This window comes from Dama dama, chromosome 13, assembly GCF_033118175.1.
Source record: "Dama dama isolate Ldn47 chromosome 13, ASM3311817v1, whole genome shotgun sequence".
Lineage (NCBI taxonomy): Eukaryota > Metazoa > Chordata > Mammalia > Artiodactyla > Cervidae > Dama > Dama dama.
This window is the reverse complement of record NC_083693.1, coordinates 45,247,068-45,823,783: the sequence shown is the minus strand read 5'-3', so window position 1 is coordinate 45,823,783 and position 576,716 is coordinate 45,247,068. Positions and strand designations below refer to the sequence as shown.

General features: G+C 36.3%; 1 protein-coding gene and 1 non-coding gene across 5 annotated transcripts in view; one reads left to right on the top strand and one right to left on the bottom strand.

The window, feature by feature from the left end:
- Positions 1 to 232,235: 232,235 nt before the first annotated feature.
- On the bottom strand, positions 232,236 to 232,342 carry LOC133068748 (U6 spliceosomal RNA). Its single transcript, XR_009695695.1, has one exon. It is a non-coding gene; the product is annotated as a U6 spliceosomal RNA (small nuclear RNA).
- Positions 232,343 to 536,595: 304,253 nt separating this feature from the next.
- Positions 536,596 to 576,716, top strand: part of NOVA1 (NOVA alternative splicing regulator 1) — a 157,307-nt gene continuing 117,186 nt past the window's right edge. For 2 of the 4 annotated variants that reach the window (XM_061159050.1, XM_061159051.1), the window contains exon 1: positions 538,553 to 538,683. Coding sequence is in view for 2 of the 4 variants with exons in the window: in XM_061159047.1 (XP_061015030.1) it covers positions 536,655 to 536,790; positions 538,540 to 538,683 (280 nt within the window). In the remaining 2 variants the exon portion in view is untranslated. Of the gene's footprint in view, positions 536,791 to 537,457; positions 537,510 to 538,539; positions 538,684 to 576,716 lie in introns of those variants that run through there. The other 2 variants (XM_061159047.1, XM_061159049.1) reach the window with 2 other exon arrangements.

Genomic DNA, 576,716 nt, shown 5'->3' with positions numbered 1-576,716 from the left:
GAAACACAATATACCTTTGTATGTTGACCATCTATCCAGAAACCTTGTAAACTCAATTATTTCTGGTAGTTTATTTAAAGATTCTTTTTCCTGTGTATGTGCGGGAGACCTGGGTTCGATCCCTGAGTTGGGAAGATTCCCTGGAGGAGGGCATGGCAACCCATTCCAGTATTCTTGCCTGGAAAATCCCCAAGGACAGAGGACCCTGGCAGGCTAGAGTCCATGGGGTCACAAAGAATCAGACACTATTGAATGACTAAGCACACACACATTTTGATGTACAAATTATTTCATTCTCAAATAAAAAAAGTTTTACTCTTTCCTTTTCCAGTATGTATTCCTGATAATTTATAAGGACAGTAAATTTACAATTATATAACAGAAAAAAATGACATACTTTGTATATTCCAATATTCAAGAAAAGCTTCTGGCTTCTCTAAACATGTGAATAAGATGTGGCAGGATCACTGGCTTTCAAATATTTCTATTTTACTGTAGCCCAAAGTAATATAAATTTGACATTGCCACATAATATGCACACATGCATACACACACACACACAATTTTTTTCACACATTTATCTTAAAAATGTGTGGCACGTTGATGGTTCTATTATATTGAACTAATAATACTTATTATATTGTATTTTAAAATACTGAGCAAAACTCATTGAAACATCTGCTAATGGCCCACAACTTACTGCTTGCAAAGTACTGTATTATAAATTCCTTCTAGAACTATCCCCACAGAGAAGGTTAGTCTTTGAAGTGAACATAAAAACTTCAGAAATTATTCATTCATTTACAACCACTCAACAAAGACTTACTGAGCACTCGCTGTATTACTTCTATAGGGTTGCTGTAACGAAGCATCACCAACTGGATGACAACGCAAGAGAAATGTATTCTCACAGTTCTGAAGGCCAGAAGTCTGAGAGCAAGAATTGTTTCGGGCCATGCTCCCTCTGTAGACTCTAGGGAAGAATCATTCCTTACAGCCATTGGCTTCTGGTCCTGAAATGCCTTAGCTTGTAGACACATCACTTCAGTCTCTGCTGCTGTCTTCATCTCATCTTCTCTTCCATGTGTGTGTCCATTCCTCTTCTTAAAGGACATTTGTTTTCAAATTAGGGCCCACCCTAAAAACAGGATGATTTCATCTTGAATTCCTCTACTAATTACATTTTCAAAAACCCTATTTCCAAACTAGGTGACATTTTGAAGGCCCAAACACATAGAAACTTGTGTCCAAACACATACACTTCTATTTGTTTTAAATCCTAAACTGAATAATAAATAAAATAAATAATAAATGAAATAAATGCCCTTAATTTTTTTTTTGCATCTTGTAAAAGTATTTATTGAGTTAGAGGTTTCAACCGATTAATGGCCACTCCTCAAATATTTTTAATGAAATAGAAAAGTATAACAAATAGGCTATGTCATACATAGTAGGGATAAAGATTTTCAGCAAACTTTTTTTTCTGGCTTCATATGTATGTGTGTGGTCTGGAAGTAAAATCCTTTTCTCATAGTGGGTAGTTCTTTACACAGCTTGATGATGATTACTCTGGAACAGAACTTCATAATTATTTCAAAATTGGCCCAAGCTTTTGTTCCACAGTACATGTGTGAACCCCAGTTAAGTTTATAGAAGGATTTTATTTTTGACCTCCTTTACCCATCCATGGAGTAGGAAATGACAACCCTCTCCAGTATTCTTGCCTAGAAAATTCCATAAACAGAGGAGCCTGGCAGGCTACAGTGCATGGGGTTACAAAGAGTTGAATACAACTGAGCATGCAAACACACACACATACACACACACAAACACACACACACACTCACACACACTCTCACACACACACACAAACTCTCACTCTCACACACACACGCACACACTCACACACACACACACACACTCACACACACACACACACACACACACACACTCACACACACCCCACACATCTTTTCCACATCCATATAACTTTGCCTTTGGTGATCACCAATCTGTTCTTTGTATCTGTGAGCTTGGGTTTTGTCATTGTTTCATTTGTTTGTTTGAAAGGCTCCATAAAAAAAGAGATCATACAGTATTTGTCTTTCTTTGTGTGACTTATTTCACTTAGTATAATGCCCTCAAGATCCATAATACATATGTATGCATACATGTACACAAGCACATGTGACAGAATTTCTTTATCCATTCTTTAATAGCTGGACACATTGTTTCTGTATCTTGGCTATTATAAACAATGCTGCGGTGAACACGGTGGTGTATATCTTTTTCATACATTAGTTAGTTTTTTGCTTACTTTGGATAAATATCCAGAAGTAAAATTATTGGATCATATGTTTGTTCTATTTTTTGATCATTTGAGGAACCTCCATACTTTTCCCATAGTGACTGTACTAATTTATTTTCCCAACAAGAGTAATCAAAGGTTTCCTTTTCTCCACATCCATGCCATCACTTGTTACTTCTTGTCTTCTTGAGAATAGTCAGTCTGGACAGGAATCCATATATGTCTGGACTGAAAGCTAAGGGATGGAAAAAGATATTTCATAGAAATGAAAGCCAAAAGAAAACTTGTATAGCTAAACTCAGATAAGACAAGATAGACTTTTGGACTCTATGGGAGAAGGCGAGGGTAGGATGATCTGAGAGAACAGCATCGAAACATGTATATTATCAAGTGAGAAACAGATTGTCAGTCCAGGTTGGATGCATGAGACAAGTGCTTGGGGCTGGTGCACTGGGATGACCCAGAGGGATGGGATGGGGAGGAGGGGGGAAGGGGGGTTCAGGATGGGGAATACATGTAAATCCATAGCTGATCCATGTCAATGTATGGCAAAAACCACTACAATATTGTAAAGTATTTAGCCTCCAACTAATAAAAATAATTGGGGAAAAAAGATTGTAATAAGTGACAAAGATGGAGTTATTATTCATAAAGATAAGTGGTCAATCCAAAAGAGGATATGGCACTTGTAAACATTTTTGCACCCACCATAGGAACACCTAAATATATAAGGCAAATATTAATAGATCTAAATGAAGAAATAAATGGCAACAGATTAATAGTAGGGGACTTTAATACTCTATTTACCTAAATAGATATATCATCCACACACAAAGTCAATGAATAAAGAGCCTTAAATGACACATTAGCCCAGATTAACTTAACAAATATATAAAAAGCATTCCATCATAAAAAAAAAGAATATACATTCTTCTCAAATGACCATATAACACTTTCCAGGATATGTCATATATTAGGCCACAGAACAACTCTTACTAAATTTAAGAGGAATAAAATCATATCATGTATCTTTTCCAACCACAATTGTAGAAAAACTAGAAATTTGTTACCTGAAGAAAACTGGAAAATTCACAGATATGTGGGGATTAAAGAAAATAATATTGAACAACCAAAAAGTCAAAGAAGAAATCAGAAGAAAAATTGAAAAGCGCCTTGAGACTAACAAAAATGAAAATATAACATGCCAAAATCTGTGAGATGGAGCAAAAGCAAGTTTCCCTTGTAGCTCGGTCAGTAAAGAATCTGCCTGCAATGCAGGAGACCCAGGTTTGATAGCTGGGTTGGGAAGATCCCCTGGAGAAGGAAATGACAACCCACTCCAGTATTCTTGCCTGGAAAATCTCATGGACAGAGGAGCCTGGTGGGCTGCAGTCCAAGGGTTCACAAAGAGTCCGGCACTGAGCGACTAACACTTACTTACTTACTTGAGAGGAAAGTTTGTAGCAATAAATGCCTACTTTAAGAAACAAGAAAAGTCTCAAATAAATAGCCTAATTTTACACATCAATGGACTAGAAAAAGAAGAAAGCCCAAAATTAGTAGAACAAAGAAATAACAAAGATTATAGCAGAAATAAATGAAACAGACAAAAAAAGACAAAGGAAATGATCAATGAAATTAAGAGGTGGTTCTTTGAGAAGATAATTAATAGTGAAACGCCTTTCACTAGATTCATAAAAAGAGAGCGAGAAGAGAAAACACAAAATCAGAAATGAGAGAGGAGATGTAACAACTGATATCACAGAAATATACAAAGACCCATAAGGGATTACTATGAACAATTATACATCTGCCCTTAGTTCTAATAAGCATCCAAGAAAACTAAGCAAAGGAGTCTTTACTTAGATACTATTTCAAGGTTATCCAAACAGGAAAAATAAAATGTACTATAACGCATAAGAGGACATTAGAGTAACCAGTGAGGATAGGCAAATTACTAGTAACTGACCTGAGAGACTAAGGTCAACAAGTTGTCAGACGAACCAGACATGAATGCAATGGAGCAGTGTTGTTTTGACTAAAGGTAAATGTGGGATAAAATGGACACAGGCTGTCTGCAGTTGTCATGGGTTGCAATATGCTCTTATAGAGCATGCAAAACAAATCCTTTTGAGTTTTCAAAGGTGAATATGTTATCTTTGCAATTGAGGAATTATTTAATGCTGCAGTTCTTAAAATTCTTAAAATTCTGTGAAACTTTTTAAAATAAAGAAAATCATTCTATTTCCAAATTTCTGATTTAGAATATTCAGATTCAGATTCAATATTCTGCTTCAGAATATGGTGGGTGAGAAGCCACCATATATACTTTTGAAAAGTTTCACAGATGGCCCAGAGAACTACAAGTTTAGAAGTAAAAGTTTAACTTTAAAAATGTTGTGTCAATTTTATCTTTACTAGAGTATTTGCCTTGGGATTCTGTGTCAATGTCACAAATTGACAGTTAGGAGACAGATTATATTTACTTAGGAATGCAATTCAAGTAACATTGGTTATTGTGACTAGGATACAACCCACTGTCTCTGCTTCAGGAGCTCTTAGTGTAAACTTTGCCATAAAAAGAGGTATAATGCTCATCTTTGATTTCTCTCCATTTTGAGGTTATATTCTTAGCTTTCATTCATAGATTTTTCTACAAGAAGAATATTTTCTCCATGCAAAATGTCTCTCTTTTCCCCATTCTTAGAAATTTTCTGCAATTAGTAACCAAAACTTTGCTTTGATTTTACTGTGATTTATTTTACATTTCTGGAGTATGATTGGTATAACCTCTGTATCTGATTAATATTTTAAGGAAGGTCATGAGTCTCCTTCTCAGAGATGAAGTATAACTTCACATAATCTCCAAATTTTCTGACCTGATGTTGATGTCTTCAATTGGTTTCCTAGTTTTTAAATTTGATTATATTAATATGTATAAAATATTTCAGGTACTAATGATGTTATCTTTGAGAACTGCATTTAGATCACATAAACAAGTACTCTAAAAATGGTATTTTGTAAAGGCATTTTGTGAAAATACCACCCTTGTTTTCACTTATGGTGCTCTCTTGCTCATGACCATCTTAAATCCTTAAGGAAGCATTTAACAAAACTTCTCATAGGAAAGACTGGCCATGGAGAAATAGTAACATAGATGCCAACTCCTCCAAAGCCAAAGCTTGTTGATGCTTGCTCCCTGGCTGGCAAAAGAACCTTTTGCACAAATGCTAAGAGATTTCTTGGCTCCACTTTGTACTATAATTCACCCTGTTATGGAGGAAAACAGCTGTTTTGTGATCATGGTCTGGACATTTTCCATATTGACATACTGAGTTAAAATCCCAACTTGCCTCTCAGCACTGCAGTTCAGTCTCTAGGCTATTGGATAATGAATGAAGGAGAGAATCCTTGAACTTTCTCTTTTAATTCATTGCCTTTGATTGTCCTCTCTAACTTATAGTATGTTTTGTTATTTATCAATAGCTAAACTTGTAGCAGTACAAAAATACAATATCCCTTGAAATTTTACATTTCCAAATCAAGATACTCAAAAGTATTAGTTGCTCAGTCATGGCCGACTTTTTATGACCCCATGGACTGTAGCCCACCATGCTTCACTATCCATGGAAATCTCCAGGCAAGAATACTGGAGTGAGTAGCCATTCCCTTTTCCAGGGGATCTTTCCAACCCAGGAATTGAACCCAGGTCTCCTGCATTGAAGGCAGAGTCTTTATCATCTGAGGCACCAGGGAAGTCCCACAAACATTTTAAGTAAATCTCCCTGACTGCAGTTCATGGCAACACATAATTTCACTGGTACATGATGACACCTTAATCCCAAACCATTTGTAAAGCTCATACACTGGTGTCAGTACTTAGTTTGCATGCAATCTGAAGTCTACAACTGACTCTCAATACGAGTTATCACATATTTGTAATGTACCCAAACACAGACTGCTTCAGAAGAAATATCACTGAGAATTCCCTTACTTCCACAAATGTAAAACCTCATAAAATAAAACTGCATTTTAAAGTTTTACCTTAAGGGGTTTTAACATCAAGAACACAAGACCCTTGAGAATCTTGTATAATTATTCTCCAGAATAACACAATCACATATCCTGAAACAATTCACATGGAGTAGTCCATCTGAAAGTCAGATAATAACCTCATATTCTCTTAATAATGGCAGGTACATTAAAAAGGAAAAGAACATAATGAGACACACTGGGAAGAACAAAGAAATCACTTCCTTCTGTGGAGATGCATCAATTTCCAGATGCCTTTGGATACAGTTACTATACTGTTGTGAGATTTCACTAAAATAACCATTACACAATGGAACAATCCACTAATAACTCACTAAGGATCATTAAACTTCATTTAAGGCAGTTAGTGGTTTATCAAAGGGACAAAAATGTTAATTCCATCTCCAAATGGACTCACAGGACATGAAGATTCTCAAATCTGTCATCCAGGTTAGGAAGACATGTATATGCATATGCATTTCCATCACTGAGCATAAGTAACGGTCATTCCATTTAAAGGGCAAAATTTACATTCTGCCCTAGTTTCTCTAGTACTCAATGTCTAGGTTTGTTTATAGGAAGATAATGTTACCAAGCCATTATCAATAAATCACGATGTACTTAAGAATGCCTACAAATTTTAAGAGTGTTAAATACTTCCCTGTACTTTCAGATATGGACAAAGAAACATGACACATATTTCTTGCAAATTGTGAATCATCATTTTTCCCCAGGAAATCAAAATACAGGTCATAATATTAAATGTTAGTAAGAAAAAGGGGTAAAAGGACCTTTATCATCTAATGAAGTTTTCAGGGGAAAATAGTTATACAGAAAAAATTGGAGCAGACTGCAATTAACCTGGAATCAGAGAGGGGGTTCCATGCGAGCTATGCAGTTAAAGAAACACAAATATTTCCTTGTCTATGTGCACAATAGCCAATTTCAGACACATATTCTAAATCCCATTTCCAGTACCTGAAAAAGAATATGATCAATGAAGAAATGGGTATATATCTGGAATAAAAGTGCCACTAGTTCTTGAAGAAGGCATAGGATGAGACACAGTTCACTAGTTATCAATGTTTAAATAATTTTTTTAAAATTTACCTTTCTGGCATATTTTGTGATGAAAGAATTTTCCTTAACAGTCCGCTGCATGAAAATGCAGTAGATATTAAAAGATAATTATTTCATGAAAATTGTTTATAAAATACTTCATATTCATTAACAAAACAAAATAAATATTTTATGTAATGGCTTTGTCAGTAGGAATGGTTCCATTAATTACATTATACAAAGTGAAAATTCTTTTTTGCTTTTGTTGGTTTAATATGTTTTGTTCTCTAAAATTCTCTGTCCTTCTTAGAAAGGTCTTTGTATCCTGTTCCTGAAAATGCATCACTTTAAAAGAAGATCTGAAAATGCATGCATGCCTAACATAAAATATCTACTGCTAAGGTAAAAAAATAATAATAATGTACTTGTAGCTCTTCAGCTCCCAACATGAGCCAATGTTTGAGAAAAGAAATGTGTTTGCTTTATACAATACTATTCACAACCAAATTATCCCAAAGTGCTTTACAAAGTAATTAGTTGCAGGCTAGTATGAGAGTATGTAGGCAAACACAGGAGCCATTAAGACACTCAGCAATAGCTCACACACTGCTTTGGACGTTAGAACCTGTTTTATTGAGAGTGGAGATGTTAGTTCAATTACAGAGTAATTTAATAGACTAATTGGAATTCCTCTGGGTCTGGTAAGTTTTACAGATCATCAAAAATGATATGCTAACTTCATACTTTTTTCATTTCTAAAAATATCCAAGTGTGAATTAAAAACATATATTTTCCCTCAGGTAATTTAGTTAAAAGAAATCATTGATACGAGGATGAATTATAAAAGAAAGATACACGATTCTTTCCAAAAGATACTTTATAAATTTGGTAAAGAGGTATTATTTCACAAATTCTTTTCTTTATTTTCTCCATTTGACAAACATTTTCCATGTTTTCCCTCGAGCTTTGTTTATGCAAGGGTTCAACCAAAAATCTTTTCTCTTTTCGCAATGTATTTATTCCCCGCTCTTCAAGTCACTGTCTTTTCTTCTTCCATGAAAAATTCCCCAAATGAAATGCCCACCTTTCTGATTTCATATTATATATTTCCTGTATTTCACACTTGGCCTTGGTTCAGGTTATTTTTTATTTTTACTTATATTTCAAGAATAAGACCCACGAGGACAGCAAAGATGTCTATAATTTCACTTATTCCCAGTACCTTGAGTAAGGATTAGGTATATGATCAGATATATGGCTTCCAAAGTTCATGCTGATGGTAGTCTGAAGGATATATTGGCAGGCGCTTCTCTAAGAAAGCCTTACACCATGATGGAGCCTTTAACAATCAGTCAAGTTTCTGGCTTCTACTTTTTTTTTTTTTTTTACCACTCTTGGTTTCTTCCTCATTCATCCATGTTCCAAATTCCTTTGATCAAGCGGTCCTCTTTAGACACCATTTCACGCATAAACAACCACTTACAGGAGGCTATGGTGACGAAACTGCTGATCTTTTCACCATTTCGAAAGTCAAAGACCAGGACTAGCTCAGCAACTGTCAGACCATTCCTTACCTTCCGCTGTCCTCACGATACAGTCTGGCATGCTCCTCACGTTACTGCCCCCTGCTGGCCTTTCTTTCTCAGCAGGAGGAAGGCAAAATAACAGAAAAAGTGAACATGAAAGTCCGCTCAGTCATGTCGGACTCTTTGCGACCCCACGGACTATACAGTCCATGGAATTCTCCAGGCCAGAATACTGGAGTGGGTAGCCTTTCCCTTCTCCAGGGGATCTTTTCAACCCAAGGATCGAACTGGTCCTTCTTTCTCAGCAAATTAATAGAAGGTAGAATGAATTATAGAATAAAAGAGAGGAATGGAATTTTTACTTAAAATACGAAAAATTCTAAGTCCTTCACTCTTCACTCTAAAACCAGTCTCTGTTCCGTGAAGTTGAATGTTCACAGAGTTGAATGCGCACAGAGGCCCTGGTTTGAATTTTCACTCAATAAAAGTCGTAAAAGCAATGCTTTGTGTTAAGCAGAATTATGCTTTGTCAGTTTGGAAATTTTTTCACCTATTTTGTCTTGTGCAGGTGATCACTTTGGAAGTGTCTTTGGCCATCAGACATTTCTTAGTAACAAGTGCAACCTATTATCACCAAAACTAGATAAGTGCCACTGAACAATCTGTAAGGTAGAGGTTGGTTTCATTTCTGTGGTTACTGCTTATACCTCTGAAATCCACGTGACTCACTACGAAACTCTGTCCCAGGCCAGAATCCAGCCTGCGCTATGCTGTGCTTACTTGCTTAGTCACGTCTGACTCTCTGCAACCCCATGGACTGTAGCTCGCCAGGCTCCTCTGTCCATGGGGATTCTCCAGGGATGAGTACTGGAGTGGGTTGCCACGCCCTCCTCCAGGCGATCTTCCCCAAACAGGGATCAAACCCAGGTCTCCTGCATTGCAGGCAGATTCTTTACCACCTGAACCACTAGGGAAGCCCAAGAATACAACCTATCACATTTCAAAGAGGAAACCAGTTGCCTAGGATGAATAGTTGCATCCCAGTAACCCAGGGAATATGGAAGCTACATGATACTTTAAGTGCCTCTTCTTTACCAGTGGCAAAAAACCAACCCAAACAAGTTAATTTAAAAATGACTTTACTAGTTCATGTACAGAATAGATCTGGTTCCAACAAATAGATCTGGATCTTCCTGCCAAGATCCTGGAGCTCACATAATGTTACCAGGACTTGATCTCTCTCACTTAGCTCTGCATTTTTTATGGTGGCTACATTCTTTGATAGGAATTCCCTTTGTGGTCCCAAAATGGATGCAATGACTTCAGTTTTATATCCTCTAATTCAAACTCGATAGTCCCAGTGGATATATAATTACAACTCACTAGTTCTGACTGGGTCAGTCACCCCCTCCTTTAAACAATTACTCTGGCCAAGAGAAAGCAATGCCTAATTCCAGAAGTGGGAAAGGAGTCAACAACCATCAAATCAGGAAGAGTGAAAGTAGCAGAAGGGTTGTTTACTGAGGGAAATCTGGGTGCTCCTTGGGAGGAAAAAGGGAAATATATAAAAAATGGCCAAAATCTGTAAATGACATCTACTATAAACAGGAAAACTTCTTTCTTGTTTCACTAAGTGTTTATTATAGTACCAATAACATTGTTTGTGACATAATTTACACCCATTTCCCTTTAGGTAGACTTTGGATGAAAATGTGCATATATATTTAGATTTATTTACATACACACAGGTTTATCTTTGTATGCAGATATTAATAAAATAAGCATATATACTTAAATGAAGTTGCTCAGTTGTATCCAACTCTTTGGGACCCCATGGACTTGTAGCCTACCAGGTTCCTCTGTCCATGGGATTTTCCAGGCAAGGGTACTGGAGTGGGTTGCTGTTTCCCACTCCAGGGGATCTTCCCAACCCAGGTATTGAACCCGTGTCTCCCACATTGCAGGCAGATATTTTACCATCTGAGCCACCAGGTTAGGACACATTATGAATCACTAATAGCTACTTTGCCAGCTAATCTAAGTTCTTGAAATTTTGTGTGACCAACCCCCTCTCCAAGAGGCAAAATATTGTCTCTCATTTGGGTTAGTATTTCATAATGGTTGAGAATTCATATCAAGATACTTCGCCCAACTTTACAATTCATTTATTTATTGAAATTATTTATTGAGCATTTACTTTGTGTCTGACAATATGCTAGCTGCTAAAGATATAACGAACTGCAGAGACGGAAACTACCCTCATGCAATTTAAGAAGGGTGGGATATGATCAGATTTGCATTTTGAAAAGATTACTCTCATTGAAGCATATGTAAGGAGACTAGTTAGGAGGCTACTTACTGTATTTATATTAGTGCAAGTGGGAGATAAACCTAAGTTTAACTTGAGCAGAAACACATGAAATGGAGTAAAGACATAAGAATAGATAAAAAATTGAATATGAATTATGGACAGCTTGCCAATGGCTAAGAATGGAAGCTGAGGTACTGTGGGATTTTAATATTACTTCCTATGTATTTGACATACAAAACTGAATAGCTCCCATTCTCTCTAATAAGGAACACTGAAAGAGGACCAGGTTTGATACATGCTGAATATTTTTACCTTTCCAATGATACTGTGTCTTGCATTTTACTTAGTTCTGGGCCTATATTATTCCCAAACATAATATTATTGCTTCATTCGGTGAGAGATCACATTTCATCTTTACCCTGGAGCAATCACAATATCTGGCCCTAGTAGTACTTATTTATTGTTTTCAATTCACTTTTATAGAGTGGCTGAATAAATGAATAAGCCAATATATAAACATATATCACAGTGCCTATAAATCTAGTATCACATTATATTTCTTTTGATTCACCATTTTCTTCTCCAATCTAGGAATCCTCTTTAAATCCTGTGGAACTTAGATAAAATCATAGCTATCTTTAAAAATATAATCAGATTTATAATTGTTTGCAATAATTTATACCACTTTTAGAGAAAGTTTTTATTTATTTTTTCCTAACTTTATTGAGATGTAATTGACATATATCACAGTACAAATTTAAGGTGTATAGCACATGGTGTGACATATATACTGTGGGATGACTACCATAATTTGTTTAGCTAAACTTACTAAACTTATTAAACTAAACTTATTAGTTTAGCTAACATGCACTATCTCATATAGACAGGAAGTTTTGAATCAAACAAGAGAGGGCAAGGAAATTGTATTAGTAAATATGACATACAGATAAGCAACCATGTGTCTCTTTTCTCTTGTTTAAAGTTAGGGAAAGCTAGGTCAGAAAGGCTAGTTTCAAAACTTAATATCCTTTCTCTTCTCCTCCCCCACCCCAGCATGAAGACCTACATTAAGTAGAAAATAATGAGCAGTAAAACTAAAAAACAAACAAAAACCCCTCAAAACCCCAGGCAATGGAAATATAAATAAGGATCTACATTCTCCAAGTTATAAGGCACTTAGATTTTATCTGAAAAACGGTCATTTGGGAACCTTTGTTCTCTTTGCCTCTGAACCCCCAAAAGTACTTACTTTCTAAACATTCATCTGACTTCAAAAGTGCCTTTTAAGTGATCATCTATTATACCATTAGACTAAATTATCTCTTCTTTTGCTACTTAGCTTTTCAAACATCTGTCATATTTGAGTCGTACCTAAGCCTTCAAGTTCCAGGACTACCTTGATCATCTTTATCTGATCCATCCCTTAACTTGTCCTCAGCATAGTCAGTAATAATATGGTTTTGGTTGTTAACTTACCCATTAACTGTCATATTAATATATTAAGTAGTTCTTATTTTTTCAGTGGTAAACTTTAGAACGTGAATAAAGAACATATTCTCTCTGACAATGCTCTTCTGCCATTTCTACTTTAATGTTCTTTCTGAGTTAGAATTATTTCCAATCAAAAGTGATCTCAACTCAATCATAAATCTCCCATATATCTTCAGAGGGAATGGTTCCTAAAGCACACCCGCGGGGTTATTTTTTAATCTTCTGATCTTGTAATCACTAGAGCTCAAATAGTTCCCAAGTTACTCTATAACCTTTGGACAAGCATTGATTTATTTTCTGAGTTTCATCTTTCCAGACCTCTCATTTTAAAGATTGCTTCAAAAATGAGATCTGTATTACCTTAACACTGGTTCTTTTCTGGATACATGTCCTACTGTTAACTGAATACATGACAGAAACACTGGAGACTTATACAGGGCAATTTCTATGCTAACCATTAAATGGACCCTGATAAGTTTTTCCTCTCAATAATACCTTGGGTAAAATTGCACTGTGTGTGTGTGTGTGTGTGTGTGTGTGTGTATGTGTGCGCGCTAAGTTGCTTCAGTCATGTCTGACTCTTGTGGCCTCATGGACTGTAGCCTGCCAGACTCTTCTGTTCATGGGATTCTCCAGGCAAGAATACTGGAGTGGGTTGTGATACCCTCCTCCAGGAGACCTTCCTGACTCAGGGATCTATGTCTCCTGCATTGGCAGGTGGGTTTTTTTTTTTTTTTTAAACCACTCGTGCCACCTGGGAAGCCCAAAATTGCACTCCAGTCCTGGGCTAAAGGAATTGCAACATTTTCTAATGGGAATCCAAAATGGTCCAGTGTCTCTCAGTCCTTTCTCTGCCTTACATTAAGAGAAGATTTATAAAAATTTGCATTGTGTACCTTTTTCCCAGAGATTCTGAATTTAATTAACCTGGAGTAGTGCCTGAATTAGTGATAACAAAACCCAGCCAGGCTTGAGACACATGCTGCATTAGTCAATAAAATAAATAAAATTATTTGTTAGTCAATAAAATAAATAGAAATAAATCTAAAGACCTATGTTCAAATCTTTTATAACTCTATCAATAATTACCTTGTGCATCTGGGTGAGTCGTTTCTTGTTTCCAAGTTTCATCTTTCCAAGTCTCATATTTTTTTGCCTATAAAATAAAAAGTTGGGTAAGATGATTAATCCTTTATTTGGTCAACAAATTAAATCATCTAAATTCCAGACCTACTAAGTTTCATGTTGGACACAACCAATATGAACCAGTCACTGTCTCTGGTCCATTGGTTTTTTAAATGGCTATCATAGCTAACAATTTATTTTCACTTACAATTAAATTCTTACTAAAATAAAATTTCAAATCAACAAAAATGTTATCAACTGCTACTCAAAACACTCTTCCTTTCACCTTTCTGCTTAAGTTAGTTAAGTCGCTCAGTCCGTGTCGTGTCCGTGGACTGTGGCCCACCAGGCTCCTCCGTCCATGGAATTCTACAGGCAAGAATACTCGAGTGGGTTGCCATTTCCTTCTCCATTTCTGCTTATAGGTAATTGCTTAAGTAAAATGTTATGTTACTCTAAAGGACTTTTGCAGATTGAGGTCAGAGTTGATTTGTTATATTTTAATCACCCTATCTAGTCTCTTCATATTCGGACAAAATGAAGTGAATTACAGCAAGCTTTAGTTTAGTTGCAGAAATAAATAATAAGACAAAGCTACAGTCCAGGAGATAGGAGGTCAGGCATGTAGGTTGAAGATATTTAGGGCAAAGTGAGAAACTATACCATCTTGTCTAGTCCTAGTCTGGGAAAATCTGTAAGCATGATTACCCAAATATGTATACCTATGGCTGATTCAAGTTGAGGTTTGACAGAAAACAGCGAAATTCTACAAAGCAATTATCCTTCAATAAATTTTTTAAAACAATTAATTAATTAAAAAAAAAGTCAGGCCATTGGTGTCTTTTTTTTTTTTTTCCATTTATTTTTATTAGTTGGAGGCTAATTTTACAATATTGTAATGGGTTTTTTTCATACATTGACATGAATCAGCCATGGATTTACATGTATTCCCCATCCCAATCCCCCCTCCCACCTCCCTCTCCACCCGGTGCCATTGGTGTCTTAATGGTCCATCATATAAGATGATATTCTGCCCAAGACCTGATTACCCAGATCTGGTGGGTCTTCTGCATATGCTTTACCCATCCTGCCTCTTATACATATTCCAAAAAGGATTAGAATCATTCATACTCCCATTACCCCACTTTTCAAGAACTTTATTGTCATTTTATCCTCTGGCTTTTAATTGTGATAATATTCCCAGCAACCACTCACCTTTCTTTTATGTTTGAACTATCACAAGACAAGCAATGTTTTGCCTTTGTCTTTCATTTGCCTTTCTTTGCTTTCTCCCAAACAGAAATGTAGACCTCTGAGGTTCATTGCATAAAACATTCCAAATGTCCTACTCTGTAAGTTATGAACTGTTTTGTGTGTATATACAGATATTTGAACACTATTGATTTTGATTGATTCCCTATTATGAGCCCCAGTGATCCTCCTCCACAGTGATTTAACTCTTTGGATTCAGTTTGTGGCCTGAGTGTTATTTGGAGTAAAAGAAAATTAGCAATTTGGGACAACCCTATATTGCATTCACTCTGCAGAGCAGACTGAATATATTTTTAGGCACTGCATGTTTATAACCTAATTTTCCCTCATTACTTTACAGAGGTGACCTTGTTCTAATACCTTCGGCACCTGATGTTATAAAAGTGAAATTCTTTTCAAAGCTGCTCTGTTAATGTGTTCCTGCTCAGAAACAAATGCAAGATAACATTAACATTCCTGCCACAAAATACCTGCTAATTTGCTTGCAGTGAAGATAGAAAGCTTTTCATTACATATCACAAACTTCATTTATGTAGAATGAGTCACCAGCCTTGCTGAAAAGCCAATGATCATCTAATCTCTAATGCTGCCTTCAGTTCTAACATCAATCCTCCTAGTTCAACTCATCTTTTATCAGCTATTCAGTCTTTCTTCCTTTCTTTCCTTTTTTTTTTTCAGTTTCTATCCTGTTACAAAATTGTGTTGTTCATCTATCAAAACAACTTTGATTTATGCTTTTTTAATATTACAACTTCACAGGAAAACACACACACACACAAACACACACACACACACAGAGGAATGTGTTATTTTCTCATTAAGGTCAGAATGAAATCTATGCACCAGAAAATGAACAACTTGGTTTCAAATGAAGGATGACATTATTAAGTTCATAAAAGTTGCATTCCTGATCTTAAATTCTGCTTGATATGTGTCCTTCCATGTTAAATTTCTCTTGAAAGTGATCTGCAGAGACCTGTACAGATTAATATGCCATCTCCAGGCACAAATGAAAAATAAAAAGAAAGAGGCTTTCAACGTTTTGGTTATTCTAAATGTATTAAGCCAATGGCATTTCAACTATGGTTATTCTATTAAAATCATATCCTTATGACATTCTAGCACTGGCAGAGTCTTCTGTTAGTCTTTTAGAATTTTCCTGAAGATTAACCCTGGAGATCTACTTTGTGTCAATCTTGGATCATTTCCGTAGGAGGGAGAAAAAAAATGTACTTCATATATCATACTTAGCTGTCAACTTTCATTAAACATGTTTAATGGATATTCTTATTAGATATAAAATCCCTCAAGAGTTGTAGGGCTGAGTGAGAATGAACTCTTTTGCAGAGGCAAAATTGGTAGCAAGTTAAACTGAGTTTAATGATCTTGAAGGCGAAAAGTCAATAAAAGTCAGGCAAAGAATGTTTATGTAAAAGACTTGAGATACTCTATCACTTTGTCTTGGTAACATATAATGCAAAAGTAAGAGGAATTTCTTTTTTCTTTTCTCTTCTTCTTTCTTTCTTTTTAAACACCAAAGACATTTTATGCTTCCCAACAGACTAACACAGAAGCATGTCCTTGCTGTAAGCAGCAAAGCCGGAGGTCATTATGCCTAATTTGTTGTACCCTAGGCCCCAATAGGTCTTCAGAGCATCCTGATGAAAAACACAACATTAAATGGAGCTCCAGAGAGAATTCTTCCTAGGATGAAGACTAGTCTTGTTTGCTGAAAAAGCACACAATGCTCTGTAGTGTGACTACTCCATGTGATTAAAAATGAAATGAAATCGAAGTTCAGATTAAGCTGAAGGAATGAAAGAATGTAGAACTCACTTCCCACCATGAATACTTCAAAAATACACCTACCTGTGGAACAATTCTAACAGAAAACTAAGTGGAATCTTGACAAAGTATTCCTATCAACCAAGGCTATAAGTAAGATGCCTATGTCAATGGATATGAAGGGAATAGAAGTGATCACATTAGGACCCATGTCCCTGGGAGGGGGCTCTGAGGAAATGGAACTTAACATGGAAGGACATCTTCCCTGGGGAGCAAGCAATGCAAGCACAGGTAGGGTGCCCCAGGCCTGGGGTGCTATGCAGGGAAGACAAGGTCTCTTGTCTGGTTGGGGGACCACTGAGACCAAACTAGGAAAAAGACTCAATTGTGGGATACAGAGGTGACCTGGTCCTGGGATGGAGCCTGGGTAGAGCAGCAGTGGCATGGTTGGTGCTTACAGAAGCACCACATCAGAAACAACCTCAATCTCTGACGGCAGCCACTCCATCACGTCTTACCCCAAGCATGTGGCAGGAGGCCATGCGGGCCCACTTGGCATACAGAGTGATTCCTCAACAGGATATGGGCAAAGACAGGGTCAGTGATTGGTCATGAGAGAAAAACAGAACTTGCACCCCAAACTGACTCTGAATAGAGCCACACATGTCTGGACAGGCAGCACATCGTAAATCTGCAGTGGCCTACACAAGCTAATAGTCCATATAAGCTGATTTCTCTGCAGAACTTTGGCAGGCCAGGGAGTATTGTGATGTATTCAAAGTGCTGAAAGGGGTTTCAGGTTTGAAACCCAGTATACTTTACTTAGAGAGATTAGCAAGTAGAACAGAAGAGATAAAGAACTCTGAGAAGCAAAAACTAAGAACTCATCAACATTAAACCTGCCCTGAAATGTTAAAGGATCTTCTGTAAGTGGGAAAAAAAGTAAGAATCTACAGAAAAGGGAAAATCCAACTAGTAGTATAAAGTATAAAAACACTGAAACTATTATAAACAGTGCTGCGATGAACATTGGGGTGCACGTGTCTCTTTCAGATCTGGTTTCCTCAGTGTGTATGCCCAGAAGTGGGATTGCTGGGTCATATGGCAGTTCTATTTCCAGTTTTTTAAGGAATCTCCACACTGTTCTCCATAGTGGCTGTACTAGTTTGCATTCCCACCAACAGTGTAAGAGGGTTCCCTTTTCTCCACACCCTCTCCAGCATTTATTGCTTGTAGACTTTTGAATAGCAGCCATTCTGACTGGCATGTAATGATACCTCACTGTGGTTTTGATTTGCATTTCTCTGATAATGAGTGATGTTGAGCATCTTTTCATGTGTTTGTTAGCCATCTGTATGTCTTAGCCAGGACTTGGAAGCAACCTAGATGCCCATCAGCAGACGAATGGATAAGGAAGCTGTGGTACATATACACCGTGGAATATTACTCAGCCATTAAAAAGAATTCATTTGAATCAGTTCTAATGAGATGGATGAAACTGGAGCCCATTATACAGAGTGAAGTAAGCCAGAAAGATAAACACTAATACAGTATACTAACGCATATATATGGTATTTAAAAAGATGGTAATAATAACCCTATATGCAAAACAGAAAAAGAGACACAGATGTACAGAACAGACTTTTAGACTCTGTGGGAAAAGGCGAGGGTGGGGTGTCCTGAGAGAACAGCACTGAAACAAGTATACTATCAAGGGTGAAACAGATCACCAGCCCAGGTTGGATGCATGAGACAAGTGCTCAGGGCTGGTGCACTGGGAAGACCCAGAGGAATCGGGTGGGGAGGGAGGTGGGAGGGGGATCAGGATGGGGAACACATGTAAATCCATGGCTGATTCATGTCAATGTATGGCAAAAACCACTACAATATTGTAAAGTAATTAGCCTCCAACTAATAAAAATAAATGAAAAAAAAAAAAAAGAAAATCAGTCCTGAATATTCATTGGAGACCTGAAAAAAATAAAAAAATAAAAACACTAATATTGTAAATATTGTAAATCATATTTACATGTAAATATTGAAACTAATATTGTAAATCAACTATATGTCTAGGGAATGGCTATCATAAAAAAGTCCACAAATAACAAATGTTGGCATGATGTGTAAAAAAGTGAGCCCTTCACCAGTAGCTCAGATGGTAAAGAGTTTTCGTATAATGCAGGAAATCTGGGTTTGATTCCTGGATCAGGAAGATCCCCTGGAGAAGGGATTGGCAACCCACTCTAGTATTTTTGCTTGGAGAATCCCAAGGACAGAGGAGCCTGGCGAGCTACAGTCCATGGGGTCACAAAGAGTTGGACATGACTGAGTGACTAACACTTCGATTCACTTCCTACACTGTTGGTGAGAATGTAAATTGTGCAGCCACTATGGAAAACAGTATTTAAATTTCTCAAAAAGCTAAAAATAGAGCTATTATATGACCCAGTAATTCTACTCCTAGGTATACATTGAGAAAAAACAAAAATACCAATTTTAAAAGATACATACATGCAATGTTCATAGCAGCATCATTTACAATAGTCAAGAAATGGAACCAACACATGTGTCCATCAACAGATGAATGGATAAAGGAAATATGGTGTGTGTGTGTGTGTGTGTGTGTGTGTGTGTGTGTATAATGGCATATTTTATATATATATAATGGGATATTGATCATAAAAGAATGAATTCTGTCTTTTGCAGTAACATGGATAGACCTAGAGAGTATTATGCTTAGTCAAAAAGCTAGACAGAGAAAGAAAAATGTGGTACTACTTAAATGTGGAATCTAAAAAATAATACAATGATGGTGTATAGCAAAACGGAAACAGACTCACAGATATAGAAAACAAACTAGTGGATACCAGTGGGGAAAGGAAATCTGGGAGGGCCACATTATGGGTTATGGGTTTCAGAAGCACAAATTACTGTGCATAAAATAGGTAAGAGGCCAGGATATATTATATAACATAAAAATTATAGCCATTATTTTGTAATAAATTTTAATGGGATATAAACTATAAAAATATTGAATCACTATGTTGTATACCTGAAACTAACACTAAAATAAAATATACTTCAATAAAATAAATTTTTTGTTTAAAAATTAAAAAATATATCAGATAAAGAGTAAATAAAACCACTAGCTGATTCCACCAAGTGACATTCAAGTCACTAATACTAAAGGTCTTGAGATTCTAATCTAGCTTTTTCCTGGAATATTCATGCCTCAAATTATGCCTCTTTAGCCTAGAATTCTTAACAAAATGGGAATACCAGACCATGTTATCTGTCTCCTGAGAAATCTGTATGCCAGTCAAGAATCAACAGTTAAAACTGGACATGGAACAACGGACTGGTTCCAAATTGGGAAAGGAGTACATCAAGGCTGTATATTGTCACCCTGCTTATTTAACTTATATGCAGAGTACATCATGAGAAATGCTGAATGAAGCACAAGCTGGAATCAAGATTGCCGGGAGAAATATCAGTAACCTCAGATGTACAGATGACACCACCCTTATGGCAGAAAGTAAAGAAGAACTAAAGAGTCTCTTGATTAAAGTGAAAGAGGAAAGTGAAAAAGCTGGCTTAAAACCCAACATTCAGAAAACTAAGATCATGGCATCCAGTCCCATCACCTCATGGCAAACAGATGGGGAAACAGCGGAAACAGTGGTAGACTTTGTTTTCTGGGCTCCAAAATCACTGCACATGGTGACTGCAGCCATGAAATTAAAAGACCCTTGCTCCTTGGAAGAAAAGTTATGACCAACCTAGACAGCATACTAAAAAACAGAGACATTACTTTGCCAACAAAGGTCCATCTAGTCAAAGCTATGGTTTTTCCAGTAGTCATGTATGGATGTGAGAGTTGAACAATAAAGAAAGCTGAGTGCCAAAGAATTGATGCTTTTGAACTGTGATGTTGGAGAAGACTCTTGAGAGTCTATTGGACCGCAAGGAGATCCAACCAGTCCATCCTAAAGGAAATCAATCTGAATATTCATTGGAAATACTGATGCTAAAGCTGAAACTCCAATACTTTGCCCACCTGATGTGAAGAACTGATTCAGTGGAAAAGACTCTGATGCTGGGAAAGATTGAAGGCAGGAGGAGAAGGCAATGACAAGAGGACGAGATGTTTGGATGGCATCACCCACTCAATGGACATGACTTTTAGTAAGTTCCGGGAGTTGGTGATGGACAGGGAAGACTGGTGTGCTGCAGTCCTTGCTGTCGCAAAGAGTTGGACACAACTGAGTTACTGAACTGAACTGAACACACAAAGACTTTATGAAAAATAATACCTTTAAAGGGTTCCTACTTCTTAATTGTCAGCTCTAGTAAGGATACTGAAATCATCATATCCTTAGTTTTTCCAAATTCACATTCTCCCCTAAGACTCCAAGTTTTCCCAACATTCAATTATTCATTTATTCAACATCAGCAAATTATTAAATAGTACAGAAAAAAAATTTCTGAACACTCAATTTTGTTGGTTATTCATCAATTTACATCAGGTATTTTTATGCCTAAATGAATACCACTTCAGTGCTTCTGATGCTGGCAAAAAAATAGGGACTTATTCTGAAGTAATATATAAATGATTTTTGTGTTGAGAATTTTTCTATACCTTTTCTTGTTAAACACTTTCATTTATTTCTGGGAAGTTTTTCAACCCTGAGAAATTTACATTAAAATTACCATAATAGTGGTATGCAACTTATATCAGTACCTTTTTCCTGTGTATTTATAAACTATTAAGATCACTAAAACAACACTATGAAAAACACATGTGGTCAACTGGTCAGCACTGGGATAAATTGGAGAGAATTTTGATTAATATCTCAGAAGCTCTGAAAACTAGCTGTAGCTTCAATTACTTTAAATACTGGTTTGGATAAGTCAAATACCCCTTTGAACTTCAGTTTCTTCATTCAATCATTTGACTAATCAAAACAAATGATGATCTGGAAATAAACAAAATATAACTTATCCCTTCAAGTTATGATATAGTAGATACTCAGATATATACCGAATATATTTTAAGACAGTAAAGGGAAAATTACGTGAGACATATCCTTGGCCAAATATTGTTTAAGTCAAATGAAATAAGAACAAAGAAATTTGAGAATGATACACAAGTTATGTAAGAGCCAAGTATTATCATCAACATCATCAAAGTATTATTTTGACAAGTATCCCAGGTGTTGTAGGCAGAATGATTTCCCTCAAAGAGTTCCATGTCCTAATCTTTAAAAGCTATTAGTATGTTACCTATATTTCAAAAGGGGCTTTGACTTTATGCTTACAGTGTTTGGGATGGGAAGAATATTCTGGATTACCTGGGTGGGCCCAATGTTATCATAAGAACCCGCCTGCCATAGTAGAGGACATGAGAGATGTGGGTTTGATCCCTGGGTTGGGACAATTCCCCGGAGTAGGAAATGGTAACTCAATCCAGTATTCTTGCCTGGAAAATTCCATGGGCAGAAGCCTGATGGGCTACAGTCCATAGGGTCACAACGGGTCAGACATAACTGTAGTGATATAGCATGCATTATAAAATATTATAATTTTAAAAAATAGAATAAATTATACACAAAATTATTTAGTTTTATGAGTCCATAAATGAGAGTATTTGACAAAGGTAGAGTGGTGATGATGGGGATGTGAAGAGGTACAAAGACTACAGAGCCTAAAGGCCAGTCTAAGACCAAGAGGAGATAGGGGACTTCCCTGGTGGTCCAGTGGCTAATACTTTGCACTCCCAATGCAGGGGATCCAGGTTTGATCCCTGGTCAAGGAAATAGATCCCACACGCAGCAACTAAGATGCAGTGCATCAAAAATGAAACAAAACAGAAGCCAAGAAAAATCCCAAGGGGAGGTAATATGCAGAGTGAATGGTAAGATTCTCACCCTCACTTCCCACTGCTACTAGGGAATTTCGGTTCTTAACTATTTGTACATATTGGACTCTCATGAAAACTTGCCTATGAATAAAGATGTAAAGCTTTTTCAAATAATCTGATGACCACTGCAGCAATCACCAAGAAACCAGTGAACAGATTTAAGCTTGGAAATTCTGTGAATACTTTAATGGAATCCAAAAGAACAGAGACATCAATTATAACAGCTCCAGTTCAAAGACGATGGGGAAAAATGTGAAAAAGACAATTTTGATAGATTAAAAAAAGAAAAGAACTATTACAATCTGATCATGGTTACCTAAAGGAGGGAGATAGAATGACCCTAAGATTCCTACCTTGAAGGACAAGGTGGAGAGCACTGCCATTATTCACTGAGTAACAGAACTGGTTTGAATATATCAACTAACTTAATCCTCATAACAATGCTATGGGGTGGTTTGTATCATTATTCCAGGTTGACTGATGAGTAATCTGAATCTCAAGAGGCTAAGTAATTTACCCAAGGTCACCAGTTTAGCTATGAACAGGGCGGATTCAAATTCAGGTGGTGTGGCTCTAGAACCATGGTTGTGTCTCTGAGAATAGTGTTCTCAGCCACTGTGCAGTATTTATTTAGAGAATGAGAATAAACTTTACTTTGGACATGTGAGATTATAAGCAAATGAAATGGAATAACTCAGTACATTTTTCTGTCATTACAGATCTCAGAACCCTGATGCTATGTGGAACAAGGTTGACTCTGACAAAGAGTAAATCTAAATACCACTACATTCTTCAGTCAATAGGACATCTTGACATTTGCTGAATGTGCTGAGAACTGTAATATTATTTCATTATCACTAAACTATAGCAATTTATAAAAGAATTGGAGAAAGAAGTACTTCCCTAGGGACAGTCATGCCATATAGCTATTATAAAAAATATAGTTTTAAACATCAAACCTAAGCAGTATAGTTCAAGTATCTTCATATCACACTAAATATAAGTTCTGAGGGGTCAATAGAACACTAAATAAATCCCTGTAACAAACAAATTATTTGATTCTATGTGACCTGGGTTTTATAAATTAAAAAAAAAAAATAACAACTGTATTTTACTTCTTAAATGTAGGTAAATGCCTCCTTAAGGTTTAGTTACTAAAATATTACTGCTAACAAGTAAAATAACAGATATTAATTCCAATTTAGGTATGAAATTTCTGGCATATAATTAAAGATCTGAATACTCATATGTAGTCAAGAGAAGCCTCATTACCCACAGGTAGTTGACAAATGCTTCACCACCTGCATATTGCCTGTTAAATTTAGATCAAGATTGACAAAATAGTTTTTCCTGTGTAATCAATGTATGGCTTTCTGACACATGCTATATTTGGTAGAATCTGAGTATGTGTCTTAAACAGATTGAGAGAATTCTTAAATATTGAGAACACACTGATTTTAACTCAAAGGTAAATGGATATGAATGCACTATATATATATACATATATATATATATATATATACATATCGATGCATACACACAAACATCTATGCATATATACATAATTTTACTGTAATTTGTTTTAAATTTAAAATTTCAAACATATGTTTACATACATTCAGTGCATATATATTCCTTATGATATATGCCAATATTTCAGCATTTTCTGCACATGTTAACTATGATTTTCTGAGTTTGCAGTCCTACCTGCCATTCACTCTGGAAGTTAGAGGATTGTTTGGGGAGCTCTTAGGTGACTCTGCTGCATCTGGGTCACTGAGCTCAGACCCAACAGAACAGAATTTTGCTGTTCTCCCAATGGACTTCTTTTTTAGTGCATGCTGCTTTTAATATTCATTCTCTCCCCAGGGTGTAACCGGGTTACACTCCAAGTCCAGCTTAGCACAGTGGCCAGATTTCTGACAAATTTGAAGATATTGTGGGCTATATTAATGTTTAAAATATGGGTAAAGAGCCACATACAGCTCAAGAGAATAAATCCTGGGATTTCACACACACACAAAGCCTTTCTGTAGATAAGTCTTCTAAGTAAACCATTAACAATCTGTGATAATTCAAGTGACTTAATTGTTAGAATGTAGTTACTGTTTTCCACTTTTACCTCAAAGTTGGACCATGGCAAAGATCTCAAGGGCAGTGCAATAAGGAATCTTGAAGATATTCACTTTGTTTCTAGTGAAATATTGTTTAATAGAACACAATTGGAATGTATAATGTCTTTATAAATTTTCTTCTAAACACTGGCATTTACACTCAGCCTAGGGATATTTCTGAAGTAATTAGCTACAGCAAAAGCAAAATTAGTTTTAAAATAGATAAGATCCATAGCAAAAAAAGAAAGGCCATTGTTGTCAACAACTATGCAGTCAATTATACTTTGTCAATGATAATTTTTAAATCCCCTATTCAAAAATGAAATAAAAAAGTACTTGGGGGAGTAATGTTAAAGCATTTATTTTAGAAGTGATAGAATATAAAATGCCATGAACCATAAGATTATGACTTCTTTGGATTGTACTTGACAACACAAAACGTAACAAGTTATGACAATTTTTGGAAAGATGTTGAGAGGTCAGAAAGGTCAATTTTCCGGCTTCATATGAGACTATGCCTAAATTGACTTAGGAGAAATTCTGTTCTCTTAGGAGAGAATTATGTGATCAATTGTAAGAACTGTATGAGGTAAGAAAAAGATATCTATTTAGTTCTTTCATACTGAGGAAATTTAATATAAAGAATTGATTAAGCAAGTGATAAAAAAAAAAGTTGAATGGCCAAACTGAGTACCATAAAGCAACAGCAGGAAGACATCAGCTATTTGTAGGGCAACAGGGACAATCAGAGGAAGTGGTGCAACCACAGCAAGAAGGCTTGCCTAATGTGCATTAGAATCCACTACTTTGCAGGCAGGAGCTGGGACCATGGAACAGTGGCTTCCTATCAGAACCTGGAACCAATGTGGGCACATAATCACTGCTAGAAATGCTACTGTAGGCAGAACAAGAGAAGGAGAAACACCCATTTACCCCTTTCTCACACTCACCAGTGCCTACAACTTGCTGAATATAACTAGAAGTCTATAAACATGATGATCTGTGATAAAGAGCAAAGCAAGGTATTTGGAAAAATAGACTAGTGATCAAATAGCTAATGACCAGCTCATGAATTATGAGAAATAAAAAGTTTAAGAATCCTTTGTCTATCCTCTTACCTTTTTCAAACCATTCATAGCCAGAAATGGTTTTGAAAAGTGTCTGTGCTCCAGATGAAATAAAATCCTTTATTTATAGTCTGATCACATATTCCATTGTTCACTGATCTGGTCACCATCCTTTTACAATACTTGCTACAGTTGTAAAATTCTTTGGGTGACCTTAATTATTATTTTATTTGACTGGCTATAGAAGCAAAATATTCTTCATGTTCATTCTTGAGTGCTTATCTTCAAGAACGAACAAAAAGAATGATATTGAGATGCCAAGGCAGAAACCGAGAGCACTTGTCTCATCTTCCTTTAAGTATTCCTCAAGTGCTCTGTCTATAGAGTTTTATGTTTCTCCTTGGTGTGGAGGATTAACAAATATTTAGTTAATCAAAGCTATTCTCTTACAATAGCATTGTCATAAAATCCAATCCCCATCCATTCTGCTTATAACACCATCTTCCATTTTGCATAAATATTTCCAGAATTCCAACCATCCATCCCTGAAATCATGTTGAAAAGATTTATCACCTTTCCTGGGAGGTAATATCAAATTTTACTCATAAAAGTATCACTGACTTTCAATCTCTTTTCTGTTCTAAATGTTCTCCTAATTTTTTATCTCTAACTCATTAAGAGTCTATTTTGATCATTTTTTTTCTGCTTTTGAAGAGGAAAAGTTAAAATTTCACATAACCTCCTGCTCGTTCTGTCTCTGTAACTGAGTTTGCTCCTTGCAAAATCTGGATCACTTCATAGTCTTGGGAAGTGGGGATTTAGAATACTAGCTTATCTCACTCACCCTTGTCCTGCTCTTTGCAATTGCCAAGCCTCTGTAATCCTGCTTAACCATGCTTGTCTGTATAAAGGTCAGGAATTCTGCCACTTTGTCCTAAATGTTGTTCCCGCACACCAAAAGCCTTTAGTTTAAACCAGCCTACTAGCAGCTAGTATTGCCCACTATAGTCTGTCTGTAAACACTCTGTAACCCCTTTGTTTGGGGCTCAGAGCTTGGAGTGTTAACTCCTCTGGGCAAGCTGGAGGAATAAACCTGAGTTCTCCAACTCTCCGAGTGGGGTGTTTGCTTTCTCAATTACTGGCTTCTGCAACACTTTAAGTAATGGTCTTAAGCCAATTTTTAGCCCTGATAATGTGGTTATTTTCATCCCAGCCAAATCCAATTAATTTTTCAAGTAAAATTTCAAGGGACATTATATCAAAGTTTTTACTCCAGTTAAAAACAAAATTCAGGAGGAGAACGGCCATGTGCCTCTCCCCCACTATTTCTTTAATTCTGTCTAAAGTTCTGTTGTTTGTTCTCATACTAGGAAAGTTTCTATAGAATGCAGTGTCTGTTATTTTGAGGGGAGGGCTATGGCTAAAAACCCTGTATCAGCCAGGGTTCTCCAAACAGAACCAATAAGATGTATGCATGTGTGTATATAAATACGTGTGGGTGTACACGTGATTTAAGGATTGACCCATGCAATTGTGGATCCTGGCAAGTTTGAAATTTGTAGGGCAGGCCTATGGCCTAGAACTTAGGGTAAGAGTTGATGTTTCAGTCTCGAGTTTGAAGGCAGTTTGGAGACAGAATCCCTTCCTTTTTGTGGGACCTCATTTTTTTCTCTTAAGTCCTTTAACTGATTGGATAAGAGCTACTCATATTATGGAGGATAACCTGTTTTATTCAAAGTCTACTCATTTAAATATTAATCATTTCTAAATAATGACTTCAGGGCAACACCTAGACTGGTCTTTGACCAAACAACAGAGCACCATAACCAAACCAAAGTTGACACATAAACTTAACAATCACTTTTGACTTTGTCACAAGTTCCTTCTTTGACATGTCAAATGACCAGAAACCTATTTAATCTGAACTGTATTGCATTTTTATTTATCATAAAAATATAGTAATATGAAATACTTGGGGAAATGTGCGTTCTGAATATATGACTATAAAATCAAAAATATTATTTTAGATATTTTCCTGGTGGTCCAGTGGTTAAGAATCTGCCTGCCAGTGCCAGGGACGTGAGTCCAGGAGGAATCCACATGCTGTGGAGCAACTAAGCCAAACCTGTGTGCCATAACTACTAACAACGCATGCCTAGAGCCAGTGCTCTGCAACAATAGAAGCCCTCACTTGCCATAACTAGAGAAAGCCCTAGCACATCAGTGAAGACCCAGGGCAGCCAAAAAAATAATTAAAGCTTTAAAAACTTATTAAAACATTATTTTAGAATATTGAATAGTATTAAACTTTATTTTAAGCAAATACATCAAAATGAAAAATGACTTGCAATATTTCCCAAAAGAAAATCTGATAAAACTTCTGTAGGAGAGATAAATTAACTTTGATGTGTTATAAAATGTTCTCTAAAACTAACTTAAATTTGTAAAATTGTTTTTTAACATTCAACATTTATTCTGTAATCTTCTTTACATTATCTTAATTTTCCACACATTTTACAAAAATAAATTGTAGTCGTTATATACAGTGCATCAATTTTAGATATACACATAAACCAATATTTTTATAAAGCAATATTTTATAAAACCAATGCTTGTCTAATTAGTAGTATCTTAAACCTTATTTTATGCAACTTTCTAACTTAGAAAATACTTTTATATAAATTTTTATATAAAGTATTTTTATATAAATACTTATCACTTTTTTACAAATTTATTTATAAAAAGCATAGTCATAATGAAATTAATGTTCTTAAGGAGACTAATGCCTTAGTCACCCTGTAGTTTTTATTAACTAAATGTTATTTTCATATATTAGTAATCTTTTTTTAACCTTACAATTTCTCCAGCTGAGATTAAAAATAAAATAGTTCTCTTTCAATCCTTTTGTTCAACGTTGTTTTAATTTTTCTTCGTGATATTATTCTTATTATTTTCTCAATAGTCCAGCTGCCAGAGTTTAAAAATTTAGAAGTACTTAATTTTTTTTCAGTCTCCTAATAGTAGGAGAGATGGTCTACAAATCTGACCTCCACTGGAAAATATAGCTGTCTTTCCTTTTTTATTAAAGAACTTAAGCAATATTTAGAAATCAAATCACATACAACATTATTTTTTAAGTAATAGTAAGTTTCAAATTTAGAATTAAACAGTTATGGATTCCTTTCACAAGATGATATGCTAAGCTTGTATATAAGAAAAATATGTATTATTAACAGTTCCTGTTCTGAAAATAATGCTTTTCCTATGTAATTTAAAGATTTTTCATAAACATGGCCTCATTAATTTTCTCAATGTCCCCTAAGATAACTGTGTATGCATGACTTCCATTTCACAGATTATAAACTAACCTAAGGAAACTGAGTGTCATGGGATTCATTTTGTTTCTCATGCAACAGCCATGACCCACAAAGATTTCAAATTTATCATAGGAATAGACTTTATTTTACTCTTCTACTGTATTCCCCAAAGTGCAAAGAGAATGCAATCTTGTGTGACCAAAGGGGAAAAAAAAGTTTCAAAGTCAGAAAGCCAAGCTTTGAGACACAGCTTTCTGGCTTGAGCAAATTATTTAACCTCTCTGAGTTTACATCTGTGAAACACCTGCTCTCTCTCAACAAAGTGTTGTTTGGGAGACTCAAGTGTAAGCAGTATGTAAATTGTACATATTTTGTAAAATGCAGCTCCTATATAAATGTTAGTTGTTATGTTGTACTTATTTCCTCACTTGACATTTCATTGACAAAGATTGAATCTTTTCAATGTTGGCATCCTTCAAGCCACAATACATGTATATCAGATATGTTCAGCAATCATTTACTGAATACATTAATGCATGAATATCAGGCCCTGGTATAGATCCTGCTGTTGCTAGTTCTATTTTTAAATGTTACTATCAGGTGGATCTGAAGTCACTAAGTGCCTGAAGGAAGTATGGTGCAAGCTGTGGCTAATTGTGGAAAAAACCATCTACGCAAAGGATAGAGCACTTTGCAAGAGCGAAGACCTTGATGTGGAGTGTGCCAAAAATGTTCAAGATACAAAAGAAGGACCATTGTGGCTGCTGCAGTGACATGAGATCTGAGTAGGATAGGGGTAGATCCAGAAAGACATTGAAGGTTCTTAAAAGTATTGATGTTTACTCTGAACAATTTGGCAAACACTGGAGGGCTTTGTACAAGGAAAGACATGTCCCTGTAGACCATACTGTCCAGGAACAAGAGCAGAGGCAACAAGACCAGCTAAGGGGTCAGTGCAACCGTCCAGGCAAAACATGAGGGCAGAGTCAACTGAGATGTACCAGCAGAGTAGGCAGTGAGAAGAGGGCAAATTCTAGAAGCATTTAAAATAGGGAGTTGATAAATTCACATGATTGGAATTATAGTGAAACTATACACACATTTCAGAAAAATTAACATTTTTGTAAAATAGAGTTGTTCAATGTATGAACACAGAACATTTCTTCAATCATTTAAATCTTTAAAAACCTCTCGTAATTAGCTTTCAGGTCTTCAGTGTCAAACTATGGAACTTAATTTCCTGTATTTTATTATTCTTAATTTACCTTATATAATCTTTAGATACATAATCTTTACAGCAGGATGATATCTTTCTTCTGGATGAATATTATTTCATTATATATATATATATATACATGTATATACATGTATATATATACATGTGTGTATATAATATATGCTATATATATATATATATTTATTACATCTTGCATTGGTGGACATTTAGGTTGTTTTCATATTTTGGCTACTGTGAATAATGCTGCAGTGAACATAGGACTGTAGATATCTCTTCAAGGTCTTGTTTTCATTTCCCTTGGATATATACCAGAAGTGGGATTTTTTGCTAATATTGTAACTGTATTTTATTTTTTGAGGAACTTCCATGCTGTTTCCCATAGTATCTGAACCAATATACATTTCCACAAACTGTAAAAAAGGGTTCCCAATAATCCACATTTGCCAGCACTTATCTCTTTTCTTTTTGATGAGAGCCATTCTAAAAAGTGCGAGATGATATCTCATTGTGGTTTTTATTTGAATTTTCCTGATGATTAGTGAAGCTGAGCATCTTTTCATGTACCTGTTGGCCCTTTGTAGGTCTTTGGAAAAATGATAATTCAGTGATTCTGCCATTTTAATTTTTATTTTTTTGCTATTGAGTTGTATGAGTTTTTCATATAATTTGGGTATTGATCCCTTGCCAGATATATGGCTTGCAAATATTTACTCCCACTCTGTAGGAGGCCTTTTCATTTTGTTGATGGCTTCCTTTGTAGAAGTTTTTTATTTGTAGTGCCACTTGCTTCTTTTTGCTTTGGTTACCATTATTTTTGGTTTCAAGTCCAAAGAATCATCACCAGGACTGAGGCCAAGAAGCTTATCCCCTATTTAACTTCTAGGAGTTTAAGTTATATGCTCAAGGTTTTAATCCATGTTGAGTTGATCTCTGTGCCTGGTATAAGATGAGGATCCTGTTTCATTATTTTGCATGTGACTGTCCAGTTTTCCCAACACCATTTATTGAGGAGACTGCTGTTTCCTTTCCTCGTTGTTTCCTTTCTTTTAAATTAATTCACTATGTATGTATGGGTTTATTTCTTCTCTCTCTATTATTCTGTTTCACTGATCTATGTGTCATCTCTACTCCAGTACTGCACTCTTTTGATTACTATAACTTTGTAATATCGATTGAATTCAGGAAGTGTGATGCCTCCAACTTTGCTCTTAATTATTTAAGGTCTTTTGTGGCTCCACATGCTTTAGCTTTTTTTTTTTTTTTTTTTCTATTTTTGTGGGAAAATGCCATAGAAATTTTGATAGAGGTAGCACTGAATCTGTAGATCATTTGGGTAGTATGGGAATGTTTTTAATTAATTTTTTTTTTTTTTTTTTTTGCTGTGCTGCATCTTCATTGCTGTGTGTGGGCTTTCTCCAGTTATGGCAAGTGGGGCTACTTTTCATTATGGTACACTGGTTTCTCACTGTGGTGTCTTCTCTTGTTACAGAATCCAGGCTCTAGGTGCAAAGGCCTCAGGAGTTGTGGCACACAGGCTTATTTGCCCCATGGCATGTAGTATCTTTCTAGACAAGGATTGAACCCGTGTCCCCCATATTGGCAGGTAATTCTTAATCACTGTACCACTAGGGAAGTATTACATGAGGATTTTAATATTACTAATCCATTCAATCCATGAACATAAGATACCTTTCTTGTTTGTTTGCCCCTTCTTTAAGTTATTTCATTGATTACAGTCTTTAGTGAACAGATCTTAACCTTCTCAGTTAGATTTATTGCTGGTATTTTATTGTTTTTGATATAATATAATGGATCTGTTTCCCTAATTTATCTTCCTGATAGATTATTGTTGGTGTATTAAAACAGGACTTATTTTATCTTTGATGAAATTTGTATCCGGTAACTTATTTAATTTGTTTATCAATTCTTATAGGCTTTCCCCTCTCCCCTCAGGATTCTTGAAGATTTTCTACACATAATATCATGTCAGATGCAAACAGAGAGAATCATACTTCTCATCTGATTTTGGATGTCTTTTATTTATTATTTTTGCCTAATTTTTCTGGCTAGGTCTTTCAGTAATATGTTGAATAAAAATGGTAAGAGTAGGGATTCTCTTTTTGCTCCAGATTTTAGAGAAAAAGCTTTAATCTTTTCACCTTTGAGTATGAAGGTAGTTGTGGGCTTATTACACGTGGGTTTTATTAAGCTGAGGTTTACATTGCTTGATTTGCAGATATAGAACCATTCTTGCATCCTTGGAATAAATTCTTCTATATCATGGTATATAATCCTTTTAAAGTATTATTGAATTTGATTTCCTAATATTTTGTTGAGGATATGGATATTTGCATATCTTTTTATCAGCAATACTGGTCTATAATATTTTTTTCTTAGTATCCTTGTCTGGTTTTGATATTAGGGTAATGTTGGCCTCATAAAATGAGTGTAACAATCTTCCTTCCTCTTCACTGGAAGTCTAAGAAAAATTTGTACTAGTGCTTTAAATATTTGGTAGAATTTACCTGCAAAGTCATCTGATCCTAAGTTTACTATGTTGAACCATTTTTGATTACTGATTCAATCTCCATCCTAGTAACTGGTCTGTTCAGATTTTTGGTTTCCTCATGATTCAGTTGTAAGAGGTTGTATTTTTCTAGGAATTTTCCTATTTTTTCTAGGTTGTCCACCTTACTTATGTTTGTCATAGCTTTTCTTCCAAGGAGCAAGCATCTTTTAATTTCATGGCTGGAGTGGACCATCTGCAGCGATTTTGGAGCCCAAGAAAATAAAGTCTGTCACTATATCCATTTCCCCATCTATTTACCATGAAGTGATGGGACCGGATGCCATGATCTTCATTTTATGAATGGCAAAGGAAAAGCCTCAACAAGATAGTAGGAGGGCCGCAATCACATTTAAAATCAAACCTCAAACTCATCAGAGACTCTTGGATGGCACAAACAAAACCTTGTGCACACCAGGACTGAGAGAGAGGAGCAGCGACCCCCACAGGAGACTGAGCCAGACTCGCCTTTGAGTGTCTGAGGGTCTCCTGTGGAGGAGTGAGGCAGCAGTGGTGTGCCACGGGGACAGAGGCTCTGGCAGCAGCAGCTGTGGGAGGTGCAACATGTGGCATAAGTCCTCTTGAAGGAGGTCATCATCAGCTCAACTGTAGAGCCACCGGGTGGGTGACTCACAAATTGGAGAACAATCATACCAAGGAAGTTCTCACACTGCTGTGAATGTCCTAGGCCCCACAGCAGACTTCCCAACCTGGCGATCCAGCAAAGGGACTGAGTATCCCCAGGGCATCTGACTTTCAAGGTCAGTGGGATTTGATTACAGAACTTCCAAAGGACTGGGGAAATAGAGACTCTTGGAGGGCACAGACAAAAGCTTGTTTGACTCAGGATGCAGGAGAAAGGAGCAGTGACCCCACAAGAGACAGCCGGGCTTGCCTGTGTCTTCAGGAATCTGCGTGGTGATATGGGTTGACAGTGGCTGCCTCAGAGACAGAGGCACTGATTACAACAGTCCCGGGAGCCGCGGCCTGTGGGCACAAGTCCATTTGAAGGAGGTCACCGTTACCGCCATTACCCCACCATAGTTTGGCCTCAGGCCAAACCACGGGGAGGGAACACAGCTCCACCCATCAGCAGAATTATCTTTTAGTCTATTATTATTTTCTATTGTCTTTTAGTTTCTATTTCATTTTTTTTCACTCTAATCATTGTGGGTGAATTTCCACAACTGGCCCACAGGTTGATGAAAAGAGGCCCAATATCATAAGCCCCATTAACCACAAGGAAATGAAAATCCAAACCACAATGAAATGCTTCCACATACCTGTTAGAATGGCTATTATCAAAAATACAAGAAACACATACACGTGGAATCTAGAAAAATGGTACAGATGAACTTATTTGCAAAACAGAAATAGAGACTTAGATGTAGAGAACAAATGTATGGATACCAAGGTGGGAGGAGGGACTAGGCTGGGAGATTGGGATTGGCATATAGACACTACTATGGAAACAGAGCAGGACCCTATAATCTTTCCCTTCTCCCCACCCCTCATATCCTCTGTCTTCATTTCGTCTGTGGAAAACGTTAGTCAAAGAATAAATTTAATCAGAGAAATGAGAAATGCAGAAACAAAGGAAAGCAGCAGAGGAGACTAAATAATAATATAGTCATTAAGGATAGTCAAGAATCTTTAGTTCTTTCTCAAAGACTATAAATAATATTCTGAGCCACACCCTGTGAGCTGTCTTATAGATACTGAAATCCCAGGTGGAAAAGTTAACTATACAATGGTTAGACTGTACCCACATGAGCGGCCACAATTGTGAGAACTGGCCTCAAAGAAATGGCCTCAAAACAACCCTGGAACTGAAAATTAACGGTACCTAAAATAATCAAGATGATGATAGTTAGACCACTGATGACCGATTTGAAAATGAAATTGGAAAATCTATGGACAGAGGAGCCTGGCAGGCTATAGTCCATGGGGTTGCAAAGAATCGGACACCACTGAAGCAACTAACACAACAGGAGGACGTGACAACATTAGAGCTGACTGTACTGCTTCTGCATTTAGCCATCACCCCACCCCCACGTCTGTCTATGAAAGGTCTTGCCCCATTGGTTGCCAGTGGGGGCAGTCGGCCTTTGGACAGATGTCCGCCCTCACCCCCACCTCCCCAGTTGCTGGCATCTAAAATAAAGCTAACTTTCCTTTCCGTCTGCCTGGCATGTTTATTGGCTTTGGAGCAAGTAGCTGTACCCGCTGCACACCTTTTGGTAACACTATATATAAAACAGATAACTAAGAAGAGCAGACTGTATAGCACGGGAACTTTATCTGTAGTGGATAGGGTTGGGAAGGAAATCCAAGGAAGAGGGGATACATGTATACTTGTGGCTGACTCACTCTGCAGAAATTAACACAACATCGTAAAGCAACTATACACCAACAAAAAAATAGACAGATAATAAGTATTGGTAAGAATATGTAGGAAAGGTAATCTTGTATACTGTTGTTGGTAAACTTGGAGCTACCTCAAAAAATTGAAAATAGAAACATTATATGATCTAGCAATTCCACTTGTGAGTATATACCCAAAGGAAAGAAAAAATAATATTGAAGAGATATATGCACTCTCAAGCTTATGACAGCATTATTTAAAATAGTCAAGACAGGGAAAACAACCTATTGGCTAGAGTGAAATATTATTTTGCTATGATAAAGATGGACAACCTGCCATTTGCCACAACATGGACTGATCTTGAAGACATTATGCTAAGTGAGATAAGTCAGAGAAAGACGAATACTACATGACAGCACTGATATATGGATGCTAAAAGAAACCAAACTTGGAAAAACAGAGAGTAAAATGGTGGTTACCAGGGTTTGGGGGTGGGTATATAAAAGAGATGTTGTTGAAGGTACAGGCTTGCAATTAGTAGTAAATAAGTCCTACGTATCTAATGCACAGTATAGTGAATATAGGTAACAATATCATATTATAATCATCAAACTTGCTGAGAGAGTAGATATTAATTATCCCAACCACAAAAAAAAAATGATAATTATGTGCTGTGATAGAAGTGCTGATTATCACTACAATAGCAATCATATTATAAATATACAAATGTATTAAATCAATGTTTTACACTTTAATTTTACACATTATGTTAAATATATTTCAATTATTTTTTAAAAATAAACTGAGTATTAGCAAACTGAATCACTGGAAATTAACAAGAATATGAACCAGAAAAAAGTCCAGCTGGTTTCAAATATGTAAAACTGATTACTGGTCATTTGCATTAATAAAATAGAGAAGAGAAATATAATCAGTGTAATAGAAAATGATAAAATTAAAAATGGTCCAAATTAGGAATAGAGAAGAACTTTTTTCTTTATGTGGCATGTGGTATCTACAAATATCCCACAGCAAACATTTTAGTTAATAGTGAAATGTTGAAAGTTCTACTTAATGAGATCAGTAATGAGACAATGTCTGATCTTATTGTTTTCATTGAACATTGTACTGACTACCCTAATCACTGCAGAAGTACAAGAATAAAAGATATAAGATCTCTACTGTAAGACTTAAAACTGTCACTAAGTCAGAAAACATCATGTATACTTTACAAATCAAAAGAATATAGATTTAATAAGTGGATTTAGCAAAATTTTTGAATTTTTGAGACTGGCCACAAAATATGAAAACATACATAAATACATGTAACAAATTATATTATATATTGATATTATTATACATTGTGAGATACAAGTTCAGTGATATTATACCAGATATTCAATGTGTTGTCCCTCATTAGCAACACATAATTCCATAATGTGTAAAACTGAGATGAAAGCTTTAATGCAGTATTTCCATCTGTCCCTACACTTAAATTGGCAATGTGCTGATTTATATGTAAGTGTAAGTAAGTGAAAGTCGCTCAGTCGTGTCCAACTCTTTGCGACCCCATGGACTATACAGTCCGTGGAACTCTCTAGGCCAGAATGCTGGAGTGGGTAGCCTTTCCCTTCTCCAGGAGATCTTCCCAACTCAGGGATTGAATTGGAGTCTCCCACATTGCAGGCGGATTCTTTACCAGCTGAGCCACAAAGGAAGCCCGATTTATATGACTTATTTATAATTTTTATTAAGGAAATCTCTGCTTTAAGCATATCTACTGGCTTCTCAGGTGGCGCTAGTGGTAAAGAACTCGCCTGCCAGTGCAGGAGATGCAAGAGACATGGGTTCATCCCTGGGTCAGGAAGATGCCCTGGAGAAGGAAATGGCAACCCACTCCAGGATTCTTGCCTGGAGAATCCCAAGAACAGAGGAGCCTGGTGGGCTACAGTCCATGGGGTCGCAGAGAGTCAGACATGACTAAAGTGACTTCTCACACGCACACAGAATGTCCAGTGCCTTGTTACAGTGGTTCCACCTAAGAGGCATTCAAACTATCTGCTGATTGAATGAATGAAAAAATAACTATAATCATTTTCCAATCGCTGAAGTCTCTTAAATCTATTCTACTATTCAAATCACCTTTAATTATATGTTGGATGATGACTCTTTTTTGAGAGATTAAAACAATTAAATATCTCTTCTAACAATGTTTGTCTATTCAATTTCTTTCTCCAATCAAGTAATCGAGCCACATGTAGTTTTTGTATCCTCTTGTTGGAGATGTGTAAAGTAACTGCCCAGAACAGAGACAGGCACTATGGTATTGCTGAACAAGATGCACAGATTTATTGCAAGACACACTTGGTTCCAGTCCCAGACACTAGCTATGCCACAATAATTCTATGACTGAAGGCAAGTTACAGTTTATCTTTCTAAGTCTCAGTTTACACTGTGAGAAATGGGAAAATAATATCTATCTGTAAAGATCACATTTTAATGTGATTTTTATATGCCAACTGCTTTGCTTAATGTTTAGCACTAGGTAAGTATTTATTATTACTATTATTACAAACCAATGACTGTACACTCCTTGTATGTACTTCCTGCTGGAAATTGCAGAATTTCTAAATGAGAACTTAGGCAGAGAAACCTAGTTGTAAGAAAAGGTTTTAAAGAGTGTTTGAAACTATAGTTGCATGACAAGTGTGCTTTTTTTATTTAGAGTACTTTTTTTTTTTTTTTTTTAATCTGACATGTCTCAGGCATAGTAGGTACTGGAGAATATGGGGAGTGTTGCTACTCCTCCATTGACACTACACAATTATCTTCCTGGGTATGATGAATTTCCTACTCAAGTAATAATATAAAACAGCAAAAAATATATATTGCCTTTAAAAATCAAAGCCATTAATTCTCAAGAGGAACAAGCTAAAAGGCAGCTGCTAAGTTCTATGTAGTTCTAAAAACGGTATTGAAAGTATTTGTTAATTGCTGTGGTATCATTACTGAATAATCCTTGGAATATGTTGGCATTCATTAGGCAACATATTGGCCTTTATTGACATCAGTTTATAGCACAGGTGTAGAGAAGGAAAGCAAAACTTGTGAAAGATTATGCACTGTAATGTAGGCAATTAAAAAATGAGAAAAAATAACTTTTAATATAAAATGTAAAAGGTTTGCATAAGATTTGAAATAATATCAAAATTATATTATTTAAAAAACTATTAATTGTTCAAAGGCAATATCCAAGATTGGCAGAGAACTAAAGTAACAGATACAGCTGAAATCATTTTAAAGCAGGAGAGAATAGGTGATCACTGTCTGCCAAGATTTCTTGACTCTGTTTTTGCCTAACAAAATCACAAAGTGGGAATATAATTGGAATTTCAAAGAAATATAAGTAAGCATTTATGAAATGAATGTTTGTCTTGTTTTGGGGACTGATTAAACACCGGAGATATGTTAGTATGAAACCTGAGAGCCCTGCCCTTATGAAGTTTATATTTAGTTATTGAAACGTGAAGTGTCAAAAATTTCTAATCTAAAGTTTATAAAATTGGATGGGCCAGCATTTATTGAGTACTCTAGCTTTTTGTCAGAGACAAATTAATTATCATAAAAAAAGAATGAAAGAAATTATTTTACACGAACCTCCCTGGCACCAGGATTTTTAACTATTAATATGGTTCTCTAGAATCTTTCAATTATAAGTTGCAAAAGAATAATTTGGAGGTTAAAAGTGGATCGCATGGAGGAGATTATAATTATCAGACTACCAAAGTTAATATAATGATGGGAATTTTAAGATCATTCTATCAAATTGTGCTGGTAACGTTTACAGTGAAAATTTGGGTATGAAGGTCTGAAAAGATAGTGGTACTTTTTCTTTGTTTTCATGTTTATTTGTTGAAGACAGGGAGCTACAAGTTGAGGTTAATAGTATCTAGCCTTCAAATCCTCACTGCAACTTGGTCTTAAGGAGTCAGAGAATCTGAATTCTACCTTGGAGTTTCTGAAATGACAAGTGATGGCAGTGTTCTGTCTCACAATCATTACCTGCAAAAATCATCTAGGGGTCTCAGGAAAGCAGTTGATTGTGTGACTTGATCAACAAAGGGACCATAAGTCAACTCAGTCACTCAGTCATGTCCTATTCTTTAGGACCCCACGGACTGTAGCATGCCATGCCTCCCTGTCCATCACCAAATCCCAGAACTTCCTCAAACTCAAGTCCGTTGAGTCGGTGATGCCATCCAACCATATCATCCTCTGTTGTCCCCTTCTCCTCCTGCCTTTGATCTTTCCCAGCATAAGGGTCTTTTCAAATGAGTCAGTTCTTCCCATCAGGGGGCCAAAAAACTGGAGTTACAGCTTCAACATCAGTCCTTCCAAAAAATATTCAGGACCGATTTCTTTTAGGATTGACTGGTTGGATCTCCTTGCAGTTCAAGGGACTCTAAAGAGTCTCCTCCAACACCACAGTCCAAAGTCATCAATTCTTCAGTGGTCAGCTTTCTTTATAGTCCAACTGTCACATCTATACATAGATACTGGAAAAACCATATCCTTGACTAGACACACCTTTGTTGGCAAAGTAATGTCTCTGCTTTTTAGTATGCTATCTAAGTTGGTCATAACTTTCCTTCCAAGGAGCAAGCGTCTTTTAATTTCAAGACGGCAGTCACCATCTGCAGTAATTTGGGAGTTCAAAAAAATAAAGCCTGCCACTATTTCCACTGTTTTCCCATATATTTGCCATGAAGTGATGGGACCAGATGCCATGATCTTAGTTTTCTGAATATTGAGCTTTAAGCCAACTTTTTTACTCTCCTCTTGCACTTTCATCATGAGGCTTTTTAGTTCTTCTTCACTTTCTGCCATAAGACTGGTGTCATCTGCAAATCTGAGGTTACTGATATTTTTCCTGGCAATCTTGATTCTAGCTTGTGCTCCCTCCAGTCTAGCATTTCTCATGATGAAGTCTGCCTATAAGTTAAATAAGCTGGGTAATAATATGCAGCCGTGATGTACTCCTTTTCCTCTTTGGAACCAGTCTGTTGGTCCATGTCCAGTCCTAACTGTTGCTTCCTGACCTGCATACAGATTTCTGAAGAGGCAGGTCAGGTGGTCTGGTATTCCCATCTCTTTCAGAATTTTCCACAGTTTGTGGTATTCACACAGTAAAAGGCTTTGGCATAGTCAATAAAGCAGAAATAGATGTTTTTCTGAAACTCTTGCTTTTTTGATGATCCAGAGGATGATGGCAATTTGATCTCTGGTTCCTCTGCCTTTTCTAAAACCAGCTTGAACATCTGGAAGTTCATGGTTCATGTATTGCTGAAGCCTGGCTTGGAGAATTTTGAGCATTACTTTATTAGTGTGTGAGATGAGTGCAACTGTGTGGTAGTTTGAGCATTCTTTGGCATTGCCTTTCTTTGGGATTGGAATGAAAACTGAATTTTTCTAGTCCTGTGGCCACCACTGAGTTTTCCAAATTTGCTGGCATATTGTGTGCAGCACCTTCAGAGCATCATATTTCAGGATATGAAATAGCTCAACTGGAATTCCATCACCTCCACTAACTTTGTTCATAGTAATGCTTCCTAAGGCCCACTTGACTTCACATTTCAGGATGTCTGGCTCTAGGCGAGGGACCACACCATCGTGATTATCTGAGTCATGAATATCTTTCCTTTCCTCCTTTGCTTTTTGCTTTTCTTCTTTTCACAGCTATTTGTAATGCCTCCTCAAACAACCATTTTGTCTTTTTGCATTTCTTTTCCATGGGGATGGTCTTGATCCCTGTCTCCTGTACAATGTCACGAACCTTCATCCATAGTTCATCAGGCACTCTGTCTATCAGATCTAGTCCCTTAAATCTATTTCTCACTTCCACTGTATAGTCATAAGGCATTTGATTTAGGTCATACCTGAATGGTTTAGTGGTTTTCCCTTCTTTCTTCAATTTACATCTGAAGTTGGCAATAAGGAGTTCATGATATGAGCCACAGTCAGTTCCTGGTCTTGTTTTTGCTGACTGTACAGAGCTTCTCCATTTGGCTGCAAAGAATATAATCAATCTGTTTTCAGTGTTGACCATCTGGTGATGTCCACGTGTAGATTCTTCTCTTATGTTGTTGGAAGAGGGTGTTTGCTATGACCAGTGCGTTCTCTTGGCAAAACTCTTTGCCCTGCTTCATTCCGTACTCCAAGGTCAAATTTGCCTGTTATTCCAGGTGTTTCTTGACTTCCTACTTTTGCATTCCAGTCCCTTATAATGAAAAGAACATCTTTATTGGATGTCAGTTCTAAAAGGTCTTGTAGGTCTTCATAGAACCATTCAACTTCAACTTCTTCAGCATTACTGGTTGGGGCATAGACTTGGATTACCGTGATATTGAATGTTTTGCCTTGGAAATGAACAGAGATCATTCTGTCATTTTTGAGACTGCATCCAAGTATTGCATTTAAGATTCTTTTGTTGACCATGATGGCTACTCCATTTCTTCTAAGGGATTTTTGCCCACAGTAGTGGATATAATGGTCATCTGAGTTAAATTCACCCATTCCTGCCCATTTTAGTTTGCTGATTCCTAGAATGTCAACATTCACTCTCGCCATCTCCTGTTTGACCACTTCCAATTTGCCTTGATTCACGGATCTAACATTCCAGGTTCCTATGCAATAGTGCTCTTTACAGCATCGGACCTTGCTTCTATCACCAAGCAAGAAACCCAAGTAGGACGGTAGATGTTGCGAGAGGGCATCAAAGGGCAGACACACTGAAACCATAATCACAGAAAACTAGCCAATCTGATCACAGGACCACAACCTTGTCTAACTCAATGAAACTAAGCCATGCCGTGTGGGGCCACCCAAAACAGACGGGTAATGGTGGAGAGGTCTGACAGAATGTGGTCCATTGGAGAAGGGAATGGCAAACCACTTCAGTATTCTTGTCTTGAGAACCCCAGGAACAGTATGAAAAGGCAAAATAATAGGATACTGAAAGAGGAACTCCCCAGGTCAGTAGGTGCCCAATATGCTACTGGAGATCAGTGGAGAAATAACTCCAGAAAGAATGAAGGGATGGAGCCAAAGCAAAAACAATACCCTGTTATTTACCCGGGGCCAAACTATGGTGGAAGTAGGGAAGATAGTGGAGACATCCTTCTTAAGGTCCCATGAATGCACTGCTACACTCAGTGCCCCCAACCCTGCAGCAGGCCACTGCTGACCCAAGCCTCCACCGGAGACTCCTGAACACTCGTGGATAAGTCTGGGTCAGTCTCTTGTGGGGTCACTGCTCTTTCCTCCTGGGTCCCAGTGCACACAAGTTCTGTTTTTGCCCTCCAAGAGTCTGTTTCCCAGTCCTGTATAAGTTCTGCTGGCTCTGTGGTGGGGTTAATAGTGATCTCCTCCAAGATTGGTTCTACTTTAATCCTTAAAACCTACTATAATGCATTTAACATTATGCTAGCTGCTGTGAATTTATAAGAGAAATTTAAGACCCAGTCTTAAAAAGTTTAAGAGTTTATTTGGAGATTCATGTGAAATAAACACATTAAGATAACAATATAACACCTTGTGTAATTAAGGTCTTACTGGCAAAATCAGGGCAGGAGAAATTTAAAAGATATTCTGCAAATTAGAAAAGAACTCTAAGAGATGAACTAGAGATAGGCCCTTCGCCCTGGGTAGGATTTGGGTAGACAAATAAATAAATAAATAAAATGGTGAGAAAATTATACACAAGAATAACATAAGTAAAGACACATAGTGAGTAAGAACCTAAATGTGCAGTTACTGAATGTACAGACATTTCTGAAATCTGAGCTGAGAATCCTCACCCCACATCATCTCAGAATTTCTGTAACATAATCCTTATCAGCATATAGTTGTCTTCAAAATTGAGACTTTTGTAGACTTTTGTTTTTCATTTAATCAGAAATCTTCCAGCAAACAAAAGCCCAGGACCAGATGGCTTCACAGCTGAATTCTACCAAAAATTTAGAGAAGACCTAACACCTATCTTACTCAAACTCTTCCAGAAAATTGAAGAAGAAGGTAAGCTTCCAAATCCATTCTATGAGGCCACCATCACCCTAATACCAAAACCAGACAAAGATGCCACATAAAAAGAAAACTACAGGCCAATATCACTGATGAACATAGATGCAAAAATCCTTAACAAAATTCTAGCAAACAGAATCCAACAACATATTTTAAAAAATTATACGTTGTGACCAAGTGGGCTTCATCCCAGGAATGCAAGGATTCTTTAATATCCACAAATCAATCAATGTAATACACCACATTAACAAATTGAAAGATAAAAACCATATGATTATCTCAATAGATGCAGAAAAAGCCTTTGACAAAATTCAACATCCATTTATGATTAAAACTCTCCAAAAAGCAGGAATAGAAGGAACATACCTCAACATAATAAAAGCTATATATGACAAACCCACAGCAAGCATCACCCTCAATGGTGAAAAACTGAAAGCATTTCCCCTGAAATCAGGAACAAAACAAGGGTGCCCACTCTCACCACTACTAGTCAACATAGTTTTGGAAGTTTTGGCCACAGCAATCAGAGCAGAAAAAGAAGTAAAAGGAATCCAGATAGGGAAAGAAGAAGTGAAACTCACTGTTTGCAGATGACATGATCCTCTACATAGAAAACCCTAAAGACTCTACCAGAAAATTACTAGAGCTAATCAACGAATATAGTAAAGTTGCAGGATATAAAATTAACACACAGAAATCCCTTGCATTCCTATACACTAACAATGAGAAAACAGAAAGAGAAATTAAGGAAACAATATCATTCACCATTGCAACAAAAAGAATAAAATACTTAGGAGTATATCTACCTAAAGAAACAAAAGACCTATACATAGAAAACTATAAAACACTGATGAAAGAAATCAAAGAGGACACAAACAGATGGAGAAATATACCGTGTTCATGGATTGGAAGAAGCAATATTGTCAAAATGGCTATACTACCCAAAGCAATCTATAGATTCAGTGCAATCCCTATCAAGCTACCAACGGTATTTTTCACAGAACTAGAACAAATAATTCCACAATTTGTATGGAAATACAAAAAAAACCTCAAATAGCCAAAGTAATCTTGAGAAAGAAGAATGAAACTGGAGGAATCAACGTGCCTGACTTCAGACTATACTAAAAAGCCACAGTCATCAAGACAGTATGGTACTGGCACAAAGACAGAAATATAGATCAATGGAACAGAATAGAAATCCCAGAGATAAATCCACGAACCTATGGACACCTTATCTTCGACAAAAGAGGCAAGGATATACAATGGAAAAAAGACTACCTCTTTAACAAGTGGTGCTGGGAAAACTGGTCAAACACTTGTAAAAGAATGAAACTAGAACACTTTCTAACACCATACACAAAAATAAACTCAAAATGGATTAAAGATCTAAATGTAAGACCAGAAACTATAAAACTCCTAGAGGAGAACATAGGCAAAACACTCTCTGGCATAAATCACAGCAGGATCCTCTGTGACCCACCTCCCAGAATATTGGAAATAAAAGCAAAAATAAACAAATGGGACCTATTTAAACTTAAAAGCTTTTGAACAACAAAGGAAACTATAAGCAAGGTGAAAAGACAGCCCTCAGATTGAGAGAAAATTATGCACTCTTAAAAATGTTTAAGGAATGTTATTAACCCCTGTTTCCAAAGCACTGACTACAAACAAGGGGTAACCGAAGTGGCTACTTGAACAGAAGTCCTTATGAACTTAAGCTTTTCCAAATGAAATGTATGAGGGTGTTAAAAATGGTTCCTCTGTCCAGTTTCATTATATGGGACTGGAATGCAAAAGTAGGAAGTCAAGTAACACCTGGAGTAACAGGTAAATTTGGCCTTGGAGTACAGAATGAAGCAAAGGCTAATAGAGTTCTGCCAAGAGAACACACTGATCATATCAAATACCCTCTTCCAACAACACAAGAGAAGGCTTAACAGATGGACATCACCAGATGGTCAACACTGAAATCATTGATTATGTTATTTGCAGCCAAAGATGGGGAAGCTCTATACAGTCAGCAAAAACAAGACTGGGAGGTGACTGTGGCTCAGATCATGAACTCCTTATTGCCAAACTCAGAATTATATTGAAGAAAGTGGGTAAAACCACTGAACCATTCAGGTATGACCTAAATCAAATCCCTTATGACTATACAGTGGAAATGAGAAATAGATTTAAGGGACTAGATCTGATAGACAGAGTGCCTGATGAACTATGGATGGAGGTTTGTGACATTATACAGGATACAGGAATCAAGACCATTCCCAAGAAAAAGAAATGCAAAAAAGCAAAATGGTTGTCTGAGGAGGCCTTACAAATAGCTGTGAAAAGAAGAGAAGCAAAAAGCAAAGGAGAAAAGGAAAGATATTCCCATTTTAATGCAGAGTTCCAAAGACTAGCAAGGAGAGATAAGAAAGCCTTCCTCAGGGATCAATGCAAAGAAATAGAGGAAAACAATAGAATGGTCAAGACTAGAGATCTCTTCAAGAAATTAGAGACACCAAGGGAACATTTCATGCAAAGATGGGCTCAATAAAGGACAGAAATGGGATGGACCTAACAGAAGCAGAAGATATTAAGAAGAGATGGCAAGAATACACAGAAGAACTATACAAAAAAGATCTTCACGACCCAGATAATCATGAAGGTGTGATCACTCACACTCACCTAGAGCCAGACATCCTGGAATGTGAAGTTAAGTGGGCCTTAGGAAGCATCACTGTGGACAAAGCAAGTTGAGGAGATGGAATTCCAGTTGAGCTATTTCATATCCTAAAAGATGATGATGTGAAAGTGCTGCACTCAATATGCCACCAAATTTGGAAAACTCAGCGGTGGCCACAGGACTGGAAATGTTCAGTTTTCTTTCTAATCCCAAAGAAAGGCAATTTCAAAGAACACTCAAACTACTTCACAGTTGCACTCATCTCACACACTAGTAAAGTAATGCTCAAAATTCTCCAAGCCAGGCTTCAGTAATACATGAACCATGAACTTCCAGATGTTCAACCTGGTTTTAGAAAAGACAGAGGAACCAGAGACTAAATTGCGAACATCTGCTGGATCATCGATAAAGCAGAGAATCTCAGAAAAACATCTATTTCTTCTTTATTGACTATGCCAAAGCCTTTGACTATGTGGATCACAATAAACTGTGGAAAATTCTGAAGGAGATGGGAATACGAGACCACCTGACCTGCCTCTTGAGAAACCTGTATGCAGGTCAGGAAGCAACAGTTAGAACTGGACATGGACCAACAGACTGGTTCCAAATAGGAAAAGGAGTACGTCAAGGCTGTATATTGTCACACTGCTTATTTAACTTATATGCAGAGTACATCATGAGAAATGCTGGGCTGGAGGAAGCACAAGCTGGAATCATTATTGCTGGGAGAAATATCAATAACCTCAGATATGCAGATGACACCATACTTAAGGCAGAAAGTGAAGAAGAGCTAAAGAGCCTCATGATGAAAGTGCAAGAGGAGAGTGAAAAAGTTGGTTTAAAGCTCAACATTCAGAAAACTAAGATTATGGCATCTGGTCCCATCACTTCATAGCAAATAGATGGGGACACTGTGGAAACAGTGTCAGACTTTATTTTTCTGGGCTCCAAAATCACTGCAGATGGTGATTGCAGCCATGAAATTAAAAGACGCATACTCCTTGGAAGGAAAGTTATGACCAACCTAGACAGCATATTAAAAAGCAGAGACATTACTTTGCCAACTAAGGTCCATCTAGTCAAGGCTATGGTTTTCCAGTAGTCGTGTGTGGATGTGAGAGTTGGACTTAAAGAAAGCTGAGCACAGAAAAATTGATGATTTTTGACTGTGGTATTGGAGAAAACTATTTAGAGTCCCTTGGACTGCAAGGAGATCCAACCAGTCCTTCCTAAAGGAGATCAGTCCTGGGTGTTCATTGGAAGGACTGGTGCTGAAGCTAAAACTCCAATACTTGGGCCACCTGATGTGAAGAGCTGAGTCATTGGAAAAGACCCTGATGCTAGGAAAGATTGAGGGCAGGAGGAGAAGGGGATGACAGAGGATGAGATGGTTGGATGGCATCACCGACTTATGGACATGGGTTTGGGTAGAGTCTGGCAGTTGGTGATGGATAGAAAGGCCTGGCGTGCTGCAGTCCATGGGGTTGCAAAGAGTCGGACATGACTGAGTACTGAACTGAACTGAACGGTCCAGTTTGTACAACACAGCTTTCTTGAATGCTAAAATCAGCTGAAATACTGTGAATAATAAATTATAATAAATTGAACCAGATTAAATTCAGTACAATAGGGATCAACATCCTGATTATTTGTATTATTAATAAAGACAAAACAAAATGCCACTCAAGGACCGTGACAGTTCTCTGAGTCATTCCACTTATTACTTCACAGAGTTGCCACACACTGGACAAGAATTTTTGCTTTGCTTACTGCTAAATGTAGTTAACAAATTCTGGGGAAGGGTTGGGGAATACACCTGGAAATCTACCCTGTGGTCAAATATTTCAAAGAGCCATTACTACTAGCCAGAGAGGCACATATTTGATAAACTGCATTGCTCTGCTATCAGGGTTTTCTCTTGCCTTGATGTAGAATTGCAGTAAAAAGGAAAACAAATGTGTTGATTTCAATATATCTGCTGGAGGCTTCCCCTACCACCACCCTGGAAGTATATTCTATTGCTTAAAGATAGTATCATTTGTCATTTATTATCCAAAATCCATGTTGCTCACCTTCTTGAATATTCTTCATCAATATTCTGTATTGATTCAAATATTAAGACACCTTATTGGCCTTCTAAGCTAATTTTGAACTGATTGGCAGCAAGCATATAGATATTATTTGCAAGATTCCAAAAGAAGAAATCACTAAAAGAAAATGTGTAATTCCCACTCCACCTTGCTACAGAGTCACTACAGAGCTCACAGTACTTAGATCTGGAAGAACATCTGAACCTGCATGCAGACAGCATGTTTTGTCAAGCTTTACTGAAACCCGCAGAGCACGGTGGGATCCAAGCCATATCAGAGGCTCCCCAGTCCCCTTCCTAATGCCACTTTAGTATACCACCAGGATAGCCTATTGTGAACGGCAGAGCTATCACAGACAGTGGCCCCTGTTCCAGCATCACACAGCCCTCGTCAGTGCCCTGACCCCCTGCTCAGTCACACACTCAGCTCTCTCATATCTTGAGCTTCAGTTGCTTTGAATTATTTCTTCTTAAACCTACTGCTGGCATCTTGTTAAATAAAACTAACAACATTGAGGGATATTCTTTTGAATTATAGAAATAAAAATGTGAATAATTGTGCATTCCATTTTCCAGTACTTCCAAAATCTTGAATCTAAATCTATTTTATCTCAAGGAAAATAGCATTTTTTAAAAAAGGTTCTTTCCTGGAGCTATATAAAAATTATATATATATATATATAATTTCTCAAAGTTAGGAGATATAAATTCATACATTAATGCTGAATTTCCTCATTTATATGGTGAAAGCTCCATTAGATTCCAAGTTAAGATCACTGCATCCTCTCAATACCAGTACTTCATAATTCTTGAACACCTAAACACTATAACTTTATAGCATCTTAACACAAGACAAAGGCATTAAAATTATCCAGAGTGATGATCTCAATCATTTACTGCTTCCCTCCTACAGACCCAAACCATCTCTAAAATGTTTGAAGGTTTGTTCAAATCTTTGTAGGATCTCATCACTTCTCCTATGCATTTAGTTTCTGGAATCTCATCATCTGCACTAATGGGACTTCTTACTTTGGATGATATAATTTCAGCTAGTTATCTTCAGCCCCTGTTCTCACAGAAATGCATAAGATTTAATGAGCAGCTGATCTTTATGTCATGCTTAAATTTAATATTAGCATTTCCTCTGTCTTCTCTTCTCTTCTTAGATATTGTAAATGTCCAGATCGAGAGCATGGGCCAGGAGATCTTTTTCATATCTGTCCTTTGCCTTTTACAGCATGTCCTTGCCGGCTGTCCTCTCTTCAAATTTTGTTTTCCTCTGAATGGGCTATTGCACTGATGCCTTTTGGCAGCTGCTGAGTGCTAAACCTGCATATAAAATCAATCTGTGGGGCTAGAGTCACAAAACAGGGCCTACTTGAAACGATATTTTTTTCAGCTTCCTGGTTACTGTCATATTAGAGTTTTAGTGCAATGGGCAAGGACAATAATTCATTTTACTTTATGAGAAATCTTTATTTTCAAGGGCCACTGCTCAGTTGAATTCTTTTTAGATCATCTTCTTGAATTTATGCAGCACACATAGTAATTCAAGATCCTCGTCTTACTCTAAATATTGCGGAGAAATCAAGCCAGAGTTTTCTGCACCATATTTCACATTAGCGTATAAAAAGTTACTAAGATATTATGACACACTCATTATTTTCCCATCCAGGGGTAGTACTACTGAAAGCCATTTCACACTATCTTCCTCTTATATATTTTTCAGCTTTATCTCAAGAATAAAAGCCCTATTTCATTGTAGTTAAGACTTTGGATTTTGCTGTCAACCCAACCTAGATTCACTTCCCAGCTCTCTCTGAATGGGAAGAATGAACATCCACAGGCTAATCACTTATGTGCCATTTAAACCTTTTATATTTATGTGTAAAATATAATGATTGTCCCTAACTTAGAGGAATAAGAAGGATAAAAAATACATTAATAATTTACTTACTGTACCTACATAATATTTGACACAAAGGAGACTCTCAAAATACGTCATTACATTTATGATAAATTGTAATAATTGTCACTTTTGTTGTCTACTGACATGAGGAAGTCTTGCAATCACCTACAGCTCTGAACAATAGAAATTTTAAAATGTGTGAAATTTCCAAAAGTAGTAAGGCAGCTTAAATAGTGTTTGAGAACAGACAACTTAAAAAAAAATTGTTGTTCAGTTGCCAAGTCGTATCCATCTCTTCACAACCCCATGGACTGCAGCACACTGGGCTTCCCTGTCCCTCACTACCTCCTGGAGTTTGCCCAAGTTCCTATCCAATAAATTGGAGATGCCATGCAGCCATCTCATCCTCTGTTGCCCTCTTCTTCTCTAAAAATTTCAGTTCTTCAAAATAGCCTTTTGTTACCTTTATCTTTACTGTTTAACATGTGCCAGTCATCCCAAAGTTAATGGCATAAAACAATGACCATTTAATTAACCCTAGAAATCTGGAAATGTACACTAGAATTGACCCTTATTGACTTATGATGTCTGAGGACTTAGCTGGAAAGAGTCAAATGATGGGAGGCTGTAACAGCTGTCTGGAGGTACTACTTCCAAGATGTCTCATTCATTTATTCATAAGGGTGCCTCAATTGAGACTGTTGACTTGAGCCCTGAAACATGGCCTCTCCATGTGGCTTGGATTCTTGACAGCACAAGAGCTGAATTTTGATAGTTTTCTGAAACAGGACCTCTGTGGACCTAGTGTTTCAAGAGAACCATCTAGAAGTTCTATTAACTTTTCTGACCTAGCCTCAGAAGTCACATAATGGTTGCTTTAGCTCTACTTTCTTGGGCCTAAGTAGTCACAGACCTTTCCAGGTTCAAGGGAAGGAGACACAGACTCCATCTTTCTTTGCAAGAAAAGTTGAAGAATTTTGAGGCCCTGTTTTCAAATGCCATATCTTTTCTCCATAAGCTATCTTCATTTTGATTATTCCTCCTTTCTATGCTTCCTTCTCCCTTAATTATTCAGCTTCCTCCTCCCTTAATTGTTGTACATGCTTTTGTGGTTATTCCTGAGTTGATTAAGCTTTATGAAAGTTATAAAGATAAATTTTAGAGTACAGGAATCATATCTTGCCTCATCTGTGTCTTCAAATAATTTCTATCATTGGATTCTCATTTGCACTCTGCCCATTCATTTGATAAGCTTAAATATTTAGCAGTATCTTAGAACAAAAAAGCATACACATTGGCAACATTGGTTAACAACTTTGATAGTGCATACCAGCTTCAGAGAACAGGAAGCACATGATAGATACTAACTTAGGTTTCAAGATGGTCTGACTAAACAAAGACTTCCTAAAAAGATTAAAAATGGTGAAAGAATTATCTTTTTCATTTAAAAGGTTAGGAATCCCTAAAGAATTAAAGCAGTTAATTCTTTTATTCAGAAATTATCTCTAGAACAGCTATTTCCTATAATCCCAGATGCTGTGAATACAAAGATATAAAGAACACAATTCTTGTCCACACACAGATTATCTTCTAGTTGCAAAGATAAATAAGTAAGCCTGTAATAAATATTGAATGTGATTAGTGTGCTGAGGAAGGAATATTCAAAATTCTATTGGGACAAACCTTAGACATTAAGAGAGAAATGAGTCAACTGCAGTAAATTTTGTAATATGCTGCCAGGGTTTTCCACCAGGACTGAAGGAATCATTCCATCAGCTATGGGAAGTACTGTGTAGACATCACTCAGTGGTCAAGCTTTTTAAGGAATTACCTACACTGCCTGGTCACCTTGCCTGAGGCCATGGCTCCTTCCTAGGACAGCCCATTTCAATGCCTGGCCTGATTCTAAGGATCCCTGCCAGCTCTAGAGCTCCCATTGGTGTCAGCTGAGATCTTTTTTTTTTGAAAATTCTCTCTTTGTTCAGTTGTACTGTCGTCCCTTCCTTTCCACAGGTGTTGATCCCAAGAGCATCCCTAATAAACCTCTGTTGTTTCCAGGAGACCCAAAGTGCAACAACCACTAAACAGAAAAGAACACCTGTTAATCTAACAGGGGCTATCACAACAGTCACTTTCAAACCTTCCTATATGTCACTCCGTATTAATCTTCACATGTCACAGAACTGATCTCAAAAAGAAAAAAAAAAAAAATTGGTTCCCTTACTTAACGAATACCTTTTGAATTTCTCAGTGTAGCATTTAAAATTACTCATTATCAGATTCTGACTTAAATCCTCATTTTCCATTCTTTCCCTTTATTTAATATTCAACTAAACAAACTGAATGACTGCAAATATTGAATCTTTTCCCACCTCTGTGCCTTTGTTCATATAGTTCCTCTGCCTTGACATGACTGCCTGGCCAAATTCTACCCATATTTTTAAGATTCAACTCTGAGAGCCTCTATCCATGAAATTTTACTGATCTTTCCTTTTTCCATCACTGAGCTAAAGGGAATTGCTCTCATCTCAGAACATGTATTGCATTCTTTGTGCTCTTTTGTTGTGACTTTCTATTTTCCAATTCATACTGTAATTATTAAAAAAAATCACATTTCCTTTTCTAGATCCTAAATGGTGCATAGTGGATATCAGAAAGATATAAAGAATAAATGAAAGCTCCAAGAGAGAAAAACTGGAGTGGGGAAGGGTGAGGATACAGAAGGGAAACATAAGGAGGGAGAATGGGAGACGGAAAAGGACCAGAGGATGAACAGCAGAGAAGAAGGGAAGCACTTTGTCTTTGAAAGAAGTGGAGTGAAAAAAAAAAAAAAACTGCAGGATAATCTACTTCTTTTCTTAATAAGAAAATCAGAAACATTTGATGGCAGCTCCATTGGAGTTAAATAATGAAGACCATCATCACTTTGCACTTTGGCCAAAGCAATAATGAAATGGCAGACTTTGGAAGTGAACTTTGAAATATGTTCCTATTAATTAATATACTTTTGTCCTTGAAGCTGAGGTTGTACTCATATAAACCATTTTACTTCCTCCGGAGCTATTTCAAGCACTATTACAGTGTTCTCTGCTGCTCATTAAAGAACTTAGAAAGAGGAGCAAAGGACTTAAAGAAAGATTACTTTATGGACTCTCTAGAGCGTTAGAACCATAGCCAGCTGAGGATGTTCAGCAGATCCAGACAAAATGCATCTTCCTTATGAATGCTCATCCTCTGGTCACTCAGCTCTTCAATCTTTGTCATGTTTGAGTATTTCCAGGAACAACACTCAGAAAGACAAGGAGAATTTAATTTAAATATTGCCATGTTTTTAATTTAGAGAGATTAGGAATCAGCAGAACATCACTTTGGGTGCCAGTGTAGCTTGGAATTCTCTAGTCCTATTTCAAGGCAAAGCAGAGCTCTAGTAGTCCCATACAGGTAAAGCATCCCTGGGCTAAGGCTGCCTTCACTGTGCCTCTATCAGGTTTTTCAAACCCAGAGATAGAAACCATCCATGTCACTGATTTTGAACTCTGCTCACTGGTAACACTGTTGTTATAAGCACCTTAGTCTGAGCCATTGACAACTACTTGATACTGCTTATGAAGTCAAAGAAAAACAATAATACATTCAGCTAGCAATCACCAAGATCATGATAGCACAGTGGATTGTTTTTTTTCATCTGAACTGTTCTTTTGTCTGCTCTTACTTTCATTTGGTTTCAGCCTCATTTCCCCCAGAATTGAAGTCTGATCATCTCCAATAATTGATGATGCTGAAAGAAGTCATCTCATCAAATCCTGAGCAGCTGTGGTTTTTATATTTGCTGACTCTCTCGTGTCTCCCATTATCCAGGCTACTGGTCAAACATTCCAAAATGGTTGGGCTATTTCCATCAAGTAGCCTCAGCGAATTTCTCTTTAGAGGCAACCTGTTTAGCCATTATTCTTTCATTTTTTCTATCTTTCCTTGCATGCATGCTCAATCATATCTGACTCTTTGTGACTCTATGGACTGTAGCCCACCAGGCACCTCTGTCCATGGAATTTTTCAGGCAAGAATACTAGAATGGGTTGCCATTTCCTCCTCCAGGGGATCTTCCCAACCCAGGGATCTAACCCAAGTTTCTTTTGCCTTCTGCATTGGCAGGTAGATTCTTTACCATTGCACCAGTGAAGTGCAAAAAGTACTACATGGCCCACACATGTGGAGCAGTCAACGCTTCTTACTCCAACTCTGCACTCTGATTATCTAAAGTCTCATCTTTATGATATCCAGGGAAGATCATGTCATTTTTGCTTGCCTAGAGAGTAGGATAGAGTGGACATAATATGGAATTGGTAGCATGGTAATTTTAATTTCAGACTTAGCTCTATCATTTACACACTGTTGCTGCTGGCCAGCCACTAAGTCATGTCTGACTCTTTGTGACCCCATGAACTGCAGCACACCAGGTTTCTCTGTGCTTCGCTATCTCCCGGCGTTTGCACCAACTCATCCATTGAGTCAGTGACATCATCCAAACATCTCATTCTCAGTCACCCTCTTCTTTTGCCTTCAATCTTTCCTAGCATCAGGACTATTTTCCAATGAATTGGATCTTTGAATCAGGTTATCAAATGATTGGAGCTTCAGTTTTGCATCAGTACTTCCAATGAATGAATATTCAGGGTTGATTTCCTTTAGGGTTGACTGGTATGATCTCCTTGCAGCCCAAGGACTCTCAAGAGTCTTCTCCAGCACCACAATTTGAAAGCATCAGTTCTTCAGTGCTCAGCCTTCTTTATGTCCAGCTCTCACAACAGTACATGACTACTGGAATAACCATAGCTTTAACTATATGGACCTTTGTCAGCAAAGTGATGTCTCTGCTTTTAACATGCTGTCCAGGTTTGTCATAGCCTTTCTTCCTAGGAGTAAGTGTCTTTTAATTTTGTGGCTGCAATCACGGTCCACAGTGATTTTTTGGAGCCCCCAAAATAAAAACTGCTACTGCTTCCACTTTTTCCTCATCTATTTGCCATGAAGTGATGGGACCAGATGTCATGATTTTAGTTATTTGGATATTGTGTTTTAAATCACCTTTTTTACTCTCTTTCACCCTCATCAAGAGGCTCATTAGTTCCTTTGTCTTTAGAGTGGTATCATCTGCATATCCGAGGTTGTTGATATTTCTCCTGGCAAACTTGATTCCAGCTTGTGCTTCATCCAGCCTGGCATTTCACATAATGTACTCTGCATAGAAGTTAGATAAGCAGGGTGACAATATACAGCCTTATTGTACTCCTTTCCCAATTTTGAACCTGTCAATTGTTCTATGTCCAGTTCTAACTGTTGCTTCTTTATCTGCATACAGGTTTCTCGGGAAACAGGTAAGGTCGTCTGATATCCCCATCTCTTAAGAATTTTCCAGTTTGTTTTGATCCACATAGTCAAAGGCTTTATTGTAGTCAATGAAGCATTGCTCACCATATCATCTTTTAAAAAGCTGAAACATTTCTGCCCCTATTTCCTCATCTATAAAATGGGAGGCAGAATATTACAGTCATTATTCTTCATCTCCGTTCGGAAAATTAAATGAGTATAGATGTACAATGGTTTTTCAAATAACTTTTTAAAATCTGTGCCAATATTTGCACTAATAATTAAATTAGCATTGTGAACTTACAAGCTATGTTTCTGAACCAGCATAACCTAATCTCAGTAAATTACCAGGGTCAATTATGTAGGCAAAAGTTATACTCTACTTTCTATTTGAGGATATCATTAGCTTTTTTTTTTTTCCTTTTTCCTGTGGGAGACTTGCCAAACCCAAACAGATGGTGTTTGTTAAAAAGGAAAAGGTAATTTAATAAAACCAACCTCATGTCGCTTATAACCCATTTTAAAAACACAAAGCATAAACCGTTTTACTCTCAACCGGGGCATCAGATCACTGCTTCACCAAAAAGGTAAACTTGGAAGGACTTGTCGTTTCACAGACTCTTCTCAAAAATGTTCTCTGATTGTAGATAGTCAATAAGGCTCTTCTGAAGAGTGACAGTGTTAAACAAGGAAAGATTCCCAACTGTATTCTAATGCTTAATATGAAGTGGTTGACTTGATACCAAGAATTAAATATACTTCATGTCAAAAGCCAAAACTTTAAAGAAATTCTTTGTTATTAACCTTCCTACATCTCATGTCCTCTCAATACTTTCTGATGAAGCGACACTGTGTCTTGCACTTCTCTTTGGTATATTCTGCATAATCAAGTGAGAACAGGAGCACTCTGCTTGTTGAAGTCTGTGGTTCACAGCCAGTGCTTGCATTGCCTATCAGCCTAATATTTTGTTCCCAGTGGAAATGATGACTTACAGAATCTATCCACGAAAATAATGCCCTGAGGTCGCAGTGAGAGCTGGAGAAGCTGTGTAGACAAGCATGTAAGGAGGAAATCACTAAAGCCAGGTGACTTAACAGGCACCACAGTATCTGCAAACAAATCTTAACTTTTCTTCCGCAAAGCAGTGTAACAAACAAAAGACAAGATAGAGTCAACCACAACAGCGCAAAACACTGAGGATACAGCCTTTTTCTTGTTGCTGGTGTTGGTTTTACTACAAAGAGTATTTCTTCTTCAGATCTTTTAGAAAATGGTACATTTTAGAGATGATCTGATTGATTACAACATATGGAAATTATAATTGCTACCTTTCCTGAGACTTGCTTCTCAGGAAAAAAGTGATCAAAATGGGTTTATGCAAAGACATTTGACTTGTGGCAGACATGAGATTAGGCTCTGAAATAGGGTGTGCCTGTATATGTAATACATGCTTGTGTATGTGTGTGTGTGTGTTAATCTGTGTGTATGTATATATATATGCACATCACATATATGAGTTATAAGCATAATCCACATAAATTAAACATGTATGTAAATATATGCATACACATATCACATACATATGGATTTATATGTGCAAGTTACATGTGTTACACATGTGTGCATATTAATACCAAATATACATATTAATACATGTAATTTAAATCACAGAAAGTCTTTTGTAAAGCAGTAGTGTTTCGCCATTACAAAGACTCAGGGCTGTCAATGCATAGCTAGGATACATAATAGCCTTAGCCAGTGTTCCCATGAATAGAGATAGATTTAAGGTAGAGGAAAAAGATAAAAGAAAAGCTATAACCTAATATATATATTAATCCCAGAGTCTCACTTAATGATTTCTAATTTGTATGCTGCTTTGATGTTCTAGGGCCTCAGTCTTTATAGAAAAGAAAAGTAAATTTGAATAAACCTTTTATAATTTGTTAAAGTGCAAGATGAGTAACGTTAGCAAGAGTTGAAGAAAACAAAATACTAGAAAGATATGTGAAGCTGTCAGTAATTCATCAGGGCCAACCTATTTTAGCACCTAATAATTTTTTCTGTGCTCCTTCTTTAGAAGAGAACAAATCAGAACGCCGATGCAGTAAATTCTCACAGGGGAAACCATAACTCTATTGATGTGCTTCAAGATGGCTTTTTGTTTTCAATTCTGCAAAAGCAGATCGATAAAACTAATGCAGGTTCTCTCCTAAGATTTTTCTTCTACATTCATACTTAGGAGACTTGGTAACACTAGTTTAACTGATTCAGCACTGGCAGATATAATAGAGTAGGCTTTTGCAGACGAATGCAATATAAAAGGTAAAAAAAAAAAAAGAAAAACGAAAAACAAAATACAGTGCTAGCATGGGGCAGTTTCATTTACCTGTTAAGTATGTGAATTATTGAGTTAAGCTACTTAGGTTTGAATCCTTGTTTTGCTTACAGGCTGTATGATACCAGCCAAGGAATAGACCATTCTATACCTTAGTTACTTCAACTATTAAATGAAATCTAATGAGAGGTAAGAGAATTAAATAAAATTATTCATGCAAAAGCCTCAGAAGTTCTAGCAGATTCAATAAATTTTAACTTGTCATTCTCCTATGGTGTGACTCTAACACTCTCATTCTCTGAACATGAATGCAGTTCCTAGATCATTCAAAAAAGGTAAGAAGAAATGATGTCATCCAAGAAGCAAGAGTTAATGCATTTGAATGTAGATCTGAGCAGTGTTCAGGACAGAAATCAAGAAGGAATCTATGAGAGAAGAGAAGGAGTTTTAGAAAGGCATCCTATCTATCTCTGTGTTCATTGGCTATACTCCAAAGAGCTGAAAGAAGAAAACTACAACACACATGCTAACCAGGCTTCTTCTTGTTTAATCGCTTATCGTGTCTGACTCTTTTGGGACCCAGTAGACGATAGCCCACCAGGCTCCTCTGTCTATGGGATTTCCCAGGCAAGAATATTGGAGTGGGTTACCATTTCTTGCTCCAGGGGATCCTCACAATTCAGGGATTGAACCTGCATCTCCTGCATTGCAGGCAGATTCTTTAACACTGAGCCACCTGCAAACTCCCCACAAATGAACGGTAACTAATTACTATTTTAATACTACTCTTTTGTTTTTAGCTTTATTTTCCATCATTAATGTTCATATGTCAGGATATTGCTGGACAGCGGCTTTTTCTATGAAGTCTATACTGAAAAATCTTAAGCTTCAACAAATATTCATTATTATAAATTTTAATTACCTCGTGTTCTATACTATACTTTCAAGCTCTTGAAAATTTCAAAGAGAGTAAATTGCCATTTCATAGATATATCTCTGAATACTGCATTTGTTAGCTGGATGTTTAAATTCTTTTTATGTATTCTTATAAATATAAAGTCTGTTCATATTGAAATACTCTCTTTATAACGTAAAACAGTTCATACTGATGTATGAAATTTCTAATTATGTACAGAGGGAATCTGGAGAAGGAAATGGCAACTCATCCCAGTTTCCTGCCTGGGACATCCCATGAACAGAGGAGCCTGGCAGGCTACACTCCATGGGGTCACAAAAGTTAGACACAACTTAATGACCAAACAACATAGAGGGAATTAGGCTCATTTGTGGACTCATTATTATAATTAGATGGAAGTACAAATGGTTTCATCAACATGGTTACACATAAAAATACCAATAGTGCATACTGTATGATTTCTAGATAAATAACAAAGATCTCTTCGCGTTCACATAAGCATGATTCAAAAGACAGTATACTAAAAAAAAATACATTTACATTGTTATATTTTTCCCTGAAATTGATAATTTTGAGAGATGTGTAAAAGGTAGAAATAGAATTCTTTTAACTTTTGCTAACCTAAAAAATATTTCTCCATAATTTAGAATATTTTTCACAGCGATTTATATCCTAAGGTTATATTTAATACATTCAGACACAGCTCCCACTTAAGACTTGATAATAGCTCTCAGATGAGTGGTTCTATGTGTAATTGTGAATTCAATGATATTTGAAGAGGAAATTGATGGTGGGAAAATTATTAATAACAAACATCACATTTAAAAGTCAATAGACTGATTTTTAGAGAAATATTGGGCTTATAGAAAAATTGGACAGTAAGTTCAAAATTCCCCAATACCCCCTTACTGACAGCTTGCATTAGAGAGGTACATTGGTACATTTGATGAGATAACACTGATACATTATTATTAAATAAGCCCATAGTTTACATTGGGGCTATTTATGTATATTCTGTGGGTTTTGACACACATATGGTGACATGTATCTGCCATTATGGGCTTCCCTCGTGGGTCGCTGGTAAAGAATCCACCTGCCAATGAAGGAGACATATATCAGGAAGATCCATGGCGTCAGGAAGATCCCCTGAAGAAGTAAATGGCAACCTACTCCAGTGTTCTTGCCTGGGAAATCCCATAGACAGAGGAACCTGGTATGCTTTAGGCCATGGGGTTTCAAAGGTGTCAGGCACGACTTAGCATCTAAATAACAACAATCCTCCATTATAGTACCATACAGAGTAACATTCCTGTCTTAAAAACCCCCTGTGCTTTTCATTTCTCCTCTCCCTTCCCATAAACTCCTGGCAGCTACTGATCTTTATTGTCTCCATAGTTTTCTTTTTCCAGAATATTACATAGTTAAAATCATACAGTATGTAGCCTTAAAAGAACTCATTTAACAGTATGCATTTAAGGTCCCTGCATATCTTTTTGTGCTTTGATAGCTCATTATTGCTGAAGAATATTTCATTGGATGAATGTATCACAGTTCATCCATTCACCTATTGAATGTTTCCAAATGTTATTTTATTTATAACTAACATTTGTGTGCAGATTTTTATGTAGACCTAATTTGACAACTCCTTCGGGTAAATACCACGAAGCTGTACTATCTTGAATTTCACTAGTAAAAAATAGAAAGTTCCTATTGTACTACATCTTGTCAGCATTTGTATTGTCAGTGTTCTGGATTTTAGTCATACTATTAATAATAAGTGTGTAGTGGCATCTCATTGCTGTTTTACTTTTCAATTCCCTGATGTAATATTATGATGTGCAACTTTTCATATTCTTATTTGTCAGCTGTGTATCTTTAATGAAGTATCTACTCAGATCTTTTGCTATTAAAAATGTATCTTATCATCACTTTTTTATAGTAGATTTTATTTTATAGAAAAGTTTTAGATTCACAAAAAAAAATTGGAAGGATAGTACAGAGAGTTCCTATATACCCTAAAACACAGTTTTTCTATTTTTGACATCTTACATTAATTAACAAATATACCTTTTGGAGAAGGTCATGGCAACCCACTCCAGTATTCTTGCCTGGAGAATCCCATGGACAGAGGAGTCTGAAGGGCTACAGTCCATGGGGTCACGAAGAGTCAGACATGACTCAAATGACTTAGCACACACAGTACACACCTTTTAATAGTTAATCATCAGAAACTATGAGCTGAAGCAAGATTCAAACACTATTAGTTTCTTGGTTCCTGGGAACAATAAAGATCCCAAGTAGCTGCCATTTAGTGATCCTAAATGCTGTTATTTGAAGACACTCAGATATTTTGCATCCATTACCCATCTAACTAATGTCAACAGCAATAATTGCATCTTACTTTTAGCTCTTAACAATTTTCAAAGCATTTTTAATGTGTATTTTTTAGAAGCAATTTATGATTGAGTAAGACAGTCAACAAAAGAAGTTGGTCAAGCCCTGTCAGTTCTTATCTTCCCTTTGTTTGCAGCTTCTGTGTTTTAGATAGGGCAATTTTATGATGTGTTACCTTTATTTACCAAATGAACAAAGAATGGTCCAAAGAACTACAATCAAGTCATCACATTTGCTAACACTCTTCATCTAAACAGTTCACAAGAAGATTCACGCTCCATAATGTGATCAAGAAAATTGAATAAGAACATAAGGTCTATCTCTCCATATTGTTTATAATCTTTCTTTTTTCATTGCTTGTTTTTAGCCCACAAAGCTCTGATAGTTCTAAACAAGGTCAGAATTAGCGACCAGACCATCACCTTTATTGCAAATGCACAAAATTTTGCTCTATGTTTGCAATTACTTTTTATATGAAATAAAAAAAAAAAAACTATGTTTTATCACATGTTAAAATTTCAACCTGGGTACCACATCTATGTCAAAACCAATATACAATCATGGTAATTCTTGTTGTCAATAATATTAAAATTATAACGCCTGCTCTCAGCTCAGTACTACAATTAACAAAAGCTTTGCTCATCTTATATATATTTTTTCTGAATAACATCAGACTTCAAACCTTGAAGCAGCTTCTTTTGCTATCTATTTTATTTTTTCCAATAGGTGGTATCAAACTATCTCATTACTGAGCAAAATCTTGAGAGCTTGAATTTTCACATTGGTTTCACATTTGTCACAAACAGCGTTTTTTGGTAAGAAAGGTATTTTGATTTAAATTTCTTATATATTATAGATAATATCTCAGCAAGATGCGAATGCATTTTAAATCATCCCTGGAGGTGTAGAACCACTATGTCCATTACAACATTCAAGGAATTTATCTGGAATGTGTTATCTCGTGTCTCAGGTTAGGAGTTTAAAATTACCCCTTGATTTTGTATTTGTAGCTCAACTTCAAAACTTTCTCTCTAACATTAATTTTTTTGGCATTTAGTTCTTGATTTGTTCATGATGTATAGGTATGTGCTCTCCCAAGAACAATTCTCAATCTTTTTGATATAGTGTAGAATAATTTTATTATTTTTATACCTGTGAGTGATTTGTAAAGGATGTAGACATTTTAAATATATTCAAGTATTAAATAACCAAGCAACCAAGTTCTGCTGCTTTAAAAAAGTAACTTATTTGTTTCCTACATATGTTTTCAGTAATAAATAATACATTTTTCAAAATCAATAAGACACTGTGAGATTAAAATATTATTACTTAAATTTGCTGCAGAGTCATTGTCTGCTCAATACCTAAAGATTTCTTTCCTAATAAATTTAAATGTAACACATCTATTGCTGAAGGTTTTATTCTAGACTTATTTTAGCATCAGTGATTCTTGCATGTAAAAATTAAATACATGTCAGTGCCTGTTGTATTTTATTCTATTGCCTTCAGAACATGGGCTTTCATGGATGAAAAATGTGTTGAAATTATTATCCATATAATTTGCTAAACACAGAGAATGAAAAAAAACTGTGCTTTATGGGAGAATAAATAAAATAATGATGCTATTCTCTAAGTTTAAGATGAAACTATAAACATCCCATTAAAAGATAAACATAATAGAAATGATAAAAATTAAAAATAATATTGATTGGTTTAATTTAGGTTTCTAAAAATGCAAACACATGTCATCAATCATCAAGAGCTCACTACATGCTCAGAGAAGCTCTGATTATTATGCAGGAACTATATTAAAAAGACTCTGCTCCTTGTGACTTATATTAGTTACCCTACTATAAATTCAGTCTTGAAGGTCCTGGGTCCAAGTCCTGGGTTTCTTTTTGTCCCTAGGTCCACAGCTCCTTTTACATCTCTGCTTCCCTTTCCTAGCCCAAATATGTAAATCTTGCCCTCATTATTGGTTTTCCTTCAAGCTCTTCTGGAGTTAAAAATCTTGCTAGTGTTTAGAGACCTAGCTATTTGCCTGCCCCTTGTTATTTTCCACTACTTAAGTCTCAACCAACTTCTCCAAACTTTTTAGGTGTGTTGGTCCCTATCTGCTCTCTTTCTGGTTTCAGAGTACTTGCATCAACTAGAAATTTCCATCCTTAGGACCCATACATCAAATCTGATTCTCTTGGATGATAATACTATGTTCAATCCACCCTGATTTGGAGATCCAGATTTTCTCTAAAATTTGGTATAATGTGTGCAAAATGTGAAGGAAACTACAATATTTCCACAGATGTACAGATTCCATAGCTTAGTCCATATTCCAGAAAGAGGTAAGAACATAGAATTGAAGGCAAAAGATAATGTAAACAGTACTAAAGCAGACATTTGTAAGTCACCTCATGGTCTTCACAATTTGAAGTCAGTAGGAAAACCTTTGAAAAGCAACATTATTCAAAAATAGAGGCATCACCAAACGTTTAGCACTATGTAAATTCTGGCAGTTCTAAAGGGGTTTGATTATATAGGAAAAGTTGTTTAAAAGGGATAGAAAAAATTAAGAGTTTTTCTCAGTTGATTATACATACCCATTAAGAGAACAGTCTAGGAGTCAAAAGAGTTATACATAAAATAATAGCAAATAAGACAAAGCAGTGTACAACTTAGTACTTAATTCACTGAAACTTTAAATACAGCAGAGTTGGAAGAAGTCGAGAAAGGACTGATGCTTGATCCTGAAAAAGAATTAGGAAGAGAGTGGAGATGACATTCATAAAACAATAGAATCATCTGATCAGATATTATGAGAATCAGTGCTGACTTTTTAAGGCAAAGAAAATCAATCTATATATTTCAGCATAGGGTTGAGGATTAGGAAATTTTATTAAACCAGGGAAGGCAAGGCCAAATTCAGGACTACACTGAAGGTCAGAAAAAGAAGAGAATAGATGTGGTTAAAATAAAAACATTGATAGATCTGGAGCAAGGGAAAGATGTGTGTCTCCACATACTACATCTACTTTGTTTACTATTTTTTTCTCTGTTAAACTAATATTGATGAGTGTAGTTTAGGTCAAACAAATTCATTTTAAATTGTAATTGATTATACCATAGAATTCTTTGAGACTAGTATAGGAGGAGGTTTGGAAGGGATTATCAAACAGAGATGAAGTCCTCCACTTCTGACTCACTGCTCTGATCTGGTTTATATATTCTCATTCTGTGTCACATTTTTTGGAAACACAGCATTAGTAGGTTAGAATATTACAAACCACTGTTGCAGGTAATAAATTAATAAAATCTAGGTACAGAAAGGAACTTTTAAATTATTACCGAAGACATATCCCAAATCCCCCAGACCAAAGACAGTTTGCCTCAGAGCTCACAGTACTTGGCAATACATGGGAGACTAACCTCTGGGTGTCTTGTCTTGGAGATTATCATTATTTTTCTTAACTATGAGCCTGCATTTTCACCCTTGATATCATGTTGCAGTTTCATTGCTTGGGATAAAAAATATATATATATATATTCAATTCATCGGCTATACCCAGAACAATAGAGATTAAAACAACAAACCTGAAATGAAATAATTAACTATAATAATCATATTCTCAGAACTAATCTTTTTAAATAACATATATTTAATTTATGTTGTACTAAATTTTTATGGTTATTTTTCCTTGTTCAAAACTGACTTATTGACCAACTCTATTACTTTTATCCAATCACACTTTAGAAGAACATCATCAAAATTTGCATGTCTCATTAGTAGAAATGTCTTAATCTGCCATAAAGGTGAATTATTTTCTCTCAATTTATTTTAAACTAAATAGCATTACATTTTTTAAAGTCCATTGTCTATTATAGGCTTTGGCTATTGTCAAACTAATTTCCTCACATCTATATTTCTACTTAATATGTTGGGTAAGACTTTTTACTACTTTGCAAAGAATATTACTTAAATTATCCAACTACTATAATTTGTTGGGTATAGTCTATGTGCAAGGTCAAATGCTGCAGGGGAAATACCAAAAAAGGTACCTTTGCTCTGCCTTTGTTAAGAGTATCTTAGAATGTGAGGTAAAGATATTCCAAGGAGGAAAAGTTGTGGAATACTCACAATGCAACTTATAAATGAGAGCAAACCAACTTAAAAATTAAAATAGGATATGTTATAGAAAGAACACAATATATAGTAAAGTTCATATGCTACTGCACTTTTATATGGCTTAATTACCCACTTGCATCAAGCTCTTCTATTACCATGAGAGTGGTTTATTTTATTAGATACTGTTGCCTATTGCCTGTATATCCTACCACAAGCCCTCTGGACTGCTTGAGGATACAGCTTCTACATTCCCTGGTAATTGAAAATAATGAATTTAGCCTGGAAGATTCAACAACCCCTCCCCCCAAAAGTGTCCTCCTCAATCTCGTAAGTGTTCTTTCCAATGTCATTGTTTTGTTGCAAGTCCCAAGTTGTTGATGGGTATCAAAAGCAGATCTAGCACACCCACTAACCACCATCTTCGTCAAAGAGAAAATGAGTGCCAAACTGGGCTTGTTATGCCCGATGTCCGAATCCCCGAGCGGGAAGAGAGAGAAGGCTTCCAAGACAATGCAACTCGCAAAAAGGGAAGTTTATTACTGTCTCGAGCCAGGGCCTTCTGCCACCAACATCACAATGGTGCAGGGTCAGAAAGCGCCGAGCTCAAGCTTGTTACACAAATTTATGAGATATGCAAAAGCGGTTAGTAACTGGCTTAAGCGGATTGGTTACATGTTTGCAAAGCAATTCTATCCGTACAGACTTTCGCGGGCTTTTCAGCTCTCCCTTTGTTCTTACTGGGCGCATATTGATTGGCTGGCTCCAGGTTACTTGAGGGGGTATGGAATCTTACCATTTCAGGGGAAGCTAAAACTTAGGTCCAGGCCGCCCGTCATGGTATTAACCCTGGCAGCCTCACAGGCTGTAATTCTCTGTCATCACAGACTGAAAGAACAGAACATGACCTCTCAAATGTTTGTTTTGAAATTCACTGGCATTTAATGTCAATGATAGGTTGGATCAGAAGAGTAAAAACACTGCTCCTAGAAAGTCATCATTAAAATATTCTTGCTTTTGCTTATGTAAGATACACTTTTTACACTAATATATGATCATATTGCCATGACTCTTAAATATTTATTCCATCTAGCATCAAATTATTATTAGAGGGAGTGAGGTCCTAAAGATATATAATACAGGCAAAGGCCATTTCAAATGTGATCCAAGGCCATTCCTGCAGGAATCTGTGGGGTAGGACTTGCATGTGTAGGGAAGCTTCACCATGTAGCACATAAAAGTCCCAGCTCAGACAGACTCCAGCCATGGAAATTGGGACATGAAGGGAGAAAGAGAGCAGAGAAAATTATCACCATGAAGTACAAGTGTGACATTAGAAGGGCATGCCCCAAAGAAAAATTTATCTTTCTTATCAGTTATGTCCTTGGGTGATAGAAGATAATTTTGGTTAATATTGAATTGGAACACAGCGGGGGGAAAAGAAGGAAAACAAAAAAGAAGAGCCAATATCTTTAGTCTTCTCTAGCTTAGGTAATGCTGATTACTTAGATGAATCTGCCCACTGACTATTTATAACTTCATGAACCTTTATGATCCTTCACTATTGAAACATCAACTTCCTCCTATAACTTGTAGTGATCCTGAGCTAAACTTCTAAGCCAGTCTTTGATTCTGAACTTTTTTTAAAATGCCCAAAAGCTGGCCTTTCACAGAATCATACCAAAAGCTGAATTCATTATCTTTTCCACAATATTCACTTCTCTTACCATTGCATGCTAATTTCATGAATGATACCTTTCACTTTGATACTTTCTTTAAGGACCCAGCTCCTTAATTGAATGAACTTATTTTAAAAATCTTATATTAGTCCAATACATTTTAAATTAGTACCTTTTGCTATAAATTAAAATTGGGAAGTAAGGTCTCAAAACATCTTTAAAAATCATCATTAAGTGCTAAACAGATACAATTATCTGCTAGTTAGAGTCTTAACATTGATCATAGGTATCATTCATGAAATTAGCATTTATAACAACCACTGTTATAATTCCTTGCACACAGGTATATATTACATCACCTCCCTTTTGCCTTTCCCAAAGTCAGTTACTCAAATTGGAATTAACCCCTCCAATCATGGGTGCATGGATCATCTCCATCCCCATTTATCTGTCTGACAGATGTCTCCTGATGTTTTAAAATTCATCAAAATACTTCTAACTGTATTTATCCTTCAGAGTTCCTAACTTTCAAACATGTTTCAGTCATTTTTGTATCTCTAGGAACTTGCTACAGAGCCTGAATCAAGATAGGGACCTTAAAAAATGTTTTGAATGAATGATTATTTCTTTGATCTTATAAGTTAATGTTTAATACACTAGAACTATAAACAAACCTTGTCTTTTGGCACTGGATAGCAGTGAAGGTTTCTGTTGACTGTGTCTGCTTCTCAAATTCTAAACAGAAGCATGTACAAATCCTCAGTACTGACAGTCTCCAGAAGTTGCTTCCAGAAGCCAACAGCTCATCTTTATGGCCTATTCTCAACTCTAACTGCTTCCCATTCCATATTCTCTCCTTTGAAAGGATCTCTTTAATTTAAAAGTCAAGTATATCAAGCCTTCTGTCCTGCTTCACAAGATGTAGGGTTCATTATTCCAAGGCCTGTGGCTTAATAGGTAGATGAGCAAATGTCCCTTCTGCCTCATTGTACTGTATCAATGATTCTATGGATAATTTAGTCTAACACTCCATGAGAGTTTGGAGTATTTGCCAATGGTTCTGTTTCCTAGAAGAGAATCATAAGGTTGGAGCACAACATCGCATCAATTACTATAGTGAGTCTTTGGCATTAAAAAAATAGACCGTTTTAGCCTGAATGTGACAGTGAGTAGCCTCTTGGTATCCTTGGTAATCTTTCCTCAAAAATACTCTATATTATATAGACAAAAAGAGAAGAAAGACTCTTAACAAAAGATAGCTTAGATTACATTTGGGTTTTTTTGTTTGTTTGTTTGCTTTTGCTCTTTCAGAGGAATCCATTCAGCCCATTCTATGCAACCCATTCTGGATATGGGTTTGAGGGATGATGACTTCCCTGGGGCAAAATCAGAATGCCAATGTCCTACCGCTATTTGTTCCTTTGTAAATTGTGGCCACCCAAATGATAGGTTTACAAAAGACAGAGCTCTCGTAGGTTTCAAGAGAAGAGAAAGACAGCTTTTCTAATCACTTAAGTATCATTAGTACCATTTGTAATCTGTGGTGACTGTCAGACAAGCAAGGAGTTCTTGTGGAGTCATTTAGAGGTGCTGGAAGTTCTGAAAATAGTGAAGAAGAAGGTTAGAATCTCAAATCAGGAGAGCAGATTGAGACGGGATTTGCTACTCAGAAGTGCTAGATGAGTGATCCTAAAGAACCTGCAAAAAATGCCATTTAAATGGCTAGAAATATTGGATCTGAATTTGTGCTAGTTGACTGGCCTGTCTTCACAGCACTGGTATCAAGAGACTTCATGAAGGAGACATTTATAGTTTGAACCCAAAGTCTCAGGCAATCTATCATTACTTTACTGTGATAAGTAGAATAACCATCCCCTTAAAAAAAAAGGATGTTCAGATATTAATCCCCAGAACCAGTGAATAAGTTACATCACATGAGGGAAGGGGAATTAAGGTTCAGAAATAGTTACTCATCAACTGACTTTAAAATAGGCAGATTGCCCTGAGTTAGTCAGGTGGGCCCAAAGCCATCACAAGAGTCCTTAAAGGTAGATGAGACAATAAAAGAAAGAGCCAGAGAGATGGTGGTATTAAAGGACCCCGGCCAATGTTGCTGGGTTTTGAAGATAAAGAAAGGGAATCATAGGCAAGGAGAACAGATAGCCTCCAGAAGTTAGAAAAAGCAATGAAATTAATTCCTTTCTTGAGTGTCCAGAAAGGAATGCAGTCCACCAACATCTTGATCTTAGCCTAGTGAGATCAGTCTTCTAATTTACAGAACAGTGAAAAAATATATTTGTCTTATTTAAGTCACTAAATTTGTAGTAACATCATAGTAGTCATAGAAAATGAATACAATTACAAATGTTGGAATTTTTCTTTTGCCACCATGCCTACTTACTAGGAAGTCTTTTACCCAGTTTTACATTGGATGACTCAAAGCCCAAAGGAAGCTCCTGGTCACTTGGCAAGATGGTATACAGAAAATTTCATTCTTTTACTTGGGTTTGAGACTGAACTCACTCACAACATGACCATAGGACAGTGATAATGAGAAAAGGACACCTCCGATTTTATGATGGAAGTGTGTTCTCTGTCTCTGCACTACTCAACACAAATCACCTATGTTTGCAATCATCCTACCCTTCTCTGCATCATAACTGGGGATTTATTACCTCTCCACCTATCTTGAGATGGTGATTTGAAAATTACTCCCTTTTTCCTCATAAGCGTTTGATTGAATTGATTACTTTTCCTCTCTATTGTGTGTTTAAACTCTTGCACTATTATGAAAACTTCCTATTATGGATTTTAAACATTATCAAGTCTGTTTTATCAGCAAGCAATCAACAAAAAAAAAAACTTTCCTTCTGCTCTCTATCCTATCCCTGTCTGTCTACAACCTTTGGAAAAAAATCTCAGTCTCTGTAACAGAATTACTGCTATTTCATAGGTTCATTAGTCAGCTGCCTTTCTTTCTTAAGCTTCCCTGGTGACTCAGAAGGTAAAGCATCTGCCTGCAATGTGTGATACCATGGTTCGATCCCTGGATCGGGAAGACCCCCTGGATAAGGAAATGGCAACCCACTCCAGCACTTTTGCCTGGAAAATCCCATGGGCAGAGAAGCCTGGTAGGCTACAGTCAATGGGGTTTCAAAGAGTCAGACACGACTGCATGACTTCACTTTCACTTTCACTTTTTCTTTCTTAAGTCACAGAGTCATAGCTCTCCCTAAGGTGACCAATGACATCTATGCCACTAAATCCAATTGACACTCTTGGAGCAACTAACATTGTTGACCTCTTCCAGTGTCTTCAAGCTCTCTTTTATTCAATCATTTGCAAAAAAAAACCTTTCTCTATTTAGGAAGGCTACTTTTCTCTCCATTTCACCTGATTATTAGTATACATATGTCAGACTGGCACTTACACATAAAGTATTGCCTAATTCTGTATAACTTCTCAATTACATACTTATTAACATTGTGTTTTTAAATATGAGTTTGTGATTATGTGATTAAGTCTATATTTCCCATAGGAATGTAAGCTCCTTGATCTCAAGGCCCAGGCCTGTTTTTGCTTACCATCATGATCATAATTTTAAAGACACTGTTAAAAGTGATCCCAAGAACATTGATAGGTACTAAAAAAGACTTGTTCAGTGAATAAGCTTCAAAAGGAAAAAATACATACCTAGATGTAAGAATAAGAAATCAGTAACATTTATTGAGTAATAATAGTACTATAGTCATAGGAAGTCATAGGGCTTCCCAGGTGGTACTAGAACCTGGCACCAATAGTGGTAAAGAAACTATCTGCCAATGCAGGAGACATAAGAGATGCGGGTTTGATCCCTGGGTTGGGAAGATTCCCTGGGGGAGGGCACATCAACCCACTCCAGTATTCTTGCCTGGAGGATTCCATGCACAGAGGAACCTACCAGGTTACAATTCACAGGGTTGCAATTCATAGGCTACAAATCTGTAGAGATGACAGATTCAAGGGATTAGATCTGGCAGATAGACTGCTTGATGAACTATAGAGGGAGGATCGTAACATTGTACAGGAGGCTGTGACCAAAACCATCTGAAAGAAAAAGACATGCAAGAAGGCAAAATGATTGTCTGAGGAGGCCTTACAAAGAACTGAGAGAAAAAGAAAAGTGAGAGGCAAAGGAGAAAGAGAAAGATATATCCAACTGAATGCAGAGTTCCAAGGACTAGCAAGGAGAGATAAGAAAGCCTTCTTAAGTGAACAATGAAAAGAAATAGAAGAAAACATTGTAATGGGAAAGACTAGAAATCTCTTCAAGAAAATTGGAGATACCAAGGGAATATTTCATGCAAAGATAGGCACAATAAAAGACAGAAATGGCAAGGACCTAACAAAAGTAGAAGAAACTTAGAAGAGGTGGAAAGAATACACAGAACTGTACAAAAAAAGTCTTAATGATGCAGATAACCATGATGATGTGGTCACTCACCTAGAGCCAGACATCCTGGAGTATGAAGTCAAGTGGGCCTTGGGAAGCATTACTAGGAACAAAGCTACTGGAGGTGATGGAAATCCAGCTGAGTTATTAAAGTCTAAAAGATGATGTTAAAGTGCTGCACTTAATATGCCAGCAAATTTTGAAAACTCAGCAGTGGGCACAAGATTGGAAAGGGCCAGTTTTCATTCTAATCCCAAAAAAGGGCAACGCCAAGGAATTTTCAAACTACCACATTTTACATGCTAGCAAGATTATGCTCAAAATCCTTCAAGCTAGGCTTCAATAAGACATGAAGTGAGAACCTCCAGATATACAAGATAGATTTACAAAAGTCAGAGGAACTAGAGATCAAATGGCCAACATCTGTTGGATCATAGAGAAATCAAGGGAATTCCAGAAAAACATCTAATTCATTGATAATGTGATTGACTAAATTGACTACACCTTGACAAAAGGTGAAAGCCTTTGACTGTCTGGATCACAACAAACCATGGAAAATTCTTAAAAAGATGGGAATATGATACTACCTTACCTGCCTCCTGAGAAACCTGCATGAGGACAAGAAGCAACAGTTAAAACTGGACATGGAACAACAGACTTACTCAAAATTGGAAATGGGGTATGATGAGGCTATATAGTGTCACCCTACTTGTCTAACTTATATGCAAAGTACATCACGTGAAATACTTGGCTGATGAAACACAAGGTGGAATCAAGATTGCTGGGAGAAATAACAACCTTGGATATGCAGATGATACCACCTTAATGGCAGAAAGGGAAGAGGAACTAAAGATCCTCTTGATGAGGGTGAAAGACGGGAGTCAAAAAGCTGGCTTGAAACTCAACATTTAAAAAACTAAGATCATGACATCATGGCAAACTGATGGGGAAAAAATAGAAATAGTGCTAGATTTTATTTTCTTAGGTTCCAAAATTACTTAGGACGGCAGCCGTGAAATTAAAAGATGCTTGTTTCTTGGGAGAAAAGGAATAACAAACCTGGACAGCATATTAAAAAGTAGAGACATCTCTTTGCCAACAAAGATATGTACAGTCAAAGCTATGATTTTTCCAGTAGTCATGTACAGATGTGAGAGTTGGACAATAAAAAAGGCTGAGCACCAAAGAATTGTTGCTTTCGAATTTTGGTTCTGGAGAAGACTCTCCGAGTACATTGGAATGAATGAAGATCAAACCAATCAATCCTAAAGGAAATTGCCTATGAATATTCATTGGAAAAACTGATGTTGAAGTTGAAGCTTCAATATTTTGGCCATTTGGTAAAAGAGCCAACTCACTGGAAAAGACCCTAAGGCTGGAAAAGATTGAGGACAGGAGCAGACAGAGGTGACAGAGGAGATGGTTGGATGGCATCACTGATTCAATGAACACGAGCTTGAGCAAGCTCTGAGGGATGGTGAAGGACAGGAAGCCTGGCATGCTGCAGTCCATGGGATCAGAGAAGTCTGACATGACTCAGTGACTGAATATAACAAAAACACAAACAAATCCTCCAGGGCCTTAAAGTAAAAGTTGAAAAATTAAGATGTGGGATTTAGACATACTGAGTCCAATGATTATGCCATGTGGTCTCACACTCATCTTTGACTAAAATTTTGATATTTTGTTAATCAGGAATAACTGGCATAAATTTCCATTTTTAAATGTATTACATTAAGCTATATTTTTCTTGGTAAATGTGTTTATGATGACTCACTAGAGTTTGTACCTGAGATAAGGCCCTCACCTGCCTTAGTTACCCCATTCGACTTTGGCCCTGTACAAATTATAGGGTTTGGGCAAAATATTTATTCAAAAAGTACGGTACACCTAGAATTAAGCAGTAGATATGTCTCTCAGAGAGAAGATAGGAGAAACCAAATTCTAAACCTGGATCAGAAGGATGAGAAAGAGTTTAATATCAGACTTTTACTTAATAAGGTAGTGATGAATGATCTGAAGGACCAGTGACAGGCAATTCTCTACCATGTCAAGGACAGATAAAGAAAGGAAGCTTTCCAGAATGTTCTATGCAGACAAAAAATAAATAGCTTATGTTTGACACGAACATCACTTCCACCACATTCTGTTGGTCAAACAAGTCATAAAGCCAGCCTAGACTGAAAACAAGGGCAAATACACTCCATCTCTTGATGAGAGGAGCTGCAGCCACATTGCCAGAGGTATATATTCAGATAGGAGAATGGTTCCTACTAGTTTTTGCCAATATTCTACTACAAGTAGTGATGTTAATACCATCATGGCATTACTAGTATTAAGTAAATTTCTTGTTCATTTGTAAATCTTTGACAATTTAATTGGCAAATGACAGTAGATTGCTGTTTTATTTTCCTTGTTGATACTTAATGGTGAACCTCATTCTGATAACTGTGGAAACCATTTTCCACAACATTCTGATCGCCTTCAAGGGAGAAGTGATTCTCAAATAAGCAACACTCTAATCATTTGCTTTTGCTTTTCTTGATAAAAGAAAAATTTGCAACCACCTCTGTGCTCTATCTGCTCATTTAACAGATTTAAGTAAATTTACTCTTGGAGTCATGTGATCATTGGGTATGGGCACACTGAGTTAGGAAATGCCATGGGTAAGGCAGAAATGATGAGATATCAAGTAGAGAGAATCTGCCGAAACCCTCTCTATTAAAAATGCATTCTCTGAGCAACACTCAATATGTCCAAGAGGAAGTAAAAACATTTTAGAACCACCCGGGAATGGACAAAATGGATGATCTTTCAGGATGGCCTCCTAGACACAGTTCTGTCCACATCCAAAGTAAAGGAATGAATCAGGGAAACAACTTCTCTTGTTTACTGCCTCAAACAAGGTTTCAGTATTAATGGAAATTGTTACAGAAAAACTTGTGTGTTTTTTTCCCCCCATGTATTGTTTATATGCCTGTTTAAATTCAAATTTGAGCCAGCAGTGAGGGAAATAAGAATATTTGAAGTATATGGCAAAAATCTTATATGCTGAAACCTGATTTATCCAGAAGCGTAAATGCTGAATTATACACCTCCCACTTACTCTAAATTGAACTGCCCACATCTTTGTGGGGCTGCCCACAAGGTGTCTAATGAGTTATATGCCAGCGCTTATTTAACAAGAAAAGAAACCAAATAGAGCGTAACTGAAACCTGGGTACATTTTGTTTTTGTTTTGTTTCAGAGAGCTGTCAGATATTTCAGTCCAGTCTTAAAGTTGTTGCTTCCCTTTATTGCAAGTCGACTTCAGAATTTTAGTTACCTCTTGCTACAAAAGGTTTCAGTTTACAGGGTGGCAGAAAGAATGAAGATCGATGGTTGCTGGGTCTGGTTGGTCATACCAATTTGTACTGCAATCTAGGTGCTGCAATCTCTGAGATTTGAGTTTAAATGTGTGCCTTGCAGCTTTAGAAGAAAGATGTGTTCTGCATAGAGCTGTAGATCAACACCGCCAGTTTATTCACCAGACGAGGCATCCATCATGCCTGTGCACGTGGGCATTTCATGGGGCAGAGAAAGGAAAGGAAAAGAAAGGGACAGAGATGAGAGGAGGAAAGAAGACAAGATGGAAACAGAGGGAAGGAGTAAGAAAGAAACGGAAGGAGAGAGGAAAGGAGCAGGAGAGGGCATAGGGAGGTGATTTTATTTTTATTTTCCTAAATATCTTTCAGATAACAAAGCATTGTTTGTTCATAGGAAATAGCATCACTGAAGATAAAAAATAATACTACTGCTCAATGAATACATGCTTAATAAAAATCTAATAATAACTAATCTCCAGTGAACACTGAATAACAAATGAGATTTTTACTGGTATATATTTCTAATTCATCCAACTTAATTGCTGTTTTAAAATCTTGACTTCAAGACATTGTCTTTCTAATTTGCCCTATAAAGTGCTCAACAATATGGCAATTTTGAAATATTTGCATTTGAAGGACTTCATGTGATTTAGAATTTAAATTTTTATTTCCAAATAATCTCATTAAATTTGTAATGAAAGCCAAACGACCTGCTTATTTTATGGAATTGAAAACTGAGCAACACAATGTGTTCAGAAGTTCTAATTTTATAATGCAAGCACATTCCAACTTTCAATGATTTAGTTTCTTGCTTAACCTTTGAGACAAGTCATGCAACATGCTGCTTTATACACGTGGTTGTTTTTAATCGCTTATTTTCTTGTCCCATGAAACCCTGAGTAAAGGCAATGAGAAATAACATCCTTCCTTTGTAGTGGAGGAAAAATAGTTACAGCTCATTTTATAAACACAAATCCTTGGGAAGTCACATAAGAAGCATCCAGACTGATTCAATGCGGAGTGTGGATTGTGAATTACAGAACAGTTCTAGCTTGACTCTGGTATCAAGTGCATTTTTGAACCAGGGGTGCCTGCTGAGGGGGTAATGGAGTTTGCAGGCCAGAATTTTTCCTGCTTAGTATCTCTTTGTTTGTTTGCTTATTTCTTCAAGACAATACTTTGCAAAGAAAATATTTTCTTTTAGGTTAGGGATGAATTTAGTTTCTGTTAGAGAAACTGAATGCTAAAATCATAAGCTAGTATGATTTTTCAGAAAGAAATAGCTATCTCATGTTTATTTTGTTAAACAATTGGAGCAGATTTTACGTGCTGTGCACAAATTAACCGTCTTTCAGATGGGAAAACTTTATTTTTTGCATACATAAGGTTAGACTTAACACATTAATAAAGAGGAATACTCTGTGTTTACTTGTATAATTAGGAAAGTTACTCATTTCTCTAAAACAATCTAAGACAATTCCCTTTGGCTCTATTCTCTGAGTTATATTATGCTCTGATGGTAAAGAGGAGAAGTCATAGGAGAGTTTAAAATGGTAAGTGAATAGTCAAATACAATCCAGATGCAAAATGTCTTCCCTTTTCACTCAGTTCTGAAGGAGAGAAACCTTTACATTTACACACACACACACACACACACACATTATCACAGTAATCTTTCCCATTTCAGAGACAATGATAGTTAGGTTTATAGAAAATGAAGCATTTTTGGTAAAGAAGTCTATACAGTGATCAATAACTGGTAATCCATGCTTAAGTTAAGCATCAAAGCCATTGTCTTAGAAATATTTGCAATAGCCCATATTTTGCTCCTTTAGTCATTATTCTTCTCTTTCTCCAAAGAATCAGTTTAATCATGTGGCATGATAATGCTAAGAGCTAGTTTAAGATCTTCAGAGACCCTAAATTTTGTAAAGAGAATGCACCCAACACATGGTCAAACTATGACCAATACTAAACCACACAATGAATATTAGGAATTGCGATGCTTCTGATTTTTCCCACAAAGACACTGATTTTTAAAAAATCATATACAATATTATTATCAAAGAAGATTTGTTGTTCTTTGTTTGCTGATCTTTAAACACAACATTGGGCTTCCCAGGTGGCTCAATGGGTAAAGAATCTGCCTGCAATGCAGGAGACACAGGAGATGTGGGTTCAATCCCTGGCTTGGGAAGATCCCCTGGAGAAGGGCATGGCAATCCCACTCCAGTATTCTTGCTGGAGAATCCCATGGACAGAGGAGCCTGGTGGGCTACAGTTCGTAGGGTCGCAAAGAGTCAGGCACGACTACCGTGACAAGACGCATACACATAAATACAACATTGCCCTGATTCTTAGGTGTTTCAGAGTGACAATGTCTCACACAGAAACAGATCTGCAGTAGCACCAGATTTTTAACGTTCCATCTGTTTCCTTTACCCATCTTCTTGAATATTTCAATTAGGAATCATTTTAATAGTAACATTTGAATTACCTAATACAGTCTTAAAACAACAGTCCAAATAAAGGAAAAAAAATGTTCTCCTTAAATGGAATTGTCAGTTTTGCTGAGCATTCATAGTAGCTGAGTATATGGTGCTACTCTGAATTAGCTCTTTAGTTTTCATTAAATCGTTATATTGAATAAGTTAAATACCTCTGCTTCTAATTTAAAATGGTAATGAGAAGTTGAAAATAAAAGACAGTGCAATGATGAATATCAGGGACATGCACATCAAATTTAATAAAATAATTCTTTATCCATGCTTTGGCTTTTGCTTTATTCTTTTGACCCAAAAGAACATTGGAATCTTGATATAAAAGAGAAGGATATAAAATGAAGTGTAATGACTTCAGAGATGAATGTATTGGTTCATGTATTACTTGATATTGAAATGAAGAATCTCTTAGAAAACCAAATTTCAAAAACCTATTAAAAAGACATAATTAATAATTCTACCTGAAATGATTTCTTCTTGCTATAATTGTTATAAGTATTATATAAAGATATTACTTAATCAAATCACTTTGATCAGGAATTTACCTGTAGGTCTTCTTGAAATATTTTTACAACTTCATATATTTTACTATAGAGTAAGTGATTTTTATTTCTATATTTGGATATTATCTGCTAATATAAAATGACTAATCCAAGACAGGGCATGAGAAGGTGAAAGGCATTAAGGGCACACTTCCTTAGAAGACAAATCACTTCATGAAGTATTTACAGTATGTTGTCTTTAAAATGATCACCGACGTACAATTTTTACATGTTTCAGAGCCGAATTGCATTAAAAGGCAATGGTGTAAAACAGGGCAGAAAAATAAGGAGTTAGTTATAGTTTGAGATGTCAGTTTCTTCTGACACAGTCCTTTCCTTCCACGGGCAAAACCTACTTCGTGCTCAGAGCTGGGGCATAGGTAGGTGGATTGCATGGCCACAAGAGGGCAGCAGATGGTCTGAAACTAATGAATTCAGGTGACGAACGTGGAATGATTCCAGTAGTGAAGGTTTTTCAGTCTACAAAGAATAGTTTCTAACCTGAAAATGAAAACGCAAGGAAGGATGGCAAGGAAGGAAAGGAAAGTAGGGAAGGAAAAAGGAAGCAAGGAAGGAAGGAAGGATGGGGAGGAGAGACTAAGGGATTGTGGGAGGGAGAAAGGAAAGACAGGAGGGAGGGAGGTGCCAAGAAAGGCAAAAGATAGAAAAACACAGGTTTTTTTTTTTTTTTTTTTAACAGGTTTGGTTTTTGTTCATTTGTTTGTTTTTGAGATAGGTATACTGTGTGTGTGTGTGCTACCAACAGCTAAACTCCTGCTCAGCTGCCCCAGGTCAAAACACAGAGAAACTCCCAGTTATGCCCAAATCTACCTCCAATGGAAAGTAAAGCTTCCCCCTACGAAAAAGTAGCTTTTATCAATATAGTTTGCTTTTCTCATACACCATTATTTTTTTTCCCTTTTTGAATAACTAAACCCATAAAAACATGGGCTTTTGAAAATCAAAAAGCATAATCTTCCTGGTTCTGCTCCTGTGCCTCCCTAGTCCTAATCCAGGAGACAGGAATTTCGTTTTCCTAAATTATATGTTTGCTTTTTTTTTTTCATCATTTTCAATTATTTCTTGCCATAGATAATGCTTCTTGGCAATGGTTAAGATCCCGCTAGAGATTTCAAATCTGCATGTTCATTAATCTCTCACAGCTCTCCCCAAAGAACACACAAACACAAAAAAAGACATAACTTACTAGTTTGCTTCCCCTATATAATTAATCTACCATTAAGCCTCCTTATCTGGTTTACTAGGTTTTGTCTCAGTAGATGTAAATCATATGCAGGTTTGGATGGATATACAATATACCAGTGCATATAGTGAATGGAGACTATTGCAGCTTTCTTCAATGGATGTACCATTCATTCATCATTACACTTGGTGCATCCTCATTAAGTAGCTATTATATAAGTAAATCCTTGGGAAGTCACGCAAGAAGTGTCAGTCCTGATTCAGTGCATAGTTTGGATTATGGATCACAGAACAGTTCTCGCTGATCTCCACTTCTTTTCACAATTACATCAGACATCCAACTTTTATTATAATTTGGAATAGTGAGTATTTACTTAGGTCTCAATTATCTGGGCTCAAAAGTTCAGGGAAAAAGAAAAAAAAAGTGAGAAGATATGTCTTAATTACATTAACTGATATATACCAATATGCAATAACATGACTTTGGAATATTTCCAATTTTACTGCTTCTTCGCTCAGTCATTTATAAAACCTTAAAAATGAACATAAATTATTAGGGCAAATATGACTTCACTCCCTCTTTTTTTTTTTACTTGATTTCTATCAGATAGTCTTGGCTATGAACAGAAAAATGATGAAAGAGTATGCATAAAAGTGGCAAAAGGGTTTCATGAAGAAACTACATAATGCATAAAGCTTTAATTAAGTAGCCTATGGTTCACTATGAGGAAAGAACCATACTTTGTTCTACTCAGAACATTTGCTAATTTTTAAGAGAAAAATGAAAACATTATTTGCCAGGTATCCCTCTAAGTAGCTTCCCAGGTGACTCAGTGGTAAAGAATCTGCCTGCTAATGCAGGAGACTTGGGTTCATTCCATGGGTCAGAAGATTCGTTGGAGAAGGAAACAACAACTCATTTCAGTATTCTTGCCTGGGAAATCCCACGCCTGGAGGAGACTGGAGAGCTACAGGCCATGGGGTTGCAAAAGGGTTGGACACAACTTCGTACTTCGATTGTTTAATAACAATCCCTCTAGGTACTTTCCAGGTATTGCTCATTTTAGTCTTAAAGCAACTGCATAATTTGGTCTTATTATTACCATATCAGTTTTATAATTGAAGAAAATAGGGCAGGGAGTGTCAAGTAACTTGCCTAAAGTTATACAACTAGGAAATGAAAAACTTTCTGGAAAACCAGCCTTCATAAGTTTGGGCCTCCCAGGTAGGAAGAATGAAGAGGATACACAACAATTTTGACTGTGTGTGCATGCATGCTCAGTCGCTAAGTTGTGTCTGACTCTGTGATCCCATGGACTCTAGCCTGCCAGGCTCCTCTGTCCGTGGTATTTCCCAGGCAAGAAAACTGGAGCAGTTAACATTTCCTTCTCGAGGGAATCTTCCGGACCCAGGGATCAAACCTGAGTCTTCTGCATTGCAGGTGGATTTTTTTTTTTTTTTTTTTTTTTTAACCACTAAGCCATTTGGAAAGCCCTGCTTTGACTACATTGATGCCTTACTTTCTCCCTTAAAGTAGGAGAATAGGAAGTTTAGCAAAAATAACTAAAGGTTACTATTTAATAAAATGTGTAAATAAGAATAGGCCTCTGAACCCTAGAAACTGGTACTATATGTCTCACAATGTACCTTGCAAAATTAGTGCACAAGTAGCTAACATAACTTAATTCTATCCTAGACCTTTCATGTGTTTTTAACTTCTCATATAATTTTACTTGACAGTTTGCCTTTGGTGTGTTTCTAACCCAAATCCTCAAAACAATACAAAGATAATTAGACAGAGAACCAGGATACACAGGTTCTAGAACAAGTTTGTTTTTTTTTTTCCCACGCTATAGACCAGCTTGTCAAATTCAGTCATTTTACACAAAATACATATGCTTATTTATTTAGCTTTCCATCATATAAAATATGAGGTTGGGCTATGGGTATTTTAATTTTTAAAAAAGAATTATAATCCAGCACATTTGAATACATCCTAGATTCATTTTTACTCATTCTTTTGTTTTGTTCTACATTCTGGAAGAGAGAGACAGGCTTCCATGCTCTGAGTACCTGGCCTATTGTTTGATATATCTCCACTACATAGCTAGTCCTCATGCGTGATGGCTCCAGAGGAATTGCTTCCATGTTACAACTTCTAGCTTGTCTAACTGATACAGCTTTTTGAGAGATGCTTTCTCCATAAGAGAAATAAAACTTTTCAGAGTGATTTCGTCTGCCTGTGTGTATGCGTGTGTGTGTGTGCATGTGTTTGTGAGCATGATTCTTATTAGGTCAGTGGGTTGGCCTTTTTCTGTTAATAATGCTGCCATAGTCAAAATCAAAATGACTCCAAATTTCTGATTCACTGTTCACTGGCCCTTCACTCTGGTATCTCATATTCTGTGAGACAATAAATCCAGCAACTTCTACCCTAAATGTCTCAGGAAGCTCAGGCTGCTACAATAAATTTCTATAGACGGGGCAACTTGAACCACCAGCATTTATTTCTAACAGTCCTGGGGACTGGGAAGTCCAAGATCAAGGTGCCTGCAAATTTGGTGCCTAGTGAGGGTCTTCTTTATTTGCACAGAGCAGGCTTCTTGCTATATACTAACATAGTAAAGAGAGAGAAATAAAATATCTCTCATGTCTGTTCATACAAGGTCACTAACCTCATTCATGAGGGCTCCACCTCTGTGACTTAATTATCATCCAAAGGCCACACCTCCAAATACCATCACATTAGAGATGCAGGTTGTAGTACTTCAATTTAGTGGGATACAAACATTTAATCAGTAACACTACGCAAAGAACTTATCTATATAACTATATATTTTCATCTTCTCTTATCACTGCTATCATTATAGTGTAGATTTGTTGTATTCGTCTATGTGTGTATATGTGCACACGTGTGTGTGTTAGTCGTGCAGTCATGTCCAACTCTTTGCGACCCTGTGGACTGTAGCCCACCAGGCCCCTCTGTCCTTGGAATTCTCCAGGCAAGAATACTGGAGTGGGTTGCCCCCTTCTCCAGGGGATCTTCCCAACCCAGGGATCAAACCCAGGCCTCCCTCCTTGCAGTCAGAGTCTTTACCATCTAAGCCACCAGGGAAATGTTACTCTTCTGGCCTTTTAAATCAACTCATAACTTATTTCCCATCGTCAGGCTCTCTCCATTCTAATTGGTCTTCCAGAGAGCTGTCAGAGGCATTTTCCTCAGCATGACTCTGGTCATTTTACTTCCCTCCTCAAAAAACTTCAGTGATTACCATTTTTTTACCAAATCAAATGTGAGCACATGGCAAGGTGATTAGGGCTCTCAGGAGTATGTCCACTAGAAAGCACTCTCTGAAGAGGCAAAATAGAATGAAAATCTGAACTATGCATTGGACACCAAACAATGGTGTCCCTCATTTTCCTCATTTATAAAATTAGGTTAGACTACAAAATCTTGCAATTGCCTTCTGAAAACAATATTTTACAAGTACAGATTTTCAGCTTTAATTCCTACTTCTCTACTTCCGATACCTAACATCATCCACATGAACAAAACTGGAGCCATTGCTAGAATATGAGCCGCGTTTCTACCAGCATGCTTGTGTTCCTAAATGGCATAACTCATAAAGTGTACCTCCTGCCAGTGTCAATAAAAACCCTGCTGATATTAGGTTTCTGCCTAATCTGCCATTGAAAGGTTCTTTCTCCTGCTTCCATATTTTTACAAACAACATTCCATTCTTCACGTTTATGTTCTAGCTCTGTCTTAGTCATCTGGGGCTACTATAATAAATACCATAGATTTGGTGGTTTTAACAATAAACATTTATTTCTCATAGTTCTGGAGGCTGGGAAGTCTAAGACCAAGGCACTAGCAGATTTGGTACCTGGTGAAAGCCTACTTCCTGGCTTGTAGATGGCCACTTCTCCATCGCATCCTCACATGGTCAAAAGAGAATACAGAAAGAGCTCTCATGTGTCTCTTCTTAGAAGGGCACTAATCCCATTATGAGGAATTTACCTCCATAACCTAATTGCATCCCAGAGGTCCCATCTCCAAATATCATCATAATGGGGACTAAGATTTCAATGTATGAATTTGGGGGGCACACATTCAGTCTGTATCAGCTCCCTTATTCAAGTTAGTCTTAAGAGGGCAGAAACCATGCTTCTTTCATCCTTTTATCACAATAGATTCATTATAGATTTTCAATAAGTTGATTTGCCAAATTATAAGATGAAAATCAAAGAATATAGTAGATTTCAATTTCTGATAAGTACTTCAAATGAAATTAATATGCCTTAATGAAGTTCCAGAAGAAAACCTGTCTAACTCTCAGGGGATGATTCACTGAGACCCAAAGTTCTGAAGGGTCACTGGCAGCCTACAGTCACAGGGAGGGAAGAATGTTTCTATGCGACTTTTCTATTTCCACAAAAGACCTCCTCTAAAGTGAATAACTACTCTGAAAAATGGTATTGAATACAGCCATAAATGAGACTGTGAAAAGAAATACTTCTGAGTTAAATTCATCTCTTAAAAGATTAAAAAGAACTTCTTTGTAATAATTCCATTTTAAAACAAAAAAGTAACATTTGTTAAAGTACATATATGAATTAAAAATAAATTGATAAGGAAATATCATCTTTAAATAATTTAGGAAGAAAATAATGTATGTGATAAATATATGTCACCTTTCTTCTTCTAACGGTAGAAGTAACTGATGATCACTACTCTTGGAAATAAAATCTTAATACATAACTTGTTTAAGTTAATAAAAACAAGTCTCAAAAATGCACTTTTTTCTCATGTGCCATCTCAAAAAAGTAAAATGTTTAACGTTAAATTTCACAAAAACCAATCAAAAATAGGACAAGGCAGATTTCACCGAACTTTTTCAAATATAACATTTAGTCTTAGGAAAAAGTAATATCTTGGATAAGAAAATGCATAGACATACAGTACAAGGCAGTTTTCTTCACAATATTCTAATTCATCTTCTTGCCTTTAAGATTTCTCCTACCTCCAAAATTTTTCCTAATATTCCATCCCTCCTCATTAGTCATAGCTTTCCCTGGGCCTCAGTATAAAGCAAAAAAAGAGATAGAGACCACTCTGACTTATTATATCTTCCAAAAATCACTCAGGCTCTTGATGCCTTCCAGCATTATAGAAGAATAAACAATTTAAATTCAAAGGGTTATATTTATAGCTTTATATGTAAAGATTTTTAAAGCCCTTTACCCAAGAAGTTTACCCTCCCTCCTCATAAAAATATTTTCAGATACATGAAATTATAATAAGTCTGATGACTCTGCCCCAAAAGATGTATCAAAAGATACTCTGGACAATTTAATGGTGTTATGCTAACCATTCTTTAAGTCATATATTTATCTTTCAACCAAATGTGTCTTTAGAACTCTAGGTGAACCTGATCTGACCCTGTGCTGTGCTCTGTAGAAACATGGATATAAAAAAACACAACCCCTATATTCCTAACCTTATTGTCTAATCGTCTTATGTTCTTTATAAAGTCTATGTCCTGGGGAGGGAGGTGGGAAGGAGGGTCATGATGGAGAACACATGTACACCCATGGCTGATTCATGTGAATGTATGACAAAAACCACCACAACACTGTAAAATAATTAGCCTCCGATTAAAATAAAATAATAATAAAAAAAGTCTATGTCAATACAACCTTGATTTTTTATACCAGTACTTTTAAGACCAAAAGTATATATCTTCAGAACAGCAATAATGTGCTCTCTATGAAAAATAGGCAGGCAGCAATAGGCTGAGATATGCATTTCAATCCAATATTCTGGACCTATCACACAAAAACTGAATGTCACCTTACGTTAAACTTTTATGTGAATATCAACTCACTTGCTTAAACTATAAAACAAAACTGTTCTTATATGTAAAGCAGTATAATATCACTTGGAAGTAGATTTTTACAAGTTAAAATACATATATTGTAAAATGTAGAGTAACTCTTTTAGAAACTTTAAAAAGAGAAATAGTAAATAAATCAATAAATTCAAATGGAAAACCAAAAATTACTCAATTAATACAAAATAAGAATTGCTCCATTAATGCAAAATAAGACAGGAAAAAAGTAAAAGAAAAGAAGGAAATTTTTTTTAATATAACTTAGTACAGATATGAATCTAATAAATTTGACATATTAAGTGGAAATGATATAATTACTCTTATTAAAGGGAGAAATGGACATACAATAAAAAAGCAAGACCTATTTGTTCTATATGAGAAAGTCATTTTTAATACATAGTTTAGAAGTAAAATCTGGAAAACAGAGACCTGGAACCATATAGAAGATCTAATTGACATTAAAGACCATCCTACTTTACATCACCAACATACACATTAGTTCTAAGAACACATGAAATATTCCTATTTATACCATAAACAATAAATAAAGTTAGATCAAAACAATAAAGTCTCAATAGTTTAAACAGAATGAAATCATAAGAGCATATTTTGACTAAAATGAAATTAAAATATAATTCAATATCAGGAAAAATATATACAAAGTCCCTAATATTTCAGTATTTTTAAACACAAATAACTCATAGTTCAAAGCAGAAATTACAAAAAAATAGAAAATATTTTGTATTGAATGAAGGTGAAGACATGGTGTCTCAAAATGTGTGGGATATTATTAAAACAGTGTGTATAGGAAAAATGTCATCTTAATTTTAAATGCTTAGATTAGAAAAAAAGTTCTCAGATCAATGATCTAAGTTTTAATGTGTCTAACTAAAAAGGAAGAGCAAGTCAAATAGAAGACAAAAATAGCAATATTAAAATGAAAGATAGGAGTTTACACATCTCACATGTATTAAAATGATAATACAAATTATACAAAATCCATGTTAGTAAATTTGAAACCTCAGGTGAAATAGACTAATTCCTTCAAAGACTTAAAAGTAATTTTAAAAAATGAAAATCTGTGTATTCCTATATCTAGTAAAGACATTGAATTTTAGTTAAAATGCTCCTACAAAGAAAAGACAAGACCAAATTGTCTGTACTAATCAATTTCATAAAATATTTAAGAAAGAACCACTCTTCCATAAATTCTATCAGATTACTGAGGAGAAAGAAAAACTCAGTGAATTCTATAAGGAAAACATGACCATGATATCAAAATCAGAAAAAGATATTACAAGAAAATAAAACTGTCCATAACTCGTTCACAGATGCAGAGGCAAAAAACTTCCACAAAATATAAACAAATGAAAATCAGCAGTGTGTTAAAAGAATATTATTACATCATGAGGTTTATTTCAAGAATGTAAGCTTGATTTAAGAGTTAAAACATATTTAAGAATGACTAAATGACATTACAAATGGACAAACTTTCCTCTTTTTTTTTTTTTAACAGTGATTCAGTTCAGTTCAGTCACTCAATCCTGCCCCACTCTTTGTGACCCCATGAATCGCAGCATGCCAGGCTTCCCTGTCCATCACCAACTCCCACAGTCCACCCAAATCCATGTCCATTGAATCGGTGATGCCATCCAACCATCTCATCCTCTGTCATCCCCTTCTCCTCCTGCCATCAATCTTTCCCAGTATAAGAGTCTATTCAAATGAGTCAGCTCTTCGCATCAGGTGGCCAAAGTATTGGAGTTTCAGCTTCAACATCAGTCCTTCCAATGAACACCCAGGACTGATCTCCTTTAGGATGGACTGGTTGGATCTCCTTGCAGTCCAAGGGACTCTCAAGAGTCTTCTCCAAACCACAGTTCAAAAGCACCAATTCTTTGGCACTCAGCTTTCTCTATAGTCCAACTCTCACATCCATACATGACCACTGGAAAAACCATAGCCTCGACTAGATGGACCATTGTTGGCAAAGTAATGTCTCTGCTTTTTAATGTGCTGTCTAGGCTGCTTATAACTTTCCTTCCAAGGAGTATGTGTCTTTTAATTTCAAGGTTGCAATCACCATCTGCAGTGATTTTGGAGCCCAGAAAAATAAAGTCAGCCACTGTTTCCACTGTTTCCCCATCTATTTCCCATGAAGTGATGGGACCAGATGCCATGATCTTAGTTTTCTGAATGTTGAGCTTTAAACCAACTTTTTCACTCTCCTCTTTCACTTTCATCAAGAGGCTGTTTAGCTCTTCTTCACTTTCTGCAATAAGGGTGTTGTCATCTGCATATCTGAGGTTATTGATATTTCTCCCAGCAATCTTGATTCCAGCTTGTGCTTCCTCCAGCCCAGCGTTTCTCATGATGTACCCTGCATATAAGTTAAATAAGCAGGGTGACCATATGCAGCCTTGACATACTCCTTTTCCTATTTGGAACCAGTCTGTTGTTCCATGTCCAGTTCTAACTGTTGCTTCCTGACCTGCATACAGGTTTCTCAAGAGGCAGGTCAGGTGGTCTGGAATTCCCATCTCTTTCAGAATTTTCCACAGTTTATTGTAATCCACACAGTCAAAGGCTTTGGCATAGTCAATAAACTAATATTCCATTTTATGTGTATACTACATTTTCTTTATCCAGTTACCTGTTCGCAAACAGTTGGGTTGTTCCTTGCTTAGCACAGCATCTGGCTTAGGATAACCTTTCAAAAATCATACAATAGAATAAGATACATAGAACACTTTAAATAAAAGAACTAATAAATGAGTTTAATTAGTTTTCAGAATGGTAGACTAATATACAAAAAAAATGGTTGCCTTTCTATATCCTAGAGAAAGATAGAAATCAAAATTTTAAAAATAACATTTACGACAGCATCCTAAACCAAAAAATATTAATGGTAAATGAGCAAAGTTTCTGTAGGAGCTGCACACTGAAAACTATAAAAGACTTTTGAGAAAAACTTAAGACCTAAACAAGAGATGCACCATGTTGCTAAATCAGAATATTCAATATGGTCAAATATTAATTATGCTGAAAGTGAACTCTAGATTCTACACAATTATAGTCAAAATTTGAGCAGGTTTCTTTGGGTAAAAATTAATAAGGTGACTCTAAAATTTTCAAGAAAATTTAAAGAATCTAGAGTAGTTTGAAATTTTTATAAAGAATAAAAGTTAAAGAAGTACAGTCCTTGATTTCAAGATTTACTCTAAATCTTCAATAATCAAGACAGTATGATACTGATTTAAAGACAGTGATATAGATCAATGGAACAGAAAAAAAGAGAAAAAACAGAAATAAAGCACCAAATATGTATTTACTTGATTCTTGAGGCTGCTAAATCAATAGTGAAAATATAGCATTTTTCAAAAAATAGTGATAGAATAACTAAATATCACTATAGGAAAAATACACTCAAATCTTACCTTATGCACAAAAATGAATGGATCTAGACCTAAACATAAAAGTTAAAACTTTAAAATTTCTGGAAAAAAATTGTAATCTTGGGAAAAACAAACACTTATTAAAGAGTTCACTAAAAGCAATGACATAAAAGTGACAGTTAATAACTTGAGCTTTGTGAAATTTTTAAAAATTCTATTTGAAACACATGACTAGGAAAATTAAAAGACATAAAAGTAACTAGTAAACATATTTATTTATTTATTTAAAAACTAGCTTGTATCCAGAATATTTAAAGAACTCACATGGGTCAATAAGAAAAATACAAAAATATTTAAAGTGGGAAAAATAGTAAAAATAGAAATAAAACTTCGCAAGAGAAGCTATATGTTGTTAGTCACTCCGTCATGTCCAACTCTGTGCAACCCCATGGACTGTAGCCCTAGGCTCCTTTGTCCATGGGGATTCTCCAGGCTTGAAGACTGGAGTGGGTTGCCATGCCCTCCTCCAGAGAATCTTCCCAGCCAGGGGCCAAACCCTGGTCTCCTGCGTTGCAGCCAGATTCTTTACCATCTGAGTCACCAGGGAAGTCCAAAAGAAGATATACTAATGGCCAATGTAGACAGGATACGATGCTCAACATCATTAATCCTCAGAGAAATGCAAATTTAAATTACATCCAAATACCACTTCACAACCATTAGAAGAGCTAAAATTAAAAAGATTGTTCATATTATATATTGGCTAGGATACAGAACAATGGGACTCTTAAACATTGTTAATGAGAATGCAAAATGGTACATCTACATTAGCAAACAGTTCAGAAGTTTCTAATAAGTTTAGCATAACCTTACCATATGAACCAGGAGTTACACCTTCAGGTATTTACTCAAAAGAAGTGGAAGTCCAAACAAAGCTTTGTAGACAAATGTTTATTGCAACTGTATTTATTACAGTCAGAAACTAAAAGCAGCCCAAAAGAAAATCAACAGGTAAATTAATTTAAAAAAAAAAAAAAACTGTGGTTTCTCCATATGAATATTACTCAGCAATAAAAAGCAAGAAGTGATGTGGATGAATATTTAAAACATTATGCTGAGAAAACAAATCATATTTTTCATCTGAATTCACACATCTGAATTCATCACATCATACATGTAATGCCCATACATTTAAAACTGCAAGAAAGACAAACCTAATATATTGATCAAAAGCAGATCAATCGTCATGAAAGGCTGGAGGAGGAGGGAACATTGAGTAGGAATGGGTACAAGGAAATCTGCTGGGGTTATAGGAAGTTCTGTATCTTATTTATCGTGTACAGACTTGGTAAAATTCTTCACTGCACTTAAAATACACTTAATTTATTGTTTGTAAATTAAACCACAATAAAGTTATTAAAATTGGTACCCTAAAATTCTTTGAATAGAAAAACATGGCAACTATTTCAGTCATGTCCACCTCTTTGCGACCCCTTTGACTGTAGACTGCTAGGCTCCTTTATTCATATAATTCCTCCAGGCAAGAATAATACTGGAATAGATGGCTATTCCCTTCTCCAGGGGATCTTCCCAAAGTGAAAGTGAAAGTCACTCAGTCTTTTTCGACTCTTTGTTACCCCATGGTAACATGGAATTCTCTAGGCCAGAATACTGGAGTGGATAGCCTTTCCCTTCTCCAGGCGATCTTCCCAACCCAGGGATCAAACCCAAGTCTCCCACATTGCAGGCGCATTCTTTACTAGCTGAGCCACAAGGGAAGCCTAAGAATACTGGAGTTGGTAGACTATCCCTTCTCCAGGGGATCTTCCCAACCCAGGAATTGAACTTGGGTCTCCTGCATTGCAGGCAGATTCTTTACCAATGAGCTATCAGGGAAGCACTATTACATAATATCAGTCCTTATAAATTCAGAGTTCATAAAGTTAGCTTAAAACCAGACACCTATGACCTCCATCTAAAATAAATGGATTATAGCTGAGAGCAAATTGGTTCAACTAAGAACTGACTATTGATGAAAATTCCCTAGAAATATTCCAAACTAATAATGCTTCAGGATTTCATTAATCAAATATTGAGAACATCTTGTGTCCTTTTCTCTCACAAAGGAGACTTCTCCTTAGCAGTAAGTCCTGAATAATAAGGTGAAAACACAGGGGATTTTAGCAGTCTGGCTCAACCTATGTAGGATGAGCAGACAGGCAAGTTCTTTGTATATATTCAGTAATATCCTTGTCTGACACAAAAGCCATTCTCCTGTCAGCACTGAATAAATGGCAAACTACAAAAATATTAACCTTGATAATTGCCAGGTAAAATTGAGGAAGTTTAATTTACTTAGAAATATGAAAGGATATGTTTCCAATCCACAGTCTGTAAGAATAAGAAAAAGAGTACAAATATGTTAATGGTCAGCTGCCCTCACTCCTTTGTGTTCCCAAACTATTTTTTTAACAGCTTGGGAGAAAGGAGAAATATACCACTTATTTTCTGAACAGGAAACAGACACAGCAAGAAAGCAGCCCATGAAGCGGAGACTCTTTTGAGCGCCTTGTACAGTTCATCAGTGCACACAGATCTGGCCTCTAATGAGGCCATTTACATGCAGATGCAGGCCTGGGTATGTGGACACCAGTCCCAACTCTGGGAATTGTTGTTTCATCTAATCAAAAGAAATTTGCACATGAAAGCCACATCCGTGTTCATTAACCCCACAGCTCTCTCAATATTGCTTCTCTATTATTCCTAACAAAATTGCAAACCTTCGTATGATTAGGTACCTCACTTCAGGGCTTTCTTTTCCTCCTGTCCTCAACCCAGGCCTGCATCTGAATGCAAAACCAAATGTGGGTTTGTAAGACTGAATAATTTGTAACTACACTTACTGAAAACCAACCCCAATCACCTTTTTCACACTGATTGACCTACATGGACACACTTTCCTCTCTTCCCTCAAAGAGGAGACTCTTCCTTGCTTACAATTTTATCATCATGGAAAATATAAAAACGCTTTTCGGGATGGGAATTCCAAGATAATAAATGTACTTGCCAACTTCATTTGCATGTGCAAACAAGATAAAAATCACATTTGGATCTGGTAGGGAATATTACTCACACATTACTCTGAAATACAAAGACCATATGAAAGGCATTTGCATCAAGTCCTAAAAGAAAGGCTCAAGGTTATCAGTTGATACCAGTCCGGCACACACTTGATACAAATTACCTCTCCTGTCTGTTGTGTGGACAATAATTGTGCAGACCTTGTGCAGTGATCGGCTACATTGCCTTCTCATATAGAACAAATAGGAAGCATAATATTTGCACCCATTTTTAATTCTAACAATAATCTTTAGCCTGAAACTTTCAATATATGTAATAAATGTATAGTAATAAATGTACTGGAATTGCTTATTTTGTTAGTAATAGTAAATTGAGTTTCTCTTTCCAGAGAATTAGAAGGGCAAGAATAACTTAGCTTTTTAATGCAATTCAGCAGTGAACTGCTGGGAAGTCTGGGGCTGAGAGGCCAGGCGGATCTTCCTGCCCACTCAGTGTCTGGCCTTTTTGCTGAAACTGCCAACAGTGGTCTTAATTAGTGCCAATTATGATTTCTTTTTAATGTGGACACCTGCAAAATGTGAACTAGATGGAGTCCTACCACATTTTAAAATCAACTATTAAACAGCTGTCAGAAGTTGGCAATTTGTAGTTATTGTTTTGGGAAAGTTTCAGATTACTAGAGTAGAGGTTTATTTATGTCTCATTTGTATTAATGACTTTAATAATCTAGACCTCTATTACTTCCTCTTCTAAAAAAATATGTATTTATTTTCAGAAAAAAAAACCCACATCTTATGTGTGTAATTCTGTTTTTAGTTTATTGAATGACTTTAAAAGTTGTATCACCTGATTATTACTATTGAAGAATTAGCCAATAATTATGGGGTCCAGCAAGTCCTGCTATACAAGAGGAGACTTTTAAATGTCAACTACAGAGTCCTCCATTTTTTCAGTCCTGCAGACTTTCAGACCAGTAGTTTTGCAATGTTGTTTCATATATATATCACAGAGGCCACTGAAGAGGCATAAAACAAAAAGGTGAGTAAGTTCACCCTCTAGTATTTACATTTCTCCAGGTGCCACCCAGTGGAGTTCTACTTTTCTGTCAGAGAAATGCACAAAAGATATTTTTAAAGAAAGTTTCTGAAGCTAAAAGAGCTTAAAATCATTGGCATATGCAGAAGACAAGAAAGAGGAGAGAGAAACACAAGAAGAAATCATCCATTATCATTTATGAAAGTAAAAGAAAATGGAAAACAATACTAACGCAATTTCTAGTGGCAGAAATGGTCCTGTGGAATCATTTTATTGCTCTGGTTGATGAGAGAGCAGTAAAACAACTGTTGGATTTCATTTTCAGTTGTTGCTTAGTCTGTAAGAATGTTCAGCAAGTAGATTTGCAAAAACTTTGGAGCAGCCCATCTGTTCATTTTAAGGGATGAAGGAAAAGAAAACAGGAAAAAGAAGGATGAAGGGGGATGAAGTATTGGGAGAAATCTCTTGATTCATAATGTAAATTAAACCTTTAAATAAAAATTCTTGAATTCTGGAACACTTACTAGTTAAAGAAAATCCCAGAGGAAATGGTTCAGGAATTACAGTATTCTGAATTATTTCATCTTTCTATAACATTTTTAGCCACTTTGCATGAAACTTTAAAATTCAAAAATGCATAAAATATCCATTCACTAATTCACTTATTTATTCAACAATTATTAAGCAGTGACTAGATCCTAGGCACTATGTATTTAATGGTTCAAAGCACATTCAGTTAAAAGAAAGACCAGAGAGCAGACAACTATAATGCAGAATAGTAAATGGTTTGATAGCAGTAGGCATAGGATACTATGAAAGTTTTCATTCTACAAGTTCCAGAAGTATTTTTGATGACATTATGCTTAGGGAACAAAAGTCAGTAAGTGGACAGAGAGGAGAAAGTTCATTCAATTCAGGTATATTCGTGAGAAATAGTCTGTATTTGTGGGATAACTAGAAAGAGAACACTGAATATGAGGTTAATAATTTAGTCTTGAAATTAATTTTTCTCAAGTTATCTATAGCCAAATGATAGCTCTTTTTAAAGGAAAATATTGAGATGATAAATATAGTCAAAGAGCAAGTTATGTATTTTTGTTTTTTTAAAAATAGTATTCATATGGTCCTATATCAGCTGCAGTTACCTTCTGAAGAATATTTTGTTAGTTAGTTCCAAATAAAAGTTGTGAAGAGAGATGAGAAGGATATCACATGAATGCACAGTAAAACAGGGTATTCTTGGGGTTACAGTGGGGCTACCCCCTTACTATAGTAATCTGTCATCCTTTCCCACTATCAAGTCCATGAAACACTTGTCAAGAGGTGCTCTCTGAAAATGAATTCTATCCTCAATTAATTTCAGAAATAATTTTGTTCTAAAGCCTCTCCTTGGAAATCCACATTGCATTTCAAAACAGTGAAAGTTGCATGGCCTTTCTTTAAAGAAACCTCCTTAACTTTGCAAATCTCAGTGTTTCCCCAAATAGTTTGTGAAATACTCTGTGAAACTCTTGATTATATCTGAGTTATATGCTTGAAATAAAACTTAATAGAGAAAGCATTATGCAGTTTGTCCATGGAAGCCTTTGTGCACATGGACTACAGGTATGTAGCAAAAGACAATTTTCAAATATTCATAGCTTCTCCATGCTGTATCAAATTTCTAAATACCAATTTCTAATCCAACTTTAAGTCTAAGGATGCACATGAATCAATGCGATGCTTATCCCTTTATTAATGCTCTATTTTCAGGTGTATTTTTTCTGAACATTACACTATTTGACAATACTAACAACTGTCACATGGAAACATTCTCTTATTTTTTGTAATTCAGTGACATGGTGGATTGCTTCTTTCTCCAATTCTCCAATTTCTCCATTCATTGACTATTTTGCTCTAGGTTATTTGCTAGCTTATCCTCCTCCATTTTTGGATTTTAATTATTTTCCAAAGCTCAGGTTTGGGCATCTGTTCTTGCTGCTCTCTTTTCATTTTCTAACTAATGATCTCTAACAGCTTAAAATATTACTTGATCCTTAAACGTGTATTTTCAGCTGCTTCTTTTTTGCATCCTCATATTTTGAGTACTTATCATGGTTGTAAAATCTATAATTCAATATCAAAATCATCATTGATTTCATCATTGAAAGTACAGATTTTCATCTCAATATTTAGGCTTGTAATTTTGACAATATTTCTCCTTCATACTTTATTTCCCACCAAATATAAAATCCTGATCATGTTTCTGTTGCCGGTCTGTTCTTTGCATTCCAATCCTCATCTCAGGTGTATACAGCGGCATATGCCACCGCCCTCCCTATCTCATCTCCACATTCTCACACCTTGGTCTTCCTAAATAAGTGTGTGGTGTGTTCAGTCACTCATTCATGTCTGACTGTTTAAGACCATATGGATTGTAGCCTGTCAGGTTTCTCAGTCCATGGAATTTTCCAGGCAAGGATACTGCAGTGGGTTACAATTTCCAGTTCCAGGGGATCTTCCCAACCCAGGGATTGAACCATGTCTCTTGCATCTCCTGCATTGGCAAGCAGGTTCTTTACCATATAGAAATCTTTATATCAACATCTTGCCACAGATTATTTTATAATTATTTATTTTTTGAAAAGTATTATGTACTACAGGATGATAGATATTCCATATTAAAAGGCTGTCCTGAAAAGGACAAAAGAAAATAATCTCCCAGAATATTACTCATGCACTGATAAACATCATTAATATTTTAGTGTATTTTTCTATACTACCAGTATGTTTTTTACCTGTCTAATTTATTAAATAGCATCACATTTTTATGTCATAGATATTCTTTTAATACCTTGAGTTTAATGAGAATTTCATGTTCCCAAGAGATATCCTAATTTATTTAACTGTATCCCTATATTTGAACATTTTTAGGCAAAATTCAGTTTCTAAATATAATTAATAGTATTATAGAATACTCATTTTAAAATCACCTCTAATTTTTCCCCCTCAGGATAAATTCCTAGATGTAGTAATTTTGGGTCAAAGGATATGAAAATTTTCAGAAATACTGAAGCAATTTTCAGTAGTATCAGCAGGATAGGCTTTCCTTTAAACTTCTCATAACTTCTTAGTTTTCACTGCATAAATTCTAAAACCTCAGCTTGGCTTTCAAAACTCTATCTAACCTCAGTTTACAGTATTATAAATAATCCATTGAGACCATTATAGTTTCCTGACTCTCTATTAAATACAACACACTCTTTCTTGATCTCAGACTACTATTTATGTTACCTTTTATTTCAGAATGCTATCTATCTTCCTCCTCTGTCTATCCATACAAATCATGCCCATCCAGCTCACCTCTCCCTCATTCGGCATATCTTTAATTGGCTTTCTTTCATAAATTGCATTCCCCTTTCTCTGAACTTCTATGTCATTATCAAATATTTTTACTTTGAATTATTGAAAGTTTGTATATATTTCTACCTAAGTTTTGAGGTTATCCCTGCTCTATAAAACTACATTACTTCAAATGGCTCAATATTTAACAAAGATACTGTGCACCTTATAATGCTCAGTGAATGTCTGTTGAATGAATAACAAATAACTTACTAACATAGTAACCTACACATTAATGAAACATAGCTAATGTCACATTCATTTCATTGACTAGTTACTCCTTGACAGTTAAAGTTTTAGGAAGATATTATAAGAGGTCAACAAGTAAGACTATTTTCAGGATGTATTTTTTTCCCAAGTATTGCTTTCTTTCCCTTTGTTTGTTATCAGCAATTGAAGCAATTAAATTGCAATCAGCTTCCACCCTAAACCAACCTCAAAGTAAGTCTTAGAGTGTGCACTTGAACATTATCCCTCCAAAATATGTACTTAGGAATTGAGAATATTGTTAAAAAGAAATAAAAATAATGATGTATTCTTGGAAATTATTAAAAATGATTTGTTCCATTGCAATGTTTTGGAAAGTACCAGAATATTTTCTCCAAGATTTAGTTTTATGAACACAGTCACCTTTGGCAGTAACTTTAAAACTAATTATAACAAAGCTTTAAGACTTACTATGAAATTAGAATTCAACTCATAAGTACATTTGGGTAACCTTTAAGATATGAATGCAAGATTTGTTTCTACAAGCTCTTACCATATAAGTTTGTGATCCTTTGACTAATGTATATTATTAGTTCTTTCAATTTGGATATGTTAAACCAGATCCTGAAATGATGATGACAAAAATTATATTGTTACAGTCTTTAACACAACAAAATATTTACAAATGAAATTTCATTTAGTGGTACAATATCCCTAGCAACCATGAAGAAAATAAAATTATTCTGGATTTTCTGATATTGTCAAATTTTAGCAAGCATTAAGCTTATACAATAACAGCAGTCCCGGCATTATCCTTCCCTTAATATCACATTTCTAGCTATAAATCTTCAACATAATTTTTAAGACAGACACTTTTGACCATACTCTGCCTCATGTTACAGAGATTTGGTGGTCTTAAAAATGTCTGATTATGCAAAATGCCCTTAAGATATCAAATATACATTTATCTAATTAAAGTTATATTTTATTTTTCCTTCTGCTTTCTAAATCAAGCTAAGTTTACACATGGAAAAGCATGTTAAATGATTAGTCATCACCTTGAAGATATTTGGAAGTACTACTTCAACTTAAAATTATTGTTTCTCTCTAATAACTCTAGTCTAACCCCACAGTGATAGCAAGAGACTCCAAAAGGCAAGTTACCTAATGATAAAGAATTGGAGACTTCACTTTATCTCCAACTTCTCCAATTCCTTTTGTATTATTGAGATGATATACATCCCTCACCAGTCTAGGGCAGCCCCGTAAATACAAAACTAGGAAACTATCAATGCAGACCATAAAGTCCTCGGCCTCAAATTTCATTATTGAATTCTGGTTTTTCATAGAGACCTATTAGTTAAGTTAAGGTTTTACATTTTTATCTTTAATAGTTCATCTACCAGAAACAATTGAAGAATGAGAACAAAATACTCAAGTGAGCTAAATCTCTGATTTATGTGTTTGGAAGACAACCGACTTCTTATGTCCCAAAGATTTTGCAATAGTCTTCCATGTGTCATGTCTTTAATCCTGGAAATATCACTGTGAATTAGATGATCTTATCCCCATTTTTGTAGATGAAGTGAAAAAGCTGAAAAAAGATAGCTCAGTGATATCACAAAGAGAAACAAAAAGTAAGTCAGGATCTAAGGCAGTGATTTGACGATAAATGTTAGGAAAATAAATAGAGAATTCATATTTGAAACGGATCATGGAAAACCAACTGAAAAAGAAAAGGAGAATGCTTGCTTTGTTTCTGATCTTGGACTGGAATTCTTTAACATCTCACTGGTGATCTGAATAGGCTATAATCTCAGGTCTGAGGATTGAATCCAACCAGCACCTGTGCATGACGCTGAGTCATCTGTGTGATACTTCTTGCTGCCTTGAAAAGACCCTATGCCTAGAACAGAAAGTACTTTCAGGGACAGAATGACATTGAATTGACCTATTCCCCAGCTGCCTGGAGAGTATTTCACTCACAGGTCTAAGACTGTTTGCCTATCCAAAGGAACCTTTGGATGAATTGCTCATTCATCATCCCCATGTCTATAACCAGGGTTGCTCTCTGTAAGGGTGCTCTATTACTCCCCAGTAATATCAAAAAGGCCAAAGTTATACAAACAAGACAACTTTGTCCTCCACCCTATTGTGCAAGAAAGCTTACAAAGCTGGTCTGTCTCTTTCTAGGTTGCTATGAATCCCTGCTAATGAAAAGACGAATAAGGATATATGTTAATGAGGAGTCAAGTGTAAATTGAATATAAACAAAAGGCGGGCCTTCTAGTCATGAAAAATATTTGAAAGTGATTTTTTCTTCCTCATCTTTCATTCAGAATCACTTGCTCATGTCAATCTTCCTCCCTTCAAAAGATTTGCTGAGAGATTAAATCATTGCTGTTGAAGATGTGTCTATGTATATATAAAAAGAAACAGGAACAAACCTGTGCATGCTTAAGTTGTTGTGAATATAAAATATGTTCATATTCTCACTTACTATTTCATATGCTTGAGTAGAATTTCCAGATTTTAAACAATGAGTTACTAGTTTTCATGAATATATGTGTCATATTTTTAACTTGAGGCTCTCCTATAAAAAAAGATTTTATATTAATGTAAGACAAGTTTAAAATAATATTGTTTTCCTAGCTGTGAACCTCATAATACATGAAATTCACTTTGAATAAAGTGAAAATTTCCATTTTTCAAATTGTTTTTTGAAAACTTGACAGAAGATATGGAAAAAATCTAGAAGTCTGTGTAATTAGCAGTGTATCTTCTAATTCTCTCATTCTTTTCCACAAGACTCCTAGTAACTTATCACTTACAAATATTAATCTTATACGGATCATCTCCATATTAATCCATCAAACAGAACAAATGCATTAATATGGCATGTGGATATGCCACAAGAAGATCCTAGGTATTTTAAATCTCCTATAGTGTATAAATTAATATATACATGAACATTAACAGATGAATATTTGGTATTTATTTCTAACCTGAAGTGTTCCAAGAATAATACTGAAAAGAAAATACATGATAATGCCTAGCAATTTAAAAAGCCACCTAAAATCAATTTAAGATAATAGTCAAAATCACGAGGAAACATTTGTCAGTGGCCAACCTCCTCCCCATAATGCCAAAGCCATACTTATCAGATGGACAACCATCTCTGAATAATGGTAGGATATGGTAGAGGAAATGAGCTGTGTAGAGATGCTGCTTACTAACCTACGTGATAAACAGTACATAATAACTTCTTACTCATCCCCTGTCTCTGCTACCAGATTCCTGGGAATTGCACAAAACTACCACCTCGATAAAATTCTGTACATCATAGGATATCTATTTTCTGGCCCCAGACTGGCGTTATGGTTGTCATGGTGATGTATCTTGCTTTAGACTCTGTTGATACACATAGGCTGTGTATTTCTCTGAAGCAGAAGACAGCAGCTTTTTACCTATGGGATTTAAATAGAGAGGCAAGGCACAAAAGTTTATTCGTAAAGCTCCTATTTTGTGAGCCCTTTTATTCAGTCCTTCTAGTAGGGTCAGTTCCTCATCATCACTTGCCCAGAGCTGGCTGAGCCATCATCATCATTATTATTATTGTAACAGCAAATCTAAAACATATTTGTTTATTTGTTTGTTTGGTCTGGAAAACTGAGTTCACTGGGGCTAACCACAATTTAGGCATGGTTCTGCACCCTTTAATTTTCATCACACCCCATCTACTCTTTCCATTCACGAAAATTGGGCCTACTCTAATGTCACAAATTTCTGTAATCAGATCCCAGATTTCCCAATTCCAAATTCCTTAAAAATAATTATCAAAAATTTAAAGATTTTTTTATGGGCTGGAATTTAGAAATTTCTTGATAATTGCTTAAATATTTTCAGCATACTAAAAATATAAATGGTGATCTCAGCAACTTGCTGAATGTCATTTATTTTCCTTTGATTCCTAATATAATTCTCAATTTATATCCCAAGTCTTGCTTTGTGGCTGACTTTATTTTTTGGGGCTCCAAAATTACTGCAGATGGTAACTGCAGCCATGAAATTAAAAGACACATACTCCTTGGAAGGAAAGTTATGAGCAACCTAGACAGTATATTAAAAAGCAGAGACATTACTTTGCCAACAAAGGTCCATCTAGTTGAGGCTATGGTTTTTCCAGTGGTCATGTATGGATGTGAGAGTTGGACTATAAAGAAAGCTGAGCACCGAAGAATTGATGCTTTTGAACTGTGGTGTTGGAGAAGACTCTTGAGAGTCTCTTGGACTGCAAGGAAATCCAAGCAGTCTATCCTAAAGGAGATCAGTCCTGGGTGTTCATTGGAAGGACTGATGCTGAAGCTGAAACTCCAATACTTTGACCACCTGATGGGAAGAGCTGACTTATTTGAAAAGACCCTGACTCTGGGAAAGATTGAGGGCAGGAGGAGAAGGGGGCGACAGATGATGACACGGTTGGATGGCATCACCGACTCGATGGACATGAGTTTGGGTAAACTCTGGGAGTTGGTGATGGACAGAGAGGCCTGGCGTGCTGTGGTCCATGGGTTCGCAAAGAGTTGGACACGACTGAGGGACTGAACTGAACTGAGCTGAGCTGATATCCCGAGTCCTGCTTTGTCACACCCCACTCACCTTGTTCAGACCTCATGTAAAATGTACCTTTTTAAAAATGTACCTTAAGGCATTAGAACATTACCTTATCATTCTCTCTACTTCAAAGGTTCACTGATTTCTTTTCCTTTCCTTCAGTCCTTTGACTCCCAGCTTTCCCTTCTGCTCCTGGACTCTGCTTAATTGGTACTTCCTCAATGATTTGTTTCCTTGATCTACCCCAACCTCCTACACCCACCCAGTACTTGACAAGATTAAGCTTCCCATACACTTTCTCTATTAGCAACCAGCACTTTTTCCAACTGTATTTTTATCATTATTTCTGTTATTATCTCTTAAACATTTGTCTTCATCAGCACACTGCATATCACATGAAAACTAGCACTGTGTACATACAATAGGTAACTGGTAAATAATAAATAATTATTGAATGAATAAATAATTCAATAAATTATTCAATAAATTTTTAATAATTTAATATTTCAATAAATTCAGTAAATAATTCAATAAATTCAATAAATAATTATTGAATGAAATAAGAGGATAAATTCATGAACATGTGAATGAATAAGTGAATGTTCTGAAGACAATAAAGAGACAATACTTTTGTTAGCATGTGTATCTGCTTTGCATTAATTGTGGATTATCTACAGTCAAGACACTTTTAATAATGTTTAATTTTTTCTAATATCAGATAGTGAATTTAATTATAAGGAGCATCTTTATTATAACATTTATAAACAACAAGCCTGAGTTATTTTCAGTTGAGACTATGACCTGCTTTAAAGATGAATGACTCGTTACAATACTGTCTGCTCTCCACAGAGAATGCGTGTATTGGGGGGCTCTGATACAAATAAGGCAAAGTCCCTATCCTGCAGATGCTTGCAATTTATTCCAATCCCTCCCTCTCTTCCCCACCCCTGGGAAACATCATCACCTTCCAAACAGAACAAAACAGAGCTTGGAAGCAATGAGGACAAAGGATAGCAGCAAATTCTTTGTGCTGTGTACTTTAATATAAAAACTTCCCTAGCACTTTGTCTATATCTCCCTGCAGTATTTTATCATATATTGGATATGGTTTGAGGCTCTGTGGCAAGGAAGACATGATCCTCACCCTCACAAAATACATATTACAATCAGGAGACAGAATAAGACAAAGATATCCCTACACAGCAGAGTCAGGGCTCTATAGGAATTGGGGCCAAAGGTCAATCTATGAGAGCACTTGAAAGGAAGAGAACAAATTTGCATAGAGAGAAAATTGTTGTATGCAATGGGCCACTAAGAACTGGGTCTTCTTGAAGAATGGAGTAGGTTTGGTCAAATACACCAACAAGGGAAGAGCACTCCTGGAAAAAGAAACCACATAGCAAAACTCAGGTTCTCTTTACCAGATAAATTTAAAAATAAGTGTGGCATTCATGATTAAATCTTATTTTAATGAACAAAAGTTGGCTCCTCTGTCCATGAGATTTTCCAGGCAAGAACACTGGAGTGGGCTGCCATGCCCCTTCTCCAGATCTTCCCAACCCAGGGATCGAGCCCAGGTCTCTCACATTGCTGGCAGATTCTCCACTGCCTTGGCCACCAGGGAGGTCCATAACGGAAAATACCAAAGGATAATTTGGAGGGAACCATTTCCAAATTTTCTTCTGCATTTTTTATAACTGATAATTATCCTATTCACAGTACTAAATGTGAATATTAATAGAGTGGTCATTGTAATAAAGAGGCTAATACCAATGGCACTGCCAATGGCTTTTTGACATTGTAGAAATTACTGTCTTCCTCCAGTTTTAGCTGCTTTACGGTAACACTGTTGGAGTGATCTATACATAATATCATAAGAGAATACTCCCTCTGATTATGTATCTTGAAAAACTATAATAGCCCCAAAAGTTAAACAACTTGATATCCAGTATATTATGAGCTCCTTGGAATTTAGAAAGATTGTCTATTCTAGGACTCAGAAACTATGAGTCAATGTCCTGTTAGACTGATGGATGATAGTTGGTTTTATCAAATGCCACCATCAAGGGAAATTTCTATTTCAAATAAAACTTAGAAGAATATTTTCTGGTTCAGAAACTGAATAAATTGGAATTCTCATAAGAAACTCAATGAAAAAGTACTGTTTTATGTTTATAAATGTAGATTTATATCTGTGAATATTGGCATTTTTCTTAAAATATCTGGAGAATGTCTTGATTGACTTGTTCCTGTGATTTTTATTTAATATAAGACTTTTGAACTTATAATTTTTTATCATAGTTTTTAAACAAAGTTGTCGATTTCATTTTAAAGAATTTTAAAGAATTTCATTCTATATTTATTCTGAGTCATTTTAAAAGCACTTTAAAATAAATTTAGGGTCATTTTTGATGAAAAATAAAACATTTACAGATCAGAAATTCCAGCTTCTGTGAATAATACTTATGAACATGTGACAGTACAACCAGATTGGGAAAGTGGAGAATCTGGACAATGGAATGTTTTTTTTATCTTGGTTTAGCAATCAGAAAATAAGTGGTAACAATTTTATCATCATAGAAATTGGACATAAGAATAACTTTTGGTATTTCTTAAATTTCCAAAAAGATTTCCAAATATTAAATTTCATAATTCCTGTATTTTAATGTTTTATAGGTTTCCAGAAATGATTTTCTAAGCTCATAATGTCTGCATTGCCAAAATAATGGCAATTTAACTATAATTCTCTGAAAAAAATTTTTAGATATTTTGGATACTTGTTTGTGGAAGTAGGTAATTCAGTATAAAAACATCACAAAGTCACATCTGACATCTGTACATGCTAACAAGATTTCTTATCTTTCTGTAGCCACTCATAAACAGTTGTGATTTGATGGTCTGAAGGAAGACAGTGTGTTTAGAAAATTTTTCCAGAGTTCTAACTGGGCTTCTAGGTGTTAGTTGTATTTATATCTAAAACATTTATCTCACTTGCTGACTTCCAGAGATGAATCACTGGAAAACATATGCATAAAAGAAAATAGATGTGTCAGCTTAGTACCTATGTGCAAATGTGGGTGTGTATGAAAATATATCAGTAATGTCATCCCTACAGTTATCATTACATACAATGCGTGGTATTGAAGCAAGTACCCATGTGGACATAAGAGAATAGTTTATAAACACAAAAGTGGGTGTAGTATATTCACAAAGGCACAGTCCATTCTCATTGCTGTGAACTCCACAGGGAATTGCAGTTATCATCTCCTTTTCCCCCTGTAAAAGGAAGAGTTCATTGTATACTGCTAGAAATCATATTCTCAGTTGTGGCTGAGTGTAAACAAACTCAAAACAGGATCTTGGGGTCTCTTTATTGATGCTGCCCTGGGAGGAGGTGATGCATTAACAAATGGTTATAAAAGTTGAGAAGGATGGGCTCTGAATTCAATGCAGTGAACAGAAGGAAGGAAACCTTCAAAGGAAAGCCATTTACTTTCCAACACTACCTGAGAAACAAATTTCCTCTTTCTTCCTCCAGACTCCAAAATGCCTGTGTTGGGTATAGGGTCAATGGGATTGTGGAAAGGAGATAAAAGGACATTAGAGGCAAGACGGAGTTTCTCCAGATTGGAGGCATGTGATTATTTAAGATGATTTTGGGGGAATTAAAGATGTCTTATTACAGATATTTTCCAGAATGAAAGACTCTATTCTGTTTACAACTTTTTGTTTAGATCTAACAGTCTAAAAAGACTCACAAACAACTGGTACTTATATGCACTCAACACACGTCTTCTATTATGCACTTTTTTAAGAGTTAGAGAATGTTGAGAGAAGAATTTCTATGCAAGGCTATTTGCTGTGAATTATTATACAGAAAATACACTTGTAACCTAATTAATAAAGCAACTATCTACAAATTATAAATGGAATCAGAAAATTTTGGATAGCTGTTGTTATATAGTTGCTAAAAAGAACTTCCTTTGTCTAGGCTTTCTTTGAAACCCTAATTTGCATTTTGTTGATAGCCTAAGAGAACATATATATAAATGATTAAAAACAGAAAGAGGAGTTGTAAAAACGAGATTGTGTGGTCATGATCACTAGATATCTTTCTTTCCCAGGTGCTCTACTTACAGGTGTTAGTTTGGGAAATGGATCCAACAGGTCTGTTGACATCACTTCTCTTTGGGAGACTTAAATGCACTATCTCGCAGCACTGTTCCCACCACAGGTGACTGCCCTTCCCTTTTGTTTACTTCACCACAATTAGTTTCTTACACAGTGGAAGCAAATGGGGAGATTTCGACTGTTGGTAAATAAAGGGCTGTGCATGACTGCCTCTTAATAGCTTATCATCGTGTGTAATCAAACTGAATAATTGCCGGAGAGGAGAGTTCCTACACATTGGCAGATGCCCGTGGGCTGAGTTCTGCTCTGGAATGTCACCACGCAACAAAACCCTGGATGGATAATGCATCAGCAGTACTGGGGCTCTAGGCATGTCACGCAGGTGGGGAGAAATCAGCGAGGTGAGGCAAATGAAAGTGTGCCAATGACATGGGAATGGTATTAGATGGATAGGGGGCAAGTAAAAAGACAAAGAAGCCAAGAAATTGAACAAAACAGCTTTCACCACTAAATGGAAATTACCTTGAATGCTGCATTGCACCAGTGACTTTGACAGCTGAAGCAGCGGCACAGAGAACTTGACTAAGATATTGGCCTTAGCTGTTGGCTTTGCAAGGGGCTAAGTGTGGTTGGCTTTCTCCTGACAAGATCAATCACTATTCATACAACACAATGAGCTAAATTCAAGAATACTTTCTTGGGGGCATTCACAAAAAGATTGAAAAGCAGCAGGCTTTCCTATGCTCTGAATCCAGAGGGACACAGAAACACATTTTCCAGATGGCCATTTAACCTAAGAATGTTCCTATATATTACATAAAATCATGCACGTTTACTATTTTATGTCATGTAATTAAGGTTTGATGTCATTTATCAATCAAAAAATAGATTCACAGATTCCGGGTAATCCTAAGTGCACACTTGTTCTGCTCCATTTTAAACTGGATTTTGGCCTTATTTTCTTGTTCTCCCTGCCCCCAGTGTTCTCCTACAGAACATGGTATGTATATGGCAGATTGCAGGTACTTACTATTTGGGTTTTGCAGTGAGTTAGCTTTGTCATGTTCATGCACACACATACACACTCACACACATACACACTCACACACACACAGGCACACCAAGTCAAGTGAGCCTCATTACAGGCTGGCATCCCCTGTGACAGACAGGTAACATCTGTGCTGCTTTATCTGCAAACAGTGCGTCTGCTGGGGAATCTTATTCACAAATCCTTTAGAACATACAGGCTTCCCCTTTCTTCTCTCTCCTTTTTTTTTTCACAAGGATGGTGAATAAGAATTGAAATTCCAAATTAACTATTCTAGATAAAGCTTAAGGTTTTCATTAATATTTAAATTGAACTATCAGACGTGATGTTGTGATATTTCATACCAATAGCTTGCACAGAAAGGCTTTTAAATATTAAGGTTTCATCATTTTCAAAGGAAAGAAGGAATTGTTCTTAAACAGTGATACTATGGAAACTAATGTGAGCCATATAAGAAACAAACCAAAAAGCATGAAATTAGCCATAGATGCTTAGGTACTATCTTTTTCTTTGCACTCCACCCTGAACATGTTCTGTCAAATAGCTTTATTCTAGCACCTAAAGGGGGAGAAGGCAATGGCAGCCCACTCCAGTGTTCTTGCCTGGAGAATCCCAGGGACGGGGGAGCCTGGGGGGCTGCCATCTACGGGGTCGCACAGAGTCGGACATGACTGAAGTGACTTAGCAGCAGCAGCAGCAGCTGCTAAAAGGAAAGCAACTATAGCTGTTCAATCAGCACTTTGTTTGGCTCTTTCCAGTGCTTGACTCATGATAGCCATTCAATAATCATTTAATATTAAACAAATAGAGATGTGAGCTAGATGTTATCGAGAATACAAAGACACAATAAACTCTCTCCATCCTTGGTCATGGTACAGTATTGATAAATTATTCTCATGAATCACAGAGTAAAATTAGGAAGACTTTCTAGAAGAGAAATGACAAGAACTTGTCTATCATGGATTGGATGAGGAGGGCATTCCAGAAAAATTGAATGCTATAAGCAAATTAAAAAAATATGAAATTTTCAGACTTTTGAAGGAACACTTAAATGGTGAGATGGCTGGGAGCAGAAGGTTCAGGTAGGGGGAAAGAAGGTTCACCCAAGTTTACCATCTAAAAAGGTTACAGTTGAAAAGCTGAGACTACCTCTTGAAGCACAGGCCTTTGAAACTTCTTCTCCATTTCATAAGAAAAAAGTCATTTAAGTGATGTTTTAGCAAGACAGTGACATAAAAATTACTGTATTGGGAACATTACCATAGTTATCTCAGAGTCCTGTCCATCTTTTCAATGGGAAAATATAAATATTCAATAAAGGCTAGCTCAGATTTTTCTGATAAGCAGCACCTTCTTGTATCACCAGTGCTATGACAAATTTTCTTTGAGCTATTGATCCTTTGATCATCTTGTAATATCTATATCAATCCTTGGTGTGCTCTTATGTCTAATTAACTGTTTCTTCTATCTCCTTTAAAGGATCATCTTTCTCTACCTGGGTATTAAAGATAGGGGCATCTCAGTGCTAGGATTTAGACTGGTTCTTTTCTTACTTCATACTCCCTTTCTAAGCTCTTTCTTTGTGTACTCATGATTAGAGAGCTATCTACCAATAGATGACTTTCAAAACACCTTGTATTTTATGTCTTAAATGTCCTATGCACAGCTATTTCCTCTGAGCTCCTGGCCTTTACGATTGCTTAATTAGAATTTCCTCTTAGGCATATCAAGAAAACTTACCGCTACCTGAGATGCTAAATATGTATTCAATATTAATAATATCAATCTCTTCCTTGTCAAAATATAGGCTCTTTGTGGGCAGAAAGTTTTACCGTTTTGTTCACAAATGCATTCCCATCTTTATCACAGCACCTGACACATAAATGGTACTCAATAATATTTTTAAATGAAGAAATGGCTGAATCTCTAGTTCAAGCTATTGTTTATCATCCTCAATGATATATCAAGTGAACAGACTATTTTAATCACCAATATTCTTTAGAATTACTGGCACATAAGGGGCTTCCCTGGTGGCTCAAATGGTAAAGAATCTGCCTGCAAATCAGGAGACCCAGTTTCAATCCTTGGGTCAGGAAAATTCGCTGGAGAAGGAAATGGCAACCCACTCTAGTATTCTTGCCTGGAGAAGCCCATGGATAGAGGAGCCTGGTGGGCAACAGTCCATGGGGTCATGAAGAGTCGGATAGGGCTGAGTGACTAAGCACAGCACAGTACTGGCACATAAGGGGCTTGTGATTACATCTTTGTAACCATATTTTTGTTACAAATTTTGTAATCAATTTTTCAAGTGTCCAAGAAAACTGGTTATATTTTCTTCTATACTTCTCTATAGGTAATGTACCCCTTTATTACTCAAACCTAAGGAAAACAATACTTCCACCAACTACCCCATGGTAAATTATTGATAATCTCTCTCCTGGACTATTTCAATCACCACTTTTTCCTGTTTCAAACTTCACACTATAATTACGCTGCTGTTCAGTTGCTCAGTTGTGTCCGACTCTTTGTGACTCTATGGACTGCAGCATGCCAGGTTTTCATGTCTTATAATTATATAGACATTTTAAAGACATGTATTTGACATGACACCACCCTGCTTAAAACACCTAAAAGGCTTTCTATTGTTAAGATTAAAAAAAAAATGATCAATATAAAAAACAAAGCCTTGCATGATCAAGCTCCTGCTTTCCTCTCCATCTCTACATGTTTTAACATTCCTCTGCCCATGCCGACTTCTGCTTTCTCTGCACCAGCCTTATTGCTTCTTGCTTCTGAACAAGGCCTTCTTGCTTCAGATTCTCACACTTCACAAGCACTCACACTACTCAGAAGACTTCTGCTGCTGCTGCTGCTGCTGCTAAGTCACTTCAGTCGTGTCCGACTCTGTGCGACCCCATAGACGGCAGCCCACCAGGCTCCCCCGTCCGTGGGATTCTCCAGGCAAGAACACTGGAGTGGGTTGCCATTTCCTTCTCCAATGCATGAAAGTGAAAAGTGAAAGTGAAGTCGCTCAGTCGTGTCTGACTCCTAGTGACCCCATGGACTGCAGCCCACCAGGCTACTCCCTCCATGGGATTTTCCAGGCAAGAGTGCTGGAGTGGGTTGCCATTGCCTTCTCCTCAGAAGACTTCTACTTTTGTCTTAACCTAGTTAATTTTCATTGCTCCCTTTAGATCTAGGCTCAGAGATACTTTTCCTCAGAGAACACTTTGATATCTCCTTGGCTCAGTCAATAGTCCTTTAAAGAACTTAAAACTACAATTTGATATTTGTGTGTATCTAGTTTTGTTTACATTGCAAAATATCATCTATGAGCCATGCCCTGTATTGGACACTTGAAATACAACAGTAAACAATGGCATTTATGCAGTTAACATTCAACTGAAGGAGGCAGGCATTAACCAATGTAGCGCATATTATGTTAAGCTGTAATAAGAGACAAAAAACAAAACAAAACAAAACACCAAAATAAAGCAGGTAATTGGTTACGGAATATAGAAGGTATTACAATAGGTAAGGTGGTCAGGAAAATAATTTCAAAAGAGTCAATCTTTGAACAAATAAGAGGATAAAGTAAAGGAGAGAATACTACAAATATCTGAGCAAAGATCACCCCAAGCAGAGAGACTAAGGGCAAAGGCCTTGAGGTATTAGTATGCTGGGCAGGTTCAAATTCCAGCCAAAGCAACAGTGTGAGTAGAACCAAGTGAGCAAGTAGGAAATGAGATAAGAATAAACAAAAGGCTTAAGATCATATGGGCTATTATCAGCCAATAAAAGTTGCTTCAAATTTGCATTTTGTTCTGAGTGTGCTGGGAAAGTGTTTGAGAACAGAAATGTAATAATCCAATTTTAGTTTTAATGTAGCCGACATGTGGAGACTAGGTTATGGTAGCAAAAGAGTAGCAGCAGAGACTAATTAGGATGCTACTGCAATAGTATGAACAATGAACTAGGAGGATAACAAAAATGATGATAAGATGTTAAATTCATGATAAATTTTGAAAGTAAAGCCAGTAGAGATGACTTGGATGTAAGACATGAGGAAAAGAGAAGAATTGAGAATGACTTCAAGATTTTTGGCCCAAGCAACTGAATGAATGTTGGCAAAATTTGCAGAAATAAGAACCATTGAGAAATAGATGAATTGATGAAGTTTTGAGCTTTGGACATGTTAACTTTGTGTTGCCTATTAAGAATCCAAGTAATGATGTCAAGTGTACGGTTGGATATACAAGGTAAAGTTCAAGCTTTAGAACAGTGTTGGTGCTGACTTTATTTAGATATTATCGACACATATCATTATATTAGTTTTAGGTTCATAATGTAATACTTTATTGTTTATATATATTGCAAAATGATCACCGTAATACATCTATCTAGTTAACATCCATCACCATATATGCTTACAGCCTTTGTTTCACATGATGAAAACTTTCAGGATTTACTCTTAGCAACTTTCAAATATGCAAAATAGTATTATTAACTATAGTCACATGCTATATATTATATCCCTATGATTCATTTTATAACTGGAAGCTTGTACTTTTTAACCCCTTTCATCCATTTAGCCCACTAATGTTGCTGATTTTAATCAAAATGAATGAAACTGAAAGTAAGACTATTATTATGAAGAATTCCTTCATAATAATTTAAAAATAATCATTTGTTTTCCATTATGCAGATGAAACCAAAGTATTTGACCAGTAATTGTGCTACCATTGGAGAAACCTATGGGCATGAATAGGACTTACATCTATTCTCGCCTCAAATACTGATGGGTCCAAAATAGGTGCTAAATAAACCCTGCGTGTTTTATTTTCATTTTCTTTGGAAACCAAGATAAAGAGAGGAAGAAAATGACAGCAACTCAGCCTTTGGCATAATGAAGCCCTAAGAGAATTTACAGAACAAAAATTTATAAACTGTCTAAAGGCAAAGTATTAGGAATGATGACAGAAGACATGTAATAGAAAGAGCCGTGGAGAGGGAATTAGCCTTTGAATTCTGGCTCTCTCAACAACATATTTGTCAACCTTGAGCTAGTATCTTCAGCTTTCTGATCTGCAATAAAATCTGCTCACAAAGTATACACAATCTCTGTATTCTTCCAAATTTGAAGGAAATTAGCCTTTTTCTTAATCACTTACATTTCAAAATGACATTTTTTCCCCACAATATTTATATGGACTGCAACATTAATATCCATTTCAGAAACTCAAATCTGGGCCATATGCCATTAGTGCAATATTTTTCTACAACTGAAATTACTATATCCTTTTTATTCATGCAGTTAAAAGGAAACTGTCAGCTTATATAAGTTTTTACATCTTGAGTAGTCATTTTGTGGGGACATAAATTAACTACAACCACAAAGAAATGTGTAAACAATTGAGAATTCCAGGAGGAAGGAAGAACGGTCAGTGTTTAAAAGAACAATTTTATGATTACTCTCACCTACATGGACTTAGGAAAACAATAACAACAACAACAAAAACCTTTGAAAATATAGTATGTGCATCACTGTAATTAATAATGAAAATATAATATAATTAAAAATTTTTAAATATATCTTCCTTTGACTTGGTAGTCCAGAAATACTTGAGGGCACTCATCCAAATAAAAGAAACTCAAAATAAACATGAAGACCTCAGGACTTCCTGAATATTGATTTTAGGTGAAAAGAATGCTCACATTTGACTGCAGAATTACATGTATTATCACAGTCAAGAGAACTTTTTTCTCATTCTGAAAACTAGCCCTAATATAAAGAAAGGATATCCTACAGGGACAAGTCTAATTTATAATTAATATAACACATGATAGTATTAAATAATTCTGTGATGGTGGCTCAGATGGTAAAGAATCTTCTTGCAATGCAGGAGACCTAGGTTTGAACCCTGGGTCAGGAAGATGCCCTGGAGAAGGAAATGGCAACCCACTCCAGTATTCTTGCCTGGAGAATTCCATGGACAAAGGAGCCTGATGGTCTACAGTCTATGGGTCCCAAAGAGTCAGACACAACTGAGTGGCTAACACTTTCACTTTCAATAATATAAAACTTGTCAATATATTAGATTATATACTACCATTAACAAAATACTACCACTAAAAATTGGGCTTCTGTTGTGGCTCAGCTGATAAAGAATTTGCCTGCAATGTAGACCTGAGTTTGATCCCTGGGTTGGGAAGATCCCCTGGCGAAGGGAAAGGCTACCCACTCTTGTATTCTAGCCTGGAGAATTCAATGGACTATACAGTCCATGGGGTCACAAAGAGTCAGACATGACTGAGCAACTTTCACTCACTCACACCACTAAAATGGATATATATAATTCAATTTACCTATCTTTAACTTTCCACAAAATAGCTCTTTCCTTACTCCAGAAAAGATGACTGACTCCTTTACTGTGTTCTCCAGCACATAGTTTCCTAAACTGTCTTCAGCAGAACATTAGTACTCAAGAAGCTATTAAATATGTATTCTAAAATATTTATAAATAATAATGGTTATGAAATATATAAACAGGAGATCATGGTCAAAAATGTTGTTCAGTCACCCAGTCGTGTTCAACTTTTTGTGACCCCATGGACTACAGTAAGTCAGGCCTCCCTGTCCCTCACCATCTCCTGAAGTTTGTGCAAGTTCATGTCCATTGCATTGGTGATACCATCCAGCCAATTTGTCCTCTGATGTTCTCTTTTCCTTCTGTCCTCTTTCTTTCCCAGCATCAGGGACTTTTCAATGAGTCAGCTGTTCGCATCAGATGACAAAGGTATTGGAGCTTAAGCTTCAGTATCAGTCCTTTCAATGAATATTCAGGGCTGACTTCCTTTAGGATTGACTGATTTGATCTCCTTGCAGTCCAAAGGACTCTCACGAGTCTTATCCAGCACTGCAATTCCAAAGCATTAGTTCTTAGGCACTCAGCCTTCTTCTTGGTCCAGCTCTCACATCTGTACATGACTAATGGAAACACCACCAGTTCAGTTCAGTTCAGTCACTCAGTCGTGTCCGACTCTTTGCAACCCCATGAACTGCAGCATGCCAGGCCTCCCTGTCCATCACCAACTCCCGGAATTTACTCAAACCCATGTCCATTGAGTCGGTGATGCCATCCAACCATCTCATCCTCTGTCGTCCCCTTCACCCCCTGCCCTCAATCCCTCCCAGCATCAGGGTCTTCTCCAATGAGTCAACTCTTCGCATGAGGTGGCCAAAGTATTGGAGTTTCAGCTTCAGCATCAGTCCTTCCAATGAACACCCAGGACTGAAACACTGTAACCTTGACTATACGGACCTTTGCTGGTAAAGTGATGTCTCCGCTTTTTAATACACTGTCTGGGTTTGTCATAGCTTTCCTTCCAAGGAGCAAGTGTCTTTTAAGTGCATGGTTATAGTCACCATCTGCAGAGATTTTGGAGCCCAGGAAAATAAAATCTGTCACTGCTCCCACTTTTTCCCTATATATTTTCCATGATATGATGGGACTGGATATCATGATCTTAGTTTTTTGAATGTTGAGTTTTAAGCCAGCTTTTAAACTCTCCTCTTTCACTCTCATCAAGAGGCTCCTTAGTTCCTCCTCATTTTCTGTCATTAGAGTGGTATCATCTGCATATCTGAGGTTGTTGATGTTTCTTCCAGCAATCTTGATTCCAGCTTGTGGTTCAACCAGCCTGGCACTTCACATGATGTACTCCGCATATAAGTTAAATAAACAGAGTGACAATATACAGTCTTGTCGTACTCCTTGTCCAGTTTTGAGCCTGTCCTTGTTCCATGTAAAATCTAACTGTTGTTCCTTGACCTTTATACAAGTTTCTCAGGAGGCAGGTAAGATGGTCTGGTATTTCCATATTTTTAAGACTTTTCCACAGATTGTTGTGATCCACAATTCAAAGGCTTTCCCATAGTCAATGAAGCAGATGTTTTTCTGGAATGACTTGGTTTTCTCTATGATTCAACAAATGTTGGCAATTTGATCTCTTGTTCCTCTGCTTTTTCTAAACTCATCTTGTACATCTGGAAGTTCTTGGTTCATGTACTGCAGATTCTTTACCAGCTGAGCCAGTAGGGAAGCCCTGGTAGCAAGGGAAATGAACACAAGTGTCTAGTAGTTTGTACATTCTTTGGCACTGTCCATATTTAGGATTGGAATGAAAATTGATCTTATCCAGTCCTGTGACCACTGCTGAGTTTTCCAAATTTGCTGGTATATTGAGTGCAGCACTTTCACAGCACCATCTTTTAGGATTTTAAATAGTTCATCTGGAATTCCATCATCTCCACTACCCTTGTTTGTAGTAATGCTTCCTGAAGCCCACTTGACTTCACAGTCCAGGATGTCAGGCTCTTGGTGAGTGACTATACCATGGTGGTTATTCGAGTCATTAGGATCTTTTTTGTATAGTTCTGTTTATTCTTGCCACCCCTTTTTATTCTCCTGGCTTATGTTAAAGGAGATTAAAAAGATCTCTTACCATTCCTGTCTGTTGTGCCGATCCTTACATGAAATGTTTCCTTGATATTTTCAATTTTCTTGAAGTGATTTTGTCTTTTCCAGTCTATTGTTTTCCTCTACTTCTTTGCACTTTTAATTGAAGAAGGCCTTCTTATCTCTCCTTGCTATTCTCTGGAACTCTACATTCAGTTGACTATATCTTTCCTTTTTCCCTTGTTCTTTGCTTGTCTTCTTACCTCAGTTGTGTGTAAAGCCTCCTCAGACAACCACTTGGCCTTCTTGCATTTCTTTTTCTTAGGGAATGTTTTGGTCACTAACTCCTGTACAATGTTATGAACCTCTGTCCACAGTTCTTCAGGCACTCTGCCTAACAGATATGATCCCTTGATTCTATTCATCACCCCCACTGTATAAGCATAAGGGATTTGATTTAGGCCACACCTGAATGGCCTAGTGGTGTTCCCTATTTTCTTCAATTTAAGCCTGAATTTTGCAATAAGGAGATGATGATCTGAGCCACATTCAGCTCCAAGCTTTGCTTTTGTTCACCGTATAGAGCTTCTCCATCTTCAATTTATCTTGATCCATTGGCCTAACATTACAGATTCCTACACAATATTGTTCTTTACAGCATCGGACTTTACTTTCACCACCAGATACATCCACAACTGAGCATTGTTTCTGCGTTGGCCCAGCCATTTCATTCATTCTGGAGCTATCTGTAATTGCCCTCCGCTCTTCTCAAGTAGCACATTGAACACATTCTGACCTTGGGGGCTCATCTTCTGGTGTCATATCACTTTGCCTTATTATACTTCGTGGATTTCTCATGGACAAGAATACTGGAGTGGTTTGCCTTTCTCTCCTCCAGTGGACCACATTTTGTCAGAACTCTCCACTATGACCATGCCTTCACTAAATCACACAAGCCCCTTCAACACAAGAAGGCAGTGATCCATGGGAACTTTGAAACAATTAAATGTGGTGTACCACACCAAATCTAACAAATGGTTGGGACTTAGTAAATAAAAACTACCAGTCAATCCCAAAGAAAATCAACCCTGAATATTCATTGGAAGGACTGATGCTGAACCTGAAGTTCCAATACTTTGGCCACCTGATGCCAAGAGCCATATCACTGGAAGCGACCCTGATGCTGGGAAAGATTGAAGTCAGGAGGAGAAGGGGACAACAGAGGATGAGATGGTAGGATGGCATCACTGACTCAGCGTACATGAGTTTGAGCAAACTCCAGGAGATGGTAAAGGACAGGAAAGCCTGGTGTGCTGCAGTTCATGGGGTCGCAAAGAGTCGGACACAACTGAATGACTGAACACACAGATTGTGCTGCTGTTGGTCATGGAGGGGAGGTGGTGACTACACAAGTACACCATCTGTCTGAGCCCTGATTGTACGGTGGCACGTCATGCATGCACGCTAAGGCGAGTCAGTCGTGTCTGAACCCATGTAACACTGCCTAGCCTGCCAGGCTCCTCTGTCCATGGATTCTCCAGGCAAGAATACTGGAGTGGGTTGCCATCTCCTTCTCCAGATCTTGCCAACCCAGGGATCGAATCCATGTCTCATTATGTCTCCTGTATTGAAAGGTGGGTTCATTACCACTAGCACCACCTGGGAAGCCCTTTATATACTCATACTTACCCTACTTTCGACTCAGTGACCCATTCCCTGTGAGTCTGTAATAATCTCTGTGTATGTATATAGAAGTTCATGTAGCAAAACTCTTTTGCACCTCTTATCTACAGAACCAATCTTAGTCATTTCTGTTACTATAAATATTTATTCTTTAAAACAGCTTTACTTTTAATTTACAAAACTTTTGATATGTCAAAATTTCAAATACTTTTGACTTATAAAGAGTGTTTTAAACTATTATTCCAGTTTTGCAGGTGAGAAAATATAGGTTTAGAGAGGTTAAGTGACTTTCTGAAGACCACATAGGAGGCACCAATGTGGCAGAATTGAGACTTTAAATCCTCATTTCTGCCACTGTACCAAAGCAGGCTGCTTGAAACATTTTCTGAAAAGTTTATGAAATTCTTACAAAACTTATTTTATTTTAACACATTAAATATTGGTAATGCCTGTAAGATAATTCTGTACCTCAAAATATTTTATTAACAAGCCTGGTATCCTGTAGCCCACGGGGTTGCCAAGAGTCAGACACAACTTAGTGAGTGAACAACAATGAGAAAAACATGAATAAAAAAATCTCCTGTCTCACAGGAACAATAAAGAAACTCCTTGTTTTATATAGAAAATACTGGATATATTTAATTTGTACATAGGTAAAACATCCAAGGAGTTCAAATGTCAAGACATACTAAAACATATTCAGTGCAAATTCCCTCATGTACACACCTCTAGGCATGATATACAAAGTCACCCACCACCAAGAAGGCCATACATTTCCCAGAGGCACGCACATCTCTCACTTCCAAATAGTAATGAGGTCCATATGCAGAGCTCTGACCCATCTCCTTGCAAAAGCTAACCATTATAAATGTTAAGGTTTTGTATTTTTATGCACTTAAATATATTCACCCAGTTTTCCTCACTTTTACATAAAATACATTATAAGGTACACTTTGTTAAAATATCTTTTTTCTCCCTGTATTACAACATATATTGGCAATCTTTCCCTAGTTGAAAGAACAGATTAACTTAATTATTTTCATGCTATTACTTTAACTTAATGCAGTATAATTTATTGAACCACATCCTATTAACAAATACTTTTTTCAATCATTTGCTATTACAGGCTGAACCATATCAAACTGCCAGCATTCAAATGCTTTTGAACCACATAAAATATCAATTTCATGTAGTTCAAATGAATATAAACAATCCTGGAATAAATTCCCTTGTATGTTTGTGATTTTGTACACAGGAAGTAGAATTCTAGTTTAGATTCCCAGAAGTAGAAGTACTCAGTCAAAGAATATGCAATTTTAAAATATTTTCTATAATTTTAATATACTTTGCCAATTTACTCACTGTTAAAATTATACAAATTTATACCTCCTACAATCAGAGTACTGTCAGACTTTGGGAAATCTGTCAGTGCTATGATTTTAATTTTCTTTTCTCTTATTCTATCTTCCTCTCTGTCTCTGTCTCTCTGCCTCTGTTTGCCTGTCTCTCTGTCTCTTCTGTCTAACAATCATTTCCTTTATGCCCTTCAGATTTTTAATCAAGTGGAAAAGTTCTTTCCACCCTCAATTTATAAATGAATCACCTCATGTTTAGAGAAGGAAATGGCGACCCACTCCACTGTTCTTGCCTGGAAAATTCCACGGACAGAGGAGCCAGGAGGGTTTCAGTCCAGGGGGTCGCAAAGTCAGATAGGACTGAGTATAGACGTGTACACCTCATGGTTTCTTCTAGCACTTTTATAGTTAATTTCTTATATTTAAATATTTTACCTGTTTGAAATATATCCTAATAAACATGTTGTGTTGGCCCAAATGTATTGCTTTCAGATATCTTCCTAATTGTTCTAATGCCACTTCCTAGGTAGTCTATCTTTTCCTCAGTTAATTTTAGATACTAACTTTAACATATACATAATTCTCATTATGTATTTGTGTCTATCCTAGAATATCTAATCTTTTTCTTTGATATGTCTCTCTGTTGCTCTACCATTATCACACCATTTTAATGTTCAATACTTTGTATTTTAGTATGTTAGACTAATTCTTTCTCATATTCCTACTTCTCAGAATTTTCCTCACCATTTTTTAAAATTTCTACATATGTTTTATTTTCTACAAATTTTTAATTTTCTTTTTAAAGTTTAATATACAATTTAAGACTAGGTAATATATGCTTCAAATATAAAACACAAGCAAAATACATTCATTGCTGTCTCCTGTCTGCCAAGGTACTCCCCTTAACTTTACAGTAATTATTGCTGGCGGGAATTTTTGGTAACATTTAAGAATTTATTTATGCAAACTCAGTAAAATAAATATAATTTATTCCCTCCATTTTATATATAGTGGTATGCTATATACCCTGCTCTACATCTTTTGTAAACAATCTTTATCCAAAGAGAATATCAAAGAAGTCAAAAATATATATTATTTTAATCCTTATAACAATTCTCTGAATTATGTAATAAGGAAGAAACTGTGGAAAGAAAGGTTAAGTAAATAAGTCAAAGTCACAGAATTTTGCATGTCGGAACTGGAAATTGATTCAAGTCAGTTGGATAATTTTCATCATTGAATCATCTTAAATGTTTCTGATCATTATTGTTTCTTTTGTGTCTTTCCCATTTCCTTATGGAATGTTTTTCCCATGATGATCTTGTATTTAAAATAGTATAAATCTCTTTTGGACTGAAATTCTAGTCAACAACCTCATGGTTCTGAGCACTGATTTCACTCTTTAAAGAAAACAAGTACTACATGTATCTGCCAAGTGTTTGCAACCTGAAAACTGTTTGAGTCATGGTGGTGGTGGTGGTTGGAAAGTGGAATGAAGAAGGAAAGTAGGAATTGATGAGTAGCTGGATAATCACTGTGAAATGCAGAGAAGTGCAAATGAGCTGGTAAAGAAAGACAATTTATTCAGTGTTAGCTACAGAAACAGGGACTGGGGCTGATGCATGACAACATCTTGTATATGTAAGCCTTCCAAATCCATCTCAAGGGGATACTTGAAGTAGACTTTTTTTTTGGCTGCTCTTATTCTAAGTCTTCTTTCTATGTTTGGGTAATCTCCCATTTTAGGATTCTGGGTGGGAGGCATAGCCTACCTCACCCAAAAATCTGAAAGTGGTAGATTTTTATATCCACAGCCTCTCTTTTCCCTAGGGAGTGTGTCTTTGGCTCCTCCAGTCACATGAACCTGCTCCAAACTTTAGATGTGAGGTAAGGAATCTGCTCTGCTCCCCAGCTCTCTGCACATATCTCTGGGCAACAGGAGCAAATGGTGGTAAAAGTGGCACCCAGCTTCTTTGATCAAATGTGTGAAAGGATAAGCAGCAACGAATTAACTCTGGTGGTTAACTCTGGGGGCATGTTGTTCTCATGGGGCCAACACTCCCTTGTTATTTTTGGTTTTGTTCCTGATTCTGCCATCTCAAAACCATAATCACTGTTCTATGCTCAAGAAACTCACATCACATCTGGCATAATGTATAAGATCTCACCAAACCCACTCATCAGTTTTCCCTGATATCTGAAATTTTCACCACTCTAACAAATGATTTTGGGTTAAAGTGCTATATATCTAAGTGACAATAGTCACTAGAATTTCTCTGGAAATTATCACAGTTATCCATTACATTTAATCTCCATTGGTAGCAATCAGATGGGTGGATAATTCATGGTTACCTTGGAAACTAACATTGAGGACAATGGAGTATATTTCAATTGGAGAGAGATTATCCAGAACATATACACTCTAAAAGAGCTCAGATTTCTTCCCTGTGTTTGTCTTATCTACATCCACCCCAGGCAGAGGGTCTTGTTGCAATATTTCCATAATATCCATCAATGGCCTTTTTATCAGTCCATTTTTGACCACCATTCTTTCCCTCACTCTTGTAAATTTATCTCTCATTCTTGTAAATTATACATTGGTTGAGTAGTTACACCTTTATTGAACAAGTTGGATTCATAATGATTTTATTGAGATCCTATTCCTAACTCTGCTAAAACTACTGGTCTGCATTCTTTTGCAAAACCAGTTTGCCCCTTGTTCTTTCTGAAAAATGTTACAGCTTGGCAGTTATAGTACATTGGTGAAAGTATTTTCAAATGACAAAAATGTAGGAAAGAGTTTTAGAGAAGAGACATCATATTATCCTAAAATATGTTCTGGATGTGTTGTTTTTGTTGCTTGTTTTCATCCTTTCAGGTAGCCCCCAAAACAACCACTAAAGAAACCTTTCTGTATTATATCTGCGTTAGGCAGAACTCTTTCACTTGGAGTAATAGAAAACATATTGAGCCATAGTGTGTGTATTCTAAGAATACTTAGTGTCTTATAAAACTCAAGGGCATGTATGCATCTGAACCATAAAAATGGGCTGAGAACTGGTATGGGAGTGCTCCAGAGAACACAGAAAGGACCTTCTCTCCATTGCTAATCTCAGATTCTCTCTACAGTGGTGCCGTATTCATCTGCGGACTTCTGAGCAGATTTTTTCTATCCCCATCTACATGGAATACATTATTCTGTATTATGCCTTCTCAAGGAAGAAGTCGGACTCAATATGGGTGTTCAGATTTTACTATTGCAAAATTATTTAACTGTCTCAGTGCAGGGTCATGCTGGACACTTTTACCTCCACGACTATTTATTACATGGTATTCAACTACACTGATCACCTCTTCTGAGAAATTTTCCCTAACCTACCTCCTCGTGGGCTGAATGAAGTGCCCCTCCAACTGCTTCCCTGAGTTCCATGTGCATCTTGGTTTTATTGTATCATATTGATGAAGAAGGTCAGAGGAAGTTCCCAGAGCAAGGACACAGAAGGAACCGAGAAAAAGTGGCCAGACAGGCAAATAAATCAGGTGAGCACTATATTTGTACAATGATATATTTGGATAATGTTTTTTGCTTGTGTTTGTTTTGTCTTATTTTTTCTCTTCAAAGGGAATTAAACTCAAGAATGTTAATGAATCAGATGCTCCCATTATGTGAAGAAGAAAAATATTTTTAATGTATTTTTATTAAGATATATGCTGAAGGAGTATATATATGTTGGGAAAGGAGTACATCAAGGCTGTATATTGCCACCCTGCTTATTTAACTTCCATGCAGAGTCCATTTCAGTTCAGTTCAGTCGCTCAGTCGTGTCCGACTCTTTGCAACCCCAGGAACCGCAGCATGACAGGCTTCCCTATAAATCACCAACTCCCAGAGTCCACCCAAACCCATGTCCATTGTATCGGTGATGCCATCCAACCATCTCATCCTCTGTCATCCCCTTCTCCTCCTGCCCTCAGTCTTTCCCAGCATCAGGGTCTTTTCAAGTGAGTCAGTTCACCGCATCAGGTGGCCAAAGTATAGGAGTTTCAGCTTCAACATCAGTCCCTCCAATGAACACCCAGGACTGATCTCCTTTAGGATGGACTGGTTGGATCTCCTTGCAGTCCAGGGGACTCTCAAGAGTCTTCTCCAACACCACAGTTCAAAAGCATCAATTCTTCAGTGCTCAGATTTCTTTATAGTTCAACTCTCACAGCCATACATGACCACTGGAAAAACCATAGCCTTGACTAGATGGACCTTTGTTGACAAAGTACTATCTCAACTTTTTAATATGCTATCTAGGTTGCTCATAACTTTCTTTCCAAGGAGGAAGCATCTTTTAATTTCATGGCTGCAATCACCATCTGCAGTGATTTTGGAGCCCAAAAAATAAAGTCAACCACTGTTCCCACTGTTTCCCCGTCTATTTGCCATGAAGTGATGGGACCAGATGCCATGACCTTAGTTTTCTGAATGTTGAGCTTTAAGCCAATGTTTTCATTCTCCTAGCACTTTCATCAGAGGCTCTTTAGTTCTTCTTCACTTTCTGCCATAAGGGTGGTGTCATCTGCATATCTGAGGTTATTGATATTTCTCCCAGCAATCTTGATTCTAGCTTGTGCTTCTTCCAGCCCAGCGTTTCTCATGATGTACTCTGCATATTAGTTAAATAAGCAGGGTGACAATATACAGCCTTAACGTACTCCTTTTCCTATTTGGAACCAGTCTGTTGTTCCATGTCCAGTTCTAACTGTTGCTTCCTGACCTGCATACAGGTTTCTCAAGAGGCAGGTCAGGAGGTCTGGTATTCCCATTACTTTCAGAATTCTCCAAAGTTTATTGTGATCCACACAGCCAAAGACTTTGGCATAGAAAATAAAGCAGAAATAGATGTTTTTTTTGAACTCTCTTGCTTTTCGATGATCCAGTGGATGTTGGCAATTTGATATGCAGAGTACATCATGCAAAATGCCAGGCTGGATGAGGAAGCCCCCACAAATTTCATTGTGTTTTATCATTATAATATCTTAGTTATCTGTATCCCATTAAAAAAATGTTGATAATATTATGCTTATAGGATTATAGAATAAATATATAATAGATGGGGGTGTCCCAGGTGGTCCAGTGGTAAAGAATCCACCTGCCAATTAGGAGACCCAGGATATGTGGGTTCAATCCCTGGGTCAGAAAGATCCCATGGAGGTTGGAAATGGCAACCTGCTCCAGTATTCTTGCCTGGAAAAGTCCATGGGTAGAGGAGCCTGGCAGGGTACAGTCCATAAGTTTGCAAAGTGTTGGACATGACTGAGCACACACATACATATAGGAAATAGAAAATTATTTTAGAGTAAATTAAAAAGTGTCACATGTCTTAGTGATTAATGTACTCTTCCTTCCCTTAGCCCATACTCAATAATTGACTGTATCTACCTAAATACCTTTCTACTTAACTCATAAACTGTACCATCTTAATATTTCTACAAAATGGTCCTTCCTTACCTTTATTTGTTCTCATCTAGATTTCTATAACTTTTAAATCTTCTCCGGCTTCCTGACCATGATCCAACAATCTGTTCTCCACACAAATACCAAGAGATCTCTGGTATTACTATACCATTTTCCTCATTAAATCTAGAGATGACTCCTCACTACATTTTCAATAAAATATGAATTTCTCAACGTAATGTATAGCTCCTACAAGATCTGCCTCCTACCTGCCTCTCTGATTTCATTATCATGTTCTAACACTGAACTGTATGTTGAACTATATGTTTTTGTTTTGTGAAGATGCCTTTGAATATCAAATCTTCTCTGGGTCAAAAACATTATAAACATCCTTCTCTCATAGACCATCATGATAACTGCTGCTCTTCATTACCTGGTGATCTACATTGATGATTTGGGTATTATAGTTTTTCTTCTGAGAACCCTCCCCAAAGTTTCAATGCTCCTAAGCTGAGTGAGGGTCTTTCCATAATTTCTCATAACATCCTGTGCTTCCTTTTTTCATTACATTTATTGTATTCAATATGCCCCACTGTCACAGGTTTTTAAAAAGCCTGCTTTTCTCAGTAGGTTGTTATTATCAGATGACATAATGCTTTGCTTTATCAATTTTAGGTCCTTTCAGAATTTACAAATACATAAATATATAAAAGGAACTGTTCTATTATTTGCCCATTTCTTACCTCAGACTGTAAAATAAGAATTTTGAAGAAATACTGGGAGACAGCTGCTGTTTTCTCCCCAACACTTTTCAATCTCCCAAACCTATCACTTACTCAGTCCTCCTTACCACCTCTAACAGAAGAGCAAGGAGATGATGTAAAGTGATGCTACAGGAAGAAGGTCTCTGAGCATGCATAGCTCATTCTCTCTAGAATTTGCCATCTCCTCTTTCTCCAGTTTATGCCCATCTGGACAGACCTCACCCTTTCAAGAGACGGTATCAAGTTTCTGGGTCCTTTGCAATGACTAGGTGAGTAAAATAAATTCAGAGATAAACCAGATTTAGCTTTAAATCTAAGCCATATATCACAGTCTGATTTTACTGTTAATAATGATAGTAGCTTCATCTCCATTTGACTCATGTCCATTTCTCAAATGGTTTATAATTTGGAGGGAACGGAGATGTAAATAATTAGTCCCTTCAGAGATCTTCAAAGTGATGTGAAGGCAATACAAAAGTAATATGAGGGGGTCAAAAGTACAAATTTCAAGTTATAGAATGAGCAAGTCATGAGAATATAATGTACAGATGGTGACCATATTTTTTTATAAAGCAATACAAAATTTAACTCTTAAAACTGCATTTAAACTAACTTACAGTGAGCCTTTTCAGTAGGAAAATGTGACTAGAAAAACACAATAATAAAGTTGTTTTAAAATTTGTCCTCAATAGCTAGTTATGGATTTGTAATTTATGTTTAAAAATAACTGAACTCCCCATCATCAGAAGCATGGATTTGAAAATTTACAGCCCTTTAAATGTTGCTGGGAGAAATTAAAGAGGCCTTATTATTCATTGCAGTCAATACTCAACTTCTATAGCTTTGATTTAAAGAGTTAATTTATCTTTACTGAGGAAAATTATCAATACAAAATCTAAAATTAATTGTATGTTGAGTTAGAGGAGACTTGAGTAAAGTACTTTAAAATAACCATTACCTTGAACAGTGAACTCTGTGTGACCTTTACTAGAGCCATATGATGTTAAAAAATTAAGTGAGTAGAAAATTAAAAGGAAAATGTTCTACCATTTTTCTTCGGTCTCACTGACACCATTGCCCTCTATTTATCTACAACCAAGAGGCACTTAGTACTTCCAATAAATATAAAGTAAAATCATTTTAGGGTTAACTTTAGAGCAGCAGAATCAAAGGGAAGCTAACTGCTAGAGAAATGTGAGGCAGCTCTCAGCGGGTGGAAGCAGATGTAAATTGAGAAAGAAAGGACCTGAATTCTAGATAACTTTACTATGTTAAGGTACTTATGTCTCTAAGTCTCAATTTATTTCTTCATATAATAAGGATGATGATGCCGATAATACAATAATTTTATATGGTAATGTAAGAAAGTGAATAAAAATTATAAAAGGTCCATATATACATACATATGTATAAAATTCTTAAAACATTGAGCATATAATTAGTAAATAGTAATAACAGCAAACACAAAATACTTGATACATCCAGGTACTATCCAAGTGTTCTACATGTATTAGCTCATTTAATTCTCACAACTCTATGTAATAGGTATTATAGGTAAAATATTAGTTAACATTATTGCTTACATTACTAGAATCTCTAAAACATTTATACATCTCTTGTGCCCCATATATACATTATCCTTTTGCATCCCCGCGCCTATTTACTTTGAGGGCTGCTCAATGGCAGGACTCATGTGAATACATCCCATAGCTCCTAGGATCTCACAGTTTAATAACACATCAGTAGAAATAGCCAACAAAGGAGAGAATGCGGTAGGGCAAAGGCTTACCTCAGGGATTTAAGGGAAAACTATGGGCAGACTGTCAGTTCTGCCTAAGCAATGGCAGTTCTTTGTGGCCCCAATGCTTATCCCTGGACCTGGCATCTGGTAGCTATGACATAGTTGAGGACTATACGAGTGAGTCAGGGACACAATTAAGTGTCACATACGGATTCTTTTACTTACAGATTTGAGGCTTAGGCAAAACAAACAAACAAAAACAACTGAAGACTCCTTCTATAACACAGAGCGTGCTTATTACCCAAGGCTAGATTATAGTCACCAGAAGGGAAATCATTGGGTTCTGGCATACATATGCTCTCCAATGTGTAGAGAGAGAATACACTTGCATATGCCCAATTTATTCTTGGAGGGAATCAAAGACAACCCAAAAAAGGCCATATGTAGGGCTACATACATAACAACAGATCTGAACATACTGTTTTTAAAGCATAAGCAGACTACCTCCCTTCCTTCATTGCTGTCCTCAAGGAGTTCATAGCTGAAGGAACAACTGGACCATTAAAACACAGCAATTCGGCTCACAGAGAAAGGGAACCTCATTCAGAATATGGTGGAGGTCAAGGATGGCTTCTTAAGGAGAGTAAGCATGAGCTAAGTCTTGACGGTGGAGAAGACAACCACCAAGTAAAAACAGAAGAAATGACATTCCAAGCAGAAAGAACAGCCTGTTTACTTCAGCTAGTTCAACATGAATGGAAAAGCTGCGGGTGAGAGAACGCTGGAAGAAGAAGCTGGAAAGCAAGGCCCAGGAGCAGATAATGGAAGAGCAGTGTGCCACACTTAAAATTCTAGTTTTCGTTCCAGAGGTAACAGAGCTAGTTCTAGAAGTAACAGACCATACCTATCTATATGTTCTAGGTATAAAACAAGTCTGTGTTAACTATTTGAGAGTTTGGAATATGATATATAAAAGAAGATGATAGGAGATTTTAAATTTTTATCTTTACTATGAGTGAAGGCGTCTCATAAGTCTTTAAATAATACACCTAAAAATTGCAACTTTATGCTTGTGAACATGGGAAAAAATGCTCCAGCAGTGGTCATTCCATTCTTAGAGCAGTGTGTTAGTCACTCAGTTGTGTCTGATTCTTTGCAACCCTGTAGACTACCACCAGGCTCCTCTGTCCATGGAATCCAGGCAAGAACAGTGGAGAGGGCAGCCATTCTCTTCTCCAGGGGATCTTCCTGACCCAAGAATCGAACCCAGGTCTTCTGCATTGCAGGCAGATTCTTTACTGCCTGAACCACCAGGGAAGTCCCTCTCACCATAGGTGCTATGCCGAAAATCACAGTATAAATGGAGACTAATTATCCAAAAGAATAAGGGACACATCATAGTAGCCTCCAATCATGTAAGAGGAGAGGGTGGCTGGAAAGAAGGAACTGGTGAACAGATGAGTCATTTTCAATTCTTTTCTGGAAAATGATATGCATTTGTTTAAATGCTTTGTTCAGAGATATATGTTCATTTGGAGATCATCTCTAAAGGTATACATAAAAGAAGTAATTCAAGAGAGCTGTTTTCAAAAAGGTGGTAATTATATAAGATGTATAGAATATTTAGAATACATGAAAAAATGTTAATACATATTCTATGGTGGAAAAAAATCTACACAACATTTTAAACAAATGAAGTATGGTAATGAAAGAAAAAATCTAAATGAACTATTAACAGTGTTGTCAATGATAGGATTATAGATGTTTTTTGTTCTTTTTTGCTTACTTATGTTTTTACAATATTCTATAGTAGACATACATTTCCTGGATAAATAAAACATTAAACATTATTCAAATTAAGGAATTTGCAGCAAAGAGCTAACCAATGAAATAAAGAGTTATAAAAAGAGAAGGTATGTTTCTAACAACACAAAAGCAAAACACAGAATCTATATGATTCAATAAATTTTGTAAATTTTAAAATATTTCTCTGTTTAAAAATATCAGTGTTGTAGATTCACAGATAATTTATATTCAGGTCAATATTGTTTCATTATTATTTTTCCTGTTTGCTCTTTTACTGTTTTGGAGTAAGTGCTTTCATAAGCCCTATTAAAGAAACTTTCAGTGATCTCCAACTCATAGTGTTGAACAACTTTAAAAACAAATGTAATGATTGCAATGAAAAACCAAGAAGATAGCTAAAGAAATATGAATCAGTTTAAAGAATGTACAATAAGTACATCTAGAAGTATTTTTAATTTAAATTTTAAAAAGCTCAGTGTAAGAATATTATGGTTTAATTCAAGTTCCATACATGTGCAGAAGTGATGCCTTAAAATGGTTATCTCATTCTAAACTACATCTTTTGATATGAGAACTATATAAGCATGAGCTAAGTGTACTTTGCATATATTCAGGTAATGTTTCTGAGCATATTACACCTACATATGCTATGCAGACTGTTTCAGAAGATTAAATTATCCTAGCCACATTTGGGAAGCAGCAGTATGTCTGTCATTGCATGTAAACAAATGCAGATTTATGCAAAAGCTTCTTAAATATGTGTACCTAAAGTCCCAAACTCCCCACAGACATGCAAAGCCAGAAGGTTTTGTTTATTTTCAATTTATTGGAAAGCCTATAAATGGGACTAAAGAAATAGACATGCTTATGTTGTATGTTAAATTTGGGGCATCTGTGTGCGTGCTTTTCCTTTATTTCTTTGTTATTTGGCCAAGATTTTAAATTCATCTGCAGTAATCTGTACAGTAGACCTAACGCAGGCAAAATTTTCATTTGCTTCAAAAAGTCCTCCCAGAGTTAAGGAGATAGAGTTCATGTACCGTTTTTTTTGTTGTTGTTGTTGTTTTTTCATTTTTTTTTTCATGTACCGTTTTACATAATGAATTTGATTCTTTCAGCACCAAAATCCCTTTCTGATGACTTGTTTGATAGCCTCTGGGCCGGGGGTGGGGGGGATGAGGGGGGCGATGGTGCATGAACTGTTTCAGGTTATTCAACAGAATATGAAACATTGAAAAAAAGAAAGAATATGAAACATTGTGAAAGTGTTTTGCCAGGGTGAAGTCACTTTTCAGATTGGGTGATTTATCATAACATAATGAATTAACCTCAGTTTTATTAAATAAGGTTAACAAAAAACCACTCTCATAATAGAAATCACAAGAGTGGTTCTGATGGTTTTAGGAATAATGCAGTATCAATAATGAGAAATAAGCAATGATATGAATATTTTCTAAAGGAATTATACTAGGTTTTAAAAAGCAGATAGTTTCTGAAAAGCTGCTGTACACTGAATTTTTTTTGCATATCAAGAAGTAGACTTTATCAAGGGAATTAAAATATTTTCATGAGTGTTCCCTGGTGATCGAGTGGTTAGGATTCAGCACTTTCACTGCTGTGGCTCAGGTTCAGTCCCTGGTAGAAGCACTGAGATCCTACAAACTGCGTGATGCAACCAAATTTTTTTTAAAAAGCCGGGGGAGGGGAGCGGGGGGGAGTTCCCTGGCTTTCCAGTGATTAGGACAATCATGGAACTAATAAGACCCTGCAAGAAGCTCAGAGTTGTCAAAACACATACACACACACCCAGAACTATGTAACATTTAAAACATGGACCCCAAATTCTTGACGCTGTTCCCATCAGGAGGTAAAGTATATGTTCTTTTTGAATCCAGAATCTATCACTGCTTGATCAATAAAATAAGTAATATCATTGAATTCTGATCTGTTCAGTAAGTTGGCAGCATTTACTTCCTGTCTCATGGGATACTCACGTTTGGGACCCAGCCACCATGCCAAGAATAAACCAGGGAGCCCATAGAGCAAATCAGGTGAAGATGAACTGAGGTCCTTGACTCTCAGGCCCAGCTGAGCTCCCAGCAAAAAAAAACACCACTTTGCAAATCACATGAGTGAGCTCTATTGGCTCAGGTGGGAAAGAATCTGCCTGCGATGCAGGAGACCAGGATTCGATCCCTGGGTCAGGAAGATCCCCTGGAGAAGGGAATGGCAACTCATGCCAGCATTCTTGCCTGGAGAATTCCATGGACAGAGGAGCCTGGGGATCCATTCCATAGAGTTGCAAAGAGTCAGATACAACTGAGCAATTATCCACTATTGAAAGTGGATTGCCCAAGCACATGGAGTAGAATGAAGCATTCCTTCACTAAGCCCTCCCCAAATTGCAGATTCAAAAGCTAAACAAATGATGATAGATTAAAGTTGCAGATTTGAGATTCTTCGTCATGCTGCTATAGTTAACCAAAACAGTATACTTTTCTACAGTGATATTCTGTATATGTATATATATGTATCTCTGTGTGTGTGTGCACATGTTTGTATGTTTTAAATACATTTATATTTGCTCACATGTGAGTCTGGGGAATAATGTATACCTCCAGGGAGTTGGTTCCAACTTAAGGAGTCTGAGACTTAATTGTTGTAATGGTCTAGTGTTGGTTCTGAACTACACAAAAACATATAAACAGGTTCTGGTATAAAAGATACAAGGACCAAGAAAGAAAGAGCGTTCAAGGGCCTGTGCTTAAAGTTACGGTAATGTTTACCTGAATTGAAGGCCCTTCTCTTGATTAATCAAACCATATTAACTTTATCAAGAGTTGTTCCTATTTCCCTCCTTTCCAATTAAATGATAAAATAAGAAACTGTGGTTCTGCTCACAATATTTTACCAACTTCTGTTTGATTATATAGGTTTAGTAAATGTATTTGTTATGGCCCACTTTGGAGGAGGATTGCCTTGAGAGGTTATTTTTCATTTCATTTTCTCAAAGAATACATAATCAAATTCAAATTTCAATTCTTCTTCTCTAATGTACCTTCCAGAGGAGAAGAATTCGAATTTGAATTTGATTATGTACCTTCCAGGGGCTTCCCTAGTGGCTCAGAGGGTAAAGAATCTGCCTGCAATGCAGGAGACATGAGTTTGATTCCTGGGTCAGGAAGATCCCCTGGAAAAGAGAATGGCTACCCACTCCAATATTCCTGCCTGGGAAATTCCATGGACAGAGGAGCCTGGCAGGCTACAGTCTATGGGCTCACCCATAACTGAGTGACTAACTCTTCCAACCCCTAAAGTACCTTCCAACCAGGTTCAACAGGATGCTGTTCTGGCATTCAAGTTTGCAACCACCTGACATGATTTTGGATGGATACCTGTGCAGAGTAGTTCAGAGCAACCTTCAAAACATTTTCACAGGAGCCTATCAGTGATGTCTGAATTTTTCCTCTAGGAAAAAAGGGGCAAATTAAACAGTTTGTCATTAAATCCTTAATGTGAATTTCTTATCAGCTCCCATTATATGTAACATCTAGCTAAAAGTTTGGATAGCAATAGAGGAAGTTATGTCCTCAGGGAATCAGGAATTGAGCTGAGGATGAGACAAATTTATTCATGTCAAATTTCACAATTTTGTCTGTCTAAACTTATTTTAGTAAAGCTAAGTCAAAGAAATCATGTACCTATATTCAGTGGGATTTTTATCTTCCTAGTCTTTGCTGGTAGCATCTTAAGACTCAGGCAAGCACATTCAAGTTTTCATTCCACCCAGGGACACTTAGCACTATAATACTTTAGTGTCTTCCTAGCCTCCAAAAGTGAATGAGTATCCCGGTGCCAACTTACTACCAGAGAGTAACCTGGGCAAAGGAGAGAATCAGGTTGTGACTCTTAAGTTTCCTTAAAATGCTCATGTGAGGCTGCGCCATGACAGGCAGCCTAGATTAGGAGTAGGCCTGGTTTTCCAGGGTAACATGATTATCAGGCCACCTGGAGCCAGCCAATCAATATGCGCCCAGTAAGGAAAAGGGAACCTATCAGGGGAAAGCTGAAAAGCCCGCGAACGCCCAAGTTTGAAAAAAGCCCGTGAAGATTTGAGCCAATAAGATTACTTTGCAAATATGTAACCAATCCGCTTAAGCCAGCTACCAACTGCTTATGCACACCTTATAAATTGGGTAGCAGCTCGGGCTCAGCGTTTTCTGACCCTGCACCACTGCGTTGGTTGCGGCAGTAAGCCCTGACTCGAGCCAGCAATAAACTTCCCTTTTTTTGCGAGTTGCATTGTCTTGGAAGCCTTCTCTCTTCCCACTCAGGGATTCAGACATCGGGCATAACACTCATTACCATTTAAAAGTGAATTTTGCATGGTTCCATGATCAAATTCTTAAGACGAAGGCTGTTTTCTCTTCCAACAGCAGCTTTATCAGCCACTGGCCTTTGCTGTCTTGAAAATGCACACCGCTGGTGGCCACCGTTCTGCCCCAATGTGCGTTGGTGTCAGGTTAATACTGCAATCCCTTGTGACCAGTGTTCTACAGTTTTTACTGTATATCCATCCCTCCTCTTCATAAATATTTCGTGGTCTGCCTCCCTGTTCTGCCTAGAGGTCTATAACCATTTCCTAAAGTGGCTTTTAAAAAGTAAGGTATTTTCTTCCCCTTTATTAAGATGTCTCTGCAGCAGTAGACAGGAGGCAGGAGCTGTTTCTGTCATCGTTATTTCCTTCGTCTATTTTGCACATGTATGTGTCCCTGCCCCAAAAAGTCTGTCTTGTATATTAACGTCTCTTGATAATTCAGAGTGAAATAAACTTATATTTGCCCCAGTGAGGAGGTATAAAGACAGTGCTTTCTAATAAGATGATTGTGTACCAAGTACCTGCCTTTCACCGAGTCTTTGTTCTGTATTTTTCAGTTTACGTATATACATACATATGATTTTGTTTATTTATATCTTGGCATGATGATAATCCCCTAGTACTCATCTTCCTTATGACTTCTAGTTGATGCTACGCCTGTGTAAATAATCTTGTCAGTTGAAGACTGCTGTGGAAACGCTAAAAAAGATGACCAAAAATGAGCAGATAATTGAAATTAGGAGTCTACCATCATAAGTAAACTCATTTCACAGAATTTGAAAAGTTTTAGATCATTTAAAACATTGAGAACAGCAACAAAAATTCAGGCTGCATAGTCATATTCAATTGCATGTATGTTGCTGCAGCTGCTGAAAAAAATGAAACCCAGTTTTACTTGAGAAAAGGAAAACAGTGTTGAGAAGGAAAGGGGAATTGTATTTTCAGTCTTAACTATACAAATCCTATCCTTAGTCCCTTACATAAATTCTTTCACTTGCTACCAACTACAGTAATATATTTACTAAATTTTCCATTTTAGATATGAAAAACTGAAATTCATTAAGAAGTTTGACCAAGTTCAAACAGCTGTTATATTTCAGATCGACAATTTTAAACCTGATCGCTCATGACAATCTGAGGTTTTTCAATAATGCCATACAAAGAGCTTTTCTGTTGCTGTTTAGTCACTAAGTTGTGTCTGACTCTTTGTGATCCCATGGACATAGCTCACCCAGCTTCTGTCCTTGGGGTTTTCCAGGCAAGAATACTGGATTATGTTGTCATTTCATTCTCCAGGGGCTCTATGCCACCCAGAGATCGAATCCGCGTCTCCTGCGTCAGCAGACATTCTTTACCACTGAGCCACCAGGGAAGCCCATACAAAGAGTTAGCCTGAAATAATAAGTTCAGTTCAGTTCAGTCACTCAATTGTGTCTGACTCTTTGCGATCCCATGGACTGCAGCATGCCAGGCGTCCCTGTCCATCACCAACTCCCAGAGCTTGCGCAAACTCATGTCCATCAAGTCGCTGATGCCATCCAACCATCTCATCCTCTGTTTTCACCTTCTCCTCCTGCCTTCAATCTTTCCCAGCATCAGGGTCTTTTCCAATGAGTCAGCTCTTCACATCAAGTGGCCAAACTATTGGAGTTTCAACTTCAACATCGGTCCTTTCAACGAATACTCAGGACTGATTTCCTTTAGGATTGACTAGTTTGATCTCCTTGCAGTCCAAGGGACTCTCAAGAGTCTTCTCCAACACCACAGTTCAAAATAGCATCAATTCTTCAGCGTTCAGCTTTCTTTATAGTTCAACTTTCACATCCACACATGACTACCAAAAAAAAACATATATTTGACTAGATGGACCTTTGTGGCAAAGTAATGTCTCTAATTTTTAATATGCTTTCTAGGTTTGTCATAACTTTTCTTCCAAGGAGCAAGCGTCCTTTAATACCATGGCTGCAGCCACAATCTGCAGTGATTTTGAAGCCCCCCAAAATAGAGTCTCTCACTGTTTCCAGTGTTTCCAACTATTTGCCATGACATGATGGGACTGGATGCCATGATCTTAGTTTTCTGAGTGTTGAGTTTGAAGCCAGTCTTTTCACTCTCCTATTTCACTTTCATCAAGAGGCTCTTTATATCTTCTATGCTTTCTGTCATAACGGTGGTGTAATCAGCATATCTGAGGGTTATTGATATTTCTCCTGGCAATCTTGATTCCTGCTTGTGCCTCATCCAGTGTGGCATTTCATATAACGTACTCAGCATAGAAGTTAAATAAGCAGGGTGACAATATATAGCCTTGATGTACTCCTTTCCCGATCTGGAACCAGTCTGCTTTTCCATGTCCAGTTCTAACTGTTGCTTCTCAACTTTTATACAGATGTCTTAGGAGGCAAGTAAGGTGGTCTGGTATTCCCACCTCTTGAAGAATTTTCCACAGTGTGTTGTGATCCACACAGTCAAAGACTTTGGGATATAGTCAGTAAAGCAGAATTAGATGTTTTTCTGGAACTCTCTTGCTTTATCAATGATCCAGTGGATGTTTATATTTGATCTCTAGTCCTCTGGCTTTTCTAAATCCAGCTTAAACATCTGGAAGTTCATGGTTCACATACTGTTGAAGCCTGGCTTGGAGAATTTTGAGCATTACTTTGCTAGTGTGTGGTGTGAGTGCAATTGTGCAGTAGTTTGAACATTCTTTGGTATTGCCTATCTTTGGGATTAGAATGAAAACTGACCTTTTCCAGTCAGCAGTGTCTACTGCTGAGTTTTCCAAGTTTTCTGGCATATTAGGTGCAGCACTTTCACAGCATCATCTTTTAGGATTTGAAATAGCTCAACTGGAATGCCATCACCTCCACTAGCTTTGTTCATAGTGATGCTTCCTAAGGCCCACTTGACTTTGCATTCCAGGATGTCTGGCTCTAGGTGAGTGATCACACCATCGTGATTATCTGGGTCATGAAGATCTTTATTGTATAGTTCTTCTGTGTAGTCTTGCCACCTCTTAATATCTTCTGCTTCTGTTAGGTCCATACAATTTCTGTCCTTTACTGTACCCATCTTTGCATGAAATGTTCCCTTGGTATCTCTAATTTTCTTGAAGAGACCTCTAGTCTTTCCCATTCTACTGTTTTCCTCTATTTCTTTGCATTGACCACTGAGGAGGGCTTTCTTATCTCTCCTTGCTATTCTTTGAAACTCTGCATTCAAATGGGTACATCTTTGCTTTTCTCCTTTGCCTTTCCCTTCTCTTCTTTTCACAGCATTTGTAAGGTCTCCTCAAATAGCCATTTTGCCTTTTTGCATTTCTTTTTATTGGGGATGTCCTTGATCACTGCCTCGTGTACAATGTCAGGAACCTCTGCCCATAGATCTTCAGGCACTCTGTCTATCAGACCTAATCCCTTAAATCTGTTTGTCACTTCCATTGTATAATTGTAAGGGATTTGATTTAGGTCATACCTGAATGGTCAAGTGGTTTTCCCTACTTTCTTCAATTTAAGTCTGAGTTTGGCAATAAGGAGTTCATAATCTGAGCCACAATCAGCTCCTGGTCTTGTTTTTGCTGACTGTGTAGAGCTTCTCCGTCTTTGGCTGCAAAGAATATAATCAATCTGATTTCAGTATTGACCATCTGGTCATGTCCATGTGTAAAGTCTTCTCTTGTGTTGCTGGAAGTGGGTGTTTGCTATGACCACTGCGTTCTCTTGGCAAAATTTTATTAGCCTTTGGCCTGCTTCATTCTGTATTCAAAGGCCAAATTTGCCTGTTACTCCAGGTATTTCTTTACTTCCTACTTTGCATTCCAGGCCCCTATAATGAAAAGGACATCTTTGGGTGTCAGTTCTAGAAGGTCTTGGATGTCTTCAAAGAACTGTTCAACTTCAGCTTCTTCAGCATTACTGGTTGGGGCATAGTCTTGGATTACTGTGATATTGAATCGTTTGCCTTGAAAACAAACAGAGATCATTCTGTCGTTTTTGAGATTGTACCCAAGTACTGCATTTCAGAATCTTTTGCTGACTATGAGGGCTAATCCATTTCTTCTAAGGGATTCTTGCACACAGTAGTAGATATAATGGTCATCTGAGTAAAATCCACCCATTCCAGCCCATTTTAGTTCACTGATTCCTAAAATATTGACATTCACTGATGACATCTCCTTTTGACTGCTTCCAACTTGCCTTGATTCATGGACCTAACATTTCAGGTTCCTATGCAATATAGTTCTTTGCAGCATTGGACTTCACTTCCAACACCAGTCACAACCACAACTGGCTGTTGTTTTTGCTTTGGCTCCGTTTCTTCCTTCCTTCTGGAGTTATTTCTCCACTGATCTCTAGTAACATATTGGGTACCTACTGACCTGAGGAGTTCATCTTTCAGTGTCCTATCTTTTTGTCTTTTCATACTGTTCATGAGAGGGCTTCCCTGGTAGCTCAGATGGTAAAGTGTCTGCCTACAATGCGGGAGACCTGGGTTCAATCCCCAGGTCAGGAAGATCCCCTGGAGAAGGAAATGGCAATCCACTCCAGTATTCTTGCCTGGAAAATTCCAGGATGGAGGAGTCTGGTAGGCTACAGTTCATGGGATCACAAAGAGTCGGACACGACTGAGCAACTTCACTGACACTGACTGTTCGTGGGGTTCTCAAGGAAAGAATATTGAAGTGGTTTGCCATTCCCTTCTCCAGTGGACCATGTGTTGTCAGAACTCTCCACCATGACCCATGAACTCTTTTGTCATGAACTCTTGGGTGGCCCTACAGGGCATGGATCATAGTTTCATTGAGTTAAACAAGGCTGTTGTCCACGTGATCAGATTGGTTAGTTTCCATCTTTGTGTTTTCATTCTATCTGCTCTCTGATGGAGAAGGATGAGAGGCTTATGGAAGCTTCCTGATGGGAGAGACTGACTGAGGGGAAACCTGGGCCTTGTTCTGATGGGCAAGACCATGCTCAGTAAATCTTTAATCCAATTTTCTGTTGATGGGCAGGATTGTGTTCCTTCTCTGTTATTTGACCTGAGGCCAAACTATGGTGGAGGTAATGAAGATAATGTTTACCTCCTTCAAATGGACCCATGCATGCATGCACTGCTACACTCAGTGCTCCCTACACTGCAGCAGGCCACCGCCAACCCACGCCTCTGCTGGAGATTCCCGGATGCTCACAGGCAAGTCTGGGTCAGTCCCTTGTGGAGTCACTGCTCCTTTCTCCTGGTTGCTGGTGTGCGCAAGATTTTGTTTGTGCCCTCCAAGAGTGTTCTGCACCATAGAACTGCCAGAACTTACACAGGACTGGGGAAGCAGAGTCATCAGAGGGCAGACAGAATGAAAACCACAATCACAGAAAACTAATCAAACTTATCACATGAGCCACACAGCCTTGTCTAACTCAATGAAACTATGAGCCATGCCTTTTAGGGCCACCCAAGATGGATGGGTCATGGTGGAGAGTTCTGACAAAACGTGGTCCTTTGGAGAAGGGAATGGCAAACCACTTCAATATTCTTGCCTTGAGAACCCCATGAACAGTATGAAAAGACAAAAAGATAGGACACTGAAAGATGAACTCCCCCAGTCGGTAGGTGCCTAATATGCTACTGGAGATCAGTGGAGAAATAACTCCAGAAAGAATGAAGAGGTGGAGCCAAAACAAAAACAACGCCCAGCTGTGGATGTGACTGGTGATGGAAGGAAAAGCAGATGCTCTAACGAGCAATATTACATAGGAACCTGGAATGTTAGGTCCATGAATCAATGTAAATTAGAAGTTGTCAAACAGAAGATGGCAAGAGTGAACATCGACATTGTAGGAATCAGTGATCTAAAATGGACTGGAATGGGCAAACTCAATTCCGATGACCATTATATCTACCACTGTGGGCAAGAATCCCTTAGAAGAAATGCAGTAGCCATCATAGTCAATAAAAGATTCTGAAATTCAGTACTTGGGTGCAGTCTCAGAAATGACAGAGCGATCTCTGTTTGATTCCAAGGTGAACCTGAAGTAATAAAGAATGAATAAATATTGCAGAATTTTAAGCTAGGAATTCCAAGTTTTAAAAGTGTGAGGGAAAATTTCTAAGGTTTTGTAGAATGGCAAAAAACTGAGATAAAATCCTAGAACTGGGAAAAAGAGACAGTTGCTGAAAGTTATCAGCTGGGGAAAGGAACAAACAAGTAATATCAACAGCTGAGAGGTCAGGCTGTGGACCACACAGGATAATACTAAGCTTGTTGCAGAGTACACTTAGTCTTATACTGGCTTCTTTCAAGTGTTTTCAATCCAGGAATTTCAACCTCCTTCTCTCATACAGTATTATACTTCCATACTGTAATTAAAAGGGGGAAAAATGTGTTTTTCTTGAAATTGGAAACATGGAGTTAGTGAAATAGATTACTGGAGGGTTCAAAAAAAAGAATTTTTAATATATATAATTATTTGAATTTTGAATCTTTCAGTTTAGACTTGGAATAAATGAATACAGGTAATTTCAATATTTATTAAATTCCTACCCTGATAATTTATTTTCTTAGGTTTTTTTTCAGGTATGGGGTAAAAGGCAAATGTGAAAGCGTTAGTTGCTCAGTCATGTCTGATTTTGTGCAACTTCATGAACTGTAGCCTGCCAGACTCCTCTATCCATGGAATTTTCCAGACAAGATTACTGGAATAAGTAGCCATCCCTTACCCAGGGGATTCTCCTGACCTAGGGATCAAACCTGGGTCTCCTGCCTTGCAGGCAGATTCTTTCCCATTTTAGCCAAAAGGCTAATAAAGAGGCAAGACCAAAAGGCAAACAAAGAGATCATATTAAAAAATCAAAACAAAGTAAGATACTCTCCTTAGAGAAGAGTTCCATGTCTAGTTAATATCGACCAGGTTTTTAAAGGAGTACTATATTTGATATTGGTTCCCAATTCGAAGTAGGCTTTGAAAAAGCTTGCACATTTTTTAGGAGTTTTGGAAACTGGATGGACCACAAAAGGTAGAATAAATAATTTTATTATGTCATTTTCCTTAAGAATGAGTTGATGATAGTTGTTAAGAAGAAAAGAATGATCTAATAATTTATGCTTTACAGCTGTTTCCTTATTCTTCTTTTTGGTGGCAAGGGGGGAACACTTCCTTGGCAGTCCAGTGGTTAAGACTCTAAGATTTCACTGAAGAGGGTACAAGTTCAATTCCTGATTGAGGAACTAAGATCCCACAAGCTACACGGCATGGCCAAAAATAAATAAGTAAAAATTAAATTTAAAAAAATTAAAATGAAATATTTCCTTTTTCTGATGAAGAATAGTAAAACAAAGGATGAGTTTACAGAGGAGCAAGAAGAATTCCTGGATATGAATACAAACTTCCAAACCATTACAGTAAAAAAGACTGTAATTCCTTTAGAAACCTAGCAGCCTTTGGTCTCCTGCATAATAAACATGAATAAGCATTAAATATTTAAACAATTCTCCCAAGAGGTAAATGGCTAATAAAATGAATAAGAATAAAGCAATGCTCTTTCAGAATAAATGCTTCTACCAGGCATGTTTGCCAGTGGCCCTCTGAAAAGATGGAACTTTTTACTTCCTAAATAATAGCTCTGTTTGAAACAACTTTAACCTCAAAAGGTCCCTAGAGGTGATAATTCTTTTTCAAAATTTCTAAGTAATCATTTATTTGCTACTTTAATTCTGATTAATGAGTTAGACCTATCCCTTGATTGATTTTCTACTTATAGCTTTCTTATAGTTTTTCATGCCTGTCAGAAATTTGTCTTTTGAACTCTATCTCTCTCCTTCACATAATTTCTCAACCCTACACACTACTCTGAACTCTCTCTGTAATAAAATTCCCCAGACTGGAAGATCCCTGAACCTAAGCTACCCCTACATTAAAGTGGCATCAGCATTCCTATAGATTTAATACTGAATTTTTTTTATATCAAAAATGATTCCTGAGCCTCATACTGTGTTTTGGGTCCTGGTGATAACCAAAATATAATGCCTCCACCTCCTTCTGCCGCCTCAGGACTCCTTCTTATATTCTGTCTTGGTAATGACCCATTCTACTCTATTGTCCCTTATGATACTTCTTCTGCAGAAGCCCTATGTACATCACACTGCAAACGTTACAATTCTCAGAGAGCTAATGCGCTCTGAGCTGGAATGACTTTCACAAGATCATGTAGCTTCCTGCTGGACAAATGCATAACATGATACCTTTCTGAATTTATTCAACACATCTTTTTGACAGTTGCTCATGTTTCCCTTTTTCAACTCCTTAGGCAGAGTTTACTGTCCGTAGTGGCAGGAGGGAGCTAAGAAAATAGCTGCTACAATTGCTCTTAGCTCAAACTATTTTATAAAGTAATCAGAAGAATGAGTCTTGTTGTGCTCCAGTCGAGGGATCTCATTCCATTAAAAAAAAAAAAAAAAGGAACCAAGGAAAAGTGATGAGGTAACATGGTTTCTTTATACTGATTACAAGAGCATCCATAGGAGTTATAGTGTGTAAGAGGAATCAAGAACCTCTCTTGATTTCAAATTCAGTGCAGTATCTTATTTATAACTAAGATCACTTTCTTATGTTCTCCAAAAACTGCACGTAATTTCTTACTAAAAAGGTTATTCAAAGGTGAAGTTAGCATGATCTTTTATTACTGCATGCTTGATTATAGTAACTTCATTTAAAGGAAGCATTTTCATCTTTATACAATTATTATGAGGATGGGGGTTTCATAGTAAGGCCATTTCTTCAGTTGAGCCTAAAAGTTCACACAGTTTCATTTCCACTGAACCTTCTGCCCCACTTAATAAAACAGCAATTGCATTCTTGCTTCACATTTTTATTGAGGGATTAAGAATCTAAGCATTATGGCTTTCTGCTTTTTTACGTTTTCTGATTCTTTATAATATCTTACAAGCATAGGTTACCTATATCCACTAATTTAGTATATTCAATTTCTACTAGTATTCATTTTATATGATTATTTTGTACTTCAACACATTCTTTCCTACTCTGTACCATTTTAATTTCCTTCTAATTAACACTAACCAATTATTGATTATTTACCAAGTATTATAAATATTTCTTTAAGAAAAGATACTTTTGCCATCAAAAACACTCTAGCAGAGTTACAGAGATAATAAACAAGTAAAAAATGAATGAATAATTACAAATTCAAAAATAAATTATTATAAAGAAAATTGAGGAGGTGTCTAAAATAAGATTTGAAGTATGAAAAGAATAAATTGTACAAAAACCTGATGCCAGCTTATTCAAAACCTTGTTGGGCCACAGAAAGAGAAGAGAAAAGTAATATGTTAAATTAATAAAATACTACCACTAAAATATAACATGAGATGTATGTTGAAAATTAAAAATATAACACTGAAAGGTTTTTAAATGAGGGTATAAAAGATAAAGTCAAGAATAAGCCCCTGGTTTTCAAGATTTCCAGAAGAAATATCAATAATCTCAGATACACAGATGACACCACCCTTATGGCAGAAAGCAAAGAAGAACTGAAGCTCCTTTTGATGAAAGTGAAAGAGGAGAGTGAAAAAGTTGATTTAAAACTCAACATTTGAAAAACTAAGATCATGGCATCTGGTCCCATCACTTCAAGGAAAATAGATGGGGAAACAATAGAAACAGTGACAGGCTTTATTTTTTTGGGCTCCAAAATCACTGCAGATGGTGACTGCAGCCATGAAATTAAAGGATGCCTGCTCCTTGGAAGAAAAGCTGTGACAAACCTAGACAGCATATTAAAAAGCAGAAACATTACTTTGCTGACAAAGGTCTGTCTAGTCAAAGCTATGGTTTTTCTAGTAGTCATGTGTGGATGTGAGAGCTGGACTATAAAGAAAGCTGAGTGCTGAAGAACTGATGATTTTGAACTGTGGTGTTGGAGAAGACTCTTGAGAGTCCCTTGGACTACAAGGAGATCAAACCAGTCAATCCTAAAGGAAATCAGTCCTGAATATTCATTGGAAGGACTGATGCCGAAGCTGAAACTCCAATCCTTTGGCTACCTGACGTGAAGAACTGACTCATTGGAAAAGATCTTCATGCTGGGAAAGATTGAAAGCAGGAGGAGAAGGGGACGACAGAGGATGAAATGGTTGGATGGCATTAGCGACTCAATGGACATGAGTCTGCACAACCCTGGGAGCTGGCAATGGACAGAGAAGCCTGGCATGCTGCAGTCCATGGGGTCACAAAGAGTCAGACACAACTGAGCAACTGAACTGAACTGAAACCTTAGATTTTAGAACAAAAAGATGGATATTAATAAAGATAATGCATATTTAAAACATTTAAAACACTATTCAAGATTTTCATTATTCTAGTAATAGAAATTAAAATGAAACAAATAAAAACAGATGAAAGAAAATTATAAAAAATGCAGCAGTATTTCCTATAAATTACAGACACGTGTCTGTAAATATAAAGAGCTGATAGAGGATCTTGCACAATGAAATAAAGAAATCTTACAATAAAATATGCCATCCTAAATTTTCTGCATGTCAAGGATAAAATATTTTCTAAAATCATCAGAGAGTAAAACAAGATTCCACACCAAGGAATAGGAATCACACATCCCAGAAATTCTATACAGCAAGAGCCAGAAAACCATGGAGTAATACCATCACAATTCTGAAAAAAAAATATGACTTTCAACTTAGAATTCTGCATTCAGTTCATTTATGAATTAATTGGAAGGGTAAAGTAAATTTACCTTTAGACATATAAAGGTTTAAGAAATTTACAGCCTATTTTTCCTTTCTATGAAACTACTAGAAGATGTGCTCCAGTTAAACAAGGGAATAAACTAAGAAACAAAATAAGATGTAACAGAGAGGGAAAGTAAAAAAATGTCTCCAAAGACAGAAGGCCCCAAAGTCAGAGCACACTTAGAAAGCAAATGATTTAGAAAGAAAATGCCAGCTTAGGCTGGTACAATAGGATAAAATACAGTCTTTAGGGAAAAAATGTAAATGATATAGCCTTTACTGTAATAGTGATTTGGGAAAATAACATTGTTAATAGATTGATAATGCACAAAATAGGTACATAGAGAACTAATAAAATGACAGATGAGGCAAATGTTAAATTCAAGAAAAACAAAGACTGATGATAAAACCTACATTTTATGTAATTTTTCTTAGCAGTGACTAATATTTACATTTTGAATAATATAAAGCTTCACAATTAATTTAACCTCGTGTGTGATCGAATGTTGAGATATGGTATGAAAGAAAGTAAAATTCTAATCTTCCATAAGAGCAAATCAATAAACAGTGATTAAAATGAATACATCAAGAAATATCAATATATGCATATTATCTTATACAATAGAGATAAATAACCAAAGATAACACTTAAAGATTAAGTCAGGAGGGGGATCAAAATGGGAGAGTAGAAGGACATGAAATTCAACTCTTTGACAAAAATACAAAAAATGCATCTACATGTGGAACAATTCCCAAAGAAAACTACCTGGAAACTGATTTCCTATACAAACAAAGCTACAAGAAACATCTCCGTGTTATCAGGTAGAAAGGAGGAAAAAAAAAAAAAGATCATCAAGACCAGCACTCCTGGAAGGGATCTATTGAAAAGAAAAGGTTCTTGAAAAGCCCCTTAACTGCTGGGAAACACGCTGGGGCAGATAAAAAGGCTGGAGAAGTCTAGACTCTACTCAAGAAGAAAGCAGCCATGCTCACTCGCTAATAATCAGGGTGGAGAGAGACTTGTGCTGGTGGCTGCCGCCTTGCCTCCTTCCCACTCTAAGGAGTGAATGCCCTGGCCCCACTCTCTTTACACTGCAGGCTGCCAGGAGGTCAGGACAGAGATTCAGTCTGGCTGCAGAGAGAGAGACAGAAGTGTGGGGGGTGCGATCCGGGCAGAGAACGACTATGACCTCTGTCAGCGCAGACGCGGGGGTGGCGGAATGAACTGGGCAGACGTTAGTTTGTGCAGAGGGTGAGACCACAAGAAATCGGAGGGTCTAAGTGTTGAATCCAAGGCCTACAGACCACACACACACACACACACACACACACACACACACACACACACACACACACACACACACACACACACACACACACACCAGTTCTGGCCATTGAACCCACTATCAGCAGGCATGGGGCGAGAGCGGGTTCTGATTGTGGCAGGCGTGGCCACAGGCATGCGCAGCATCATAGGAACAGGTGGAGGCTGGACGCTGAGTCTGGGGTGGATAGGCCATGGACAGAAGTACACAGCAGTTTATTTCTGGCTCCACCAATGCCAGAGTCCAGCAGCTTGGCATCAGATCTAGGGTGGACAGGTCATGGGAGAGGTCTACCACAGAGGTATCTCAGATTCCAAGTGGCAACACACCCACCTTGATTCCTGCAGTCAGAGTTACCCAGCCATGAGCCCCAGACTACGTCACATCAGAGCCGTGCATTAGACACGCGGTGAATACAAGGGAGAAGGGGATGCAACCTTGGACTGCGTCTGAGTGGAACTACAGATACTTGCACGGGCAGTGCATCGTTCACCGTGATTGCATGGCCCTCACTTGCTTCAGTAGTCACCTTCCTTGGGGTAGTGCATGCACTCAAGGGCAACAGAGCCTGATCAGACATGACCCCGTCTACTCCAAGAATTGAGGAGCAAACCCTGTCCTTAAGTGGGTGCTGACCATCACAGAGCAGAGAAGAGACTTCACATCCAGTGCAGGGTCTAGACACAAATCACATCCCTATCAAGGAGACAAAGGCCAGCATGCTCTGAGGAAGACGCGGCTGGCATCCATACGAAAACCAATCCTCAAACCAAAATACTGGGTACACACAGTCTACACAGAGATGTTCCCACCTAAAAACACCACTTCAAAACCAAAATATATAACTGTTTCACCTAAATTTATAGAGACAGAGAAAGTGAAAAAAAAAAAAAAAGAAAAGAAACAGGGAAAGTACTCCTAATTAAAAGAACAAGAGAAAAATTCTCTAAAGAACAAATAGTGCAACAACCCTTTCCAGTCCACTACACCCTGGGTTCAAAAAAGGTGGTAACTAAAATGTTACAGGAATTAAGAAAGATTATTGAAAGAAGTGCAGGTAACTGTAACAAGAAACAAAACCATAAAGATGAACCAATCAAACCTGGACAATTCGACTGCCGAGATAAAAACCAGCTTAGAAACAATGATTAGCAGATAAATGACACAGAAGAATGAATAAGTGATCTGCAAGATATTTGAACAGCAGACAGAAAAGCAAAGGTAAACAAAACAAAACAAAAAAAAATTGAAAGCAGCATATAATATCTATGGGATAACATGAAGAGTGCCAACTTACATGTAATAGGGATTCCAGAAGGAGAAGAGAGAGAAAAGTCCTACAAGGGAAAAAACCTGTCTGCCAGACTACTCTGATCATGGAACTCTCCAGGCAGGAATACTGAAGTGGGTAGCCATTCCCTTCTCCAGGGGATCTTCTGAACCCGGGGTCAAACCTGGGTCTTCTGCATTACAGGCAAATTCTTTAATATCTGAGCCACCAGGGAAGCCCCATGATATTCTACCAAGCAATATCATCATTTATAATAGAAGGTGAAAGACAGAATTTCTTGGACAAGGGAAAACTAAAAGAATTCAGCACTACTAAACCTAAATTAAAATAATTATTAAAGGGTCTTTGATAAATAGAAAAGAAACAAGAATCTGTAGGCAAAGGAAATCATAGCATGAAAGGAATATATAAAAAAGGGTTAAAAATCACTTAAGCCAGAGAAGTTAGGGACTGTTGGAATAAATTCTCCAATCAAAAGACACAGACTAGCAGGTGGCATAAAAAAGAACAAGAATCTACAATCTGCTACTGAGAAGATATTCACTTCAGGGCAAAAGACACACACAGACTGAAAGTTAGGGATGGCAGAAGATGTTTTGTGCAACTGGAAATGACAAAAGCCACGAGTAGCAACACTCATATCAGACAAAATGGACTTTAAGCAAAGTCAATAAATAATCCACAACCTAGAAATAAAGAGATGGGAAAGCAGACTACCTTACCTGCCTTCTGCAAAACCTGTATGCAGGTCAAGAAGCAATGGTTAGAATGGGACATGGCACAAGGCACTGCTTCAAAATTGGGAAAGGAATATGTTAAGGCTGTATATTGTCACCTTGTTTATTTAACTTACGTGCAGAGCACATCATGTTAAATGTCGTGTTGGATGAAGCACAAGCTGGAATCAAGATTGCCAGGAGAAGTATCAACAACCTCAGATATGCAGATGACACCATCCTTATGGAAGAAAGTGAATAATAACTAAAGCACCTCTTGATGAAAGTAAAAGAGAAGAGTGAAAAAGCTGGCTTAAAAAGCAATATTCATAAAACTAAGATCATGGCATATGGACCCATCACTTCATAGCAAATGGATGGGGAAACAATGGAAACAGTGACAGACTTTATTTTCTTGGCCTCCAAAACCACTGCAGATGGTGTCTGCAGCCATGAAATTAAAAGACGCTTGCTCCTTGAAAGAAAAGCTATGACCAACCGAGTCAGCATATTAAAAAGCAGAGACATTACTTTGCCAACAAAGGTCTATCTGGTCAAAGCTATGGTTTTTCCAGTGGTCATGTATGGATGTGAGAGTGGGACCATAAAGAAGGCTGAGTGCCAAAGAATTGATGCTTTTGAACTGTGGTGTTGGAGAAGATTCTTGAGAGTGCCTTGGACTGCAAGGAAATCAAAACAGTCCATCCTAAAGGAAATCAGTCCTGAACATCCTTTGGAAGGGCTCATACTGATGCTGAATCTCCAATACTTTGGCCACCTGATGCAAAGAGCTGACTCATTGGAAAGGACCCTGATGCTGGGAAAGATTGAAGGCAGGAGGAGAAGGGAATGAAGGAGGTCAAGATGATTGGATGGCATCACTGACTCAATGGATATGAGTCTGAGCAAGCTCCGGGGAATGGTGAAGGACAGAGAAGCCTGGCGTGCATGGGGTCGCAGAGAGTCAGACACAACTACATGACTGAACAACAAAGAAATGAAAACTAAATGAAAATATTTCTTCCCATGAAGAAATCATACTTAATATGGAATAATTATATATAACAATTATCTCCCACCCAATTTACTGATTATAAAGATGACACTAATACTATGATATTTGATATTGGCAATATAATTTATCTACTTATATTTTAGTATTATGAACTCAAGCTACCTTAATTTTTTTGAGAACGTAAATATGTGTATACACATACATACAAAATATAGACATAGTAAGGGAAGGGGAGATGGCCCTTTTCTGAATTGAATGAGTCTATACCTTCACATGGAGAAAGAAATGGCAACCCACTCCAGTGTTCTTGCCTGGAGAATCCCAGGGACGGGAGCCTGGTGGGCTGCCGTCTATGGGGTCGCACAGAGTCGGACACGACTGACGTGACTTAGCAGCAGCAGCAGCATACCTTCACAGGTATCTAAGAGAAAAGTGTTCTGGTAGAAGGATAACCAAAGTTCAAAATCTCTGAGGTGGAGCAAGTTGAAACATTTGCGAAACGACCAGGAGGCCAAAGTAGCTGGTGCAGAGACTAAGGGGAGGTGAAATAGGTGATGAAGTCAGACAAGTAACACCTTCTTTCTGTAGACTGAAAGGACTTTGGCATTTTTCTGATTGACTTGGAGCAGGATTGAAGCTTTTCTTTCCTTTTCTTGAAGTACAATTGACATACAATATTATATTGGTTTCAGGTATACAACAAGGTGACATTTATAAACATCACTAGATGATCGCCTCAATGAGTTACCTCCCATAACAATTTAAAGTTATTACAATATTATTAACTATATTTCCTGTTTTGTATAGTACATCTCCATGACTTATTTTTTAACTGAAAGTTTGTGCCTCTTAATTCCCTTCATCTATTTTGACCATCCACCCACCTCCTTTCTGGCAGCCACCTGTTCATTTTCTGTATCTATGAATCTGCTTCTCCTTTATTTGTTCATTTGCTATCTTTGTTGACTTTGTTTTTTTAGATTTCACATGTTAGTGATTTTACATACTGTATGTCGTTCTCTGACATATTTCACTTAACATAATAGCGTAATACTCTTGAGGTCCATCCATGTGACTGCAAATGGCAAGATTTCATTCTTTTTTATGGTTGAGTAATATTCCATTACACACATCATACCCCACATCCTCTTTCATCATTTATCTATCAATGGACACTTAAGTTGCTTCCATATCTTGTCTATTGTAAATAATGCTGCAATGAATCTAGGGGTGCATACAATTTTTAAAATTAGCATTTATTGCATTTTTGAGATGGGGAATGTCTGTGTTAAATTTACACATCATCAGACTCAATCTAGGCTTCCCTGGTAGCTTAGCTGATAAAGAAGCCACCTGCAATGCACGAGACCTGGGTTCAATCCCTGGGTTGGGAGCATCTGCTGGAGAAGGGATAAGCTACAAACTCCAGTGTTCTTGGGCTTCCCTAGTGGCTCAGCTGCTAAAGAATCTACTTGCAATGTGGGAGACCTGGGTTCTATCCCTGGGTTGGGAAGATCCCCTGGAGAAGGGAAAGGCAACCCACTCTAATATTCTGGCTTGGAGAATTCCATGGACTGTATAGTCCGTGGGGTCACAAAGAGTTGGACACAACTGAGCGACTTTCACTTCACTTAGACTCAATCTGATTGTTTTATGGAGTTCAGTGTTTCACGTTACAAGTAATAAAAGCTCTATTCAGGGTCTTAAAAACAGGAAAGTGAGAAGGAGTCAGATTCTGGATATATAAATGAAAGGGAGAGTTGTCACGATTTTCTGTGCATTAAAGTTCAGTACTTCTTAAGCTTCCTCTTGCCTCCAGTTTACTGACGAGATCATCACAGTTTTTAAAAATGATCAAATGAATTTAATGACAGTTTAAAGCCAAAACTCAGAGTTCCATTTTTCATATTTTGCCCTATAGTCGCTGAAGCTTAATATGATGAGTCTTAAGATGTATTTGTTGGTTCCACCTGCTCCTTCCTTGTCCCACCCTCAGCATACATATAACAGTGAAAAAAGCTGTTTGGAAGCATAGAATTGTGATGGCATCAACTCTCACACCTAATAGCCATGGAAGCCTAATGACACAGAAAAGATCTGGCAGAGATCCTCAGAGGACTGGAAATTGATATGAACACAAGTTTCCCATTAGAAACATTATGCTACCTAGTTTTATACACCATTATCTTCATTTCCCAGTGCTAAAGACTTTGAAACTGTAAATTATGTCTAAAACTCATAGGCCTACGTTGAGTCTCAAAAGATAGAAAACTTTTACTTTAGAAAATCAGAAGAAATATTTCCCTGTATATTTATGCTTTCCTACCATACCACCCCGTGAACTGCAGTAAGCAATTGGATCTGCCAGGGGTAAGTAATAAAAGCATCAGTGTTTGAAGAGTCCTGGTTAGGTTGTGCTGAGTCACATAAGACAAACCAGACATGAGCAGGCTTTCCATTGTCCTTTTCTGTGGCATCCCCGCCCAGTCGGTGCAGTGAACAGCTAAGCAGTGTTCTGAAAAAGTGGTTGGATGAGAATAAAGATGATACAACACTTTAGACTTCAAAACAGCTAGATACACATGCTCAAACCTTGCCCTCTCACCTTTCAAATGAGCACTCTTCTCACAATGAGAGATTGTCTAGCCTTAACCAGAGCATCCGATTTCAGTAATACATAGGCTCAGGAGTTCACCAGAGAGTCTACTGCACTTTTAGACGGCTTCAGCGTGTCATTCACTGCACCTTACTTTTCCACAAAAGACTGACATTAAAGAGGCAGCATAGCAGTGGCATTCGCATTTAAATTCCAAAAATATACTTACTACATGGATGATACTGTTCTAGTTATTTTGCCTCTATATATGTTAATTTTTTCTTCTATCAAAATGGATGGTATGTACCTCAGAGTTTAGTGTGAGGATGAAATGAGTGAAAACATGTGACTCAGTTAAAATGGTCTCTGTGCACAGAGTCGCTGAGTAAATGTTAACACTCCTACTAAGAAGTTCATAGTTCCGAACTCACAGTGAGAAACCCTCTTTGTTATGCTCATTTTAGTTTGGCTCTGCACATAGTTTCCTTCTGTTAAAGAAAAGTTACATTGTAAGGTCAAGAAATCAGGCAATCCATGGCAAAGTGCCTGGTGGCTGATGTGTGCCCTAGAGGTGCCGAGGTTTGTTGTATTATAAATGACATTGTTCATATTATTCCTCCCAAGGTTCTGCAGCATGGGAAAGGTAATAATGTGTAACTGATGGAATTTCAATAAAGCATTATTAAAATATTTGTTCAGTGACCTTTTTGCTCTTTACCTTTTGTCTGTTAACATTCTGGTATAATCTCTATTCACCTTATACATTTCTTTCAGTTCTACTCAGGATATTCTCTTAATTGATTCAAGACATCTATTTTCCTTTCTTTTCAGAATAAATATTATATATGTAATAGTACTTATTAAGAAGTTTATATCCTAAGTTAGGAGATCCGGGCCTAGAGAAAGACGGAACAGTGAGTAGATTTCTTATTAAAAGGGGAATAAAACATCAGTTAAATTCTCATGGTACTTGAATTAGAATAAATACTCTGGAGCACCTTTTCAGTTCTGCAGCCTAGCAGAGTGCCATATGGTAAAATCCTTCCTTGGTACCAAAGGATGTTTTTGCCTGTGTGGGGTGCTAAATCTGTCAGTGCTATTTTATTCCTGACAATCAAGAATGCTGAGATGGTCTATAAACTTTTTACATATCTATGATATTCTTAGAATATAATTCATAGATTAGAAAATTTTAGATGAAAACAGCAGAGGAGGGCAGAAACAAGAAAGCTTTTTTTAATTTTTTTTTCAGGAAAATAACGTGCTTAAAAGAGCAAGAAAAAGTATCTTCTCGTGATCTGTGGATTAGGGATGACTCAGAACATTCTCACAATAACAGTCTGTTTCCACAAGGCCTAAAATTTAAGGTAGCTCAGAGAATTGAAATCTTGCTTTCCCAGGATCTGTTAGGGAACACTGGTAGGGAAGAGTGGGTACCTGTTAAGTTTACCAGACCTATGAAATTCCAGAATCTAGGATTGTGAGGGAGTGAATCAGAATCATTAAGAGCCTTCTTGGCAAATAATACTTTCTTTCAAATAACATTAGATTTATAAAGCTAAGAGTAACAGTCCTAAAAGTTTTAGTTTCTTGGAGTCAAGATTTACAGAAATACCAAAATGTAGTTTAATTTCGAGTTGATGTCACCTGTGAATTTATCTTTTTCTGAGCAAAGGGGTAAATAGCACATAAATGTTAGCACTTCATGACCAGACGAAGGCAATGGAAAGGGAAACATATTTCAAAAGAAGCAGACCTAAAGGAAATAAGGAACTTGTGAAATTACAAAATGTCTAACTGGATGAAAATCCACAAAATCTGAAATTCAGTAAAGAAATTTTATGTGTGATAAAAAGAGGAAAGCTCTTCTATATCCAATAACATAGGAGACTAAGTTAAAATCTCAGCCCCTTCCATACTGCATAAAATAAAATAATAATAATAAATGAATACTAACCAAGTTTAAATGGAAGAAGAAAATCAGCAGGTGCCAGAATGAGGAGGAATCACAAATCCAGAGCAATAGGGTACAAGTTGATAATGTGGTCTATATGAATGCCTATATTAAAAAAGGACACGACACCCTGCTGTTGTTTAGTCACTGAGTCGTATCTGACTCTTTTGCCACCCAAAGATCCTTTGCCTGCCAGGATCCTTCTGTCCATGGGATTTCCCAGGCAATAATACTGGAGTGGGTTGCTGTTTGCTTCTCCAGGTGTCTTCCCAGCCCAGGGATCAAACCCACATCTCCTGCATTGACAGGTGGATTCTCTACTGCTGAGCTACCAGGGAAGCCCCATACCACCCCACCAGGGTTAAAAACAGATCACCAGCCCAGGTTGGATGCATGAGACAAGTGCTCGGGCCTGGTGCACTGGGAAGACCCAGAGGGATCGGGTAGAGAGGGAGGTGGGAGGGGGGATCGGGATGGGGAATACATGTTAATCCATGGCTGATTCATGTCAATGTATGACAAAAACTACTACAATATTGTAAAGCAATTAGCCTCCAACTAATAAAAATAAATGAAAAAATTAAAAAAAAATTCTCACTTGAATTGCTTAATTTTGAAAACGTATACAAATAATAAAAGTGAATCACCCCCTTTCTGTGTTAATCAACAAACAGTTGTAGGCAGAGAACTACAAAACAACTAGGTGAGTGGGGCACTATAGGAGACACCCTGACTTCAGCACTTGGCGGATGAATTACTACTGGGTCCAGAGTACCTGACTGGTGGAGTCACCAGTGCATTCAACGACGTGTTACCTGATGGTGAGTCTAACAAAAATCATACTTTTGGCTAATGATGGATGCAAAAAAGATTTTGAGTTATTTGCTAAAAAAAACTGTAATGTGGTACAAAAAACCCCCTGTGATTTCTAATAGTGATGCCACGGCTCCTTCTAATTCTACTGTGGTTTATTGCCTACTTTTGTGATTAGAAGAAATAGCATTTTGTTTATAGCTTGATCAAAATGAAGATGTAGTTTTTCCATCAAATTCTGGGACCTTAAATCTGTACATGGACCTCATGGGTAAGAACCTTTGCTTTACATAAACTACCTCATTTAATCTTTATATGACCACAATGAAGAAAAAATTAATTTTTTAACTGGAGATAAAACTGAGGGACAGACAGTTTAATTTTTATCAATTCATATTACATAAAAGGTAAATCCTGGAGCTGGATTCTAGCAGTGGAAAATTGACTCTGACACATTTGCTTTTATTCTTTTATTTTGAACTAAATTCTTATGCATTGTTATGTATTTATGCATTAGATAGTTCTGTATCTATCTAGCCAAATGTTCTTTGTATTGATTCATGCACCACATGGACATTGCTCCCACTGAAGTTTTATAATGTGTTTAATATCTGGTAGGATAATTTCTCAATATTTTACATGTATTTTTAATACCCAAATTAATTATGTGAACTTAAGAGGTATTATTAGAACTCAGGTTTATTGAGGTAAAATCTTGTATACAGTAAAACCCATCCTTTTTTGAGGTATAGTTGATGTGTTTTACAAATGCATAATGCCACCACAAAGGAGTCGATTTATATTTCCATCCCTCCTAAATTCCCTCATTTCCTTTTGTAGTCAATCTTCTCTTTTATAGAGATAGAAGGGAAAAAAAAGTTTTTGAAAAAGTTTAAGAGTAAACATTAAACCAGAGACACTAGGAAGGTTTTTTTTAGCTTTTTAGAAACGAAAGAATAAATAAAGGACAAGCTATAAAGTGAAAAGTTGATAATTTTCATTACATTTTCAGTTTATGTATTAAAAATCCTCTTAAAAAAATAAGTTAGGTAAATAGAAGCAATGTTATGTAACAAAAATAATAGACCACTCCATTTAAAAGAGGTTGGAAATTTTTAAGATTAAATTTAATGTTTGGAAGGAATTAGGTAAAATTTAGGAATAGAATTATGGAGAAAAAAGTAAAGTAGTTGGACGTAACACACAGTATTTGATAAACTGTAGACTCAATGAGTCTACAAAAAGTTTTTCTTTTAAAAATTAAAGGAAGTAAAAAGGAAATCTGTTACTTTGGACTTAATTGTAGCTACAAAAAGCACACTTGTTGAAATGAAAATAGCAAGAAATTTTAAAGAAATCAAACACATTGCCTTTGTGTTAACCAACAGAGACGTCTGATACAGCTAGCTATAGTTTTGGAATTTTTAGATGTATAACTTAATTTAAACCCAGCAATCATAGGTTTGGCCCTACAGCCTGATATTTTTCAGAAGATGATTCAAAGTGGTTCAAAAACACAAAGTCAAGATTGTATAAAATCCTTTCCAATCCTTCTATCAGAAATATCAAAACCAACTTTCAAAAAAGGGTAAAATAAAAGACATAGTCTGGCACTTATGATTTGTACTCATTGTATTTCCCACTCTTACTGGAAGAGGGCTTCATTTTATGGAAAAACTCTTATACCAAATAACAGAACTCAAATTATAAAACTTTGGATATTAGGTGGCAGAAAAACAAGGTAATTTACAAATGGGTCACATCCCATTTGCATCAGTGACAACACATCATACATTCTTCTTACACTAAATGTCTGATAGCGTGTTCTGATTTTATAACTCTCCTTCCTCATGCCATTTCCTCCTCAGTCCATTGTAATCTCCTGTATACCACCATTAAATCTACTCCTAACCCAGACACACTGACTCAATCCAACAGACATTTTCAGTCTCAATTTCTGTTGACTCCTCTGCTGTTTTTAATTTTGTAGATCACTTCCATGTGCTTTTAAGCTTAAGCTTAAGTTTTTAAGTTTTAACTTCCTGCTCCCATCATTTCTATAACATCAAACTGTAATTTACTTCTAAATAGTGTTGGTCTTCATTATTTCTTTCATCACCTAAATGCTGGCACACTAAACTACTCTCCTGTGAATGAGTTTTCTTATACTAAATTTCTCCTTGAATTATCTCTACCACTTTTATGAGTTTTGCCTATATGCTCTTATGACTTGAAAAGTCATAGCATTAAATATGATCTCTCTTAAAAATATCAAACATGTACACATAACTAACTTCTACACCTCTCAGTCCAGTTCAGTTGCTCAGTCGTGTCCGACTCTTTGTGACCCCATGAATCGCAGCACGCCAGGCCTCCCTGTCCATCACAAACTCCCGGAGTTTACCCAAACTCATGTCTATCGAGTCGGTGATGCCATCCAGGCATCTCATCCTCTGTCGTCCCCTTCTCCTCCTGCCCCCAATCCCTCCCAGCATCAGGGTCTTTTCCAATGAGTCAACTCTTCACATGAGGTGGTCCGAGTATTGGAGTTTCAGCTTCAACATCAGTCCTTCCAATGAACACCCAGGACTGATCTCCTTTAGGATGGACTGGTTGGATCTCCTTGCAGTCCAAGGGACTCTCAAGAGTCTTCTCCAACACCACAGTTCAAAAGCATCAATTCTTTGGTGCTCAACTTTCTTCACAGTCCAACTCTCACATCCATACATAACTACTGGAAAAACCATAGCCTTGACTAGACAGACCTTTGTAGACAAAGTAAAGTCTCTGCTTTTTAATACGCTATCTAGGTTGGTCATAACTTTCCTTCCAAGGAGTAAGTGTGGCTGCAATCACCATCTGCAGTGATTTTGGAACCCCCCAAAATAAAGTCTGACACTGTTTCCACTGTTTCCCCATCTATTTCCCATGAAGTGATGGGACCAGATGCCATGATCTTAGTTTTCTGAATGTTGAGCTTTAAGCCAACTTTTTCACTTTCCTCTTTCACTTTTGTCAAGAGGCTTTTTAGTTCCTCTTCTCTTTCTGGCATACTTCAGGGGTCTTTAAAGTCAGATCTCTCAAATGAAACTCATATTCCCTCCAAAACTGTTTGCTTTTCTAAAGTCCATGTGTCAATTTACAGTTCCACCAATAATCCTAATATCTTGCCAGAAATCTTGGGTCTTTTTTTTTTTACCCCTACACCTAACTTACAACTCCTACTGGACAAGTTTACCTAGGAACTATGTAGTACATTTGAACAACCACTTTTATTTTTGCATCCAGACTGCCAATTTAGACTTTCATCTTCTTTGGTCTAGAATGTTTAGATATACTATTGATTTTATATCTCAGACCACTTAAATCTACCCTCACACTGCCAACAGACTGACAAATAAAGTACAGAGCTAGTATCACCCATCTCCCTAAAATCCTTTAAAGTCTCCTGTTTATCTAAAAGAGTTTTAGATTATTTGACTAATCTAGTTTTAGATTATTTAGATTATATGACTGTTTATCTAAAAGTCAACGGTTCTTAACATGTATCTACATGGCCTTACCACCCTCAATCTAACTCTTTAGCTTCATCTCTTCCTGTGTAGCTTGCCCTTTAATAAAATTACATAGAAAGCAATGAACACTGAATCTAATCCATGATCACATCTTTTGCCCAAATTCTTCCCTCTGCATAAAATAGACATACCCATGCCATTCTTTCTTCCTCTGGTAGTCAACACCTTGTCTTTTAAGACTCAATTCATGTCACCTTCTTCAGAAAATCTTTAACAGTTCTCCTTTACTAGCTTAACTATCATTCATGTATTTTTCACAATACAGTACACAATACATTGATGACATTTAGATCATTGCCATAAAATACTGCTTTATGTCCCTCTCCCTTTTTACTCCTTTCTCTCAGTAACTGAGGGTCCATAGAAATAATTCTACTTTTCTTTGTAATCAACATAGAATGATACTTACCTGATGTGTGATAGGGCTCAATAAATGATGGTTTGAATGAAATGGGGGAAAAAAGGAGCTGACGGGTTGTCTGGTTAAAGGCGCAGAAATGTGTCTTCACTATAAACATGTAAATATATTTAGATATTCCAATGCCTGTTAAATCTCCTCAACGATTTATCATAGACGTTACAGAGGGGATTCCTACATCAGAGGTCCCAGTCAAAGTAGCTGTGTGCTTAGTCACTCAGTTGCCTCCAACTCTTTGAGACCCCATGGACTGTAGCCCGCCAGGCTCCTCTGTCCGTGGGGATTCTCCAGGCAAGAATACTGGAGTAGGTTGCCATGCCCTCCTCCAGGGGATCTTCCCAACCCAGGGATCGAACCCAGGCCTCCAGCATCACAGGCAGATTCTTTGCCATCTGAGCCACCAGGGAAAGTAGAGGTGCTCTTAATTCTAATAACCCTTGATTTCAGTTATACTCTGCTTCCCTGGAAGCATAATTTCCAGCCTTTAAGATTTAGGCACTAATAGAATTCCAGCTACTAAATATTAATTTGTGAAGATATAGGAAAAAATTGCATATGTTAATTTGAGCTTGGCATTTTAGTTCTTGGAATCACTGATATTTTATTTCTTCTCCAAAAGTACTTCCTGTTTAATGTTCCTCATACATCTTTTACTATCGTTAAAATGGTGGGCAGTTCACCCAAAAGGGGAATAGAATTCAATTTATGCAAGCAATAAACTTGCACAATTCAATATACACAATAGAGGATATAATTGATTTTTCAAGTCTATAAATATATTTGAAAGTAAAATTATGAGACACATTAGCTTGCTGATTTTATTTTATCTAAGATTTCAAAACTCAGCTATCTTAGTTCTTGACCTTTCACTGAATTCTTTACTGAAAAGTGCTGTGTATTTTCTCTTTAGTGCTCTTCTTTCCTGATTAGACTTTTTAAAACACCTACCAAAGAAACTTGTGATTAATGACAGTTAGAACTTATTGGACTTGAAGGACAAATGCTTGCTTCACCAGTTAAGGGAACAAGCTAATCAAAATGAAGAAGTGCAGGGCAAGGGAGAACAGGGAGAGAAACGAAGGCAGTGAATCTAGATGGATTCGCTTGAAGTGATGAGCTGAACTGTTAACTTTTCATTTACTGCATCACAAACTTGACTCAACCTTTGTCTGTATTAAGAATAATGGGGCAGTTCTTATAAAAAAGTATAAAACTTTTCAAATTAAGCCTCCTCCCTCATTTTTTATAGCTACTGGTTGGTATTATTCCAGCTTCTTCACAGTAAATGTTTCACAATATCTTTCACAGATTGGAGAAACTTTTCCACTTCCACAGTTACAAATTCTTCTATAACAACCCAAACTGGCTGTCTCTTCAGAGACTATACTTCATACTTTAGCATGAAATTGAGACCAAACTTTTTATTTGCTGAGAAGGTGACACAATTTTCTTTTATATAGCGTGGTCTCATTCTTTGCTTTTCCATTGACCTCAGAGGAGGGGGGTGCCTCAAATATTTCAATGCTAGATTGTGAAATTGAAATGAATCAGTCTTGAAAACAAGGCAGAAACCTTTTTTCTGGTGGAAGGGTGCCAGGGAACAGTTCAGAGTTTTCCATGTTGATATTTGCTATGTGTTTCATCAAAGACTTGTACTACTGTTAGAAACTCAATATCTAACAATGTAATCTAGCTGGCTATGTGTTCCTTTCCAACTAATCTCTGCAAAATAAAAGAGGAAAGGGTTAGAAAAGCAGGGATAAAGTTTGCTGTTGTCTGAAGATTTCTGTACATGTACAATGGTGCTAGCTGAAGGAGGGGAAAAACTGTGTTTCTTATATAATATATATATATGTGTGTATATATATATATGATTTAAGAACAATTTGTGTGAAGATGTGATATATGACAGAATATAATAGGGACTTTACTAAACCTGAAAATTTAAAGCACCTAGGAACTTACTCATTTTGTTACTTTTGGTTCTCCAGAGAAGATTCATTTGCATATTTCTTTAAAAAAATGTCTGCTGTAGATGTGATTATCTATCTAGTAAACTGCCTCATGAACCAAGTATAATAACAGCTAGAAGGTGAGACAATACATAAAATATGAAGTAACCTAGTCATTTTATTTCTGTATTTATTGCTGTCTTAAATACCCTTCTCTTCTATTAATAATCTTTTCAAAAGAAAGCAGTTGTTGTTCCACTTAGAAGTCTCCAGGGGGCGATGAGGAGAAACATCATATCCCCTGAGCAAGTTACTCAAGGTCTCCAAACCGTGTAATGGGAGCAATGTTTCCAAAGCTGCTCTTGTCTATCATACGCCTGTTTGATTTGGCAGATGCAATGGCTAGTACTTTTCCTTCAACCAATTTACTGGAAGCCCCTCCCTTTCTTACACATAAGCTCCCTATGGGCTCACAGGACTTTTAAGCAATTTCAGAATGTTTATTTTGTTCCCTTATTAACAATTTAAAATTTCTAACATAGAACTGTTTCATAATTTTCCTTTTATAAAACAATTCTCTCATTTTTCAGGAAACTTCTCTGTCATGTAGCTCAGGAGATAAATCCTAATACATGAGTTCAGTCTTTAAAAGTCACTTTGACATATTGTTATTAGGTTTATAATATGACTTAACTTGCATCTCATTAATAAAAATCAAATTTCCTGTCTCTTTGTTGAAATTGCATGATATGTTTTTAGCCCACTTGTTTTCTTGGTCAATTCACTTAATGTAGAACCTAAAAATTTAGGAAGGAAAAAATGTTATATTAGATACTCAAAGGAAATTCATCTGTGAAGTTAACTCTAAAATTTCCTTGAAAAAGCACAAGAAATAAATAGCAAAAACTGCTGAACTAAAGGATGAAGCAAGGGGAATGGCATTATCTAACTTTAGGACTTAATATCACAGAAGTCAAGATACTGTGGTATTGGAAAAAGGATAGACACATAGATCGATGAAACAAAAAGAAAGTCAAGAAATATAAATATGGTCAATGGACTTCCTCAAAAGTGCAAAGGCAATTCAGTGGAGAATGGAGAGTTTTCTCAACAAATGGTGTTGGAACAACTGGATAACCATATGCAAAAAAAGAATGAACCTCGACCAAAAGCTCTCTCAATATATGAAAAGAAACTCAAAATAGATCATAATACCATAAAACTTTTAGAATAAAGCATAGGAGGAATTTGTTATAATCTGTGGTTAGGCAAAGGGCTCTTAGACATGACACAAAAACATATTCCATGAAAAGGATAAATAAATCAGAGTTCATAAAAAATGAAAAACTTTTTCGTGTAAGGCACTATCAAGAGAAATAAAAGAAAAGCTACAGAGTTGGAGAATATATTTGCAAATTACATATCTGACCCAAAACTTTTACTCAGAATGTGCTAAGAACTCTCTACAAATAACCCAACTTTAAAATGGACAAAAACCTGAACAGACACATCACTAAGGGGATGTACTGATGGAAAAGAAACACATGAAAAGATATTCAACATCAGAACAGTCACTCAATATCATTGGTGAAATGAAAATTAAAACTGAAAGGAGTTTCCACTACACATCTATAAGAATGGTCAAAGTAAAAAAATATATATTGACAGTACCAAATGATGAAGATGAGGAAGACTGGAACTCATAAAACACTGCTGGAATGCAAAATACTGTGAGTACTCTCAAAAACAGTTCATCAGTTTCTCATAAAGTTCAACAAACATCATATGACCCAGATGTCCTACACTTATGTATTTATCTTAGAAAAATGGAATTATGTCCACCCAAAACCCTATACACAATTTTGGTTGTCAATGATCAGAAGAGAGCAAGTGAGTAGCTATAAAGGACTAGTACAAGGGAACTTTTTATAGTAATGGAAATATTATATATCCTGAAAGTGTAGGTTGTGAGACACATATATACACTAGCTAAAACTCATCTAATTTTACACAGAAAGTCCACTTTTAGTTTACGTTAATATCTAACAATAAAATTTATAAATGAATCTATGCAAAACTGAAAAATAAGTCTGTTGTTTTATTTTTTTTATTTTATTAATACAAAGAAGAGGGGAAGAGACAGAATGGTTATTTCAATAAAAAGTGAAAGTCCCTTAGTCGTGTCTGACTCTTTGCAACCCCATGGACTACACAGTCCATGGAATTCCCCAGGCCAGAATACTGGAGTGGGTAGTTGATCCCTTCTACAGGGCATCTTCCCAACCCAGGGATCGAATCCAGTTCTCCCACACTGCAGGCAGATTCTTTACCAGTTGAGCCACAAGGGAAGCCCATAAGGTGCTTCAAATATATGATCTATTTTAAGGATAAGAACTAACTTCCTATTTTTTCTTAGTGTTAGGTTGAAGATTAAAATGATTCATCTTTTGCAGGAAATATTTTGAATGCTATTAGAAAAACATAACTAGAGTTAATAGCAGATAAAGTAGAAAGTCTTCTCTTCATATCTAAAATATATGCCTAGTTTTCATTAGTGTAAGCATACACAATTGATTGAGAACTATGAGAATATTCATTATCTCACATGGTAAGCAAGAAACAACATAGGATTGAGACAGAGGACAAATCAGGCAAAAGCAGTGATTATAAATTAGTGCTTTTCTTCTGTGAATTTTTTAAATACTTTTTTGGAAACATATAGCTTAATAAAACTTCCAGCTTTGTTTAAAGATAGTTACTTCACTCTGTTCAATAATGAAGGAAAGAAATGATAGGACATAATTATGTTTAGGTAAGAATTTATTAATAGATAAAATTTTTGTAAGATATTGTTATTTGATGGCTATGTTATCCTTAAAATCCACTTTAAAGCATACCCAGATGACCTTTAAGACCTTACTCTTATAAAACCACCAATGAAACATGACCAGCACTCAAGCTGGGTAAACCTAGTCCCCAAATTCCCTTTCTTCTTTTTTTTAATAAAGCAAATACTAAACATGACAGTCAAAAGAGTGCAAAAACCATTTTCCTTCCTATTTATATTGATATATTTGATCCCAGTTTATATGGAATAGACAAGATGTCCTCACTAACAAAAGAAAATGTGATTAGTGAAGCAATAAACTTTTGAATAAAGCAGTATGTAGATATTCATGAGTAACTTATGAAATAATCCTGGTTCTATATAAAACTTAGCAATTTTCAATGACTTTGAGTAACAAAATGTGGATTACAAATATACTGAATTTGATTTCTTCTATCTCTGACAATTTCTTAGTATCATTCATGAAGAACTGATCAGCATAGTCTTCTGCTTTGCCTTTCCTAGCTTGAATTGATATTTTTAAAATGTTTTTTGTATGAGTAGCAACTTTTGCTTTTATATAGCCTTCAGAACCTAGAAGAATGTGATTTTTTACCTCATTTAATGTTTTTAAAGTTTTTCCACATGATTGATAAAAACAATAATTTTCATGCATGAGAGCTATCATTGTGAACATTTCTTATTGCACTAAAATATAAAACTCTGTTGTGTGGTTTAAATACATAATTAGATTCTGAAAAAAAAACAGCTTGGATATTTCTTTGATGATTTTATGCTTTACTATAAGAGGTATCAGGTAAGTCTAAATTAATTGGCTTATAACAGTGAAGAATAAGTTTCTTTTTTTTTTTTTTTCCTGTCATTGACCTCACTTCTTTTTTTTTTTTTTTTTAATTTATTTATTTTTTCAGTGGGTTTTGTCATACATTGACATGAATCAGCAATAGATTTACACGTATTCCCCATCCCGGGCTATAGATCATTTTTAACTATACAGGTAACTCTCTATGACCATGCCCTCCCAAAAAGTCTGAAAACAAAAACATAGAGGTTTCATAGGCCACATTGCTTTAACTGGTGCTTCCCAGGTGGCCTAGTGGGTAAAGAATCTGTTTGCAATGCAGGAAATGTGGGCTTGATCCTTGGGTTGGAAAGATCCCCTAGAGAAGGTCATGACAACCCACTCCAGTATTCTTGCCTGGAGAATCCCACAGGCAGAGGAATCTGGCAGGCTACAGTCCATAGGGTTGCAAACAGTCAGACATGACTGAAGTGACTGAGTATGCACACACACATTACTATAACTATTAACTATGCAAAGGCTGGTATATCCTTTCATTTCTTTGTAGTAATATCTCTTGTTCATGCTATAAAGGAAAGAATGGCACCAGCCTTATGAGGGTTAATGTGAAAAGTTACTGCCTAGAGGGATTCTCTCTTACATGTCACCCAGAACAATATTACCCCTTTAATTCATCAGACTCCAGACTTAGGGTCATAAAATAAGCACAATAAAGTGCCTTTGGTGCCCTCCAATTGTCAACAGCCTCCTTCAAAACCATTCATCCCCATAAGTGATGGATTTCTTGTATTTTCCTGTTTCTTTGGCTTTTGACTCTACAAATAATTTCCTGTTAACAGTTTTGCTTCACCCTTTGGAAATGATGCTTCTTATGTTTTCTGTGGCCTTGACTTCTGTCTTCCTTCCTTGACCACAAGAATGATATATACCCCCTTAATTACACTGCCTCTAGCTTCTCTGAGTAGATATCTCAAATGCTGTAGCTGGATCAGGAAGTCTAGTCTCTTAGCAAAACTATGTAATCACCTCACTTGGTTTACACTGAATATACTATAGTACTTTAGAATATACAACATATTTTCATTTACATTATTGCTATTCATAATAACCAGTTTAGATACCCAGAGTGGACATAATCATTCTTATGAGGCTTAGAGAAGTGAAGTACCTTAACTAAGGACTTGCCATAGTTCACTGGAACATTTAGAACTCCTGTCTATTGCTGCTGATTCCTGTTTCAATGTCCTTTCCATAGATCCACAATACATCTAATTTATCTCCTGAGAGACTGAAATCATAAACAAAAACTGTTGCTTCTTAAGTTTCTTTTTTCAACTTCCAAATTCTAAAATTTCTAAGAGTGGTTCTATGAAGTACTTTCTCTTTTTTAAAAATAAACATTTAATAGCTATAAATGCATGCCCTTTTGTGTGCTCTATACTCGAGAAATATATACCCAGGCCAACAAAAAATCAGGTAGTCTTAATAGGAAAATCTGATACATTCAACTTCTTATTTCTCTTCTAGTCTTATTATGTTTGTATGAAATGCGCCAATAAATTAACTCTTAGTATTCACCAATTGTAGGATACGCTGATGACATGTTTTCTTAGTTTTATGGAGAACAAAAGAATAGTTTAGTGCAGAAAAAGTCGAGAGAAGAGGAAAATGAATTGGGGAGTAAAGTTAAGATAAATGCCTAGTTTGGGGGAGAATTTACATACAAATTCCTTTATATACACATATTAGTCATATACAATTATTCAATCTTACTTAAATTTGCACTTATTAGTCATCATTGATGATCTAATATAGAGTGTACCATCCATTAGTGTTCCAAAGCTTCTGATCTTTAGTTAAGAAATATAAATTTAACCACATAATTGCCAAGGTGGTTTTTCTATTTGAATATTCGATATGCTGTTCATAGAAGAACATTTATATATATGTTTTTTGCAAAAGTAATTGCAGTTTCAGATCATGAATTTTAAAATCATTATAACTTGGCTCAAACACATTTTTATTCATCAACATAGGAACCATTGCTATCAACACATTTTTGCCAATAAGAAATACGTTTCTTTATTCTTATAGCATAAGCATCTGTGCTTCAGGATTCCACGAACATGTGGAAAGCATTTTCTGCCTCCTGCTGGTTGTGGAAGCATTTTCCCTGCAAAAAGTTGTCAAGATGCTTGAAGAAGTGGTAGTCAATTGGCAAGAGGTCAGGTGAATACGGTGGATGAGACAAAGCTTCATAGCCCAATTCACTGAACTTTTGAAGTGTGGGCTGTGCGATATGCAGTCAGGCATTGTCGTGTAGAAGAACTGGGCCCTTTCTGGTGACCAGTGCTGGCTGCGGCATTGCAGTTTTTGGTGTATCTCATCAATTGGCTGAATACCCTTCTCAGATGTAATGGTTTCACCAGGATTCTGAAAGCTGCAGTGCATCAGACTGGAAAAGAAATAAGAAAAGAAAGTGAAGTCTCTCAGTCATGTCTGACTCTGTGACCCCATGGACTATAGCCTACCAGGCTCCTCTGTCCATGGGATTTTCCAGGCAAGAATACTGGAGTGGGTTGCCATTTTCTTCTTTGGGAGATCTTCTCAACCCAGGAATTGAACCCAGGACTCCTGTGTTGTAGGCAGACGCTTTACCATCTGAGCCATCAGGGAAGTCCAATCAGACTGGAAGCAGACCACAACCAGTGACCGTAGCCTTTTTTTGGTGTGAGTTTAGCTTTGGGAAGTGCTTTGGAGCTTCTTCTCAGCCCATCCACTGAGTTGGTTGCCACCAGTTTGTTGTATAAAATCTACTTGTTGCACCTCACAATCTGATAAAGAAATGGTTCGTTGTTGTTGCATAGAATAAGAGAAGGTGACACTTCAAAATGATGATTTTTCGGATTTGCAGTCAGCTCATGAGGCACTTAACCTTTTTCTTTTTTTTTAACCTTTTCAATTTGCTTCAAATGCTGAACAATTGTAGAATGGTTGACTTTAAGTTCTTCCACAAATTCTCCTGCAGTTGTAAGAGGATTAGCTTTGATGATAATTCTCAATTGATCATTGTCACCTTAGGATGGGTGACCTCTGTGTTCCTCATCTTCAAGGCTCTCGTCTCCATTGCAAAATTTTTTGAACTACCATTGCATATACATTCATTCCTTAGCAGTTCCTGGGCCAAATGTGCTGCTGATGTTGTGAGTTGTCTCTGCTGCTTCATAATTCACTTTGAACTCAAATAAGAAAATGGCTCGAATTTGCATTTGTCTAACATCATTTCCCTAGTCTAAAATAAATATAAAATAAGCAGAAAGTAATAAGTCATTAGCAAAAATTATATAAAGCAAGAAATGCCTATTAAAATGGTGTATAACACAACCACATTTAAGAATGTATTCCAATATCAAATGGCAAAGATCACCAATGCAAAAACACAATTACACTTTCTCCAACCTAACATATACATTAAATGCTTTACAAATACGTGCTATTGTAATAATTGCTAATATTATGGAATAAGGCAAGTGACATTAAGAGAGAAGAATAATTTAGCTCACATTATGCAAAGTGGTTATAACAAAGAGTATAGACTGCTCAACAAAGGTCTGTCTAGTCAAAGCTATCGTTTTTCCAGTGGTCATATATGGATGTGAGCATTGGACTGTAAAGAAAGCTGAGTGCCAAAGAATTGATGCTTTTGAACTATTGGAGAAGACTCTTGAGAGTCCCTTGGACTGCAAGGAGATCAAACCAGTCAATCCTAAAGGAAATCAGTTCTGAACATTCATTGGAAGGACTGATGCTGAAGCTTAAACTCCAATACTTTGGCCACCTGATGCAAAGAACCGACTCATTGGAAAAGACCCTGATGCTGGGAAAGATTGAGGGCAGGAGGAGAAGGAGACGACAGAGGATGAGATGGCTGGATGGCATCACCAACTCAATGGACATGAGTTTGAGTAAACTCCAGGACTTGATGATGGACAGGGAAGCCTGGCATGCTGAAGTCCGTGGGGTCACAAGAGTCAGAAGCGACTGAGCAACTAAACTGAACTGATAGACTGCTCATTAAATGGTCCAAAGTTTTCAAATTCCTCTATGAAATTTTAATAGTCTTTCCTGGTGGCTCAGTGGTAAAGAATCTACCTGCCAATGCTGGAGATGTGGGTTTGATCCCTGGGTCAGGAATATCCCTTAGAGAATGAAATGGCAAACTACTTCAGTATTCTTGCCTGGAAAATCCGATGGACAGAGGAGCCTGGTGAACTGTAGTTCATTGGGTCGCAAAAGAGTCAGATATGACTTAGTGACTAAAAATCAATTTTAACAATTGAAATCCTATTAAAAGTATTCTTGTGTTATTTCTTTCTTGAATATTATTTTTGATTTTCATTTTTGTCCCCCAAGTAATCTTTATTAAAAAATTTTACTCTTTATTTTTAAAAAATATAAATTATGTCTCTCATAAAAGCAATGAATCATTGTTTTGGTTTCTTTGCTGAATGAATGTAATGAACATATTCCTTTTATTTTTTTGGTTTGTTTTACTTTGCTTTTTAAAAATTTTTAATCAAGTTTCCTGTTAATATGTTCAAAATCTTTTATAAGTTTTACTTTTTACTTCAAATTTTTGTTCAAGGTCCTAAGAGACTTGCCTGAGTCCTAAAGTAAACTCCACCTGTCTTCAGTAGTTCTTACATAAAGAGACATAGAGAATTATTCTTGAGGCATTGTTCATTGTGTTTTTCTTGCCATTTCTTTTGTAGAGCTATCAAGGGATCTTTGGATATTATTCTTAGAATATTGCCAAAATAACAGACAACTTTCTACTCTTAAGATGGCCCTAGTTCTGATTCTTTCTTATTAAGCTCAGCATTTTAAAACATCACAAGACACAGACCAAATTTTCTTAAAGAAACTATCTCCTTTATTTTCTACTTTAAAATAAGGCCAACCTATATTCAGACAGTACGCATATACTTTCTAAATCTCTGCTAGTGAGATTTCTGCTTTCAAACAGTCCAGCATTTCTACTTTCTTGGGGGAGAGTTTTTCACTTCCATTCCTAAGCTCTCATTTTACTTTTTATATAGGAAAAGATTGTTTAGGTATTTTGCAAAGCATTTCACATTATTTTTTCTTGCTGCAAAATTATCTTTTAAGAATAGCTATTCAGAGCCTTGTCAAAAATATTACATCAAGAGCATAACAAGCATGTGTTAAGAGTGGTGATGTGTATGTGTTCAGTCACTCAGTCCTGTCTGACTGTTTGTGACATTATGGACTATAGCCCACCAGGCTCTTTTGTCCAAGGGATTTTCAGGCAAGAATACTGGAATGGCTTGCCATTTCCTTCTCCAGGGGATCTTTCCAACCCAAGGACTGAAACTGTGTATCTAGAATTGGCAGGCAGATTCTTTACCACTGAGCCTCCTGGGAAGCCTGAGAGTGATTATACATGTTTTCAAAGATCCCAGTGGCCAGTAAATGTCTCAAACAGGGAACAAGTACCCCCAACAGGACCAGTTATATCACAGATATCCTATAATTGCTTCTGAATAAGTAAAAGGATAAGGAGATGAGGAAACAAGTGACTTTTTAGGTGGATTTAAAGCACACCATATTCTAATATCAGTGCAAGCCATTCTCAGTTGCCTTTGGATTCATTTAAATCTTAAAAGATATAGCAATCCCTAAAATGAGTCAATCTCCATATTCAGGTAAGTAACAATAATTATATTAACAATGCTCTTGCTCTAACTCTTAATTTCTTGACAGCCTCATCCTTAGGAAAAAGTAATAGTGGAAACATTGGAAGTAGTACAGTCATAATAGTATTCTTTTAAGATCACTACAATCCCAAATAAAATCTCAGGTAATGCATATACGAACCAGTCTTTGCCGTGCTATTGATAGTTAAGGGGTCAAAACACCAACTGGCTCTCTACAATGATTTCATAATTAGACTGATAAAGATAAGTCATTGGGGAAAAAAAAAATCATGTATAGAAAACCAGATGGTCTCAAACAAGCAAAAGATATAAATTTGCATACTTACACAAAACCCAAACCCAACATTTCTTAGTTCCTCTTTTAATATTTCACAAGTAAATGAATAAATGACTAACTCCCAACTGGGTAGCACTACACTGCCAACTATTCTTAAATCAGAGATATACAACCAACCACTTATGATGATATTTCATTTTAATGTGGAGAGCTGGTTGGTGTCTGAAATTGCATATACAGTACCTTTCCTGGTGATAACCTTGAGGCTAGTTGCTTTTCTTTGAAATACGTTCAAATTGTATAATGAGATTATTACGCAAATTATGCAAAAAAAACCACAAACAAACCAAAAAACAGCCTTTTCTTTCATTTATCTTATAGATGGTTTTAAATTGAACTATTTTTTTTTTTTTACTATGAACTTTAATTCTTTTACACTTCACATTTTGTCTGTTTTTCCTAATTACTCTTTAAATATTTATTTTATCCCTTATAATTTTACTTACCAGTTAATCAATATTATTGCTAAATTGTTAGTGGTTTTGGTCACTACTATTTTTATTTTAATTTTGACCAATATTATTACATGATATGATCATCTCATTAAAAATTTGCTCTCTAGCTTTGAAGTTCAAAGACTGACTTTATTTCCGTTCACTCATTTAACATATATACATATATATATATATATACTGCTTGATCCTTTATAACAAATGTTATTACGGTCCTAGGTTCACAGTTATGAACAGGACATAAAAGTCCCTGCTGTTATGAAGCTTACATTCTAAAATAGGACTATAAATAAAAATAATTACAAAAACTAAGTAAATGAGAAAACATTAGATTACAAATAAGTATGACATAGAGAATTAAAGTGCTATAGTAAAAATGACACATAAAATATGCTCAATGATCAGGGAAATATTTCTGAGGGGATAATAAACAGATCTCAATTTCCAACAGAAATATTTGCACTTATGCCATAAATTCCTTCCTTCCTTTGTATCATTTTTTTGCATTGTCTCTCATCTATATTTTTCTTACTGTAGTTATTGTTACTATTTTATTCATTTAAAATTTATATATAATAAAGTTCGCTCTTTTTGATGTACAATTCTATGAATTTTGATCAAGATATAAAACAATTTCATCACCCTGAAACAACTCCTCTTGATGACCATTATAGTCAATGCCTCTTACTCACCTAGCTCATAGCAACCCTGATGTGTTTTCTATTCCTGTAGTTTACTTTTCCAAAATGCCAATAGAAACATACTGTATTTTTTTTTTGTATCTGGTTTCTGTCACTTGGCATATGCATTTGAGTTTCATCCATGTTGTTGCATCATTAGTTTGTTCCTTTCTTACTTCTGAGTAATATTCCCTTGTATAGGTATGTCACAGTTTATTTATCCATTCACCAGTTAAGGGACATTTAGGCTTTCCCAATTTTAGCAATAATAAATAAGACCACTATAAACATTTGTATACAGGCTTTTGTGTGACCCTAAATTTTCATTTCTCTTAATACCTAGAAGTAGAAGTACTGAGTCATACAATAAATTTAACATCATAAACAATTTCCAAACTGTTTTCTAAAATGGTTGTACCATTTTTATTCTCACCAGCAGTATATGAGAGTTCCAGTAGCTCTGCATCCTTGCAAGTCCTTCATATATTGGTAGCCATCTTAATAGGGGTATAATTTTTGGTTTCAGTTTGTATGAAAATACAAACTGTGACTACTTTATTTTGAGCATCGTATTAATGTGTTTATTTGTTAGCCATGCATTCTTTGGTAAAATGTCTATCAAATCCTTTTTTTTTTTAAATAAATATTTTTATTAAGTATGTCTCACTAAGTATTTGGATTTTTCATATATTATACATACCAGTCTTTTGTCATGTATATGTTTTGCACATATTTTCCCTCACATTCAAACTGTCTTTTCACTTTCCTATGAGTGTTCACAGGGCAGAATACTTGGTTTTTTAAGAAACAAGATCTACCAAAATTTTCTTTTATTGTCTTACCATTGTGTTTATGTCATCCTTTAATACATTTCAAACAGGATCATCCAGTAAGAAAAGAGGCTTCTTACATCTACACAAATAATCTCTTAATTCTACAAAGTGTCATGAAAAAGCCCAAACGTCTGAGAAGAGAATTTTCATCTTTTTAGATAACTGCAAGAAAAATAGTCTACCCATATTTTATCTTAAGCCAAGCTTGAGACAACAAAACCAATCACTTGTCAGAAATGAGGTTTAGTTTAAGGAAGAAAGAATTATAAATTGAATATATTATTTGAAAAGTAAAGCACATTAATCCAATCATTCAAGTCCAACAAATGCATCTAAGTAAACATTATTTGGGCTTCCCAGGTGATTAAATGGTAAAGAATCTGCCTGTTAATGCAGGAGATGTCAGAGACGTGGGTTTGATCCCTAAGTGGAGAAGATCCCCTAGTGAAGGAAATGGCAAGCCATTTCAGTATTCTTGCCAGGAAAATCCCATGGACAGAGGAGCCTGACAGGCTAAAACCCATGGAGTCAGACGCAACTGCATGACTAAGATCAAATGTTTAAAACCAGTCAGTACTCAAATATGTTTGTCTGTACCACATATTACTATTTTAATAAGTTAACCTAGAAAAGAAATTTAGCATCATGCACTTTAATACTCCTTCAAGGTTTATTTTTTTAAAAATAGTATTTTTAATCTATTTAAATATAATAGATCTTAAAGACTAAAGAGAATATTGATTTGTATTTTCCAAGAAATTTAAAATTTAAGATTTGAATTAATTTATCTAGTCAGTTGTCTTTATTTTTCTTTTTTGTTAAGTTATAGAATTTACTTTTTAAAAAAAAAATGAACCATAGTTGATTTACAATATTATATTAGTTTCAGGCATACAGCATAGTGATTCACTATTTCTATGGATTATACTCCATTGAAACTTATTACTAAGTAATGGCCATAATTCCCTGTGCTTTAGAATATACCCTTGTTGCTTATCTATTTTATACAGGGTAGTTTGTATCTCTTAATCCCATACCCTATAATCCCTCTCTCCTTTCCCTCTCCCCACTGTTAACCACTAACTTGTTTTCTATAACTGTATGTGTTTCTCTTTTGCTATAAATATTAGTTTTATTTTTTAGATTCCACAAAAAGGTGATACCATACATATCTGTCTTCATCTGTTTTGTTTCAGTCAGTATAATATTCTCAAGATTCATTCATGTCCTGGAAATGGCAAATTTTATTCTTTATTTATGGCTGAGTTTCATATATACATAGCATTTTATTTATCTGTTGCTGGAAACTTGGGTTGTCTCCATACATTTAGTATATATCTATATCTATATATATATATAGAGAGAGAGAGAGAGAAAACAAAAATGCTAATTTTAACAGATGCACACACATACATACACATGCATACACACGGACACACACAATCAGAAGTGGAATTGCAGGATCAAGCGATAGCTCTATTTTAAGAATTTTTGTGAAACCGCCACATTATTTTCCACAGTGGCTGCACCAATTTACATTCCCACAAACAGTATACAAGAATTCCCTTTTCTCCATATCCTCTCTAACATTTGCTACGTATAGACCTTTAGTCAATCAGTTCAGCTCAGTTCAGTCACTCAGTCATGTTTGACTCTTTGCGACCCCATGGACTGAAGCACATCAGGCTTCCCTGAAATCACCAACCCCCAGAGCTTGCTCAAACTCATGAACATTGAGTCGGTAATGTCATCAAACCATCTCATCCTCTGTCATTCTGTCCTCCTCTTGGTCTCAGTCTTTCCCAGCATCAGGGTCTTTTCCAATGAGTCAGTTCTTTGTGTCAGGTAGCCAAAGTATTGGAGCTTCAGCAGCAGCATCAGTCCTTCCAATGCATGTTCAGGACTGATTCCCTTTAGGATGGACTGGATAGATCTCCTTGCAATCCAAGGGACTCTCAAGAGTCTTCTCCAACACCACAGTTCAAAAGCATCAATTCTTCAGAACTCAGCTTTCTTTATGGTCCAGCTCTTCCATCCATCCATGACTACTGGAAAAACCATAGCTTTGACTAGATGGCTCTTTATTGGCAATATGATGTCTCTGCTTTTTAATACGGTGTCTAGGTTTGTCATAGCTTTTCTTCCAAGGAGCAAGCATCTTTTAATTTCATGGCTGCAGTCACCATCTGCAGTGATTTTGGAGCCCAAGAAAATAAAGTCTGTCACTGTTTCCATTGTTTCCCCATCTATTCGTCATGAAGTAGTGGGACTGGATGCCATGATCCTAGTTTTTTGAATGTTGAGTTTTAAACCAGTTTTTTCATTCTCCTCTTTCACTTTCACCAAGAGGCTCTTTAGTTCCTCCTCGCTTTCTGCGATAGGATGGTGTCATCTGCATATCTGAAGTTATTGATATTTCTCCTGGCAATCTTGATTCCAGCTTGTGCTTCATCCAGCCTGGCATTATAAGCAGATGTACTCTGCATATAAGTTAAAAAAGCAGGGTGACAATATACAGCCTTGACATACTCCTTTACTTGATTTGGAACCAGTCCATTCTTTCATGTCCAGTTTTAACTGTTGATTCTTGACCTGCATACAGATTTCTCAGGAGGCAGGAAAGATGGTCTGGTAGTCCCCTCTTGAGGAATTTTCCACAATTTGTTTTGATCCACGCAATCAAAGGCTTTAGTATAGTCAATGAAGCAGAAATGGATGCTTTTCTGGAATTCTCTTGTTTTTTCTATGATCCAACAGATGCTGGCAATTTGACCTCCGCTTCCTCTGCCTTTTCTAGTTCCAGCTTGAACATCTGCAAGTTCTTAGTTCCCATACTGTTAAAGTCTGGCTTGGAGAATTTTCAGCATTACTTTCCTAGTATTGAGATGAGTGCAATTGTGCAGTAGTTTGAACATTCTTTGGCATTGCCTTTCCTTGGGATTGGAATGAAAATGGACCTTTTCCAGTCCTGTGGCCACTGCAGAGTTTTATAAATTTGCTGGCATATTGAGTGCAGCACTTTCACAGCATCATCTTTTAGGATTGAAGTAGCCATTCTGAAAGATGTGAGGTAATATCTTATTCTGGTTTTGATTTGCATTTCTCTAATAGTGATGCTGAACAGTTTTTCACATGCCTGTTAGCCACTGTATTTCTTCCCTGGGAAAATGTCTATCCAGGTTTTCTGCCCATTTATTTTTTTTTTAATTGGGTTGCTTGTTTTTATGTTGAGTCATATGCACTATTTCTGCATTTCTGATATTAATCCCTTACCAGTCACATCATTGGCAAATATTTTATCCCCTTCCAAAGGTAGTTTTTTTTTCACTTTGTTTACTATTTTCTTTGCTGTGCAAAAGCTTTTCATTAGGTTCCATTTGTTTATTTTTGCTTTATTTGTTTTACTCTAGGAGCAAAAGAAATCCAAAATATCCAAAGTAAAAGATCCAAAAATATTGCTACAGCTTATATCAAAGTGTGTTCTGCCTATGTTTTCTTCTAAGAGCTTCATGGTTTCAGGTCTTACATTTAGGACTTTAATCCATTTTGAGTTAATTTTTTGTATGATGAGAGGAATGTTCTAATGTCATTGTTTTATGTATACTTGTCCAGCTTTCCTAGCATCACTTGCTAAAGAGACTTCTTAACACCATTGCATATTCTTGCCTCTTTTGTCATAGATTAATTGACCATAAGTGCGTGGGTTTATTTTTGGGCTTTCAATTATCTTCCATTGTTCCATGTGTCTGTTTTTATGTCAGTACCATACAGTTTTGATTATTGTAGCTTTGTAATACAGTCTTTAGTCAGGGAGTGTGATATCTCCAGCTTTATTCTTTTTTCTCAAGAATATTTTGGACAATTCAAGGTCTTTTCTAGTTCCACATAAATTTAGTATTTTTTAAATTCTAGTTCTATTAAAAAGGTCAGGATATTTTGATAGGAACTGAATTAAATCCATAGATTGTTTTTGGTAGTATGTCAAGGGTTAACAATATTTTTTCTTCCAATCCAAGAGATATTATATATTTCCATTTCTTCATGCCATCTTCAATTTGCATCATCAATGTTTTATAGTTTTCAGACTATAGGTCTTTCATCTCCTTGTTTAGTTTATTTCTAGGTATTTTATTTAGCTTCATTTAGCTTAAAGACAAGCTCTCAGGCATCCAAGAATGTAAGTGATCCACTGAAATCTTAAAACTCTAATCAATTAGTGACAAATTTAAAAGGAGAACTAGATCTCTTCCTTCCTTTACCATTAGTCCTCAATATTCTGTCCCAATGTAGTGAACTAAGAAAGAGCAAAGGTAAAGTGCAATAAGAAGATTTACCTTAGAGTAAATGTTTTCTTAGCAACTGACTCTTGGAACAGAAATGGAACCAGAGGGCTTCTTGTGAAGAAGACAAGAGGTAATTTATTAACGTCTGAACAACATGGGGACGGATTTAAAAGTGTCAACCCTGCAGTCAAAAATTTGAGTATAATTTATAGTTGGCCTTCTGTATCAAAGATTCCACATTTGCAAATTCAACCAACAACTGATTATGTAGTACTGTAGTATTTGCTACTGAAGAAATCCAAGTTTAAGTGGACCTGAACTGTTCAAACCCCATGCTGTTTAAGGGTCAACTGTGATTTGGAAAATGCATGAAATAAGAGACTGAGAGAATTCATTTATTTGCCAATTGCTTAAGAATTCATTGTCTATCTTCTCTGATATTCACTCATTTATTTGTATATTCATACTTATTCTATTTAACTTACTACTCTCTTAGTCACTCAGTCGTGTTGACTATTTGCAACCCCATGGACTGTAGACCTCCAGACTCCTCTGTCCATGGGGTTCTCAAGACAAGAGTACTGGAGTGGGTTGCTATTTCCTTCTAATGCCATGATAAATAAGCAAGTAAAGAAAAATATTATACAGTTAAAAAGATTGAACATAGAGGGAACTATCTTCTCTTTAACCCCTCCTCTTTACAGAAGCAATTATGGGGAATATTTGTATTTTAATAGTTCTATTTGTCTTCATTATCAATATAATGACATATAAATTAAAATTATTTCTTAATTTATCATAATTAAGCCATTATATGCTGACTTTGTGCTGTAATGAATGACATGATGCAGTTGCAATACCTTCTGACTTTCATTCCTTCATTTTGGGTTGATAAATTTATATTATAAAGTGCAGTGGGAGTGAACAAGGGCGATTTTGTCCTCCAGGAAACATTTAACAAATCTGGGACATTTTTTGCTTGCAAAAATTGGAGCATTCTACTGGCATCTAACTGGTAGAGACCAGGGATGCTGTTAAACATCATACAATGAATAGGATGGTCCCTAATTACACAGAATCAACCCATTCAAAAATAAACAGCTCTGTTACAGAGAAATCTTGCTTGAGAATTTGCCTATATAATTTCAGATAATGTACTTAAAATAATTTTGACAACAATGTTTGATATAATAGACTCCTTGATCTTAAAATTGAAGAATTAGAATTATATTCTTTTTCTGCTTATCTACCTCAATTTTTTGTTATGTGTGTTAACTTTACATTCTTGTGATTTATAAAATTTCCATTCTTGATTACTATCATTATGTTACATGTGTTATATTTGTCAAATAATTCTTAGAACTCTGAAACTAAATAGAATTTAATATATAGTTGTATAGGTAATCACACTAATACTAATAAGATTGATTCAGACAAAGAGTTAAAACTATTGGTTTAATGCTTATAGGAACAAGATATTTAGACAGTCTAAAAATACTGCCCCACACATTATTTATTGTTTTTTGGGGGGAAATGACGCTTCACAATGATTGTCACTATGGTTACTTCCTTAACTGATTAATTAAACTTAACATATAATGAAAAAAACTCATATGATGTGATGCAATGTGAAATAGATTACATCATGAGGAAAGAATCAAACATAATGGGAAATTCAACATAATGACTAGCCTAAATTCTTTGAAAAGGTCAATATCATGAAAGACCATACAAAGAAATATTAAAAGGTAAGGGTATAGATCTAGGTTAAAGAAGACCAAAGAGATGTGATTACCAGATATTGTGGCTGAACTTTGATTGGATCTATATCAGAGCCATAAAAAACACTTCTGACATCTTTTAAGTACACAATGAATATGAGATAATGTTTTATACAAAGATTTCATTTCTTGGAATGAGATAGGTTAAATTACTTATTTTTTTATGGTCATGTAGGAGAATTCCAATGATATATCAGAGACTTTTTTCCATATGGTTCAGTGGGGTAAGGGTGGGGGTACATATGGAATGCATGTTCAGAAAAAGCAAACTTGAAAAACTCCGACAAAATATTAATAGTCAGTAAAATGACATGAAGAAGTTTTATAACTTATTCTATCATTCTCTCTGCTTTGATATATGTATGAACTATGTCCAAATAAAAATTATTAGCTACATTGTATTTATTCTTTAATGAAAGTTTAAAAACACACCTCATTCTTTTTTAAAGTGAACTTTATGTAGTGATATGATGGTAAATACTTAAAAATTAGGTCTCCCGGTGGGGGCAGGGAAGCCCTTATTTGAAGATTTTTTTTTTTTTAATTCTATAGTATACATAGTCTTACCATGGTCAGTTTCAAGCACTGAACACAGAACTGGAAAAAGATGTCCACTACCACACCATTATATAGCTTTTCTCCCATACAGATAGATGTAAATAACCTCAAAAGCATAAATGATAGTAAAATGTTGTAATATAATTGCATGCATGCTCTGTCACTCAGTTGTGTCCAACTCTTTGTGTCCCTATTAGCTGTTAAAGTCTTTCCCTATTAATTGGGAAAATCTTTTTCCATAGGATTTTCCAGGCAAGAATACTGGAGTGGGCTGTCATTTCCTCCTCCTGGGGATCTTCCCGACCTAGGAACTGAAGGCAAGTCTCCTTCATTGACAGAAGGCTTCTTTACCACTGAGACATCTGGGAAGCACTTAGTAAGATAATTAGGGAATAATAAATTTTGAGTATTCAATTCTTCTGTTTTTGATAGAATTTATTTAAGTGAAGTTTATATTATATAATTTTTAATAATAGCTATATTAAAGTATTGCCTTGCAAAATTTCTAAAAAATTAACAGTTGGTTCTTATGAGTCCCTAGAAGTAAATTCTAACTGGTCTTAGGCTTTGGGGAGATTCCTAGAAGGGAAAATGGAGACTTAGAGTGCAATAAAGTTGAGATTATAGTACTCTCCATCTTTGTCAGGCATCAAGGAAAAAAAATAACCACAAAAGAAATGCAGCTCTCTTCCCTCCCAGAATTAAAATGCTATTATTATTAGATGTATTATTATTAGATGTATTATTAGATGTATTAGATGATTTATGCATCAAGTACAATTCTAGATTCAGGAGTTACAGCAGTAAACAAGACAATTGAAACTCTTTCTTGTCATGGACTCCATTTTTGTTCTCTCATGACTCACTTCTTTTTATTTGTTGATTCAGAACTTAGAAGTTCTCCTTGGTTCCCTGGGCACAACCATGATTATTCTTGGAATATAGCTTAGCATATGGAATAAGAATAGTCTGATTTCTTTTTTAAAAAACTATATTCATTCTCCTTTCCCAGGAATTCTCAAATTTCCCTATTTGCTCATTACTTTCTGGCTTCTATATATTAATTTTCTTTTGTATTTTGTTTTCATCATTCAAAAAAGACTTTAGAAATAAAAAATGGCAAATGAATTTTCAGCCTAATATCTTAAACCAAAAGATATTATCTGATAATTTAAAAAAAAAAAACTGTCTAAGTAGATTATCTAAGTAGAAGGATTAGAAAAGCTCTATCCCTTTCTGAAAGTAGAGTAGCAGCCTGCAAGATGTCTTTAGTGGCCTTATAGATCAACGTATCTATTTTTTAAAATCAGTAGGAATAAAAGAAATAAAACATTAGCGTGAAAAGATAATTGGGACCTAATTGAGTATAATTATTCCACAGCTTTTGTATAATTGTCCAAAATACTCACGTATTTTTGTAACATACTTGGTTCTGAGATATTAAAATTCCTATTCACTTACTAAAAATTCTGACAGATATAAAGACATAGAGAACTTTGTCTCTGATATCAATTAGTTAGAAATTTTATCTGTTTTTAAACTTCTTATTGGATTAAGGGATTTTATATTTGTATTTTTATCATGATATGTTGTGTATTTATTATTTTCATACTTTTTTTAACTAGGTGAATTTTTACTTGCAGGGAAACTGCATTCTAAAATTTAACTCTAGTTTATAAACTATTTAATAATACTTAAAATTTTAAGTATGTATTTTTATCATTAGCTATTCATCTCAGAATGTTGTGGTGCATTAAATCTGCTATTACAATAAAAAGGTAGGATAGTGCTTAATTCATTTTATATGTAAATTAAAATTGTTTTATTCTACCTAGTTAGAATAGAATTTTAAATAAGATCCATCAAAGCATAGACTCTCATTACAAAAAGTTTAAATATTGATAACTAAGCATAAAAATGTTCATACTTTTACAACTCATGTGAAGTAGAACATAGTAAGTTTTGTAATCCATTGATTAAAAAAACTAGAAAAATTACATCTTTGTATAATTTTACATTATGACTTCTTTCCATTTTTTAATCTCTGTACTGCCCACTGTCTATTTTAAAAAACTGTTTATGATCATAGCAAAGATCTCAGCCTTCTTCTTTTATGTTTCATCCACAATGATGAATAAGGTGTCAGATCAAGATGCCAGAATGTAAATTAATACCCTGTTAGAGCATGCCTGTATTTGTATTTATGTTGTATATAAGGTAAACTGCTTTAAAGGTTTTCTCTAGGTCTCTTTTGAAGAAGTTATTTAAACAAAATCAAGAAATAAACCAAAATATTCTATATAACCATTTTGGTTAGCACATCTCTTTAAAGCATTTTGACTCTATATTGTTAACATACTCGATAACCAGTTCATTTCTCTACTTGCTTCATTATTTTGCTTTTTGTACAATTAGTTTTTGTCTTCTTGTTCTGAGTAAAGCTGCTATATAGAGACACCTGCTGGGAAATAAATGAACAGAATCACATTCAAACCTGAGCTTTAGAAACAAAAAACTTCTCTCTTGAATAAGTTAAGTATGCTTTCTGCATACAACATAATTCGTTTCAAGGCACACTTGCCTCTGAAATATACCAAAATCTATCTAAATCTTGATTTTTGCTACTGACCTAAAACTTTACCCTGGCATGAAGTTTCCAAATTCTACACACAGCCTTATCTGCTATGTACAATAGTTATATGGCACAAGAAAGTTGCAATAAATATATCTTATTCAAATCATGTATTAAATATTCATATATGTTCTTAAAGAAATTCTAAAGGGAATTATTTTTCAGAGTTACTAGGTCTTCCCTAATTTTTAAATTTTTACATCTTACTTTTTAAAACATCTGCTAAAGCAAGGCAAACTTTTATCCTTTGTGATTTTAATGTAAATATTCTGAATTAATGAAAATTGTCTCTTAAAAGTCTGTTTGCATAAAACTTTGTAACTGATTTCAATTTAAGTGAGTTTCCCAACTGCAAAGCTACATCAGAGTGTTATATCAGAAATTATATATAAAATGTACAGCATTTAATAATAAACCATCAAATAGGTATTTCAACTATGTTATGATCTCAAATAAAGCTTAACTTCTTCAGAACTATGTTGATGTACAAAGTATTATAAGATGATAAGAGTTAGAGATGATATGAGCATATCTGATCTCTTGAGTGGCTGTAACAATTTCATCTAGGTGCTCTGCTGAATATCAAATCATAGGCAGGATTACAGTCAGGTCATGGAGTGTAGCCACTACAGCAATTCTTAAATGATATTCACCATAATTCAGCTGAACATGGGCCAGTCATGTGTGGAGAATAGATGACAGCAGGATTTCCAAGCACCTGCTCCATGCTCCCAACCAAATAAGGAGAATATATTATATGGTGACAAACCGATATATGGCCTCCAACCATGTGGCAAAGATGCTGACAATTTCTAAGAGGCCAACCAAAGATCTCATGATTCAAGATGTGGTGAACACTGTATAATTTCAGAGGAGAACAAGACAACATGTTTTGAGAAATAACAGTTTCACTTGCTATTAAGTAACCTTAAAAACCTATATTTATCCGAGTCAGATCTAATATGTAAACCCATCCCAGCATACTCAACATCATGTTAGAAAAAAGTATATACGATAAAAACATCATCTCTGAAGTCAGACAACTTCAAATTCAGTCTCCAGTACTAAGCAGCTGATACATTATCCTTGAGTAAGTTCTTTAATTACTTTAAATAGCATTTGCCTCACTAGTACAAAAGAGGTGTTGATGGTACTATTGAGATTATTAATATTAAATCAGATATTGCATATAAAATGCTGCCTGGAATATTTGGCACCTGATAAGCATTTAACTGGGCTTCTGTGGTGGCTCAGAGGTTAAAGCATCTGCGTAAAATGCGGGAGACCCGGGTTTGATCCCTGGGTCAGGAAGATCCCCTGGAGAAGGAAATGGCAACCCACTCCAGTATTCTTGCCTGGGAAATCCCATGGATGGAGGAGCCTGGTGGCCTACAGTCCACGGGGTAGCAAAGAATTGGACACGACTAAGCGACTTCACTTTCACTTTCAAGCATTCAACTAACATTAACATTTCAATGTTGGTCACCAGTTATAGGGGAGATTTCAGTAAATCATTTTACACATCATGTCTACTAGTCTGTTGGATCATATGACATTATTATTTAAGTTCTCGGATAATGCTATAGCTAGAATCATACACTTTGGTTTTGGAACATTATCAAATCAGACAGAAAATCAGATTGAAAGACATGTCTCAAAAAATAAAAGTTTTAGATAGATTGAATTTTAATTACTTTAGATTCTATGTGTTATTTTCAAATATCTTTGATAAAATTCCAAACCATGGTGTACCAGAATTCATAAACATACTAGAAAAAAAGAAGATCCTGTATTAACTATGAATTTTTTACCCACTTATAGCTTCTACTTTCCCATAGATAAATATGATAAATGACTTCTCTTAGGCCTACCTACCGGCGTTTGTTTTTGTTGTTCAGTCACTAAGTCGTGTCTAACTCTGCAAACCCATGGACTGCGGCACACCAAGCTCCCTGTCCTTCACTATCTCCCGGAGTTTGCTCAAACTCATGTTTGTTCAGTTGGTGATGCCATCCAACCATCTCATCCTTTGTCGCCCCTTCTTCTCCTGCCTTCAATCTTTCCCAGAATCAGCGTCTTTTCCAATGAGTGGGCTCATTACATCAGGTGGCCAAAGTATTGGAGCTTCAGCTTCAGCATCAGTCCTTCCAGTGGATATTCAAGGTTGATTTCCTTTAGGATTAACTGATTTGATCTCCTTGCTATCCAAAAGACTTGAAAGAGTCTTCTCCAGCATCACAGTTCAAAAGCATCAATTCTTTGGTGCTCAGCCTTCCTGACGGTCCAACTCTCACATCCATACATGACATTTGGAAAAACCATAGTTTTGACTATGTGCACCACTGTCAGTAAACTCATGTCTCTGCAGTCTAGGTTTGTCATAGCTTTCCTTCAAAGGAGCAAGCATCTTTTGATTTTGTGGATGCAGTCAACATCCTCAGTGATTTTGGAGCCCAAGAAAATAAAATCTGTCACTGTTTCCACTTTTCCCCCTTCTATTTGCCATGAAGTGATGGGACTGGATGCCATGATCTTTGCTTTCTGAATGTTGAGTTTTAAGCCAACTTTTTCACTCTCCTCTTTCACTTTCATCAAGAGGCTCTTTAGTTCTTCATTTCCTGCCATAATGATGGTGTCATCAGCATATCTGAGGTTATTGATATTTCTCCTGGAAATCTTTATTCCAGCTTCTGATTCATCCAGCATGGCATTTCACATGATGTACTCATCTTATAAGTTAAATAAGTGGGATGATGGGCTTCCCAGGTGGCACTAGTGGTAAAAAACCTCCCAATGCAGTAGACGTAAGAGACATGGGTTTGATCCCTGTGTCAGAAAGATACTCTGGAGGGGAGCATGGCAACCCACTCTAGTATTCTTTCCTGGAAAATCCCATGAACAGAGGTGCCTGATGGGCTAAGGTCCATAGGAATGCAAAAAGTCAGACAGGACTGAAGTAACTGAGCACACAAGCAGAGTGACAATATACAGCTTTGATGCACTCCTTTTCCAATTTTGAACCAATCTGTTGTCCCATATCTGGTTCTAACTATTGCTTCTTTACCTGCACACAGGTTTCTCAGGAAACAGGTAAGGTGGTCAGGTACTCCCATCTCTTTAAGAATTTTCCAGTTAGTTGGGATCCACACAGTCAAAGGCTTCAACGTAGACCTACTGGCCCAACCACCCAATATACAGAATAATATTACACGAGGAGTCATGGAAGTCCAAGGCAAAACAATAAAGAAAATTTCAGTTGGGATTCTAAAGGACTGGAGACACATTACAGTGAGAATCACAACATCACTTGCTATGGGACCTAAGATGTGAAAATTGAGTTATTATTCTAAGATGGTTGAATGAAAAAAGTGATGGCTGAACAACGGCAAACTAAAGGTGCTATAATCCCTACAGTATTCATTGTCTACTCTTTTTTAAGGAAACAAGCCAGCTTTGCAGAACTTCTTTTTTTGTATGTGATTGGAACATACACATTGGACAAAAAGAGAAAATTGGGACCATTTACTTTGTGTAATATTGAAGTTCTTGTTTTGCCTGATATTCTCCCTAGAAATAAGTGAAAAAAATATATAAAATGTATATGATACATCCCCTTAGAAACTGAACTTTTCACTAAATAGTGCCAATGAGTATTTTTGATATGTTTATTTATTTATGAAGATATAACCTTAGGGTAGGTGGGTGATAGATAGATAGATGTAGATAAAGTAACAATGAAATGGATACAGGTTGACAATTTGGTACTCTGTTGACTATGTGGGAAAGTAAAAGATGAGAGAAAGGCTATTTGTGAAGATAATCTAGAAGATGCACAAACCAGAATTAAAAGTAAGGGAAGTTTAACAGAAAGATATCAACTTGGGAAAATTCTATAAAAATATTATATTTGGCCAACTACTTTTCTTTAGAATTAGAGAGAAAATTATAAAATAATAAGTTAATGTCCTGCTTATATTACTTTAAGCAACTTTTCCTGCATGCACCATCCAACCTAGACCAAGATATAAGCAAGATTGAATTCATTATTGCCCCCTGAAGACAATATGAATGTAAATCACCTAAAATATAAGGCTCAGGATAACTTTTGGGTTGGTAGTAAAATTCATAGTGTTTAAATTGCTCACTGCTAATGCATATTTTACAAGTCTCAGAGGAAACCTCTGAAACTCATAGATTTTCCCCCTTTCCTCATTACTGTCTTTGATGTACTTTCAAACTCTGTAAGATTAATTTAATATTTTGTGTAGCAATGAAAGTACCTATCTGAGTGAATCTGAAGGTGCCATAGAACATTTTCTATTTACAATATTTCATTTTGGATCACTAAATGTGATAACTGAGGACAGATGTGTCCAAAGTCATATGGATTTAATATCAGAAAGAGCTTGGTCTTCTAAGGTATACTCTGGTGCTGGTTTTTTCCACTTATCTCTTGATCTAATGAATTATAAATGATTATTTACTGACAGCACAATCATTTCTTTAAAGTAAATTTTCCTGTGGTGTTTACAAGTTCATTCTGATTCATTTCTGCTTTCACATCTTGCTCTCTGTTTGACAATATGCATGGGTATTGCTGAGTGATGGTCCACCATCCTAAAGAATACTAAACTTACTGGTCTGTACTGGAGATGATTATATGATATTTACTTCATTCTCATCATTCCTAAAATAGCTTATCAACCCAACCAAAAGAACCAGAGATACATTCCATGGGGATACGTAGGTGTCAGAACAAGTAACAAATCTTTTTGATTCTGGTTTAGAATCTTATTTCTCTTAAGAATAGTAACCAGTTTAACTTACAGTGACTGTGATTGTATCCCAGTAATTTCAATGATGAAAGAGAGACTTCCTTATCCTTAAGTGATAGGAGAATTTAAATCAGGCAGATTTTAAATATTTTTATAGTAAAAATATGTACTTGTCAAAAGTGTAGGTAAACATTAGCACAACAAGAAAACAGATGGATTATTTTGGGGTGGGGGTTGATTGTTTATTTTACTTTCATCCTTTTAAGATACCTTTGCTGGGTACAGAGAACTACACTGATAAGTATCTTCTATCTAAACATTATAGAAATCATTTCACTGTCTCCTTAGCCTGCATTATTGTAGAAAAATCGGCTGCTTCTTTTTTAAAGCTCATATGTCATTTTTTCCCATCTGGATGTTTTATACCTGTATTTTCACAACATTATGTCTAGGCATGAATTTCTTTATATTTCTTCAGAGTGAGATCCTCTGGACTTTTATATCTTTTCATTAGTTGCTCCTATCAATTCTGGGATATTTTCAGGCAATATGTGATTAAATATTGCTCACTGCCACATTTTTACTGCCCTCTCATTCTGCATAATTGATTAAACTTTTCACTCTACCATGTTTCTTATCCTTTCTCCTATTTCTTTCTGAACTTTACTTCTCTATACATCTTTTGAAATAATTTCCCCTAATCTGTCTTCCAATTAATCAATCCCCTCTTTGTTTGTATCCAAAATGTCCTTAAATGTATACACTGGGTTTACTTCATTTATTGTATTTTCAGGTCACACGGTAAATTTACTTTTTCTATAAATATTTTCAAATGACCTATTGTCTCTTTAAATATAGTAACTATTGTTGATTTATAATATATATTGATTATTTCAGAACTTGAAGATTTATGAGTCTGATTCTGCTATCTGTTGTTTTTGGTGAATTTTAACTCACTGTGCCTTGTTGACATGTGTATTTTATTTCTATAATTTTCTAATTTCCTCAGAAATTTTATCATGGAAATTACTTAAGGCCAAGGATGAACTGCAGTCCTCTAGAGATGTTTCATGTTGCTTCTGAAGACCTGAGAGTACTATTAGTCTGGGTTCATTTTAAACTGAATTAAAGGTTCAACAACTTTGAGCACATTCAAGAAATACTAATTCTGATTGCATATTTGTAAATTAATAGCCTTCTGGTTACAATTTCTATAACTTTTCTACTTCTCTGTGATGACGAAGCATATTTATCTTGCTTTATCCTTTTTCTGGAAAGTACAGTCCTTTAGACCTCTAGTTTCATGTATAAAATGTTGTCTTATGAACTTTTCTTGGCCCTAAAGTTTGATTCCTTTCATTTTTGTCCTGAAAGGCAATCAAATGCTAATCTCAGTTTCATTGGATTCAGCAAATCACCAATTACCTATCTTAGGTTCAATTACCTATCTTAGCTCCTGATTTCTTTTTAGATTATTGCCTGGCAATTTATGGCATTCTCTCAGTACCTTGGTGTTTTCAAAAAATATTTAAAATATTTTACCCAACATTTTTCCTTTTTTCATAAAAAAGTTGGTCCAAATCACCTGGTCTACTGGGCAGGGAGCACTTCTTTGTGTTTCACTACTGTTTAGGGTCAAAACATTTTAATTAAGTGAGTTCTCTTTGCACAAAAACTGCAACAAATCTGGTTTTGAGGGGCATATAGAAAAGGAATAATAAAAACTACCATGTAAAGAGTAGCAATAACTTTTATATAGAAACAAAAGTTTCTTTTATATAGAAACCCCAAGAAAAATAACAACTATTTTTTACTAAGTACTTTGTAGGCCAGAGAATTTAAATGGCTTATTTTACATAATCTTTACAACTTCCCTAGAATTACTTTCTTTTCATAGATGGTGAGATAAGGTCCAAAAATACTAAACGGTTATTCAAACCTAAAGGTAATGAGTGACAGAGCTAAGATTCAAATCAGGAAATCTCATTTCAGAGCCCACTGGACTCTTATCCAAGACACTACATGAAAATTTAGTTGTGGTCATGTTCCCTACCACAATATATCAGATATCATTTCAAAATCTTTCCCAGTTCTATGAAAACATATACTGATGTAAAAATATACCTCAAAATTTATTAATCATTTGTGTTTGCAAAGAAAAAAAAAAGAACATATGCAAACATTCTACCTAGTCTTTATTATCTTTCAGTATCAGATCCACATAGTCTTTTTTTCTTCGGTGAGATACTAATATGAAAGTTTTATTTATTACAACTCAGCCCTTCTTAAATCAATTGAAACTGGACAAGAGTCTTACTATTTTAGTTGATGGATGTTAGTTTGATAGAAGAAAGAAAAGAAAAAAAGAATCAAATTCAAGACCAAAATACAACATATTATGCATTTTGTCCATACAAATACAAATGAATTATACCTAGCTAATATTATGGTGGAAAACCTGAGGTGAGTTATTAATCATTGATATTTTGTTTAAAAGACATTTCAAACATATCTATTGTCCTCTTAAATAAAGCAAAATTCCACCTACTTATTTTCTACTGTAAGATTGTTTTCAGAGTTCAGCTTGATCCAGTAAATTTATGGGCTAAATAACATCTCAGCATTCCTGGTGATAGCAGTTAACCCAAGAACCTGATGGTAATTTCACGCAGCCAGATTTTCACTTCCAGCCTGAATTTAAAGACCAACCTGAATATTTTCAAATAAAATTAGTTTGATTATTTCAATGCAAAATATATTGATATAGGCCTATGAAATGATTAATGTATCATATTACCACTGCATGAAGCTTGATTGATATACTTAAGATTTTACAGGCAAAGAATCTCTACTATGAATAAGATTGTTTCAAAAATATATAAAAATAAGAAAAAAGTGAAGGGTAGGCTGAGATGCATAGCGAGATGATGGTCTATTTATTATGCAGCAACCTAAAACCACTGGAAGATAGGATACATGAAAATAATTTTCAACCTTCACTCTGGGAGTAATTTAGCAGAAGTAATTTCTCTAATCAATCAAAATATGAGAAACAATTTTTTAACTTAAAGTTTTAAAGAAATTTCTATCTGACCAGACTGCATAGATTAAGAGTTAAATCACAATTCCAAACATACACTAAAAGCTGTTCAACCATTTGTGACCCAAACAAAAACTTGCCAGACTCTGGTCCTGAGTTCAGTTGGGGTCACAATCAAAATGGCTTATATTGCCCATTATAAACAGGAAAAACATAAGCCGTTTTGGCATAAAATCACACATTGATTTGCTACATGCCCTAGAAAGGAGAAAACAGTAGTGTATATTAATCTTCCATATTAAATATAGATGAAACAACAGTAGGCCGGGGAGTTTTATTCCTACTGTAACCACAAACTTAAATGAATCAAATAAGCTGCTTTAAGACACTGTGACTGGCTGATTTAAGATTTAAATGACTAAAAGAGTTCACTAAACTTATATTCCTTGTTTTCAGAATACTTGACACATAGTTCTTCAAACCTACCCAAGCTATTATTAAATGACATAAAAGGTGTTTACTGCTTCAAAAGGCGGCCTACCGGAATATTGCTTTTTTCCCCTCTGAGCTACACAGTCCTTTAAATGGCACTTTCTATAAATGCTAGATCTTTTCTAATAAGAAGAAATGCTGTGATCTCAGAGATGCCTTGGATATTGTGAAAAATCTCTGGGCCTCTGGGCTATTTATCTAAAACTGAACTTAAACTGTATGCTTCTCCATATCTATGTTTTCCTCTGTATAGCTCATCTTTGTTCACAAAGTAAGTGAAAAACATGTATTCTGCCCATTTATAAAAAAAGTGGCTGAAAAAGAAATATAATCAACTATATCAACCCTATTAGAGAGATACAGTGGGGGTTACTTTGGGTAAATTCAACCCATGAAGTCTTATTGAACACACATAAATGGAGATAAATCTGCCCTGTGCCACCATATCCCATAGCTCTCTGATAGAAGAACTTCTTTCCTGTTTTCTCCCCTAAGAACTCACTAACTTTAAATGAAAATATAAGAATAACAAGATATTTCAGGATGAATTACAGTATATTAATGCAATAAGCATTTATAAGAATGCTTATTAATAGAAGGCATTTTGCTATGTACTATGAAGGAAAGCAGAAATTATAATACTAGCACCACATTTGTTCTGAGGTAATCTCTAGTTTCCTAGACAGGCTCAGATGTTCAGTTGTGTCTGTCTCTTTGTGACCCCATGGACTGTAGCCCTCCAGGCTCCTGTGTCCATGGGATTTCTCAGGCAAGAAAACTGGAGTGGGGTGCCATTTTCTTCACCAAAGGAGATTCCAATTGAGGAACTGAACCCACATCTCTTAAGTCTCCTGCATTGGCAGGCAGATGGATTCTTTACCACTAGCACCACCTGAGTTATTAACCACCAGTTATTTCCTCAGTCCATTAAGTCAGCTCTGGGTCTTCTTCAGAATCTAGGCATGAATACTTTAGCCTTTCACTTTCACTTCACACTCACACAAGCCCCCTCCATTCCTCTCCACAGTTGTTGTTCTAAATTTTTAACTTCCAAGTTCACAATCATGGCAACTTTTGTTAGTAACTTAGTATATCTCCAACTAACTAAGAAAATAGAGGCTAGTCAAAACAACCTTTCCTCTTCCATGTGTTTCATTCAAAATCTCTTTGAATGTGACCCATTTTCAACTGTCTTATTTGTTACTGCAGTGGTCAATGTGTAAGCTCCATGCCCTTTGGTCTATCCTCACCAAATATTCCCCATTTAACCCATTCCTCATCTATTCATCAGATATAAATGTTACACTGACAAGCATTTGTTCCTTTGCCCCATGCTTACACTCATTTCCAGTGCTCTCTTTTCTAATGAAGAGTACATTCACTCCTTTCAACTCTCTTCATCGCAAAGCCAATGCTTGCCTCCAGCTAGATAACCAGCTCTCAAGAGCTCTCTCAAGGTGTAGAGGCTGTTTCTCCGTTTTTGCTTTTCTTTTGCAGTTTTCTCTGATATGCATGTATTTAGTCATGTCTAACCCTTTGAGACACCATTGACAGTAGTCCACCAGCTTCCTCTGTCCGTGGAATTTTTCAGGCAAAAATACAGGAGTGGGTTGCCATTTCCTATCCAGGGGATTGTCCTGACCCAGGAATTGAACCTGTGTTTCCTATATTGGCAGGCAGATTCTTTACCACTGTGCCACCTGGGAAGCCCCATTTCCTCTGCTGCTGCTTTCTCTATAGACACATTCCTGATCCTTTGAGACCGGTGATTCATAGTCTGTGCTCCATGACCAATACATGCCTTCCATCGCCTGCTCCAAGTGGCACTTAAACTCCAACCATTCTGCGTTTCAATAAAGAAAAAGGAGCAAGGAAGGAATATGGTGTACTTTTTTCTCTCTGAAGACATGTTCCAGAAATTTCAAAACACTGGTCAGAATGTAGTGCCAGGGCCATACCTAGCTGCAAATGAGACCAAAAACTCATTTTCTTGTGAGTAGCCATGTTCTTTTTCCCTCTTCCCAAACAGGATTTTTTCTGCCCAAGATTTTAAAGATAAGTTGATGCATTTACATTTTTAATGGTGGGAACACATAAACAAACTCAGTAAATATATTTTTCATAACTTTTAGGAATTGAATCAACACTTGTTGATTTGTGTCTTTAATGTTCCAGAGAGAAATTAAATAATTTCTATTTGTCTAGTAATTGTTCATCACAGCTATTTTTCCCTTTAAATATAATCAGCATTCATTATCATATTCACCTAAAAGGAACAAAAGAAATCTGCCAGATATAGTCCTTATCTCTGTGATTTTGTAATAGTTTTTGTTTGTCCACTTCCAAGTGAATGGTTATTTCAGCAAATGACACTGAAATACAGACATTTAAACAGGAAAAGGCTGACTCCCTACTTCTGTTTGCTGATTGATTTGGTTTTGTTGAATGTAAATAAACAAAGTCATTTTTTTCAAAATAGCTGCCAGGGATCATCCTTCATTAATCTCTGCAAGGCTTTTCTTGCCTACATCATAAACCCAGCAGCAGGAAGTACTAACATAAAACTCACATATCTCCCAAGTTAGTCCTGGAGTGAATTCCATTCCTCCTCATGCTCAGACTCTGAGTTATGAAATATTCTGGTCATGTTACTGTTTCTTTAATTTTCAAGTTAATCATAAATGTGTGAATAAGAAGAATGCTCTAAATATTATGTATTTCTATAAGTTACATAATTAAAGCTTTCAAATAAGTATAGAAAAATGATAATAGGAATTAATTACAACAGGGCATAAAATTGTATTTTTGATAGATATATTCTCTTTATATACAATTCTAAACTGATAAATCCAGGTATACCATGACTCAAGATGAAATAATAAACCATACTGAGAAGATAAAGATATCTTTTTCTGAAAAAGGGCTACTAGTTTCAGACATGTGTCAATATTCTAAATTACTTATGAAGTATCAGCAATTAATACATGTATAACAAACTAATTAACCAAACAAGACCTTCACTACCCAAAATAGTGATGATAAAATAAGATCTTTCACTACCCAAAACTGTGATGACAAAAAATGTTTTCAAAATTTGAAAGTTTTACCAACTCTAAAGATTTTTACAGAGAAAGGCAAAGGGTTCAACATGCTTATAAAATTAAGTAACCTCAACAACATAAAAGACAGTAGGAGCATTTATTATATTTTTCATATTATATATTCTCTCAATTTGTTCTTAGTAGTTTTATATAGAAAACCATTCATGTATTCCTCCTTCTACTATGAAAAAGAAATTTAATGAAGTGACCAAATCATCATTCTCAATCACATTCACTTCACATTTTTTCATGCATTTAAAGACTAAAACTTCAAGAAAGAAACAAGAAAAACAGTATGGTGGATATGTAAACAGTAATCCTTTTATGCATTATCTACAGAGATAAATTACTTTAGATGGAGGCAAGGAATAAGAAAATTCCTGGAAGTACATTTTGGAACCTGTATCTTTTCATGAAACATAGTCCAAAATATCAGAGGACAAATCAGTTTGTGAGAAGATATTGGACTAGGAGAAAAGTTGTCAGGTAGAGCCTTCTGGGTCCTAGAAACTGAGAAACAATGCTCACCACTCTGCCCTCCGACTCTAGAACATAGAAGGAATTTTGGCATTCTCCAAGTGTTAGGAAGCAGAACCAACTGAAGAGCCACATACCCTGCTTATGAACAGACATTGAGTTTAAAAAGCTCCCCTCTCAATCAAGGATGAATAAGGAGAGGAAATAGCATTTAGGACTGTGTAAAAATATTGCAGAACAAAAGAAGAAAACACTGGACGAGGCTGAGGAAGAATGCAGTTCAGTACTTATTCAACTGTACAAACAAAAGAAAATATATCCATGTTATAGTACATGACAGTTCAGTAGTTTACATGGACACATCCAGCTACCTTACTATCTACAGGGACCAGTAACATTTCAAAAGGCAATAAAAGGTGGTAAAGACTGGGAAACTGGCCAATGCCAACTATTTTCAGAGAAAGATGCTAATCAGCACCCTCTAAATGCTGCCAAGCATGAGTCCACTGTGCCCAGATTTGGGAAGTTTAGGGATTTTTCAGAATTCCTTTCTTCTTTTCTTCTTCCCTTCCTTGTCTCTCCCTTCCTTCATCCCTTCTTTCTGTTCTTCTTTCCTTTGCTCAAACATTAGCCAATAACAAAACACAAGAAAGACCACCACAACAAGAAAACACTATTCTAAAACAAACCACATCTATATGTGGCATATAGAATATAGACTGTCCTTTTCTGAGCTCTTCTTAATAGAAATATAACAAAAAGTTGCAGAAACAAGAGCAAGAAGTCAACAAGAAAACAGGCAGTGATGAAAGAAACAACACAGTGTGCTGAACCTCAGTGAACATGCTGAGATGAAACCTTAGTATTCAATAATAAAGTTAGAATTCACAACAGAAGCATTAAAAACCATAACTTACATTAGAAAGGTAAATAAGAGATGTCAATGACAATTTGAGAAATTCTTAGATACCCAAAGAAGAAATGGAAGTAAGAATGAACATAAGGGAGAAGAAAATAGAGAGGGAGGCAATAGGGAACAGAACATACAGAACTAGCCCAAGAATTATTGGTGTATCATCACTGTATACAGGGGGATAAAGAAAAAAATAAAATTCCTGACCTAAAAATACCCTGAAAATGAAGACAGACAATGCTCACTATAAACTTTAGATAAAACAACTGGCAATTAAAGTTAGGCATATTTTGGAAACATTTTTAGAGTCAATATCAAGAGAAAATTTGAAGGAGAAAGCCCATCAGAGAAGTAACGAACTCATTTACTTTAATATTTTTCCAAATCCCAACAAAATAAGAGTTAAGTACTTTAAAAAATCAGTGTTCAAGGTCAAAAAACAAGAGAGATTGTAAAGAGCCACCAAATTTCATGAGCTAGAATATAGAAAAATAAGAGGTAACTAACTTAACTAATTTTCCTGAGAGACATGGTCTTAAGATGCTAGTGGGGAAAGCTCTGGAATTCAGCAACAGTTGTTATGGAAGTGGGCATGACAATGGGTCTGAAATACAATATTTTTGTGAAAATTTGTGTAAAAAGAAATTGAACTCCCATACATGATCCACCAATATATACAGTTTTATGACTGCCTTTTTCCATCAGGGAGAAGGTGGAAGATTTATTCTGTAAAGAGAGCAAAGCAGAGAGTTAAAGGCAAGGATAACCATGCAGAAAACAAGGAATTTAAAGTCTTCACTAAGAATTCTGATATTTCCATCACTTGTCCTCCTTTTGGCTTCTAGAATGCAGCAACAAGGTTTATATCCTTCCATGAAGGATATCAAAATGTTCTGAGAAATGTAACTAAAAGAAGAGATAAAAATTAAAACAATGATTGTGAAGGCTTCACAGTAAATGAGCCTGACAAAGTTATCCTACAATGAAGACAAGCACTGTAAATGTGTCCATGTACCCAGATATTTCAGATAGGTATCTGTAAAAAAGTCCTATAGTAAGTCAGAGATCACAGAAACATATAAATAAAAAACACAAGAGAAAACGGACAGTGCAGCAAAATTACCCCCATAATCAGAAACATTTTTTTATCAACATTTTCAGAAAGAAAACATGTTGCATCACTTTACTGACAGGATTCTATTTTAAAAGACCATCAAAACAGAAAATATACATTTGAACTTAGAAAACAATGATAGCAGAAATGAAAAATTTAGAGAGATTCTACTATGAAGTTGAAGAAATTTTTTTAAAAAAAGAGAACAGAAAGACACAAAGATGAAAAGTAAGAGAAAAATACAAAGCAATTAGATGATCAGTTCAGGAGGTCTAAGATAAAGAACAGTGAATTTCCTAATAATAAAGGAGAAGAGGAAATCACCAAGGGAGCAGTTTTTTAAATGTCTCAAAATAGAAGAACATAAGTTTCCAGACAGAAAAGATTCACTGAATGAATGCCCAAAACTATGGATGAAAATAAATTCATGATAAGGATATGCTCATGATAGTTTAGAACTTAAGAGCAAAGAGCTAACCCAATAATCATTAATGAAAAAGGAAAATTAAAATAAGCTTCATGCAGAAGATTGAAACAATCATGCTCTCAGGTTTGTTGATAGCAACTCTACCTTTTAGCTTAGCTGAACAATTGATTCCCAACCTAGAATTCTCAACCTAAACAAATTGTCAATTAATAGCTAAATACACTAAGAAGAATGATCTTAAATATACTAACTCCAATGCACAATTACTTAGGAAACTACTGGAGCATATTCTCCACAAAAGTAAAGGAATAAACAAAAATTAAAAAGAGGGAGAGAAAAGAGAAAGATATAGAAAGCAGAAAACAAAATATTTATCAAAAGAGGACTCCAGGATCACAACCACGTTGCACATCTTAAACACAGATCAACTAGACTGGAGCACATCAAAAGTTTCCAGGAACATTTCTAAGTGGTTAAAACTGACAATTCCTGATATTTTTAATGTATTAAGTAAGTATCTATGCAACTTGAGACATTAAGAACAAACTAGTGATAAGTATGTTGAAAAAAAAACAAAGGAACATACATGTAAACAAAAAGACATTTTTTTTTAACTCCAGAAAGATAAAAAAAAGTCTTACAAGGAAAGAAAATTAATTATAGTAATTCATATGGCTCAGCTTTAAATAAAGTTTATCAAGTCCAATTTATTTAATTTAATAAAGTCCAATAAACAATATTAAATTAACTAGAATTAGATTATTACAATATGGGAAGGTAAGACAATGAGAATGGTACATGTTTTGTTTATAATGAGGAATGAAAAATAAATACATCAAAATATTTCATAGTAAATAATCTCTAAACCTAAAATATCAAGAATATTAGCAAATTAGAGATATGAATGGTTTATGTCAAAAGGAGGCACTACTTAAAAGAATTGAAATTGTTTACCTACTAAAAAGGGACACAAACAGGTAAAGGGACTATTTCACAATAAAAGTAGAGAAAATATATCTAAAAAATGGAAAAAATTAGATTTTTTTTTTAAACTGACAGAGGACAATACACAAATTACTACTCAAAGAAATGTTGAGAACAAAAGAATGGGATCCAAATATTTTTAATGACCAGTCAAGTAATTCGCTTTTGTAAGTTAAGACAACTTTTAGAGACATGCTCATATAACCAAGGACTCATAAAATATGTCACATATTTTTCTCTTTCAAAAACTAAAAGACTTGTTAGCCAATCAAAATAAATATCAAAAGAAATCATTCCGCTTCTGGCTGAAATGGACTAACACAGATTAGTGTTAGTCCTCTTGCATCAAACAACCAAAAAATTGGACAAAACAGATGCAACAAGAAGTTTTCAAGTCATTATATATTAAGTGACAGAGGACAGTAATCCCTGAAAGACAGAAAACAAATATGATAATGCCCTTTGATTGCCAAGTTTACTGCCTTGAGAGAGTTTTGGGGGATGACATGGGAAGCAGGGGGTAAGAGTGATACCCTAGTACATTTAATGATTTGAGGAGACACACCTAAAGAGTCCAGAGAAAGTAGGGCAGATAGAATTTCCAGACATTAATACTAGAGAGGAAAGATATGCACAGAACATTACAGAGATTTGCACTGATTGTCTGGTGATGGTGGTTGTGCCCTGCTCCGTCATGTCCGACTCCTTGCAACCCCATGGACTGGACTGTAGCCTGCCAGGATCCTCTATCCATGGAATCTTCTAGGCAAGAATACTGGTGAGGATTGCCATTCCCTTCTCCAAAGGATCTTCCTGACCCAGGGATCCAAGCTGTGTCTTCTGCATCTCTTTCACCGGCAGGCAGATTCTTTACCACTGAGCTACCTGTGAAGCTATATCCCTCAACTATTTCTCAGACCACCAGTCAATCAGCGGATGAATAGGAGGAAACTACCTCAGGCTAGAGAAAGAATAGTACAAAAGGATTAGAAGTAACAGTGACTAGGACCCACACAGGCCCAACAATGATGTTTGCTTCCACCAGTCAGTTTGGAAAACCTTATAAATTATACATCATTGGGTAGACTATACAAAAGAGTCTTGAGTCCATAGAAGAGAAGAATTAGCCTTAAACATTGCTCTGCCTTTGTCTAACAAATATTCAAAGTAAAATGCAAAAGGATAAAATTATCTGTAGGTACCTTAATTGAATCTCAGAACAAAACTCAAAACTTGAGAATATTGATTAGAAAACAAAAATATCCAGAATTCTGAAGTTAAATATCAAAATACCTGCCATCCAGTTAACAATATCCAGGTATGCTAAATGACAAGAAAACACATCACTAGGAGATGAGCCAATCAGTCAGCACAGACCAAAATTGGTCCAAATATGAGAATTGGTAGAGAAATACATTAAAACAACTATTATAATTGCAATCAATGTGATCTAAATTCTAAATTGAGCTCTGGAAGTTGGAATAGAATACCAAAAGGAAGCATCTAAAGATGAACAGTACAACATCTGGAATAAAAAACAAAATGCAATGCATATATTAACATTACACAAAAACAGATCTTTGAGCTCGAATCATAGCAATAGACACCATGTAAAATGAAACAGAGAAGATAAAGAAATACTTCTAAAACATAATATGAGTGAACTGTGTGATAACTTCAAAGTGCAATTGAATTCTTCAAAGGATGGGAGAATGACAGAGACAGAATAAAAAAGCTAGTAGAATGAAAGATAGCCAAAATCCTTACAAATTAAAAGGAGACAAAAATGAAGATACAACATATCAAAACTGAGAATGTCATTTTTCTGTTGTTCTTTCAGGGGAATTCTCTTGCTATTTAGTTGGGCATGGTCCCTCTGCTTCTTCATTTCATATTTCTCTGATTCTATGAGTTTAGGAGAAACTGTTATCTACTGTGGTCTTGAAGAGCTGTTTTTATGTGAGAACTACCCACTCAAGTATTCTTGCCTGGAAAACCATGGACAGAGGAGCCTGGCAGGCTGCAGTCCGGGTTGCAGAGTTGGCCATGCCTGAGTGACTGAGCACATCCCCGTATACCCTTCACGAGTCGCATTTTTGGTGTGAGGTCTGACTTTAGTAGGGCAACCTGCCACATCTCTCCTCAGTGTGTGCTGGCTGTTGTCCCCTTGACACGGGTTGTGAGTGGTTTTGTGGTGATCAGAGACAGCCTGCGCCGGATGCTGAGCAGGGGCCTCCTCTTTGCTCTGTGACGGTCATAGCCCTGTCTGGGGCAAGATCAGTTGTTGGAGTAGAAGCTGACAGATCCATTTCTGAGCTGCAGTGTGAAGTAGGCATAACTGGGGTACTTTTGCTGGGAGAGGAGCCACTGAATATTCCTCCACAGGAGCCGTCCACTTGGAGGCATGCTCTGTGGTGGCATCTGCTACCTTTGCAAAGTAGACTGTTGTTGGCCCTGCCCTCAGCCCTGCCTCGACTTGGGAATGCAGACAGTCAGCTCAGGTGTCCCTCAGCCACTGTGCCTGCCAAGCCACCAGTGCAGATTTGCTGGCCACAGGTCTGCTGAAGTCAGACACTGGGACCACCGTAATCATGAACCTGGACTTGCTGCGGGAACGATGGGATCAGTCTGGACCCTGGTTCTGCCTCCACAAGCAAAGCCCTGCAAAGCCTGCAGTTGCTGCTTCTGGAGCAGCCCCAGCCACAAAAGCACCGATAATCTGCTCAGATGTAAATAAGGCTGCCAGGGCAGGGCCTGCTTCCCCTTAGTGCACTGGTTTAAAATGGGGCTTTTATGATAGATTAGGGCTTGCCCTGGTACCCCCATAGTTACGGCTTAGAGCACACTGAATCTACTCTAGTCCTCTCCCCAGGTCTGTCCACTGAAGCCCAAGTGTCAGCAGCCAGCCATCATTTAGAACAGAAGGAGAGATAAAGAGTTTCTCAGACAATCAAAAACATAAGGAATAGAGCAATACTAACTCTATCCTAAAAGAAATATTGAAAGGTCTTCTCTAAATAGAAAGGAAGTAAGAATCCAAGGACAGAGAAAAATCACAATTGGAAAGTAAATCATTCAAGCCAGTACATAGATAATAAAACAATACAAACATTTTGTGTGTGCGTGTGTGAAGGCATTGATAGCTGCAACAAACAGCAAAAGGATAATTATGAAGATGTAAAGGAGGATTTAAGATAATAAAATGGAGGAGAGAGGAGGAAGAAAATGTCTATATGGGGTGGTGTGGAATATGTTTGAGACTATATGACTACCAGTCCAAAACAAGTGGGATTCCCAGGCGGTGCCATGGTAAAGAACCCGCCTGCCAATGCAGGAGATGCAGGAGATATGGGTTCCATCCCTGGGTTGGGAAGATCCCCTGGAAAAGGAAATGGCAACCTACTCCAATATTCTTGCCTGGAGAATCCCATGGACAGAGGAGCCTGGCAGGTTATAGTCTGTGGGGTCACAAAGAGTCTGACACGATTGAGCATGCATATATTGAAATACACTAAAGCATGGAGATACATTAATGGATTAACATACTTGAAAAACACAAATCAAAAACATTCAATAGAAAAGAACATAGGCACACACACAAAAGAAATTCATCAAACCAAAAAGGAAAAGCAAACATTTTAAAAAAAGGAACAAAGAAGAAACAAACAATTACTTGGAAAGCAAGGTTTAAAAAAGCAATAAATACATACCTATCAATAATTACCAAAAAAATAATAATAATTACCTTACATGTCAGTGAACTAAATGCTCCAATGGGAAGATATAGAGTGGCTGACTGGATAAAAAAATAAGATCCTATAATATGCTGCCTACAAATGATGCCTTTAGGGAGAAGGGCACATATAAATGAAAAAAGGGGATGGAAAAAGATATTTCTTGCAAACGGAAATGACAATAAATTGGAGATAGCAATACTCACAGCAGACAAAACAGACTTTAAGACAAAGGTCATAAAGATAAATAAAGAAAGACACTATATGAGGAGAAAAAAAAATCTGGATCCACATTGAGTTTGTGGACTGAAGAGTTAATATTATACCAAAATGCCTTCATGTTTTAAAAAATCAATAGTCTATTACAGTGTATATATGAAGGCTCATTGAACTATTCTCTCTGCATTTGTGTGACTGAAAATTTTCATAATAAAAAATAAGAAAAAGATTCTGCCAACAGAAAATGAACAGAGATGTTCCCTTGACTAATAATCCTGTAAATTCAATATTGTAGAAGCTTAGCATCTAGAAGAAATTTCAGTAAACTTTGTCACAATGTCAAGCAACAAACCAACATTTGTGTGTCACAATTTCTTTTCACTGCATCTAATATATTAAGTATGTTAAATGTATTCCTTTCTTGCTTTAGTCTTATTGTGTTTGCTATTAGGAAATAGAGTAAAGAGGAGAAAATAGCCGATTAAAAAAAAATGATATAACACTCTCTACAATATAGATTTAATTGAGGGTACATTAGAATAGCTATATTGCCCCCTATATTCCCACCAAATTATGTCCATTCATTCCAGTATAGTGTTGGAACTTTTTCCCCAGAATAGAGAACATTGTATTTACAATTAGGAAAAGGAACTCCATGTGTTTGTGTAATATTGATGCAAAATTCAAATGCATTTTGTACATCTCATTAATTTGATCAATTAGTCTAGTAATATGAATAAAAATGAATTAAATTTATTTTAGAACTAAAATAAATAAATAAAAGTATATATACCTACTGCTGACCCAAATTTTTCTTCATTACTTTTATAACAATTATAAATCTATTGTTTATAATTCCTGTACTGTTGATAAGATCTAGGATCTTTTGTTTCCATTTCAGCTTCTTGGTCTCACATGACTGTTTCATTTTTATTATTAAATAACATTGTTTAGGAGACAGTTGACTCTTTTTGAAATGAAGAATTTGGGAGCTAAGATAATGCTAATTTTTCATTCTATAGTTGACTCCCAGATATGTGAATTAATTTTTTTGAGTAATAACATGAGAAAATATGCTAAAACTGTAAAGAATTGGTATCCCATCTTGACTTAGGACTTTCTGCAAACTTGATGAGCACTTCTTATCAAGTCAAAAATCTTCAAAATAAGACAGATTCCAACAGTATTGATCTTACTTGTTAGTGCCTTTGTAATATTGATATTGTAGTTGTTGTTTGAAGATATACTGCCTTTGAATATGAAGCAAGAGTCACAATAACAAATTTAGAAAAAGAATAATTATAATAACAACTTCTGTTGAATAAGAAACATCACTTATCATTCTATGTTGGTCATATACTCACAGTAACAGGAACCACCTACAGGTAGTTTTTTAAAGCACAACATTTTATATATAATTTTAGGAGACAGAGAACTATACTAACTCAGAATTTTTCATAATAAAATGTTTTCCTAACTACATCACATTCTGGTGACAACATACGACCAAGAAAATGTGCAAATATTTTGCACACTTATCAAATTTTATTAAAACTGCCTTTCTAAAGATAAGTTACTCTTAAGCCCTTGACCTATGATATCATTTTATATGTATATGTTGGAGTTATAGCAACAAGAGTGGTTCTAACATTTATTCAATGCTTACTATCTTCTAGGCTCAACACTTTATATATAATACATATATATATTAACTTATTTAATATTCTCTTCAGAATATTATCTTTATTTCAAAAATGGGGAAATAGATTGAAAGAAGTTAAATAATTTGCCTGACACAAGAAAGTTAATCACCGAACAAGGTGGGAAATGCCAGAAATTTTCCATAAAGGCACTGAATAAGCATATTTTGATTAAATGAATAAAGCCAGCTAAATTAAAAATTGTATAGTGCCCTTCAGTCTTCTATAAGAGCTCAGCTGCAAGGTATCCTTATAGCATCAATAGAGCAATAACACAATAAATAGAAATTGAGAAGAGAAAATGAACTACATGAACTCCTAGACTGGATATCTTACCTAGCATTCTGTAACAACTCCAATTTTACTTCAAGATACATCTACACCAAGGTATATATCTTCACCAACTTGTTCAAGGAAAATGGTATTTTCTTTAATCCATCTCTAGTAGAAGTGAATAGTATGAAAGCACTTTAGAACCACAGTTTCCATCTCCAGCACATCATTTCAGTTGTCACTAAACACATGTTCTCCGACAAAATTTTAAAAGTGACCTTAAAAATGATCTTTAACTCAATGTCTTTATTGTACAGTTATAAACTTGAGGCCTGAAAGGATTTGGTTATGAGCTTAATGTTAGAATGAAGCCAAAACCATAACAACAAACTTCAATCTCAGGTAGGTGATCTTTGCACAATACCATAATAACTTCATAAATAAAATAGCCTGAGAAAGTGAATGTTTAGAGGTCAAAAATTCTACACATTCTATACATGTAAGGATTCTTTCCTTTTGGTATCTGAGTAAGACACGCAAAGTCTGCACCTATATAATCATCTTCTTTCTCCTTAATACAGATCTCATTCAGCTTGGAGCAAGATAACTCAAATAAAATATCCTACATAAACCGGGAATTTACTCTGATCCAAGGGGTGTTTTCAGTTTCCCACATGGCTCAGTGGTAAAGAAACCTTCTGACAATGCAGGAGATGCAGATTCAATACCTGGGTCAGGAAGATCCTCTGGAGTAGGAAATGGCAATCTACTCCAATATTCTTTCCTGGAGAATTGCATGGACAGAGGACCATGATGAACTACAGTCCATGGGGTCACAAAGAGTTGGACATGACTGAGCACCCATCCATGCATGCAAGACAGTGTTTTACATACATTTTCATTAAATATGAAGTTCCATAACACAATTGTTCTCCAAATAAAATATTCATTAACACTACTTAGAATTACAATGTTTTAAATAGTTAGGAAATTAGATCTGTACTGTCTTACATTTTATACTAGCACACATACAGAATACCATGTGACTACAAGGAAATTGCTGATTTTTGGAGAAAATCTCTGAGAAGTCTGAGTTTGAGTGAAGTTAAAAATGGTTATCAGATTTAGAATATTTTCACTGAAACTTAATCTGACATGTGAAAGTGAAGTGAAAGTGTAGTCACTAAGTCGTGTCTGATTTTTTGTGACCCATGGATTGTAGCTCACCAGGCTTCTCTGTTCATGAAATTCTCCAAGCAAAAACACCAGAGTGGGTTGCCACTCCCTTCTCCAGGGGATATTCCTGACCAGGGATTGAACCAGGGTCTCCCACATTGTAGGCAGTTCTTTACTGTCTGAGCAACTAGGGAAGCCCTGGTCTGACACAGGTGACACTAAAAGTTCCCAGAAAATATGTCCTACCTCCAACTGATATTTACATTGAGTTTTGTGTGGAGAAGGGAGCAGAAGAAATAAGACATATGCATTTTATTACTCATAACAGGATTTCAACTTCGTCCATCAAACTCCTGAATCTGAGTAACAAAGACTCTGAAGACATATTATGGTACAGTATATTTAACTTACATTTGGTATATGATAAGCCTGACTTTATGTAAAGAATAATAATTTTATTTATACACAATGACTAACCAGGAAATAACAACTTTCTAAAATAACAACTGCTTTACATATGTGGCTCAGATCATGAACTCCTTATTGCAAAATTCAGACTTAAATTGAAGAAAATAGGGAAAAACCACTAGGCCATTCAGGTATGACATAAATCAAAACCTTTATGATTATACAGTGCAAGTGACAAATACATTCAGAGTATGTGAAGAACTACAGACAGAGGTTTGTAACATTGTCCAGGAGGTAGTGATCCAAACCATCCCCAAGGGGAAAAAAAAAGGTAAAATTGTTGTATCAGGAGGCCTTACAAATAGCTGAGAAAAAAGAGAAATGAAAGGCAAAGGAGAAAAGATATACCCATCTGAATGCAGAGTTCCAAAGAATAGCAAGGAGAGATAAGAAAGCCTTTCTATACATCTGTGCCTCCTTTTCTGTTTTGCATATTGGGTTGTCGTTTCCATCTTTTTAATGTACAGAACAGACTTTGGGACTCTGTGGGAGAAGGCGAGGGTGGGATGCTCTGAGAGAATAGCATTGAAACAAGTATACTATCAAGGGTGAAACAGATCACCAGCCCAGGTTGGATGCATGAGACAAGTGCTCAGGGCTGGTGCACTGGGATGACCCAGAGGGATGGGGTGGGGAGGGAGGTGAGAGGGGGGATCGGGATGGGGAACACATGTAAATCCATGACTGATTCATGTCAATGTATGGCAAAAACCACTACAATACTGTAAAGTAATTAGCCTCGAAGTAATAAAAATAAATGAGAAAAAAAAAAAAAAAGAAAGCCTTTCTAAGTGAACAATGTAAAGAAATAGAGGAAAACAACAGAATGGGAAAATTAGAGATCTCTTCAAGAAAATTAGAGATACCAAGGGAACACTTCATGCAAAGATAGGCGCAATAAAGGACAGAAAAGGTATGGAATTAACAGAAGCAGAAGATATTACCAAGAGGTGGGAAGAATACACAGAAGAACTATTCAAAAAAATCTTAATTACCTGGATAACCATGATGGTGTAAATACTCACCTAGAGCTAGGCATCCTGGAATGTGAAGTAAAATGGGCCTTTTGGAAGGAGAAAGTTTATAGGAAGCATCACTATGAGCAAAGCTACTGGATGTGATGGAATTCCAGCTGAGCTATTTCAAATCTTAAATATGATGCTGTTAAAGTGCTGCACTCAGTATGCCAGCAAATTTGGAAAACTCAGCAGTGGCCACAGTATTGAAAAGGTCAGTTTCATTCCAATCCCAAAAAGGGCAATGCCAAAGAACATTCAAACTACTGCACAATTGCACTCATTTCACATTCTAGCAAGGTCATATTCAAAATCCTTCAAGACAGGCTTCAACAGTACGTGAAACGAGAACTTTCAGATGTTCAAGCTGGATCTAGAAAAGGCAAAGGAACTAGAGATCAAATTGCCAATATCCATTGGATCATAGACAAAGCAAGAAGATTCCAGAAAAACATCTACTTTAACTTTATTGACTATGCTGAAGTCTTTAACTGTGTCGATCAAAACAAACTATGGAAAATTCTTAAAGAGATGGATATACTAGTCCACCTTACCTCCCTCCTGAGAAACGTGTAGGAAGGTCAAGAAACGATAGTTAGAACCAAACATGGAACAATGGCCTGGTTCAAATTTGGGAAAAGAGTGTGCCAAAGTTGTATATCATCACCATGTTTATTTAACTTATATACAGAATACACCATGTGAAATGCTAGGATGGATGAGTCACAAGCTGGAACCAAGATTGCTGGGAGAAATATCAATAACCTCAGATATACAGATGATTTTACACTTATGGCAGAAAGCAAAGAGGAACTAAAGGGCCTCTTAATGAAGGTGAAAGAGCATGGTGAAAAAGCTGGCTTAAACTCAACATTCAAAAACTAACATGGCAGCTCGTACCATCACTTCATGACATGCAGATGGGGAAACAATAAAAACAGTGAGAGACATTATTTTCTTGGGCTCAAAATCACTGATGACAGTGACTGTGGCCACAAAATTAAAAGATGTTTGTTCCTTGGGAAAAAAGCTATGACAAACCTAGTACACTTCAGTTCAATTCAGTTGCTCAGTTGTGTCCGACTCTTTGTGACCCCATGAATTGCAGCAGGCCAGGTCTCTGTCCATCGCAAACTCCCAGAGTTTACTCAAAGTCAAGTCCATCGAGTCGGTGATGCCATCCAGCCATCTCATCCTCTGCCGTCCCGTTCTCCTCCTGCCCCCAATCCCTCCCAGCATCAGGGTCTTTTCCAATGAGTCAACTCTTCACATGAGGTGGCCAGAGTATTGGAGTTTCAGCTTCAGCATCAGTCCTTCCAATCAACACCCAGGACTGATCTCCTTTAGGATGGACTGGTTGGATCTCCCTGTAGTCCAAGGGACTCTCAAGAGTCTTCTCCAACACCACAGTTCAAAAGCATCAATTTTTCAGTGCTCAACTTTCTTCACAGTCCAACTCTTACATCCATACATGACCACTGGAAAAACCATAGCCTTGACTAGACGGACCTTTGTAGGCAAAGTAATGTCTCTGCTTTTTAATATGCTATCTAGGTTGGTCATAACTTTCCTTCCAAGGAGTAAATGTCCTTTAATTTCATGGCTGCAATCACCATCTGCAGTGATTTTGGAGCCCAAAAAAATAAAGTCTGACACTGTTTCCCCATTTTTTCCCATGAAGTGACAAACCGAGACAGCATATTAAAAAGCAGAGACATTGCTTCACCAACAAAGGTTCATATAGTCAAAGCTATGGTTTTTCCAGTTGTTATGTATGGATATGAGTTGTTACTGTTCAGTTGCTTAGTGGTGTCTGATTCCTTGTGATCCCATGGACTGCAGCACACCAGGCTTCTCTGTCTTTCACTATGTCTCAGAGTTTGCTCAAACTCACGTCCATTGAGTCAGGATGCCATCCAACCATCTCATCCTCTGTCGTCCCCTTTTCCTGCTGCCTTCAATCTTCCCCAAAATCAGTGTCTTTTCTAATAAGTCAGCTGTTTGCATCAAGTGCCCAAGTATTGGATCTTCAGCCTCAGCATCAGTCCTTCCAAAGGATATTCAGGATTGATTTCCTCTAGGATTGACTGGTTTGATCTCCTTGCAGTCTAAGATACTCTTAAGAGTCTTCTCCAACACCACAGTTCAAAAACATCAATTCTTCGACACTCAGCCTTCTTTATGGTCCAATTGTCACATCCATACATGACTACTGGAAAAGCTATAGCTTTAACTAGACAGAACTTTGTTGGCAAAGTAATGCCTCTGCTTTTTAATACTGTCTAGGTATGTCATAGATTTTTTTCCAAGGAGAAAGCATCTTTTAATTTCACGGCTGCAGTCACGATCTGCAGTGATTTTGGAGCCCAAGAAAACAAAGTCTGTCACTGTTTCCATTGTTTCCCCACCTATGTGGCATAAAGTGATGGGACCATATGCTATGATCTTTGGTTTTTGAGTCTTGAGCTTTAAGCCAGCTTTTTTACTTCGGTCTTTCACCTTCATCAAAAAGCTCTTTAGTTGCTCTTTGCATTCTGCCATAAGGATGATGTTATCTGCATATCTGAGGTTATTGATATTTCTCCTGGTAATCTTGATTCCAGGCTGTGCTTCACCCAGTCTGGCATTTCACATGATATACCCTGCTGCTGCTAAGTCACCTCAGTTGTGTCCGACTCTGTGTAACCCCATAGATAGCAGCCCACCAGGCTCCCCCGTCCCTGGGATACTTCAGGCAAGAACACTGGAGTGGGTTGCCATTGCCTTCTCCAATGCATGAAAGCGAAAAATGAAAGTGAAGTCGCTCAGTCGCATCCGACTCTCAGTAACCCCATGGACTACAGCCCACCAGGCTCCTCCACCCATGGGATTTTCCAGGCAAGAGTACTGGAGAGGGTTGCCATTGCCTTCTCCAGATATACCCTGCATATAAGTTAAATAAGCAGGTGACAATGCATAGCCTTGAAATACTCCTTGTCCAATTTGGATCCATTCTGTTGTTCCATGTCTAGTTCTAACTGTTGCTTCTTGACCTGCATACACATTTTGCAGGAGGCAGGTAAAATGATCTGGTATTCCCAACTCTTTAAGAGTTTTCCATGGTCTATTGTGTTTGACACAGTCAAAGGCTTCAGCATAGTCGATGAAGCAGAAGTAGATGATTTTCTGGAATTCTCTTGTTTTTTTCCCATGATCCAACAGACGTTGGTAATTTGACCTCTGGTTCCTCTGCCTTTTCAAAATCCAGATTGAACATCTGGAAGTTCAGTTCACATACTGTTGAAGTCTGGCTTAGATAATTTTGAGCATTACTTTGCTAACGTGTGAAATGAGTGCAATTGTGGGAGTAGTTTGAACATTCTTTGGCATTGCATCTCTTTGTGATTGGAATGAAAACTTACCTTTTCCAGTCCTGTGGCTACTGTGGAGTTTTCCAAATTTTCTGACATATTGAGTGCTGCACTTTAACATCATCTTTTAGAATTTGAAATAACTCAGCTGGAATCCCATCACTTTCACTAGCTTTGTTCCTAATGATGCTTCCTAAGGCCTACTTGACTTCCCACTCCAGGATGTCTGGCTCTAGGTGAGTGGTCACATCATCATGATTACCTGGGTCATTAACAGTTTTTTTTTTTTTTTTTTTTTTGTATAGTTCTTCTGTGTATTCTTGCCACCTCTTTTTAATACCTTCTGCTTCTGGTAGGTCTATACCATTTCTGTCCTTTATTGTGCCCATCTTTTAATGAATTGTTCCCTTGGTATCTAATTTTCTTGAAGAGAGTTGGACCATAAGGAAGTCTTAGCAACAAAGAATTGATGCTTTCAAACTATGGTGTTGGAGAAGACTCTTGAGAGTCACTTGGACTGCAAGGAGATCAAACCAGTCCATCCTAAAGGAGATCAACCCTGAATATTCATTGGAAGGACTGATGCTGAAGCTGAAGCTCCAATACTTTGGCCACCTTGTAAGAAGAGCTGAATTATTGGAAAAGACTGATGCCAGGAAAGATTGAAAGCAGGAAGAGAAGGAGATGACTGAGGACTAGATGGTTGGATGGCATCACCAACTCAATGACATGAGTTTGAGCAAGCTCTGGGAGATAGTGAAGGACAGGGAAGCCTGGTATGCTGTAGTCCATGGGGTCACAAAGAGTCAGACATGATTGAGCAACTGCACAACAACAATGATTTAGAAATATTAATGTGTGTGTATGTTTGTGTGCACTCAGTTGCTTAGTCATATCCAACCCTCTGTGACCACATGGTATGTAGTCCACCAGGCTCCTCTGACCTTAGAATTTTCTAAGCAAGAATACTGGAGCGAGTTGCTATTTCCTACTCCAGTAGATCTTCCCAACCCAGGGATCCATCTCATTTCCCTTGTGTATCCTGCATTGGCAGGCATATTCTTTACCACTGTGTCACATAGGAAGCCAGATATATGAGTACTGATAAAAAATATAAAATTTTAATATACAATTTAAGAGTAAATAGGTATTGTAACAAGTATGATAGCAATCAGAGAAAATAAGGAATTTTACCAATTAATTTCTATATTGTTCATTTATTATTACTCTATGAACTTCATGGAATTACATTCTAAATAATTTTTATAACAGAGAATTAGCAAAAGTGTCTAGTTATATGACATTCTATTCTGAAATTTAAAAAGTAGCAACATTACAATCAATACATGTGTTTACATTCTATTGCACTTGCTTTCCTGATCAAAGAAGCATAATGAGAGATTCAATTTTTCAAAATCACACTATCTCCTTGAAGAGTTACACTAACAATACAAAACAACTAAAATTTGTACTTCAGAGTCCTAGTGCAAAAGAGATTCAAAGGAGGAGAGATGAAGAGAGCTAGAATGGGAAGTCTTGCCTTCTCAAAGGACGAAGCCTTGAAAATGCTTCAGATAATGAGATGACATGGCCAGAAAGAGAGAATGAGCTTCAGCCCTCGGTCCAGATACAACCACAGTTTTCAGAGCCACTGACAGAGGCAACCTCACCACAGAGCAATATTTTAAATTTGGAGAAGAGGTACATATGAACCTGGATAGGTAGAGTTCTATATATTAGGTATTTCAATTTAATTTTGTAAAACTAAAACAAAACCAGAAGTCATTTATTAAATGTATGAAATAGTGTGTGATAAAGCACAAAAATATGATGAGGCAAGAGGTAAAATAGAATGAAGCCTATTCAAATGCATAAGTTCATGATTGCTAACATGAAATAAAAATGATAAATATTTATGGAGATTGCCTCTTATTTTACAAAACCTCTCCACAGGAGAAGAGAAACATGAATTTAATTATGGAAAACAATCACTGAAAATAGTGTGAGAAAACTGCTGCATTGTCTGGAGGGGTAAGAAAAAGTTTTACTAAACTATTTCTAAGCCAAAGAAAAATGAATATAGAATTTCCTTCATAAGAACTCGCATATCCTTGAGATATTACCAGGAGGAAGCTCTTCATTCTTACTCTCATTTCTAGGAGAGAACAAAAAGCAAGAAGTCAAGGTAGACACTCCCCACATGATTATCTTTGAACTATTAGTTAAACAGGAAAACTAAATAAATATATTATTATAAAGAAAACTAACCTGCTTATTTAAAAGGGAATCTTAAAGCTTATATTTATTTTCCTACCATGTTAGAAACGAGAGTGGACAAGCTTATATTTTAACACCCCTCCACACTGTTACTTTTAGACAAGAAAACATGAGAATACATATATTTAGAAGGAGGTGAAGGGAAGGTGTAAAACACCTATTCATAAGTCAATATTCAGAAATTTTTCACTTCTCATGGAATAGAATAAATGCTACAGGGCCACAATCCTACTTCTAAAGACATATCGAATACTCTACTTCTCAGATGTGAGTGACAGTAAATAAGCAGCAATTTTTGTTCTTCACCTCCACCTCTCCCTCCCTGTTTCTCTCTCTCTCCCTCGATCTCTCCCCTTCTCTTTCTCTTTTCTATCCAACCCCCTCCCCACAACCTCTAAATTCGGAGTTCCTTAAAACTTTAACTACATAAGTAATAAAATTAGCTTAATTATGCTCGGGACTGAAAATAGTCTCATGGAGCATCAGTTAGTTCTGTGACAGCCAGTCACACCACGATAAAACAGACTAGAAAACAGATTCATAGTAAAAATGAGTGGTTTCCAGGACACACGCCTTCCTGAGGAAGACTTCTGAAGTAAAGAATATATTGTGGTATTCTCATTTGGTTTAGAAGAAATATTTAACTACACACAAAATGTTCATTAAAATCAATGCAGAGTGTGAGTTCCACCAACTTTTGCAGAGCAAATTACCTTATAGTAGGGAGGGGCGGGGGGAAACTCAATGGTTACATGTAAAAGAATGAAACTAGAACACTTCCTAACACTGTATACAAAATAAACTCAAAATGGATTAAAGACTTTAAATGAAGCCAAAAACTATAAAGCTCTTAGAGAAAAACATAGACAGTGCGCTCTTTGACAAAAATCACAGCAAGATCCTCTTTGACCCACCTCCTAGAGTAACGAAATAAAAACAAAAATAAACAGATAGGCCCTAATTAAACTTAAAAGCTTTTGCACAGCAAAGGAAACAATAAACAAGATTAAAAGACAACCCTCAGATGGGAGAAAATAATTGCAAACATAACAACTGACAAAGAATTAATCTCCAAAATATATAAGAAACTCATACAGCTTAAAGCCAGCATTGATTTTTCTTAACCAACATGTGATTAGTTGAAACTTCTACAGAAAGTTGTCAGAGGTATAAAGTACATTTGAACTAGCAGGTGGGACAGACTTTTAACATATTTCTCTCTCCAATAGACAAAAAGTTTAGATTAATGAAGGTACAGCTTTCTTAGATAAAATTCCTTCTGTACTTCATCATGCATTATTTATCATTCTGAATTTGAACTGTTCTCTAAAGTTATCCAAAGAAGATTAAAATAAACTAATGTCATTAAATTTATGAATTAGCACAAAGTTAACCAATCTTATTATCATGTTTAGTCTGGTTGATTTCAGTAAACCAAAACTGTATTTAAACTACTATACTCTAGTATACATTGTTTTCTTCTAAAATATTTATGACCATCACCATCACTATCACCACTAGCATTATTCTAATTTCCAAACAAAGAAATACTGTCCTGGATAAGACGACCTGAAATATTCAAGACTGTGGCAATAGGAGAGAGAGATTAATGCTACAAGGAAGACAGACTATACTCAACTTCACTGACAAAAGGCAGATGGTAGTTTGGCCAGTAAGTCATGTCCAACACTTTTGCAACCCCATGGACTACAGTTCACCAGGCTCTTCTGTCCATAGGATTTTGCAAACAAGAATAGTGGAGTGGGTTGCCATTTCCTTTTCCAGGGGATCTTCCTGATCTCAAACCTGGATCTCTTGCATTGCAGGTGGATTCTTAACCACTGAGTTACCAGGGAAGGCTCCCAAATCAAAGTTATCCTAAAAAATCTAGGAAAAAAGAACCACTTACCTAAACTGATGGCATATTTATATATCAGATTCTAAGTAGCTTCTACCTGCACTCTTTCACATGTTCAGCAGGCTTCTCATTATATCATATAATAGAAATGAAAATATAGATACTCATTTATGAAACATCAAATTTCTACATGTATACAGTATTTGATTGATTTATAAAATACATATACTTTTCTCAAGTCTGTAACAGGCAAGGGAAAATCTGTGAAATTTTAGTTTAAATCTAGACTCATCTACCTACTTAAAAACGTAAGTATAGTGGACAAGTTCCTTCAGTCTCTCTGAACTGCACTTTGTTCCTATATAAAACATCAACAATGTCACTCTACATCATGAGGTCATTTTAAAAAGCAATTAAAATAAAGTTAATGAAATAAGCTCAAGCAATACCTGGCACTTAGTCCTCAATAATTTTTTACTTTGTTTTATATCTCAATTGTTAATGAGAATACTTCACAAATAGTAATTGAACATGTATGTCCTGCTGCTGCTACTGCTGCTAATTATGTCCTAAGCTACCATAAATAGGTGTTCTATTTCTAAACATTTATTTTACTGAATCACTTCTCTGAACCTCAGGTTCCAAAGTGACAGAAAGTCTGAATCTTGAGATAAAATTGCTGTAACTATACTTTTCAACATTTCACAATGCTAAATTAGTTTAATAATGCTCAATTATCAGAATCCTAAAACAATATTCATGGAAGAGAAGCTTAAAGAATGCCCACTAGAATGAAAAAAAAAAAAAAAACCACAAAACAGATTACTGGCATGGTAGGTGACCATAGAAGGATACTAGAAATGACAGAAATGAAGATTAGAAATAGATATACCATTTTCAAAAATGAAAAATAGGCAGATACTGCATCAAGTACCCACTGATAAAAAATACAGGAAACTTAATAAAAGGAATACTTAAATGAAAAAAGAGGTAAGTCCTACTACTTGAGGTTCATGGAGAATAAATACTAACAGTATATCTTTACTTGCATGTCTTTTTATTACATAAGATTCAGGTATATGTAAACATATTTCAACATATGTATACACTGGAGAGTTATCATCACAAGTCTAATCACTATCCATCACCATACAGTCAATATGTCAGCAAATTTGGAAAACTCAGCAGTGGCCACATGACTGGAAAAAGTCAGTTTTCATTACAAGCCCAAAGAAGGGCAATGCCAAAGAATGTTCAAACTACCATACAACTGTGGTCATTTCACAGGCTAGCAAGGTCATGCTCAAAATCCTTCAAGCTAAGCTTCAGCAGTGCATGAACTGAGAACTTCCAGATGTACAAGCTAGATTCAGAAAGGGCAGAGGAAACCAGAGATCAAATTGCCAGCATTCACTGGATCATAGAGAAATTAAGGGAATTCCAGAAAAAACACCTACTTCTGCTTCATTGAATAGGCTAAGGCCTTTGCCAAACTTTGGAAAATTCTTCAAGAGATGAGAATACCAGACCACCTTGCCAGTCTCCTGAGAAACCTATATGCAGGTCAAGAAGTAACAGAACTAGACATGGAACAACATACTGGTTCAAAACTGGGAAAGGAGTACATAAAGCCTGTGTATTGTCACCTTGCTTATTTAACTTACATGCAGAGTATACCATGTGAAATGCCAGGCTGGACAAATCACAAGCTGGAATCAACATTGCCAGGAGAAATATCAACAATCTCAGATATGCATATGTTACCACTCTAATGGCAGAAAGCAAAGAGGAACTAAAGAGCATCTAGATAAGGGTGAAAGAGGAGAGTGAAAAAGCTGGCTTAAAACTCAGCATTCAAAAAACTAAGATCATGGCGTCCAGTTCAATCACAGTGGCAAATGTGTGCTCAGTCACTCAGTCATGTCAGACGCTTTGTGACCCCATGAACGGTAGCCCACCAGTCACCTGTGTCCATGGGAGTTTTCAGACAAGAATACAGGAGTTGGTTGCCATTTCCTTCCCATGGCAAATAGAAGGGGAAAAAGTGGAAGCAGTGATGGATTTTCTTTTCTTGGATTCCAAAATCACTGTGGACGGTGACTGAAGCCATGAAATTAAAAGATGCTTGCTACTTGGAAGGAAAGCTATGACAAAACTAGACAGCATATTAAAAAGCAGAGACATCACTGACGACAAAGGCCCAAGCCGTCAAAACTATAATTTTTCCAGTACTTCTGTACAGATGTGAGAGTTGGACCATAAAAAAGGCTGAGCATCAAAGAACTGATGTTTTTGAATTGCAGTGCTGAAGAAGACACTTGAGAGTCCCTTGGAATGCGAGGAGATCAAACCAGTCAATCCTAAAGGAAATCAACCAACAATATTCATTATAAGGACTGATGCTGAAGATGAAGCTCTGATACTTTGGGCACTTGATGCAAAGAGCCAACCCACTGGAAATGACTCTGATGCTGAGAAAGATTGATGGTAGGAGGAGAAGGAGATAACAGAGGATGAGATCATTTGATGGCATCAGTGACATAATGGACATGACCTTGAGCAAACTCTGGGAGAGTTTGCTTCCAGATAGTGAAGGACAAGGAAGCCTGGCATGTCACAAGGAGTTGGATATGACTTAACAACTGAACACAATAACAATACAGTTGATCCTCTTCCTTCATTTCACCTATCCCCTGACCCCTTTACCCTCTGGTAACCACTAATCTATCTTCCATACCTATGCACGTTTATTATTTATTTACTTACTCCTTTATTCATAGGTTCCAATATGAGTGAATCCTATATTGCTTGTTTTTCCCTGATTTCTTTCACTAAGCATAATACCCTCAATGTCCATCCATGTAGTCACAAATGGCAGAATTTCATTCTATTTTATAGCTGAGTAATATTTCACTACATAAACATATGTATAATATCTTTATTCATTACCAATTGACACTTAGACTGTCTGCATACCTTGGCTACTGTAAATAATGTTGCAATGGACATATAGGTACATGCATCTGTCTGAATCAATGTTTTCTTATTCTTTTGATATCTATCCTGAAGTGGAATAGCTGAGTCATATGGTAGTTCTAGTGTTTCTCTGGTGGTTCAGACAGTAAAATCTGCCTCCAGTGTAACAGAGCAGAGTTTGAACCCTGGGTCAGGAAGGTCCCCTGGAGAAGGGAATAGCTACCCACTCTGGTATTCTTGCTGGAGAATTCCATGAACAGAGGAGCCTTTCGGGCTAAAATCCATGGGGTCGCAAAGAGTCAGACACAACTGAGTGACTAAGACAAATACACATACACACACGCACACACATACAGTAGTTCTACTCTTCATTTTTTAAAGATACCTCTATATTGTTTTCCATTTATTGGAAATTGATCAGTTTTCATTCCCACCAACAGTGCACAAGAATTCCCTTTTCTCCAGTGTACTCTCCAACATTTGTAATTTTTTTTTTAATAATAGCCATTCTAACAGGTATGAGTTGATATATCATTGTGGTTTTAATTTCTATTTCCCTGATGATTAGAAATGTTAAACATCTTTTCACTTGCTTGTTGGCCATTTGTATCTCTTTTATGAAAAAATATCTACTCAATCATGTGTCCATTTTTAAATCTGGTTGTTTGTTTTTATGTTGTTGCTGTTCATGAGTTCAATATATATTCTGGATATCAGCCTCTTTTTGGGTATATGATATGCAAATAGTTTCTTCCATTTGGTAGGTTGCCTTCTAGCTTTGAAGGTAGTTTCCTTTGCTGGGCAAAACCTTTTTACTTTGATGTAGCCTTGTTTTCTTATTAATAATATTTCTTTTTAACTTGAAGTCTTTTTAACTTTTTTCTCAATAGGGCAGTTTTGTGGTGGTGAATTTCTTTAGCTTTTGTTTGTCTGGGGAAATCTTAATCTCTCTCCTCCAATTCTGAATGATAACCTTACTAGATAGAGAATTCTAGGTTGAAACTTTTTTTTTTTTTCTTTTTCTCCCTCTCAGTCCTTTAAATATGCTTTGCTACTCTGTTCTGGTCTGTAAGGTTTCTGCTAAAAAATCTGCTGAGAGCTTTGTGGGGTTTCCCTTGTAGATAACAAGTTACTTTTCCCTTGCTCCTCTGAGGATCCTACCTTTGTGCTTAACTTTTACCATTTTTGAGCGTGTCTTGGTTTGTTTCTCTTCAGAGTCATACTCAGAACTCCCTGAGGAGGAAAGTTTTCAGTCGCTATTTCTTCAAATAATTTTTCTGGCTCTTTCTGTTTTCTTCTGGGACCCTTCCAATGCAAACGCTATTCTGCTTGATGTTGTCCCAAAGGGCCTTTGAGATATCTTCACTTTTTTAAAACTCCTTTTTCATTTGCTTTTCTGTCTGATGAATTCTATTGCTTTGTCTTCGATTCTGCTAATTCTTTCTTCTACCTCATCCAATCCACTATTGAACCCCTCTAGTGTATTTTTCACTTCAGTTATAACTTCTGTTTGGCATTTTAATTTTTTTCTATACCTCTGTTGAAGTTCTTACTGTATTAATCCATTCTTCTTCCCAGTTTGAGGAGGATCTTTATTTATTTATTTATTTTTTTAATTTTTTTTTTTCATTTTTTTTTATTATTATTATTTTTTTTTCCCAGTGGGTTTTGTCATACATTGATATGAATCAGCCATGGATTTACACTGAGGAGGATCTTTATTACCATCAAGCATCTTTAACAGGTAGATTGCTTATCTCCATTTCGTTTAGTTCTGTTTCTAAGGTTTTATCTTGCTTTGGTTGGAACATATTCCTTTGTCTCCTTATCTTGTCTAATTTTCTGTGCTTGCTTCTATGTATTAGGTAAATCAGCTACCTCTCCCAGTCTTGAAAAGTGGCCTTATGTATAAACATCCTGGGAGGCTCAGAAGAGCAATCCCACCTGACCACAAGAGTCCACTGCTCAAGGAGTGTCATCTACATAAGCTGTGTGTGTCCTCCTGTGGTGGTGGGGCCATGGCTACTGCTGTAGTGTACTGGTGGGCATGGTTGACCCTGGAACAACTATGAGACCCATCACAGCAACTGCAGGGTGCTGGTGTGGGGCTGGCCCTCAAAATTGCTCTACAGCCCAGCTGTTGTGGCTATCAGGTGCTGGTTGGCAGGGTTACCACTCAACCTGATGTGACGTCAGGCCATAGATCAGGAGTGGGAAGTTCTCTTCAGAGTGAGTACTTTCAAGTAGTATTCACTGGTACTATTGCTAACCCAGGGATTGAACCCACATCTCTTGCATCGCCTGCAGCCCCTGCATTGGCAGGCAGATTCTTTAACACTGCACCACCCGGTAAGCCCTATTAATAATTTAGATGGAGATTTTCAAAATGACACCCACCAGACTGGTATTACCAAGGTAGCCTGAGATTGAAAAATCACTCTCACGATTGTCTCAGTCCCTATGAACATTCCAACTGCCTCTCTGGCAGATTCTTCAGAATAAGTAAATGCATCCCCCTTACTTCTGGTCCATTCTGGGGCAGGAAATGGCAACCCATTTCAGTATTCTTGCCTGTAAAATCCCATGGACAGAGAAGCCTGGTGGGCTACAGTCCATGGAGTCCCAAAAAGTTAGACTTAACTGAGCGACTGAAACACACACCTATGGTCCATGTCTTGTTTCAATGTGGTGTTTTTGAACTGTTTTTCAGGTGAAATGAGTCTGCAGGTAAGCCCTTTAAGAGTGTGTTTTTTGTCTCTGAAGTTTTATAGTTTTCCTGGAAATATTCCCCAGTGGTTTTCAAATGCAAGTATTTTGGGGTTGTCTTTCCCATGCAAGATTGAAGGACTGGGGTGTCTGATGTGGAGCTCAGACCCCTTACTCCTCAGGGAAAATAGTTGTATCTTTATTATCCTTCCCAGTTGTGGATCTCTGCAGCTGGGGTGTGTTTTTTGTTTGGGGTTGTTTTTTTTTTTTCCCCTCTTGGAGCTAACATCTCTCTCTTTCTTTTACCTGTCTCCAGGCTGTCTTTTAACCCTTTGCTGTGAAAGACTGATCATCAAGTTTTCAGATCCCTTTCAGAGGGAAGTATTCCATATGCAGTTGTAGATCTGTTGTGTCCACGGGAGGAGATGAATTTAGGCTCTTTCTACACCACTGTCTTAAACCTTCTCCAATTTTCTCTACTTATACATCTTTATTGTAGATTGAAAAACTCTCTGAGGGATAACCATGTGAGATAGATGGAAAAACGTTACCTGGATGCTAAGGCAACTAGCTATGCTCCAAAATACATTAAAAAAGATTAAATTATGCTCAAATATTTTATTAAATCAATCCATCGCAACCTGAAAAATATTTCAATATATACTAAAGAACTTGGCCTTACTTCACTCCTTATAAACATTTTGACTCTCAGCTTGAATATACTGATAGATCAGGAAGTAATAATGGTATTTATTAAATCCCAGTTTTGTGAAAGACATTTTGCAAAGCATTTCTACTTTCCCCTACTAGTATAGGGGATTCTGTATTATCCCCTGTACTCCTGAATACCACACTATGAAAGAGTACAATTATCATCTCCATTTCTTATAGATAAAAGACTTAGGCTCTAAAAATAATAATATTAGCAACAATAATAAAGGGAAAGGTAGGAACCTTTGAGAGGTAATTGATATGTCTATGGCATTGACAGTGGTAATGTTTTCACAGTTCAGTTCAGTTCAGTTGCTCAGTCATGTCCGGCTCTTTGCGACCCCATGGACTGCAGCATGCCGGGCTTCCCTGTCCATTTCCAGCTTCCAGAGTTTACTCAAACTCATGTCCATTGAGTCGGTGATGCCATCCAACCATTTCATCCTCTGTCATCCCCTTCTCCTCCTGCCTTCAATCTTTCCCAGCATCAGGGTCTTTTCTAAGGAGTCAGTTCTTTGCATTAGGTGGCCAAAGTATTGGAGCTTCAGCTTCAGCATCAGTCCTTCCATTGAATATTCAGGACTGATTTCCTTTAGGATGGACTAGTTGGATTTTGCAGTCCAATGGACTCTTAAGAGTCTTCTCCAACATCACATTTCAAAAGCATAGATTTTTGGCACTCAGCTTTCTTTACAGTCCAACTCTTACATCCATACATGACTACTGGAAAAACCAGAGCTTTGCCTAGACAGACCTTTGTCAGCAAAGTAAGGTCTCTGCTTTTTAACAGTATGAAAAGATGACATTTAGGAGAATACTATGGCTAGGATTTAAGCACCAGGTGGATGCATGGACTGAACATTTAGGCATCTTTCCAACCCTGATAGTCTGCTCTTATGGTATGCTCAGATGTCCAAATAAAAAGGAATTCAATGTGCTTATTTGCAGGAGAGAAAAAAAAAAACAGGATACATATTTCTAGTCTCTTCAGTTTGTAGGAAATAGTTGAAAAAAATTCGTCAAAAGAGCAACATTATATCTCAACTGACAAGCCTCACCCAGTGCACACTGCAGGCGATGCTCTCATGTCACTGAGAAACAAACAGGCCCACCCAGAAGAGAATCTCACTGATCTTGATGCTTGGAAGCTGGAAGCCTCACTAGAGAAGTGAGCAGTCAAATGGGGGTTGTCACTGCTGATTAGTTGAATATTGAGAGATACTCTTTATGCAAAGGAAAAAGAGAAAAGAAAAAGGAGGATATTTCTCTGCCAAGAGGGTGTGAATCCAATAGCTGGAGGGTAAAGGTAAACTGCCATCACTGGCATTGGTCACTTTTAGCTGGGGTTTGAATACAGTATGTAACATAACAGCAGGCACAAGGGAGCACCCTTCATCTCCCTGAAGGGAGTACTGGCTAAAGGAATACTGTCAGCCATCTTCTGGGGTCCCTCCCTCAACGTATGTGGACTCTGATTACAAGCAGCCAAGCTGGGCTTCTCTCCAGTCAGGGGCATATGGTGAGGTCAGAGCGGCTGAAGGGGCTGAGACAGATTTGATGTCAGAGCTAGCAAGAGGAAGCCCATCAAATGCAGGTGCACAGAAATTAGGAGATCAGAACAATTTCTGCCATTTTTGCTGCCAGTGTTTCCCCACTCCCTTGCTTCGTGACTTGTCAGCACACCTAAAACTGGGGTTTGATAAGAAAGAAGCAGAAATGTAAGCCTGATATATTTTTAAATAAAACTACCAATTTTGGAATGGAAGAATCCGTTTATACCAAACGGCAGTTTATGATTATCGAGGCATGAAGGAGCAGCACTGCCAAGAATTTAACATGCAGTAGGGCTTCTCCGTCAGGAACTGTGTAGCAGCATTTTCCCAGCAGCCTGACGTCATTTTCCCTCGGTTAGGGTTGGCATGGGTAGCGAGGGACTGAAGCTGACAAGAAAGAGATGATGCAGGTAAGTAAAAGCAAGCCTCCACAGTTTACATGCAGTTCCCCCATCCAGTGAGAAATTATAGTTCAGATAAACACTTCACTTTCTTGTGGTACAGAATTCTGCACAGAATATAAAGTACATTTTATATCAGAAAGTAATACGCTACAACTTTGACCCAATTCACCACCCACCTAACTCCATTTGGAAACACATGAAACTGTCTAAATAAAGCGACTGGACTAATTGAAGCTAGGATTTCCAGAACAGACAGAGAGAGCCGAGACTGTAATTAAAGGAGCCTCCCAATCCCACATGTGGACCAAAGGAGCTGAAATAGGGAGAATACGAATTTCTTCTGCTTTGCACCACAATAGCACCATCTGACTAGTCAAACCACTGTCCAAATAACTTCATACAGCCCAGTTTAAAATGACAAAACATAAACATTTAATTTAGAGCTATTTGAAGTATTATGTGAGTGTGTGGGAGATCCAGAAAGATTGGGATAGAGCGAAAATAGGATTGCAGCTTTGGGACTGACCTTGAATACCAATCAAAAATCTCTTGGCATTTTTGGATCCCTGAAGTAAATAAAAAACAATAACTTTAGTAAAACTATGAAATGAAAGGGGTTCCCTGAAATGCTTGTCAGGCGACTTGGCCTCAATATTTTGCTCCTCACAATCTAGTATTAAAAAATCAGTACTGGTTGTTTTTTATTTGTTTAGTTTGCAACCCTGTATGTTAATTCAAATCCTAACAGAAGCTACCTTTTCCTTTGTGTTGCAACGGCTAAACAGCCACACAAAGTAATTGTTCCTGCTATTAAATTAAAATTTAGAGTAAGGAGCAAAAACAAAATAACATAGTTAATGAAAACCCACCAAAGTTTTAAGTCATTCGATGGCACAGAAGTAGCTCTGGTTTATTAGCAAATGTCACCTGCCAGCAGCTAACATTTGGATGAAGTCTTATATCATTGTCCTGGCCAAACTATGACAAAGCGGAGAAATTGCTTAAGCAAAAACAAGAACAATAAAAACAAAGGTTTTCTAAATTACTGTTGCCCGTGTCATTAAATTTCATATTGTGCATAGAATATAAATACATCACTTTGTTCTGCATGACAAGCAGAAGTGAGCATTCATACATTACTCAGCCACTTAATTAAGTGCCTGGGATATTTGCAGTTAGCAGAAACTAATAAGGGAATCACATTTAAATTCAAATCACTCCTCAGGGTAGCTGTCTGCAACATAAGCAAAGCTTACTGGGTAGATGTTCCAGTAAACATTCAGCCAAAATCTCAGATTCACTGTATTTGTTAATAAAGAATAATTCTACTTGTGATTAAAGGTGAGAGTAAAATAAATAATTCTGTTAGGGATTTTGAGTGATGTTTTATTTCCCCTATTTTAAATACCCATTTTGTCTATCACTTTGCCTAATAGAATAAGGGTATGATTTAGGACTTTGCCAGCATAAAGAGAAGGTTCCATAAAGAACAAATGACTACACTGACCCTTTTCACTGAAGCCTTTCAACAGACCTGACAGTAATGGCTCCTGCATCACCGACAGTCAACAATAAAATTATAAAGTCCTCATTCAGAAAAAGCAAGCTGGAAACAAAGTGATGGGAGGTCACAGGAGGCCACAAAAGGGGACAAGAGGGGAGGAGGCAGAAGGCATTCACATTTTTATAACAGGAAGCCAAGAACCCAGTATTTTGAACTCTGAGGGATTACTCCTCCTCGAGCCACTGCCCAAGACTGGGTTTATTTTTAATCATTCATCTTTATAAATTTTAACTTTCCTAGACTAAAACAATCCCATATGGTTTCAAATCTGCCCTTAATTCCAAACAAGCCTCCACACCAAGCTTCTTCAAAATTTCAAAGCCATCTGGACTTCAGTGGTAAAATGACCTCTTGTAATTTCTCCTCATACTAAGTGTGGCTTTCCAGCTTCAGAAACTAGACTTTCAGACCCCTTCCACCAAGAGTAGAAGTACAGGTTCACAAAAGACTATCACTTGAAGGGAAATATGCTCTAAACCAGGGTTCTTACAGAAAAGTAAGTGGAATAGATTAGATACAGATTGTACACCTTTGTTCTTCTACCCACAGAAATTACATCATTTCACCTGTAATCACACATAATTTTGCTATACAAAACATAAATTCCATAAATTCAATGCTGTATTCCCAGGTAGAAATGAATCAAAGTAAATTTGATTATTAACACTGCATTTAAAGTGAACATAATATTTTTGGTTAGATGGAAATTTGGCATCTTCTGCAAGTCATAAAATCTTTGAAGCATAAATTCTGATTGTCACAATAGGTACTGTCACACAGCATCACCTCAGATATTGTCAAGGTACCATCTGGCATGAGTTATAAAGCAGTGGGTGAAAAAGGTGTAGGTCTAGCATTCAATTCTTAAAAGTATCAGGATCAGTATTCATATAGCTTCAAAAGTCATCACAAGACAAATGCAAGGTATATACACAGAAAAATATTTTGAGAATCAACATAGGAAATCATTAGCTTGGTTATATCTGGAAGAAGACAAGGAGACATAGCTTTTCACTGTATATTCTTTTAGGGAATTTTAATTTTTTGCCATGTGTATGCATTGATTTTGGTTTGGAGGGTAATTAAATTAAAAAGTAAAGTTTACAAACAGTTCTTCAAAGTTCTCACCAACCACTTATCTCAAATACATCAGTGTGAAATAACACCTTCAAATATTCATAAACATCCAGTGAAATCCACCTTATCATTATGAGTAACAGTCTTCTAATTCTGTAATCAGGGCTTCCCAGATGGCGTAGTGGTAAAGAATCCCCTGGCAATGCAGGAGACTTGGGCTTGATCCCTGGGTTGGGAGGATCCTCTGGAGAGGGAAATGGCAAACCACCCCACTCCAGTATTCTTCCTGGGAAATCTCATGGACAGAGCAACCTGGCAGGCTAGAGACCTTGGGGTACAAAAGAGTTGGACACAGATTGGCAACTAAACAAGTCTGTAACCAGCCCCTACTCTCAGTTAACCACATGAAGTAACTCTGGAGCCATTCCCTACTAGATCCATCTCATTCTTAATGACATTGTAAAGGTTGATCACTTTCTCTTATTTGAGTCATGAGTACAATTATTTTAGATATTTTAATATTTAGAATAGAGTTTAAGATGTTACAGAATCATATGTGATAGACTGGCTACTATCACACATATTGCTGAAAATCTGAGGAGACTAACACAATAAAAGTGTTGTTGTTGTTTTGCTTTTTTCCCTCTAATGTTGAACACCAATTTTGAGACTCTATTATATAAAATGAGAGTCCAGATTCCTTCCATTTTAAAATTCAGGCATATTATTCTAGGTCCTAGGTCTCCTCCACATTCAGTCATCTGGTGATAAAAAGAGAGAGCATGAAGGATAGTATGAGAAGTTTCACATAAGCCAAGCATAGAGATAGCTTTTATCACTTCTAACCACATTTCACTTGTATCTCTCAGTCACATGGAACCACCAATCTGTAAGGGAAACATAAGCTGAGTATTTTCTTAGGAAGAAAACTTTCATGAATACCATAGTATGTTGGATCAGTCTTCCCACATTTCACTCTTCATACCTTTTACATATGACTTTGCATTTGCAAGACTCCTGACATTTCTCAGGAGTGTGAGCAGTATGTATTTCCCAAATTTCCTGATCTTGTCTTTGGCCATGTGATGTGCTTAGTTCAAAGGAATGCTAGCAGAAGTGACAAAAGTGGAAGTTTTAAATGTGCTTAGGAGTTTTTGGCTTCCCTTGGTATTTCTTCCTTAACCTTGAAAAGGTTGTGGCCCAAGAAGGAATGAGATAATGTGAAGTAGACCAAATCCTGAGCAGATATGAGCCTGAGATCAAAACCAGCCAACCCACAGAGCCACTCAGTTTAGCCAACCCCAGATCATCGGAACAGAAACTGGCCTGCAATTCTGTGTATGTGAGAATAAGGTTGTTGTTATATCCTATTGAGTTGAAAGAGGTGGTGGGGAGGGGGGAGCTGTTTGTTACATATCATTATTTCTGTAGTAAATAACCGATACAGATACACAGCAGTCTTGGCTTCAGTTACCTTCTGTGAGCAATTATAATTTTAAATTACTCCACTAAACATAATTTTCAAGAGTATTTTTCCTGTATTTTAACCCTAGACATTTCTCTACTTTGATAAATATTGAAAGAACTGATAAATATTGAGAGAATCCAGTAAAGTTTGGTACAGTTAAATTATTTAACATTAAGGCCAATAATCTGGATAACTTGCTGTTTCACCATATTTTATTTACTGGGTTTTTTAAGCTTTATTGAGATATTATTTACATACAAAAATTGCTCATATTAATATATATACAATTTGATGAGTCTGGACATTTACCTAAACCCTAGACGACATAGAGTGCTCATTTTAAAATTGAAAATATTTATGAGTAGTTAATAATTCTCCCAAAGTCACTTGCAAAAGAGTGAGAAAGATAGTATCTATCTCAGCTACCACAATTGTAACCAACTGGAGTGTCCAGAGACTGACTTTTTTTTGTCTGTCAAATTTTTGTCTTGGTTTCGACTTTTTGTGCCTGCTTTAGAACATTTATTTCAGAGCTGATTAGAAATTTCAACAAAGGATGATCAGAAACAGAGGAGACTGTTATATACCAGCCATGAACTAAATATATCAGGTATTTAAAATATATTGTCTTATGAAATTCTCCAAACATTCTGATGCATTATTTATGTTTTCCCCATTTATAAATGAAGAATCTGAACCTTTTAACTTTTCCTAATTTTTTCAATGGCATATCCTACTAATATATGATAGAGTTGGAGATGTAAGCTTAAAACTAAGGGAGGCTTCTTCCAGAGTCCAGGTTTCCTTCACTAAAACAGGCCGTTTCCACAATCAATGTAAATTTAGTAACTTGAATTAATAAAACAGAGGCCTAAATCAGGGGCTAAAATTAAGTTTAAGGATGAGAGCAGGGAAAATGGATAATGTACACACATGTGATTTGTGTGTTCATTTGTGACTTTGTGATTCATTTGGGTCATTTTGTGTTCATTTGTGAAATCTGTGATTTCATTTAATTTTCCTCTTTCTATTTTATATTGGATCATAGTTCATTAACAATGTTGTGTTGGATTCAGGTACACAGCAAAGTGATTCAGTTATACACACACACACACACACACACATATATATATATTTTTTTAAAACAATTTTTTTTCCACTTAGGTTATTCAGTTGAGTTCATCCTCAGTTGTGTATGACTTTTTGAGGCCCCATGAACTACAGCACACCAGGCTTCCCTCTCCATCACCAACTCCCGGAACTTGCTCAGACTCATGTCCATAGAGTCAGTAATGCCATCCAAGCATCTCATCCTCTGTCATCTGCTTATCTTCCCACCTTCAATCTTTCCCAGCATCAGAGTCTTTTTCAGTGACTCAGTTCTTTGCATCAGGTGGCCAAAGATTCAGAACTTTAGTTTCAGCATCAGTCCTTCCAATGAATATTCAGGACTGATTTCCTTTAGGATTGACTGGCTTGATCTCTTTGCAGTTCAAGGAACTCTCAAGAGTCTTCTCCAACACCACAGTTCAAAAGCATCAATTCTTTGGCACTCAGCTTTCTTTATAGTCCAACTCTCACATCCATACATGACTATTGGAAAAACCATGGCTTTGACTAGATGGACCTTTGTCAGCAAAGTAATGTCTCTGCTTTTTAATATGCTGTCTATGTTGGTCATAGCTTTTCTTCCAAGGAGCAGTTCAGTTCAGTTGCTCAGTCATGTACAACTCTTTACGACCCATGGACTGCAGCACGCCCAACCTCCCTGTCCATTGCCAACTCCTGGAGTTTACTCAGACTCATATCCATTGAGTTGGTGATGCCATCCAACCACCTCATCCTCTGTCGCCCCCTTTTCCTCCTGCCTTCAACCTTTCCTAGCAAGCATCTTTTAAATTCATGGCTGCAGTCACTATCTGCAGTGATTTTGGAACACAAGAAAATAAAGTCTGTAACTGTTCCCATTGTTTCCCTATCTGCCATCAAGTGATGGAACCGGATGCCATGACCTTCATTTTTGAATCAAGTTTTAAGCCAGCTTGTTTGCTTCCCTCTTTCAACAAGAGGCTCTTTAGTTCCTCTTCGCTTTCTGCCATAAGGGTGGTGTCATCTGCATATCTGATATTGATATTTCTCCCAGCAATCTTGATTCCAGCTTGTACTTCATCCAGCCCAGTGTTTTACTTGATGTACTCTGAATATAAGTTAAATAAGCAGGGGGACAATATACATCCTTGACGTACTCCTTTCCCAAATTGGAACTAGTCTGTTGTTCCATGTATGGTTCTAACTATTGCTTTTTGACCTTCATACAGTCTCAGGAGGCAGATAAGGTGGTCTAGTAGTCCCACCTCTAAAAATTTTCCACAGTTTGTTGTGACCCACATACTGAAAGGTTTTAGTGGTGTCAATGAAGGAGAAATAGATGTTTCTCTGGAATTCTCTTGCTTTTTCTATGATTCAAGGATTTTGGCAATTTGATATCTGGTTCCTTTGCCTTTTCTAATTCCAACTTGAACATCTGAAAGTTCTCGGTTCACATGCTGTTGAAGCTTAGTTTGGAGATTTTTCAGCATTACTTTGTTAATGTGAGAGAGTGCAATTGTGCAGTAGTTTGAACATTCTCTGACATTGCCTTTCTTTGGGATTGGAATGAAAACTGACCTCTTCCAGTCCTTTGGCCACCCCTAAATTTTCAAAATTTGCTGGCATATTGAGTGCAGCACATTAACAGAATTGTCTTTTAGGGTTTGAAATAGCTCAACTGGAATTCCATCATCTCCACTAGCTTTTTTTGTAGTGATGCCTCCTAAAGTCCACTTGACTTTGCACTCCAGAATGTCTGGCTCTAAATGAGTGATCACACCATTGTGGTTATCTGGGTCATTAAGATCTTTTCTGTATAGTTCTTCTATGTATTCTTGCCACCTCTTAATATCTTCTGTGTTTTTTAATTCCATACCATTTCTGTCCTTTATCATGCCCATCTTTGCATGAAAATGTTCCCTTGGTATCTCTAATTTTCTTGAAGAGACCTATAGTCTTTCCTATTCTATTTTCTCTATTTCTTTGCATTGATCTCTTAGGAAGGCTTTCTTATCTCTCTTTGCTATTCTTTGGAACTCTCCATTCAGATGGATATATCTTTCCTTTTCCTCTTTGCCTTTTGCTTCTCTTCTTTTCTCAGCTATTTGTAAGGCCTTCTCAGACAAACATTTTGCCTTTTTGCATTTATTTTTCTTGGGGATGGTCTTGATCACTGCCTCCTATACAATGTTATGAACCTCTCTCCATAGTTCTTCAGATACTCTATCAAATCTAATCCTTTGAATATATTTGTCACTTCCACTGTATAAGCATGAGGGATTTGACTTAGGTCATACCTGAATGGTCTTTTAATATGCTGTCTAGGTTGGACTTCCCTGGTGACTCAGATGGTAAAGCATCTGCCTACAACGTGGGAAACCCGAGTTTGATCCCTGGGTCAGGAAAATCCCCTGGAGAAGGAAATGGCAACCCACTCCAGTACTCTTGGAAAAATCCCTGGAAAATCCCATGGACAGAGAAGCCTGGTAAGCTACGTTCCATGGAGTCACAAAGAGCCCGAAACAACTGAGTCACTTCATTTTCTTTCACTTTCTCTCTAGGTTGGTCATAGCTTTTCTTCCAAGGAGCAAGCGTCTTTTGATTTCATGACTGCATTCAACCTAGACAGCATATTAAAAAGCAGAGACATTACTTTGCTGACAAAGGCCCATTTAGTCAAAGGTATGGTTTTTCAAGTAGTCGTGTATGGATGTGAGAGTTGGACTATAAAGAAAGCTGAGTGCCAAAGAATTGATTCTTTTGAACTGTGGTGTTGGAGAAGACTCTTGAGAGTCCCTTGAACTGCAAAGAGATCAAGCCAGTCAATCCTAAAGGAAATCAGTCCTGAATATTCATTGGAAGGACTGATGCTGAAACTGAGGCTCCAAATCTTTGGCCACCAGATGCGAAGAACTGAGTCACTGAAAAAGACTCTGATGTTGGGAAAGATTGAAGGTGGGAAGATAAACAGATGACAGAGGATGAGATGCTTGGATGGCATTACTGACTTGATGGACATGAGTCTGAGCAAGTTCCGGGAGTTGGTGATGGAGAGGGAAGCCTGGCATGCTGCAGTCCACAGGGTCATAAAGAGTTGGACACAACTGAGTGACTGAACTGAATGGTCTAGTGGTTTTCCCTACTTTCTTCAATTTAAATCTGAATTTTAATAATAAGCAGTTCATGATCTGAGCCAGTCAGCTCCCAGTCTTGTTTTTGCTGACTATATAGTGTTTCTCCACATCTTTGGCTGCAAAGAAAATAATTAGTCTGGTTTCAGTGTTGACCATCTGGTGTTGTCCATGCGTAGAGTCATCTCTTGTATGGGAATGTGGTATTTGCTATGACCAGTGCATTCTCTTGGCCAGACTCTGTTAGCTTTGCCCTGCTTCATTTTGAACTCCAAGGCCAAATTTGCCTGTTACTCAATGTATCTCTTGACTTCCTACTTTTGCATTCCAGTCCCTGATGATGAAAAGGACATCTTTTTTAGGGTGTTAATTCTAGATGATCTTGTAGGTCTTCATAGAGCCTTTCAACTCAGCTTCTTTAACATTAGTGGTTGGGGCACAGACTTGGATTACTGTGATGTTGAATGGTTTTCTTTGGAAACAAACCAAGATCATTGTCGTTTTTGAGATTGCACCCAAGGACTGCATTTTGGACTCTTTTATTGACTATGAAGGCGATCCACTTCTTCTAAGGGATTCTTGCCCACAATAGTAGATGTAATGGTCATCTGTATTAAATTCGCCCATTCTGGTCCATTTTAGTTCACTGATTACTAAAATGTCGATGTTCACTCCTGCCATCTCCTGTTTGACCACATCCAATTTACCTTGATTCACGGAACTAACAGTACAGGTTCCTATGCAATATTGTTCTTTACAGCATTAGACTTTGCTTCCATCACCATTCATATCCACAACTGGGTATTAATTTTTGTTTTGGTTCAGCCTCTTCATTCTTTCTGGAGTTGATTCTCCACTGATCTCAAGTAGCATATTGGGCACCTACTGACCTAGGGAGTTCATCTTTCAATGTCATATCTTTTTGCTTATTCATACTGTTCGTGGGGTTCTCAAGGCAAGAATACTGAAGTGGTTTGCCACTCCCTTCTCCAGTGGACCACGTTTTGTCAGAACTTTCCCCCATGACCCATCCATCTTGGGTGTCCCTACATGGCAAGGCTCATAGTTTCATTGAGTTAGACAAGGCTGTGATCCATGTGATCAGTTTGGTTAGTTACTCAGGTTATTACTGAATATTGATCAGCATTTCCTGTGTTATACAGTAGGTCCTTGTTGGTTATATATTTTAAATATAATAGTGTGTACACAGTCTTCTCCAATGGAAAAGACTGCAATGTAGGAGACCTGGGTTTGATCCCTGGGTCAGGGCAATGGCAACCCACTCTAATATTCTTGCCTGGGAATTCCTATGGACAGAGGAGCCTGAAGGGCTACAGTTCATCAGTTCCAATTTATCCCTCACCTCTAGTTTTATTTTATTAATTACATAATAAAGTCATGATAATGCTTAACTCACATAAGATAAAGTAAATTATTGACAGAGGAGACTAACTTAAAAAAAGAAGAGAATCATTTGTAGGATAAGAGTCAATGGTTTACAAACTCTGAATTCACCACAACTTGTTATAAACAAATACACACACACACACACACACACACACACACACACATATATATATATATATATATATGTCTAAAGACTTTCCCCAATCTTTCTCTAGAATTTTACATGGGAAAGACTAACTTCATATATGACATAACTATAAAGAAAATAGCTTCCAATTTTAGGGTTTACTAAGCTTAATAAATGAAAAGTGTATGTTTAGCTAATATAGTAAAGAAACTGCAAGAGACATTTTGTACCTGAATTATGATAAAAAAAAAAAAGGATCACCATTTCTCTTATCCTCTGATTCATTTCCCTTAACAATCAGAATAGGAAAACATAAACAAACACAAGATAAGTTTTGTTTATATTCCTGTATAAATCAACTAAGTCTTAAGTCAACAAAGAATGGTGAATTTCCATAGGGATTAAAGAATAAAATTCCAGTAGTGACTTGCAATGGAAACAGCATTCAACATTTTGTGAGCTCACTGGAATTAATGACACCTGCTCCACCTATTGAGTCAGCTTGTGGTGGGAGGGTATTGGAAAGAGAAAAGTGGGTGACAAATGCAATTTCCATGAACCAAATTACATTCTGGCACAATTAGCTCATATGATTTCTTCTACTTAACTCTTCTGAGGAAAATTTGGAATAAGAAATGTTTACCACACAACATTTTTCTATTAAAGAGCACTTTTATAAAGACTGGGGTATAATCTTAGTTTCTATTATAATATAACTTCTAAAGACAAAGGTATTTTGACTTCTCAACCCAATTTCAATTACAGACAATACATAAGATTAGCTTTTCTTTTAAAGTAAGCTCCTACTATTTAGTTAAAAGCCATCAACCAGGAGACAAATCAGTTTTCAATAAGCCCTAAATCATCCCTTAATTGGAAATAAACTCTCTCTTGTCAAAAATGTAAGCAATAGTAGTGTCAGTCACTCAGCAATGCCTGACTCTTTGGGACCCTATGGACCGTAGCCCACCAGGCTCCTCTGTCCATGGGAAGAATCCAACTGAGGTCTCCTGGATTGCAGGCAGATTCTTTACCATCTGAGTTTTATCAAAATTGTAAAGGCATCTGTTGCCTCTTCCCTAATTTTTTCATGGTGAAATTGCAAAAGCAGAGCACATTAGAAGCATCATCTCTCATTCAATTATTAAGCTGTGAATAATATAGCCACTCACTTTGTCCAGCTCTTTGCAATCCCACAGACTGTAGCCCACTAGACTCCTCTCTTCGTGGAATATTCCAGGCAAGAATACTGGAGTGAGTACCCATTCCCTTCTCCAGGGTATCTTCCTAACCTAGGGATCAAATCCAGGTATCCTGCATTGCAGGCAGATTATTTACTGTCTGAGATACTAGGGGAGCCCTGAATAATATCAGATATGCTCATTCCCAAAATGTTCTTTACTAAACTTGTGTACTTTCCAAAGGGAAGACTTAAAACCAAGTGAAACTTAACTTTGATCTTGTTTTGAACATTTTCCTGAATATGACATCTTTGAAATTTTTAAGTCTTTGCCTCTTTAAGTAATGTTGAGAGCATGTGTTTACATGATAGTACTGTTTCAAGACTCAGTTTGGCTATTTCCATGGTACAGTAACTACTCTCAGTTCCCATTATGTATTAACTTGGATATATGATAAATACACAGTTAAATCTTTCTTTCTTTGAAAAGCGCCATTTTCATTATATATTAAAAAGTAACTGACTTCAACCAAATAATTCAAAATAATCAGATTTAATTTCTTCGTCACTGAAAATATTCTATTAGCTAAAATTTTCTAGAAGTATTAAGTAATGGCATTGTATGTATGTAAAATTAGAGTTTAAATTTTGATATTAGTAAAAACAAGTCACTATTACTTATTTTGTATCATCATATAATTGATAGTCACTGCTGAAACTATGTAAAATAAAACATACAAAATCTGTAATAATCTACCATCAATACCTAAAGATCATTATCTTTCAGTGGAATGTTATAAACGTTTGTTTAATTTACATTTACGTATATATGAAGTATTTCTATAAAAGTGGAATTATTCATTATATTATGTTTCATAAGCTTTTCAATGTGTATTCTCTTTGCTTTGGTTCCTAGCTATCTGAAAAATATACTTTTATATTAATGTATTCATGCTTGTATTTAGTTAACATTATTTTGTCTAGTAATCAGTGATAATAATAAGAAAAAAATAATCTATTAACTTCTAAGCATAGAACCTAAGATTCAGTATGCCACCCTCCTAGGACTCCCACTGACCCACTATCATTTTCTCATGTTTTAAAAAAATATTTGAAATGTTGGTGTCTTATTTTTACTGTTATGGAATCATGTGTTTCTAGCTCAGAATTTCTTTTAAAAATTACATTAATTTGTAAGAAATATCTTGATTTAATTGGCTTAAATACCCTCTGCAAAAGCAACTTATTCTTTCATTAAGTCATGGCTTTTATGCTTTTATTTGAATGCTTTCTTTAGGAAGTGGATATGAGAAAACTTAGAATACTCTTCTGTTGTTCTCACACATAGATATGAGTTTTTAGACCTGAGGAAGCTCTCCATTAATCCAATATCTTTTATATGAAAAATATGAAAACAAGTGTGATTCCTTTTCCTTTTTTCTGAACCTATTTTGTAGCCTAATTGGATTCTTACAGAATCTTTTACATTTACTTTTCAGCATTAAAGAAAACTTCAGTATATATGTAAATATAAATTTCTTAAGTGAGTATTGACATGTTCAGCAAATCTTTTCAATCCAAAGATTCAAGTCTTTCTAAGTTTAGGACAGTGTGCTATAATTATTTATTTAATTATGACTTCTCCTTCATAAGTCTTTTTTTTTTTTTTTCCCAATCATCCCTTGGGTCTGTCCTCCATATCACATCTTTTCTCTTTGAGTTAGGTACCTCCTTCTTTAGCTTTTCATCTTCTTAAATGGTTTATTTTTTCAGCATTATCATGACCATTACTCATTGCTCACATTGTTTTAATTTAAAAATTTTTATTCAGTTCCATGCATTGTGTACTTTGTCTTATACTGCAACCTACTTTTTAAACTTTTTAACACAATTTTTTAATTATCTAAATTTTTTTTTCTGTTTCTGGAGTTAGTATATTCTGCAGAAAAAAAAAAATGCTATGATTTTTCAGAGCGATTTTCATTCCACTGGGAAATTGGGAGTGCAGACAGTTAAAAAATTCACATTCATTTGCCCGCAGACCTCAAAGGAAGTTGAATTATTTAGACTGACCACAGTCTTGATCACTCTGCTATTCCCAGTCTTTCCATGGGGCAATACATTTGATCACTTGTCTATCTTATCTGACATTATATGAAACTCTGGTTTTAGAGAGCACAGAGATAGATGATAGACAGATAGCCTATTACTTTAGAAGCACTTAATACATATGAATGATGATGATGACCTGCAGCAGAAATCATGATCTTAGAACACTATTAAACAACATTCAGTCAAGAGTAGATGCCTACAAACACTGAATGATACTGATATCCTTATTGTTGCGTATGTTTACTTTACTTGAAGAGACAGCCAGCAATTTTCTTTTCTAATAACCACTAAAAGAAAATGATTGAGTATAACTGAGTTCATTTAATAGCTACTTTAGAACACAAAATAATGAAAAAATATAATCTAAAATAGTGAATCTGAACTTTCAGGAGATAAGAATTATATAACACATTGACAGAACAGAACATGTAGTCAGTGTACATTTATAAAGCTAATTTATAAATTTTTTTTTCTTTAAAAAATATGGAACGCTTCACGAATTTGCGTGTCATCCTTGCGCAGGGGCCATGCTAATCTTCTCTGTATCGTTCCAATTTTAGTATATGTGCTGCCGAAGCGAGCACTAATTCATAAATTAATATCAAATTTCAAAACATGTTCCTAGACCTTAAGTCCTCCTTCATGTGATTGGAACACTCATAATAAAAAGTCCTTGGCAGAAAAACTTGTAACAATTCTTGATAGGACTTTAATAATTTGTAAAAGCAATGGTTAGATGATCATTGCCTAAGTAAATAAATATCACCAAGGACACAGGCTGCCCATATAATTTGCAGTGCATTAACAATTCCATTTATTAAATCATTAACTCTTCACTAAGAACTCATTGTGAATATAGCAATTGGCACTATTCTGGACATCACAGACGTTATAAACTGCTTTTTCTCAGGAGTAGGTGGGACTTGGCAGGTTGACCGCGGGCAAGAGCCAGCAAGAAGTGCATCTCATCCCTCTTACTCAGCTTCATTTATATCATTTAGAGAAGCTGAGGATATTGGGATTCCATCTATAGTTATTTGAAACTAGTGATTTGTTCAACCTTCCTCCCATGTAGAAAAAATCACACAATTTTTTTTCCCAGAACTATGATTATATATGAAAGTTCTGATCAAGAGTAGGACTGATGCTGAAGCTGAAGCTCCAATACTTGGGCCACCTGATGTGAAGAGCCAGCTCATTGAAAAAGACCCTGATGCTGGGAAAGATTGAGGGCAGGAGGAGAAGGCAGTGACAGAGGATAAGATGGCTGGATGGTATCACCAGCTCAGTGGACATGAGTTTGAGCAAAGTAATAAATGACAGGAAAGCTTGGCATGCTGCAGTCCATGGGGTCACAAAGGGTTGGACATGACTTAGCAAACAAAAAACAACAAATGAAAGTTCTAATATGGAAATAGACATTTATCTGTCAAAATTTGTCTACTATGGGTCTCTGATTATTACCTAGTTATTAGGAAATAAAACAGCCTAAGTTTAGAGATACTAACTCTATTTATGTTTTTATTTTATTCAGTGTTATTTTCTAAATCAACGACAGTAATGGCTTATCTTTCATGCTTTACAAGTGTTGATGGTCACTTCATTTGTGAAACTTAGCACTGAGTTTAAAACATAGAAATCCTATGAAATTCAAACATCTGCTTCTCTAAAGCAACTACAACCCAGCTCTGGGGGAGAAGAGCTACGTAACACCTAGAAGTTCTTTTCTATCATTAAAAGTCAGGAAAGTCTCTTAAGACCTGCTTCAGAAGACAGTCACAAGGAGTGTGTTCTTTTAGAAGTTCTGATTATAGTAAGCATTAGTCTATTTCAGATAAGGAGAGATGATCTTCCAGACTTCTAAAATTTCTTGCACTGTGTTCATCTATGAAACAGTATTAGAAACAGAATTAGGTAAAATAGAACTATTCAACAGCATTGATGAAATCTGAGTTGGTGAGGCAAAAAGTCCATAAGGGATGAACTTAAAGATAAAAACTCTCTCCATGAAACAAATTAGGATTTATATTGAAGAAAAACATATCAAAGGCTAACAAAAGAAGAAACCAGATCCAAAAATATTACTGTTCCAACTAAAGTTGACCAGGGATACAAGAAATATCCCGGTAACAAGAGCTCAGTAATTAACATTAGCATCATCAATATAGACTACTATTTCATATAAGGTGCTCAGCTATTCCCATCCATTTTTTGTTTTATTTATAAATCTCATGCGTAATAGAACCTTTTTTCCTGTACTCTTAGTTTAAATAGGATTCTGTTACCTAGACACTAAGACTGAGCTCTTTAGGGGAACTCTTATTCTAAGTGAAATTAGTAATGACTACAGAGATCCTGTCTTACCAATCCAACACAGATTTTTAGATTTTATCTCTGTGAGTCTGTCTGGGGGCTCAGTGTCACAAAGCCTTGCTAATTGATGAAGAGTTTAAGGATGTATGTAGAATATCCACTGAGAATTGTTCCAAGACCTAGATCTAGAATACTATATACCAAAATAAATTGAGTATTATTAGATTACAAAATGACCTAATTTTTTTATATCTTCATTTCTCAATGGAATTTAATAAAATCATTGTAAGCCACCATAACAAAGTAGAGAAGATAGGAAACCACACATATCTGTCCATTTCTCTCTGTTATTTCCTTCTATTTTTTACGAGTCCCTTTGCGCCATTAAAGTTCTGTGATTCTTCATTCCCAAATATATGTCAGTATCAATACCAAATTCCCCTCCGTTTGCATCCATGGACAATCTGATGGTAAAATGGCCCCCATTTTGTACCTTCTCCAACAAGAGAACCATTCCATAAATCATTACCTTGATCCTTTGTGCCCCATTCCTAAGTATACCACTCTTACACATCTGAAAGCTTACAGAGACATTGAAGACACAGAGATATAGTTTACAAAAACTGATTACAATGGTCAATGACCTTCATTTTGTTCAGTAGGCAAAAATTATAAATAATCTGAAAAGTAAAACATAGAATACATTAATGCTCTCCCATAAAAGACCTGCTTGCATTTTCTAGTATGTGTCTTTCACAAATTTACTGTGCACCAGTTAGCTAATCTAAAAGCCTTAATATATATTTAATGCACCATTAACAAATGGGATCATCAATGGGAACAAAAGTTTCTGCAGAGCAGCTAATGAAAATGTCTCCAAAGGAATATTTTTACTTTGTAAACATAAAATGATCAATCTAAAAAACAGATTGGCTCTTTAGATAATAGCACACTGTTTGAACTATCTTTTGGCCAGAATACAACTCCTTTAAAGTAAAAAAATTTTTCTTGACAATATACATGTACTTTTATGTAAGAATTTTATTTCCATGTCATATATTTTAGTTAATCATGTTCATAAAATAATTTCATTCAATGAAAATGGATGTCCTTAACATCCACTTGTGATGTGAAAAATGTGAGGGACACAGCTTTATATCCAATAGCAATAGTGGAAACTAGATGATAAAATCTTTTAAAAACTGGCCATTGACAAATTAGTAGGTACATCCTGATTGAAGTGAAGTGAAGTGAAAGTCACTCAGTCGTGTCCAATTCTCTGCGATCCCATGAACTATACAGTCCATGGAATTCTCCAGGCCAAAATACTGGAGTGGGTAGCCTTTCTCTTCTCCAGGGGATCTTCCCAACCCAGGGATCGAACCCAGGTCTCCTGCATTGCAGGCAGATTCTTTACCAGCTGAGCCACAAGGGAAGCCTTTAGCATACTCTTATAGTGACACAATTGCTATATTTTCTAGAAGTCTCGATAGAAAACATTAATTCTAAGCCAAAGTTCATTTAACAAGAAAACTTTTAACAGGAATCTAACATCAGAAAAAAAAACTAAACTAAAACATCTAAAACTACACAGAAGTCCTCCACTGCATTACCATGATTCCAAGATAGTTTAAATCCCATCTGTGGAAATGTTATATACAATGTGTCTAAAATGTATTCTCAAGCCTTGAATTGAAATTTTACTTCTCTTCATCTCTTCTCATGGACTGAGAATATGAAGACTACAGGAAAAAAAAAATGATTTGGACTATAAATATTTGAGATTCATTGATATTTCAATCCCTACATTTTGCATTCCAAGGCTCTTTTCTAACTCTGAGTTTCTAATGAGAATAGAATTTTCCCAAAGTAATACTGGTAGTTGAAGGCAATCAAATAAAGTTCATTTGAATTAGGAAGGAGCTATTTCAAGTTGGCAGTTCACTAAGCTCTATCACTGTGTTTGCACCCAGTTCAGCCATCAGCTTTCACTTCTGTTCCCTGGAAATACACACAGAGAACTCTCCATTTCTGAGTTGAGACTTTCCTGAAATCTGACAGAGGTCTTTCAGAGCTTTCTCAACAGGGTTTTAGCCAGGAATTATATATAGGCCAGGGCAAGGAACAGCAAGAGAGACTATGTGCTCCTAACATAGTGCTGGGTTCTTAGTTGATATCCCCCACCCAAAATGCTCAGTTAATTTATAAAGACCAATCCCATGTCTCATACACTCTACAGTAAGAGTCACTATTTTAGAAGTTTTTCTTCTTCGTCTCTATAACAGTCCTTAAGAAGACATTCAAAGTGATAACATGGAAAACCATATAAATATAAATCTCCACTTGAGCTCATTAACATTTGGGAAATGTTAATAATATTATTTATAACTATCAGATTCAAATTATAGGCTAACTTATTACACTACAAAGTGTTTTTCATATAGGTGCTATGCATAATCAAAAGCACTCGGTTATGAATACTGAATTCGTGTTTTGAAAGTCATGTTGGCATTTCCTTTTCCCTTACCCTCTACAACCTACTCCAAATTTTTCAGGGAAATCCCTGGAAGACAACAAAGCCACAAAACATAACCATCTCAGAATGGTGTCCTACTACTAGGAGAATGATCTTTTTAGTGGAAGCAGTGTAGAAGAGAAAACTTGCAGTTTCCCCCTTAGCTATCCTATCAGCTATGGAAAAAGAAGGAGAAACAAAACTGCAGCTGTGTAACCCTCCACTGGAAATTTGTCTTGGGTTTGAAGAACCTAGAGAGAGAAAAAGGAGGTAACATTTACTGAGTGTATACTATAAACAGAGAACAATGTTTCATGGCTTATACATTACAGATTTAAACATTACATCAGTCCTGTGAGGTAGGTGGTATTACACCCCATTTTACCAATGCTGAAACTGATGCTTAAATAGGTTAGGTAACTTATTCATGATCACACCATTAGTTAAAAAGGAGGGTTCTGTCTAATTCTCACCTGGGAAGAGGACCAGCTCAGAAGAAAGAAGTAGCTGCTTGAGCTGATTCTGGCTTCTAGGACTTGCGAGCAGAGAAGCCTAGGTTTCTCTTCAGAACTCTGTCCTAGGAAAACTTCGAAGAACTTTTCTCATCCAATTCAAGATTATCAATTAAGAAGAGAGAAGAGAATGAGGACTTTTCATGAAAGAGAGAAGCCAGAGAAAAGGAAAAATCATGAAGTCCCTAGCCCTCAGTATGGCTGCCTTGGTAAATATAAAGAAAAGAGCACAAAGACTCCTTTCCACCCTGAAGAACTCCATCAGTCAAAGAAAAAATGAGGTCAAAAGCTCTAGGGCTTCAAAAGAGAGCTCAAGATGGCCAGTTTCCCCACTATTCATATTAACGAACTGATTGATAAATTAGTGATTTAGATATTTAGAACACTGAAATAGAAATTATTTAAGTTGGTTTTAGAAATCAAAGCTATTAACTTGAACCATGTGAAAATCTATGCCACTTTCATAGATCAAAAATGGTTGAATATAACAATTTTCTAGGATTAACTTAATATAATATTAAATTGTTAACACCAATTCAAACATAGGACATCCAAACAATGAATATTCAAACATACAAATAACCTGAGATCACTGTGTGTTACCCATTTGGACCCCCAAAATCTTTCTGATAAGCCTATTTGCAGGTGGATCAGGTCCGAAGGCACAGAGCTCTGAAAAATTATTCAGGAAACAGTCCTTTGCCATGACAGCAATTTGACACGATGCAAAGCAAAACACGTGTGAACAAAGTTCCACTTCCCCATGCCATGGGCAGTTTTTCAGGCTAAGCTAGCTAATTTGTACTTAGCTATTCTCACAGCTGTGGCAGAGCTTTAGTTAGGACCTCAGTACAATTTAGATTCAGCCAATATTTGTGTGAAAGAACAGATTTAATTTTTAAAGGGCAGGCCTTCAAGGTTTTAGCATAACTAAGCCTGAATTAACATGTTTGCAATAAGGGCTGAAGCAAGCTGCCCGCTGCACTGGCCAATTCCAGTGTACAAGCCAGCCCCTTAGGTTTCCTGCCACATGCTTGATAGGCCTCTCCTCCATGGCAGAGGCAGACAGAATATATCCTGTAGGTTCCCTGTGCAGCAAGAGGCTGAAACAGCATTTAAATTGGATCCTTGGAGCCAAGGGGGAAATGCAGAGCTTCCAATTTCAGGAGAAAGGCTGGAATGAAATTCAGCTGATATCACTGTCATGCTTCGAAGAAGGAAGAGGCAGAGAAGCCCAGGAGGGGACAATCATAAACAGGAACTCTGAATCTCTAAAGCGGAACTGTAAAGCCAAATCCTCATCATCTAAAAGTATACAGTGTTGTGCTCTCCTGGGAGAATCCAGAGATGGGCACTTTTGGAATGCTTTCCCATCAGAGTACACGGACAATGGAGACCTTCTCTTCTGCTTTCCTCTGTCTTTGAAATTTAAGGAGAACACTTAGTGTACTGAACACTGTCCTGGATATTAGGTACAGATACCAGATATTGGAGGACTGAGAAGAGAAGAAACCTAAGAAATATTTAAGAACCAAGTCACATGGGAATGTAAGCAAGGGTTTGGGGGACAAACAAGTCCAATATGGAAAATAATTAGGTAACTGACCTCAAGCATATAGAGTCTAGGCGATTAAGACATGCTGCTGCTGCTTCAGCCGTGTCCGACTCTGGGCCACCCCATAGACGGCAGCCCACCAGGCTCCTCAGTCCCTGGGATTCTCCAGGCAAGAACACTGGAGTGGGTGGCCCTTTCCTTCTCCAATGCATGCATGCATGCTAAGTCGTTTCAGTCGTGTCCAACTCTGTGCAATCCTATGGCCAGCAGCCCTCCAGGCTCCTCTGTCCACAGAATTCTCCAAGCAAGAATACTGGAGTGGGTTGCCATTTCCTTCTCCCAAGTAAGACACTATCCAAGTGAGTGTAAGAGGGTCACATTTAAAGGATATGTTCTTGAAAGGGTATGTCCCTGCTCTTTTCTTACACATTCCTTCCTTCCTCCTCTTCCCTGAAACTCTTAAATCTTCTCCTTTCACCTTACTTAAGGATGGAACTTTTGAAGATCCTTCCCCCTTAAGGAGTACGTATTCACATAATACCTTAAATGCAACCTGTCATTTTTCATAAGTAGTTTCTTTATAAGGCCCTGTTTTTTCAATACCATTACGAATCAAGAAAGTAGAGCATAGTAGAGAATTAGTGAATAAAGTTATTGTGTGAAGATAACCCAAGATTGCACTAAAAAGCTCCCCGAACTACAGAGCACTTATTTTTCCATTATGATTGAAATCATGTACATTTTAATTTGGCTTATTCAGGGTAAATAAAAGTTTTCAAAGGAAAGAAAAATGTAAAACAAAGGATAAAGTATCCTGATGTCCTTTAGATTCAGCCCCATCTTTGAAAATTTTACTATCAGATTTCTTCATACCAAGAGACTAAACTGGAACCTAATTACATTACAGAATTAAATTATGCATGCCTTAAAAGAAATAAACTTTTTCTTTTCTAAAATATAGTTAACAGAAATTAGCTTTCTCAATGTCTTCTATATTGACTTCTTTTTCTGGTGTACTTTTAAAGTCATATCTTAGACATTGTACTGTACATATGAAGTTTTTTCCAGTCAAGCATCTTTGTGTCCATCTTTTGATAAAGCACTAAATTACCCTTTAGAAAGTGAAAGCAGATTGGGTTTTTATTCTCAATATTCCCCATTCTCTGCATTCTTACCCTTGGTGTTTCTTCCAATAGTGGGCAGAGTATACTTCCCCACCTCATTGACATGGGATTGGCTATGTTAATTGCTTTGGTCAACAGAATGTTAGCAGACATGACACACAATTGCTTCAAATGTGTTAGTATCAGTGCTCTCTGGGCTCTTCAGCAACAGGCATGAGAAAAGCTGTCCCAAGGCAGTGCACGGGTTCCAAAACACTTAGAGACACATGAAAGTGAAAGTGAAAGTCACTCAGTCAAGCCTGACTCTGCAACCCCATGGACAGTCCATGGAGTTCTCCAGGCCAAAATACTACAGTGGGTAGTCGTTCCCTTCTCCAAGGGATCTTCCCAACCCAGGGATCAAACCCAGGCCTCCTGCATTGAAGGCGGATTCTTTACCAGCTGAGCCAAAGGAAAGCCCCAGAATACTGGAATGGGTAGCCTATCCCTTCTCCAGGGGATCTTTCCTACCCAGGAATCGAACCTGGGTCTCCTGCATTGCAGGTGGATTCTTTACCAACTGAGCTATCAGGGAAGCCCAAAGAGACACATGAAGCAGAGCTAAAACAACACCTGTTCTAAAACAACACCAAGCCCAGATAAGTCGTGCCAAGAGCAGCCAAGCCCCCAGCTGACCCACTGAGACATGAATAAGAAATAATTGTGTATTGTTATATAACAATGATATTTTTTTTGTTGTCATTTGTTATAGAGTATGGTTGGCATCGAATCTAATTGATACAAAAGCCAAGTTTGCTCCTTGTAAATCCTTGTTAGACTTTCCATAAAGATTCTCTGCTTCTACTAGATAAGATGTGAGCACTTAACCAAAGTTAGATCAATTTGTATTTCTCTCCAAAAAATTTCAATCAACCTGAATGACAATGATAGAAAAGAGTTGAAACTCTTTCATCCTGGGAGTTCTGAAGTGACTGTACAATAATTCTTAAAACCAAAATGCCTAAAATTGCTATGTTTTGATTTTTCATTCTTCTTCTTCATATTTTTCCTTTATTCTAGTGTTACATCTACTCATTAAATTATTCATTTATTCTTAAGTTAGAAATTAATTTTTGGCATCTGATAACTCAAAAATTTTAACACTTTCAAGGATTTCATTTTTAATCTTTAAGTAAATTTGTTCATCAATAACAAATTTAGTACTATTTGTATTTTCCAGGACTGACAGAAACTCACGATGATGAAGGAGTTGCCTACTACAGTAAGAACTTCTCCAGAAGAGTTGAAAAAAAAAAGTCTCAACATCAGCTGACATATATATTATTGATTTGACATAAGAGGATGAATAAGGCCTGACAATGACTCTTTTTGCCCTAGAATGTTAATAAAAATTTTCCTACCCAAGAAACATTTCATAGATGGTACTCTCTTTATTTCATTATTCTAACTATACATTATGAAATCAAAGAATTCTGTTGAAATGGCAAGTAATATCTCAAAGACAAATTGAGTCAAAGTTAGGAGAAATTTACTTCAAATACCTTGTAAAATGCAAATATTTATTTTGAATGGTAGAAATGACCTAAGTAATTTGAAAATCCATCTGATCACAAACAGCTAGAAATGTGTAATAAAATTTTAAAGTGTACTTTTAACTGCATAACCAATACTTAAATTATAATTATGAGGAAACTTCAGGGACCAAAACTGGAAAGGGAATGATAAAGAATTAAATACACAAGCTGATAATTTGGCTGGAGTAGAGTGAGAGAGTCATTCATTTCTTTCCTTAACAAATGAAGAATCTGGATTTTAATGTTCAGATATGAATAATGAACTATGTCTGAGAGAGAAAAGTGATTATCAACAACAGTCCCTCACAAATGAGAGCTCATCCTCAGTAAAAAAAAAAAAAAAAAAAGTGGCGATACACACATACACATGGGAAATGAGAAATCACAGGTAAATTTATGTTTCCCTTTGGGCTTTGGATGAAGAAAGAGCTGTATCTAAAAATTCAAAGTATGCCTGAGCTTAACATGGATTTATAGTTATAAATCAAATTATTGAATTATATGATCCCACAATATTAAGCTACAAAATCATTATAAAATACAGCACCAGTCTGATTAATAGATCTTTGGCACATGGTATAAGCCAATGCAAACACCCACAAATAGATAACATTAACAATAAATAGCAAGAAGAAGTGAAGGATTAGTCACTCAGTCATGTCCAACTCTTTGTGATCCAATGGACTGTAGCCCACCAGGTTCCTCTGATGATAGAATTCTCCAGGCAAGAATACTGGAGTGGGTTGTCATTCCCTCCTCCAGGGGACCTTCCTGACCCAGGGATTGAACCTATGTTTCCTGCATTGCAGGCAGATTCTTTACCATCTGAGCCACCTGGGAAGCCCAAAAAATAGCAAACAGAGCTACAATTATAGCAGAGATTTAAAATATTGTGTTTTCCTAAACATCCGTGTTTTTTTTTTTTTTTTTCCTGTAAGATGGCTCTGTGCTGTGCTTGGTCACTCAGTCATGCTTGACTCTTCGTGATCCCATAGACTGTAGCCCGCCAGGCTGCTCTATCCTTGGGAATTCTCCAGGTGAGAATACTGGGGTGGATTGCCATGCCTTCCTCCTGGGTATCTTCCCAACAAAGGGATTGAACCCAGGTCCTCTGCACTGAAGGCAGATTCTTCACTGTCTGAACTGCCAGGGAAGCCTAAGATGGTTCCAGTAATGCTTAGTTGTCTTTAACTTTATTCAAAACAATTTTCTTAGATTGTATTGTGACAGCTACCATATCAGTGTACATTTAAAAAACATCAAAATTGGTGAATTTTTGGAGCCATTTTAATGTTGAAGATGGAAGAAAACAAGCAACATTTTAGCATATTATGCTTTATTATTTGAAGAAAGGTAAAAACACAAATGAAGTGCAAAAAAGACTTGAAGAGTATATGGAGAAGGTTCAGTGACTCATTGATCATGTCAAAAGGGTCACAGTTTCATGCTAGAGATTTCTCTCTGGATGATGCTCCATGATCAGGTAGACCAGTTGAAGTTAACAGTGATCAAATTGAGATATTCACTGAGAATAATCAACATTATATCAAGTGGGAGATAGCGAACATACTCAAAATATCAAAATCAAGTGCTGAAAATCATTTCCATCAGCGTGGTTAACTTAATCACTTCTGTATTTAGGATCCACATAAGTTAAGCCAAAAAAAAAAAAACCTTCACCATATTCCCACATGCAATTCTTTAGTTTAATGTAATGAAAATATCCCATTTTAAAAACATCCTGTGATGGGTGATGAAAGATTCTGGACAATAATAAGGAATGGAAGAGATTGTGGGGCAAGTCAAACACCAACCACAACAAAGGCTGGTCTTCTTCCAAGAAGCTGATGTTGTGTATATAATGGGACTGGAAGGCAGTCCTCTACTGGAAAACTAGACAATTAATTCCAACAAATACTGCTCCCAATTAAAAAACTGAAAGTAGCACTCCAAAAAGCATCCAGGATTGTTGTTCAGTCGCTCAGTCATGTCCCACTCTTTGCAATCCCATGAACTACAACACACCAGGCTTCCCTGTAATTCACTATTTCCCTGAGTTTGCTCAAACTCATGTCCATTGAATCAGTGATGTCATCCAACCATCTCATCCTCTGTCACCCACTTCTGCTCCTGCCCTCAATCTTTCCCAGCATCAGGGTCTTTTCCAATGAGTTAGCTCTTTGCATCAGGTGGCCAAAGTATTGGAGCTTCAGCTTCAGCATCAGTCCTCCCAGTGAATATTCCAGGTTGATTTCTGTTTCTTCCCCCGTGCCCCCCCCGGGTTGATTTCTTTTAGGATTGACTGGTTTGATCTTGCTGTCCAATGTACTCTCAAGAGCCTTCTCCAGCACCATAGTTCGAAAATATCAATTCTTCAGTGCTCAGCCTTCTTTATGGTCCAACTCTCACATCCATACCTGACTACTGGAAAAACCACAGCTTTGACTATGCAGACATTTGTCGGCAAAGTGATGTCTCTGCTTTTTAATACACTGTCTAGGTTTGTCATAGCTTTTCTTCCAAGGAGCAACTGTCTTTTAATTTCATGGCTGCAATCACCATCTGCAGTGATTTTGAAACCCAAGAAAATAAAATCTATCACTATTTCTACTTTTCCCCCAACTATTTGCCATGAAATGATAGTACCAAATGCTATGATCTCAGTTTTTTGAAAGTTGAGTTTCAAGCCAGCTCTTTTACGTCCCTCTTTCACCTTCACCAAGAGGCTCTTTAGTTACCCTTTGCTTTCTGCCATTAGGGTGGTATCATTTTGTATGTCTGAGATTGCTGATTTTTTCCCTGCAATTTTGATTTCAGCTTGTGATTCATTCAGTCCACCATTTCACATGTTTTACCCTGCATATAAGTTAAATAAGCAGGGTGACAATATACAGCCTTGGTACACTCCTTTCCCAATTTTGAACCAGTCACTCGATCCATGTTGCTTTCTGACCCTCATACAGGTTTCTCAGGAGACAAGTAAGGCGGTCTGGTTTTCTAATCTCTTTAAGAACTTTCCACAACTTGTCAGTGATCCACACAGTCAAAGGCTTTAACATAGTCAATGAAGCAGAATTAGTTTGTTTTTTTTTTTTCTTTCCTGGAACTCCCTGGCTTCATCTATGATCCAAGGAATGTTGGCAATTTGATCTCTGGTTCCTCTGCCTTTTCTAAACCCAGCTTGTACATTTGGAAATTCTTGCTTCATGTACTCTTGAAGTCTAGAGCTTGTAGGATTTGGAGCATTACCTTGCTAGCATGTGGAATGAGTGCAATTGTGCCATAGTTTGAACCTTCTTTGGCATTGCCTTTCTTAGAGATTGGAATGAAAGCTGACCTTTTCCAGTTCTGTGGCCACTGTGGAGTTTTCCATATTTGCTGGCATACTGAGTGCAGCACTTTAACAGCATCACCTTTTAGGATTTGAAATAGCTCAGCTGAATTCCATCACCTCCTCTAGCTTTTTTTCATAGTAATTCTTCCTAAGGCCCACTTGACTTTACACTCCAGGATGTCTGGCTCTCTGTGAGTGATCACACCACCGTGGTTATCTGAGTCATTAAGACCTTTTTTGTACAGCTCTTCTGTGTATTCTGGGCACCTCTTTTTAATCTTTGCTGCTTCTGTTAGATCCTTGCAATTTCTGGCCTTTACTTTGTCCATTTTGCATGAAATGTTCCCTTAGTATCTCTATTTTTCTTGAAGAGATCTCTAGTCTTTTCCATTCTATTGTTTCCCTTTATTTCTTTGCATTGTTCACTTAAGAAAGGCTTTCTTATGTCTCCTTGCTATTCTTTGGAACTCTGCATGCAGTTTGGCATATCTTTTCCTTTCTGCTTTGCCTTTTACTTTTCTTTTCTCAGACAATCACTTTGCCTTCTTTCATTTCTTTTTCTTTGGAATGTTTGGGTCACTGTCTCCTATACAATGTTAGTAGGAACTTCTGTCCGTAGTTCCTCAGGAACTCTGTCTACCAGATCTAATCCCTTAGATATTTATCCCCTCCATTGTATAATCATAAGAGATTTGATATAGGTCATACCTGAATAGTCTAGTGTCTCCCTACATTGTTCAATTTAAACTTGAATTTTGCAATAAGGAGCTCATGATCTGAGTCACAGTCAGATCCAGGTCTTGCTTTTGCTGACTGTATAGAGCATCTACATCTTCAGCTGCAAAAATATACTCAATCTGATTTCAGTATTGACCCTACAGAAAATGCACAGCCTATCAGGATAACTCAAGACCACATTTCTCTAATGATCATCCAAAAACTGTTATAGCATGGCTAGGAAGTTCTGATTCATCCACCATATTCACCAGCCATTGAACCTTCAGATTTGCATTTATTTAGGTCTTTATAAAATTACCTTAATGGAAAAAATTCAATACCCCAACTCTTTGCAACCCCGTGGACTGTAGCCCACCAGGCTCCTCCGTCCATGGGATTCTCCAGGCAAGAATACTGGAGTGGGTTGTCATTTCCTTCTCCAGGGGATCTTCCCGACCCAGGGATTGAACCCAGGTCTCCCGCACTGCAGGCAGACGCTTTAACCTCTGAGCCACCAGGGAAGCCTGTAAAAGGCACCTTAAATCATTCTTTGCTCAAAAAGTTTTGGGAAGATAGAATTATGAAGTTGTCAGAAAATGGCAGAAGGTAGTGGAAATAAATGGTGACTATTTATGTAGTTCAGTGAAGTTCTTACTGAAGATGAAAAAATGTCTTTTATTTTTACTTAAAAACCAAAGGCACTTTTTGGCCAGCCCAATAGTAAGAGAAAAACTAAGAACAAAGTTAGCCAATGAATATATGAACATTCAATAAGAAGAGTTACATTTCTAGAAAAATATAATTTGCCAATTTTGCTAATTAACAAACTTTCAGTCATTAAATTAATCAAACTGGTTTTACATCAGTGTTTCTCATTCTTGGTATTACTGACATTTTGCACCAAATAATTATCTGAAGTCAGAGCCTACCCCATACATTGTTGGGTATGTGGAAGCCTAGGTGGTCTCCATCCACTAACTGTCTGTCGTATCCTTAGAGTTGTGACACTTGTGTCTTTAGACACTGCCTCGATGCCCCCTTAGAAAAACAATGGCTCCTACTGGAATGGATTAGTGGGCATGCACATGTAGGCACACACACCCACACGCCCACCCACACACACACATACACACGCACACTCTCTCTCTCTCTCTCTGTGTCTCTGTTTCTTTCTCTTGTTATTGCCTAAAATAGCTTTATCTACAAGCTCCATAAACCCAAATTAACAGATAATCTTTCCCTTTAAAAGAGTACCATGTGTGCATGCTCGGTCACTTCAGTCATGTCTGACTCTTTGAGACCCTATAAACTGTAGCCCACCAGACTCCTCTGTCCATGGGATTCTCCAGGCAAGAACACTGGAGTGGGTTGCCAGGCACTCCTTCAAGGGATCTTCCAGATTCAGGGATCAAATCCGCATCTCCTGTATCTACCGCACTGAAGGTGGATTCTTTACCTGCTGAGGCATCAGGGAAGCCTTAAAGGTGTTTCCCTGAGACTCAAATAAGAGAGACTTCACTTTATGCAATTGGAAATAAATTACATTACGTGAAAACTGCATAAGGGATAAATGAAAAAGAATATAGGTAGATGTGCTTCCTTAAGGGCGATTTAATAATTGTTAAGATTAGAAGATTGATTTTTTTCAATGTACAAAAGTATATTAAACTGAACTAAGAGAATCCTAGGAATTCACAGATAGGTATTAGAAAAAATATGATTTTATCACTTATAAACTACTACTGATAAGTTTGGGATGAACATGTACACATTGCTAAATTTAAAATGGATAACCAACAAGAACCTACTTTAAAGCACATGGAACTCTGCTCAATGTTATGTGGCAGCCAGGATGGGATGGGAGTTTGGGGGCAAATGGATATACGTATATATGTGGCTGACTCCAAATATTTTCACTGTCCACCTGAAAATACGATAACATTATTAATCAGCTATACTCCAATATAAAATAAGAAGGTTTTTTTAAAAAAATGGATGTATCTTGTAGACATAATACATAATACTGAGCAAAAGATGTCATAAACAGCATTATTTCTTTTATATAAATTTCAAAAACAGATAAACTAGCATACAACATTAGAAGTGAGAATGTCAGTGATCCTCAGCAGATGCAAATAGTGGGCAGTGAAAGAAAAAGGGCATGAGGTGAGCTACTAGAATCCTGATTATGCTTCTCGATTAGGGGTTGATTACACATATGTTTTAACTTTGTGTAAATTATTTGAGCTGTACACCTATGACTAATGTACTTTTCTGTATGTACCTTATAATACAGTAAAATTGTTTAAACAATTTCCCATACCCCAATTTAAACAACTAGGAATTAACTGGAGGCTTTCACCTGATAAAATGTATCTATAACTAACCTATAAATAACATCAAAATTAAACTGAAACACTTACCGTGTGATCAAATTGATCAAGTGGGAATTTTTTTATATTGCCTATAGTCATAGTCCTTTCATTGTCATTGCTCTATGTGTTCTTTTCTAAGATCATGGCATCTGGTCCCATCATTTCATGGCAAATAGAAGAGGTAAAAGTGGAAGCAGTGACAGATTTTATATTTCTGTGCTCCAAAATCCCAAAGAAAGGCAATGCCAAAGAATGTTCAAACTACTGCATAATTATGCTCATTTCTCATTCTAGCAAGGTAATGCTCAAAATCCTCCAAGCTAGGCTTCAACAGTAGGTAAACAGAGAACTTCCAGATCTACAAGCTGGATTTAGAAAAGACAGGAACCAGAGATCAAATTGCCAACATCTGTTGGTTCATAGAAAATTCAAGGGAATTATGTTTATTGTTCCTTTCCTTTCACGTTCTTTAATTTGGAGTGGTACTAATGTTTTTCTAGTTGTAACTCTTGATATCTGTTTTATGTACATCTCATAAGATTTAAGTGACTAAACATCCACACACAAGATTTAATATGCTATGTCATCATTCATATTCAGCTCAATTTAATTTATACTTTTAATTCTGAATTCTGCTTTGACAAATGGATTAGTCACAAATATATTACTTACAGGGAGTTTTTCTAGTTACATTTTTACTACTTATTCTAGTTTAATATTATCATGGTCATAGAGCATAATTTGTATTATCTCAATCTTTTTAGTTTTGTTGATATTTCTTTTTTTGACAGAAAATGAATGATTTGCATAAGTGCATAATAACATATCATGTGAGCTTGAAAATTTTTCATGAATTTTGCCATTAGTTGCAACTTTTAAAATATATTATATATGTTTCTATATATATACACACACACATATATTTGTGTATATACATAAATTCTATATATATATAAGTTGTATATATATAAATTAGGACAAGTATTTCACCATGTTGCTCAAATCTCATATATGCTTACATGATTTTGGTCTAATTAGCAGCCACTAACAGAGGTGTGGATTTATTTACTTCCTACTATACAGTGGATTTGTTTGCCTCTCCTTTTAGTTTTGCCAATATCTGTTTTGTATAGTTTGAAGTTTTGTTTTTGGTTGCATACAGACTTAAGGCTGTGATATCTTGTTGATTCATGCTAAGTTGCTTTAGTTGTATCCGACTCTTTGTGACTCCATGGACTGGAGCCTCCAGGCTCCTCTGTCCATGGGATTCTCCAGGCAAGAATACTGGAGTGGGTTGCCCTTTCCTTCTCTAAGGGATCTTCCTGACCCAGGAATTAAACCTGTGTCTCTTGTGTCTCCTGCATTGGCCAGCGGGTTCTTTACCACTGGGCCCACCAGGAAAGGCCTTTATTACTATGAAGTGTCCTTTCTCGTTTCTAGTACCTCCAGCCTTAAAGTTTATTTTGTCTAACATTTAGCATAGCTAAACCAGCTTACTTCTGTTTAGGATTTGCACAATATATTTTTTTCAATTAATTGATTTTAACTTCCCTGTATTCTTACATTTGAAATATTTCTCTTATAAGAAGAATATAGCCATTAGGTTTTTTAAAATAAAATGTGTAATTTTAATAGAATATGTATTTACATAAAATATAGTTGTTTTGGTTTATATCTATGCTATTGCTGTTCTTTAGTTAGTCCATCTACTTTATGTTCTCTTTTCTTTCTTAACTTCTGAATAAAATATTTTTATTAGTTCTTTTGCTTCTTTGAAATAGCATGTAGATTATTTATTCTTTTACCATTCATATGGGTGGTTCTGCTAGATATTACAACATGCATCACTGACAATACAATCTAATAAAATATTTATTCTTACTACTTTCTTGATATCACCTAGAAGTGTAGAACTTTTAAGTTACAGCTATCTCATTTTCCTTTTATATTATAGTCATACTTTTTAGCTTCCCTGGTGACTCAGACGGTAAAGCGTCTGCCTGCAATGTGGGAGACCCAGGTTCGAGCCCTGGGTATGGAAGATCCCCTGGAGAAGGAAATGGCAACACACTCCAGTACTCTTGCCTGGAAAATTCCATGGATGGAGGAGCCTGGTAGGCTACAGTCCATGGGATCGCAAAGAGTCAGACACGACTGAGCAACTTCACTGCAACTGCATACTTTTTAGTTCTAGATATGTTAACCCTTCCTGATATTATATTTATCATTGTAGATAGTCTATAATATTTTATACTTGCTTATATTTATCTTGTTTGGTGTTTGTTCTTTATTCCTTATGGAACTTCCACACTGCATCTGGGATTATTTTCCCTCCCCTTTTCATTTGTCTTTTAGGGGAAGTCTGCTAGTGACAAACTGTTTCAACTTTGCTTGTCTCAAAATTTACTTTTACCCTTTTTTTAAAGGATATATTTTGGATATAGAAATATTAGCTGACAGTTATTTTCTAGAAATATCACCCAAATTTTTTTCTGACTTTCATTATTTCTTCTGAGAAGTCAGCCATCACTCTAGTGTTTCTTTGAAAACAAGGTCTTTTTTTTTTTTATGCCTTTGATTCTTAACAGCTTTAATAGATTGAGCCTTGGTGTGGTTTTGATTTGTTCTGCCTGGGATTTCCTAAACGTTTTGAATGGATAGGTTGGTACTTTTAATCAAATCTTGAAAATGCTCAGGTTTTTGCTCTCTGCATTTTCTATATTTTCTATTCACCTATCTTTGAATTAACTTACACTGTATCCTGCTTTGCAAAGTGTTACTAAACTCATTTTTTAAATTTTTTTTAGCTCTGTATAATATTTTTCAGCTATGGACTTTTCATCTGATTATTTTTCTAGATTTATATTTTTTTGAAATTATCTCTACTTATTTTTTTATTCATGTATTTCTTATTTTATAAATATTTCAGTCACAATTACATCTCTTGTCTGACAACTCTGATATTTGGATCATGCACAAGTCTACTTTCAGTGTCTGGGTTTCCTTTTTATTATCAACATGTTTTCTTTATTCTTTGAATTCTAGTAATTTTGTGTTATTTTCATATATTACCTGTAAAAGACCTAAAAGGGTGATATGCGGTGTTATAGTCCATCAGAGAAAGTTCCTTTCATTGTTGCAAGGTGGCATCAACAGTTGATTATACCAATATAATTAAGGGATTGAGCTGGCTTGATTGCAGATTTAATCACAGAGTCTACCTCTGATTTACTCTGTTCTGGCATGAATTTCCCATGTGTCAATTGAGAGATTGACAGGTGTTTGTTTCCTTAGTCCTAAAAAAAAATTCAGATTATTAAGCTCTGCTTTTTAGAGTTTCCTCTATTAATGCTCCCTACAAAGTTTCAAAATCTGGCAGATGTCCAGATAGGTACCTGAAGCTACCCGCTTTCCCAATAAATCGTGTTCCCCACTAGCTAGTACAAAACATTTGACTCTCTTTTGACTTGATTTCTCTATTCATTGTGCATCTTTAAAATTCATAAAACATTATGTTGTGAAAACTTGTGAACCTATGGCCCCTTAAATTTGTCAATTGTCCCATCGCTACTTGATACTGAAAAGGTTCCTGATTTTTCTTTCTTCCAGTAGAGTCTCCTTGGCCAGTCTAAGGAAAAATTTCATTGTATTTTCAAAATTTCCAAATTACCAGAAAGAAAATAATGGCTAGTTATCATTGCCTCACTCTGGAAAGTTACTCCACTCTTCTCAAATTGACTTTGGCTTTATTGTTCTCAAAGTCTTATCATCCTTTGGGAATAGGATTCTTTCAGTTTCTCCACTTTTTCTAGCTGTAGAACAGAGATCATTGATTGACCTGCTATGATCTGTTACATCATCCTCAGAAGCAAAAACCCTAGTTACTTCTCAAGTATTATAAACAGCATTACTAATAAGTGTACTATGATAATCACTACTCCTGGAAAACAAGGAGATATGGTAACTAATTCTAAATGCTATAAACATTCCCTTTATTTCAGAAATAAGGTGGAAAAGTAATAAGCCTGTAGTGTTATTCATCTATTCAAAATTAAAAGGAGAAATCCTAGGAAACTTTTAAGGAAGGAAAATACATTTCAAATAAAAGGATTATAAATGAATCATAGAACTGCCATCATTTACAGAAAAAAAAAAATTGCTACCTACACATATACACATGCCCAAAAATATATGAGAGGATACAAAGGCAAAATATTACAACTAATGAGAAAGTTCTTCATTTTTCCTATAAAGAACTCCTAAAAAAGTTCATGCTACATTGAATTCATGTAAATTAGTAACAAGCAACAGGAAAATATAATTTTAAAATAGATGTTATTTGGCATTGAATTTTGGCCATTATAGACTATACAAATAGACAGTATTGGAATAGATCTCACACCACAATTATTAAAGCTGTATTATATATAAGAAAGAATGTTCAAAGCATTGAAGAGCCCTTATGGGCCAGAATCAAAGGAAATATTCACCTTGACAGAACACAAGCATGACAGGAGATCAACATTTACGCTGAAATTTTTTTCTAAGGATATATACCAATGCACTAAGATGGGAGAAAATATCACCTTAGTAGAGAACAGTCATCTCTCTTAGATAAGTAAATATAAGTAGGAGACAACCAAACTGACTACAAGCTGAAGAGCAAATTTCTATAAATGAAGGAAACACAGTGAAGTGATATCCAAACTCTGACTTCAAATTATTCTGTATTCATTAGCTTACTTCTAAACTGTACATACACATGCTGGGGGACAACACAGGAAACTCAGCAAAACATGGCATGTAGAAAAGAGAAAAACATCTAACATCTCCACACTTAACATTTATTTATTTAAAATCATAGCCAATGAAATGCTGATAATGTTAAGATTAGACAATATACAGACAATATGCAATACACAAGTATTTTCTTACATTATTCTTTATACTTTTGTAATTACTGGAAAATATAACTTTAAACAGAGATAAAAAAAAATGACTATATGAGTGAAAATAAATTATGATATTATATTGGGCATTGCAACACTGATTTAGTTTTCCCAAAGTTCAACAGGGAAAAGCTAGTCCATCAAAATCAACTACAAAATAAAAAGCTCTCAGCAATAATTAAATCATACATATTTAGTATCAGTTTTATGCAAAGTCTAGTACTGAAGGAAATGAGAATACATATTAATAAGGTGTAAATTGAAAAGATGCAGAAATTTTCTTTGAGAACTCAAAGAAAAAAACAGATTACTTCTGATGGGGGAAGACCTAATGGAAGAACTAGTATTTGTTATTTGAACAAAAGCTTTTCAGATGAATAGAATCTAAGTAACGAAGTGATGAAAACAATGTTGGGGGCAAGGGAGAGGGGGTGATGGTGCATAATACCAGCATTTTCTCCCAACTCTTCAACAACTCAGATCAAAAGCTCAACTCCATAGAAGAAGAAATTTCATATCACAGAAAAGTTATAAAGTTTTTATAGTTGGTAACTTAAACAAATTTTATTTATCTCATATTATAGCTCTATAAAACATACAATTGTGTACCTTGAAAATTCTGAAAGAGATGGGAATACTAGACCACCTGACATGCCTCTTGAGAAATCTGTATGCAGGTCAGGAAGCAACAGTTAGAACTGGATATGGAACAACAGACTGGTTCCAAATAGGAAAAGGAGTACATCAAGGCTGTATATTGTCACTCTGCTTATTTAACTTACATGCAGAGTACATCATGAGAAACGCTGGGCTGGATGAAGAACAAGCTAGAATCAAGATTGCTGGGAGAAATATCAACAAGCTCAGATATGCAGATAACATCACCCTTATGGCAGAAAGTGAAGAACTAAAGAGCCTCTTGATGAAAGTCAAAGAGGAGAATGAAAAAGTTGGCTTAAAGCTCAATATTCAGAAAACTAAGATCACGGCATCCGGTCCCATCACTTCATGGCAAATAGATGCAAAAACAGTGGAAACAGTGACAAACTTTATTTTGGGGGGCTCCAAAATCACTGCAGATGGTGACTGCAGCTATGAAATAAAAAGACACTTACTCCTTGGAAGAACAGTTATGACCAACCTAGACAGTATATTAAAAAGCAGAGACATTACTTTGCCAACAAAGGTGCATCTAGCTAAGGCTATGGTTTTTCCAGTGGTCATGTGTGGATGTGAGTTGGACTATGAAGAAAGCTGAGTGCAGAAGAATTGATGATTTTGAACTGTGGTATTGGAGACTCGAGAGTCCCTTGCACTGAAAGGAGATCCAATCAGTCAATCTTAAAGGAAATCAGTCCTGAATGTTCACTGGAAGGACTGATGCTGAAGCTGAAACTCCAATACTTTGGCCACTTGATGCAAAGAGCTGACTCGTTGGGAAAGACTAAGGGCGAGAGGAGAGGGGGACAACAGAGGGTGAGATGGTTGGATGGCATCACCTACTCAATGGACATGAGTTTGAGTAAACTCCAGGAGTTGGTGACGGACAGAGAGGCCTGGCGTCCTGCAGTCCATGGGGTCACAAAGAGTCGGACACGACTGAGCAACTGAACTGAACTGAACCGTACCTTGAAAATCCCTAACAAACTTGATTAAGATCTACAAAAAATCTATTAAATGCTTCCCAGAAATTGTCAATAATCCTACTGCTTTTGCATTTAAAACTTCTAGTAAAGGGGTAAAGTTATTAAAACTCTTGCTACCACAAGAACTCCCATGCCAGTCCTACTGATATCAGTCAAAAGCATATGTTCCTTCATGAATGAGAGCAAATTCATGTCAAGAAATTTATGCTCCAACTGAAGTATTGTTGGGCCTTCCCGTGTATTGTAAAACCTATATGCAATTTATCACACTGAAAGTATAGTACTCAAGTAGTTCAAGAACTGTGATAAAGATGAATAAAAACAAGTTCAACAAAATTTAAAGACAAGGATTGTGACTCAGAATTGTCTACCCTTTGAGATAAAGGGTATCTGTATAAAAGGAGAATTGCCAGTGCACAGGGTTGTGAGCATTTAGGTTAGTATTACCTAATTTCTTCACTCCATTGCTTTCAAAAATAATAGTAGGCTTCAATTTACCCCCAACAAGTACCTGGGTTACAGGTTAACACTAATCAACTTTGAAGCAATGCTAACCTCTATACATTTTACCCATGCCGAAAGATGTGTGAACATTTGGTTCTTGGTAGAATGCAGTTAAAGATCATAAACTTTGTCATCAAGACTGTCTGTAAAAGGACCTTGGTGTATAGCAATTAAGAATCACATGGTACTTCATTTGAAATGGATGGAGAAATTAAATATGGAGTTACAAATGAAAACGAAATGAAAGTGATATCTGTACATTAATCAAATGCCTACTTTTATTCAAACTTCAAAAAAGCAATGATCACATTATTTTCAATATCTTTTGAAAGTGAGAACTGATACATAAAAACATGTGCATATATACATGCGCATGGAACAGAAACAAATCTGATAGTTCCACACTCATGGAGTGACAATAAAGAATTCCTTAAATCTCAGATAATCAAATTTCATTAATATACTATTGTGCTTGGATGTGCTTTCTGCACTTGATACACATTTTAATGATCTTTTAGCAATTATACACCATGAACCCAAACACATCAATTGATCATGTCATTTTCCTACTGAAAACTTCAATAATTTCATTTCAATTTTCTAGTAAATAAACTTTGAAGTTTGCAGCACATCATTCAAGGTTTTCTAAATGGTCTAGCCTAAACTAACTTTTAAGTATGCTCTCTCATTGCCTTATGGATGTTCTTTTTACTACAACAGTCAAACAAACTACTCAAATAAAAATTGTCCCCAAATCCCCTATATACTGCTTACACTTCAAAATGTATTTCTTGCACTTAAAATGCCCTTTCCTCTCATCACCACCTTTATTTTGGCCTTTTAACTTTCTTTCAAGTCTCAGATTCTTCCATTCCAAACTATTGTACAAATACTGCTAAAATAGATTGATAATACTATTTGACCATGTCACACTTCTATTTAAAAATCTGAACATGTCCATCTCAAAATAAGGGGAAAAAATCACTTTTTTTAGGAGTTCACATATAAGAGTGTATACCATTTATCTTTCACTGTTTATTTCATATCTAATGATATCTAGTTCATAAAGTCTTCTGTTCTGTGACTAGATTTTTCTAACTCAGAAATTACATGATCCAAGTATGATACCAAAAAAATTTATATTTAGTAAAAATTTATTATAAGAAAGAAGATGGCAGAGTAGAAGGACGTGCACTCATCTTCTCCTGTGAGGACTCCAAAATTTCAACTCACTGCTGAACAACCATCCACAGGAGAATGTTGGATCCCACCAAAAAAAGATACCCCAAGTCCAAGGGCAAAAAAAGAACCCCAACAGGAGGGTAGGAGGGGCGAAATCGCGTTTAGAATCAAATCCCATGCCCACCGGAGACACTCAGAGGGTTCAAACAAAACCTTGTGTGCACCGGGACAAAGAGGCCTCGCAGAGACTGAGCCAGACTTGCCTTTGAGTGTTTCAGCATCTCCTGCGGAGGCACGGGTCAGGAGTGACCTGCTGTGGGGAGAGGGTCCCTGGCTGCAGCAGACCTGGGTCACCCAGCGTGTCACATAAGCCCTCTTGGAGAAGGTCACCATTAGCCCCGCCATAGAGCCAGCAGCAGACAACCCACAAACTGCAAAAAATCATACCAAAGAAATTCTCATACTGTTAAGAAAGTTCTAGGACTCACAACAGATTTCCCAACCTGGGGATTGAGCAAAGGGACTGAGAACCCCCAGAGAATTTGACTTTGGAAGCCAGTGGGAGACAGAGCCAGACTTGCCCCCGAGAGTGTCCAGGAGTCTCCATGGAGGTTTGGGTCAACAGCTTGGCTTCAGGCCAAACAGCAGGGAGGGAACAGAGCCCCACCCTTCAACAGAAATTGGATTAAAGATTTACTGAGCATGGCCCTGCCCAACAGAACAAGACCCAGTCTATCCATAGTCAGCCCCTCCCATCAGGAAGCTTCCCTAAGCCTCTTATCCTCATTCATCAGAGGGCAGTCAGAATGAAAAACACAATCACAGAAAACTAACCAAACTGATCACATGAACCACAGGCTTGTCTATCTCAATGAAACTATGAGCCATGCCATGTAGGGGCACCAAGATAGATGGGTCATAGTGGAGACTTCTGAAAAATTGTGGTCCACTGAAAAAGGGAATGGCAAACCACTTCAGTATTCTTGCCTTGAGAACCCCATGAACAGTATAAAAAGGCAAAAAGGTATGACACTGAAAGATGAACTCCCCAGGTTGGTAGGTGCCCGATATGCTACTGGAGAAGAGTGAAGAAATATCTCCAGAAAGAATGAAGAGATGGAGCCAAAGCAAAAACACACACAGTTGTGGATGTGACTGGTGATGGAAGTAAAGTCCAATGTTGTAAAGAACAATATTGCATAGGAACCTGGAATGTTAGGTCCATGAAGCAAGGTAAATTGGACGTGGACAAACAGGAGATGGCAAGCATAAACATCAACATTTCAGGAATAAGTGATCTAAAATGGACTGGAATGGATGAATTTAATTCAGATGACTATTATATCTACTATTGCTGGCAAGAATCCCTTAGAAGAAATGGAGCAGCCCTCATAGTCAACTAAACAGTCTGAAATGCAGTACTTGGATGCAATCTCAAAAATGACAGAATGATCTCTGTTCGTTACCAAGGCAAACCATTCAACATCACAGTAATCCAAGTCTATGCCCCAACTACTAATACTGAAGAAGCTGAAGTTAAATGACTCTCTGAAGATCTACAAAACCTTCTAGAACTAACACCCAAAACAGATGTCCTTTTCAACATAGGGAACTGGAATGCAAAAGTAGGAAGTCAAGAGATATCTGGAGTAACAAGCAATTTTGGCCTTGAAATACAAAATGAAGCAGGGCAAAGACTAAAAGTTTGGTCAAGAGGACACACTGGTCATAGCAAACACCCTTTTCCAACAACACAAGAGACAACTCTACACACGGACATCACAAGATGGTCAATACTGAAATCAGATTGATTATATTCTTTGCAGCCAAAAATATGGAGAAGCTCTATACAATCAGCAAAAACAAGACCAGGAGCTGACTGTGGCTCAGATCACAAATTACTTATTGGCAAATTGAAGAAAGTAGGGAAAACCACTACACAATTCAGGTAATCAAATCCCTTACGATTATACAGTGGAAGTGACTAATAGATTCAAGGGATTAGATCTGAAAGGAGTGCCTGAAGAACTATGGACGGAGGCTCACGACATTGTACAGAAGGCAGTGATCAAGATGACACCCCCCCAAAAAAATGAAAAAAGTCAAAAAGCTTGTCTGAGGAGGCCATAAAAATAGCTGAGAAAAGAGAAGCAAAAGGCAAAGGAGAAAAGGAAAGGTATACCCATCTGAATGTAGAGTTCCAAAGAATAGCAAGGAGAGATAAGAAAACCTTCCTCAGTGATCAGTGCAAAGAAATAGAGGAAAACAACAGAATGGGAAAGATTAGAGATCTCTTCAAGAAAACTAGAGATTCCAAAGGAACATTTCATGCAAACATGGGCACAATAAAGGACAGAAATAGTATGGACCTAACATAAGCAGAAGATGTTAAGAAGAGGTGGCAAGAAAACACAGAAGAACTATCCAAAAAAGATCTTCATGACCCAGATAAGCACGATGGTGTGATCACTCACCTAGAGCCAGACATCCTGGAGTCCTAAGTCTGATGGGCCTTAGGAAGCATCGCTATGAACAAAGCTAGTGGAGGTGATGGAATTCCAGTTGAGCTATTTCAACTCCTGAAAGATGATGTTGTGAAAGTGCTACACTCAATATGCCAGCAAATTTGGAAAACTCAGCAAGTGGCCACAGGACTGGAAAAGGTCAGTTTTCATTCCAATCCCAAAGAAAGGCAATGCCAAAAATGTACAAACAACCACACAATTGCACTCATCTCACATGCTAGCAAAGTAATGCTCAAAATTCTACAAGCTATGCTTCAACAGTACATGAACCAAGAATTTTCAGACATTTAACCTGGATTTAGAAAAGGCAGAGGAGCCAGAGATCAAATTGCCAACATCCACTGAATCATCAAAAAAGCAAGAGTTCCAGAAAAACATCTACTTCTGCTTTATTGACTATGCCAAAGCCTTTGACTGTGTGGATCACAACAAACTGTGGAAAATTCTTAATGAGACACCAGACCACCTTACCTCCCTCCCGAGAAATCTATATATAGGTCAAGAAGCAACAGTTAGAACTGGACATGGAACAATGGACTGGTTCCAAATTAGGAAAGGAGTACATCAAGGCTGTATTCTTAACCCTGCTTATTTAACTTCCGTGCAGAGTACATCATGCAAAATGCCAGGCTGGATGAAGCACAAACTGGAGTCAAGATTGCTGAGAGAAACATCAATAACCTCAGATGTGCAGATGACACCACCCTTATGGCAGAAAATGAAGAATTAAAGAACCTCTTGATAAAAGTGAAAGAGGAGAGTGAAAAAGCTGGCTCAAAACTCAAAATTCAACATTCCAAAAAAAAAAAAAAAAAGATCAAGGCATCTAGTCACATCACTTCATGGCAAACAATAGGGAAACAATGGAAACAGTGAGAGACTTTATTTTGGGGAGCTCCAAAATCACTGCAAATGGTGAATGCAGCCATAAAATTAAAAGATGCTGGCTCCTTGGAAGAAAAGTTATGACCAACCTAGACAGCATATTAAAAAGCAGAGACATTACTTTGCCAGCAAAAGTCCATCTAGTCAGAGCTAGATGGTTTTTCCAGTAGTCATGTATGGATGTGAGAGTTGGACCATAAAGAAAGCTGCTGAAGAATTGATGCTTTTGAAGTGTGGTGTTGGAGAAGACTCTTGAGAGTCCCTTCGACTGCAAGGAGCTCCAACCAGTCAATCCTAAAGGAGATCAATCCTGAATACTCATTGGAAGGACTGATGCGAAGCTGAAACTCCAATACTTGGCCACCTGATGAGAAGAACTGACTCACCAGAAAAGACCCTGATACTGGGAAAGACTGAAGGCGGGAGGAGAAGGGGCCTACAGAGGATGAGATGGTTGGATGGCATCACTGACTCGATGGACATGAGTTTGAGCTAGCTCTGGGAGTTGGTGATGGACAGGGAGGCCTGGCATGCTGCAGTCCATGGGGTCAGAAAGAGTCAGACATGACTGAGCAACTGAACTGAACTGAATACATTAAATAATTAACTGCAAATTAAGCCCTATGGAAATGAATCAGTAGCTCTTTATCAGCTGTATCTTGAATTAATGTTAAATATGTTTCTATTGTTCTCTTTCGTTAGGAAAAAATTCCCTGGAAAGCAGGAAGTATTGTCTATATCAGTGTTTTCCCTAGGTATTTAATATAGTAAAACACTTGTTGAAAAATTATTTTGAAGTGAATAAAAAAATTAAAAATTTAAGCCAAAAGAGTATAAGAAGTCAATATGGGATTTAATGATCTGCAACGAATGCTAAGAAACAAAAAAGGATAGATATTATAAAGAAAAAAATTGCTATTTCTTAAAGATATGATTCCTAGTAAGTTTCTATTTAATAGTTCATGAAAATATGAGATCATGTCACAATTTACTTTTCTTTGGATGCTCAGTGCCAAAAGAATTCCATACATATTATAAAATGTAGCATGAATGTCCTGAAATATTTTGGAAAATAATTTAGGTGTGTTTACACTATGAAATATTATAATTTAATATTTCTATGTAGTTAGCAGAAAATATGTTATGGAAAGCTAATTAACACTACTTGCTTTATTGTTAGTGGAAAAATATCAGTCTTCCTGAGAAAGCCATCTCATGAACAAATATATCTTGAAATACAGACTGTTAATGCTAATGATGTCTATAGTTTCTTACTGTTTCAGTTATTATGGCTTTGTAACAAATTACCCCCAATTTTTGTGCATAACTCCATTATGAATTCTGAAGTTCAGGAAACCAAAGAAACACCCCAAGAATGGCTGCTCTCTGTTCCTATCAGTGGTTTCACAGGAAGCCTCAGGGCTGGGAGAGGAAATCACCTGAAGACTTGCATATGCACATGCTTAAAACCTGATGCTGGCCACAGGCTGAGACTTTAGCTAGTGCTTTGGTCAAAATATCTACAGTGGCTTCTCTATGTGCTTGGGACTTCCTCAGAACGTGGTGACTGAATTAAAAGGCTACTGTCCTGAAAAACAGAGAGACAGAAGACTAGGTAGCGGTCCTACCATTTTGTTATGACCTAGCATTGGACATCACAAAGCAGGCCTTCAGCCCCATACTATTTACAGTGGTAGTCACTCATTTTCTTGGAAGGAGAAATACATTCCAAATCTTGGCAGGACCTGGCAAAAAGAGCCTAAAGGATCAGAAATACTGCTATGGCCCATTTTGAATTCACAATCTGCCACAATGATCAACAGTCTTAAGCCTGTAAAAAGTAATTAATGAATCACTACCTATATTCTTCTTTGTTGTATCAGTTAGCTATTGCCACATAGTAAACAACCCAAAAGTTCAGTTGCATTTATTATCATTATCAGAGATTTCTGAGTTAGTTGCTTCAGACTGTGTATCTGAAGATTATCTGGACTGATTCTTCAGGAACAGAGAATATTTCCAGTGTGTATTTTATTCATGGCAATGGCAACAGGATGAACAACAACACATGGCCTCTTAACGCTTCAACTCTACACTTTCCTGCCCACCACATTTCACTTGACAGCTACCTGGCCAATTCCACCATGAAGTAGGTCAAATGCTTTTCTCTATTGGGAGTAACTGGGATTCAGGAAAAGGGTTTGGACATAGGAAGGAGTAAATATCTGGAAGCAATAATGCAATCTGCATAGTTTATTCCAACAGAAACAATAGCATTATTGTTTGTACCAGTCAGGGCAAAAGAATTACCAATGAGTTTAATTATATTATGGAAATAGCAACATGCTCAACTGTGGGAGGAACTAGGGAAGTAAAGACTAGATACTGGATGTGGAGGTTCATAGAGAGAGTTACCACAATCTACCAGCCTCCTAAGCCAACCACTTCTGACTTTAAAAGTGGACCCACCAAGGAATAGCTCATGGGAAGATCTATGGAAGGTTGGGAATTTTGTTTAATGCCACCTCAGTGATGCTTCCCTGGTGGCTCAGTTGGTAAAGAATCCACCTGCAATGCAGGAGATCCAGGTTCAATTCCTGGGTGGGGAAGATCCTCTGGAGAAGGAATTGGCAACCCACTCCAGTATTCTTGCCTGGAAAATCCCATGGACAGAAGAGCCTGGTGGGCTATGGTCCATGGGGTTGCAAAGAGTCAGACATGACTTAGCAAATAAACCACAGTGAGTCCAGGTTAACCATCTAGTGGTTAACCTAGGCCCACTGCTGGTCAATAGGATGTTAGTTGAGAAGAGCCAGGCACCTAGAAGAGGAAAGAAAAGACCAACTACAACCTACTGGGTACCTTTGTATCCATCTGCAATGGCATCTGACCACAGAATGACCTTCAGAGAGTCTGGGCTATTGTTAACACATTTATCTACCCAACTTTGCACATATTCCTCTTTTAACCAACTCTGAACCAGTGCAATAGATGGAAGGGGATTCTGGGAATGTAATTCTTAGTTAAACCAAATTAAGAAGCAAAATATACCACAGTACCTATCAAAGTTAAGCACTTCTGCTTTATATAATATTGCAAGTATATCTTCATTGATAATGTATAGTATTGATTCAAATAGAATTAAAAATGCTAACAAAATTTCTTACAGTTTTATTTTTAACAAAGAAGCAAAAGGGTAAGAAATAACTCATTTCCTACAACAGAGTCTCTTCTGAAACTAAAAATACTTCCACTTACTGAATGACAGAAAAGCAAAATTTCTATCAACATTTATGTTACCTTGGGAAACTGAAAGTTAATTTTAATCCAATTGTTAATTTTCTAAATTCTTCTGAAAATCTAGAAATTAATTTGTAATACATCATTAATCAGTAATGTATTTGTAGGAGAGCATACATTTTGTAATCTTTAATTAAAATAAAAAATGAATATTAATTTTACCTCTTGGAGAAAATCTTGGATTTTGAGACTGTCTTACGTTTCTGCTTGACTTTTATTCTTTTATTACTTCTCTGAAAAATCACAACTATCGAAATTGCTCCTACTGAAATCCATAGAATATAATAAAATAAAATATTTACATTTTGTTTTATAAAATGGGTATATTTTAAAGGCCTCATCATGCATATTATAGCATATAGCATTGTTGTCACAAACACTGTATACTTTTTGTTCAAATTTGCTTTTGTTTCAGAAAAGGAAAAAAGAAACTCCATACACCTTGTTGCTCTGAATTTTCTAGCCTGTGAGTGTCTGAGAAGCTGCCAGAACCTTTGATTTGTTTAGTAATCTTTCAGCTCTTTAAAAGGACCTTGACATTCTGCTTACCTTCTTCATTTCAGCTACCTATTAAACATCAGACTTTAATGATTTTCTAACTATAAAATTACTTTGCTCATCCTTCTGATGTCACGGCTTTTATCATACAATTCTTTCCTTTCCTCATTTGCTCTAGGGTGACATTGAGGGCACAGATGACAAAATCCTTTTTTGTTGTTTTCTATTCAATTCCCTGGACACACACTGCTCCTTCCAGCATCTTTATGTTCCCTCAAATTCACAGAACTGCCCCCTGACTGTAAGTCATCACCCCCTCCAAAAAAAAAAAAAAGTCATTTGGTGAGCTGATTTTCTCTCACACACACTGCATGCAAACCACCTCATTATATCCTGGTGTGGCCTAGTATACTGCAGAGATGTGATGGCTACTGAAGAGCCTCAATACCTCACAGTCCTTTCACTTGCATTCCTGTACAGAAAGCAATCTCTAGGATGAAAAAAACTTTGTAGGCATCTCAAATTGAACTTCCTTTCTCCCCCATTCTATCACTACTGTAACCTACCTTGTCAGTTTCATCCTACTCTCATCCAATACTCACTCCCTGAAATCACTCTCAAACAAATCTCTTATTCATCCATTGAACCTTTAAAAGAAACCCTTTGAAATTAGTAAGCTCTTTTCATATATTTCTCATCCTCTCTGGGAAAGGATTTTATTGATCCATGAATGTCATGACATTTCGAGATGATGGCAGCTATAGAATTTTTAACATGGGCAAGACTTGGTTTAGGACAAGACAGATGACAAATGGGGAATTGGTGATGATGCACATTATACACCACAGAATATTAGGGTATAGGAAAGCACATGTGTGTATACCAGAAAGGTTCAGTAATCTATCAACCCCTAAAAATAAAACTTAGCAAAAAATAAAGCAGTGGGGGGAAAAAAGGTAATCCACTCTTAAGAGAAAAATACAACAGTCATTAAAACTGCAAGTAAAACTTTTGATTTTGACCAGGCATTTTATGTCAAAGAGCAATAATTAGAGTGTGTTTCTACACTGTCTGCAATTCACTCGTACATGGATAATTATTCTGTATTATACAGTGAGAGGTCTATTCCTTTCCCATGTAGTTAAAAAATTAAAAAAATAACAAACAGAATTTGAAGTAAAGCCAGCAGAATAGTACACTAAATTGAAAGAGAGAGGTATTCATTTGGGAGATTTTAGTGCCAAAGACAAAAAGAGAAAGAGATAGGAAAGAGGAGTAAGTCGAGAGGTTGGAATGATATTACAAAGAGACTGAAAACCTGGGGACTGTAAAAATAAGTAAAACATAAGAGGAAAAGTTTTTTTTTATAAAGAATGCTTTTTGGTTTTGATTTCCCTAGAAAAAATAAAAATAAAATTATTCTTGACTGTAGTTAAGGTTTACTGATCTTAATTTTATTGTATTTTGATAAAGACCTTAGAAAGTGCCCATCACCCATGGTCCAGAGGAGCAAAAATTCCTCCTCCTAGGATAATAACTCAGGTATTTGCTGTTGACAAAGCTGGCTGCTAGGTTTCCTGGCATCGCAGTTTAGTTAGGTCATTCTGTAAATTATCTGTCCTTCTCATGTCTATCAGTAAGACATTCTCAAACAAGAGGTCAAAGTGTTAGCAGTTTTCAGTGAATAAGCAGACTTGTTAACAAGTGAAAAAGAAAAAGCAAGGAGGAGAGAGAAAAAGGAAAGAATACCACTATAATCAATTCTGCCCTGTAGCTGAGACTTATACTGAAATAATATGAGAGCTAATCAGCATTTTCTAAATGGCACAATATAGAAAAAATTCTTATCAAATTTTCATTGCAGTACAGTTATCAAAGCAATGTGTCAGCTACTGATTGGTTTTAGAAAGTGAATATGTTCCATCATAATATAGACACCACAGTTATTTCATTTAGCTGTTGCTCTATTTTCAACTTGGAAATAAACATATGCTATATTCTATCAGGGCCCAGGGTTAAAATTTTAATTTACTGATAAAGATATATTTTGCAATCTGCTTAAATAAACAAAAAAATACTGTTTTACTATTTAGGCTTCTCCCTTTTTTTTTTTTCCTATCAAGCTAACTAAACAGAACTTCCTCATAAAGTGACCAAGAGATAGCTTGGGCGAACACTCCCTCCTGAGTTAAGTTTGAGTAGAAAGCTTCAAACTTTCATTCTAACAGTGCCTAGCTGTGAGAGAATTGTTAGTGTAGTTGGACAAATATACACTGAGCCTATATGTTATATACAATATAGTAATGTTTTGTCAAACACATAAATGATCAAATCTGGCTCCTAGACTTCAAGAAGATAAATAATATAATAGGCTATTGTCATTGTTGTTGTTTAGTCACTAAGTCATGTCCAACTCTTTTGTGACCCCATGGACTTTAGTCCAGCAGGCTCCTCTGTCCAGGGGATTTCCCAGGCAAAAATACTGGAGTGAGTTGCCATTTCCTTCTCCAGGGATCTTCCCAACCCAAGGACTGAACCCACATCTCCTGCATTGGCAGGCACACTCTTTACGGCTGAGCAACCAGGGAAGCCCAGGCTTTTGTCATATGACCTCTCAAATCACCCTGCCTTCTTTTCAGTCAGTTCTTACATTTATATAGCATTTATCTGGCAAATTAGTAAGAGATGGGAGCAGATATTTTCCATTAAATTATACAAGTGTTATAAAAAATTCCCTAATGATACATATGTATAACTTTGTTATACAGGCTATACATGTTATACATGTATGCATAACATACATATACATATGAATCACTTTGTGGTACACCTAAAACTATCACAGCATTGTTAATCAACTATACTCCAATATAAAATAAATTTTTTTTTAAATTGCCTAATGTGAATATCAATGTATTAATATGAGTTTGAAAAAGTCATATTGCAAAATCAGAAGCAAACAATTTTTAGGGAATCAACACCTACAAAAAGGATAATTATGGTCTAAGTAGCTGTCCTTAGTAAGCTCTTCATATTCAAATACTTAAGAGTTATTTATACAAATCTAGCTTTCTTGTCAGTCCCAAGATGGAACAGTTTTGCCTGGGAAAAGATGGAGTCAACTTGTTAGGGCACATTTCTATCCACTAGAAAATGCCTTTTGCATTTGGTCAGCTTGGTCAACAAAGACTTCAGTACTCTCCCCTATGGAGGGTGCTATAGCAAGTCCAGTTTCTGCAGGCTGGGGAATGTAAAATGGACAGGGCAGAGATGCCAACCTAATAAGACAAATTTAGCAATTTCTATAGCCAGATGCCCACCATTTGAACTTCTATGTATTTCAACAGCCAAAGGCTCCTTACTGCTCAGAATGCCTTTGCATGTGGAGTGGGGATAAAGGAACAGTTGTTTTCCAGCTGCAGGGCTCACTTAAGTATGGGTTGACAAGCCACCTATATAGAGCAGAATCATCAATATATCCAAAGCCCAAGCTTTAGTATTTCCGGTTTCAATGCAATCGAACAGGATCAGGGATGCAGCTTCTTCTCCCCTAATTTTTCTCTTATTTATAGCCTCACCCAGTGACAGGTCTGATGCACAGGAGTGGGCTCTTATTCAACACATCTGCTCCCCATGTGTTGCTGAGTCACATACTTCTTTCCTCACCAGAAGTAACAAATATTTATTTTCTCCTTGACAGTCCCACAGAGTCCTTGCAGCAGAGGGAAAAACAAGTGAGATTCCATTCAGCTTTGCTCATAAAAAAGATCACTATTGGTACATGTGATTCCATTACTAAGAGAGTGTGGAAACCTTGGAGTGTGTCCAGAGTAGAGCAATAAAACTGATTAGGGAAGAAGATCTATGAGAAAAGGTTAAGATAATTGATAGGAGCCTAGGAATAAAACTGTATGGAACTATGGATTAGAACTTCTAGGTAAACAAACAAACAAACAAACTAGGTGGTTCTAGTTGTAAAGAACTCACTTGCCTAATGCAGTATATATAATAGGTGAGGGTTCAGCCCCTGGGTTGGGAAGAATTCCTGGTCAAGGCCATAACAACCCACTCCAGTATTCATGCCTGGAGAATCCCATGGACAGAGGAGGCAGTCCATAGGGTTGTAAAGAGTCAGATACGACTGAACAACTTAGCAGAGCTCACTCCTTTGCTGTCCTGCATACACACACACACACACACGTGTGTGCACTAAGTCTCTTTAGTCATGTCCAACTCTTTGCAACCCTATGGACTGTAGCCCGCCAGGTTCCTCTGTCCCTAGGATTCTCCAGGCGAGAATACTGGAGTGGGTTGCCATGCCTTCCTCCAAGGGATCTTCCCAACCCAGGAACCCACACCTCCTGCATTAGCAGGCAGGTTCTTCACCACTAGCACCACCTTAGAAGCCGTATTTATTCATTTAAAGAACTAGCCTGGGCTTCCCTGGTGGCTCAGATGGTAAAGAATCCTCCTGCCAATGCAGGAGACCCAGGTTCAATCCCTGGATGGGGAAGATCCCCTGGAGAAGGGAAGGGAAACCCACTCCAATACTCTTGCCTGGAAAATTCCATGGACAAAGGAGGCTGGTTGGTTACAGTCCATGAGGTCACATAAGTCAGACATGACTGAGAGACAAAAACACCCACAGCCTACATGTAAGTTTTCTCTAAGACAAATACATAAATTTGATAGTCTTTAGGGGACAGCTGAAACTCCTTCTTCAATATAATATTCATTTTGATTATCAATTTTCATGTGAGTATGGGATGGAATCATGCAGCATTATCTAAAGGTAATGCCATAAATTATACTTTTTCTCATGGCAATGCTAGAAGGTAGAAGTACAAAACTAGGATCTTTCTGTCCTTTCTTATAATTTTGTGTCAATAGTTCTTTAAGGGGTGTGTTGCAACTTTGGACTTGGGCTTCCCTGGAGGCTCAGTGGTAAAGAAGCTGCCTGCCAATGCAAGAGATATGGGTTAGATCCCTGGGTTGAGAAGATTCCTTGGAGAAGGAAATGGCAACCCATTCCAGTATTCTCACCTGGGAAATCCCATGGACAGAGGAGCCTGGTAGACTATAGTTCCTGGGATCGCAAAAGAGTTGGACACAACTTGGCGACTAAACAACAACTTTAGACTTGCACATAAAACCATGTGCAACATGGGTCTTGTCTAACATAGAAGACAAGTAGTAAAAATGGACAGACCCATAACATTCCTCTGAATCAGGTTTCTAATTGACTATACTTTAAACCATACCTTTGTTGCTATTATTGTTGTGCTTACTCAGTCCTGTCTTACTCTCTGCAACCCTATGGATTGCAGCCTGCCAGGCTCTTCGTTCCATGGAATTTTTCAGGCAATAATACTGGAGCAGGTTGCCATTTCCTCCTCCAGGGGATCTTTCAGACCCTGGGATCAAAACTGCGTCTTTTGCATCTCCTACGTCGATCGGCAGGCAGATTCTTTACCACTGAGCCACCTGGGAAGTCCTAAACCATACCTTTAGTCTTCCCCAAAACTCTTATAAATGAACATCATTCTGATTTGATTGACTGATCTTTGCTTCACACCTCTCATAAAGTAGCCCAAAATAGCAGCTAGAAAACACTGCAAACTTGCTGAGTTTTAGTAGTTATCAACTTTATATTGTCATCATTTATTGTTGGTGAGTTAAAATTAGGTTTACTTATTAACTATAAAAGCTCCAGAAAGAAAATTTTACAAATCATGCTGTTTCTATCTTATCCTGTCACTGCCTCTCTTTTTGAAAAGACAACACATCTAATCCACCATCATTAGGGATCATCAATCAAAGGAATTTTATAAACTAAGAAGATTGACCTCATTCTGTAACCATGAATTTGCCTTTTTTTTTTTAAGCTAACTTACTTGCTATCTTAATTGAATGTATGTGAAATCACAAACATTCATTCACAGGATAGGCTGTACAAAGGCACATTTGCTAGTATAATGATCATTTTCCTTATATAATCTTGTAATGGGCTTAGCATGGTTACACATATTTAAGAAAAAAAATCCTTCTATCAAGGTGGCCTAAATCAAAAAGAATGTTAAGCTTGAACATCAGCTGCTATTTCATGACCTTGATTGCGTTTAGATCACCTACATTCCCCTTGCTTCAGAAGAACCTACATTATGCTAATGATTATACTTCCCAAAATATCTAACCCTCTCACATCTAGTTAAGCTAGAGTTGCACCAAAAGCATAGATCACCCAAATGCTCAGGTGCTTACAGGAAATGCATCCTTTCCAATAAGTCATCTTGGCTTGCTTCTGCAAGTATTCATGCATAAAACATAGAAACTAGTTCAAGGATTTCCATGAAAATAGATGCCTCAAGAATTTTCATGACTTTATAAACCCATGTATTATAAATTCTACACCCAATGTAATTAGAGAACATAAACTGCTTTGAAATATTTTAAACCCTTAAAGAATTATTTTTCTATGATTTTAACTAGTACAATTTTTGTGTTATTTATTTTTCAAAAATATTAAGTAAAATTTTGAAATTTCTTTCATTTTTATATGTATAAAACACAACTTTCTGCTTAAATATAAATTCTCTGTGGGACAGGAACTTCAATCTCCAAATCTAATCTGTTTTCTAGTCTTAAAAATCACCTGACAGCTCTCCAAATGCAAAGTACACATACATTTTGAAAGTTAACCTTCAGGGAATATAAATAGAATAGAGAGAAGCACCTTGCTGTCTCATTGTATGTGCAAATGGCATAAATTGATTCAAAAATCTATTAAGATTAATCTTTCAAAACTAATACGCTGTGGTTCGAAGGCTACTGAGATAGGCTCCCTGCACACCTTGACATGTTTTATCATAACTCAGAAGTGTCTTAAGGACTCACATATTATCTGATGTTTATCTAGGTTATGGGACCAATTCATTCATAGCCAATCCAAGCTATTTCTTGTCACAGAGAAACTGATAAAACCTCAATAGCTTTCAAGAATCTTTTTTTTTCCCCACAGAAATGGGAAAATCCTAACAGCCAAGCAATAGTAAATTTTTGAGAACTGGTAGTCTGTTGTATTTTAAAATGCCTATTTTCAGAGACAGTCTTTCAAGTAAATGACTAAGTTCATTGTTCTATATCTTTGCAAGCCAGCTATTAAGACAGAAACATTTAATTGTAGGTAAAATACAGTGTCTTTAAATACATGTTAATTCAAGAAAAATGACGTGGACAGAAAAGTAATTGTAGAATGAGTGTGAAAATAATAGCATTATGGATAACCCAGGTCCCAAAATTTTTTCTCCAGTAGAATTTTGGCAGAGTTCCAGGATTATAATTTTGGCTCTCTATTTAATTTCACATTCATAAAGAGATCCAAATATGATAACAGATTGTATATTTTCCTAATGAAATATTCATATAATTATTTTTTGTCTGAAATGAGATCAGATTCTGATAATTAGTGAAGACCTAAAAAAGAATGTGAAAGGAAAGCTTAACTCTATCACCATTATATATAACTAAATTAATTTAAATTAATAATAAAACCCTCAGTAATATATGCCTTCAAGGAAGCAGATGAAGACATTTATTTGGAGGACAATTATCACCAACAGGTGGCTGTAAAACTAATATTTATTGAATGTCATAGAAACTTAGAAACAAACAAACAAAAATACTAAGTTGTCTCTTTCAGAGATTTTGTTTGTTTTCATTCATTAAAGTAATCCTGCTCCCAAAATGATTTCATTTTTATCCTTAAACATCACCCATCCCTTCTACCAGGGAATGATGAATGCTGCTCAGAGATGAGTTCTTGAAAGCTTGTGTTAAGATGGATGGAACATGGTGGAGCGTATCTATCTGACCCAATGAGTAAGGACACTGCAGTCAGTCACAACATGGGCTGGAGATCTCAATTTCTCATCCTTGCAAGAAACATAATCCTAATGTTCACTGCAGGTACCAGAAGCAAACTTTAGAGAGAGTAAGACTTATATCATCTTCTAAGGAATAATGAGGTTTTTGTTAGTAGTCATCTGGGATGGAAAAGTGGTATTCGTGGTGCTGAGAAAACTGGTCAACCACTTGTAAAAGAATGAAACTAGAACACTTTCTAACACCATACACAAAAATAAACTCAAAATGGATTAAAGATCTAAATGTAAGACCAGAAACTATAAAACTCCTAGAGGAGAACATAGGCAAAACACTCTCCAACATAAATCACAGCAGGATCCTCTATGACCCACCTCCCAGAATATTGGAAATAAAAACAAAACTAAACAAATGGGACCTAATGAAACTTAAAAGCTTTTGCACTACAAAGGAAACCATAAGCAAGGTGAAAAGACAGCCTTCAGAATGGGAGAAAGTAATAGCAAATGAAGAAACAGACAAAGGATTAATCTCAAAAATATACAAGCAACTCCTGCAGCTCAATTCCAGAAAAATAAATGACCCAATTAAAAAATGGGCCAAAGATCTAAACAGACATTTCTCCAAAGTAGACATACAGATGGCTAACAAACACATGAAAAGATGCTCAACATCACTCATTATCAGAGAAATGCAAATCAAAACCTCAATGAGGTAACAGTCAGAATGGCTGCTATCCAAAAGTCTACAAGCAATAAATGCTGGAGAGGGTGTGGAGAAAAGGGAACCCTCTTACACTGTTGGTGGGAAAGCAAACTAGTACAGCCACTATGGAGAACAGTGTGGAGATTCCTTAAAAAACTGGAAATAGAACTGCCATATGACCCAGCAATCCCACTTCTAGGCATACACACCGAGGAAACCAGATCTGAAAGAGACACGTGCACCTCAATGTTCATCGCAGCACTGTTTATAATAGCCAGGACATGGAAGCAACCTAGATGCCCATAAGCAGACGAATGGATAAGAAAGCTGTGGTACATATACACTATGGAATATTACTCAGCCATTAAAAAGAATATACATTTGAATCAGTTCTAATGAGATGGATAAAATTGGAGCCCATTATACAGAGTGAAGTAAGCCAGAAAGATAAACACCAATACAGTATACTAACACATATATATATATGGAATACGATAACCCTATATGCAAGACAGAAAAAGAGACACAGATGTATAGAACAGACTTTTGGACTCTATGGGAGAAGGCGAGGGTGGGAAGATCTGAGAGAACAGCATTGAAACATGTATATTATCAAGTGTGAAACAGATCGCCAGTCCAAATGCATGGATGCATGCAGACAAGTGCTCGGGGCTGGTGCACTGGGATGACCCAGAGGGATGGGATGCGGAGGGAGGTGGGAGGGGGGTTCAGGATGGGGAACACATGTAAATCCATGGCTGATTCATGTCAATGTATGGCAAAAACCACTACAATATTGTAAAGTAATTAGTCTCCAACTAATAAAAAATAAATGGGAAAAAAAAGAAAAGTGGTATTCCCAGGAAAATCACCATCTGGTTAAAATAATGAAACAACTTTAGAAATAAAGAATGTCAAAGAAAATATTTTATTTGGCAACTGTAAGGATTCCAAAATTTATTTATATCTAAATTACTAAGCAATAGCATATACATCTCGAATAAAAGTTCTAAAGACTATTACACTATATTCAGTCTGCAAGTAATGTATTTACATGTTACATGCCTTTCTAGCTAGGGTCCTTTCCAATTTGCCTTATGTGGCATTCTTTTGAAATGTATCTAAGGATCAAAACACATTTTTGCCTATGGCCAATTCATGTTGATGTATGGCAAAATCCATCACAATATTGTAAAGTAATTATCCTCCAATTAAAATAAATTTTTTAAAAAATGAAATGTCTAAAAAAAGATATAATAACTAAAAGAGTAAACTCCAATAGCACAGGCTCCACTTGAGTTTCTATCCCATTAGGCAGGGTAAACTTACAAAAATGTGTAAGTAAATAAAACATTTAGCAAACATAGTAAAAATGACTGACTTCTGGTAAGCCCTACCTTAAGAATATAAGAGTTTAGAAAAATAAAAGGAGAGAATGGATAAGATGAAGAAGGATGAGATTTTCAGAAGTACTTAGAGCTATTAAGTTATATGCCAAGCATCTACTCCACAAGAACAGTAAACCTTACAATATTTTTATTAATTGTATATCCAAACATCTGATGAAAGTTAAACCCTGATGTGAGTAGATGAAACAAGAATATGAAAAGACAAGAAGAAATCCAATGGAGAGAAGGTTGATTTAAATGTCAATGTAATTCATCCAAAAATTCACTCATGTTGAGACTTCAATTCAGAGGAAAATGTTATTTTGTTTGGTTAAATACTAGATTAGTCTCATCTAATATCACAGATAAGGAAATCAAGGTTCACCCAAAATCATAAGCTAATAAATGGTAGAACTGAGATTTTATCACACAGTACCCGGGCTAGAAATCAACTGGCTTTCCCCGATAGAAACAGAGTCCTCCTAAGTATCCTTCAATTTAGTACAAAAAATGGTTAATCATTAAATGTTCATTGACAAAAATACCTATTTGAAACTTCAAGGAAATTAAATGATTTATCCCACAATCTTTTACCAGAACTTTGCCCTAACTCCTATAACCTAAGACTTCAATTTTTTTCTTTACATCAGACAGTACTTTCAGGGAAGTCAAATGGGGAAAAAAAGGAACCTTCCAGATAAGTAGCCATAAGCATGTATTAAGCCCTCATGAAATTTGCGCTTGATAGCTATGCTTTTCTCCACTTCTCTCACTGGGGGGAAAGAGTGGTATGGAGAAAATACAGGAAAAACATAATGACAGCCTGTATATTTATTTGCCTAATGTAGCAGCCCAGTTCACCAGAGAAAAATGTAAACTCGTCAAGAAATGTATCAGGGAGTATTCAAGCTAATTTGGATTTTATATTAGATATCACAGATGTTAAGTGCATGCCCATCAGGTAATAATCTATTTAGGGAATAAACAACTTCAGTCTGTTTTTAAATATTTACATGTCTTATTTTATGCCTAAATATTGCCACAGAGCTAAAATAATTTATACAACTACAAACATTAAAATATTACCCGTGGATGTAATTCAAGCAAGTGTAAGTATCACCTGTCAGTTGGGTCTATGAAAACAAATTATAATTAAAACAAACTCAGATTAATTCAATTTCTTTAAAATTCTTTGCAAATACAGTACAGCTATTTGAGAAATGGAAACTAATTTGACTTCCATTACTCATAATTAGCATTTGTTAATAAGGCAAGAACTTTTGAAAAAGCTGTAACATCTCTGCTTACAAGAGTGGAAGAACTGGCTGTTATCAGATTTTAAACACAATTGCTTAGTCTAAGAGACTTGACTAATGTGACCCAGAATTATAAAATTTTTAAAACAATTTAGCCGTGCTGCACTGAAATGTCTGAAGAAAAACTTTCTTTTTGATCTCAAATATGTGACCCAAAGACTATCAAAATCTGTCAATTGATTTTATGAAAGTCTGAATTTCAGGATAGTTTGAATACCTTCTCTGGTTTTTGTGTGTGTGAAACCAATGTATAGACAGGGTGAGTATATTCTTTCCTTCAGTTTTGTAGTTGCATAAGGTCTTCAGAGCAACAAAACAGGAGTCACGGTATGCCTAACTCCTGATTAGAATTTAATTTCCACTTTACATTCATTTGAGGCAAAAAAAAAGTCTTTACATAGGGCTTTCCTGGTGGCTCAGACAGTAAAGAATCTTGTCACAGACTTCCCTCATCTCCCCAATTGTTCCACTCACAGCACTTAGGAAACCCTGCTCACCATTTCTGCATTCAGCCATGCCACTCTTCCTCTCTTTGTTCAAAAGCTGCTGAAATCCTCTTTCTTAACAAAGATTCCCATGACTAAGACTAAAACTACAAAAGTGAGAAAGCTAATCTCTCTGCCCCAATATTTTTTTCTCCCCGTCTCGTTTCAACCATACGGTAAACCTACACCTGGGTTGGTGCTAGTAACACTTTTATCATTGCTTGCAATAAAAACTAACTGCATAAATAATAAAACTAAAAATATATACACAAAATAAATAAATGTTTCATGAAAAGCATATAATGACTTTTTAGGCTTCCATCTAGTCAAAGCCTATGGTTTTTCCAGTAGTCATGTATGGATGTGAGAGTTGGACTGTGAAGAAAGCTGAGCGCTGAAGAACTGATGCTTTTGAACTATGGTGTTGGAGAAGAGTCTTGAGAGTCCCTTGGACTGAAAGGAGATGCAACCAGTCCATCCTAAAGCAAATCACTCCTGGGTGTTCATTGGAAGGACTGATGCTGAAGCTGAAACTCCAATACTTTGGCCATCTGATGTGAAAAACTTACTCATTGGAAAAGACCCTCATGCTGGGAAAGATTGAAGGCAGGAGGAGAAGGGAACAACAGGTGATGAGATGGTCAGATGGCATCATTGATGCAATGGACATGAGTTTAATTAGGCTCTGGGAGTCAGTGGTGGACAGGGAAGCCTGGCATGCTGCAGTCCATGGGGTTGCAATAGTCGGACATGACTGAGCGACTGAACTGAACTGAGGCTTTATATAACTGTGTCCTTTTGTATGTTATCCATGAAGGTTCTCTTCATTTGAGATACCCTGAAATCAGTGACATTATCATTTTGAAATAATTTTGTTGATCTGTAGACAATGTTCATGTGATATAATAAACAGCATGATATAGAATTTGATCTAAATCTGTTCAGCACTGTATCCAAAAGTTTGTAGAGACTCAGAGCTAAATTTCATGTGCCAGTGAATCTACTGAGTTTAAATAGACAGCAGCTATTTCACTGACTATAATGAGTGGGTGTCCATACTGTCACAAATAGTTTCAAAAAAAGTTACAAAATTACACCTATAAAGATCTATGTCAGTGAATTATGAAATTTAGGGTTTGAAAAGGAAGTCAAGTATATTGATTCTCACATTGCCCAGAAAATAAAATGTACATTGCTTTACTATAAGAGTAAAAAAGAATTTAAGACAAGAGAGAATTTTAGGCCTTTTAGGTGGCATTCCAGAATATCCTTTGCATTTCAAATAAAGTATGGAATTGATTGCCCCATCACAGTAATTTACAAGTTATATTTCATCAAATACCTTCCTAGAAGTTAAAGCTTATTATTGGCTTCCCAGGTGGCCCAGTGGTAAAAAATCCATTTGCCAATGCAGGAATCCCAGGAAACTTAGGTTCAATCCCTAGGTCGGGAAGATCTCCTGGAGTAGGAAATGGAAACCCACTCCAGTATTCTTGCCTGGAAAATTCCGTGGCTACAGGAGCCTGACAGATTACAGTCCCTGGGTTTACAAAGAGTTGGACACAACTAAGCAACTGAGCACTACTGTCCCCCAACACCATGACACTGAAAGATTCACTTGTTTATTTGTTATACACAAGGCAGTGAAGTTGGTTTGCATTTTGGAGACTCAATTTGTCTTCAAAAGTTTAAAGGAACAATCTACTAACAAATCACAGACTGAATGCTGGTATTTTTCATGCCTTATCTGATTGAAGCTTCATAATAACTTAAAGCCAGGAACTGAAACCAACCATTAAACAAACTAGAAAATGGGCTCAAAGAAGAGAAATAATTTGCCTAAAATTACATTTCATTAAAATAGCAGGCCTGGAATTTTTATCTAAGGTATCTAGAAGTTGATTAATTAATCAAGAAAGTCAAGTAAGGTAAAAAAAAAAAAATCTTAAAAAAATTACTATGTAAGTAGAAATAGATTGAGATACTGACTCTGAACTGAAGTCAGTAAATAAATTAACTTAGGGTTTTCTGCCTATTTGGAGAGATCACTAATGTTTTCTATGTTTAGAAGAAAGAATGAAACAGATACCTCACACCAGAAAGACAAAATATGGCAGGGAAAAAATTGCATATATTCACCAGATACAGTGCTATATTTGCATCATCTTTCTTGGCACACAGGAAGACTACATTTTCACACATCCTTTTGGTTAGGTTGGGGTCATGATTGATTGCCGAGACATTAGAATCACTTCCTGTAAATGGTAGAGTCACAATTGGTAGAGTATGGGTCTGTGAATGACTGCATGAAGCATATTCTTACCTGTCAACAGGATAAACTATAATATGTGTAAGCAATAAACATATATTTTGATAAGTCATTAGGTTTTGGAATTATCTGATATGGTAGTATATTAGTTTCTTAGGACCGACATGACAAATTACCACACATTTGGTAGTATCAAACAACAGAAATTTATTCTCTCACAGTTCCAGAGCCCAGAAATCCAAAATCAAGAGATTTTCAAATTTATATCACCCCGTAAAACTCTAGAGTGACAGATTTTATTTCCTTGGGCTCCAAAATCACTATGGATGCTGACTGTAGCCATGAAGTTAAAAGATGCTTGCTCCTTAGAAGAAAAGGTATGACAAATCTAGACAGCATATTAAAAAGCATAGCCATCACTTTGCCAACAAAATGGATATAGCTAAAGCTAGGGCTTCCCTGGTGGTTCAGATGGTAAAGAATCAGCCTGCAATGTGGGAGACCTGGGTTTGATTCCTGAGTTGGGAAGATCCCCTGGAGGAGTACATGGTAACCAACTCCAGTATTCCTGCCTGAAGTATCCCCATGGACAGAGGAGCCTGGAAGGGCACAGTCCATGGGGTCACAAAGAGTCTGACATGACTGAGTGACTAAGGACACACACATGATTTTTTTTTTTTTTTTTTAGTTGGAGGCTAATTACTTTACAATATTGTAGTGGTTTTTGTCATACATTGACATGAATCAGCCATGGATTTACATGTATTCCCCATCCTGATCCCCCCTCCCACCTCCCTCTCCACCCGATCCCTCTGGGTCTTCCCAGTGCACCAGGCCCGAGCACTTGTCTCATGCATCCAACCTGGGCTGGTGATCTGTTTCACCCTAGATAATATACATGTTTCGATGCTGTTCTCTTGAAACATCCCACCCTCGCCTTCTCCCACAGAGTCCAAAAGTCTGTTCTTTACGTTTGTGTCTCTTTTTCTGTTTTGCGTATAGGGTTATCGTTACCATCTTTCTAAATTCCATATGTATGTGTTAGTATACTGTATTGGTCTTTATCTTTCTGGCTTACTTCACTCTGTATAATGGGCTCCAGTTTCATCCATCTCATTAGAACTGATTCAAATGAATTCTTTTTAATGGCTGAGTGATATTCCATGGTATATATGTACCACAGCTTCCTTATCCATTTGTCTGCTGATGGGCATCTAGGTTGCTTCCATGTCCTGGCTATTATAAACAGTGCTGTGATGAACATTGGGGTGCACGTGTCTCTTTCAGATCTGGTTTCCTCGGTGTGTATGCCCAGAAGTGGGATTGCTGGGTCATATGGCAGTTCTATTTCCAGTTTTTTTAAGAAATCTCCACACTGTTTTCCATAGCAGCTGTACTAGTTTGCACTCCCTTCTTTTACAAGTGGTTGAACAGTTTTCCCAGCACCACTTGTTAAAGAGGTTGTCTTTTTTCCATTGTATATCCTTGCCTCCTTTGTCGAAGATAAGGTGTCCATAGGTTCGTGGATTCATCTCTGGGCTTTCTATTCTGTTCCATTGATCTATATTTCTGTCTTTGTGCCAGTACCATACTGTCTTGATGACTGTGGCTTTGTAGTAGAGTCTGAAGTCAGGCAGGTTGATTCCTCCAGTTCCATTCTTCTTTCTCAAGATTACTTTGGCTATTCGAGGTTTTTTGTATATCCATACAAATTGTGAAATTATTTGGTCTAGTTCTGTGAAAAATACCGTTGGTAGCTTGATAGGGATTGCATTGAATCTATAGATTGCTTTGGGTAGTATAGCCATTTTGACAATATTGATTCTTCCAATCCATGAACACGGTATATTTCTCCATCTGTTTGTGTCCTCTTTGATTTCTTTCATCAGTGTTTTATAGTTTTCTATGTACAGGTCTTTTGTTTCTTTAGGTAGATATACTCCTAAGTATTTTATTCTTTTTGTTGCAATGGTGAATGGTATTGTTTCCTTAATTTCTCTTTCTGTTTTCTCATTGTTACTATATAGGAATGCAAGGGGTTTTTGTGTGTTAATTTTATATCCTGCAACTTTACTATATTCATTGATTAGCTCTCGTAATTTTCTGGTAGAGTCTTTAGGGTTTTCTATGTAGAGGATCATGTCATCTGCAAACAGAGAGAGTTTTACTTCTTCTTTTCCTATCTGGATTCCTTTTCCTTCTTTTTCTGCTCTGATTGCTGTGGCCAAAACTTCCAAAACTATGTTGAATAGTAGACACACATGATTTTTCCAGTAGTCATGTATGGAAGCGAGAGCTGGACCATAAAGAAGGCTGATCTCTCAAAACATCCCACCCTTGCCTTCTCCCACAGAGTCCAAAATTCTGTTCTGTACATCTGTGTCTTTTTTTCTGTTTTACATATAGGGTTACCATTACCATCTGTGTAAATTCCATATATATGTGTTAGTATACTGTATTAGTCTTTATCTTTCTAGTTTACTTCACTCTGTATAATGGGCTCCAGTTTCATCCATCTCATTAGAACTGATTCAAATGAATTCATTTTAATGGCTGAGTGATATTCCATTGTGTATATGTACCACAGTTTCCTTATCCATTCGTCTGCTGACAATGTATGACAAAAACCACTACAATATTGTAAAGTAATTAGCCTCCAACTAATAAAAATAAGTGGAAAAAAAAAAGAAGGCTGAGCACCAAAGAAGTGATGCTTTCAAATTGTGGTGCTGAAGAAGACTATTGAGAGTCCCTTGGATGCAAGGAGATTAAATCAGTCCATCCTAAAGGAAATAACCCTGAATATTCATTGGAAAGACTGATGCTAAAGCTGAAACTCCAATACTTTGGTCACTTGATATGAAGAGCTTACTCATCTGGAAAAGACCCTGATGCTGGGACAGACTGAAGGCAAAAGGAGAAGAGGGCAGCAGAAGATGAGATTATTAAACAGCATAACTGACTCAGTGGGAATGAATTTGAGCAAACTTTGGGAGAGATTGAAGGACAGGGAAACCTGGTGTGCTGCAGTCCATGGGGTCACAAAGAGTAGGACACTACTTGGCAACTGAACAACAAGACTCTAGAGAAGAGTCCTTCCTTGCCTCTTCCAGTTTTTGAGAGCTACTAGATATTCTCGGCATTTCTTGGTTTTTAAATGAATGATTCCAATCTCTACCTCTATTTTCACATTGGTTTCTTCCTTGTATCTCTGTGTGTCTTACATTTTCCTTGTCTTTCCAATGATACCTGTCATTGGATTTAGGATCCACCATTCAACCCAATAAAAAAATTTCCCAGGTGGCTCGCCAATAAAGAATCTGCATTCAATACAGCAGATGTGGCAAGATCCACAGGTTTGATCTCTGGGTCTAGAAGATCACTTGCAGAACAAAAAGACAACCCACTACAGTATTTGTGTCTGGGAATTCCCATTGACAGAGCAGCCTGGTGGGCTAAAGTCCATAGGGATGCAAAAGAGTCAGACATGACTTAGAGACTAAACAACAATAATTCAGCTCAATACCAGCATTTATCTTCTTCAATTAATTAAGCTGTGAAGTTACACTACACATTTTTTTCTAAGAAAAAGTGCTATCCAGATTAGAAGTCAACATGTGAACATTAAGAATTACATTAGTCATTGATTCTTAATGATATTTGTTGCTGTTGTTCAGTCGCTCAGTTGTGTCCAACTCTGCGAAAACATGGAGTGCAACATGCCAGGCTTCCATTTTCTTCACCGTCTCCTGGAGCTTGCTCAAACTCATGTCCATTGAGTTGGTGATGCCATCCATCCATCTCGTCCTCTGTCATACCCTTCTCTTCCTGCCTTCAATCTTTCCCAGCATCAGTGTCTTTTTCAATCAGTCAGCTCTTCGCATCAGGTGGCCAAAGCATTGGAGGTTCAGCTTCAGCAGTTTCAAAGTCTGGACAAACAGTGACTGGCTTCTGAAAAGTTGCTAAACTTCTACCTATGTACTTATTGAACATTTGTTTGTTTGTTTCCCAGTGCATCCATATAGGAATAGCTTCTTTAATTTCACTAAACATGAAGGATCATAAAAACTAAAACACAGAAATAAGAATGTATCAGAAGAAGCAATGGTGAAAAATCACACTGAGTCTGGATATTGAATCAAAACACAGCATTGTACAACAAATATATTTGACCAGGACTCATGTCTCTAATGGAGAAGGCAATAGCAGCCCACTCCAGTGTTCTTGCCTAGAGAATCCCAGGGACGGTGGAGCCTGGTGGGCTGCCATCTACGGGGTCTCACAGAGTTGGACGCTACTGAAGTGACTTAGCAGCAGCAGCAGCAGGATGTCCCTAATACTGACCCATAAAAATAAGAGAAAAAAGAAGACTGTAAATTAGGGTGCTGCTATTTAACAAGTGGTTCTTGACTCAACTGTAATCAGTTATAAATAAATTAAAAGCCATTTCAGGTGGTCCAGTGGTGAAGAATCCTCCTGCCAATGCAGGAGACACAGGTTGAGTCCCTAGTCTGGGAAGATTCCACACGGCACAGGGCAACTAAGCCCATGCACTTCAACTACTGAGCCTGTGATTTGGAGACCAAAACCTGCAACTACTGAAGCCCATGTGCCCCAGAGTGCCTGCTCCACTAGAGAAGCCTCCATAATGAAAAGCCCAGACACCATAACACATCTCGATAGTAGACCCCATTAGCAGCAACTAGAGAAAGACTGTGTGCAGCAACGAAGACCCAGAGCAGCCAAAAATTAAAAATTAATTAATTAATTATTTTTAAAAAGGCATTTAAGCAGGGAAGTGCCAATTCATCTTATAAAAATCCTCACCAAATGAAAATATTTCAAGGACTTCATTATAATGTCTAAAATATTAAACATTTTACCTGCATATTCATTACAGATATTTCAACGAACAAGAGCCCTATCATAATTTATGTAAATTCACATGAATCATAAATTGAACATTATTTGAATAAATGATTTGGGCTTATTATAAAGATATGGAATTAGGCATCAAATAGTAGAACTAAGTCACATTCTTATAAATATATTATGATCCAAATCTTTCTAAAGTCAACAGAAAGGAAAGACAATTAGCACATTATTGATATTCATGTTGATTTTATTCTAATTTCCAAAGCTATTAATTTTGTTTGTGAGTAATGCTTTGGCTAAATGTTTTCGTCAAATAAAGTAAGTTTGTAATATTTTTATTATGTATATATTTAATACTACTTAAAGAAAAGTATGCTTAGTTGAGGATAGGATTGTAAACTGAAATAACAAATACTTTAATAGCAACATTTTCTTCACTATTTTGACCATAAAAAAAACTCTTCACATTGCTCTGAACAGTAACTGGTAATCAAGTATATATTACATGGTACGATAGCTAATATTTTTGCATTTCCTCTTATCTTATTTTCCATTTGACCTTAGTAAATAATTCATTTCCTGACTATTGTGTAAAGAATATATCAACCTGGTTAACAACAGGGTTGCAATTAGGTGTCTTCTGAACAATAACTTTTAATTTTCTCTGTTATTATCTCTCATCAAACCTTGAAATCTTGTTAAAATAAATATTTTTATTCAGCTGGTTTTGGCTAGGGCCATAAGTTTATGTTTCTAATCATCTCCTTAGAGATGCCAATGCTGCTGGTTCATGGACCACACTTGGAATAGCAAAGTTGTAGTCACATTAGGGTAATATTCTATTTTCATTTTATTAAATTTATATTAACTACAATGCTTACAGTGTTGTATAGTATTAACCTGCAAAAACCTCTGAAAAGAAAAAAACCACACCAAGGGAAATAGAGTTCTTAAAATCTCTTTTTATAATACCTTGAACTTGTTTTGCATATCCAAACTGTGCAACAAACTAGCTCAATAGCCAACACTTCTCAACAACAATAACGTTTCACAACTACATGCACGCTTTCTCAACCACAGTATTTCCTTGCATCATCTCTTATTCCACAGCCATATGCTGCCTAAGTAGTAATAAAGCCCCTCTGCACAAATGGAAAAATAGACTCTTAAAAGCATCTTTCTTAAGTTCTCGCCAAAAGGTGCCACTTCTTTGAGATAATTATCCAAAACTAAGTTGGAGCAATATTTGCCTGATTTCCTTCCATGTATGCACTCAGATTTACCTTAATATTGCCTGTTAAGATCCTCTATCCAAGAGGTCAGTTTTCAAAATGAGAAACTTACTGGGAATCCCAGACTAACAATTCACCTGGAGAAATTATGGTCTTTAGAAAACATAAAAATTTAGTTCATTTTTACACATATATATGTGAACAGATACACACATATAAATTAACAAATGGGAAAAGCTTATAGAGTGGCATTTTCTAAAAGGGGTGTCTTTGTGCGTGCATGATAAGTTGCTTCAGCCGTGTCTGATTTTATGGACCGTAGCCCACCTGGCTCCCCTTTCCATGGGATTCTCCAGGCAAGAATTCTGGAGCGGGTTGCCATGCCCTCCTCCAGGGGATCTTCCCAACCCAGGGATAGAACCACGTCTCCTATGTGTTCTGTGTTGGCAGGCAGGTTCTTTACCATTAGCGCCACCTGCAAAGCCTGTAATGTATTTTATAAAGGAAAACAATATGCTTACTTGGGGTTAGCCTGGCATAATGGTCAAAGATATGCATATTGGAATCAGAGGGTCTTAGTTTGAATCTCAATTCTGCTATTCAATAGCCAAGTGATGTAGAATACTTAACCATTCTGGACCTCCGTTCTTTGACAATTGCTTCACTTCAAAAATTTACACTAGCTTTTGTTGCATAACAAAAGCCATAAGATCACTTATGCATAGAATAATAAGCATTATTTTCTTGCTCATAGGTCTGTGGGTTTGCAAGCTGGCTGGGGGAGTGCACCTGTGGTTAAGTTTATGTTAGCTCCGCCTGCCTCATTCCGGGGCCTAAGTGTCATGGGCAGTGCTACCTTGAGGTATGTATTCCTCATAAAGGAATTCTGAAGCTTCTGGGAGTTAAGCAGCAAAATGTTTTGCTTCTTAAGACACAGGTCTACATGATAACAATTTCACATTTGATTGGCCAAATCAAATAATATGCCAGACCCAACACTGAGGAGATGTGAAAAGAAACTACTCCAAAGGTAGTGAGGAGAGAGGCAATACAATTAGCTCAACAGTAATCTAATCCTGCCTCCAGCTTCTTGTGAGGGTTGGCTGAGATTTGGAGACTGTTTGCTGAAGCTGTTAGTCTGTTTGAATAAGGACTATATGTATATACATATGTATTATATACATATAATATATATATATAAAACAATTAAGCATGCAGGCTTTAGCACTAGACAGAGAAGAGTCTGAATCTTGGTTCCACAGTTTACCAACTGCAAAGCATTGGGAAAGTTGCTTAACATGTTCCTTCTTCTATTGAATGGGAATATTATCAGAACTACTTCACAAGGTTGCATGAGGATTAAATATATCATGTAATGTTTTTAGAATACCAAAAACACATTAAGAACTTAAAATGGCAGTTATTGTACTGTTAATGAATTAAATAGCTGAAGATGTACAATTCATGAGGTCATTCCCAAAATCCTTCTTACTTCAATGAAATGACTTATGATAAAATTTTTATGTGATAACAAAGGATTGAAGCAAGCCCTACTAGTAGGCAAATAAATACAGAAAGGGTAGATTATAGTAGTATAAGACCACATTTCAATGTTATATCTGGGACTTTAATAAACTGCAGAGAAAAAGCATACAAAAGAAACTCCAAGCTTGTTATAAAAATGATTAAGGGGCGGGAATGTCTTAGATTTAAAGCCATAGTTGAAAAGCCACTCAAAAGAAAAATTATAGCATGTAACAAAAAATGTATCATGAAATTTGAAAAGAAATGTGTTTGGTCCTAGAATAATTTTTTACTAACTCCACCACCCCACTTTAACTACATTTTGTTTGGGATCTTCAGTATTAAGAAAAATATAAGTGTGTGTAGATGTCCATAGAATGCTGAAAAATGAAAGTAAATGTAAAGATAGAGTGGGTAGTTTATGACAGTACACTTACCCTAAATCAAGAGCAAATTAAACATTATTGGGGAAGTGTGAAATTTCCATAATAATTTAACAAATTACCACCAGCATAATTTCGTATGCATTTTAAAGAGACATTTATCATCAAGTTACAAATGCCTTATTTCATTTAATTAAAACAAAGCTGAATGCACTTTGTGACAGAAATTTTTACCAAGAAACAATATATTCCAAAATCAAATTTATTATGGTTTAAAACTAGTGACCTCATTTTAGGCAAGGAGAAATTAACTCATTTCATTTTATACTTTTCTCCAATTTCAACTTCATTGTTAATATTTGAAAAATTATCAGGAATTTCTACCTCATGGTGATGTATACTTTGAGTAGGGCATTTCACATTTTGTTTGATTTGCAGATACATCAAGAAAAAAAATTGTCAAATGTTGATTTAAAGTATCTACTTGCAAAAAAATAAATAAATAAAAAAATAAAGTATCTACTTGCCAATTTTGGAAATGGAACTAACCTAAGCATTATAGAAACAAAAAAGAAATGTCATTTTAGTCATAAATTTCCAAGAATGTCTCAATTTTATGAGGTTATTTGTTTTCTGTAGTTTTGTTTTAGTGAGCCCATTTCTCAACATAAAAGAAAATTAGAGATCATCACTTCCCTTAGATCATCTTATATAGCATTAGGCTTTAACTAAAACCAATATGCCAATGAGTTCCAAATGCATAGCTCTATCCCTGACTGTATCAGTCAGCTTTTCAGGAATAACACCTGTAATATCTCAGTGGCTTTCAGCAACGTTTATTTTCTGTGTCACTCTCAAGTGCTTCAACTTTGTGAGCTTGAGTAAGGGCACCGTAGGGTCACCTCACCTCAGGTTTGAAGGTCAGGGAAACACTGGGACATGCTACTCTCATAGATGAAGCAGGAGAAAGCAATCAAACTAAAAATGTTAGCACATTTAAAACTTCTGCTCAGACACAGAAACTTCCAACTTTGTTTACATTCTATTGGCCAAAGACATTCATGCAGCCAAACTCAAAGGAATACGGTAAGAAGTATGTCCTACTTATAGGGATGACAAAGGAGAAGGACAAATTCCTGTGAACAAATAACTCCGTCTACAACACTATCCTCTGAACTCAAGGTTCAAATGTGTACGGGAGCTACATGCTAACTCCAGTTGGATGTCTAATAAACACCACATCCAGAAGGAACCTTTGATTTCCAGGTTCTGGAAATGTCCTCCCTGCTCAAGATGCAATCCTCTGACCTGTCTTTCAGTTCAGTTGCTCAGTCATGTCAGACTGTTTGTGACCCCATGGGCTGCAGCATGCCAGGCCTCCCTGTCGATCACCAACTCCCAGAGTCCACCCAAACCCATGTCCATCAAGTCGGTGATGCCATCCAACCATCTCATCCTCTGCTGTTCCCTTCTCCTCCTGCCTTCAATCTTTCCCAGGATTTCAAATGAGTCAGCTCATCACATCAGGTGGCCAAAGTATTGGAATTTCAGCTTTAACATCAGTCCCTCCAATGAACACCCAGGACTGATGTCCTTTAGGATGGACTGGGTGGATCTCCTTGCAGTCCAAGGGACTCTCAAGAGTCTTCTCCAACACCACAATTCAAAAGCTTCAATTCTTCGGTGCTTAGCTTTCTTTATAGTCCAAATGTCACATCCATACCTGACCACTGGAAAAACCATAGCCTTGACTAGACGAACCTTTTTTGGCAAAGAAATGTCTCTGCTTTTTAATATGCTGTCTAGGTTGGTTAAAACTTTCCTTCCAAGGAAAAGCATCTTTTAATTTCATGGCTGCAATCACCATCTGCAGTGATTTTGGAGCCCGGAAAAATAAAGTCTGACACTGTTTCCACAGTTTCCCCATCTATGAAGTGATGGGACCAGATGCCATGATCTTAGTTTTCTGAATGTTGAGCTTTAAGCCAACTTTTTCACTCTCTTCTTTCACTTTCATCAAGAGGCTTTTTAAGTTCCTCTTCACTCTCTGCCATAAGGGTGGTGTCATCTGCATATCTGAGTTTACCGATATTTCTCCCAGCAATCTTAATTCCAGCTTGTGCTTCTTCCAGCCCAGCATTTCTCATGATGTACTCTGCATATAAGTTAAATAAGCAGTGTGACAATATACAGCCTTGACGTACTCCTTTTCCTATTTGGAACCAGTCTGTTGTTTCATGTCCAGTTCTAACTGTTGCTTCCTGACCTGCATACAGGTTTTTCAAGAGGTAGGTCAGATGGTCTGGTATTCCCATCTCTTTCAGAATTTTCAATAATTTATTGTGATCCACACAGTCAAAGGCTTTGGCATAGTCAATAAAGCAGAAATAGATGTTTTTCTGGAACTCTCTTGCTTTTTCGATGATCCAGTAGATGTTGGCAATTTGATCTCTGGTTCTTCTGCCTTTTCTAAAACCACCTTGAGCATTTGGAAGTTCACAGTTCACATATTGCTGAAGCCTGGCTTGGATAATTTTAAACATTACCTTACTAGCGTGTGAGATGAGTGCAATTGTGCGGTAGTTTGAGCATTCTTTGGCATTGCCTTTCTTTGGGATTGGAATGAAAACTGACCTTTTCCAGTCCTGTGGCCACTGCTGAGTTTTCCAAATTTGGTGGCATATTGAGTGCAGCACTTTCACAGTGTCATCTTTCATGATTTGAAATAGCTCAACTGGTATTCCATCACCTCCACCTGTCTTACTGTTTCAATAAATGGCACCATCATCAAGTCTACATATTTCTGACTACCACTCCCTGGCAGCCTGTCCTTTTTAATTTCTCCTTTTGGCAAGACCAATAAAGACCAATAAATGGCAAGACCTGTCCAATTTAGTTTCTCCTTTTTATAGACCAAATTTTGGGAACTAGACTGTTTATTACATTGGAGGCAAAGTAGTTCTTATTTATTTTTCAATCTTTGTATTATGAACATTTTCAGATACACATAAAGTAGAGGCAATAATATAATGAATTCCATGTACTTAACTTCAAAAAGTATCAAACTCATGACTAATCTTGTTTCACCTGAACTTCATTTGCTACCACCCAACACCTCTTCAAATGATTTTTAAGCTAATTTCAGATATCATATTACTTAATCATTGATATTACAACACATAGAGAGAAGTGTTTTTAAATCATCAAATAAACCACTTCATGCTCTTTGTGTTAAAGTCTACCCTAGGTTCCCATCACTGTTGAAATAAAATCCAAATCCCTTGATACCATTACCATCAGTCCATATCTACCTCTCTAAACCATTTTCCCTCTTGCTGCCATCACCTTCATCCAAAAGACTTTTGACACTCTGGAATTTATACTCACCTAGCTTTTCCTTTGTCTCCAAAACTCTCCCACACAGTCTTCATGTAGTTACCCCCATCTTGTTATTTAGAGCTCAGCTTAAATACTAACTTCTCAGAAGGACATTCCCTAACAGTCACCGTGAAATAACAACCAAGACACTCTATCAGAAAACCTTTCTTTTTTTCAAATACTTATCATGATGCTGGCTATTTTTAGCCTGTGCTGTGCTTAGTCGCTTAGTTGTGTCCAACTCTTTGCTACCCCATGGACTGTAGACCGCCATGCTCCTCTGCCCATGGGGATTCTCCAGGCAAGAATATAGGAGTGGGTTGCCATGACCTCCTCCATGGGATCTTCCCAACCCAGGGATCAAACCCAAGTCTCCTGCACTGCAGGTGGATTTTTTACCATATGAGCTACCAGGGAAGCCCAAGAATACTGGAGTGGATAGCCTATCCCTTCTCCAGGGGATCTTCCCGACCCTGGAATCAAACCAAGGTCTCTTGCTTTGCAGGCAGATTATTTACCAGCTGAGCTATTTTTAGCTTATTACCTGCTAGCTGTTCACTCTACTAGATATTGAAAGTGGGAGAGTTGGTATTTTTTGCTACTATATCCCTATGTAAAGAACAAGTATTCCTTTTCATAGCATGTGCTCCTTAGATACTCATTAAATAAGCAGACTGATGAGCTTTCTATTACATGGACCAGAAGTGTCAGTATTTGTACTGATGAACTAAATCAACTTCATTAATTCATATAGTTTCTGGGACAATATGGTCCTGTCCAAGGTTTAGAGTTACACACAATGAGAACCAGGGGGCTTCCCCAATGGCTCAGTAGGTAAAGAATCTGCCTGAAATGCAGGAGACACAGGATACGTGGGTTAGATCCCTGGGTTGGGAAGATCCCCTGGAGAAGGAAATGGCAAGCAAGGGAATTTCAGAAAAACATCTACTTCTGCTTCATTGACTATGTGAAAGCCTGTGACTGTGTAGATCACAACAAACTGGAAAATTCTTGAAGAGATGGGAATACCAGACCAGCTTATCTGCCTCCTGAGAAACCTGTATGTAGATCAAGAAGCAACAGTTAGAACCTTACGTGGAAAAACTGACTGGTTCAAAATTGAGAAATGAGTACAGCAAGGCTGTATATTGTCACTATGTTTATTTAACTTATATGCAGAGTACATCATGTGAAATGCTGGCTGGATGAATCCCAAGCTGGAATTGAGATTGCTGGAGAAATATCAATAATCTCAGATATGCATATGATACCACTCTAATGGCAGAAAGTGAAGAGGAACTAAACAGTCTCTTGATGATAGTAAAAGAGCATGAAAAAGCTAGCTTAAAATTTAGTATTCAAAAAACTAAGAACATGGCATCCCGTCCCATCACTCCAAGGCAAATAGATGGGAAAAAGTGGAAGCAGTGATGGGTTTTATTTCTTAGGCTCCAAAATCACTGCAGATGGTAACTGCAGCCATGAAATTAAGACACTTGCTCCTTGGAAAAAAAGCTATGACAAACCTACATAGCATATTAAAAAGCAGAGATGTCACTTTGCTGACAAAGTCCATATCATCAAAGTTATGGTTTTTCTATTGTCATGTGTGGATGTGAAAGTTGGACCATAAGAAGGCTGAGTGCCAAGGAATTGATGTTTTTGATATTTGGTGTTAGAGAAGACTCTTGGGAGTCCCTTGGACTGCAATGAGATCAAACCAGCCAACCCTAAAGGAAACCAACCCTGAATATTCATTGGAAGTACTAATGCTGAAGCTGAAGCTCCAATACTTTGGCCACCTGATGCAAAGAGCTGACTCATCAGAAAAGACCCTGATGCTGAGAAAGATTGAAGGCAAAAGGAGAAGAGAGAAGCTGAGGATGAGATGGTTGAATGGCATCACCAACTCAATGGACATGAATTCTGAGCAAACTCCAGGAGTTAGGGAAGGACAGGGAAGCCTGGCATGCTGCAGTCCATTGGGTCACAAACAGTTAGACCTGACTTAGCAACTAAACAAGAACAACAAAAACAAGAACCACAGAAGTAGGGGAGTGCTATTCTGCTTTTTTAAGATTATATACGCTGATATGTTCTGGAAGAACGAGGTGTTAGAGCTGGATTAGGGAATGCACAGTACACTGAAGAGCAAGAAAAGAGGTGTTAGAGCTGGATTAGGGAATGCACAGTACACTGAAGAGCAGGAAAACATTTGCAATGCCTCTCGTAACAAAATTTAAGACAGTTTGGACATAAAAATTGAAGATCAAAGGTTTCCATTTTTGTTTTTGAGCACTTCAGATTTAAACTCAGCTCTAAGAGGAGAAGGGGACGGCAGAGGATGAGGTGGTTGGATGACATCACCAACTAAATGGACATGAGTTTGAGTGGACTCTGGCGGTTGGTGATGGACAGGGAGGCCTAGCGTGCTGTGGTTCATGGGGTCGCAAAGAGTCAGACATGACTGGGCAACTGAAATGAACTGAACTACCATATCCAATAACTTTCTATGGACATTGCCCTTTTGTCAGCCTACTTCTCAACATGAAACCACTGTGAATTATCCTCTCTAATGAATCCTTGATCAAATTTGAATCAGAATATACTAGTGATTAAATAAAATATATAAGCAATAAGTAGAAGGCAGCCCACAAGGAGGGCTAATGATGGAAGGTTTTGCTATCAAACCCACCTCTGGGGGTGCTATTGGATGGGAAATGATGAGTAATTCTTGTTAATTTTTCCATTTTCTCTATACAAATAATAACTGATGTCACAGTGTGTCATCCTTACAAATGCTGTCACTTCCCCTTATTCCAGAAGATTGCTTCATTTAAGCTCCTTGAGAGGAATTCAGGAACCATCATTGGATAAGGACACCTTATAATCAAAAAGTCATTACCTAGAACTAAAAACTCATTATCTAGAAAGGATTTTAATTAAAAACAAACTTCCTTCCTACCCATTTGAAACAGAGTAAGAACTTTCCAAAAATCATTTTCAAGTGTATAAAAAGACAGAGAGGAAATAAACTGCTCTTTTCATCCAAACATGGCAGTAGAGAGAACTGCCCCACACCCCCAAAATCTGGCTCATGTAGATAAACTTAGCATATTCCAAAGAAATAAAGGACAAACTTGGTGTCATTTGCCAATTTCCTCATCTTCCCTTGTTTTGTACTTTTTACTAACATGAAGATAAGTTATTAGGATGAATTCTATGTTAGGAAGAGTACTCAATCATTATAATGGTAAGACTAGTGTTGGGGGCCATATGTACAAACTCAGCTATGCAAAATCATAATTTTCTATAACTCAACCTAGTTTCAATCCTAATCTCATTCTGCCCAGAAGGAAATAAAAAGCATTACTTTGCTAATTCAAGGTACACTCAAGGATTCCTTCTACCCTTCCCTTTCTTCCTAGTATTGTGTCTAAATAAAGTAGTTAACTTTTGTAGGAGGTATCATGGGAGATGGTATGTTGTCCTCAGTCACCGTCTGCCTATAGTGACATCCACCAAAGTGTGTCCTTCAGGCTAGTTTGTGGATTGAAATCCTCACAGGGGCATCATCTCATTTGAGGGGTCAAAGTCTCATGTGATCTCACTATATGATCCATGCCACATAGCTGCTGCAAGTCTCCTTCAACTTTTTTGATTCACAATGCCAGTATCATTTAAAAAAAAAATCTGTCATGCTATAAGTCTTGGTGCATTTAGCCTGTTCATTTCTATATTCTTGTATGCCAAGGAGGCATATAGAACCTTGGCAGAACAGATTGTACTTAATTTCAGATCCCTAAAATTATGAGGAGATTTTACTTTGCCCCCATTAGTTTAGGATCAACTCAAGTGAGAGGAAGAGGTAAGAAACCCATGTCAACACCTTGACTGCTAAACACCTTATGGCAGCTCTAAGAATCTTTCTCTTGGCTGGAGCAGGTACTAGAAAAGAACTACTTCTGTGAGATCAGGTATTTTTTCCCCAATTTTGTTGTTTACCTATGCACCCTAGAGCCTATGCTCTGGGACAAGAGAAACCACAGCAATGAAAACCAGTGCATAACTAGAAAGGAGTCCCCACTCACTGCAACTAGAAAAAAGTCCATAAAGGAACAAAGACCTGGCACATCTAAAAATAAATGAATAAATAAATAAAAATTTAAAGATATATAAAAGGTGAGACTGTTAAGCCCATGTCTTTGTTCTTCTGTTCTCTAAAGCCTATCATCCCCTAAATAATGGGTATTTCCTATCTAGTTACCTAGAGTGAGAAAGAAAATTGCCTCAGTCTACAAGGAGACTTAATATTTAACACATAAATTTTGTAATATTAGCTTTCAACAATAATTAATTTTTCAAAATTAATCATTTCACTAATGACAGTTCAGTATTAACCCTTAGGTAATATTATAAAATTAACCACACAATTGCACTCATTTCACATGCTAGCAAGATAATGCTCAAAATCCTTCAAGCTAGGCTTCAACAGTACGTGAACCAAGAACTTCCAGATGTACAAGCTGGATTTAGAAAAGGCAGAGGAACCAGAGGTCAAATTGCCAACATCTGTTGGATCATAGAAAAAGCAAGAGAATTCCAATAAAACATCTGCTTCTGCTTCATTGACTACATGAAAGCCTTTGACTGTGTGGATCACAACAAACTGGAAAATTCTGAAAGTCATGGAAATACCAGATCACCTTACCTGCCTCCTGAGAAACCTTCATGCAGGTCAAGAAGCAATAGTTAGAACTGGACATGGAACAATGGACTGGTTCAAAATTGGGAAAGGAGTATGTCAAGGTTGTGTATTATCACCCTACTTAACTTATGCATGGTACATTATGCAAAATACTGGGCTGGAGGAAATTCAAGCTGGAATCAAGATTGCTGGGAGAAATATCAATAACCTCAGATATGCAGATGACACTACCCTAATGGCAGAAAGCAAAAAGGAACTAAAGATCCTCTTGATGAGGATAAAAGAAAAGCATGAAAAACCTGGCTTAAAACTCAACGTTCAAAATACTAAGATCATGGTTTCCAGTCCATCACTTCATGGCAAGTAGATGAGGAAACAGTGAAAACAGTGATTCGTTTGACTTTCTTGGGCTCCAAAATCACTGCAGACAGTGACTGCAGCTGTGAAATTAAAAGATGCTTGCTTCTTGGAAGAAAGGTTATGAAAAAACTAGACAGCATATTAAAAAGCAGAGACATTAATTTGTGGACAAAGGTCTTTATAGTCAAAGCTAAGATTTTTCCAGTAGTCATGTATGGATATGAGAGTTGGACCATGAAGAGGCTGAGTGCTGAACAATTGATGCTTTCAAACTTTGGTGCTCAAGAAGACTCTTAAGAGTCCCTTGAACAGCAAGGATATCAAACCAGTTAATCCCAAAGGAAATCAACCCTGAATATTCATTGGAAGGACTGATGCTGAAGCTTCAATACTTTGGTCACCTGATACAAACAGCCGATTCACTGGAAAAGACCCTGACGCTGGGGAAGATTGAGGCCATGAGGAGAAGAGGACAACAGAGGATGAGATGGTTGAATGGCATCATCAACTCAATGGACATGAAATTGAGCAGACTATGGGAGATAGTGAAGGACAGGGAAGCCTGGTGTGCTGCAGTCCATGGGGTTGCAGAGTCAGACTGGACTGAGAGACTGAACAACAGTAAGGATATAGTTTGAGTTTACTTCAGGTAGGATTTTTCTTTTTTTATATGGGAAAAATTATTGCCAATTTAAAACCTGTCACACAAAAGCTTTGTGCTATATTTGTATATGAGTAAATGTGGGCCTATAAGAATTTAGTCTTGAATGCAATTGATGCAATAGATTTTTTTTTTTCAGAATGGAAAGTGTTTAAGAGTATAAATGAGAAATTTTATTATATCCCCATGATTATGAAGTCATATTTAGTCCTAAATAACTCACTCATTCAAATATTTTAAGTGAAACTTAGAATTATTCAGAATATTGTAGCCAAGGCAATTATCAAAGCTGTTTCATAGCAATTATAATTTTACAGAAAAACTAGCACAAGCTATTGTGTTCCTTGCCATAGGGAACCCAAAAATTGAAGACAAAAATCATCTTGTGAATTTGTAATAGAAGTAATCTGTATATAGTAAGGACTAGTCAGAATTTTTTGACTTATAATTTTCAGGGTGGCTTTTGGGCTCAATATTTTGTTTTCTCTTTTCATTTCAGTGATAAGCAATTAGACTCAGAAAAGTTAAATTATTTACTTAAGGTCATAAGTCACAGATATTAAAAATCAGAGCTAGAGCTATATGTTTTAAATGATAGTGCAATGATTTTCCTTCCTCAGAATTACAGTAGCAAAGTTTGAGTGAAAATTTAACTACTTTGAGATACATTACACATTAGCAGTGAAACTTAATTAAACACTCAAAAAAACTGTGATGGGGCTCATAGATTGTAATTTGCTGGAGCTTCAAAAACAGATTGCTTTATTTTCTGAGTAATGTGTTATTCTAGAATATTTTAAAAGAAATATAGTCTGTTCTTAATAATTCTTCCAGTCTTATTCATACTGCTAAAATGCTTCCTACTCTATTTTCCTGATATTTTACAAAGATAAACACATACCTAGTTCTTTTCTGAAATAACAGAAATCCCAAGATAGTCAAATCATAATTAATGAAGATGCACTGAATACCAATGTATGAGTCTTTAGTAAGTGATGCTTATTATTTTAACTGGCCTGCATAAATCAACAATGAAAAATAGAAATAGTGATAAATAGCATTCTAAACATAACAAAGATCTGAGTGACTGCTTTGTCCTCAGAGATCTTCAAAGATTTGAACAAATAAAGTATTCATTACAGTAGTTCTTCAAACAAAACTAAAAAGGAAAAGAGGTCAGTTCAGTTTCTATAAGTAAGATATTGGAATTAGTTGAAACATGCTTGTGGTAGTCATCCTCTGGGGAGAATAGTTGTTAACTCAATGAATCAAGTCCTGAGATGGAGCGGGAGAAAAACAAACCAATCAAGGCTAATGGTTCCTGATGAACCCAGATTAAACACAGAGATTGGTCTGGCTTAAATACACTCAAGGGAACAGTCCTTCAGATAAGAGTATCAATTTTCACTCTGGGTCAATAGAATGAAGAGTGTGCGGTTAAAAATCAGATATTGCAAATGTATACAGCTTGAGTCAGGAGGGCTGCTGGGAGGAAAAACAAACTTTGCAATCAGAAGACACTTTGAAAAGACATGAAGAATTATAAATAATATGGTCAAATAAAAATTGGTTAAATTAATTAGAGAATTTAGAGAGATGGTTAAAAATAAATATACAAACTCAGTAAGTTTTTTATGTGTTTGTCACAGAAAATTGGAAAAATCGTAACAATGAAAAATATGAAAACTCTTACACATGAATTATGTCCAGGATTAAAATTTTAAAAACTGCCAAAAAGTGTTGAATAATATAAATATTTGAATAAAGTAAGAGATATCACTGTAAATATGTTTAAATATTGTAAAGTTTAATATTTTTCTCCAAATTTACAGGTTTAAAAAATCAGTATTATTTTTGTCATGCTTATCTTACAAAATGATAGTAAAATTTATGAATGCCTATATTGATGAAAATCAAATGAATTAAGAATTTTTTATAAGGATGTTCAATGTAGCATTGTTTAAAATAGCAAAATATGCAATCGTTTAAATATCTGAATCAAGTGCACTGAATCTGACAACTATAATTTTTTAGGCATTAAAAGTTTTTCTACAATAAATACACTGTGAGGTGAGTTCCAAACTGGTATATATAATAACGACAATTTTTATCTTAAACTATTGTAAATATATTTTGTCCAGAGTAGCCAAGTAGTCACAAATATAGTGCTTATTACTTGGTGGCAGAATCATGAATGCCTTTTGTTTTCTTTTTTGAGCTAATTCATGCTATCCAAATTTTCCACTTGGTACAAATTACTTTTGTAATTATAAAATCCACAGTATATGCCATTGTTTTTCATATCCATAATAACATCTCTAAAATAAAGAAAAACTAAATACATTTTAAAATATTTCACTTTTACTGTCCTAGATTCATTATAGAAGGCAAATGGACATTTTCTGGGAAAAAACACACTCAAATCTGTGCTGCTACTGGTTTATAAGGCTGTTTTATATGAACTGAACACAGTATTAGAGCTTGATCTCTTTGAGAGGAACACCGAATCAAATGAATTTGGACACTCGAGTGTAGCTAGCACAAAGCACTGTACATGGTACTGAATGAAACAAACAGACTTTAAGTATTTTAACATAGACTCACTATACACTTCAGTCCTATTTTAATCAACCAACCTAGTTTGATGTATCTGTGGAATATGTTTTAACTCTATAAGTATTTTTAAAAGATTTCTGGTGTATACTATTATAGTTTTTCTTTAACTGGGGTATAGTTACTTCATAATACTGTGTTGGTATCTGCTATACCATGAACTGAGTCAGCCATATATATACATATATCCGCTCTCTCTCGGACCCCCCTCCATCCCACTCCTCTAGGTTACCAAAGAGCACTGAGTTGAGTTCCCTGTGCTACACTGCAGGTTCCCACCAGCTAGCTATTTAACACATGGCAGTTAGCACATTTCAGTCACAATCTCCCAATTCATCCAACTTCCTGGTTCTTCCTCCAAGTCCACATGTCTGTTCTCTATGTCTGCATTTCTATTCCTATTTTTATAGACTCCACATATTCATTAATATATGATATTTATTTTTCTCTGTCTGACTTCACTGTTTTAAGACAGACTCTAGGTCCATCCGTGTCTCTGCAAATGACTCCATTTTGTTCTTTTTATAAGTGTGTAATATTCCACTGTACATATGTACAACATCTTCTTTACGCACTCATCTTTTCTTCATTTTTCCCAAGGAGTTGACATTTTACTAGAGGAGAGAGAAAACAAATAAAAATTTGTAATACTATGTGAGCCACAAGGAGACTAGACTAATGAAGAGCTCAGTTATGAATGGAGTGGTAACAGAGTCATCCCTAAAGCAAAGACCTGACATTTGACTCATCTGACAAGTGCAAGCCATTTAAGAGAGGTTCACATAATACATTTACACTGGGAGGATATCTAAAGCAACATTTCCCTTCATTTTGAACATGTTAGTACTATAAAGGATATTCACTGTGGTGATTTAAAATACACTTGTTGATTCCAGATCATTTATTTCATGGCAAGGCGTCAAGTAGCATGAAGGAACATAGAAAGGTCATTATTTACTCATACAAAGAGTATAAAATATTTAGGCAAATTATGTTAATACTGCAATGATTGTACTATGTGCAATCCCTTTAATTTTTTAAATTAATTTATTTATTTTAATTGGAGGCTAATTACTTTACAATATTGTAGTGGTGTTTGCCATACATTGACATGAATCGGCCATGGGTGTAAATGTGTCCCCCATCCTAACCCCACTCCCACCTCCCTCCCCATTCCATCCCTCAGTGTCATCCCAGTGCACCAGCCCTGAGTACCCTGTCTCATGCATTGAACTTGGACTGGCAATCTATTTCACATATGGTAATACACATGTTTCAATGCTATTCTCTCAAATCATCCCCCCCTCGCCTTCTCCCACTGAGTCAAAAAGCCTGTTCTTTACATCTGTATCTCTTTTGCTGTCTCGCATATAGGGTCATCATTACCATCTTTCTAAATTCCATATATATGCGTTAATATACCATATTAGTGTTTTTCTTTGACATTTAATTCTGTATAATAGCCTCCAGTTTCATCCACCTCATTAGAACTGATTCAAATATATTCTTTTTAATAGATGAGTAATATTCCATTGTGTATATGTGCCACAGCTTTCTTATCCATTCCTCTGCCAATGGACATCTAGGTTGCTTCCATGTCCTAGCTATTATAAATATGCACTCATTTTGATAAACATTTAGATTGCTTCCATGTCCTGGCTATTGTAAATAGTGCTGCAGTAAACATTGGAGTGTGTGTTAATTGCTCAGTCATGTCCAACTCTCTGTGACTCTATGAACTGTAGCCCACCAGGCTCCTCTGTTCATGGAATTCTACAGGCAAAAATACTGGAGTGGGTTGCCAATTCCTTCTCCACAGGATCTTTGTGACTCAGGGATCAAACCCATGTTTCCTGCACAGCAGGCAGATTCTTTACTGTCTGAGCCACCTGAGAAGCCCAGGCGCATATGTCAATTATGGTTTTCTCAAGGTAAACGCCCAGTAGTGGGATTGATGGATCATATGGCAGTTCTATCTTTAGCATTTTAAGGAATCTCCATACCATTCTTCATAGTGACTGTATCAATTTACATTCCCACTAACAGTGCAAGAAGGTTCCCTTTTCTCCACATCTTCTCCAACATTTATAGTTTGTAGATTTTTTTATGATGGCCGTTTGGAGCACTGTGAGGAGATGCCTCACTGTAGTTTTGATCTGCACTTCTCTAATAATTACTGAGGCTGAGTATCTTTTCATGTGCCTCATGGCCATCTGTATGTCTTCTTGAAGTAAGTCAGAAAGAGAAAGACAAATATTGTATATCAACGGATATACATGGAACCCAGAAAAAAAATGGTACTGATGAACCTATCTGCAGGGCCACAATGGAGATGTAGACACAGAAAACAGATTTATGGACACAGAAGGGGAAGGAGAGGGTGGGACAAATTGAGAGAGTAGCATTGAAACATTTATATGATCATATATAACATTAGACAGACAGTGAAAATTTGCTGTATGACAGAGGAGTTCAAATCTCGTGCTCTGTGACAACCTAGAGGGGTGGGATGGGGTGGGAGATGGGAGGAAGGTTCAAGAGTGAGGAAATATACCTATAGCTATGGCTGATTCATGCTGATATATGACAGAAACCAATACAATATTACAAAGCAACTACCTTTGCTTTGTAATTAAAAGTAATTAAAAGTAAATTAAAAGTAAAAGTAAATTTTTTTAAAGTAAATTAAAAGTAAATTTAAAGTAATTTATTAAAAGTAAATTTTTAAAAGTAAATTTTTTAAGTAAATTAAAAGTATTTTTTTTTTTAAAGAAATATCTATTTAGGTCTTCCAACTAAATTTTTTGAGTGGGCTATTTTTTTTTTAGTTGAGTTAAATGAGCTGTTTGTACATTTTGAAGATTAACCCCTTGTCAGTTGCTTTGTCTGCAAATATTTTCTTTCATCCTGAAGACAGGCTTTTCAGTTTGTTGATGGTTTCCTTTGCTGTGCAAAAGCTTTTAAGTTTAATTGGGTCCCATTTGTTTATTTTTGTTTATATTTTCATTACAGCAGGAGGTGAGTCAAAAAACATCTTGCTGTGATTATGTCAAAGAACGTTTATGATTTCCTCTAAGAGTTTTTATAGTATCCAGCCTTACATTAGGTCTTTAATACATTTTAAGTTTATTTTTGTGTATGGTGTTAGAGAATATTCTAATTTCATTCTTTTACATGTAGCTGTCCAGTTATCCCAGCACCACTTATTGAAGAGACTGTCTTTTCTCCACCATATATTCATGCCTCCTTTGTCAGATAAGGTGACCAGAGGTGCATGGGTTTATCCCTAGGCTTTCTATCCTGTTCCACTGAGCTAATTTGTTCCATACTGTCCTAATGACTGTAGGTTTGTGATATAGTCTGATGTCAGGGAATCTGACTATTCTTTCTCAAGATTGCTTTGCCTATTTGGGGTCTTTCATGTTTCCATAGACAATATACAAATATTTGTTCTAATTCTATGAAATATACCATTGGTAATTTGATAGGGATTGCACTGAATCTGTTGATTGCTTTGGGTAGCATAGTCATTTTCACAATATTGATTCTTCCAGTCCAAGAACATGGTATATCTCTCCATCTGTTTGTGTCATCTTTGATTTCTTTCATCAGCATCTTACAGTTTTGTTTTGTTTGTTTGTTTTTTTTTTCTGAATATATGCCTTCTGACTCCTTAGATAGGCTTATTCCTAGGAATTTTATTCTTTTTGCTGCAATGGTAAATGGGATTGTTTCCTTAATTTCTCTTTCTGAGAAATTACACTTTCATTGTTAGTGTATAGGAATGCAAGAGATTTATGCACATTAATTTTGCATTCTGCAACTTTACCAAATTCAATAACTATCTCTAGTAGTTTTCTGGTGGCATTTTTAGAATTTTCTATGTATGGTAACATGCCATCTGTAAACAGTGACAGTTTAACCTCTTCTTTTCCAATTTGGATTCTTTTTATTTGTTTTTCTTCTCTAACTGTGGGGTCAGTTCTCCCAAAACTATGCTTAATAATAGTAGTGAGAGTGGGTATCCTTGTCTTGTTCCTCATCTTGGAGGAAATGCTTTCACATTTTCACCACTGAGAATGTTTGCTGTGGGTTGTTGTATATGGCCTTTATTATGGAGAAGTAGGTTCCCTTGATGTTTGCTTTCTAGAGAGCTTTTATCATAAATGAGTGCTCAATTTTGTGAAAAGATTTTTTTTTTTAATCTACTGAGATCGTCATAAACAGTTTTTACTCTTCAATTTGTTAATATGTTGTATCACATTGTTTTTTATATATTGAAAAATTCTTGCATCCTTGGGATAAAGTCTACTTGATCATGGTGTATGATCCTTTTAATATGCTTGCTGTTGTTGAAAATTAGAAATGTGGGGCATTTTGTGCACTTGGTAATTACAATTCTCTGGTTTATTATCTTAAACCACAAACAATTAGCTTCTAATTCCATAATGCTCTGTGAATGGATACATATGCTCAAAAGAATCATTACATACTGAAGACCTCACTAATCATATACACAATAGAATATTACTCAGCTATAAAAAAGGACACATTTGAGTCAGTTCTAACAAGGTGAATGAAACTAGAGCTTATTATACAGAGTGAAATAAGTCAGAAAGAAAAACACCAATACAGTATATTAATGCATATATATGGAATTTAAAAAGATGGTAATGATGACCCTATATGCAAGACAGCAAGAGACACAGATGTAAAGAACAGACTTTTGGACTATGTAACAGAAGGCGAGGGTGGGATGATTTGAGAGAAAAGCATTGAAGTGTGTATATTACCATATGTAAAACAGATGACCAGTCCAAGTTCGATGCATGAAGCAGGGCACTCAAAGCTTGTGCTCTGGGACAACCCAGAGGGATGGGGTGGGGAGGGAGATGGGAGGGGGGTTCAGGATGCGGGGACTCATGTACATCAGTGGCTGATTCATGTCAGTGTATGGCAGAAACCACAATACTGTAATGTTATTAGCCTCCAATTAAAATAAATAAATTAATTTAAATAGAAAAATACCTCATTAGTCACATTCTTTGAATTTTTATTTTAAAAATTATTTTACTATTTTTATTTCCAGAGAAATATGAGCCTGAGATTGTACTGCATACATTACCATGTAGGACTTACTTGAATGCAGTGCTATTGTCTTTTTATGTATTGAAAAGCCACTTCTTTCCTCTTTCTCATTTCCCAAAACATTAAAATAAATATAGCAAGCTGGTTATTGGTTTCAGATTAGAGAGTCATACCTTCCCAAATGGGACCCAAACTAAATTGCTAAGAAAAGTGGGTCACTGGGGAAAAAATGAAGTAGAGAAGGATATACATTTGCCCAGGATTTAGGGGACTTCTTTTTTTTTTTTTTAAGATAACAAAAACATAAAATATGAATGAATATCTCTCTGTTTATTTTATTTGATGTGGATCTGCTATAAAAGCAAAAGGTTTATATCTGCTGAAAGTATGTACATCCCATGTAAGGTTCCAACAACTAAGTATGAGAAAAAAAAAATCTAATTTGACTCGACTGCTGATTGATTTCCTAAAGTCCTATAGCTTTCAATTTCTCAGTGATGACATACTTCCCTGTAGTCAATATGCATCTCTTAATTTGTTTGCAGGAAAATTGGCCTCTTTGCCTTCTCAAATCACAGTTTGTAATCAATGGCTATGTTCTAAATGCAACTCAGAAACATCTTTAGAAATTGAGGGCAGTTTCAATAAATTATTTTTAGCCCGATGTCCCGCTAGTAACTTATTATTACCATGGCATAGTAGCAAGTCATTTTTTTCTTCTTCCTTGCATCTGCAAACCAACACAAATTCTACTATAGGCCAAAATTTACAGAGCAGTCACATGCTATCAATATATTTTCTTCAATAAAATCTATTTCCAAATCATTTCTTGTAATACTTTGTTCTTGCAGTAGTTTCTATCTTTTAAACATAGAAATTGATTCTCCAGTAATTTGGCCTACCTACTTAGCAAAGTAAATCTTCAACATCTGTACTTGAAAAGAAGTCTTAATTTTTAGGAAAATCAAGGGCCATCTGATACTGTAAAAAGATCAAGGATGAGTAAGATACTTAGGCTTGGGATTTGAAATCAAAATTAGATTATCCTTTTAAGTAGCAATTACAGCTTAGAGTAAGCTATTTCATTTATATTAAGTACTTCTGTTCCACAAAATAGCAGATCTTTCCCAGAGATCATTTAGCAAATTATATTACTATATTATTTGAAGCATGATATATCTTTATCATTATAGTCATCTACTTCTGAGGTAAGCCTCAACAGAAGGCCTATAAGCAAGCTCACTTGTGTATAGACTTCTGAATTTGAGCATAGTACCTTAGCAGGTAACCATCTTTGACTGGTCTGTCCTAAAAATCCATTATAAATGCCATAACCTTAAAATGGTACAATGACAATGGAAGATCTTACATTAATTTCTACCCACAATATAGTCCCATAGTTAATTCATTTGGATAAAAGACACAATGAAGAAAACCAATCAAAGCCAAACCAGAATGAAGATGCTACCAGAACAACTATCATAAGGTATGGTTCAAGGTTCACACTAGGGTCACTTAAGTTTGATCACAGAGTTCACCAAGACTAAGGCTAAGTAGGAAGCCACTGCTAATCACACACAATTATGGTTCATTCGCTCACTGGAACATGAAAGAGAAAAAAGGCGGGGAATATATATATACATACATATGTTTGCAGTATTTGGAAATATATTTTAAAACTTCAGTAAAATGTCATTCAAAAAACTAAGATCATGGCATTCTGTCCCATCACTTCATGGCAAATAGAAGGGGGAAATGTGGAAGCAGTGACAGATTTTGTTTTCTTTGGCTCCAAAATCACTACAACCATGAAATTAAAAGACACTTGCTCCTTAGAAGGAAAGCTATGACAAACCTAGATAATGTATTAAAAAGCAGAGACATCATTTTGTCAACAAAGTTCCACAAAGTCAAAGCTATGGTTTTTCTAGTAGTATATACAGATGTGAGAGAACCATAAAGAAGGCCGAGCACCGAAGAATTGATGGTTTTGAATTGGGGTTCTGGAGAAGACTCTCGAGAGTCTCTTGAACTGTAAGATCAAGCCAGTCAATCCTAAAGGAAATCAACCCTGAATATTCATTGGAAAGGATTGATGCTGAATCTGAAGCTCCAGTACTTTTGCCAACTGACGTGAAAAACCCACTCATTGGAAAGACCTTGATGTTGGGAAGGAATGAAGGCAAAAGGAGAAGAGGGCAGCAGAGGATGAGATGGTTGGATGGCATCATCGACTCAATAGACATGAATTTGAGCCAACTTCAGGAGATAGTGAAGGACAGGGGAGCCTGGCATGCTGCAGTCCATGGGGTTGCAAAGATTGGACATGACTTAGCGACTGAACAACAATAATGTTATTAGAGTTATGAAGTGAGAAAATAACTTTTGCAGAGTTAATTTATATTAATACTTAGGTAACTTTTTTATTAGTAGCAGGATTAGTGCAAGATCCAACATTTTTAAATTACAGGCTTGTCCTTAAATGCATGTCTTAGCTTCCAGGTTTTATTAGTCATAGGAAACATTTAAGTTTAAAGATTATATTATTGCCTTAAGAAGAGTATTAGAATAAAACTCAATGATTGAGGATTCCAGAGATTCAAAGATCATGAGGTCATGAACAAATCTTAATCTCTTTGTGTTGATTTTTTCAACTAGTAAATTTGAACAAACTCTTTCAAACAAATATAAGAGACATATGAGAATTCATATTCAATTTAAGGCAATATATATATATATATATATATATATATATATATATATCATGTACAGGTACTGTGATACAGAATACATCGAGGAAGACAACAAACATTAGATAATTCAATAAAGATGCTTGAAAAGTGAGGCATACACCCCAGTAGAAGAAATATAAGCCACTCTATAATTTAAGTATAGACTTAAAGAATGAGTATAAATCAGTGCATTTGTGTGGCAGAGAATTTGAGGGAACAGCATGCTATTTAAATGCACAGTGAATGGAATTGACGTTTTTTATTCTCTCTCAATGATGGCTTTTATTTTTATCTTTTAATTTTTATTGGAGTATAGTTGATTTACAATGTTGTATTAGTTTCAAAGTGTACATCAAAGTGAATCTGTAATACATGTACTTATTACTCGCATGTGTGTGTTCAGTTGTGTCTGACTCTTTGCAACCTCATGGACTGTAGCTTTCCAGGCTCCTTTGTCCATGGAATTTTCCAGGCAAGACTGCTGGAGCCAGTTGCCATTTCTTATTTCAGAGGATCTTCCTGACCCAGGGATTGAAGCCACATCTCCTGTGGCTCTCGCATTAGGAAGCAAATACTTTACCAGTGCACCACCTGAGTTAGCCATATTTATAAGCATCCACTCCTTTTTAAATTCTTTTCCCTAATAGGCCATTATACAGTATTGAGTAGAGTTTCATGTGCCATACAGTAAGTCCCTATCAGTTATCTATTTTATATATAGTAGTGCTTATATATCAATCCCAATTTTCTAGTTTGTCCCCCCCCCCGCCCCCAACACCCTACTCTCTCAGACAACCACACTAGTTACTAGACAGCATGGTCAAAATAAGGTGGTAGCTGAGATTGTTCATTTTTGTACTGGAGTCACTGAAAAGAAAGTAAATAGTGATAAGCAATTTTTTTTTCTTTAGAAAGCCTTCTAATTATGACAGAAAAGACAAAACTTTAATTTCTCTATGAACTTTGTTCTAAAATTTGTTTTAATTTATTTTACAAGGCGGATCATTCCACTAAAAACATCCTTTAATTTGATTTAAATATCAAGTATTGATGATGAATCTATATATATTACTGTGACAGAACAAAGAAATAAGATTTCTAAGGCTCACAAAAGATACATCAATTTTCCATTAAAAGCTTCAGAATTTAGCTGATCTCATTTAGTAATAATCTAATTAGTGAAAGTAAGGAAATAACATTCATTAATCTATGATCTATTTTATATAAATTGTATAATGAAATTCACTTACAGCCATAAGATTGCAGTTTATAAATGACTCTGATAATGTGTTAACACACTGAAAAACCCAATTTAACCTGTAAGTACATCTTTCTTCACTGAAATTGTACAAAATCCATTCATCAAAGTGTTCCACCTACATCCACTTCCTACCGGTAGGAAAATAGGGGATAGAGGGAAAGAAAGAAGATAAGATGGGAAGAGTAGAGCAGAAGGGAAGAAAGAATTCCTGATATCATATTCCTATACCAAACTTGAGACTCTTCAAATAACATAAAATGGCAACCTTTAGTATGTTGTCATACTAAACATAACCAGTAATGGCTCTTGTCCTCAGTTTCAATTAAATGCTAAGTAATACGATACTTGATGTTACCTTCTGTTTTTCTACTAAGAACTCCAAAGAGCCATTTCAAAATTATTGTTCTGTTAAAAGTCTGGCTCATTTCCTCTTATCTGCCTTATGCGTATTTATTTGGGGGATAAGAATTTCATGATACAAAATTTTCAATGTGCCCTGATGGCCTTATGAATTCTGCTCAATAATAACTCACCTTATCTCGAAAAAAATTTTAAAAATTCAGGTTATCCTCTCAAATACCACAATTAGTTTATTTCCTCTAAACTAAACCTTTTTTTTCCAGTTAGGTCACACAACCACTATTGCCATCCCTAGGGCTTGTTTTCTTAAAGCTTTTACTTTCTATAGGAATAAAAAGCAGAAGAAAAAGAACAGTATAGCACTGTAAAATTCGAAGTAGAAGACAAGTGTTAGTTTATGTTGTTTGCTTTATTCGACATTTAACAAGCCCAAGAAAATGGAAGAATTCTCCTCCAAGACAACATATTAGACAAGTAGCCACATAAACCTTTCTCTCATGGTTCCTAAAAGGACAACAGCCAAGGGTGTGCATATAATCCAAGGAAACCTATCTCAATATTCAAACTGTTCGGAAGATGTATCTGTTTAACATCCATATAAAATTTTCATTTTACTCCTTTAAATACAATTACTTTCATTTATTAAAAATAATCCCCAAACGTCTAATAATATTGACATTCCAAAGTGTCATAACTCTTGTGTTTCGCAGAGTTGCAAGAATCCCTGGCACAATACCACACAATCTGAGAAGGATTTATAAAGTCTGAGATGTATAAACAAAGGTGATTATTTTGGGTGAGGCTAAGTTACAGAAAAGGAAAAAGATATGATACTGAAAGATGAACTCCCTAGGTCAGTAGGTGCCCAATATACTACTGGAGAAGAGTGGAGAAATAGCTCCAGAAGGAATGAAGAGGCTGAGCCAAAGCAAAAACAACACCCAGTTGTGGGTGTGCCTGGTGGTGGAAATGAAGTATCTCTGAGCGTCTCTGGTGGGTAGGAGGTTTGATTCTAAACATGATTGCTCCCCTCCTGCCATCTTGTTGGGGCTTCTCCTTTGCCTGTGGATAAGGGATTTTTTTTTTTTTTTTGGTGGGATCCAACATGCTCCTGTCGGTGGTTGTTCAGCTACTAGTTGATTTTGGTGTTCTTGCAGGAGAAGATAAGCACACATTCCTCTACTCCACCATCTTGACTTGACCTCAGATAGGCAGATGACATCACCCTTATGGCAGAAAGTGAAGGGGAACTTAAGAGTCTCTTAATGAAGGTGAAAGAGGAGAGTGAGAAAGCTGGCTTAAAACTCAATATTCAAAAAACTAAGATCGTGGTATCCAGCCCCAATCACTTCACGGCAAATAGATGGGGAAACAATGGAAACAGTGACGGACTATTTTCTTGGGCTCCAAAATCACTGCAAATGATGACTGCAGCAATGAAATTAAAAGATGCTTGCTTGCTGCTTAGAGGAAAACTATGACAAGCCTACTAGACAGCATATTAAAAAGCAGAGACATCACTTTCCTGACAAAGGTCCACATAGTCAAAACTGTTTTTCCAGTAGTCACATATGGATGTGAGAGTTGAACCATAAAGAAGGTTGAGCATCAAAGAATTGATGCTTTTGAACTGTGGTGTTGGAGAAGACTCTTAAGAGTCCTTTTGACTGCAAGGAGATCAAACTAGTCATTCCTAAAGGAAATCAGTCCTGAATATTAATTGGAAGGACTGATGCTGAAGCTGAAGCTCCAAAACTTTGGCCACCTGATGTGAAGAGCTGACTCATTAGAAAAGACCCTAATGATTGGAAAGATTGAAAGGAGAGGAGAATGGGATGACAGAGGAAGAAATGGTTGGATGGCATTACCAACTCAATGAACATAAGTTTGAGCAAGCTCTGGGAGATGGTGAAGGTCAAGGAAGCCTGGCATGCTACAGTCCATGGGGTCCCAAATAGTTGGACACAAATGAACAACTGAACAACAACAATTTACAGAAAATTTGTTAAAAGCATGGCATAATCAATTATTCAAAACCAAAATACCTTCCCAGTTATGTCATTTATTCCTATCTATCCTAAAATGCAATGAAGGATAGCTATTAACTACTACTACAGCATCACTATCATCTTTTTACTATTAAAACCTTTCAATTTCTGGGTCAGGAAGGTCCCCTGGAGGAGGGCATGGCAATCCACTCCATTATTCTTGCCTGGAAAATTCCCATGGACAGAAGAGCCTGATGGACTACAGTCCATAGGGTTGCAAACAGTCAGACACGGCTGAAACTACTAAGAACGCATGCATGCATTGTTAAAATGTAAAAGGAAGGTACATTTTGTTAAGAAGCAGTTGATTTTTAATTTAAACTGTTCACAGCCTGTGAGATGATAACTGTAGTAGAGATAGCAGTAGACTGGAAACAACATCCTTAGTATCTCTGAAAGAGGACAGAGATACTAAGGCATTGTCCAATCCAAGGTCATGCAGAATTTTAAAAGAAAGAAAAGAGTCCATAGGAAGCCAACCCAGGGCTTTCAGTCTCCTGTTCTTACTGCTTGAATAGTCTCACTATCTTTAAAGTTATTTTCTATTCAGGTAAGACAGAGCCCTGTGGGATTCATTCCCCCTTGTGCAGGTTGCTCGACTGAGCCATACATTTCTATTGGCCCTATTGATTAGGCATCTGCTTCCTCTGTAAGGATGGTTTGCTCTTGTGGAACCGTGTTTAGCAGCTGTTACAGTTCAGATGAGTGTTGACAGGATGAAAATTAAATTAACACCCAATAACATTTTAACACCTGGTCCAACAACTGCAATATCATTGAATTCACCTTTTCAAAATTGCTTTGGGAGTTAATTCATCCTTACTTTGACTTTGACCTAAGGAGACACTACTATAATTCTGCTATGAAAGACTCTCCCTTGACTGTTCTTTTGTAATTTCTGTGAGCCTTCCCTCTGACTCCTGTTTGATGATTGTGTGGGCAGTCTTTGGAAAACACTCAGTAGAAATATTCCACTGGAAAATGTGCCATAAAGAGTGAGCACAGACAGAAAATGCTAACTGAAGAGGAAGTGTATGTTACCATAGCACAAGCAGACTGATGGGCAAATAATCATCTACTCAGGGACAATGCAGTTGGAAAGAATGCAGAATTCACACACTTACCACTTCCTGTTGTGATTGGCTTGTGAATAATGTCAAGAGGAGGATGTAAGCATGGTCTTTATGCTGGTAGGTTCCGGAGTCAGAGGGCCTCATTTAAAACTTCAACTCTGCTACTCCCAAGCATGTGACAGTGTTTAAGAGACTTAAAACCCTAAGTTTTAGTTTCCTCATAAACCCAATTAATAACAGCGCCTGCTTCACAGAGTTGCTTGACAATTGTAAAATCCATGTTAAACACTTAAAATGATAGTTCTCACAGACTGTGACACATATTACCTCCTAATTCTTAGGTTCCACTGTCATTTCACAGACTACCTGAATTGAAAAGGAGCTTTGTGATCATTTAATCTTATTCTCTCATTTTATTGTTAAGTAAACACAAGGAGGTTCAGTAACTTCCTCAAGATATATATCCACATAGTACTGAGAAATGAATCCAGGTTTCCTTATCAGAAATCCCATTTTTTTATGACTGCCAACTCTTTAATAGTCTATTTATTTAGAAAATATTCTTTGACTACACTATGTAACTCATTCACTTAAGCTTCTTCTATCTGTATTTCTTTCTCCTCTTGGAGAAAGAAATGTTATTTGTTATTTGCCAGGACTATTAAGATGCATAGATAATGAAACTATCATGCTATCATTTGATGGTTAGAATTCCTGTCAGATGCTAGATGTTCTGCCAAAGATAAATATAATACAGAGTCTAACCTACTAAAAGACAAGGAAAAAAATGTTAGCATACAACGAATATAGTCCATTAAACAACTGTTTGAAAATTAGAATCTACTTACTGGGTTTTCCAAGATCTTCCCTTTTTTTCTTGTTTCTGTTGATTTCGATTCTGTTGATAATTATATTTACAGGGAAGGGAAATTAGCAAAAGGGAGAACTGCAGCTTTTAATTTGGTTGGTGCTGGCAATTATTTTGTATTCCTAGTGACTTATATTATAAACTTCAATGAGATTTTTGGATTAACTATATATTGTATTTATTCATCTACTTTTCCCACCTGCCTTTTCCCCCACCAATGCAGACTCAAGAATTTTGTTCTTATTGTTTTATGATAGGGTATTCTCCCCTAGTTTTATTTGTTTTACTCCTCATCATGAATATATGGGAGTGATAACATGAACATAATTTGCAAGAAACAGTTGGAGATGATAATACTTAACAAAATTATACTTTTAAACTTATTTTAACTTTTTAAATAAAACATCCCAATCTGGAGTTTGGAATTAACAGTTATACAGTACTATATATAATATAGGTCAATAATAAAGACATTGCATAGCTGTGCTATGCTTAATCGCTCAGTCATGTCCGACTCTTTGTGATCCCATGGACTATAGCCTGCCAGGCTCCTCTGTCCATGGGGATTCTCCAGGCAAGAATACTGGAGTGGGTTGCTATGCCCTAGCACAGGAAACTATATTCAATATCTTGTAAAAAGTCTATAATGGAAAAGAAGAAAGTATACATTCTTTTCCAGATTCTTTTATCTGTGTGTGTGTGTGTGTGTGTGTGTGTGTGCGTGTGTGTGTATTAACTGAATTACTTTGCCAAACATCTGAAACTAGGACAACATTGTAAATCAATTATACTTCAACAAAAATCACAGGGAGTTCTCTGACAGTCCGGTGGTGAAGATTCTGTGCTTCCACTGCAGAGCACGTGGGTTTGACGACTGATACAACTAGGATCTGCGATGCCACAGGGTGTGGCCTCCCAGAAAGTCTCTATCCTATATGGCTGAATTTGCAAAATTCAATATAAGCATTCATTTTTCCAGAAAGTGTTTTTGTAAAAGAAGATATAATTTCATAGAGGAAAAAAAGAATGACAGAGAGGAGGGGTGTATGAGGATCAACTATTCTAATCTGCTAGTATGAGAAAAGCACTCTTCTCAGAAGTGAAAAAGATAGTGAAAAATGTTTGATGTTTTTAAAATGTTATGCAATCACTTAATTGGCTCACCCCCCTTATTTAGTTCCCTCTGTCCCTTCAGGCAAATGAAGGCTTTGATACCCTAACTCTAGAAAATATCTCATAACCCTGGGGAGAATGTATATATAATTTGAAATATATAAGCATTACAGATATACGATGTGCTGAGCAACACATGCATCATTGATTTCTTATATATTTCCCAAATAAAGGTATAAATATACTGAGACAGGTATTTTTCACTTTAATAAGTCTAATAATAGTAAAAAAGAAAAATTTTTTCTGGCCACCTGAGTATACACTTAACAACAGGAAGACATTACAAGATTCTCAAATTCTCATAGATATGACAGTGTTTTTTATCAGTCTTTTGCAAGATTACTTAGCATCTGAAAGTACTCCTACTAAAACTAACACATTCACAACCTGGTCAGCATTAATATTTTAGTGTTACATGAGAAGTAAGAAAATTTTTATAAACCTTCAAGTTCAACTAAAATACAGTTGAACATATTTAAGATGCCTTGACAGCAAGTGACACTTTGCTTTTGAATGTTTTAATTATTCTGCACTACAAAAGAATGTGATCATGTGGGAAAGAAATATTTCCCTACGAGAAAGGAAGGTACAAAAGAAAAGAAGAATAGAAATCAGGAATACTGCCCATCTATTTCAATGCCAATTTCAACATATGAAGTTATCAAATATTTCATCAAATCATAAGATGGGAAGGGTTCTTAATATTTCATTCAATCAACAACCATTGCTCTTAGAAGGAGCCAGAAAAAGGAGAAAAATAACTTTTGATCTTGAAACAAACAAACAAAAAAAACCCAGTTCATCAGCCTCTGGTTTTATTTATAAATATTCCAGACACAAGAAAAATCACAGTACTTTTAAATGGTTATCAGGTTCATAATCAATTTGTTCAGTGGTGCACAGTAGATCATTTTGGCAACCAAAGCAGGTAGAGCTCCTCTCTGCCATTCGTAAGACATTAAAAATCTAGTTAATTTACTAAAAATCCACAGAATCACAAACCTAGAATTAAGGCTTAGGGTCATCTGATGGGAGCACTTCATTTGACAGATGAAGAGACTATGACTATAAAAAGTGACAAGCTTTGCCCACAGGTGGCCAGAAAAAGACCAAGATTCAAATGGAAGGACATTATCTGGCAGGCCAACAGTCATTTTACTACATGAGGCTAATTGTACAGCTTCCTTTATTATTTGCTATTTTGCAGCAGCAGTCTAAATGGCAGCAGAAACTAACATGGGCATGAAAAGTCAAAAATCTTTTCCTCTCCCTGCCAAAGAGTATCAAGATCTTACTGTCTGAGTCATGAGTCAGATATGGTGCAGGCGAAGCCATTCATGCAGATGTTTGCCAGCTTGCCCTTACAGGGCCCTCACCTGCTACAGCAGAAGATTGCTAATAACTATACCAAAGTCAAGAAAATTTTAGGAGTGTTCAAATTTATATATTTCTGCTAGTATTTATTAGCAGAAAAACTGTAAGCACAGATCAGGTAATAAAACTAATCAATATATGATTTCTACGTATATGAATAATGTACTGTTTCAACACAAGACATATCTAGTACTGGAGCTCTCTAAATCTCTACAGTGGGGTATAAGAAAGAGGAGACTCATAGCCTCTGTTTTGATACTGCTTTGCCTTCATCTCAATGAACCTTTTAGATATTTCTGTGAATTCACTTTTAATATAAATCCCATTAAGAAAAAGAACAATCCAACAAATAAGATTTTCATGGTACCTGGAATTCAATTTTGTCTTTCAAATACCACCAAGAAAGCAAAAAGACCCATTTTCATCAGCATTTAGGCTTGGAATGCTAAAAGTAGACTGTCCAAAAGTAGACTATCTTGACCTGGGAATTCTGTAGCCATGAACATTCTTTAAAGCAGGCATAACAGACTCAAGACTCACTTAACCAAGACGTCATGTTGTTGTGAGACATCATACATCCATGTAAAACTCAACTTGTAGAAAGAAAAAACAGAGAAAGACACAATCACTCTTCAGCTGCTGTTTTATTTATTGCATCATCACCAAATGTTAAGTAAACAGGGAAGCAGATTTTCTCTTATTTAGAACAATGAATGGAAAAGTCCTTTATCTGGAGATTATGATTAAAGGTTTTATTATCAAACTGGGAATAATAAATGTAGCTATATTTGCTTTCAGAGAAGAATCGAGCTTAATACATTTATACAAATAGAGCCTTCCTAAGAAAACAGATATTGAAGCTGAGGCTTCTAGAAATTCATAAAATTCAGACTGAAGGGAATTGCATTTAGAATCTTGTACATCCAGTATGAGTTTCAAAATGAACTAAGAAATTAGTTTACAAAGAACAGATATAATGTATCTTTGAAATTATATTAAGTATAATAAAAATACAAAATATATATTGTCATCTATTAGAAAATTTTACAAATTAAAATGGTTATTATGATGATTTCATATGAAATACAAAATTATTTAAAATATTTCCCATCTAATCTACAGATACTTTTATGGAAAGAATGAGTTGCCAAATATTTGAAAAATAATCACATATCCTGAACAAGCTCATAAACTGTAATATTATTATTACAGAAAGATAAGAGTTTATATGAAATACTGAATGTGAATAGTTGGTTTTTTTTCTTTATTCTGTTACATTTTATTGGCATAGCTTTCATTTCTTTGCAGAATTCAGACCCTAGACCCTAAAATGTAGACCTTTGTAGAAGGGGAAAGTGCTCTGATAAGCAACCTACAATGCAGGAGTAGATCCTGGGGAGGAAGCAAAAGTGCCAGGTTTCCATGCCAAAGAAATAGGTTGATTAATGATGGGAAATACTGGAGAGTCAGTGGGGAAAAGGAGAAAATACTTTACTAACCTAAGAATACTACACCCTTGAAATGACTGCCCTCCAGAGCAAAGGTAATTTCTTATTTACAGGACTAACAATGGTAAACTCAGGCAGTTTCTATATTATAATTAACTTTCATTCCATATTTGAAACCCAAAATGCATTTACACATAATAAATGATGATTAGGAACCCTGAATGCATTTAACCCATAAAGCACCTAACCTGTTCAAAACTAGCATCAGGGCTGGAGAATTAGTATCAATGGTTCAATAGCACAGTTTTGTGGTTGCAACAAAAGGGGTTCCATTATTCAGGGAGAATGTTGACAGATTTAGTCATTACATATCTATATTATATTATATTATATTATAGTATAGTATAGTATAAATGTTGACTCTCTTCTTAAAATTCTCTAAAAAGTATATTTCTAACTTGTCTTCCAATATTATCCCATCTCAGTATCTATACGAATTTACAGTTAAAAATGACACTTGGAGTACCTTCATGTGTTTAGATTTAATTAATTATCCTACTCCTTTTCTCAGTGAAGATAGAAATCCCAAGTTCACCATCTTCAAAACAATTTCTAATTGTAATCTTTAAAGTCATTGTATTTGTTCAGGTCATCTGAGAAGCACACACCAAGATGTGATCAGTCTTTCAGGAGCCATGATGAAGAAACACTTTCAAAGAATAAAAGGGAGGAAGCAGGAGTAGGCAGAAAATGCCTTTTGACTGCAGTGCAGTTCTGACATCTCTGAAGGGAGAGAGACAAGGAGGAGAGGTGGAGAGGTAGAGTCTCAGACTGCAGTACAGCTCTAAGAAAATCTCAGCCAGAAAGGGAGTTCCCAAGCCAGACTTGTCCACTAGAGCTGTTCAACATCACATTAGCTTGGGCCAACACTGACATTCCTGCCATACTCAATTGTTGGCTGAGAATATCTGAGAGAAGTAGGACTTTATTCTAGAAATGGTGGTAGAGCCAGAGATGTGACAGTTGGAAGTGACTTTAACTCTGCTCCCCAAACAGGAGATCTGAAGTATCTTTCCAAAACTCCAATAGTACTTTTTGAGCTCTTCTTGAATTTTATTTTATTTATTTTTTGGGGGAGGGTTTTGTCATACATTGATATCAATCAGCCATAGATTTACACGTATTCCCCATCCCAATCCCCCCTCCCACCTCCCTCTCCACCCGGTTCCTCTGGGTTTTCCCAGTGCACCAGGCCTGAGCACTTGTCTCATGCATCCCACCTGGGCTGGTGATCTGTTTCACCATAGATACTATACATGCTGTTCTTTGGAAACATCCCACCCTCACCTTCTCCCACAGAGTTCAAAAGTCTGTTCTGTATTTCTGTGTCTCTTTTTCTGTTTTGCATATAGGGTTATTGTTACCATCTTTCTAAATTCCATATATATGTGTTAGTATGCTGTAATGTTCTTTATCTTTCTGGCTTACTTCACTCTGTATAAGGGGCTCCAGTTTCATTGATCTCATTAGGACTGATTCAAATGAATTCTTTTTAATGGCTGAGTAATATTCCATAGTGTATATGTACCACAGCTTCCTTATCCATTCATCTGCTGATGGGCATCTAGGTTGCTTCCATGTCCTGGCTATTATAAACAGTACTGCGATGAACATTGGGGTGCACGTGTCTCTTTCAGATCTGGTTTCCTCAGTGTGTATGCCCAGAAGTGGGATTGCTGGGTCATATGGCAGTTCTATTTCCAGTTTTTTAAGAAATCTCCACACTGTTTTCCATAGCGGCTATACCAGTTTGCATTCCCACCAACAGTGTAAGAGGGTTCCCTTTTCTCCACACCCTCTCCAGCATTTATTGCTTGTAGACTTTTGGATAGCAGCCATTCTGACTGGCGTGTAATGGTACCTCATTGTGGTTTTGATTTGCATTTCTCTAATAATGAGTGATGTTGAGCATCTTTTCATGTGTTTGTTAGCCATCTGGATGTCTTTGGAGAAATGTCTGTTTAGTTCTTTGGCCCATTTTTTGATTGGGTCATTTATTTTTCTGGAATTGAGCTGCAGGAGTTGCTTGTATATTTTTGAGATTAATCCTTTGTCTGTTTCTTCATTTGCTATTATTTTCTCCCAATCTGAGGGCTGTCTTTTCACCTTACTTATAGTTTCCTTTGTAGTGCAAAAGCTTTTAAGTTTCATTAGGTCCCATTTGTTTAGTTTTGCTTTTATTTCCAATATTCTGGGAGGTGGGTCATAGAGGATCTTGCTGTGATTTATGTCGGAGAGGGTTTTGCCTATGTTCTCCTCTAGGAGTTTTATAGTTTCTGGTCTTACATTTAGATCTTTAATCCATTTTGAGTTTATTTTTGTGTATGGTGTTAGAAAGTGTTCTAGTTTCATACTTTTACAAGTGGTTGACCAGTTTTCCCAGCACCACTTGTTAAAGAGGTTGTCTTTTTTCCATTGTACAGCCTTGCCTCCTTTATCAAAGATAAGGTGTCCATAGGTTCGTGGATTCATCTCTGGGCTTTCTATTCTGTTCCATTGATCTATATTTCTGTCTTTGTGCCAGTACCATACTGTCTTGATGACTGTGGCTTTGTAGTAGAGTCTGAAGTCAGGCAGGTTGATTCTTCCAGTTCCATTCTTCTTTCTCAAGATTACTTTGCCTATTCGAGGTTTTTTGTATTTCCATACAAATTGTGAAATTATTTGTTCTAGTTCTGTGAAAGATACCGTGGGTAGCTTGATAGGGATTGCATTGAATCTATAGATTGCTTTGGGTAGAATAGCCATTTTGACAATATTGATTCTTCCAACCCATGAACACGGTATGTTTCTCCATCTGTTTGTGTCCTCTTTGATTTCTTTCATCAGTGTTTTATAGTTTTCCACGTATAGGTCTTTTGTTTCTTTAGGTAGATATACTCCTAAGTATTTTATTCTTTTTGTTGCAATGGTGAATGGTATTGTTTCCTTAATTTCTCTTTCTGTTTTCTCATTGTCAGTATATAGGAATGCAAGGGATTTCTGTGTGTTAATTTTATATCCTGCAACTTTACTATATTCATTGATTAGCTCTAGTAATTTTCTGGTAGAGTCTTTAGGGTTTTCTATGTAAAGGATCATGTCATCTGCAAACAGAGAGAGTTTCACTTCTTCTTTTTCTATCTGGATTCCTTTTACTTCTTTTTCTGCTCTGATTGCTGTGGCCAAAACTTCCAACACTATGTTGAATAGTAGTGGTGAGAGTGGGCACCCTTGTCTTGTTCCTGATTTCAGGGGAAATGCTTTCAATTTTTCACCATTGAGGGTGATGCTTGCTGTGGGTTTGTCGTATATAGCTTTTATTATGTTGAGGTATGTTCCTTCTATTCCTGCTTTCTGGAGAGTTTTAATCATAAATGAGTGTTGAATTTTGTCAAAGGCTTTCTCTGCATCTATTGAGATAATCATATGGTTTTTATCTTTCAATTTGTTAATGTGGTGTATTACATTGATTGATTTGCAGATATTAAAGAATCCTTGCATTCCTGGGATAAAGCCCACTTGGTCATGGTGTATGATTTTTTTAATATGTTGTTGGATTCTGTTTGCTAGAATTTTGTTAAGGATTTTTGCATCTATGTTCATCAGTGATATTGGCCTGTAGTTTTCTTTTTTTGTGGCATCTTTGTCTGGTTTTGGTATTAGGGTGATGGTGGCCTCATAGAATGAGTTTGGAAGCTTACCTTCATCTGCAATTTTCTGGAAGAGTTTGAGTAAGATAGGTGTTAGCTCTTCTCTACATTTTTGGTAGAATTCAGCTGTGAAGCCATCTGGTCCTGGGCTTTTGTTTGCTGGAAGATTTCTGATTACAGTTTCGATTTCCTTGCTTGTGATGGGTCTGTTAAGATCTTCTATTTCTTCCTGGTTCAGTTTTGGAAAGTTATACTTTTCTAAGAATTTGTCCATTTCATCCAAGTTGTCCATTTTATTGGCATAGAGCTGCTGGTAGTAGTCTCTTATGATCCTTTGTATTTCAGTGTTGTCTGTTGTGATCTCTCCATTTTCATTTCTAATTTTGTTAATTTGGTTCTTCTCTCTTTGTTTCTTAATGAGTCTTGCTAATGGTTTGTTAATTTTGTTTATTTTTTCAAAAAACCAGCTTTTAGCTTTGTTGATTTTTGCTATAGCCTCTTTAGTTTCTATTGCATTTATTTCTGCCCTAATTTTTAAGATTTCTTTCCTTCTGCTAACCCTGGGGTTCTTCATTTCTTCCTTCTCTAGTTGCTTTAGGTGTAGAGTTAGGTTATTTATTTGGCTTTTTTCTTGTTTCTTGATGTAAGCCTGTAATGCTATGAACCTTCCCCTTAGCACTGCTTTTACAGTGTCCCATAGGTTTTGGGTTCTTGTGTTTTCATTTTCATTCATTTCTATACATATTTTGATTTCTTTTTTGATTTCTTCTATGATTTGTTGGTTATTCAGAAGCGTGTTATTTAGCCTCCATATGTTTGAATTTTTAACAATTTTTTTCCTGTAATTGAGATCTAATCTTACTGCACTGTCGTCAGAAAAGATGACTGGAATGATTTCAATTTTTTTTAATTTTCCAAGACCAGATTTATGGCCCAGGATGTGATCTATTCTGGAGAAGGTTCCCTGTGCACTTGAGAAAAAGGTGAAGTTGATTGTTTTGGGGTGAAATGTCCTATCGATATCAATTAGGTCTAGCTGGTCCATTGTGTCATTTAAGGTTTGTGTTTCCTTGTTAATTTTCTGTTTAGTTGATCTATCCATAGTTGTGAGTGGGGTATTAAAGTCTCCCTCTATTATTGTGTTACTATTAATTTCCTCTTTCATATTCGTTAGTGTTTGCCGTACATATTGCGGTGCTCCTATGTTGGGTGCATATGTATTTATAATTGTTATATCTTCTTCTTGGATTGATCCTTTGATCATTGTGTAGTGTCCTTCTTTGTCTCTTTTCACATCCTTTACTTGAAAGTCTATTTTATCTGATACTAGTGTTGCGACTCCTGCTTTCTTTTGGTCTCCGTTTGCGTGAAATATTTTTTTCCAGCCCTTCACTTTTAGTCTGTATGTGTCTCTTGTTTTGAGGTGGGTCTCTTGTAGACAGCATATATAGGGGTCTTGTTTTTGTATCCATTCAGCCAATCTTTGTCTTTTGGTTGGGGCATTCAACCCATTTACATTTAAGGTGATTATAGATAGGTGTGGTCCCGTTGCCATTTACTTTGTTGTTTTGGGTTCACATTTATACAACCTTTCTGCATTTCCTGTCTAGAGAAGATCCTTTAGCATTTGTTGAAGAGCTGGTTTGGTGGTGCTGAATTCTCTCAGCTTTTGCTTATCTGTAAAGCTTTTGAATTCTCCTTCATATCTGAATGAGATCCTTGCTGGATACAGTAATCTAGGTTGTAGGTTATTCTCTTTCATTACTTTCAGTACGTCCTGCCATTCCCTTCTGGCCTGGAGGGTTTCTATTGATAGTTCAGCTGTTATCCTTATGGGAATCCCTTTGTGTGTTATTTGTTGTTTCTCCCTTGCTGCTTTTAATATTTGTTCTTTGTGTTTGATCTTTGTTAATTTGATTAATATGTGTCTTGGGGTGTTTCGCCTTGGGTTTATTCTGTTTGGGACTCTCTGGGTTTCTTGGACTTGGGTGGCTATTTCCTTCCCCATTTTAGGGAAGTTTTCAGCTATTATCTCCTCGAGTATTTTCTCATGGCCTTTCTTTTTGTCTTCTTCTTCTGGGACTCCTATGATTCGAATGTTGGGGCGTTTCACATTGTCCCAGAGGTCCCTGAGGTTGTCCTCATTTCTTTTGATCTTTTTTTCTTTTTTCCTCTCTGCTTCATTTATTTCCACCATTTTATCTTCTACCTCACTTATCTTATCTTCTGCCTCCGTTATTCTACTCTTGGTTCCCTCCAAAGTGTTTTTGATCTCATTCATTGCATTATTCATTTTTAATTAACTCTTTTTTATTTCTTCTAGGTCTTTATTAAACATTTCTTGTATCTTTACAATCTTTGTCTCCAGGCTATTTATCTGTAACTCCATTTTGTTTTCAAGATTTTGGATCATTTTTATTATCATTATTCTAAATTCTTTTTCAGGTAGATTCCCTATCTCCTCCTCTTTTGTTTGACTTGGTGGGCATTTTTCATGTTCCTTTACCTGTTGGGTATTTCTTTGCCTTTTCATCTTGTTTAGATTGCTGTGTCTGGAGTGGGCTTTCTCTATTCTGGAGGTCTGTGGTTCCTTTTTATTGTGGAGGATTTACCCAGTTGGTGGGGTTAGACGATTGGCTTGTCAAGGTTTCCTGGTTAGGGAAGCTTGCGTCAGTGTTCTGGTGCGTGGAACTTGATTGCTTCTCTTTGGAGAGCAATGGAGTGCCCAGTAATGAGTTTTGAGATGGGTCTATGTGTTAGGTGTGACCTTGGGCAGCCTGTATGTTGACGTTCAGGGCTATGTTCCTGCATTGCTGGAGAATTTGCGTGGTATGTCTTGCTCTAAAACTTATTGGCTCTTGGGTGGTGGTTGGTTTCAGTGTAGGTATGGAGGCTTTTGGACGGTCACTTATTACTTAAAGTTCCATGTAGTCAGGAGTTTTCTGGTGTTCTCAGATTTTGGGCTTACGTCTCCTGCCTCTGGATTTCAGTTTTATTCTTCCTGCAGTCTCAGGACTTCTCCAACTATACAGCACTGATAATAAAACTTCTAGGTTAATGGTGAAAAGATTCTCCCCTGTTAGGGACACCCAGAGAGGTTCACAGAGTTACATGAAGAAGAGGAGAGGGAGGAGGGAGACAGAGATGAGCAGGAGGAGAAAAAGGGTGACTCAAGAGGAGAGAGACAGATCTACGCAGCTGTCTGTTCCCAGAGTGTTCTCCATAGCCCAGACACCTACAAAGATTCACAGAATTGGATTGGGAAGAGAAGGGGAAAGGAGGAAATAGAGGTGTTCTGAGGTAGAAAACAGAGAGTCAAGATTGGGAGAGAATAATCTTCGGTTTAAAAATAGGGCTTCTCATCTTTTTTTTTTTTTTTTTTTGTAAGGTTATAGTGTATTGAAAATGAAAATTAAGGAGTAGTAGAGGAGTACTAGAGGACTTTAAAAGAAATAAGAGAAAAAGAAAAATAGAAAATAGAAGAGAAAAAGGAAAGAAAAAAAAGAAGAAAAAAGAAAAACAAAAGAGAAAGAAAGAAAGAAAGAAAAAAAAAATTTTTTTTTCCCTAATTAAAAAAATTGTAAAAATCTATGAAAATGAAAGTTAAGGAGTAATGGGGGAGTAATAGGGAATTTTAAAGGAAAATAAAAGAGAAAAATTAAAAAATTTAAAAAAATTAAAAAAAATTTTTTTTCTTACTTAAAAAAAAAAAAAAAAGTAAAAATATATCTAGGAATTTCTCTGGAGCTGTTGCGGTCAGTGTGGGTTCGGCTCAGTTTCAGATAGCTCCTCGTTCCAGCTTACACTTCTCAATATCTACAGGCCCCTTCCGGTGTAGTCGGTGTTTTCTACAGGGATTTTAATCTGTTGCACCGGTCCCTTCTGAAGCGGTTCCCTTTGTTTATTTGGCTTCTGTTTGCCGGTCTCTTCAGAGCCTCATTTCCACCCTGACACAGGCGGGCGGAGGTGGATTCTTATTCAGGTAGCTAGTTCTGTCGCTGTGCGGGGAGGGGCTGGCGTTGCGGGGAGGGCCTGGTGCTGCGGGGAGGGGCTGGCACTGTGGGGACGGGCTGGCACTGCCGGGAGGGGCTGACGCTGCTTTCTCTGTCTGCGCTGCTCAGGCTCCCGGCCGCTCCATATGGAGCGCACCCTGCGCGCAGGCTCCAGCCCTCGGGTGTTCCATAAAAGCACGGAACAAAAAGCGGTGCCTGCCTTCTGTGCCTTCCCCGTCAGAGCAGTCCAGGCAGCTCTCCCCAGGTGTGGCGTGCCCACTCCCTTCCGCGGACCCAGTCTCAGTTTCCACTGGTGCCAGTCGGGTACGTGCACCTTCTGCCCTCCACGTCCCCAGCCCCAGTCCCCGCCCGCGCAGGTTGGGTGCCTGCGTCCTGTGTCTCGCTGCGACCTTCCCCTCCCTGCTGCCTCCTGCCTCCGGCGGGGCTGGGCGGTCCGCAGCCTGCGAGCTCTTCTCTGGACTTTCTCGGTCCCTTTGTTCTGTGAACGGCCAGCAGTGTGTTCGGGCCGGTTAATTTTCTCTCTCTCTTTTGGTCTCCCACAGTTCAAGTTGGCAACTCACAGAAGCTCCTTCTGATTGTCCTCGGGGCACTCAGGCCCGGACCCTACCCCAAGCAATGGCACCTAAGACTCCCTTCCCGGGATGGATCTCCATCCTTAGCTCTTTTGTCTCACTTTTTATCTTTTATATTTTGTCCTACCTCCTTTCGAAGACAATGGGCTGCTTTTCTGGGCGCCTGATGACCTCAGCTAGCGATCAGAAGTTGTTTTGTGAAGCTTGCTCTGCATTCAGTTATTCTTTTGATGAATTTGTAGGAGAGAAAGTGGTCTCCCAGTCCTACTCCTCCGCCATCTTGGCTCCTTCCCCCTCTTCTTGAATTTTAAAAGAAGATCTGAACTGTGTCCTCAGTTCAATTCAGTTGCTCAGTTATGTCCGACTCTTTGCGACCCCATGAATAGCAGCACGCCAGGCCTCCCTGTCCATCAGCAACTCCCAGAGTTTCCTCAAACTCATGCCCATCGAGTCAGTGACGCCATCCAGCCATCTCATCCTCTGTCATCCCCTTCTCCTCCTCCCCTCAATCCCTCCCAGGATCAGGGTCTTTTCCAATGAGTCAACTCTTCACATGAGGTGGCCAAAGTATTGGAGTTTCAGCTTCAGCATCAGTCCTTCCAATGAACACCCGGGACTGATCTCCTTCAGGATGGACTGGTAGGATCTCCTTGCAGTCCAAGGGACTCTCAAGAGTCTTCTCCAACACCACAGATCAAAACCATCAATTTTTCGGTGCTCAGCTTTCTTCACAGTCCAACTCTCACATCCATACATGACCACTGGAAAAACCATAGCCTTGACCAGATGGACCTTTGTTGGCAAAGTAATGTCTCTGCTTTTAAATATGCTATCTAGGTTGGTCATAACTTTCCTTCCAAGGAGTAAGCATCTTTTAATTTCGTGACTGCAGTCACTATCTGCAGTGATTTTGGAGCCCAAAAAAAATAAAGTCTGACACTGTTTCCACTGTCTCCCCATCTATTTCCCATGAGGTGATGGAACTGTGTCCTAGATGCCCTTTAAATCTGCAAGAATATTTATATCAATTTACTTTCCCAACTTAAGACAGGGTCTGAGATAGGAAAATTAAATTGACACTATACACAGTACCTGCTGATAAAACACTGTACTTGGATAAATAGATATCTTAATTCAAAAGATAAATTAAAAAAAAAAAAAACTGAGGACCTAACTTCCACAAAATAAGAATATACTCCTATTCTTCACTTGACTGATGAAACATATATTTGGATAAATTTTTCAGTTTTTCAGTAAGGATAACATGCTTCTTTAGGACATGTATATCCAAGAATTCCTTTCTATTGCTTTTGCAAAATCACAGCAACTTGACTTAGAGGAGATAAAGGAATTATAACTTATTTGATAATAATGTGTCATAAGGTGGTACCCATGTATCTTTCCTTGCATCATTCTTTATGTTCTGATTTTTAAATTGGCTAATGATTGAAACAATATCTTTAACTCTTCATGGGCAGAAGATATGCATGTCTTCTTTATTTTCAATGTCTTTTATTGAAATATAATTGATTTACAGTTTTGTTTTAGTTTCTGGTATAAAGTGATTCACATATATATATGCATTATATAATATATATTCTTTTTCACATTCTTTTCCATTATGCTTTATTACAGGATACTGATTATAGTTCCCTGTTCTATACAATAGGATCTTGTTGTTTATCCATTCTACATGTAATAGTTTGTCTCTGCTAATCCCAAACTCCCATGCCATTCCTTCGATAGTCCTCTCCCCTGGCAACCATAAGTTTGTTCTCTATGTCTATCTCCTCACATAATTCTCAAAAGACCAAAGAACTACAGCATTTAAGGACATGGTGCTTGAAGGTGAGCTGTTTCAAGGCCACTGAGGAACACTGGATAAATGAACTTAGCTACACAGAAACCATAGTGGTTACTTGAAATTGCTTTCCCATACTTCCATTTATTCTCATCTTAGAAAGATTTAGAAGACTAAAAAAAATCATATAGACTTCTCTGGAAATGGGTATCTACAAGTGAATTAGTTGCATTCACATTGTATTTGGGAGGTAGTAGTTGTTTCCCTGGTAGCTCACCTTGTAAAGAATCTGCCTGCAATGCAGGAGACCCTGGTTCAATTCCTGGGTCAGGAAGATCCGATGGAGAATGAATAGGCGACCCATTTCAGTATTCTTGGGCTTCCCTGCTGATTCAGATGGTAAAGAACCTGTTTGCAATGCAGGAGACCTGGGTTCAATCCCTGGGTTGGGAAGATCCCCTGGAGAAGGGAATGGCTACCCACTCCAATATTCTGGCCTGGAGAATTCCATGGACAGAGGACAGTCTACAGTCCTCTGGTAGGCTACAGTCCATGGGGTAGCAAAGAGTTAGACTGCCTGAGGGTCTTTCCTTTCACTTTCCTTTAGCAGCTAGCAAGCAAGCACTGACAAGAGTGTTTTTTTTACCTCAGACAGACTGAATGTTCTGCTCCTTCATCACCAATCATCTGGGTATAAGGTGGCAGTGATAGTAAGTATGGCAATAGCAGGGCTTTTCTCTGTCTTTGTCGGCTATGGTGTTGTGATTGTGTAACAAAAAGTCCAGTGGCAACCTCCTTGGAGGTGATGGAATTCAAGCTGAGCTATATCAAATCCTAAAAGATGATGCTATTGAAGTGTTGCACTCACTATGCCAGAAACGTGGAAGACTCAGCAGTGGCCACAGGACTGGAAAAGGTCAGTTTTTATTCCAATCCCAAAGAAGGACAATGCCAAAGAACGTTCAGGTGAAAGTGTTAGTCACTCACTTGTGTCTGACTCTTGGGACCCCATGGACTGTAGCCCACCAGGCCACTCTGTCTACAGGATTTTCCAAACCACCACACAATTGCATTCATTTCATATGCTAGCAAAATAGTGCTCAAAATTCTCCAAATCAGGCTTCAACAGTACAACTCCCAGATGTTCAAGTTGGATTTAGAAAAGGCAGAGAAATCAGAGATCAAATTACCAACATCCACTGGATCATAAAAAAAAACAAGAGAATTCCAGAAAGTAGCGTAGTCTACTTAGTTGACTACACTAAGCCTTTGACTGTGTGGATCACAACAAACTGTGGAAAATTCTGAAAGACATGGGAATACCACACCACTTTACCTGTCTCCAGAGAAACCTGTGTGCAGGTCAAGAAGAAACACAACTGGACATGGAACAATGGACTGGTTCAAAATTGGGAAAGGAGTACAACAAAGCTACATATTGTCACCCTGCTTATTTAACTTATATGCAGAGTCCATCACGTGAAATGCTGGACTGGATGAAGTACAAGCTGGAATCAAGATTGCAGGGAGAAATATCAATAACCTCAGATATGCAGATGACACCACCCTTATGCAAGAAAGTGAAGAGGAACTAAAGAGCTTCTTGATGAGGGTGAAAGAGGAGAGTGAAAAAGTTGGCTTAAAACTCAACATTCAAAAAAAAGAAGTCACAGCATCTGGCCCCATTCCTTCATGGCAAGTAGATGGGGAAACAGTGAAAACAATGAGAGACTTTATTTTCTTGGGCTCCAAAATCACTGCAGACAGTGACTGTAGCCGTGAAATTAAAAGATGCTTGCTCCTTGGAGGAAAAGATATGACCAATCTAGACAGCATATTAAAAAGCAGAGACATTACTTTGCCAACAAAGGTCAAAAGTCAAAGCCATAGTTTTTCCAGTAGTCTTATATGGATGTGAGAGTTGGACTGTAAAGAAGGCTGAACACTGAAGAACTGATGCTTTTGAGCTCTGGTGTTGGAGAAAACTTGAGAGTCCCTTGGACTGCAAGGAGATCCAACTAGTCAATCCTAAAGGAAGTCAAACCTGAATATTCATTAGGGGAACTGATGCTGAAGCTCCTATACTTTGGCCACCTGATGCAAAGAGCTGACACATTAGAAAAGATCCTGATAGAAGGCAAGGAGACAAGGCAAGATAGAAGGCAGGAGGAGAAGGGGACAACAGAGGACAAGATGGTTGGGTGGCATCACTGACTCAAGAGACATGAGTTTGAACAAACTCCCGGAGAAAGGACAAGGAAGCCTGGTGTGCTGCAGTCCATGGGTTTGCATTGAGTCAGATATGACTGAGTGACTGAACAACAATAACAACCACTTGCTTACAATGTTTCTGTCAATACCTAATATCCTCATGCAAACACCTAATTCCTGTAAATATCCAATTCCCTGTAGTAAGTCTCTCTTTCTGTTTACTTTCATTTTCTTGAATGAAAACCCTAATTTATACAATGAGTATAACAGAGAACTACATGTCTAATAGGGAAGTAAACTGACTGAAACCATGACATGGGGAACTTACTTATGATCATACTTCTGTCAAGATGGAAAGTTACTATGGAAGAGTCATGATTTTGCTAAGGATCTTCCAAAGAAGGACAGCTTAGGTAGTAATCCCACCTAAGAGGATTCTTGGTAAGGAGCACTGTAATGTTTAAAATCTCACTGGTAGATTTTGATGTAGATAGGGAGGGGAAAGTTTTCAGGGAATGGTTTCTAACACTTACTGTTAATACCTTCTTGTGTTAAAGAGCCCTTCAGAGTGGAACCATCTGAGCATTTTTCAGCTAGTGTTCTAGACAAATTGAGCTAAATACAAATATTATTAACTGTTTTATACATAAGGAAACTGGGGTCTCAAAGAGATTTTCATAATTGGCAACTAGTAGAATGTTAATAAAACTGTTTTTTGGTTTTCAGTATACTTTATCAAATACATTGCAATCTCTCCACATAATGATCCCTCTCATACAACAGTAAAGTTTTTGACAATATCACTTAAACTCATAGATGAAATATTTAGGTATTGTATAGAAATTAGAAAAAATCTGTAAAACTTTTATATTCTACACTCAAATAAATAATGAAAGAATATACTTATCACTGACTTAGCACAGCAACTAAAACTTGCAACAGTAGTCCTAACAATAACCTCTCTTTCCATGTCTAAATGTACCCTGAAAGTACATATACACTTTAATTTTTGTCTTCTAAAGACATTACTACATCTTTAGAAGAAAGACAGCATGTTAAAAAGCAAAGACATCATTTTGCCCACAAAGGTCCATATAGTCAAAGCTATGGCTTTTCCAGTTGTCATGTATGGATGTAAGAGTTAGACCATGAAAAAGACTGAATGCTGAAGAACTGAAGTTTCCAAATTGTGGTGCTAGAGAAAACTCTTGAGAGTCCTTTGGACAGCAAGGAGTTCAAGCCAGTCAATCCTAAAGGAAATCAACCCTGAATATACACTGGAAGGACTGATGTTGAAGCTGAAGATCCAATACTTTGGCCACTAGATGCAAAGAGCTAATTCATTGGAATTATTCATTGAAAGCTAATTCATTGAAAGACCCTGATGCTGAGAAAGATGCTGAGGGAATGAGAAGGGAGCAACAGAAGATGATATGGTTGGATGGCATCTTTGTCTCAATGGACATGAGTCTGAGCAAACTCTGTGAGATAGTGAAAGACAAGGAAGCCTGAAGTGCTGCAGTCCATGGGATTACAAAGAGTCAGACATGACTTAGAGACTGAATAACAACAACTAATTATGGAGGCTGATAAGTCCCAAAATCTTCATTTGGTAAGCTGGAGACCCAGGAAAGTTGATGGTTTAGTTACAGTTTGGGAATGAAGGCTTAAAACTAGGAAAGTCAGTGATGTACTGGGTTGACAAAAGTTCATTCAGGTTTTTCCATAACATGGCCAACCCATTAGCTCCAGTACAAAGACTAGGGAAAAAATATCATAGCTCAAAGCAATCAGACAGAAGTTATTCCCCCTACTTGAGGGAGGATTAGCCTTTTGGTTGTGTTTAGGCCTTTGGCTGACTGGATGGGGCTCACCCACATCTTACTCCCTAAGAAGAGCAATCTGCTTTATTCAGTCTACCAATTAAAATGTTAATCTCATCCAGAAACACTCTCATAGAAACAATCAGAATGATGTTTGACCAAATATCTGGATACCTCATGACCCAGTTAAATTGACACATAAAATTAACCATCACAATGAGGAAGTATGAGTAAACGACACTATATAGTATATACAGTATACATAATGTGTGTGTGTTTATATACACTTTAACTAGATTAGTCTTCTTAATGCATCATTTTATCACATCTACTTGTATGCAAAGTCCTTACATAATTCTCTACTATGCAGTGTAGTAATGTCTATGTTACCTGTGTAACCTACTGCTAAACCTTGATATATACTAGTAACAAAGTAAAATACTTGCTGTTCTTCATTCATACATTGCTCATCCTATTCCTCTTTACTCTAATGTGACAATTCTCCCTCCTTATTTACACTAAAAATCCTTCCTATTCTTAGGACTCAATTCAAATGTTATTTCATCCATGAAGTTTTCCCTACTCAAAATAATCTCTTTATTCTACATAAAACAATCTCTGCATTTTGCACATTCAGCACTCTCTCCTTGGATTGACCTTCTAATTTTGGCCATTCCACAGTTTAATCTCTGATCATCTTTTCTCCTTTATCTGTTCTCACTTCTTTGGTGAGCCATCCAACCTCATGGCCTTGTGTGTGTGTTAAGTCACTTCAGTCATGTCCAACTCTTTGCAACACTATGGACTGTAGCCTGCCCATGGGATTCTCTAGGCAAGAATACTGGAGAGGGTTGCCATGCTCTTCTCCAGGGACTCTTCCCTACCCAAGGATTGAATCTGCATCTCGTATGTCTCCTGCATTGGGAGGAGGGTTCTTTACCACTAGCACCACCTCGGAAATCCAAATGCCACCTATTTTCCATGGAACTATACATTGACTTATCCTCTTCAGTCTTATTTTCAATATAAGTGACCCATGTAACCAACTGCCTACTTGATATCTCCACCAGAAAGTTTAATAGACTTTTCAAACAAACATGTCCAAAACTGAACTTCTGATCTTCCAACCGAAATTTCTCTTTCCTCTCAGGTGAGAACACCATCCTTGCAGTTGCTCAAACCAAAATACTGAAATGTCTCTTTCTCTCAGAAACCCTTCCAATTCATCAGAAAATCCTTTTGGCTCTATCGTCACACTTACCCAGAATCAAACTACTCAATAATTCTATCACTATCACCTGGTCTCATCCACCATTATTTCCCTGTGTGGATTTTTGTAACATCCTCTTAACTGATCACTAAAATTTTTCCTTATTATTTGTGGTTACAGGACACAGTAGTATGAAAAGATCTATGAAACTGTTATTTTCATTACCTCTCTAACCTTATTGTTTACTCCTCTTTCCCTTGTAGTTCTACTGAATGCACACTCATCTCTTCACGATTCCTCATATATATCATGCACACTCCACTATGGGACATGTTTAGTGATGGCTTTATCTATCTGAAATTTTCTTCTTCATGATATTCTCATGACTAAGTCTCTCACTCTATCAAGTATTTATATATTTGATTACAAACATATCTCAAGTGCCTAGATCAGTGTTGAATGAATGATTCTTTCTCTGTTTAAGCTATTTTATATATTATACACTGTAGTGCAGTAATTTGTGTTCAGTAGTCCCCCTTACCTGAGGGGACATATGTTCTGAGACCCTAAGCAGATACCTGAAACTATGGATAATACCTAACTTTATATATACCTTTTTTTTTTTTTTTTTCTAGTCATTAACTCCCGTTGTAATAAAGATGCCAGGTCCTAGCTTTCTACTCACTCTTCTTTTTGTGATGCTCTGAAATGATAAAATGCCTGCATGATGAGATGAAATGAGGTGAATGACTTGAGCAAGGTGATGTAGGATTAGGCTACTACTGATCTTCTGATGATAGGTTAGAAGGAGAACCAGCTTCAGGTGATACTGGATCATCAAGGATATCATGACAATATTAATGATTAGATATAAGGAGCAGGTAGTGTCAATGGTTGGGGATCCTGAGCCAAACAGAGTGGGAAGGTGTGAGATTTCATGACAGTACTCAGAAGGGCATGTAATTTAAAATTTACAAATTATTCCTTTCTGGAATTTTTCATTTAATATTTTCAGACCATGGTTGACCGTGGTTAACTGAAACCACAGAAAATGAAACCATAGATAAGAGGGAACTACCATATATCTTGTTTCTATTATCAATTGTGGTCTCCATTAGAAAAAGATCAGTATCTAATTCATATTTGTTAACTACATTTCAGGGCTTCCCATGTAGTGCTAGTGGTAAAGAACCTGCCTGCCAATGCTAGAGATGTAAGAGATGTGAGTTCAATCCCTGGGAAGATCTTGGAGGAGGGCATGGCAACCCACTCCAGTATTCTTGCCTCGAGAACCCAGTGGACAGAGGAGCCTGGTGAGTCATAGTTCATAGGATCGCAAAGAATCGGACATGACTGAAGCCACTTAGCACACGTGAAACCACATTTAAATCCATAATGCTCAGCATATTGCTTTGCACATAACAAAAGTAAGTCTTAGTCCTATTTTGGTACAAAAAAATACAAATTCAAGCAAGTTTAAATCATTGTAAGAGGTAAATAAATTGTTTAGTGTATGACGTTTAACTAAAATGAGGGTTACCAGATACCTTCCTTTCTACACTTAATAAATGATTTTTAAAAAAAAGAAAGAAAAAAGGTTCTGGAAAGCCACCGGGAAAGGCAGAGTCACCTGGTTACCTTTGTGTGGTGCTAGGTTGTTATTCACCTCTGGTTCTCTGCACATCTGTTGCATTTCTGGCATTTTCTGCTTCTCTGTCTCTCCATCTCTTCTCCTTAATCCCCAGTTCCATCATCCTCACCTCTCATTGATTCTTCCTATCCACAACAAAAGATGGCTACCCACAGATCCCTAGCTTAACTTTCCCTCAAAGAACATGTGACCCGTTTCAGTTTCAAGGGCTTTAACCTAGCTAACATGGATTATAAAAATATAACCTGCCAAATTTTATTCAAGCCTTTCCCAACCATTTAAATGACTCTTGTATTGGTCCAAACCTCCCACTTCAGGAAACCTGCCTCATTCAGCAGATACTGCCAGTGGAGCAACCAAACTCACTCAGGTAAGGAATAAAAGGGATCTTGACTAGGTTAAAGAATCCATTCTGACTAAGTTGATTCCTTTGTTTCATTCATCATTCATCCTCTTTAAATAGCTATGCCAATTTACTTTGTCTTAACTGTAAGATTTATAACCTTACTTGTTTACAGTAGAAAGAAATGGAAAGACAAGTCTAAAAGACAGTCTAGACCCCAACAGGCAAAAAGTATATCTATCCAACTTTTACTCACATTAACCTTAAACATTTAGGCAAGATATCCTGAGTTTCAGTTTTTTAAAAATCACCATGGATTAAATATTCACACTTTTTTTACTCTAAATGTCCATTTTCTAGTCATTAACTCTGGTTAATTGTCATAAAGATACCAGATTGTAGCTCTCTGTATAAGCCTTGGGAGAAAATATTATTTAACCAAAAAATACAACTAAATGTTAAATATGAGACCTCATCTCTTGGATATTTATTTTCCCTTTATTTCTTCTAAATGAAAAATGTCTAATTAGATACAGCAATAGAGAAAGCTTATGATTAATTTTACTGCTTATCTGGAGTTTAAACTATTTTCACTGTCTTCTTTTTCTATTCCATCCCCCTCTGATGCAGTTTTAAAACACACAAAAAAATTCTTCGACACTCTTCCCATTGATAGGCAGGAGCCAAATTCTCATCTCTTAAATGTAGTCAAGATTGTGCCTACTGCGACCAGTATAATACTCTATGTGACTTCCAAAGCTAGGTCATAAAAAAGTGCATGTAACTTCCATCTTTTTACTGGAACACTTGCTCTTAGAGCCCTAAGCACCTGTTTAACAAATCTATTACAAGACTGCTATGCTGGAGTAGAGTCAAGTAGATCCACCAATCAACAGTCCTAGCTGAGCCCCGTTCATCTCTCATCTCAGTCTAGGTGCCAGGCAATGTAAGTGAAGAATCTTGAAGAGGGATCCTCCAGCCCAACCTCTTTCAACTTTCAAACCTTTGAATCACTCTCTGTCATTAAATCATTCCATGAACATAATAAAATGGTTGTAGCTTTATACTCCTAAGTTTTGTGGTAGTTTATGTATATAGGAACACATCCCATGTAGCTGTTACCTTCAGCTTCTAAACAACCTTTCTACTAACAAAACATTTATAGCCAGTTATCTTTTGTAAAGGGCTTCCCTGGTGGCTCAGCAGTAGAGATTCCATCTGCAATGCAGGAGATGCAGGAGACATGAGTTCAATCCCTGGGTTGGAGTAGGATCCCACTCCAGTATTCTTGTCTGGAAAATTTCATGGACAGAGGAGCCTAGCAGGCTATAGTCAAAGAGTCAGACATGACTGAGAGATTGAGCACACACATGCACACCTTTTGTAAAGGATCTGATAAAATTCACAGTAAGGCATGAACAGGTAATAACTCATGATAAGCCAGTGAGCCTTCAACTTCCTCATTATAAAATCAGGGCTATGTGCTTTGTAATCTCCTGGGTCCTTTTGGCCTTTTTAGCACTTGGGAGCAGTGCCTTAACTTAGAACAATTGTGGTCCTTCTGGGGATATAATCTGATTTCTAAATATCTAGCTTAGACTCTCTCAAATATATCATTAGGTTGTCCTCTTCACCAGTTTTCTCCAAGATTAAGTCAATTCAACATTTCTTAATAGACAGGTAGACACTTACATCTATATTCCTTAACTGTTCTTAAGTAAGGGATATGATTTCTTTGGATGAAAGATCCAGATACTTTTCATGTTCACAATAATAAATAGAAGCAGCTCTCTCAGGATCATACTAACACTATTAAGTGGGTAGAATATTAAGTAGAGAAATATTTCTGATTATTTGTTCTGGAAGGCCAAAAAAAAAGTCTGGAAAGTTTACTAAAAATCAAATTTTCTCAAGTTGTAGTTGGCCCAAACACATTCTGTTATTCATCCCTAGAAATTGCAATATATTGCTGAAATTTTTCTCCCTTAAGTAATTCTTATCCTAGTTATTTTTTTTTTCATTTAATCAACTATTGGTTAAGATAGCCAAATAACTTCTTTCTAGATTTTTTAATCTCTCTCTCCCAGTGGTAGACCACCAGTCTTTAGAAACCAGCAAATTCAGGTCATTTGGGTCTACATGGAAATATTGTTGCAGTTATAACCAAGGTATGCTAGCCATTAAAGCTTAAGTCTGTGCTTTTCTGAAAATCCTGAGGTAACCCTCACAGCACAGATCACATGTGTTGTTTCTTTGGAAGTGAAGAATGACATTAGAATAACTATGAAATTATTTTTGACTGAGAGCATATTGAAACTTATCATTATCCAACTCTGGTGCTTTGCCTAAAATGTAAAACACTTACTGAAGCATTGAAGCTCTCATTAAGAAGCCTTAGCTTAGTCAAAGCACAATTGTTGACCTTCTGTGCTTAAGGCATGTGCTGTTCCATGCAGATAGAGGCTTTTTCTACCACACTCCTCTTGATGGTGCATAATGGGAGTTACATGTGCATATCAGGAGGAGAATAGACCTTAATTTGGAATATTAAATAGCACAGGCACATGAAAAGCCTTCATTAAAATATTAAAAATGTGCTAAACCCGTAAGAACTAAGAGATGTGTTCCTATGGGAGGAAAATTCCAACCTCAAGCTCTCTCCTTATCTCAGTTTCTGACATTTGTTAATAAGAAAAGAACATTAACTTAGAAAGTCACTTTTATCCAGTGACGGCTAAAGTGCTACTAGACTACCAAATGATTAGCTCATACTTTTCCCACTGCAGAACACAACAGAAAAGTACAATAAACAATCATTGTATCCCTGAAACTTACCAAGCCAGGCAGATTTAAGACTGATTTTGTCATCTTGAGCTAAATGGGAAAAAAATGTTCTTACAACAACTATTTTCAGTGAGATATTGATAACCTCATCAAGGTTTTCGTATTACAGTTATGCCAATGGACAGCTGAATGCTCTTACATTCTGACAACATTTAAGGACCATCTACCACGTGAAAGCACCTGAAACAGAGGCTCCGATTTTGACTTTTTTAAATAAAAAAGAGCAAACTAACTCTCCAACATCCACTTTCAGAATCTTTAGTTTTCATGAAAAGCTGTAAAGGATTTCTATACATGTCAAACATGTAGCTACTTACTAGCTATTTGCATTTGGCCACATGAGCTAAATTCTTTAGGACAATTACTTTATCTGAATAATTATGTATTAGTGTAAAAATATAATAATATCAGCTCCTAAAACTTTGATGGAGTATGATGAGAACAGTAGGTTAAATATTTACTTTGGTACATGGTATTTAATAAGTTCTCAATCAATGGAGGCAGGTCTCAGTTCAAAAACTATCTCCTGTCTGAAATTCCTCATAAATGACTTTGAGCTCCTTTCTCACTCTAACCTTGTACCTCTACTACATTTGTGGTAGAGCTTTACCATAGCAGGTGTAACTCATCAAATCAGTTATTGGCTTACATCTGTCTCCCCTTTTATTAGACTATTCTCACCTTATTTAGATGTCTTCCTTTTCATTTTTTAACCCCAGATTCCAACATGTAACAGATGTGATGTCTAAATGAGCTCAGAGGCAAGTGGTAGGAGATGTTTCCAGGTGAAAAGGAAACATTATTAGACCTGTACTGTGTTCAGGATGCATGTAATATACTCTCCTGATATTAAAGAAAACAAACTGAAGAAAATAAGCGAAGTTTAACTCTACTCAATCCTATTTAAAAAATATTTCAGGAAATATGCCACTCACTCCCTTCAATCAGTAACTTCTCAGAATTCTCTCCAGTTGTATAAAAGGACTTTGGTTAGCCAGTCATACAAAGTAACTGCCAAGTCAACTCTCCAGATGGCATTGAATTCATCAATAGTGACAGCATGGACGTGTTGACGCTGTGCTTCATTTTCTTATAACCAATGAACCAAAAACAAAACAAAAAGAAAGAAAGAAAGAATGTCAGCTCTACACTGTGGCCTGATTCTTTCAAATGCAGAGTTTACAACAGAAGAGCCAAGTGCTAAAATAAGAATACTCTTGCCTTGAGGAGTATTGGCCAACCATTAAAATTTTTATCCTATCCTCAGAGATATTCCTTTTGATCTCTCAATTCTATTGGTAACAACAAGGAGCACACACCAAAAGATGAGAGATTTAAAATAAATTGTAATTAATACAGTACCATATTAAATAGTTATTGACTCCAAAAGATGGGACACATTCATTTAAATGCTGTACATTCAGATACCATTCATCGCCTCTCTGTAAGAATGGCCAGACTAAGCAAAGCAGAAGAAAGGTGACTTGTTTCAGAATTTGACATCTCGGAAGAGTCGTTTTCCCGCCTATGTTTCCAGCTATCATATTTTATGATAAATACCCTGTTATCATATTTTAAGATCAGAATATACCAGCTGAGAATAATTAACAATCAGCTGCATAGTGGAGTTCTGAAGAGCTGATCATGACCCTGAGTTTTGTCCATATTCATAGTTTTCGACAGAATGAAGTTGTCAAAAGTTGGCCAGTAGAGTAGATCATGACTTACTTAACTTGAGTATTCTGAACTTATTAAGATCACACTAAAACTGGCTTTGACTATCCAACCCAGTTAGAGAAAGATCAGAGAGTAAAGGAATTTAAGAGACCCACAAAAATAAGTAAATAAGCAAGACTATGAGAAAGTAGATACAATAAGTAAACAAAAGTCAGAAGGTAAAAAAAGGAAAGAAAGAAATGGTCACAAGTGAAAGTAAAGAAATAAATGGAACAGCAAGGTGACTCTAAAAAGAGGCAGTGGACTCTTGCCTCTAATGGGACAACTAGAAGATTCTGAGGACATTCTATGGACTGTGTTAGGCCTGCATGTTTGGTTACTGAAGCAACTTCTTGGGCTTTCCTTCTTTTCCTGTAAACTATAATGAACTCACATCACGAGTAGAGATCCAAACATATTTGTTTCTTACCACCTGGAAGTACCTTAATAATGCAGTGGGAGAGCATAAAGAAGATGTATGTGTTTGTGATGGGAAGAATTAATAAGTCTATATTTCTCCGGAATCTAGCCAGTATTAAGGTTCTAGGCTCATCAGAATCATATTCATCTGTCTTACCTCTTCATATTACTGTTAGTACCCTGTTAACACTGATTTTCCTCTGTCGTAAGTCAATATCCCCAAGTAGTACTTAGCCTATTAGAAAAAAATATGACTTCCTAATATAATCTCTCTGGGGTATGTGAACATCCTCTTAGTTCATTAATGTAAATCAAAATAAGTATATTAAACCACTAACCATAAAAAAGGAATGCTCAAATCAAAACTCAAATGAAATAAGATGGGCTGTCTCTAATATACTTTCCCCAAACAGTATTTGTTCTGTAACTCTCAGACTTCAACTGACTGACATTTCCTGCTTTGAAAACCTCCCATCATATATGTTGATGAGAGATTCCATATCTTGATGCAAGAGTGGCAAAGTTACATTGCAGAAGAGCACTCGGGATGAGAGATATGGCTGTGGCCATCTTTGGATGACACAACCTTAAGTCTCCAAAATTAGAATGTAAGCACAGATACATTTTTATACACAGATATATTTTTAAATATATTTTCTATACCTTCTCTATTCCCATAGTGTTAACATAGTACTAAGCAAACAGTGGGTATTTTTATACATTTTATTTTCCAAGCAAGCTTCGAGACAGTGCTAGTACCAATACACAGTATTCAAAAGGTGGGGGTATATGGCTTCTCTAGGGTAAATCTAGACAAGAGGATGCTATCTATAAAACAGATTTAAATTTTCACCTGCAATAAAATTATTGTCTGCCTCATGTTTTCCTTCATGGTAGGAGAAACTTCCATTTTGGGCACTCCAGATTCTAAAAATTCCATCTGGGAAATATTTTGTCATTACTGAAAGTGTTAGTTGCTCAATCATGTCTGACTCTCTGTGACCCCATTAACTATAGCCTGCCAGTTTCCCTGTCCATGGAATTCTCCAAGTAAAGAATACTGGACAGGGTAGCCATTTGCTTCTCCGAGGAATCTTTTCAACCCAGGGATCAAACCTGGGTCTCCTGCTTTGCTACATGACTTACTATGTGACTAAATTTGATTCCTGGGTGTGGAAAATGCACATGCTTTGCTAAGGCTGATTTGTCTCCTCCTCCAAAATTCATAAAATTTAGTTTACTTTTTTAAGTTTATGTAATAATTTTATCAGGTAAGTTTGTGTATGAGGGAAAGAAAAAATAAGAAACAAACAAAAACAGCTTTCAATACTCTAGATTAAAAGGACTTCCTTCCAGTTGTTGTCAAGGAGACCTCATCTGAATCTTTCCTCTGTGCTTGACATGCATTGGCTCATATTCATCGTTATTGACAGTCTCGTATGTGTCACTGTCCAGCAAAAATCCTATCTGTTACTATTAATAAGCTACCATTTGCCATATTGATTAGTTGCTTATCTGAACTTTACAGACAGCAACCTCTCTGCTTGTCTCAGAAACCTCGTATTATTCAGATGGTACCTCTGACTCTTTGCTTCCTATCTTCATGACTTTAAGTACACAAAGCTGTGACCTTAGATATTTTCATTGAACCTCTCTCTCAGCATCATCCCGTACCTGTATCCTGTATCCTTCAACATCATCCTGTAACTTGTTAGAGTATTAACTCTCAAATAACTAAATTTTGCTCCCTCCACACCCTATAGTGCTCTCTGGAAACTGCATACAGATTCTCTACCTAACCTAAATGCCAACATCTGTTGGATTATAGAAAAAGTAGCAGAATTCCAGAAGAACATCTACTTCTGCCTCATTGACTACACTAAAGCCTTTGATGATGTAGATCACAACAAACTGTGGAAAATTCTTAAAGAGAGGGGAATATCAGACCACTTTACCTGCCTCCTGGGAAACCTGTATGCAGGTTCAAGAAGCAACAATTAGAGCTGGACATGGAACAATGGACTGGTCCCAAATTGGGGAAGGAGCACGTCAAAGCTGTATATTGTCACCCTGCTTATTTAAACCACATGCACAGTACATCATGTGAAATGCCAGACTGGATGAGGCACAAGCTGGAATCAAGATTGCCAGGAGAAATATCAATAACCTCAGATATGCAGATGACACCTCCTTATGGCAGAAAGTGAAGAAGAACTAAAGAGCCTCTTGATGAAAGTGAAAGAGGAGAGTGAAAAAGTTGGCTTAAAGCTCAACATTCAGAAAATGAAGATCACGGCATCTCGTCCCATTACTACATGGGAAATAGATGGGGAAACAACACAAACAGTGACAGATTTTATTTTGGGGGGCTCCAAAATCACTGCAGATAGTGACTACAGCCATGAAATTAAAAGACACTTGCTCTTTGAGCTTCCCTTGTGGCTCAGCTGGTAAAGAATCCACCTGCAATAGACCTGGGTTGATCCCTGGGTTGGGAAGATCCCCTGGAGAAGGGAAAGGCTACTCACTCCAGTATTCTGGCCTGGAAAATTCCATGGAGTGTATAGTCCATGAGGTCGCAAAAAGTCAGACACAACTGAGCAACTTTCACTCACTCACTCACTCACTTTCTCCTTGGAAGAAAAGCTATGACAAACCTAAACAGTATATTAAAAATCAGAGACATTACTTTGCAGACAAATGTCTGTATAGTCAAAGCTATGGTTTTTCCAGTAGTCATGTACAGATGTGACCACTGGATCATAAAAAAGGCTGAGCATTAAAGAATTGAAGCTTTCAAACTGTGCTGCTGGAGAAGACTCTTGAGAGTCCCTTGGAGAGCAAGGAGATCCAACCAGTCAATCCTAAAGGAAATCAATCCTGAATATTCACTGGAAGGACTGATGCTGCAGCTGAAGCTCCAGTACTTTGGCCACCTCATGAAAAGAGCTGATTCATTGGAAAAGACCCTGATGCTGGCAAAGATAGAAGGCAGGAGGAGAAGGGGACAACAGAGGATGAGATGGTTAGATGGCATCACCAACTCAATAGACATGAATTTGAGCAAACTCTGGGAGATGGTTAAGGACAGGAAAGCCTGGAGTGCTGCAGTCCCTGGGATCACAAAGAGTCGGAGACGACTGAGTGACTGAACAACAACCACCCAACCCAAAAATGGCAAAAATGTCCTCAGCTAAATAGAAATGTCTCTCAAAGATATGCACTAAGGAAATTTTATGAGAACACACTCAAATAACCCATTTTTAACATGACCTAGCCCCATTTCCTAATAATAATAACACTAGTTAAATGGAACTGGTAAACTACTGGATCTGGTATGGTACATCAGCTTTATAACACATGAACTTCATATGAGGAGAGAAAAGAGTGGCTTGTTCTCAGTTTAGCCATACACTTTGCTCAAAGAGCAATTCAGATGTTACTGAAATTCCTAGACAATGAAATAAGCCCATCAGGAATTTATTTCAATGGTATTTCCACCTAGAAAGCACTTTATCCTAAAGCATGAGGCATGTCAGCTCAACTTGAGGATGATGTTCAATCAAGTTAGGAGGAGAAGGCAGTTATGATCAGGTGCTTTACTTGTTAGCTCAGTTTTAGCCTCACGTCTGTATTCTAGGGAAACTGGCTTCAAGAGAAAATAAAAGCTATTTCACCAAAATCTCCATGAGGTCTAAGGAGCATGAAGCAACTACAATCTGGGACACATAGATTCAAGTAAATCACAAAGGTGAGACAAAGGCTTTCTCTGTTACCAAGCACCGAGCAGAATGGCCAGATGGAGCTTTCTCAGCATCAAACATAACTTTAGCTTTGCCACATCAGAGCAGCTTCAGTTCAGCATAAACTTGGCATAATTAAGTTTAGTGACCATCATCAAGGCACCATCACACTATCAGTAGCCTTAAAGTTCCTTTGAAGTATTGTGTGCACAATATTTTAGCAGTGCACATTACCTTAGAAATATGGCGCAAGAATCAGGGCAAGAAGAAGAAAAAAGTTATGCCGGATGTCCTGAAGTAATTGTGGAAATTTTGAGCTGAGTTACAGGCTCCACAATAAGAAATTGAGGGAAATACAAAAGATATTCTTTGTTGTTTTTAAGGGTTTTTTCCCCCCTAAGAATAATCTAAACAACAAGGGATGAATTAAGAAGCATAATCCAGAAAAGCCCCACCAACATACACAGTAGATAAATATTTGGAATAGGATGCAGCTGGCTTAGTCTGCTGTTTTTATCCTGACAGATAGCAACAAAGTCAAAGTAGAGTCTTCATCCCATGCAACCAGGTAAAATGGGTAATGCACATAACATAGTGCCTAGGATGGAGGAGGGTGGTAAATGCTGAATGTTGGCTTCCCCACTCCTATTCTTTTGTAATCTCTCTCCTGTCCACTTCTCCCGCTTTCCTATTTTTTATATGAATATTAAGAATATTAGATAGGGTCACTGACCTGTTCCTTAACATAAAATAGACCTGATATACACATACAAAATAGAGGAAAATTTGAATATGCCACGCATAAAATTAGAAGAAAAAAATTCCCATAGCACATTCAGCTCAAGTTGCTGTTTCTTATTTAGGATGCTATTATAGCTTCTTTGCTAGAATGCTGATTTTCTAGAATTGTTCACTGTTAGCAATTCACCATAAAATTCCAGAAGTATGTCATATGAATTCCATCAAATATAACAGTTAATCAGATTCTTTTAATTTTCTGCATACATTTTCTCAAAATAACGCATACTACCCTTAAGAAAATCAGTTCTAAAATATGATCAAAGTAAAAATAACCTGTTCCCTATGGAAACACAAAGGCGCAAGTACCTTTCCAATTTATATAAACAGAGACAAATAGGTTAATTTTGTTTATTGTTTTTTTAATGGCTCTCACCCAAGATCTAATTTATATATTTATATATATATATTATCAAAATCCTCTTTTAAAAGGGTGTTTCCTCAAACAAAGAAATCTCATGGCATAATTGGCATGAGTATGTTATGTGAAATTGAATGATGTTAGCCAGCATTCTTCTAATTACCATTTTTCATTGGCATCCATTTTTCAACAATAATATTAGAAAATAATTAATACCTTCAGGACAAGGACCTGAACTTTATGCAAATATAGATTAGAGAAATCCAAATTATTTTTTAATGAGCTATATGTATTATGCCTCCCTATCTAGAGTTCATCTGGACCATGGTATTAAATAAGCTTAGAGTTAATTAAGCGTATTATAACTATTCCTGGTTTCTGCCTTTATTAGTATGAATCTACCAGCTCAGAGGCACTCAGCAAACATGGAAATACTTTATCAACACCCACTCCAAAACACCTTGAAATATTTCAATCCGGTCTTATACTCTTGGGATAATTCTAGAAGCTCAAACCTATTGGACCTTTCTCAAAATCCATTACTTTTCTATTTATATAAATATGAATTGCAGGAATAGAAGAGGCTTTCTTTGTAGATTTTGATTTATATTAATAAGAACTATAATCAAACAATTGCTCTCAAGCACATGCACACATGAAGGTATGATATCTCTTGCTGCAGAGGCAAGAGATACTGGCTCAGGCACCAGCAGATTAAATGAACAGATTTGCTTCGTATTTTAGTGTGCTAAATTGAATACAAATCATAATAGAAAATCTCAACATGCAAATGAAATTATAAGAGCTTTTCTAATTTTCAGAAAGAGAATGAGAGAATCAATCTTTCAGTTAAAAAAGAAAATCTATAGACCACTCATTAAGAGCTGATCACATTCTGGCAGCAGCTAAACTAATTTAACTTATACCTATGCAGGTTGCATTAGTTAGAAGAGCAAAACCTTTTGGAACTAACCCTATTAAATCTACCCCAAATGTGAAAGAAAGATTATTTATGTGAGATTATCCTACAGAAATAAAGCACCATGAATAGCAACAGAAAAGCAATATACACTCATTTGCTACTAGAAACTCAGCAGGGAAAGGAAAAAGAGTAGAGTTAAGATGTATTTTCCATGGATCTGGTTCACATTCTATCATATACCCTAAGGCCCTATTTCCACAGCTGTGGAAAAATCCTTTATAGGAGAATGATTTGACATTTTAAGAATTATTCTTCCTGTCTCTTCCATGTAATTCTATGATGAAATAACAAACTCAGACACCCTGGAAAGGGGTGGGATATCAAAAAGGCAATGGATTTTGGATTCAGACAAACTAGACTTTAAATACGAGCACCGCCATTCACTACCTGAATTACCTTGGAAAATCAATTTACTTTTCACAGCCTCAATGCTTTCTACAGTAAAGAGAATTCACTACCCAAACAGAATCATTTGACGGAAAAAAATCAAGCAGATTTTCTGAAAGATAATGGGACTCAATAATTGTTGGTTCACTTATCTCTTTTTCTTTAGGCAGTATCTCCACTCTTAATTTTTCTTATACTATTACCTACCCCTCAAAAATTGGGGGTTCCTTCATGTAGTTTGGGATGTAATGTCTTTACATTCTACTTTACCCCTAAGTTTTCACAAGTTTAGACTACATAACCTATCATTTGGAAGTCCTTAACACTTTGCTTTCCCAACTACCTCATTTTATTCCTTCCCTAGGTTGAGGGGGAAAAAAAGAACAATGGTCAATAGAATCAACATTATCAGGCTTTGTACTAGAAGGTGGAGCTTCTTTTGGATAAAAAGGGGATTTTAAAGACAGCTATAACAGTATGTTACAAAAGTAACATACTCATGTCTCTCTTGAATAACTTTTCTCTTGAAATACTCCCGTTCTTTGCATTCCTTTTGGCTGGTAGGTTCCCTTCCTTTCTGGAAGAATTGTTCTCTACAACCACAGCTATAGAGGAAGAGCCCAGGAGAAGGGAACTAAACAGCAGGCTACCAAGGCCTAACCACTGTTTAAGCCAAGTAGTACTGATGATAATAGGAAGTACAGGTTTGTACTCCAGAGACCTGGACATGAAAGCATTTCAAAGCCAACTGAAAATTCTTTTTCTTTTCATGAAGTGATATATCTGTGTACATGAGACTCAGGTTAAGATGGGCATAGAGGGCTACAAACTGCTGTGTAAGACAAACAGGAGACTCAGAGGTTCAAATCCTGTCCATATATTATCACTATATGTGCAGTAGTTATACAACGTAGGCCACTTTTGAGTTTCATGCAAAATACTTTATAGTACTATGAAATATAATTTTATTACATTCGCTAAATATTTAGTACTTCATAAAGAATGGCCCTCTTTTCTAAAATAAGTATAACATATCTGATCATATAATTTATAAGAACTATCTTAGATTACATATTCAGACAATTATTTATGAGTACTTAATTTTTTTTAACTTTTTATTTTGTATTGGAGTATAGCTGATTAACAAACAATGGTGTGATACTGTCAGGTGAATGGCCAAGGGATTAGGCCATACATATACATGTACCCAATGAATACTAATTTTGGATGGGACAATGTGATAGGCTGAATAGTAGCCACCAAAATATCCATGTCCTAACCCTGAGAACCTGTGAATGTTATTTTGGATGGCAAAAGGAACTTTGCAGATGTGATTAGTTAAGAATGTTAAATCTGTGAGATTATTTTGGATTATTCAGGTAGACACTAATCACCAGTATCTTTACATGAAGGAGGCAGAAGGTTTACTACAGAAGAGAAGGTGATGTTACCATGGCTTTAAGGATGGAGGAAGGAATCATGGGTCAAGAAATACAAGAGGTGCATCTCTAGAAGCTAGAAAAGCAAGAAAACAGATTCCCTGATTAAGTTCTTCTAGGAAGTACGACCTTGTTGACATTTCAGTTTTCTGCCAGTTTGACGGGCCCATTTTGAACTTCTGGCCTCCAGAACTATCAGTGAATACAGTTCTGTTGCTTTAAGCCAATAAATTAGTGACAGTTTATCATAGCAACTGTAGGAAACGAATACAATCTGACATGTCTAACCAAATATAAACTTACAGATCAAATAATTTGGTGATGTGAACAAAAACTGAAGCTTTTCCCAAATTCTTCCAAGCTTAGTTAGGTCTCTCTTGTGCTACCCGCTTCCACCCGCATAGAACAATCTACTATCATCGCATTTTGCACCTACTCTGTAGCTAAACTACTTAATTGACTCTCTTTTCCACAAAGCAGAAAGTTCCAGAGAGCAGGGTCAGGGACTGCTTTGTCCATTTCTATATCCTTAGAGCCAAGCTCAGCAGCCAACATGCAGCACCACCTGATAAACATTTGCTGAAAAGATGAACAAGTAGATGAGAGAATAAAAGAATAAATTATCTAAGAATACTGTCAAGCACAGAGAAACAAGGTGAGGTAACACAGGAAGAAAAGCAGTATTGCCTCAATCACTTATCAAATTGTTAGGCAGAGTAGGGCAGAAGAGTCAACTGATTCAGGGGATTATTTCATGTTTTTCTTGGTCACAGTCTTGCTCACCTAACTTTTAAGAAGCAAAGCACAAAAAGTCAACCAAAATGAAACCAAAGTTTTGCATAATTCATAACTTTTAAACACACCTTAAATAATGACAATATGTAATATTTATAGATGAACATAGGATAAAACTAATTTACATCATTAAAGCAATCTATTCAACTCATTGTCTAACATATGTGAAAACATTATAATTATTAAAGTGTTAACTACTACAATATGCATTTATGTATCCCAAACAAAATGCTTCTTCCAAACAGAAGCGTATATCCTGGGATCTTCTGCACGTGTTAATCAGAAAGCAAAATTTAGATCTGAAACTTTATTTTTTCTTATTTTCATTTGAGCACTTTTGTGGAGCTGTTCAAACTAGGATGCTGATATGAAAATCAAATATCATTTATTCAGAAGGGGAATTAACTTTTTTAATAACACACATTTCAGAAATTCCCCATATAGATAAACATTGTTTCTCCCCCTATTTAGATTCCCTTTACAAAGATTTGTTCTATGTCACTGAATTCTTTTTGTGTCTAGTTTGGAGTGATATATAAATACGCTAATAAACTAGAACAGTAGAATCATTCTTTGCAAGCCAATAATATTACTACTTTGACTTGTATCTTGCAAAGAACTTCTTGAAGTTAATATACAGTAATATACAGTACAGTCAAAGACCAAGAAAAGAATCCTGATTGGAATGTCCCTGTGTATGTTACTATAAATATATAAATCCAAATGAAGTAAACTCTTAGTTACATATTAATGTCACCAAAGGTGAATATGAACATATTTCCAATAAGGAATCCAATTTCAACATTTCCAAGATTCCACAGACAGAAATTAAGAGAATGTAAGAAAACACAATTTGAAAGGCTTCTAGTTCATACTATTAATGCAGAGGTTTTTCTCACTCTCTTTCACAAGCTCACTTAATTTCCCCAGCAGCCGTAAAAAGGGAAACAGATTTGTCCCAATGTATACTACAGAGATTTTGTGAAAATCATGTTTTAAAGTATTTTAAATGTTTTAGACAGAAGTTTCACTATGGTTTAGGGTAGTCCTATTACCACATTCCCTCGACTCTAAGATGCACATATTTTCATATGCTAACATTTCTACATTTGTATAAAACTTAGATTCAATGTTATTTCACAACTGAACAAATTTCTTCTTTTTTTATTAGTGATACATAATAATAGTAGATTTAACAACTGATGTCACCTTAGACTCATGAAATATAGTAAATTATTTGACACATTGGATAAAGCAAATATAATTCATTTTTCATTATATTATACAGTATACAGAAAAATGAATCATAAACCAGTATTAAATATTATACAATCATAGCCTAGCATTATATATCAAGAAATGTGTTACTAAAAGTTAGATGCCATTTTTGTGAAGTGTTAGATTCACTTACAAGGAGAAAGTAATTCCATATAAATGTATAAACATAAAACATCTGTTGAGCAATATTTGCCTATGTCCAGTCTCTAAGTCTGAAAGCATGTTGATGTCTTAGAGACAGAAAAATCTATTTTGTATTTTCCTTTTAATCACACTGTAGATGGGCGTACCTCTAAAAGTCTAAAAATCACACTGTAAATGAATGTGCCTCTTATTAACAAAAGAAATATTTTTATAACACAAGGAAGCATGAGAATAGGTAAACAGGCATCAATCTGTATCAAAGATTATAGAGGATCATGGAAAGCTGGAACTTACCATCAATCTGTTGCCTACATTTCTCTGCCACAGTGTCTTCGATCCTCAGTCCACCCGATTAAAGCATTGCTGTTGAAATGCTGTTACTACTATCAGAGATAGCTCCTTCCTGAACTGCCATTAGCCATTAACACCCTAGGATAAAATAGCCTAAAATATTGGTTGACATTAACAAATGACTCCCAAAGAAACCACACATGTTTTGATCAGAATCAAGGAAATGTGGCCAAAATTGCAAAGAAGATTCATATCAGAGTCTAAGTTGGTCAAACTGAGAAATACTAAGGAGTGATATCAATGAGAGGTGAGTGACGAGAGAGCTCAAAGTGCACTGAGATGTGGATTCTGCACTGAAGTATAGGAATGCCACAAACAAGACTTGGTACTGAAAATGAAAGAAAAAATATTACATAACGATAACTTTGACTTAGTGATTATCTATACTTGCTTTAATATACTTGCTTTTTATACTTGTTAAAAAGATCACCAAATTCCTTTCTTACTCTAGCACATCATTCAATGAACTGGATGACACTTCCATAAAGGTTACATCTTTATAGGAAGATAAATGAGAAAAATAATTTGACTTGAAAACTATAGTACCTACAAAAGAAGAAAGTGTGTATTAAAAAACAACCTTCTTCCCTTTATGGGAGAGAGAATACAACAAGCTAATTTGGAACTTGTGAAGAAATTATTAAAAAACAATCATTCTAATTTTGAACAAGGACTCTGTAAACATATTTGAGCTGCTAAATACTTTGCATGTGTAGTTCTGCCAGATTTTTGTAGTTTTTAGTTTCAGTCTGGCACCTCTAACGTTCACACAGATTGTTTCATAATGAAATCTGCAAAACAAAGAGAGATCAAAGTACATTTAAATATGTGGGTGAGGCTGAAGGATCTGTCAGTGGAAAAGATCTCCAAGACAAAAGCTGTGATCTTTAAAAGACAGCTACTGTTCACCAACAGAACCCAAATACAGCATTGATTTGGTCCAAAAGATGAAGCTGAAGCATTTTTTGCAACTAGCTTTGGATTATAAACTTGCTAATTTATTTCTGACTTCCAGTTCTTAATGATAAACTGTTTCTAATCCATTTTTGAAGAATAATAACACAATGGAAAGTCACATTTATTAAGAGTCAATTTTAGAAATGGGTGAGACCTTAGAATTCATTTAAAAACACCTCAAGAAAAACTGGGTGATGGGATGAGATAGTTAGATGGCATCACTGACTCAATGGACATGAGTTTGAGCAAATTCCTGAAGATAGTGAAGGACAAAGAAGCCTGGTGTATTACTGTCCATATAGTCACAAAGAGTCAGACAAAACTTAGCAACTGAACAATAACAACAAACATTATAGATATAGAAATTAAGACGTAGAGTAGAAGTGGTTTGCCAAATATTACACAATCTTTAAAGCAAAAGAAGGAAACAAATTCTGTATCTCCTTCATCACTGTCAAATGTTCTTCTCCCATATCACAATGCTTCCCCCTTAAACCACAACAAAACCAACTGATGTGAGGGAATGATTTACCATATATCATACTTGAGTTTTGGCAGTATCTCACTATTTCTTAAAACCACAGTAATCTGAGTTACTCAAGATTGACAGTACTATTTCAGTGAAGTTTATTGTTCACACGAAACCATTACAAAGTATAGTAAGAGATAGAACAAATTTGATTTTGAAGTTGACTTTTTGTGCTTAGAGCATGTGATGAGGGAAAATGCTCTGACAGTTCAAGCTTACTCAAGCTTAATGACAGATCTAAATTGGAGCTTGCAGATAAAAGAAATTCTTTAGTGATGCCTCAGTTGTCATTGATTGCTATGAGCAATTTTAAAGCTATTCAAGATGAGAATTGCCAGCTTGGCTCTGAAAGAAGAGAAAGTGGTACATAAGATTAGAGACTGGTACAAATGCTATCTTGGTTTAAAAAGAGAGGACAGTTTTGTATCACATACATAGGTGACAATCGTGATTACATATAGACATTTATCAGCAGGAAATGACTCAATGGATGTTGAGTAGTATAAGCACCAGCTGTGCTAAGGAAGATGAAAATGAAAGGCAGCTTGCCTTATATGGATCACCAGCAGGCAAGATGGCTGGGGAAAAAAAGCAGTTGCTAGAGCCGAGAGCTAATAAAAAAATAATAATAAAAAAACTATCTTCATAAATTATAGGACATCTTCCTCCTACTTGATGAAAATCTTTGAATTAAAAAGATATAGAGTCCATTTTGAGAAATTCAATTTCATCAAATGGAAAGTGAAAGCATCTCCAATTCTACATATATACGGAAGCCTTCATGCCCCATTTGCACTACTCGTATTGAATCCAGTAAGTTTCTGCCTATTGAGTCCGAATAAATGGCAGTTATCAAAATGCTCTATTTTTAACTGATCTTTAAAATCACTCTCTAGTATTTTAAAATAACTTAAAATAAAATTTCCTTATAAAATATGCTAATTCCTTAAGACAATTAATAGATCGCTTTCCCCTAAATAAGTTAATAGCATCATTAATGTATAAGCAGGACCCAGAAATGGAGAAATTCAGCAGTCACCAAGTAGATGCTATCCACAGGTAGATGACCCCAGAAGAAAAAACAGCAAAAAAAGAAAAAGGATAAACAGTGCAAAGAGGCATTTTCCTCTGGAACACTCATCTCTTAACTGTCACTCCCTAAATATACTGTGCATATTCTCATCTGGTGCTTTTTTAAAGATGAAGTTGTCCACCTATATGAAATAATTTTCCAATATATTTTATTGTGTATATAATACACCCTTCACACACTACCTCCAGGGTCACTTTCATGGTCAGAAATCTTTGTCATGTAGCATAAATACTCCCACCTCCATATTTCCACAGCACGCACCTCCAGCATAGCCGTATGACATGTCATTTCATTGCCTGCTTCCTCCACTGTAGGATAGATATTGCCCTATAGTATATTATTCATCTCTGTTTATGTCCCAATATCTAATAAATTTTGACTAGGAGCTAACAAGTACTATAAAGTATTTGTTGAACAAATGGAAATTGACCTTATCAACAGAGCTATATATTGCTTTGCTTCCTATGATAACCACAACAGAATTTGAAATTTAGCTACAGATGACCCTGCAAGTGATTTTTTTCTTTTACATATTTCACAAAAATTTGCATTTTTACTCTGTTATGCTCTACAGAAAAGCATTTCATTATGTAATATATGGTTGACAAGGGAAAATGCATAGTAATTGTGTGAGAATGTTTGTATTGTGAGATAGATAACATTTCTCCCTTTATTTTATAGTGATATAGAAGAATTCACCAAAAATGATATTTCCTGTTGGTCCAGACGGAGACTGACAAAAATAGAAATGGAAAGATAGTGGTATAGAAGTTTCATAATCCACTTCCTTTCAGAATCATATGTGGATAGGAGGAAGGTAAATACATCACACAAATTCTGTGTGTATACACACACATTCATACTTTGTCCATCACTGACATCCTCATTTGTAACATTGTAGCTAGCATGATATCAGGAAATCCAGCCACATTACCTCATTATATCATGCTGCCTGTCAATGTGTTTCCTCAAACAATTCTATTACAAGAAATTGTAAAAAAAAATCCTCTGTTTATTTTTGTTATTTGAGTGGTCCTAGGCAGAAAAATCCAGATGATCTTGGTAAAGTGAGCTGGCAAAATCCAATATAAATCTCCTAACAAACAAAAGCAAATATTTTAAATTGTAAATTATGCTAGATCAGGGGAAATCTCATAGTTCACAGATGTTAAAAATAATATATTCAATATTATTACAAATAATATGCCCAATCCTAACAGTCTATATTCTTCATTTGTTTGCTAGTTTCTTTGTTTACTAGAAATAATCCTACTGGCAAAATGCTGTTGTTGTCTATGCTGAACTGGTGTCTATAGAGTCTTGCATTGCTTTACAAGAAAGGCACTACATTCCTGCTCATTTCCTCAGTTTGCTATAAGAGAGGGAAAAAATTTATTTAAATAACTTCCAATGTGAGTCTTTGTTCTCTATGAAGGTATATGTAATGGTATTAACTTGAGCCAGAGCAAAAATAGTTCTGACCTTCTCAAGAATTTATTTAATCAGTTTAAAATGGTAATAATTACACTTAATACACCCTATTTTTATTCAAATAGACATAAAAAGAGTCTAACATGATATATGAAATTCTACCACAGGAAATTTAACTAGAAAAAATATCAATATTTTGTAATGTTTGTTTACACTGCAAAATGACTAAGGAGCAAAACTTTCTAAGATGACAGTAGAACATTGTAATTCACAACTGTGTAAATATCAAATGCTTCTCTTTTTTACTAATCTTCTGAAACTATTTCAAGAATGACATTGATGCTATAGCAAAGTGATACCAAAATTGATAAAGTGTGGCTACAATTTGAGTCATGTAATAATTAAACTGCCCTGTGGTTTTCTGACATAATGAAGTGGACTCTTCCAGCATCCAAGCCACTCCAAAAGTGCTTTGGAAAGAAACAGTGATTCCTACAAATGATTCCTATGGACAATTTAGTAAATTCAAAGAGAAGAGTTGAATATTATTTAGAAGACTTAAAGAGTCAATCTATGAATATATTTCCAGGAACAAACTAAAACACCAGTTCTATACATTATTAACCATTAACAATAAAAAGCTTTGATTTTCTGATAAATTTCTAACCACTATTTACCATATCAGTTTGTGCCCTTAACTAGCCTACCATACAACAGGCACTCAATTAAGGCACTCATTCAACGGAATGACTGAATGATTGATTTGGGCTGTGTTTGCTTCATTAGTCTGAATATTATGAAACTGACTCTATATTTTTACTTACCCTGAAATTGATTCGTAATTCAGAAAGTCAAAAAGTCTGAACTCTAATACTTAATGCATCAAATAGTTCTTTTAATAAATGTTTCTTTAACTTTGAAATATAACAATTATATTCTCAAAGTCGCTGTTTCACTAATACTGCTGAAAATGAGACTTTATTTTTTTTTTAAAGTAAAGCTTTGTTGATTTATAGAAAACTAGTTTTTCATTCATTTCTTGCTCTTGTTAATTAAAAATAGAAGTAATTTACCTTGTTCATTTGCTCTATCTATAATAGGTATGTTCCTTATTTTTAAAATGAGTAATTTTACAGTAATTATCATATAATCTCAAGCTTTGCTCTTAAGCATATTACTATACATATTTTCATGTAAAAAAATGAAAAGTACATTCTATCATGTCAAAATACACTCATATCTTTAAGGTTTTTAAAGTCTAGCAAAACCCAAGAGTCATCTGATTTTTATACTTCCCATGATCAGGCCTGTATAATCCTCAACCTTCTCAACAACAATGTACTTCTTTTTAAATCTAAAATAAGTTAAATAACGGGTTTATAAATGAAACAAACCTATATCAAACCTAGAAAAATTGTATTGACAACTGTAACAAAATGATTAGCTGATATTAAATTGGATTTCTTAATTTCAGTGACATTTAATCTTTAGTTCACAAAGGAGATAGTATTCAAAATTCAAGTGCATAGTAAGGTATGGTTAAAGAGATTTTTCTGGGCGAAAGCAAGCATTGTAAATAAGAATTATCAAGACACTTTTGTGAGTGTCTTTTTACATGGGAAACTGCTATAGAAACTTCACTATATTCTGGGAGCATTCTCTAAAGAGTATATTGAAAGATGCTCTCTTTCAAGAAACACTGAAGAAGATCCTGGAAATGATCTTCTACTAGGTCACTAGCTTTGGTTTCTTTTGCTAGTGTTTCTGCCTCATTTTTATATCAATAAATTATAGATAAGAAACTGATCACAAAATCAGGCATGCAAGAAATATAACTTTAATTTTCCATAACTTAATGTTTTCTATATAGACAGTTTCCATCATTTCAGAGCCACAGTGGCTTGAGTCAATGCTCACCCACTCCAGTACTCTTGCCTAGTGAATCCCATGGATGGAGGAGCCTAGTGGGCTACTGTCCATGGGGTGGAAAAGTGTTGGACACGAATGAGCGACTTCACTTTCACTATCAAGTTTAGAGTCATATAAATTTGGGATGTGTTGGGAGATGTCTAATCCTAGCTTGTTATCATATACTCGCCAAGATGTACATCCCTCATGAGAAAGCAGTAGATATAGAGGTTAAAAGTGAAGGCAAGTGGCTCAGTCTCTCCATACTTCAGTTTCCTCTTTAGTAAAATGGAAATAATAAAGTGTAGTCTACAGAATAGTGTTGTTGTGATGTATCTGTGAGACAGTACACAGAAAATGCTTAGAAAACTTACCAACTATCAAGTAAACGATAAATGTTAGCTATAGCTATTACCCTGTGTGTGTGTGTGCTGTCTTGTTTGATTCTTTGAGACCCCATGGACTGCAGCCCGCCAGCCTCCTTTATCTATGGAACTTTCCAGGCGGGAATACTGGAGTGGGTTGCCATTTTCTATTCCAGGGATCTTTCCAACCCAGGGATAGAACTCACATTTATGGCTTTTCCTGCATTGACAGGTAGATCCTGTCCCACTACACCACCCGGGAAGCCCTACCTATTGTCCTGTGTGCTGTACACTTTGTCACTCAGTCGTGTCCTACACTTTGTGACCCCATGGACTGTCGCCCACCAAGCTCCTCTGTCCATGGGGATTCTTCAGGAAGAGTACTGGAGTGGAGTGCCATGCCCTCCTCCAGGGGATTGTCCCAACCCAGGGATCGAACCCAGGGCTCTCACACGGCAGGCAGATTCTTTACCATCTGAGCCACCAAGGAAGCCCAGCTGTTATCCTAGCATAGTCTTCAATCCACACAAGTTGCTGACAGTTCCTTAATTTCACACTGTCTTCATTCATTTCTTATCTAAACCACTTATATAGATCTCACATTACTGAATACAAGGCTTTTTGAGTTGTGCTTTCTCTTAGTTATGTCTGATCCTTCTTGGACACACAGAAACCACTTGAAATTCTAAGGCTGACTTCCCTAGACACACCCTAGATAAAATACTTGGTGTGTCTAGGGAAGTCAGCCTTAGAACTGGCTGACTGATGCTAAAGGATGCTGAAGGACATTGGAAGGACTGATGCTGAAGTTGAAGCTCCAATACTTTGGCAACCTGATGCAAAGAACTGACTCATTAGGGAAAAAACCTGATACTGGGAAAGATTGAAGGCAGGAAGAGAAGGGGACGAGAGAAGAGATGGTTGGATGGCATCACTGACTCGAAGAACATGAGTTTTAGCAAGCTCCAGGAGTTGGTGATGGCTAGGGAAGCCTGGCATGCTGCAGTTCATGGGGTCACAGTCAGACATGACGGAGCGACTGAACTGAACAGAACTGAACTGTCACATTATCTATGGTAAAGGAAAAAGATTGAGACAAAACCATTTTGGTAGTTTGGCTAGTGTGAAAAAAGAGGATTAAGGCTAACATTCCTTTTCTAAACACACACACACACCCCTAAGTGTTCCTCCCTTTATCTACTCCCATTCTGTTCTATAGGCAGTGGAATTTTTATTTGATCTGGGAGAGAGGGCAGCAAGAAGGAATTTTCTCTGAATTGATACGAAATTTTTTTCAGACTTATTATTTATGGTATGAATTTTATACTCAGAGTTCTTGGGCTAAAGTATCTGAAGGTCAAACGTACCATGATTTTACATCTCTAAAGAAGCTTCTGATGATCAAAATCTATAACAACTTTCTTCAAGGCTGTGGATGTCTCATAAGCCCACATGGGACAAAGGGGAATGCAGTTCTAGGTAGCATAAATTCCTGGGTAAAACACAGTGTTAATATACTAAAATATCCTGTCAGATACAATATGAAAGTAACAGTATTTTTATTTTATTTGTTTTAAAGAAAATATTTAAGAATTAAGATGATATACTTTAACCCCAAAAAATTTCCATTCCAAGATATCACTAACCAGTAAATGATTTTCAGAAGTTTGATAAACTCAAGGAGGTAATATACTGCTACATAAACAAAACTCTACAAAAAACATGATTCAATAAAAAGAAGCTACATTTGCAAACAATCCTGTTTTTACAAAGGAAATATACAAAGTTCTTAAGTTAAATATTGTGTGTTATATTTACCAAGAAATCTATAAAGAAAAACTGAAACAATTTACTTATGACTCTTCCTTAATAAGAGTTATTTCAAGATTTTAAGTAAAGAAAAAGGGGGAGGGGGTCAATTTTGTCAATATTTGACCTCCAGGTACACAAGATTTTCAAAATTAATGTTTCCCTAGAGCTCTTTAAATTATGATATATTTTAAGTATGTTAGAATATCTATTTCTCCTGGAAGGAATATCAGAAAGAGGTAATATTTTAAGTAATTAGGATCAGTTAAACATTGTAAATGACTATGAAATAAGGCAAAAGAATCTCTATCACTAGAGTAAAATTTAAACTTTAATGTAAGTTGTATTTCTACTTTGTGCTGAAAAATAAAAGCTAAATGTGATTTCTTTTTTAAATTGAAGTATAGTTTAAAACAAGGGATATTTTTGAATGTGTACTAGAAAGAAATGACCGTATCAATGCAAAAGAAAAAGTTTAAGTACTCAAATACTATTTTAAAGTACCTTGTATTAAAAGGCCCATTAAACTGTTTGATCCAACATTTTATAAAAATATAAGCTATATGAGGATATAGGCCTTATTTAACTTCCCTACCAAACCTTCAGCTCTTAGAACATGGAATAAAATATGAAAATCATTTCATAAATTCTAGTTGAATTAAAGAAAATATATAATTTTATCCTCACTATATACTTGTTACACAATTAACAGCTCATTTTCACATATCTCTTAGAGATGGTGACTGATTTTTTTTTTTTTTTTTCCAAATAATAGACAGCTGTTTAGTTAGGCTTCCCAGGTGGTGCTAGTGGTAAAGAACCTACCTGCCAATGCAGGTAGACATAAGAGACGCAAGTTGGATCTCTGGGTTGGGAAGATCCCCCAGAGGAGGGCATGGCAGCCTACTCCAGTATTCTTGCCTGGAGAATCCCATCGACAGAGGAGCCTGGTGGGCTACAGTCCATAGGGTCACAAAGAATCAGAAATGACTGAAATGACTTAGTTCACATGCACACATTTAGTTACAGACAAAAAGTTTACCAAGTCCTAATTTAGGCAAGAGTTCTTTCTTCAATAGCAGAGCAAGATTTCTGAGATCACTAAAGGCAAATATATGTTCATGAATGACTTGAAACTACTATTTTAATTTCATATAGAACTTAAAACTTAGATTTAGAAACACTGATTTTTTAATTTTGCTTTAAATCTATGTATACTGAAGGACAACCATCATGTCTTCCTGTTGTATACCCAACCACTCACATAGCCATCCTTTTCATTTTAATGATATCACTCAGCACTAAAATAAATGATACATAAGAATAAAATGAAGCAGATGGAGTTTAATCTATCATGATAAATAACCCAACTAACCATGTGCTTAAAGAGCACTGTGACTTTTTCATGCTTTTAAGCTTTTCATAGCATAAGATTAATATGCCACATTGGTTTGGTTACAGGAGGGCCAGCAAAGACTCAACAGTTTAAACATTTCCTAACTTCTAACCACTCTTCATAATTTTTCAAGAAACTCCCTTCTTACTTTACCAGGACAGTTTGATTAGGCAATTCCCTCAATATATGACTGCAGAATTTCATTCATTCCTAGGATAAGAGGGAAATACTTTAAGAATAATCTAGGTGAACTAAAACTGATTTAATAGTGAGCTCAGGATTATGAAGGGAAATAAAGCCAGGTTGAATGAGAAAAAGTTAAAGGAACCAGAGGTATTTAGCAGTGAGAAAATTCTAATGAGATGAGGTAGTGGTCTTCAAACATTCGAATGGCTATATGGTTCCCAAAAGGACTATATTTGTACTAAGGATAGAACTAGTGCTTTTGGCTAAGGATAAGAGTACCTGTTTCAGCTCAATATAACGAAGTCAGAGCTATTCAAATATAGCTCAGGTTATGCAATTCAGTCCACATGGGCATTTTCACTATTTTTTTCCACTGGACTTAACCAAGTGTAGGTTAGAAAACCACTTGGTGAGGTTGATGTAATCCAATTCAGTCATTGCATTAAGGTTTGGATTTCATGACCTTTAAAGTCTATGCCAACCCTGAAATTCAGTGAAGCTCTGAAACCCACTCCACTGGGAGTGCTGCTTGCCAAATTAGTCTTTGCAGGAAAGGCACAAAATGATGTCAATTGTTGCAGCTGCAGTGAGTCAGCTGGAAACTGCTTTACAAAGGCAAAGTTCAACCTAGTTACTAAACCCCAACTAATTTTAAATGATTTTAGCTTTCTTAGATGGTTCCAGAATTACACACTCAATTAATGCTGTTGATTTCAGCCAAGTCTCCACAAAAAGAAGTAGAAAAACTGGCAAGTATTTGGATAAATCAAACTAAAGAAACTAGATCTTTCTGTTTTAATGCTATCTTCAGTGATCCTAAAATCTCAAATCAGAAGGATATCAAAATTCAGGACAAAGAGGGCTAAGCTGGAAAATAGGAACTCTCAGTTCTAATCCCTACCATATTTCACTATATTTGTAAAAACAGAGATCTCAGATTCAAGTAGATCTTGATTTGAATGCTGGTTTAATCATTACTAGCTTTGGGGCTTTGAAGGGGCTGCCCTGGGTCTCAGCAGTCTCCTCTACAATAACAATAATAGCGACTACTATTTATGGAGAGGCTGCCATGTGCCTGTAACTCTACTAGACTTTCAAATGCATACTTACATTTACAAAATTTCTATAAGATGGGCATTGTCATTCACATTTTAGAAATAAAGGAAATGGACTTTGAAGAGATAAAATAACTTCCTCAAGCCACATAATTAGTAGGATTTTTTTTATCAAATTATACAGAACTTGTTTGCATTTTACATTAAGTTCGAGCCAATGAGATACTGAAAATATACTATGGGTCTTCCAGCAGGATTTCTCAAGGGAGCAACCGTGCCCTTCTTGTGTCCTGCCTCCATATTGCAGCCTAGAAGATGTTTGTAATAGCTAGTACTCTAGTAACTGCCTAGGGTCATGCCCGGGAATGGAGAAGTCATGAACTGAAGAGTCTGGTTCCCTAATGACTTCGTTGAACCGTCATATCTGTCCTAAGCAGCTCATAAATGAAGCTCTTTAACATGAGGAAGAAAAACACTTCTCTCATTTTAAACATCATAGAACACTGTCGAGTTTTAGTGAAGTGTTGCTGAATCTCATCCTAAGTGATACACCGCGCATCCAAATAATTTCTGTTTCTGTGTCAGAGGCTCATGCTGGTGCATAATATGAGAGAGATTTTGTTCAATGATGTGCAAATAGTAACTACAGAAGCTGAAAAGCCATGTAGTAACTAAGAATTGCTGTCGGTTATTAAGCACTAGAGCACCATAAATTTGGGGGTAGTTTCAGAAGTGGAACATACACAAAAGTGGTTGGAGTTGAGGGCCAAAGTTTGTCTTAACAAACTAGAACACTGACAAATCAATCTTTACTATGATCATCCTCTAGAAATAGATCATAGATAATAACCTAATCATAATTTCATATTCGAGGGCAATAAACTCATCCTTTGTTTGATTCACTCATTTAAATAATTCTCCCACATTCCTCTCTGTACCTGTGCCTCCTGTATATGACAGGTTCTAAGAACTGACTGAAGAACACAGAAATCAAAACCTTAAACAGAGACTTCCCTGGCAGTCTAGTGGGTAAGACCATGCTCCCAATACAGAGGCACAGGTTCAATCCCTGGTCAGGGAACTAAGATCCACATACAAGACTGCAAGGCCAAAAAAAAAAAAAAATCTTAAGCAAACACATAGAAATAAATACTGTAATGGAAGTATGCACAATATACCTTGAAACTCAGAGAAGCACTCCTTACACAGATTATAGGGATAGATGGAGATTAACACTTCTTAAAATAGGTCAGAATTTACCAAATCTTCAGCAATACATAGGAGTTAACCAGTATAAAAGCAGAGGGACACTTTAGACAGTGTAAACAGGATACACAAATGTATAGAATTGACAGCTTCACACACATGTGCTGGTATACAATGTGGTATAGGAAGAGATAAGATTTAAGACATATGGAAAGGACCAGATAATAAAAGAATATATTGATCAGAAAGGCTTAAATTTATCCTTAAAACATTGAAGGCTTTTAATACATACTGAAATGATCAAACATGTTTTCAAAAACTACTCTGGAAAGAGTTTGCAGGACAGACTGGAGATGACAAGACTGGTATTAATAGCAGGAAAACAGTTTGAGGCTATTTGTATAATTTGATTAAAGAAATTCTTAGAACAGAATGAAAGCAGTTGTATTATAGATGTAAAATGAAGGACACTTTAAAGGTATTTTAAAAAGCTGTGAAGGGTCTACCAAATTTAACAACCTAGAGACCACAATGAATGTTGCAAGAGTGTGGGAAAGCAGACATCAGACTGACAATAGCAGAGAACTAACTAAGCAATTAAGAAGAGTAGATGCGAAGAGGCTACATTATAGTTCCTTTTCAATCAAAGTCAAGCATCTCAAATTGGAGCAAAAGTGAAAAGATGTTACAGGAAGGAAAATAAGAAGAATATGTTTTTTCCTAAAGTGGAAATAACTGAGAAAGTTTATATTCTGGTAGAGATGGAGAAGTCCTAGAAGGGGGAGAAAAAATATTAATAATTGAAATAAAGACCATGAGGAGTTTAAAAGGAGTAAACAAGATTCCATACAAAGTATCCAACACATAATATAGTCATGGAATTGAACTGTTTGTGAGACGGAATCCTGAACATGAAGGAAGTGTTGTTTAAGGTAGTTAAGGACTTAATACCACTTGCCTCCCTATTCCTTAAAACCTTTTTCTTCTTCTTTTATTCATTCCTAGGCTGTCTGGGGCAAAACAGCCCATTCTACAGAACTATAACCAGCGTTTTTAAACATGAAACCACATCATATAAAGAAAGAGGATTCTTGAAGAAACGGTGAGTATTTTTCATAACGGCAAACACTGACAACATTGTCAGATCAAGAGAAGGATATAAATAAGGACTCACATTGAGAGATTAACATCTGGCAAAGAAAAGCCTCGGGATTAAATCCCAGAGATTAGGAACAGTATTTTCCAGATGCAGTTGTAATAATACTGATGGCTAGCACATTTGCCATCATTGTGTCCTCCGTGCCTGACACAATGACAGGAACAAGCAGTCATGAATTATTCCTATTTGGATGTCTGAACGGACAGTATTACATGAGCCTCATACCTTCTCCAATACATGTTAACTATTTTCTCAGTATAGGTTAAGTGTGGGCTATCAGCTCTGTGTTACTTTCTATTATACAATGAAAGTCTACTGCAGTGTTTGTTTTCTATCCAGAAGCTCCCAAAGAAGGCAATAATCAACTGTGAATGGGGAGTGTAAAACTGCTTCTCTAAGATGACAGAAATTGATCTGGATCTCATAAAAGCATAAATTGTTTACAGCAGCACTTCTTAAGGTTAAACGTGCATGTACCTAAGGATCATATTAAAATGCAGACCCTGATTCAATAGGTCCAGAGTGAGGTCTGAGATTTTGCATTTTATAAGTGCTCAGGTGATTCTAATCTCTTGGTCCATGGACCATACTTTGAGTACCAAGGAGTCACAGTGATTTAATATAGGTGATACTAAGGAGGACACATATTTGGGATTTTTGCTTCTAAAATTTTCTCATCATAATATTCAATCACTTTGCTACATTTTTCCTTAGGGTTTTCTTTTTTGCTTTTTTTTTTTTTTACTGTAATGGTTAATTATTATCTCAATTGAAAATACAACACTTTGGATACATTCCTTCAAAAAAACATAAATAACTAATTATTATAAGTATTCAAGTATATTTTTAATATATTTTGAATCTAAAAGGCCTATAACTTAGTTCCTTCAAGAAAATTTCCCAATGATCTATTTTCTCTGATTATTAAAAGCATTATTTTTTTAGGATTAGTAAAAGGACATAAATGCTTTCTCATTTTTCTTCCAACTAAACTATTCTACCTTTTTTCTGAGTTTAATCAGAATGATCTTCTTTATCACTGGAGTAATAAAGTTGTCACCAGTCTCCCCATTCGCAGGCAGATTCTTTACCCTCTGAGCCACCAGGGAAGCCTCCCTACTCCCCCAAAAAATAGATGAGATGAAACAAAATGAAAACTCTTTTATCTTTAAAGACTATATCCACAATCTATAAAAGCTATCAAGAGGCTTACAATAAGGTATTCTAAGATTTTATACAGTGAAAACAAAACAAATCCAAGAGCCACTGTAGGCCAACCAACAACTGATACTTGCTATCACAATCCTCACACTTAAAATGATGATGTAATACTGTTTGATTCCCTGTCCCTAGAGTCCCCTAAATTTACACTAGAATTACAAAATCTCCCCTGAATATTCAGTTGTCCATCTTTTTAGAACAAGCCCTAGGTCAGTATTTAGCATTAAATCCTGTTGGTCTGCCTTAGTTTTAATAGCAGATTCCCTGATTGCCAGTTGCCTTAGTCTTTATGTTGTACTTCTGAACACTCATGGATTGGATTTCCTAACCCTTAATTTGAATGTTCTTTGGATGAGAGTCACAACATAACATTAAATACCATAACATTAGATCATTATAATTAAAATCTTTTCTCTTCCCTTATGCGTGTGTGTGTGTGTGTGTGTGTGTATGTGCGTGCACATAAGTCACTTCAATAGTGTCCGACTCTTTGAGACTCCATGGACTGTAGCCTGCCAGGTTCCTCTGTCCATGGGATTTTCCAGGCAAGAATACTGGAGTGGGTTGCCATGCCTTCCTCCAGGGGATGTTCCCAAGCTAGGAATTTATTCAGTGTCTGGTCTCCTGCATTGGCAGGAGGGTTCTTTACCACTAGCACCACCTGCAAAGCCCTCCCTACTATGCAGATACTCTTAACTTGGATTTAAATTGAATTATTGGCTAATCCTCACAATCTGCCTGCATTTTCCACCATGGACTGAAGTTAACAGTCTATATTTACTTTTTTAAAAAAAATTACTGCCTAAATTTTCCACATTCTGCTATATTTACCTAATATTATGGATTTGCCAAGATTTCCAATCTTGGCCTTCCCAGCATATCCCATCCTTTTGTCACTCCATTCCTGATTCTGATAATCCCTCCTCTTTTTCATGACCCAAAAAGTTTTTACTGACAACCAACTATGTCCAAGGAACTATCCTATATACAAGAATATAGAAGTGAGTCCTCATCTATGCAGAGCTTATTCTTCAAATATCATGATTCATGCTATCAGATATGTACACAAATTAAAACAACTTTGAACTTTATTCCAACTGTATTTAATTCTTTGTTTTTGAAAAGCTCAGGAATTTTTTAAACCCATCATTTGGGTATAAAGCCAAATTGTTACTTTCTGATATACATTCCTAAGATTTTTGCAAAATGTATGGATTTAAAATTCTTACAAGCTGAATTACCTTTTCTAAGAAAATAGTCTATAATCATTATTATAGAATCCAATGGATTTTTCTTAATATTAGAAAATACCTAATTCATAACTCCTTCCCAAGTAAAGACACATTACATTGTATCGATACACATTATCTAGTTTTTTATCAGATATTCAGGAATTAGGAGTTTGTTGTACAAGGTGAGCTTACATTGCTGGCTCTCTAATCTGTACCATTTCTGATCTCAAAATCAAAGAGGGAAAACACTGTCATAAGACAAATTTCATATATTTGAATACAACCATCCTGCTGTTCTCTAATTGGAGACTTCTAAATTTTTGGCAGGGTTTATAAATCCTTTACCATCCTGACCCCTGTCCTTTGTATGCACACTGCTTAGAATGTTTCATCAGAAGTAACAGCACTCAATAGGACAAGATAATCCAGATGGACCAACACGGAGCACCATAAAAACTCCTGAAGCCTGGATAATCTAAAATTGCAGGGCTATCACATCTTCAGTTCATATTGAGCTCATGGAAACAAAATCTTATTTTCATATGAAATAGAAGCCAGATATCCTCTTTTGTTGTTGTTCAGTCGCTGAGTCATGTCCAACTATTTGTGACCCTATGGACTGCATGCTGCATGCCAGGTTTCCCTGTCCTTCACCATCTCCTGGAGTTCACTCAAACTCATGCACATTGTGTCAGTGATGTCATCCAACCATCTTGTCCTCTGTCATCCCCTTTCCCTCCTGCCTTCAATGTTTCCCGGTACCAAGGTCTTTTACAGATGAGTTGGCTCTTTGCATCAAGAGGTCAAAGTATTGGAGCTTCAGCATCAGTCCTTCCAATGAATATTCAAGGTTGATTTCCTTTAGGATTGACTGGTTTGATCTCCTTGCAGTCCAAGGGACTCTCAGGAGTCTTCTCCAAAACCACTGTTTGAAAGCATCAGTACTTCAGTACTCAGCCTTTTTTATGTGCTAACTCTCACATCCATACATGACTACTGGAAAAACCATAGCTTTGACCATATGGACCTTTGTTAGCAGAGTAATGCCTTTGCTTTTTAATACACTCTATAGGTTTGCCACTGGGACTTCCCTGGTGGCTCAGAGGGTAAAGCATCTGCCTGCAATGCGGGATACCCAGGTTCAATCCCTGGGTTGGGAAGATCCCCTGGAGAAGGAAATGGCAACCCACTCCAGTATTCTTGCCTGGAGAATCCCATGGACAGAGGAGCCTGGTTGGCTACAGCCCACAGGGTCACAAAGAGTCAGACACGACTGAGCAACTTCACTCACATAGGTTTGCCACAGCCTTTCATTCAAAGAGCAAGCATCTTTTAATTTCATGGCCGCAGTTACCTTCCCCAATGATTCTGGAGCCCACAGAAAAAAAATCTGTCACTGTTTCTATTGTTTTCCCATCTATTTGCCATGAATTAATGGGACTGGATGGAGAAGGCAATGGCAACCCACTCCGGTACTCTTGCCTGGAAAATCCCATGGACGGAGGAGCCTGTTGAGCTGCAGTCCATGGGGTCGCTAAGAGTCAGACATGACTGAGTGGCTTCAATTTCACTTTTCACTTTCATGCATTGGAGAAGGAAATGACAGCCAACTCCAGCGTTCTTGCCTGGAGAATCCCAGGGATGGGGAGCCTGGTGGGCTGCTGTCTATGGGGTCACACAGAGTTGGACACAACTGAAGTGACTTAGCAGCAGCAGCAGCAATGAGACCAGATGCTATCATCTTAGTTTTTTTGAATGTTGAATATTCTGCCAGCTTTTCCACTCTCCTCTTTCACTTTCTTCAAGAGGCTCTTAAGTTCCTCTTCACTTTCTGCCATAAGAGTAGTGTCATCAGAGTATCTGAGGTTATTAATATTTTCCTGGCATCTTGATTCCAGCTTGTGCTTCACTGAGCCCAGCATTTTGCATGATGTATTTTGCATATAAATTAAATAAGTAGGGTGACAAGGGATCCAATGGATGTTGGCAATTTGATCTCTGGTTCCTCTGCCTTTTTAAATCCAGTTTGAACATCTGGAAGTTCTCACTTCATGTGCTGTTGAAGCCTAGCTTGAAGGATCTGGAGTATTACCTTGCTAACATGTGAAATGAGCGCAATGGTGAGGTAGATTTAACATTCTTTGGCATTGCCTTTCTTTGGGATTGGATTGAAAACTGACCTTTTACAGTCCTGAGGCCCCTGCTGAGTTTTCCAAATCTGCTGGCATATTGAGTACAGCACTTTAACAGCATCATCTTTCAGGATTTGAAATAACTCAGCTTGAATTCCATCACCTCCACTAACTTTGTTCGTAGTGATGCTTCCTAAGGCCCACTTGATTTCACACTCCAGGATGTCTGGCTCTAGGTGAGTGATCATGCCATCAGTGGTTATCTGGGTTATTAAGACCTTTTTTCTATAGCTTTTCTGTGTATTCTTACCACCTCTTCTTAATATTTTCTACTTCTGTTAGGTGCATACTATTTCTATCCTTTATTGTGTCCATCTATGCACGAGGTGTCCCTGAGTATCTCTAATTTTCTTCAAGAGATCGCTAGTCTTTCCCATTCTATTGTGTTCCTCTATTTCTTTCCATTGTTCACTTAGGAAGGCTTTCTTATCTCTCCTTGCTATTCTTTGGAACTCTGCATTCAGATAGACATGTCATTCCCTTTCTCCTTAGCCTTTTGTAAACCCTTTCCCTAACCCTAACACTAATGCTCATATCTTAAACTAAGTTAAGCAATTTTTTTTATGCCTAAACAGAGTAAATTACATTTGTCCTTGTTAATTTTTTATTTTTTGTTTCAACACAACATGCATTTCTTAGGCAGTTGAAACTTCACTCAGTCAACTATGTTACTATCCCTCCCAATTTTTCTCCATCTGAAAATAAGATAAGCTTGTCATATATGACTTCACCCAAATAATTGATAACATTTTTCAACAGTAAAAAGGCAGAAGACAACTTTGTGGCACTCCCAGATAGCAGCAAGACATTAATCTCTTTCTTTTCTATTTGTCCCCTTTGTATTCCTTATGAAAATGACACATGTGTGCTATAAAAATTAAATACAAAAATGGAAAAAGTAGAAATGGAAATGAATGTATTCCTATCACAATCCTACCCTCCCGAGGTAAAAATGTTTAATATTTTGGTATATATTTATCTAACTCAAACTTTACATTTTACATATATTTTGAAAAGTAAGTGACTCTATAAATTCTGTTATGCACACTTTCTTCACTTAAATTATAATTGGCCTATTTTTTTTATATATCCAAACATTTAAAGCCACATCATTCTTTTTGACAAAAGCATTATAAGCCATCCTATATTGTACAATTTAATGAATCACCTTTTGATTAATCTTCTTTACTTACAACTTTTGCTATTATAAAATATACTACATTGTATATTTATTGTAATGGACAAATTTGGGTGGCAATAGTGGTAGAATTTCTACAGATTCATAACTTAAAGTAGAATTGTTGGTAAGAGATGATGAAAATTTCAGATCAAAAAATAGTGCAAACTACCTTAAAATGATACTTAATTTTAGTGAATTTAACATTGATTAAGGTATGATATATGTGTCCATTTGTGTATATTTTTCCTCAAAAATGAATACTATCAAGCTTTTAATGTATTTCTCTATGATAGGTAAAAGCTTATCTCAGCTTTTTGTTGTTGTTTTTTAAACTTATTAGCAAATTTGTGTTTTAGTATTGGAGAGTCATTTAAATTTCTTCTATTAGCTATGAGAATCTGCCTTTTTCATGTTTCCCTATTGTGGTGACTTTTTTTTTTTAACTGACCTTTAAGGGCTCTTTGAATTATAGAGGTCGTAAGTTTGTGACGTATTTCCCCAAGTCAGAATATGTTCTTGCTGCATTTCTGTGTTGTTGTTGTCATATACTTAAATTTTTAACTTCTAAAAATTATCTCTGAGTTTCATATTACGTGTTGATAAGCCTTCCCCACTACCTAAGTATTAGGGAAAAATGTTTTTTCCAATATGTTGTGATTTCATTGTATATAAGTAAATGTTTAAATTACCTAAAATTTTTATTGTTATAGTATTAAATCTATAATGTATTAATTTCTCCACTTAATTAAATACAAAATATACCATTATTCAGGCATCCCCAGTGATCTCAAGCAATAATTTTTCATTACCCAGTTATTGACAAGCTCTTACATGAAAACACTAATTTTTAACAAAGGTAATAATAGAACAGCTATTTTTCAAATCTAGATGATGAAAATATCACTTAAGAAGCTTGAAATAAAGAAAGAGCAGATCTCTGGAGCTCTGGAGCATCTGATTTACTACGAATGGCTTGTGACCTTGATTCAGTTTAATTCAGTCGCTCAGTCCTGTCCAACTCTTTGCAACCCCATGGACTGCAGCAAGCCAGGTTTCCATGCTGATCACCAACTCCCAGAGCCTACTCAAACTCATGCCCGTTGTGTCGGTGATGCCATCCAGCCATTTCATCCTCTGTTGTCCCCTTCTCCTCCCACCTTCAATCTTTCCCAGCATCAGGGTGTTTTCCAATAAGTCAGTTCTTTGCATCAGGTGGCCAAAGTATTGGAGTTTCAGTTTCAGCATCAGTCCTTCCAATGAGTATTCAGGACTGATCTGCTTTAGGATTGACTGGTTGGAGCTCCTTGCAGTCCAAGGGACTCTCAAGAGTCTTCTCCAACACCACAATTCAAAAGCATCAATTCTTCAGCACACAGCTTTATTTATGGTCCAATTCTCACACCATACATGACTACTAGAAAAACCATCTAGCTTTGACTAGATGGACCTTTGTTGGCAAAGTAATGTCTCTACTTTTTAATATGCTGTCTAGGTTGGTCGTAGCTTTTCTTCCAAGGAGCAAGCGTCTTTTAATTTCATGGCTGCAATCACCATCTGCAGTGAGTCTGGAGCCCAGAAAAATAGTCTCTCACTGTTTCCATTGTTTCCCCACCTATTTGCCATGAAGTGATAGGACCAGATGCCATGATCTTAGTTTTCTGAATGTTGAATTTTAAGCCAACTTTTTCACTCTCCTCTTTCACTTTCATCAAGAGGCTGTTTAGTTCTTCTTCACTTTCTGCCATAAGGGTGGTATCATCTGTGTATCTGAGGTTATTGATATTTCTCCCAGCAATCTTGATTCCAGTTTGTGCTTCATCCAGCCTGGCATTTTGCATGATGTACTCTGCATATAAGCTAAGTAAGTACAGTGATAATATACAGCCTTTACTTACTCTTTTCCCAATTTGGAACCAGTCCATCGTTCCATGTCCAGTTCTAACTGTTGCTTCTTGACCTGAATACAGATTTCTCAGGAGACAGGTAAGGTGGTCCGGCATTCTCATGTCTTTAAGAATTTTCCACACAGTTTGTTGTGATCCACACAGTCAAAGGCTTTGGTGTAGTCAATAAAGCAAAAGTTGATGGTTTTCTGGAACTCTCTTGTTTTTTCTATGATGCAACAGATGTTGGCAACTTGATCTCTTATTCCTCTGCTTTTCTAAATCCAGCTTGAACGTCTGGAAGATCACGGTTCATGTACTATTGAAGTCTGGCTTGGAGAATTTTGAGCGTTACTTTGCTAGCGTGTGAGGTGAGTGCATTTGTGCATTAGTTTGAGCATTCTTTAGCATTTCCTTTCTTTAGGATTGGAATGAGATTGGCATTGATAATATTTTGAAACAATATTTCAGGTGATTCTGATAATTTGCCTAAATGTTATGCTTTTCCCATTTCTATAGAATTTAGACTTTAGACTGTTAGACTGCCAATGTTAGATTTTCTGAGGAAAACATTTTAAATGCATATAACTAGGCTACATTCCAGATATACTGACTCAGAACATTAAGGAGGACCTAGAAATTCAGTCATAATTGCAGTATCAGTAACACTAACTTTAATACCAAGTATCATTGAAGAAGAATGTAGAAATAGATTGATTACAGTAATAGCCCTACATTTTTATTTACTCTACACTTAGTTTCAGCATAACACTATCAACCATTATCAACTTTATTGGAGTGTGGTTTTCTATTTCATTTGAGGTATGAAAGTATAATTTTCAAAGAACTAAAATTTAAGTCATATATACTCAGTCATAGGTTTAAATGTAAATACAATTATGCTTCCCTGGTGGCTCAGCTGGTAAAGAATCCACTGAAAATACAATTACAATATAATTAATCAGAGATGATATTAAGGATCCACAGAAAATTCACTTTCCTTAAAAAGCTGTCTTTGATTGCCAGTTGGATCTTAGATTGTCCATTGATTATCTCTATGTTGAAGCCACTCAGAAAATGTACAATTATCCAAGGAGTTAAAGTATTATCTATTATCACCTTCCAGGATATAATGATTAATTTAATACATCAACTTGGCTAGGACACAGGATCCAGATTTTTGGTCAAACATTAGTTTTTTGTTGTTTGAAGATGAGGACATTTAAATCAGTAGACTTTTCATAAAGGATATGGCATGCATGCTCAATTTAGTCTGACTCTGTTATTCCATGGACTGTATCCAACCAGGCTTCTCTGTTCATGAAATTTTCCAGGCAAGAATACTAGAATAGGTTGCCATTTCTTAACCCAGGGGATCTTCTAACTGGGGCATCCAACCCACATCTCTTGCATCCCCTTCATTAGCAGGCAGAGTCTTTACCACTGTACCACCTGAGAAGCCCTTTAGTAAAGGAGATTACCTACAAAATATGGGTGAGCCTCATATAACCAATCAATTGAGGGCCTTAAGAGGAAAAAAGATTGACATCCCCAGAGGAAGAAGGAATTCTGCCTGAGTTTGCCTCTGGACTTGAGCTGCAACATCAATTCTTCCCTGATTCTCAAGCCTACTTCATAGACTGTGGACTTATCAGCCTCAACAATCATGTGAGATGATTCCTTAAAATCTTGCTCTTGCTCTCTTGTGCATGCTTTCTTTCTCCATATATATATATGTGTGTGTATAAACAGATATACATGTATATTCACACACACCACACAAATCCTACTTTGTTTCTCTAGAGAACCCCTTGCTAATATATAGAACCTACTGCAAAAACAAACTCATTTGCCAACTCTCAGACTTCAATGTAGAGACACAGTTGTACTCTCTCTCATTATAGTTAATAATTATGTTTAAGTTAAGATGAGGTTTACCACTAGAGTATACTTTGTTCCCTTTCTCCCCCAAATCATCCAACACTTACTTGATCAAAGTGGGTTAGGATGGATGTCTTTTGAAGTTAATGAGGTTTGAACTGTTTTTTTTTAATTACACAGATTTTCAATTTCTTTCTCTCAAGTATTATCAATAACTCTAGGAAGTTCTACAATTCCTTAAAAAGAAATAATATTTAATTACAAAGTAATCAGTTTATTGTTTGAGAGTTTATGCTTCAGGTAAGATGGACTGTGTACACTTCTCCTTGCAAGTAGAAATACAAGTAGAAAACCTGGACAGAAGACATAGATTTGTGAGAGTTCTAAAAAGTACATAGTAGTAGGTAAACAAGAGAATATCAGAATTATAAGAGCCAGCAAACTAGTGATAAATTTATCTCTTTTTTCTTTCTGACATCCCCTGGTCAGAATATTAATACAGTAAGATGCTGAGATGTGAGTACTGTAGTACACACAGAACTCCAGGAAAAAAAATTTCATTTCTGACTCAAAGAACAGGAAGTAGAACTCTTAATGCTCAGAAACAATGCAGAAATTCTATTTTTCTTTCCTCTTTTCTTTCATACTCTAGCCTCCAACAAAACCATGGCCGTGGTAACACTTGTAGCCATAGGAACCCAAAAATGTCAAAATTCTAAGGGAGGGGAATGGTCCTCTCTGGTGGAGCTGTGGTTCAAAGTGGTTGGGGCCAACTCCCACTACTTTTTTTTTTTATTTCTCTGTCTTCACATCACTTGGTCCTGGATGTAGGTTCAAAACTGGAAGTGTGCAATAGAATACAGTAACTAGACTACCAAGTTCCTGGTCTGAGGCCTAAAAGAGAAAGCCCCAGAAAATTGGAACGTTCCAGGTTGATGACAGAGAGCAAAGAGTTCAAAGAAACAATCTAAAATAATTGTTTATAAACTTTGGGACTCATTTCCAGATGCACAGGTGTAGGTAGGAACCTAATTAGCATACCAAAGATCTTGAGAACTGAATTAAAGAGCAGATCACTAGCCAAGCTCCAAAAAGAGCACTGGGTGGTACACAACAAGGAAAAATCCAAAAAGTACTAGAAAAGCTTTAGAAACAAAATTGATATTAGAAACATGGCCCACAGAAGGCTAGGTGGAACTTGTGACCTGAACATAAATGGTTGATTTTCTACTAAAACACAAAAATCAATAATCTCAGTAGAATTAAACAAGACTGGAGTTACATAATATTTCAAATATCCAGGATACAATCCAAAATTAATTGGCATATGAAGAATCAGAAAAACTGCAACTCATATGGGAAAAGACAAACACAGATGCCAACATCAAAATGACACAGATGTTGGAATAATCTGACAGACTTCAAAGCAGTCATTATAAAAAGCATGAATTAGCAATATTGAGTACTCTTAAAATGAATTTTAAAATGCAGTGTCTCAGCAAAGCAATAGAAAAATAGACTCAACAGCAGAGTGATAATAGCAGATGAGAGTTAGTAAACTTGAAGATAGACCAACAGAAATTATTCAGTCTGAACAATACGATAAGTCCCCTACATACAAACAAGAATGTATTCATAAGTCCAATTTGTTCACAAGTCCAACAAAGTTAGCCTAGGTACATAACTAACACAATCAGCTATATAGTACTGTTCTGTAGTAGGTTTATAATACTTTTCATAAAAATAATACACAAACAAACATGCAAAATAAAGAAAAAATTTTAATCTTATAGTACAGTACCTTGAAAAGTACAATAGTACAGGACAACAGCTGTATACAAGGGCTGGCACAAGTGAACAGGCAGAAGAGTTACTGACTGGAGGAGGGAAATCAGGTGGCAGATGGGAGAGCTGAAGGACTGCCAGCAATAGGTGATGGAGGACAAGTTGAAATTTCACTAATGCCTGATGTTGAAGGCACAGGTTCTGGTTTCTTGCTGGATTCAATTCTATCTACCTTCTTGAAAAAGAAAATAAAGATCTAGTAAGGTCTAGGTAGTAGCTCTTTTTTTCCTCATCATAGATCACAGTGGCACTGGATTGCATTCTAAATAGCAACTGTAACCTTCGTGTACCATTCTATGTCCAAGTCCTGTGCCTCAAAAACTAACAGTGCCTCCTCAGATAGGAATAACTTATGTGTTTGGACATGTTAGCATCTTTGAAAGTTTGAAACTTGAAGGTTTATACCTAGGAGACTAACTATACAGAGGATAAAATGTTTCTTAAAATTGAGAAGAGCTACATCAACTATGGGACAATGAAAAATTTAAGATGTGTATCATCAGTGTTAAAGCAAGAAAGGAGAAACTGCAGAGTTGAAAAAATATTTGAAGAAATAATGACCCCAAGACATCTCAAGTTAAGCAAAAGGTGTCTATGAATCAAAGAAGCTGAGTAAGCTTTAAACACAAAGAAATTCATGTCCATGTGTATCATAATTGAACTATTGAGTATTAGTTGCAAAAAAAGAAAATCTTGAAAGCAGCCATAGAAAATAACACATTAACTATAAACAATGACAAAAAATGGATATTATGAAGATTTCTCATCAAAAACCATGCATGCCAAAAGAAAATGGTATAAAATTTTTAAAGTTTTGAAAGAAAAGAATTGTCAACCCAGAATTTCATATCCAGTGAAAATATCCTTCAGGAATGAAGATGAAATAAAGACATTCTCAATTTATGTAGATATAGTTTATAATCAAACTATAGCATAAATGAGAAGTAGTAAGGTATTAAAAATTTCTACATTCTAATAGAAATAGTAAAATATTGATTCTAAGTAAACTGTGAAAAGTTTAGTATTTTGTAATCACTAGAGCTTGAGCAATCACATGAATTTGAGCAAGCTCCAGGAGTTGGTGATGGACAGGGAAGCCTGGCATGCTGCAGTCCATGGGGTTGCAAAGAGTCAGACACGACCGAGTGACTGAAGTGAACTGAATCACCACAGCAACCACTAAAAATAAAAATAACTAAATGAAAATGAATACTAAAAAATATTCAAATAACCCAAAAGAAAGCAAGAAAGGAGAGAGAACTGAAAAACAGAAGGAACAAACATAAAACAAAGTGACAGACCTAAGTCCAAACATATCAAAAATTCCATTCCATTTAAATGATCTAAACATGCAATTAAAAGGCAGACTGTCAAAATGGATATATCAACATAACCCATCTATGCTACCTATAAAAATCTCACTCCAAACATTACAACAGAGGTGGATTAAAAGTGAAAGTGAAAGGGTTAGTTGCTCTGTGGTGTCTGACTCTTTGCAATTCCATGAACTGTAGCCCACCAGGCTCCTCTGTCCATGGAATTCTCCAGGCAAGAATACTGGAGTGGGTATCCATTCCCTTCTCCAGGAGTTCTTCCCAACCCAGGGATTGAATGCAAGTCTCCTGCATTACACATGGATTCTTTACCATCTGAGTCACCAGGGAAGCATAAATTAAAAGTAAAGAATAGAAAAAAGATATACTATACAATCAAACACTGAAAATAGTAATTGGATTGGCTATACTACAATCAGTAATCTTTAGAGTAAAAGAGCAATCTTTAAAGAATTACCAGGGATAATGAGGAAAATTCTATAAGACAAGTTTTAGTCCATCAAGAAGTTATACCAATTCAAAATGTTTATGTGCCCAACAACTGAACTACAAAATACATGAAGCAAAAACTGACAGAATAAACAGAAATAGATAAACCCATAATTATGGTTAGAGATGTCAACACTTCTCTCTCAGTAATATACAGACAGAAATTCAGTGAGGATATAGAAGAACTAAACAATATCACAGTGCTATATATTACTCCAGGAACACCTGGGAGCATTTTAACTGTACCATTCTCCTCTAATTTAAACTACTTTTATTGACCCCAACTCACAGCCCTACATACTAGGAACTAATAGTACCAGATAAAGAAAAGATGAGAGGAGTAAATTTTTTAATATATTTATTTTCCTCCATAGCTTTATTTTAAATATTTTTAATTTTAAAATATATTTCAAAATATATTTAAGACTAATCAGTGAATTATGAAAACAATTATAACCAACTTGGGTTTTAGAAATAGAATACTGTTTGTCCCTACCAAAATAGATCTCTCTATCTTCTGACTAAAGGTAAGCATTATTCTGTTTTCTATGAATAATTCATTCTTGTTTTGCAATTTATGAAACCCTAAATAATGATTTGATTCTTCCACATTCTCAATTGCATAAAATTTATAACTTTTGACTTTCTCCTTTTACTCATTAACCCTGAATATTCATTGGAAAGACTGTTGCTAAAGCTGAAACTCCAACACTTTGGCCACTTGATGCAAAGAGCTGACTCTTTGGATAATACCTTGAAGCTGAGAAAGGGTATTTCTTTGGAAATACCCTGAAGGCAAAAGGAGAAGGGAGTGGCAGAGGATGAGATGCTTAAATAGTATCACCAACAATGGACTTGTATTTGAGCAAACTCGGGGAGTTAGTGGAGGACAGAGGAGACTGGCATGCTACAGGCCATGGGGTCACAGAGTCGGACACAACTTGGCGACTAAACATAAACAACCATATGTACATATTCATCCATATTGGGAGGTGTATCATATATTATTCTATGTTATGGTTATACCAAAATGTTAAAATTATGATGGACACTCGAGTCACTCCCAATTTGGGGTTATTATTTTAAAAACTACTAAGAACATCTGAGGCATACACACAAGGTTTACTTTAAAATATACAAGAATTGGGTGGGTAAGTCATAAAATATGTACATCTTTAACTTTCCTAAATAACACTAAACTCATATTCCACAGTGGTTGAACCAGCTTACAATCCAAATTCCCATTTGGGAATTCTCTCAAGTTCCCATTGCTTTCAGAATCTTACCAAAATTTGGTATTTCTGACAATTTAATTTCAGCTAATTTGATGCATACATACAGGTATGTATAGCTCATTGTGATAAAAAAAATCACATTTTCCTGATTACCAATAAGGATAAGAATCTGTTTATTAGCAGTTTTCCTTTCTTGTCACTTAATCACTCTTGAAATTTCCTTGGGTTTTACCCTTACTCTCTCTCTCTGGCAGTTTCTCTGAGAACAAAATATGCCATTGATATTGGCTTTCATATCTCTGTAGCCATTTAATATCATCCCTAAAAGTTCATGAAAGAGTTGCATTCCCAAGAGGCACCAAGTATTCCCCAGCTAACCAACAAATCTAATTTCACACCACTGTAAAATTTCCTCTGGAAATAACTGAGAGTCACCTTCCAACAAAACACCACGCCATTCAATCCATTGCATTCCATTATACCTTTACTTCTAAAGAAGACATATTAGAATCTGAAGTGTTCTGTAGAATAAATATCTTGAAGATTGAAGAATTCATGAAAATAATTTTGTATCCTTATCTCATTTTAGAGAGAAACATAGACCTACAAACAAGACTTAGAATGTAGTATTATGTCTTTTAATGATCTCTTCCAAAATTCTAGGCAAAATAGTTAAGATTATTTTTCTAATTATGAATATAATAGGTATTGATATAGAGAATTTAAGTAATAAGAAAATAAACAATGAAGAAAATAGAATTCATCCAATGTCCCACAGACTGAAAGTAGCTAGTATACATTTTCTTGGAATAAACTTCTGAACATCTTCCTCTCTTTCTCTCTCATTCTTTATCCGACATTTAGTTTATTTCTAACTCTTTATTGTAAACATAATGAATGTCCTCTGACATATATCATTCCAGAATTATTTGATGTTTTCCTTATGAAAAATTTCTAGAAAATAGTTTCTGTGTTAAAACACACTCATATTTTAGGAGTTTATACTCATTAACAAACTTCACTGTAAGAAGTAACAATTTCCTATAAGAGTGCTAGTCTCTTCATGCCCTTACTAAAACTGAATATTATGAATCCTTATATTTGGTAATCTGACAAAAATGTGATAGATCCTTGTTTTGTGTGTATTTTCTTGAATGCCAGTTACCTCAACATATCACAATATGTGAAAATGTATCTCTCTTGACATACTTTAGCAACTAGAATTAAGCATGTGACACAATGCAGCCATTTAGTAGTTGCTACCCAGAAAAATTGGGCTTCCCTGGTGGCTCAGATGGTAAAGAATCTGCCTTCGATGCAGGAGACTCAGGTTCAATCCCTAGGTTGGGAAGATCTGGAGAAGGGACTGGCTACCCACTCCAGTATCTTGCCTGGAGAAATCCATGGACAGAGGAGCCTGGCAGCCTACCATCCACGGTGTCATAAGAGTCCAATATGACTGAGTGACTAACACACCCAGAAAAATTATCATGGGGTAGTAATATAAAGTTAATGGGCTAGTTAGAGGTTCTATGAAGCAGCTACCAAGGAGTTGAGAGGCAAGTAGTATGGAATACTACTTATCAGTACTGTGGAATCCTAATACTACCAGGACTTCCTTGATGGCTCAGACAGTAAAGAATCCACATTCAGTGCAGGAGACCCGGGTTCAATCCATGAATCAGGAAGATCCCCTGGAAAAGAGAATGGCTACCCAATCCAATAATCTTGCCTGGAGAATTAAATGGATAGAGGAGAATGGTGGGCTACAGAGGGTCACAAATAGACACAACTGAGTGACTAAAACAACAATGCAGCCATTTAGTAGCTGCTACCCAGAAAAATTAATACAGGGGGAGTAGTATAAAGTTAATGGGTTAGTTAGAGGTTCTGTGAAGCAGCTACCAAGGAGTTGAGAGGCAAGTAGTATGGAGTAAAGGTAATTTTCAAAGATGTGGCATCCAGCAACAAGCATATTAGTTAATTACCTGATGGCATCAGGGCCAGCAGGGTCACATGCTCAGTGATAATTATGACAATGGTAATATCCTAAGTAAACACTTACTGGAGCAAGACCTTAGCTATGCAGACCTCCTGAGATCCTACCCAGTCCTGGTTCTCATTCTTCATGGTGATTATGTGAACCACCTGACATCTTTTTCATAATAAATTAAGCAGAGTCGATTTCCATCTATGCTTCTACTTCTTGACTTTCTTTTCTTCTATTTCAAAACACTTTACCATTTGACTATATAATTGTTATCTTTTTGAACTGATATATAAATTAATAAAAATGTCTTCACTGCTTGTTTCTAATTTGTAAAACAAAATTTCAGTCATAATTTTCAGATAGATATGTGGTGAGTTTGCTTCAGGAAATTATTCAATAAGCGAGACATTAAGTCACAGTTGAATATGCCTTAAGAATTTTCTATTTGCAATATAATTTTCTTCTCATTTCAAAAGGAAAAATGTGATTAACTAAAAAGGTAAATTTTTATTCACCTAACTTATTAATAAGGAAATATGGAACCATTATTTAAGATAAAGGCCATTCACTCACATGTCGGAAGCAGCAAAGAACTCTGCTATACAAGCACATACACTGTAAGACAATTACATAGTTTTACTGAAAGTAAGTGTTCCTCTACAAAATTATCAATTGCCAAATGTCAGAAATTTTGAAGAAAGAAGGAATGATTCTTCAATTAAAAACCCCACATGAAGCAAAATAATTTGTTAGTTCATTTTGACACTTATAGACATCTTGAGAAATATTCAGTAAATTTAGAGAGGTTCCACTAGATATTTCAGAACTCCTTACTGTATATCTCTCTCATTAAAAGCAAAGGGAAATCATTATTTAAAATGACATTTTCCCCCCAATAATAAAAACTAAAATCTTACTTTTAATAACGTTTAACTGTACTTTACTTTTTAATAATCATTATCTCTTGGTAGGTAAAAAATTCCAGAAAGTTCTATCAGCTAGACAAAAAGGCAAATTGTCTTTCTTCATTAACATTCTGATTACCCTGCCCAATTAATATTGGGCTTAGCTACGTGAGTTGCTTTGGTTATGGAAGGTGAGTGAATGGAAAGTGTGATGGAGAAAATGCTTTGAACACTTGAGTGGTTGGGCTCAGTTACTAGCTATCTTATTTATGCCATGAGAACCATATGGCTAAAACAAGGACTGCTTCTTCCACCTAAATTCCCAAGTGAAAAAGACATATGAAAAAAGAGCAGAGTTGTCACTGACCAGCAGTGGACTGATGTTGACTTGTAATGAGAGCAACTGATATAAATTCATTATAGAGCAACTTTGTTGTTATAACAACTGATTTTGAGAATTGCTTATTGTATATCATAACCTAATGCAAGCTAATACATGTGGTACTGGCCCTCACTGTGATTCACCCTATCTATCAGAACAGATAATTCTATGTATTACCTTTCTAAAAAATTAATAATAATGAGAGGAAGTATCTGAATCACAGTCTTCCCAACAGAATTCCAGTTATTTATTCTGGGTAGAACAGTTTAGATCATATACTATTTGTGAATTAGGTGAGGTGTATGGAATGAGATACTTATTTTAAGCCTACATACTCCATTCCTGGCATCTAGTATGAAATTCTCTAAAACTGCAAGGACCTTGGAATCAAAATTGAGACCTACTGGAAACTGAGAAGGGGAAAATAATTACCAGAAGATAGTTAACAAATATTTGTTACACTATGAAATAAGGTATTTTTAAATGCTTCTTTTAAACAATATTGAAACATTTAAATAAAATGTATGTATAGTTTATATTAGAAAACGTTTAAAACAAAGAAATGTAATTTAGATTACTGGTCATTAAATGACTCATTAGTCATCTGTAGTATGACTGTACTGATTTCTATAACAGTAAAGAAATGAAATTTTGTAAGGGAAGAATTACATATCATATGCAAACGATATATAAAACTAAATACATATACATCATGCACTATGTCTATTTCACTTAATTTATTTACCAATATTAGGCAGAATAGGAACGTATTTTTTTTATATTTTTAAGTTTAATAGACATTGAGTGAGATTTTTAGCTACATATGAAAATGAATAAGTATAGAGTCAGAAGAAGTAGTTGGCAGAACATATTACACAAACTTAAAGAATTGAAAGTATCCCAGAAATAAGTAATGGTAAATTAGATGAGGTATCTGTACCTGTAAAGGGATACAGATATAGGTGGCAACAGTGAAAGCTACTAGAAAAGTAGCTGTCTTTTTCTCCTACAAGGATTACAAACTGGGAATACTAACTTTGGAAGAATTTGAAAGTTACTTTTCCCTTATAAAATATCATGTCAGATTATTTCTCCTCTTTCTATAGATGATGAAAATCTTGCTAAAAGATGGGGTCATATCAATGACATATATAATTATCTTACATATTTCTAAAAGCTTATAATTTTAAAGAAACCTATAGCTAGTAAAAAAGGAAGAGGGGTATCATTAGTACAGACTTTCAGGATGACTGTTTTTCTAATTTTACTCTATAGGATAAAATCAAAACAGAATTATTGTGATAATACCTCCCCATCCTTCAAAAAATGCCCTCCGTAAAATTATTAGTAAAAATGGGTGTAGTTACATCATCTACTGTGAAGACACAGTTGCAGCAACAATGCTTTTTTGTTGTTGTTTCAACAAAACTAAAGAAAAATTATTTGGCAAGAGGTGGGAAGGGAGGGCAAGTGATTTTTTTAAATGTATTTTTTACCTTTGGGGATTAGGTGAATCGATAAAAGTGAAAAGACAAATGCAACAGGGAATAGATGCCCATTGTTACAGATGCTGTTATAATGCGTTGAAGAGACTACCTTTCTATAATTAAACTTGTGAGTCATGATTACTTGAAATCGGCTCTCATATCCAGAACTATAAGCAGGAATCAAAAATCTTCGGGTTTCTCTTCCCCCACAAATATTGCTCCTTCTTTATCATCTTTCTCCTCTTAAAGATTTCTTTCTTGGCATCATTAAAAAAACAACAAAAAAAAGATCTGTGCAAGGATTTTTTTCTTTTAGGTAGGTGAAGTCTCACTTGAGACCAATGACGCCATGTTGAACTCCAAGTGCTATAATTCAAAACCTGGCAAAAGTCAGGATATAGTTTTTTAAATTCCTGAAGTTGCAGAGGGCACCACTAACATAGAAAACAATGTGAGTGCTGCCCCTTAGGTGAGGGACATACTGGTATTATTTTGGGCATATTAAGTGAGCTCCTGAAAACCCTAGGGTCCAATGGAATACAGGGGCTGTAAGACCCTAGTTTCACCACCGCCCTCTTTCTAACAGTACAAATAATAAAGACTGGGATAAGGGCAAAATGTTACATCATAAATCTGATAATTTACTCCCTTCTGTTTTGCCCTGTGCCTATTGCTTTGAAAAGACCATCGATAAAAAATTTTATATGAAAAACAAAAGGAAAAAGCAGCAGGTCATTCTGCTGAATAACAGCAAATTTATATAATACATTGACAGAGAAAAGAGATTGAGAAGTGTAGCCTAGAAAATGACCATTTTGTTCTGTAGTTTCAATTTACCGATGAGAAAACTGAGGCCAAAACAAAATCAGAAATCACAGACTAAGATTTTAGGTGTCTAACCAGATTCAACTAGGAAAGCTCTAATCCATTTTATTTTTAAATGCTTCCAAAAAAATTCTTTCTGCATACAAGTTTCTCATTGTTCAGCATGAGACTGTCTTCGAACTCAAGCCAAAGCATGCTGCCTCAGCAAAAGAAATTCTGAAGGATGTAATTTTACTTAGAAATATGAAAGCAAACAGCAGAAGAAACATCTAAAGAATGTATATCCTCTTTTCCTACTTGGAAATATTCCTTTTACTGGTTATCTTAGAAACTGGAATTTGCATGATACTTAATTCATTAATAGCCAAATACATTCTACCACCTTGATTCTCCTCAAAGACAACATATGAACTGTAGATCATTTTATTTTCATTTAAGACCCCATTGTCAGATTCACATTTTATTGATTATGTGTATTTTTATTCTAACTTTAACCACAAAAACACATTCATCATTGTTTTACATGGTCATTATTCATTTTTTTAACTTGCTTTTGTCTTCATTTCTGGGATTACATCCTTCAGAATTTCTTTTGATGAGGCAGTCATGCTTTGGCTTGAGTTCGAAGACAGTCTCATGCTGAACAATGAGAAACTTGTATGCAGAAAGAATTTTTTGGAAGCATTTAAAATAAAATATATGGCTCCTTTATTGATTTTAGATTCAATTAACTGACTTTTATGTTATCTCATCACATTCACATCATTATCACACAATTTCCCCTTCTTTCCTCCTATTTTCTACCCGATATGTTATACTATAGTTCTTAGGTCAATTATTCATATTTAATATTATGACTATATGAATAATGTTAGTTGCTTATTGAAGTTTATTGAAATTTAATTTCCTTTCTGTCTAATTTTGCGTCCTATATCTGGATTATTTATCTCATTATTCAGAAAAAAAAATGAAAATAATTGGTTCTGGAAAATGAGAAACAGGGATAGACAAGAGCAAGGTTGAATTTCAAAACATTTAACAAACAATTTCAAAGCATTTAAAACCAATTAATCTAATATCCAATATTCTCTGTCCATAAACAACCAGTAAAGCCATACCAGTTTGTCCCCACTAAACATCAGCCATGAGAAGGATAATCTGGAAGGAAACTATAGGCTGAGAGATTGCCATCACATTGTTCTAAGCCTTAGAGTACTATCTGACTTTTTAAATGATACATATGGATTATGTCAAATAAAATTAATTTAAAAGATAAATACATTTGGTTATATTTAGTCCTTTAACCCTAGCAAATCAATTAGAAGTTAAGAATTCATTATGTGACATATACACCCAAGATAAAATGCTAGCAAATGTTTTGAAACAAAAGTCCATGGGAGGAAACTGTTCCTCCTGTGTAACAGGATTGCTTACTTTCTAACAAACACATACTTTTGCATCTACTTAGAACCAGAGTCTGAAAAACATGAAGAATCAGAAGAAGAATCAGATTCTTCTAGGCAAAGTGAATTGAACTAAAGAGATAAGGCAGTTTCCCATTTGAGGAAACTGTTAAGTAATTGTCACCTATTAGATGTTAATTGTCAACAGGTGCTATTTAAATGTAGCATCATCCTTATATTTAATAAGGTCTCTGAGTTTAAGGTCCCTCTGCCAAATTTTATACCAATTCATTTCAACTGTGTTGAGTTACTACACATCCCCCAAAGCAAATAAAAATAGGCATGTTATTTAGTAATTGTAAGGGATATCACATTATCATTCTTAATTTCCCTTCAAAAATCACTTCTCTCAATAATTCTATTTCAACTAAGATGAATGGGAAGCAAGAGCATTACGTTTAAACAGCAGGTTGCTGACAGACTGGTTGGGGACTGCAGCTAAGATTAGATCAGGAAACTACAAAATAGATGGAAAGTGTCTTCCTTTCTGTGGTGTACAAATGTATGTAAGTGAAAGTCAATCAGTCTTCTCCGACTCTTTGTGACACCATGGGGTATAGAGTCCATTGAATTCTCCAGGCCAGAATACCATAGTGGGTAGCCTTTCCTTTCTTCAGTGGATCTACCCGACCCAGGAATCCAACCGAGGTCTCCTACACTGCAGGAGGATTCTTGACCTACTGAGCTATACGGGGTACATAAAAGACAAGCCAACAGTCTTTCTGAACACTGAATTCTTAAAGGAATTACAGAGTATCTATGAATACAAGAAATTTTACAGGTTCTCAATAAAAAAGAGGGTTTTGGTTTTTTTTTTCCTAAGTGGGTTATCAAAGGAAATTCCTCTCCTTATCTTTTGGAGTTTTAGGGCAAAGGCTTGATGGAAGACTTAGGAAGAAAAACTCAGAACTGACAAAGGTAAAATTAGACATAGGAAATGTGGAATTTTCTATAGAAAAATATTAAACAATATCAAGCAATAAATAGAAATAAACTAGCATTTATGCATGAGTTACAGACTAATACAAAACCATTAACCATTAAATTATTTTATTTAATTCAATAGATTTTTAAAAGAAGGATTGGAGTTAGAAAATGGCACAATTCTGCTCTTATAATAAATACAATCTAAATGTGAAGACAGACATAAAAGCAAATAATTTTTTTAAAAACCTAATCTTTCTGGCTCTGTGGTTAATTTTGTCTGTGGTTGGATCAGGGATGACTTTACTTAACCTAAATTTGAAATGTGTATAACTGATTATTAAGTAGAGATGAGAAGGAGGCATATGGAACAGCAAGAAAGGATCAAATTGCACAGAAAACTGAAGGAAGTATAAATAGTAGACATGGTAAGAATTTACGAATACCTTTGTTTAAAGAGAGCATACATTTGTTGCAGTTTTCTGATATTACTCAATTTGATAAATAACCTATTTAAATTATGGCTCCAGTTGATGTTTACTTGTGCTCTCCATTTTGTAAGGAATCAACACTTGCACCCCAAATAGATATCCTATTACCTAAACTTGTATGATAATATTCCCTCCTCCTTGGCTATATCCATGCACCCACCAACAAACACTAACATGCTACCTCAAAATAGAGGTATAAGCCTTCAGAGGGAGGGGACATATATACCTATGGCTTATGCATGTCAATGTTTGGCAGAAACCAACAAAAACCTGTAAAGCAATTATCCTTAAACTAAAAAATGAATAAATTTTTAAAAATAGTAATAACAATAACAACAAAAAGAAACCTTTTAAAATTTGGGCAGAAACCTTTACAAATTTTCTTCCTTTTACTGTCAGAAACAGAAGCACATGCTTCCTATCAGAAACCTTTACAAACAGTCTTCCTTTTTCTATCTTGTACCTACATGTACCATATTATCAAAATATAACATGAACCAAGCAAAACTAAATATGTAAGTTAGTTCTTTTCCACCACATCAACCAAGAAATAATTATTGTCCTCAGTACTGTCCTCAGTGCATTACTGTCCTCATGCTATTTCAGAGATTTTTTAAAAATACAAAAATGTAATCCATTGGAATAAATTTTGAGAGGGCCTGGTTGCTCAGTTAGCATAGATAAAATAAAGATTTAAAGACTATATATTTGGTCATAATTTTCAACCTTTTAGAAAATGGAAATCCTTTTTCAAGTATGTAAGAATATATATAAAAGGTTTGTATAATGCCCGTGTGTTCTCATGACTCTGTTTGTTATTATGTTGGTCTCTCTGCCCCAACATAAAGAAAGCATATTAGTTGCTCAGTCGTGTCCAACTCTTTGCGACCCCATGGACTGTAGCCTGCCAGGCTTCTCTGTCCATGGAACTTTCCAGGCAAGAATACTGGAGTGGGTAGCCATTCCCTTCTGCAGGGGATCTTCCTGACCCAGGGATTGAACCTGGGTCTCTTGCATAACAGGCAGATTCTTTACCATCTGAGCCACCAGGGAAGCCTGCATCAACATGATACAGCCAATACTTATAATGTCATATGATAATTCTCTCAAATTACATTTATAGTGCCAATAAATCTAAATTGTCAATAAAAATTTAACTGTGTTTGAAGAAGCCTATGTTGGCTATTTCTTAGATAAAGAAAAACCAGGTGACTTCCATCTTCCCAACACTTCATAGATGAATTCCACTCTTTGCTTCTGTGACCTTGTTCTCACAACTAAGATCCTACAGATCTCATATTTATAATTACATTGACTGTAATAATTTTAACACATATCTGGATTCTGAATTATGGAAACTGTTCCTCCTTCAACACTTACCCTTAATTATAAGACTTTCTGAGTCACTCATGTTCTTTAAATGTTTTCAATACCAGTGACCCCAAATTTGAAATCCAGGTATTTGATAATCTTGGCATATGAAGCACCTTCCAAAGTAACCATATATGTATTCACTCTGGCTCTGAGGGGAAAATATACCAATCATTACTGATCATTATACTAGGAATTTCCAGCTATAGAAGTAACAAATGGACATAACTTAACAACCTTTAAATCAAAACATATTCGTATCTACAACTTCTGAACAAATTATCAATATATATATTTTAAACAAAGCTTAAGAAAGTGAAAATGCTTCTAATATTTTAAATATGGAATCAGATCAACAGTATTTCATCCAGATTGTCAAACATTTGCCAAAATTTTCTAGACAACTGCCCAACTGATTTCATATAAAGGCAAGTAATGACTATGTCAACTTATATTAATTTGTGAATTGGTATTTATCCAAATTATAACTAACTTACTATAAAATAACTTTTAAATATAAGGAAAAGAAGTACATTATTATTGTTTCATCAATTCATTTATGGATGTTTGCTCTGACAAAGCAAAGAACAAAATATGCTTTAGAACATAAATCATCTATTCATTATCAGTTATCTATGGAAATATTTGTATTTTAAATTTTAAATAATCATGCTCTCATCTAGAATCATATGAGAATTAGGAACATAAAAACCCTTGCCAAAATCTGATGAGGTGCATTAGGATAACAATGTCAGTCACAATATTTAGCAGCTTAAGACAGAAAGGATTTACCTCCCTGACCAGAGAGGATCAACAAGACTGTAACTCAACTTCCTCTAAGCCATCCAAGGCTACTGTTACCAAAGCTTGCCCACTCTCTCATCCATAATCAATATAACAGAAAATATGATACTTGAACAAACTTTCTAGTAATGTAGTCCCATAGGTAATTTAACTGGTCTTTTTCTATATAAAGAAATTAAACATCACCTAAAATTGAACTATAACACTTTTAAAGGAAAAAAAAAACACTTCAAAATATTGAAATTTATTTCCAGATGCCATGGTCCAGGAAACTGAGTGGTTAATATTTTTTTAAAGACATAAAATATTACAGAAAAGGACTAGAAATAACTGATACCATAACATACTTTTAGTCAAGGAAAAGACTAAAAGTAACTAATGTTACCAAAGGAATCAAGGAATCCTAAAATCCTAAATTTAATTATGAGCATAAACTAGCAGTGAGGTTCAGGATCATTTTTATATGGTTATTTTACTGGAGTTTATAACGAAAGTGCCCATTATGTTCTATCATGTTAGCACAGGGATATAATAAAGAACACAGGCCCCATGCCCTCAAAAAAATGTTCATCTGTGAATCTCATCATTCCCACGTGGCAAAAACTAAAAAACTGTTAATACCAAAGAAACCTCCACACTACAACATTGTGACTTTTATTTCCCAATGACAGTGGAGTTATTCTTGATTAATAGGAAGAGGAAGAAAGGAAGAAGAGAGGAGAGGAAGCAAGAGAGAAGAAGGGAATGGAGAAGTGAGGGAAGGGAAGGGAGAAAAGGGAAGGAGTGGAGAAAAGCTTCACCTCTTAAATAAGGAACTATGCTGCCAAGTTTTATGGGAAATTTATAGTGAAACCTGTAAGCAATAATGTCTGCTTTTACTGACTTTTTCAGACCAGGCATCCCCCAAACATGGTAAACTGCAAAAGGATACAGCAAAAGACATCTACATATTTGTTTTTTAAAGAGTTATGAGTGATAAAATATAAAATGAGTTATAAAATATTGCCAAGCTGTTCAAACTCATATTTATGCAAAATTTAAAGTTTAAGTAACTTGAAAGATCTTTTATCACACTTAAATTCATCATTAAAGAAAATAGGAAACCATTGATTTATCTCACATCTTTTAAACCACTTTAAGTATGTAAGATTATATTTTTAATAAAGAGTTTAGCAAAAAAGGTATGAATTCTTCTAAAGAAGCAAACTTTGAAAGGAGAATGTTACTTAAAATTCTCAATGACTTTAGGCTAATATTTTAAATATTTTATACTAAATAAAAGCTTTTGTAATAGTAACAAAGTATTTCTAATTGGAAATATATTTTAGTTTTCCATTGTGACTAAATTATTGAAAAGTCACTTTACTATAATTAAACACAATTTTTTTCTTATTGAGGTACATTTGAAGTACAATATTATATAAGTTTCAGCTATGTGACATAGTGATTTATACTTTTAAAGGTTTATTCCATTATAGTTATAAAACATAAGTTATATACCCTGTGTTGTATTATATATTCTTATAGCTTATTTCTTTTATATATAGTAGTTTGCACCTTTTAATTCCACATTCCTACATTGCCCTTTCTCCCTTCCCTCTGCCCACTATTGTAAACAGTGCTGCTAAGAACACTAGGGTTCTTTCTAAATTAGTGCTTTTTTAAAAATAAAAACACAGTATTGGAATTGCTAGGTCATATGGTAGTTCTACTTTTGGTTTTTTGAGGGACCTCCATACTGTTTTCCACAGTGGTTACACCAATTTACATTCCCACCAAAAGTGTACCAAGATTCATTTACATTGACATCCTGGTCAATATTTGTCATTTTGGTTTCTATGATGATAGCCATTCTTCCAGTTGTGAGGTGATATCTCACTGTGGTTTTAATTAGCATTAATCTGGTGATTAATGATGTTGAGCATCTTCTCATGTGCCTGTTGGCCATCTGCATGTCTTCTTTAGAAAAAAGTCTCTCCAGGTCTTCAGTTCATTTTTTGTTTGGCAGTTTTTTTTGATGTTGCATTGAATGAGCTGTCTATATAATATATATTAGCTATTAAATCTTATTGGTCATACAATTTGCAAATATTTTCTTCCATTCAATAGGTTGTCTTTTTGTCTGTCAATGGTTTCCTTTATTGTGCAAAACTTTTCAGTTTAATTAGGTTCCATTTGTTTAATTTTTTCTTATTTCCTTCACTTTAGGAGACAGACCCAAAAAGATACTGTGATGATTTACACCAAAGAGTGTTTTCCTTAACTTTTCTTCTAGGAGTTTTAAGGTTTCTGCTCTTATATTTAACTTTTTAATCCATTTTGAGTTTATTTTTCTGTATGATGTTAGGAAATACTTTAGTATCACTGTTTGATATAAAACTGTCCAGTTTTCCTAAAAACACTTATTGAAGAGACTACTTTTCTTCATTCTTGCCTCCAATGTTGCAGATTAGCTAACTATAAATCCATGGGTTTATTCTGGGACTCTATTCTGTCCTATTGCTCTACATGTCCATTTTTGTGCTAGTACTGTATTTATATATTAATTTTGCTCTGTAATTTTGTAATATAATATGAAGGTAGGGAGCATGATTCTATCAGTTCTATTCTTTCTCAGGATCGTTTCAGCTTGTTCTTCAGTCCCTAAGTCATGTCCAACATTTGAGAGCCCATGGACTGCAGCATGCCAGGTTTCCCTGTCCTTCACTATCTTCTGAAGTTTGCTCAAACTCATGTCCACTAAGTTGTGGACATCACTAAGAGGTGATGCCATCCTCTGTCGCCCCTTTCTCCTCCTGCCATCAATCTTTCCCAGCATTAGGGATTTTTCCAATGGATCAGCCCTTTGCATCAGGTGACCAATGTATTGGAGTTTCAGCTTCAGCATCATCCTTCTAATGAATATTCAGGGTAGATTTCCTTTGGAATTGACAGGTTTGATCTCCTTGCAGACCAAGGAACTCTCAAGAGTCTTCTCCAGCCCAACAATTCAAAAGGATCTATTTTGAGCAGCTCACCTTCCTTACAGTCCAACTGTCACATCCATCCATGGCTACTGGAAAAACCATAGCTTTGACTATACAGATTTTGTTGGCAAAGTAATATCCCTACTTTTTAATACACTGTCTAGCTTTGTCAGAACTTTTCTTCCAAGAAGCAAATGTCTTTTAATTTCATAGCTTCAACTGACATTCGCAGTGACTTTGGAGCCAAAGAAAATAAATTCTGTCACTGCTTCCACTTTTTCCCCATCTATTTGCCCTGAAGTGATAGGACCAGATACCATGACCCTAGTTTTTTGAATGTTGTTTTAAGCCAGCTTTTTCACTCCCCTCTTTCACCCTCATCAATAGGCTCTTTAGTTCCTCTTTGCTTTCTGCCACTAGAGTGGTGTCATCTGCATATCTGAGGTTACTGATATTTTTCCTGGTAATCTTAATTCCAGTCTGTGATTCATCTAGCCCAGCATTTCACATGATGTACTCTGAATATAAGTTAAATAAGCAGGGTGACAATGTACAGCTTTGCTGTACTCCTTTCCTAATTTTGAAACACCCCATTGTTCCCTGTCCAGTTATAATTGTTGCTTCTTGACCACATAAAGGTTTCTCAGGACACAGGTAAAGTGGTCTGGTATTCCCATCTCTTTAAGAATTTTCTGGTTTGTTGTGATCCACACAGTCAAAGGCTCTCGCGTCATCAGTGAAGCAGAAGTAGATGTCTTCTGGAATTCCCTTGTTTTACCTATGATCCAATGAATGCTGGCAATTTGATCTCTGTTTCCTCTGCCTTTTCTAAATCCAGCTTGTACATCTGGAAGTTCTAGTTCACATATTGCTGAAGGCTAGCTTGAAGGATTTTGAGCATAACCTTACTAGCACATGAAATGAGAAATATTGTTTGCTAGTTTGAATATTCTTTGGCATCGCCCTTCTTTGTGATTAGAATGAAAACTGACCTTTTCCAGTCCTGTGGCTACTGCTGAGTTTTCCAAATTTGCTGGCATACTGAGTGCAGCACTTTAACAGCATCATCTTTTAGAATTTAAAATAGTTCAACTGGAATTTCATCAACTCCACTAGCTTTGTTCATAGGCAAGCTTCCTAAGGCCCACTTGACTTCACCCTTCAGGATGTCTGGCTCTAGGTGAGTGACCACACCATCATGGTTATCCAAGTCATTTTTCTTTGGGATGGTTTTGGTCATTCACTGCCTCCTTTACAATGTTATGAACCTCAGTCCATAGTTCTTCAGGCACTCTGTCTACCAGATCTTATCCCTTGAATCTATTCATCACCTCCACTGTATAATCATAAGGGATTCGATTTGGGTCATACCTGAATGACCTAGTGGTTTTCCCTACTTTCTTCAATTTAAGCCTAAATTTTGCAGTAAGGAGCTCATGACTTGAACCACAGTCAACTCCAGGTCATGTTTTTGCTGACTGTATAGAGATTCTCCATCTTCAGCTGCAAAGAATATAATCAATCTGATTTCAGTATTGACCATTTGGCAATGTTCATGTGTAGAATCATTTTCTGTGTTGTTGGAAAAGGGTGCTTGCTATGATCAGTGTGTTCTCTTGACAACTTCTGTTAGCCTTTGCCCTGCTTCATTTTGGACTCCAAGGTAAAACTCGCCTGTTACTCCAGGTAACTATTAACATCCTGCTTTGGCATTCCGATCTCCTATGATAAAAATGACATCTTTTTTTATATCTTCATTCTAGAATGTCTTGTAGGTCTTCACAGAACTGATCAACTTAAGCTTCTTTGACATTAGTGGTTGGGATATTATTGGATTACTGTGATGTTGAATGGTTTGCCTTGGAAACAAACCAAGATCATTCTCTCATTTTTGAGACTGCACCCAAGGGCTCCATTTTGGACTGTTCTGCCTATAAGGGTTACTCCATTTCTTCTAAGGGATTTTTGCCCACAGTAGTAGAAATAATGGTCATCTGAATTAAATTTGCCCATTCTGGTCCTTTTTAGTGCACTGATTCCTATGATGTCAATATTTACTCTTACCATCTCCTGTTTGACCACACCCAATTTACCTTGGTGGCTCAGACAGTAAAGCATCTGCCTACAATGCGGGAGACCCAGGTCCAATCCCTGGGTTGGGAAGATCTCCTGGAGAAGGAAATGGCAACTCACCCCAATATTCTTCCCTGGATAATCCCATAGACAGAGAAGCCTGGTAGCTACAATCCATGGGACCACAAAGAGTCAGACACAACTGAGTGATTTCACTTCACTTTCAATTTACGTTGATTAATGGATCTAATATTCCAGATTCCTATGCAATATTGTTCTTTACAGCATCAGACTTTTCACAATCAGACACAACCACAACCGAGCATCATTTCTGCTTTGGCCAAGCCACTTCATTCTTTTCAGAGCTATTAGTAATTGCCCTATGTTCTTCCCCAGTAGCATATTGGAGGCCTTCCAACCTGGATGGTTCCTCTTATGGTATCATATCTTTTTGGCATTTCATACTGTTCATGGGGTTCTCAGGGCAATAATATTGGAGTGGTTTGCCATTCTCTCCTCCAGTGTACCATGTTTTGTCAAAACACTTCAGTATGATGTGCCTGTCTTGTGTGACTCTGTATAGCATGGCTCATATCTTCATTGGGTTATGCAATCCTCTTTGCCATAACAAGGCTGTGATCCATGAAAGTGAAAGTGTTAGTCGCTCAGTCATGTCCAACTCTTTGAGACCCCATGGTCTGTCCATGGAATTCTCCAGGCAAGAATAGTGAATTGGGTTGCCATTTCCTTCTTCAGGGGATCTTCCCAAGCCAGGAATCAAACCCAGGTCTCCTGCATTGCAGGCAGATTCTTTACTGACTGAGCTATGAGGGAAGATCACAAATATTATAATTGTTCAAGTTCCACAAAAAATGCTGTTGGTATTTTTTATAAGGAGTGTACTGATCTGTAGATCATCATGGATAGTATAGTCTTTTAGTGATATTAAATCTTCCAATTCATGAGCATGGTATATACTGTGATCTATTAGGCTAGTCTTCAGCTTTTTCATCAGTGTCTTATAGGTTTATGAGTACAGGTCTTTACCTCCTTAGGTAGATTTACTCTCCTAGCTATTAAATCGGAGAAGGCAATGGCAACCCACTCCAGTACTCTTGCCTGGTAAATCCCATGAATAGAGGAGCCTGGTATGCTGCAGTCCATGGGGTCGCTAACCGTCGGACACGACTGAGAGACTTTACTTTCACTTTTAACCTTCATGCATTGGAGAAGGAAATGGCAACCCACTCCAGTGTTCTTGCCTGGAGAATCCCAGGGACGGGGGAACCTGGTGGGCTGCCATCTATGGGGTCACACAGAGTCGGACACAACCAAAGCAACTTAGCAGCAGCAGCAGCTATTAAATATTTAATCTCTTTGATGAAATTGTAAATAACACTGTTTCCTTAATTTTTCTAACAGTTTGCTGTTAGTGTATAGAAATGCAGCAATTTTTGTATATTAATTCTGTATCCTTCAACTTTCCTAAATTCATTGATGAGTGCTAGAAGATTTTTCCACTGTCTTTAGACTTTTCAATGTATACCATGGCATCTGCCAACAGTAGCAGTTTTAATTTTTACTTTTGAATTTAGACTCTTTTTATTTCCTTCTGTGATTGCTATAGCTAGGGCATCCAATACTATCCTGAATAACAGTGGCAAGAGTGGGCATCCTTGTCTTATTCCTGAACTTAGAAGAAATGCTTTCAGTTTTCATCATCGAATATAACAATGTATGGCTAGCTATGGGCTTGCCATACATGGTCTTTATTATATTGAGGTATGTTCTTTCTATGACCACTTGCTGGAGAGGTTTTTAAGTCATAAATGGATGCTGAATTTTGCCAACAGCTTTTCTGCATCTCTTGAGATATAATTTCTATTTTTGAATTTATTAATGTGGTTTATCACATTGATTTATCACAGGAGGAGATAAATGTGGTTTATCACAGGAGGAGAAGTGGACAAAAGAGGAAGAGATGGTTAGATGTCATCATGGATTCAATGAACATGAGTTTGAGCAAACTCCAGAAGATGGTAAAGGACAGGGAAGCCTGGTGTGTTGCAGTCCATGAGGTCGCAAAGGACATGAATGAGCGACTAAACAATGACATCACATTGATTGATTGGCAGATATTGAAAAATCCTTACATGCATGAAATAAATCCTACTTGACCATGATGTATGATCCTTTGGATATATATATGGATTTGATTTGCTGATATTTTGTTAAGGATTCTTGAATCTATGTTCAACAGTGAGATTGGCTTGTAATTGTCTTTTTTGTAATATCTTTGATTGTGGTCTCAGGGTGATGGAGGCCTTTTAGAGAATGAGTTTGAAAGTATTCCTTCTTCTGTACTTTTCTGTAATAGTTTGAGGAGGAGAGGGGTTAACTCTTCTCTAAAATGCTTGGTAGAATTCACCTGTGAGGTCATATGGTCCTGGACTTTTGTTTGTTGGTAGTTTTTAAACTATTGAATCAAAGTCATCATCAAATCTGAATGAGAGCCTTGTCAAGTAGATTATTTATGGTTTCAGGTTTTTCCTTTTCATCACTTTAAACAATTGTGCCACACCTTTCTGGCCTGCATAGTTTCTTCTGAAAAGTAAGCCTAATAAATAGCCTTGTGGGCATTTATTTCCTTGTATGTAACATATTGCTTTTCCTGTGTTACTTCTAATATTTTCTCTTTCTGTTTAATTTGTGCCTTTTTAATTATAATATGTCTTGGTGTGAAACTCTTTGGGTTCATCTTTTTTAAGAAATGCTGTGCTTCCTGGGCCTGTACTTCTGTTCCTTTTCACTGGCTAGGGAATTTTTGTTGTTCAGTTGCTCAGTTGTGTCCGACTCTTTGTGACCCCATGGACTGCAGCACACCAGGCTTTCCTGTCCTTCACCATCTCCTGAAGTTTGCTCAACCTCATGTCCATTGAGTCAGCAATACCATCCAACCATCTCATCCTTGGAATTTTTAGCCATTATTTATTTAGATAAATTCTTTACCCCATCTCTATCTCTTCTCCTTTTGGGACTCCTATATTGCATATATTTCTATACTTGATATTGTCCCAAAGGTCTCAAAGTGTACTTTTTTTTTCATTCTTTTTTTTTTTTTCTTTTTCTGTTCAGCATCACTGATTTCTCTTACTCTGTCTTCCAACTTGCTGACCCATTCCTCTGCACATTTAGTCTACTGTTGATTCCTTCTAGTAAACTTTTCACTAAGTTGCTATAAACTTCATCTCTGTTGGGTTGTTCTTTACATTTTCTAACTCTGTTAAGTATGTCTAACTTTCTTGCTCTATCCATCCATTTTTCTCATGAGTACTTTGATCATCTCTACAATAACTATGCCGAACTCCTCCTTGGTACATGGTCCACCTCTACTTCACTTACTTCTTCCTCTGGGGTTTTATCTTTTCCCTTTGTTTGCAATATGTTCCTCTGTCACCTCATTTTGCCTGAGTTTCTGTTTTTATTTTTATCTATCTGGCAGGTTGATTATGTTGCTCGACCTTGAAGAACTACCCTTTTCTAGGCGATGTCTGTTGTGTCCCAGCAGTGTATTCCCCTTTTGTTACCAGATTTACCTGCTTTAGGGGTTTCCCCTATGAGGGCTGCATGGATCTTTCTGTTGTGGGCACTCTGGTAGGCTTGTTGGTCCCCAGTTCTTTTGATTTCTAAATCCTGCCTTGTGTGTAGGCTGACGGTTCACTTGTTGGCAGGACTGGGTCAAGAGGCAGCTGACTGCAGAACCCAGGAAAGGCCATGTCCAGAGGCAGCTGTGGGCTCAGGGGATCTTAAGGCAGCCTATCAGCTGGTGGGTGGGTCTGTGCACCCAGTTAGTTGCTTGACGTGAGGCATTTCAAAACTGGTACCTATAGAATACTAGACCAGGACTGCTCTGAGTCCTGGGGCCAATAAGCAAAAGGAAAAATTCCAACATGGCACTTGCCAGGGCTAGTATCCACATGGCAAAAGGAACTCCCAAAATAGCTGCTCCCACGGTGAGCTGTAGCTGTCTGCTGCCTCTCCAGGAGACTCTCTAGGATCAGGAGGTAGGTGGGTCTGACCCAGGTTCCTACTGAATTCTTGCTTTTTTCCTGAGTTCTAGATCATGCAAGATTTTGCGTGTGCCATTTAAGAGTGAAGTCTCTATTTCCCCCATCTCCCTGGGACTCTTGAAAGTAAGTTCCACTGGTTTCAAAGTCAAATGCTCAGGGGAATCATTTTCCTGGTACAGGATCTCTGGACTGGGGATTTAATGACCAACATTAAATCACAGGATAATTATCATCACTAAAACTGAAAATGATCTCTGAAACTGGAGCTAAATATTATTTAGCTAACAAAGCGCATGGTCAGCTATAAACTAAACAGTGATTCAAAATTTGACAAAAGTAACTGTTGCCATTAAATCTTAGATATGACATGTACAGAAGAGTTGGACCATAAAGAAGGCTGAGCTCTGAAGAATTGATGCTTTTGAACTGTGGTGCTGAAGAAGACTCTTGAGAGTCCCTTGGACTACAATAAGATCAAACTGGTCAGTCCTAAAGGGAATCAACCCTAAATATTCATTGGAAGGGCTGACGCTGAAGCTCCAATACTTTGGTCACCTGTTACAAAGAGCCAACTCATTGCAAAAGGCCCTGATGCTGAGAAGACTAAAGGCAGGAGGAGAGGGGACGACAGAGGGCGAGAGGGTGGGATGGCGCCACCAGTTCAATGGACAAGAGTCTGAGCAAGCTCTGGGAGACAGTGAAGAGCCTGGCATGTTGCAGTCCATGGGGTCACAGAGTCAAATGCGAGTGAGCAACTGAACAACAGTGACCAGTATCATACCGCTGTCTTCTCATCATAGCAATACTGCTCACCTCTTAAGTGCCCCCTCTAGTTAGCACAATACTTTATTAAATAAACAACAAATGACATATTCACATACAAGTAAAAAAGCAAAAAGCCACCTTTTTGGGGTCTAATACAGTCATTTCAGGGGAAATGTATACTGCTTTATTTGTTTTTCTTTCATATTGATAGATAACTTTGGCATTTTAAATATGATTTATTATTACCAAAGTGATCTATTCCATAAAAATACAAAAGGGCATAGAAATAGTGTTGGTTACTCTAAGTATCTCTTAAAACTACTTCTATGGCATAAAAGAGTTACAAACATGACCAGCATATGGAAACATTCAGGTTTTTTGGGGGTTTTTTTTTTTTTCTGACGAAGGTTTGCTTCTAAACAAAATAAAGACCATATGAAATGGGTGTTTGAGAATCATGACAGTGTTCTTTGGGAGGGAAAACTTGATGTCACCTCAGTTCTAGGCTTAAATGTTGGGCAATAACTGAAAAAGAAAATTAGCATCTCAGAGCCTATTCTCTTGTTTTTGTTTTTGTTTTTTTTCTTCTTCAGACTCAACTGTTTCTTTTTATCTACTGTTAGCTCACACAATTCACAGCACATATTTCAGTCAAACTGAAAGCTTGAAGATTCTTCAAAACATAGTAAAATTTTAAAATTCATTAAAATGTTATATTTCTCATTTATTCTTCCTCTGATCTCCTTGATATATAGTTTATTTCGTCCTCTGGTTGACTCTATAAATGGCTAATAGTATTGTATTATATTTCTCTAATACCATTTTTATGTCATTGTTACCGTGGCTCTTCATGATATTAGCCAAAATATTCTTGAAAACGCACCAGTCTTTGAGTACAATATAAATTTACATTCTCATTTAATAACCCCCATCAAAGTGTCTCCAGCTATTTACGGGAGTCCCCTTACTTAAATTCAGGTATATTTCTGAAAAAGTTTTATTGTACTCAGGGGCATTTATTTTCCTCTAGTCTCCCCACCAGGTAACCCTACTGCCTCTATTGTTGCTGCTGACCCTCCCAAGCATATGGCTCCATTTTCCACAGCGCTTCTCAACAAGAGACCACCACTATCACCACTGCCCTGGCATCAGTGTCAAAGTTAAAACCATCCTTTGAGATACTCCATTTCAGGTCTAATATAAGTCTATTCCAATTCCCTATAACTGATCAAAGGCCAAAACTATACATTTAAGATACATATATGTAACTAAATATTCATGTAAAATGGAAAGTAAGTACAACATACAGAATTACTGACAAGGATCACTGGACGTCACTACTCTGAGTCAACAGGCTAAGAGCCTTCTTCAGTAGTCTTCACCAGGGCTTCTCCCCGGCCATCTCCAATTCTGTTACAACGAATTAAGAACCAGCTTACTCCCAATACGGGGACTACTTTGCACAAATCTACAGTTCCAAGTCTATAATGAAATAATTACAAGGATAAAACAAGAAGATTTTGTTTTCCTTCAGCGGGATCTCAGTTGTCCCAGATCTTATCCCTGCTTCAAGACACTCTCTTAGATGATAGAGAGAATGTATATTTTCTTTTCAATGATGGCCCATCTACCTTTCACAGTAGTATACTCTTATTTGGTTTTAAGAATATACTCGCACTGGAATACAGAACCTAACACCAGCAAATTGTGCATTTTTCAGTTTTTAAAATATTACTAACAATGGAGCATCATTTCAAGGCATTTTATACAGCGGAAACTGGCTAAATTGAACAGAAAACTATCAGTACAGTCACAACTTATACTAAGAAAAGCTATACATAATTTCTTAGTCCATAATATCTTTATTCAGGTAACTTTAACATCCCCTAAGACTAGAGCTTTTCTCATGCATAACTAAAAAGTTTATGTTGATAATTTTGCTTATATCTTTGAAACAGCTCTTCTTATGTCTGCCATATCCATGGAGGGAAGCTAGAGTTGAAGAATGATCAGTTTCAGCTGTGTCAACTCATGCAACAAGGTGCCAGTCACAGGATGTAGCTTCTAAGGTTAACATCATTAAGGTAGCCTTCAAAACCACCCAAAAACTCCCTATCATGTAATTCATCGATATCATACAATTTCTTAAATGCTAGCTGAAGTAATCTTCATGATGTTAATTGCTACATCAGTCCTTCCAGTTGGAATTCTACCCAATCTTATCCACAAGTCTATATTCTTCATTTCTTTAAAATTCAAGACCAGCCAATGTTTGTTGGTTACCTTTTCAACACATATTTCTCCTTTCCCCTTCCTAACAGGTTCTTGTTTACATTGAGATGCAGGTGCTTCTAAAGAATTTAATTTCTCTCCCAATGCAATAACAGAGTATATGCATTCCATTTCCCAACCCTAGTCAGAATTATTGGTTCAGAGACTCAGGGTGCTCCCAAAATTCCAGACTCCAAGGACAACATACTGTCAAGAGGGAGATGAGTGTAGAGAGTCCAGAACCCTGAAATCAGTGTTTCAGGCACCAAAAGAGGGGTTCCTAAAGATAATGTCAACATGCTGAGGAAGGCAGAGTGAAAAGATTGAAGAGAAACAGAATCAGACCCTGAAAATCTTATACATCTCAAGATCAATCTATTTTGAAAGCCAGATCTACCTTTCAATTCTTCTGTTATAGGAGCTAATAAATTCCCTTTGTTTTAAAAGCCACTTGGACTTGAATTTTCTGTTACTTGCAATGGAAAGTAAGTTATATACTACACATAGTATAGGGCTTTCCTGGCCGCTCAGATGGTAAAGGATCTGCCTGCAATGCAGGAGACCCAGATTCAATCCCTGGGTTGGGAAGATCCCCCGGAGAAGAAAATGGCTACCCACTCAAGTATTCTTGCCTGGAGAATTCCATGGACAGAGGAGTCTGGTGGGCTACAGTGCATGCATTGCAAACAGTCAGACACCACTGAGCGACTATCACTTTCACTTTCACACATAGTCCAAAATTCATCTTTTCAAGAAGCCTTACATTCTTTATCCCACCTGACTGTTTCTCTTCTACTTATCTTTTCCCCAGCTGTTAAGCAGCAGAGTACTAGGGTAATCTGCAGTAATCCACACTAATAGCAATTTAAATGACAAAAACTCAGTTTTGGTACTTAAAATGTTGCTAATTAGATTACAAGCTTCTAAAAGCACAAAGATCAGATTTTTTTTTCTTCCAAGAGCCACATACTATTTTTCTTTCTGAACCACAAAGTCAGTAAATGTTGAATGCCAATAAATGTGGTGAACAGTGAAAACAGTAAGATGTTGTTTTACAGAAAATGACTTGGTAATATACATCTCATGATTAATAGACTATCTAACACACATAAAATTACATTTGAGAGATATTGAACTTGCCTGGTCATTTAGTCATTTCTTTCTTTAATTGATGTTAAAATCATAAATATTTAGTGTTTAATAGAGCTTCTTTTAACTCTATATTCATCTATGTCATCAATTTGCCTCAATATTTTAGTGACAACTTGCTTAAGTATTGAAGAATAAAATGGTGGGTGTAGACCCTAGCTAAGTACAAAAAACCAGCTTGTCATCTTACTACGTAACTTCACAAATAACCTGGAAGGGCAATTGATGAAACGAAGTACTCATAAGAAATTTTACATACAAATGTCTAAAACTGTATACCAATTGTATTAGCAAAAAGACCAGTTAAATTAGGTCAATATTTCAACAATTTTATTCCCTACATGAATAAAACACACATGACTGAGAGTGCTAATCCATAGACCTAAAGCCAGTGGGAACACAGAGTGTTCTTCCAATACCCCTTTAATACTCTTTCGAATTGCTGCAGTCATTGAATTGCTAAAGTGAGTTTGAACACAGTAGTATTTGTTTCCCAAATCAGAAATCAAATATACTGAAGTTTTGAAAAGCTAAAAATCATTTGCTCTGCAAGCAACCAAATCTCTTTTCAAAACAAGGTTTTGCTTACCAAAGATCTGAGCAACTGCAGTTAGCCTTTCAACACTACTGTTTCTAACATATAACTTCATGACAGATTATACTCCATCTTTATGTATCACTGCACTGGTTTGTTTTGTTTCAGTCTGCTGTGCTAATTTCTATCATTAAAAGCATGAACACCTAAGTAAAATGCTTCTGGAGTCTCCTGAGAGTTTATAAGGAAGGGCAGACTGGTCTAGGATTTAATTTTAATTATCACAAGTTGTTAATTCCGTTGGTAATAAAACTATCCATGAATATACATGGGGGTGGTGGTCAAGATGGTAGAGCAAGAAGAGACCATAAATTCACCTCCTCCCAAAGCCACACTGAAATTACAACTATTTACAGATTAATTATGAGAATAACTTGAAGACTAGCACAAATGATTACCCACAACTAAAGATATAAAGAAGTCAATGAGATAGGTAGAAGAGTTGGAGATGTTGTACAGTCAAGAATGATATTCCCCCAATTAGGTAACCCAGAAAAGGAAGGATAATCACAATCTCCAAGGAGAGGCAGGGGTCTGAGCCTCATGTCAACTCTCCAGCTTGGGCATCCTGCTCTGGGAAAATGTGCCCTGAGAACATCTTATTTTGAAAACAAACAAGGCTAGCATACGTGAAAGCCAGAGGGCTATAGGAAACAGAGACACCACTCTAAAAGGGTGCACACAAAATTTTGCGTGCTCTGAGTCTCAGCACAGAGGCAGTAATTTGAAAGGTACCTAGGTTAGACAGCTCGCTGACCTTGAAGAGCTTCCTAGAGAGGCACAAGGTAATTGGGAATCCCCCTAAAGATACTGATGCTGGCAATTGCCATTTTAGGAAGCTCAGTCTACCACAAGGACACTAGTAAGGCAAAGCATCTTTCTGTAGTCCCTTCTCTAGTCAATAAATGCCAGTGGCTTACCTATCTCACTAGTGATTATTTAAAGAAATTAATAGCTAAATTAAAATTTTTTTAATTTAAAAATTTAAAAATTAAATTAAAATTTTTAATTTAAATTTAATTTAAAATTAAATTTAAAATTTTTAATTAATTAAAAAATTAATAGCTAAAAAATTCTCTAACCAGGGAAAGAGAACAGATATACAGGTCCCAGAAGCACAGAGACTCTCAAACTAGATGAACCCAAAGAGGTCCACACTAAGGCACATTATACTTAAAATGGCAAAAATTAAAGAAAAGGAAAGGATCTTAAAAGCAGCAAGATATAAGCAGCTAATTATGTAGAAGAGAACTCCCATAAGACCACCAGTTGACTTTTCAGCAGAAATTTTGCAGGCCAGAAGGGAGTTGAATGATATATTGTAAGAGATACAAGGGAAAAACCTACAGCCAAGAACTCCACCCAACAAGGCTATCACTCACATCTGAAGGAGAGATGAAGAGTTTTACACACAAACAAAAGCTAAAAGAATTCAGCACTGCTAAACTGACTTGACAAGAAATGTTAAAAGGACTTCTGTAAGTTAAAAAAGAAATACCACAACCCAAAGTACAAAAATTGTGAAAGAAAAGTCTAATTGGTAAGACAAACATGCAATAAAGGTGGTAGATCAAACACGCAAAATTCATAGAAGGTTAAAAGACAAAAGTAGTCAATCATCTATATCCACAATAAGTAGTTAAAGGATACACAAAATAAGAAGATGTAAAATATCACGTCAAGGATATCAAATGTGATGGGAGAGGTAAAGTGAAAATGTGGGGTTGTTAGAATGCATTCAAACTTGAGAGACTAGCAACTAAAAATAATTTGTGTGCATGTGTATACACCCAGGAAGAGAGGGTGGGGAGACAGTTATACACGAATCTCAATGATACCCACAAACCAAAAAACCTAAAATAGATACACACACACACACACACACACACACAAAGAGAAAGGAATCCAAACATAACACTAAATATAGTCATCAGATCACACAAGGGAAGACAGCAGAAGAAAAAGGAACAAAAGAGACCTACAAAAATAACCTCAAAACAATGAGCAAAATGTCAATAAGTACCTATCTAGCAATAATCACTTTAAGTGTAAATGGACTAAATACTCCAATCAAAAGATACAGACTGACTAAATGGATACTAAAACAAAGACCCATACACATGATGCTTACAAGAGATGCACTTCATATCTAAAGACATACACGAACTGAAAATGAAGGCATGGAAAAAGGTATTATATGCAAATGGAAACAAAAATAATATAATAAATAAGGAGATAAATGTTCTTACTTCCATACTCAGGCCTAAAATTTTTTATTTTTCATTTAGCTTTACTACCAGATGTGTGACTCTTAGAATTTTAACCAGTATCTTTACATACCATGAATTGTAATGATTATCTCATAATCTAAATATTTTGAAAAATGAATTACTGGAACATACTATTCAATTAAAGGGAAAAACAAAAAGGGGTTGGAAGAAAATAAAGTTAGAAAATAATAAAGTATATATTCTATCCTACTTTAATTAACAATGTAATTTTAGAATTTTTAGGTTATATTATTAATCTCAATTTTATATTGCATTTGCATTCTCTTTGAATTTTTCACTTCTTTTCCTCCTTCTTTCTCTCTGCATCTTCCTATTTTCCTCCTTCTTCTCCTTCTGACTCTTCTTTCTCTTCCTGACACATATTTTACTTCACTACATTTACCTTACCTTCTTTCTCCATTCTCTTACATGCAATCTGAGACCACCCACACAGGCAACTGGGCTGCTTGAAACCTTTTTATTAAATAAACCTATACTCAGAGGTACTATATTTCTGTTTCAACCCTTTAACTATTAGCCACAAATGATATTAGAGGACCTAGGGCAGAGCAGCTGTATAAACGGTGGTAGTGGAATAGAAAAGATGTTTCATTCACCTGTCATCTCAGGAGATAGCATTACATCACAGTGTAAAAACTACCATGGCAGTAGTCTCAGACTGGAATGGTGTCCCTGACTTTACAAAAAAAAAAAATTTCCTCTAGGGCAGGGACAAAGAATTCCTTATTCTCACCACTTAAGCTACAACACCTATTCCAGTTCTAGCACAATTAAAAGTTCAGTCTAAACTAAAACAATGGCCAAGAAAACCATCAACATTCAACATTATTTAATAAAATATTTGTTTTCTTTAAATAAATCAAGGTAGATATGAAATACAAAATAACCTTAAGTGTAACAATGTAAGTGTCATGCAATGATTAAATTCTTCCTCTACTTTTCAAATTCTTTAGCACCTTTATTCCTATGGAACGGAATGAACTTCATTTGATGAGAGTGCATTATTTACATGCTAAGACTGTCTCTGTTCTTGTTAACCAGTGAAAGTTGAACAAGTACTGTACTTACTCATGATGCCAAATCAATATTTTAATGTACTAGAAAACTTAAGAAACTAAGAAACTAAATTTTTATTCATTCAAAATACCATTTAGCTGCAAAGTTATTTTGCAAAAAGATAAATTATATGTTTATAGCAGATAAAACAATGTTTAAAACAATGTACATATGATTATTGTTCTCATTTAAACAGTAAGAGATACTATCTTAGTGGCAGTCCTACTGATTTTATCAGCACAATAATATTAAATAGTTATCAGTTTAGATGATCATCTAACATCTATGAAATCATAAACATGCATGCAAATCCAGGAAGTGAATCATAATCCAGAATGCAATTACATTTACTTATAGATTATTATTAAGATAAACTATAATGGAAAAAATATTAAAAAGAATGTATGTATGTGTATAACTGAGTTACTGTATAGTACAAAAGAAATTACAACACTGTAAGCCAACTAGATTCAATGAAAAATAAAAAAGAAAAAAAGCACTAAAAAAGTAAATAAAACACAAAATTTAAAATTTCTACAGAATACTTATGAACCATGAAATTGCATCTTTAGACCAGCTTGAGAAACAGTGCGCTATACCACACTGAGAATTAAAGGAGTGAGGGGCAAAAATAATTCTGATGTGAGAATGAACTAGGTTAGGCAGGTTATAGCTGAGATGTCAATGAACCAGACATCTGTTAGAAGTCTCATTTTGCTGAAATTTTCTTCTCTCAGCTATTTGATGAAGCAATAACGGACTATTTCCCTGGATTTAATTTTGACCAAAAAGAAAGAACGACTTCATGAAATTCAACTGACAGGAACCTTGGGAGAAAGTCAACTTGTCATCTTAGTACTTGAAAGAGCCAAGAAAGAAAACATTGGGCACAGTCTGACAGGTTCCCTGGACTTTAAAAAAGCATATTTCAAAAATTTTAGAGAAGAGGTCTGAAAGAATCCATGCCCCCATTCTTTTAAAAGCATCGGAGCCCTTAAAAAACAAATTCTGTAAGAAAATTATAAATGGCTACAACATAGTAGACACAAAATGGAAAGCTCTATAAAGGAAACTAACATAGCTATATTTTCCTGCATATACTGTAACAGAAGGAAAGGGAAAAGGTTATATTTTGAACAACTTTCATGTGGAAACAAGATGCTAAATTGTTCACACAGAAATATATCTGTTAACTATTTTATTGAACAGGAAACTGAGGCTGGAGGACATTAAGGAGAGTCTAGAAATAAAAACTTCAGTCAAGAGTTATTAATATACCTAAAGATAATAAAAAAGACATCATCTATGCTGCAGGGTATTTTTTAAAGAGGCCATTCATTTCAGTATCTGATGCTGATCATTTCATTTTAATCCAAAATAGTAAAACATGGGTGTTCACAATCTCTATGATGAAAATACATCTTTATACCAGTAAGGGTAAACCAAATGCAAATAGAAGACACTAGATGGCTATTACTAAAATAAGAGGTAAATTTAAACATCCATAAATAGGTTAATTATATTCTATACAAGCAAAAACATCTGTTGATACATTTGCCCTGCCTTTATCCCTTTGTCAGCAGTGGACATTTAACAAATTTAACCAACAAAAAAATAACCTCCAGCCAACCCACTGACAAGTAGTAACTAGGCAGATCCTCTCTTTATAAGAAAGTAAGCTAAGAGATTCAGAAATAGAAATACTCAGATAAAGTAAGTACTGGAATTGAAGAGTCATTGTAAGTCAGGCTAGGGTCAGCATTTTGGGTCATCCAAGCCACTTGCACTCTGATGTCATGGAGGAGCATGGGTAGCCAAAACATGCAAATATTCTGAGAGCGCCAAAACCATAGGATTTGCACACAGAGAAATGTGTAGATGAAAGACCAGATAACTCAGGAATGACAGGGAGTAGCCTCGGTTACTATCTTTCCAATTCCAGGCTTCATCTGTTCAGTCTGTCCTCAGTTTTTCATCTTTGGATAGCCAAATGACCCACCAAGTTTAATGGATACTACTAAATATTTTATATGTCCCCTCTAGCTCTGGAAACTCTGATTCCAACTACCCACATGATTAACAGGTAGTCATGTTCATGTAATATAACTCTACCTCCTGAAAAAAAAAAAAAAAACTGATTAATTCAGACATGGAAACCTTAACCAAAAAAATTACCCTTTCTGCACAGAACATTAGATAAGAGATTTCAGCTTAAAATAGAATACTTTCTGAAATGGAGAGGGTATAAGCTTGAGAGTTATTAGTAGTAGCTGTTATTCAGTTGTGAACAAGAAACATAGAAACAATCTCTGCCAACAAAAAAGAGGAATAAGAAAAGAGAAAAGGGAAGGAAAGGAAAAAAGTCATGTGAAGAAAAAACAGATAACATGAACAGATGGAAGAACATACTTGGTTCTCTTAAAATGGACTAATACGTGGTTCACAAGTAGAAGTGCATTCCCGGTCTTGGGTACTTTAGGACAACCCTTATTCTGCATATAATTATATCACCAGTGGAACTAGAATCCGTATGAACATGATGCCCGGGAGCAACGGTAGAAAATTATATAAGGGACAATGTTTTTATGATTTCTATGTAAAGTTTCTATGTAAGGTACACATTGAAATTATACATCATGACACATTCCATCAGTTCTCAGCAAAATTCCAAGACATATAATTAGACAGATGGCTCATGAACACCTAGAAAAGAAGTGGCAATCACCAAGAGCCACTTTAAGTTCACTAAGAATAAATTATACCAAACTAATTAAATTATACAGACATAGTGAATCTGCATGACAATGAGGCATTTAATGGAGTGTTTTGTTGATGTCTTTTTGGACAAGATAGATGTGGAGAGGATGTTTGTAAATTATGTGACTATGTTGGCTGAACTCAAAATTTAACCTGTTGTGAGCCTTATTCACAATTTTAAGTTTAAAAAATAGATGTATATACATAAAAGACATGCATCAATTTGGTGAAATATTAATGCATATTAATATTACATATTAATATATATAATTATATATTAATATACACATATATTAATATATACTTGCATATTAATATAATTTCTTGGTCAGATGCATCTGGGAAATACTATAATGTCTATTCTGTTCTTGACTATCCATTCAGTTATTTATCCATTCAACCTGTATTTTGTAGTTCCTACTTTGTACCACAAACTATGTTACACTCTAGAAGACAGGAGTGAAGAGGAACATGGTACCTGCCTTCAAGGAGCTTACACCTATGGGGGATACATGAATTAAACAAAAAATTATTTAAATTATAACTAAGATAATTTTGCAAATGAGTAGTATAAAGTTCCAGGAATATGTAAAACAGGAGGCCTGAGGATTCCTCATGTCACTGCCACATTAATGATTTAAGTCCTAATATAATGAAACCTCTCAAAATTATTTAAATACGAATTTCCAAGGGTGGTTAGACTTTTTATTTTTTATTTTATTTTATTTTTTTTTTTTGGTTAGACTTTTTTAAAGCATGGGAGTTGCTCTATTTCCACTACAAAAATATCAATTACTTGTAAATAGCAAATTTTGGAATGCAGTTTAGAAAACTCTTTGAAAGGGACCAAAGGAAAATTTAAGAAGTAGTTGAGTCTTCATTGCTAAAATGCAGTTTTCTTTTCTGCAAAGAAAGAACAAGACCAAAGGTATGAAGGGTGGACATACAAGGCAATTTAGAATACAGGAAGCAGAAGAGCCTGATTAGATAAGCAGCAGGCCCAGCCAGAGCAATTCTAATCAGCTGGGCACTGAAAGAAAACCGTAAGTTACTTGGATTTGACCACCCAAATTGCCTCCATTTCCTACTTCACACACTAAAAATGATGATATTCATTTTTCTCTTTTTCTCTCATTCTAGGGACACAGCAAGGCTGTCACAGCCGTGTTTAATGAATGAAAGAATGAATGAACTCTGATCTCTTTGGTATGTGTAATGAATAAAATATTATTGGTATTAATAATGAAATAGAGTTATTTAACATTTAGCTGGCACAGATTGAGATTTCATTTCTGATGTCTGGAACTGTGCTTTGAGTCATCAAAGGACTTTAAACCAGTTGAATGTTCAGGCTGAATATATTTATATTATATTTTTTTTCTTTTTTTGGTGTATGAGTCAGGAATACTGGAGCTAGAAATATACCCTGGGAGGATGTGTGGTTCAGTGTGCCCTCTCAAATTCTTTTCTTCTCCCTGTTGCTCTTGTCCTCCAAAATATACTCTATTAAATTCTTGGCCAAAATTTTTACAAGACAATTTACTTGGGAGAAATTCTGGATACTGAGCATTTGTGGATTCACTAAATAATCTAGAATATAGTAATTAGATAATATACAATAGTAAAAATAATATTGCATTTAATGATTATAAGATGTTAAACTGTTACATATAATTTACAAAAAGTAAATTCAATGTAAGCTCTCATTTTTGTTTAAAAATGCATATATGCAGATATATAGTGTTATTTTCCTATGGTTAAAAAATTTTTCATTTTTTATTCATCTATATTTTCAAAATTTTCTGTTTATTGTTTTAATAAAATTTTTAAAAACTAAATTACAAATTTCAAATTATTTTATTAGGGTGATGCAAATATAATTGTGGTTGGTGAAATTTGTTGTCTGATATTGGCAAACATTCTTAATAAATGTGGGTATGTTATACATCATTTTAATGTGCTTTACATTTTTTTGCTAATGACTTATTATTTGCTGTTTATTTTATATTTATTTTAGACTATGGAGATGATGTTAGACAGAAAGCAAATTCAAGTGATTTCCTAATGTGAGTTCAAAATGAGTTATAAAGCAGCAGAAACAATTTACAACATCAACAATGCGTTTGTACAGTGCTAATGTATGGTGAAGTGGTGGCTCAAGTTTTGCAGAGGAGACAAGAGCCTTGAAGGTGAAGAGTGCAGTGGCCAGCTATCATAAGGTGACAATGAATGACCAATTGAGAAGATCATCAAAGGTAATCCTCTTACAACTACACAAGAAGTTGAGAAGAACTCAACATCAACCATTCTATGGTCATTCAGCATTCGAAGCAAACTGGAAAGTTGAAAAAGGTCAATTAAGTGAGCACCTCATGAGCTGACTGCAAATCCAAACAACTGTTGCTTTGATGTGTCACCTTCTCTTATTCTACACAACAACAATGAACTATTTCTCAATTGGATTGTGATGTACGACAGAAAGTGGATTGCACACAAAAACCAGTGACCACCAGCTCCAGTGGTCAGACCAAGAAGTAGCTCCAAGGCACTTCCCAAAGCCAAACTTGCACCAAACAAAAAAAGGTCATGGTCACTTTTTGGTGGTCTGCTGCCCATCTGACCCACTACAGCTTTCTGAATCCCAGCAAAACCATTACAACTTAGAAGTATGCTCAGCAAATTGATGAGATGTACCAAAACAACATCACCTGCAACACCTGCAGCCAGCATTGGTCAACAGAATGGACCCAATTCTTCAGCACAACACCGCCCAACTGCACATCACACAAACAACACTTCAAAAGTTGAATGAATTGGAGTATGAAGTTTTGCCTTATCTGCCATATTCACCTGACCTCTTACCAACCCACTATCATGTCTTCAAGCATTTTGACAACTTTTTCCAGGGAAAATGCTTCCCCAACCAGCAGTAGGCAGAAAATGCTTTCCAAGAGTTTGTCGAATCCCAGAACATGGACTTCTGTGTTACAGGAATAAACAAACTTATTTCTCATTGAAAAAACGTGTTGACTGTAAAGGTTATTTTGAATAATGATATTGTCTTTGAGCCTAATGATAATAATTTAAAATTCATGGTCCAAAACCACAATTACTTTTCCACCAACCTAACAGATAATCAGGCTCCCTAGCTGGCTCCAGGGGTGAAGAACTTGCCTGCCAATGCAGGATACTTAAGAGATGCCTGTTCGATCCCTGGGTTGCAAAGATTCCCTGGAGAAGGGCCTGGCAACCTACTCCAGTATTCTTGCCTGGAGAATCCCACGGACAGAGGAGCTTGGCAGGCTATAGTCCTTGGGGTCACAAAGAATTGGACATGCCTCAAATGATAAATAAATAATAGACAATAGATAAACATATCTTGAGATGATACATATATTTTTATCCATAATAGTTGTGCTGGATTTACAAAGATATTTGAGTTTCATTCACTTTCAGCTTTATGTTTAAAAAATTTTTCCTGACATTTTGTAAATATTCTGTTCAACAATCTTTCCATTGTCTTTCCAAACAACCTGCTCCCACCACTTTTACTATTCATTAGCAAAGAACAAGGAGCATCGGCCACTATTTGCTAAGGTTTAGTGATTCAAGTAGTTAAGTTCATTAAGAATTATCAGCTGCAGGCTGTACATTCTGAAAAAAAAAAAAGTCTGGATGAAGGATCTGGGTGATGAGTCTTGCGCAGTGGGAGCCAGTTTATATGTACATGTGAAGCACTTATCAGCTCTTGAAAAGGGGGCTGATGAGTAGAACCTTTTTTAATAACTAACTCTGCTTTTTTGCCATGCTATACTTGTTCTATATAAGGTAATTCCTGTTTGAAAAAAGTGAGACGTTAAAGTGCCAAACGAACTTTCATGAACCTATGAGGTCTCCTAACCCCACAGCTGTTGCTGTTGTTCAGTCGCCTCTTCTCCTCCTGCTTTCTATCTTTCCCAGCATTAGGACCTTTTCCAATGAGTCCATAGTATGATTATAGAATTTTTTAATGAACTCTATGTACTAACAAAAAAGAGTGAAAGAATTTGTGTGTTAGGTATGTGGTAAGGGATGAAGTGAAGGATGCAGCTGGGAATGAAATTAGAAGTGTTTACAAAATAAAAATAGATACAGACAACCAATCGTAATGTAGGGTGGAATAAACCTATCTAGCCCTTTGAAAATTAATGGCTTTTCAGTGATAGGAGAAAAGTATTCCAAGTTCATCCAGACCAAAATTATGAGGGCACAAAAGTACATGATACAGTTAGAAAAATGGCTGAAAGTTAAGCTTAATGGAAGAATTCTTTGGGAGGTGGTCTGAACAACCACACTGAAATCAGTTATAGCACCCTTTGAATGTCATTTTAGGAAATCTGACTGTATCCTATAGGAAACAGACAATTATCTAAGTTTTCACTTCAAAAGTTATATGCACTCTGACCTACCTTTTAAGAAGCTAACTCTGGAGTGGGCAAAAAAGGTAGAATACTATGCTAAAAGGCCAAAGACAGATATACCAATTGGAAAGCTACTGGAATATTCTAGGTGTGAAATGCCATCACTGCCTGCAGTACATGAGAAACAATAAATTTAAATTACAAACTGATTAAGCACTATTCTGCAGGAAGAAAAAATATAACAGTAATTTATCAGTGGTAAAGGTGAGGACCTTGGACTGAAAGGATATCCAATCAGTGAATCCTAAAGGAAATCAGCCCTGAATATTCACTGGAAGGACTGAGGCTGAAGCTGAAACTCCAATACTTTGGCCATCTGATGCAAAGAACCAACACATTGGGAAAGACCCTGATGCTGGGAAAGATTGAAGGTGGGAGGAGAAGGGGACAACAGAGGATGAGATGGTTGGATGGCATCACCAGTGTGATGGACATGAGTTAGTAAGCTCCAGGAGTTGGTGATGGACAGGGAAGCCTGGCATGCTGCAGTCCATGGGGTCACAAAGAGTCAGACATGACTGAGCGACTAAACTGAAGGTGACGACAATGAAAGACACAAAGATAACTGAAGTTCCTTTCATGAGTGACTGGGAAGATGAAATACCAGCCCTACTGGATTGAGTTTACTTTGGCTTTGAGACATAATGAAAATTCTTGGGAATTAAGATTAGAATTTCAGGAAAAGAAGTGAAAAGTTAATAGTTATTGTCCAGAAGCCAAGGCAGGATATTTTTTCCAGGGGAAAAAAATGCATTAAACAATAAAAATACTGAGACTAAAAACATAGGGACAAATTACATATTTGAAGGTTAATCAGAAGAGGCAGAAAGTGACGTATACATATACAGTATGAAAAAAAGATAATAAGCCGAAAAAGACTTAACTTTAAAATGAAGAATAAGAAATTAGAATGATGTCACCAAGATGGCAACATAGGTTGTTCCTGACTTCACTCCCCTTCACAATAACTACCAAGTATTTAAGAACAAGATACCACTGAGAGACTGCTAGAACACAGGAAGGAATGAGCTTGAGGCATCCTACATTCACTACACAGAGACTGAGACAGATTGTATTAGAAGGTAAGAGAAGCAGACACATCTTTACTACACTGCCCCTTCCCCAGGCCAGTGCAGGACCATAAAGAGAGCTGTCCCCTAAGCCTTCAGTTCCTCCAATGGGAAAAAAAGATCCCAGAAGAGACAACCAGTCCCGCCCCTCCACCCAGTGTTGTGGATCACTTTGCAGAAGCCACTACTCTGATCCCACACCACAAGGATTGCAGGGGAATCTGCAGGGCACGACCACTAGGAATCTGACTATGACAGAGATGCAGAGAGGGACTTGCAACAATCAGCACATGAATCTTGGCAGACTGAGTTTTTGCCTGTAGTGCCGTAATAGTAATCCTGACCAGAGGTTTTGGTTATTCTGCAGAACTAAGTCAGAGGACACGCCCTGACTCGTCATTTCAGTGGTGTGCCCACCTCAGATTCTCAAATGAGTTTTGCTGAACCTAGAGCCTGGTTTGCCTGTTCCCAGGCAAGGAGCTGAATCACAGCCCCACCCACTATGGAGAGTATCTTCAGTACCTTTTGAGCATAAGGGCTAGTGACAATGCCAAGAAGAGGGCAGCCCAGTGATGCTCCAGCTGAGAGGTGGGTGAACAGAGGTGACTGTCCCCAGAGCCAAGCCAGTGCTAGAGTGGAGGCTCTCCCTGCTACACAAAGGCAGGGGAATGAGTTCATGCCAAGGCTGAGACTACCTCCCAGCCGCTCCCAATTAGAAAGCCTATTCAGAAAATTCAGAATAGCCCAGAGGGGCCCCTTTCCTTCCCACTCAGGCAAGGGAGCTAAGTTATAGCCTTACCCACTGTGGACATTGTCTTCTGGCCCAACAGGGCCAGAAGGGCTACAGACAGCTCCTGAAAGGGCTACAGACAGCATGGCCCAGTAACATTAGAGCTGAAAGACAGGCAGAGTAAAGTCAATAACCTTGTTCAATCAGGGAACTTGGGGCATAGGTTGGCTTAAGACAACAAAGAGCATTACTGGCTTTAGAATGGGTTCTCACTGTGCCTGGGCAGGGAATTTAATTCCTCCTCACTGTTGAATACAATTTTCAGCCTATCCATCTAGGGAACCTAACCAGAGAATACAGGAAGCTGCATAACCCAGTGGATAGCTCTATGTAAAGTGGCACCTGAACAGAGAGCACAGTCTGTGGACTCTTCTGTCTACACAGCAAAACAAATGGTCTCACCTGACCAGGGAATTCAGTTCGCACTGTGGACTGATTTGAGTCCCCCAATGAGCTCCATAGGCTATGGGTCCTGTCCTACTGCCCTGCCAGGGCAGGAAATCTAAATCATAGTCCGAGCTACTGCATATAGTACCTAGTCCCATGCATATGGTAAGCTTGATCAGAGAACACAGGCAACTGTAGAACCCATCCTACATCCTCTCTTGGGGAGAGAACCAGGCCAACAATCCTAGTTGTTCTCAGCCAGTGACATACATCCCTCATCTCCATCCTCAAAACCTAAAGAGTTGCCTCACCCAAAAGACAGATCATAGAGCAGGCCCCACTTACTCAAGGACCTTGCCAGGAGACACAGCCAGAAACCCAACATGACCTGACCAGTGAAAAACTCTCTCTGCCAAGGCAAACCTGTTAAGTCTGGAAGAGGAGCCCCATTTCTCAAATGTGCAGATGCCAACAAAGAATCAAGAATCACAAAAAAATCAGGTAAATATGACACCACCAAGGAAACTAAAAAGCTCCAATAACCAATGCTGAAAAAAATGAAGATCTTTGAACTGTCAGACAAAGAATACAGAATAATCCTCTTAAGGAAGTTTAATGAATTACAAGAAAACACAAACAACTAAACTAAATTAGGAAACAAAGTATGAATAAAATAAAAAGTCTAACAAGGAAATAGCAGTCATTAAAAAAAAAAAAAAAACAGAAATCCCTGAGTGGAAAAATTCAATATTTGAACTAAAGAATTCAAGAGACACTTTCACAAGTAGAAAAGACTAAATCATAGAGAAGAACAAATCAGCAACCTGGAGGATAGGAGACCAGAAAATACCCAATGAGGGGAGCAAAAATCAATGAAAAAGCTTAAAGAAAACCTGCAGAAATTACATGATACAGTGAAAGCAAACAATATTCATATTATGGGAAAAAGAGAAAAAGAAATGGACAGAATGTATAGTTAAAGAAATAATTGAGAACTTTCCCAACCTGGGGAAAGAAATAGATATCCAGATTCATGAGGCTACCCAAACCCCAAACAAGTTGAACCTGAATAGGTTTATACCAAGACACATTATAATTAAATTATCAAAAGACAGTGACAAAAAAATTTAAGAGTAGCAAAAGCAGGAAGTTAGATACAAGGAAACTCCTATAAGACCACTGGCAGATTTCTCAACAGAAATTTTCCATTCTAGGAGAGAATGGAATGAGAACATTCAAATGGGATCAAAACATTCAAAGAAAACTGTAGAGCCCATCCTACAGCCTCACTTGAGGAAGGAACCAAGCCAACAGTCCTATCCATCTGTTCTCAGTTACTGGTACACACCCCTCATGTCATCCTCAAAGCCTGAAGAGTTGCCTCACCCAAAATATAGATCATATTTCCAGGCTTTTGTGTTTTTTTTTCTACTCCAGGAGAGAAAGGGGTGATAACATTCAAATGGGATCAAAATATTCAAAGAAAATAAGAGTCAAACAAGAACTTTATACCCAGTGACCTGTCTTTCAGAAACTAAGATAGGATGAAGATATTCCTGATAGAACAAAATTTAAGAGAGTTCACTACCACCTGACCTGCTTTACAAGAATTGCTAAAGGGAGTTCTTTGAGTAGAAATAAAAGAATGCTAGATAGAATCATAAAAACACAGAAGTGTAGTGTTCATCCCTTTGGTACTGGTAAATATATAGTCATAGTTGAATTCTGCAATATGGTAATAGTAGTGAATAATTCACTCAAAACCATACTAGCTACATTATATAAAAAATATGTAAATTGTAACAATCATCACCTAATATGTGTTGAGGGAGGAGAAATAAAGTTTATGAATTCTATGGAAGTTAAATTGTTATCAGTTTAAAATAGGGTGTTAAAAGTTGAAGATGTCTTACAGAAGCCTCATGATAACCACAAGAGAAAAAAATATATAGTTACCAGATAAAAGAACACAATAACTAGGGTTCATCAATGAACTTGGTAAAGTTGCAGAATATAAAATTAATGCCCAGAAACCTCTTGTATTTCTACACACTAACAATGAAAGATCAGACAGAGAAATTAAGGAAACAATCTCATTTACCATCACATCAAAATGAATAAAATAACTAGGAATAAACCTAAGGAGGAAAAAGACATGTACTCAGAAAACTATAAGATACTGATGAAAGCAATCAAAGATAATGTAAACATATGAAAATACATGCCATGTTCTTGGGTTGGAAGAAATCAATATTGTGATAATGACCATATTATGCACAGTAATCTACAGATTCAGTGCAATCCCTATGAAATTACCAGTAGTATTTTTCACATAATTAAAAAAAAAACCTTTTAAAATTTGTATGGTAACACAAAAAGACCCCAAATAACCAAAGCAATCTTGAGAAGAAAAACAAAGCTAGAGGAATCAGGCTTCTTGACTCTAGAGTATACTACAAAGCTACTGTCATCAAATCATATGGTTCTGGCACAGAAACAGAAATCTATACCAATGAAATAGGATAGAAAGTCAAGAGGTAAACCCACACACCTATGGTCACCTAATTGAAGACATAAGAGGTACGAATACACAGTGAAGAAAAGACAGTCTCTTCAATAAGAGGTGCTGGGAAATGTGAACAGCTACATGTAAAAGAATGAAATTGGAACATTCTCTGACACCATATACAAAAGTAAACTTAAAATGGATTGAAGAGCTGAATGTAAGACTTGATACTATAAAACTCTTAAAGGGAAACATAGGCAGAACACTCTCTGACATATATCATAGTAACATCTTTTATGATGCAGCTCAGAGAGTAATAAAAATTAAATAAAAAATAAACAAACAAATGGAAACTAATTAAGCTTAAGAGTTTTTGAACAGCAAAGGAAACAAACAAAACAAAAAGATACCCCAAAGAATGGGAGAAAATATTTCCCAACAAAGCAACCAAGGGACTAATCCTCAAAATACACAAATACCTCATGCAACTCAATATAAAAAAACAAATAACTCAATCAAAAAATGGGAGGAAGATCTAAATAGACATTTCTCCAAGGAAGACATGAAGATGGCCATAAAGCATATGAAAAGATACTCAGCATCACTAAATATTAGAGAAATGCAAATCAAAACTACAGTCAGGTATCACCTTAAACCAGTTAGGATGACCATGATCAAAAAAATCTATGAAGAATAAATCCTGGAGAGGACAGACAGAAAAGGGAACCCTCCTACACTGTTGGTGGGAATGTAAAGTGGTTCAGAGACCATGGAAAACAGTACGGTAATTAAAAAAAAAAAACTAAAAACAGAGCTATCATATGATTCTGAAATCCCACTCTTGGGCATATATCCAAAGAAAGCCATAATTCAAAAGGATATATGCACTCCCATTGTTCACTGTAGTACTATTTACAATAGCCAGGATACGGAAGCAAGCTAAATATCCATCAACAGAGAAATGGATAAAGAAAATGTAATACATATATACAATGGAATATTAGTCAACCATAAAAAATAATAAAATTATGCCATTTGCAGTGACATGGATAGACCTAAAGATTGTCATACTGAGTGGAGTGAGACAGAGAAAGACAAATGTCATATGCTATCACTTATATGTTGAACCTATTAATTTAAAAAATGGTACAAAACAGAAATAGAGTCACAAATGTAGAAAAAAACTTATGATTGCCAAGGAAAGAATTGAGGGAGGGATAAATTGGGAGATTGGGACTGACATATACCTACTACTATGTACAAAATAGATAACTAATAAGAACCTACTACATACCACAGGAAACTCCATTTAATATTCTGTAGTGACCTGTATGGGGAAAGAATGTGTATACAGGTATACACATAACTGACTCACTTGGCTGAACAGCAGACATGAACACAACACTATAAATCAACTATATTCCAACATAAATAAATAAAAATAAATTAATGTTTTACCCTTGAGGGAAAAAAGAACACAATAAAAAAGTCAAAGCATACTGATACCAAAAGACACCAAAACACATACAAACGGACAAGAAAAAAGGAACAATGGACCTAAAAAACAGTCAGAAAACAATTAACAAAATGAAAACAGTAAGTCCTTTTCTATCAATAATTACTTTAAATGTAAAGAGATGAAATTATCCAAGTTAGTATCATCCAATGGTTAAAAAAAGACAAAAAAAGTCATTATTCAATGACCAAAGGGTCAATATATCAAGAAAGTGTACCAATTGTAAATATTTATGTGTCCAACACTGGATCACCTAAATACAGAAATCAAAAACTAACAGGGCTAAAAGGAGAAATAAGCAGTAATACAGTAATTGTTGGGGACTTAAAAAACTTACTCTCCATAATAAATAGATCATCCAAAATAAATAAATAGATCATCCAGACTGAGAATCAATAAGGAAACAGTAATTTTGAATAAAGCTATAGATCAAATGGACCTTACAGACACATGCAGAACATCCTATCCAAAAACTACAGAATACACAAGCATACATGCAACATTTTCTATGACAGACCAGATGTCACGCTATAAATAAGTCTTAGAAAATTCAGTAAGATTGAAATCATACCACATATCTCCTCTGACACTACTGTCATGAAACTAGAAATCAATACAAGAGGAAAAGCAGAAAGTTCACACATGTGGAAATTAAACAACACTTCGGAAGAATTAACGGGTCAAAGAAAAATTAAAGGGGAAACAAAGTTTCCTGAGACAACAAAAATGGAATTACAAAATACCAAAACTTGTGAGATGTAGCAAAAGCTGTTCTAAGAGGCAAGTTCATAGCAATAAACACACACAGTAAGAAGCAAGAAAGATTCCAAACATTGTTAAGTCCCTTTCATAAAAACCTTCAGGCTTCAAACTTTCAAAGCTACAAACATGCATTCCATCAACATCAGGCATGAGTAAAATTGCTTGCCTTCTGTCTCCTATTGTTGATCCTTCAGCTTTTTCATCTCCCACCTCCACTCCCTCCTCTAGTCAGTAACTCTTCTCGCCTGTTCACTCACTACCTACTACCTCTATGCCCACTGTTGTACTGTACTACTGTACTTCTCAAGGTACTGTCTTGTAAAATTTGAAATGCACATATTTTATATATTATCTGTGTGAAAGTATTATAAACATCAGTATTTTATAGCTGATTGTGTTAGTTGGGTATCTGGCAAACTTTGTTGGACTTAACAAGCAAATTGGACTTAAAAATGTTCTCTCAAAATGGAACTCCATTTGTATGTAGATGACTTACTACAAACAACCTAATCCTATGCCTTACAGAGCCAGAACAAAGGGGAAACTCACCCAAAAGTTGACAGAAAAAAAATAAATATTAGAACAAATATAGATAGTGAACAGAAAAGCAACAGAAAGATAAACCATACTAAGAACTGAATTTTTTGAAAAGAAAAATTGACCAACCTTAAGCCAGAATTAGCCAAGAAAAAAAGAGAGAGGATAAAATTAACAAAGTTATAAATTAAAAAAAGACATTAGAATGGAAACCACAGAAATTCAGAGAATCATAAGAAGCTATTATGAGCAACTATATGCCAATAAACCAGACAACCTAGAAGAAATGGAAAAATTCTTAGAAGCACATAATTTATCAAGACTGAATCAGGAAAAATAGAAAGTCTGACTACATCAATTAATAGTAAAAATATAGAATGAGTAACCAAAAATCATCCAAGAAGAAAACCCTAAGACCACATGACTACACTGTTGAACCTTACCAAACATTTAAAGAATTAATGCCAATCCTTCTTAAAATATTCCAAAAAGACCAAAGAGGAAGAAATACTCTCATACTCATTCAACAAGGCCAGCCTTATCCTGAAATAAAAACCAGAAAAGGACAACATTAGAAAAGAAAACTATAAGCCAGTATCTCTGATGAGTACAAATGCAAAACTTCTCAATAAAATACTGGTACACCAAATTCAACAGCAAATTAAAAGGATCATTAACCAAGATCAAGTGGGAATTATCCCTGGGAGGCAAGGATGATTCAACATATGCAAATCAATGTGATACATCAAATTAATAAAATGGGAAAAAAAGAATCATGTTCATCCCAGCAGATGCAGAAAAAGCATTTAACAGAATTCAACATTCATTAATGATAAAAACTTAACAAATCAGGCATAGATGGGCATATTTCAACACAATAAAGGCCATATATGACACACTCACAGTTAACATCATACTCAAGAGTGAAATTTTGAAATCTTTTCCTATAAGATCAGGAATAAGAAAAGGTATTCAATCTCACCATTTCTAGTCAACTTAGTACCAGAAGGCTAGCTAAAGAAATTGGGCAAGGAAAAGAACTGAAATACATTGGAATTAAAAGGAAAGTAGTAAAACTCTTTCTATTTGAAGATACATTATTTTATATATAGAAATTCCTAACCTTTCAACCAAAAATCTCTTAATCAGTGAATTCAGTAAAGTTGTAGAATATTAAATTAACATTAAAAAATCTGTAGCATTTCTATATACTAATGAATTCTGAAAAAGAAATAAAATGATTTCATTTCCAACACTATCTAAAACAATAAAACAGAAATAAATTTAACTAAGCATTTGAAAGACCTCTACTCTGAAAACTACAAGATACTGATGAAAGAAACTGAAGAAGACACAAATAAATGGAAAGGTATCCTGTGTTCATAAAGTGGAAAATCAAATACTGTTAAAATGTCAATACTACCAAAAGCCAGCTATAGATTCAGTGGAATCCCTATCAATATTTCAATAGCACTTTTTTATGGAAGTGGAAAAGAACACTTAAAATTTATATGAAACCACAAAAGACCCCAAATAACCAAGAAATCCTCAAAATGAACAAGGCATCACATTTCCTGATTTCAAACTAAACAAAGACATGGGTTTGATCCCTGGGTTGGGAAGATCCCCTGGTGAAGGAAATGGAAACCCACTTCAATATTCTTGCCTGAAAAATTCCTTGGAGAGAGGAGCCTGGCGGGCAACATTTCATAGAGTTGCAAAGAATCAGACACGACTGAGCAGCTGAACAAAGACATATACATGGTCATCATAACAGTGTGGTATCGGCATCAGAAGACAAATTCACCAATGGAAGAATCAAAAGCCCAAAGATAGACCCACACAAATACAGTCAACTAATGTTTGATAAGGGAGCCAAAAATAATCAATGGAAAAAGGATTATCTCTTCAATAAATATTTGGAGGAAAAATGGATAACCACAGGCAGAAAAATGAAACTACATTCTTATGTCATGCACAGAAATTAACTCAAAATGGATTAAAGACTTAAATGTAAGACCCAAAACTATGAAACTCCTAGTTTTAAAAAAAGGCATTAAGCTACTTGATATGCGTCTTGGTAATGACTCTTTGCATCTAAACCACACGAAATAAAAAATAAATAAATAAACAAGTGAGATTATATCAACCTAAAAAGCTTCTGTACAGCAAAAGAAACCATCAGCGAAATGAAAGACAACCTAGAGAATGGGGAAAATATCTCAAATCATGTCTGTTGAGGAGTTAATATCCTAGATCCAGAAAGAATTTATACAACTCAACTGCAAAAAAAAAAAAAAAAAGAACAAAGGACTTAGAAATTAGAAGCATTTTTTCTGTAAAGAAAGGACAAACAATACGGAAGCCCAGAAACAAATCATTTTATTGGAAGAGAAGGAAGGTGAGGGCAGTATGTTGGCCTGTTTCTTTACTACCAATGCATACAGCAACTCTATGGCAAAGATAATATATAGATTTAATGATTTTATACTTATACCCTATTAGTCTGGAGGAGGGCATGGTAACCCACTCCAGTACTCCTGTCTAGAGAATACCATGGACAGAGGAGCCTGATGGGCTACATGTCCTTAGGGATGCAAAGAGTCAGACATGTCTGAAAGGATTTAGCACACACAGGCATGCAGCCTACCAGTGGTTCACACAACAATTTTGAAACCTCAGAAAGTTTTGAGTGGAATAACATCTGACAAAACTGGGAAGGAAGGGTATAGCTCACAGAAGATAAATGGACCCCTGAGTGCATGCCTGCTCAGTCTTGTCTGACTTCTTGCAACCCCATGAACTGCAGCCCACCAGGCTCCTCTGTCCATGGGATTCTCCAGGCAAGAATACTGGAGTGAGTTGCCTTTTCCTTCTCCAGGGGATCTTCCCAACTCAGGGATCAAACCCACATCTCCTGCGTCTCCAGCATTGCTAGGAGGATTCTTTACCACTGTGCCACCTGGGAAGCCCAAAGCGGACCACTAGAAGAAAACCACCACAGCAACTAGGTTTCCTTAGGAAACACCTTTCCATTAAGAAAGTAAAGTGAATCTATTTAGTGCCTGAAAAATCCAACTGCCGCATATGGCTTAGTGAACTGCACAACATTATACCACTATTATGTAAAAATACCAACTGTCTTAGAAAAACATGGTGTCTTTGGCTAACTGAGATGAATGACTATGGAAAACGCCACAGTCTTTCTACTAAGAATGGGACACAACTGGCTAGACTACTGTCATACTGCCGGGATTCAAAATTCAACTCTGCCACCTTTGGTGTGACCATAAGCACAGGCACATTAAATAACCTTTCTGTGCCTCTTTTTCTTCAACAAGACTGATCTGATAAGTTTGTTGTGAGTACAGAGTTAACAGTGAATAACTAGAACCGTTTTCCTCTCCCTCTCACCATCTTCCTTGTTCAGCTCCCCTTTCTCAACTTTCTGCTCTACCTGCTTCTCCTTAATCCTCATCTTTCACTCTAATTATTAGTTCCTTCAACAAATGTTCACTGAATATTCACTATGTGCCAGATACTCTACTATGGCCTGAAATTACACTGATGAAAAAATACTGTCATTATCTCATTTTACTTTCATTTTATTACCTCTCATTTACTTCAATTTGTTGTGCTTTGCAGATATTGCATTTTTCACAAATTGAATATGTGTGGCAACCCTGCATCAAGCAACTCTATTGGTACCATTTTCCCAACAGCATCTGTACACTTCCTGTCTCTGTGTCACTTTTTGGTAATTGTTGCAATATTTTAAACTTTTTCATTATTATTTACTTGCTATGGTGATCTGTGATCAGTGACCTTTGATGTCACTATTACAAAAGATTAAAACCTGCTGAAGGCTCAGATGATGGTTAGCAAAGTTTTTTTTAATGGTGGTATATACATTGTCTTGTTAGACATAATGCTATTACACAACTAGCAGATTACAATACAGTATAAACATAACTTTCATATGTACTGGGAAACGAAAAAAATTCATGTGACTTGCTTTCTTGTGATACTTTATTTCTAAGATATGCCTGTATACATGTTTCCTGATCTCTTTGAACACATGAAAGCACTAAGTTTTGCACAGCTTAAAACCTCAAAGTTATGGTTTAGAAGGAAACTGTTGAATAAAAAATTAAATATCTGACTACAAATTGTGATAATTTTAGTGAAAGAAAATAGCAAGGAGCAAGCAATAGAATGATCCTAATAATTATTCCAACATGGTGGAAGGACTCTCTGAAGAACCAACAGATAAGTGGAGCTATAAAACTTCCAAAATTTTGAAAGGACAAAGTTATCATCCAAAATGTACTTATTCCCAGTCATTTCAAACATTAGTATTTTAAGTGCTTACACATAATATACTTATCAGAATTTCTGTGCTAAAGAACAGAAAAATATTTGCTTGGAGTCCAAGATTGTTTCTATGGAAAAACAAGTTAATCAAACAAATAGTAGTTAAATTCTGGGACTATCTTCATGGTTCAGTGACTGACTCCACACTTCTACTGCAATGGGCCCAGGTTGGATCCCTAATCAGTTTATTAGATCCCACACACCACAACTAAGAGTTCATATGCCACAACTAAAGAACAAAAATTGATGCAATCAAGACTGACAACCCTGTGTACCACAACTAAGACCTGCCATAGCCAAATAAACTTTTTTTAAGAAGAATATTTCATTTAAAAGGCCAACAAAATTGAAAAATGGGCAGAAGACCTAAGCAGACATTTCTCCAAAGAAGACATATAAACAGCCAATCAGTTCAGTTCAGTCGCTCAGTCGTGTCCAACTCTTTGCAACCCCATGAACCACAGCACTCCAGGGCTCCTTGTCCATCACCAACTCCCAGAGCCTACCCAAACTCGTGTCCATTGAGTCGGTGATGCCATCCAGTCATCTCATCCTCTGTCGTCCCCTTTTCCTCCTTCCCTCAATCTTTCCCAGCATCAGGGTCTTTTCAAATGAGTCAGCTCTCTGCATCAGGTGGCCAAAGTATTGGAATTTCAGCTTCAACATCAGTCCTTCCAATGAACACCCGGGCTGATTTCCTTTAGAATGGACTGGTTGGATTTCCTTGCAGTCCAAGGGACTCTCAAGAGTCTTCTCCAACACCACACTTCAAAAGCATCAATTCTTTGGTGCTCAGCTTTCTTTATAGTCCAACTCTCACATCCATACGTGACTACTGGAAAAACCATAGCCTTGACTAGGTGGAACTTTGTTGACAAAGTAATGTCTCTGCTTTTTAGGTTGGTCATAACTTTCCTTCCAAGGAGTATGCATCTTTTAATTTCATGGCTGCAGTCACCATCTACAGTGATTTTGGAGCCCCCAAAAATATAAAGTCAGCCATTGTTTCCACTATTACCCCATCTATTTGCCATGAAGTGATGGGACTGGATATTTGTTTTCTGAATGTTGAGCTTTAAGCCAACTTTTTCACTCTCCTCTTTCACTTTCATCAAGAAGCTCTTTAGTTCTTCTTCACTTTCTGCCATAAAAGTGGTGTCATCTGCATATCTGAGGTTATTGATATTTCTCCCGGCAATCTTGATTCCAGCTTGTGCTTCCTCCAGCCCAGCACTTTTCATGATGTACTCTGCATAGAAGTTAAATCAGTAGGGTGACAATATATAGCCTTGATGTACTCCTTTTCCTATTTGGAACTGGTCTGTTGTTTCATGTCCAGTTCTAACTAAAATAAACTAAAATAAAATAAACTAACTAAAAATAGAGATACCATATGATCCAGCAACCCCCATCCTGGGCATATATCCAGAAAGAACTACAATTCTAAAAGATACACACACCCCTATGATTATAGCAGCACTATTTACAGTAGCCAAGACATGGAAACAACCTACATGTCCATTAACAGATGAGTGGATAAAAAAAGATATAGTGCACGTGCGCACGCACACACGCACACACACACACACACACACACACACACACACACACACACAGGAATATTACTCGGCCATGAAAAAGAATAAAACAATGTCATTTGTAGCAATGTAAGTGGACCTAGAAATAATACTAAGTGAAGTCAGACAGACCTGGACAAATATCATACTACATCACTTATATGTGGAATCTAAAATATGACACAAATGCACATTTATCTATGCAACAGAAACAAACTCACAGACACAGAGAAGAGATTTTTGGTTGCCAAGGGGGAGGAGAGTGGGAGAGGGAAGGATTGGAACTCAGGATTAGCAAAAGCAAACTAGTAAGTATAGGGTAGATAAACAACAGGTCCTACTGTAGAGCCCAGGGAACTATAGTCAATACCCTGTGGCAAATCAGAATAAAAAGAATAGGAAAAAGAATACATATATACATACATACACATATATGTATAATTGAATCATTTTTATATACATAGAAATTAATACAATATTGTAAACCAACTATGCTTCAATAATTTTTTAAAGTCAACAAAAATGAAAATAGACCTTTAAATGAATATTACATGTTTTAACTAAATTTATTGAACTAGTCCATGAAGAAAATGCAACCTAGAGCTAAATCAACCAAATCCTTAACCTTAAGGAAAAAATATTTTATAAGAGAATCAAAAGAACTAATTATAATTAATTATAATTATTGTATAACATCTTTCATGTTAATAATGTTGTCTCAAGTGTGAGGAAAAGGTTCTTAGCATTCCTGCTGATACAATATAGGGAGGTTAATTATAATTAGTCTATAAGACTGACAAAACATTATTGTTGAAACATTCAAAGAGAGAATTTGGAAAACTATTGTGAGATTATACAGGTTTTTTTTCACCTTTTGTTTTTGAGAGCAAAAGGTGAAATAGAAACCAGTAAAAGAAAACAAGTTTGGACAAAACTAATGGTCAAAATCAATAAAACAAAAAAAAAAAAAGAAATGTGAGTCTGACAGTTAAGAGAACTGAGTTCCTTTTATCTAATCAGATTGGTAAATTGCAGGAGTTGGAAGAAATAAAGCAATAAGACATGGTTCAGACACACAACTTAGAGTAAGAAAAAGAAGAGAAACTTTAGGACCTAACTCTAATTGGTGGATGTCTCTACTGCCAAGTTGGAGAAGAAAATGGCAACCTACTCCAGGTATTCTTTTCTGGAAAATCCTATGGACAGAGGAGGAGCCTGGCAGGCTACAGTCCATAAGGTTGCAAAGAGTCAGACAGGACTAAATGATTTCACTTTCACTTTCCACCGCCAAGTGACCTGAAATATACAAGTAAATACCAAAGTCATTGGCCTCATCTCATCTGACATTCATGACATCTCATTTGACACTCATGATTAATGGTATATCAAGTATACAAGATCTCATAAGAGTGAATCTGCTTTTATAAACCTTTTATTTTTATTTTCTAGCAGCTAACATGATTTTATAGAAAAAAGTGAAACAATAAATTTTGGTGGGTATGTTACAGCTAACAGTTGAATGGAGGCCACTATCCACAGCAAAGAAAAATATAATTAGGTAATTAATGACTCAGACTTTCCTTGTGGCTCAGTGGTAAAGAATCTTTCTGCCAATGCAGGACACACAGGTTTGATTCCTGGGTCAGGAAGATACCCCGGAGACTGAAATGGCAACCCGCTTTAATATTCTTGCCTGGGAAATTCCATGAACAGAGGAACCTGGCAGGCTATAGTCCATGGGGTTGCAAAGAGTTGGTCACAGTTTCCCCACTGTGCTGTGCTGCGCTTGGCTGCTCAGTCGTGTCCGACTCTTTGTGACCCTATGGACTGCAGCTGACCAGACTCCTCTCTCGAAGGAATACTCCAGGCAAGAATACTGGAGTGGGTTGACATGCCCTCCTCAATGAAGCCACTAGTTAACAACAATAATTAATGACTCAGGTTACTTACGATTATGTCACTTATGTTACTCCCCTGCATGCCTTTAAGCAAGACACATATTAACAGCAAAAAGAGCATATAGAAATATGCAAGATACTTCTTTTTCTAGTATAAAAAATACGTAATTTAAGTATACTTGGGGAAATAAATATAAAGACAAGAACCAGCTGCTATAACGGAGGCAGATATTAGCTTCAATGTAAAATGATTCACTAAACAGCAAATGTGTAAGGTAGATGTACTGAAAACCTGCTCCTTTTCATATGCTTATAACATTAGCTTGAATTATATATATTTGGAAAATACTTAGTGCATAGTTTTAAATAATTTCTATGTAGCCCACTATTATTAAGTTGGTGAAAGTTTACTTTGGATGCTATCATTTTAAATAATTTAAGCAATATTTCTTGCTTTTACTAAATGGTAGGAGAAACAAAAATCATAAAATATTTAACATACCTAAGCTTTTTTCTTTGGGGCCTTATATAAACCATATTAAGTTAGTAGAAGATATGAGTCTCAGGGAAAAAAACACTAAGTTTAAGATTATAACATTTTATAATATTTCTGTGTAGAAATTTAGCCCACAGTTATATTATACACTTACTGACTTCTCATTGAGATGAATATCAATAAATTGATTGACCTAAGAAATAAATATTGATTTTTTAGCAAGCCCAAGGTCTATACTCATATCAGACAATTCTTCTTGATATTCCTAGGATGCAAAGTCAATAAATGAATTGTGATATTTATATTCTGAATTATTTCCCAAGTCTGCAAGAAAGTTGGTGTTTTACACTGTTGTGGAGAAGTGCTGACCAATTTACATCTATGTTCTGAGAGTACTTCCTAAAAATACCGAAATGAAATATCTCTCATATTGTTGCTCTAACAATTGACTCATTTTAATAACATTGAATATTATATCAATTCAGTGCTATTTCTCATATTCAAGATATATTTCCATTTACTAGATTTCTTTTTATATGCCACCACTATATTTAGGCTTTTTTGACAAGTGTCTAGCCTCTGAAGTAGGACCAGAAAAAAAAATAAAATTAATTACTGGGTGAAATGTTATGTGTTGATGGTTTGGCGGTAATTAAAATAAGCATACAGATGTTTGCGCAAATTGTTTTTAACTTAAGTGAATAAAGGTTCTGGAATTCTATACATAAGCATAAGGTTCCTTTCTGCAACAGAGATACTGCATTCTCCTCCCTATCACCTAAGTTTTATGGCTTTGGTCTAATCAAGAGCTGACAGCAACATTAGGCATATGCTTAAGTTTTAAACAGGCATCAAGGCACCTGCTTAAAAGTGAATTCAGAGCCCTGATGATGATAGCTTGAATTTCTAAACTAGGAATTTGTTACTATCAACAGCCAGTTGGTATATACAGTTAACCTAATAAGTGTTCTGAACAGTGCCCCAAAATACTGTTATCCTGTTGTTTCTACCCTGAGTCTTGATTCCAAGGAAGGGAATAATGTATAGAGCTCTTTCTATCTCAATCTCCTTGAAGAATGTGGTCGTGTAACTGAAGATACATGAAGTTACTACAAGTACAGCATGTCTTTAATATTTTTCTTCAGTGTCACTAGAGGGACTTCCCCGGTGGCTCAGACGGTAAAGCATCTGACTACAATGCGGGAGACCCGGGTTTGATCCCTAGGTCTGGAAGATCCCCTGGAGAAGGAAATGGCAACCCACTCTAGTACTCTTGCCTGTAAAATCCCATGGACAGAAGAGCCTGGTAGGCTACAGTCCATGGGGTTATAAAGAGTTGGACACAACTGAGCGACTTCACATCACGTTCAGTGTCATTTTACCAGATGGTAGATATATCTTGCATTTATATATATACTTGCTGGAGAAGGCAATGGCACCCCACTCCAGTACTCTTGCCTGGAAAATCCCATGGACGGAGGAGCTGGTGGGCTGCAGTCCATGGGGTCGCTAAGAGTCCGACACGCCTGAGTGACTTCACTTTCACTTTTCACTTTCATGCAATGGAGAAGGAAATGGCAACCCACTCCAGTGTTCTTGCCTGGAGAATCCCAGGGATGGGGGAGCCTGGTGGGCTGCCGTCTATGGGGTCGCACAGAGTTGGATACGACTGAAGCAACTTAGCAGCAGCAGCGTATATACTTGCGAGAGTTGCCATAACAAATACCGCACACTGGCTCATTTAACAGAAACTTATTTCCTCACATTTCTGGATCTTTCCTGATGGTTCAGATGGTAAAGAAGACACTTGCCAATGCAGGAGATGCAGGTTAGATCCCTGGATCAGGAAGATCTCCTGGAGAAGGAAATGGCAACCCACTCCAGTATTCTAACCTGGGAAATTCCATGGAAAGAGGAGACTGGCAGGCTACAGTCCATGGAGGTGCCAAAGAGTCAGACACAACTTAGTGACTAAACAACAACAACTCATGCAAACTAACATAGAAAGCTTTTAGAAAAAAATGACTGACATCTGTCAATGAATGAACGGTTATCAGCAGGACTGGTATCTATATAGTCACCAGGTTAAGCAATTTACAATGTGCCATTTTTTTTTTTACTTTTTTTTTACATGTGCTATTTAATTTCATTTTCTCAATACCCAATGAGATAAATGCTACTATTATTTGCATTTTACAAGTGAGGATAGTGGGGCTGACACAGGTAAATTCAACGAGTAAATGGAATAAACATATTCAAAACAAGGTCTTTTCAGCTTTAGAATTCACATTCTTAACAACCATGCTACCATTTCTCTCCCATATTTCTCAATGGTGGTGACAGTCTCAGTAAACATTCCCCCATCTGGTTTCAAACCATAACTGTTTTCAATCATGCTTCTTCCCTCCCACTTCATTTAGTAGGTGACCATCTTTATTCCAAAATATATTAATAGTAACAGCACAAACAAAACATATTGCATCTATTTCTCCTTCACCTTCTATTCTCCCTTGGTTTAAATTTATTAAGAATTGCATGTTTCTGCAAGATTGTGATTATATTTACAAACTAAACCAACAAATAGGATTGCCTCATCATATGAAAATGATATAACTCCAATTAGAGGGAAAGAGAAGGATCAAAGAGTGAAAAAGATTACTGTGACAGAGCTGCACCTCTGGAAGAAAGAATACAGGTGAGTGATGACTTATCCTGTTTTCCTAACTCCAAATTCAATATGCTTTCCACAAGAGCAAGTTGCTTAGTGAACTGGAATAACTAATTGTACAGATCAAATGTGTTTTTGATGGGTCTCGAATTTCTAAAAAGTTGCTTGCAACGATGCTTAATTACTATTTGTGAAACCAACATGCTGTCCTGAGTTCTTAACTCCACCAGTTTTCAATTTTTGTTCCTCTTTTTTTTTCTCCAGTTTACTTTTACTGCCTGCTTTACTTCACTAGGATGAATATTCCTGAATCTCAGATTTAAAGAGTATATAACAGATCCCCTGAACCTTTCTTGGAAAGACATTAATGAAAAATAAGATGTCAGTTTAATATAATTTGTCACTATTCGCCCCAAATCCTTTCTGGTGGATTCCCATGAGGAATCTTTCATACACATTTACTCATTTTTTGGTCTAATCTGCTCACCTAACCTTTAGAGAACTTAATTAAGTACTTCTAAAAGTAATATCATATACTTCATAGAAATAGAATTTTCCATTAAAAGTTACCAAAACCAATGGGTAAGAACTTGCATAGTTGAAAAGAAAGACAAAGTGAAGATGTCAGCTAAACGGAGATAAAAGATGAAAAGAAAATTACTGTGTCATCAAAAAGATAATGAAGTTGCAAAGAAATAAAGAAGATGAGACATTTTCTAGGAGGTATAAAACAGTTTGACTAGAGCCAATAAAAAAGAAAGAAACTTTGGTAAGGGAAATGTCACTGATTCGATATTGTGAAAGCTGAAATGAACATTTTATTTTATGCTTTTATAGGTTAACAAATAAAAAAGAGTACTTAAACAAGCAATATCTGATTTTTCCACAGATCAGGATACAGATTGTATGACATTATCTCTATAGGAATACAACCTAATCATGTGGCACTATGACACCATGGGGTGATGTGAAAATACATTTTGAAAAAGACCTTGAACTTGTGTGCCACATACAGAAGGAAGCAAATGCATTTTTCAATCCCTGGAAAGGATGAAAAGGAAACTGCTAGGATATATGCCTTTGAAAGAAATCTACAAAGAAACAAAAATCCATTCTAACCCAAACACTCTAACCTAAGAGTAGTCTCATTATCAGTAAATTTAAAAATAATGACCGTCTGAAGTATGAAGTTTTGAAAATGTTAGTCACTCAGTTGTGTCTGACTCTGTGACCCCATGGACTGCAGCCTGCCAGGTTCCTCTGTCCAAGGAATTCTCCACTTTATATTTTCAAAATATAATCTCATACTTCAAACAAGGGTAATAACAAGTAATGCCAAGATACCACTGTCATAATCTGACCAAGGTGAAAGCACTGCCAACATGTAGAGTAGCTAAGGGTGTGGAGAACAGATACTTTAAGTCAGAGAAGGAGACAGTGCAAAATATGAACATCTTCATGAAGAACAACACGACAACATAAATGAAAGTTAAATGTAAATATACTTGACTCAATAACCTTATTCTGAAGAGTTCATTCTAAGCAGAAACTATAAAATGGATAAAGATATAATTCAGAGCAGTGTCGAGTCATGTTTCCTTTCTCTCTGGGTCCTAGTTTCCAAGATGTACTCTCAGGCAGAGTTTCTCATCCTTGATGCTATTTACATTTTGAGCCAGATAATTCCATGTTATGGGGCAGTTTTGTGCACTGTAGGATGTCTAGAGGCATCCCTGGCCTCTACCCAGGGATAGGTGTTACTCCTCCTGTTATGACAACCAAAAATGTCTCCAAACAATGCCAAATGTCTTGTAGAGAACAAAATCTCCCCAGCTGAGAACCACTGGCCTCCTACATCTAAGTATTTTAATTCAATAAAGTTATGCATTTAATATGCCAAAATAATATAGACTGAAGCAGTAAAGAATACAGGGTCTGAAATCAAAGTACCCGGATGAAATCTCTGTCACTTAGAATTTACTTTTGACAACTCATTTATTTGTAAAGCAAAAATGGTACTACCTCAAAGCAGTATTCATGAAGGAATGTGTGTATATAAAGTACCAAGAACAGCATCTTGCTCATTGCATGCGATTTTATAAATGTAGCTATTTAATTATTATAGCCCTAATCCCTCAGGGACATTGAGCTGGTTCTTTGTTGACACACAGAGGACTATTTTGCCATGTTTCCCCAGGTTAACTTCATATCAAATTGGAGTATACACCTATAGTGTGAATAGCTATTCTTTGGAGGAAATAGTGGCTGATTGTAAGCACCATGAGAACTGGAATTAGTTGTATGCACACATACGTCTCTGTATCTTTAAGACTCCAGCTTAAGACCTGGTATACAGCAGGCACGCAAGAAACAGCTGTAAATGTTCAGATCAATTGCTGGAGGAGTGATACAGAGATTGGTAATTTCAGGTGTATTGTCTGCGATTCCAAAAAAGCCTAAAATGGGTAAGACTGATTTATTATTAATATATATCCAATACTATCCTTTATGATGCAGAATTTATATATCAAAAATCATAGTCATGCTTGAGAGTTTTACAGAAAGCACTACTCTGCTATCAGAAGTAATTATGAAAACAAACAACTGTTCAGCCATATTTCTTGCATCACTGAGGAATAAATAAAAATAATTTTAAAATTAATTTGTCTGCATCTACAGCCTGCATCCAGCTCTACACTGTTGATATTTGATGTTTAAACTTCAGTGGAGATATTCAAATATTCCCTCTCTTTCTCTGTGTGTATGTGTGTGTTGTGTTGTGTATTCTTGCTAAACAGCTCTACAGATGAAAACTGAGAGAAGAAACTTTTGAAATATAATTCTCCCAGCAATAAGGATTTTTATTGTCAATCTAAAAACAGCTGACACTCCCTGAAAGTAGGACCATAAAAATAAAATATAGCACACATCCTCCATTTGCCTACACTTGAAGGAAATGAGAAGTTCTCACAATCGTTATGGCAGTTAATGTTACCACATTTGGTAGTTTTCAACAAAAGAAAAAGGGGGGAAAAGATCTCCTGAGCCTTAGGATACCTCCCTGCTTTTCAAATTGAAGCAGATTAAGAAGCTATACACTGAAAATACATCTTCATGATGGAAATGTACTTCATCTTCTTCATCGTTCTTTTTGACAATCATTTTCTGCTAATTATAGGACCAAAAAAAGCAATCCTTGCACTAAAATTGCTGGAGTCCTTTCTTTTTCTACTGTCAAAACTAAAATTTTTCAGAGACAGAACTTTTGATTCCCTTTCCTACTGGTCTCCACAAATATTCCAGACCTTCACCACTCTTCTCAAGACTTCTCCTCCTCCTGCTCGAGAGAAACCTTTCTTCCTACTTCCCTGAAAAACATAGTCAACCAGGCATTAAGTATCTCAGTGACCTGCTTAAAATGACCTGCTTAAAAAGATCTTCCCATACTAGCTGCATCTTATCTCAACCCCTTCCCAGGGATGGCGATTCATCAAGTCTTCTTTATCCTACCCAAATCTGCATTCTCTCCTTTCTCAATGGACTCTTTTCTTTTTAGAATTTTAGATTTAAATTTAGAATTTTAAATTTAAATCTAAAATTTAGATTTTAGAATGCATATCTGTTCAAATTTTTCTTATCATAAAAATCTTGTACTTGATAGTACCTCTAGCTTCCCTGTAGCTAGGAGACTTGGGTTTGACCCCTGGGTTGGGAAGAGCCCCTGGAGAACAGAAAGGCTACCCGCTCCAGTATTCTGGCATGGAGAATTCCATGGACTATACAGTCCATGGGGTCACAAAGAGTTGAACATGACTGAGTGACTTTCACTCACTCACTCACTTGCTTCCCTGTAACTATTGCTCTATTTGAGCATCCCTCTGCAGTTATCATATTAAAGGAGTAACTTGTGCTCTTTTTCACTTATTTCAGCTCCAATATGGCTCTACCCATTCCAACGTAGCCTCTGATCCCATTCACTAAAGTCCTTCTTGGGAAGATCAGCAACAAATCCCACATTTTCACAATCTAAACTCTTCATGTGAAAAATGCAAAACAATTAATTTACTATTGTTTTCAGGCCTTTCTTCCTCCCCAGCCAAAGCTCTCTGGTTCTGCCTTCTCTTTTCTATTACTTTTCTTCTAAAGAGGGATCTCCCTTGCCAGATGGGTTTCTTTGGAATTTTATGACAGAGGGTCAGGAAGAGGTAATTGTATAAGCAAAAAAAGCAAAGAGCTAAATATGTTGAAGGAAATTAAGGAGAACCTTTTTAAAAATGGTGTTCAAAGTGTAGTTATACTGAGGGAAGTAAATGAGATAAAAGTGAGAAAGTTAAGAAATTTGAACGTGGTTATAAGTTTTCTCCATAACACTAGACATAAAAGGGGAAACTATGTTGCTTAGAAATTATTTTCATACTGCCTAAAACTATGCTTTTTATTATGACATTTCTTAGAGAATGGACAATTGTTACACTGAGTTTACCTGACTTCTCATCATTTTACATGGCTAATTAAACCCACCTTCTTGGTCTCTATTTTCTTCTTTCCTATAGCTTTCCTGGACCTCATTTTATGATCTCCAGCATCCTTATTAATATCACGCATGAACGTCACTTCTTTCCTATTCAAGAAAGTCCATGACTGAAAACTAACCTCAATTCTTTCCTCTCTCTAGCAAATCCATCCCCACCTTGCCCTGAGAAGGTACTTATTATGGGCTGAATTGTGTGCTCACAGAGTTCATATGTTAGGGCCCTAATCTCCAGTACCTCAGAATATGACTGCATGTGGAGATAAGATCATTAAAGAGAGGATCAGGTTAAAAAGAGGTTTTTCAGGATAGGCCTTAATCCACTGTTAATGATGTCATAAGAAGAAATCCAGACTCACAGAGAGACACTATGACCATGTGACCAGAGGAGAGACCATGTGAGGACACAGCAAGTCAAACAGAAATTAAAACCTCAGAATAAAGCCAAACTGCCTGACACCCTGATCTTGGACCAGCTAACCTGCAAATTGTGAGAAAACAAAATCCATTGTTTCAGCCACCCAGTCTGTGGTATTTCATTATAGCAGTCCTAAAAATACATTAGTTGTTTTAATATTAGACCAAATAAAGATTAAGTCCTGCCGCAGTCTGGTTCTAATTCTATATTCTGAAACAGAATCATGGGATATTAAAGCTGGAAATGTCTTAGATACTATTTAGTTGAGGTTCTCATTTTTGTGAGGTCACTGGAGTCCTTTGTAAAATTCATGAAAACCAGAGTCCTATCCTCAACACAGTGAACATGAGAACATATACATAATTTTGTATGTATTTTATTTCACTAGGAACTGATTTTCTTCATATAGACAGACTACATATTTAAAAAAAAAAAAAAACTTTGTCAATAAATAATTCTCACCTATTTTTCAGAAAAAAAAAATAGAAGTCACTTTCTAAAACCAAGTAGAAATGATTGGCAACTATTGTAAAAACTAATCTGACTCAACAGTAAATTCCAATGAGAAATCTGATTTAAAAGCTTTAACTTACTTTAACATAGCAGTGTCTTTGGTATTCAATAATTTGTGACTGTTATCATTTGGAGATATGATGTAGTGAAGAAAATCTAGCTCGCTATACAAGATGGCAAGCCACACTACACAGAATTAGAATAACCATTACTCTCTCTGCCAGTCAAGGATAGGATTGTGAGAAGAAACAAACATTCTCCTAAACCCTTTGGAGGAATTCTAGTCACATCATTTCCTCTAGTCAATAAGGTCACTTTTGGCAAGTACTGCATCACTGATCCTGTCTATTTCAGCAAGAAAATAAAATAAATCCATATTTCGATGTTAAGGTCATTGTCACAAAGGTAACTTTCAAAAAGTTTTTCACTACTTTGATATATCCAGAGATTTCTGCCAATGGATAAAATGACAAGATTGTCATTCTCAACTCTGGGCTTTAGAAGCTCTTTGCCTGGAATTGGAAACTATGTATATTTGTCAGCTCCCATCCTCCTCTCACAGAATGAAAACTTGGCCAAAAGAGCCCCTTCTTTTCAACAGCATTCACAGGCAATAGAAGGGCCTTAAATCAGAAGATTTGCCTTATTCATTGAAGCAAAATATCTGCCAACTGAGCCAATCCATAACTGCATTCTCCCTGTCAAGCTTTTCTGTGACCGGGCTCTCCTAGACTCTCCAAAGAAATGAAACTTAGGCTTTACAGTTAAGTCAATAATTAAAAAGGCAGCCAACTTCTTGGTTCTCAAAAACTTGGTTATGCATGAATTTGTGACAAAACTTCTGGAAAAGAAAATAATTTTAAAACCTGGCTCTGAAGAAGCTGGTATCTTTCAAAACAGTAAACAAGACTCTTTTCAAGATTGCTGGCTAGGTCTTTGACACCAACACATGCTCCTGACAAAAGCAATGAGAAGTCATAAAAATGTGACTTATCTAAAGCAGGAAATCCAGATGGATAACCATGACTGTATATCCTTCACTGGGACACAGTAAACTAATTTTTTTTTTTTTCTAGCCAAAGGCTTCCTAGTGAAGAAAATTCTCACCATTTTGAAAGCATCTATGGTCACTGTCATTTCTAAAGGTGACTCAGATATTAAAACATTTCTTTTGATAGCTCTCTGTGTGTGTGCTCAGTTGTGTCTGACACTTTTGACCCCATGGTCTGTAGCCTACCAGGTTCCTCTGACCATGGAATTTTCCAGGCAAGAATACTGAAGCCAGTTGCCATTTCTTACTGAAGGGGATCTTCCCCATCCAGGGATGGAACTCTTGTCTCTTATGTCTTCTGCATTGGCTGGCAGATTCTTTACCACTCTGCACATAAATCAAGAAAACCAAGGTCTGACAATATGGAAAAACAATAGTAGGGTCATCTAGGTGTATACTGGAAGGAAAATGACACAGTTGTGAATCCCTCCTCCTTTAGAGTCTTAGAAAAAAATGTCAGCAAGTCTGATGTGCGTGATATTATTTCTTAAAGACATTGTTTCTATTTTCTACTGTGGCTTTGATCACAAAGTAGCTTAATAACACCCAAAGAGTAAGAGGGTACCAAGTGTGTTCAACTTTCTGTGACTTCCTGTGCTTAGCAATATAGCAAGTGAAATTTTACCTATAGAAGAAAAAAATATATAAAGCTATAAAGCTCATTCCCACATCAAAGAATCACCAGGAAAGCATCAACAGGAAAGAGACAGCATGTGCTCACTAATAGTCTCTTCGCAGTCACCATGTAGCACTGGCCACTTTTCTGTCTCTGGCTCAGACTCCTGCAGTGATCAGAGGTAATGGCGTGTAGTGTTGCTCTTGCCTATCCAAGTCACTATGCCATAGCTGACACTGTGTGTGATGGCTGCCAGGATGTGTTAACGTGTCTGCTTCCGAGCTCAAGGGAAATGATAGCTGCACTAACTGGGCTTTTCGACTGCTGCTGCCACCAGAAAGTCTGGAGCTTCTCGCTGCTGAAGCTACTGGCCCAGCCAACAAGCACCAAAAGCAATCCAGGGCAGGGCTGTGTCCTTTGCCAAGATGAACAAACCTAGACAGTGTGTTAAAAAGCAGAGACATCACTTTGCTGACAGAGGTCCATATAATCAAAGCTACGGTTTTTCTAGTAGTTATGTATGAATGTAAAAAAAGGCTGAGCACTGAAGAACTGATGCCCTCAAACCGTGGTACTGGAGAAGACTCTTGAGAGTCCTTGGACTGCAAGGAGATCCAACCAGTCCATCCTAAAGGAAATCAACCCTGAATATTCACTGGAAGGACTGATGCTGAAGCTGAAACTCCAATATTTTGGCCACCTGATACGAAGAGCCAGCTCACTGGAAAAGACCCTGATGATGGGAAAGATTGACAGCAGGAGGAGAAGGGGTGACAGAGGATGAGATGGTTGGATGGTATCACCAACGCAGTGGACATGCTGCTGCTGCTAAGTCGCTTTAGTCGTGTCCGACTCTGTGCGACCCCATAGACGGCAGCCCACCAGGCTCCCCCATCCCTGGGATTCTCCAGGCAAGAACACTAGAGTGGTTGCCATTTCCTTCTCCAATGAATGAAAGTGAAAAGTGAAAGTGAAGACGCTCAGGCGTGTCTGACTCTTAGCGACCCCATGGACTGCAAGCCTACCAGGCTCCTCCATCCATGGGATTTTTCAGGCAAGACTACTGGAGTGGGTACATAAGTTTCAGCAAATTCTGAGAGGTGCTGAAGGACAGGGAAGCCTGGTGTGCTGCAGTTCATGGGGTTGCAAGAGTTGGGCACAACTGAGTGACTGAACAACAAATGTATGGATGTGAGAGTTGAGCCATAAAGAAGGCTGAGCAGCGAAGAATTGACGTTTTCGAACTGTGGTGCTAGAGAAGACTCTTGAGAGTCCCTTGGATAGTAAGGAGATCAAACCAGTCAGTCCTAAAGGAAATCAACCCTGAATATTCAAAGGACTGATGCTCAGACTGAAGCTCCAATACTTTGGCCACCTGTTGTGAAGAGCCGACTCACTGGAAAAGACTCTCATGCTAAAAAATTTGAGGGCAAGAGGAGAACTGAGAGACAGAGGATGAGACGGTTGGATGACATCATTGACTCGATGGACTTGAGTTTGAGCAGACTCAGGGAGATAGTGAAGGACAGGGAAGCCTGGCATGCTGCAGTTCATGGGGTCACAAAGAGTCGGACCCGACTTAGCAACTGAACAACAACAACTATCAGTAAAGTATTCTACAGGGAGGTAGACTTTACTGAGCTTTAGACAAATGCCTCAGCTATTTCCATAAACTGACATTAAATAACAGAAAATTAGTTCATTGTGTCTGTTATTCACATACATACATACACAAACACAGCATCACAGAGGTATCTGTTCTCATAATGCCTATAACAGAACTATTCCTTATTTTTAATCACCTTAACCACAGTCATTACAGAGACCTGCTCTACCTCCTAAGGCTCTCTTTCAAGAAATGACACCACCATCTAACCAGTCAGGAAATTAAAATCCTAGAGCCCCTTGAACAGTATTAGTGGCAGTTTCACATGATTTTTTAAGTGTAGTAGGTTTCAGTATACAAAGAGATTCACAGGTCAACTTGGGAAGACTTAAGACTCCTGAGAAAAGAAGAGAAGCAAAAGGCAAAGGACAAAAGGAAAGATATACCAATTTGAATGGAGAGTTCCAAACAATAGCGAGGAGAGATAAGAAAGCCTTCTTCAGTGATCAATGCAAAGAAAAAGAGGAAAACAATAGAATGGGAAAGACTGGAGATCTCTTCAAGAAAATTAAGACAGAAATTAGTACAGCCGCTATGCAGAACAGTGTGGAGACTCCTTAAAAAACTGGAAATAGAACTGCCATATGACCCAGCAATCCCACTCCTGGGCATACACACTGAGGAAACCAGATCTGAAAGAGACACATGTACCCCAATATTCATTGCAACACTGTTTATAATAGCCAGGACATGGAAGCAACCTAGATGCCCCTCAGCAGACGAATGGATAAGGAAGCTATGGTATATATACACAATGGAATATTACTCAGCCATTAAAAAGAATTCATTTGAACCAGTCCTAATGAGATGGATGAAACTGGAGCCCATTATACAGAGTGAAGTAAGCCAGAAATTTAAAGAACATTACAGCATACTAACACATATATATGGAATTTAGAAAGATGGTAACGATAACCCTATATGCAAAACAGAAAAAGAGACACAAACGTAAAGAACAGACTTTTGGACTCTGTGGGAGAAGGCGAGGGTGGGATATTTCAAAAGAACAGCATGTATACTATCTATGGTGAAACAGATCACCAGCCCAGGCGGGATGCATGAGACAAGTGCTCGGGCCTGGTGTACTGGGAAGACCCAGAGGAATCGGGTGGAGAGGGATGTGGGAGGGGGGATCGGGATGGGGAATACGTGTAAATCTATGGCTGATTCATATCAATGTATGACAAAATCCACACAAAAATAAATAAATAAATAAAATAAATTAAAAAAAGAAAAAAGAAAAAAAAATTTTTAAAAAAAGAAAATTAGGACAGAAATGGTATGGACCTAACAGAAGCAGAAGATATTAAGAAGAGGTAGCAAGAATACACCAGAGAAAACAATGGCACCCCCACTCCAGTACTCTTGCCTGGAAAATCCCATGGACGGAGGAACCTGGTAGGTTGTGGCCCATGGGGTCGCGAAGAGTCGGACACGACTGAGTGACTTCACTTTCACTTTTCACTTTCACACATTGGAGAAGGAAATGGCAACCCACTCCAGTGTTCTTGCCTCGAGAATCCCAGGGATGGGGGAGCCTGGTGGGCTGCCGTCTATGGGATCACACAGAGTCAAACACGACTGAAGTGACTTAGCAGCAGCAGCAGCAGCAAAAATACACAGAACTATACTAAAAAGACCTTCATGACACACCCAGATAACCACGGTGGTGTGATCACTCACCTAGAGCCAGACATCCTGGAATGAGAAGTCAAGTGGGCCTTAAAAAGCATCATTACAAACAAAGCTAGTGGTGATGGAATTCCAGTTAAGCTATTTCAACTTCTAAAAGATGATGCTGTTAAAGTGCTGCATTCAAAATGCCAACAAATTTGGAAAACTCAGCAGTGGCCACAGGACTGGAAAAGGTCTATTTTCACTCCAGTTCCAAAGAAGGGCAATGCCAAAGAATGTTCAAACTACCACACAATTGAACTCATCTCACACGCTAATAAAGTCACGCTCAGAATTCTCCAATCCAGGCTTCAACGGTACGTGAACAGTGAACTTCCAGATGTTCAAGCTGGATTTAGGAAAGGCAGAGGAACCTGAGATCAAATTGCCAACATCCATTGGATCATAGGAAAAAACAAGAGAGTTCCATAAAAACATCTACTTCTGCTTCATTAAGTATGTGAAAGGCTTTGACTGTGTATATCACAACCAACTGTGGAAAATTCTTTAAGAGGTAGGAATACCAGACCACTTTACCTGCCTCCTAAGAAATCTGTATGCAGGTCAAGAAGCAGCAGTTAGAACTGGACATGAAACAACAGACTGGTTCCAAATTGGGGAAGGAGTACGTCAAGGCTGTATATTGTCACCCTGCTTATTTAACTTTCATGCAGGGTACATTGTGCGAAATGCCGGGTTTGATGAAGCATAAGCTGGCATCAAGATTGCCGGAAGAAATATCAATAACCTCAGATGCAGATGACAACACTCTTATAGCAGAAAATGAAGAGGAACTGAAGAGCCTCTTGACGAAAGTGAAAGAGGAGAGTGAAAAAGCTGGCTTAAAACTCAACATTCAAAAGACAAAGCTCATGGCATCCAGTCCTATCATTTAGTGCTAAACAGATGGGGAAACAATGGAAACAGTGACAGACTTTATTTTGGGGGGCTCCAAAATCACTGCAAATGGTGACTGCAGCCATGAAATTAGAAGGTGCTTGTTCCTTGGAAGAAAAGTTATGACAAACCTAGACAGCATATTAAAAAGCAGAGACATTACTTTGCTGACAAAGGTCCATATAGTCAAAACTATAGTTTTTCCAGTAGTCATGTATGGATGTGAGAGCTGGACCCTAAAGAAGGCTGAGTTGAATAATTGATGCTTTTGAACTGTGGTGTTGGAGAAGACTCTTGAGAGTCCCTTGGACTGCAAGGAGATCCAACCAGTCCATCCGTAAAGGAAATCAGTCCTGAATGTTCACTGGAAGGATTGTTGCTGAAGCTGAAACTCCCATACTTTGGCCACCTGATGAGAAGAACTGACTCATTGGGAAAGACTCTGATGCTGGGAAGATTGAAGGCAGGAGGAGAATTGGACCATAGAGGATGAGATGGTTGGGTGGCATCACCAACTCAATGAACATGAGTTTGAGCAAGCTCTGGGAGTTGGTGATAGATAGGGAAGCCTGGTGTGCTGCAGTCCATGGGGTCACAAAGAGTTGGACATAACTGAGCGACTGAACTGAGTGACTAAAGGCTCCTGAGCACACAAGCTTCTATCTATCAGGTGCCGGCAAAGGCAGATCAATTCTCAGCGATTCTAATCAAATAACCGTGTTCTCTCACATCCTACGATGCCCCTGCCCATACCCATGTACACCACCCCAGCCACCACCTTTGCCTCTACTTTGTAATGTGGCACAAGGAGACGTACCGGAAAAAGCTGCACAGAAAAGGCACCGCAAGGCTTCATGTTTCCCATAGGTAACTTCAGGAGAATATTCTGAATAAGCCCCAATAACCTAAAGTGGCCCTTGGAGCAGCAGCAAATAGTTTTTGAGAGCTTGCACTTCCTGCCAGTGACTTGAGTCAAGTTTTGGAACACCTCCCAAGGGCTTAGAAACTTCCAAGAAAAACCTCCTTTGGCATTCACAAGCTTTGCTTACAATGCATCAACAGGCAGCCGTGTATCGATCCACTGTGAATTTGGAGGATACATGTTCATTTTCCATCTTGTTGGACATTAAATATGCCTATGACTCCCAAGTTCTAGCCCTGAATAAATTATTGGTTTTATTATCCTATTTTTTAAAATTTCTGGCTATACCACATGGGATGTGGGATATTAGTTCCCCAATCAGGGACTGAACCTACATCACCTGCAAGGGAAACAGAGCCTTAACCACAGGACCACAATGAAAGTCCCTTTATTAACCTATTGTTTAGAGCAAATATTTATATCTGTATGTATTAGTCAGGGTTCTCACACCTGAACAGCACGGATATATTTTGGAGACCTAAGGTTTAAAATTCATACTGATTCAGAATAAATCCACACAGTGCATTGTGCTATTTTACAATGAGACAAAAAGAACACTTTATGGTTGACATAATTTATTCCATTGTTTTCTATCCATTTCGTATTATAAAAAAAAGCATAGTCACATTTTTTCAAAAAAAGTCAACCAATAAACATCTTATTGTATGTCAATTAATTTAAATAAATAATGTTGGAGAAGAAATTCCAAAGGGACTGGGCCAAGTTGACTGTGATAGCACTGATTCATTTACACTGCCACTTCCTAGGATGCATTCACAGTGCTTAGCTTAGTACAACTAAATTATTATTAATGTATATACAACTCTAAAGAAATATCATCTTTAAAGTCTGTTCGATTTTTGCTTGAAGATTGCCTAAAAAAGATAGTATACAATATTAGACATTGATCACAATATTAAATTGTTATATACCTTATAATACATGCATAATTATCTGACTTAAAACATCAATTTAATCATATACCATAGCTGAAATAAATATTCTTGAGGCATACCATTAGAAGAGCGTGCTAAGAACTGGAAAACTGATACTAGGTGGTCACTGCAATTTAGCAAGGGGTGAGACATGTATATCCTCTTACATACATATCCCCTGAGATTTTTCAGTCAGTTCAGTTCAGTTGCTCATCGTGTCTAACTCTTTGCGACCCCATGGACTGCAACATGTCAGGCTTCCCTGTCTATCACCAACTCCTAGAGCTTGCTCAAACTCATGTCCATCAAGTTGGTGATGCCATCCAACCATCTCATCCTCTGTCATCCCCTTCTCATCCTGCCCTCGATCTTTCCCAGCATCAGGGTCTTTTCTAATGAGTCAGTTTTCACAATACAAGAAGAGATTCCCAATCTACAGCTCTGATTATCTATATACTAGAGAAAACAGAAAGCATTATGGCAAGAATGCTTTCTCTCATGTAATCTCTCATGTCACTTCTCTCATGTAATCACTTAGGACTCTCAACTAATTACACATTTTCAGTAAAATGAAAGGGATCAAAACCACTGTTTTTTCAAGAGATACAGCTATCACTACAGATATTTCCCTGAGATCTAGATTGGCAAAGAAATCTTTGTTACTCATCAGTGTAGAATGTAAATAGTCTTCCCTCATGGTGCAAATGGTAAAGATTCTGCCTGTAATGCATGAGACCTAGGTTTGATCTCTGCCTTGGGAAGATCCCCTGGAGAAGTGAACGGTTACCCACTCCAGTACTCTTGTCTGGAGAATTCCATGGACAGAGGAGCCTTGTGGGCTACAGTAGAACGCAAGCAACATGCAAAGACGTCTCCTCAGAGTCTATGGAAGACATCTCAGTTGGAAATTACATTCAGCAGCATTTAATTAAAATCTGAATTGGGTGACTTCACAAAATACAGAATGATTTTTCTCATGTAACTGAAACGGCAACCCACTCCACTCTTGCCTGGAAAATCCTATGAACAGAGCAGCCTGGCTGGCTAGAGTCCATGGGGTAACAAAACAGTTAGACATGACTTAGCGACTAAACAACAACCAAAAGGAAATACAGGGTTGATTCAGCTGCTTGAGAAAGTATTCATGACTTAAAATAGCAATGCTTGTAAGAGAATTACTGTGTGCTAAAATATAAAGAGGGGCTTCCAAGGTGACTCAGTGGGTAAAGAATCTGACTGCAATGCAAGAGACACAAGAGACGTGAGTTTGATCCCTGGGTCAGTAAGATCCCCTGGAAAAGGAAATGGCAACCCACTCCAGTATTCTTGCCTAGAGAATCCCATGGACAGAGGAACCTGCATGGGGCCTCAGAGTCAGACACAACTGAGTGACTACACACACACACACACACACACACAAGATAAAGAGAAGAGCTTCTTCATGTGAAGGTATATGCTTTCCATTCTGTAATTCATTTAGAAAAGTTCTGAAAAACATGTATTAATGACAATTATCTTGAGTGCCATGTGCAAGGTCCTTTGACAGCAGTGTTATTTCAGGAAATAGGTATAATAGCTCTTCTATAATATATTTAGAGTAGTATTTTAGAGCATGTAGATAAAATAAAAATGAAATAAAGATGTTTCTAAGATAAACACATAATAAAGATATTTATAAGAGTTGTATGTGTAATATATTTGAGAAGTGCATTATTTCAGGGAATGAATGTGATAGCTCTTCTGTAAAACATTTAGAAAAGTGTTTAAAAACATATGTAATAAAATTGTTTAAAAGAGTAGTACCTGTTTTCTAAGAAGAAAAGTGATTTTTTGAGTTAAGGGATATTTTGCCATTCTGTAATGCTTTTAGAAAAGTGTTTAAAAACACATTAAAATTTTTAAATAGGAAATCTTCTTGGTCCTGGGGTCTCATCTCATAACAAAAGATGCTACTCTACCTCCTAGTATATGTATTTTCTAAGCAGGAAGAAATTGGAAGAACAAAAGACAACAAGGTCCAAAAAAGTAAGCAGACCTGTCCCCTTTAAAATGCATTCTCAGAAACCTCTTCTCCCAAACACAGAAACTTCTGAATATACCTCATTAGCCAGAATTATGTCACATCAACACCCTAATGGCAAGGAAGGCTGAAAGATAAGTATTTAAGTATACTGGATTCTGTTATTAAGCAATGGGAGAATAGTTATTGGATAGAAAACAAGCAATGTCTGTCCAAAGGTCTTTTAAATAGTTTTGCATTCCATTGGCTGTGTCTGGTTTAATCTTATTTATCTCTGCAAGATCAATTGAAATCTTGAATTTTATTGACTCCCTATCTACTCCAAGTGAAATCTTGAATTTTATTGACTCCCAATCCACCTCAAGTTCCAAACTGGATATTACTTTGCCTCCTTACTTGGATGTTAGAAAATAAAGATAAATTAAAAGCTATATATGACACAAAATTTTACATTTAAATAGATCTGACAATTATTAATGATAATAATATCAGTATTAATACTATTAGGAGAGCACTAATTATCAAGATTATTAAAAGAGTACTGTTGGTTTTTAAAACTATAGACTTGGTACATTAGCTATAAAATCATCTAAGCAAAATAAACCTTAAAAGAGTGGTTCAAAATTTATAGATATCCATATTGAACAAAGTAAAACCATAGTATTCATTCCACTGATATAATACTGTGTATGTGAGCACTATCACACGAATTAATAACTCCATGACATACAACATTAATGAGATTGTTCAGAAGAGAGCATGCACAAGACTTTAACTAGACAAGAAACAATTAACTATGGCTGGATCCTCTGAGGAAGCTTCTCTGTACTACATCAAATTATTTTTGGAAAGGATTATGGCAAGTGAAATAGATGAGACATGCTGGTTCCTGAGTTATAGCAACCTGTAACTCTCAAGTCATGTTAACCAATAGCTGTAGATCCTACACTACACGTCATAGACACAGGATTATTTGCTTACTCCTTTCTCTTTCTCCAGTGATTTTAAAAGTACTTGTCCCACAACTTTTTCTGGTGAAATTAAGGTAAGTGACTAGGCAGTAAACTTTAAGCAGTTTAAATTTAAAAAATAAAATAACAGTTTGTGACATGATGGCATATGATGGTAAAAGTTTATTCTCAAAGAGTATCATTTAGCACCACAATTCTACTGATGCATTTCAGCTTAAGAGTTTACTCAAGATAAGAACTAGTAAAGATTTATTAAGAAAAATATCTGGAAATTATATAAAAAATTATTGCTGTTGTTTAGTTGCTCTGTCATGTCCAACTCCTTTGCAAACCCATGGACTGTAGCCCGCCAGTCTCCTATGCCCATGGGATTCTCCAGGCAAGAACACTGGCATGTGTTGCCATTTCCTTCTCCAGGGGATCTTCCAAACCCAGGGATTAAACCTGCATGTCCCGCATTGGCAAGTGGATTATTCACCACTGAGCCACCAGGGAAGCCCATATAAAAATTACTCTTTCATCCTATTAAAATACTGTTAAAAATACTGTTAAATCTGGACACTAATTACTTACTATTTGTCTAAATTCTAAAATGAATACAAACATCCTCAGAGGAATTTAAATGGGACAGGTGGCTAAAATATAATGGTCTATTCGTCCTTATTTTTACTTTCCAAAGGAGTCTGTGGTGAGAAATACAAAACTCTTAATTTATTAACCACATATAAAAAGTTATGATACATTTATAGAAGCAGAAAAAAGATTAAAACTGTCTGTGAAAGGATGATACCAATGAGAATCAACTTGACTCTTATATTGATAGAAAAGGCTCATTCTGATAGAATATCCTGGAAAAGCTCATGATTTTGAAGCACCAGGTATCTCTGAAAGTCAGAGCGAAGGGTGTTGCAGCCAAGAGTTGTGATGGATAATTTGCTTCAGAAATTTGAAACTAGATTCCCTCCTTTCTGAAACTGCTTCTCCCTCACCTGGGAGGAATAGATCAGGTTACCCTATAAAGAATGTGAACAGCAGAGCCATGTACCTAGATACATAGGGGAAACTGCAGGCTAATGTGTGGCCATACTCAAAGCAAATGAATTCATGAAATCCTGCATTCTGAACAAGAGACCCCACTGTGGGGTCCCAATCTACTGACAGTGAGATAAATGCCCAGAAAAATAGAATGGAAGCTTTATTTATAAAAAATAATCACCCCAAGGGAAAAGACATATACATACTAACATTGATTCCCCAGTCTGTCTACTTCTCACCCAACAGCCCTATACTACTGCTATAAAATGATAAGCCTTAGCTATACACACAAATTTCAAACATCTTTTTGGTGCCTCACTCATAAAATTAAAATTATCAGTTAACTATCATTAGATATTCAAGGAAAGCGTCTAATATGAAAAAAACAGTCTAAAATAAACAAAAGGCAAAAAGGCCTTTAAAGAAAAAACAAACTTAAAAAATATAAATGATTAACAACATCAGAGAGATCTTAAAAACAATGAATCAAGAAAATAGTATCAGGATGATATGAGAAAAGAAAATATAAGAGATCAATGAAATAAGAGCTGCTAGAAATTACCACTATCAAAAAAAAATAAATTTTTAAAATTTAATAGAAGAGCTGGAAGATAAAGTGAAGCTAATCTCCAAGAAAATGGATGAAAAGAGATTTTTGTTTTTAAACTAAAAGATAAAGAAATGGAAAATAAGACAGAAATAATAAGAAAATCATAAGATCAATTCAGGAGATCTAACCTCCCTCTCATGGGAGTTTCACAAAGAGAAAAGATAAAACAAAGGAAAGAATTTTCAAAGAATATACAAGAAAATGATGTTGAACTGAAAAAAAGTTTCTGAGTTAAAAAATAATGAGATAAGGAAAAAACAATGAAAAAAGATGCATAACGCATAGTGTTGTGAAATTTCAAACTAAAAGGAGATAGAAAAGATATAAAAGCTTGTAGAGATAACAAAGTCATCTGTAAGACTCAGCCTTCAGAATAAAATCAGTCTCAGCAGTAGTTGAAGATTGAAAACACTGGAGCAATGCCTTCAAAATTCTAAGGCAAAATTACTCTTAAACTGTAATTAATTAACTAGCCAAACTATCACATCAAAACAGAAGTCAAAATTATCACATTTAGCCACGTAAGATATAAAATATAGCTATGTTCAAGTACCTACCCATTCTCTTTCTCTTTCTTTTTGCAGCTCAATATGTTTTGCTGCACAAAATTTTGTCTATATTTCCAGTAGCTTAGAAGCATAAGTTCTCCAATGCTCAGCAGGCTTTAAGGAATATAAGGAGTGGGGATAGGAATTGGCATAAAGAAAGAGAGCTGGTGTCAAAATTCCTAGCAGGATAATTTTCCCAAACAGTAAGACACAGTAGATTCCTAAGGCACAATAGGAAAATAGAAAGAAATGGTATAGGGTCCAGGAAAAAAATGATACAAACCAGAAATCAGGCAAAGAAAATCCAATGTAAGAAGGTAAATGAAAAAACCAAGGATAACTGGTTATGCTGCAGGCCCAGAAAACAACAATCCAAACTGGAGAAAAGTCACAAGGTTCCAGGAAGTATTTCTCAAAAAAGGAAAGAGTAGGACTGATGTACTTAACAGGGTAAAAGAAGTGTTCTTCATTCTATTGGTTAGTATGGGTTTAATGTGTACCTGAAAAAGAATAAAACAAAGAGATTATTATATGGCAGACTTTAAGGTGGCCTCCATGATCCTGGCCTCCCAGTATTTAGACCTTTGTGTAATTCCCTCCCCTTGAGTATCGGTGGGACCTATAATCTGCTTCTCACCAAAAGAGTATGGCAAAGTATTGGGATGTCACTCCTGTCGTTACATTTTTTTAAGATTCTGTCTTGCTAGCTGGCTTGCTCTCTCTCTCCCACTGGCCTTACAGAAGCAATAGAAAATAGAAATGGGGGGGAAAAAAAAACAGAAAACCTTACCTCTAGGGGAAAAAATTTGCACAAGATGATAAATGTATAGTACACTATGTGACTTACCCATGAATACTATTTACAGTCATAATAATGTACATTCTGAACATTGACTCTACAAAAATTCTGAACTGAAAATGAGGGGGAAAGCATATATTGGTAGAAAGGAGATTTATTAAAAACCTAATACCTCATCTTCATAGTATAGTAATAACAAAATCAATTTTTGGATTTCCATACACTGTGCCAAGCACAAGATACATTATTGCATACACCGATCAGCAGTTTTCACCCTTCTTAGCTCACTTGCTCTGGCTCACTTCCCTACCTTTCCATCCACCATTCCTGACACTCTCTTATTCCAATTCTTTTTAACTACTCAGCTCCTGTAACTCCCCTAAACACACCTCAATCTTCCTTTACTAAAAAAGCTGTATATGGACATGCTGAATGAAGCCCTCTGGAGAGAACTAATCTCCCCAGTGAGAAGGAAATGATTTAGACCACAGGTAATGTGAAACCTCCTAGCTTATCTGAAAGAGAAATCAAAACTGCTGCTATTTAGACCTATTGTATAAAACAGAGGGCTTTCCCTGAGAAGGAGATGTACAAAGTTTTACACAGGGTAGTTCAACATAGTTGAAGCTGCTGAAAATCTCTCCCAAATTTCAACCATATCAAAATTAGCTCTGAAGACATTATTGGAAGGGGAAGGGAGGAGAAAGCTGAAACCAAAGAAAGTCATAGGGACACAGTGATCAGAGATACATTTCATAAAATGTATATGGATATTTATTTATCAAGTGTTTTATTTTCATTAGTTAATCTTATTTTATAAAATCTGAACACTTTTACCAGTTTTATTTTTTTTTCAAAAACATGCTCAGGATTTGTAGACTAAAATATTAAGCAAAGTAAATATTGAAATGCCAGTATAGTCATTTTACATAAGGAATGTGATCAATATACAACAGGAAGCCAAGAGATACTATCTAAAATTTTATATTAAAGACATAGTCACAAAAACAAATTATTTCATATGGAGGCAAATACCAGAAGGATTTGGAAATTACCTGTTTATTTTGAAAACTACTGAGGTCATAGTTCTATATGATACAGACATATATCATTCTTCTAATATGCATTTTGAAATTTTAATAATTTAGAAAGGTCTGATGTTGATCTAGAAGTCAATAAACAGACTGATGTGCCACTGAAGAAATTCAAATATTTTTAGAAATGAAGTTTGTGATAAATAAGACTTTTCAAAGAAGCTGGGAAAGATGATCAAATAATTGGCATAACTGGGTAGACAATATTGTGCAGATCATCACAAGCCTCATACAGAAAACTAAGGCAGGATGTCTCAGTGTAGAAATGGTAAAGTACTGTCTTGGTGATTTTCAAATTTACCATCGAATTTTTAGTGAAGAAAGCCTGCTCACAGCACTAACATAAAACTTACATATTCTTCACAAAGTATAATCCCTCCTTCCTTGAAAAGAGTAAACTTCTTTAAACCTCTTCTAGCAGTTAGATTCTGAGTCAGAGGGCTGACTTGAAGTTCCATCTCTGCACACCAACTTTGTAACTTTGGGTAAATAACATTACTTTTGAATCTCTGCTTCTTTGATAAAAAAAAAAAAAAAGGAAGAATAACTGCTGATAAAAACAGGCTGTCTCATTTAATTTCATGGCAACCCTATGTAGACATGCTTTGAAAACAATAAAGCACCTACATAAGTAATTGTTACTAGAGTGATTATTACTTAATAGGACAAATTCATCTACAACTCTTAAGAGAAAAAGAATATTTCCAGGACTTGTTAATAGATATATATGTTTTCCTAAGGGTCAATGTTTCTAATTAGAATATATTGCACTTTTTTACAGTTCTATTGTAGAAATATCACATTCTAAGAATGAATTACAGAGGGAGGTGGGAGGGGGGATCGGGATGGGGAATACATGTAAATCCATGGCTGATTCATGTCAGTGTATGACAAAAACCATTACAATATTGTAAAGTAATCAGCCCCAACTAATAAAAATAAATGGGGAAAAAAAAAACAATTAGAATTGGAAAAGAAAAAAATAAATAAATAAAAACTTTCTACACTGGTAAAAAAATAATAATGAATTACTATATTCTACTGCTAAGAAGTACCTGAACTCAACTATAAAAAATAGAAGTAAGCAAAAAATCTAAACAGACACTTTGCCAGATAAAATATACTGATGGCGAGTAAGCATATGACAAAATGTCCAACATCATAGGTCCCTAGGGAATTGCAAATTAAAATGAGATACTACTACACACATTATTAGAGAGGGAATAATGCAAAACACAACACCAAACGTTAGTAAGATGTGAAATAACAGGAATTTTCACTCAGTGTTGGTGAGAGTGTAAAATGGTATTGTCACTTTGAAAGACAAATTAGTAGTTTCTTACAAGACTAACGTATCCTTACCATATAAGCCAACTATTGCCCTTAATAGTATTTACGAAAGAGAGTTGAAAATGCATGCCCACGCAAAAACCTGCATGTGAATGTTTATAGTGGTTTTATTCTTGTCAAAACTTAGAAACAATCAAGATGCTTTTCAGTAAGTGCATAGATAAACTGTGGTACATCCATACTATGAAATATTATTCAGCACTAAAAAGAAATGAGCTATCCAGCTCTGAAAAGACATAGAAAAAACTTAAATGTATATTACTAAGTGAAAGAAGTTAACTGAAAAGGCTACATACTGTATGCTCCAACCATTATATATGACATTCTGGAAAGGCAAAATTATAGAGATAGTAAATGGATCAATAGTGACCAAGGATTAGCAGGGAGGGAAGGATGAATAGTTGGAGCACAGATGATTTTTAGGACAATAAAACTACTCTGGGAGACCAGTCAAGATGGTAGAGCAGAAAGACCCTGACTTCACCTCCTCTCACAAGGACCCCAAAATCACAACTATCTGCAGAAGAAAATCCATGAAAAAGATTGAAACATACCCAAAAAGCTCTTCTACAAATAAAGATATGAACAAAGAACCACAGTAAGATGGATAGAAGGGGTAGACTAGCCATATAAAAATGCCATACCCCCCAGGTAGGCAACACAAAAACTGGAAAATAATTATATTGCAAAGTGTCTCCCACAGGAGTAAGAGTCTTGAGCCCTATTTCAGGCCCCCAGACCCAGAGGTCCTGATGTAAGAAGATGAGCCCCTTAAGCATTTGACTTTGAAGACCAGCAGGGCTTAATTTTGGGAGCCCCACAGGACTGGGGATACAGAGACTTCACTCTTGAATGGTGCACATAAAAATCTCACATGCACTATGGTCCAGAGAAAAAGCAATAATTTGATAAAAGCCTCAGGCAGACCTACTTGATGGTCTTGGAGGGCCTCCTAGAGAGGAGGTGGGGTTGGGGGTGTGTGTGCCTCACCCTCCAGACACAGACACTGGTGGCAGACATTGGGAAACATTCTACCTTGTGAACACTGCTGTTAGCAGCTGCCATTTTAGTTTATTAGCACCAAGCTTTCCCCCACCCAACAGCCTGTAGGCACCAGTGTTGGGACATCTCACATCAAACAAAAATTGAGTGGGGACACACCCCCATTCACCAGCAGACAGGCTGCCTAACACTTCCTGAGCCCACAGCAGCCTCTAGACTGCCTCTAGACACAGCTCACCCATCAGAGGTTCAAAACCCAGTTCCACCCATCAGTAGGCAGGCACTGGCCCTTTCCTCTAGGAAGTCCACACAAGACTCTAGACAAGCCTCACCAACCCGGGGGGAAGACACCTGAAATCTACAATCCAGCAGCATGTGGATCCAGCCCACCCACAGCAGGCCAACCCTACTGTAAAACCAGCTGGGTCCTGGCTCTATGTGCTAACAGGCCAGCACAAGCTTCAGGACACTCTGGACCCTATATCCAGTTGTGTCGGGAACTCCTCCCCCACCTCAACACCACCACCACAAATGATTTAAAATGATCTCAGGTATCCCTGAGTCCCACAGCCAGAGATTCTAGGAAACAGCTGTGCCTGTCAGTAGCCTGGCACAAACTCCAAGATCTGACTTTACCTGCCAGTAGGTAGGCAACAGCCCCAGAGTCACAGAGACCCTGAATCCACCCATCAGTGAGCCAGCAGTAGCCTGTGGGACCCCTAGAGTTCTGCAGTCAGCTGCCTCATGACCAGGCCCTGCCAAACAGCAGCCAGCAGCATCTGTACAAGGCAGGACCTGGCAAGCAACTAGGCTGGAGAGGACCAGGCCTATCAGACTGCCCACATAGTCAGCCCTCCACAATCGGACATAAGCAGCCCTCTTAGGGGAACCCTTGGAGTATATAGCTTGACAGATGAGAGTGAAGTGCACTTCTGGGACACATAAGAAGTCTCCTACAGAAGGTCACTTCTCCAAGGATGAGAAATGTAATTAACGTACCACATACATAAAAATACTAATAGAAACTTAGGTAAAATGATGTGGCAGATGAACATGTTCCAGACAAACAAACAAGATAAAAGCCCAGAAAAAGTAAGGGGACGGAAAAAGGTATTCCACACAGTGGAAAACAAAAGAAAAATGAAGCTGCAGTAGTTATATAAGACAAAATAGACTTTAAAATAAAGACTGTGACAAGAGACAAGAGTGACACTACATAATGATCAAGGAGTCAATCCAAGAAAAAGATATAACATTTGTAGCTTTATATCACCTCAGTATATAAGAAAATTATTAACAGACACAAGAGAAACTGACAGTAACACAATAACAGTGGGGACCTTTAACACCTCACATTTACATGAATGGATGGGTTACGTAGACAGAAAATGAAAAAGGAAACAGACTTTAAATAACACTTTAGATTACATGGCTTTAATTGATATGTATAGAGCATTCCATCAGAAAGCAGCAGAACACACATTCTTTTCAAGTGCACATGGAACATTCTTCAGGATAGATGACATGCTAGGCCACAAAACAAATCTTGGTACATTTAAGAAAGTTGAAAATGTATCAAGTATCTTTTCCAATCACAATGTTATGAAACTAGAAATCAAGTACAAGAAAAGAATTACAAAAAACACAAACAGAAGAAACCTAAACAATATGCTATTAAACAACCAATGAAATACTGAAGGAATTCTTAAAAATAAAAAATTACAAATCAATATCAATGATGAATATACATACAAAAATATTCAACAAAATTCAACATTAATTTATGATAAAAGGTCTCTAAAAGTGGGCATAGAGGGAATATACCTCAACATAATAAAAGTGATATATGACAAAACCATAGCAAACATCATACTCAATGGTGAAACCTAAAAGCATTTCCTCCAGAATGAGGAACAAGACAAGGATGTCTACTCTCACCACTTTTATTCAACATAGATTTGGTAGTCCTAACCATGGCAATCATAGAAGAAAAAGAAAAGAATACAAATTGGAAAGAAAGAATTAGAACTGCTTTGCAGATGACATATACTACACATAGAAAATCCTAAAGATGTCACCAGAAAACTATTAGAGCTCATCAATGAATTTGGTAAGGGTGCAAGATACAAATTAGTATCTTGCAAAATTAGAAATTTTACATTTCTATACACTAGCAATGAAAAATCAAAAAGAGAAAGTAAGAAAACAATTCCACATACCATCACATCAAAAATAATCAAATACATAGGAATAAACCTATGTACAAAAGGCAAAAGACGTATACTCCCAAATCCATAAGACGCTGATGAAAGAAATTATAGGTGACACCAACACATGGACGTATACCCTGTGTTCTCTAATTGGAAGAATCAATATCGTCAGAATGACCATACCACCCACAGGCAATCTACAGATTCAGTGAAATCAATGGTTTGTTTTTGTTTTTGTTTTTTTTTTTACAGAACTAGAACAAATAACCTTACAAGTTTTATCGAAACACAAAAGACCCCAAATAGCCAAAAAAAATCTTGAAAAAAAAGACAGTTGGAGGAATCACACACTTTGATTTCAAACTATAGTAAAGTTACAGTCATCTAAACAGTATGGTACTGGCACAAAACCAGACACATAGATCAACAGAAAAAAGTAGAGAGCCTTTAATTAAACCCACACACTTACAGTCAATTAATCTATGACAAAGGAGGCAAGAATATACAATGGAGAAAAAAGTTTCTTCAATAAACAGCTCTGGTAAAATTGGACAGCTAAATGTAAAGGAATGAAATTAGAATATTCTCTAACACTATGTACAAAAATAAACTCAAAAAAGATTAAAGACCCAAATGAAAGACTGGATACCATTAACCTCCTAGAGGAAAATATAGGCAGAACTCTTAGTCATATATTGCTGAAATACTTTTTTGGATCTGTCTTCTAAAGTAAAGGAAATAAAATAAAAAGTAAATGGATCTAATTAAACGTAAAAGCTTGTGTACAGCAAAGGAAACCACTGATAAAACAAAAAGACAAGGTACTGAATGGGAGAAAGTATTTGCAAATGATATGATCAATGAGGGATTAACATTCAACATATATAAATAGCTCATTCAATTCAAGATCAAAAAAAAATAACCCAATTAAAAAATGGGCAGAAGAACTGAATGGGCATTCTTCCAAAGAGAAAATGTAAATGGCCAACAGGCCCTTAAAAAGATGCTCAACACTGCTAATCATTAGGGAAATTCTTAATCAAAACCACAGTGAGATATAACCTCACACCAGTCAGAATGGCTATCATCAAAGTAAAGTAAAATATATTCTTTATATTTTAAGAAGTACTTTTTTCCAAACATGTGTGTGTGTGTGTGTGTGTGTGATTTCATTTGCCAGAAACATAGATGCAGTTTTAAATCATAAAAATTAAAACTGAATTGCCACATAGGATAGACCAGGATTTTTTGGGGGGGTGGGGGATTAGTTTTTTAATAACACTATATTTAGAATTCTAAACATCTGATTTTTAATTTACTATTTGCAAAGTTCAATATTAAAACAAATCCTTGGATGAATTTTGGAGACCACAGAAGCCACCTGAATGGAGATAATTGGTTTAATGTATTTAGATTACTTCATTTTCAAAAATTTGACAATAAAGACTTTAAAGGTGTTAAATTTGGGATACTATCAACACCATTATCTGTTTATGAAAAGCACAGCTCTTAAAGTTAAGCCAGTCAGTTCACTTAAGAGTTTTTAAACACTAGAAAATTGGTAAAACATATGCACACTTCATACTAGGGAAATATCTGTTTGAAAAGTATATTAGTTGAGACACTTCAAATTTCAAATGACGGAATTCCAAGTCAAACTTATTTAAGGAAAACAAAAGAAGTTTGGTGATTTATACTGTTTGCTGGGATGAACAGGGATAGTTCCAGATACTAGATTAGGTCTTTCTCTTTCTCCTTACTTTGCCCTCAGTCTTAATGCCTTCTTTTTCCCTCACTCTCTCTCCCGCACTTTCTTTTGCTCTCCCTAACTTTGTTCATCTGTGGAATTTTTCCCTCACTTTTTCCTATTGAGGATTTGATTCTTCCAAGTAGTGGGAAATAGTAATGACCTGAAATTTACTCTAGGCTCACGAATTCTGAGTTGACCACACCAAAGAAAGAACATTTATTTTCCAGAGCCTCTCCATAAACTCCCAATGAAGTAATCTGATTGACCAGTTTGCATCAAGTGCCCATTGCTAGTCAAACTCTGTGAAAGCATCATCATAATCTCATTTGGCATAGAAAAGAAGGAGTCCCACAAATAAAGTTTGCAAGAAAGAAAAAAAGAAGTGAGGAGTGAAACTGGGAAAAGAACAGTTTGATTGATATATTTAATTTGGTTAATTTTAATTAATATACTTAATAAAAAATGCTATTTTAAAACAATTCTCAGGACTAAAATTACATTTTAATTGTCAAATCCAGAAAGAGGTTATTTCTGAGGATAATCTGGAATCTGATAATAAACATGTAGAGTAGCTTAGCAAATCAGATAACTAAGTATTTCAGGAATTAGTTTCTGGAAAGCTAAATGTGACTGACATAGTCTTTAATACTAACTATACTTTCTCCTGTCAAGGTGAGGTTCATTCTGCACTGGTCTGTTTAGATTTTTTTTTTTTTTTTTAGTTTTTTTTCTTTTGAGGCTAATAATAATTCTGTAGAGCTTTGACTAATTGGTTTATATGACAATCAGTCATGGGTTAAATTTCAAAGTATTAACAGTAAATCATATTTAAAAATATGGTTCATATAAATAACAGAAAACAAAATGGTTTCATTTATTTCTGAGATGAAATCTGAAATGAAATGTTAAATAGTTTCCATCCATTCTAAGGATAATTCAGGTTTTTAAAACATTTTTTCCCACAATTGGATATCTTAGAGGTGTGGAAGTTGGCCCAAATTAACAGTCCTTGCCTTATGTAGCAATTCAAAACTCAACACTATAGTAAATATTTATATTTTAACAAAACCTTCATCTTCTTTAGAGTCTCCATTTTCATACTGACTTACCTGGAGTTTTTCTTTCATAAAAATGTTGACTGTAACAGACTTCTGAGAGTGTCTACTCTGTTCAATAAGATCCCAGTGAACATAACAAGAGGAGTTATAAAGTAAAATCAAAAATGTTCTACTCGGTTGTTTACAAAGATTTTAAGAACAGTTCTCACAAATGTTTCAAAATCCTAATTCATAATTTGGGAAAACAAACTTTTAAGCCCTTTTCACAGTTCCATTTTCATATTCTACTTCAGTAAAAGTGTAAACTCACATGCTCAGTGGCATCTCAGTTCCAACTACACCATCTCCAGCCCACCTCACAAATATCCACCAATCTCTCTCCCTCTTAAACTTCCTGCAGTGTGTAAACTATTCACATATTTTTACTGTAATCAGGTTTGGTAAACAGCTTGATGGTGTGAGGAGATGCGAACTTTTAAAAAGCTAATATTCTTCATTGTGTAAAGTCTTTCACAGTGCTTTCAGGCACAATGGAATAAGAGAGACTCTCAACTGCAATCAACCAGGAAGTATTCACCAAGAGACGGACTCTTAGAGATAAACTGAATTCAACAGCTTTGGGGTTTGGAATTATAAATATCATCAGGAGAAGGACTTTTCCAACATGGAAGAATATGTTTCTGTAAGACCTTGCCTTGCCCTTGTTCTCCTATGTCCCCAGAAGTTTGATTCATTCCTACACAACTGCTTGCCAGTGCTAAGTGCATCTGGTTCTCAGCTGCCCGCTGGTCAATTTCTTCAGTTACCTGGATGCAACTACTAGATTCTGGCCTCTCCCTGTATATTGGCTTCTTCTCATTTTTAATCTGATTTAAACCTAAAGATTTTCCTGTATCTGTGTTTATCTAATTTCATTCACTGCATTTGGACTTCTGGCTTCTATTCCCAGCCCCTGTTCTGGTGGTCTGTTGACCAAAAAGTAACTAGTATTAAAACGTGTTTGTCTTTTCTGAGTACACAACTGATGGCAATAGGAAGAATACAGGGAGGAAAGTATCCTTCAATTAAACATTCTCTGTACAGAGTCTAGAATGACACAAAGAGAGCTAGATAATCAAAAGTTGGTTATAAAGACAAATTGATTAACTATCCTTAAATATTCAATTCTTGATTACTTAAGCTATTTCCATTTCTTTGCTTTTTCTAGCCTCTACCCTTTTATCATTTCACTAAATCAAAATTTTAATGTTTCTCGACCATCTAAAATGAGACAGAATTTGTGAATTTCAGTGATTTGGACACCACTGTCAAATCCAAAATCAATATACTCTGAAGAAAAAATTTAAACCTAGATAGTTCCAAATTATTTAAATATCTTGTCATTATAAAACAGGTGTCTAGAGGTTGAGAGAGGAGAATATGTATGTCAACTTTTTCTGACGAGTACTGGGGGGTCAATATATTGATGCTAGTAGCTAAAACATTTCTTTAAACTAGTGTGATTTTCTTTCGGATATTTTGTACATTACATTATCCACTCATCCAAATTTACTCATTATAGTACATATATTATTGTTTCTGGGTGTTATTACATGAAATATCTGCTTCAGTGGCTATTTAAAATTCAGTGGAATAACAATAAAAACAATTTCAGCCTTCAACATTTTAGCATTTCACTGCACTGACAAGGATATTCAGCACTGCAAAAAATGAGACTATCATTTATACTTATGTTTTAATCTTACATCTTAAATCTATTCTTGTATCTTAAAATCAATTATTTATTATAGTTAAAGCTATTTGAGTATGGCTGCTTTGTTAGGCAGGATTTTTTTTCCAAGCTTCCTCTTTCAGTTGCTTTCCAAAGGTGCAAAAATAATCCTGTCACAACAGAGAAGAAGAGCTTATAAAGATGCTTTAAAAACCTTATCACTAGGAAACAGTGCAGTGTATTGTATAATATAGTGTCTTAAAATACTTCTGCTTACCTCCTCATTGATGCTGCTATAATATTTACATAACACTGCTAACTAATTCTTCATTATGTAGGTTATTTATCCTTTCTCTCAGAGACTGTCTTCCCAGAACATTTAATATCATCGAATTGAGGCATTGTTTTTATTTCTACCCACTGGTTAGCCACAGTGTATCTTCTCAGTTCTGGGGCTGCACTAGTGAGTCAGGATTTACGTTTACTGCTCCTTGGGGTAAGAAATGAAAGAGTTGGAGGACATCTGTGGCAGGGCAGAGTCTTAGCTAGCCATCAAGGCAAGTTGTTTATGTCTTCAGGATGGGTTATTTCAGAACCAGAAAAAAAAAAAATAAAAAAAGGAAAAAAATAAAATAAAGGAGCTGTTTTGGTTCAAAGGAATGGTTGTCCTGGGAGCAAAAAGTAAAAGTGGAAACTAATATTTTAGAAAATGCTTCAGCAAAAAGACATTTTTAGTGCAAGATATCTCAAAGGCTAGGGAAAATTATTTGAAGTATTAAATATTTTCAAGACTTTCTGCATTGAATACATTTCTAAACCCTAGGCTAGACATTTTTCTTAACATTTCATGTTGAAGAGTTCAAATCAGAGAAAAATCATATTTCCATGTGACTGAGGAGCACTCTAAGGCAAATACATGTAGTGCACTTGGCTCTACCTACTTTCAACCTGAAGGTCAATCCAGATGGACAAGGTCTTTGAGTTCCCTCTTTAATACTTCAACACTCTGTTAAGCCTGCTGCTGCTGCTGCTAAGTCACTTCAGTCGTGTTCGACTCTGTGCGACCCCATAGATGGCAGCCCACCAGGCTCCCCTGTCCCTGGGATTCTCCAGGCAAGAACACTGGAGTGGGTTGCCATTTCCTTCTCCAGTGCATCAAAGTGAGAAGTGAAAGTGAAGTCAGTCATGTCCGACTCTTAGCGACCCCATGGACTGCAGCCTACCAGGCTCCTCCGTCCATGGAATTTTCCAGGCAAGAGTACTGGAGTGGGGTGCCATTGCCTTCTCAGTCTGTTAAGCCTAGTTTCTCATTAATCTTCTTGCACATGTCTACCATTATAGCACAGTGCCTCCGGCTGAGATCACCTAGATTCCAATACAGTCGCCCTTCCCACTCTACAAATAAGTCACCTCATCAAATAGCAATCAACAATGTCTTGGCTCATTCCCACATCCTATTCTCCTGGAGCTTAAATACATTGCTTCCTAAACACATTCCTCTTCCAGCTACAGAAATGAAACCTGGAGGGAACTTCAAGCTAGATTTTTCTGTATGATTCCAACCAATTCCCAAGCAACCCCAAAGGTTTACAGTTAGAGTTGCTGAACTGCCTTAGATTTGCTAGAAAATAAAAATAATTCCAACTTAACATTTTTCTCCTCAGCTGAAACAATAAACATCTAAAATTTTAGAGGTTCTATAAACCTGTAGATATTTTTCTTTATGTACTAAACTTGGCTGTATATATATAAAGTGACTACATACATTTTTTTCTCACTAAGTAAAGCTATAAAATCAGGATTGTCATGTCAAATAAATGCAGTAGTTTGTCCAAAACTAAAAACTCATATTGTCATTTAATGAGCATATTAGACCTCTTAACGTTAAACTTCTAAATATTGAGCAGCTAAATACTGAAGTTAGGCATTAATAAAGGCTTTGAATATATCTTATTAGATATAACTGCCCCTGATTCTTATAAAATAAAACATAAATATTTATTGACTAACTAGAAGAAACCTGACACTGAACTGTGACCTTCTGTAAAGTTGCCTCTCAATGATGCTATGAGTTGGATTTTATCATCCCCTAGACTGAAGAGAAAAACAGCCTCAGAGAGGACAATTGACTTCCCAAGGTTACTCAACCCATAAATGAGCTCTAATTCAGTTCTCTTAACTCCAGCCCCGGTGTTATTTCCACTACTTGATGCTGCGACTCTTCACTTGAAAATTTAATCATAAAGAATACTACATCATTAATCTACAAACATGTTTTCGTTCTACCCTGTAAAACTTGCTGAGTACAAAAGGCTGTCCTCTGTTAAACTGTATAACCTTGGGAACAGCTAGGGTAAGTTTTGATTTACTGAAATAGATCTGATTAAAAACCTAAATCAAAACACAGGACTAAGAAACTGAAAACCAAAAGTACATTTTCAAACTCACGATAAGTTCTGTTTTCATCAAGAATGCTTTTAGATGATTTCAAATTACTTATTACAATAAAAATACTTGATTGTATTTAGTGACTGTACATAGGCATAGTTTAAACCATTTTGAAAGGATGAACATGATTTAAGACTCTTTATACTAATTTCTGCCTGATATAGAAGACTTACACCAGATGCATTAAGGAGATTAAATGAACTTCACAAGGATAAAACTTACAACAGAGCACTTTTTTAAAAGCTGAATTTTAACTCTCATACAACACTAGCTTAAGAGTACATTAATGAGCTTACAAGAAATCTAAGTAGATTTAATGCATTTGGGTTTTTATTTTTTGTCTATCCACAGTGCAGAAGAGTATGCTATTTCATATGAAATTTTGTTTCATATTAAATGTTAAATAATAATTAAACATGTTAAATAATAATTTTGATTTAGTTCCTCGATTTATATGTAATACATTAATTTAAACTCCAGACCAAAGAATAGTATGCCGAAAGTGCTATTTGACAATGGGACATAAAAGAAGGACTACTATTCTGTTAAAATTGAAATTAATGATAGCTAATATTTCAGAGGTGCAGCCATTTCACTGCAGTGTACTAATGTCTGGAACATTAGATTCTTATGTGATTTAAGTCATAATATAAATAAAATACATTTTATCCTTTCTGAATGATCCCAAGTGGGGATTTGTTGGCATTTTCTATCAACTAGGCAATTTATCATTGTTTACAAAGGAAAATCATGGTAGAACAAAGAGAGAGAGAGAGAGGAGGGGGAGGAAAAAAAAAAAAAAAACTACCTACTTTTAAAAAAAATTGGGTTAATCATTTTCCATGTCTATAAAATACTCTAGTCAGCAGGTAAGTTATTTAATCCTCCCCCTCTATTTTTTTCATTCTTATAACTTGCTTTATTGCTATCTGAGCCAATACTAGTTTCAGTCTCCCTGAACACATTGGTTTTCCATTATTTTAAGTTTAAAAATCCTCTTCAATGTTTCCATATGCTAGCAACTTGGTTCAGGCAGACACTATACTCCCTGGATAATCCAAGAAAAATAGCTTATATGTATTTAAAGTGACTTACAGATCACAGTAGTCTTACCCAATACATTTGATACTCCAAGTACACAAAAAAATTTGGAAAGTTTATGTGACTTACATAAGCACCACTCACTTTACTGCAGTCCTGATTTTAGAACTCTTAATCTTCCAATGGGAAAAACCTTAGTAGAAACACATATAGTGATATCTAGAAAAAAATTAATAAGTAGACTAAATACTTGGGACCATGGAAAGACAAAAGGGAACAAATATGAAATGACCTAGAATTAAGAAATGTTCCCAAGGCCGGCTGCTGACTTCCTGGAAACAAATTCCTGAAGAGTTTAAAGGCTACCTGACTCTCATGAACAAATCAGTGTCTACATTTTCTGTTCCTTGACTTCTTACCCATATAATGGAAATAGCAGATGTATGTCTAAATCCTCTTTGATGTGTCTCCATGTTTCTGCATCCAGACCTTCCTGAGCAACATGTTTTTCGATTTCATTAATATCATAAAAATATTGTCTCTATGCTATCTGTAATTTAATCATTTCATTTCACTGGATAACAAACCATACCCAGTTAAATCTTCAGTTCAGTTCAGGCACTCAGTCCTGTCCAATTCTTTGCAACTCCATGGACTGCAGATGTCAGGCTTCTCTGCCCATCACCAACTCCTGGAGCTTGCTCAAACTCATGTCCATTGAGTTGGTGATGCCATCCAAACATCTCACTCTGTCATCCCCTTCTCCTTCTGCCTTCAATCTTTCCCAGCATCAGGGTCATTACTAGTGAGTCAGTTCTTCATATCAGGTGGCCAAAGTATTGGAGTTTCAGCCTCAGCATCAGTACTTCCAATGAATATTCAGGACTGATTTTCTTTAGGATTGACTGGTTGGATCTCCTTGCAAGGGAGTCAAGGGACTCCCAAGAGTCTTCTCCAACACAACAGTTCAAAGGCATCAATTCTTTGGTGCTCAGTTTTCTTTATAGTCCAACTCTCACATCCATACATGACTACTAGGAAAAACCATAGCTTTGACTAAATGGACATTTGTCAGCAAATCTTAGAACTATAATAAACATCTTCCCTAGTAGCTCAGGTGGTAAAACACCTGCCTGCAATGCAGGAGACCTGGGTTCAGTCCCTCAGTAAGCAAGATCCCCTGGAGAAGGAAATGGCAACCCATTCCAGTATTCTTGCCTGGAGAATCCCCATGGACAGAGGATCCTGGCGGGCTAGTCCATGGGGTTGCAAAGAGTCGGACATGACTAAGCAACTAACACACACACAGACAAGAAGTATAAGAATGATTTTAAAAGGCCAATTATCAGAATGCAATAAGGTTTGCCAAAAAAAGTGATAAAGATACAAAAAGTAGGGTTTTGAAGTTATGTTCAAAGAAAATGAACATGTTGCTTCAAAGTAACATTTTTATAGCACATGACAAAGAAAAAGCCATACCACTCAACTTTTATTTTTTTTCCATCTTCTCTGTCAAGGATAGCAAAAATAAGTTGGTAAGAGCAAACTGAAGCTGAAAAACTGTGAGTTTGTAAGAAAGCAATTCTTTCCCTAAACAACTTTACATCTTTGTCCCAAATAAATTATATTCAAAGTTATAAGAAGAACTTTCAAATAAATTTCTATACCATTGAACTATTTCTTGAAGCACTGTGAATAATCAGAAAGATAAACCAAAATACTAAACAAGAGAAAAAAGTTATAATTTCTTTTCATATAAAAATCAAAGGATTCTATACTAAAGAGTTTGAAATTAATTCCAAAGAATGGGTTAGAAATTATTATTAAAATACGGTTCATGAACAATTGGAAACAAATGATCAGTAGGAATTAACATGAGTTCACTAAACATAAAGAATGCATATCTTAGTTCATTTCTTCATTGACAAATTTAGTCCATTTAATTACCAGGTGATTTCTATACACATATTCTAATTTAGACAAATTATCTACTGGATACAATCTTGGATGATATATTCATGGACAAGAAAAAGATATGATTCAATTCCACTATAATTTGCTAATGGTTTGAATGGTTGTACTAAAAATATATTATTTATAACAACCTGGAAGGACATTTTTTGTGGAACAGGATTTTGTACTAGTCAATGTTCTCATCAAATGTATCTAAGAAAAATATTGCATAAGATTTGATTGAACAGAAAAAAGAAGTGGTAGTTGCAGGTCATGAGAATGTATCTCAAAGACCAACTACAGGGAATATAACTGACCAAAGACTCTAGCATCTGTGCTGAAATTCATTTGTGTTTGCACTGAATCTTTCTCCCAAGGGCTGCTCCCAATCAGCCACTGAGCCTGGCAGGAATACTAAAGCAAGCCTGTCCCTGGAAGATGTGGGATTCCTCTGACAAGTGAGTTAGCTCAAGGAATCCCTGGTGGCTTTGTTGAACCTTCCTTCTAATCCAGGATTAGATACATAGAAAAGGGAAAATCCCACTAAGAAAGGCAAATAAATACATACTAAGAAGTGAGGATCAGCCATTTAAATAAGCCAAAACAAATATTAAAAGAAAAACATTGTCAAAGCAACTATAACTAAAATAAACAATTAAGGTATAAACATGAAGATGTACAATATGACACTGAAAACACGAAATGTGGGAGAAGGAAACTAAAATAGAGATTTCAGAATGTATTTGAACTTAAATGACTACCAGTTTAAAACAAGTAGACATAGTTATATGTCAGCATGTATGAGCCGCATAGTTATGACAAATCAAAAACTTATAATAAGTATACAAAAACTAAAAATAAAGGAACACAAGCATACTACTAAAGAAAATCAGCAAACCACAAGAGAAGAAACAAAAAGAAGAAATGAACAGAGAAGAACTACAAAAACTGGAAAACAAGTAATAAAATGCATTAAGTATATGCCTATCAATAACTACTTTGAAACGCTTCAATCAAAAGACATAGGGTGGCAGATTGGACTGAAAACAAAGACCTTTCTATGTGTTGCCTACAAGAGACTCACTTCAGAGCTAAAGATACACAGAGACTGAAAGTATGAGGATGGAAAAAGAAATTTCACAGAAAAGAAATTACAAGAATGTGGAGACAGCAATACCCATATCAAGGTGGACTTTTTTTTTTTTTTTCAAGGTAGACTTTTAAAGACTATAACAAAAGACAAATAAGGCCATTAGATAATGAAAAAGGGATCAACCCAAGAAGCCTATGTTGTGGTTGTTGTTCGGTTGCTAGGGCAAGTATTTGTGACCCCGTGGACTGCAGCACACCAGGCTCCCCCGTAGCTCACTTTCTACCAAACTATATTAAATTCATTAAAATATATGCACCCAATACAGAAATACCTAAATATGTAAAGCAAATACTAACAGACTTAAAGGGAGACAATGACAATAATACAATAATATTAGGGGATTTTTAACACTACTTACATCAGTAGACAGATCATTTAGACAGAAAATCAGTAAGGCAATAGTGGTCTTAAATGACACAATATACCACTGGACTTAATAGATATCTATAGGACATGACATCCAAAAACAGCAAAATATACTTTATTTTAAGTGCCCAGGGAATATTCTCCAAGAAAGATCACATCTAGGCCAAAAAAACAAGTTTCAAGAAATTTAAGAGGATAGAAATTATATCAAACATTTTTTTCCATCAATGGTATGAAACTAGAAATCAATGACAGAAAGAAAAATGGGAAAAGAACAAACACATGCAGACTAAAAAATATGTTACTAAAACCTCAACGGGTCAATGAAGAAATAAAAGGAAATCAGAAAATATCACAAGACTAATGAAAATGGAAACATAATTTTGCAAAATGTATAGGATGCAGCAAAAGTTTAAGCTCCTAAAAGGAAAGTTTACAGCAATACAAGCTTTTCTTTAAAAAAAAAAGAGAGAGAAAGAAAGAGAAAACTAAAACAAACAACCTAACCTACCTCCTAAAGAAAAAGAACAAAAAAAGCCCCCAAAGTCAGCAGAAGAAAGGAAATAATAAAGATCAGAGAGAAAATAAATAACATAGAGATGAAAACACAGTAGAATAGATGACTGAAAAGAAAAGCTGGTTTTTTTTAAAAAAATAAAATCAATTAACCTTTAGCCAAATCTACTTTTTCTTCACTAAGAAGAGACAGGATCTTAATAAACAAAATAAGAAATAAAAGAGAAGAAATAACAACCCATACCACAGAGATACAAAAAAAAAATCATAAGAGAATACTGTGAACAATTATCTGCCAACAAACTGGATAACCAAAAGAAATGGATAAATTTCTAGAAATACAAACTTGCCAAGACTGAATCAAAAAGAAACAATTTGCACAGACCAACCACTAGTAACAAAATTGAATATGTGATTAAAAAAAAAAAAATTCCCAGCAATCAAAAGTCCAAAATCAAGTGGTTTTACAGAAGAATTCTATAAAACATTTAAAGAACAGCTAATATTTATCTTCCTCAAACTATTCCAAAAAGTTGGAGTATGGAACACTTACAAATTCCTTCTACAAGGTCATAATTATCCTAATACCAAAAACAGATAAAGATAGCAACAACAACAAAAACTACAGGCCAATATCTTTGATGAATACAGATGCAAAATTCCTCAACAACACATTAGCAAATCCAATCTATCAATATATAAAAAGTATCACATACCGTGATCAAGTTGGAGTTATTCCAAGTACTCCAAGATGGTTCAGTATTCACAAATCAATGTGATCCACCACATTAACAAAAGGAGGATAAAAATCACATGATCATCTCAGTAGATGCAGAAAATACATTTGACAAAATTAACATCCATTCATGATTAAAACTCTCATCAAGGTAGGTAAAGAGGAAAATATCTCAACACAATAAAGAACATCTGTGACAAACCCACAGCTAACATCTTACTCAACAGTGAAAAGCTGAAAGCCTTTTCTTTAAATTCAGGAAGAAGACAAGGATGCCCACCCTTGCCACTGCTATTCAATACAGTATTGAAAGTCTTAGCAATGGCACTCTGACAAGAAAAAGAAACAAAAGGAATCCAAAGTGGCAGGGAAGAAGTAAAACTGTCACCATTTGCAGATGATACATTACATAGAAAGCCCTAAAGTCTCTATGCAAAAACTATTAGAATAAGTGAATTCAGGAAAGTTTCAGGATAAAAAGTTAATACACAGAAATTTGTTGCTTTTCTATACACTAATAATAAACTATCAGAAAAATATAAAATATATATAAAAATACTGCAGTATTGTATGACATCACTCTTATATGGAATCTAAAAAAATAAAGCAAATGAAAGTATATAGCAAAACCGAAACAGACTTATGGATATAGAAAACAAACAAGTGGCTACCAGCAGAGAGAGGGAAGGGGGAAGAGGCACGAGAGGGGTATGCAATTCAGATATACAAACTACTATGTAAAATAGATAAGCAGCAAACATATATTATAAAAACGGAATTACAATCATTATTTTGTAATAACTTTTAATTTTTTATAATCCATAAAATTACTGAATCACTATGCTGTACACCAGAAACTAATATAATACTGTAAGTGAACTATAATTCAACAGAAAAAATTAAAAACTCAAAAAAAAAATAAAAAGCACAGCTATTAAGTGAGGTTTTTACTAATTTTATTTTTATTTTTGGCTGTGCTGGGTCTTCGCTGCTGCATGAGCTTTTCTCTAGTTGCAGTGCATCGTCTTCTCATTGCAGGCTTCTCTTATTGCAGAGCTTGGGCTGTAGCGGGTGTGGCCTTCAGTAGTCCAGGCTCCTGCGATTTAGAGCACAGGCTAGATAATCGGGACATATGGGCTTAGTTGCTCCACAGCATGTGGGATCTCCCCAGATATGGGACCAAAGTCTCCACTAAACCACCAGGGAAACCTTTTAAATGAAGTTTTTAATCTCTAATTCAACATATAAGGTAAATGGTTGTCTGAATATCTTGGTTGAGCTCTATGCTTTCATTTTTCCTCGGAGATAAGCATCCATTATACCTTCTTTCTTGCATCAGCCACTGTCTTAACCCCTCTTTAGGAGACACCATTTGAGAAATTATGTTAATACTTGGGGCTTCCCAAGTGGTGGTGGCAAAATTAGACTTAGCACAGTATTTTTCAACTGCTTCTATCCATGACCCATGGTAAACAATCAGTTCTATGTTACTGATCAGCAAACACACAGTTGAACATGTGTGTAGGTGTTTGAAATAACTCTTATCCTACCGCAGCAAATAATGGTGTTTTATATTCTACTCCTTTCTTTTTTGTTTTTTTTTTTTTTTTTTTTTTTGCTGTTGGTTATTACTTATTAAATTCATCTGGCCATCTATTGAAAAATTCAGAACCAGAGATCATAATCATGCTTGAAGATAAAATACATGGAAAATGAAAGGCATTCTTTTAGTCTCAGGGCGGGGGTCATCTGCATTTTCCTGAACCTCCTGGCAGGCCTCATCTACAAGTCTTCTGCCCTGCTCTGCATTTTACTATATTTATTCGTACTTTCAGCATTTTCCCATATTTACTCATACTGAGTCAAGAAGAAAGGGCTAAAACTCTGGCAAGAGATGTTCCTAATCTCAAGAACACAGAATGAGGCCACAAGTAATAGCACTTGTCTCATATGCTTTCTCACACGTCACTCTCGCCATGAGGTCTTCCATGGCCGTCCCACTTAGATCCAAACCACCACAATGCATACATCGCTTTCAACGTTTGCTTTTCCGTAGCAGTTGATACTAATATTCTATATATTTAAAATATTTATTATTTGGCTCTCCACTGTAATATTAATTCTACAGGGATAGGTGCAAAGAAGAGAATTTCTGGAAAAAACAAAAAACAAAACTTGCAAGCAGAGAAATAGTAAAGCAAATATTTTTCCCAAGTTCTGTTACCCCAGGAGAAATGTGCCTAGGTCAGGTATGGCTAGATTGTATGCCCTGTGGCAGAGAAGCAGCAGAGTAGAACTCTTAGCCCTATAGTGCTCTACACATTTATAGGGACAAGAACAGAAAACGGCTTTATATGGAGCAATGGAAACTTCTGGTCAAGTAGCCTTCTAACTTTCTCTTAAAACCTACATGGTGTCACTGAAGATTTTAAGGAAAAAGACATGATCAGACTTGCCTTTTATATAGTGTGCTTTATTAAAGTGTGGAGAAGTTGGTCAGAATAGCTAATATTAGGAGTTCCTCTTGTCACTCTCTCTACCTTCTGAGAAATTGTCTATGACCTTCCTTAGGTTAAGCAATCTGGCTGCCCAGGACCTTAATAAACCTTAGGTAGCTCAGGGAGACACTGGTTCCATCCGCTGTAAGGAATACACTTAAAGGCTGCCCGATGCAGTCATTATGTGCAAGGCAGAGAAAACAGGGATTACAATATAATTTCTTCTACTTTATTCCAATTTTTAAAATTATAATAGACAAATCAGAAAAAAATTTATTTCCACACTGTAACTCTAAAGAGGCTAATCAAAAATGTTTGCTAGCTGTAAAAATTTGCTTTTTACAAGAATGTAATAAAATATGATTCCTCTCTACAAGGACTCTAAAGTATGAAAACACAGTAAAAACTTTTATGGATTAAGAATATTAAAAGAATTTTGGCTTTCTTAAATCTCATTTCTAGATGAACACTATTCATTAGAGATATAATGTGAAACACAAGTACATGTAGCTTAAATTTTTAAACATAAAAAATTAAAAAGCAAATGAAATTTAATATTTATGTACCCTGAAATATCTAAAATAGCACTTTCAACATGTAATCAGTATAAATAATTATGAAATATGATATTGATATCTTATACTTATTTCATAAAAATCTTAAAAATCTGGTGTACTATATATTTTACACTTATATCACATCTCAATTCAGAGTAGCCACATTTCAAGTGCTTAACAGAATCACCTGCCTGGTGGTTGCCATTTTGGACAATGAAGTTCTATGTCATTTTTGAGAGAAAACATTGATAAAATGAGGGCAGAGAGGAAATGTCTACTGAGTACCTTATTGTCAGGCAGTCTGTACCAGGTAATTTTACATTGATTTAAAATGTAATCCCCACAAAAATACGTGAAGTAGCTCTTAAAATCCTCATATTTCAGATGAAAAAGACTGCTACTCAAAGGTTTACCAAGCTTCTCAAGAAGTCATCTAGCTAATAAACCTATCTGGCCCAAGATATCCTCTTTCCACACCTCTTTTCTTGCTCAAAGCAAGTGTCTTTACTGAATTTTCATTATTAATAAATGCTGAAGCTTGAAAGTCACTTGGACAGCAAGAAGATCCAACCAGTCCATCCTAAAGGAAATCAGTCCTGAATATTCATTGGAAGGACTGATGCTGAAGCTGAAGCTCCAATACTTTGGCCACCTGATGTAAAGAAAACTAACTCATCGGAAAAGACCCTGATGCTGGGAAAGATTGAAGGTGGGAGAAGGGGATGACAGAGGATGAGATGGTTGGATGGCATCACAGACTCAATGGACATGAGTTTGAGTAAACTTTGGGAGTTGGTGATGGACAGGGAGGCCTGGCATGCTGCAGTCCAGGGGGTCACAAAGAGTCGAACACGACTGAGCAACTGAACTGAACTGAAGCTATAGTTGTTCAGTCACCCAGACATGTTCGACTCTTTGTGAGCCCACAGACTGCAGCACTCCATGTCACCCTGTCTCTCACCATCTCCCAGAGTTTGCCTAAGTTCAGTTCATTGCACCTGCGATGCTGTCTAGCTGTCTCATCCTCTGATGCCCTCTTCTCCTTCTGCCCTGGATCTTTTCCAGCAACAGGGATATTTTCAATGAATCGTCCGTGCACAACAGATGACCAAAATACTGGAGTTTCAGCTTCAGCATCAGTCCTTCCAGTGAATATTCAGGGTCGATCTCCCTTAAGATTGACTGGTTTGATCTCCTTGCTGTCCAAGGGACTTTCAGGAGTCTTCTCCAGCACAACAGTTCAAAGGCATCAATTCTTTGGCATTCTGCCTTCTTTACAGTCCAGCTCTCACAACCGTAGGTGAACACTGAGAAGACCATAGCTTTGACTATATGGACCTATGTTGGCAGAATTCTCTCTCTGTTTTTCAACACACTGTCTAGATTTGTCATCGCTTTCCTTTCAAGAAGCAATCATATTCCGATTTCATGACTGCAGTCACTGTCTACAATGATTCTGGAGCCCAAAAAGAGGAAATCTGTCACTACTTCCTCTTTTCCCCTTCTGTTTGCCATGTAGTAATGGGGCCGGATGCCATGATCTCAGTTTCTTTTAATAGTCTTAAATAGGCTCTTTCGCTGTCTTCCTTCACCTTGTGAAGAGGCTCTTTTAGTTCCTCTTCGCTTTCTGCCATTAGAGTGATATCATCCTCATATCCAAGGTTGCTGATGTTTCTCCTGCCTGTCTTGATTTCAGCTTATAACTCATCTAACCCGGCATTTCTCATGATGTGCTCAGCCTATAGGTTAAACAAACAGGTGACAGCAGACAGCCCTGTCGTACTCCTTTCTCAATCTTGAACCAATCAGTTGTTCCATATGGGGTTCTAACTGTTGCTTCTTGACCCGCATACGGGCTTCTCAGGAGACAGGTAACATGGTCTGGTATTACCATGTCTCTAAAAGCTTTCGACATGATTCATGATTCACACAGCCAAAGGCTTTAGCATAGTCATGAAACAGAGATAGATGTTTTCTGAAATTCTCTTGTTTTCTCTATAATCCAGCAAATGCTGGTAATCTGATCTCTAGTTCCTCTTCCTTTTCTAAACCCAGCTGGGACATCTGGAAGTTCTTTGTTTGCATAATGCTGGAGCCTAGCATGCAAGATTTTAAGCATGACCTTACTAGCATGGGAGATGAGCGCAAATGTCCGATGGTGAACATGTTCTTTGGTATTACCCTTCTTGGGAATGAGGATGAGGATTGACCTTTTCCAGTCCTGTGGCCACTGAAGGGTCTTCCAGATTTGCTGACATAATGAATGCAAAACCTTGATGGCCTTCTCCTTTAGGGATCTGAATAGTTCAACTGGAATTTCATCCTGTCCACTAGCTATATTGACACCAGTCCTCAAGGTCCACTTGACTTCATACTCCAGAATGTCTGGCTCTGGGTGACTAACTAAGCTACAGTAAATATTATCAAGTGCCTGAATTGTTGACTGTTAAGGTAAAGGAAAGAGGAACCTGTATTCATTTTACTATTTCAAAGGACATACATGCTATCATCACATCACTAAAAAATGTAATTTTGGATCCACTAATTTTTACACTTCAAGACACGTTTTTCACATAAGTCATAAATTTGGAATCTCTAAAACGATATCTAAAGCTACTGCCTGTCAGCTTCAGTCCTCTATCAAATCTTTTTTTCCACAAACTGTGAATTTCTTAGTCTTGGTTATGAAGGGCATATGAATATGACAGTGTCAAGGTCTGACATGACTGAAGAAAATGTTTGTTCTGATTTGCTGTGCATGAAAAATATTAATCCCACAACATGTAGGCCAACATTTACAAGCCATTGCAAATTGATGCTCTGCATATTTTGGTCACAGTTAATTCTGACATAGATGAATGTGAAATTGGCCATGTAGCATTAGGAAAATAAAAAAAACTAATTGTTGTATTTATTTTGTTGTCTGAATTTGATACCTACTACTAGCTGAGACTTGCTCTATTATGATAACCTTGCTATTGATTAAAAATTCTTAAAGAGTTTATAAAATGTTTTATGTTCTGTATGATTGAAAGACAAGAAAATAATTTCCTTCAAAAGTATAAATTCCAAATATTATTGTTGTGAAAGAATAGATTACACAAATGATACTATTTTTTAAGCATAGTCCTACAGAAAAAAATGACACATGCATCATGATAGGTAAAAATAATTTCATAAAAATTAGTCTAATATCAAAACAATTTTTACAGTTTTATCTAGCTATATGATTTCAGCAAAACTGAAATGCAGTATGTATATATGTGTATGTGTGTACATATATATATATGTGTGTGTGTATATATATATGATTGTTGTTCAGTTGCTCAATCATGTCCAACTCTTTGCAACCCCATGGACTGCAGAATGCCAGGCTTCCCTGTCCTTCACCATCTCCCAGAGCTTGCTCAAACTCACGTCTATTGAGTCAATGATGACATCCAAAGGAAGTTTAATAAAAACCAATCAGAAAAGTCTTTATTTTTGATAACTTAGTAAATTACTGACTAATGAATAATTCATATACTCTTACTGATGGACTGGAAGTTCACTTTTCTTGAAAACACTACTGATTCTCTTCCATTTGGTTTCTTTTTAAAAATTAGATTATTTAAATTTTTTGACTTATTGAGATGATGTTGTCTGTAAACAACATGGCTCGCTGGTAAGAATCTAGGATTCAATCTGAAGACCTGGACTTGAGATGGGTTTTGGTTGTATATTAGTTTCTGTCATGAAATTAAGACAATACAGAATTTGACCCAACTATAAATGTCTGACATATAAAATCTGTGATTTTTCAAATAAATATTAACTGAGTTTCATTAAAGGAAAGAATAAGAAATGAAAATGTTAACTTCAGTATAACCACACTTGGTTAGTTTAAATTTAAATAACATAAAGCAATTAGATAAGAACAATGATAATTTTCTGGAAATTTTAAAATTACAATCATGGATGCTTCACAGTAGCTTCAATATCAATATTTAATGAACTTCTAAATTTTCTTTTGGTTAACTATTATAAGAAAATTCTGATTCAAACAAAATTAGTGTTCAACCATAATAGTTTTCAATGGTCTGCCTTGCAATCTCATAACACACTTGATCATGCATAATCCACAAACATGAAAGAGGATTCATAGGAAATTATTTCAAAGTTGAATTATTACAAGGTATAATACAATAGTACTTAAGAACAGAATATTTTAAGTCTGAAGGACCTGGGACTAGAGTTTTGCCCCCTCCCTTATTTAATTACTATTTTCACCTTGACTTCCTTAAATATTTTCCTTGAGATGTAAACCAGAAATAGTAATCTACCTGTAGGATACTGAGTAAGATGATATTTACAAATGAATTCATTTAAATTATGACAAATAATTAAAGCTGTGTTAATATTTAAAGAATATGGATACATTAGCTCTTAAATTTGAATCTCTACAATGAAATACTCAGTTGTCATTTTTTAAGTTCAAATAACATGCTAATTTCTATTAAATGTTCCCTCAAAATTTCAAAATAATTTTCTTCTCTGTCAAGTAATATTATTACATTTACAAAGTAATAAATGCCCTTTTATTCACACATAGCAAAAAATAAGCAAATGGGGAGTTCCATAACAGTTTTTCCCTTGTCCAGTGGAACTTTAGAGATTTCGTGTGTGTCAATCCATAAGCTAATTAGTCAAGTAACTTATATGCACATTCTTGTATTCTCTCAGCTTTATTTTCAGACAATGTACTAATTATATTTTCCTAGCTCCTTACTAATCTAATTGTTGCAATATAATAGGATGTCATTTAATAAGTGCATTTTTTGCATCAGATTCAAATTGTGTTTGCATACATTTTCGATAGCATTAAGCTGTTTCATTTATTCTGAAAGAATTTGAAAGCCTTATTTTTATGCTCACTTTGTTTTGTTTCAAATGATGTTGTAACTTGGCAGAGATTGTGGAACTCTTTTCAGAATTTCACTGCATAAACATACTGAGGATTTGAGTAATTTTAATTGCCACAAAAACGATCGCAAACAAAAATAACTTCTCTTTAACTTTCTTGTCATATTTTCTATGACAGAAATTTCTATGTCTTTAAATTTCCAGTGATTTTGTAGAAGAATTTCTGGCATAATGTCTTATTTTTCTACGTTGTTGTTAATGTGGATGACATCAGTTGAATCATCTTAATATGTTATTTCATCTTAAACCAGATCAATCTCATCACTAGATTCTTTCCAAATTTTTCAATTTTTACTAACAATTTTAGTTTTAAGAGTAACTTTAATACATTTGAAAAATAATAGTTAGAAATGTAAAAGTTATGCAAGAATGAAAGCTTGAAATAATAATAACACTAAACAGTTACAGAAGAATCCAAAATTTAAAATAAGTGCTAAAATTATTTTAATACTATTTGTATTAGAGTTCTTCAGAAAATTGGAATCAGTAGGATGATTTAGAAATAGAGATAGGGATTATAAGGAACTGGTTCCTAAGATTATGAAGGCTGAGAAGTCCAAATATTTGCAGGGTGGGTTGGCAAGCTTGAGACCCAGGAGAGCTAACAGGGTCAGTACCTTTAGCCAGGAGGTTAGGCTGGTGAGGTTAGAAAAGCCCATGTTTCAGTTTGAGCCAGGCCTTCAACTGATTGAATAAGATCCACTCACATTATGGAGGGTAATCAGTGTGCCCATTTAAATGTAATCTCATCCAAAAACATCCCCACAGAAACACCCAAGATAATATCTAACAAAATATCCAGGCCATCTGTGGCCCAGCCAAGTTAATCATAAAATTAATCATCATACTATGTCATACATATAATTTGTTATGTCATTATTTGCCACTGTACAACAATATATCACCCTATGATTCCAGTCTACACCAGTTGCAAGTCTACATCAGCAGATATAAATGAGCCTTGCCTGGCATTTAACTGAGTGCAAAAACATGCAAACATGCTCTAATATCAATAGTATTCTCCCTTCCACAGTTTACAATTCTTGGCGTGCAGGTCTCTGAATCTTTTTGGTACTGTTGCAGCATTAAATTATAATGATTCAATGAAAAGTTTAAAATATATGCACAGAGATACAGAACAAGCTTTTTCTGATATATGTAAAAAATGAGTTGACCTGGCAAAGCAAGTGAACTGATAGTCTCTGATGTTTTAAATTCAGCATACAATAACCTTGATATTTTGTGCTGCTTTATTTTAAAGTTATATTGTATTTAATTTTTACTAACTTATGTGGAATTTGAGCCCTCTTTGTACTGATCCCTAGCAGCTACATTTTGCTCATATTTATGGGTCACAGATCATTACTTGAGAAAGTAGCACTTTGAACATCAACTCTCTGAAATTCACTATAAAATATCCATGAAACCATCTGGAAAAGAAGAATTTTTCACATAATAATAAGTAACAAATGTATTCTAGATTCTGATAGGAATTTTAATAATCCTCCACTGATAGTTTGTGATTAAAAATCAGTGGCTGTCTGGAATCCTCTCCTTTCTACTTATTTTCTGTTTTCTCTCGAGTAGTTGGGTTTCTGAGTATATTTGATAAAAATCATTGTGCCATACAGGAATCCTCTCTACCCATTAACTTTCTGGCTTCAGACCCTATACTGGCAAAGCAGACCACCTCAGGGCATGTGGGCACTCTGCAGTTTTAGTGTCCCTCAAAAGCACATCAACAGAAGCATTTTTTGGTCTTAGGCTTTTTCAGAAAATTTAGAACATAAATCATCTCTCTTGTCTGCCCACCATATTCATGGCCTTTGACTCCTTTCTGCAATCCGAGTAAGCCTAGAAGGTCCATTGTAGTTTACTAAGAAACAACTCAGTCTGACATCTAAACCCAGACAAGCTTTCTTAATACCCAAGTACATGTGAATGTGAAGTCGCTCAGTCGTGTCCGACTCTTTGTGACCCCATGGACTATAGCCTACCAGGCTCCTCCATCATGGGATTTTCCAGGCAAGAGTACTGGAGTGGGTTGCCATTTCCTTCTCCAGGGGATCTTCCCAACACAGGGATCGAACCCAGGTCTCCCACATTGTAGGCAGACGCTTTACCATCTGAGCCACCAGGGAAGTATGCAAAATTCTATATGTATGTGCATGTATACACTTTTCCAGGGTAGAGAGTCTAGCTTTCACTGAATCTTAAGTATATTCTTCATTCCAAATAGGTAAAGACTTCCAAGACTTCTTCATTCCAAATAGGTAAAGATGTTTCCATTAGGAAAAATCTAAGTTTCACCAATTTCCTTTTGTACCAGGGTTCCCCAGAGTTCCAAAGAGAAACAGAACAGACATATACAGAGAATGAATGAGAGATTTTAAACAATTGGCTCATGTGATTATGGGTGCTAGCAAGTCTGAGATTCACAGGTCAGGCTAGAAATTCTGGCAATAATAGGCTTTGCAATCTTGAGTTCAAAGATAGCCTAGAAACAAAATTTCTATTTCTTCAGAGGACCTCAGTCTTTTCTCTTAAGGTTTTCAACTGATTGGATAAGGCAAAGTCACATTATGATGAGTGATCTGCTTTACTCAAAGTCTACTAATTTGAATGTTAATCACATCTTTTAGAATGCCTTCACAGCAACATCTAGACAGATATTTGTTCAGAAATTGGGTACCATGACCCAATCAAGGTGACATATAAAATTAAAGCACCTTTCTGGGTACTCTTTTGATAGCAGTACCCTGACTCACAATAAATATTCAATCAATGTTAGCTTTTTATTTGTACATTTTAATTTACTCTTTGTCTTCAGATCTGTGAGGGAACACCTACCATAGCTAAACTAAAAGCAGAATGGATTCCAACCTGTATAGCCTTGCAAGTGTGTGTGCATGTTAAGTCGCTTCAGCCGTGTCTGGCTCTTTACGACCCCATGGACTGTAGCCAGCCAGGTTCCTCTGTCCATGAGATTCTCCAGGAAAGAATACTGGAGTGAATTGCCATGCCCTTCTCCAGGGGATCTTCCTGACACAGGGATCAGACATGTACTTCTTATATCTTTTGCATTGGCAAGCAGGTTCTTTACCCCTAGTGCCACCTGGGAAGCCCCTCTATATCTTTACTGTCCTCCAAAAGCTTGCCTGAATCTCTTCATTGCTATGTAAGAAGGATATCATGTATGCTGTAGAACCAGTTTCCCAAGATCCACCGGTAACGTCGATAAGACTAACTAGTCTAGTTAAAGATTAACTTGACAGGAAAAAGAATGCCTATAATGAAAAAGAAACAGTATAAGGAGAACATGAAAAGACAGTATTTAGAGGTAATTCTTTGACTTTGGCTTTCAAATTACTAATTTATTTTCTTCCTGAAATAGGACAAAGTTATAGAATCTTGAAGACCCAGTTTTCCAAAATGTGTAGTGCCTAAATTTAAACTGATAATCACTGCTGTTTAGCAATTTCATCTTTAACTATTGTTCACTCCCTATGAAAATAATTCTTTTTTTTTTTTTTTTTAGTTAAAAAATTTTTATTTATTTATTTTTTTCTTTTTTTCTTTTTTAATTTTTATTATTATTATTTTTTTTTCCCAGTGGGTTTTGTCATACATTGATATGAATCAGCCATGGATTTACATGTATTCCCAATCCCGATCCCCCCTCCCACCTCCCTCTCCACCCAATTCCTCTGGGTCTTCCCAGTGCACCAGGCCCGAGCACTTGTCTCGTGCATCCCACCTGGGCTGGTGATCTGTTTCACCATAGATAGTATACATGCTGTTCTTTTCAAATATCCCACCCTCACATTCTCCCACAAAGTTCAAAAGTCTGTTCTGTGTTTCTGTGTCTCTTTTTCTGTTTTGCATATAGGGTTATCGTTACCATCTTTCTAAATTCCATATATATGTGTTAGTATGCTGTAATGTTCTTTATCTTTCTGGCTTACTTCACTCTGTATAAGGGGCTCCAGCTTCATCCATCTCGTTAGGACTGGTTCTAATGAATTCTTTCTAATGGCTGAGTAATATTCCATGGTGTATATGTACCACAGCTTCCTTATCCATTCATCTGCTGATGGGCATCTAGGTTGCTTCCATGTCCTGGCTATTATAAACAGTGCTGCGATGAACATTGGGGTGCACGTGTCTCTTTCAGATCTGGTTTCCTCGGTGTGTATGCCCAGAAGTGGGATTGCTGGGTCATATGGCAGTTCTATTTCCAGTTTTTTAAGAAATCTCCACACTGTTTTCCATAGCGGCTGTACTAGTTTGCATTCCCACCAACAGTGTAAGAGGGTTCCCTTTTCTCCACACCCTCTCCAGCATTTATTGCTTGTAGACTTTTGGATAATTCTTAAGGTCAAGAGGGAAGTTGGGGAGGAGACAGACTCTAATCAAAACCATTTTTCCTTAAGATGAAAATATACTATCTTTGGAGGATTTGCCCCCCACCGCAGAAAACACCTGCTGTAATAACTGTAATAGATATGGGTACATCATATTCCTCAGAGATGATGCGCAGACAAAAGTCTGAGATTACTTCTGCAGAAGAATCACAGAATTGTTTTTAGCTGGAAAGAGCTTCAAAATTCTTGATGCCTAATCTCATCATTTAACAAAGTAATCGTGTCATCCCAAACAGCTTCAGAGCCTCATCACAGTCACTCAGCTCTAAGAGCCATTCCAAACCTTTTCCATGCTTTCCAAGCTCCTTCTGGCCTCTCTTCTCTCCCCTTACTTGCCTCCTGAAACATCACCCTAAAGCTTTGAAACTAAATTACTATCTTTATTCCACCTCAATTCAGTTCTTTCTTGATACTCAAATATTTATTTTCTCTTAACTCTCAGGAAAAAATAAACCTCTTTCTTTGTCTTCCTGACCCAGGGAATAAACCGGTGTCTCTCCATTGGCAGGCAGGTTCTTTACCACTAGCGCCTCCTGGGAAGCCCTTGCTTGTCAAAGCTAATCCCAATCTTTGTTTTTCCTTCTCCTCTCCCCCTCTAGAACCTGAGTGCTTCAACACATGATCTGAAGACACTAGGATCCAAAACACCTTTTCCTTATAGTTCTTTTCTTGTCTCCACCTTGGCAGAATCAGAATTTCTGAACAGAGGTCCAGAATCTGTATTTTAACAAAAATTCTCCAGGTACTTTTTACACATACACAAGTTTTAGAAACATTGTTCCTTACAATGTTTGTCAATAGTTGCCTCTTTTTCTAAGGAATTCAGAAACTTCCTTTTCACTGTCTCTGAAATTTGTGACTCCCATTCCTCAATATCATCTATACATTTGACTCAGAGATTCCTTATAATCCCCTTAATAGGCACTAACATGGCCTTTCCTTAGCCCCTATTCTTCCTGATCTTTCTGCAGCATGAAAGAATCACATCACAAAAGGCCGAATTCTAAAAGTTCAGTAACGCACACTTGACGAAAGGAAAGAAAATGATAACATAAGCAAGTGATTCATGAGCTATTCCAATCAGTGAACCTGTGCTCCAAAACAGGCATGGGGGGGGGGGGGGGCGGTAATACTTGAACCTGCTATCATCTCAATAGGTCTCTCATAGTGTGAGCTACTTGTTCACGGAGTGGGAGCCCAGTATTGAAAATGCTTTTACATTCAACATGGTCCCTACATGAAATCCAGCTAGGTCTTATTAGGGCACTGGGAAGGAAAGAAGGAGAAAGGAAAGATCTATTACAAATTGGGAGGGAAAAAACTTGTGTTAAATTTTTATAGAAAAACACTGTGTCAATATCTAATATAGCACCTTTATTATAGCTTTTAAAAATAGTTTTGACTTTGTCATTTTCAACTCATGTTAAGAATCTAACTCCTAAGATGAAAAATTCACTGTATAATTAACTACACTTTTTATTATACCACTTAATTCCTTAGCCTCAGCAATGTATTCTCATATGGTTTTCTCTTATTCCTACTGTTCCTTCTTGGATCTCCCTAACTGGTGCCTTTGTCTAAAAATGAAGGCACTAGCCCCTTTCTTCCTCCTCCTGACTTTACTTTTTCTGGCTTCTTCCACTATTGAGTCCCACTGTAGAAAAAGACTATTGTTTAGTTTCTGAATTAAGTCCAGCCAAGGGTAAAAGTCTTCTGGCAACACCAACTCGACCATTTAAGCAGATCTGAGATTGAGTACTGCTTCCGAATGATGGAGCCTAGTGGTCTAGTCAAAAATGTCAAGAACCTGTGTTGCTCCCCCAAACTTCCTTGTTACCTTTCAGATCCATTACTTTGGTGCTTGAGGACAAAATGCTAATGCCTGTCCCTTGAAAGTCACAGAAGTCTCTACCCTCTCCTATGCTGACTCTGTTGACAGGTTTAAGCTTCTGCCTTGGCTCTCATTCAGAGGGCTGACTTGTTGGCCTATGGTCTCTATTAGACATTATCAGCTCCTCTACTTTTAAGTTCTGCCAAATTGAGGAACTGATAACGTGGCTGGCAAGACAGACCAAAGCCTGGAGCAAGAGTTCCAGTGGAGCCTGGTGTAATGACAATGGAAGCTGAAAGTAAAAGAAATGGAGGGATGGGAAACTTAAGGGACACTTATTTTGTAAGATTTTAGCCTTTCATAACTATTATCCAATATTAGACTAAAATTTAATAGTTACTTTTAGAATTTATGATGTGCTCTGACTTTTATTCAGAAAAGCACACACATTTCTGTATTTGAAAATGTCAAAGAATCACTATGAAATTAGTTCTAATCAGATCCTTGCCATTAGTGAAGTGTGAATTCAGCAGCATTCAGAGGAAATGGCTTTAGGAACATAAAAGTTAATCTATCATGCTAAAAGATCATTGAAATACTATTTCATAAGGCAAACTGACAGCAGCTATATTAACCAAAATATATTTGCAAAGGAAATTTTTAAGTAGTATATCTTTATTTCCATTAGATGAAAGTATGTGCATGTCTCCACTCATACATAAGCAGATAAAATTACAAAATATTTTATAGTTGGAAAGAACTTAATTATGAAGTTCAGCACTTTCATTTTAAAAGCTGAAGGTACTAAGGCCTAGCAAAGGCAGACTAAATAACATGTCTAACATCTAGTTTCTGTCATAACCAATTCTTGAGATCTTCCCCAATGCTACTTCATTTATGTAATAACTATCTATGGAATACAATCTCTGAGTACTGAAGCAGTGATAAATGAAGGATCTTGTTCCCAAGAAGTCTACAGTACAAAGAGAAAATCATACACGCAAATAATATAACAAATATCAACTGCTTCAGCTTTGGGTTACCACACTTCTTAATATTTAAAATGAACTTAAGCTCCCAGGATGTATACATTGGAAATCATTGCCTTCTTTCCATGTATTAACTTCTCTGAAGGTTCATGTTTCTCTTACTGAACTTCTGCTCTAATTTCCTGCTTTTATGATGTTGGGTAGATCATCCAAGGATGTAACTGACAGCTGACCTGTGAGCTAGATGTGGACAGTTAGAGATCCCCTCACTCCCTCCCCTGTCCCTGGAATGTGTGTTCTGCTTTCCTTCCTCAAGCTAGAAGCTACCTAAGCACACAGCAGTGAGGCAGTAATGTAGCGTTAAGACCATCTGGATGGTATACGTGACTGAATCCAGTTAAGGCCTTATATAAACTTTTAAGATTCTTGCAGGAGAGTATAGAAACCTATTCATCTTGTGGCCACCCAAGATCAGCCTTGTAAGTAAGTTCCCTTACTTATTAAACCTGCCACCTACCAATCTGAAATGGTCTGCTTCTTTCTTTGGTCTCTCCCTATCCTCTGAGTAAGGAGACCAATTTCAAATTAAACCAGGGAAGCTCCTGAGAAGGCTGCAAAGCAGCAGATAAATTTTTATACTTACACTTCATCTTTTGTGATGAAAGATCACTCTAACAGGGGAATGCAGATAATTTATCTCAGATTTCCCAGGGCATCCATAAACTCAAGACCTAAATATTTAACTTAGTTTCCTAAAGAGATGGGTGTAGTGAATGGGTATTAAATCAGAACTGCAGCTGTTGGGAATTTTGATAGTAATCAATAAAAGAAAAAAATATCACTCAAACTATTCATTCAGTCAATAAACAGTTTAGTTATTGATTCAGGCATTGGGGAATTAGCAATTAAAAATAGTAAAAAAAAAAAAAAAATCCCTGCTCTCAGGGTGATGAATTTTTCTTGGGAGAGACAGATTATAGGCAAGTAAATAAATAAAGATGTATGTGCAGGGATCATACTAGAAAGAAGATTACAAGAGGAAAGGGCACAAGATATAGTCATCTTTTAGATAGGGGAGTCAATGGAGAACTCATTCAAAAGGTGGGAATTTAATGAGAAACCTGAAAGGACTGAGGAAGTAAGCTATGTGGAATCTGAAAGATGGAGGTTCTAGGCAGAAGTAACAGCAAGTGCAGAGATGCTGAACTTGGCATGTCTGAAGTCAAGCAAGGAGGCTAGTGTCTCCTGGACAGAGTAACACACCAAAAAAGTAGTACGTAGGTCATAAAAATAATGAGTCCATGTGAGTGAGAGCTTCTAGGGAAATGTAAAGACCTGGGGTTTTATTAACAGTGAAATTTTATGACAGCAGATTGGCATGGCCTGACAGATTTACAGAGAACCACTATGTTTACTGAATAGGAAACAGAATGACAAGACTATAAGCAGAGAGGCATTTGGGAAGCTATGGCTATAATCCAGGAGAGAGATGATGTGGGTTTAGATCAAGGAAGCAGTGATGGAAATAAATGGTGAAATTCTGGATATATTCTGATGGAAAAACTGACAAAATTCGCTAATGAGTTAGATGTGGGTAAGACAAAGAGAACTGGCAAAATAGATGGGCATTTAACAAAATTAGCAAGAGTCACATAATTTGGAAGAGAGAGAATCAAGAGTTTGGTTTTATTTAATAACTGAGAGTCTCTGAGTCATCTAGACCAGATGCTTGGCAGGTTTCAAGATCAATTCAGAGGTCATTTGATCTTAATGACTCAATCAAGTCATCAAAGACTTATCTTTTCCCTTCCATTTTTCCATCTCTTATTCTCAGTCAGAGTCTTCCCAAGGGTGGTTCCCTATGTGTTCAAAGGATAACCACCATCATAAATTGGTGCTGCATGACTTTGTGAGTAGTAGGACATCCAGGGCAGTTCTCACAACCATAAAACAAAGAGTCTTGAGACTCTAAACTAACCCATGTACCTCAGAAATGTGTCAGGAGAAGTGTTGACTAGCTTACTTTCAAAGTAATCACTGTCTAAATGGTATTATGGGATTACCTTACTGTTTAGACCAATTTGCTATAACTTTTGGAGGAGGAAAAAAGGTTAATCCCATCTAAACCAAGTGACTGCTACATCATCAGGGAAGAGTGGGTAAAATACCCACTATAAATGCACAGAAGAGCAGATAACCTAAAATTAAATACCGGAGGCAACTATTCTTACAAGCCTTTTGACAATTCCTGTCCTTGGAAAATTTCACTGGCTGTTTTGTTTTGTTTGTTTTTAATTGAGGTTCTCCTACAGAAAAGGAGTTCCATATTACATAACCTCCTTTCCCTCAAAATCTTTCTCACATTTCCTCTTCATATTATTTCTCAGGCTCTCTAAACCCCTCTTCCCAAGTGTTGCCACCAGAAAATTCAAAATCCCTATCACTTGTCACTTTATTATGCAGAGGAATAGCTTCAAATCAGTTTTGCATATATACAAATTCATTGAAGTGACCTGTTAAATCAAACACTGTTCACTCCAGGTATGAACTCCTTAGTGGAAAGGAAGAACCTACAGAGTTTTTGAAATTTTGGTATTTTTACTTTAAATACATAGTGAGAGGGAACTATATGGATCTTTTAATAGATATGAATTGCCTTAGAAAAGAGAAGTAGCAAGATAGCCAGAATTACATACAGAGGAAATGGCAGCCCACTCCACTAGCCTTGCCTGGAAAATCCCATGGACAGAGGAGCCTAGTGGGCTACAGTCCACGGGGTTGCAAAGAGTCAGACATGACTGAGTGACTCTATTTTCACTTTCTTTATCTGAGAATTTATTTTATTGTTTCACATAAATGCTTCCCCTTCTTTTACAATAATTATTCAGTGAATCAAGAACTCAAAATAAGGTATGTACAAAGTGCTATAATTGCTAAGTAGTACAGGCATCCGACTCTAGCCAGCATAGTGACTAAGACAAGTATTATCTTATAGACAATACTGAAGCTACTAACAGTTTCCAAGAGACAAAATTACATTATAGAAAGATAACTCTTTAACAGTTATGGAGGAGAAGTTAGGAGGATGATAAGTAAAACCAGATACCATGCAATCAGGAAGCTACAACAGGCTGGTAAAGATCGAGGGAGGGGATGGCCCTAGCAGAGGAAGAGAGGTTGAAGAGAGGCCCTAGTTTTAAACATAATTACAAAAGTTGAATTATGTTGTCTTTCTTATATACCAAACAAAACTCACTGCAGCTATATAGGGTGATATCTTTGTACGCATAAAGACTGAGTGAACAGTTTGTCAGTTTTTCTAGCCTTTCGGATTTTGTTATTTTGCCAACATCTTTTTGTTGTTGTTTTTCTCCCATTAACACCACCTGAATTTTTCTTCCAGGGAAATGGTCTTTTCTCATTAAATACAGTCTGGTTAGGTCAATGAAGAACATCTGTTTCCCTCCATTTTCTTCAATTTAGACCAATAAGATAGAACTTTTCTACAATCTGATAGTAGAGCTGGGAAGAAGAAATGAAGATGATCAACAGCCGCACCTGATGAGACTGTCTGTTGTTACTACCAGGATTTCAAAAGTTGCCCTAATTCTTATCTTTTAGATTTCTCAAGACTCCTTTAAAATTAACTATCCTTATGTCTCCCTATACCCTCCTAAGAAATTATTTTCTGCCAACATTAGCTAAGGGAGGCTTCTATTCCTTACAAAAAAAGAAACCTAAATAATATAAAAGTATGACAAAAATAACTGAGTCAAGATAAAATAAAGTTCACAGAAGGACCCAGGTCTTCTAATACTCAGTATAGTGGTTTTTGAACCATGTCATAATGCCTCTGAATACTGAATAAGAGAAAATGTTCTTCAGATGTAAGAAAAATAGTATCTACTGGAAATGTATTCCTTGATGCTAACTATAAAGAAAGATACAATCACTGGTTTAGAGCCCATGAAACCAGTGGCAAAGGGCAAACTGTACATTACACATGCTAGGACTTTGGGATAATATAACCTACCTTAACCATGTTTAAGGATCATACAAAAATACGGAATAAATCTAATGAAGCCCTGGTGGTATAGCAGTAATGGGTTACATGCCAAGTTGCTGACTTTGTCATCAAGTGGAGAATTTATGAGTTCTCACTCCTGTTGCTGCTACTGTTGCCTCAAAATTCCATTTTGTGGTTTGTAGGTGAATTAAAGAACCTTCAATCAAGACTTTTAAACTAAGAGCTTTAGCAAATAATAAAAAGCCTAGCTAGGCATATTTCAAATCATCTTCTTGGTTCATTGAGTGTGCAAGAATAAAATTTAATGTAACCAGCAAGCTCCTTTCTGCTCAGTTTGTTTGCTCCCAAGTTTAGGTGACAATCAGACTCCTGTGATTGTACCTTGATCTTTCTGGTTTCTGGGGATAAAGGAATTCTCTAATTTATCTGCTAAGTAGGGAATATAGCTACCTCCACGGTAAAAAAAAAAAAAAAAAAAAAAAAAAATCAAGCTGAAATTCACAATACAGGAGCTATTGGAAGGGGAAAGGACAATGAAATCAAAGTGAAACAAGATGACAGACTGAAAAATCCTGAAAGCGGAAACATATTAGTGCTGAAAACATTGGCAAATTACCAGAAAGTATTCTGCCATAAAATAATCAAGTTTAGAAGCACTAACTTTAAACCGAGGAAAGGAAATTAACTGGAGAAAAAAACAAAAACAAAAAATCAGTAAAGGGGAAAATTATAAAGGAATAATCAGAGTTGAATTCGAGAAGAGACAATGACAGCCTCCCTTTGTTTTAATGAGAAAAATACCCAGCAAAAGGCGTTTCCTATTCTACCTGCCGAAGAATTACTGCAAATAAAAATTCATTGTATCTAAGCACTGTATCACACTGTATCTAAGCACATTGTATCACAACACTGATGATTCTCTGATTTAGTCCACTGTGTTTTAATCAACAAGATAAAATAAGAATACTGGTAAACAAGGTTTAATTTCCTTTACCCTGGCCAGTAAGATCCGAATAACACAGGTCATACCTTCCCAGATCCTTCCTTTCAAAGGCCCCCTGGTGGAGGTGACTTTTTCCTCATAAGGTCGCTTTATTTAGATTTCAAACAAACCAAAGCAGACAGAAGAGGTGACCACAAGTAAATCCTTCCACTCACAAGATGGGAAACCGGAGTCTGTGGCTTCAGCCAAAAGCAGCTACAGACAGGACCGGGGTCCCTCAGGTCTCCGCTGACCCCATGCCCCGAGGGCGGCCCCTCCACCACCAAGCAGAGAAAAACCAGAACAAACAGGAGAAAAGAAACGCGAGGGCTGAAACCAAAGGACCCAAGGAGAAGGGCAACACAAACCTTCTGGGAGGTAGTCTTGGGGTGGCGTCCCGCGGTGCCCCACGAGCCCACGCAGCCCAGGCCTGGTCGCGGAACATTTTTAGGTTTATTCAGCGGGACGCAGTGTCAGGACCCCTCGTGGCCGGAGATGTGGGTCTGGGCCTCCCAGTCGTCGTCGCAGTCATAGTCCTGAAAGAGGCCTGAGCCCCGCCAAGCTCCGCGGCCTCGGTCGTCAGGGGACTGCCGGCCGCTGTGGGCCTCACTTCTGTAGGCTGTCTACGGGATCTGGCTCCTCACTTTCCGCACGAGCCTGATGAGGCACTTCTGTGCTTTGAAGTAGCTGCCCTCCGGGGAGGCACTGGGGGGCCAAAACAAGACCACGTTCCAGTTACACAGGTCGCCTGTTCCACCAGCGTGTGGCCTGCTAAGCGGCTTCAGTCATGTCCCACTCTGTGCGATCCCATGGGCTGCCACCCGCCAGGTTCACTCTGTCCATGGGATTCCCCAGGCAACAATACTGGAGTGGGTTGCCATTACCTGCTTGCTGCAGGAGATCTTTCAGATTCAGGACTCGAACCCACGTCTCTTATGTCTCCTGCATTAGGCATGTGTTCTTTACCACTAGCGCCACGTGGGAAGCCCACCAGGATCACCTGGAAATCCTCAACTCCTCTCCTGCTACAAGCCCCTGGGCTGCCTTCTGCCAACTGGATGCTAGCAGTCATAGCAAAAATCTGCTTATCTACACAAGGTAGGATGGCAGATCAGTATCTCTAGATGTGTTCTTTCAGTATGCAATTAATTTATTTGAAACACTGTGTATTAATTGAGTTACAGGATAAATAATTTTACAAGGAGATTTTGAATTAATTATGAAACGTATTTGACAGAAGATAACATTTAAATACAATGGAGTAACCTAACAGTTTGAAACCTAATAAAGCAGAAGACAAAGTTAATGAGCAACTGAAAGACAATTTGAAATCTGTATATTGAGTTATATCTGTTTTTAAAGATTATTTTGTTTTCTTTTGTTTTGTTTTTTGCTTACCTGGATGACCATCTGTGTGACAGAGCTGTAATGGCATGTTACAAATATGACTTCACAGTCTTTTTACTTTTATTGTTTAAAAGCATTATTACTTTTTGAGCTATGGAGAGTTACTTTAGTAATTAACTATGTACAATGCCATATCTAGTTTGTATTAGAGGTGCGTTTAGAATTCAAGTTAAAATTTTGAAGATCAAAATTGTAGAATAAAAGTAAATTCTACAACAGAGAAGTTTAAAAAAATTGTTAGTGTAAAAATCTGAATGGCATGTTTCTTTCATAGAAATTTGACTTTTTATGACCTGTTTATAAGCATTTACTGTGCTTCAACAGCGAATGTTTTGAATTATTGATATTTTCTTTCTTATCTTCTTTATCCTTTTCCTTTCTTAATCATTTTTAACCTTGCATTATCAATCTACTATGTGCCAGCCTCTATGAAAGATACTTCATTTATTTTTTTTAGAACAGTTTTAGACTTTACAGAAAAAATGAGGTGATAATATAGAGTTCATTTATACCCTGAACAGTTTCCCCACTATTAACGTATGATATTAGTTGGACAGATATTGTACATTTGATACAAGTGATGAACCAGTATTAAACCATGTAATTAATGAAACTCCATACCTTCTTCCAGTCTTCTTAGTTATTACCTTATATTATTTTTCTTCCAGGATCCAGTCAGGATATTTAGGTGTTATATCTCCTTAGGCTCTTAGCTATGATAGCTTTTCAGATTTTCTCTGTTTTTGGATGACCTTGACAATTTTGAGGAATACATGTCAGGCATTTTGTTGAATGTCCCTTAGTTGGAATTTGCCGCTTTTTTCCCCCTCACAGATAGACTGAAGTTATGGATTTTAGGCAGGAAAACCATGGAATTAAAGTAAATAGCTCATGCAATTAATTACTAGTATTAAAATTAATGTTGATGCTGACCTTGATCACACCTGGCTGAGGTAGTGTTTGTCAGATTTTTTTCATTGCTTCTCCCTCCCCCAAACTGTTTTCTTACAAGACAGTCACTATACACACTCCATGCTTAAGGAGTAGGAGCTTATGCTCCCCTTCCATGAAGGCAGTGTACTGCAGAAATTATTTGTAGTTCTGCAAAGAAGATGTTCTCTTCTCTTCCATTTATTTATTTATTCAATATATATTTTTTTACATCAGCATAGATTCATGGGTGTTTGTTTTATACTTTGTATTATAATCATGTAATAGGGGCAGGGATGGGAGCACAGTCATTAGCATGCCACCATTAGCCCACAACCATTAGCATGGCGGTTAGAGGTCCCATTCTGCCGGGCTCTCAAGGTTCCATGAGGCAGTGTCATGAGAAGTGGATCTGGTGGATCACAGCTTTCTCCCTGGGACCCTCAAGCCTTGGGCCTGTGAGTGAGCTGGGGACAGGCTGAGGGCTGTGTCCTACAGAGCTCCAGAGCCCTCTCCACAGCTGCGCACTGACCAGGCCAAGGCCTTGAAGCAGAAAACCTCTCCCCCATCCCCACCTCCAGAACCTAATGGCAGTGGCGGTCTCCATGGGTAGTAGTCCAGGAGATCTGGCTCCCATTTGTGTGGCCTGAGGAGCCTAAGGGCCTGCTGGGTCCTGGGCTCCTTGCCCCCTCAGTGATGATGGCTCGGCAGGGTCTGGGGACTTGGCCCTGAGAGTGCCGTCAGCTGAGATCTGCTTCCTCAACTGGGCCTGGGCACTAGCAGAAAGACCCACATTGGGAGTTGGAAGAACACTCCCAGGCCAGGTAACCAGCAATAACTGGTAAGTCTGCAACAACTAACCACATAGCTCCCTCACCTTTCCTATAAAATGGTTTTGCTGTTTTCTAGAAGTTCAGGAATTTTTAAGGCATAAGCCACCCATCTCCTAGCATGGCCCTACAGTAAACATTTCATTCCTCCAAACTCCTATGTTTTGGTATTGTTTGGCCTCACTGTGACTTAGGCACACACTTGTGCTCCATAACAACCCAATCCTTCTTTATGTATTTTGTTACTCAAATTTTTCCAGTTTTAGCCATCTGCAATTCTTTCAGTTGGCTCTGTTATCCCTTCAATATACCCATCAGTGTGGGATTTCATTTTGCTTGTTTGTTTTAAACACTTACACTCTTAGTTTGGGCTATTATACTAGAGTATCATAGATTAGTTTGTTATTTGGTCATAAAGACCTGTCCGACTCTTTGCAACCCCATGGACTGCAGCATGCCTGGCTTTCATGTCCTTTACTATCTCCAGGCATTTGCTCAAACTCATGTCCATTGAGTCAGTAATGCCATACAACCATCTCATCGCCTGTCACCCACTTTTCCTCTTGCCCTCAATCTTTCCCAGCATCAGGGTCTTTTACAATGAGTCAGCTCTTCGATCAGGTAGACAAAATATTGGAGCTTCAGCTTCAGTACTTCCAGTGAATATTCAGGGTTGATTTCCTTTGGAATTGACTTGTTTGATCTCCTTGCAGTCCAACAGACTCTCAAGAGTCTTCTCCAGCACCACAGTTCAAAAGCATCAATTCCTCGGCACTTAGCCTTCTTTATGGTCCAACTCTCACATCCATACAAGAACACTGGAAAACCATAGCTATGACTATGCAGACCTTTGTTGGCAAAGTGATGCCTCTGCTTTTTAATATGCTGTCTAGGTTTGTCATAGCTTTTCTTCCAAGGAGCAAGTGTCTTTTAATTTCATGGCTGCAGTCACCATCGACAGTGATTTTGGAGCCCAAGAAAAGAAAGTATGTCACTGTTTCCACTTTTCCCCCATATATTTACTATGAAGTGATGGGACTGAATGCCATGATCTGGGTATTCTGAATGTTGAGTTTTAAGCCAGTTGTTTCACTCTCACTTTCATCAAGAGGATCTTTAGTTCCTCTTCACTTTCTGCCATTAGACTGCTATCAACTGCATATCTGAGGTTGTTGATATTTCTCCCAGCAATCATGATTCCAGCTGTGCTTCATCCAGTCTGGCATTTCACATGATATTCTCTGCGTATAAGTTAAATAAGCAGGGCGACAATATACATCCTTACTGTACTCCTTTCCCAATTTTGAACCAGTCCATTGTTTCATGTCCAATTCTAACTGTTGCTTCTTGACCTGCATAGAGGTTTCTCAGGAGGCAGGTAAAGTGGTCTGGTATTCCCAACTTTTCAAGAATTTTCCACAGTTTGTTGTGATCCACACAGTCAAAGACTTAAGCAGAATCAATGAAGCAGCAGTAGATGCTTCTCTGTAATTCCCTTGCTTTTTCTATGATCCAACAATATTGGCAATTTGATTTCTTGATGCAGTGCCTTTTTTAAACTCAGCTTGTACATCTGGAAGTTCTTGGTTCATGTACTGCTGAAGCCTAGGTTGAAGGATTTTGAGCATCACCTTGCTAGCATGTGAAATGAATGCAATTGTATGATAGTTTGAATGTTCTTTGGCATTGCTCTTCTTTGGGATTGGAATGAAAACTGACCTTTGCCAGTCCTGTGACCACTGCTGAGTTTTCCAAATTTGCTGGCATATTGAATGCAGCACTTTAGCAGCATCATCTTTTAGGATTTGAAATAGCTCAATTGGAATTCTATCACCTCACTAGCTTTGTTCATAGTAATGCTTCCTAAGTCCCACTTGACTTCACACTCCAGGATGTCTGGCTCTAGATGAGTGACCACACCATTGTGGTTATCCAGTCATTGAGACCTTTCTTACATAGGTCTTCTGTGTATTCTTGCCACCTCTTCTTAATCTCTTCTCCTTCTGTTAGGTCCTTGCTATTTCTGTCCTTTATTGAGCCCATCTTTGCATGAAATGTTCCCTTGATATCCCTAATTTTCTTGAAGAGTTCTCTAGTCTTTCCCATTCTATTGTTTTCCTCTATTTCTTCGCACTGATCACTGAGGAAGGCTTTTTTATCTCTCCTTGCTGTACTCTGCAACTCTGCATTCAGTTGGGTATATCTTCCACTTTCTCCCTTGCCTTTCACTTCTCTTTTTTTCTCAGCTATTTGTTAGGCCTCTGCAGACAACCATTTTGCCTTCTTGCATTTCTTTTTCTTTGCTATGGTTTTGGTTCCTGCCTCCTGTACACTGTTATGAACTTCCATTCATAGTTCTTCAGGCACTCTGTCTACCGGATCTAATCCCTTGAATCTATTTGTATCTCCACTGTATAATTGGAAGGGATTTGATTTTGCTCATACCCTCTTGATGAGGTTGAAAAGGAGCATGAAAAGCTGGCTTAAAACACAACATTCATAAAACTAAGATCATGGCATCCAGTCCTATCACATCATGGCAAATAGTTGGGGAAAAAGTGGAAACAGTGAGAGATTTTATTTTCTTGGGCTCCAAAATTGCTATGGACAGTGACTGCAGCCATAAAATTAAAAGATACTTGCTCCTTGGCAGAAAAATTATGACAGACCTCTGTGTGTGTGTGTGTGTGTGTGTGTGTGTGTGTGTGTGTGTGTGTGTGTTAATCACTCGGTCATGTCCAACTCTTGCAACCCCGTGGACTGTAGCTCGCCAGGCTCCTCTGTCCTTGGGATTCTCCAGGCAAGAATACTGGACTGGGTTGCCATTTCCTTCTCCAATTACAAACCTACACAGTGTGTTAAAGAGTAGAGACATCACTTTGTTGACAAAGGTCCATGTAGTCAAAGCTATGGTTTTTCCAGTAGTTATGTATGGATGTGAGAGTTGGACCATAAAGAGGGCTTAGTGCCAAAGAATTGATGCTTTCAAACTGTGGTGAAAAAGAGTCTTGAGAGTCCCTTGGACAACAAGGACATCAAACCAGTCAATCCTAAAGGAAACCAATCCTAAATATTCACTGGAAGGACTGATGCTGAAACTCCAATACTTTGGCCACCTGATACAAATAGATGGCTCATTGGAAAAGACCCTGATGCTGGGAAAGATTGATGGCAGGAGAAGAAGGGGATGACAGAGGATGAAACGGTTGGATGGAATTACTGACTAAGAAGTTACTGAGCAAACTCCTGGAGATAACGAAGGACAGGGAAGCCTGATGTGCTGCAGTTCATGGGGTCACAAAGAGTCAGATGTGACTTAGTGACTGAATAACAAGAACAAGACTTGAATGGTCTAGTGTTTCTCCCTACTTTCTTCACTTTAAGCCTGAATTTTGCGATAAGGAGCACGTGATCTAAGTCACAGTAGCTCCAGTTCTTGTTTTTGCTGACTGTATAGAGCTTCTCCCTCTTCAGTTGCAAATAATATAATCTATCTGATTTCACTATTGACTATTTGGTGATGTCCATTTGTAGAGTCGTGTCTTGTGTTATTGGAAGAGGGTTTTGCTATGACCAGTGTGTTCTCTTGGAAAAACTCTGTTATCCTTTGCCCTGCTTTATTTTGGACTTGAAGGCCAAATGTGCCTATCACTCCAGGTTATCTCTTGACTTCCTGCTTTTAGATTCAAATCCCCCATGATGAAAATGACATTTTTTGGTGGGGGGGGTATTATTTCTAGAAAGTGTTGTAGGTCTTCACAGAATTGATCAGCTTCTTTGGCATTAGTGGTTGGGGGCATAGACTTGGATTACTGTGGTGTTGAATGCTTTGCCATAGAAAGAAACTGAGATCAGTAGATTATGTGGCTTATAAAAAACAAATTTATTTCCCACAGTTCTTGAGGCTGAGAGTCCCAGATCAGAGTAGCAGCATGATTGGGTTCTAGGACCTTCTTCTGAATTGTAGATCACCAACTTATCATTATCCTCACATGGCAGAATGATTGAGCTATCTCTCTTGTCTCTTCTTATAGGTGTATTAAACCATTCATGAGGGCTCCACCCTCATGACCTAATTACCTCCCAAAGCTCCAACTCCAAATACCATCACACTCAGGATTATATTTCAAATGAGGGAGGGGCACAAACATTCAGTTCATTATACCTCTTTACTACCTTCTAGCACTACATGATGCTCCAGACTCATATGTATTTCCTGGTCCAGACCTAGAATCAATAAAGCCCTTGTTCCTTATATTGGAAAACGATGTGTGTTTGTGTACTTAGTCGCTCAGTCATGTCCAACTCTTTGGGACCCCATGGGTTGTAGTGCACCAGGCTCCTCTGTCCATGGGATTTTCCAGGCAAGAGTGCTAGAGAGGATTACTATTTCCCCCTCCAGGGGATCTTCCTGACCCAGAGATTGAACCCGAATTTCATCTGTCTACTACATTGCAGGCAGATTCTCTACCCGCTGAGCCCTCTGGGAATACTAGATGTGGTTATCGCTACTGGGGTGTTACTGCTTCCATACCTCTCAATTGACAGAGTAAGAAAATATAATTGTGTATACTAACCTATGTACACATACATATCTATGAATATTTCTGTATATAAAATCTATATTAAGCTAAACATGAGATCATACTGATGTCTTCAGTTCTAATCCTTTACCACATGAAAATTCCAGCTTTTTCCCTTCCTTACTTATCTTTCATCTCCCCAGTAATAGTGAGAAACTTGGCTTCTGCCTCTTCTGTTCATTTAGTTAATTGTTGAATTTGTTAAATTCAAGTATATGTGTATAGCAGTTTCCATATTTTAACTCATACCCCATTGTTAACTCATAAAGCTGGGTAACAGCTTTATCAAATAAAGTATAGTGTTTAGGTGCAGTTCCTTTTGCTTTAAGCATTATAGGCTCCACTCATTTCCAGAGTCATTTACATTAGCATGTTTCTTCCCTAACTCCTTTATTGAGGTGTTTCTTTCTTCTTTTTTTCTTGCACTTGTAATATAGTCTGATTCTTTTGTCACAGGATGCATTCCATTCTGAGATTCTCCAATTTTCTGTATAATTTTTAAAATATTTGCATACATTAAGGTTTACTCTTTTTCTACTCTAAAGTTGCATAGATTTTTGACAAATGCATAGTATGCATAAAATTATGTCTCCATCATTACAGAATCACATGGGATAGTTTTATACCCTCAATTAAAAACTATTTTCACTTTCCTCCTCCTGAACCCCTGATAACCACTAAACATAAGGATGTTTCATGTCTTTTCCTGGTTGATAGCTCACTTATTTTACCTTGGAATAATATTCCATTGTATGGATTATCACTATTGCTTTTTTTAAATTTTAAAATTGAAGTATAGTTGAGTTATAATATCTTGTTAGTTTCAGATGTGCAGCACAGTGATTCTTGAAAAGGGATATATATATATATTCAGATTCTTTTCCTTTTTAGGTTATTATAAAATATTGACTGTAGTTCCCTGTACTATACAGTAGTTAATTGTTGATTATCTATTTTACATATAGTAGTGTGTATATGTTAAACCCAACCTAATATATCCTTTCTTCCACCTCCTTTTCCCTTTAGTAAGCATAAGTTTGTTTTCTATGTGTGTGAGTCACTTCTGTTGTGTAAATAAGTTTACTTGTGTCATTTTTTTATATTCCACATATAAGTGATATCATATGATATTTGTCTTTCTCTGTCTGACATACTTTCACTTAGTATGGCAATCTTTAGGTCCTTCCACATTGCTGCAGATGACATTATTTCATTCTTTTTCATGACTGTTATATATGTATTAATATACAGTATTTGTCTTTCTCTTTCTGACTTACTTCACTCTGATAATAGGCTCTAGGTTCATCCACCTCATTAGAATGGACTCAAACACATTCCTTTTTATGGCTGAGTAATATTCCATTATATATACATATATGTGCCACAGTTTCTTTATCATTCATCTGTCAGTGGATATCTAGGTTGCTTCCATGTCTTGGTTATCATAAATAGTGCTGCAATGAACATTGGGGTATATGTATCTTTTCAAATTATAATTTCTCTGAATATATGTCCAGGAGTGAGATTGCAAGATCTTATGGTAGCTCTGTGTTTAAGGAACCTCCATGCTGTTCTTCATAGTGGCTGTACCAATTTACATTCCTAAATGTAATGTAGTGTAGGAAGTTTCCTTTTTCTCCACACCCTCTCCAGCATTTATCATCTGTAGACTTTTTGATGATGGTATTCTAACCAATATGAAATGATACCTCATGGTTTTAATTTGCAATTCTCTGCAGTGTTGAGCATCTTTTCATATACCTTTCGGCCACCTGTGACTGGAGAAGGAAATGGCAACCCACTCCAGTATTCTTGCTTGGAGAATCCCATGGACAGAGGAGCCTGGCGGGCTACAGTCCACGGGATCGCAAGAGTCAGACATGACTTAGTGACTAAACCACCACCAAGTGCTCTTTGGAGAAGTATCTATTTAGATCTTTTGCCCATATTTTGATTTTTTTTACAACTTGTTCATTCATTCATGTATTTAAGGATATCTTTGTTGCTTCCAGTTTAGAATAATTATGAATAAATCTACTGTAAACATTCATGTGAAGTTTTTGTGACATAAATTTGCAAATCAGTTAAATAAATACCTAGGAGTGGAACTGCTGTGTATAGCAAGACTATGTTTAGTTCTATTTAAAAAATCCAAGAAAACAAAACAACACCAACAACACCCTGCCAAAATCTCTTCCACAGTAGCTGTGCCGTTTTGTCCTCCCATCAGCAATGAGTGAGAGTTACTGTTGCTCCACACTGTCACCAGTATTTGGTGTGGTCAGTCTTCTAGATTTTGGCCATTCTAATAGATGTGTAGTGATATCTCATTTTGATTTGCCTATCCTTGTGATACAGAGCGGGATAAGATGCGCAAGGCAAAGAAAATCAGAGGATGCATCTGAGTAGGGGGTAGGATTGGAAAACAGGGTTACAAAAGAGGTAACAATCACCATACAGGTTTCTTTTTGAATTTCAGTACATATGATAGCTTACTTTTATTTTAAATTAAAAAAGAATAAAACTGACAGAATAAAAAAGGTCAAAATTTAATGTTAAAAAACTTCTTTATCACTAATCCTACTGGTTAGCTATTTTTCCCCCTAATTCAAACTAATTTAAGGGCTGTCATGTACACACCAAAATTTATGTCACATATGAAAATTGAGGAAATAACATAATGTAAACATCATCTAAATCTACAAACTTTATTTCAAAATCAATTTACATACCATGTAAACAAACAGGCTTTCAATCAAAATTTAATTAACTTATTATTAAATATTAATACAAAACAGACATTCCCTCTAATTTATGTAGCTACTGATCAAGAAAACCTCTAATTTACATTGTAGTTTTAAACCTCATTTGTCTTATTATAAGTAATAGGAAAATATTACATAGATAAAAATTATAAAAGTCAAATTTATGGCATATAATTTTACTATTTCGACTTGAGAAAGTGCATGTTCATCCTAAGTTTATGTAGGTTCTTTTTAAAATTAATGCTAACCTTTTTAAGATTTAAAATACACTTAAAGATATTTTTATCCTATTTCTTGGTTTCCCCAAAAAAATATAGCCTTTAAAATATTTAGCTCAGTTCAGTTCAGTCGCTCAGTCATGTCTGAATCATTGCGAGCCCATGAACTGCAGCATGTCAGGCCTCCCTGTCCATCACCAACTCCTGGAGTTTACTGAAACTCATGTCAGTTAAGTCAGTGATGCCATCTAACAATCTCATTCTCTGTCATCCCCTTCTCCTCCTGCCTTCAATCTTTCCCAACATCAGGGTCTTTTCAAATGAGTCAGCTCTTTGCATCAGGTGGACAAGGTATTGGAGTTTCAACTTCAACATCAGTCCTTCCAATGAACACCCAGGACTGATTTCCGTTAGGATGGACTGGTTGGATCTCCTTGCAGTCCAAGGGACTCTCAGGAGTCTTCTGCAACACACAGTTCAAAAGCATCAATTCTTCTGCACTCAGCTTTCTTTATAGTCCAACTCTCACATCCATATATGACTACTGGAAAAACAATAGCCTTGATTAGACAGACCTTTGGTGACAAAGTAATGCCTCTGCTTTTTAAGATGCTGTCTAGGTTGGTCATAACTTTCCTTCCAAGGAGTAAGCGTCTTTCAATTTCATGGCTGCAATCACCATCTGTAGTGATTTTGGAGCCCCCAAAAATAAAGTCAGCCACTGTTTCCACTGTTTCCCCATCTATTTGCCATGCTGATGGGACCAGATGCCATGATCTTAGTTTTCTGAATGTTGAGCTTTAAGCCAACTTTTTCACTCTCCTGTTTCACTTTCATCTAGAGGCTCTTTAGTTCTTCTTCACTTTCTGCCATAAGAATGGTGTCATCTGCATATCTGAGGTAATTGATATTTCTCCCAGCAATCTTGATTCCAGCTTGTGCTTCATCCAGCCCAGCGTTTCTCATAATGTACTCTGCATATAAATTAAATAAGCAGGGTGATCATCCAGCCCAGCATTTCTCATAATGTACTCTGCATATAAGTTAAATAAGCAGGGTGATAATATACAGCCTTGACGTACTCCTTTTCCTATTTGGAACCAGTCTGTTGTTCCATGTCCAGTTCTAACTGTTGCTTCCTGACCTGCATATAGGTTTCTCAAGAGGCAGGTCAGGTGGTCTGGTATTCCCATCTGTTTCAGAATTTTCCACAGTTTCTTGTGATCCACATAGTCTAAGGCTTTGGCATAGTCAATAAAGCAGAAATAAATGTTTTTCTGGAATTCTCTCACTTTTTCGATGATCCAGCAGATGTTGGCAATTTGATCTCTGGTTCCTCTGCCTTTTTGAAAACCAGCTTGAACATCTGGAAGTTCACGGTTCACGTATTTCTGAAAAACTGGCTTGGAGAATTTTGAGCATTACTTACTAGTGTTTGAGATGAGTGCTTTTGTGTGGTAGTTTGAGTATTCTTTGGTATTGCCTTTCTTTGGGATTGGAATGATAACTGACCTTTTCCAGTCCTGTGGCCACTGCTGAGTTTTCCAAATTTGCTGGCATATTGAGTGCAGCACTTTCAAAGCATCATCTTTCAGGATTTGAAATAGCTCAACTGGAATTCCATCACCTCCACTAGCTTTGTTCGTAGTGATGCTTCCTAAGGCCCAGTTGACTTCACATTCCAGGATGTCTGGCTCTAGGTGAGTGATCACACCATTGTGATTATCTGGCTCATGAAGATCTTTTTTGTAGAGTTCTGTGTATTCTTGCCACCTCTTCTTAATATCTTCTGCTTCTGTTAGGTCCATACCTTTTCTGTCCTTTATTGAGCCCATCTTTGCATGAAATGTTCCCTTGGTATCTCTAATTTTCTTGAAGAGATCTCTAGTCTTGTCCATTCTATTGTTTTCCTCTATTTCTTTGCATTGATCACTGAGGAAAGCTTTCTTAACACTCCTTGATATTTTTTGGAACTCTGCATTCAAATGGGTATATCTGCTTTTCTCCTTTGCCTTTTGCTTCTCTTCTTTTCACAGCTATTTGTAAGGCCTCCTCAGACAGCCATTTTGCTTTTTTGCATTTTTTTGGGGGGGATGGTCTTGATCCCTGTCTCCTGTACAATGTCATGAACCTCAGTCCATAGTTCATCAGGCACTCTGTCTATCAGATCTAGTCCCTTAAATCTATTTCTCACTTCCACTGTATAATCATAAGGGATTTGATTTAGGTTACACCTGAACGGTATAGTGGTTTTCCCCCACTTTCTTCAATTTAAGTCTGAATTTAGCAATAAGGAGTTCATGATCTGAGCCACAGTTGGCTCCTGGTCTTGTTTTTGCTGACTGTATAGAGTTTCTCCATCTTTGGCTGCAAAGAATATAATCAGTCTGATTTCGGTGTAAGCCATCTGGTGATGTCCATGTGTAGGGTCTTCTCTTGTGTTGTTGGAAGAGGGTGTTTGCTATGACCAGTGTGTTCTCTTGGAAAAACTCTGTTAGCCTTTGCCCTGCTTCATTCTGTACTCCAAGGCATTTCTAACATTCCTTTCTGACATAGGTATGCATATTTTTATCTTTGATGTAGCAACTACTTGAGATCAAGTAACTATAACTTATCATCAAAATAAGCACAGATTTGTGAATATGAGAGGGTAATAACAATAATATTAGTAATAATTAGACAATAGTCATAAACTCATTCTGTTTTAGGCAAACCTGGGAAAAGATTAAAGCTATAGATTTTAAAAATCTGAGTCAAACATTAACAAAAATACTCAAAAGTTTACGAAATACTTAGCATTAACTAGCACAAATATAATAACCTATCATTTATAATAGATACTTAATAACTTATTTAATACCAAAATGTTGATATTCATTCATTTTAAAGTAACAATTAGAAGAGCAACTTGATCTTAGCTTGTTAATAAAGGATGGGATGCTAAATATAAGATTGATTATTTAATTTTATAGAACAACTTAAAATAGATTGAAAACTTTTATAGGGTTTTCCTGCTCCCAACTGCTCCCAACATCTACCTACTGAATTCCCTAAAAGAATGCAACCATTAAACATTAGTTGCTTTTATTTAAGTTCACATTTTCAAAGTCTAATCAAAGCATATCATATCGTCAAATACTACTGGTTATGACAGAACCCTAGGAAAAGTCCTATTTGAGGGCTAAGACCTGATACAGATAAGGGAGAAATTTGGTAAAGCACTCCAGATTTCTGCCCTCTGGCCATAACACTTCATATACAAAGTTCACTCCCAGACTTCCAAGATCTTCACAAAATTTCCATTCCTTTCTATCATCACCTCATATCCATGCTCTTACCATCTGCAGTATACTAGAGCCAGATGTAGATGGGGCAGACTCCTCAAGCTCCTCAGGAGTTTCTGTGAACTAAAAAAGTAAAACATCCTCCTCAAAATCATTATCTCCTGTTATACACCCATCAAACAATAATGAGAAAAGGCCATGGCAACCACAGTAGAAACCTCCACTCTAAAAGTGTAAAACAGAAAACAAGTAGCAGATACTGGTTCATAGCAATTCTGAAACCTAGCAGGACATTTCACCATTTCCTCTGTCCCAGGGACTGAGAATGTTCCTTGATTAGGGCCCATTTCTTCTCCCTGAAAATGGTTCTCTGGCTTCTATAACATCCTTAATTTTCCATAAGAAGTAGAATGTGTTTGTAGCTACGTAGTGTTCTCAGTCTGTATCCTGCTTATAGGATTTTAATAACACAGAGGTCTTTTTTCCATTTTGACCTATCTCTGTTCCTTTTAATCCAAGCTGTTAAAGTTTCTGTTAAAATTTTTGAACTTCCTATGTACTTACATCATATTTTAAGACAGACTTTTTAAAGCATACTCTTGTCTACTTTGTCCTTAGAATCAGGGTGTAATACGGACATACCTTAAAAACTGTTGAAATCCCATCCCCCCCCTTTTTTTCCTTGCCAAAAGGGCCTAAGAAACTTCCTTAAGATTCTTAGAAACTCTACTGTCTGGCTGAGAAGGTCAACAAGGCAAGCCCTTAAGATTCTTAAAAGTTCTGCTGTCTAGCTGAGAGTCTAACAGGCCAATTCCTAATCTTTCTGGGGTTGACAGAGTCTTTCAACTGTACTCCTGAGCGGATCTACATACTATAACTGTTTCTCTAGAAACACCCTGGATTTGATCTTTGCCCTCAGGTTTTAATATGCTCTGAAAATCTCTTGTTGACTTACAGGGGTAGATATGAGAATAATTTCTGCCCCAACCCAGAAAATTCTTATTTGAAAATGTTTCTTTAGATCAGAGATTGACTATCACTGCCATAGGTCAAATCCAGTCTCTCACCTGCTTTTGTTACTTTTTTAAAATTGGGGCACAGCTAGGCTCATTCACTTACATGTTGTCCATGTCTATTTTCTTGCTACAACTGCAAAGCTGAGTACACACTACAGATACTATAAAGCAGTCTGAAAAAGCCAAAATACTTACTATCTGGTCCATTAAAGAAAACAGCTGCTGATCTGTACTCTAGATTCTGCTTGAAAATGGAATGGTTTCATCTTTAGTTCATTTCATCCTACAAATGATCATATTAGTAAAACTGAAGAACTATGGACGGAGGTTCGTGACACTGTACAGAAGGCAGTGATCAAGACCATCCCCAAGGGAAAAAAATGCAAAAAGGCAAAATAGTTGTCTGAGGAGGCCTTACAAATAGCTGTGAAATGAAGAGAAGTGAAAGGAAAAGGAGGAAAGCAAAGATATACCCATTTGAATGCAGAGTTCCAAACAATAGCAAAGAGAGATAAGAAAGCCTTCCTCAGTGATCAGTGCAAAGAAACAGAGGAAAACAACAGAATGGACAAGACTAGAGATCTAATTTTCTCTTCAAGAAAATTAGAGATACCAAGGGAACAGTTCATGCAAAGATGGGCTCAATAAAGGACAGAAATGGTATGGACCTAACAGAAGCAGAAGATATTAAGAAGAGGTGGCAAGAATACACAGAAGAACTATGCAATAAAGATCTTCATGAGCCAGATAATCACAATGGTGTGATCACTCACCTAGAGCCAGACATCCTGGAATAAGGAGACAAGTGGGATTTAGGAAGCATCACTACGAACAAAGCTAGTGGAGGTGATGGAATTCCAGTTGAGCTATTTCAAATCCTGAAAGATGATGCTTTGAAAGTGCTGCACTCAATATGCCAGCAAATTTGGAAAACTCAGAAGTGGCCACAGGACTGGAAAAGGTCAGTTTTCATTCCAATCCCAAAGAAAGTCAATGCCAAACAAGGCTCAAACTACTGCACAATTGCACTCATCTCACACGCTAGGAAAGAAATGCTCAAAATTCTCCAAGCCAGGCTTCAGCAATACATGAACCGTGAACTTCCAGATGTTCAAGCTGGTTTTTGAAAAGGCAGAGGAACCAGAGGTCAATTTGCCAACATCTGCTGGATCATCGAAAAAGCGAGAGAGTTCCATAAAAACATCTACTTCTGCTTTATTGACTATCCCAAAGCCTTAGACTGTGTAGATCACAACAAACTGTGGAAAATTCTGAAACAGATGGGAATATCAGACCACCTGACCTGCCTCCTGAGAAATCTGTATGCAGGTCAAGAAGCAACAGTTGGTGCTGGACATGGAACAACAGACTGGTTCCAAATTGGGGAAGGAGTAGGTCAAGGCTATATATTGTCACCCTGCTTATTTAACTTCCATGCAGAGTACATTGTGCAAAATGCCGGGCTGGATGAAGCACAAGCTGGAATCAAGATTGCTGGGAAAAATATCAATAACCTCAGACATAGATGACAGCACCCATATGGCAGAAAGTGAAGAGGAACTGAAGATCCTCTTGATGAAAGTGAAAGAGGAGAGTGAAAAAGCTGGCTTAAAACTCAAGATTCAAAAAACTAAGATCATGGCATCTGGTCCCATCACTTCATGGCAAATAGATGGGGAAACAATGGAAACAGTGACAGACTTTATTTTCCTGGGGCTCCAAAATCACTGCAGATGGTGACTGCAGCCATGAAATTAAAAGATGCTTGCTCCTTTGAAGAAAAGCTATGACCAGCCTAGATAACATATTAAAAAGCAGAGGCATTATTTTGCCACCAAAGTTCTGTCTAGTCAAAGCTTTGGTTTTTCCAGTAGTCATGTATGGATGTGAGAGTTGGACTATAAAGAAAGCTGAGTGCTGAAGAACTGATGTTTTGAACTGTGGTGTTTGAGAAGACTCTTGAGAGTCCCTTGGACAACAAGAAAACCCAACCAGTCCATCCTAAAGGCAATCAGTCCTGAATATTCATTGGAAGGACTGATGCTGAAGCTGAAACTCCAATACATTGTCCACCTGATGGGAAGAACTGACTCATTTGAAAAGACTCTGATGCTGGGAATGGTTGAAGGCAGGAGGAGAAGTGGACGACAGCAGATGAGATGGTTGGATGGTATCACTGATTCAAGGGACATGAGTTTCAGTAAGCTCCGGGAGTTGGTGATGACAGGGAGGCCTGGCGTTCTGCCATTCATGGGGTCACAAAGAGTTGGACACAACTGAGCGACTGAACTGAACTGAATCATATAGACCTGAAAAATACCAATTGATACAACATTCTGTCTAGAAACCTCCTTAGTCAAATACACAAGTTCATTAGATATATTTTCTATATTTCATATTGCCACAGGTTACAGCATTGTCAAACCTGCTGCATCTCTGTGACAGGGCAAAAATTCACCTTTTCTCCTGGCTCAAATAACTATTTCCTCACTCTCTTTCCAGCCTCTATTGACTGTCTCCTTGAGGTTCTTTTAGCCTACACTCACTGCCTAGATCCAAGCCAACGCCACATTTTAGATTTTCATTACAGCAGCACCTTACTAGGTATCAATTTCTATTTTGGTTATCTATTGCCGAGAAACAAACCATTCCAAAACTTAATAGTTTGTAATAACAGTCATAGTATTGTCTTTAATGATTCTGTATGTTCAACAGGGGCAGGTAACCTCTTTTGCTCATGTCAGACAGTGCCGCAATCATCTAGGGGTTCCACTGAACAGTCAGATGGATGCGTTGGATATATACACATATATATACAATATATATATATAACAATCTGTGAAGTATAATATAGAACTTAACAGCTTAAGACAACAAAAATGTATTCGCTCCTAGTTTTTGTGGGTAGAAATCTGGGAGTAACTTAGTTGTGTGGTTCTGACTCAGAGTTTCTCCTGAGGCTGTAGTCAAGATTTGGCTGAATTACACTCATCTGAAACTTGGCAAATCCACTTCATGTATTTGTAGGTAGGCCTCAGCTCTTCACCCTTTCCATAGGCTCCCTGATTGTTGTTGTAACATTGGCAGCTGGCTTTCCCAAGTGAGTGATCTGGAAGAGGGTCATCATGTGAAAACCACAGTACAGTTATAGTCTAATCTTGGGAGTTACTTATTATCACTTATCTTGTTTGGTTATACAAACCAACACTGGAACAATGTAGGATTACACAAGGATGTGAACAATGGGAAGTGGATTTCATGGGGTGCCATATTGGAGAATGGCTCACTTATATGGCTATTAATTAGTGTTCAGCGTAGCTGAAGTGCCTTGGATTTCATCTTTGTGGGTCTTCCATCTAAGTTGAGCTTTCATAGCATGAAGGCTGAGTTCCAGGAGGCAACAAGTAAAAGCTTCCAATTCTCTTAAGCCTGGGCTTAGAAATCCCAGAATGTCCTTCTGCTACATTTTATTTGTAAAAGCTAGTCACAGGCCAGTCAAGACTCAAGGAAAGCAGAAGTAACCTCCATCTCTAATATGAAGAGTGGCAAATATACACAGGAAGTGAGGAACTGCTAGAGGACACTTTTGAAGATGAGCTAACATTGGAAATGAATACCAAATGTTATTCTGATCCTACTCTCTGATCTAGTGTAGGAGATTCCCATTCCCCATCTAAAATCCAGAGGGCAAGGTTGTCTATTGAATTAATCCCTAGATGTCAGCCTTCTGGGACACAGAGAGGATTTTAAAGGAGTTAAAATAAAACTAGAATAGCAAAAAAATAAATAAATAAATAAACCTAGAAGAGAAAATACCCGCCACAGTTCTGAAATATAAATTATAAATACTCCCAGGGGAATTATATTTTCAGCAAAATGATATAATTAAAAGGTTTCAATTATCTATAAAAGTAGCTGAGTAAACAGGATGATTTTTATAACTAGCACCTTCCCTTTGTTCTGGTCAATTGCAGGTACAGAAGTTCTTCACCTTGAATATTGAACCCTATGTGGTACAAAAGTTGTAAATCACATAGGTCTATTCACATATTCATTTCTATTAGAGAAGAGTTTAGAATAAAAGTAAATGCTGTTACTATGAACACCCTTCTTTACACTTATGTTAACACAACTAGAACAAATAGCCACGTTTTATATCTTTTCTTTAAAATTAGTAGCCTACTTTAGGTTCTACATTCCAACTCCTAGCTAACAAACCCTTCTAGCCTTCCCAGTTAATCTGTAGCTTCTTTTTGTAGAGACAGGACCCATGACTATACATCTGGCTTTAATTTACAATCCATATGAAGATGGATGGTTTTCCTTGGTGTTAAATGTAGCCATTTTCCAGACACTACTTACTAGAGTGCTTCCACCCATCAGATCATAGCCTAGAGATAGTGTTAATTCAGATCCTACCTGATACTATCACATTGCCTCATACATTGTATCTGTGGTCACCCACATTGGAGTCAGTCCTCTAACCCCTGTTTCAATCAGGCCTGACTTAATCTCTTCTCTTTAATGACTTGCCTTTGAAGAAGGCACTGTACTAGATGTCATGCACAGTAGAAAAAAGGAAATCTAGTAATTTAGCTGTGCTTTGGGCAGTGACAAAATTTTTTCATGACCACCTGAAAACCTAATGTTGTACGGATGGTTACCTGTCATCTTCGAAAGTTAACACCAAAAGCTAGCAGCATGGCACTTTGACATTTAGTGTTAACATCCCAAGTAAGAAGGTTGCATTTTTGTACTCTGTTCCAAACACTCTTGCTATGGATTTGTATGCCCGTGACAGACTTTTCTGATCTTGCAAGAAGCACTACTAAAGTGTTTTCATATTTTGGTATATGTTTGAATTTTAAGCTTTTGAAAATCTGTCTAATTGCTGTCATTTTTTTATCTCTTCCATTAAGCTAAATGTTTTATATCATCCCTTATAACCAAGGCAGTGATGATCTGGTTGCCAATATTCCCATTACTCATTGAAAAACCTCCATTAGTCAGAAACTTGATGAATTTTTAATATATGATTTGCAATGGTACTATCATATTTTAATGCAGGATATGGTACTATTTCAGGTGCAATGTGTTTTGTAAATATTAATCTTCAAATAAATGGGTATATCTCTGCTATTCCATAAACATAAACATGGAAATAGAGCTAATAAGTGAATTGTCCAGGATCTCACAAAAATCAAAGCAAAATTAGGATATCACCAATTTCATCTCTATCTGTGTCCTTGGATTATAAAATCAGACTCTTCTTAAGAAGTTTTGTAGGCCACTGTACAAAATATGAGTCAAGCTATTTTATGGGCCAACTGTGTATGAGGATATAACTGATGGCCCAAAAATACCTTTATCTGCAAAATATAGATTACATGGAAAGAGTATATAAAACATATAAGGACAGATTACAATATAATAATAACATAAACATATCTCCATCACCCAGTTTAGGAAATAGAGTAAGACCAGTTAAAAGCCCTCTGTTGTACCTCCTTAAGTACATTTTGCCTTCACTTCCACGACCCACAGAAAACCACCATCCTGAATTTTGTATTGTTTCCTAAGTTTCTTTATATTTTTGTAACCTATGCATGAATTCTAACACAATGTACAACTTCCATGAACTCTTCACATGTCACATTTAATACAAATGGAATCTTACCATTCTGTCTGACTTGCTTCTTACACCAAACAATATACTTTGAGATTTATCTATGTTGATGTATTTGGCTATGTTTCGTTAAATTTCTCTCCTCTATAGGATTTGACTGTATGAATATATTATATTTTATATTTTATAGTTGATAGATATTCCATTTTTCCAGTATTTTGATACTACTGCTGTGCTCCTATAAAGCATTGTCCTAAATGGTTTCCTCGTGTACAGGCAACGGGGCAAATGCCAACTATTCAAGTTGCTAACTAATAATTGTGGGCAGGTTCAACTTCACTTAGTAATACTATAGCAGTCACGATGGGCTAGAACAACCTCCAAAATTTTAGTGGTTAAAATGTCAAAGGTTTATTAGTTGCCCATGTTATGTGTTCATCTTAGATAGGGGGTTGGGTGAGGAGATTTTTCCACATCATCCTCCCTTAGGTAACATTACCCGTCACCATGGAAGAGGGGGAAAACCTTGGTCAATCACTTCTAGGTCTTGAAGCCTCCCACTTTGAAATGATATGGATCATATAGCTTAATTTCAAGGGGGTGGTACAATTTTAACATATGCCCAGGACAAGAATAAGAAATACCTGTGATTGTCTGCTAATAACTCCACACTATTTTCAAAGTGATTGCTCCAATTTGCACACCTACAAGAGATAATGAGAGTTCCTGCCAAATTTGATATCATCAGATCTTAAGACCTCTTAAGCTTATGGATATAATCTATCTCACTATGGTTTTAATTTGCATCTTCTTGATTAATAATGAGATTGGACATCTTTTCATTATTATGTGTGTTTTATACTTACATAAAATTGTTCTTTTCTAAAATTACTCATTATTTTGTCTATTTTTTTCTATTGAGTAATTCAAAGTTTTTTAAATGGGGATTTGGAAGAGAATTTCCATAATCTGGATACTAATCCTTTACTGGCTTTATATGTTGCAAATCTTTTCTTAAACTCTGTGGCTTGTGTTTTCATTCCTTTTAAAGTGTTTTGATGAACAGATGTTTTTAATCCAGTCAAATTTAATAATTCTTTTTTTTTTGTTTGTTTTCTTATCTTACTGAGGATCTCTCCTACCTAAAGAAATAAAGATACTCTTCTTTATTATCTTCTAAATGTTTCTAGTGTCTCTCATCTAGACCTTTCATCCACTTGGAACTGATCTTCATGTATATTGTGATGTAGAGCACCATTTCTACTTTGCCATTTCCACATGTATAGTTGTATATAAATCAAGGTAAATTATCAGTGACTCCCAGCCAAGGGGGTATTTTGCTGTCTAGAGGACATTTGACAATGTCTGGAAACAGTTATGTTTGTTACAATAGGAAAGAGGGTGCTTCTGGCACTGAGTGAATAAAGGCCAGGGATGCGGATTAAAAAAAAAATCCTACAATTCACAAGACAGCCCCGCACATAAAAGAATTATCCACCCCATCATCAACAGTGCTGAGGCTGAGAAACACTGGATTAGATTACCCCATTGTCAGAAAAAAAAAAAAATCTTTTGACAATAAAGGTTATTTCTCTCTTAAAATTATGTCAACTGAGGATTAGTTGGTATTATGTTTCCCTATGTGGATCATTGCCAATCTCATAGCAAGGGGGGAAAGAGAATGCATTCATAAGGTGTATGCAATAGCTCTACCAGAAGCACCACACATCTCTTCCTCTCAAATTTTTTGGCCAAAATCTGTGGATGAGTTTTCCACTTTAAGGAGTTAGGAAACAAAGCAGGTTAAACCCAAACTAAATATAAGAAAGAAGATAATAAAAATAAGAATGAACTCAGTGAAATAATGAATATAGATTAGTATACCCACTATGGAGAACAGAATGGAGGAACAGTATAGAGGTTCCTTAAAAAAAACTAAAAAAAAGCTACTATATGATCCAGCAACCCCACTCCTGAGCATATATCCAGAGAAAACCATAATTTGAAAAGATATGTATCTGGTAAATAAGAACAAAAAGTGAGGAAGGTCAGGCTGGAGAATGAAGAACTAGAGGAAGGAGGTAAAATGGAACAATGAGGTGAGTATACTAAATAGAGATGAGAAGAGCCTGAACTCAGCACAAAGAAGAAAACAATACACATTTTGTTGACCCTTTTCAAAGAAATCAATTCACCTTTTCCTCATAGATGAAGTCATAGCTTCAGGAATATTATCGGGTACAAGGCTTGCCCCTAAAGTCCTACAGTCGTGTATTTTTGTTAAGGCAATTCCTTTGAGAATATTAATTAGTAGAGATTTGCAGTGGTTTTATTACTTTCTTTTTTAAAGGTCTGCCATGCTACACATAACTAATAATGATGTATAAGTACTAATACATAGGTACTTATTAGAAAATCTGTAAAGTATATTAACAATTAGCTTATATGAAAATCTCTTGATGTTTCTGAGATTTCACACCTATGATATTTTAGTGCATCTTCCTACATATTGATAGTGTTAAAGATTAAGGAGACAATCTAGGTGATTAAAAACAAATTTTTTGAGTTGTATCTTTTTATTTTTTAATTTTGTGGTGAAAATTAAATCATTCATTAAATATCTGTTGATATGTACTATGTGCTAAGCAATGAATTGGGTACAAAGAAAGTAAATTATCTTTTTTATGGAACATACAGGTTTATCAGGGAAATTAAATTTATATATCATACATAATAGAAAATAAATACAAAGAGAAAACATAGGTAGAGTCTTTAAGAGATGCAATGCATATATTTGGCAATAGGTTCAAATAAGGCATCCTAAAGGTAGAGGGCTAAGCTCCTTTGAAGGTAAGATTATAAATGGGATAATAATAGCTGACATTTATTCAATATTTACTAAGTAATGAATATCTTCTAAGTACTAATTTTGAGGGGGTAGGATTTCAATTGATGTTTAAAATTTTTTATTGAAGTAAAGTTGATTTACAATGTTGTTATTTCCTCATACACAGTAAAGTCATTCAGCTTTATATATATATATGACAATGAAAAAGGTCAGTTTTATATATAAATATGAGAAAGAAAAAAATTTTTCATATTCTTATCCGTTATGTATTATTATAAGATGTTGAATACAGTGCCCTTTGCTTCACTGGTGGGTCAGATGGTAAAGAATCTTCCTGCAATGTAGGAAACCCATGTTCAATTCCTGGGTTGGGAAGATCCCCTGGAGAAGGAAATGGCTACCCACTCTAGTATTCTTGCCTGGAGTATTCCATGAAGAGAGGAGCCTACAGTCCTTGGGGTCGCAAAGAGTCAGACATGACTGAGCCACTTTCAGGGAGAAAATATTTGCAAACAATGTGACTGACAAGGGCTTAATTTCTAAAATACACAAACAGCTCATACAACTCAATAAAAATAACTAAAAAACCCAATCAAAACATGGGCAGAAGACCGAAGTAGACATTTCTCTGAAGACATCCAGATGGCCAATAGGCACATGAAAAGATGTTCCACTTCGCTAAGTATTAGAGAAATGCAAACCAAAACTACAATCAGGTTTCACCTCACACTAGTCAGAATAGCCATCATTAAAATGTCTACAAATGAACACTGGAGAGGGTGTGGAGAAACAGAAACTCTCCTACATTATTGGCAGGAATATAAATTGGTTCAGCCATTATGAAAAACTATGGAGACCTTAAAAAACCAAAAATAGAGTTACCATATTACCCTGCAATACCACTCCTGGGAATATATCTGGATAAAACTATAATTCCAAAAGATACATGTACCCCAATGTTCATTGCAGCACTATTTACAATAGCTAAGACATGAAACAACCTAAGTGTCCACCAACAGATGAATGGACACACACACACACAGGAATACTACTTAGCCATAAAGAAGAAGGAAATAATCCCACTTCCCACATACAGCAACATGAGTGGATCTAGAGATTATCATACTAGGTGAAGTCAGAAAAAGACAAACATCATATGATATCACTTATATGTGAAATCTAAAATATAATACAAATGAACTTATCTATGAAACAGAAAGACTCACAGACCTAGAAAACAAACTTATATGCTTACCAAAGGGGAAGTGAGGTGAGGTGGAACAAATTAGGAGTTTGAGGCTAGCAGATACAAACCACTCTATTTATATAAAATAGATAAACAAAGCAAACTTTATCTAAAACTTCATGAACAGTCTCCTTTCAGAGAACTGCAAAATGGGGCATAAAGCAGGAAACGTTTATACATTAAAAAATAAAGAACAGGAGCAGAAAAATGGGAAACATTTGCTTGACCAGGGCTACATACCACTGTTGAGCTGAGAAGGAACTGGGTTAGCTTGGCATTTAGGGTTTGACCGACTGCATATACCGAGTTTCTGTTCAAGCGGACCTTTTACAAGAAAATTAAGATATTCAAGTTTTGATTTGCCCACGTAGCACCCTGGGCAGGAGCAAGGAGTGGCTTTATCCTAAACCTAGAATTTATTTCAACAACAGTAACTGCTATTTTTGAAACAAATTGTGTGCTAAACACACTATTTATAAAACATATTTTACAACTTCATCTTTTTCTAGTTATGAGTAACATCTATATGAATATAGTTTCTTACTCTATATGGACTATAGAACAACATAGTAAGTAAACAGTACTAAATCTACCAGTTCACCAAATGTAGGCTTAGCTTTAAGATATTGAGACGCACTCATCTAAAAATAGCAAAATAAGGGCTACGCATCATAATGTGCGGGTTTAAATGTAGCATAAACCTTTGCAGATTTGACTTCTCCTAAGTAGTCTGCATCTGTCTTCATTACAGTGAATGTGTATCCCCAAATTTCTGAGTTCTCACATACAAAGGATAAAATCATAAAAAAGGTAATTAAATAATAGCAGTTATTCATTTAAAAAATATTTATCAGATATATATTCTGGCCATGAGAAATAAAAATGCAATGCTGACCTAGCCAGACATAAGCCCTGGGTACCTGGATTTCATAATCTCATAGTGCAAAGGAACTTAAATACCTATTGTGTTTTCTACGAAGCACTCTAAAACTACCTGTACTATATCAACTGGCCAGGCCAATGTCACTTTTTGATGGCATTTTTATGAGAATTAAACTGCAAGAAAGAAGCAGTCTTGTAATTTACTATAGGGAAGCAATTTTATCATTTGCACAGATGTTTGAGAACATCTCAAGATTGTTATCTACAGCATCACCACCAAATTCTCAAAACAAAATAAAACAGAATAAACAATGAAACCTAGTAATAATAATTATCTATGTCAAGTGTCCCACTTGGAAGGCTGGGAAATACTGTGCATGAAGTAATATAAAATAAAAGATATTTTCGTAACTTTTAGGTAAAGCTTGAAATATCTACTTTAAGGTCTCTGTCTCTATTTTTATTTCTTTCTTCTACGTTACCTTCCATGGACACACACATGATTTCCTATTCTATCACTCATCTCAGATGTCCTAGTGGAAAGAGCACAAACATGGCTGAGGCATCAAGACAATTTCCTGCTTCAAACTGGTTCCAGATTTCTCTTTCAGAATTTTCAGTTTAATTACATTTTGGGACGTCCTTGGTGGTCCAGTGGTGAAGAATCTGCCTGCCAAGGCAAGGGATATTGGTTTGATCCCTGATCCAGGAAGATCCCACATGCCACAGAGAAATTAAAAATTAAGCCTCTGTGACACAGCTCTTGAGCCTGTACTCTAGAACCGAGGAGCAGCAACTAGAGAAAGTCTGTGAGCAGCCATGAAAGCTCAGCACAGCCAAAAATAAACAAATTAAAAAAAAAAAGATGAATTAAATACATTTTAAGAAGAGAAGGAAAAAAGGGGAAAGTAATCACTAGTTCTTAAGGAAAATGTATACTAACCCTCTAAGTATTTTTGCTTGTGCTAATCAGTTATTGAACAATATTTTGCAAAATGTGTGCCTTCCAGTATTTTGTCTAAGAGCAAGGATTCTACGCCCATTTCATTTGAATTTTGGGGCTTCTAATATTTTCATCACTTAAAAGCCATGTTAAGAAAATGTATCATACTCCAAATTTTAATACATCGGTGGTTTCATCTCTAAGTCATGTCTGACTCTTGTGACCCCACAGACTGTAGCCTGCCAGGTTCCTCTGTCCATGGGATTCTCCAGGTAAGAATACTGGAGTGGGTTGCCATTCCTTCTCCAGGGGATCTTCCTGACTCAGGAATTGAACGCAGGTCTCCTGCATTGCAGGCAGATGCTTTACCAACTGAGCTATGAGGGGAGCCATTAACTAAATCGGTGGCTGGCAATACTTGTATTTGTATTGTCACATTAATTGTTTTTGGTGTTGCTTTAGCGAAAGGCTTTTTCTGGGATTTTTGAAATGTAACTGTATAAAACTATAAAGTTATAAAATTATAATTTCCTATTATAAAAAGAATTTTAAAATTGGCAGGGATACATTTTATAAAAATCTATTATTAACAGTTGCAACTTGTCTTTGCAAATCAAAATTTTCTTGATTAGCTTGTCACCAAAAATAATGAGATAAATCAGATGCCAAGGTGTTATTTATAGTGTCTAGTTTCAAATCTATGTATCATCAGATGGTTTAATTTTATCCAGAATGAAATACAAATTTATTCAATATATAATTTGTATGTTAGTAAATTTATGTTAATATAAGAACTTTTTCTTCCATTTTATAAAAAGATTTTTATTTTTATTGGGAAAAGTAGTCCACCTATAATACATGTGTCTGTTTGGCCTAGCTTTTGTTTTCAGTGTTTGGATATCTGAATATTTTTATTTGTCAGACTGGAATATCTAAAAAACTATATCTATTATTTAATGGTACTTACAAGGTTATAATGAAGATATTATGTCCACTGAATTGGTATTCAAATACAAATGGAAAAATTATAATGGTATAATGGTAATTTTTTCTGTATTTTCTCTGAAGAATATATAACTCAATACCTGTCTATTTTGCACATTATGCCAATCAAAGGTTGACATGTACTCACTTCAGAGTCGGAAAAAACCATGTTAAATTTGGGTGACAAGAAATTCAAATCCTCTGTTACAAATTCAGAATAAAATGTTTATTTGAAAATGAAGTATTGAATAAAATCAATATTACCAATCCTAACAAAAGGAGATAAACGTATTGGCTGAAATTCCAGGCAGGTAACATAATGAGTGAAGTGATCCCCTATGAGTGTGAATGAGGGAATCAGGGCAATGCCTTGAGTTCACATCCTACCTAAAAAAGATAACAGCTATTTAGCTTTGACAAATCATTACTATATGTGAGTGTGGGACTAGAGTTACCAGATTATGTGATTCTTTTCAAGAAGACACTGAGAAAAATATTTGTTAAAAACATGAAAGCTATTTGCAAATGTTGCCTCCCCCCCCCCAACAATAACTCAGTGCTGACAAAATAAAACGAGGTAGTTAGTCTGTGACCTCTTAACTATGTAAATCAAGTTCAATTATTTCAAATAATTTTCATTTTGTATGAATTACAGGGACAAATATGAGACTGCATTATGAAAGAATAGATTCACTATTTAAAGAATTTAGCTCACATAAAATACATAAATTCACTTAAGCATTTACATATTTTTTGAAAATATATATTGCAGTACATTTTATTCTTCCATTAACCACTAAAAATATGTTAAAAACCAAAAGCAAATATTCCCCCCAAAGTAATAACTTTAAACTTCATTCAACTAGCCTTTTAGAAAAGAATTTAAAGAAGACATTTCCTTGAGTCTTTAACCATATTTCATAGTGTTTTCAAATTAACCTTAAAGAAAGTTAGAACTATAAGCATTCTTGAAAGTGATTTAATACAAACCTTTGTGTTATATATGAGTAAGGTCCAGAAAAGAGAATTGTCTAATATCACAAAAATAGCTAACCACAGATTTGATAATCCAAATAGCATGAAGGTGAAAAGTAACATTTAATATTTCAAATTGAGATTATGAAAAGAATTATAAGCAAATATGTAAGAAAACATAGCACATGTAGTAAATATATAAATTATGCAACTGATATGAGTAAATTTTACTAAGAGATTTAAGGAGCTTTACTCTTACTTTTAATATACATTCATTTATATTTTTATGGTTGATAAACCAGTTTTTACTTAATTTAGAGTGAAAGAATTCTGGATGGGTATCATTTGTGAGCATCTGGGGGATTTTCAAAGAGGTTTGTGCCAGTGGACAGAGTTGGTATCCTGAGCCTTACTAGTAATTAAACTTACTATCTGTCATTCATCTCTGCTCTGCAAATAAGCTGAGAAATCAGAGATTTCTCATTGACAGAAAAATAGGAATTCAGCGGGCAGTTCAAGAGAAAAAGGGTTTTAGAAAGTGTAAAAGATGAAAACTCTGCTTCTGACTGTCAGAAGAGCTGACAAGATTCAGACAGGTTCCAGCAGGGAATGATGGCATTTTCTATCAGAACCACAGAACTGCTTGAGAGACAAGGACTGGGTATTAATGTAGCCAGTATGAATTTGCTTCACATACTAAGCAGCATGTTTTATTTGTTCTTGAAACAAATCAAATCTCCATCACCAAGTCATAAATTATTATTTTTGTTGTATTGAATAAATGGGGTTATTACCTTCCCTACAAACATCTGAAGATCTGGAAGAGGTGTAGTTGGTACCTGTCCAGAAATGGAAGGCTGAGGGAAGGTGGTCTTTATGCCAGTTATTACCTGCTTATGCTCCATGAAGTTTTCCCAGGTGGTGCTAGTGGTAAAGAGCCTGCCTGCAAATGCAGCAGACATAAGAGATGCAGATTTGATCCCTGAGTTGGGAAGATCCCCTGGAAGAGGGCATGGCAACCCATTCCAGTATTCTTGCCCGGAGAATCCCATGGATAGAGGTGCCTGATGGGCTACAGTCCATAGGTTCGAAAAGGAAGAGTCGGACATGACTGAAGTGACTTAGTATGCACATACACATGCTCCATGATGCCATTACTGCAGTTCATCTTCTCCTTCTGTGTAGGGCACTGATTCACTGACAAGCTCGAGAATCCTGCCTGGGTAGTGCCACTCACTGGGTGGAGGCTTGGCCTCAAAAACCTGTAACACTGCCCTCTAACCTGCAGTGCTGAATGGTTCATTTTTCACAACATCACTCAGCCATTCCCCATTAAGGTTAGCTGCATGCAAGTGGATTTTGACATTTTATAATTCTGTCTCTCAGGTAGAATCACTTTCCTCTTGCCAATCCTCAGTACTGACATGTCTGTCTTTCTTCTAGATGAGCCACTCATGCCTCAGAAAATCTTGGGTGGAATTTTTCCTCCAGACAATAGCTCAATAACTCCTAATATACAAATTCAGGTAAAGGAAGTAAGTTTCACTTAAGGTAGAACTAACTTCCAGCCAGTCAGTAAAAATGATTCAGCAAAGGATAAACCAAACAGGTGAACAATAAAGACATATGATGATTGGGTCAGGGGTGGGGTGGGGTAGACAGTTGTATTAATAAAATAAGCAATTGAAATCCTTGGGATTAGTTAAGGGAATATTGGTCCATGTCTTAACTCATACGGTTGGTTAAAGCATAAAAGTTATAGCTTGGAACTGGAACTGAATATAAACCTGTAAATGAAACTGATAAATGTATTACCTAGCTGTGGAGATATCCTAAATCTATCTGCAGCTAACAATACCTGGCATATCTGAAATAAGAAAAAGAGAAGCAAGACTTGGTATTCCATCAGTTCAGTTTAGTTCAGTCGCTCAGTCGTGTCCGACTCTTTGCGACCCCATGAATCGCAGCACGCCAGGCCTCCCTGTCCATCACAAACTCCCGGAGTTTACTCAAACCCATGTCCATCGAGTCGGTGATGCCATCCAGCCATCTCATCCTCTGTCATCCCCTTCTCCTCCTGCCCCCAATCCTTCCCAGCATTAGGGTCTTTTCCAATGAGTCAACTCTTCACATGAGGTGACCAAAGTATTGGAGTTTCAGCTTCAACATCAGTCCTTCCAATGAACACCCAGGACTGATCTCCTTTAGGATGGACTGGTTGGATCTTCTTGCAGCCCACGGGATTCTCAAGAGTCTTCTCTAACACCACAGTTCAAAAGCATCAATTCTTTGGCACTCAGCTTTCTTCACCATCCAACTCTCATATCCATATATGACTACTGGAAAAACCATAGCCTTGACTAGATGGACCTTTGTTGGCAAAGTAATGTCTGTGCTTTTAAATATGCTATCCAGGCTAGTCATAACTTTCCTTCCAAGGAGTAAGCATCTTTTAATTTCATGGCTGCAATCAACATCTGCAGTGATATTGGAGCCCCCAAAAATAAAGTCTGAAACTGTTTCCATTGTTTCCCCATCTATTTGCTATGAAGTGATGGGACCAGATGCCGTGATCTTAGTTATCTGAATGTTGAGCTTTAAGCCAACTTTTTCACTCTCCTTTTTCACTTTCATCAAGAGGCTCTTTAGTTCTTCACTTTCTGCCATAAGGGTGGAGTCATCTGCATATCTGAGGTTATTGATAATTCTCCCAGCAATCTTGCTTCCAGCTTGTGCTTCATCCAGCAGCATTTCTCATGATGTACTCTGCATATAAGTTAAGTAAGCAGAGTAACAATATACAACCTTGACATACTCCTTTTCCTATTTGGAACCAGTCTGTTGTTCCATGTCCAGTTCTAATTATTGCTTCCTGACCTGCATACAGGTCATAAATATTTATGGTATTCCATAAATAAATACTAACTAAACCAATTTATGGAAAGTTTCTGTAAGTTTCAGGGAATGGATTAAGCTTTTATTTTTTTCTGTGTTTCCTGTTTTTTTTCTTTTCTTAGTTTCCAAATAAGCTTTATTAGAAACATTCCAATTTTTCCTCAGTTTAACAGGCAAAATATTTTGTTTGACCAATGCCAAGCCATAAAGGAAATCTGAGAGTTCATGAAGCTTAGCATGGCGAGAGTTCCATTCATCTTAACTTAGCCTTATAAGGAGAGAGAGTGGAATGAAGGAGTGAAAATGAATAATGAGAGAATTTAGAGCAGTTAAAATATTTACCCCTTAGCACCACAGGTTGTTTTGTCATAGGGGTAATAGGGTTTCTGGAGAAAGGAGGACACAAGGAGTATATAAAATCATATATCCTACTCTTAGTGTGTGAATACCCAGGAATTGTGGAGGCTCTGTAATATATTATTGATAAGGATATTAATAACTATATTCAATCTAAAAGAGAATCTTATCATCTCCTTCCTTATGTTTATCCTCCTTCTTTACCTCCGTCTCAGGTAACAACAGGCTTACCTATATTTTAATGCAGAAAAGAGTGTTGCTAATATTTAGGTCGGGCTTCCTAGGTGGCTCAGTGGTAAAAAATCCACCTGCCTTTGCAGTAGATGTGGGTTCGATCCTTGGGTTGGGAAGATCCCCTGGAGAAGAAAATGGCAGCCCATTCCAGTATTCTTGCCTGGGGAATCCCATGGATAGAGGTTCATGGGGTTGCAAAGAGTTGGACAAAACTTAGCAACTAAACAACAACAACAAAATATTTAGGTCATTGGGAGGTTACAATTATAACGCTCTGGCTTCTGATAGCCTTCCATGATACATGACAAGCATAATTAACACTGTGGTAGAACACTGGATTGCCACACAAGAAAAGAATGAAGTTGGAATCCTATGTCACACCAAATACAAAATTGACTCAAAAGGGGTAAATGGCCTAAATATAAGAGCTAAAAACCATAAAACTCCTAAAAGAAAACATAGGAGTAAATCTTCATGACTTTAAATTTTGCAAAGAATTTTCAGAAATGACACCTAAAGAAGAAACAAGAAAAATAGGTAAGTTGGAATTCATCAAATTAAAAAAAATTTGTGTATCAAAGGACAGTATCCAAAAATGAAGATGAGCTACAAAGTCGGAGAAAATATTTGGTAATCATGTATCTGATAAAGCACTTGTATCCAGAATATATAAAGAGCATCTACTACTCAACAATAAAAAGATAGCCCAATTTAAAAATGAGCAAAGAACTTGAATATACACTTTTTCAAAGATTATAAAATCTACAACCAGTGTCAATGTATAATTTCTGAAAAGAACTACAATAAATTTTTCTTAAATAACATTTTTGATAGGAATTAAAAGCTAAATAGAAGAGTACTGTATGTAGTGTGTGTATGTGGTGTATGTTTGTGTATTCTTTCTTCTATCATTGCAGAAAGTGAAAGTGAAGTCACTCAGTCATGTCCTATTCTTTGCAACCCCATGGACTGCAGCCTCCCAGGCTCCTCCGTCCATGGGATTTTCCAGGCAAGAATACTGGAGTGGGTTGCCATTTCCTTCTCCAGGGAATCTTCCCTACTCAGTGATTGAACCCGGGTCTTCTGCATTGCAGGCAGACGCTTTACCCTCTAAGCCACCAGGGAAGCTCTCATTGCAGAATTCCCAGACAAATAACAATAAACATGTTCTCATCAAACATACAGGCTATATACTTTATGTTAAATGAGACTATATTTATTATGTTTTAGTATAATCTTTTTGAGATTCATCTGCATTGTAGCATGTATAAATACTTCAATTCTTTTTGTGGTTAAATAATATTCCATTGTATGACTATACCATATTTTTTAACCCTTCATTAATTGATGGAGATCTGAGTTGCTTCCAGTGTTTGGCTACTATGAATAATTCTGCAATTATCATGTAAAAGTATTTCTTTGAACTTATGGTTACCAAGAGGAAAGGATAAATTTTGGAGTTTGGGATTGACATATACACATTATAGTTAACTAATAAGGACCTACTGTAAAATGCGGAGAACAGTACTCATGCTTTGAAATGACCTCTATGGGAAAATAATCTAAAAAATAGTGGATATATGCATATGTATAACTGATTCACTTTTCTGTATGCCTGAAAGTAGCACAATATTGTAAATAAACTGTTTTTTATTTAAAAAATAAACTGATTTTTGTTGCTGTGTTTGACTCTTTGCAACCCCATGAACTGTAGCATGCCAGGCTCCTCTGTTGTCCACTATCTCCTAGAGTTTGCTCAAATTCATGTCCACTGAGTCAGTGATGCTATCTAATCATCTCATCCTCTGCTGCCCCCTTCTCCTGTTGCCTTCAATCTTTGCAGCATCAGGGTCTTTTCCAAGTCAGCTCTTTGCATCACATGGCCAAAGTATTGGAGTTTCAGTTGTAGCAACAGTCCTTCCAATGAATAATCAGTGTTGATTTCCTTAGGGATTCACTGATTTGATCACTTTGTAGTCCAAGGGACCCTCATCAGTCTTCTCCAGCACCACAATTCAAAAGCATCAGTTCTTTGGCTCTCAGCCTTCTTTATGGACAAACTTTCACTTCTGTACATGACTACCAGAAAAACCATAGCTTTGACAATATGGATCTTTGTCAGTATGATGTCTTTGCTTTTTAATACTCTGTCTAGGTTTGTCATAGTTTTCTTTCCAAGGAGCAAGCGTCTTCTAATTTCATGGCTCGAGTCATGATCTGCAGTGATTTTGGAGCCCAAGAAAATAAAATCTGTCCCTGCTTCCACTTTTTCCCCTCCTATTTGCCATGAAGTGATAGGACCAGATGACATGATCATTGTTTTTTGACTCTTGATTTTTAAGCCAGCTTTTTCAGTCTCCTCATTCACCCTCATCAAGAGGCATTTCACATAATGTACTCTGCGTATAAGATAAATACACAGGGTGACAATATACAGCCTTAATGTATTCCTTTCCCAATTTTGAACCAGTTCCTTGTTCCAGGTCTGGTTTTAACTGTTGCTTTTTGACCCACATATAAGGTTTCTCAGGAGACAGGTAAGGTGGTCTGGTACTCCCATCTCTTTAAGAATTTTCCACAGTTTACTGTTATCCACACAGTCAAAAACATAATTAGATGTCTTTGGGGGGGACCTGGTTTGATCTCTGGGATGGGAAGATCCCCTGGAGAAGGGAATGGCAATCCACTACAGTATTCTTGCCTGGAGAATCCCATGGACGGAGGAGCCTAGTAGGCTACAGTCCATGGGGTTGCAAAGAGTCGGACATGACTGAGCGACTTCACTTTCTTTCCTTCACTTTCTTTTGGAACTCCCTGGCTTTCGCCATGATCCAACACATGTTGGCAATTTGATCTCTGGTTCCTCTGCCTCTTTGAAACCCAGCTGGTATATCTAGAAGTTCTTGGTTCACAAACTGCTGAAGCTTAGCTTGAAGGATATTAAGCATAACCTTGCTAGCATGTGAAATGAGCACAGCTGTATCTTGGTTTGATCATTTTTGGCATTGCCTTTCCTTGGGATTAGAATGAAAATTGACTTTTTCAGTCCTGTAGCCACTGCTGAGTTTTCCAAATTTGTTGACATACTGTATGAAGCACTTTTACAGCATTATCTTATAGGATTTGAAATATCTCAGTTGGAATTCCATCATCTCCACTAGTTTTGTTCATGGTGATGCTTCCTAAGGCCCACTTGACTTCACAGTCCAGGATGTCTGGCTCTAGGTGAGTGATCACACCATCATGGTTATCTGAGTCATTAAGATCTTTTTTGTATAATTCTGTGTATTCTTGCCACCTCTTCTTAATATCTACTGCTTCTGTTAGGTTCATACTGTTTCTGTCCTTTATCATGTCCATCCTTGCATGAAATGTTCCCTTGGTATCTTCAATTTTCTTAAAAAGATCTCTAGTCTTTTCCATTCTATTGTTTTCCTCTGTTTCTTTGTATTGTTCACATAAGACAGCCTCCTTTTTATTCTCTGGAATTCTGCATTCAGTTGGGTATATCTTTCCCTCTCTCCATTGTCTTTTACTTCTCTTATTTCCTCACCTATTATAAAACCTCCTCAGACAACCACTTGCTTTTTTGCATTTCTTTTTCTTTGGTATGGTTTTGGTCCCTGCCTCCTGTACAATGTTACGATCCTCCATCCATAGTTTTTCTGGCACTCAGTTTATTAGATCTAATTCTTTGAATCTATCACCACTACTATATAATCATAAGAGATTTTATTTAGGTCATACCTGAATGGCCTAGTGGTTTCCCTTACTTTCTTCACTTTAAGCCTGGATTTTGCAATACAGAGCTCATGATCTGAGCCACAGTCAGCTCCATGTTTAGTTTTTACTGATAGTACAGAGCTTTTCCATCTTTGACTCCAAATAACATAATCAATCTGATTTCAGTATTGACCATCTGGTGATGTCCATGCATATTGCTGTCTCTTGGGTTGTTGGAAGAGGGTATTTATTATGACTAGCACATTCTGTTGACAAAACTCTGTTAGTCTTAGTCCTGCTTCACTTTGTACTCCAAGACCAAATTTGCATGTTATGCTAAGTATCTCTTCACTTCCTAATTTTTCATTCCAATCCCCTATGATGAGAAGGACATATTTTTTAGTATTAGTTCTAGAAGGTGTTATAAGTCTTCATAGAACTGGTCAACTTCGGCTTCTTCAGCATTAGTGCTTGGGGGCATATACTTGGATTACTATGATGTTGAATGATTTGCCTTGGAAACAAACTGAGATCATTCTGCTGTTTTTGAGGTTGAACTCATTACTGCATTTTGGTGGAGAAGGAAATGGCAACCCACTCCAGTATTCTTGCCTGGAGAATTCCATGGACAGAGGAGCCTGGCAGGCTATAGTGTTGGGATTACAAAGAGTCAAACATGACTGAGTGACTATCACACACACTGCATTTTGGTACTACTATAGAATTCCAGAAAAACATCTGGTTCTGCTTCATTGATGCCACTAAAGCCTTTGACTGTGTAGATCATAACAAACTGTGGAAAATTCTTAGAGATGGGAATACCAGACCACCTTACCTGCCTCCTGCAAAATCTGTATTCAGGTCAAGAAGCAACAGTTAGAACTGGGTATGGAACAATAGATTGGTTCAAAATTGGGAAAAGAGTACATCAAGGCTGTATATTGTCACCCTGCTTATTTAACTTACATGCAGAGTACAACATGTGACATGTTGGGCTGGATGGAACACAAGCTGGAATCAAGATTGCCGGGAGAAATATCAATAACCTCAGATATGCAGATGACACCACCCTTATGGTAGGAAGCAAAGAGGAACTAAAGAGGCTCTTGATGAAAGTGAAAGAGGAGAGGGATAAAGCTGGCTTAAAACTCAGTATTCAAAAAATGAAGATCATGGAATCCGGTCCATCAATTCATGGCAAATAGATGGGTAAACAATGGAAACAGTGACAGATTTTATTTTCTTGTGCTCCAAAATCACTGTAGATGGTGACTGCCACTGTGAAATTAAAAGATGCTTTCTCCTTGGAAGAAAAGCAATGACAAACCTAGACAGTGTATTAAAAAAGCAGAGACATTACTTTGCCTACAAAGGTCCATCTAGTCAAGGCTATGGTTTTTCCAGTTGTCATGTACGGGTGTGATATTTGGACAATAAAAAAGGCTGAGCACTGAAGAACTGATGCCTTTGAACTGTGGTTCCGGAGAAGACTCTTGAGAGTCCCTTGGACAGAAAGGAGATCAAACCAGTGAATCCAAAGGAAATCAACCCTGAATATTCATTGGAAAGACTGATGCTGAAGCTGAAGCTCCAACACTTTGGCCACCTGATGCAAAGAGCTGACTCAGAGGAAAAGACCCTGATGCTGGGAAAGATTGAAGGCAAGACAAGAAGGGGACGACAGAGAATGAGATGGTTGGATGGCATCACTGACTCAATGGACATGAGTCTGAGCATACTCCGGGACATGGTGAAGGATAGGGAAGCCTGGCGTGCTGCAGTCCATGGATTCGCATTGATTTGAACACGAATGAATAACTGGAGCATGAATGACTGAGCAACTGAATGACTGCATTTTGGACTCTTTTGTTGACTATGAGGTCTACTCCATTTCTTCTAAGGGATTCTTGCCCACAGTAGTAGATATAATGGTCGGAAGATGAGCACCCCCAGGTCAGTACATGTCCAATATGCTAATGAGGAAGTGTGGAGAGAAATTACTATTATAAAGCTCCATTAAGAAACTGGCTGGGCCAAAGCAGAAATGATGCTTAGCTGTGGGGATGTGTCTGTTGGAGAAAGTAAAGTCTGAGGTTCAAAGAGCAATATTGCAAAGGGACCTGGTCCATTAATCAAGGTACACTGGATGTGATCAAGCAGGAGATGGCAAGATTGAACGTCAACATCTTAGGAATCAGTGAACTGAATTGTATGGGAATCAGCAAATTTAATTCAGATGATCATTATATCTAATACTGTGGGAAAAAAGCCCTTAGAGGAAATAAACTATACTCCAATAAAAATTGAAAAAAAAAAATATTTGTTTGAAAGCTATTTCCAGTTCTTTTGCATAAGAATGTAACCTATGGGTGAAATTCCTAGGTTATATAGACATTCTATATTTATCTTTTTGAGAAACACCATAAACAGAGTGGCTAAAATTCATAGAGTGGCACACTGCTGAAAAATAAGAGTTCCATAGAGATAAAACTCTGGAAATCTGAAACAGTCCCCATGGGTCTTCAGCTTAGTAATAATCAGCACATGTATTGGAGGAAACTACCTAAAGATTAGAGGTAACAGTGCTTGGTGCTCACTCAGAGATGAAAATATTTCCTGTTCCATCTACTCAAAATGAAAAACCTCATAATTCACTCAGCTAAAGGGCTTCCCTGATAGCTCAGTCAGTGAAGAATCCACCTGCAATGCAGAAGACCCCGGGCTGATTCCTGGGTTGGGAATATCTGCTGGAGAAGGGACAGGCTACCCACTCCAGTATTCTTGAGCTTCCCTTGTGGCTCAGCTGGTAAAGAATCCGCCTGTGATGCGGGAGACCTGGGTTTGATCCCTAGGTTGGGAAGATCCCCTGGAGAAGGGAAAGGCTACCCACTCTAGTATTCTGGCCTGGAGAATTCCATGGACTGTATAGTCCATTGGGTCACAAAGAGTTGGACATGACTGAGTGACTTTCACTTTCACTTTCAGAGTACTAAGAAGGTTTTGCCTCAGTTGTGGGACAAGATTAGCCCTGGATTATACGGTGATCTCACCTCATCTCATAAAGCTGAAAAGCAAGACTGCCAAATATCAGACAGTTTCCAAAAACCACATTTAAGAACAAAGGTCAAGAATATGTGTAGAAAAACAAAAAATATCCAGCATACAAGGTAAAATGAACAATGCCTGAAATACCATAAAAGTAACCAGACTATTAGAAATGGGACAATATGATTCATATTGAAGAGAAAAACCAAACAACCAGAACCAAATCAGAAATGGCAAAGGTTAGAGTCAATAAAGATATTAAAATAATTATTATAACTGTCTTCCATATATTCAAGAATCTACAGGGTTTATTCAATATAGTAAGTGGATTCTTACGAGATACAAAAAAAGATGCAAAATTAACTTTCAGAGCTGAAAACTTCAACACCTGAGATGGGACGGCTCCTCAAGTTTTACTTAATATGTAAAAGTGGAAAATTCTGTTTAGTGACCAGAATTTTGACCCAAATCTCCAAAATAGAGTCATGGCTCCTGAATCAAATGCTGAATCTGAATCAATTTATTAATATAAACCCAAGAAGAGGACCTGAAGAGAAAGGACCCTGCTATATTATCAATGTTTTATACTGTGTGATAATGTGCTCCTACTCCTGGTATTCCCGGGTCTTATCATTCTGAAACTGCTGGCTTAATAGGACCATAGATTGCCCTTATCATGACTCTGTTATGGTGCCAGCTAGGTGGCAATACCTTATGTGATTGAGACAGTGTCCTCTAGGATCTATGCAGTCAATGCTTTAAATCAGCCTCTAACACCTGGTGCTGTTTCTTCCATCACCAGGATTTACAGATCCTTACACTCAAATCTGGGCTTCCCTGGTAGCTCAGCTGGTAAGGAAGCAAGCCTCCTGCAATGCGGGAGACCCCGGTTCAATTGCTGGTTGGGAAGACCCACTAGAGAAGGGATAGGCTATCCCCTCCAGTATTTTTGGACTTCCCTGGTGGCTCAGATGATTAAGAATCCATCTGCAATGTGGGAGACCTGGGTTCGACCCCTGGGTTGAGAAGATCCCCTAGAGGAAGGCATGCAACCCACTCCAGTACTCTTGCCTGGAGAATCACCATGGACAGAGGAGCCTAATGGGCTGCAGTCCATGGGGTTGCAAAGAGTCGGACACGACCCAGTGACTAAGTACAGCACACATGCAAATCCAAGAGATAGGAATGAGAGTAGCTTCTCTCACATTGCTTCAAGTGATCTTGAGTAGCAAAATATTTCTTTCCCATTCCCTTGACTTTAGGGTATGTTGGCCTAGAGGTTTTAATATCAAAACAAGGAATGCATCCATCAAGGGAGACAATAAAGATTCCACTGAATTGGGAGTGGCTGCCATTTGGCCACTTTGGGCTCTTCAAGCCTCTGAATCAACAGAAAAAAGAAAGGAGTTACTATGCTGGCTGCAGTGATCAATCCTGGTGATCAAGGAAAAATATGGTCCTATTGCACAATGAGGGTAGAGGATTCAGTCTAAAAAAAACCGGAGACCCCCTAGGGCATCTCTTTGTATTCATATGTATTTTGATTAAAAGTCAGGGGGTAAACTATGATAACTCCATTCAAGTAGGATTTCTAATAGCCCAGATCCTTTAGGAATTAAGGTTTAGGTCATCTCACTACAACCAGCTGAGGAGCTTGGTGAGGGCAAAGGGAATATGGAAAGGGGAGTGGAAAAAGGAAATGAAAGAAAGTAGTGGAAGAAATATCAGCCATGATGATGTGACCATTTGCAGAAAAGAACACAATAATCATTATGAGTATTACTTTCCAGTGAACATTTGTGTATGTAATAAATATTTTTGTTTTATTACCTCTGTCATTCTCTTTTGTAACATGTTAATAACAATTAACTTTATATGTTAGCATTTATATAGTTTTCTGGGGTGAGGGGTAAAGAGAGGAGAAAGGGGAGTTACTGTTCAATGGATACAGAATTTCAGTTTGATAAGATAAAAAGTTCCAAATATATATAGTGGTGAGGGTTGCACAACAATGCAAAGGTACACAGTGACACTGAACTATGAATCTGAAATGATTAAAATGGTACATTTTTGTTATGCATATTTTAGGATAAACATTAATATTGTGAACCAATTATAAAAATGAACAAAAAATGATCTACAGAGTATCACAGGAGAAATGTGAACATCGCCCAAAGATTCTGTACCTTCGCCTAGGTAAAGAGTTAACACTTTTAACATTTTTTACTTTTTATGTGGGATAGTTCCTCTTGTTGTTACTAAGTTCTTTATGCCAGAAGTATTATTTTGCTATTGTCTTTATTTGGTGATTAAATATGGTTTAAAGAGATGTGTATGGGTGCCATGTTGACAAAGAGTGGGCTATGATGGCTCTGTGATATGACATCAGTCAGTTATGTTTCCAGTTAGAGTGGTCTACAAGGAATATTCTCTTGTGAGAGTTGGAGGACAAAAGGGCGGCAGCACACATTTTGTAGCATACATACAACCTCTCCTACTTATTTAAACAGTCAGGTTCTGCTGTCATGGAATTTTGAAATGCAATTTAAAAGTTTCAATTTTAAGTTAATCTAAAGGGAGATTATCCTGGGTGGGCCTGACTTAATCAGGTGGCAGTCATCAAAGCAATTAGGTCTCTGAAAATCTGAGACTCCAAGCACAGTTAGGCCTGAAATTGTTCTCTCTTTCCCCTATATCTTTCCTTCCTGACTGCCCATCTGTGGATTTGGGCTTGCTTAACCAGAGTCAATTCCCTTACTGTCACTATATATCTGTTCTTCTGTGCTCAGATGCTCAGTTGTGTCCAATATGTGTGTGCAAGTATATATACCCATGTGTGTGTGTGTGTAAACTTAAAATATATCCTACTGGTCTGCTGCTCTGATGGAAACCCAACTGACACAAATTAAAAGAGATTTGAGAGCCACGAACAAATAGCAATGTATTAATTTGGGTTAAGGTTTGAACAAGATATTAAAAACTTTTTAAGACTACTGAGGAAATTTAGACACAGACCAGATATTTGACAGTATTAAGAAGTTCGTGTCAATTATTTTCAATGTAATGATGATATTACAGATATTTTTTAAAAGACTATACTATTTGCAGAATAAAAATGGTATGAAATGTAGAGTTTGCTTCACACTCCCAAAAGCGAGGTTATAAATGAAACAATATTGGTCACTAATTTATAGTTTTGAAGGTAAATAATAGTACATGGGATTCATTATAATATTTTACCTCCTTTTGTATACATTTCAAATTCTCCATAGTAAGAAGGTAAAATGAAAAAATTAAAAGCTCACAAATACTTAACCTTGGGAAGAAAAGGGTAAATAAAGGCAAATTTGGCATTTACTAATTTTTATACCCAACTGCAGACATTAGGTAGAACTGTAATATCTAGCCTCTTGTCTCCCCTTTTCGATCACATGTACACACACACACACTCACTCACATACCCTCTTTTCTATACCATAGGCACATAAACATCCATATATAAAACTTAGGTTTTAATAAGCTCTGTATACTCTTAGTTATATGAAATGACATAAGGATAAAAGAATTTAGAATTACATGATGTCAATTAAACACCTCTGACCTACCACAGAAATGCTTACATAGTGAAACCAAAAGATTAAATACCAAGGCAGAATCTCCGGATGAATATGGTAATGTAATTTTTTAACATACATGTATGTTAAATTTTTGTACTTATAAGCAAGCACACATAACACTGTTATAAGACAAACAGAACTTTAATTATTTGACATATAACAAACAGTGGTAATAGCTGGTAGAAAGAAGGCTTTCTAGAAACACTGGAAGTGTATCTGAAGTCAAGGATTATGGCTTATTTGAGCAGCAAGAAGTAAACAGAGAGGAAATCTGAACAATCTATAATGTAAGCAATTCCCTGATGCTCTCTATGGATCCAGTGGTTTATCAATTGAAGTTGTATTTGATTATATTTATGATCACATTTATTATTTATTCAACTCACTTCATCTTGCTACATAGAGTACTGTCTAATGAAGGAATAATCCTATCAAACTGATAATTTCCATGTTCAAATGTGAAAAGATACACTTTAAAATTCTACTCCTTTCTACATCTGTTCTTAATCTTTGGTCTTCAGTTCAGTTTAGTTCAGTCGCTCAGTCGTGTCCAACTCTTTTAGACCCCATGAATCGCAGCACGCCAGGCCTCCTGTCCATCACCAACTCCCAGAGTTTACTCAAACCCATGTCCATCAAGTCGATGATGCCATCCAGCCATCTCATCCTCTGTCGTCCCCTTCTCCTCCTGCCCCCAATCCCTCCCAGCATCAGGGTATTTTCCAATAAATCAACTCTTTGCATTAGCTCTAGCTAATAAAAATATAGGCTTCCTAGGTGGCTCAGTGATAAGGAATCTGCTTGCAATGCAGGAGACACAAGAGATGCAGGTTCAACTGGGTTGGGAAGATCCCCTGGACAAATAAATAACAACCCACTCCAGTATTCTTGCCTGGGAGATCCCATGGACAAAGGAAGCTGGCAGACTACAATCCATGGGGTTTGCAGAGTTGGACATGATTTAATGACTGAGCACACTCACAAAAATAAAAGTATAGATAAGAAATAAAACATCATGGAGGTGAGAGGATGTGAGACTATGCTAATTTATTATACAAAGTAAACTAGAGAAGCAGGAGTTGAGTAGTATTCATATATTTTACCAGCTAATTTAAATCACATATTAAATCACTGTTGCTTCCATAAAATAACTTCAACTATGCCTACTCTATTCTGATAATGCCTAGAGTGATCCTGAGTCTTCATTTGACCAAGATGTTCTTGGCTTGTGCTAGATGTCCTAGAGCAATTATCAATTACCCTCAGAATTTTCCCAGTTTGGGACAATAAATTACATAGTCACCCTAATAATACTCAAGAGCTTTGCCTTTTTTTAACCCTGCCAATTAGAAAGCATAAAATCTTTTTTCTTCATCAAATTTCTTTAAATGGCAACTTCGCCATGTGTAATAATAGAAATGTTTACTTTTATAGTTGTATTTCTTTTTTCTTTTTTTTTTACTCTATCTTAACAACTTTATCATTTACTTTTTTCACCCCAGTATTTTTTCACATCCAAATGACTTAAATATGAAACTCCACAATTTGAATTATGCTTTCAAGAAAATATTTTCAACTATAGATTATAGTGAATTATTATTTTAAAAGTGCAAAAATATTGGAAATAAATATAATAAATATATTCTTTACAATATCAAAATTCTTTTCCTTGGTAAATTGTTTTGCTTTGCACTTAAAATACATCTCCAAAACCTGTGTTATTAACTGATTTTTTAAAATGCATCTGAAGGCATACAATACGTACTTTGATTCTGATACTTTTCTTTGTATGATTCTATGAATGATAGCAAACATACTGATACAGAAATTTGTTTTGGAGACTTATAGAGCATTTTCAATTCAATTATTTTATAGATGAGGAAACTGAAACTCAGAGCAGGGAAATGAGTAACTGCAGGTAACAGTTACCTAGGAAAGACTGAAGGCAAAAGGAGAAGGAATGGCAGAGGTGAGACGGTTAGATAACATCACTCACTCAATGGACATGAATTTGAGCAAATTCCAGGAGATGGTGGAGGACAGCGGAGCCTGGAGTGCTGCAGTCCATGGGGTCAAAAAGTTGGACATGACTTAGTGACTGAACAACAACAAGCTAATAAAGTGTAAGAGTCAGAAACAGATCATCAGTTCAAGATTCTCTTTAACTTTTTACCTTGAAATAAGTTCAGTCTTGAAGAAGAGTTGCAAAAATAGAAGCTCCCCAATACTCTCCCCAGTTTCCCCTAAGGTTAACTTTTTACACAGCCGTGTTCTAGTTATCACAAGGCTCTTTCTATTGCACTGCAGAAAGGGTTAGTTATTTATTGTCTATATATGCATTTCATAAAATACTCAGTGCTAAAGAATTTAGGATTTTCTTATTAACATATCTCAATACTTGTTAGGATGACACATTTGCAACTGGAATATAATAAGTTTGGGGACTTTTTGGAATAATGCTAATAACACATTTATATCTCTGTATAAATTAGTGTGAGCTTTTACAGACTGTTTCATAAACACATCACCAACAGTGGATTTGTATTATTAACTGTATAAACATAAAGGCTGGATGAAAAATTCCAATAAATTACTTTCTAAGATGTACAATCTTAGAAAAATATTTCTTCAGTTTGTTTATAGAACTTCTATATATATATATATATACATATATGACTATAGACTATATATATATAACTTAACTTCTATAAACTTAAATCCCTGTGATGTGGGATTAGGTGATACACTCTTTTGGCATATATTTGCTACTATTTTCTTTGTGCTGGATTGAGTGAAAAAATAATCAGAACAGGTACACTGAGTCTCTCTAACAAATTAAAAATGTATTTTTTAAAAACAAAATCAGTTGGGCTATTGACAATCTCTGCTTGGTTACAATATTTGGAATGCTAAAATTGTAAAACTTCTTTTAGTACTTTAAGCTTTCCAAATTTTTTCATACTTCCATATTTATTTGATCTTTCCCTCCAACACTTTGCAAGAACAGGTTTCTCGTTTTCCTTTTTCCTAATTTCATTTTGATACTAGTAATAAACTGTTACTGCCCTACCCATATCTCCTTGTCAGAGCACACTGGCCTGATTTTCCAAAATGGTGGGGGATATTCCACAGCATTTTCAGCCTATGTAAGGACAGAACAGCCTCCAGACTCCATAGAAAGTCCTCAAAAAAAGATGCTGCTCTTGTAGTTGGAAGATTGGCCAGCATGCATTGTATAAATGCACCCTGTAAATAGACCCTGACCAGTGACTGAAGAGAGTTGGTGCATATATACACCTGTTTTCTCAGGCTTTCAGCAGGATAATTCTGAGGTTACCATTTCAATGATTTTTCAGGAAATCCCACTGAGATTCTGTTTGCTCACAGTGATAATTTGCTGGGGAATTCACACCCTTCATTGCCTCCCTTCCATTCCCTGTCTCACTTCCCCAGGATCCTACTGCTTCCTGAAATCACTTCCAAAGTAAACTACTTGCACTTGAATCCTTAACTCAGGATCTGCTTTTAATAGACCATAAACTCAGAAAATATTTTCCCAAAGCTTAGGCTGCAGAGAAATACTCAGCATTTATGTTCTTTAGTAACAGAACTGATTGTAGGAAAGACAGGAACATGGAGACAAAGAAATAGGCTTGAGTATACTTGTGGATATCAATTATCTGTGATTTCTCTAAAAAGCCAATCATTATTACCAAAAATATATTATCTTTTGTTACTCAGACTGAAATTTAGGAAGGAAAAGGATATCCAATGAAAGTCAATAAAGATTGGGCATTTTGTTCTTCAGATTAATATCATTTTCTATCATAGTTGCTTATGTTCATAAGTCATCAAGTAGTTAACGAAAAGCACACAAATTCCATTGTGTCTTAAGATCTGAAAAACATTATTAAATTTGCGGTGCCAATTGCCTGGTTAATTAAAAAATAAACTATTTCTTTTCAGAGAATTAAAAGGTCAAGTGCTTCTATTATATTTTTGGAAAGTTCAAACAGTTTATTTGCAGCATAAGATGTATAGCATGCTGTATCATAATATAGCATGCTGTGCAGCACCTTAATAATAAACTGGGAGGCGCTTTACCTTTTTATTTCTTCAGTTTTATTAGCTGGGACAAAATGCAGAATACAACAGGTAAAATGTTTGTCTATCTGATCAGAATGGTAGAGGTATATGCAGTGAGAAATGAAGTATAATTTTTTTAAAAAGACAACAAAATATACTATTACTAGGGAATAGAGGCTTAATTAGAATATACACTCTGATAACCTTCATTGATCAAATCAGCTCAGAGCTGACTGACCCTTAGATGTTTAACCAGGTCAGAGACTTAGGAGAGTGTCTACTTCCTGGCATAACACAGCTTGCTTACTATGAGATAGCCTAAAGATCCCCTGGAGTAGGAAATGGCAACCCACTCCAAGCAAGTATTCTTGCTTGGAAAATTCCATGGATAGAGGAAACTGCCAGGTTATGGTTCATGGGGTCACAGAGTCAGACGGTAGAGAGACTGAGCATGCACACGTGTGCGCACGTGCACACACACATATCCATATTAAAAACCATATCTTCTGCTTCTGGGCCCCATGTAGTGGTCAACAGTATTTAAATATTAAATCTAAAGATGAATAAGAGACGGGGCAAATAAACACCATAAGAATATAGTGCCATGACTATTTCAGTAGGTTTATGTCTATAAGGCAATTTAACTTAGAAGGCTCATTTTGAATCTAACTTACACACAGCAATGACAAATATTTTTCCAACTATTTTAGAAACATTTTATTTCTTTTTAGAAATTTGTGAACCCCAAGTTTTCCAGTTCTAAAACTTAAGTCTTTCCCCAATTTAAAACTACATTCTACTGAATACTTTGCCCAGACTTTAATGTAATATAGCTTTGAACTATCTTTGAGTTATCTTTGTCCCTCATCTTTTACTGTTTTGAAATAATCTAGTTGCAAATCCCTTTTCTACTTTTTAATTTATGAAAACTATGTCTTTCAATTTATGAAACATGTCTGCACATTTTTCACAGAATACTTTGTGTAATATCTGGCATCAGCCTTTTTTCTATCTTGACAACCACAGCCTTATTCCAAACCACATTTTTTTTTTTCTCATCACAGCTTCCCCTTCGTTAAAAAAAAAACATCCAATTCTGTGTGTAAATTCTCTTTATTTTTGGTCATGAGGGCAATATTGTGGCTTCCTATAACATCATACATCAGATAGAAATTCTGGACTTTGGCTCACAGACCTTTACCAATATGTACCAACTTACCTGCTTTCCCTTTCAGCTCTCAGCGCTGACTTAAGGCAAACGTGTTTTTCATATTCCAGATGAACTTTTATTCTCGAACTAAACGTTATTCTCTTCCTCATTCAGCTGAGTGTCGTCTTTTATTACTTAAAAGTACCAGAAATCCCAATGCCACCTAGATGCTCCTTCCAATAAAGGATGCTAAAAGCAGGGTTAGTATTCTTTCCATTCCCTTCTCTATCTACCAGAAATCAAATTTTATTCTATTCCGTTATTGCCTCAGCTATGCAAGTTATTCTTGGTCAATCAGAGTTAAGTTCTTTCGGAGCTAGCTTGATACTAAAGCCGTTTTCACGTTCAAGTGCTGTTCTAGAAACCTATAGGAAAGGAGCATCTTTGTTCTAGAAATCTAGTGAATATGTTCATACGTTTTTACATCTTACAATACGTTGCCACGAATATTATCTCATTTGACTCAAGAATTCCAGGAGGTAAAGACCCATTATTTTGCGGGAGGGGAACCCGAGGCTCCAGTGTACTGCAGTATTCAAGTGGACAGACTCTGGAATCAAGACGACTTTAGGTTGAATTATTACTACTGTGTTTACACCACTGTGGTTTAGGTAAAATTATTAATATCTCTAAACCCAAACTGCCTCATTAAACGGAGACAGGAATAACTACATGATAAACCGCATGTAAAGAGCACATGTGAAGTTGGTTGCTTGGCACATGGTAAAAGCCCTTAATACATACAGCAACATGTTGAGGGGCTGTCTGAGGATACTTTTAGAATATGCCCGCCAGGAACTTGAAACCAAGATTTCTGAACTCCAAAGCCCATGGTTTTCCATTATCACTGCTTCCTAGTACACTGATTTAATTACTAATTTGATGGATGACCTTGAGCAAAATACTTTACTGGGTCAGTTTACTCATCTGTAAACGGAATCTTTTCCGACATTCAGCGTCTACTCCAAATATGTATTTTCTTGTCTGTAGTGTTCTGGTTGAGCTTTTAGTTCGTTATATATCCGAGATCTGTGTAATCATAAGATGTGCACATTGCGCTGCATTTTACTCGTATATTTCTTTTTCGTTCGGAATTTAGTTTTGGATACACTACCCAGCTGTTGCCTCTCTTTAGTCCGCCTCTCGGCGCCTCGTGAAGGGGATACTCCTACCTAGTATTTATTTATATCCTGGCTTGTTTCCGAAAGGATTTAAGGCGGCGAGTGAGACACTTCAAGTTCCCTAACGAAGTCACACAGTGCGAGTAATACTCTTGATGAAATCACTCCGTAGATCCGCCCTCGAGTGAGAGGCTAACTACTGTCTTTCACCTAACTCTTAAAAACGGATGTACCTAGCTGGAAGTCCTGGAAGCATACGGCTAAGGTTCCTCCCTCAGCCTTAACGCTGTCCCACCCGTTATGAACGGTCACTCGAATGCCCTTCTCAGTCTAGCCAAAATTGTCGCCGCTCGAGTCCCGGCTGGACCGAGACGCCACCCCACCCCTTCACTCCCTCTCATACCCAAGTTTCCTGATTGGGAAGGGGCCTGAAGAGCCTTTCTCACGTTTCCATACTACTGGCTGGCACGGCTGTCAGTAACGTCTGCTTCCCGCCTTCCAGCCTAGCGCGTTTCTTGGACCCCCTCGGTTTCTGCGACAGGCGGCTTACGTTTGCCTGAGCCGTGTTGCCGGGGACCCGCGACCTTTCACCCCTCCCTTCCCACGGGAGCGCCCCGGCCCCCGGCCCCGCCCCCGCCGCCGGCGCGCGCCCCCGCGCACGCGCTCCGCCGGCGCGCGCTCTCACTCCCGCGCGCGGACACGCACACTCTTCCCCGCCTCAGGCGCGCCCCCCCACCCCGCCCCCGCAGGCTGAGGCTTCGGCGTAGGGAGGCGGCGGCGGCGGCGGCGCTGCTGAGAGGCAGGGACCGGAGCGCGAAGTGTGTGGGAGTCTGCGAACTCAACCCCTCACTACCCTCCCCTCTCAGCCATCCCCCTCCCTCCCCGCCAGCCTCCCCCCTCCCCCCCCCCCCCCCCACAAGCGGGAGAAATAATGAGCGAGACCGGGCGGCAGCAGCAGCAGCAGCAGCGGCGGCGGCAGCAGCAGCGGCAGCAGCAGCGCCGAGCAGCCCAGGCGACGGCAGAACCGCTCCGGCAGCGGCGGCGGCGGCAGCACCGGCAGCGGGAGCGAGCGCAGCGCTAGCGCGGCGCCGGGACCGCCGCGCTCCTTCGCGGCTCCTGCCCTCCTCCGCCGCCCGCTCCTCTCTCCGCGTCCACCTCCTTCCCCTCCTCCTGCTCATTCACTCCTTCCCTCGCGCTCCCCTCCTCCTCGGCTTCTCCCCGCGCCCCGCCGGCCCTCGCGCTCGCCCGCTCCCTCTGCCCGTCCTCCCGGCTCCCCTCCTCCCGCCCATTCACTCGCCCCTCTCCTTTCCCCACTCTCTCCCCCTCTCTCCTTTCTTCTCCTTCTTTCTCCCTCCGTCTCTCACACCCCCTCCATTCCCCTGTCTCCTTCCCGACACTGCACTGCAGCTGCTCCTCAGCCCTGCCCCCTCCCCAGTGAGAACAAACCAAACCAGCAACATTGCTTTTTTTTTTCCTTAAAGAGATTTCTATTGATCCGATTAAAAAAAACAAAAACAAAAACAAAACAACCTTAAGAAACCCCAAGAGCAAAAAAAAAAAAAAAAACAAAAACAAAAACAAACAAACAAAAAAAAAAAAAAGCAAAAGCCAAAACAAAAGGGAGAACCTTCTCCCCGTAGAAGCGGCAAGAACTGCAAGCATGATGGCGGCAGCTCCCATCCAGCAGAACGGGACCCACACTGGGGTGCCCATAGACCTGGACCCGCCGGACTCGCGGAAAAGGCCGCTGGAAGCCCCCCCTGAAGCCGGCAGCACCAAGAGGACCAATACGGGCGGTGGGTATCGCTTCCACCTCCCCGCTGGCCCCATCCCCCGCCGCCCGCCCCTGCCTGCCTCCCTCCCTCCCTCCCGCCGCCCTCCCTCCCTCCCGCGGCCCGGACACCTCCTGCCCGAAGCCGGCGGCTCCCGCGCCCTGCCTCGCGCCCCCTCCCCTGCACCTGCCCCGCACCTCGCCGGGCCCGATACATTTCCATTTCTGTGTTTTATCATTCATCAAAATGGCGACCGGGTTTTTCGGAATAGACCTCTCTTTCCCTTTAATCCGGTCGAAAGGCTGACCGTTTAAATATCCTAGACCTGGGCCAGGGGGTCCGTTAAGGAGGAAGAGGATGACCCCGAGCGAGGTGATGGCCGCCCGAAGATGCGCGCTGCATTTAACAGTCGGATAAAATAAATAAATAAATGGCACTCGGGTAGCGGAGAGCGAATGACTGGGGCACCGGAGAGTTTTGCTCTCTTCATCCCCTTGGTTTGGGCCACAAGTAGTATGCAAAATCTTGAAGAGTGCATGCTCTTACCGCACTTCTACTGTCGGTGCAAAAATCTCTTTGATTTGTCTTCAGGGGTGTGCATACGAGGGTGGGGGTGTCTGGTACTGTGACTTGTTAGTTAACATCCTGCGCTTCCCGGGAAGATGAGTTATAACGGGACCGGTACCGCTTCTTCATTTGCGCTGGAGTCATCTTAACAATGCACCCAATGCATCGAGGCAGAGGTGAATTTATCTACAGCATGTACTTTAGAGCCGGATGGGGGTCTTGCGAATGGCACACCCGAAAAATTTGGAACGTTCATATTCACATAAGGAAGCTGGATTTACCGGGGTGTTTCCTATTTAAGACACCATCAGTTTGACGGAAATTAAAGTTTAGGGAGTTGGCTTTATTTTCTAAAACATTTCATTTCGGTCTTTTTTGGTTCATCCACCCCCTCCGTTTTAATAATTGTGATTCTTTTGGAGAAGGAACATTATCTGGTCACTTTTAAGTGTATTTGATGTAAAGGACTCCTAAGCTTTTTAGTATTGGCAAAATTCTTCTTAAGGTCCTTTAATTAATGAGCTTAAACGAGATCATAGTAGACTAAGGAGTGCTAAAGAAATACTCCAGGATTAGTTAGATTTTGCCAGTCCACATCACTTTGAGTTATTTCCTGGCAGTTATTGAAGGCTTGGAATACACCCTACAGTTTGGGTGGATTATTTGGTAGGAGAATGGTTGTTTTGCATACTTTAAGTAGGATACAGGCAATGGCTAATTGTAGTGCTTGTGTGTTTGCTCGTGTCAAATAAATATAGCTCATCACTATTTACCGTCCTTTTATTTATTTATTTTGCAATATGTTAAGTGAAGGTTTGTCATTGTATAAATCTCTGAAGTTTTGTTGAAGGGTCAGTTCGTTTTCTTTTACCATAGTAACCACAGATAGAATTGGAAGACTTCCATGTTTGGAATAACAACTGGAATTTAGTCATCAGTTTCTACAGTGTTGCAAAATAATAGAACATGTTTAGATTTTAATTCCAAGTTAGAGAAAGTATAAATTCTACAAAATGGGAAACATTTCGTACTTATTTTTCAGTGTAATTGGCTTATTTTTGTTCCTTATAAAAACAATTTAACCCCATATTTCCTGCAGCTATATGCCCAGTGGTTTAATCGCTGTTTTTCTCTCTCGAGGGTGGAGGGAGGGTACAAAGTTTAAAATTACTGTTTTAATGGAGTGTATTTCTTTGCATTTTTCAGAAGACGGCCAGTATTTTCTAAAGGTTCTCATACCTAGTTATGCTGCTGGATCTATAATTGGAAAGGGAGGACAGACAATTGTTCAATTGCAAAAAGAAACTGGAGCCACCATCAAGCTGTCTAAGTCCAAAGATTTTTACCCAGGTAGGTGCAATGATGAAGAGATTGTTTGATAAATCCCCAAGGAAAGAAAAAAAAAAAAAAGATCTACCTGTGTCGTGTGCTGTATTGAAAGAATTCTTAATAGTGTAGACTTTATTTAGGTATTTGATGTATTAGAGTATTTGTGGAATAATTTTAGAAGTATTTTCACTCTTGATTACCTTTGGTTTCTATAATTGATATTCCATCTCTGATGTAGACCAATTTCGAAATGAATCTTCTGGGTATTTCTAACTACTTCTTTCTGATTAGAAAAAAAAAAAAAACAAACAAACTAAAATTTAAAGATAGAAACCTGGACAGCTGGCATCAGGAAATAGGGTTCTTCTGGAGTTTTCAGACATAATTGTAATGACAATTAGTCTAGAGTGAATTCAGAAGAGGGGATAGAAAGGCTTCTTAAAAGAATGGACCATTTACTTTCTAAATCCATTATGTACCTCTTTCTGCTTCATTGCTTTGTTTGTTGGCCCTGGAGTAAAGAGGACAAGTGCTTCCTCTAAAGATTTTTAAAATACTGTGTTTTTAATTTAATTGTGACAAGGAAATATATTATGTGAGAAGTAGAACCATGCTTCAGAATTTGTGTTGTTTTAAAAGCTGTGTTTGATCAAAATATGTTAACAGTTTGTGTGGTACTGTAGGTACTGTAATCCAGTGGAATATGGCAAGTTTCCTAGGTGGTATAATTTTTTTTTGTACTTTTCAGTGTGTTTTTAGAAATTTCAACTGTTTCATAGTTCTGAGTATTTATCTTTTTAAAAATCATTTTCTACTTAGTATATGGATTTTAAGTTTAATTGGAAAATCTCCGTAATTGAATAGTGTATCTCCTAGATAAAACATTATTTGTGTTTACCTTCATGCAGTTTCTGCCATGTTTTTTGATTATTTCATCTTTATGTCCATAAAAATATTTATTCAGTGCTGAGGGGACCAGTGCTGCTTATTTTTTTTTTTTTCTTGGTGGGAAATAGAAGCTGATTTGCTTTCAATGATCTAATTCAGTAAGAGTTCTTTAGTACAGCAAAGACATCTGGCATGAATGTAAGCAAAACATTTGGAGGCCAATCGCTTGGTTGTAGAAAATGGACCATTATACTGTATAAGAAGGTTTTAGATTGGTTGGAACTATCATTTAGTTGTATAAATTAAATGTACTATATTTGGTAAACATTACACTTGCTAAACTAAGGTGTAATCTCTTAGATATGATATCCTTCAAAAGTTTATTTTCTGTGAGTGTAGTTTTGTAGATGGCTTTCCTAGTCTCTGAAACTTTCCTTATGCATTAGGAAAGTTTGCTAACATATTCATTCTTATGTTTAAAAGGTATGTTATGATGGAAAAAAATCAATGTGGAATTGTGAAAATCCTTGGTACAAATAAAAGCATTCAAAAGAGCTTGATTGCGGAATTAATAACGTTATAGTTCTAGGAAAAGAGCTGCAATGGTAAATTAAATTCACTGTCAATAGATGAAAATGAAATAGCTTTTTTTGCATTATACATGAGATGGTATCAGATGTTCAGAGATGTTACACAAAATTGGTGTTTATCAAGGATATTCCAAATAGTAAATTAAATGCCTTTTCATTTGAATATAGTTTATTTTTAGCGGGTTGGAAAGGGTGCAACTGGAATTAGATCTTTTGTTTTTAGTCCACATAGTTGTGCATTTTTTCTTATTACATTGAAATTGCTTATATCATTTATAGTTCTGAGGCATGTTATTTATATAGAGCAAGAATATCCATTGGAAAAAATGGAAAACTGGAATGTGGTGAAGAAAATTTTGTGTGTGTAGTGACGTAACCTGATCAAATGTGAGTTGAAATGTCTGGATAAAAGAAGGCTTATATTCTGCCTGTAACAGGTGGAAACCAATCACAAACTATGGAAACAATTTTAAGGATAAAATAAAGCCCTGTAATTTATAAGAAGCTTTCATAATTCTGAGCACTTTGTATTTAAATACGGTTTTAACTAGAGTATTACCTGCACAAATAGATACATCTCTCTTCTGATAGACTTTAATTTTAGTAGTCTTTCTGTTCATACTTGACCATGAGCCTGTGGAATTATATAAAGTCCTAGTATTCTTCAACATAGCAGCCTCTGAGCTACTTTCAACTTCTGTTACTCAGATACACTTCGTGGATACTTAGCTTAATCTTCTCAAATGAAATAAATTATAAAACTATGATTTATGAGATGCCCTTTTTTGTGTATTTCATATATGTACGTATGACTCTTACATTCCATTAGAATGAATGTGCTTAATGTTTATTTCATGGAGCATTTTTCTGTTTCTTATTTGTAAGACAGAGTATTTGGGGAAAAGTGTGCTTCAGTTGTATAACTTAATGAATTTTCTCAAATTATCTAAATTTTAAAACAATGTAATTCTGTTTGGAAGGTTTAGTCAGAATACCGGTGTATTTGAGAAAAACTTTCTTCAGGGTGTATGTTGCAGGGTACAGACACACTTTGGTGATGTTTTATTAAATTTCAGCTCAAATGATATGTGCATTGTTTTTACTATAGCCAGTATAATCTCATATTTATCATATTTGTTTTACTTTCTTTCCCCCTCAGGTTATATCTTTAAAATATCTTAAGCAACCTTGTTGTTTGAGTAATTTTTTTATATTTATGGTTGAGATGAAGAAAACATTTTTGTACTTTAATTGGTATGAATTTGAAATTTATAGAACCATATATTGCATTGTGTATTTTAGCATGACCACATATTAAATATTTTGGGGAATTGTATGATGAGAATTGTAAAGTATATTTATCAGTTACTGTAATCGGAAAAAAGATCTATGAGTAGATTCATTTGACTTTTTGCAGTGCTGTGTAATTCATTTATCTATTCCTAAGAATCTAAATCTTACGAAATACTAACTTATAACCTGTGATTTGTGAATATATCTTTTATTCTTTCTTGTTTAAAGCAACCTAATTTGACTTATTTATATATCCTTTTTATAATTAGGTTACCCAAAGTTATTACCTTTTAATATAAAACAGCTTTCTCATTTTGGGAAATAAATTACTGTATGCATTTTCAGGATGGCCATAGGATGGTATTATTTTATTCCTTTATTTGACATCTGAAGATGTGATTGTTTAGATTTTGTTAATAAGTAGATTGATTTTATCAGTTAAAATTATTTAATGAATGATTCAGGCAGATAATTGGAAAAGTTTATTGAATACATTATTCATTGGGAATAATATAGGGTATGTAAAATAAACATTTTCAAGATTTTAGAATACTTCATAGTTTACTTATTCTATTATATGACCCGAGATGTTCATTATATCAAACAGGAATTCTCTTATAATCTTAGCATATATTTGTATGTGTGTGTGTTTGTGTGTGTGTGTTTTAAACTGTTTTCATAAATGTGGTTATAAAACTGGATCACCTTTAATATAAATTACTTACTTTTTTTGGTCCTTAAAACTTGAACTCATTATCCCTAGATTTTATTGCATCATAATTTTATCTCAGTCCAACTTGGGTGGTGCTTTTTTAAAAAATCATAAACTATTTATATGTGAAATCTTTAAAAATCAAGAAAAAGGAGAATGTAAGTGAAATTTTCTTTTAGTGAAGGAAATTACCCCACATTGCCTAATTTTGACGGGGGAACATTCACTGGCCCAGTTTAGCCTTTAGGACTGCGATTGTGTAAGAATGATCATTCTTTTAGAAATAGGAGTTTGTGAAGTTTAAAATAGATCACTTATTTTGTTTACATTGTTGATGGACGAGTATTATCGTATTAGTAGTACAAGGTGAATGAATACTTTTGTTATAGCTTCTGAAAGTTGCAGTCTGTACTCTTTTCTTTGATATAAGATGCAAAGCATCTTAGAAATTTATTGGCATATGTTTTAAGGCAAAATTAGTGGGTAAATATAACAAGTAGAAAATAAAGTATAATTTGCAGTATTGTTGAATTTAATAACCATAGCTGTCAATTACGTTGTGCTGTTTTGGTTTTAGTATTGTCAAAGAGTTGCTAACGCATAACGTGTTTTTCTTTAAAGTTACGATATTTGTGTTTGTCATACTACTTACTGTTGTGGGTTTTTTATATTTTATCTCTCTATATCCTCAGTTGTGGGAGGAGCCATAAGCTTTCACTTATACGTTAATATCTGTCTGAAAATTTGTTGTATTTTTAAGATGTTATTTCTCATTTTAAGTAATAGGAAAACTCAACATATAAAGGAATGTTGGTGGCATAGCACATCTGTATTAAAATTGTGGTTTTCTGAAAGATATAATTTTTATACTTAACTCATGAAAGCAAATGTTTTGTGGTATGAAATTTTTTAGAAAGATTGAATCAGCATTAAAAATGTTAGCTGTTCATTTAATTTGATTCTTTTTAAAATTTCATCCTGATGTTATATTTTCTATTATCAATTTAGTAGGTTGTGGAATACCTTTAATTTATAGAGTCAGTGTTTTCATGAATTATTATAGCACAATGTCACTTTGAATTTTGCTATTTGAAGCCTTCTATATTTTGGAAAAATAGTTCATTTAAAATTTTTTACTTTGTAAGATGATATAGTACATCTACCAAAATTGCCTTGCAAATATCACCCCCAAAGGATCTCAGGATTAGTCTAAAAATAATGAACCCAATTGGTGAAATAGTTCAATATTTGTGTATTGAAGATGTTTCATGTAATATACAATGAGGAAAAACGATCTGTGTCTTGGGAATTCTAAGGAGTGTGTGGTATCACTAAAAACTGAGCTCTAAACCACCAGTTAGAAACATGTCTTTTTATAGTTCTGTTCTGTTGTTTTGTTTTGCCCTGGCTTAAAAGAATTAATTTTCCTCCTAAATATTATAAGTAACATTTGCTGAACACAGTAATGCCATTTGTTAACTAAAATTCAGTACTATATATATATATACATATGCATATATATGTGTATATATTTAAGTTTAATCAGGTCCCCCTTGTTTACTTTTGTTTTTACTTCCCTTACTCTAGGAGGTAGGTCATAGAGGATCTTGCTTTGATTTATGTCATCAAGTGTTCTGCCTCTAAGAGTTCTATAGTTTCTGGTCTTACATTTAGGTCTTTAGTTCATTTTGAGCTTATCTTTGTGTATGGTGTTAGGAAATGTTCTAATTTCATTCTTTCACATGTAGCTGTCCAGTTTTCCCAGCACCATTTATTGATGCATTTATATGTTTTTGCCAAAGAGGTTAGTCTCAGTTATTTCCAGTTTAGTGGAGCTGTATTTTAAAGGATAACTTTTATGAGCAAGTGCAGCTTTTCAGAATAAAATTGGGGGGCGGGGAATGAGGGTGGGAGACTTGTGCTTGATTGCCATCTCATTTCCATCTTTGGATGCAGCTCTAGCATAAAGTTAAACAACATCTGCAGAGATCTGACTGACAAACATCTCTCTGGGACTCATCATTGCAGCCTGCAGCAGGTGCATTCAGCTTTGCAGTCTTTTCCAAAAAGAGGTTAGTTTGTTCTAACATTTATCAGTAGACCAGTGGGAGCAAGTGACTAGAGAGAAGAGCTTGGTTGTCACTTGTCCAGTGCTGGAATACTACAGGTAATTGGACTGGACTGGTGGGAACTGCAGCTGCTCTGGAGCTTAATTAACCTGACCCTCAGAGACTGAAGTGTCATGGTATAAACCGTAACATGCAAGAAATGAAGCAGTGCTTCTCAGTACTTTTGATGCTTGGGTTGGTGAAATTTCTTCATCCTGTTCTTTAAAGATATGATAGCAACTTTTCCACTTTTTATATGGATATATTTGAAGCTAAAATGATTTCCATGAATTTGATATAATCTACATAAAAAGGAGAGGGGGACTTTAGGTGTAGAAATACAAATCAAATAACCTTAAGTTAAAATTTATTTAAAGTTCCTTGTACCACAGGTATATTTTCAAATCATAAGTGAATGGAAATAAGTGGAAGTACATTGGAGTTCTTTCAAAATTATTATCCTAGATTAACATTTGTTTATGTTTATAAGAGGAAGAACCTATGTAAAATTAAGTTGTATCTTTTTAGCATGTTAGGAACTTTGACAAACAGACTTTGCCGAGTGTTTTGATGTGTTCCAATAAACAAGACAGGAATAGTATGTTAAAAATGTTTTTAGGATGCTTTAGCTTAACATAGGAGTGCTGTTGAAATGGTTTTTGACCACAATTTATTATAAGTAAATTAAAAGTTGATTATAATAAAAACTTTAAAAAGTCTGTCATTCATTTCTTTTGTTTTCAATTTCTTGATCTATTTGAAGGATTGACATTATGCTTCTATGATACATATAGAAGTTTCCTGTATGTCCTAATAGTATTCGCATTAGTTACATGTTTCATCACAGTCCTGTTTATTAGTTGGCCTTTGAATAGAAAACAGTTCTTAGATCTGGCAAAGTGCTATACCATTTTAAAATAATTCAGAATTTTGAAATGTCATTTGGATTCTTTGTGAAGCAGTTTCATTATTTTGACTTTTTGTTAGTCTCACTAAGTTAAATTTTTTGGTATCCATTGACTCTTAACTTGTCAATTACTCAAGAGTAATTAAGTTTTGGAGTTTGCAGATTTTTGGAACCCCTTTACTTATCTTGAAGGAATTTTTATGAGAGTGGTCAGTAACTATTTGATTCTGAAGTTACTGTCTGTAAGAAAAAAGAACTTTTAAATTTTATCTTAATTTGGTTATGAATAATTGGTAATTTATTAGTAATTATAGTAATTGTGGGAAATACAATTAAAATAATCATCTCTAGAAGTGGAGAGTATCATTCTTCCACTTTTAAACATATTCTACTTTTTAATCAAGATTTTTTATTTTTGATATTGTGGAATGTTGTTTTATTAATTCTCATCAATATATTCTTTAAAATTTCACATGTAAGATGTTTTGATAAAGAAGATATTTAATAAGAATAAACATTTTAAGACTACAAAGTAGAAAAAAAAGCATATTATGTACACAAACAAACTTTTTGAGATATTTTCAACGTTGCTAAGTTTCAAACCACGATATGGATATCCTTTTCCATGACATACTTGATCATGAAAACACATAATATCTGCACTCCATCATTGATCTTTTGCTGCTTCCTGCAGGGCCTGTCATAGCATCGTTGACAGGACCAGATGAAAAATGAAATCATATCTTGAGTTTTTTAACAGCAAAATGATTCAGGTAAGATTATTTGGTGTGGAAAATGAAACATTTTTTAATTATTCTTGTATCATTTAATAATTGATACTTTTTAAATTAATATTTTTCTTCCTTCAAGACCTGTTTTATGTCTTACTGATGTTCAGTGTATTTACAATATCCAGTGAATTTTATTCTGAACTCAGTAATGTTTAAGTTTCAGACTGTAGTGTTTCTTACTTTTCTTGTGATGCTTGGCATACTTTTTGAAACTTTGAAGAGTAACTTTTCTTTTTTAACGATTTTTGAAAACTGTTACACATTGAAGGCCCTATAATTCATTTGTAGGATAAATTTTCACATAATGAACTTACTAATTAAATAAGACTTCAAATCCTGCATTTCTTCTAAGATATAATAAATAATACTCTGTTGATTGAATTTTTGGAAATAATTTTTGAAGAAAGTTGCCTTCATTTAAATTGTTAATAATTTGCTGTCCTAGTGCTTAGATAGGGCAGTGACTTTAAGATTTAGTAATTAGAAGGATCGATTAGAAGGAATGGGGTAGTGCACTTTATTAACACAGAATAGTAGAGAATTCGGTATATATTTTTGTTTTATGTTGCTAAATGTTTTTGAATAACTGCAGCTTTTCAATTTTGGTTATGTTCATTTTTGAAATACTTGTTTTTGAAGGAATTAATGTTGGGCGCAATTGAGCCTATACTTGGAGACTGTTCACTTACACACATAGTTTTAATTATTCTTTGTATAAATCCTATGTTTTTATTTTTCTAAGACTAGTTAATTTTTTAAGCCAGGAAAGTATTTTTTAAAAAAGTGTGGTTTCATTCTTCACTATGAAATGTCTGGAAGTTTCTCTCTTATTAATTATTATCTGTATTTATAGATACTTCCTATGAGTCCAGGTGTCCTTTGATCATTATGAATTAAAATTATTACAAAGCATATTTTCTTTGTAAAGGAATATGGGTATGTTTTACATCACCCTAAAATGTTCTTAATTGCTACTGTCTCCTTAGGTTTCGTTTACATTTTTTGTTTTTCTTTTTTATTATATGGTACCTTCTGGCAGTGACTTAGTGAGTATCGAAGGGGCTTAGGAGTATCGAAGGGTCTTAGGATTATCGAAGAGGCTTTTTATTTTTTCATTTAAAGGAATTGGAAAAATTATGGAATTGTGGAACTAGATGAAAGAAATGGCACTTACGTGTGATATTTTCCAGAATCTTCATTTAACAGTTGAGAAAACCAAGATACAAAGAGTGATATAGGCCAATAATTGTCCCCAACTTTTAAACACGTTTTTTGAATTTGTGGTACAGAGTAAGTAGGTAGTTCGTTCTCTTTTTACTCTTCTCCTTTTTTTTCCCTCCTCTTTTTGAATATGACTCTCTGAGGATATGTCACCATTTCTTTCACCTAGTTTTAAAATAAATACACTCCCCACCCCCACTTTTTTATACTAAGTTGAAAGCACAATAGTTATTTTATAGTAATTGTTGTTTTTGATTTGGTATACTCTAAGGCCAAAGATAGGCCCTCTTTACCATATATTAAAAAACAAAAGATCTGATAGATTATGTTGCCTGGAATATAAACTTGTCATTTTCTGTATTTTCAAAATTGTATTGCTTGAAGGTGATAGTATTCAGGGTGATTTGATTTCTCCAGCTTTGTTGCTTTCCTTCATTTGCAAAGTCCTTTCTTTTCCTTGTTTTCTTCTTATTTTCCCCGTTCCTTTGTTCCTTAGCTCAACTTTTTACTTTCTTCACTTTTGGTTAAACTGAGTGTTGACTTTGCTAAAAAATGTAGACTTGCTAAGTCAAATTCTGCTTTCAGGGATATATATATTTTCCATATTTTTGACTTACAAAATTTCCTTCAGTATTGCATATTTGACTAGGTATTCATAACAGTTGGTTTTAAAAGGACAGAGTATTATGATTAAGAAATAAACATGAGGGTAATTTTAAGGCAATCTAAGAAAAAATAAGATACATAATAGAGTAATTATTAATTTTAAAACATAATTATTTCTTTTTTGTCTACCCATTTCATTAAGTTGGTCCACCTCTTGGTTAATTAGAATTCTGATGCTCTTTGCATTTCATTATAGGCTTAAGGACTACTTTCTAACATAATAACAAAAGTTACTTAATGTGATTTTGAAGGTATTTTTTCTTCATGGATTTAAATTAAAACAAAAAATTTTGTCATAGTCTTTACTTACTTTAGTTGACTACTAGCTATTAAGCTTCATTCATATGAATAAATTTGTCATCCTACATGCTTACTATATGTTAAGCATGTAACTCAGTGCTATAAACATCTGTGGCATTTGAAATATGAATGAGTGAATGTGTGATTGAATGAATGACGAGTCTGAGGCTTCATCTGTGAGTGTTTTGGATTTAGAAACAACCTTCAGTTTTTCGTTATATTTCTAGTCTACTTTAATGGGATAGTATCAATACAATGGATGTAGAAGGCAATTCATCTTTAGTTGTTTATTGTATTTCTAGTTTCTTAGGGGTTTATGTGTGTGAGAAAAATCTGATTTTGGATAAGTAATGAGTTTGGGTGTGAGAAAAATCTGACTTTGGGTAAGTAATGAGTTCAAAAATCAATCAGTCAAGAAATGGCAATAGACATGTTAAGATAAATATGGACTAGGTCTTAAGAAAGAAAAGTAGAATTTCATTATCTATTTAGCATGTTGTCTTCTGTAAAGAAAAGTGAAAGCCAATACTACAGTACTTCAAAGCCATCTACCAGATGAAGATTAATTTTAAAATACTGTCTTAAGTAACACAAGCTTAACTAACATTTATTAATAAAATAATAAAAAGTACCTGTGTATAAGATGTCAGAGTTATATTACATCATACTTTGCCACATGGCTACCTGTGTAGTAAGGAATAATCTACTGATCACTTTCTTAAAATACCTTGAAAATCAAAGATTACTAACCACTAAATTAAGATTACATTATTAAAATAGGATTAATAAATTTTTGTTTTTAATATATTTTAATATCTCTTTCTCCCCCTGTAGTGGAGAAGTGAAGGTATAAATATATTACAACTTTTAGAAGCTGGACTAAACTTCTTTTTACTCATGAGAAAAGTATACCAACTGTTGTAATAGATTGGAATTTATATGTTTTGAGTTTGACTAACTTGTATACTTTATTTGAAATTAAAATTTTAGGAAAGTTATTAAATACGGTTTTCTTCAAAGTCTTTTAAATGCTTTTCTTAAACAGAATTTAGAGAGGTATGACGTATTAGTGTTCATCTCATAATAATTGTTTCATTTTTACTACAGTAAACCAGTGAAACTTCTAAGATTTAATAGATAGATATATTTCTTTTCATGCTTAGCCCATTGCGTGTGTGTGTGCTAAGTTGCTTTAGTTGTGTATGACTCTTTGCAACCCTATGGACTATAGCCTACCAGGCTCCTTTGTGCATGGGATTCTTCAGGCAAGAATACTGGAGTGGGTGCCATGCCTTCCTCCAGGGGATCTTCCCACATATTTATAAATTCAGTTTATTTTTTAAAAATTCATGAAAAGTAATGGACTAAAATAACTCTTAAGTGTTTCTTTATTTGACTACTTCCCCTGCATTTTCTGCCACTATGGCTAGATTTTAACTTTCTGGTGGACATTTATGTGTTCCCTCTGGGGTTGGGACTAAATACACAATTCTCCAAAGATCTTATTCTCAAGCAGGGGAGCAATAAGAAACAATAAAGAAAATATCTGGTTATAATGAAAATTGATAATTGTATAATGATAGAATTATGTCTGGAAGTGGAAACTGCCTCTGTCAGTGGCAAGATCTTGAGAGAAGAGGGTATACTTCAAAAAAGACTTCAAACAGGAGCTGACAGTGTTTTGAAGGTTGAATTTTATTTTGCCTGATAGACAGGAGTGGAAGGTCACTTGAAGCAGAGACTGTATACATAGTGACAAAATTATGAAAAATACCCCTATATTCAGGGATCTAAAAGTTACTTGGTATTACTGGGATAAAAAGTAGGTATTGCTGTGGGGAAGGAATGGGAATAGGGAGATACCATCATTAATTGTACAGATAAGAAAAAGTGTGTTACAAATATAAAAGAGAAAAGTGTGATTGAAGAATATTCATTTTGGGGACATTCATGAGCAAGAAATATTTTAAAGAAAAAATACATCTATTATGTTTATAAGATGAATGACAGGGTACTATAATTAAAATATAATATTTCTATAAATGTGAATAGTGATACTTGCATGGTGGAGGAAGGGTTACCTTAGTTATCTGAAAGCGGGGTAGTAGACTAGAGAGTCTACCTCAGCTTTATAAGTAGGATTAAAGAGAAGACTAAAAGGAGTAAGGGAAGGGTGAGGCAACTAGTGATACAGAAAAGAAATTTAGGAAATACAGAAGCTATCTTTTATTAAGCAACTATGTGCTGAGGGTAGAAGAAAGAGGGTAGAAGAAAAAGGTGTGGGACCCAGTGATTGAAAAATGTCAGTGAGGAATGTTTTGCTGTATTCAGGAAAGCTCTGGAGATAGAACTTGGTTTTTCACATTAATTCACATTTATGTAACCTGTTGTCTACACAGGTGCATTTAAAGTTAGTGACTCAAGTGGTTTTTTTACTAGTTTGCCTTTGATTAATAGCTATTTAGAATCATATAGCTGACAAAAGTTTTCACCTTCCTCAAATTATATGAATATGTAGGCCTAGTTTCTAGCTCTCTTGGTATATGAACGTTTATTTTTAATTTGATGAAAATTAGTGATTTGTACAATGTATGCATTTGTAATGTGCAAATTTTAATTTTTGCTGGTGTTCAAACAGTGAAGTTTTGGTATGTGATAGACATTGGTGTGTATTATGTCAGTGAAAAAATTGAAGCTCCTTATTCATTGTTAGTTGATTCTCTGTTGTGTAATTATTTTGTTTGGAATTTCAATTGATTATTGAGATTCAGCAGGATTCTCCATCATTGGCAAATGTTTATTTCATATAAGGATCAGTCTTAATTGATAATCTGTCAACTCCAGATGAGTTTAAAAAGTGATTGTGAAAAATATGGCACTGTTTTACATTTAGAAAATGGGATTAAAATTTCTCTAGCATTTATACTTATTTGTGGAATTATTGGCTAGTTGTGTAGAGAAACATTAAAAAATTGAACAGCTGAAGTGACACCAAGCACCAGATGGGAATTTGAAACAAAAATATTCACTGTGTAATTTTTATTTAAGTGCTGTTCATAATTCAGTAATACCAGTTGTGTAACTCTAGATTGATTTCAGTATAAAAAGGAAGCATAAGGAAGTCTCATTGCCTTCAAATTGATACACATATCATGATATGGTAACATAACTTGTTCTTTAAGGGATAGATACTATAGGTAAGATGACTGCATACATCATGGAACCAATACAATTCTCTCTGAGAAAGTTTGTGAAGAAACTTTGGGGGTGTGAATTGTGACATTAAATTTACCATCTCATGAATTCTGCTTTTAAGATGATACTCTATTTTACATTTACACGTATATTTTCAATGAAAATTTCCAGCCATGTTTGCATTACAGTAATGTTTGACATTCTTCTGAAGTATGTACCTATTCTGTTTAAAGAAGGGTATGTTCCTTTGAGAGCTTTATCATATTTTTAGCTACACTGGTATATTTGACATCTTGTTTAAAAACTAGAATGACTCTAGACGTGAAAACACAAACTGTGATAATAAGCTAGATATGCCATATGTGGCAGTTTACGTTGGCATATATCTCAAATGGCATGTTTAATGTACTGTATTACTAAGATTAGTAATTTTACAGTGGGAGACTTGCTACTTTTATCTTGCAGTCTTTGGCTGGTGGGCTTAGAATGCTGACAGACCCTTTACTGCGTAAGTTCTTGTTTTCAGCCCTTGCAAAAATCTTTTTGCCATTAAAATGATCTACTTGGGATCTCTGTTAGTAACTAACTTATTCTCTGGAGTTTGTGAAAATTAATGAGATCTACAGATAAGCAGCATACAGTTAGACAGATGACTATGAATGTGAATAGTAGTTACATATATTGTATTTTTGTTAAGGAATAATAATCCTAATAAATTTGATATAGCCAAAAATGATTTAGTAAAATAAATAATTAAGAACTGAAAATGGTATTTTTATTTTTAGGAAATGTATAGATATTAATAGCAAAAGCATGGAGCTTCTATGTCTGTATACCATTTATAAAACCATTTAAAGCAAACTCCAATACACATTGCTCTTTTATGATAAAATACTCAACTGTAAAATCATATTTCAGGTTTCTTGAACAACATTTTTTGAATTTTTAAAAATACTGCTTTTATCAAAAAATTTCTGAAAACCTTTCAAAACTTCAGCAGACTGCATTGAAAATAAGTAGAAACTCTACAATGTGAGGGATATAATTTAGGTAAATGAAAGGGATAAATAAATAAGGACTGTGTACATTTTTTGACTAAAAATATGCAGAACAAATACAATTCTGTTTGAGGAAAATTTTGAAGATATTTTATGTTTAGAAATTGTTTCAAATAACATTTAGTAAATTCAGTATCTTTTAAAGAGCCAGGCTCTGAATTCTTTTATGTACGTATTTAAACTATCTCTGTGACCATTACTGGGAAAAATCATAGTCCTGTTTTTAAAAGTCTAAAACTGTATAACTAAAACTTATTAAAAGTAAGTAAGTAGTACATAAAAGTAGTTTACTAATCATGACTTAATTAGATCTTACATCACTATACTTAAATATCGGTGTAGCCAGGAATTTTTTATATCTGTTTTATAGTTGAGGAAAACAAGACAGTGAAGGTTAAAATGATTTGTCCTATAGAAAGTTAAAAATGATGAACCTGTTTGTTTGCTGTTATTCTATAACACTGCATCATACTGCTTATTAATTTGAGTTCATAAACACAGTATTCAAAATTTAGGTAAGGTTTACCAAATTGCCACATTTGACCCGGCACTGAAAAATAAATATTTTTTATGGGTTGGTAATTCCCCCTATTCATCTGGAAATCCTTCAGATTTCAGTTTTACCATTGAAAGCACAACTGTAATAATTAAGCAAAATAGAGACATAAAACACGTTTTCTGTTCTGACCAGACCTTTGTAAACATAGCACCCTTGGTGTCATCTGTATGTTTCCCATCTTCATTATTGCTGTTAGACATTAAAAGAGCTTGAATTTTTGCCTTGTCTATGAAGTTATTTACATGAAATCATTCAGTTATTCTGTTTAGCATTGTACGATTTGCCTTTCAGATTTTAGATCATATATAACCACTGCTCTAGAGATTTGTTAAACTGTAGTCTTATGGTTAGTAAGGTCTAGTCAAATCCCTATGATAGTGCATACTATAATCAAAGTTTTTATGAAGATAATATGCTTTGATATTATACAGTAGAGTTTATTAAAGAATTGTCAAGCCATGTCAGTACTTTTTAATGTTTTCTGGGGACATAAGATGGAATATAAGACTCCTAGAGAACAGGTGATGTCAGACAGAGTAGAATTTGAATCCAGGCTCTGCCACTTAACTAGTATGATCTTGGTCAAATCTTTTAATCTTCTTGGACCTCTGATTTTCTCATGTGTGTGTGATTAGTTCCTGTTGCATAGATAAAAGATATTCGTGTAGGTATCACAAAGGGAAAACGTAAAAGCATTTTACATAATACCTGACATAAGCATTTTATGACTTATCTTTTTTCATCTCCTTCTCTTGTTTGTTACATTTAATAATACTATGTTTAAAGCAGAAACTCTAATGTAAAATAAATTAATGGAGTAGTAAAAAGGAAACCTTGCTCTAAGGATTTTTTTCAAAATTATTTTTTTCTCTTAATAGCTAATTGTTATAAAAATGCAAGTAATACAAAGAAAGCTAGTTAGCCTCTCCTCATCTTTTAGGATAATTAATATAAATAATTTGGTATGTATTCTTTCAGACTTTACAAATGTCTTTTTATATTTTTAGTAGATATTTACAAATGATATTTGCTGTTATAATTTGAAATGAATTTTTTAGTAGATAATTACACATTTTTAGTAGATAAAATTTTTCATCATATTTTTAGTAGATAATTACAAATGATATTTGTTATAATTTGAAATAGTTTTCAGCAAATCGCCTTTTTTGGTTAATGGACTTACGAAGGTTCTAAGGTGGCCTTCCAGTCTCACCTATGTGGATGTTTTTACTTGCACAGCCTAAAAATATGTTCTGTCATACCCCTGAATATATGCAGAGTTTTGTTTGTTTGTTTTTTACCCGTGTAGTTGGGATAAAAACTAGGGGCATGATTTTATAGTATTTAACTAGATTAAATCTCATCTGCAGCATGTGGGCTTATTTGTATTAAGACTCTTAAAAGTTAACATAATTGGTTAGTCTCTCTTTCTTCATCATTGTACATAAAAATATTGATCCTTCAATAGGAATAAATCAGGTGGCATGTAGGATATTTAATACTCGCTTTCATGATATTTTTCAGGATACTAAGATTTCTGAAAATTCTTTTCCTATTAGTCAGAAAAAGTCATAGTGTATAGAATGATAAAACTAGATATTTAATAAGATACATCATGATTCATAAGACTTGTTTTTTAGTTTAAATTTTCAATTGCTTCTGTGAAGACCTTAAGAATTTTAGTTCATGCAGCTTCCATGAAAGAGCTAAGAATATTTACTGATGTAGTGTTATGAAGAGTGTCTTTTAGGGGTCACAATTTATTGCTTTACATTTCTTAACAAGTATTCATATTTTCTGTGAGTCATCACAAAAATTCTTGATTGGCATTATGGTAAAATTCTTTTTTATTATTTGCCTGTATTTTAGCTTAATGCTGTATTCAGTATCCTTACACCTTAAATATTATATACATATTAAATATTTTAGGTTTATCTAATACTATGAAAACAAAAACAACAGTATATATGGTTTTGTTTTGTGTGAATGCTCCTTTGAGGACAAAAATTAATTAAAATCATATTGATTTGGGGATTGCTTTATAGAAAATATAAAATATTAGTGAATGTCTGTTATGGTATTGAGTAAATTCAGTTTTGTATTTGGAATGTTACACCTTTGAATATATAAAAATACTAAATGTTATAGTAAAAAATGAAATGAGAAACTTTGCAAAAGGTAATTTTAATTCCAGAATGATTGAATATTATGGCCCAAATCTTTAGAGCAGTATGTTTATTTTAGATACTTAGAATGCGTACAATGACAATGAAGTCTTCAAATTGAAATGAGAGTAATGTTGAAAGTTGACAGTTTACAAAAGAAAAACGTGTATTTGCCTAGGGTAGAGATTACTAAGGGTTATCTCTGTTTATATTAGGATATGGTTTTGAGAAATAGAGGAGTTTGAAATAGGCTGTGAATGCTGAAAATAACCCCAACTTTCTTCTTTCATGTAACATTTTAACTTTTTTTTGTAAGTAAGGCAGGAGGCCCCACAATATATGATGAATTTAAGTATCAATTACAGAATATCCTCTGTCATACTGGATTGATGATTTTACCCTCCTATTTTGCTGATGAAAAAAGTAACTGAAAGAAATTTCACAAGCTTCCTCCATTAGATCTAGCAACCTAACTATTTCAGTACCTATATGGTCTGTCTTTTCTCTTATTCTGAAAAACTGTCCCTGCCCCTAGGAAAGGCCAATCCTTTACTTTTATTCTAGATTCCATGCCTTCTGGGGTATTCAAGATGTTTTTTAGAGATTCTTTCTTCTTTCTTGGGTTATCAATTCCTCTCTCCTAGTCTATTTTTTTTTTTTTTTCAAACTACAAACATACTGTAATTTCTCCAATGTTAAAAAAAAAAGGGCGTATTCTCTTTATCACACTGCCTGTTCCGGTTACCAGGCCATTAACAGTAAAATGCTTCAAACTACCTCTCCATAGTTGTGCTGTCTCCAGTTCCTCTCCTCCCATTTTTCTTTAAAAACTATTTTAATTAGGACTTTAACCCCATCCTTCCAGGAAAACTGTTGTTGTCAGGGTTACTGGTGACTTTAATGATGATAATTCAGTGGTTTATTCTCAGTTCTTATCTTTACATACAGTCTGTATGTAGCATTTGACATAGTGATCACTGCCTCTTTGGAAAACTTCTTTCTTCATCCAGCTTACCTCTACCTAGCGATTGCAGCCTTGAGTTTCCTTTGTTGGGTTCTTCTCATTTCTCTGAGCTCAGTCCTTGGACCACTGTCTCCTTTCTTCTTTACATGGTTACTGCTTTGGTGATCTTAAGTCAGTGTCATGATTTCAAATAACCATATGTTCTTTGATGACTACCAAATATTTATATCCATTCTGGACCTTTCATCTGGACTCTAGACTGATGATGCACCTTCCCAGTTGATATCACGTGTATGTCTAGTAAATATGTTAGAATTAGATATGATTTTAAATATTCTGGTGTTTCAGTGGTCTCAAAATCTACTTCTCACACAGTCTTCATTTTAATTACAACTTCATCCTTCCAGTTTTGTAAGGCCAGAAATCTTGAAGGTATCCTTACCTTCTCTCTTTTCAGTCAGATTTTACATCTAATTTGTCATGATTCTGGTTGTGTTTAAGATATGCACCTTAAATGAAAGCTGAAAGCAAATATTGAAAGCAAAAGTAAATGTTGCAACAGTTCATTTTGCTCTGCTTAGTCAAGAAAGGAATTAACTAAAGGTGGCTGGCTATGAATTCAGTATGTTAAAACTCTTTTTGGAAAATGGAAGAAAGTAGCCTGTCCTAGGTACTGCACTGACTGGGCTGAGCCCCCAAGTTATAATTTCAAAAGGTAAATCACTGGGAAAACTAGATTCATATTTAATTATATGTTATAGGGAATTCTTGTAGGAAGCAGTCTGTACCCTAAGGAATATCAGTATATTCATTAGAGTAGGATAAATATTTTTGTACCTGCAAGAATTAATTTTTAAAGAATAAATATAAAGCAGTAAGGTTAATAACATTTTAAATAATACTGGTTCATTGGGTTATATCAAAATGAAACCCATTTATCCTTGAGGACACAATTAGCTTAAAATGTAAATCATGTTAGGTGGTATGTACACATAAATGATAAATATAGATACACTGACCAATTTGGAAAATTTTGCTAAATCAAGACTTCATCTTTTTCGAGGACTATGCATTAAAGAAATTGCATACCCAGAACAAAATTATCTAAGTGGTAAATACTTTCCTATAAAATATTTTGAGATGCTTTTATACTTATCAGCTATGAATCTTCTCAATTTTATAGTCCATGAAAACTTACTGTAGTTAGTGAACTTCATTTCTCTTTCTTTCTTTTTTTCTTCTTTTTTCTTTTTCATTTCTCTTTAAATCAGTTCAATTCAGTTCAGTCACTCAGTCGTATCCGACTCTTTGCAACCCCATGAACTGCAGCTTCCCAGGCCTCCCTGTTCATCACCAACTCCCAGAGTTTACCCAAACTCATGTCCATTGAGTCGATGATGCCATCCAGCCATCTCATCCTCAGTCGTCCCCTTCTCCTCCTGCCCTCAATCTTTCCCAGCATCAGGGTCTTTTCAAATGAGTCAGCTCTTTGCATCAGGTGGCCAAAATACTGGAGTTTCAGCTTTAACATCAGTTCTTCCAATGAACACCCAGCTGTGATCTTTAGGATGGACTGGTTGGATCTCCTTGCAGTCCAGGGGACTCTCGAGTCTTCTCCAACACCACAGTTCAAAAGCATCAATTCTTCTGCGCTCAGCCCTCTTTATAGTCCAACTTTCACATCCGTACATGACCACTGGAAAAACCGTAGCATTTACTAGACAGTTAGTTTTTACTATTTTCCTTTTATTCTGTACTCAGTTATTAATGGAAATTGTGTTATTTAACAGAATAAAATAATTGAGTTTTTATAGAGCCAATATAATGTTTTTAATCAAATAATTACATAATAACAATTTGACTTCCTTTCTAGTCATGCATTTTATTAGTATGTCTTACTGGCAGACAATCTCTGAAAATAATCTATGAGAATAAGACAAAATAAATCTCTATACTTCTCAATATATAAATGATACAGTAGAGGAAGTTTGTTTAGTCACTGTTGTGTAAAAAGGGAAAATTGTGGTAGTTGTGGTTTCCTGGATTACAGGGATAAGAATATGTGGGTTTGTATTTGGTTTCATTTTAAAGTTTAACATTTAAATTTAATTTTCTGGCTCAAGATTATGGCTTTAAGTTTGTGACTTAAAATATTTTACTTGGATCTGCTTAATATTACATGGTCCTTAAATCATCCCTTTGTTTTAGTGCTCATTTATGTGAGATTTGGGTTTGCGTATCATTTATACGTATTATTTTGGAAAAATCTGTGTGTACTATTTTCACATGGCTCATGGACAGATTTTATACAGGTTTATCTGACTCTAGAGCCCGTAGTCTTTTTACCATATAATATTATGACAAAAGAAAAAATTCCTTTGAATGAAGGTATTTTTCCCATATCTGGTGTATTTTTAAAGTTTCTTGTATTGAAGTTTTATTTTGAAAATGTTATTATGGGTTTGATTTCAGCATGCTCAAATTATGCTTTTAATCTTCATTCTTATAAAAAATTTATCTACATAAGCAGTTAAAGCATACTTAGACTATGGTCATGTTTAATAAAAGTTATATGTAAATAAGAAACACAAATTGGAATTTTAATATGTTTCTTGATGAGTAATTTTTCATGTTTTTCTTTAAGTTTAGTGTTAAGGAAGATAAGGATCTTCAGTTTTGCAAATACATAGTTACCCATGTATGCAATTAGAAAGTATTTATTAAAGATGGATTATTTACTTGGCATTTTACTGTGTACAGAGGATACAAATGTATTTAAGGTCAAAGCTCTTCTTAATGATAAGATATAAAGCTGGAGAGTTAGGTGAAAGCTTGGTTGTATAGGGCCATTTAGTCTGCCAAGTAATATGGATTTTTGTCTTAAAATTGGATTATATACAACATGTTTAAAGGAGTTTCTAAATCGCCTGTTACTACATATTCAAACCTACATCAGTGACCAAAACGTCTTCATGATAGTGGATGTATACAGCTTCTAGAGAATTATTAATTTACCCAGAACAGATTTGACAATATAGTTAAGATTTTTAAATATAAAAAGCCATTATGTTTGGAATAGTTTTAAAATTTGAAGTTATTAAAGTAACTATTTTCTCAAAATACTTTTTGGTTTTAGTTTAAATGACTACTAATTTACTAATTTATGTGGCTCTGTTCAAAGCTGGAAACCAAAGCTGTTCGCTGTACCACTTTTTACATTGAGACCCTGTTAAAGAGAAGGATGCATGCTGAAACAAATAGAATTAAATGATTTTAAATTAAGAATGAATGACAGTGTGTTCTGTTATACACTAATCATATCTTTAGAGTTTTACTTTTTCCAATTTTATGATAGCAATTTCTGTTTTTGAAAGTCTTTAAAACTGTGTTATCTTTGTTTTCTTGAACTGTCAGTATTTAAAATATAAATGTAAGATCTGATATAGTTCAGCTTCTTGCTTTTATTATCATCCACTTTATGTATTAATACTTTTGCTCTAGGCTTGCTGAACATCCCTAGATAAAAGACTAAAATTGGGCCAGCTGATTTTGCTACTCAGTTTAACATATATTTCCAATTGAACCACCTCTTGTTATTATCTTTTTGTTTATCTCTATTTAGTTTTTTATCCTGTGCCTACTTTTTTAACTTTTTTTTTTTTTTGGTCATTGTCAGCCTAGAAACTCACCCCAATACCTTCATACTTTCTTAAGTGAATGTGCTTCCCAGTTTACTTAGGTTTTATTCAAGGACTTCCATCAACTTCTTTCATACTTCAGATTATTCTGTAATTTCAACTTTAATCCTTGCCTAAATCTCTGGAGAGGGAATTTCCTCTTCCTCTTCTGAGGCTATCATTTATCTTGTTTCTTTTTTCCTTTTTAAGACTCTTGTTTTATTATCTTTTTTACAATTTTTTTTTTGGTAGTTTCTCCTGCTTTAGAAATATATATAGTTCTTATTTATCTTAAATTACAAACGACTGAATCCTTTCTTTGGTAATGATAATAACCTTATGGTTTCTGCCTCTCTCTGCTTTCTATAACCATCACATTTCTTGAGACGATAATCTGTACACTTTATTTTCTATTTTTTTTAGCATTTTGCTACTCTTGAAGTCATTCAACTCCTGTAAAGTTGATTGGTATCCTCTTAGTTCCTAACTCACTGGACTAACTTTTCGGTCATATAGTCATCACCTCCTTTTTACTCTACTGTAGCATTCCATGTTGATAACCACTCTCTTCTTTTGGTACTTTTCTTCCTTTGACATTCTTGACATCATAAGATTCTCTCTTATTGTCTGTCTGACTGTATTTTCTCAAGCATTTTGTTGATTTTCTCTTTATTTTAAATCATTCCATAAATGTAGTAGTAATTCTGTCCTTGCCCCTATAGTTTCCGCTGAGTTATTACCTTTATGCAGATCATTCTTAAGTCCTTATGTACAAGGACTGTTTTCAAAACAAAACTGTTTTGAAATTTTTTGTGTGCATCTCATCATAGATAGTTTCATGTATTTCAAAACAAATCTGATTATTTAAACATTATTAAAAATCTTTATATAAATGATCTTGCCTTAAAAGTAGAAGTTCCTTTATGTGATTTACGTAATTTGGCCTGTTCTCTTTCTAGAGATATTTGGTTGTCTTTCTACATTAAACCTTCTTGAATACACACACACACACACACATCCTCTCACCATTCCCATCTATCATTAAGGTTTCAACTTATATATTTCACGATTTAGGAAATCTTTCCTGACTCTAAATCTAGTTATGATAACCTTTTTTGTGTGTTCTTGGGGAAGCATTCCATACTTCTCATGCTTATTCCAATTGCAAATTTTGTCTAACACTGTAGGCTACTAGCTCTATGACAGTGTATCCCTAATAAGGTCTTTTACATGGTAGGTTTACAATATATAACATTTGCATTTATGAACAGGTGAGTGGAAGAAGAACTCAGAATATCACAAACTATTTTTATAATTTGTAACTCTTCCTTCTTGCTTTCTGTTTTAGTTACTGGTACTAGTGATTTTCATTTTACCTAAACTAAAAAAAAAAAAAATTAATCATCATTGATTTTCTTCTCGTTTTTATTTTCCTCTTCTTCTCTCTCTAATTGTTGTCATTTCAGTCTGTTGTACCCATGAATTGTCTTTTGAATTAGTCTTCCTCTTTATGTTCTTGCTGTTTTTCTGCATGATAAGCTGTTTAACCTGCAACCGTGGTGTGTATAGATTCTACTGGGGTTGTCAGAGACCTTAACTGACATATTTCCTAACATCCCAATCTTCTTTGGTCATTAAAAAAAAAACACCTCTAAGCTAGTGTAGTATGAAATTTGAATCTCATATCTGACTTAAATTTCTTCCTCTGCCCTAGTACTAGTCAGACTTTGGCACAGGAACTCGAAGTTGGTAAGGTCTATTATTTCTCATTCTGTCTTTCTCTCTTTAGACTTCAGTAGAGCCATAGATTGATTCTGAGACCACTCCCCTCCCCCATTTCTGATTTTGGCATGTTTAGATTAGGGTTTAGTTGGAAAGAAATAGGTAAAACTTTAACTTCACAAGGCTATGGTTGCAATAGTCTGTTGATTTTTGCTACCTCTGTGGTTTATATTGACTATTAATGCCTTGTTCAGTGTGGCAGGTGTCCAAACCATAGCTTTCTCATGGAGCACATGTTTTGAGTCTGTGAAGGGCTCTCCTGGGGTCTCCTATTGCACAGTTGACCTGCGGTGATGAGATATCCTTAGTGAACTCTCTTCTGGGCCCTCTGTGTTCTAGCCACTTGGGCATAGTATGATATCTAAGAATTCATCTCAGCCAGGAGTGTGAAGGCAGTCTCCTCTTGTTCAGTACCCTCAAGTATGTAGAGATCATCTCTCTTATTTTAGTAACACGAAGGAGGAATACTCCCAAAAGACAGTCTGTAAGTTGAGTCTGTAGGTTGATAGAGAGGAAGAGAGAGAACAAACTTTGGAACTCATCCACTTCTGCATATGTGTGTACAGCAGATTAAGCCAGCAAAAATAATTTTGTTAGACATATTTATAATCTTTGAAAAGAAACATTTCATAGAATTTGGGACAATTAAACAAAGGAGAATATAAATTACAATACATTGAACTTAATAAAGACTGGTTTGGAATACTTTAAAAGATGAAATGTCTGCATAGTATTATATAAAACTTATACAAGTTTCTGTTTTAGCACATTACTGTATAATAACAATGCTTCCTGAACAATTGAAAGTGGTGATTCAGGAGATGATAGACATATAGTTTATCTTTATGCGTTGTTTTAGGAACAAAATGTCCTTGGAACTTTGGTCTGTTGGTTTTAAGTATATGCACATATATGTATTATGTATGTGTTATGTAAAACACAAATGTATTACATACATAATTGATAGCCTTTGTTTTTTAATCTGTTTTAATGAGAGGTTCATCTTGACAATGTCAGTTTTGCCAGTAATAGAATTTCAGTGCTGTAGCCGCAGGGATTAAGGATGGACTACTTTTGTTAATTCAGTTTTAAAAAATTATGTAATAATTTGTATCTTTATTTGAATGAAGGAGAAAATGGTTTCATTCTGTTATTCTTTCTGACATTGATTTCTGTGATTCTTTTAAGAACCAGGAATGGAAGGTATAGAGTCATCATTAAGTAGCAAAAACACCGGATTCTTATTTAAGTGTATATTAAATCACAAATTCAGAATTATCTAGGCTTGTTTCATTTATGATACCATAATGAAAGATCAACATGAAGAAATAGTATACTGAGGGAGAAGTTAAGCATAGAACAATCTGAGATTAACTCTTTTCACTTAGAAAATTGCTTTAGGCTATACTCTTAAGTTTACTATAGATGAAATTAGGTGTGATAATTATTAATATTTGTCAATAATGGGCAATTTTTACATCTTCAGTTTTGCTACTTTGAAGTTTTTAATAATTTGTATGTCTAGATCTGAGGCTTATTCAGTTGCTTTCCTAACAGAACCTTCTAGATAAATCAAAGGCAGCAAATAAGATGACAGGGAATATGGTGTTTTTTTTTTAATTGCATTGGAAGTGTTTTTTAACATTCAAATACATCACTCTTACCCACTTCTCTGCCTTTGTTAATACATTAATTGTCTGGTTTGTTGTTAAGAAATACGATTTAATAACCTGCCCACAAATGCATCATATAATTAGGCTAAGTCACATTTGCTGCTCCCCATTTAACCAGAGCTTCCCCGGTGGCTCAGATGGTAAAGAATGTGCCTCAGTACAGGAGTCCTGAGTCTGATCCTTGGGTTGGGAAGATCCCCTGGAGAAGGGAATGGCTACCTACTCCAGTATTCTTGCCTGGAAAATTCCATGGACATAAACATTGAATCAGAATGTTTATGTTCTGGGGAGGGATAACCATTTCAGAAGTGAGGTGACCTGACCGAAATCATGTAGCTGGTAATTGCAGAAGGTTGATTTTTACTCTGGAGTCTGTACTCTGCATTACGCAGCACTGCCTCCATATGGGTTCAGATTCTTCATCTACAAATACTTGTTGTAAATAATATTTATTTTGTGGATTAATAGTAGTGGATATATAGAAATGGAATCCTGAATTATTGCCTACAAGGACTTTTGAGAAAGAAGATGTAATAACAGTTACTACATTGTAAATACTAAATAGCAATAGGTGTCAAAAACAGGTAGCAAGTGCCAAGGTGATTTTCTAAAAAAACAGTACTATTTCTGTTTTCCCTAAATCTTTCTTGTTACCTTGATATTATCTCCTTATTGTTTTCTTTTTTTTTTAAAACTCTGTTAGGAATGATTATACTTTATTTTTTTCCCCAATTATTTTTATTAGTTGGAGGCTAATTACTTTACAATATTGTAGTGGTTTTTGCCATACATTGACATGAATCAGCCATGGATTTACATGTGTTCCCCATTCTGAACCCCCTCCCACCTCCCTCCTCATCCCATCCCTCTGGGTCATCCCAGTGCACCAGCCCTGAGCACTTGTCTCATGCATCCAACCTGGACTGGCGATTTGCTTCACACTTGATAATATACATGTTTTAATGCTGTTCTCTCAGATCATCAAATCCCAGCAGTTCCTTCTTTACTGCACTTTTTCCTTAACTTTCTCCTTTAACCATCTGATCAGTATTTTGAGTTGAGATGTATTACATAGTAAATATTAAAACTCTTTGGGTGTTTCAGATATAGGCAGCAATAAACAATATTTGTTATGCTTTACTCCATAATGATACAGAGGTACAGAGAACTTTATTGATTACCAAATGGAAAACTATTAAATAAAAAGCACAACTCGTTCATCTTGAGCAAGGGAAAAAACCCTCAGAATGTTATGAGATGTTTTGCATTTTGAGATAACTACTTCAAATTTAATATATTTGAGAAAATGAAAAGTTAATGAAACAGAAGAGTGGAAATGAAGCAGGTATAGAATAGCCAAACAAAACAGAAGTGATCTTATTAACAGTTCTCCAAATTGGGTTACTCTAACCACTACCAAACTATGTAAATTAAGTAAGACATATAAATGTCTTAGGATAGGACAAGTGAGAGAAACTATATGTAAATTTTTCTGAAAGCAGTCTTCATAAATTACTTTCAAAATTTGTTGTAGCGTATTTTATATCTAAATAATATTAAAATTCAAACCAAAAATATATAGACCGTAATGTATTGGTTTGGGGATTGTTATGTGGCATCTTTTTGTGAAGAAGTTCATTGAGGAAAAGTGAGTTGAATTGAAAGCAAGTGTTTTTATAGATAATGAAATGGATTGATTTTTTTTCCCATTTTACAGATATTTATTGAGCTCATCCTGTTTGAGAGGTACTTCTAAGTGCTGTGGGAAATATATCCCCAGGTTCTTGTTTTGGGGAAGGGAAAAGAAAAAGAAAATATTTGTCTAAGATTTGTCTCTTTGGGAAGATTTTTATAAAGTATTTATTTATTCTTTTTGCTTTGCTCTAACATACTAAGTCATACTTCTCTTATTATGACAACTTCTGTTTTCTTATAATTTTTGTTGATGACAGAAATTGCCAGTTTCAGTAAGAAATACCAAGTAAGAAGAAAGAAGTCGTGTTTTTCAGCACTTCTTATTTTATTTTCAGTATTATGATTTTTTCGGCCATAGCTTTGGCTGTATTATGGGATTAATTTCCTTATTACCTAAGTTAATGGATGGGCTTCCCAGGTGGCGCTGTGGTAAAGACTCCATCTGCCAATGCAGGAAGTGCGGGAGATGCGGGTTTGACCCCTAGGTCAGGGAGATCGCCTGGTGTAGGAAATGACCACCTGCTGTAGTATTCTTGCCTGGAAGATTCCATGGACAGAGAGGAGCCTGGTGGGCTACAGTTCATGGAGTTGCAAAGAGTTGGATGTGACTGAGCACACGTGAGACAATAAATGATAAGGGAAACAGTATAGTATATTAATGATGATAACTTTTATTAAGCATTGACTATTTGCAAGGCCATATTCACTGCACTGCGTGTATATTATTGAGTCTGCCCAATAACTTATTAAGGAGGATCTCTTTAGAAACACAACACTGAAGCACAAAAAAGTTAAATCACTTTCCCTTGGTACTTGGTTGTAACCACTGGGCCAGACTGGAAAGTACATGTCTGTAGCACTATGCATATAGCTAATTTTTAATGGTAACTGTTATAGTGGTGACAGTGAATTAGACTTGGAATTTGCAGCTTGTGATAATGTAAAATACTATGGTAACAGCCATCAAAGTAGATATGATACTGTCTTAGAAATTGTAGATATTATTGCATACCATATCTCTAAGTAACCTTAAGTGCTGCCTAAATTCTTTTAATTGTTTTGAAGATTTTGCTAAGGTGTTTTGTTATACATTCTTAATGGCATTCTTAGTCTTTCATTTTACAATAACCCTGGAAGAGTATTTCATCATTTATGTAATTCATATAGTTTTATTTTCCAAATTATACTTTTGTTTGTGTCCTTTTTCACCATGCAACATGTTTTTCTGTTTTTTTTTTTAAATTTTATCATGTTTTCTTGTCATTTAAATTCCCTTAGAACTATCATAAATAATTATTCTCAGTTATTGTTTTTCTCTCTATGAAAGCCCATTTTTTAATGTCTTGTTAAAGAACTCTACCTTCAGTTTACATTCTCATGCTCTTTTTTTCCTTCTGTTCACATTTTTCACACCAATCAAGGTTTAAAGAAAATTAAAAGGAAATTTTTTAAATTTCCAGTAAGTGAGAAAATATAGTGGTTCTGGTTTCAAGTACATCTCACTTGTTGATGATTTGCTCATACTATGTAGTTCAGTTCCACACAGTATTTGGTCCTTACTATGAAACTGTGCTCAATGCTACAAATGTTTAGGAGCCATGGTCTACTTTTTTTCTTTCTTGTCTATCCAATCTCTTACCATTTCCTGGCCTCATGTCATACTTTTGTGAGAATTTTTGGTCTTATATACGTGGAAGTCAAGAAATAATAAGGGACTTAGACAAGAAGGGGAAAAGTCAGAAAAGAGAGTGGTGGACTTTGGAGGCAGGTATGGAAGCACTGTTCTGCTAGAATAACAGCAGGTACAATAGAACAGAAAGAAGTCAGTGAAGAAATAGAATGTTTTTGTCATCTTCAAGGATAGGAAAGCTCCTTAAGAAAAGGCAGCATTGTAAAATCATCTAAACAAAAAACCATCAGTCATAGAATAGTTTTGCTAGTTTGGGGATAGAGAAGAAGTCAGATAGCTACCTAGATATTAAAAAGGGTAACATTTTGTCTTTAGAAAAGAGCACTAGTCTAGATACAGTGACTTTAGGTGGAGAACAAAAGTCAAGCAGCTATTGTGGTTTTTTAAGACGGAGAGATGTATGTGTTCATGCTCAGTCATGTCTGATTATTTGTGACCCCATTGACTGTAGCCTACCAGACTCCTCTGTCGTGGAATTTCCAGGCAAGAATATTGGAGTGAGTTACCATTTCCTTCTTCAGGGGATTTTCTCCATCCAGGGATCGAACTTGTGTCTCTTGCGTCTCCTGCATTGGCAGGCAGATTTTTTTTTTTTTTTTTACCACCAAGCCAACTGGGAAGCCTAAGACAAAGATAACAGAAGTTAATTTTATCATCATGGACTCCTTTAACAAAGTTTCCAAACTTCCACTGATTTTGGTAGCTCTTAAATTTCTTACTTCATGTGCATGCTCATATGTATCTACACCTTCAGCTGCCTTGCCACATAGTGTAATTACTGATGCCGACAGTGATGACACTAGTCATTAAAAAATGTTTAAATTGTACTCATTACATTTTAAGAAGTTAGGGATATGTGTGGTACATTTTAGAAAGTTTTCTAGTGTTCTGTTTGTTGATAAAACTCAGGTACAGTACCTAAAGGTTTAAGTAAAAAAAAAAAAAATACTGTTGTGAAAAAAACACAGTCCAGTCTGATTAAATCAGCTTAAATATTTCATGTCATGCAGGCACCTTCAAGCAAATTTCATTGTTAAGCTTTTTAAAGACACTATGTCATATTATGACTTTAAATAACTTTGTCCAAAAGGACTTAATTCATCTTCCATAAATACAGAAGGCACAGTGATGTGCTTTTTTGTTGAGGTGTAACTGACGGTGCTGTGCTTAATCACTCCATCGTGTCCTACTCTTTACGACCCCATGGACTGGAACCCGTCAGGCTCCTCTGTCCATGGGAATTCTCCAGGCAAGAATACTGGAGTGGCTTGCCATGCCTTCCTCCAGAAGATCTTCCCAACCCAGGGATCAAACCCAGTCTCCCACATTCCAGGTAGATTCTTTCTTGTCTGAGCCATTAGGAAAGCCCATAATAGACATACAACATTATTTATATACAAAAGATTTAACATTTTTATCTCACAAAAACACTAAGTCAGATATATCTGCTGGACATATTTTTATAATTAAAAGTCCTTTACCATATGGTTTATATATCATAGTAGAATCTCTCTGTTTAACAGTTTTTCATTATAACCATGGATATGATAATACTTATCTCAAGGAGCTATCATGAGTGATAGTGTGTGTAAAATACAGACTAATCATAAAATATAGAGACTAAGCCCTCAATGGTGGTGTTTCAGTGCAAAACAAAGTGTGATTATGGAATTATTTAAGCAATGTGTTCTTGACCTTTATCTTATTTAGTGGTGTTTGAGGTTCTCCTTATTTACCAAGGAAGAATGACTTAGATTCACATAAGAAATTATTAGTAAAGGTAATTGTAGAAAATTGTTTAACAGTTCTTCATTAAAGTTTCATTGTGCATAATTTATTTAGGCATGAATTTGAAATTGTCTATGTAGTGGAAGCCTTTGCTTCTCTGTTTTTAGGGAAGAATTATTCCATATCACGTATGTGCCAATTCACGGCTTAAACATCTTTCATCAGAACTGAAAGTATTTTGAGGTTTTATATCCCAAGGGTTTACAAGAGAAGGGGTGAGAAGCAGCTGAGCAGGGAATTGAAGAATGAATGCTGACTAATTGTCCCATTTATGCTGCTTATTCACTGGCAACCAAGTAGCTCTACTTTTAATTTTATTCTCTATTCTTATACCACCAAAGAAGCAGTAGGTTTTGTTTACAGAAAGTGTTCTAGTTAAAAGCATTTGCAACTTCAGAGAAGAAAAAAAGCACAAGGAGTTAGCAGGTCTCCGAGAAAGGGACAGATTGTCTAGTGATGTATCTGTCCTGTATAATATTTAAGAGCTGCATCTCTGGACCTAGACTTTATGCTGAAGTTGGAATCCTCACTTTTCACTCATATTAGTTCCAGCAATTTATTTAATCTGTTTCAAAAGTTTTCTTTTGTAAAATAGGGATAGTAATAGTACCTACTTCACTGAATTGTTAGGACTAAATTAGTAAATATGTATAAAGCAAGTGAAATAGTGCTTGATACACTGTAAATGCTGTGAAACTGTTACCATATTCCATTAATCCTGAAGTACCAGAGTTTGCAAGATACACTGTTACTTTCTGTACCAAGAAAAAAAAATGTGGAGGAATATGTGTCTTAGAATCGATGCAATATAATATTGTTATTGGGCCCATAAGGTTAATAAGCTTTTCATATAGTGATGCATTTAAAAGATGTTTAACTTGTTCCTCTGTATTGTAGTACTTATATTTAATTGACTTTGTAAATTAGCAGATATGATAGTGGAACCGTGTTTAGGGGAAAAATAGAACTATGCCAAACTGTGCATGAAAATACTTAATTGACATGAGCTTTATATGTTGTTTTACCAATTTGTGTTTTTTTGTGGGAGAGCTTTTTATTTTGAAATTTATAAGGTATCTTTTGATGTCTAGCCTTTTGTTAATTTTGAGTGCATTTGCATACATTTCTAATGCATTAATAATAGTAATTTTTAGTTATGTACTTTAGATCCTGCAGAATTCTAAAGTGTTTTCCAAATTATCAAAGACAATATATTGTGTTCAGTAGTAGCACATAGTGGTAAAAATAACAGACTCTGGGGGTGCTCTGTAACAATGGGGTGGGATGGGGAGGATGATAGGAGGGAGGTTCAGGAGGGAGGGAGCATATGTATACCTATGGCTGATTCATGTTGATACTTGGCAGAAAACAACAAAATTCTGTAAAGCAATTATCCTTCAAACAAAAAAAAAAATAAGCAAAGATTTTGAAGTTAAAAAAAAAATGACAGGCTCTGGAGTCAAATTGCCTGTCTTCAAAATCTTAATTCAGTCACTTACTAATCCCATCAAGTTACTTTGCCTCTCTGTGCCTTTGTTTTCTCATCTGTAAAATGGGGAAATTAATAGCTCCTACCTTACAGAGTTGAAATGTGTATAAAAAGTGCTTAGATTAGTGACACATAGTAAGTGCAATATGTTTGCTATTTTTATATTAATTCTTACATTCTAAGTGGTTTTTATAGTTTGATCAGTTTTATTAACTAGAATCCTTAGTAAACCAGATCTTTCTATTTTTTTTACTCTTTTAAGATTATAAAGACAGACAGACCCAAGGCCATTTAACATAATATAGAGAACAGTCTGTATACCCCAGAGGTGCTGATGTGAATATGATAGTGAATATCTATAATGATGTAATTATCAAAAGGTTAAGGAATGGTACTAATTCAAGAATATGTGGTAAGTTAAAAAATCTTTTAGTAATGAGAAAGGAAAGTTTTATCACTTGAACATATAAACTTCAATTCATCTCCAGATTTTCTTATATGAAACTATGCTGGTGTTGGGTAATTGAGATATTACTATGTTAAACTTTGGAAGTTGATGTTAGTCTATTACGGTTTTATATATCAATGTGTTATTTTGCATTGTAAGTTAGAAATGAATTTATTTATTTTCTTAAATTAATTCTTGTAACTTAAATAATATACATAGAGAATTTAAAAAAAAACGTAGTATTAGAAGCCTTGAAGCTAAGTAAAACACCCCCGTATTGCAAGCTCACCATCTTCCATAGTACTCTGAGAGGCAGTCACTTTGCATTCTTGGAGCTGTTCCTTGTGGCATTTCCACATTTTTAAATAACACTTTTAAGCTGTTCTTTATTGATCTATCAGTTTTATTATCAATTTATTTCCTGTTATTAATTGGGAATTTACTATTCTTATATTTATCATCTCATTATTTCAATGTACTTACAATTACTCCATTTTTATATGTACTCCATGTACATACAATTCACTCCACTTATTGGATAAGTATGTTGCGTTAAATCACTAAATATTGTTTCTTTTTGAGCAAAGTGATGTATTATGATTGTTTCCTTTCTCCTATAACTTTTTCTTCTGGGACAGAGTTAGTAATAACCTTATTTTTATTTGCTCACTTTTTGTGTACTACTGTTTTTCCTCTAAATGTTTCAACAGACCTGTAACATGCATTATCAGTACTTTTTGAGTGCTCAAACATGGTTTCAGACTCTGTATCAAATTTGCTTTTATTTGAGGAAACCTTTCCAACATGATCTGTTTTACAGTCCAGATTGGTTGCTTTCTACACCCAGTGCCTAGAGGACATCTTGGGACTTCCCCTGGCTGTTCTATGTTAGATTCTTTATGTCCTGAGTCCCACCCTTTCCTTCCTCTTGTTCCTCCTTTATTTTATAGAGGTATATTTTCAGATGCTTCCTGATAAAGAGGTCATAAAAATTTGCTTTCTTGAAAATATCTTCATCCCATCCTCATATTTGGTTGCGTATTAGCTTATGTGTGTAATTGTAGACCTTAGGTACTACAGATTTAGTTGGAAGCTCTGTGTCTAGAGGCAGGAATTGTTTTCTGGATGGCTTCATTAGAGTAATCAAGCAAACAGCCAGTATTAATCTTGGGAGATCTGGGATTGTGGTATCTGTATCTCATTTTCTTAAAGGTTCTCCAGTGAATTTTCAAGTATTCTTTCTTGGATAATTTACATCTGTCTGCCAGCAATTAGGAACCAGTTCAGGTCCAGCTGAACCTTGTCCTTTCATTCCTATCTACATTATACTTGGCAGTTCCATGTCAGGAAGATCTCTGTTTCAAGATACCCGACTCTCTGATCTTCTAGAGGCTGAAGAGGACATGTGGAATGAGGTGGCTAACCTATGTGTGGAAATGTTGTCTAGGTAGCCTTCTAGAGAATCCCTCAGTATTCAGTTCTTACGTACCCCAGCCTGAGGTTTCATTAGGCAAATTATCTTCTTATAGTCTCCTTATTTTCTGCCACTTAGCTTTCTGGATCCTGTGCTGTGCTGAATCAATCACTAGTCTTCTGCCTGAGTTTTTCATTTTCCAAAACTTTGTATTTGTTGTTGTCTTCTCTACCATTCTCTTTGTTCTTCAGTTTTGTACTTTTTTTGTTATCTTAATGGAATTTCAAAAGGAAGCATCCTTAATTTGCCATAATTAACCATAACAATAATGGTAATAATAAGACTTGCTCTATATTTTAATATTGATTTTGTTTTAATCTTCAAACAAATCCCATTAGAAAGACACTGCTAGTATCCTCATTTTACAGATGAGGGAACAAAATGATAAGTTGCCCAATATCACATGACTAATAAACAACAGATAGATACAAATCTGCAGACTTACTTTTTAGAACCTGAGGTTGATACTTCATCATTATAGACTAAAAGTCTACAATATGTCTCTGTGACCTCTAGGGTTGCTTTAACATACAGCTTAAAACTCACTTTACGTAAGACAAATCACTAGACTTTCATATATCTAAATTAGAAGAAAACCTCGTATCTTATAAATATGTATACACATATACACCCCACAGGCCACACATGGAAATCATTACTTACTACTTATGTGAAGAATAATTTTTTGGTAATACAAAACTTTAAGCTATCAGTTACCACTTAATGCCATTCCCCTAAGTAAAAGTTTTAAATGCTATTTACTGTCTGAACTAGGGCACAGTGTCCTACACATTAAGTATAATTAAATAAAATCAGAGGACTGATAAATTTTAGTTGATATTATTAAAATTTTTGTTTAAAAATTTTAGGAAGAACAGAAATACAAGATTTGTTTACAAGATTACAAATAAATAAAATTTTTGTTTCTTTAAAAAATACTGTGGCCAAACATGTGAAATTTAAAAAAACAGTTCTACTTTGAGTGTCACCAGTTTAAAATAGATCTTTGATACAGTTTGGTTTTTTCCTTTTACAGTAATCATAAATCATTTCTATTTTGCGTAATTTTTCTATCTTTCTATTTCTTCAGTGTAGACAGAAACCTATTGCCTTCCTGCTGAGAATATAATTTCTGAATCTAGGCGATGTACTGTCAGCACAGTGAAGCAGGAAATTATTCTTCTGTGTCAGCTGCTGCTGTTGAAGAATAAGGAAAGTTTGGGGCGGGATGCATTTCTATTATCTGTACTCACAGATCTCATATGACATGCAAATAGGTTTTAATTCAGCAGAGTTCAAAGTATTTCGTGACAAAAGATACTCTCTGCTCTTGGTTCTTTCTCTACTCCCTCTAAAAATCCCAAGTGCATTTCAAAATTCCATGCTTCTATGTCTGTTTCAGTGGAAGTAGTCATCAAATTTGTTCCACTTATTCAAGTCATAGAGCACGTGGAAATGATGCTCTTTAGGACATTGGGAATATTGGTATATTAAACTTAATAATAATAGTAGCAACACTGATAATGCTACTTATAACTAATGGACTTATAACTAATGGACATAAAGTTATATGGAACTTAATATGGGCCAGAGACAGCTTTGTCTCTACATGCTTTCCACATACTGAATTAGTTCACACAGTGATCCTGTGAAGAAAAGACAGCAGAAAAGATTAAATGATTTGCTGACAGCATGTATGTATACAGCATGCAGGTATGTATGGTATATGTAGTCATATGTATGTAAGCATATACATGCATGTAAGTGTATATATGTATGTATGCATATGCATACATGTATAGATGCCTAGGTATATCTATACACTTATGTGTGTGTGTGTGTGTGTATACTCACAAACCCATGTAAATATATTTTCTCTATAAAATTAGAGGCAGGGATAGGATTTACGTAGTCTGCTCCCAGGGTCTGCCCAGTTAGCTAATATGTTGTACTAATAGAATAGTCTCGTATGGGCAACTTGTAGGAATTAGCAAATATTAAAAATTAGGTGAAAATCTCAAAATCTGTCAGTTTTATCCCTTAGTGTAATTTTTCCATGAATTGAGAAAGGACTGCTGGTACATAATTTTCATCTCCAAAATGTCTCAGAAACTTGTATTATAGAACACCACTCTGTTGGACAGTCTCTACCCTGCGTCTTTACATGGCATAGACAGCAAATTTCTGTTTCCTTATCCAATAAAGTTTTGATTTTACTAAATTATCACAATGAATGATTTCAGTATTAAATTTCTATAGCTTTGTGGTAGAAGAAATTATAATGCTCATTCTTTTTACATTTGATGAAATTATTAAGGACATGTATTATTAAAATGACAAATTATATTTTAGACGTCATAAGGGGCTCTGAGAAATTCATGTATATTTTTGTCAGCCTTAAAGTGGAGATGATCTTAGAGTCATGAAAAGCCTATGTTTATTTTTAGTGTTATTATAAGGCATAAATTTGGTATATGATCTCTTTTAAATATCATTCTTGGATATTTAAGTTTGGAAATGCTAAGAACAGTTGATAATAAGATAGTCTCAAATATAAAACTGTCTATATCATATAAAAATGATACTAAAATTTATAGTTATCCTGTATTTAAAAAAATGGACATTCAGTATCCTTCAGGAGTATGGATAGATCTACACACTTTAGAAAAATAGCCACTTTTATTTTAACTATAAAGGGTGGAAAACTATTTCCTTCTCTTGTGAAAATCATCTCATAGTTAATTTAGAATTTCCCTGTTTCTATACATTTTCCATTGCCTCTAAGTAATTTGCATGATGTGTAGGCAGGGAGGGAAAACTTATCCTTGAATTCTTTTAGTCAGAAGTTTTCTATTTCAGTTTGCTGAAACAATATTACTTGGTTCCGTGCTAACATCATCAAGTAAGCTGGGGAATTTTAGGATGACTAAAGTAAGTATATCACAAATACTAAAGAGAATAATAATGTTAAACCCCTAATACTGTTATATCTATGGCTTTATCTGGGTTCCTGAAATTAAAATAGCACATTGTTAAACTTAACAAAATATCTTGGCCTATTTAAAACTTGTTACCTACTTACAACTCTCCTATATATAGATTATAATTTTATTGGGCTTTATGGCATGATTTGCCTTTATAAACTAACATGCCCTGTGATCCTAGAAACTTAAAATATTACTTGCATGTGATGACAGCAAGTTTGGGTAGCTGTGTGTTTAGATTTATTTCTTATTTTGAATGTATGGAATTCTTCTTAGGCTCTGTCACTGTGTTCTGTTTCAAGTGCAGGTAGCCTGAAAAAGAAGCTTTACATTGAAAATGTGTTTTTGTTTTTGGTAAAGCTATAAAAATAGCTTTACATAAAAATGTCATTAGAAAAATGAAAAACAAACAAAAATCTTACCTTGATAAAATCATTTCATATCAGCCATTGCAACAGTGTTACCATGTTTCTCTATCTGCATTGCACCTAAGTCACCATATTTAAAAATCATATAATATCTTTTTTATAACTTACTTTCACATTTACTTTCATGACCAATGTGGAAAAAATCATGTGTCACCATTTGCACTTAGATTTTGGGGGCCTATTTCTGTTTCCAGGTAATTATCCTAAACTTTTTTACTTGTTGGCCTCATTGATAGAACATCTACTTTTTAAAAAATAATAGTCTGCACTTCTTAGAGTAATTTTGGCGGTAGTGGTAGCTCAGTTGCTAAGTCATGTGCATCTCTCACAACTTCATGGACTGTAGCCTGTCGGGCTCCTCTGTCCCAGAAATTCTCCAGGAACACTGGCGGAGGTTGCCATTTCCTTCTCCAGGGGTTTTTCCCCACACAGGGATTGAACCCAGGTCTCCTGCATTGCAGATGGATTCTTTACTGGCTGAGCCACCAGGGAAACCCAGAGCAGTTTTAGTCTTACAGAAAAATTTAGCAGAAAGTCCAAGGGAGTTGCCATATGCAGTTGACGCTTCATATTGGCTACTAGTGTCCCAGGTGACACAGTTGGTAAAAAGAAAAAGCGTCTGTCAATGCAGGAGATGCCAGAGACGTGGGTTAGATCCCTGAGTCAGGAAGATCCCTTGAAGTAGGAAATGGCAGCCCACTTCAGTTATCTTGCCTGGAAAATTCCTTGGACAGGGGAGCCTGGTGAGCTGTAGTCCATGGGGTCGCGAAGAGTCAGACACAGCTGAACACGCACACAACTAAGCACTTAATACCCACGGGTTCTAAAGTCTCGGATTCAAACAACCAAGGATTGAAAATATTTTGGAAGAAAAAAATCCAGAAAGTCCCAAAAAGAAAAAATTCAGATTTGTTGTGTCCTGGCAAATAGTTACATAGAATTTACATTGTATTAGGTATTAGAAGTCCCGATTGGGCTGATGGCTTAGCCTGTAAAGGTATAAAGAATCCATTGCCTATAATGTGGGCGTTCAGTTCAGTTGCTCGACTCTTTGCTACCCCATGGACTGCAGCACGCCAGGCTTTCCTGTCCATCAGCAAATCCCAAAGCTTACTCAAACTCATGTCCATTGAGTCGGTGATGCCATCCAGCCATCTTATCCTTTGTTGTCCCCTTCTCTTGCCTTCAGTCTTTCCCAGAATCAGGGTCTTTTACAATGAGTCAGTTCTTCACATCAGGTGGCCAAAGTGTTGGTGCTTCAGCATCAGTCCTTCCAGTGAATATTCAGGACTAATTTCTTTTAGGATTGACTGATTGAATCTCCTTGTAGTCCAAAGGACTCTGAAGAGTCTTCTCCAACACCACAGTTCAAAAGCATCAATTCTTAAGCACTCAGCTTGCTTTATAGTCCAGCTCTAACTCCATACATAACTAGTGGAAAAACCATAGCTTTGACTGTATGGATCTCTGTCGGCAAATTAATGTTTCTGTTTTTTAATATGTTGGTCA